General features: G+C 33.4%; 61 protein-coding genes, 3 long non-coding RNA genes, 1 other non-coding gene and 3 pseudogenes across 133 annotated transcripts; 34 read left to right on the top strand and 34 right to left on the bottom strand.

The window, feature by feature from the left end:
• Positions 1 to 14,261: 14,261 nt before the first annotated feature.
• Positions 14,262 to 15,265, top strand: LOC102622345 (uncharacterized). The gene has a single exon (XM_006473122.4). The coding sequence runs from the start codon at positions 14,407 to 14,409 to the stop codon at positions 15,061 to 15,063; it is 657 nt and encodes a 218-aa protein (XP_006473185.2). The 5' UTR covers positions 14,262 to 14,406; the 3' UTR covers positions 15,064 to 15,265.
• An 8,505-nt stretch (positions 15,266 to 23,770) lies between these two features.
• Positions 23,771 to 27,423, top strand: LOC102622044 (receptor homology region, transmembrane domain- and RING domain-containing protein 2-like). The gene is made up of 4 exons (XM_006473121.4): positions 23,771 to 24,177; positions 24,667 to 24,897; positions 25,357 to 25,761; positions 26,454 to 27,423. The coding sequence occupies exons 1-4, from the start codon at positions 24,057 to 24,059 to the stop codon at positions 27,029 to 27,031; spliced, it is 1,335 nt and encodes a 444-aa protein (XP_006473184.2). The 5' UTR covers positions 23,771 to 24,056; the 3' UTR covers positions 27,032 to 27,423.
• Positions 27,424 to 28,621: 1,198 nt separating this feature from the next.
• LOC102621553 (protein disulfide-isomerase 5-2) lies at positions 28,622 to 32,327 on the bottom strand. Of its 2 annotated transcripts, XM_006473120.4 has the most exons (6): positions 31,984 to 32,326; positions 31,710 to 31,813; positions 30,774 to 31,144; positions 29,874 to 30,181; positions 29,054 to 29,149; positions 28,801 to 28,955 (listed from the first exon to the last, which is right to left on the bottom strand). In XM_006473120.4, the coding sequence occupies exons 1-6, from the start codon at positions 32,224 to 32,226 to the stop codon at positions 28,944 to 28,946; spliced, it is 1,134 nt and encodes a 377-aa protein (XP_006473183.2). In that variant the 5' UTR covers positions 32,227 to 32,326; the 3' UTR covers positions 28,801 to 28,943. The 2 variants fall into 2 exon arrangements, with proteins under 2 accessions (XP_006473182.2, XP_006473183.2); XM_006473119.4 differs by having other exon boundaries at positions 28,622 to 29,149; positions 31,984 to 32,327.
• Positions 32,328 to 32,963: 636 nt separating this feature from the next.
• Positions 32,964 to 38,527, bottom strand: LOC102621272 (tRNA nucleotidyltransferase cca2). The gene is made up of 15 exons (XM_006473118.4): positions 38,179 to 38,527; positions 37,971 to 38,104; positions 37,713 to 37,830; positions 37,469 to 37,521; positions 37,144 to 37,193; positions 36,944 to 37,042; positions 36,163 to 36,272; positions 35,876 to 36,003; positions 35,372 to 35,438; positions 35,169 to 35,252; positions 34,881 to 34,943; positions 34,613 to 34,757; positions 34,087 to 34,254; positions 33,753 to 33,850; positions 32,964 to 33,589 (listed from the first exon to the last, which is right to left on the bottom strand). Exons 1-15 carry the CDS (start codon positions 38,494 to 38,496, stop codon positions 33,485 to 33,487), a joined length of 1,740 nt encoding a protein of 579 aa, XP_006473181.2. The 5' UTR covers positions 38,497 to 38,527; the 3' UTR covers positions 32,964 to 33,484.
• A 3,593-nt stretch (positions 38,528 to 42,120) lies between these two features.
• LOC102620994 (alpha-(1,4)-fucosyltransferase) lies at positions 42,121 to 44,874 on the bottom strand. Its single transcript, XM_006473117.4, has 3 exons — positions 44,172 to 44,874; positions 42,983 to 43,156; positions 42,121 to 42,879 (listed from the first exon to the last, which is right to left on the bottom strand). Exons 1-3 carry the CDS (start codon positions 44,694 to 44,696, stop codon positions 42,310 to 42,312), a joined length of 1,269 nt encoding a protein of 422 aa, XP_006473180.2. The 5' UTR covers positions 44,697 to 44,874; the 3' UTR covers positions 42,121 to 42,309.
• Positions 44,875 to 58,004: 13,130 nt separating this feature from the next.
• Positions 58,005 to 62,974, top strand: LOC102620339 (probable alkaline/neutral invertase D). Of its 4 annotated transcripts, none has more exons than XR_370184.4 (6): positions 58,005 to 58,172; positions 58,765 to 59,221; positions 59,576 to 60,007; positions 60,757 to 61,315; positions 62,182 to 62,537; positions 62,815 to 62,974. XR_370184.4 is itself a non-coding variant. In XM_006473115.4 (5 exons), the coding sequence occupies exons 2-5, from the start codon at positions 58,832 to 58,834 to the stop codon at positions 62,475 to 62,477; spliced, it is 1,677 nt and encodes a 558-aa protein (XP_006473178.2). In that variant the 5' UTR covers positions 58,005 to 58,172; positions 58,765 to 58,831; the 3' UTR covers positions 62,478 to 62,974. The 4 variants fall into 4 exon arrangements, 2 of the variants coding, with proteins under 2 accessions (XP_006473178.2, XP_052297445.1); XR_370183.4 differs by having other exon boundaries at positions 62,661 to 62,974; XM_006473115.4 differs by having other exon boundaries at positions 62,182 to 62,974.
• Positions 62,975 to 65,197: 2,223 nt separating this feature from the next.
• LOC102620061 (transcription factor TCP23-like) lies at positions 65,198 to 66,610 on the top strand. The gene has a single exon (XM_006473114.3). It carries the CDS (start codon positions 65,429 to 65,431, stop codon positions 66,398 to 66,400), a length of 972 nt encoding a protein of 323 aa, XP_006473177.2. The 5' UTR covers positions 65,198 to 65,428; the 3' UTR covers positions 66,401 to 66,610.
• Positions 66,611 to 68,999: 2,389 nt separating this feature from the next.
• LOC102619786 (hypothetical protein) lies at positions 69,000 to 70,878 on the bottom strand. Its single transcript, XM_006473113.4, has 2 exons — positions 70,710 to 70,878; positions 69,000 to 69,454 (listed from the first exon to the last, which is right to left on the bottom strand). The coding sequence occupies exons 1-2, from the start codon at positions 70,780 to 70,782 to the stop codon at positions 69,240 to 69,242; spliced, it is 288 nt and encodes a 95-aa protein (XP_006473176.1). The 5' UTR covers positions 70,783 to 70,878; the 3' UTR covers positions 69,000 to 69,239.
• A 1,133-nt stretch (positions 70,879 to 72,011) lies between these two features.
• Positions 72,012 to 72,888, bottom strand: LOC127902453 (sugar carrier protein C-like; annotated as a pseudogene).
• A 1,020-nt stretch (positions 72,889 to 73,908) lies between these two features.
• Positions 73,909 to 82,612, top strand: LOC102619291 (DEAD-box ATP-dependent RNA helicase FANCM). Of its 6 annotated transcripts, XM_006473111.3 has the most exons (23): positions 73,909 to 74,038; positions 74,113 to 74,380; positions 74,852 to 74,995; positions 75,226 to 75,308; positions 75,432 to 75,546; positions 75,706 to 75,797; positions 75,927 to 75,981; positions 76,062 to 76,183; positions 76,254 to 76,367; positions 76,649 to 76,842; positions 77,321 to 77,451; positions 77,881 to 77,941; positions 78,037 to 78,107; positions 78,238 to 78,287; positions 78,352 to 78,517; positions 78,729 to 78,856; positions 78,949 to 79,281; positions 79,363 to 79,429; positions 79,612 to 80,250; positions 80,340 to 80,816; positions 81,131 to 81,182; positions 81,374 to 81,523; positions 81,815 to 82,612. In XM_006473111.3, exons 1-23 carry the CDS (start codon positions 73,991 to 73,993, stop codon positions 82,401 to 82,403), a joined length of 4,149 nt encoding a protein of 1,382 aa, XP_006473174.2. In that variant the 5' UTR covers positions 73,909 to 73,990; the 3' UTR covers positions 82,404 to 82,612. The 6 variants fall into 6 exon arrangements, with proteins under 6 accessions (XP_006473174.2, XP_052297443.1, XP_052297442.1 ...); XM_052441483.1 differs by lacking the exons at positions 81,374 to 81,523; positions 81,815 to 82,612 and having other exon boundaries at positions 81,009 to 81,151; XM_015528910.3 differs by lacking the exons at positions 73,909 to 74,038; positions 74,113 to 74,380 and having other exon boundaries at positions 74,932 to 74,995; positions 75,423 to 75,546.
• A 1,181-nt stretch (positions 82,613 to 83,793) lies between these two features.
• On the top strand, positions 83,794 to 87,626 carry LOC102618031 (uncharacterized). The gene is made up of 5 exons (XM_006473106.4): positions 83,794 to 84,586; positions 85,127 to 85,585; positions 85,753 to 86,130; positions 86,215 to 86,282; positions 87,104 to 87,626. Exons 1-5 carry the CDS (start codon positions 84,083 to 84,085, stop codon positions 87,312 to 87,314), a joined length of 1,620 nt encoding a protein of 539 aa, XP_006473169.2. The 5' UTR covers positions 83,794 to 84,082; the 3' UTR covers positions 87,315 to 87,626.
• Positions 87,627 to 91,922: 4,296 nt separating this feature from the next.
• LOC102618316 (transcription repressor MYB6-like) lies at positions 91,923 to 93,775 on the bottom strand. Its single transcript, XM_006473107.4, has 3 exons — positions 93,371 to 93,775; positions 93,118 to 93,247; positions 91,923 to 92,969 (listed from the first exon to the last, which is right to left on the bottom strand). Exons 1-3 carry the CDS (start codon positions 93,501 to 93,503, stop codon positions 92,366 to 92,368), a joined length of 867 nt encoding a protein of 288 aa, XP_006473170.2. The 5' UTR covers positions 93,504 to 93,775; the 3' UTR covers positions 91,923 to 92,365.
• A 1,016-nt stretch (positions 93,776 to 94,791) lies between these two features.
• LOC102618603 (hypothetical protein) lies at positions 94,792 to 100,047 on the bottom strand. Of its 4 annotated transcripts, none has more exons than XM_015528870.3 (11): positions 99,887 to 100,047; positions 99,323 to 99,727; positions 99,111 to 99,183; positions 98,867 to 98,934; positions 97,922 to 98,010; positions 97,370 to 97,567; positions 96,631 to 96,835; positions 96,354 to 96,521; positions 95,927 to 96,094; positions 95,626 to 95,816; positions 94,792 to 95,204 (listed from the first exon to the last, which is right to left on the bottom strand). In XM_015528870.3, exons 2-11 carry the CDS (start codon positions 99,701 to 99,703, stop codon positions 95,033 to 95,035), a joined length of 1,713 nt encoding a protein of 570 aa, XP_015384356.2. In that variant the 5' UTR covers positions 99,704 to 99,727; positions 99,887 to 100,047; the 3' UTR covers positions 94,792 to 95,032. The 4 variants fall into 4 exon arrangements, with proteins under 4 accessions (XP_015384356.2, XP_052297444.1, XP_024952559.2 ...); XM_052441484.1 differs by having other exon boundaries at positions 99,832 to 100,043; XM_025096791.2 differs by having other exon boundaries at positions 99,323 to 100,042.
• A 2,563-nt stretch (positions 100,048 to 102,610) lies between these two features.
• On the top strand, positions 102,611 to 105,564 carry LOC102617749 (uncharacterized). The gene is made up of 2 exons (XM_006473105.4): positions 102,611 to 102,849; positions 104,960 to 105,564. The coding sequence occupies exons 1-2, from the start codon at positions 102,676 to 102,678 to the stop codon at positions 105,353 to 105,355; spliced, it is 570 nt and encodes a 189-aa protein (XP_006473168.2). The 5' UTR covers positions 102,611 to 102,675; the 3' UTR covers positions 105,356 to 105,564.
• Positions 105,565 to 110,920: 5,356 nt separating this feature from the next.
• On the top strand, positions 110,921 to 111,944 carry LOC102617464 (zinc-finger homeodomain protein 1-like). The gene has a single exon (XM_006473104.4). It carries the CDS (start codon positions 111,147 to 111,149, stop codon positions 111,774 to 111,776), a length of 630 nt encoding a protein of 209 aa, XP_006473167.2. The 5' UTR covers positions 110,921 to 111,146; the 3' UTR covers positions 111,777 to 111,944.
• Positions 111,945 to 115,967: 4,023 nt separating this feature from the next.
• On the bottom strand, positions 115,968 to 117,086 carry LOC127902452 (adenosylhomocysteinase 1-like; annotated as a pseudogene).
• Positions 117,087 to 117,236: 150 nt separating this feature from the next.
• LOC102617175 (hypothetical protein) lies at positions 117,237 to 118,752 on the top strand. The gene is made up of 2 exons (XM_006473103.4): positions 117,237 to 117,717; positions 118,144 to 118,752. Exons 1-2 carry the CDS (start codon positions 117,362 to 117,364, stop codon positions 118,565 to 118,567), a joined length of 780 nt encoding a protein of 259 aa, XP_006473166.2. The 5' UTR covers positions 117,237 to 117,361; the 3' UTR covers positions 118,568 to 118,752.
• Positions 118,753 to 122,824: 4,072 nt separating this feature from the next.
• Positions 122,825 to 126,762, top strand: LOC102616864 (laccase-15). Its single transcript, XM_006473102.4, has 6 exons — positions 122,825 to 122,976; positions 123,820 to 123,971; positions 124,142 to 124,389; positions 124,505 to 124,633; positions 124,835 to 125,791; positions 126,430 to 126,762. Exons 1-6 carry the CDS (start codon positions 122,881 to 122,883, stop codon positions 126,558 to 126,560), a joined length of 1,713 nt encoding a protein of 570 aa, XP_006473165.2. The 5' UTR covers positions 122,825 to 122,880; the 3' UTR covers positions 126,561 to 126,762.
• A 13,605-nt stretch (positions 126,763 to 140,367) lies between these two features.
• On the bottom strand, positions 140,368 to 142,352 carry LOC102616091 (cytochrome P450 78A7-like). Its single transcript, XM_006473816.3, has 2 exons — positions 141,298 to 142,352; positions 140,368 to 141,215 (listed from the first exon to the last, which is right to left on the bottom strand). Exons 1-2 carry the CDS (start codon positions 142,297 to 142,299, stop codon positions 140,580 to 140,582), a joined length of 1,638 nt encoding a protein of 545 aa, XP_006473879.2. The 5' UTR covers positions 142,300 to 142,352; the 3' UTR covers positions 140,368 to 140,579.
• A 5,369-nt stretch (positions 142,353 to 147,721) lies between these two features.
• On the bottom strand, positions 147,722 to 151,012 carry LOC102616567 (uncharacterized oxidoreductase At4g09670). Its single transcript, XM_006473101.3, has 2 exons — positions 150,382 to 151,012; positions 147,722 to 148,476 (listed from the first exon to the last, which is right to left on the bottom strand). The coding sequence occupies exons 1-2, from the start codon at positions 150,850 to 150,852 to the stop codon at positions 147,859 to 147,861; spliced, it is 1,089 nt and encodes a 362-aa protein (XP_006473164.2). The 5' UTR covers positions 150,853 to 151,012; the 3' UTR covers positions 147,722 to 147,858.
• A 2,778-nt stretch (positions 151,013 to 153,790) lies between these two features.
• Positions 153,791 to 154,364, top strand: LOC127902451 (class I heat shock protein-like). The gene is made up of 2 exons (XM_052441364.1): positions 153,791 to 153,920; positions 154,099 to 154,364. The coding sequence occupies exons 1-2, from the start codon at positions 153,791 to 153,793 to the stop codon at positions 154,362 to 154,364; spliced, it is 396 nt and encodes a 131-aa protein (XP_052297324.1).
• Positions 154,365 to 154,766: 402 nt separating this feature from the next.
• On the top strand, positions 154,767 to 161,647 carry LOC102615997 (uncharacterized aarF domain-containing protein kinase At1g71810, chloroplastic). The gene is made up of 21 exons (XM_006473099.4): positions 154,767 to 155,298; positions 155,393 to 155,437; positions 155,566 to 155,604; positions 156,255 to 156,425; positions 156,577 to 156,729; positions 156,883 to 156,918; positions 157,137 to 157,180; positions 157,320 to 157,410; positions 157,743 to 157,784; positions 157,897 to 158,005; positions 158,416 to 158,530; positions 158,613 to 158,662; positions 158,769 to 158,847; positions 159,611 to 159,661; positions 159,821 to 159,962; positions 160,078 to 160,122; positions 160,376 to 160,480; positions 160,570 to 160,611; positions 160,755 to 160,928; positions 161,007 to 161,126; positions 161,219 to 161,647. Exons 1-21 carry the CDS (start codon positions 154,951 to 154,953, stop codon positions 161,321 to 161,323), a joined length of 2,106 nt encoding a protein of 701 aa, XP_006473162.2. The 5' UTR covers positions 154,767 to 154,950; the 3' UTR covers positions 161,324 to 161,647.
• On the bottom strand, positions 161,486 to 164,574 carry LOC102616277 (shikimate kinase 2, chloroplastic-like). Its single transcript, XM_006473100.4, has 10 exons — positions 164,032 to 164,574; positions 163,840 to 163,898; positions 163,637 to 163,691; positions 163,478 to 163,550; positions 163,032 to 163,119; positions 162,592 to 162,674; positions 162,346 to 162,475; positions 162,188 to 162,266; positions 161,905 to 161,969; positions 161,486 to 161,770 (listed from the first exon to the last, which is right to left on the bottom strand). The coding sequence occupies exons 1-10, from the start codon at positions 164,216 to 164,218 to the stop codon at positions 161,726 to 161,728; spliced, it is 864 nt and encodes a 287-aa protein (XP_006473163.2). The 5' UTR covers positions 164,219 to 164,574; the 3' UTR covers positions 161,486 to 161,725.
• A 504-nt stretch (positions 164,575 to 165,078) lies between these two features.
• Positions 165,079 to 171,427, bottom strand: LOC102615699 (cleavage stimulating factor 64). The gene is made up of 10 exons (XM_006473098.4): positions 171,014 to 171,427; positions 170,816 to 170,894; positions 169,820 to 169,994; positions 169,496 to 169,529; positions 169,100 to 169,344; positions 168,923 to 169,000; positions 167,802 to 167,837; positions 167,210 to 167,689; positions 166,403 to 166,756; positions 165,079 to 165,549 (listed from the first exon to the last, which is right to left on the bottom strand). Exons 1-10 carry the CDS (start codon positions 171,042 to 171,044, stop codon positions 165,400 to 165,402), a joined length of 1,662 nt encoding a protein of 553 aa, XP_006473161.2. The 5' UTR covers positions 171,045 to 171,427; the 3' UTR covers positions 165,079 to 165,399.
• An 847-nt stretch (positions 171,428 to 172,274) lies between these two features.
• TRNAK-CUU (transfer RNA lysine (anticodon CUU)) lies at positions 172,275 to 172,347 on the bottom strand. The gene has a single exon. It is a non-coding gene; the product is annotated as a tRNA-Lys (tRNA).
• A 340-nt stretch (positions 172,348 to 172,687) lies between these two features.
• LOC102615208 (NAC domain-containing protein 17) lies at positions 172,688 to 176,374 on the bottom strand. Of its 2 annotated transcripts, XM_025096348.2 has the most exons (6): positions 175,884 to 176,374; positions 175,032 to 175,309; positions 174,650 to 174,946; positions 173,596 to 174,328; positions 173,377 to 173,487; positions 173,245 to 173,293 (listed from the first exon to the last, which is right to left on the bottom strand). In XM_025096348.2, the coding sequence occupies exons 1-5, from the start codon at positions 176,047 to 176,049 to the stop codon at positions 173,399 to 173,401; spliced, it is 1,563 nt and encodes a 520-aa protein (XP_024952116.2). In that variant the 5' UTR covers positions 176,050 to 176,374; the 3' UTR covers positions 173,245 to 173,293; positions 173,377 to 173,398. The 2 variants fall into 2 exon arrangements, with proteins under 2 accessions (XP_006473159.2, XP_024952116.2); XM_006473096.3 differs by lacking the exon at positions 173,377 to 173,487 and having other exon boundaries at positions 172,688 to 173,293; positions 175,884 to 176,369.
• Positions 176,375 to 179,873: 3,499 nt separating this feature from the next.
• On the top strand, positions 179,874 to 183,501 carry LOC102615791 (very-long-chain aldehyde decarbonylase GL1-9-like). Of its 3 annotated transcripts, none has more exons than XM_052442776.1 (3): positions 179,874 to 180,093; positions 180,677 to 181,009; positions 182,643 to 183,501. In XM_052442776.1, exons 2-3 carry the CDS (start codon positions 180,779 to 180,781, stop codon positions 183,183 to 183,185), a joined length of 774 nt encoding a protein of 257 aa, XP_052298736.1. In that variant the 5' UTR covers positions 179,874 to 180,093; positions 180,677 to 180,778; the 3' UTR covers positions 183,186 to 183,501. The 3 variants fall into 3 exon arrangements, with proteins under 3 accessions (XP_052298736.1, XP_006473878.2, XP_052298737.1); XM_006473815.4 differs by having other exon boundaries at positions 179,875 to 180,109; XM_052442777.1 differs by lacking the exon at positions 179,874 to 180,093 and having other exon boundaries at positions 180,677 to 180,799; positions 180,895 to 181,009.
• Positions 183,502 to 183,546: 45 nt separating this feature from the next.
• Positions 183,547 to 185,476, bottom strand: LOC102614912 (pentatricopeptide repeat-containing protein At1g34160). Its single transcript, XM_006473095.4, has one exon. It carries the CDS (start codon positions 185,392 to 185,394, stop codon positions 183,646 to 183,648), a length of 1,749 nt encoding a protein of 582 aa, XP_006473158.2. The 5' UTR covers positions 185,395 to 185,476; the 3' UTR covers positions 183,547 to 183,645.
• A 568-nt stretch (positions 185,477 to 186,044) lies between these two features.
• Positions 186,045 to 188,294, top strand: LOC102614619 (co-chaperone protein p23-1-like). The gene is made up of 6 exons (XM_006473094.3): positions 186,045 to 186,254; positions 187,184 to 187,370; positions 187,460 to 187,625; positions 187,714 to 187,751; positions 187,832 to 187,877; positions 187,985 to 188,294. The coding sequence occupies exons 1-6, from the start codon at positions 186,250 to 186,252 to the stop codon at positions 188,095 to 188,097; spliced, it is 555 nt and encodes a 184-aa protein (XP_006473157.2). The 5' UTR covers positions 186,045 to 186,249; the 3' UTR covers positions 188,098 to 188,294.
• Positions 188,295 to 188,454: 160 nt separating this feature from the next.
• Positions 188,455 to 191,768, bottom strand: LOC102614328 (probable F-actin-capping protein subunit beta). Its single transcript, XM_015528903.3, has 8 exons — positions 191,397 to 191,768; positions 191,194 to 191,264; positions 190,571 to 190,684; positions 190,240 to 190,322; positions 190,081 to 190,154; positions 189,808 to 189,927; positions 188,942 to 189,037; positions 188,455 to 188,836 (listed from the first exon to the last, which is right to left on the bottom strand). The coding sequence occupies exons 1-8, from the start codon at positions 191,523 to 191,525 to the stop codon at positions 188,747 to 188,749; spliced, it is 777 nt and encodes a 258-aa protein (XP_015384389.2). The 5' UTR covers positions 191,526 to 191,768; the 3' UTR covers positions 188,455 to 188,746.
• Positions 191,769 to 192,393: 625 nt separating this feature from the next.
• On the bottom strand, positions 192,394 to 198,060 carry LOC102614033 (uncharacterized). Its single transcript, XM_006473092.4, has 15 exons — positions 197,885 to 198,060; positions 197,699 to 197,758; positions 197,227 to 197,344; positions 196,973 to 197,033; positions 196,296 to 196,341; positions 195,345 to 195,455; positions 195,029 to 195,116; positions 194,596 to 194,692; positions 194,300 to 194,360; positions 194,064 to 194,194; positions 193,567 to 193,684; positions 193,328 to 193,451; positions 193,044 to 193,151; positions 192,879 to 192,953; positions 192,394 to 192,790 (listed from the first exon to the last, which is right to left on the bottom strand). The coding sequence occupies exons 1-15, from the start codon at positions 197,954 to 197,956 to the stop codon at positions 192,747 to 192,749; spliced, it is 1,314 nt and encodes a 437-aa protein (XP_006473155.2). The 5' UTR covers positions 197,957 to 198,060; the 3' UTR covers positions 192,394 to 192,746.
• Positions 198,061 to 199,451: 1,391 nt separating this feature from the next.
• Positions 199,452 to 202,345, top strand: LOC102613728 (MA3 DOMAIN-CONTAINING TRANSLATION REGULATORY FACTOR 2). Its single transcript, XM_015528812.3, has 3 exons — positions 199,452 to 199,762; positions 200,058 to 200,152; positions 200,343 to 202,345. Exons 1-3 carry the CDS (start codon positions 199,516 to 199,518, stop codon positions 202,179 to 202,181), a joined length of 2,181 nt encoding a protein of 726 aa, XP_015384298.2. The 5' UTR covers positions 199,452 to 199,515; the 3' UTR covers positions 202,182 to 202,345.
• A 7,179-nt stretch (positions 202,346 to 209,524) lies between these two features.
• LOC102613439 (uncharacterized) lies at positions 209,525 to 211,527 on the top strand. The gene is made up of 2 exons (XM_006473090.4): positions 209,525 to 209,927; positions 211,128 to 211,527. Exons 1-2 carry the CDS (start codon positions 209,568 to 209,570, stop codon positions 211,329 to 211,331), a joined length of 564 nt encoding a protein of 187 aa, XP_006473153.2. The 5' UTR covers positions 209,525 to 209,567; the 3' UTR covers positions 211,332 to 211,527.
• Positions 211,528 to 212,422: 895 nt separating this feature from the next.
• Positions 212,423 to 216,614, top strand: LOC102613154 (ras-related protein Rab7). Its single transcript, XM_025097103.2, has 7 exons — positions 212,423 to 212,752; positions 212,866 to 212,892; positions 213,246 to 213,345; positions 213,457 to 213,603; positions 213,718 to 213,798; positions 213,877 to 214,022; positions 216,228 to 216,614. The coding sequence occupies exons 1-7, from the start codon at positions 212,703 to 212,705 to the stop codon at positions 216,289 to 216,291; spliced, it is 615 nt and encodes a 204-aa protein (XP_024952871.1). The 5' UTR covers positions 212,423 to 212,702; the 3' UTR covers positions 216,292 to 216,614.
• A 7,331-nt stretch (positions 216,615 to 223,945) lies between these two features.
• Positions 223,946 to 229,040, top strand: LOC102612649 (uncharacterized). 3 transcript variants are annotated; one of them, XM_015528749.3, is made up of 9 exons: positions 223,946 to 224,147; positions 224,241 to 224,292; positions 225,010 to 225,083; positions 226,553 to 226,654; positions 227,135 to 227,272; positions 227,753 to 227,804; positions 227,872 to 227,945; positions 228,187 to 228,276; positions 228,712 to 229,040. In XM_015528749.3, the coding sequence occupies exons 1-9, from the start codon at positions 224,020 to 224,022 to the stop codon at positions 228,743 to 228,745; spliced, it is 744 nt and encodes a 247-aa protein (XP_015384235.2). In that variant the 5' UTR covers positions 223,946 to 224,019; the 3' UTR covers positions 228,746 to 229,040. The 3 variants fall into 3 exon arrangements, with proteins under 3 accessions (XP_015384235.2, XP_006473151.2, XP_006473150.2); XM_006473088.4 differs by having other exon boundaries at positions 223,947 to 224,147; positions 227,129 to 227,272; positions 228,717 to 229,040; XM_006473087.4 differs by having other exon boundaries at positions 223,947 to 224,147; positions 227,129 to 227,272.
• A 1,184-nt stretch (positions 229,041 to 230,224) lies between these two features.
• LOC102615487 (polyadenylate-binding protein 3) lies at positions 230,225 to 233,982 on the top strand. The gene is made up of 7 exons (XM_006473814.4): positions 230,225 to 230,910; positions 231,314 to 232,089; positions 232,170 to 232,247; positions 232,370 to 232,459; positions 232,748 to 233,044; positions 233,174 to 233,377; positions 233,512 to 233,982. The coding sequence occupies exons 1-7, from the start codon at positions 230,667 to 230,669 to the stop codon at positions 233,734 to 233,736; spliced, it is 1,914 nt and encodes a 637-aa protein (XP_006473877.2). The 5' UTR covers positions 230,225 to 230,666; the 3' UTR covers positions 233,737 to 233,982.
• Positions 233,983 to 234,073: 91 nt separating this feature from the next.
• On the bottom strand, positions 234,074 to 235,791 carry LOC102615213 (uncharacterized). Of its 2 annotated transcripts, none has more exons than XM_052442815.1 (3): positions 235,138 to 235,791; positions 234,919 to 235,026; positions 234,074 to 234,822 (listed from the first exon to the last, which is right to left on the bottom strand). In XM_052442815.1, exons 1-3 carry the CDS (start codon positions 235,382 to 235,384, stop codon positions 234,218 to 234,220), a joined length of 960 nt encoding a protein of 319 aa, XP_052298775.1. In that variant the 5' UTR covers positions 235,385 to 235,791; the 3' UTR covers positions 234,074 to 234,217. The 2 variants fall into 2 exon arrangements, with proteins under 2 accessions (XP_052298775.1, XP_052298774.1); XM_052442814.1 differs by having other exon boundaries at positions 234,919 to 235,035; positions 235,138 to 235,788.
• A 723-nt stretch (positions 235,792 to 236,514) lies between these two features.
• LOC102612345 (uncharacterized) lies at positions 236,515 to 239,299 on the top strand. Of its 2 annotated transcripts, none has more exons than XM_025096129.2 (3): positions 236,515 to 236,928; positions 238,194 to 238,382; positions 238,998 to 239,299. In XM_025096129.2, exons 1-3 carry the CDS (start codon positions 236,629 to 236,631, stop codon positions 239,094 to 239,096), a joined length of 588 nt encoding a protein of 195 aa, XP_024951897.2. In that variant the 5' UTR covers positions 236,515 to 236,628; the 3' UTR covers positions 239,097 to 239,299. The 2 variants fall into 2 exon arrangements, with proteins under 2 accessions (XP_024951897.2, XP_024951898.2); XM_025096130.2 differs by having other exon boundaries at positions 236,530 to 236,928; positions 238,218 to 238,382.
• A 148-nt stretch (positions 239,300 to 239,447) lies between these two features.
• Positions 239,448 to 242,173, top strand: LOC102611854 (DEAD-box ATP-dependent RNA helicase 39-like). 3 transcript variants are annotated; one of them, XM_025096128.2, is made up of 5 exons: positions 239,448 to 240,391; positions 240,751 to 240,894; positions 241,000 to 241,188; positions 241,385 to 241,525; positions 241,794 to 242,173. In XM_025096128.2, the coding sequence occupies exons 1-5, from the start codon at positions 239,894 to 239,896 to the stop codon at positions 241,962 to 241,964; spliced, it is 1,143 nt and encodes a 380-aa protein (XP_024951896.2). In that variant the 5' UTR covers positions 239,448 to 239,893; the 3' UTR covers positions 241,965 to 242,173. The 3 variants fall into 3 exon arrangements, with proteins under 3 accessions (XP_024951896.2, XP_024951895.2, XP_006473147.2); XM_025096127.2 differs by having other exon boundaries at positions 241,779 to 242,173; XM_006473084.4 differs by having other exon boundaries at positions 239,496 to 240,391; positions 240,805 to 240,894; positions 241,779 to 242,173.
• Positions 242,174 to 242,516: 343 nt separating this feature from the next.
• On the top strand, positions 242,517 to 246,311 carry LOC102611560 (DEAD-box ATP-dependent RNA helicase 39-like). The gene is made up of 9 exons (XM_006473083.4): positions 242,517 to 243,160; positions 243,778 to 243,873; positions 243,962 to 244,150; positions 244,279 to 244,419; positions 244,608 to 244,748; positions 244,849 to 244,991; positions 245,065 to 245,194; positions 245,311 to 245,359; positions 245,740 to 246,311. The coding sequence occupies exons 1-9, from the start codon at positions 242,621 to 242,623 to the stop codon at positions 246,222 to 246,224; spliced, it is 1,914 nt and encodes a 637-aa protein (XP_006473146.2). The 5' UTR covers positions 242,517 to 242,620; the 3' UTR covers positions 246,225 to 246,311.
• Positions 246,312 to 246,384: 73 nt separating this feature from the next.
• LOC102611278 (hypothetical protein) lies at positions 246,385 to 247,618 on the bottom strand. Its single transcript, XM_006473082.4, has one exon. The coding sequence runs from the start codon at positions 247,027 to 247,029 to the stop codon at positions 246,616 to 246,618; it is 414 nt and encodes a 137-aa protein (XP_006473145.2). The 5' UTR covers positions 247,030 to 247,618; the 3' UTR covers positions 246,385 to 246,615.
• A 116-nt stretch (positions 247,619 to 247,734) lies between these two features.
• Positions 247,735 to 248,708, top strand: LOC102610974 (embryogenesis-like protein). The gene has a single exon (XM_052440624.1). It carries the CDS (start codon positions 247,938 to 247,940, stop codon positions 248,484 to 248,486), a length of 549 nt encoding a protein of 182 aa, XP_052296584.1. The 5' UTR covers positions 247,735 to 247,937; the 3' UTR covers positions 248,487 to 248,708.
• A 4,586-nt stretch (positions 248,709 to 253,294) lies between these two features.
• Positions 253,295 to 257,677, bottom strand: LOC102614915 (LRR receptor-like serine/threonine-protein kinase RGI5). The gene is made up of 2 exons (XM_052440573.1): positions 254,095 to 257,677; positions 253,295 to 253,850 (listed from the first exon to the last, which is right to left on the bottom strand). The coding sequence occupies exons 1-2, from the start codon at positions 256,946 to 256,948 to the stop codon at positions 253,468 to 253,470; spliced, it is 3,237 nt and encodes a 1,078-aa protein (XP_052296533.1). The 5' UTR covers positions 256,949 to 257,677; the 3' UTR covers positions 253,295 to 253,467.
• Positions 257,678 to 262,142: 4,465 nt separating this feature from the next.
• Positions 262,143 to 266,515, bottom strand: LOC102610673 (protein PIGMENT DEFECTIVE 338, chloroplastic). The gene is made up of 8 exons (XM_006473080.4): positions 265,565 to 266,515; positions 265,163 to 265,237; positions 265,017 to 265,088; positions 264,210 to 264,290; positions 263,988 to 264,085; positions 263,637 to 263,762; positions 262,814 to 262,862; positions 262,143 to 262,705 (listed from the first exon to the last, which is right to left on the bottom strand). The coding sequence occupies exons 1-8, from the start codon at positions 266,438 to 266,440 to the stop codon at positions 262,538 to 262,540; spliced, it is 1,545 nt and encodes a 514-aa protein (XP_006473143.2). The 5' UTR covers positions 266,441 to 266,515; the 3' UTR covers positions 262,143 to 262,537.
• Positions 266,516 to 271,213: 4,698 nt separating this feature from the next.
• LOC102608409 (type IV inositol polyphosphate 5-phosphatase 3) lies at positions 271,214 to 284,917 on the top strand. Of its 11 annotated transcripts, none has more exons than XM_052442871.1 (14): positions 271,218 to 271,539; positions 274,993 to 275,134; positions 279,335 to 279,479; positions 279,640 to 279,677; positions 279,836 to 279,947; positions 280,207 to 280,266; positions 281,011 to 281,092; positions 281,240 to 281,344; positions 281,615 to 282,467; positions 282,553 to 282,737; positions 283,329 to 283,437; positions 283,646 to 283,788; positions 284,033 to 284,267; positions 284,569 to 284,917. In XM_052442871.1, the coding sequence occupies exons 3-14, from the start codon at positions 279,392 to 279,394 to the stop codon at positions 284,575 to 284,577; spliced, it is 2,019 nt and encodes a 672-aa protein (XP_052298831.1). In that variant the 5' UTR covers positions 271,218 to 271,539; positions 274,993 to 275,134; positions 279,335 to 279,391; the 3' UTR covers positions 284,578 to 284,917. The 11 variants fall into 11 exon arrangements, 10 of the variants coding, with proteins under 10 accessions (XP_052298831.1, XP_052298830.1, XP_052298829.1 ...); XM_052442870.1 differs by having other exon boundaries at positions 279,794 to 279,947; positions 281,020 to 281,092; XM_052442869.1 differs by having other exon boundaries at positions 279,794 to 279,947.
• A 764-nt stretch (positions 284,918 to 285,681) lies between these two features.
• Positions 285,682 to 288,788, top strand: LOC102608113 (uncharacterized). Of its 2 annotated transcripts, XM_052442876.1 has the most exons (10): positions 285,682 to 285,822; positions 285,916 to 285,977; positions 286,400 to 286,519; positions 286,805 to 286,904; positions 287,081 to 287,161; positions 287,442 to 287,491; positions 287,605 to 287,755; positions 287,838 to 287,894; positions 288,161 to 288,282; positions 288,367 to 288,788. In XM_052442876.1, exons 1-10 carry the CDS (start codon positions 285,754 to 285,756, stop codon positions 288,572 to 288,574), a joined length of 1,020 nt encoding a protein of 339 aa, XP_052298836.1. In that variant the 5' UTR covers positions 285,682 to 285,753; the 3' UTR covers positions 288,575 to 288,788. The 2 variants fall into 2 exon arrangements, with proteins under 2 accessions (XP_052298836.1, XP_052298837.1); XM_052442877.1 differs by lacking the exon at positions 285,682 to 285,822 and having other exon boundaries at positions 287,074 to 287,161.
• Positions 288,789 to 288,965: 177 nt separating this feature from the next.
• On the bottom strand, positions 288,966 to 291,989 carry LOC102607633 (probable choline kinase 3). The gene is made up of 8 exons (XM_006473066.4): positions 291,822 to 291,989; positions 291,056 to 291,461; positions 290,467 to 290,588; positions 290,194 to 290,389; positions 289,760 to 289,877; positions 289,593 to 289,640; positions 289,365 to 289,465; positions 288,966 to 289,280 (listed from the first exon to the last, which is right to left on the bottom strand). Exons 2-8 carry the CDS (start codon positions 291,404 to 291,406, stop codon positions 289,113 to 289,115), a joined length of 1,104 nt encoding a protein of 367 aa, XP_006473129.2. The 5' UTR covers positions 291,407 to 291,461; positions 291,822 to 291,989; the 3' UTR covers positions 288,966 to 289,112.
• Positions 291,990 to 295,288: 3,299 nt separating this feature from the next.
• LOC102631451 (S-adenosylmethionine carrier 1, chloroplastic/mitochondrial-like) lies at positions 295,289 to 300,653 on the bottom strand. Of its 6 annotated transcripts, none has more exons than XM_006473061.3 (13): positions 300,523 to 300,650; positions 300,318 to 300,396; positions 299,902 to 300,039; positions 299,553 to 299,635; positions 298,890 to 298,966; positions 297,967 to 298,057; positions 297,412 to 297,465; positions 297,242 to 297,337; positions 296,945 to 297,034; positions 296,681 to 296,732; positions 295,985 to 296,046; positions 295,804 to 295,884; positions 295,289 to 295,602 (listed from the first exon to the last, which is right to left on the bottom strand). In XM_006473061.3, the coding sequence occupies exons 2-13, from the start codon at positions 300,355 to 300,357 to the stop codon at positions 295,471 to 295,473; spliced, it is 996 nt and encodes a 331-aa protein (XP_006473124.2). In that variant the 5' UTR covers positions 300,358 to 300,396; positions 300,523 to 300,650; the 3' UTR covers positions 295,289 to 295,470. The 6 variants fall into 6 exon arrangements, with proteins under 6 accessions (XP_006473124.2, XP_006473125.2, XP_006473126.2 ...); XM_006473062.3 differs by having other exon boundaries at positions 299,902 to 300,036; XM_006473063.3 differs by having other exon boundaries at positions 299,902 to 300,015; positions 300,523 to 300,649.
• Positions 300,654 to 302,956: 2,303 nt separating this feature from the next.
• On the top strand, positions 302,957 to 307,193 carry LOC102631136 (tryptophan aminotransferase-related protein 4-like). Its single transcript, XM_006473060.4, has 5 exons — positions 302,957 to 303,361; positions 305,522 to 305,825; positions 305,930 to 306,219; positions 306,369 to 306,649; positions 306,755 to 307,193. The coding sequence occupies exons 1-5, from the start codon at positions 303,060 to 303,062 to the stop codon at positions 306,946 to 306,948; spliced, it is 1,371 nt and encodes a 456-aa protein (XP_006473123.2). The 5' UTR covers positions 302,957 to 303,059; the 3' UTR covers positions 306,949 to 307,193.
• A 1,414-nt stretch (positions 307,194 to 308,607) lies between these two features.
• On the top strand, positions 308,608 to 341,213 carry LOC102630836 (uncharacterized). 6 transcript variants are annotated; one of them, XM_052440721.1, is made up of 11 exons: positions 308,608 to 308,768; positions 309,141 to 309,238; positions 309,321 to 309,389; positions 309,500 to 309,832; positions 309,904 to 310,132; positions 310,234 to 310,291; positions 310,738 to 310,824; positions 310,949 to 311,083; positions 311,187 to 311,325; positions 311,467 to 311,696; positions 340,900 to 341,213. In XM_052440721.1, the coding sequence occupies exons 2-10, from the start codon at positions 309,159 to 309,161 to the stop codon at positions 311,693 to 311,695; spliced, it is 1,359 nt and encodes a 452-aa protein (XP_052296681.1). In that variant the 5' UTR covers positions 308,608 to 308,768; positions 309,141 to 309,158; the 3' UTR covers position 311,696; positions 340,900 to 341,213. The 6 variants fall into 6 exon arrangements, with proteins under 6 accessions (XP_052296681.1, XP_052296680.1, XP_015384373.2 ...); XM_052440720.1 differs by lacking the exon at positions 340,900 to 341,213 and adding an exon at positions 340,637 to 340,825; XM_015528887.3 differs by lacking the exon at positions 340,900 to 341,213 and adding an exon at positions 311,960 to 312,267.
• On the bottom strand, positions 312,936 to 348,116 carry LOC102628512 (carboxypeptidase SOL1). 12 transcript variants are annotated; one of them, XM_052440713.1, is made up of 15 exons: positions 347,870 to 348,116; positions 347,681 to 347,723; positions 330,128 to 330,223; positions 329,773 to 329,803; positions 329,620 to 329,676; positions 317,502 to 317,597; positions 317,091 to 317,213; positions 316,826 to 316,930; positions 316,091 to 316,137; positions 315,374 to 315,499; positions 315,072 to 315,174; positions 314,290 to 314,352; positions 313,899 to 313,982; positions 313,643 to 313,706; positions 312,936 to 313,325 (listed from the first exon to the last, which is right to left on the bottom strand). In XM_052440713.1, exons 1-15 carry the CDS (start codon positions 347,964 to 347,966, stop codon positions 313,021 to 313,023), a joined length of 1,440 nt encoding a protein of 479 aa, XP_052296673.1. In that variant the 5' UTR covers positions 347,967 to 348,116; the 3' UTR covers positions 312,936 to 313,020. The 12 variants fall into 12 exon arrangements, with proteins under 12 accessions (XP_052296673.1, XP_052296672.1, XP_052296671.1 ...); XM_052440712.1 differs by lacking the exon at positions 347,681 to 347,723 and adding an exon at positions 330,321 to 330,363; XM_052440711.1 differs by lacking the exons at positions 329,620 to 329,676; positions 329,773 to 329,803; positions 330,128 to 330,223; positions 347,681 to 347,723 and adding exons at positions 318,071 to 318,127; positions 318,223 to 318,253; positions 318,538 to 318,633; positions 318,731 to 318,773 and having other exon boundaries at positions 347,870 to 348,113.
• Positions 334,937 to 405,723, top strand: LOC102628217 (UDP-rhamnose/UDP-galactose transporter 6-like). 7 transcript variants are annotated; one of them, XM_052440726.1, is made up of 6 exons: positions 334,937 to 335,085; positions 403,228 to 403,248; positions 403,617 to 403,801; positions 403,885 to 404,085; positions 404,247 to 404,408; positions 405,096 to 405,723. In XM_052440726.1, the coding sequence occupies exons 3-6, from the start codon at positions 403,634 to 403,636 to the stop codon at positions 405,420 to 405,422; spliced, it is 858 nt and encodes a 285-aa protein (XP_052296686.1). In that variant the 5' UTR covers positions 334,937 to 335,085; positions 403,228 to 403,248; positions 403,617 to 403,633; the 3' UTR covers positions 405,423 to 405,723. The 7 variants fall into 7 exon arrangements, with proteins under 7 accessions (XP_052296686.1, XP_052296687.1, XP_052296682.1 ...); XM_052440727.1 differs by lacking the exon at positions 403,228 to 403,248 and adding an exon at positions 378,431 to 378,451 and having other exon boundaries at positions 334,938 to 335,085; XM_052440722.1 differs by having other exon boundaries at positions 334,958 to 335,085; positions 403,228 to 403,477.
• Positions 335,895 to 338,185, top strand: LOC127902120 (UDP-rhamnose/UDP-galactose transporter 6-like). Its single transcript, XM_052440728.1, has 6 exons — positions 335,895 to 336,136; positions 336,276 to 336,460; positions 336,544 to 336,744; positions 336,906 to 337,066; positions 337,709 to 337,749; positions 338,086 to 338,185. Exons 1-4 carry the CDS (start codon positions 336,001 to 336,003, stop codon positions 337,020 to 337,022), a joined length of 639 nt encoding a protein of 212 aa, XP_052296688.1. The 5' UTR covers positions 335,895 to 336,000; the 3' UTR covers positions 337,023 to 337,066; positions 337,709 to 337,749; positions 338,086 to 338,185.
• Positions 337,762 to 341,213, top strand: LOC127902121 (uncharacterized; annotated as a pseudogene).
• On the bottom strand, positions 366,807 to 374,662 carry LOC102629368 (carboxypeptidase SOL1-like). Its single transcript, XM_052441363.1, has 16 exons — positions 374,629 to 374,662; positions 374,077 to 374,202; positions 373,885 to 373,927; positions 373,692 to 373,787; positions 373,337 to 373,367; positions 373,184 to 373,240; positions 372,627 to 372,722; positions 372,265 to 372,387; positions 371,411 to 371,553; positions 370,733 to 370,778; positions 369,200 to 369,324; positions 368,878 to 368,990; positions 368,101 to 368,163; positions 367,709 to 367,800; positions 367,462 to 367,525; positions 366,807 to 367,195 (listed from the first exon to the last, which is right to left on the bottom strand). The coding sequence occupies exons 1-9, from the start codon at positions 374,660 to 374,662 to the stop codon at positions 371,419 to 371,421; spliced, it is 741 nt and encodes a 246-aa protein (XP_052297323.1). The 3' UTR covers positions 366,807 to 367,195; positions 367,462 to 367,525; positions 367,709 to 367,800; positions 368,101 to 368,163; positions 368,878 to 368,990; positions 369,200 to 369,324; positions 370,733 to 370,778; positions 371,411 to 371,418.
• LOC127902450 (uncharacterized) lies at positions 382,439 to 386,902 on the bottom strand. The gene is made up of 4 exons (XM_052441362.1): positions 386,101 to 386,902; positions 385,210 to 385,573; positions 382,857 to 385,056; positions 382,439 to 382,492 (listed from the first exon to the last, which is right to left on the bottom strand). Exons 1-4 carry the CDS (start codon positions 386,900 to 386,902, stop codon positions 382,439 to 382,441), a joined length of 3,420 nt encoding a protein of 1,139 aa, XP_052297322.1.
• LOC127902123 (uncharacterized) lies at positions 392,808 to 393,344 on the bottom strand. Its single transcript, XR_008054642.1, has 3 exons — positions 393,259 to 393,344; positions 393,109 to 393,177; positions 392,808 to 393,006 (listed from the first exon to the last, which is right to left on the bottom strand). It is a non-coding gene; the product is annotated as an uncharacterized LOC127902123 (long non-coding RNA).
• Positions 393,379 to 394,349, bottom strand: LOC127902122 (uncharacterized). Its single transcript, XR_008054641.1, has 3 exons — positions 394,225 to 394,349; positions 393,626 to 394,103; positions 393,379 to 393,544 (listed from the first exon to the last, which is right to left on the bottom strand). It is a non-coding gene; the product is annotated as an uncharacterized LOC127902122 (long non-coding RNA).
• Positions 405,724 to 406,133: 410 nt separating the features above from the next.
• LOC102627922 (40S ribosomal protein S18) lies at positions 406,134 to 408,072 on the bottom strand. Its single transcript, XM_006473046.4, has 4 exons — positions 407,906 to 408,072; positions 407,600 to 407,760; positions 406,912 to 407,100; positions 406,134 to 406,436 (listed from the first exon to the last, which is right to left on the bottom strand). Exons 1-4 carry the CDS (start codon positions 407,906 to 407,908, stop codon positions 406,331 to 406,333), a joined length of 459 nt encoding a protein of 152 aa, XP_006473109.1. The 5' UTR covers positions 407,909 to 408,072; the 3' UTR covers positions 406,134 to 406,330.
• A 1,922-nt stretch (positions 408,073 to 409,994) lies between these two features.
• LOC102626780 (protein GIGANTEA) lies at positions 409,995 to 420,248 on the bottom strand. Of its 3 annotated transcripts, none has more exons than XM_052442645.1 (16): positions 420,086 to 420,248; positions 419,482 to 419,622; positions 419,231 to 419,398; positions 418,278 to 418,349; positions 418,066 to 418,120; positions 417,789 to 417,931; positions 417,344 to 417,618; positions 417,049 to 417,104; positions 416,649 to 416,889; positions 416,100 to 416,250; positions 414,206 to 414,415; positions 412,452 to 413,978; positions 411,304 to 411,372; positions 410,801 to 411,019; positions 410,501 to 410,593; positions 409,995 to 410,412 (listed from the first exon to the last, which is right to left on the bottom strand). In XM_052442645.1, exons 3-16 carry the CDS (start codon positions 419,315 to 419,317, stop codon positions 410,113 to 410,115), a joined length of 3,498 nt encoding a protein of 1,165 aa, XP_052298605.1. In that variant the 5' UTR covers positions 419,318 to 419,398; positions 419,482 to 419,622; positions 420,086 to 420,248; the 3' UTR covers positions 409,995 to 410,112. The 3 variants fall into 3 exon arrangements, with proteins under 3 accessions (XP_052298605.1, XP_052298604.1, XP_052298603.1); XM_052442644.1 differs by having other exon boundaries at positions 419,482 to 419,617; XM_052442643.1 differs by lacking the exon at positions 420,086 to 420,248 and adding an exon at positions 419,747 to 420,048.
• An 8,435-nt stretch (positions 420,249 to 428,683) lies between these two features.
• LOC102626479 (uncharacterized) lies at positions 428,684 to 431,804 on the top strand. Its single transcript, XM_006473040.4, has 3 exons — positions 428,684 to 429,047; positions 430,331 to 430,411; positions 431,036 to 431,804. Exons 1-3 carry the CDS (start codon positions 428,889 to 428,891, stop codon positions 431,420 to 431,422), a joined length of 627 nt encoding a protein of 208 aa, XP_006473103.2. The 5' UTR covers positions 428,684 to 428,888; the 3' UTR covers positions 431,423 to 431,804.
• Positions 431,805 to 434,464: 2,660 nt separating this feature from the next.
• On the top strand, positions 434,465 to 442,365 carry LOC102625427 (uncharacterized). 8 transcript variants are annotated; one of them, XM_006473035.4, is made up of 3 exons: positions 434,465 to 434,632; positions 439,622 to 440,206; positions 441,958 to 442,365. In XM_006473035.4, the coding sequence occupies exons 2-3, from the start codon at positions 439,635 to 439,637 to the stop codon at positions 442,025 to 442,027; spliced, it is 642 nt and encodes a 213-aa protein (XP_006473098.2). In that variant the 5' UTR covers positions 434,465 to 434,632; positions 439,622 to 439,634; the 3' UTR covers positions 442,028 to 442,365. The 8 variants fall into 8 exon arrangements, with proteins under 8 accessions (XP_006473098.2, XP_006473099.2, XP_024952066.2 ...); XM_006473036.4 differs by having other exon boundaries at positions 439,583 to 440,206; XM_025096298.2 differs by having other exon boundaries at positions 439,583 to 440,206; positions 441,915 to 442,063.
• On the bottom strand, positions 437,911 to 439,540 carry LOC127902717 (protein FAR1-RELATED SEQUENCE 5-like). The gene is made up of 2 exons (XM_052442577.1): positions 439,482 to 439,540; positions 437,911 to 439,113 (listed from the first exon to the last, which is right to left on the bottom strand). The coding sequence occupies exon 2, from the start codon at positions 439,100 to 439,102 to the stop codon at positions 437,984 to 437,986; it is 1,119 nt and encodes a 372-aa protein (XP_052298537.1). The 5' UTR covers positions 439,103 to 439,113; positions 439,482 to 439,540; the 3' UTR covers positions 437,911 to 437,983.
• Positions 442,366 to 442,831: 466 nt separating the features above from the next.
• On the top strand, positions 442,832 to 445,572 carry LOC102625140 (light-harvesting complex-like protein OHP2, chloroplastic). Its single transcript, XM_006473034.4, has 2 exons — positions 442,832 to 443,406; positions 445,317 to 445,572. The coding sequence occupies exons 1-2, from the start codon at positions 442,973 to 442,975 to the stop codon at positions 445,429 to 445,431; spliced, it is 549 nt and encodes a 182-aa protein (XP_006473097.2). The 5' UTR covers positions 442,832 to 442,972; the 3' UTR covers positions 445,432 to 445,572.
• A 506-nt stretch (positions 445,573 to 446,078) lies between these two features.
• LOC127902718 (uncharacterized) lies at positions 446,079 to 447,867 on the bottom strand. Its single transcript, XR_008055277.1, has 2 exons — positions 447,576 to 447,867; positions 446,079 to 446,456 (listed from the first exon to the last, which is right to left on the bottom strand). It is a non-coding gene; the product is annotated as an uncharacterized LOC127902718 (long non-coding RNA).
• Positions 447,868 to 447,988: 121 nt separating this feature from the next.
• Positions 447,989 to 450,977, top strand: LOC102614621 (probable serine/threonine-protein kinase At1g54610). Its single transcript, XM_052440733.1, has 7 exons — positions 447,989 to 448,563; positions 448,807 to 449,091; positions 449,177 to 449,494; positions 449,744 to 449,965; positions 450,073 to 450,167; positions 450,281 to 450,386; positions 450,485 to 450,977. Exons 1-7 carry the CDS (start codon positions 448,168 to 448,170, stop codon positions 450,833 to 450,835), a joined length of 1,773 nt encoding a protein of 590 aa, XP_052296693.1. The 5' UTR covers positions 447,989 to 448,167; the 3' UTR covers positions 450,836 to 450,977.
• A 2,583-nt stretch (positions 450,978 to 453,560) lies between these two features.
• LOC107174785 (hypothetical protein) lies at positions 453,561 to 454,078 on the bottom strand. Its single transcript, XM_015525936.3, has one exon. It carries the CDS (start codon positions 453,982 to 453,984, stop codon positions 453,718 to 453,720), a length of 267 nt encoding a protein of 88 aa, XP_015381422.2. The 5' UTR covers positions 453,985 to 454,078; the 3' UTR covers positions 453,561 to 453,717.
• Positions 454,079 to 461,770: 7,692 nt separating this feature from the next.
• On the bottom strand, positions 461,771 to 464,997 carry LOC102624858 (peroxidase 12). Its single transcript, XM_006473033.3, has 3 exons — positions 464,692 to 464,997; positions 463,178 to 463,363; positions 461,771 to 462,511 (listed from the first exon to the last, which is right to left on the bottom strand). The coding sequence occupies exons 1-3, from the start codon at positions 464,929 to 464,931 to the stop codon at positions 461,906 to 461,908; spliced, it is 1,032 nt and encodes a 343-aa protein (XP_006473096.2). The 5' UTR covers positions 464,932 to 464,997; the 3' UTR covers positions 461,771 to 461,905.
• Positions 464,998 to 472,287: the final 7,290 nt, after the last annotated feature.

Raw genomic sequence — 472,287 nt, 5'->3', positions numbered from 1 at the left:
AGAAAGAAAAAAAAAAAAGAGAGACTCTAAATTAATTGTTAGTAGTCAAACTGGGGGAAAGAGAGAGTGACGCAGAGGAAGTGGGTGGTGAAGCAATTAATTGTACATTCATGATCAACTACATATGTTCAGTTCCTTGAATACGAGTAGTTTAAATTCGCAAAAAAATCATGTTATATACATACATAAATAAAAGAGGGTAACAGCTGTTCTATTAATTAAAAATGTTGAAACCTCAGATATTTATATTTAGTATTTAATAAAGAGCTCAGGTGCCAATATCACAACTCCAATTGTTACCATTCTGTAGTTACTGACATTAGTGGGAGGCTGTATTGATCAAGAATCACTGCGTTAAGTTAAAAGATTTTTTTCCCCACCTTAAAATTGAAGAATAGTCATCTGATTCTGAGCATATGAACGCCACAATTCACAAGAGCATTCATGAAAAGGCTAATTTAATTTTGTTCTCTGTAAATGCTTTTTTTTTATTTATATGAAAAATTGAAGAGTAAAAAATAAGTTATCTCTAAAAAAACTCTTTAAATAATAATAAATGTATATTATTTTAGTTAAATTGTTCTCTCATTACATTTAATTATCTCTATTTTTTCAATAATATAGTTATAGTACTTCTCTTTCTTGAATAATAATAATACTATTTGAAAAAAGAGAAGTCACTCTTAAATATTAAAGAAAGAGAGGGAATCTCATTTAAAGAGTTATTTTAAAACTCTTTTTGGTAATTTGCCTCTTCAAACAATATTTAACTTTTTTTTGTGATATTTCAAATAGTTTATGATCAAATAGATATGATAAAATTTTATTTAAAGATATGAATAAAGTTGATAATTGATTTTGGTAATAGCAGTTTTCAAGTAATTTTCTTGGTTGACCATTCAAGTTGGAAATTTAGATTTCATTCACCACTATTTTTTTTAAATACTAATTATACATCAAATAACCCTCACAGACGAAGAATATCTCTGTTCCACTCGCATTTCGCAAGGAAGAAAATTAATTCCATATAATTTTTACTTTAATTGAAGGAGATTGAGTCCATGGAACTCGAACCACTACCCTCATAACATTCTTAACTTTGAGAGCAGTGGTTCACCACCTGGCCTTCGGCCAAGTGACTCCACCACTACTTTTTTAAAAACATAACCAAAGTTATGTTCCCTCGACATTATATCATTCACTAAATTGATATATTTATATCAGTTCAATGTGATCTCCTTCATCTTGCATCACATCATGTCATCCTCTAATAAAGATTTTTTTGGATTAAATGGAAATATGAATCATAGGAATCGCATATTAATATGCTTCCCAGTTGTTGCAGATCGGTTCCGGCCAAAATCGGATTGAAACAGACTAAGATAGCATTTATTTTTTTGTATGAAATCTAAATGGGTCTGAATTTTTCTAAAGTCTGAATGGGTCTGATTACTAAAATATGAATAACAAGTTTGTTTTTCTTTTTTAAATATATGAATATAAGTGGCATCGTGTTTGTTTTTACAATAAAAAAACATCTTAAATTTAATTATTTGACATTTATGTCCTTGTAAATTAAACAATAAAAAAGAAGATTAGACTTTATAGTTTAGGAAATAAATTATTTTATAGAGATAATTTTAGAATATAATATTTACTTGTCATTCAAACTTTTTTCCATTCAGATAAAAGACACAAAAATTTATTTTTTCTATTCAAATGTAAATGTCTGAAAATCATACATAAGTTCCAAAAAATAAACAAGTATATTTTGAAAAAAGGTGTGAAATTAATAAAATTTCATATTTCAGACATTTAACAAACAACTTCTAAGATAGCCCTTTATGATGCCTTGCATTATCTTAACCGCATTTGATTTATACGATTTATCTTTTAACTCTATTATTTAACAAAAAAGAATTAAAAAATCTCTCTCTCTCTCCTTTTTTTTCTCCCTTCGAAGATGGGTATTAATCAGTTTCATCTCTGTTTTTTTAATTAAAATTTTGATTTATTATCTCGTCATTTATGTTCTACAATAAAATCAGAAGTTTGCCAATTCAATTCATAGCAAATAAAACATCCCATAAAGCAAACCGGGATTGTTTCTTTTCCCGGTTGTGCCTTACGGCTTGCAGAACGACACGTCGCCCACCACTTATCTAACGCAACAGCCGTACTTAATTGACTGTGACGTACCACCTTACGTGTCCTAAGTCTGTTCCGACGATTGAACGGTCCATCAACAGTGGCCCCTCACCCTTTTCTCTTTTCTGATTGGTCTGTCACGGGAAAAAGGCTGCCACACGCCGTGGGTCTAAACCTTCTCCTGGCGTGTTGGCCGGGTCCCGCAGTGAAGGTGGTGACGCGTGTCGAGCAGACGAAGCCGCTGGCACGTGATTCCCACTTAAAAGAATCTCTCTCCAGTCCTCTCCCCACTTCGTTTTGTTTTCTGAAAATGGAAAAAGTTCTTTTTAACTTTTGCCACCCGCACTTTCACTTTGCGTGCAGGCGCGTGGAGGTAAGAGGGTTTCGATAATTCGAACACCGAGGGTATGGAGGTGAAATTTTGTCCCTCTCCTGTTGGACCACAAAACCCACTTCCTATTAACTTTTATGGTGGCCCATTTCGCACGCACACTCCCTTTTTTTTTTTTTTTTTTTTTGGGTGTTAGTCCAGATATTCTCAACGCAATTTAACTCTCTTTTTTTTTTTTTCCTTTTTTTAAAGATTATTTTACGCATGTTCTGTAATATTTTTCAAGCTTAAAAGAAAATCAAGTTCCACAAAATATGAGGGATCTCGCACCCTAATCCTTCCTCGAGAACCAAATAAACAGTGGGGGGGGGAGATGAAACGGAACTGAGAAAGTTTCAAAAAATTAACAAGTCTAAATATATATATATATACAGAATTCGTAGCCTACTTTTGTAAATATACTATTATTTGTACTATTATATTGATTTATTGCTTTGCCAACCTTTTGTTGATCTCAGCTCTATAAAATATTCAATTGTGCATAATTATGTGCATGAGCAAACTTGTAGTGACGTAGAAGTTGGCAAAAAAAGTTAGGAATTATAATGGCATGTCCAATCTTTCAACTTTCCATTACGGTCACTAACAAAATGCCATTAATTTGGATAATTCAGTCTCTTTATTTTATAAGGATAAAATAGTTAAATTAATTTAAGTTAAAATGACATTAGTGATCAACAATAGTCAAGAGACTCACTAATGTCATTTTAACTTAAATTAATTTAACTATTTTATCCTTATAAAATAAAGAGACTGAATTATCCAAATTATATGTTTTTGTGCCATAAATTTAACCAATTAATGAGGATTTAATTAGTTAATTGTTAATTTTCTTCTTTATTTCAAATTGTTAAAAATTAAATGAACTTTTTATGATTATTTTTTTTAAAGTGGTGTGAGTTTTACACAATTTCATGAGTGGAAATATCGCCACTCAATTTTAAATAGTCTCTTTCTTTCTATTTTTTAATAATATATTTTGATTCTTTATTCTTTTTGTTGGTTTACGGGCCATATATATATTATGAAAGAATGTTACCTTTTCTCTTATAACTTTCTTTTCATTGGGTATAAATGTGATCTGTTCCAATTTTATTATGAATTTTTGTTGTAATTTGTCGATCAAGCAAATGTTTAATTGGGATTTGCACAATGCCAGAAATATTTCAAATATATTCTTATTTGAAATATTTCAATAGCAATAGTGTTAGGGATTTTAATATTTGAATTTCATGTTGGTCCAAATGTCATGTGCCACTTATCCATTAAATGATGAACTATATAGCTTGTAATGTTATTTAACCACTGCCACATCAGTTGAGATTGAAATTAAAACTTAAATGTTGAGATGCGTAATATTACTTTTTCAATAATTATCTTATTCTTAGAGAGTAGTTTTTCATATTTTTTACTAAGAACCATGACTTATAAGTTGAATAGAATTGTGTTAGTTTCGCCACTCATTGTTGAGTTTAAAGCCCAGCAAGGTCTTATAAATTTGGGCTTCCAGGTAGCCGAGACCCAAAATATCCGAAGCTTGTAGTTGTAGGCTTGTTGGCAAAGCATAGATATCATAGATCAAGCTCGATTGGCATACGTTGAAAATTGAAATTGGTCTATTTGTATATAAGACAAATATAAGGGTCCAGCTATGGTGCTACAGTTGTATGGTACCACAGCTGGATCTAGCCATTGGATCCAGCTTTAGTGACAACTGTGAGTTAAATCCAATGATTGGATTCAGTTGTGGTATCATACAACTGTGGTACCATAGCTTTGCCCTAAATATAAACCGATCACATGATATTTCACATTTTATTATATTATAGCAATCCACGTGAAGTTTACAAAGTATAACATTTTTTTTTTCATTTTTCCGTTAATATTGTTAGAAGATTTTATAAAATATTGACAGAATAACTATTTTACCTATGAATGTAAAAAAAAAAAAACTACTTAATCATAGCTAAATGATAAAAAATAAATTTCATTTTGTTGTGGTAGCTATCAATAATGGATAAAAAAAATAGTTATATAAACTCATCATACTTACTATTTTAAAAATATAAAATCATCAAAATAAACAATATAGCTAAATTTTTAATTTGGGGTTACTGAAATATATTACAAACTAGTATTTTAAGGAAATTGAGGGTTGTCTCGGAAAATAAGATAGGAGTCATTTTAAAAACTTTAATTTTTACTTTACTTTCTAAAAGTTTTCAAAAACCCGTGAACGCTGTTCCGTCCCTGGGTTCAATCCTCTGCATTGCTCAGAGACAGATAAATTTTTAGGGATGAGCATTTGGTCGGTTCAGACCGAACTGAACTATATTATAATGTTTCCGGTCGATTCAGTTCGGGTAGTAAAAATAAAATGGTTCATAAATCTCTGAACCAGTTAGTTTTTTTTTTGTTTGATTTTACTGACCAAAACCAAAAAATAAGCAATTTGGAGAGGACAAAATTAAAAATTAAAAATTAAAATAAATTTTATAAAATACAAGTAATTATTGATGTGATAGTATACACTCTATTTTAATTTGTTAGTTTTGGCTCACTTTATGATAATGTAGGCATTTTAGGTGTGGATGTGTGTGTTGGTAATTTAATATAAAGTTCTAATATTGTTATTTGTGATTTTGCATTGTTACGTTCTTGTTTATTTATTACTGTGGATTAGAAAATTTATAGTAGATTTCTAGACTATGTATGTTGGATTTTATTATATGAATTTATTCAACTTTAATATGTTTACATTTGTGGTTTTATAGACTTACGATTGCTGTCGTAGTAATAGTATATTATATTATTTTTAATTGAATGTACATGATAAAATTACTTGAACCAAAAGAAAAAAAAATAAACTAAACCATAAAATCGAACCGATCTTACTTGAATTAATTTGATTCAATTCGTATTTAGTTCATAGTTTGTGAATCAATTAATTTTGATTCGGTTTGGTTATGAACCAAAATCAAACCAAACCAAATAGTGCTTAATCTTACATACTTTTGTCATTACAATGAGATTTTTAAACTTCACTATCATATAGACTTGTCGAAATAAATTCTCAATTTATTTCGCCCTTTCTAAAGCAAATCATAAATTTCGGTGTGTTTAGCATCACAAAATTTAATTAGGTAAGGTCTCTCGATCATCAGTGCTTTTATTACCAGAATTTCAAATCTTGGATCACCAAAATTAATTTAGATATAGTGTTGAGGGATATCTACCTATCTATCTTTTTTTTTTTTTTTATTTCCTTGAAAAAAAGAAAAAAAAAAAAACAATTGCTTTCAAGACAGAAGGAGCGCACTCACCGACTCACATGGATGCGAGTAACAACTAACAAACAAGAAAGCGATCGCATGCACATGAATGATATTATACGGGTGTCAGCAAGTGGGGGTCGTCCAAAAAGAAGCAGCACGAGGCTCACTCTTTTGTTCCGTTCCTACCTTTGGTAATAACATAAGAGCGCTGCTATTTACCCCGAGTCAAACCCCGAGTCAAACCCCGAAAATCTCCAAAACGACGCCGATTCGCTGTAATCTGTTTCCTTTTAATTTCCAAACGAATCGTTTTGATTCAGCCGCGAGCCTCCAGCCACAATTGCCATCACGCTAGCCATCACCCGGCCACAAAGCTAACGTGAAAACGGTTGTGCACCATTACGTGCTTGCGCACTCCTGCTTATATTCCTCATCCTAAAATTTTATTTGCACGCAATTATGAATTGATTTGGGTCTGGGATCTATTTTCTGAATGATATTTTGTTACAAACGTAGATGGCTTTGTTCCTATATGATAGTAATTTTTGTTGAAGGGTTTGTATGATGCAAACTGGTTGTAGAAGAATTTAGTCACGAATCTTGATCATTTACACCTCGTTTCCCGCATCTGTAAATCTTGTTCTATAACCTTTTGATTCTAATAATATTGTATGATCTGTGGCTGGAGAACTCGAAGATGCTAACATTTGTTGAAGAAGAAAGAAGAATTCGGCAGTAGTAATTTTGGAATGAAGAAAAAGGAAGAAAGAAGAATGAAGAAGATGCTGCAGAAGTTGATCTTGACAAATGGTGGTTGGCACGCTGCAACATCCATTTTTGACAGAGGAATGCTTCATTAAAACGGTTCGTTTTGGAGCTTCATTCGGGGTGTTTTCAATTTAGCTAAGTCTTTCCAAACGAAAGGAAAAAAAGTTTCCAAACGGTGCGTTTTCAATTTTAGTAAAACGGTGAGTTTCATTGGGGCGCAAGTCGGGGCGCATTTCGGGGTAAATAGCTTTTTCCATAACATAATCCCGTGCGAAATAGAACACTTTGGAGAGCCGGAAGTTATCCAATGCAAAATTACAAATCTGTAAAGGGTAAATTGGGTAAGAAGTATTGTGATTCGACAATTTTTTGTCATTCAATTCAAGTTCGGACACAAAAATTGCTAAAGATTGTGCGCAAAATAATTATATTACCAATACAAAATGTTTCAAAATAATTTAGGGTAAATTCCTTACTTTTCTATCAATTTTTTTTTTCTTTTATTTTCCCCCCCTCTTCGGAACAAGCTCACTTTCTTTTAAATGATTATTAACGAACCCAACAACCTATCAATTACTTGTTTTATTAACAGGTCAACAATTCAACTGCAGAATTAAAAACAGCAATTTCACATGTTTATATAATTTTCAAATTTCATCAACAAATCAAAATCATTCCAATAGTATTTGAATGCTACCACTCACACCATTTGCGTCAAGAATCTTCTCCGATGGAAATTCATTTTGCTTGTATCTTACTTTTTCACATAAATGAGATTTTTTTTTTAAGCGTGAATGTTCATATACTATTCCTTTTTGCACGTTTTTTTTAAATTTTTTTTCGTCTATATAAATGGTTATGTACTTGTTAATTAAAATCTTTTATTTTCATCTAATTAAAATAGATTATATACCTCCATTTATAATATGAAAAATTAATGTTTGATAAGAAACGCATTATCATGTATCTTTTTTCATTAATCTATTTCTTAATAAGCTATGTCTAACATAATGCATATAATTGTTCTCTAGAACAATTCATTAGGACAATCTACTTATCAATAATTTCATTATCCATTTTATTGATGGAGTTTTTTCGTACAAGCAATAAGAATGAGATTTTTAGAATCAAAATGAATAAATCGTTTACTTGCAAATTAAAAACTTAGAATCGAAATGAAATTTCTATGGGGCCTACAATTTTTAGAAATCATGGCTAATGCTAAGTTACATGCATGTACCTTACACCCCTCTCACATGAATAGTGAATAATGTGGTCCACTCACTATTCATGTGAGAGGATTATAAGGTACATGCATGTAACTTAGAGGGATTCAAAAATCATTATTAGAATTCCGATTCCAAAGAGAAGGAGACTAGCCATCAGAATTCAGAACCCCATTCATTGACAAAAATACTTGATTCAAATTTTTAAATTTCCACTTTGTCCTCGTTAATTCATGAAATTATAAAATAAAAAATAAAAACAAAAACCAAGACGCCACGGAAACATGCAGCAACATAGATCTAAACCAGCACTATATATAGCACCTGCCATCGCCGATCGTACAGCTGCTGATGGCCAGCCATCAATCCGGCATTGAGTAGCAGCACTTGCCATTGTTAGCACATCAAAGCAGCAGCTCCCTAATTCGTCGAACCAGCAGCACCTGCCATTGCCAGAAACAGCAGCTACCGATGCGCTGCCAGCCGATCTCGATGGAAATAGCTACCTGCTGTCGATCTCGCATGGAGGAAGCAGCTTCACCTTGCAAATATGATGATGATGATTTTGATTATTGTTATTTTTTTCTTTTTTCATCATATATTATTATTGTTGTGTTTATCGTCATGTTTATTACTAGCAATTCTATTAATTTTACCATTACTATTATCATTTTTATTATTATTTGATATGATTATTAACAATATGTTTTTGGAATAATTACAATAAATAATATGACAAATATTGTAATAAATAATAATAGTTACAATACCAAATTATGGACTTTTAATAATTTACAATAATTCATCCTGATTCCAAATTCTTAATAAAAAATAAATATATTAATGACAATATAACTCATTTTAATTCTGATTTCTATAGCTTAAACAAACATTTCTCATTCTCATTCCAATCTAATTGTTGATTAGTGCATGCAGTATAAAGGTCTTAGTTGTCATTTGTTGTCATTTTCATGTAATTAATTTTAAAAATGTCTTAATCATGCCTAGCTACGTGTTGTAAATTATTTTTAACCTTGATTGTGTAGTCCAACATCCTAAATTAATGTTCTTTTTCACTCCCCTATTGTTTGATTTTTCAGCAATAATGTTTTATCAAATAATATTGAGTTATAATTAAAAATTAAAAATTAACCTTGAAAATCGACTAAGAAAACAAGAGCACGCAATGAGTTTTCTTGTAGTGATTTAGAAAATCAATTGAAGTGTTTGTAGCCACAAGCAAAAGTTGTCTTCGTCTTCACATTCGCAATAAATATATATTTTGGATTAAGAATATGGAAGATAAATGGGTCCCCATTGCCTTATCAAAATCTTTATTAGGTAGAATTATTGGGCTACTCTCTCTCTCTCTTTTTCCCACTTGTTTACTACTCATTGACCCAACAGATAGTCCAAAGTAGTGGATTAAATGAAATGTAACCTACTAATTTTAATTATGAAAGGAAGAATCTTGATTTTGGAATTGAAATTAACTGTTTAATGTTGACCAATTGAAGGAGGGCCCAAAAAAAAAAAAAAAAAAGAAACCAATCCTCGCAAGCTGAACTGAAAACATATTCAACTATATCCATGAATGATTTTCTTTGAATTTTGTTTATACAAATATCATTATAGAATCAAAATCTCAGTTTATGGTCAAGCATGAGTTTCATGCAAGTTTACAAATGAAGAGACACTTAAATTACTTTGTATTCTAAATTTATTGGACATTATAGGCTCTGTTTCATGGGTAATTTACAGGAAAGTTTTCATTGACATAACTTGAAATTGATAAAATTCCGATCAGTTTGTTTTGTTAATTATTATTTGAAAATAATCAGAAATCTTCTTTACAATTTTGATCAAATTAATACTGATTAGTTTAGCAACTATCCAAAAATCCTCTTTAAGGCCAAATCTGCATTTACCTTGTGTGGACGACCATCCTTATAAAAAAGTTACTTTTCATGATTGATTTTTTTGGGAAAAGCACATTAGAGAAATTTCGTACAATATTTTTGTGCCAGGTAAGTCGATTGTTTTTTTTTTTTTTCTTTCAAAAAAGAAAGAAAAGTCAATTGCTATGGTAAACAAAAGCTGCACTCAAGGGAAAGCTTTATTTAATTAGTTATGACCTCACATAGTTAATTAATTTGGATTGTCCATGAAGTAACCAAATAACAAATATTAAGGTCCCTAACTCAAATCTTAATCATAATCCCAAAGGCCTAATAAGGGTCCAAATTTTGTCCTTATCTTCCTCCGCGAGTTCTTTTTAAGTGAAATTTGCTCCACGGTCCTGCAATGAAGCCGCACATCATCTCGCTAAATTAGCTCTCGGTTATTCCATCGAGAAAGTTTAGATAGAAAAATTTCCAACTGAAATCGCAGCTTATGTATATAAAGATAAATCACTGTGATCGTCTTCTATTAATAAAATTTTAATTAAAAAAAAAAAAAGATTGACAATCATTTTACACACACACGCAAACATATGAAGTGTACGGAGCTTCTCAGATGTTGAAAAGCGAATGGCCAAGTGGCGCTTGGCTAACTAGAGAGTTCGGACACAAAAATTACTAAAAATTGTACGCAAAATAATTATAATACCAAAAAAAAAAAAAAGAGAGACTGCTTTCAAAATAATTTTGGGTAAATATCTTACTTTTCTATTAAATTTTTTTTTTTTTTTTCCCCCCCCCCCCCCCTCTTCGGAACAAGCTCACTTTCTTTTAAATGATTATTAACGAACCCAACAACCTATCAATTACTTGTTTCATTAACACGTCAACAATTCAACTGCAGAATTAAAAACAACAATTTCACATGTTTATATAATTTTCAAATTTCATCACACAAATCAAAATTATTCTAATAATATTTGAAAGCTACCACCCACACCATTTGTGTCAAGAATCTTCTCCGATGGAAATTCATTTTGCTTGTATCTTACTTTTTCACATAAATGAGATTTTTTTTAAGTGTGAATGTTCATATATTATGCTTTTTGCTCGCCTTTTTTTAACATTTTTCTTTTGTTTATATAAATGGTTATATACTTGTTAATTAAAATAGATTATAGACCTCCATTTATAATATGGAAAATTAATGTTTGATAAGAAATGTGTTATTATGTATTTTTTTCATTAATCTATTTCTTAATAAGTTATGTTTAACATTATGCATAGGATTGTTTTCTTGAATAATTCATTAGGACAATCTACTTGTCAATAATTTTATTGTCCATTTAGTTAAGGGAGTCTTTACGTACAAGTAATAAGAATGAGATTTATGAAATTGAAATGAATAAATCGTTTACTTTCAAAATAAAAACTTGGAATTGGAATCAAATTTTTGTGGAATTTCGATCCCAAATAGAAGGAGACTAAACATCAGAACCCCATTATCGGGATTGACAAAAGTACTACATTCAAAATTTTAAATTTCCAATTTGTCCTCGTTAATTCATGAAATTATAAAAGAAAAAATAAATAAATAAAAACAAAAACCAAGACGCCATGGAAGCCGGCACCGGCATAGAATTAAACAAGCACTACAGCACCTATAGCACCTACATAACCGATCACGCAACTGTTGATGACCGGCCATCAATCTGGCATTGAGTGGCAGCACTTGCCATTGTTAGCACATGGAAGCAGCGAACCTCTAATTCGTCGAACCAGCACCACCTAGAATCGCATACAGCAGCACTTGCCATTGCCGGAAACAGCAGCTACTGATGTAATCATTCTCAGCTACGTGTTGTAAATTATTATTAACCTTGATTGCGTGGTCCAACATCATAAATTAATGTTCTCTTCTTCTCTCCTATTGTTTTGATTTTTCATCAATAATATTTTATCGAATAATATAGACTTATAATTAAAAATTAATCTTGAAAATCGACTAAGAAAACAAGAGCACGCAATAAGTTTTTTTTTGTAGTGATTTAGAAAATTAATTGAGAGGTTTGCAGCCACAAGCATAAGTAAAGTTGCCTCGTCTTCGCATTCACAATAAACGCATATTTTGGATTAAAACTATGGAAGATAAATGGTCCCCGTTGCCTTTTCAAAATCTTTATTAGGTAGAATTATTGAGCTACTCTCTCTCTCACCTTTTTTTTCCCCCCCTCTTGTTTACTACTCATTGATCCAATAGACAGTCCAAAGTAGTGGATTAAAAGAAAATGTAACCTACTAATTTTAATTATGAAAGAAAGAATCTTGATTTTGGTTATGAAATTAATTATACAATCTTGACCAATTGAAGGATAGGCAAATTTTTTTTTCCCTACTAAAATTAAACTGAAAACATCGAAAAATATTCAACTATATCCATGAATGATTTTCTTTGAATTTTGTATATATAAATATCATTATCGAATCAAAATCTTAGTTTATGGTCAAGCATGGGTTTCGTGCAAGTTAACAAATAAAAAGACACTTAAATTACTTTGTATTCTAAATTTATTGGACATTATCGGCTCGGCGTCATTGATAATTTAAAGGAAAGCTTTCATTGACATGCTATTTTAAGGTCAAATCAGCATTTACCATGTGATGGACGACCATCCTTATAAAAAAGTTATATTTCATAGTGGATTTTTTTTTTTTTTTTTTTTTGAAAAGCACATTAGAGAAATTTCATACACTAGTAAGATCCAACCTCGGAGATGAACATCAGTGAAATGCTTCCTATTTGGAATCTCTATCTATATTTTTGTACCAGATAAGTCAATTGCGTGGATAAACAAAAGCTTTACTTAAGAGAAAGTTTTATTTAATTAGTTACGACCTCAAATAGTTAATTAATTTGGATTGTCCATGAAGCAACTAAATAACAAATATTAAAGTCCCAAACTCTTAATCCCGAAGGCCTAATAAGGCTCCAAATTTTGTCCTTGTCTTGCTAAAATGCCATCAATTAAATAATTCAAGGTCTAAGATTGACAATCATATCACACACACATACATACATTCATACATACATACGTACGTATATAACAAAATACGAATGCAGCTAAAAGATAAGAAAAACATATATTTCAATGTATTTTTAAAGTCAAGAATAAATTAAAATATAAAAAAATATAAATTACAATACAATATATTTTATCTCGTGATATATTAAAATATGTATCTTATTTATTTTTTAATTTATTCTAAATTTTAATATAGTCATAAATCTTTAATTGGAAGTTTGTTACATATATATATATCCTTTATTTAATATTATTCTTGTTTCTGAAAATTTTTCAAAATTTTGACACCACATTATCAATTGAAAATATCAAAGATAGTTTTATTTTTATTATTTCTGTTCAACGTACGTACAAATGTTCGTCTGACATCAAGGCAGAATCAATTATGTAACAAAGCCGTTTAATTTGTCGTTACCTCCTTACCGTGTTTTCAGATATTTTTTTTTTCATTTTATCTTCAATAAATTCCTTCGCATAGTTTCCTTTTAAAAAATAAATTAAAAAAGGAAAAAAAAAAACACACACACACACACACACGGAGTCAGTGACCCTGTTTAAATTGGAAAAGAAAAAATTCACTCATTTGAATTTTCTTTAACTTTTAAGATCCAGTGTTGACGCTTTAGAGTAATCTTTTATTGTTTTTATTTTATCGCCACTCATATTATTCATATCCATGTTTATTAGAAGAAATGACGTTCAAATGAGTAGAGAATTTCTGGTTGTTAAAGCTGCGTACACCCATAATAATGCTGCTGCCTGTTGGTTTTATTTTTGGCCTTATTCAAGTAACAAGTTCTAAAGCTCCTGGAATTTAGCTAAGAGCCCAATCATTGTAGGAGGATTTATTATTTCTTCACTAAATAAAGAGTAATGATAAATATTTTAAATGTCATATTAAATGATGTGTTATTTATTAAATAGTTGATAATTTTTTTATAAGATTTAAGTAAATTAATTATATTATTTCGTTAAGTAATTTATAAATATTACTATTTAAAATAATATTTTAATATAAAATTTTGAAATATCTAACGATGCTCCTACATAAAATATAATAATTTTCAAATAGAAAGTGTAATTATAATACAGGCTTCGCTAAGAAACATACCATAAATATAAGTGATATTATTAATCAAAAATTGAAGGGGAGTCGATGAAACTGTCCCGAAACAATATTGAATTGAACCTGATTAATTATTTCCAATATTGCATCATCAACTCCATGTGATTCTGCTGTTCCCTAACAGCTCCTTCATAGTTTATCATGTAATAAAAGGTGGCTTTTTAAGTCCAAAATAAAAATAAAAATAAAAACAAAAATAAGAGGTGGCCGTATCACCGCCACCACCACCATCACTGTATATTTCCCTCTTTCTCCCCCTGTCCTTTTCTCTAACCTATATCCTCTGTCATAAATGCAATGGGGTCCTTTTCTTAGTTAATTATATTCACATTTTCTTTTTCTTCTTTCACTTTGCATGTCCCAAAACTCAATGATTCTTCATCAACACATCACACACGCTCTCTATTATATAAATACAAGCAAAGAACAAACAAAGCAGAAAAGCTAACACAGATTGAAAATTCTGATCTGCTTCTCTGTCTAAAGTTATGGATTCTTCAACAACTCCTGGTGGCCGTGTCCAAATTGTCCCAAAACAATGTGACAACAACATTTTTCAGGGCAAACAAAATTCCCCTACGCCCCGAACGCCTTCCTTTTCATCTCTTTCTTCATCTTCGCTCTCTTCGTGCTCTTCCTCTGTCCGATCTTTATATTTTCCCGACGAATCCCCTCTCAGTCCGCCCACCCCACGCAAGTTTTCGGGGGTACCATTTTCTTGGGAAACTTTACCCGGAATTCCCAAGAAACATACTCACAGCAGGAAAGAATCGTTACTAAAACAACTTCCACTCCCGCCTACGTCCACGCCTCCATACTCGAAAAAATCTCATTTCGAGGAACTTGAAACTAGGAAGAAATTTTCTCCCGAAAATTTAAAGAAAGATCCTTTCGTTGCTGCATTAGTCGAATGCTCGAAAGACGATGACAACGGTGACGATGATCGAGATTCAAGTTCAAGAAACAACTTCTTCAGTAGAGCAAAGGTCGCGAAGAGTATTAGCGACAGGCTTGGGCTTATAAATGCTTACGCTTCTTGTAAAACAACTAGTGCAGTCTCGGAGTCATTGGTTTATCTTCCAAGGCCTACAAGAACCCCATATGATTTATTTCTTCATCATCATCGCCGCCGCCACCCTCGCTGAAATTTAATCTTATGTGATGATCAGAAATCATATTTGTATCCAGGGTTCTATACGATATGATAATGATGGCCGTATTTGTTTTTTTTTTTTTTTTAATTTTAACTTTAATTTTATGTGGGAGGACACAGCATATAATGTCCCCAAAAGAATTATTGTAAGTTATTTCTAATTTGTTAATATAAAATAGAGGTTCAGAACTGAAGCTGGCATGCTTTAATTTTAATTATAATGAATGATTTTGCAGAAATTATTTAATTATTTCACTATGTGTTTGATGTGGTTGCTGTATTTCATGTGATGTTAACGAGACTATGAGTGAAGCTTCAGGACCCCATGTGGGAGCAAAGTAATTAATGGACCACATTATAGAAAATGACAAATTAACTCAATTATAATTTAACTTTGATTCTCTTAGTTCTAACAAATTGTGTAGTAGGATTTATTTTTTCAAGAGATCTAGAGAGAGAGAGAGAGAGAGAGAGAGAGGGGGTTGAGAATTCAATTTATATTATTTTGTGTACGGGGGAAATAAGAGTTTGTTGAGCTTCCTAATTTGAGGTTTTTTTTTTTTTTTAACTAGATTTGGACTATGCACTTGCTCAGATTTAATTTTGTAATTGATTAGATCCTTGTAATATTGTTTTAGGATTCAGTTATTCTTTCAGTTACTAGTTTCTTTTTTAGCTCTCTACCATTCCTTCCCCCCAAAATATATATATATATATATATATTCTCACCTAAATTATTGATTAAATTCTCAACTTTTTTTCCTTTTATCCTTGATTATTGCAAGAATTGATGGCCGAGTGAAAGCATTGCTCAATTATAAATAAAGAATTGTTATAAACAAAAATAGTTAATTAATTTTCCTTATCTTTAATATAATTTAAGATGTTCATTTACCTAAACTTATTTAGCAATATTTTTTTTGCAACACCTTATATAGTGGGGGTGAATGACGGTGAGTGGACTCAGTGACTTCCGCCCTACCTTGGTTTGTGTTGTATCTGAGTTATTTTATTTAAAATGAATTTAATTTTTATATCCACGAACATCTGTATTTCATAAATGTGAATTTGAGTAAAATTAATGTTTAAAAAAAATGTTACTTAATTTCATATTTTATAAAGTATAAACATAGGAATTTATGACTTAATAATTCTGATATCGCTGAAAAAAGAAGAAGAAGAGAGAGAGACCATATTCATTCAAAATTAATGCTAATTAAAAACGAGTGAGAAAAATACTCCGGGGTTGTGTTGTACCTCTTAAGTGCAATTGCTTCAGAGAATTTGACACTTGAAAATGATCACTTAGGGACCCAAAAATTTAATGCCTCCGACCCAAGAGATTTATGTGGAACTAACCTAGATTCAAGCACATTTATCTTCACTGTAAATCACAACTTTTTGAAGTACATTGAAGAAGAAGAAGAAGCCTTCCTCAAAATCAATAAATTAATGGTCTAAAAATGACCAACAATAATTGACTTCGACAATCTTGATTAAGAAGCTAAGGTCAATGACCCCATTTAATTATTGCAAACCGATGTTTGAGTTATGTACGTCTCTGTGTGTGTATCGACTTAAAATTAAATTCCCAACTTTAACAAGCTTTTGTTGCATTGCTTTCATATTTATATTTTTGCATTACTTTATAAATACATTCTTATGGTCCCTCTTTAATTTTCTCTCAGCCATTCATTCGAAATTCTATTCTTTTCACAAGTTTCTTCAAAGGAACTTTGGGATCCTTGTTCAAGATGTTTGAAGTATATATATGGTAAAAATGATCTCAGAGATGTTTCTGGATTTTTGACCGTCCCCCTTTTTTCCTTTAAATTTATTAGGAATTGTCAATAATGCCTAAAAAGTAAACAAGGAATGATGAACAACAAGAGGGTCCCCCATTTGTACTCATCAAATTGCAAGTGTGAATTATTTGGCTTGCAAACTGATTTTATATAAACATAAAGATCGTACTGAACATTCCAAAAGCAAGTGCAGCGGATCATAGTACAAATCTAACGTTGTCAAACTAATGTGAGCGAATTCAATGCACTCGTGCAATGTAAATTCTTGATTTATCATTATCTATTTAACTTTAGAATTGACTGACGATTAATAATAACCGGCCAGCCTCATTATGAAGCATGCATGAACCACGAAACAAGAAAACTAACACTAATTACTAATTAACGAGCACTTTAAATATTAAGATGGATATGTATGCCGAGAGTTGCAGGTTGTCCTTTTGCTGAGAGTTGCAAGCGAATTGTAGCATATAATATTAACGAATGCTAACCAAAGTACGTATCCATCAAAATTAGAAAAAAAAAACAATGTATATGTATGACAATTCAGAAAAATATATATTAAACTTTGAAGCGTTAAATTTTTAATATAAAGCTCTTACAACTTAAACGTCAATAAACCTAAAACGTTTAACTTATTTACAACCTGAAATGTAAGATTTAATGTATACACAAAGTTTTGCTTTAATGGGAAGCATTGAGCACTTATAAATGGGGAATGAGCTGTAATTGTACCAGTAGAAAGCTCATAATTGTTGTTACTAGGGGCGTGGATGTAGTGGGAGACAGGGGACCAAAATATGCGTGTGGTAATCGATAACTATGACTTTCAACTTTTATTTTACTTTAATTATCAATTTCGTATTGTTTAATTATCTAATTAAAAGACTACTTGTTTTATACATATTGCGTTTTGTTCATAATTAATTAGATGCCTCCTCGTTCGTGCTCCTCACTTCTCTAGCTCGTGTGTGTGTGTGTGTGTGTGGTCACTCTTTGACCAACGTAATATTAAACAAACGGATATTGATTCTCTCTTTCACCCACTTTCTTTTTATATATATACATATATAATTTGAAGAAAATGAGAGAAAGCAGAAAAAAATTGTATTCCTCTAGGCTTAGTTTGTGAATAGATACAGTATATAACAAATGGAAATAAAAGAAAAATAATCAACTGCTAACAATTTTAAAATATACTTTGTATATATTTATATGCTTATAATGGTCGTGATTATCGTCAAAATATACTTTTCTAGTGAATAAAATGCAAGCTCATGATAATACCTGGTTATTAATGACTAGCGAATAAGCATAAAAAAAATTAATAACACCAATGAACAAAACGTTAAGTACGGATATTTATACTTTATAAAATATAAATCTGGACAATAAATTATCAATTTATATTGTCTGTCGCATCCATAACATTAACAGCATCCCTCATTGGATCATTAGTTTTTTTTTTTTTTTAATTTTTCATCGCGATCTTAGAAGTGAATACACTGAACATACAAGCAGTAAGTAAGCCGACCCGACCACTCACCGACAGATAATTAAAATGGATGTGGAGAATTATCGCATGAGGCCACAAATACTGCGGCCATGTCTTTCAGTGCTGCAGTTGCTTGAATAGAAAGATATAAGCACATGTACGGGGACTTAGTCCCTTTATTTTTCATCTAAAGTTTTAATTACTTTCAACCATTTTAAACAAACAAGCAAGGTTAGTTTTTGTTTATTCTAAACTCAAATAATCGAATGCTTTTACTTAATTTTAAAAAGATGATAACTAATGTGTTTGTTAGATTGGGATCTTCTCCTGCTTGTATTTTAGTGTTCCTATATGATTAGAATTTAATTATTTTAATTTTTTCACTTTATTAACCGTCAATTATTTAAGACGATCTTGATCAGTATTTGGTAAAGTTTAATTATTTTAATTTTTTATATTTTTGAATTGTTAAAGTCTGCTTCATTTGGACAAAACTTAGTTTTTCAGATCACACGCTTGAACAGGAAGCTAGAACAGGCATGCATGCATAAGCGCTGAGTTATTTAGTATCAGGATCAGATTTGATTTCTTCGGAATCAAGTTTGCCGACACCAGGAAGAAGCTCCCAAAATCTTACAGCAACGAAGTTTGAAGATTCACAGAAAACTAAAAAGTGAAAAGAGATTTGTTATTTTAGCAAAGGGTCCCTATACTTATACATGGCAGCACGTGTTCGAGATATTTTCAATATCTAAAATGTGAAATTTTGCATTGGTGTTACATCTACCGTGAGGATCAGGATAATAAAGTAGTGGATACATTAATTAATACGAGCATGCATTATAGAATAAACTGTTGTTCCTTTACACGAAAACGTCTACTTGAAGATTTTTGGAGGTTCTCTGAATACCACGTTTCATAATAGATTTGTAAATTTATTTCTTTATCCTCCTTTTTTTTTATTTTAATAAAAATTTCGCAGCGTTCATATAGAAAAATAAAGGCTTTGAGTACGAGATCTAGGTTTTAAATCATAAATACTTTTACCCGTATCAGCAAGATAGCAGTACGCCGAATCTTTAACGCTTCTGGTAAGTTTGGTACTTCCTACAAGAATAAAGAATCAGTTGTACAATTGATTGAAAGCTTTTAATAATACGAAGGCGGACCCGTGGAAGAGGAAGAGGAAGAGGAATTTGAAGAGACAAAAGCCAGTGTCATCATGTTCATGTCTGCTTGCCATAAACAGAATAGTTGGGTGAATTAATAACTACTGAAATTACTCCTACACAAGAGATTGGAAAACCTGCACCTATTAGGGGGCCTTTTTTCTTTATATTTGATAAGGTAGGATTTTGAGGGGGGGAAAAAAATCATGAAAATTCTTATAAACAATGTTACCTACTTGTAAATTTAAATATTTAATGACCATTTTATTTTTATTTTTTGAGATCAAACAGTGAATTTGAGAGAATATAATATTATTATCTGGCTATTTATTTGACATTTTATTTATCTAGATTAGTTAGCCTTAAATCTAAATTCCAGAAAGGGCAAGCATGCATGCACATGCAAAAATGACTCCTTATCCGTGTCCGTATATATTAAATGCACCCATTTTATTCTTTCTTGGCAATATAACGCTGATATTTGCATGTTCATTATTCATGCAATTAAGCGTAACATCTCTATGAAGCGCAGATACATATATTATCTGCCGACAAATGCAATAATTTTGAGCTAAGCAATCGCTTTTGCTTGAAGTTGAAGACGTGCAATGTTGGATCCACGTTATTTAATGCAAATTTTGTTGCAATACAAATTCATATACAATCTTGTCTTCCCTTGATGAAGAAACCACACCCATTTAAATCATAAAACTATTTTTTTTTTCCTTTTTGTCTTTCGGAGTTGGATTTTCATGGAATTTAAAATTTTTATGCATGGCCGTAGGTGGATTAATTGCTCTTTTAATCCTTATAATTTGAGTCAATTACTTAATTAGTCTCTATATTTTACTCAAAATGTCATTGTATTTAATTATCATTTACTTTTAACATGTTACCTATCAAATATTCTTGAATTTTAATTTATATCAAACACAAGTTTTAAAGCATTTGGTAGATGCTTGTGATGACATTTATATTTGATTATTATTATCATTACCATTCTAATTTTTTGAGATTTTAAGGCGTTTGGATTCTATGTGATTGCGTTTAAATTTTTGGGTTTATGTCAAGCCCATATGTGGCTTATTAACTATTGGGCTTCCACATCGTTACATCACTATTGGGCTCAACAAACAGAATTGGACTGGGTTAATATATAAATTTTCTTAATAACTACTTTTCAACAATTTTATTGGTAGAGTTATATATAGTTCTATTAAAACGTCATTTGTACTAATTAATGTAACATACCAGAGCATTTCTCCAGTCAATTACTTGCATTTCTGAAAGCATGATAAGAGAATTAAAGTTCGCATCCAGCTAATAGGAGTGCTGGTGAGGGTTGAAACTATATTTATATAACATCTATTCAAAGAAATTGCGATTATGTTTGTGTGATATTTAAAACAAGAGTAATTTTTTTTCATAATTTTTTTTCTGTGTGATATAAGTACATATAATAGTTGTCATTTTCTCCATGTGTTCGTATGGTATATAGTAAATCAAATAACTTTGGTCCTATTTAAAATTGAGATTGACCAACTGTAATTTAAAAATTATAACACTAAAGTGTTTGACAAATAGTAACTATTATAATTTTGAAGATAAGTTATTTAATTTTATACTTTTATGTCATCTAATTTTTATTTTATATGAACTAATGAAATTTATTGTATTACATTGTAGTAACTTCTTGTGCGTTTTACGAGCAACAAGCTAGGCCCCACCCCGGAGAATAAAAAGGCAATGGTAGTTTTTAGATCCAATATTGTGGGATAAAAATTATGACTATGAAATAAAAATTAATAATATATAGTAAATATAATTTTTAAATAATAATTTTAATAAAATTAATAAAATATAATAGATTTATCATTAATAAAATTAATGAAAGTAAGGATTATTTAAAAAAAAGAAAGAAAAGGGAGTGAACAAAGTCCAAACATATTTTTTAATCTCTTACTTTCATTAAGATTCAAACTCTAAATGTCTAACCAAATAAAATCACTTGAAAAACACTTGGCCACACCTTAAAGATAATTGAAGGATTAATTTTGATTTACGAGTCACTTAAACTTGATTACATAGATGACGTGAAGGAAGATATTATATAATCCAAATTCGAGTAACGAATTAAAAACAGGATAGAAAGGACAATTGAAACATCAACTCAAATTTCACAAGTCCCAATCTTAGATTTTGACCATTTCCAAAGTAGATACAGTGCATAATTCAAATCAAACAGAATTAAAGTTTTGTGGAATTATGAAGATGATCTTATAAGATAAAGATTGGTTTAGTCAACTTAACGAAAATTATGTTTGATAGTGAACTGAAGTGAAATGTTGGTGAAATGATAAACTTTGTGTGAAATGTTATTTATGTTGAGTTGTGTAATATATTAGCTTAGATTAGACTTCTACGTTAAATATTATGACATCTTAAATTCAGTCCCTCAAAAATTTAACATCTTATTAATTGTCACTGACAACCTTTTTTTTTTTTAATGCTAAGGTATTTTTTTCCCCTTAAAAAGTGATAAAAATACAACTTTATAAATAGACATTTAGATCAAATTAAAAAGTAATTTATCACAATATATGATTGGACAAATTAATAAAACATAGTGAAACACAAAGAAAGATTACAATATATTGAGATATATAAATGATACCTTCATACAACTTACACGATAGTACCTAAGACATAGGCTTAAATTAACTAGTATAATTTTTTCATATTTGAATTATAAAGCCTTTTTTAGTCCATAACAAACATATTTAATAATACAAAATTACACACGTCAAAACCACCACAAGATCAAAGGGGTGAGAAAAAAGCCCCCATAAATGATTAAAGTTCTCATTTTATTATTAATCAATCATTCATACACCTTACTAATTTACTCAATCATGTTATAATTGTAAATATTATGTTTGTCAATAATTTTATGCTTGTTTGTAGATATTAAAGAATTATATTCCAAATTAGTTAGTATAATACCATATTAAGCTGACTCAAAGATATTTGAGGCCTTATGTGAATTTTTGGTTGTTTGAAAATTTAAAATTGATAATTTACTAATCATATGCTACATCAATATAAAATTAATTAAATCAGTAAAAGAATATGAATGATACTGCTGAAAAATAAAATAATTAAAAATGATGGCACGGTGATGGCTAATTATTATGTCATTTATTGAGGTAAAATTTTCATAATTCTAATAAAAAATTTTATGATTCTAACTTAATTTTTCTATTAAGTATACATGTTAGTACTCGTTAAGTATACACATTATTGTTCACTTTAAGTATACACATTATTCTAACTTAATTTTCACTATCAGTATAATAATTATGGGTTTCTATAGCCTACTATAAATAAAATCTCTGAAATGTTATATTATCTATTTAGGTAGTTAGATTTTCTATAAATTAAGATCTTCCTGAAATGTGAGGTTATAGACAATATCCTAATTTATCTAGTAGTCGAACTGTGTCTGATACTCTATAAAAATATTGTGATAAGAAATCTCTAACCACATAAAATTAGGAATAAATTAATAAACAGGCTCGGGTACACTATAATTTATCCTGTAATACCATATATACACTGTAATTGAGAGGACAAAAAAAAATCTGTTGGCGGTATAATGACGTAATTTCCACTTAGATAAATCCAGATGATATGCAGGAGAGAGAAGATGGCGTTTATAGACAAACTCAAGTGGCCTACTTGTCCATATATATATATATATATATTATTTTGATTTATCTAGGTCCTACTAGTTTAGTTTAAATACGTTTAAGTTTAAAAGTTTTTATAAATTTTAACAATAATCACATAAATGATAAATTCTAACATGTTATATTTTTTGTGATCTCTTTTAGTACACCCAAAAACCACCTTGATATTTCTTATTATGATCACCGTGTTCTCAACTTCAAATAGATGAGTCTGCTTAAACCAGAGATATTATATATAGGACTTATGTGAAAAATTTTAAAATATTTGGATGTATTCATATTTAATGTGGACACACGTGTGTGATGTAATATTTTGCACAAAAGTGGAAGAGACATGAAGCCTAAGAACCGCCTTGGTGCAGCACACACAGAGGAGGGTGACCTAATATCTAAATTAATAAAAAGATGTTTGCCTAACTGGCGGTGAGGATAATAATATCAATATCAATCATACAACCAAACAATAAATAATTAAAATAAAAAGTTTATTTATCGTTCAATATTTCTCTTCAAAAATCAATTATTACAAAAATAGAAACTTCTTCACACTAACAATTTTCCCATTTGCGTTTGCATAAGAATCCCCCAAGAGAAAGTCGAATATACTTCCAATTGTTTATATCCATTTTTTTATCTCATGGAAGCCGATGTTTCAATTTATTTTGTCTCAAAACCCTAATTTCTCCCCTCCGTTAGAGAAATTACAAAACCTTAATAGAAGTTAAAAAAAATTCTAAATTAGGGTTTATGTAATTGGAACGACGGTGATGAATCTGTCGGTGGTGTATTTGTTGTGTGTTTTGTTAATTTGTCGATTGGCTTCAGCTAATGTGGTGTTGATTGGGAACAACGTTACTCTTTCTTTCGACGATATCGAAGCTAATTTCGGTTTGTGCTTTTTTCTTTTGACGTTCTGTTGGGTGCTGTGAAAGTGCGGGAAAATGCGGCAATTTTCTTTTTCCTTTAATTGATATTTTAATGGAAAGTAGTGGTTGTATTCAGCCGAGCTTTCGAATTGAAAAAGAGTTTTTTTTTTCCCTGTTTGGCAATGAAATAAGTGTTCATTTTTGTGAAAAAATGAAATAATCTCTATTTGGTTGCTGGGAAAGTGCGGAAAGTATAGTTTTCTATTGATATTATCCAGGGAAGTAGTAGCTTTGTTTACCTGAGCTTTAGAATTGGGAGAAAGTGATTATCTTTCAATGAAATAAATGATCTTTCTTGCAATGATATTGAAATAATTATGGTTAACTTTTTTTTTTTTTTTTAACTTTGTTTTGAATTTGTTGACTTTCTGTTTGGTTTCTCAGAAACTGTGGGAAAACTGAAGAAATTTGAAAAGTATCTGGTCTAATGGTTAAATATTGATTATTTCAGCTCCAGCGATCAGGGGTTCGGGAGACTGCGGGGTATTGTACGTAGCAGAGCCTCTTGATGCATGTTCAAATTTGACTAGTAAAGTTGAAAAAGTTTCGAATATGAGCTCCGCATTTGTGTTGACTATTAGAGGAGGGTGTAGCTTTGAAGATAAAGTGAGGAATGCACAGAAAGCAGGATTTGAAGCGGCTATTGTCTATGACAATGAAGATGATGGTGTCTTGGTTGCAAGTAACAACCTTTCTTCATGTCCTTTTTAACGTTGGTGTGTTTTAAGTGATTCTTAATAGGTAGTCCACTTGCCCATTAGGGTATGATGTAATTGCTATTTTTATGATGAATTTATTCAGTTTGGCCAGGGGTGTGCTAATAATTCTGCTACAGATGTTGCCATCAATCTCATTTCTTGTGACCTTTAATAACAAAACATTTTTTCTGAATCATAAGCTTCTAGTGGGACCAGCATGGGGCACTGACCTTGATGATTGACTTATGTGTCATGTATGGCTGTGCTTGTTTACGATAATCTGTTTCCATTTAAGAGAGGAAATTCTATGTGAACAGTCCCATCAAGCTTATTTATTCTATGTTCATTTGTTTTATTTACTTTTTTTTTTAATTTGTAATGGTAGTTAAATATTTTGTCACTATGAGAACCTCTAACTAATTCAAACTCTCGTCAAAATTCAGTGGCGGGAAATTCAGCTGGTATTAAAATACATGCCGTGTTCGTGTCCAAAGCTTCTGGTGAAAAACTGAAACAGTATGCTGGTTCAACCGACATGGAGATTTGGATAATCCCAAGCTTTGAAAACTCAGCATGGTCAATCATGGCAATCTCTTTTATTTCTCTTCTTGCCATGTCTGCAGTGCTGGCTACTTGCTTCTTTGTACGCAGGCATCGTATAAGACGAGAAGCTCCTCGGGCATCTCGTGGCCGGGAATTTCATGGGATGAGCAGGCGTTTGGTTAAAGCAATGCCAAGCCTGATATTTACTGCCGTTGTAGAGGATAATTGTACCTCAAGAACATGTGCTATATGCCTTGAGGACTATAGTGTTGGAGAGAAACTCAGAATTCTGCCATGTCGTCACAGTAAGTCTTTCTTCCTATATTAGAGAATGTGGTAGTTAGGAAAACACTTAAGGAAATTGAGCAAGTAAAATTATGCTGATGGGTCTCTCTGCTTGGTAATGTTGAATGCTGTTAATTCAAGATCTTGGCTGTGTTTGGCAGATCAACATGTATGCTACATGGTATTTCTGGTCGTAACACTGATGTGATAATTCATTTTTGTTGCTTTCTTTGAGAGAACTAATTTTCACTGCTGCACCTAATATTTGTAGACATATGCAGAATTTTTTTTTAACACAAATTCTCGTAACTTATATTATTGTATTGTTGGTGTGCTGACATATAGTTGATGCCTGATAACTTGCATAGATTGCCGTCAATCTTCTTGTTGAGCCTGTACTGCAATGCTCTATATTTTGAGCTTCTGTGACTGTAGTTGCATTTTCTGTCACGTAATGTGTAAACTTGTGTTTACATAAATGATGCATTTGGCCCCTTGAGCTTACTAAAGAACTGAGCATTGCTTCGAGTGACTGAGTTTGAGATTGAGATTCTTGTTGCCAAGCAGATTATATGATAGTTGGTATTTTTTCCATGTGAGTTATAAGTAATCTTATGTCTGTTCCCCACTTCCCTCGGGGATCTGGTTAGAATAATTTATTCATAATTCATTTCAATTTGCATGTCTAATGTTGTCTCTTGAATTTCAACAGAATTTCATGCTTTCTGTGTGGATTCTTGGCTTACATCATGGAGAACATTTTGCCCGGTTTGCAAGCGGGATGCTAGGACTAGCACAGGTGAACCCCCGGCATCAGAGTCTACACCATTGCTTTCATCTAGCCCAGCTTCCTCCTCTATACTTTCATCTATAAGATCTTCACTAGCATCATCTTCAGCCTTACATATACCCCCATCGATGTTACATTCACCTTCTGTCTCTCACATTCACTCTGTTGCTTCTACTCCTTATATTCCACAATCTCTTAGGTCCTACTGTCAATCTCCTCCCATAAGTGTTAGTCAAAGCTCTCTAGATCTCAGACATGCTTCTTCCCAAAGATCTCATGGTTCTTATATCATGTCATCTCACTCCATTGGGTACCCATCTATATCACCTCTTAACTCAAGATACATGTCTCCATACCTTCCAAGCCCAAGCAATGCATCACCAAGTTTAGTCGGTTCTTCCAGTCATCAGCAGCATCCACTGCATTATAGTGAATCTGCCACAAGTTTCTCTCCTTTTGCCTCTGCTCAATCCCTTCCTGAATGTGAATGCAACATTTGATATGTTATAGAGAGCAATTGAGTTGGTACGGGTATGCCACTATAGCTCAGAGTGATGCAAACTTATATACTGTTCAAGTCTTTTTGACCTCTACTTCATATCTTGCTGCATCATGTCACTTTGAGTTCTATCTGATGCGTGATTGGATTGCTTTGTCATTCCATGTTAGAAACGTATGCTGTTGCATGATTGTACATTGTAGCATAAGACTGTGATTTGTTTTAGATTTCATAAGTGAGAGTCGTGATTCTTGAAGTTGAAGTTTTACAAAAGTTTGTACACAAAAAGAGCGAGTGTATCAGTATGATGCTGTGTTGTATTTTGTCGACAATGATGTTTTGATGATCTTAATTGGGGAGTACAGTGATAACTAACCATTAACTTTTTTGAAATTTGTAGTTCGAGAGACTTGTGCCTAATGTTTTTATTACTTTCTGGTGATATCATTGATTCTGGTATTTTTCATTTCAAGGGTTGCGAATTAGTGAATATTTTTTGTTTTACTGCATGTCAAGAGGTCGTTTTTTGTTTTTAAAATTTAAAATGAGAAAAATATGTTTTATGAGGTATTTTTTAGCATCTTAAAGAAAAGATTGAAATACCAAATTGCTATATTAGGTATATTTTTCTCTTTGTTTATCAACGTCATGTCTTCAAAAGTTCGATCAAACGTATTTTTTTCCCATTTTGATATTTAGATCAACATTTTGAAAACATAAATACAACGTTTCAATCCAGAAAGACTAAATCTAAAGCATCATTCTCACTGGAGAAATAATTTCAAGACAGTAAACAAGTGAGATTGCACGAGTTTTCTTGGTTCAAAGGTTGTAAGTTTTGGCTTTGGTAGTAACCAATTTAGAACTACATATTATGACCCTATCAGTTTATTTTGATTTCTTGCTTATTTAGGATTGGTTTTTTTTTTCTTTTTTTAATTGCAATCATAATTGTGGATTTTAATTCGATTAGAATTAGAATTGTATTGAGTTCCTGGAAATAAGTGGTTCTCATTATGTTTTTTAGCAATCAATAATAAATTCAATATTAATTCTTGTTAATTTTTGTCTCTTTCCTTGAAAATTGTAAATTCTTTTATCTCTTCTTTCTCGAATTCTCTAATGGAAATTCTAAATTCTTCATCTCTTTCCTCTTGAATTCTGTAATCAAAAACTTAAAACTCTTAACACTATGAAATCGAAATTAAAAGATCGAGGTTTTGGATACAAAAGCAAATTAAACTTGACTTTGACATAATTTAAGGGGATTTTGGTTTCTCGAAACGATTTCAACACGTATAAATTGTTGAACCAACTGAATCTACGTGCTACAGCTTTCTTCAGGAAAAATAAAGGCGCGGCAGCTCCAGCACTGACGTAGTTGTATGCTTCCCTTTTTTCCCCCCAATTACAGACAGCTTTCTTCGAGTGTTGGATGTTAATCTTCTAAAATTTAGAAATATTGGTTAGTTGATTACACGCGTACCAAGTCCCGTCTCATACAAGATTTGAATCATTCATCTCTCGAGTCTCGAGTATTCAATTTCTAAGGAAACACGACAAACAAAGATTAAGAAGAAGCCAGCAGCAATGACGTAAAATCCTCATTAAGGAAATCTTTATACACCTCTACTTAAACCAATAGGTTATTTATTTTAAAGGGAAATGTAGGCGTGAAACTATTCTCTACAAAAGCAAGGAAAACCGAGATGGGAATTAAATCTGTAACACTTCTACCCATGATATAACATGGTATCAAAATGACACTTTGATTTTGCCATAGCCCAAACAGAAGCCTCATCTAATCTTCCTTTTCTCCAGATCTATACTCATCGTTTTCAGCCCTGGAGACTGTGCTCCTAGCATGCTCACTCTGGTCCGAAGTGCCAACCCTGGGAGGCTCTTCATCGTCTTTACCAAGAGTTCTGAGAAGCATCAGCATTGCAACCATAAATACAATGATATACACAGATCTAATTCCAATAAGTGAATTGATGAAGCCAAATATTGATGGACCAGCAACCTTTTTCTGTTCGGTCCGTCCTTCTCTATATCCTTCAAGGAAACGCGATATTTGAGAACCCTGATCTTCCTCATCAATGCTTTCTGAACCAATAACCTGCGGTAAAAGACAGTATATTAGTACACATTTCATTCTAATTGCAGTAAAATAAACTCCCTGCACCGATGAAGGAAAACATATCTCATTTAGCAATGATGAATAGCACAATTCAATGAACGAAAAATAGTGTGTTGTAAAGCAGGTCTAGGATGTAGAATGGCACCAATATTGCTGTAACCCATTTCTAAAAATGAGGATATATGTTATATTTCAGAGTATTTGGAAAGCAATAAACGATTAAAGTCAGCCATCCTATTCCTATTTGAGGCTCTGAAAATATATAAACTTATGAACTGTTTTTCATCATCACAAAAGGACTGGTATATAACCAATGCAAATGAGAGGAAGAGGAATTTAAGGGTTGAGGGTCGGGTTTCCTCATGCTGCGTAGCTGATAACCAAATGAGTCCCACCGAACCAATGAGGAAAAAGAATGTACTGATGACAACTATGCTTCATATGAGACTACATCAGGTGTAGGATAGACGAAATATGGTTTTAACGATTCTTTTTCAAGAAGGATTCTCTCTCAATTCTATAACATAACAGTAGATGTTTCGATAACACAAAAATCAGGAATTGGGACCACCAAAAAAAAAAAAAAAGTTCCACTTCTTCTACATCTCTATTTTAGATGAATGAATAACCCATATCATTAAGAAAATTGTAGCAAAGTTAGCATGAAGAAACAAACTCTAGTTTTCAATACATTAATACTTACAGTTAGGTAATTCTCATTGCCATCCCAAACCACCATCTTTGGCAATTTTGACTTCTTATTGGCCTCAAATGTATCCGCAAAGTCTGCAAACTGTTTAATCCCAACATAGCAAAAAACTAATTCACGATTTGCAGATGCAGCAGCCTTCAGTGTTGTGACCAATTTCTGCGACTTCTCCTCAGTCTCATCCTCCACAATGGCAAGGACAATTTTCCTTTTATCATCTTTCAAAAGATTCAGTGTGTCTTGGTTAATAGGCACAGACAGAGGAAGGAAATTTTGTTTTATAAACTCCTCCAAAAACTCCTCTGCATATTCAGAACAAATGGTAAAAATGCTTTTGCTTTATGCAGCCAACAAAAGTTTGACAAAAAGATAAATCAAAGTACTCGTAAGACTATAACTTGTAGAAGCAACAAAATCTAGAAAATAAGGCTAGATTAAAGAAATTAATTAATCAATGAAGGTGACCAGGAAGAGGTCTTTTTAATACACTTTGAATTATATATAAGTATTCATACTTACATTAATAATTATATCTTATCAAGCATTTGGACAACAAATTAGTGTAAACAAAAATTTATTGTCCACTAAGGATCATGATTTTGTCCTGATCTGATCATGTTACTGAGCAAATAATTCAATTGCTGATTAGTAGTTAATAAAAAAAAAAAAAAGTAAATTTTACCCATACACTACTAATAAAAGACACATGGCAGAAGATTTTTCAAAACTCAATATGTCTCAGATCAGGAAAGGATCCTATTCCGTCCACTAAACCAAATGTATGCAAATCAAAATCCGAAAATCAAGAATGTGGTCATATTAAACCATTAAAAAAAAACTATATTAATATGAAAAAAATTTACCAAATGACTAGATGTAACTGTGCAAACTTACCATCAAAGGGGCCATAAAAAATGTTGTGCTCATTGTAACTCGGCTGAAGAGCAACCAAAGCCGGAACTTTGTCAAAATCATACAACACCATGGTGTCCTCAGAGAAATCCTTAGCGACAGCAAACCAGGCCTTTTTCTTATACTTCAAAGCTAAGTTTGACATGACTGATTTATCCAACCCAAAACCAATAAATAGGGGAAAGAAAGTACCAGCATTTTCAACAAAGTCAGAAACTTCCGCATCTGAATTAAGAATGGAGACATCAGGGGCAACAAATTTCTTAAGATAACGAACAAGCAATTCTGCTTTTCTAGGTCCATAATATTCCGTAGGAATCCCATGCATAAATATCTTCAATGTAGGAAATGCACTGTATCAATCAGACACATAAAAACAAAACCATTCATTAACAGGAATTCCATCACAAACATACAAATAATAATATTCATCTTACTCAATGTTTTACTGAGTGCGTATTTGTAACTACTATGATTCTACTTAATTTTGAAAGCACAACAACTAAAGTGTTGGATAAGCATCTACATTTATTTACTAGGCAGTTACCGTTTACCAACCACTCACCCATTTATACTTGACTGTTAAGTGATTTCAATTATGTTTGGAATTAAGGTGCTATGAATAAATCCTTAGCTGTTGTCAAATGAAATCATTATTAGCTATCAGGTATAAATGAGCAGGTGATTGATAAGTAAAATTCACCAAAGTAAAATGTTTATCAAATATTTACTTGTTGTGCTTTCAATGTTAAGCAGAAGCACAACAGTTACCGACACACCCCCAATATTCCACCGCAGCAAGAGGAATACAAGCACAATTTTGATAAAATCAAAGGAACAACCTTTTTTTTTTTAAAAAAAAAAAGAACTTCGAAAAAATTTGAAGAAAGCACGAGGCGAATTTTAAAAAGTACGTACTCAATCTCTTGCTTACTAGCAAGACGGCTGTACTTGTCAGCGTCTACTTTTGCTATTACAATTGGCTCTTTCAATTTAGCAAGTATCGGAGCAGCTTCGTCTAACTACAAAAAAAAAAAAAAAAAAAAAAAAAAAACAAGCACAATCAGGCGACTCCAATCAGAGAAATGATTGCAAAATAAATAATTTCAAAGAATACGACGTCGTACGATCAGTAAAACAATTAAGAATTGAAGTAAAACTCAATCCAGTTGGGAGAAGATATAGAATGGACCTGAGGAGCGAGGCGCTTGCAGTGACCGCACCAAGGAGCGTAAAAATCGACTAAAATGTAATCAAAAGACGAGATTGCAGAATCGAAGTTGGATTCGTCAAGTTCTATTACTTTCCCGTCAATTTTGAATTTTGTTTCTTCTTCCGAAGACAAGCCTCTTCCTGTCAATAACATCATACCTCTTCCTGTCAATAACAACAGACACAATAAGATCCATATTCTACCTTTACTCATCCCTCGCATCTTCAATTTCGATGTGATTTGTTTTCAGTTTCGCTTTGAGCAAAATGGAATGCAATCGATTGCTCGGTGCTCTCGCTCGCTTTCTTTATATATATATATATATATATATATATATGTAACTTAGAGCACCACCACTGTAGCAATCGCCTTTATGTAAACCAAGTATATCACCAACGCCCAAAGTAAACTGTTGTTTGTTTGCATAATTATTTTTTATTTACTTAAATATAATTTCAAGAGCCAATTGTAACTTAATCTTCATATATTTTGTTATTATGGTATTGCTATTTTGCTACCCTACTACACAAACAGTTTGACAACTAAACTACATTTACATTATTGGCATACCCCTTCTTTCATGTCTCCTGCACTCCCAGTTTTACTTATTTTTCATCAACGATCCTATTTTGACAAATAATAATAATAATAATAATAATAATCAAGTTACTAAATTCTGATAAAATATATCAAAAGATTAAAATGTTTAAATAGTTGTATACAACTTAAAATAAAATAAAAGCAATTTAGTCTTTTCGTATATTTTATAAATTTTTGTAACTCTAATTTATTTATACTTTCATTCAAAAATAAAAATTATTTATATATTATTTTCACATTGATGATATATTTGTTTGTAATTGTGATCAAATATATTTAGTATATTTATTATTCGCCTTTTTAAAAAAAAAAAAAAAAAACAGGAAAGTTAAATGTTAACATTGTACACAGCCGCTAGCTGATAGAATGTAGAATCAAACGAGATCGATAATCTAAATTTAGAGTGTCGAACGATACAATAAAGTATGAACAAGAGCTTAAAATGGTGTAATCATCAAAATATTGTGCAACCATATTCGACCTCCAGGAGGAATTACAATGCTGAACCAATTTACAGGAGGAATTACAAGCAAGCAAACCTATTCCCTAATTCCCATTCCATAGCTGATTAGTAAACACATCATAAAGTCACTATAGACTACAAAAATTCTGCTTCCTAATACAAGCTATATAGACAGATTTACAAAATCGCTAATTGGAGCATTGACTAAAAAATTTCTTCTTTCTTTGACTTTCCTCCTATCAATAATTCCTAGCTAATCCGGCTGCAAATGCAGGTTTGGACTTTGGAGCATTTTCATGGAAGAATATTAGCATCCGGAACTCCAACTATGTTCCTAGCTTTAAGATAAGTAAACCGCTGGGGGTGGGTGAGGGCGGGTGGGGGGTATTGGGGAATTAGTTTAGACGAATCTGCTAGTTACTGAAGCTTTATGCGCTTCAAGTGGGTTTCCTTCATCCAGTCAATACATTCCTCTGCAGTTCCAGAAGGATGGGCAAGCTGCCATGCTAGAAGCTTTTGTTGCTGCAATTAAAAAAAAAAAAGAATTAGCAATTGAAATCTGTAATGTTAACCGTTTTTCTTTAAAGTTTAGAATTAGAATCAGCCGAGACAGAGATCACTGAAGATAGAAAGAGAGAACGTGCTGTATCGTCCTAAGATACACGAAGTAAGGCATTATTATTACCCATTCCCTAACAAGTGGCCCTCCAGATTTAAGCTGCAAAACATTCATAATATCTTTCCCATTGACCAGTGGTTTTAAATCCCACACTTCATCAAGACCTGCATGTCAACAAAATCTAATTAAACATAACACAAACTTGGCTGTAACATTTACAATTGTTTGGCAGATCAAAGTTGAATATCAGTATTTATAACTGGATTCAGATCTTAAGGACCGGCATCGAGTGCAGCCGGTTTACCTTCCCAAACCAGGCTATGCTTAAAAGGAACCAACAAGGACATGTCTAAATTAACGTTGAACTAAATCAAATACAGGAAGAAGATGCTGACCATACCTAATTTAGTAATGGCCTTCTCGGCCGCCACAAACAAATCTCGCTTACTGTCCAGTTGAAAATGCTGGTTTAACATATCTTCCGTGTGATCAACATGGGTGGGATATAACAAGGTAGAGATCAGCAAGGCAACTCTCCAAAAATTTTTGATTTCTCGGAGAAGAAATCCTGAACATGTAAAGAATAAAAGTCAGCAACCACTAATCTGTGCAACTCAAGGCAGCATGCTATCTTCCCAACTCTGCTGTCTTACCTTTTAAAACCAAATCCTAACAAAAGTTGTCCATATTCATTCATATGCTTGAGCGACTTATAATCACTTTTAGTTTTCCTTGAGCGTTCATATATGAACACCATACACTAAAAAACAGGACTCCATTGGCCCAATCAAATATGAATACAAAATGACTTGAGAATAAAAAGGATGCAAAGGGGGTTCATAAACCAATTCAAGAAATATGATGCATCAAAATGGCCACAGTCCACTTAATTTAAGAAATATTGCATCAGGCAAAAAACATTAAACCTGTCAACACGCGCAGTTTTGAAGCATCTGGGACATCAACCAATTCTTTACTCCATTGACCATCATTCACTTTAACGTCCTCAGCAGAAACAAGAGAAGGAATCAAGGATAAGAACTTCTCCAACACCCTGTGGATGTTCATTACCTACACAAAAGAGAAATATGTAATAAATAATAAGGCTGCACGTTCAATACAAATAAGTCCACTGAGGGCACTATATCCGATAAACATGCAAACTTTATAAATAAGAAGTAGGTTTGAACTTACTGTTTCAGCATCACTAGCTTTTCGCTTAAGAGAGTCTCTGAAAATGTAGTTGACAACAGGTATCTGGAGTGAAGGACTCAATTAGTTAGCAGATAAAAGAACTTTGATATTCACATTGAGATGTAAAAGCACAGAAATCGTGATTAACATTCTATGCCTATCCCCTCATCACAAATGACAACTGTAGAAGACAAAATAAGCAGCAAATGAAAGTGTCACGCACTTGAATTTGCCAGAGCTGACATGGAAGTTTATAGTTAAAAGCCATGCACAATATTACAACAATACCTTTTTCCCTTTGTTATCCTTATATGTGGTGTTTCTGAATGGCAGAAACAAAGCTGCATACTGGGAAAGCCTTCTTTGGTCATCCTAGGTTCAGATGTTACAAGAATAAATTAATTCAAAGCCTCATGCACAAAGTACTGACCAATGCATAATTGTCAACAAAAAGAAGCCAGTGAAAAAAACGAAGGGAAACTACCACTCACATTGAAGGTAGAAGATCCGATTAATTGAGTTAGATCCCAAGCAGCATCCAAGTAAGCAGTGCAAAACCTATAAAAATCGAGGAAAGATTAGAAGTATGATACACAATATTCTAGAAAATAGCCTGGCAACATGCCGTAAATTTATCATGGCCCAATAGCACTGATACGTAGGAGAATTCTATGTGAATTTTATTGGCCTGTAATGTTGATATATACCATCAGTACTTGATAATTCCAGAATACTGAAAGTAAATACCATAAACTTTTTAACTTCCCACTCAGAAAATATATAAAACAGCTAACTGAACCTAGAAAGTGCATTATCGCTGCTAAGGTGCAGACTGAACTTGAGGCAAAAGCTTAAGCAGAGGTAAAATTTGTATTTCATTCAAAAGAATTGTTGACGGTTGATAAATACAGTCTTCTTAAAGGAAGTAAATAAAAGATATATGTTGGCTTCCAGGAAGTATGAAAAACATAACAGATATTATGTACTAATCATACATTTCACATCCTTCCAATACTTCAGGCTCAACTTGCAGAGGAAGCTTAAAGACAATCCAAAATAGCGTCAAACCACAAATATGGGTCATAGCTTTAACAGGTTGATTACCAGAAACCATAAGATCAATCTGCACAAAGAATAAACAACAAAGAAATGAATAAATAATTAAGGACAGTACATCTGAAACCAAAAATACCACATGATCTCCACAAACTTGCAATCTCATAAATCAGATAATAATCCTAGCAATGCATCTGAAGATTGATTTTTAAAATAATGAACATACTTCAGTTCCGACACGCTCTCTGCTAATTTTGGCTGCAAGAGCTGCTTTAACCTCATCAGAAGCTGCAGCTTTCTTCAGCTCTTCGTCTAGTATGAAATCAAACCTCGCACCTAAAAAGATAATAGATGATCAAAAGATGTTGTAGGAAGCAACTATTGATACAAATACATAATTAATAAGCTTCAAAAAGTAAAAATCATTTAGTCAATTTTAAATAGCAGGATGGTGATAGGTATACCAATAACCCTATGCTCCTTTCCATGATCAGAAAAAAAGTTGAAAGGCTAAACAACGACAGGCATTGGAAAGCAATTATTACAATAGTCTGAATTAAGACCCACCCCTTTTCATTAGCAACAGAAAGGGAGCTAAGTTAGAATAACTAGAAATTTGAGTATTCATGAAGTCCGTATCCCTTTCTTTTCTTTAATTTTTTTCCCCTCTTTTTTTTCACTTTTAAGTGTGTATTAACGTGTGCCCAGTGTGCCTCTATGTGGAGTAAACTAAATAAAAGCTAAACAGCAAAAGTGTATACATAGACATAGTCAAGAAGAGTGAAAAGGTCTCAGAGGGATAAAAATAAATAAAAAGCCACTGAGCTCAATACTACAGAATGTCAAACAGTCATGACCTGCGCAGACAAATTTGGCAATTAAGATTTAGAATTTTCAACAGATACAAATACAATTCAACAAAAAATGAGGATCAACAGAAACTCTCTTTCCATTATATATTGGAACAATGTAAATATGAGAATAAAGGAACCCAGAAATCAAGGTACCAAAACGAATTGCTCTGAGAACGCGAAGAGGATCATCCAAAAATGTAGCTTTTGGAGGCAATGGAGTCACAATTTTGCCATGTTTTAAATCCGCAATTCCTAAATTACAGAAAAAGAAAAGAAGCAAAAACAGAGGCAAACTTATAACTTTGAGGAAAGTAGTCCCTGAGTAGAAACAGTTAAACAAAACCTATTCCAACCTCTTCCAGTAAGATCTTCAACAGAGCTAGTGTTGATATTGTAGAACAAGCTGTTAAAAGAAAAGAAATTCGCACTTTTACCATAACCTTGTTCAATCAAGGATATCCAATTATCTTTAAAGAACGTACCAAGACAATGCCAATAAACTGTATACAAATAAACACATGATTTACAATACACAAAATCTTAAGCATTGAACAAGCTACACCAAGCAAAAGAAAAAACAAGAAGATTTTATTAGATTTCAAAACCAACATAACTATGATTCCTCTAAGTTTTCATTTTGAGATTTTGTAGCCTATTCTACGTGGCAAAATAAGATACCTATTGATGGTTAAATCCCTTCGGTATGCATCTTCTTCTGCAGTACCAAATCTCTGCAGTGAAACAGAGTAACCTAATAATAAGAGAAAATGGAAAAAATTTCACAAAAAATATTTAATACACTTCATCCTCATCTAAACACTCATGGAATGGAAGTAAGAAAACTAAATTGATGAGTAATGTAGTGAAATAAAAACCATCTAGGCAAAATATTGATAAACTGCTGGAAACCAAATTCATTTACCATTGTTGGAATACGGCTATTCTCACTGTAGTCTTCACATCTTAAGTTCACAAAATCAATCCATAAATCATAAAGCTTCATTGTTGCCGTCTCTAAGTGTTTTGACTGATCAGGATTACTGAAACATAAATTAAAATCACAAACCATAAAAATTACCGAAAAACTAAACATTAGCTCTGCTATGCTATCAAAACAAAATGTAAGCGAAAATACTAAATGAATAAGAATAAGTAACCTTCATGAATTATAATCGCCTACCTTGGAATAACTCCGAAACCGGACGGCGCCGTTTCACCGGTGGCCGACAAATACTCAGCCACCTTAGTAGCAAATTCACTTCCCATCATGTTGTCCAGCGCTATATCAATGTCATAACAGTCTTTTCCAAGCAACTACAAAAATAATAAAGTAACATTAATTTCCAAATTCATCATTAATATAGTATTTAACTAATTAGTTACACGACCTTATCGCGGACCCAGCCTCCGGCGACGCGAAGTACTGTTTCGAGATTGAAGTGGCGGAGAGTGTTGAGAAGGCAACTGAAAATCTTCGTCTCGGTGTCGGTCAACTCGATCTTGTCCCTCACTTGAACCACCACCGGCCGCGGTGGTTCCTGCTCCGACATTGTTGCTTTGCAGCGCAAAAACCCTAGGTTTCTGGTAGTGTTAACGGTAAAGATATTTCGAAACGAGACCGTTTTGGTCGGAGGACGATAGAGAAATGAAGAGATGGTGAGGAGCAATGGATTTTGCTTTATAGTTGAAGCTAGTGCTACTCTCATCGTCCCCTTTCTTCTCTCAGTGAAGTAAATAAGCGATTTCTTCGTTAAATTTCCTCGTTAATTCTTTGATTAAATCCTCGTCGTTGATGATCATTACTCAACGGTTCAGATATGGCCAGCTCAGTCAGTACGGCCCTATTGTATTCCATTTTTTTTTTTTGCGCGAAAGCCCAATGATGTTCCTTGGTTCGCAAGTTTCGTTATTATCATTAGTTTTTTTCAATCAAAGTTGGTTGACGTGAGTTATTTGGCACTCTCAGTTTTTTAAGAGAGGTCAAGTATTTAAGTCATATTCTCCTATGGAGTCTCTATTTTGGTAAGTATTTTATCATTTTATCTCTTATGGACCGACCCGGTGCGAGCAAAAATTAATATGAGTTGTGGTATGGATTTAAAGGTGCCTCCCACAATTGAGGCCTACTTAAGACTACCTAGTGATTCAAACAAAAAAAAATCAGCACTCTTTTTCTGGCCATTATATAGAAATTTAATCTTCAAAAATTTCTTCTTTCACTGCCAGAGTCCAGAGACATAACACTATAGAATAACAAACAATATATAGATTTTGTTAAATTAGATAATTAACATATGAAGAGTAGAAATCTGTACAATTTTTGCACTAATACAAAGTTTATAATTAAATCATACAAATACAATGGGAATCATTTACGTTGTGCATGACAAAATATATTCTTTCGACGTTTAGCAAGTGGTTCGAGCGTTTTATGCGATTTTGATAGAATTTTTTTATAACTAAAATTAAATTGGATACATTTTGAATTTAGATATATTTGTAAATATATGTATATTAATCATGTAATATGAAATTGAAAAAAAAATTAATTGGATGAACAAACTTGAGTTAATGCATCACTATAATTCCTGTAGTGTCAATCTCTTTCCTCACCACTTTAAGTAACAATCTGCAATATTGAAATTACACTTAAACCCACGAGAGTTTCACATTTTGCAATTATAATAAAGTGAATTTCATTGAAACCTTTAGGATTTGTCAAAAAAAAAAAAAAACTGAAGAGTGAAAAAAAATAATCATAAAACTATCGTTAAGACCACTAACTTTAATAATAAACAGAAAAATATTTAAACCGTTCGCTATCTAACAATAAAATAAAGAGTCTCGAATCGATGATCTTTTCCCGCTTGTATGATATTTAAACAAATTTTAAGGATCCCAATAAAATTTTGATTATGATAATTCATTGAACATATCGACACAGGTGGGGCTTTCAAAACAAAATGAAGTTTTAAGGCTCTAAAACAATTAATTTTGGCCTTAACATAGAACCAAATATCCATTTACCATTTCTTAACCATATATCAAATAACATTAATTCTTCTTATTAATATTCGTTAAAAAAAAAGATCAATCAAACCTCTAATGTCGAGAAGAAATGTTGATGCGAATGTATCTGAAAGTTCAAAGGTATAGTGCATTTTATTATTCTTTCGAATTATTATTTTATTTATTCCATTTGTTAATCAGAATTTAGTTATAATTTATCTGAATATATCATGAAGACTTGATCAGGAGATACGTATACATCCATATTGATCTCTTTGACAACGCATTTCATACATAGACAGACATATAATTTTTTTTTCTCTGAAATTAAAATTATATCCTAATGAACGATATTATATATTCATTTTATTGTATTAGGCCTATTAATTTATTTGTGAGCAAGAGAGCTTTTGAAAATTATGAGTACATGTTTGATAGAAGGCAAATTACAAAGTAGTTTATGTAAATTAAAATGTCGTACAATTTTGGGCTTTGTTTCAAAAACTGAATTCCTATAATTTCCAAAATATTGAGAGTTTTTTTTTTTTTTTCTTTTCTGTTTCTTTTCCTTTTCTTTCTTTAATTATTTACCAGTTTATCAATCGGTAATACCATTATAAACTCACCAAAATTTCATAAATGACATATTCTGCTCATGATAATGTTTCTTGATGTAATCAGATCAGAAATATTCATGATATAATTTTTTGGATAAGTTAAAATAAAGACGCATAATTTATTTTTAACCTAATCTAGTTTTAAATTATGTTCTAGTAGTTCATGTAAGTGTAGTGTTTGGCAGTGAGCAAATGCCTAGATAACAAGTTTCTTCTGTTTGTATACATAACCTACTTATAAATGTACGTATATTATGATGTACGTTCGTTCGTTTTTATTATTATTATTATTATTACTGTCATCAGCATTTTCAGCGTCTTTAGCTAATTAGTTGATTTAATTAATTTCAATCAATTAGATTTTGTTATACCATCTGTATATTTTCGTCTTATATATTATAAGCAAATGACGGATGCTAACAAGGAAGGGAAGAAGATGAAAAATAAGATGGAGTTAAAGCCAAGGACCCTTTCACTGGAGGAGAAGAATGAACTTGCCAAAAACGAAGAAAAGGAATTGGAAAAACAAATACAAGATCTCAAAACTTGGGTAATTTTTCTCATTTAATTTATTTCTTACTTCTTCCCAGTTTTTCAAAGTTGGTGTAGCTTTATTTCTAATCCTTTTACTGGGTTTTTGTTGAGGATTGAAATTTTTTTTTTTTTTGGGGTTTATTTATTTTGTGTATATTTAACAGACAGATGAGATAGCTGCCATGAATGATGAGCAATTGGTAGAATATCTCAAGAATAGGCCTCCAGAGTTGAAGACCGTGAAGATCCAAAGCAGCCAACCCAAGGAAAAGCTAGTGTCTTTTTTTAAAAATGCTTTTTTTTTTAAGGAAAGTAAAATTTAATATCAAAGAACATATGTTTCCAAAACTGTAGCATGAAAAAAAAAATGTAATTAATTATTTTCAAGTGATTTTTTAGAATCACATCATCATTTTTTATTTTCGAAAAAGAAAATATCAGTTTGTTTTTGTTTAATCTAGATATATATGGGAGGTTTGACTTGCTACCTTTATTTGTTTTTGTTGATTTACAGGTTCCAAGGGTTCGCAAGTCAAAACCTCCAAAATATACAGGAGTATTGGCATCGGTAATGAAGTTCCACAAAGATGATGGCGAGGAGAGTTCTGCAAAACCTGATGCTTGAGAAATTGTAGTTGCAAAGCGCTGGAAACTTTAGATGCTTTTTAATTCTGAAATTTCAACTATTTTATGTGTAAGCAGTTTTTGACATAACCATGTACCTACTAACTTTACATTTGCCTTTTGTTTTAATTATATGTGACAGCCATAATCCCATTTCTGTCAACATGATTAATCTATAGCCCAAGTGGCGGTAAAAGCATTGTTAATTAATTATTGGAGAGAAAGCCCTTAAAATGCTTATAAATTAACTGCAAATAAATGCAGTGTGTTTGGTAATTAATTGTTTGCATCTCTATTATTACTAGCTATTTGTAGCTGTATTGTTATTGACCAACTTGTACAGATATGCATATACAAACAGACGTTACATAAAGAAATTGATTGTATAAAACCATTTTGGGCCTATATAATTAGAAAAATTAATTGTTATTACCTTTTAACTAATCACTTCGCACCATATCAATTTATAGACGCCTATATTGTAAAACAGTTTGTAGCTCTACACTTTAAATAAAATATGACGGCGTCTCTCTCACTGACAGAAACTATAAAAATCTGAAGTTATTTGTATTTCTTTTTTAATATAACCTGTCAGAATTTAGCTTGTATACACCTTTCATCGTCCCCATTGAATTATAACACAAAATCTAACCAATCTCTCTACTAACAGAAGCAAATCAATTAAAAATGCCTAACAAAAGGAGAGGAGAGGGAAAAAAAAAAAAAGGGAATAAATCACCTAGCTTTCGCGTTTCTTCCACCTTTTCTACTAACAGCCTCACACAACCGGCATGGCAGCGTGTCGAGGCTCACTGAACGGGTCTTTCCATAGTTACCCAACACGCCACATCTTCTCCATGCATGGTACTCTGCATAAGCAACAGGGTCATCCGCAAGGGCCTTGACAAAAGAAGCTAATTCTTCCATGGAGCCAAATTTAGTCCCATCTATTATTGAATGTGGTGGAACAAAATCCCAGACATTAGGGGCACCAAAATAGATGGGAACTGCACCAGAATCGAGTGAATAGAAGAGTTTTTCCGTCACATAACTCTCGGTCATGGTGTTTTCAATAGCAAGTACGAACTTGTAGTGAGACATGGCACAATGTAAATGATCCCACCATTTCGGTGTGACACTGGGATCATTTGCGCACTCAGGATAGAAAGCAAGGGCCATGTCTAGACCACCAACATTGTTTAAGCACTTGCCAAACGAATGGTAGGGCAACAAGTTGAGGAGACTTTTGGCCAGCTGATTTCTACGAGGAAGACAGCGTGAGGACGACCAATAAACAAGTGTATCCTTCAAATTAAGATACAAGTCAGGTCACAAATACAATAGGCAGAAAAGAAAAATCAGTAGAGAATGTTAAAATGAAGCAGATCACTATTAGCTCAACACTTACATTGTTCTTATAAGAGGACACATGATAATTTCGACCATTGTGAAACAACGCACCAGCATAAGTCGACTGAACATCATCTTCAGCATGATAACTAATAAATATATCCTCACAACCTGACCGCTTCCGACCAGCCTCAAGTTCCATGTAAACACGAAGTGGATCTCCATTGCGTCTCTAGAAAACTCAAGGAAAATTAGGATGATTTGTAAAGCAAAGATCACCATGTACAAATCATGAGCTTTTGAAATACGATTGGAGGCAATAACCGCAGATAGAATGTGAAGATGATAATGACCGGTGTATTCTAAAATAAGACGTTGTCAAGATGCCAGGTTAGTGGCTATATTCAAGCTCTGCCCAGGTGCTCTTTACGACTATGTTACCTTATCTCTAACATTTGCCAAATTTGTCGTCAATCATACATTTCAAACCACTGAAAGGAAGATGATGTAGATCATTCTAATCATTAAAACTTGTTTAGAGAGTGTCTCACGACAAGATGAAGAATACAAGGATGAGGGATTCTTTATTTGATGAGTCAAAAATATGCATCAGCAATACCTAAAGCATCTAAAACTCATTATCTTCAAGTAAACACAAATATCCCCAACACTAGACAACCACCAAAAAAAAAAAAAAGGGTTGCAAGAAGCAAGGCAATTAAAAATACAGATGCGAACAATAAAATTCATTCACTGAGCATGAACAAGCCATATCAAAAAATGGAATTATGGCCAAGGAAATGATTCAGACATCCACTTAAATGCACGTGTCTCTATACAACCACAGCCATATCCATGTCTAGACAACACACATGCAACATGCTAATGAGTGGAGAAAGAGTTCACAGCCAATTCAAATAACTTCTCTTTTCCTCAATTTTCAGGCATCCCAGCTCTCTTCATGCCCAGCACTGTTATATTACTTATATGCTAATGGTCAATAACAATTAGAAAATTTTCTGTACACATTGCTGTCCACACTATCCCCTAAATCAATTGAATTGTTTGATTCAAAATTCCTCGTCCATATTAAGCAGATCACAAATACATCATAGACTATAAATTTATAACTCAAACCCCATTTCAGCATTCAGATTTCAAAAAATTGATGCAATTAAAAATTAAGTCTGGCGGAAATTCCAAGGAACCAAAGCTTAAGAATTGGCTAAAAGCATCATTTTCGATACCTGAAGGGGAGGCGTAGAGGACTCAAACAACAAAGCATCAGGATGATCAGCAAGGACTGAAGATTTAGTCCACAAACAACTAATCCCACATCGACAAGAATACAAGTTATCCAAATTATCAGGAATCCAAGTCCACCCTTTAACCAAAACACTCACATGCTCCATTTTCAACTCCCCACAATCCCCACTAAATTCCTGCAACGAACCAGACCCATTAGTCTTTACCCCATTATTGATCAAGCCCTTGTGCTTGTCTCTGAACTGGGCACAACCCACTTCAGAATCCCACCTCTTGAACGCGGCCAACAGATTTGTGAAGGGTTCTGGCTTGGATTCGGTAATTATGGGTAGTTTTGAACTAGGGTTTATGGATTGTTGTTGTTGTTGTTGTTGTCGTTGTTGTTGCTGGGGGATTATTGAAGAGGAAATTGAGGGGAATTCGAGAAAGCCGGTGAAGAAGAGGATTATGAATGTGATAAATAACATGATTGTGGTTGTGTATGTGTTTAAGGGCTTCAATTGCATGATGGATTCTCTCTCTTTCTCTCTCTCTCTCTCTCTTTGAATCCAGAGAGATATCAGGGATTTTGACTTTGTGAGTTGATTGCAGCTTTGATTTCGTCTTACATTTTTGTTTTGATCTAAAATTTTGGTCGGGTGAAGACGAAAGAACCGATCTAGAAGTTAACTGGGGCAAATGAGTTGGTGTGTAATTAAATAACATTATAGTCCTATCAAGGGAAAATTATGGTCCATGTATGGGATAATAACATTTAGCTCCCTATTGTTTAATATAATTACAAATTTAAACTATAGTTTGTTGTATGTTTCATGTGCAGTAATCTGCATGTCTTTTGATTAATTTTCTCCAATTTATCTCCTTTTCTTTTTATCCAAACACCTGGTGGCAAATTAGCAATTTCTTTCCAATGCATTACTTTTCCAATTTCCCAATATTTTTCACCTGTCAATAGCTGAAAAGTACCTTAACAGAAGAAATTAATATTAAACTCCACAAAGCAGCCGTAATTACTGTTTACATAAATTCTTTAGCGTAAAAGATCATAGAAATGTTTGATGTTTGTAAGTCGTAAATGTTGTGCAATTATGTTTGATTATATAGCGGTTTAACCATACGCTGAAACATTTAATAAAAAGTAGCGCTCTTAGTCTGCATTTAACGTGTACTAATTATCCATCAACTTCAATGTGCCAAATCGTGATTCCATTACAAAATTAGCAACTGTGAATTAAAACTGGTAAACTTTATATATGTTCTTGTAGCACGTACGTGGAGTGATTGTCATTGAGTTTTACGATGGATTGTTGGAGTCTTGAAGACTTATCGACTCCCATGTGCAAGCAGATTTATTTTAGCTCGACAAAACTCTCCCTCTCTCTCGTCCGCCGTCAATACTCCATATAACGTCATAGTTCATCCCTTATCTTTCACGTCATGGAGGGCACGATCTCTAATTCGGTGCCATTTCTTCCAATTATTGTGTGTGTGTGTGTATTAATTTTTTGTCACAACTCTAATTTTTGAGTCCCACAAACTAAGTTAAGACTTGGTACGTGGATTTATAAGAATTTCAAGCATTCTCTCACCTTACTAGTCCATTTTTTTTTTAGGATGAATTGTATTCTATACAGTTGGATTGTAAGACGTTAACTAAATTCGACATGTTAAGTTAAATCTCGATAGAGAGTTATATAGGCACTCTGCTCATTCTCCTTACATACTTCTTACCAATTAATTTTTAATAATGAGTTCTACTCATATGTACGCTATATTATTATCCTATTAGATAACATACCCAATTAATATCCGTATAGGTGATTTAAGAGGTCAAAATTATTGATTCACATTTAAAAGATATGTATTGATTCGGATAGAAAATTTTAACTCATAAATATAAAGAGACTTGATCTTGAACGTCCATCCCTTATAGATGAAAGGAAGAAGTGTCAACCAATTCAAGTAACAAGTTGTTGCCGACGGCTTATTACTTGGATTCTTTGAAATTTGAATATTAAAGAGTATGATGTATCCACGGTCTGATTTTGGTCCCCCTTATTAACTAGTTGAATAAATGTGCTTTTGATATATGTGGTTATTTATTTTTTGTAATCTTTTGTAGTGGGGTTGTCAAGATGATGAAACTTGTTGTCTTTCGCGCCTTTAACTTCACTAGTCTGAATTTCTAGGGGCCCCAATCTAATGTCTAGAGTTGGACTCTGAACTTGTTGACTCCAAGTACTTCCAAACTGATAATTAAGTTCATCTTCTGATTCTACCTTCTTTCAACGCGCCCAAATACATCTTCATTCTCGGGGCATTTCATTGACAGAATTAATTTGTCAGTGTGACGTCCGACGGATTAAATATAATTTGCAGCAAGATGGACAGCACTGTATAGTTAATTAACTACTACGACCTCATTTGCATTTCAAAATATGCAAACATTTGCACTTTGCACTGATGTCGAATATTTAATAATCTGTTCTTTCTAATTACAAGAAAATGTGTATATACAGTACCTAAAACTTCTCGAATAATTATGGATAGAAAAATATGGAAGTGATTAAACTTTACTTAAAAGGCAAGTAATCTAGCCAGCGTACTAATATTTTCTTCAGTCGCTTGCAACTAAATTATTGCTTTATGCTTTTTCCGTAGATTTTTGGTGCTTTGTCTGATCAACTCCATCATTTCTCTTTCTGTAGCTATATAGCATGATTAAATTTTGCATAGTATAGGGTATGGGACAAGTTTTGATTCAGTCAGAGCCTCATAATATGCATGCAACCAAAATCCACAACCTTCATTACTCATTGGCTAGCTAGCAAGAGAAACGAAAAGAGTGACTGCGAAATGATACGTGCAGAGCTTTCACATGGGGAATCATTATCCAGTGCGGACGTTTACAAGATTCAAATTTAACTAGATCTTATACATCGAAGTATGTATAGGATAGATCCAAAGTTGACAATTTACAAATAAGAATTCTCATAGTTCTATAAAGGAACATTAAAAATGCTATACTTGTATGAAACTCTTTCTTCTTTACTTTTGATTTTGAAGTTGACAAATTGGATTTGCAGTTTAAGCCGCCGCTAGACTTGGAATTTCGAACATTACAATCTACAAAAGCATGTTTTAGACTTAAAAACCCAACACTTTGGACACATAAATTGTAATTTGAACCGCACACCACGAACCCCAAGAAAGAAAAGGCATTGATGCTACATACAATCAAACGACTCCTCCTCGATTGTAGATGTGTAAATATTTTATGTTGTGTTTACTTGCTGGAGTGGGAGTGAGAAGTGTGGATTCCTCCCACTCCAGCGTTTACTTACTTAAAATGGGGAGGGATTGGGAGTCCCACTCCGTGGGCCCCACTCATTTTTGGAGTGGGGAGTGGGAGTGGGACTCCCATTGGGGGAGGTGAGATTGGGAATCCACTCTCACCTCTCCCATTTTTACCCTTTTTTTTAATTTTATGTTTTATAATTAATAAAATAAAATAAATAATATTATATTTAACTAAATAATAATTTACATTGATTATAAGTTAAAATTATTTTAAAATATTATTATTATATTAATAGAGAATTAATAAATATAATATTATTATATTTATTTTAAAAATAATAGTACTATATTTATTTAATAATAATAATAAATACTTTATTCTAAGAAAATATTAATTTTGTACTAAATAATATTATATTATTATTTTATATAATAATAAATTTAATATAATTATATAAAATAAAATAACATTTCATTTTATATTAAAATTACAATTAATAATTTATTGTTCATAATTAAGAATATTAATAATTATAATAAATTTACAAATATAATAAATTAAATATTATTCATTAAATATATTTTTTATTAGTTTTGTAATTAAAAATTATAATTCTTTAAATAAGGATAAAATTGTAATTTGAAACTATTTACTCTCAATCCAAGACAAAGTAAACACATAAATTGGATTCTGATTTCCATTCCATGCTTCCATTCCAGTGTAAGTAAACAACCTACTCCCACTCCCACTCCACACTCCCAATCCTAGGATTTCCACTCTCCAAGATTCCCAATCTAATCCAAAAAGTAAACGCTACCTTAGTGTTTACATTTAAGGCTAAACAACACTGTTTTGATTATTACAATATCTAAACTCAATTATGTATGTAATAATTAACCTCAATTATGTACGTGTTTTTATTATATGCGGACATTCATACATCCTTGGAGAAGCGGTATAAGATCAACGACTAAAGAATTACCTCACATGCTCAGTCTTAATCTCTCTGCATGTGCATGTGTTTGTATGTATGCACTTAGCATGTACGCAAGGACAGTACTTACTACTTAGCTCAATCTTCTGCCAAATTTGCATGCATGCATGTTACTTTTTCTCTCTACATACCTTATCTCAAATCTCATGATAAAAAATTTAACGTCCCCAGCCACTAGGGGCACACTTTACAACCTCTATATATACTTACTCTTACACAATCTCTTTCAAACTCAAATGCCTTGTCTCTCGATCGATCACTTCAAACACTTCCCTTGTAATAACTTTTATTCTGTCTTTTCGGCGACCATGCCGAAGAATAAAATTGTTAAAGATGAAGCAATAAGATCAAGAGCTCCAAAGGGTCACTTTGTGGTCTACGGGGGCACCGAAACGAAACGGTTCCAACTTCTTATTTGAAGAATCCAATCTTTCAGCAATTGTTAGATAAAGCTGCCGAGGAGTATGGCTTTCATAATAAGCAGAATAAAATTATACTACCTTGTGATGAATCTACATTCCAAAGGCTGTCAATTATTTTGTCCAAGCAATCTTAATTTTTTTAATTAAGTTGTTATGGTACGAGTTTTGTTATCGATGTTGTATTCGGTTTCAATGCTATCGAGGGTTAACTATATGATTTCAGTATTTATATATTCTATAATTATTATATTATCCATATTGACGTATTTTCTATTTCTCTAACTAATTGACCAAGTTTAAGGTGCTAGGTGTTCGAGAATTATATAATCCTTTTTTGTTAATATGTTATAAAATTACTCCAGAGCAAAAATTTTACAACTGTGACACGTTGTTAGTTTATTTAAATTTGTGTGACTTGTCCCCCAATTTTTAATTTGGATTGAAAATTCTACGACTATCCATTATCCTGTAAATTGTACAACGATATATCGGTTATATTTCTATAAAGAGTAATGAATTAATGCCACGTCAGTTTGTACAAAATAAGTTTGTACAAGAATTTGTGGCTGAATCATTACTCTTTTATAAAATCGTACGACATGTTGGTGTCTTCACATTGCAAAATCAAATATGGTTTTAAAACATTGTAATATTTTTTAAATAATAAAATAAATATTAAATACAATTAAATTGTTGGTCCATCAATTAATTAAAATTTAATGTTATCCGCTTATTGGGCCAAATTCAGCCCATCTTCGGCTTTGGTGGGCCGAATCTAGGTGTCAAATATCTCTGGTTCCATTCGATACTGCATTAGCCTAATTGCACCTTAGATCGCTTCTAGTTGCATTTCGACAATCTAAAAAGTTCAAATTTCAAACCAATGTTTTAGAAAAAAAAAAATTATTACGAAATAAGAACCAAGAAAAACCATACCGTATGTCTAAAAGCCATTTCTCCGAGTGGTTTTTTATGTGCAAAATGTTCACTTAAAAAGTATTGAGGATAAATTTCACTAAGGTAAAATCCTCTTTCAAATATTTATAAGCAAACTCAATAAAATTTGAGGTCACCTGTCAACACAATACGGGCATATTTAGAAGCTATACCATAGCAGCATAGCCATTTAAACAAGTCGTAATAAAATTTTTTATTTTAATTATAATTTAGTTGTAACGCAATATTTGAAGAACAAAGAGAAACGAAAAATAAAACCATATTTTATATTTTGAGATAAATTATTGATTGAACTGATTATTACCCATACAAAATCTATTCCTTTTTAATTATTTTATCTAAAATGCTTGGAGCTGTTATTGATATTTTATGAAGTTCAATTGTACATACAAGCAATAGCCTACCAACTCTTACCAAAATAATAAAACGCTGATGACGATGATAATAATAATGATAACAAAAACTACTCAAACAACAAACGTATATTGACGTATATGAAAAGCTTCATAGATTCCATGCTTTTTCTTTTTTCTTTTTTCTTTCGGGTGGATTGAAATTTCATAAATTCTGAAACACGGTGCTTTTTTCCCCTTAATAGAAGGCATCTCAAGGCTTTTAATATCAATCAAAATGGATAAGATCTCCACTTCACCATTTACGTTGACCATTCAGATTTCAAAGACCAAGAAGGAGACTCATTGAAAAATGTTGGATAAAATCTTTAAACCAAAAAACTAAAGCGTGGATCATGTCTCGTGTGGTCGGTTGGTTTGTTCTTCAAGGGAATTTTACGCCTGAATTTGTGTTAGATTATAGTCTCATTCACAAGCAAGCTTCTATTACACTCAATTTCTTTTTACTACGCAAGGAAAAAAAAAAGAACAAAAAAAAAAAGAGGGATTGGTAAATCATCATTTTAAATAATTTGTACTAAACCAAATGAGTTTGATTAATATTATTTTAGTAACGTAATGAAAAAAGAGAACTTCAAAATTGACCCGACATGATGTACAAATAGACCCACGATATTTTATATAAGTGCACAAATATTTATATAAATTTAAAAGTTTGACAATAGTGTGAAAGACTTTTACAACATTGTGAAATGAATAGATTATTGTACAAAAATTTTATAACATTTAAAAAAAAATTTCATACTACTGTAAAATTGTAAATCCAACAAAAAAAATTGTATAAATATTCACACTTCATAGTTTTTACATTCACACGGCCCTCGCTCACCGTTATAATTTATGTTTTTAGATTATTTGTAACAATAAACATATCTTTGAGTGTCTTTTTTTTTTTGTTTTTCCTCTTTTCCCCCATTTTTTAGATCCACGCGATATTTAAATCAATTCCGTGAAAAAATGAATAACAGAGGAGTCGCGCGACTGATGGTCCAAAATGAAACGAAATTTATGTGTCTACTTTCGTGAAACGTTATTAGATATCTACGCGTATTACAGAATAAACTTTAAAGTTGAACCTAAAAAATTGCACAAAAATTTTTTAAATGTTACCACGTGGAAATTCTTCTTTTTTCTATGCTCGTTCCTTTTCACTAGGCGATTCATTTCATAATCAATTCGCACATTCGGCCTTTCGTACGTAAAACTCTTCGTATATAAAATAATATCACCTAGAAAGTTGCTCAAACCAAATAATTAAGCATTAATTATGATGCTAAATGGATTCCGAGGTAACTCAAATATGACTTTTTAAGATTAAAGAATGATTAAGTTCATAGACAACACTATTTGAAGGTCAAGTTCAAAATTTACAATGTGCATATGTTTATGTTAAAAAATAAATAAATAACTCTGCATGTGTGATATTTCAATAGTAACCTAAATTGCATATTAATAACGAAATTGTTTAAAGTGAATGATTGAATGTGTATATTATACGTGATAAAAATTTTGATGGATCTGGTTCATTATGAACTTGGACATTTAAATTGTGCCATAACAAATATTATGTTTATTTAAATAGAGACTCAACGTTTTTTTTTAACTGCAAAAATTAAAAAAATTTCAGTACAATAATATTAATTATATATTTAATATGCATATATCCGATAAATCATCTTTGTCCAAAATTGCTGTATCCATTGGTGCTTTGATGGGACACCGGTAAATTCCTAGGAGTCGACAAATGACAACGAAGATTTTGCTGTAATAATCTTGATCTTAGGGAAGTCTCACGAGCGCACGAACTAGACTTTGACCTGACTCCATTCAAAACTCCATGAATGAAAATATATTTTATATTGTCTTAAAGATTTTGTTGTGCAAAGCCATGTCGGCAATGTACAGTTGTATTTTCAAATGTGATTTAATGTTTTATTCTGGTTTAAAAAGTAGATAAAACAAAATTCTTGTCCAACTATAGTTCTAATAATTTATGTCATCAACATGAGTTGAAATTTACCATAAAATGTCAATAACTCAATAGTTTTGAGTAGAATATTTTTCATCTGAATCTTAATAAAAGAAATTTGTTAAGTTATATAATTATGTAACGTACATTAATTTAAAAATCACTACTAATAACATAAAGTATAAATAATAAAAATTATATGCATATTTTTAATAATAACTGTTGGGTTGACGAAAGTTATAAATTACGTAATTTAACCACTGCCTTAATAAAATTCACACATTGAGTAAAATTAATTTATAATATTTTTTTCTTACAAAATACAAATAGAGTATAAATATCAATCTCTTACGAGAATTATTTATCTGGATAAATATTTAAAAAATTTAATGTATTATTATAATCTTAATTATATGTTTAATCATAAATATTAATGTAATTACCTGCTAACAAAAAAAGCTAAGACATTGGGAGGCTCAAGATGACTCGTGACATTACGTACAATTCATGCAAACGTCAATTTTGCACAATAAAACATGCGTAGTGACTGTAGTCCATTGCAGTCAAAATTGTACAGCACGTTCTTATCAACAAAAATTTCTCACACCTTCGGTGTTTTTATTTTGGGAGAATGCTACGGTACAGAATCTGTACCTTACAGCACTCTCACCAAATGCTGTGGGCCCCACTTGTGCCCCACTTTTCATTTTACCGTGCAAGAGTGGCTGTACTGTAACTTAGCCACAGCCTTTATTTTGAGGCATTTGTCAGTCAAACATCGAAATATTGGATGGACACAACACGAACAAGAAGCTTCATCTGCTCTTGTGTTCAACGGCGGATCTAAAAAAATAATTTATTAGGGGCTAAATTAGATAATAATAAAATATAAAAAATTAAAATTTTGAATATATAAAATATTTATAATTAGTCTCTACGCATTTTTATATTTTAAAAATGTTATGCAATAGACTTATTATTAATATTATTAAATTTATTGTTTCTTATATAGACAACCAAACTATCGCTTATCTCATTTGATTCCAAAGATGATCATTCATGAGTTTTATTACTAAAAATATTCGTTCTACTATTATTATATAAATTGGAAGAATTAACCATGTTTTTTAGAATATAAAATATTTTGAATAGTAGGCTATCATTATTTTTAATTAAAATATATATTTTAATATTTTTTTAAAGTCAAAGTTTAAATTTTATGGTGACTATTTTAATAAATTTAATGGAGTTAATTAAAAAATTAAAAAAATTCTTTTATTTAAAATTTTTTTTTTTTGCCAGTGGGGGCTTGAGCCCCCACTAGTCATGTGCTGCATCCGCCTCTGCTTGTGTTGTGTTTATTTTTTAGAGTGGAAGTGTAGAGTGTAGAGTGTAGAGTGTACAGTGTGAATTCCTCTCACTTCAGTATTTACTTATTATTTTTAAGGGGAGAGTAAGATTCTCACTATGTAGGTTCCACCTAATTTTGGAATGAGAAGTGGGATTGAGAATCCACTCCCCCCTCTTCCCTTTTTACCCTCATAATTAAAATAAATAAATATTATATTTATTTAAATAATAATATTATATTATTTTATAAATTAAATTCATTAAAAATAATAATATTAAACACTAATTTTAATAAATATTAATTATTTATTTAATTAATAATAATAAATATTTTATTCTACGAAATTATTAATTTTGTACTATATTATCAATAATAATGTTTCATTTGTGTTGCTATTATTAATAATTTTTATTCACATAATTTAAATTTAAATTAATTAAAAAATTATGATTTACATAATTAAGAATATTGATAATTATTATTAATTTACAAATATAATAAAATATTTATTTTATTTTTTAAATATATATTTTTATTAATTTTTTAATTACAAATTATAATTCTTTAAATAAGGGTAAAATTATAATTTAAAACTATTTACTCCCAATCCAAGACAATGTAAACACATAAATTGGATTCTGGTTTCAATTCCATTTTCCCATTTCAATGTAAGTAAACAACCTACTCTTACTCCCACTCCCACTCCCACTCCACATTCTCAATCTTAGGATTCTCACTCCAATCCAAAATATAAACGCTACCTTAATAAATTCTCCGCGTTCATGCTATTTATTGCTACAAGACAGGAAACTTTTTTAATTATTAAAAAAAATCGATAAATTCTACGGAATTAAGCAAATATAGCTTCGCGCATGTATTTTATTAAAATCTTATGGATGTTTAAAAACTAATTTTTTTTTCTTTCTTTCACGCACAGGGTAGCTTAACTTATCGTGCATTATGCTTCATCTCTTGATTGATTAATTACTTGATCATTATTTCCACTCGTTCATAATCAAATCTTGCTCCTGGAATTCATGCCTCAAAAAAGGAAACTTATTTTTTTCATTTTTTTTAAATCTCAATTATTGACTAATTAGATCCAATTGGATTCCTCTCATCCAAAATAATAATAATGATAATAATGATAATAATTTGGTCAATGTCTCAATGATACTGAAAATGATATAATTTTTTAGTATTAATTTAGCATGAAATTGACTGATGTTAGTGGGTTCATTGGGTTCTTTATGTTTAGAATTAGAAGCAATAAGTATCTTATATTATAAGATTATAATTAATTAATGGTTTGGTACGTACATGGGGTAACATAAAAAAGCACACAATGCACCGTATCGGATTTTAGATATTCCCCTAGAATTGTCCTGGGGAGCAGCTGCGAGCTGCCCCAAACGTGTCCTTTATTTCAATTAAAATATACTCAATCATGTTTTGACGTGATAAATTGTCTAATCCAAGATTACCCAAACAGCATGCCTTAGAAGAATAAACTTTGAATGATGGCAATGGCACGTACGCTGTATAATACTTCTGGACGTTGGTGTGTTCATTCATCACAAGTATTCAATTTCAGAAATTTTTTCTGAAACTTTCATTGCACAATTCATGCTTCCAATTGTTTATTATAAATATGACTCACTGCCCAGTCATTAAAAGCTTCTAGAATAATTTCTTGTTATTTTTTTTAATAACAAGTTATTGAATGGAGTACACGATCGAGTTAGATACTTGTTGAAATTACATTGATCATAACGTAATGATTTATATGAATTAAAATTATTAAGTACATTAAGATTTTGAGAATATTTGAAGACTAAATAATCATGATTTTAAATATCAATGTGATTTTTAGAGTAATCAATTTGATTATGTTACGGTATTATATATCAGCCATAGATTACAGATAATATAACTTAGCAAACGGCTATTTCGTATTCTACTATATTATTATTCAAAATCGTTTATGACTAATAAATAGTTTAGTTTAATTTTTGTTTTATTAACAAAAATGTTATTCAGGCTATTTGTCATTGGTGTAGAAAGCAAATAGCCCACAATTTTTAGTAGAGCAATTACATGTGTAATTGAGTATAGGTATTAAATGAAAAAAAGAAAACAATAGTTATTCAATTTTTTTTTTAAATTAAGACCTGTATAAATTATGTTGCAGCAACCGGATTCTTTGTGCTTTCTGTACAAGAAAATCTTCTTCAATCGAAGCATTTGAACAACTCAAACTTTATCTGAGACAAGTGGCTTATTACCCAGCTTTGTCAGTGGTTCATGTGTGTTATTCATTAAATGCTAATTAAAAATTGTTCAATTAACTGTAACCAAAAAAAAAAAAAATGGTTGGTTCAATTGGTGGTACAAGATGCTTAGCACTTTAAAACCCCTCTCACATACCACATAATTATATATGAAATTTAGGGGTACGATATAAAAACTTAATCATTATTGTTTTTTTGATTAATAAATTAGGGAGTAAATAATTATAGATAAAAGAAAAATCAATTAATTTCTTTATAAAGTTGGAATTACACAAATATTACAAGCGGCACACGAGCTTTTATTACGCCGCTCATGTTTCTGACTTTATACTACAAAATCCTCTTTAATTTAATTTTTGTGTTGTTACTTGATCTTAGAAAAAAAAAATGCAAATGACTGCATTTTACCTATGCAATTAATCTTTTACTTATTGAATAATTAAAGACTAAAAATTTTTCCGCCCATTAATCTTTAATGCGTGACTCTATGTACGTGACATTATTAAAGTTACGTTATCTTTTTTTTTTTTTTTTTTGGGGGTCAGAAACATATAAATTGATTCTGACCATTACATACAAGTTTTGAATGAATGCCTGTATCTTTATTATCTTATTGATCACAAGCATTATTTGCTTCCATTTTTGAACTATCATATCAACATTGTTTTTTAATAGTCAATTTTAACTTTGTGCTCCTTTCCAATTAAGAATAACCTTTTGATTGTATTTAACGTATAATAATGATATATTTTCTTAATTTTTTTTTTAATTCAAATTCTCAAGAGATAGATTTTTTTTTCCCCCTTTTCACCTTGATTTGGGTTCATAACAATAAGCAATGCTTCTCTATTTCGACCAAACCCTAACCAACGGGAACGACGAAATCAAATAATGTTTTATTTTATTCTCTGGAAAATTAGAAAATGATCAAAACAGGAATTAAAACAAAAAGAAGAAAAGTCAATAAACGTGTTCCAACGCGTACGTTAAGTACACGCTCGCATGTTAGGTGGCGCATGCACCCACGCGTGAAACGAGCTGTAAGTTGAACGGTTGAACCAATGCCTTGGCTTTTGGCCTATCAACTTGCCTCTGAAAATAAGTACATGTGTAATCTTGTTCTCGATTTTGCAGAAATGAAAATACCCTAAAAATAATAGCAATAAAAACAAAAATAGAAAAGGGCGAGAACAAAAAAATATGTCTTTTTGTATCGGTACGTGGGGATCATAATGTGGATTTGAGAAAGATTCTCTGAAGAAGGGTAATCTAGTCATTTAAACATAATCTTTTTCAACTCCAGATTCTTCCTCATGTTCTGGATTTTTGTTTATGAAGAACTAATGCTTTATTTAATAAACAAACCCCCCGCGGTATATTTTTTTGCATATCCCATAATATTGGATTAGTTAGTTTCTTTGTCCTAATTGTTTGGACCAACTGAAAGACACCCAAAAAAAAAAAAAATTTTTTTTGTTGTGGGGTGGGGGAGGAATTGTGGTTCCCTTGTAACCCAAAACCAGTTAATGGTTCCTTTGTTAAAAACCCAAAACAAGTTAACTCAGTGATTGGAGTTGAAGCTAGTTAAAAATTGAATGCAACGTTATAAACTTGAGCAAAAGGGTGGGAGATTTTAGATTCACACGTACAACTATAACAAGTCAAAAGCATCTTCTTCTTTTTTTATATGTTTTTCCCGACAAACAAAAGTGGAAAATATCAAATTAATTAATTAAATTAAAATCTCCCAAAACTTCGATAGCCTAAATTAAGCTGTCCACTGAATAAAATTTCAATTGAATCCCACAAAAGAATAAAAAAAATCCCCACCTAACTCCTTACCATTATAAATCCAAAATCCAATTTTCATTTTTTCTTATAAACGGATAAAACAAGTTGCATGTTCCCCGTTCAGACAGTCAAACCCAAAGGCAAATTTCATCAAACTTTTCCCGGAAACGCTGTCATCTTGTCCACGTGGACCGTACTCAAATTTCCCTCGTGCTCGCTCTCAAAGTGTCACCGGCTATTACCGGTAACTGCCTTACAACGTTTTAGATTCGGGGGAATTATAACGTTGCTTCGTTTTTGGTCTGGCTCTCTAACTATAAATATGGGCTCTCAAAGTCATGCTCTTTTTTTCTGCCTTTCTTCTTCTATCTCTCTATTAATTTCATTTTCTCCTCTTCGCTTTCGCCGACCGTTCACCGGAAAAATCGCCGGCGATTACTTCAACCGCCGGGGAAATTTTACTCTCTTTCTCCTTCGTTTTTCGCTTTCTAAGGTTCGCTTCCTTAGTTTTTTATATTTATTTTTCTTTTGAGCTTTCAGATCTGAACCACACAGCAAAAGTTTTCATCAAGCTAAATAATTTGACCTTTGAAATTATAGATCCTGATCCATGTTCGTAATTTTTTTATTGCTTTTTTCTTTTAGACTATAATGTACACAGCATTTGCGTTTGCTGAAAAATTAACAAAAAGCTGTGGTTGTTTATTTTTTTAAATTGTTAATGTAAGTCTTATTTGTTGGTTGGTTAAAAAGTTTCTATTTTGGTGCTGACTGTTTCTTTTCTTCTTTTTTTCCCCTTAATTTTTAATTTTAATTAATTACAAACAGGACAAATGAAATAGTCACATCAGCTTGTAAATCTATAATTGTCATTTTGTCTTCAAATTGGCTCGGAGGTTTGCTCAATAAATGATTTATTATCTTTTATGTATTTTACTAAAACAGCAATATTGGTTGAATGGACAAAGAAAAAAAAATCTGTAATAGTGTTCTGTGCTTGTAAGTCTTGTTTTAGATTAAGTTGGTTCATTTTTCACTTCTGGGGTGTATGCTTATGTTTTGTTCTTGAATTGTTTGCTCTGTAGATCTTTGATTTTGATACAGAAAGACTGATTATTTGCAAAGTAAATCGAATTTGAAGGGAAAAGGGAAATGGATGGGACAAAAGAGGTGTTGGGTTTGAGAAATGTAAGCTCACATTGCTCAATCTCAGAAATGGATGACTATGATCTCTCTAAGCTTCTTGATAAGCCTAGGCTTAATATCGAGAGGCAGAGATCATTTGATGAGAGGTCGCTTAGTGAGCTCTCGATTGGTTTGACACGTGGAGGTGTTGATAACTATGAGAGCACTTATTCACCTGGCGGAAGGTCTGGGTTTGATACGCCGGTATCTTCAACTAGGAACTCGTTTGAGCCCCACCCCATGGTGGCAGAAGCGTGGGAGGCTCTGAGAAGGTCATTGGTGTATTTCAGGGGCCAGCCGGTCGGTACCATTGCTGCTTACGATCATGCCTCTGAGGAGGTTCTGAATTATGATCAGGTAAAATTTTTTGTTATGCATATAATGAACACTTGCTATGGTTTTGGAGGTGTTTGTTGGATTTGAGATTTGTATGAAATATGAGAGGAAACATTAATTTCCTTGAAGTTCAGGTGTATTTTAGCTATGCTATGGTGAGAAATGAAATGATAACTCCACAAAAACGAACGATATATTGAATTGCGTAATCAGCACCAATTGAAATTCAGAAGATAGCTTGGCTATCTAAGTTTTGATTGTTTTGTGTCCAAGTTAGTACTATAATATTTATATTGAATTCTGATCGCCCATTATTCTTTGCTTAATCATGTTACTCAAATTCTTAGTTTCAATTTAATATCTGTTTTTATTTAGGTCTTTGTCCGAGATTTTGTGCCCAGTGCTCTGGCGTTTTTGATGAATGGCGAGCCTGATATAGTGAAGAACTTCCTCTTGAAGACTCTGCAGCTTCAGGGATGGGAAAAAAGAATAGACCGATTCAAGCTTGGCGAAGGGGCAATGCCTGCTAGCTTCAAAGTTCTTCACGATCCTGTTCGGAAAACAGATACTATTATTGCAGATTTTGGTGAGAGTGCAATAGGAAGAGTTGCTCCAGTTGACTCTGGATTCTGGTGGATTATTCTGCTTCGTGCATATACAAAGTCTACTGGGGATCTATCTCTGGCAGAGACACCTGAGTGTCAGAAGGGAATGAGGCTCATATTGGCTCTCTGTCTGTCTGAAGGATTTGATACATTCCCAACCCTGCTCTGTGCTGATGGATGCTCAATGATTGATCGAAGAATGGTAATTTTACGTGATGATCTTGTTTAGCCTTGTGTCAGCTGCGCATGCACTCGCTTGTGTTGCTGTTATTGGACCATCTACTATTGTTCTTTTTGTTCTAGAGCCAAGATGAAGTGAACTGGAATCAATTTAACTTTGCAAATCATTGCTTAGAGTTTCCTGACTAGAACTATGCTAGCTGCATTGACATAGGAAATGTGTGACTAATTAGTTAATGAGTGTATTCAATCACAAACTCACTGCTTATTCACGCTTTGAATTATGATATCAGGTCTGGATGTTCACGTCTCATGCGAGAACTTGGTATGATGGTAGTTCTGTGGCATTTTTTTTTTTAATTTGAATCATGGTATGTCAAACTTAGGGTTGTTGAGTGGAGTATAAGTTATGAGTATTAATGACCATTCCCCCTCCATGTTAATTGTGAGGGCAAAAGGATGCCCTAAAAATTTGTGGCTTTCCATGTGTTCCAACCAGCGGTGTTTACGTATCTAGTTCTCCTGTTATAAACCTAAAAGTCATTGCTAATTTTGCTTGTGTGCCAACTGGCAGTTATTACATATCTAGTTCTCCTGTTATAAACATAAAAGTCATTGCTAATTTTTGGAAAGGTTTTTATCTAAACTGTTATAGTACTTTTAGTATTACTTTTGACTTTAGGTCCCTCTTGATGAGCTCCCTTGTGTCTTTTGAGGGGTCAAGAAATTTTACCTTCTCAAACGCTTTAATTTCATATATGTATTTTGCAGGGTATTTATGGTTATCCCATTGAAATTCAAGCACTTTTCTTTATGGCTCTAAGATGCGCTTTGTCATTGTTGAAACATGATGCTGAAGGAAAAGAATTTATTGAGAGAATAGTTAAACGTTTGCATGCCTTGAGTTATCATATGAGAAGTTACTTTTGGCTGGACTTCCAACAGCTAAATGACATATACAGATATAAAACAGAGGAGTACTCTCATACAGCGGTAAATAAATTTAATGTCATTCCTGATTCGATCCCTGATTGGGTTTTTGATTTTATGCCAATTCGTGGTGGCTATTTTATCGGCAATGTGAGTCCTGCAAGAATGGATTTTCGATGGTTTGCTTTAGGTAACTGTGTTGCAATTCTATCTTCTCTTGCAACTCCGGAACAATCAATGGCTATTATGGACCTTATTGAAGTACGATGGGAGGAACTAGTTGGTGAAATGCCTCTAAAAATTGCTTATCCTGCTATAGAAAGTCATGAATGGCGGATTGTAACTGGTTGTGATCCCAAGAATACAAGATGGAGTTACCATAATGGAGGTTCTTGGCCAGGTTTGTTACTTCTTAAAAAATTTAGTTGAATTGAAACTTCAATGCAAAGAGGAACAATTTTTGATGAAATGATGCAAAGAAAGCTCTTTCATTGTTTTCCATTTCAGTTCGGGTTATTTTTTTTCATAGAAATATGTGAAATTGAGGTATATTTTTATATGACAGCGAAGCTGGTGGGTAAATATCATTCAAAATACAGTGAAGTTGACTTTTCGGCTCCGTTTGGTACAACTTATTAAATAGAGCTTATAACAGTAGAGCTTATAGCAGTAGAGCTTATACCAATAGAGCTTTTGGACAAAAAGCCATTGGGTATTTGGTTGTCAATAAAAAACGCACTTTTGAACCATTAAACAGTGTGATATTTTTTATATTATATATTTTTAGAAAAGCTTTATAACCTCTACTCCCAAAAGCTCAAATTTTGGGCTTTTGCTAGTAGAGGTAAATTAGCTCAAATTTTGCTAGTAGAGCTAAAAATAACCAAACACTATAAAAAAATTTAAAAAGTGCTTATACGATTAAATAAGCCCTTATGGCTCTTAAATAAGTCATACCAAATAGGCACTTAGAGTAACTAGTTTGGCTTTTGAGGACATAATGATTGGCTTTTGTAAATAGTCAGCAGTTGCCATCGATCATTTAGATGATCCAGGAAAGATAATTTGATTATTACTCCTTGTAAATTTCTGCAATTAACCTTTTTTCTGTTTAGCTACAGACTGATGTTGCCTAAGATTCTTGAAAGTATGATAAGAATTTATTGATGCTGTAAATCAAGCTGAGGAAAACACTGTTTCTCTTAGGTGACCCTTTTGTTTTCTTCTATTTGATGGTAACTAAAGCTTTTTCCACCCTGAATGCAGTCCTTTTGTGGATGCTAACGGCTGCTTGCATTAAAACGGGACGTCCACAAATTGCAAGACGAGCAATTGACCTGGCTGAGGCCCGTATGCTAAAAGATTGCTGGCCTGAATATTACGATGGGAAACTTGGTAGATATATTGGTAAACAGGCTAGGAAATATCAGACATGGTCAATTGCTGGATATCTGGTGGCAAAGATGATGTTGGAGGATCCCTCACACTTGGGTATGATTTCCCTGGAGGAGGACAAACAGATGAAGCCAGTGATCAGAAGATCATCTTCTTGGAATTGCTGAAAAGGGCAAGCGAGCAAGCAAAATGTAGCTGAAAATGGATAGGGAGAAGGAAAAACATCGGTAAGACAACAGATCATCTTCAAAATTTTCATTATAATACCACTATTCTTTGGTGTCCATCCGCATAGGTCTGATTGAATATTTTTTCTTTTTTTCTTTTTTTTTTTTTTACTTGTACAATAGCATCTGATAAGACTGAGTCTTGCTCGTCAAAAATAAAAGATGCATTTTGCTGGTTGTTTAAAATTTTGAAATGGCATCTTGTTGATGCCATGCTTGTTAAGCTCTATGAGCTGTTGATGACGAAAACGATGCTAAGTTGTGTTCCATTTTCCAGGACTTTGATTAAAGGAGAGGGATAAACTTTATCCTTGAACTCAGTTAATTCACTTTCTTTGTAACTTTGCATTCTAGTAGTGTGACGTGGATCTTATGTTTTCATATTAAAGCTGTTTATAAAGAAATTGAGAAACTAATACCTTTTGACGACCGCTCAATTGTTTGTGCTAATAGAAAGCTTTCAATTTCCAGCATTGTAGTCATTTTCTGGGTCTTGATTGAAACAATCCTTGTTATTATGTATGTACTTTGTGAGATGGGAGTGTTACAGACCTAGAAACAATCTTATTATTTTCATCATCATTCATTAGTAGCCCCCTTTCTCCCTCTCCTTGCCGGGGGTGGAAAATGGTCTGTGCCGGGTTTGGCGAAGCCCAGGCCCAATTTGGGCCGGGCCTCATCCTTCCCGAAACCTATTTTGTAATAATGATAATAATGGTATACGCGGCCTATTTTGTAAGTTGTGGAACAACAACATTTTTCTATGAAAGTCTAAAAAGAATCATACAATGTTACGAGGATTGCGCTTTATGACTTGGTCTAAACTTTTGCACAACTTGATGATCAAGTATATTTGCAAAGACAAAATGTGATGTAAGGTTGGAGTTGACTGGCTGCTACTCCGGTATGGTTGCTACTCCATGAACATGAAGAATCTTTTTGAATAGTTTTTGTTTGAAAACTTCCCACAGAAATAAAAGCAAAACGAGAGAACAAGCAGCAACAACTGTAAACAAATGCCCATTTTTGTATTGTAATCCAATGGGAATGAGGGGGGTTATGTCGGTATGAGCTGTCTCAATCTTTTAATTTCGGAGCTCTATCAATCAGCCATACGCTTTCCAATTATCTGTCGAGCCTCTCTCTCTCTCTCTCTGTGCCAGCATGAATTAATGGTGTCCATTATTTTTGCTTCTCCTGCCAACCATGGCTTCATGTACAGCTTCTTTCTTTTTTGTTTTTAAATTCATGTTTATCACTTTCTCACCTACCCGTACATTTACCTATCATAAATTTACATTCATGAGAGATGGCTATTGTATAAGGTTTCTACAATGATGATTTGGACCTTAAATGTTTCAAGTACTAAATTTATATGTTCAGATTATTACTCTACTCATGTTTTATATACTTTAATTCAATTATAAGTTTAAAAGTATCAATTACCCTCATTGCATTGAGCTCAAGAGAAGGCAGAGAATTCTGGTCCTTTAGAATTTTTTTTTCCTTTAATATATGAAAAAAAATGAGAACATGCAATGCACTCAAATTAATTTGTGATGAAAGACAGGGTACGTGGACACTTTTTTTTTTTTTTTCCTTCTCGCTTTGAGAGAGAGAGAAATCTGAAAAGTATCATTGAAACTTATAATGATTAATGTTGAGTAGGGGACCCTGAGAGAGTTAATATTTTGTATGGACCATCAGATTATAATGGCATGCATTTAAGTAGTTGTTTCGCTGCAGCAGCAAAATTTCTTTAATTTGTCAGCAACCTGCAAATCATCCTCTTGTCCCATTTTCTCTCACACACAAACTTTACTGCAAAACTTTGCTGAAACAAACACACGCACAGTCTTGAAAGAAACCCAAAAAAAAAAAAAATTACAAATAGAAAATTTTTTTTTTAAAAAAAAGAGAGTGAGAAATGAGAGGTTGTTGTCTAGTTGAAGCACTTTGATTATATATGGCGTCAGCATGATCGTCATATGTCAACCAAATCAAAATCACCAAGCAGTAAAAGAAAATTAAAAAGCAAAAGGATATGGTGCTCGCGTGCATTATTTATATTTTAATCATATTAGTTATTGGATAGGTTAAAGCATGCAGGCCAGGCCAAAATAGAAGAAAGAGAAGAAAATGACTCAATCTGTTGTTTTATGAATTTGATCTTTATATATGCACTAAAATATCAAATTTATCCTTTCTTTTTCAGTTGATCATTCAATATTTCAACACCTTAAAGTCCAATTTAGTCACTGTCTAAGGGAAACATGTTGTATTTTATCTTGTGATGCATCCATTAATCTGAAAACTGAAACGTACTCTTGAATAAAATATTGACCTTGTTAAAATGCATGTTAATATTTGATTTAGTTTATGGTAATAATGGAGCTCCAACATGCTCAAGAAAAAAAAAATGAAAAATTGAAATGTAAAACCCATGATTAATAATTTAAGGGGAAAGTTTGAAAAGTTATAGAAAGTGCAGTGAAGTGTTAATAATTAGCCAACCACTGTGTATTATGATCAAATCCATACAAGGATGTGTGGACAAAAAAGAAAAAAAAAAGAAAAAAAAATAAAGTTTGGATATAGCAAGTCTATATCATTCAAATAATGAAATTTATGGCCAGAGGCAGAGGCCCCCACTTGTGGGTGCACACTTCTGATAAATTTGATTCTTTCTTTTTCAGCTTTTAATTTGTTGATTTTCTTTTTCCCTTTCTTTCTTTCTTGCTTGCCCTCACCTACTCTTCTTTCTCCTCTCTCACACACCAGTCAAACAAACAAACCCCAAAACCATCATTTTTTGTTTGCCAAGAAACTGATCAAAGAAAATTTATATATGATCCTTCGCATCTGGGAAAATTGAATAAGCAAAACCCCAGATGAAAATAATGGAACACAACAACAACAACAACCAAACCACAGCGTCATCAAATAATTCAAACCCTAATACAACAACAACGACAACAAGTACAGTTTCAGCAGCTACCAAAACCCTAGCCAAGAAGCCGTCAAAGGACCGGCACACCAAAGTGGACGGCCGGGGGCGACGGATACGGATGCCGGCAGTATGTGCAGCTAGGGTTTTTCAGTTAACAAGAGAATTAGGGCACAAATCAGATGGTGAAACCATTGAGTGGCTGCTGCAACAAGCTGAGCCTGCCATTATAGCTACCACGGGCACCGGCACCATTCCTGCTAATTTTTCAACTCTTAATATCTCTTTACGTAGCAGCGGCAGCTCCTCTCTTTCAGCGCCCGCTTCTAAATCATCACTCCACAGCGCCGCCGCTGCTTTGGCACTTTACAACAACACCACCAACAACAACATTAATAGTGGAGGTTTTTTTTGTGGGGCGTTTCAGCAGCAGCAGCAGCAACAATTGTTGTATAATATTCATGAAACAGCGGCAGCAACAGCAAGTGCTTGTGCTTCTTCATCTTCTTCTTCTTCTTCTTCTGCTTCAGCAGCTGCTGCCGTGGCGGCACCTGCAGCTGCTATGTGGGCAGTGGCACCGGCTGCTGCTTCTAATGGGGGCAACGGCTTCTGGATGCTACCGGAGGCACAGATGTGGACTTTTCCCGCTCATTATTCGGGTCTAGGCCGGCTGAGTTCTGTTCAAATGGGCGGTCATCAGCAGCAGCTGGGGGTAGGAGTTCTTGCAGAGAGTCTCAATAATAACATGGGCGTTTTGGGTGGTGGCGTTGGCTCTAATAATGCTTATAGAGCTCCTGGTTTGGCCATGAATATTTTTGGCCAAAATCGTCAAGAAAATAATAATGATAACGATAATAATAACAATAATAATCAGCAGACTACTCAAGCCAGTAATAGCGGAGATGAAGAGTCTTAATAAATTATATTAATCATTTATATGCTTTAATTTTCTCAGTGCTTGTAAATATTTTATTTTTTTCCCTTCTCCTTTACTTTTACTTAAGCCTAGCTGTTGTTGAGTTTTAGCAGCCATGTCTGTGCTCAAATGCGCCAAAAAAAAGGGGGATTTGAGTACAATTCAGATGGAATTGATGAAAGAATCTATCAGTTTTCTTTTTCATGTTTACTCTTGGTTGTTAAACGTACAGAGATGAGATGAGATTAAATGTTAAGTATTGACAGGTAATTCGACTTGTTCAATGCACAAGGTCTTCATTTCTTCTGGATGATCGATATTGAGCTGTTGAAATTAAGCATAAATTAAAAAAGTTAAATATTCCATCGATAGTTTAAATAATTAAATATACGTGTAGAAATTAAATGCAGTGGTATCGGCATGTTTCTCTTGTTCTGCATTTTTTTAAAATTCTGATAAGAAATTATTTTGCAACAAATTGAAGAATTAAAAAACTCATCCATTTGTATAGAACAATTCTCACATGCAGACATATGCAGCCTACGCCTTTCAAAAACTCGTTTTAGCCAATAGAATGTGAGGGAGTTGTAGCCTGTGTATATATTATATAGAGTTTAATTTCATTGTTATTGCATTGAACATAGTTTTTTTTTTTTTTTTTGGGTTCTTAAATAGTGAAGAAATAAATATTTAAAAATTGAGATGGACAAGAACAACTATATATTTTACTTTTTTTTTCCTTATTTATATTTCTCTTTCTTACAAGCAACAACATCGACAGAAGAATCTTTATTTTATTTTCATCTCATGAGCAGACAATAATCATAAAATAAAGCTTATGGAAGACAAGAATACAGCTTGATTCTCCCAGTAGCAATTATTCTCTCAAAGAAAGTAAGAGCCTTCTCTTCTTCTAAATTAATATATGAAATGAAAAAACAGAGGCAGCCACTTGTCTTGATAATTATGGATCACTTTGTGTATCCTTTTAGCTTTAGTTTGTTTTGAGAATAGGGTTCACTTCATTGGCTGTCGAATTGTGAAAAATTGAATACTACGACATGGCTGGTAAAAGTAAATCATGACGAGTCTCTCTTGTGACTCGTCATTTTCATTTGCTAATTAAACTTAGATGAGGATCGATTTATGCTTTTCATTGTATTTTTTTTTGGGTTAGAAAGTAAAAAAGTTCTGAGATTGCCGGTGACATTCTGTATACGAGTTATTCCTTAAAGCAATTTTCTACATGTGTTTATAATGTGAATTTGAAACAAGTTCGATAAAATTATTACTACATGTACTGTTTAATTTTAAAATCAACACTTTTTATAAATGTTCATACACTAAAATATTGTTACTAAAAAGTTAGAATAAAAAATTTATATGGCATGATCCGATGAATTGGTAAAAATTAATTAAACATTACGGTGCATGTCATGTCATGTCATGAAATGAAAGATCGTAAATGCCTATTTCAAAATCTGTGGTTTATATTATAATATTACAAATGACATGGATTATAGTGTATATATTCCTAACTATTTGAAGTTTTTATATTGGTTGGGTGAATTAAATTTAGTAAAAGAATGAAATTATCATTTCATACCACATATTCCAGCAGCCATTAGGACAAAATTATGTTGACATGTCCGGCCATAATTAATTCAAACCTTATATTATTGATGCAAACTTTTTTTGGTTTTTTTTTTAAACAATCTATTGATAGCAAACTTGAACAGCCCACAACTTTTGACTAAATTTGCCACCACCAAATCGTTTGTATGCAAAGCTTATCCAGAAACATAATTACAACCAACACATCTCGAATCTTCTCATTTATTAAATGATTGACCTCTTAGGTAAGTCTTCTTATAATTAAATAATTCTCCAATAGCTAATAGTTAAAACCTTTAGTTGGGTTCATTCTTGAGGCCTTTTATACGTGTAGATGTATTGAGGTTGTAAATAAAATAGTAAAAGGTTGAGCCCTTTCATATAAATTAATGTTGTATTTACTAATTGATAATAGAATGAGTTAAAATTAGAACGAGCTGAAATAAGAATGATGAATGAGAATGAGGATAAGATATTTAGTTGAATTGTAATGTTAGAATTAAAATGAGTTGTATTACCATTGAAGTGTTTATTTTATCTTGCAATTGAAATGAATTATATCAAACTATAAAGTACCCTTAATTATTATTATTGTTATTGTTATTCATCATAATATAATAATAATTATTATTATTATTTTAAAAAACTTATAACAACAAAAATTTTAACAAAAATAACAAGAAGTAAATACATCATAGAATCTTTCTTGTCTCGAGCTTATCTATCGCTTTAAATATTGTTAGTATCGCTTTAAATATTGTTAGTGATACATAAATAGGTGATCAAGATCTACACATATCTTGGTCCTATTCTCATATAGTATATGCAAAGTGAAAAATGGATGATAATTTAACATTTGTCAAAAGCTTTCTTGACGTCAGTCCCAAGATTTCATAATCTTTGGGTTTGATTATTTAACATTCACTAATCTTCAGATAAGTAATAAAAACATGGTTGGTTGTATAAGAGCATTCGAAGCAAAGCATAGTTTGAACTTTGAACTCATTATTCAATCAAACTTAGCACCAACCCAATAAATTATTACAAAATGAAAGTGCAAAAAATCCCATTAAAGATATAAGAATGATAACATCCTGCAGCAAAGACAAGACAGAAAGCCTTTTTACTATGAAATTGCCATCCATTAAAACCACCAATATAGCAACAGTTTGCTACAGACACATTTCAAAGTTGTTTGTTATTGCAACCAAGAAAATAAGTAGTCCTAGCCAGAAGCAGTCTTTCTCTGCTGGAAAATGACAGCATAAATAGGAACACCAACACCAATGCTGAAGGCAGAGAACACAGCAAGAGACATCTTCAGCCCCTGATGTTTCATCCTGTCCAAGTTGTACATGTGCTTGGCGTGAAGGTAGTATGGTTCATCATGCCCATGTCCCCCCATCCTCTTCACTCCAGTTGAGTGGAAAGCCCTGTTCACTGTTAGGAAAGAAGTTACTTAAGGAATCAATAACCCAATACAAAAGACAATCACAAGCATTGTCTCAGGCAAACAAAACCACTTGTTAATCATGCTTAACTCAGAGATGAAAACAATTTTCTGAAAAAGATTTGTGCCAAAGAGTAGCAAGCTTAACACATTTATCTCAGTGCCAAAAAAAAAAAGGGTGGAAAGAAAACTCTGCTAAGCGCAATAACTGATACACATGCTTTCATGCATATTCCATTTAGTAACAAGTGATCCGATCAGGGAAAATGGTTAATTAAATATTTCAACAGCTAGAAACAGTTTATATTCCAAAAGATACCGTACAATGAACAAAGTCCCACGATTACCATATAACTATAATGGCAACACTATTGTTAAATAAGTTTGATGTTGAACACAAACTTAGATGGCAAAGCAACATGAATATCCACAGAACATGACAAGTTATGACACAAAAATAAAGTCCCACAAGAGACTAATATTGCACAGGCAATCCTCCAATGTTGGCTGGAATGAAGCCTAAAATAGAATTGGCCCCGTCTCTGTAAAGAACACACTGAATGATAGCAAAGAAGTTCGTTTTAACCGTCAACGATTGCCATAAGTTATGTTCTCCCAATGAGTTAAGGTTCAAAACTTTAAACTGTCTTTTGACAGGAAACCAATAATATGTCCACAACACAACAAATATGCTGAAAATGAACCAATCAGTTTATAAACAGTTTGCTTCACTATCATTTGTAAATTTCAACATAGTAACTCAAGCAAAATTTCGAGACTTGTATGAGCCAAGTTAAAAAAATCAATTGCACCTCAATCACAAACATATCCCAAGTCATTTGGAACATTTACAAAAGATTAGAAAGAAATTATAGCATATCACACTTATACCCAACCAAAACAGAGGAAGAAATAAAAAAACCAAAACTTTCACTAGAAATGTCCAAAACCTATATCATAAAAGCAAGCTAACAACTAGATATGGCCCCAAAATACTCTAAAAACATCATAAAATAGGTTGAATCTAATCAAGTCTTGTGTTAGACTAAATACCCATTACTTAACGAGACCCAATTAGGAGATTCATCAATCTCGCGTAATAACCGAAAAAAAAAACTAAAGGTTTAAGGTTTACAGATAAATTAGAAAAATGAAGCATTAATCATGTGATTTAAAAAGAAATTAAAGCTCTGATCAGATCTAAATACAACGGAAATCGGAGACCCATAAAGAAAAAGAACAGACCTGAACTGGGCACAAGCGATTGGGAGGAAGCGAGGAGCTTTGAGACTGATCTGATCCCATTGTTCAACGCCATTGTTTCGTTTCCTTGCGTTATCGCTCAGTTGTAGAAAAGACGATGTGTTTTTTTCACAATAGGGTATGCGCTTGTTTCTGCAAAAGCGTGCTGAAGTTGAGTGGGCCGGTGATTAGAACCTTTGGCCCGGCCCATTTAGACTGGTTGGTAGAATAATAACATTTGGGTACCTAAATACTAGTAAAATATCAAAATAAAGATACAGATTTTGTTTATTTCCGTGATAGTCTTTTCCGTATGATTTCATTAAGAATTTGTTAATAAAATCAATTATTTACTCTTTTATCCTTCAAATGTTGTAACAAATAAGCTGATTTTAACGATGTGATTATATATAAGGATAGACCTCGGATTTTCTCCAAGAGGTAAATCTTTTAAGTTTTAATAGTATATAAGTTTTAAAAAATATGTCTCATTTTTCATTAAAAATTTCTCAGGATAATTCTTTTTTAAGAGGATTCCTATTTAAAAAATACGTAATTTTTTCTTTGGGATTTAATTTATTCAAAGAGGAATATAACTTGTGTAAGGAAAAAAATATTTCTCTTGCAAGAAATAAATATTATATATATGGAGATTGGGTTCATTTGTTTGAATAACACAATAATCAATTTTTCAACAAGTAGAAAGTTTCTAATGTGAGAAAAATAATAGAATTATTGGGAGATTGAATGTTATTAGAGTTTTAGGTGTGAGAAAGATAGTAGAGTGATTTTAATAAAATTTTCACATATGAATTTTTCTTTTTCTACCTTTAGCGACCATGATTTTTCTTTAGTAAAAGAGTTTTTTTAACGTAAATTCTTGTGTTGTATGATTATTTTTTATTCTTGCTCTATTTTGATTTATTATTTATTTAATATTTTTACTTATAAGATATTGGATGAGATTAAGCCCTAACAATAAGCAATATGAAGAGATAATACGATAGATGAAAACTTGATGGTTAATTACATAATTAAAACTGTTGCAAGTATTAATAAATAAAAAGCAAAATAAAAAAGTTAAGGCTTAAGTTTTATTAACACCTCGCTTTTTAAATTGTGGGTCTTGGCAATTTACTTTTTGTTATTGTTATTTATTAATACTTTGACTTTATATAGTGAAAATATAAAAGGGTAATTTTTAAAAACCTCCCCTGAGGTTCAAGGCTGTTGCAAGTAGATGGCTAAAATCGTTTTAGTTGTAAAAGACCCCCTACGTTTTTGTTCCGTTTGGTTGCCGTTTGGCTAGTTAGGGGCGTTATTGACATTCTTGGTAGCATTGCTTCCTTTGTGCATTTCCACGTTTCCACCGGGGACAAAATCATCTTCACCGACATAATGAGACCAGAACCAATGAGTTTTCCACACTCTACCCATTTCTTCAATTGGAATTCCCTTGGTCTCCGGTAAGAAGAAGTAGATGAAGAATGACATCACCAGCATGAAGAACGCGAAGAAAAGGAACAAGCCAAACTTGAGGTGGCACAGCATGTTCAAGAACACTTGTGCAACCAAGAATGTGAACAACATGTTGATAGAAACACTCACACTCTGTGCCGCTGATCTTATTTCGAGAGGGAAGATTCACTAGGCACCAACCATCCAAGAGGACCCCAAGACCAGGCAAATCCAGCAACGTATATGCAGATGAAAAGCACTACAACAATTGCATACCACTTCGGCAGCTCCCCAGGATTCCCATCAATTCCAAATTTAGCACCAATGCAAGCAGCAACAACAGCCTTCGCAAACAGATAATGAGTTAGCGTCACATGAACAAAAGTAACAAGAGCTAGTGGGTCAGAAACAGAATGACTATAACTTCGAAGAAAATCAAGTACCTGGCATATTAACATTTCAATCTCCAAGCAGAGGACGCATTTGATTCCTATATTCTTAGCTGCAGCAAAATCATCGGAAAAGGCAGAGACATGAAATGTGGAGCCGGCAATCTGGAGTTGAGCTCCTGTTCAGCCTTTCGTTTAGTTTCCATGTTGCGGCTAATCCCCACAGCACCAAACGCTGTCTCGTAGAACTGAACAGAGCCAGTAGCCTTCGATGCTTCCACAAGCAACTGCGGCTTCATCCCCATGAAGTTGGTCGAGGTAGCAGGAGCAACCATTTTCACTAGTGTAGTTAAGAACACCAGCCATTGAGAGAGTTTGGGGGTCTAGATAAAGGGAAAGAACTTGAACTTAGGAGAGAGAAGAAATAAAACGAGATAAAAAAGGAACTTGACCCATTCAAAATGATAAGTTACTATGCTAAATACAATAAAACGACAAGTCTCTGATAACATTACAAAATGTCAATAACGCCCCTAATTAGCCAAACGGCAACCAAACGGAACAAAAACGTAGGGGGTCTTTTACAAATAAAATGATTTTGGCCATCTACTTGCAACAGCCTCGAACCTCAGGGGAGGTTTTTAAAAATTACCCAAATATAAAATTACATTCTTATCGTATATACAAAGGTTATATGTCAAGAATATAGAGGTTAAATTAATCTTTTTATACCTAATTTTTCATATTTTATTTACGAACTCTAAAAAATTTTCAAATTCTATAAGGGCCACGAACCCCTTAGGGCTTGTGATAAACTATGCTCCCAGATTATATAATAATTAGACGGTGATATCTATCACAGATATTTTAGTATAATATTTTTTCATTTGTCAATATATTTCAAGGGTCTTATTAATTTAATGTAACTTACAGTCACCAGAAGTACGGTAAAAATAAGACATCGTCTTTACATGACGTGCTTACATGTTATTCATTTTTGTATTTTTTTTATTGTAAGTTACAATAAATAGTAGCTTAAAGATTGACAAATTATCATATTTTTAACTAATTTATTCGCATGTAATAGAGTAAATGTATATATCTATATGTTTGCAACGTGTCTATGTGTCTTGCTTTTCGTTATAATAAAATCAAATATGTGTTTGCTTATTTAAAAAAGAAAAAAATGATTGTGTATTCACGGGCGCACACATGAAAGAAAACGGAAAACTGTGTTCTATTATGTGATTCATCAAGAAGGAAGGGTCTTAATGTTATTATTCAATTTTTTCAAATTTTAATTTTACGGAATGATATAATAATGTATCAAGAGTTTATTTTTAAGTTTTGCCGCCAACGCAGTGGCCTCTTTCCCTTCCCCAAGGGTTTCGCTTTCAATTTCTCTCCAAAAGGTCAAAATCAGCTCAACTCAAATCAATGGCTGCAAACAAGATTCCCATCGAAATCAACGGCGATGATGACGACGTAAGTCGGATTCGACTTCTTTTATCTCTTTCTCTTTCTCTATTACCATTCTTCGGTCATCTCTCTCTTTACAGGAATTTGATTGGGAAGCAGCTGTTAGAGAAATCGATACGGCGTGTCAAAGCTCAAAGCCCTCTACTTCAAACTCAACTAATTTTAATTTATGTTCTAAGGCTAACAAAAAGCCTTCTACTTCTAAGCAATCTACGCTTGATAAATTTTTTGGAAATGTGGGTCCCAAGCCTCAAGGGACTGAGGAATTCAATGAGGGTAGTAGCTTTGATGAGAGTTTATGCCACGTTCAAATTGATGCTGAGGCAGCTAAAACTTGGATTTACCCAGGTTAGTTAGGTTAAATTTTTACTGTTCCCTAATCAGATGCCTGCATTTTGTATGCCCTAATTACTTTTGTTTGAAATGTGGGATCATATAATTGTTTTATAAATGCGGCTTAATGCGTTTGGGTTTTCATGAACAATTTGAAACTGTAATTTATTTTTTCGAATGGATGTTGAAAAGCAAATCACTAGTTTTCAAATATATCCTTTGTCGAGGATACGTGTTATACAAGTGATTATTTAAGATGGTAATATGACTTTATTTATTTTATTTATATTTAATTTCTCTACTGTTAAATAGGTAACAAAGCATATCAATTAGCATCTTCTTTGCTTTTCAGCAAATTATGTCCTTGATATCATTCAAAGATCTATCTTGTGGCCCATTATACAAAAGGATTGTCTCTGAGTTTGTTTTTATGACTTATCTTTCCTTTTCTTATTTTATTTTATTTTTTATTTCCTTTTTCATTAGTTAATGTTCCTGTTCGTGACTATCAATTTGCCATTACCAAGACGGCGCTTTTTTCAAATACATTAGTGGCATTGCCGACAGGACTTGGGAAAACACTTATTGCTGCCGTTGTCATTTATAACTTCTTCAGATGGTTTCCAGATGGTAACAAAAATTTTATGTTTCTTCTTATTGATGTTAAATGCTTCAACTTACCACTTCATTTTCTATATAATTAAATTAGTACAAAGCTTTAACTGTAACTGTGTCGGTATTTAGAAAGTATAAATAGAGATTAGAATTCTTATGGCTATTTATAATCAATTTAAAGCATGTTCTCTCATTTGCCAACCACGGACTGCATATAACAGCTGTGCTTGGTCTCTTCCTGGCAGGGAAAATAGTCTTTGCTGCTCCTTCTCGACCTCTCGTCATGCAACAGATAGAGGCATGCCATAACATTGTAGGAATACCACAAGTAAGATGTTGATTTTCTTCTCATCACTGAGTGATTTGGTCAATTATTGTATTTTAATTTGGAAATTTGCTTGATAAGAATTATTATCATTTTTTGAGAAGATTCCAACCAAAGTGACTGCAGGAATGGACCATTGATATGACAGGTCAGATAAGTCCTACGAAAAGAGCAAGCTTTTGGAAAACAAAAAGAGTTTTCTTTGTTACTCCACAAGTTCTGGAGAAGGATATTCAGTCTGGTGATTCGTTAATCTGTACCTTATAGATTACAGAAAGCAAATGAGTGATTGTGAATGTGTTAGCACAAAGTATTGTTTTTTGTGATTGACTCTGTACATGCATCATTTTCTGCAGTGCGTTTCATTATCATTTTTTGTTCATGAATCAAATTTTTGCAGGCACTTGTTTGATGAAATACCTGGTGTGTTTGGTCATTGATGAGGCTCATCGAGCAACGGGAAATTATGCATATTGTACAGCAATTCGTGAGGTTTGTTTTACATATCTTTCTTGTGTTTGTTAATTTCACTTGATTATTCCGTCCACAGTTGTAAGTTTTATGGATTTACTTGTGGAGATATTTGCTGTTCAAGATACTAATGATTCATATAATTCATAGTTGATGTCTGTACCAGTGCAGCTGAGAATATTGGCTTTGACTGCAACACCAGGATGTAAGTAACAAATTTCTGCTTTTGTTTTATGACACTTTTCTGCTATATCTTAAATCCTGACATTAAATGCAACTGGTCAGCAAAGCAGCAGACTATCCAGCATATTATCGATAACTTGTATATATCAACGCTTGAATATCGTAATGAAAGTGACCAGGATGTCAGCTCATATGTTCACAACAGGAAGATCGAATTGATCGAGGTATATAATGGTTTATGTCTCCTAGAATCTGTTATGTGACTCTAGTTTCTAATATGTACCATGGTAACAGGTTGAAATGGGGCAAGAAGCAGTAGAGATAAATAATCGGATATGGGAAGTAATACGCCCATACACGTCCAGGCTTTCAGCAATTGGGCTTCTACAGAATAGAGACTATCAAACTGTAAGGCTTTACAGAATTTTCTTACTTTTGACTCTAGGAGACTGCTAGATCTATCCTGCCTTCTCTTCCTCTCAGTCTGAAACCAGAAAAGGTTTCCTTGATCCTGTTGATTGAATTCAACATTTCTAGTTGTTATTCTACTCATCAAATTGTGTCCAATGAAATCTTACCTCACCTGCTGCTTGAGACCTTGAAATTTTTGTGTAGATTTTGAGTTAGTACTGCAGGAGATAATTCTTTCTCTGGTTTTCTTACTTGCATTTCATATTGTCAATGGTCAGTTGAGCCCAGTTGATTTACTAAATTCAAGGGACAAATTTCGTCAAGCACCTCCCCCAAACCTCCCCCAAATTAAATTTGGTGAAGTGGAAGCTTATTTTGGAGCTCTTATTACTCTTTACCACATCCGTAGGCTTCTTTCAAGCCATGGAATAAGGCCAGCATATGAGATGCTGGAAGAAAAGTTGAAACAAGGGTATGTTCTTTTGCAGCCTTTGGCACCATTTTTGTCTGTATAGACAGATTCCAGTATCTGTACCTCTTATTCTTGTTAGTCTATGACTATATTATCAATCTGTTTAGCACTGGAAAATTTGTTCAAACCCACAAGAATATGTTGTCTAGTCTTTGACTGAAGTACCATATTTTGTTTGAGTGGAGGTTTTATTGTTTTCTAATCTGGGTCATGGCATACTTTTCTTTTTCTTTTTTTAAAGTTTTGATTGATACCATTTAATTTGAGAGCCAAATCGTTCATGGACCAATACTACATTTTCTTGGGAGTGAGTTGATAGTAATGGATATTTGATTTGATCTGTTTAAGACTCACTTTTTGACTTGCGCTTTGATGTGGCTGTAGTTAGTGCTGTGTCCATCATATTAATGCTGATGATTTAAACATGCTGATTCCATTTTTAAAACGATCTAAAAGTGTCTGAAATTGACTATTGCAGGTCATTTGCGAGATTTATGAGTAAAAATGAAGATATTAGGAAAGTGAAGCTCTTAATGCAGCAAAGTATATCTCATGGTGCACAAAGTCCCAAATTGTCAAAAATGTTAGAAGTGCTGGTTGATCATTTCAGTATGTGACATATAATCTTACTCCTCATTCAGTGAATATTGTTTCATAGATTTTGTACTCCTATTGCTGAAGTGGAAATACTGTTGTGTATTTAAGAATTCTTGAAAATATTGCAATTAAACGTTATAATTCAAACTGGTAATTTTATTGTCTTTACTTTATTTGTTGTTCTTTCATTCCATTTTTTTGGTTTTTTTTTTTTTGGGTGGCGGCCGGGGGGGGGGGGGGGCTGTTTGTGTGTGGGTGGGTTAGATGAGGATTTAAGGAATGATTTTTGTAATTCACATTTTTTATAATGAACCTGTTTGCATATTTCTTTGCCTGTAAATCATGTTGATGCCATTACTTGATGCATAGGGCCTTTTGTCTTTTGTCTTACATCTCACAATTTAGTATGATTGAAAGTGATGGAGAATTTTCTGGTTGCAGAAACAAAGGATCCAAAACATTCAAGAGTTATTATTTTCTCAAATTTTAGAGGAAGTGTCAGGTGCAAAAGCATTACTTTATTTTACTTGTTTGTGATGGCTATTTTGCATATCTGAAATTAGTGAAAACTTCCTTGGCGATTGTACTCCCATTCAGGGACATAATGAATGCATTAGCAACTATTGGGGATTTAGTTAAAGCAACCGAATTTATTGGTCAAAGCTCAGGTTTGTAGTTCTGCACTTCCATATTTTTTCCCCTATTTGAGTTTTCTTTTCTTTTTTTTAGTATTCTTTCCTGGTACGAAACCTGAGGTGAAACTATCTGTAAACTTCATTTTATTTCGATTTGTCGTAGGAAAAGCATTGAAAGGCCAGTCACAAAAGGTTCAACAGGCTGTTCTGGAGGTAACTATGCTACTTTTGTTGATTTTCTCAGCTCCTTCTGTTGGTTTACTTCATTCTTTTACAGAAATTTCGGGCTGGTGGATACAATGTCATTGTGGCCACATCAATTGGTGAAGAAGGCCTAGACATAATGGAAGTTAATCTTGTGATATGTTTTGATGCTAATGTGTCACCTTTGAGAATGATCCAGCGAATGGGGAGAACGGGAAGGAAGCATGATGGAAGAGTTGATATCCTTTTTTATCTGATTAACACACCGAATGAGGGTTAATCAGGCACTTTTTTTTTCAGGGGAAAATATGGCTTAACATTATATATATATATATATATATAACAAAAACAAATAAACAAGAGGCAACTTTTTCAATGCCCGAAATCTCTTTTTCACCACCTCAGCAACTTTTTTGAATGCTTATTTCATGGTTCTTTGACAAGTATTACTAGTTTTAGCTTGTAAAGGGTCAGAGTTGAAGGGCTATATGCGAAAGCAAGCCACCAGCAAGGCTATCAAAAAACACATGCGAAATGGGGGGATGAATAGCTTTGATTTCCATCCTAGCCCAAGGATGGTGAGATCTTCTCAAAGAAAAAGTTCGGTCATCTCATCTACAGCTATAGTATTAACCACTTATCCTTTAAATTCTATTATGTTTGGTTCTAGATTCCTCATATCTTCAAACCAGAAGTCCAATTTGTTGAGCTGTCAATTGAACAATATGTTTCTCGTGGAAAGAAAGTGAAAGATGATCATGCTATCACGACACCTATTTTCAAAGAAAAATTAACTGCTGCTGAGACCGATTTAATTGCCAAGTATTTCCATCCCACAAGTGATAGTACTTGGAGACCATCTCTTATTGCTTTTCCTCACTTCCAAGCATTGCCCTCCAGAGTGCACAAAGTAATGCATTCTTTTAGGACAGGGATGCTGATTGACATGATGCAACATTTGCAAGGATTAACTTTTTCTAGAGATGACAGAACTTTTGTTGAGGTTTGCTCTGTCTTTTGAGTGAGACAACATTGTGCATGATTTGGTATTGTGTTTGCTTATGCTGTTCTGCAATGGATTCAGGATGAGGTCTCTTCAGATAAGCATTTGGGTCTTCAAACTGTTGAACCATGTGAAACTGATGAACGAGGTAATTTATCATTTACTTCTAAAATTGCATGTCTTACTGAATTCGTATTCAAGAAGGCTTCATTGGTTTCTTCATTTTAACTTCGTTGGATCTTATCCACACGGAACAGTTGTCTAGACACATGCAGCACAGCAATTTTATGTTATTTATAAGTCACTTCCATTCTTGAAATCTTTTTGCAGATAATTTCCATGGCACCAAAAAAGTGACAGATTCTGAACTATCAACTAGGACCTTGGGAACCCAGGAGAATCATAGCATGCCACAATCCTGTTGCAAAAGTCCTGCAGCTCACGCCTATCTTTTTGGTTCTGATTTCATTTCGGTTGATGCTCTAGGAAAGGTCCTAATTATATCTGTCCCTGCACTTCCTTTTAAAGAATTATCACATTCTAAGAAAAAAAGGGCTCCTGATACACTGCTGCTAAATCATTGGAAGCAAGATTCTTCCCCTTTGAAGACTTCTGATAAAAACTATGATGAACTTACTGTGCAATCTAAAGCTGTTGAAGAACTAACAACCTCACAGGCCGCATGCATAAAAGATGGTGCTCTCCCAATATCTAGATTTTCCAGGTCTGATGCCCTGCCGGAGAAACCACTTGATGGGTTTGAGGAAATCCTTGACAGTCCAGTTTTGAGGAGAAATCAGTTACGGGAAGAAGATACTACTGACGAGACACTTGATGTTAATGAAATCAAGGAACCATTGTCACCAGATGATGAACACCATAATGATCTTAGAGAGAGTGATCTCAGTCCCAGGCTGACTAATTTGATCAAGAGTGGTGTTGTTCCAGAGTCTCCTATTAATGAAAATGGTGCAGATCTAACCTGATGTTGTAGTTTCAGAAGTTCTCCAGTTAATGTGGGTAGACTAATCCTTTCTAAATAAACTTTCATTTTGTAGGGGCATCCAATAATAAAGGAAGAAATCCAGATCTGGCTTCACCTGTCAAACTGTGTTCCATACAGCCAAGCAAGTTTGCAAGTCTAGGGAAAACTGAAAAGTGCAGTAAATACGTCAGAGCCAGCCAAGGGAATGTCTCAATTTCTCCTGTTAATAAAAAAATTCAAACTCCTTTGCTTAAAATGAACCATACTGCCAGTGCAGGAGGATATTCCCCCACTTCTCCAATTGCTGAAGAAACCAAAACTCCATTAGCAAACCTTGCGAACAGTAGCTGTAGCAGAGATTGGCGTTTGAGTTCTGGAGACAAGTCAGAAAATGTTGAACCAGCACGGAAATTTAAAAGGTTGCGCAAAGTTCGAGATTGCGAACAAAATAAGAATTCAGAAAATATGAAAGAAAATGCTGTAGCTCCAGTAGTGAACCTTGCAAGACGTTTTCTGGGTATGAGTCCTATCCAAAATAAGCACGGCAGAGGTAATTGGATTTTATCTCTTGTTATGTTTTCTGTTTATTCCTTAGTATCTTTGTTTCTCAGTCTATTTATTAGGATTCTGAGTTTATTTTTGATATATCCAGTTGTTTATCCTTTCTAAAATCATAACTTTTAATTTTTTGTCTGTCTATTCTGAGACTGACTTGTTTTACCATTGTTTTTGCTTTATGAAGATAAGGGCTTGTGTATACTAGTGTTGTATCACTTACCCCATTTGTTGAAGAACCAGAATTTTGAAAGTGAACTATGGTTTGGTATTACTCATGTATTGTGACTGGATTGTGACTGGATTCAGGTAGAAAGAAGCCAATGGACAACATGAGAGAATATATTGAAGAGGAAGCCGAGTAAGATTATTCTCAGAGTTTCCAATTGAATGTTGCAAAGTTCTTATAATTACACTGTTTTTTATTTAAAAGCATAATTTGCTGGAATGATGATATCAAAATACGTAAAGAAACGAAGTGATGTTAAATTCAACCCCTAGAGGTTAAAAAATGGTAACAGCATGGAATCTCTCGGTTTGCTTGCTTCTCAGGGTGTCCTCAGAAGCTGAAGTATCTGATGATGAGGAAGATGACGAGGACAACAATTCATATGATGATAGTTTCATAGATGACCGCATGAATCCTACAGCAACAAGTACACAGGCTGAATCTAGTGGAGTTGACATGATGGCTATTTACAGGTTTTTACTCTCTCTCTCTCTCTCTCTCTTTCTCACACGCACACACGCACACATGCACACACGTGTTGGTGAAGAGTGTATCTGTGTGTTTCTGCTTTTCATTTTACTTTTCTGTTTGAGTAGTCCCCCGCAAAAGAGTAGTCTATATCCTTGCTTTTTCTATTTTTCACTTTTTTATTGGGTTCATGGCAAAAAATCTGTAAAGTTACCCTCTACTATTTCTTCTCTATGAAGTTCATTATTTGGTGTTCTATTGTAAAGCTGCTAGTACTAATTCCAATCCTACCATAGGCGTTCTTTGCTCAGCCAATCACCCGTTGTGAGGCAGCCGAATTTTTCTCTCACGTATAGTCCTGACTCTGCCACTCCCATGACCAGAATAACTGGGAGTGGAAGTTCCTCAGGAAAGACATTGATTTCTATGCAGACGCCCCATAGTAAGTCTGCAAATCGGTCTACCTGCAGAAATTCAGAATCCATTCAAACGATCCAACAGCAAACCACCTCAGCAACCTTCACAAGTACCGATCTAATACGAGAGAGAGAGAGAAATCTGGAAAATAGGAAACGAAAATTAAGTTATTATCATTCCGGGTCTACACCTGCTATCAACTTGGAGCCAGAATTCTCATTCCACTCAGAGGATACAGGGAAAAATTTATGTCAGCAGGGTCAAGGTGACAACATCAAAGCAAATGGAGAAACAATTGATGATGATCAATTTTATGAGAATCTTGATCTTGATGCTGTAGAGGAACATGCTGCCTTGCTTCTAAAGCAAAAGTCAGAATTTTCTGTACACGAACAAGAGGTAATTCCTCAATCACAATTACAAAAACTCGATATTCATTGTTCTCCATCATTCGATCTTGGGATATAGTAATTTCAAGGGCAAACTAGTTTCTGTCAAAATTTAGGTTGTAATTTATCGGTGAGAGAAGGTGCATTTATGTTCTTTCGTTAGTTTTTTTGTTCCCGCGAAGGGATGAAAACACAAATGTGAAATATATGTAATCGACCATATAGTGAAGTGAATTGTGTAAAGTTCAAATGTACAGAGGAAATGACAATATTTATGTTGAATTGTTTTTTAGTCATTGTTTTGTATTTTATCAGTCACCAGTGCATCAAGAATAGTACGTACATTTATAAATCATCCAGAATAAACCTTGCAAGCGTAAGGGGGTAACCCTGACCTCCAAGGGATGTTATTTTGGTAACTTCACCTGCATTTTAGGACAATCACGTAACAATGATAGGTCAGAGTATATTTTAATGTATGTCCATCTTTTTGTATCCTGTTGGGTGAAAAATATAAGATCCCTCAAAAGGTCAAAAAAAATAGTACACACGTGCAACGCAGGTGTGGAATTCAAATTAAATATGGTTCGGACATACCTTTGATAAAGGAGTGAGCAAATCCGACGGTCAAGATCATAAGAAAACATGTGATGAAATGATAAACATAAATTTTAAGAAGACGACGTGTCATAGGGAACAATCTCTCCTTTTGAGAAGCAGGCATTAATTGTTTTGTCCGTATTTACCCACAAAAATCTGTGACAGGCTCCAGGCTCCAGGCTCTACGCGGCAGTAGTCCACCAGTTCACCACCCGTAGAAAAGGGCAAAGTAAACCTCCTTTGGAATTTTTATCACACAAGTCCTTTATTTATATATTTTTTAAAATAAAAGACATAATTTATCACGTTTCATCGTGTAAATACGCCGGGACCCTGCCAATGTAGCTCTAGCCTCTGTGATGGCAGCTTGAAGCTCTTCTTATATGCTCTTCAAAATTTCTTTTACTTTTTTTTTTATTGTGCTTTTGTATAAATATTAAATACAGCACATGCTCATTTTTAGGCTTAGGCCTGTCTTTATAGAGATAATAATCTCAACTCTCAAGATGTATTTTATAATCTTATTTTTTATTAATTATTTTAATGACATTAACACATAACACTTATTCTTACTAATTCAAAGTCTGTACAAAAATTATCTTTCATAGTAAAAATGAAAGCTTTTAATGATTTTTTTTTTTTAACAATCTTGTAACAGAAAAAAATAAAAGAAAAAAATGATTGCTTTTCTAATTTTAGTTAAAATTTGCAAACAATTAGAAGGTGCCCAACACAGTCACTACTCCTATGTAATAAAACATGACAAGCTACGTTATTGTTTACCGACATGAAAGAACAGGGAGCTAGATGATAATTTCCCATCCATATAAATCTAATAATTTTTTTTTTAAAAGAAAAGAAAAAAAAACAAAATTAAGAAAAGAGTGGAACCCTAAATCATTATTATCCCTCTCTTAGCAGCGACGGTGAATCAGAATCATCATTATAAAAGAACGAGTAAGTATTTATTTATCACAAAAACCCTCTCTCGCCAGTCTCCACTTTCAAAACCCTAAAAAAGAAAGAGAGGAAGCAAAAGTAGCCAACTCTGTTCAGCTTCCCGCCAACAGAGTCTATCTCTCTTACATTAGCAGCTGTTTGTTTTTTACCCGGTATTTAGTCGAAGAAAAGACAAAAAGAGTGAAATGCAATTGAGAAATGCAGAAGCTCATGCGACTAAACCCAAAAGGGCCCCTTCTCTGCTCTTGTAACCCTTCCTTTTCTTCTTTCACTTTTAACCCCAGAAGGCTTATAATGCATTCCACCGCCGCCTGTACGCCTTCTTTCTCCACCGACGCTTTTGCCACCTTGGCTCGCAAATCCACTCTTTCTGCTGGGTTTTACGCCCGGTGTTCCCTCAAAATGCCGCCGCCTCCTCGGTCGTGGGTGGTGATGAGGGAGGGCAGGGCGTGGTTCCATACGGCCGCCGGTGAGGGAGTGAAGGCTGCTGGGTCTGAGTCTCAGAAGGAAAAGAGTGAAGATAAGACTAGCAGCAGTGTCAAAGTCAGTAGAAGGCGCGGCGGTGGTGCCGGTACCGCTCCTGGGTTGGTGGGCAATCCGGACTTGTTGACTATTCCGGGAGTGGGGCCGAGGAATTTGAGGAAGCTTGTGGATAATGGGATTGGAGATGTTGCTGAACTCAAGCAACTGTACAAGGACAAGGTGTCGTTTTGCCCCCCTCTTTTCTTTTTCTAGTGTTAATTAATTAGAGTTGTTGCTTAGTAGAAAATATTAGTCGCCAAAGTAAATGTGGGTGTTTACTGGGAATGTTTAATCTTTGACGATTATGATGCTTGGGACCGTGATTTTTTTTTTTAATTTGTTTTGCATCTACTATTCTGCTTTGGGTTAAGAGGTTTATTCTTTGTATAGTTTATTGATTTTTTAAAAAATTTATTTGTGTTTGCAACTCCTATTTTGCTTGGCTTTAGAGGTTTTTTCTTTGCAAAGTTTATTTTGTTTATGTACTTGAATTGAGAATGAGCCATGTATGTAGGGATGCACAATAGGGCGGAGTGTTCATTGCCAGTTCCTTATTGTTAAAACCTTGAATTTGACTAAGAAGCTAGTTTTGTTTAGTTCATAGGCAGTCCATAACCTTTTGGTAGCTTGAGAAACAGAGGGAACTCTCATATGGTAGTTGGTTTCTCGGTTTCATCGGTTCTGTGCTGACAAAGTGTTCTGGTACATCTTTCTTTGCAGTTTTGGGAGGCTAGTCAGAAGATGATTGAGTATTTACAGAGTTCCGTGGGGATTATTCATAAAAATCATGCTGAGAGTATTACAACTTTCATCAAAGACAGTGTGGATGAGGAACTAAAGGATTCAAACTCAGATGATAAGCCTGCTCCAAAGAAAAGAATCACTTTCTGTGTTGAGGGGAATATTAGTGTCGGGAAGACAACTTTCCTTCAGAGAATTGCAAATGAAACACTTGAGCTGCGTGACCTTGTTGAGATAGTACCAGAACCCATTGATAAGTGGCAGGATGTTGGCCCTGATCACTTCAACATATTGGGTGCTTACTATGACGCGCCTGAAAGGTATGCCTATACGTTCCAGAATTATGTTTTTGTTACAAGGGTTATGCAGGAGAGGGAGTCATCTGGTGGAATTAAGCCACTTAGATTGATGGAGAGGAGCGTTTTCAGTGACAGAATGGTAAGAATTTGCAACTTTTGATTGATTAGTGATCACTAAAATTAATGACTCTGGAGCTTTGCAGTTCTTTCCTTTCTCATTTTGTTTTTGATCCTGTTTAACAGGAATAGAAACCTGCTTTAAGAGTTTCCAGATGATTTATTTTCTCTCATTGTTACTTCGTATAGGTATTTGTCCGAGCTGTCCATGAAGCAAAATATATGAATGAAATGGAGATCAGCATCTATGACTCCTGGTTCGATCCTGTTGTATCTGTCTTGCCTGGGCTTATTCCAGATGGTTTCATCTATCTTAGGGCAAGTCCTGATACTTGTCATAAGAGAATGATGCTACGGAAGAGAGCCGAAGAGGGTGGGGTCAGTCTGGACTACCTCCGCTCCTTACATGAAAAGCATGAGAACTGGCTTTTCCCATTTGAAAGTGGTAATCACGGTGTATTAGCTGTTAGTAAGCTTCCGCTGCACATCGACAACGGTTTACACCCTGACATAAGAGATCGAGTGTTCTACTTGGACGGTCCACATATGCATTCCAGCATTCAGAAGGTATCATCTATAATCTGTTTGCTTGTATTCGTGTAGTTTTCCTGAATGAATTTTTTATCTTAAATTTCTTACGGGTCTGTGCAGGTTCCTGCTTTGGTTCTTGACTGTGAACCCAACATCGATTTCAGCAGAGATATTGATTTAAAGAGACAGTAAGAAAATATTCCCTATTAAGTTTCTAATCTTAATTGTACTAGAATACCCTTATCTTTTTTGGTGATATCTCTGACTGCACTCCCCTGCAATGCAACATTACTCTTTGGGGTTGTTTTTAGTGTGAATAGTGCTGAAAGTTGCTTTCTAGGATGATTTGCAAGAACCTAGAACATTGTTCCCTGCATCACTAATTGTCATGAAATTTTCTTGTACATATTTACTTCCACACTATCTCTTTACTGCCTCTGGCATTGTCTGCATCATGTGAGCTCCCCTCCAATTCTTTGATATGTCCCCACACCCTGCTTGCCCAGTAAGTTAAGCATGCATAAACTTTAGCTAGTTGTATGAGATACTCTGATTTTGACCACTGTGATTTTTCTTGTTTCCTGCCCAACCTGCGTACTCCGAGAATAATTTTTTTTTATTTGGCTGGACCTTTTGTCCTTAAGATTTACTGCATTGGTGTTGGTCTTCAGTATTATCCTGAGAAAGAGAAGAGTTTGCATATACAACATAAATGGTTCCTTCCCAGCTGGCTGTTGGAAAGGAGGAGCAAAGTTTGCAGAATTATGTAATCATGTAAAGACCTTTTCTTTTTGTGGGGAAACGTGTTCTAGCAGAACTGGTTTCTAATTGTAATAGGTGCCAAATTGGGTTATCCATTGCCCACCAAGATTGATGCTGTTCCTTTTTTATAACCCCCCCAAGTTCATCATGCTATGTTTAGTAGTCTTTTGCTTCAAGTCAGTAATCTTGTGTACCCTAGTTTCCATATGCTTGTGCGCTAACATACCATAATTTGGTTTTCGTGAAGGTATGCGCGCCAAGTAGCTGAGTTTTTCGAATTTGTGAAGAAAAAGAAAGAAGATCAATCTGCTGAAGAATGTGCTGCAACGAGTAACCAAGCCAAGGTCTTGCTACCTCATAAAGGTGGATTCTGGTTACCAGATGGAAAACATTTCCCAGAATCAGCCCTCAAATCTCTAGATCTCAGACGAGCTATGTCGGTCATGTCCGGGCAGTAATTCAACTATAGTAGTGGCCATTGTTTTCCCCTAATCCCAGATTCATGTCGAGAGGTATCTTGTTTTGTTCTGATGTGTTTCTGGCAATTGTGTATAGTTCCCCAGTGCTTGTGAAAAAAGGTTCTTTAACCCTTAACCTTCAGAAGCTGTAGAGAGAGAGTTCTATAACTGATGGATGCTCTGCCAGTATGCTGACTTAATGTCCAAAAGTTTTATTTTCTTTTTGATCTACCCTTCTTTCCCCTACTAATTTGCTGTAATTGTTTGAGCTTGACAGGAGTTGAATGTTGTATTAAAATTGGGCTTTCTTAATTCTGCTGTCCCCCATGTTTCTTCTAAACTAACAGCCTCATGCGGTAACCGTAAATGGGTGTTAATGAGGATGCATTGGTGCTGTGTGTAGAGAATAATATCTCTTACGCTATTTGAGGATTGGGCCTCCAAAAAGCCTCTCAATTAAAAACATCAATCAAGTAGAATATGCCGTTGAGATGTTTCCAAAATTAACAACGGGCGTTGAGAAAAATATTATGTAAAGGGTAAAATGAAAATAAAACAACAGGAATTTCTCAAAACCGTTTTGAGAGGATTTGATCTAACAAAACGTTTTTCATCACCTGTGTATTTCTGCCTTGTTACAAATAAAAACAGTGGTCAACAGCACTAAAAAAGTAAAACGCCAAACGCCAATATAAATGTTTGCGGCAGCCTTTGATTTTTGTTTTACTTTTTGTCATATCGATTATAACTTCACGAAGTTAATCCTCCACTTTGAACCATCAATCATGATTCACGGATGCCAATTTTTGGGGAGAGGGGGGAAAAAAAAACAAAGAGAGAGAGAGAGAGAGAGAAATAGACTTTATTTCCATTGCGATAAGTGGGCCACAAAGACCAAAAGAGTTAGGTAAGGGCAGCGTGGATCTTGTTCTTGCCCAGACTTCTAGAAGTATTTCTCATGTCATACTATTTTGGTGTATATTTAATCATGTGCATAATCTATTTATACAAAATTGATCTATTTCCTTTAGATGTTAAGTGAATAAAAAAAAAAAAATTACTTCTTGTGTCAACTCAAAAGAGTTAACCAATTGAATCAGCCATATATTTTTATAGTCTGATCATATGCGTGACGAATAATAAAATATCCTATTCTTTTTCTTAATATAATATGTCGTTATTTAAATTAAAGTTTTTAAATACATGATAAGAACAAATGTTTACTTAATCTCAAGTATTTAAGTGGAGAGGATCAACCCTTCACTTTGAAGCTGAAGGAAAGGAGATGAAAATGGAAAATCACTCAACAAATAAAGAATGATGGGAATATCGTATTTTTGAAATAATAAAATAAAAATTGAGAGAGAGAGAGAGAAGAGCTGCTGCACAGACTGCACATGCACAGGAGGAATTGATGGGAAGAGACAGAGGGTGGTTGCAAAATCTACCAACCTTTACCAAACTCAATTTGTCTGTGTCCTGATTGCCATCTGTCTGCTCCAAGTTTATCCATTTTGGCCTTTCTTGTATTTATTATTCTCACATTGCTTTGTCCCCACTGCCCACTCAACCCAACCCAACGCCCAATTCTTTCCTAATCATGCCTTCGCCTTTGATGATAATATTTCTATCTTAAGAGCTGTCAAAATAGGTCATTGTCATCTTAAAATACATAGTAAAGCTGCTATATCAGCTTTACTATGTATTTTCTAATATTTAATTGTTAAGATTTAAAAATATTTTTCTTCTCCGAAAATTGTGCCGGAGTTGGCACTCAGCTGCCATTAAAAATAATAACAATAATGATTGATGATAATGCACGTGAAAAAAGTACTATACGAAATGTCGAATGCGCAGGTTTGTATTTTAGGAATTATGCCGTTTGTGATAATTTGACTCTATAACAAAGATTAAATTTGTGGGTTAGTGTGTAGTGTAAAGTTTGGGCTCCTTCCCAACCTTCTAGATGAAGATTAAATTTTGTTTTGTATTATTTTGATTGGATTGAATTTCCGTTTATCTTCTTCTTTCTGTCCAAATCAAATCTAATTTATATATATTTACCCAAATCAGGAAAAAATGACAATAATAATTCAAAAGTAGAAGCCGTCATTATAATTGAATGAATATAAAAAGACAAAGAAGAGGTAGTTGGTTGCAGTCTCCTAACGTCACAGTTTATCATTATAATCCACCGTTTTTCTTCTTTATCCGATTTTTGAGATTATCTATTTGGGTCAAATAATTTTGAGACACGACGAGATCAAGAGGCAAATTTTTGTTTGCAGAAAACGTTATTAAAAAATTCGGTTTGTGTCAACTCTCCAGGTGCAATTTGTCGGCCGTAGAATAATAGTAGTTTGTTTAATATCAGCCTGAATTTGCGTAATAATACGTAAGAAGTATAATACTTGACATATACTTTATGATTATTTATAGTACCCAATAATTTGAAGTACCCTTATTTTACAAAAAAAAAAAAAAAAGGAAAACAAAGTTGAACTTCACGTAATTAATATTAATTAATTAAATAGACACTGGCTCATGTCGTCATGTCGTGTGTGTTAGGCTAGGCATTCGTTGGTCGTTATAGTGGTTGAGGATCATCCCTGTTGCAAGTCGCAACCAATCGAGAATTAATTTCCTGCAAAATCAAACACCCCACTGCACTTGCACATGACCAACTGTAATTGTTTTTCAAAATTATTTTCATCAGAGATTCGGTTACCCACCTCCCAAACATCTCACATGTTCCTTCTCTTCTCTTCTCTTATCGGATCTTCTCTCGCTCTCTCTTTATATTATTATTATTTAATATTTACTAAGGCTTATTAAAAAAAAGATTCCTAAATAACATTTCACTCACTCGTTAACTAGGTAAATTGTTGACGACCAATGAGTTGACTTAATAATAATAATATATAGTTAATATGTTAATGCAAAAGCTTCTAACTTGAATGCTTCCTCGAAGTTGTGTAGCAACTTACTACTCGTAATTCAATTCCACGTGTGCAAAACTTGAAGAAGAGACGTCCGAAAAGCAAAGCTTTATGACCAATTTATCTCGTATTTTAAGTTAATTATTGAATGTTGAAAATACTAGATAAGTCAATAATAGCATATAAATAAAAACAATAAAATACGTGTAATTTATTATATTTCATTCATAATTAACGATTTAAATAAAAATGAATCTTTTGCCACCTACACCTAAAATATCAATAAATTAAACTCACGGAAAAACACACATTAATATTGTGATCAAGCAAGACACCTAGCAGTACTTGTGAAAACGGATTGATTCAAAAAGACAAAAACTAATGTTGCTTTTTCACATTAGATTGAGGAGAGATTTTGCTTAAATTACATAACAAAAAATCATAAGAAAGAAAGAGGTGTGATTAAGTTAGGGAAATACAAATATATCGAAATTACTAGACTATTTAGAGGTAATATTAAAGAGGTTATATGGTGTGGTACCCTTAGAAGAAGCTGAATCAATTTATTAGAAGAGAATTGTCAAAATACTAATTAGTAGAGTTGGGTGCTTTTAGGTAGAAGGGGATCCGTCATTCCTGGGAGAACCTATCATCATCATGCGATACCAAACATGTGACCTTCAAATTTTTAATTAATTGAAACCTAATAACAATTTCTTCTTTACTAAGTTTTTTTTTTTAAAAAAAATTATTGGCCCATAGATAGAATAGAACGTGAGTATCAAATGATAGCGTGATGATACAACATTACATGTGATCGTACTCAATATACTAATAGCATTTGGAATGTTAGGTTGATTGTCATATTTAGCAAGAAATTAGGTATAGGTTTTGGTTAGAGAATCCATCCATGTTCTTGCTGTTTTATATATTAATCATTTACTTTGTTTGGTAATTGGCATCCTAATTTTGTATATCTAGCTAGCATAATGTATTACTCATTTAAAATATTTCCATATTCATTTGGTATATACTTATGTCAAAAAATTATAGACTCAGCCAATATTATATGTGGGAATGACAGCAGATATAGATAGTCCCTGGTGTCATATCTTATGTTTACTAATTTTATTTTTAGTGTTATTGTTACTGCTTACTAACTCTTCAAACATTATTATGGGAAACCACTATTTGGTTTCTGAATAATGATTAATGAATGCATAATCATGTTCTCGAGAAAAAAAAAAAGTTGTCAGTATACTACTTACTCTCTTTCCTCATAAAATTAGTGGCGTAAGTGAAGGAAATTAAGCGGCTTTAAAAGTGTCACAACTTTTAACTTATAGTTATTATGAAGAAGAAGGAAAATTGGGATAAAACTGTGGTGCAACTGTAATACCGTATCACAGTTATACTCAATTATTGAATTCTCACTTATTTAAGTAGATTCCACTCATTTGAGTGGATTCAATAACTGGTGTAATTATAATACGATACCATAATTACACTGTAATATGACCCGAAAAATTAACATAATTTTTAACTTTTAAATTATAAATATACTATAAAAAAAATCGACATAATTTTAATATCAAAATAATTAATATTTATTAAATACTTTAATATTACGTCTTTTAAAGTACAACTACCTCACATCAAAATCATATCATAACTTAATGGCGGGTCTCTGTTCTCTGTTATTAAGAAGGAACCACTGACTAAAACACTGTCGTTTAAAGAAAAACAAAAGAAGATAACTGTTCCTTTCAAAAAAGAAAAGAGAAAAAAGAAGATAAGTGTTGTTCCCAATGCACTCGCCAGATAGTACAAAGCAAAAGACAAGGTGGAAGGTCCAACCAAATCTATAATTACCTACCTACCCACTCGATAGTTTTCAAGGAGTAATAATTATGCAAATTTTCTAAAATGTCAGCTCAGGCTCAGCAACGGCATACACGTAACACGTTGTCTTGTGAAATTACCTGGATTTTGCATTGGCTGGTAATCAAATGTTGGAGCTAGCCCATCAATTAATTGAGATACATTTTAAGTTATTTAAAACCCATCCACCCTAGAGAGAAAAAAAGGGGAAAAAAAAAACATGAATCTAATCTAAAGGCCTGTAATATATCTGCGAAACCCATTAGAATTTTGAGTACAATTCTTACACAGTTCACTTCTCCCAAACCCCAGCTGCCAACACAAACAAACCGCTTGCTTCACTTCAAAAGACTTGTCGTAGTCAACAACCTGCTTCTGCTGCTGCGGCTGTTTTCGTTGCTGCAGTGGTCTTGAGTGGGCAGAATTAGAAGGCGCAAGTCCAATGGATAGCTCCAAGTTGAGATTTTCTTGATAATGGGTGCTGCTATGCACTTGCTTTTGCTCTTGTTGATGTAGCTGTACATTTTGTGGCGGCTCTTCATCAGCGGTCATGCCACTGGTGCTGCAGTTGTTGTTGTTGGTGGTGGAGGTGTTGTTATCATCGTCGAAAGATGATTCTGACTTGGGCTTGATCAAATTCTTGGGTTGAATTATTCCTTCATTATTATTAATAGTGTATTTGTTGAAATTATTATGGTTATGAATTTGGTTGAGGGGGCGGTGAGTTTGAGGGTCAAGGCCCCGGTTAAGTAGCTTCCGCTTGATGTGTGTATTCCAATAATTCTTTATTTCATTATCTGTTCTGCCCGGTAACCTTCCAGCTATCAACGACCACCTGCACATTACACAAATTCAAAACACCCCCCACTCAGGAAAAAGGAAAAAAGAAAGAGTTTTTCTTAGATCTAATAATTAAAATTAACCTACCCCTAAACAAATAAAAATTATAATAACAAAAAGATAGAAAAAGTTTAATTAATTACTTGTTTCCAAGCAAACTATGTAGTTTGATAATAAGTTCATCTTCTTCATCGGTAAAATTCCCACGCTTAAGATCAGGGCGTAGATAATTTATCCATCTCAATCTACAGCTCTTCCCGCATCTTAGCAATCCTGAGTAATTTATTAAAACACACACATATATCAACAATATTCCAAATCTCTTTTTTTATATTCTTTTTTCCAAACTAAGAAGAAGAAAATGAAAGGAAAAAAATATATTAAAAAAAAATGTACCGGCAGCTTTGGGGAGAGAGCGCCAGCAGCCTTCGCCATGAGCACGAATGTAATCGATAAGCCTTTGGTCTTCCTCTTTGGTCCAAGCTCCTTTGTTTGTATGAGCCTTTTCACAGCAAGGCGAACGTCCCATGTTCTTGTTTATGATGACGATGAAGAGTTGATTTTTGTTTTAAATTTTTCTCAACATGAAATGAAGAAAAAGAGAGATGGGTTCGGTTCGTTTTGTAAAAGAGTTTTTTTAACACGAGAGATGGGGACTTGTCATTTATATGAAGAGAGAGAGAGAGAGAGAGAGAGAAGGCAAGAGACTCGATCGTTATGAGATTTTGACCAAGTTGGTAGACATTAAATTATACATGTATACACGCATACATACATTTCACAGGTGGTTTGATTTGAGATTAAGAGAGAGAAGAGAGAAGAGAGAGAGATAGATTGAATCATTGAATATTGATTTGGGTAGGTTGGTAGCTTCTTCCATCAATCTACTGCTGCATAAATTCTAGAATACATCTCTTGTATTCTTGATTTTACGTCACATTTTTGGACTTTATTTTGTCTTTTTTTTCCCCGACTCTCTCTTTTGTCCTTTTGTCCTTTTGTGTTTTCCACTCTCTTCTCCCATGTGTTGAATAGAGATAATGTTTGAAATTGGATAATAATCTTCTTGATTTTTCTTGTGCTATAACAATTTATCACATATTTTTGTGGTAGAAGTTACTCTCCATGTTATTTTTTATTCATTAATGCTTGATCACACATCAACTTGTACACGAAATTTGAGCTACTAATATTTGGCCTTGAATGATTTTTGGAAAATCAAGTATAACAACTCAAAAAATTGACGAAATTGTGTACACGTTTCTTCTTTTTCCCAAACATGCCGTCCCATAGAGAACCAATCTTTCTTGATTTCAGTTTCCATGTTATAATTTTTTGTGAACATGTTTAACAGTTTTCTATTCTGATAAACATGTTTTACGAAATATTACATACAATATTATTTAGGTGGATTTTCATTTCCAAAAGTAGAGAGCATTCTTCAGAATCGCAAACGTCTTCTACCCTTGCAATTTGCAAATAACCCACTCTTATGGTCGCTGATCTTTCATTAGTTTTATCAATTAAGGAAATTCCTGGGGGCATAGTTTTCCCCATCCGTCCTCACCAAAGGCATGAGCCACTTAAAACTGGTGCTCTATTTCAACGGCATCATTGTCAATGTGTACTCACTGGACAAAATTACACCCATGATTTTATATTCTTTCAAAACACAAATGGCAAATGGAACTTCGGATAAGGAACACCGCACAACGAAAAAAAAAGTCCAATCTACTGAATTATCTCCACGCCCCATAGTTTTCGACTTTCCATCGATGTTGCCGTTGATGGTCATAAGCCACTAAGAACAAGATGTATCATAGAATACACAGTCCAAATAAATTTTACTCACATCAATTGAATCATATACAATGAATTTCGAGTGGGAAACTACAAATTGTAGCTTAGTCAATCAATTTCAAAGAATTATAACCTAATTTCACTCCCATCACTACAACAAAAGAATTTAATTAGAGTTTAGTTGAATCATGCTTCATAAGTTACAGATAAATAAAAATTTCTAAACTCTAGTGACAATTTCTTTAATCAATATCCGTATTATGAAGTTAGTTTCTTAGTGTTACCGTGTTCATTTGAAGCTTCTGGTTGTTTACACATGCAATCTGGCATGGGAAATGTGTAAAGCGATGCACTCGGTTTCCTTAACTCACTTCCCTTCACATCACTGTGAGAAAGCATATCTTTCATTTGTCGCTTGAAATCATCCCATCTGGCCAGATGTAGATAAAAAATATCATTAAACTACAAAATTGCTGTCACGAAAAGCTACTAGATCCACATACATAAGGTTTGGATCAAGGAGACATAATATTTTACACTGGCTGAGATTAAATCTCAAGTGTACGTAAAATAAGGTGCATTACTATGCATTAATTAGATGCGTCAGATTTAATCTCAACCATTTGCACATTGATCCAATGGGTTAACAATTGGTCCTACCCCATGTTACAAATATGGAATGAGAAAGATCAGCTGTAAGATTGGCATTGGCAAGCACCAAAATGAAATTTTGATTAGTTTTTTAGCACAACCTTTTTGCAAACAAGATTTCTCCCTTGCTCAAATCAAGCAGTGTCGCGAATGACTCAGAAGTGAAAATTTAAAATTGCAGGAGTTGAATAGCAATGTACCTGATATTTGGCCTATCAAATAACAGAGCTAATTTTCTCTTATCAGGCTTAATTGTCTTCGCATGTCCTCCATATAAGTAGCGCCTATGACCCATTAAGAAGTGGGGAAAATTTCCACCTTGTGTTGTGACAAATACTTCACTGTGAAGGCAAACTGTATAGTCAAGAGCAGCCAATCTAGACGAGTGGCCCTACATATAAGAACCTTCGAGTATTACAAACGAGAAGTTCCTAGCATTGTTATTTTTATTCTTTAAATCAATGTAAAGATCACAGACCACCAATATGGCAAATATGATACCTTAAATGCAGCAAGTTCTTCTGGAGTAGCTAGAGTGTCCTTTGTTTCTAAGCGTGGAAACATCTGCCTAAGTGGTGCCACGTACTTTTCAGCTTTATAAATCTTACCTGCTGCAACATATACTGAGGTGGTGTTATCAAAACCCATGCCCCTAAGCATCATTCCTACCTGGAGAACCAAATACAGTGAAGACGGAGCATCCAAAAGAATCCAAGCATTTTGATTTTATTAAACATTTAATTTATCCGGTTATTATAACAAGGAACTGCAATGTGTTTGCACAACATTTGAGGAATTTGTTCTTTAATAAGACGAAACATAGTTTCAGAAGTAGATATTCATATTTTACAAGAAACCAAATCAAAATAAATTTGTTAAAAAGTAGATTGATAGATGGAAGGGCAGAGAGTTCAATGCAGTTTAGCACCTCCAATGGCGTTAAAGGACATTTTCCATCCACACGATTTGCACCCGGTCTTATTACTCGTCCTCTTTTCCTGAATTTCCCCCTCCAACTTCTTTCTCGAGCAATATCCATTTCATGTTTCTCTTCCTCCCCACCATCATATTCACAGCAAGAAAATGCAACCATATCCTTGAGAGAAAAGGAAACCGACACTCAGAAATGATAAAGGATACAGCAATAGGAGGAAATAAAATAACCCACAATCTTTCCATGGTAGCAAATCGAAAAGGTATGGTACCGTTTCAAATCGAAGATGAACTGAAACATATTTTCCACCACTCTGAGAGCTATTCTTAACCATTCGATCAACCATTTTCTCAGCAAGCATTCTTATAGGTTCAGAAAACCTAAGTGCTTCAAAATTGGCTAAGCATCTAAGTCCCTGAATATTTGAAGGAACACCCTGAGCCAGTCTGTTGGAGAAAGGTGCAATTCGCACAGCCCTGCATCATGAAATGAGGCTATAAGCTTTGGATTTGTATGTTTGTTGAAAAGAAATGAGATAAACTTCCATTAACAAAACTATTTAGAAATAAGGTTCAACCCCAAATTATTGCAAGTGGATTGAAGATTGAATTTTACGCACACAATTCCAACCGTCAACAAATTTTTGATCCATGGTTAACAACTTTGTGTTGTAACCACTGTAAACAATAAAGGGCCATATATATGACTAACAATTCCAAAAACTCTATAGCATGGCAGAGCTTACCATAATGATCTACTTGAAATCAGCAATCAGACGATTCATGGTGCTAAAAATGACCCTAAACATTTTTCTTTTTCCAATAAATGTTAAATGATAATAACAATCCAATATTTGGCTTCTCAAATAAAAACATGCAATTTAAATTGATTTGGTAGGGAAATGATATTGTCATTGCAATAAGGGATGTTCAAAGAAAAATCCCCAATAATTTAGCTTCTTCTTGGAGAGTATTGATCAATTTAAAACATTTGGAGTTAAGAATGCATACCCCAGCTGCTGCAGCTTTGGCAGTACCTTTTGCAGATAATGGGTTGGGCTGGACCATCCTTTTACTCTCAAATTCACGATGCTGCTTATATTGTGGTCAAACTGTTGAAGTATATCCTCTGGGAGTTCCTTGACAACATTCACATTACTTCTAAGTGCATGCATGAAAAAATCTTCATCAAATATATCCCCAAAATTGCTGCAAAAATTTCAAATTGTTCAGAAAAAGGAAAAATGTAAGGAATAAAGTCAAACTAAAAAATCTTGCAATTCAAAGGAAAAAAATTAAATATATATGTGTTTAAGAAATATGGCTTAAACGAGTAAATTATGAGATAAAATAGGTGATATTTTTTACATTAAGAGGACAAGCACTGCTCCATAACTGCTCCATCTTTTCAAAAGACTAAAGCATCATTTTGGCCCTCATCTTTTTGTAGTTTGAAAAAACAACGTTTGAGAAGAAACTAAGAATTATATTTTTCTGAGGAAAGAATGAGATACAAAAGAGGTTAAGGACTTAAGGTCTTAGAATAACAGTATCAATAATCACCTGGAATCTCGCCATACACTATTTAAATGAAAAATTGGAATGACAAGAGTTGCATTCAGCAGTCCTGCCACTGCTACCGCATCACATATCTGTAAATAAACAAATAAATAAAACAGAGAAAAGTTACACATCAAAGATGTAATTTGAAGGTTGACACCCCTATTATCAAGGCATAGAATGTTGAGTTTGTATCATTGGCAGGCCGTATCTGGCCCTATTATTGCAACAACATTCCCATAACTAGCAATATATTTTTAAAATGTAACAATATACACCAAGCCTATAGTTCGCAATGTATATTTAAAATGTAACAATATGCACCAAGTGTAAATTTAATATTTAGATCAATTAATCAATATTTTCATATGGAAAGTTAGTAATAAACAACCACGCTCATGCAACACAAAATGAAGTGTCTTATAGCTATAACTTATTCAACATCAAAACCCAAATAATTTTACCAAGAGAAAGAGGAAAGCAATAGGGACGAGTGCAGTAAGAAAATCTTAGCAAAAATAGTTTAGCAGTCATTTCAAGACGCATCCAAAATCCAATCATTCCCATTCTTCATGCAACAATTAATTGGTAAATGCTAGTTTCGAAGGATATGCCTACTGTAATAAATGAATCTAGATGACAGATGCCTTAATCTGACAATCCATAAGGAACAACCACCAAAAGATGAAGTCAAATCTCAAAGTTCCAAAAATAAGCCCCAAAATGTCCATCTAGGACAATATTAAGTATATTATTATCTAATACACCATCCCATGCATCTTGATCATATTCTAGTGAATGGCGAGAACCACATTGTAACAAATCAAACCATATGCAACTACATTCTCTAATACATAATTTTGGTAGCATGCATATAAGAACATGCTGCAATTTCCTTACAACTGATAGAATCAAGAGAACAAATTTTATGCTAGAGCCAAAACATACCGACAAGCGTTGCTGGTTCAACCCACCATTAGCTTCAATTATAAGGAAACCATTTGATTTTGGCAATTCTGAGAATCTCAAAACATAAAACAGCAGTTAGCTTCTTGCAGCCTCTCAAGCATAAGGTAAATACAATTACTAGTACTCCGATACTATTGTTTCCACGATTTTGGGGGGGGGGGGGCGCGGCGGGGGCGGGCGGGCGGTGAAGAAACGACATTGAAAAACAGATAAAATTTTGAACCTGCATTCGAATTACTCCTGTCGGCGCAAGGCTTCCAGGGTTGGTGCACTTTCGAATTCCACGCTGTCATCAACTGCATGATTTTGATTTGAGCATTTTTAATTTCAGTCAAATCTACTTCAGCTGTACATTAACATGCAAGAAATGAACTTAAGGAAAATAAATAACAATGAAAAAAAGGAAAAAAAATTGCATGAAGCTTATAACTGTACCGTATTGTTAGTAATAGCTTCCGCTTGCATAAACGGCCAAAGCTTTTGAAAAACCTGAGGACTTCTGTACACGGAGCCAGGCGGCGCACGCTTACGCACAACAACAACACTCTTCAAATCCACAACATCGAAGCCGAACGAGCTCATGTACAGTAACATTACTGATATGTACAACAACGGCGCCACTAACAGCACGCCCTTGCGTTTAAACACGGCCGATATCAAAACGACTACCAGTTTCTCAACTAAATTCTGCTTTCCTCCTCCGCTGCCGACACGACTTCCGGCTATGTTCTTGTTACGGCCGTGGCGGAAGCGGGGGGAGGACGGCGGAGATGACGTGGTGGAGCGGGCGGAGCCGAGGCGGCTTAGTCCGTGCATGATGCAAGTAAGCAAGTGAAAGAACTGAAATGAATTACAGATAATTAAAAGTTACAAATTACGAAACCCTAGGGAATGGTGAGGATCTGAAGAAGAATTGAATGAAATTTTATTTGTGTTTGAAGTACATTCAATGGAAATATTGATTTTTAATTTTCTGATTTTGAGGTTGAAGGAATTAACTGCAGCACGTGACTTCTGATCCGAGGCGCGTGACTGTTTCTGTTGCCAGCTTGAAGTAAGTGAGTCTGACTGAGTAGGAGTGAATATGGAATGTGCAACTGAAGAGGAAGAGAAAAGGATTTCGATTGTTGGAGAATTAAAGCGCCAGCTTTGTTAGTGGGACGGACACACACTCGTTTACCAACCACACGGATGTTGAAAACTTTTGGAAAAACCAAATTTCATTGAGGTATATTCTATTTCTCTTAATTATATACGAGCTTCAAACATTACATACGTTTTTAAAAGTGTCACTTAAATTCCTTTTTGGTTATAAGTAAATACGATTATAATCCATATCTTGATACTATGCGACACTTTTTTGAATAGATATGAGATTTTTCTTTGAAAAGAAAAGATTATAATAATTTTTCTTATTTTTTCACATGCATAAAATGTTGATTTTTATAAAAATATACTTCATGACATTTTCATTTTTCAACCCTAGAAATTAACAATCGAAAGAAACTTAGCAAGCAATAAGTTTTCAAATATTTTTAAAAAAAATATCGTAGGATTTATTCGATTAGCTTATTACATATAAGATGGGTTGATGAAATTTGAATCATTTAAGGCTCCATTGTATTTAAACGAAATATGGGAGACTTGTGTGAAATTTACGTAGTTTAGAAAGAAAAAGGAAATTCTAAGTGGAAGACCACGAGACAAACGGGCTTAAAGCGACCATTTTTTGATAAAAGTGGGAGTCTATTTGGTTTCCTTTTCCTTTTCAATAGCTTAACTGGTCTCTCGTGATTGTGATGTTGAAATTGAATTGCGATGACACAAAAGGAGAGGGCCTATCTGGGCCTTTTAAAAAAGTAATGGTCATTGTTCGAGGCCCATAAATCGTAATGAGGTGAGGACCGATGCGAAATGTGTTTACTCTTTTATTGTAAATAATAATGATAATAATAACCCAAAAAAAGGAAAGAAAAAAACATCAACGACAACAACATTATTAAAAAAAAAAACTAATACCAAAATAATAAATAAGAGATATTTATTATAAGCATTCATAAATAATTTTTAAAAAATGGGTCCGCCTATGTTGCAACAGTTGTAGCATACCCCTGTTTTTGTTTTTTATGATTTAATTAGTGTCAAATTTACTTGAGCACCTTACACTATTTTCATTTATAATTTGTTCATGAGTTTTAAAAAGATAAAATTATCCTTCTTGACGAAGGTGGAAGAAAATGGAGTTAACCAGTACAGCCAGCAACAAAAGCACGCTATTGTTAAGTCTCATCTCCATCAACCTTCGTGACCCACCACCATGTTTGAAATCGCTTAAAAACCGCAAGCAACACAAACAATATCTCCCCCACAAAACCACTTATCGGCTATGGGAGCGTCTTACATGCGCTGAGCCACCACCTCCAACGCCGTTATTGTCACAAGTGAATAATCAGAGTTCTAATGTTGAGTGTCATGTCCAGCGAATAACGATTTTGTTGTCTCTATTAGTAAATGATTAAGATCCAAAAACTTTTGCTAGAGACCAATTATTTGTCCACTAAACAACAACAAGAAGAACAGCCCCACCATAATGAAAAAGAGAGCAGCAACAACCAAAACTTGCAAATGATTTGGATTTGTCAATATTAATGGAAACGAACGGCCACCCATCATCACTCATACAGATTGTTGGACTTTGAAATTGAGATTGGAAGAGAATCTTGAATTATCGCTAGTTAAAATTGGAGTTGTTGAGCTCATGACAAAAGTTTTAGCTTGAAGGCTAAATAAGTTTGGGATCAGGATTTGGAATACTGGATCTGAAACTAAGGGATTTGATGACATAGTAACGAAGAAGATCCCCATCAAAACAATTTACAATTCCTTTTGACAGAAGCAGTCGATTTGAGTTTAGAATTGAAGTGATTGCCATGAAATTTTTAGAACATTTAGGGGAATTAATGTCATTTCATTAATATTCCTTAAGTTTAAAATATGTGAGGATGAAGATGGAGATGGAGATAAAGATCATGATGATGGAAGAAGATGAATGTGAGAAGTGATGATGATGGAGATGAAGGCGAGAGGAAAGAGATAAAAAATCTTAAATTTTATTTTTAATTTATAAATTTAAGGGTATTATTGTCTTTTTGTTGATATTAGTGTCTTACGTGGATTAATATGTCTTGGATGTAATCCAAATAAATATTTTAATATTTATAAAAATAATAAATATGAAGAGTGTGAGGTGTTAATTAGAATTTTAATGATGTATGTAAGTAGAAAGTATCATATTATTTCTTAGTATTTTATGAATAAAAATGAATATAAAGAGCTCAATGAAATTTAGTATTTGTTAAATTACAAAAGACAAAAACTGGAGTATGTTACAACCGTTGCAACATAGGCGGATCCTTAAAAAATAATCAATTTATATTTCAAGAGATGATTGAATTTATTACATATGTTTATGTACGTAAAAATAAATATAAAGATAAACTGATTTATAAATTAGAATCGGCTTGAGTGATAAAAAAGATAATGTCTTTGGCAAATGTATAAAAAAGATTTTTTTTTTCACAACCAACATTGTACGCTAAAATCAATTCTTAATTAAATAAATATAAATAACTATTTTTTTAATCTTTTAGGTAATTAGAAAGAACAATTTTAATTTTTTTAATGATTTTTTTTTTAAAATTAAAACGTGAAAAACAAAACAAAACGCTCATCCAAACGTACAAGCCTGAAGAGGTGGAGACGCTTGCCGCTAGAGAAGCCCAAAACTAATGGCGGCCTGCATCATATCATCTTCTTCTTCGCACATCTCCCCTGAGTCAACACGCTTGATTCGCTCAACTCGTTCGGATAAACTCACTTCTCTATCATGGGCCTCTTCATTTCCCGCTATCAGCATCTCCATCAGCTCAATCACTCGCCCCCCAACTCCCACTAACAGAAAGGTCCGCACTTTTTCTTACCCCTTTAATATCTTCTGTTTTGGATTCCAGGAAAAATAAAAGAAAGATAACATTTTGATAGAAACTTATGCTACTTTGATTAGCTAGAAATGGGAATGTCAACTTAATCCGTCCTTATTTGTTGCTTTGAAAAATGCATAATTGAGTATAATTTCGTGGTTAATATTATTGACTGAATTGAAAAATCAAGTTGTTATTAAAATTTGTACTATTTAAGCATTTAAATATGATGGGGGAATTAATTAATTTTTTTCAATATCAATATTTAAGATTTCTTTATTGTCTTTAGTTGCGAAGTTAAATATCTTCATAGTCAGTAGTTTACGTGAAATTAGCTAATATGGGTTGAATAGGTCAATAACTAAAGAGGCTTGCAAGTCATTTTTAAACCAAAAGCTTGAGCCATTACATTGTGAAGTTTCAAGAAAATGGAAATTGCTAAACTTCCCATATACTTATAACCTACTCCTAACTAATGTTTCATGGCTTGGGTGGTATGCGGCAAGTGGCCATGGACAAGAAAATAGGTGCTGCACAAGCTTGGCTCGTGAGGGTAATTTCATTAGCAGAATGGAGATATCAAGTTTCTTCACTTTTTTTTTTTTACTTTTTTTTTTAATATTTTATTGATGGCGTGGCTAACAATAGCATAATCAATTATATGTTGAACAAGCAAAGTAACATTTAGAGATCCTTGCATTTCGTGATTGAGGTTTAGAATTATAAAGTTGCAAGGCATCAACATGCCTTGGATTGATGGGAGAGTGGGGAACTGACAATGGTAGCGTCTCTAGGCATGTCTGTGAAAGCTCATGTTGAGGTTCTATATTCTTGCTATTGTGCCTACATTGGAGTTATATATGGATTTTGGTATGGTAGGAGGGTGAGCTATTTGGCAGGTCTGACCGCTTTGTCTATTCTGCTTCCCACTTTGCTTGTTTTGCTCTGAATAAAGTAGTTGTTTCTGGGATCCCTGAGTTCATCAAAACCTGATGTTTTGCTTTTATAACCCAGACATTGAGAGTCGGCCTCTGCTAGCTTTGACATGTATGGGAAACCATCTAACTCATTCAAGAAGCTTCAATTGCTGAAGGCTTCAAAAAAAAAGAAAATTACTCAGGCTTACTATTTTGAAACATAGCTTGATCTTGTCTTGTTTTAAAATGTCATAAATGGTTACTCTTTTCTATTTCCATTATGCTGAGAAACCACCTCCTCCTGGACTGTTAAGAATTTGCAAACACCCTTTCTTCATTTTTCATTTTTCATTTTATTTTTACTTATTTATTTATTTATTTATTGTAATTCTGTCATTAAGCATCAGCTGTTTTGTTGTGGGATTGAAACATAGAAATAGAGCATAGGCACTTGAATTGGATCTTTAGAGAGTCTGATGTGGTCCTTTGAATTCCTTGCACACAGCATTCATAATTTGCCTGCAGTAAGGGAACTTGGAACTTTCTATATCCATGCATAAGGCTTAACAGTCTAGTCATTCTCTCTTGGAAGATTTAATTATGCACTCTGACATAAATAATTATCACCCTTGAAGTTTCATTTGGTCATCCCTTTAAGTTTAGCTTGATGTGAGGACTTCTTTTCTTGTGATTTATTGTTATTTGTTAATAGAGAACTTATCTGTGATTGCAATTTGCATTACTGCTCAAACTTTTGCCAACTACAAATTTCAGTTGTCCTGATTTCAGATAGATCTGTTCAAGATATAATTTGCTTGGAAATTCTCCAGAAACAATTAAAATGTATTATGGAGTTTGTAGACATGGAAAACCCCCATGGCTTGGGATTCTCCAATCATAGACCTTCCAATCCTTGGTGATGGCAATATTTGATTTCAGGTCTTTGGTACTGATGCCAATAGATTTTACCCTGGCTGTTTTTTATTCCCTTGTGGACCTCTGCTTTACTGTTGTTTCTCTTTTATAGCGTTAATAGAAAAGAAATAGCAAGATGCCAAGAGATTGGACTAGCTAGATAGTTGGCATTTATTAACAGTGATAAGTTATAAATCAATGCTAGCATCTCTTGATTAAAAAAGAAAGGTAACTGATCCTTTATTTCTGAATGTTTTTAGGATTCTTTTATTCAAGCTGCTTGGACGCGGAGGTCTCGGGGTGAACTTGATAAGAGACCTAACAGGAAATCATGGAAGCAGAGGACAGATATGTACATGAGGCCATTTTTACTTAATGTATTCTTTTCTAAGAAATTCATTCATGCTAAAGTGATGCACCGCTCAACAAGTAAAGTTATATCAGTTGCTACCACAAATGCCAAGGATCTCAGAAACACTTTACCATCTCTCACTGATCACAATGCATGCCGAATTATAGGGGAGCTAATTGCGGAGCGATCAAAGGATGCTGATGTATATGCAATGTCTTATGAACCCAGAAAAGGTGAGCAGATTGGAGGTAAGCTTGGGATTGTTCTTGATACCATTAAGGAGAATGGTATTATATTTGTTTGAGCCAAGTGAAATGGAAATCATATTGAAAGGTGCTCTCCCTAATATATTTTTGCACGAACTTGCTTGTAGAATTTTCTCTGCTATGATCTGTCCATCCTTGGCCCATCTACCTCTGTTATTTATGTAACTTGTGTATGGGGGTTTTAGCTCTGTAATTAAAGTATTTGTATTCTGAGATTTTTCGTTTTTTATTTAATGGTTTTGCTCGATGTAGGGTATCTTTTTCCCCGTTGAGGTTCTATTATTTCGAAAAACTTTATATCTATATGTTTAGAAAAGTATATTCTACAAGTTATATTGAAGGGGCTAGGAACCATCTAATAATCAAATGTTTGAAGGGTTTGAAGTCTGTATGTATTATTAGTTCATGGAGGATAAACAAGGTGGTCATGTTATTGGTTAATTCAGCCATTCGCTCGAATTCAGTATGTATTTTTCGCATCATTGAAAAGATTATTTGTAAGTAACTTTGAGAAAATCCTACTGTTGCATTTAATTAGCGGGGAACGGAAAGAGGTGGAATCGAACTCAGAATAAATTGTTTACTTGAGCTATAAAAATCAAAATTGAAATGAACTCTATTTTTATTAATGTGTTTATGTTGTTTTGGAATTTGAATCGAAATGAGTTAGGTTGTTATAAATTACTACAAAATTCTTAATTAATTATTGTATAATTACTATTTTTATTTTAATTATTGTGCTTATTATTATTCAATTATTATTATTATTAGCAGTAGTAGTAGTAGGATGATGATGATGCTTTTTATCATTAATATAATACTACTACTAATAATAATAATCCATTTCAAAAAGTGATAATAATAGTAATAATCAAAATTGGGATCATCATTATTATCATTAGATTGGAACCATGGCCGTCGGAGACGAAATGGAGACAAATCAAATTGAGACAAAACCGGCAACCAACTGTTATTTCACAACCGACGGATCAACAACGATGATGACTGCGCTTGATTTTGGCAACAACGGCAAGGTTTGGTTGTGATGGCGTTCGGCTAAGATGGTGGTTCGGTTGCGATTTTTTTTTATTTAATTTTTTATTTAAAGGAGAGTATTTTGGAATATCAAAATGCTGATATGGGTAAAATTGTATTTATAGGAAAGTGAGGCTGATTCCCACGTCTTTGAAGATCAATTTCTTATTCTTCATTTTTAAATTAAGATGAGTGTCACCATTTCAATTCTAATTTCCATTCTCAACTTACGAAGCAAACGTTGTTAATAATTTTAATTTCTTAATATAAAAAGTAAATACACCGAACTATTCCACCCCTCCCCCCCCCGCCCCCCGGTCTCTCTATGATAAGAACACAGCATACTTGTATCATAAGAGCAATACTTAAAATATACTGTAAAAACTCGTTAGTCACATTCAAAGTTACAGTATCTTGCCTCGTTAAAAAAAAAAAAAAAAAGTTTTCAGTATCTTGGTGGTTGCTATGACAGACTTGAGCGTGTGATGCGCCGCTGCATTGAGTTAAAATGTTATGTTCTGCAGCCGATTAGACAACTATTGAATAAAAAATTAATGGGTTAAAGCCCATTACGTGTGTCAGAAGATGTGTCAGTAATCCTAATGGACGGTTGTGATCGGCCTGAATCTGATGGAGCTTTTTAAAAAAATTTAATCGTACTGCGGGACCCACATAGCATGGCTTTAGAAGCGTGACGTGTTAAAAAAAAAGAAAAAAAGGAGGAAGCCCGAAGCCCAATCAATCAATCAAATCCAGATCCAGCCTATCAGCAGCAGCTGATGCAGATATTTGCCCATACTCCTGAAGATCAGGTAGTCAGGATTTCTAAGCCGTCCGATCCTCTGATCGTTGTCTCTGAATCCACGTGGGTGGGTCCCCCGTCCCTGGGAATGAGATATCGACCTCTCACAAGTCACAAGATGGGGTTAGAGTACAGTGATTAGTATTCCAGCGGCTTATCGACACATTCTCTCTTGTGGGTCCTACGGACTGGTTCTTTTTTGGAATTTGCAACTCATGGGCTGATTGCTGAGGGTCGGAAACTTGAAAGAGCCGCTGGTTGTTGCATTGTCCCTAACGGAAATTGAATATATATATATATATATATATATATATATATAGATAGAAGATTTCTCTAAGTTACATGTATGTACCTTATAACTCTCTCATGTGACTAATGAGTGGACTTATATCATTCACTATTTATGTGAGAGAGTTGTAAGGTACATGCATGTAACTTAGCATTAGCCATAAATATATATATATATATATATATTTTGGCATACGAAAGATTGGGTGAAATAATTTCAATTTTCACATCTACGAAAAAATTTTAACAAGTTGTTTGGATTTCATTTATAGAGCATTGATATTGCGTGGTATTCAAATTTTTATTTTTTTAATGATTGGTAATATAATACATACGTTTTTTGATTTGAACCCAAACAAACATCATTTATTTTTAAAAATATTATCAGAACCATTGTTCGAGATGTTATTCAATCGATGTATCCGAATTGTGTTAATTACGTGATATATGATTTATTAACTAACTACATTTGTTTAAGAAAATAAAAACATGTTATAAACACAATACCTATCATGACAAATTGATAATCAAATTACTAAGAAATCAGAAAACCTTTTGAATGATAGTGGTAAATGCAACATTACTCACAATACACGCATACACTAAGTTTTTAGAGTTTCATTGTCCATTAAATTTGAGTAGAAATATTTGGATTTTGATATCCCCATCAACTATCTGAAATCGCCACTGGTTCAATCATGAGACTATATCAATTTATTTATACCCTTAGCTGACAATTTGAATTTGAATGCCTACTAGAAAAGAAAGACTCTACATTCAATAATTAATAAATTGAATTAAAGTTATGACTAATTATACAACATCAAACAATTTTCATATTATTGATGTATTAAGATAAAGTTTGAAAATATTCGTCCTTCAATTGCACGTATTAAGTATCAATGTTTGAGTTATATTTCTCACTTGAGTAAGCTATGCTCAGACTTTGTAGGTCTTCCTAATTCTTTTCCTATTTATAACCTACTTAGCTCGAGCAATCCTCTCCGCACTTCTCTAAAGATCTCTACAATTTTATGGCATCCTCTCATATTTTCTTGGGTCAAAGTTAATACTGACGATCTATCTAAATGAAATACAGGTCCAGCTTCTTGTAGCGCTATTTATTGAGGTCCTCATGGAACTTTTCTGGGCTACTTCACTATGTCAATTGGGAATCAAACTTCATTTTATGCTATTATTTGTGCCATCGAATTTGCTTACCATAAGGGCTAGCATTAATTGTGGTTGGAACGCGATTCGATGACTGCTTATTCTTAACTAAAAAGTGACATCTTATCTTCTCCTTGACAGCTCGCACTACATGGCTCAATTGCCTAATTATGATAAAGTCTGTACGATTTTATTGTCCCCATATCTACAGAGAATGATGCCACTGACACTTTAACCAACATCAGTTTCCGTTTCTTCGATTTCAAATAATGAGATTTTCCCTCATTAGAAATTAAAAAGCCTATACTTGATGATTCTTAGAGGATACTTAAGCACCGATTTTCTTAATCCCATTATGGTTTAGTATTGTCTTTATTAGAATTTTTTTTTGTCTTTGTCTCATTTAAATGAACTTTGTATCTTTTTTTCATTTAATAAATTATACCTCTCTTGAGTTTTATTATAAAAAAATATTTTTTTTTAAAGAATAAAAAAAATATACTATTGATGTAACATAAGTCACCTATTAAAATATGCAGTGTCCCTTACAACTGGACATGTTCCACTTGCAATAAAGAATATAAGGTTGGACTTATACTCATTTGTATTGCGAGTCACTTATCAAGCTTGCAGCTTCACACCTTAAATTAACTTATAACTGAACATCTAGATTTGAAACATTGGAAAATTACAATTGAAATGAGTAACTTATAACTACAAGAACAACTCAACTTTTGGAGTATGCATCAGTACGTAACTCCTTTTTTTTTTTAAAAGAAAGAATAAAGAATAATAGAAATATAATTTATTACTATTAAAAACCTTTTAGGAACAGTTTTCCTAAGCACAACCGCGAGATAAGTAATGATTGTTGAAGTGGCGATGAGGGCATGCAAAACTTGGTTCTCATAAGAGGAATAATATGCTCCAAATAAATTACAAAGAAATCAAACTCTACATCAAACTAGTGGAACTTAAATACATTCCCAGAAATTTGAAGAAGAGATTAGAGAGATGATAACCACTAGTCCAAACTTTTTCCCATCTTCAACTCATTGTATATAGGGATGGCAAAAATCCTCACGGGGACGGGTACCCTCGGGGATTTTCCCCATTCGGGGAGGGTACGGGGATAATTTTATACCCAATTTTTTTTTCGGGGAGGGGACGGGGAAAATTTTTTACCCAACTTTTTATTCGGGGAGGGGACGGGGATGAGGTGGAATCCCCGTCCCCTACCCATTTCCCCATTTTAATTTTTAATTTTATTTTTATTTTTAAAATTACTAATAAATAAATAACAAAATTATAAATATTGTTAAAAATAATAAATATCAAAATAGTTGTATGTTGGGAAAGTGGTCACCCCTTACCGGGAATTAGTTGAAGAGTATTAATTGAAGTTTTCACCAACTGTTTATTGCTTTGATTATATTGATAGTAGTTCTTCTACTAGATCTACAGGGGATTCTTATAAGAAAGCAACCAAATGGATGACAGGTTTTGATGATTATGTAAACAATGGAGATTGTGCATTTGTTGCAGATGAATTAGATTCATATTTGGATGAGAAAGTTATACCTCGAATGGAAGATTTTAATATTTTGAGTTGATGGAAGACAAATGCTAATAGGTATCCTACATTAGCTCGAATTGCTAGAGATATTTTGGCAATTCCAATTACAACAGTTGCTTCTGAATCAGTTTTTAACACTAGTGGTAGAGTTGTGAGCCCATACCATAACAAACTTCATCCAAGCACATTGGAGGCCTTAATGTGCTGTCAAAGTTGGTTACGAGCTTACAATAGCGGTATGAGTTTATTTTAATATGATTAATTTAAAATCGAAAATAAAAAAATGTATTAGACTATTAGTTATTCGGGGACCGGGGATCCCCTGTTATTATTCGGGGAGGGGATGAGGATTCTCTCAAGCAATTCTGACGGGGATGGGGAGGGGACGGGGACATATGCAAAATATCAGGGATGGGTATGGGGAGATTGGTCCCCTCCCCTCCCCTCCCCATTGCCATCCCTAATTGTATACTAAGATTTGGATAATAATTTTTTATTTTGGAAAACAAATTTCATGAAACAATTTATCACGTTCATATTTACTAAAGTGAAAGTTAGGAGAAGTATACATTGTTAATTTATTTAATTTTTTTAGCTTATATATATATATATATATCGTCTAACTATGACAAATTTTGTTGTTCTGACTGGTATAACTTGGGGTGTGTTCTAAATACGTGAATTCATAATCTAATCAAATTGGGTGGGAGGGTGGGGGGGGGGAATAGCACTGCTCTCTCTCGTGTCCTTTCTTAAATACACGTCACGCTCCTCCCACAATAAGGATTAATATTTTACTATACAACAAAACAAACATTAATTCTTGCTCTTTCTCTCACTTTTGCTTGTTTCATCTCCATCTCTCCTCTATCCTTCCACTTCACATAAATACAGTTACTATACCTTGTAATCCCCCTTCATTAAACAAATCAAACAAGGTGATCAATTACTTTGAATAATGGATCTCAGTTTGGTTCCTTACAAACACCAACGTCCACATCCACAACAAGAACCAAACATAATCAACTACAAAGAATGCATGAAGAACCACGCAGCCTCCATCGGCGGCCACGCCAACGACGGCTGCTGCGAGTTCATGCCACGTGCTGATGACTCCCTCACGTGCGCTGCATGCGGCTGTCACCGTAACTTCCACAGAAGAGAAGTCCGCGGCCAGCTGCTCCCGCAGCCAAAGCGCTTGTTGCTTTTCAAGGACCCTACCAAGCTAGTGGGAGCCGTTGATCGTTATGACGAATATGATAGACGGTCGGAGACCCCCGAGAGGGAGGAGGTAAATCTGAATGTGTGTCCTCCGGGAAATGTGGGTCCGGCGACGGGGAAGAGCAAGAGGCAGAGGACTAAGTTCACGCAAGAGCAAAAGGATAAGATGCTTGAGTTTGCCGAGAGAATAGGGTGGCGAATGCAAAGGCAGGATGACGTGGCACTCAACCAGTTTTGTAATGAAGTGGGTGTTAAAAGACACGTGCTTAAAGTTTGGATGCATAATAACAAGAATGCATCTCACCGTCGTAAGGATGAATCTGCTTCTCAGTCTCCGACGGAGGCGGCTCCTCCGGCTGCGGCGTAACAGACTGTTAAATCTTGTAATGTAACGATGCTATGAATTGCTGTTCTTTTTTTTTTTTTTTTTCAATTTCTTTTGTAATGGGGTAAAACTGAAGCTAGGGCAACTAAAAAATTACCCACTTTGTCATATTGTTCATAATGAGTTTATATTTTCTCTTTGTTGCGTTTAGATTGTAATCTTAGTTTTTCTTTTTTCGAACATAAATTGTAATCTTAGTTTAGCAGAGTGGTTGAATCGGATGCGTGGCACTGATGTTATGATGTTCATATATAATTCTAGTTTACTAGTTAACAACTTATTTTGCAAATCTTTTTGTTTAGATTTCGAACCATAATCAAATTATAAGTTGACAGATATTTTTAATTAAGCACATAGTTTTAGTTTGAAGTCTAATAAATTGGATTCATTACGAGTTTATTACCTTATGTTTTGAAATCATTGAAATGTCGTTGCTTTTTAGTTCCAAGTCTCTTAGATTTTGAATCCAAATTCAAATTACAATTTGAATTAAGTCATCGAAAATCTTGAGTTGTGTCTCTCTACCTTAATTTCGTTCAACTTGTTCTTGGGAAAAGAATAAAAATTTAAAAATAGATGAAATCACTGTCATTAGATGGAGACAGGCCATAATTTTGGAGCGTGCATGGTCTAAAATTTGAGAATATGGGGCCAAAAGATAGAAGGCAGAGACGAATGAAGCTAATTTGAAGTCATTGGTATTGTCATCATGTTTGGGTCCATGGCAGTGGATTGCCTTCAATATGTGCTGCCATCATGCCTTTGCTCTCAATTTAGCCGGACAAGAGTCCTATCTTCTCAGCAAGTATTCTGATTTCTGAAACTGAACACATAAATTTATTGAAATGGCCTAAAATTTAGAGTTAATTTGCAAATGGTCTCATTCAATTCCATCAGACATACTCAGGTTGTAGACTAACGTCTTTTCGTAAGTATAACATATGTACCGTTCCATTCGACTCCATTAAACAAATTTGGTTGTTCCAATTTATTAATACTCTCCCGTGCCGTGTGAATCATGCAATCAAGCACCGTAAGCATGGTACATGATAAAGTCTTAAAATACTTTCCATTCAAGGGAAGAGATATCTTTGTCGAAATATATGATCCAGACCATTGTTAGACGGGTCCGCTACGGTCAGCCTGTGAAATTTCATCTAACCCCTTATATTCTGTGTTATTTATATTTTATTCATGAATATTATAAATTTTTTGAAATATAAAATTTCGTTTAACCCCTTATACTCAATTTTATTTTATTAAAATCCTGGAGTATGAATTCACCCCTATATTAAATTCTCAAAATAACCTCCATTTAATTAAAAAATATAATTATTGTTAAAAGAATTATAATTATAATTATTATTTTATTATAATCATAAATATTTTTTTAATAGATTATTGTTATTATTAATAACAAGAATAAAAAGTATTATAATTAATTAATCTATTAACAAGAATTAATAATATTTTTTATTAAATTGTTAATAATAATAATAATAATTAATTATTATCCAGATTTTTTTTAATATTTGGTATAAAACTTATTTTTATAATAAAAATTGTTATTACTCACACACAAGTCACTATCTAAACGCAAGGTATTTTTCCAGTCTTCGTTCTCCTGGCAGCCTAAAAGTCCACACACGCATGAGACCCCCTTGCCCAAACAACTAAAAAAATGTTATTATAATCATAAATACGTTATAATCATAAATATGTTAATCGGAACTAGTTTATTCAAAATAAAAGTCTCCGCTCTTCTTTCATATTTTATTATAATCATAAATATGTTAATTATCATTGATTATTATTATTATTAACAATTTAATAAAAAATATTATTAATTATTGTTAATAGATTAATTAATTATAATGTTTTTATTCTTGTTATTAATAATAACAATAATCTATTTTAAAAAATATTTATGATTATAATAAAATAATAATAATTATTATAATTCATCTAACAATAATTATATTTTTTAATTAAATGGAGGTTATTTTGAGAATTTAATATTATAGGGGCGAATTCATACTTTAGGGTTTTAATAAAATAAAATTGAGTATAAGGGGTTAAACGAAATTTTACATTTCAAAAAATTTATAATATTCATGAATAAAATATAAATAACATATAGTATAAGGGGTTAGATGAAATTCCATAGGCTGACTGTACGTTACATTAAATGTAATTAAATGTAACGTAGGCGGACCCTTGTTAGACATGCGTGTATATAAACATAGCAAAAATTATTGTTGTTATCATATTTATATACGTGAAAAAAAAATCATAGCAATTTAGAAGATGTCAGATAACTTTTGTTTTATGTATTTCTTATTTGTTAGGAAATTGGTGGGTGAAGCAAGACCGCAGCTAAAATGAAATTAGAAATAAAATAAAGAATAAGCACAATAGAGGACACCAGAAATTACATGGTTCGGCTTTTAGCCTACGTCCACGAGCGAAGACAAAAGGAAAATAATTTACTAGTGAAATAAGGATTACAAGTATTGTAAGATTTTAGCTCACTACCCAAAACTCCAATACACTCAATCTCTCACTCACTAGAATAAGAGCTTATAAATGCAAGCTCTTAAACTCTCTCTCAACTCCCTAAATTGCTCTCTCAATATTGGATAATTAAGCTCTTCATTTGCACTTGTATTTATAGCAAACTAGTGGCCAAGAAAATCAAAGCCGTGTTCACCAAATTCTTCATCAAAACCGTGTGCATCAAATTCAATCTTCAAACTTGTTGCAAGCTGACCATTCTTGTCAAAACTTCTAGATGCAGCCATGCCAAACACTTCTAGATGCAGCCAACTTTGACATTATTTAATTCCCCTTTTCAGTTGTTTGAGAAATGAAAAGAGTGAAAAATTTCGTCCATTTTATGTTTTTCATTCTTGGCAATTGGCAAACCATTTGATGTAAGACGTTATTTTAGGATTTTAGGATTTTATTTTTTATTTTAATTAGAATCAATTATAGTATGTGATTTAATATTTTATTTCCATTATAATTGTGATTTATTTCTATTATAAATAGTGAGGCCTTATTATTGTAACTTCAGATTCAATTATTTAATAAAATATCTCTTTTTATAATTCCTTTTATGATTATTTATCAAAATCTCTCTTATAAAGTCATTTGGATTATAGCATCATCTAATCTTGTTTTATGTGTTATTAAAAATATCATGAATTTATTTGATTAGAACGATATCTAATCATGTTTTGATTAAAGCGTAATCTAATCGCGTTGAATTTATCCAATACTAAAATAATATTTAATGTTTTTTATCCCAACCCTCCCTTCATTACCATCATTACCAGTTAAAGGATAGAACTAGAAAGATTCAAAAACCTTATTTTAATAAAATGTAGTTACACAGTTCATTTGTGGCTGCAACAAAGTAAAAGATAATATTTTATAATTATTACGGCAGGGAAGGATGGAGCACTCATCAAAATAGACAGGCTGATAGTGGACCTGTTTTTAGATTTCTTCCAATTTCTCAATGTAATTTTGAATTTAGATTATTTTCGATATTTCATTGGAAAAAAAAAAAAAGAGGAAGGATGAAAACGTATAGGTCCCTACTTTATTTGCAAGGGTAATTTTTAGGGACCTCCCCTGAAGTTTGGCGTATTAGCACATAGAAAGAATATATCTAAGTAATTACGAACACCTCCCATGTCGATAGTATTCAATTAGTTTGACTGTTAGTAGATTGTTGAAATTACAAAAATACCCTTTCCGTCAAAATAATAAATTATAAAACAAGACTTTAAGAACCGATTGAACTGTAAATTGCAATGATAAAAGGATAGTAAAATATCCCAAGCAGAGAGCTTAAAGCCTGATATTGTAAAATGATCATAAATTGTCGAATTGGCCTTCGTTTTTCAAATGATTTTTGATGTAGATATGAAACTGGGAAAAATATTTTTTTTTTTAATCATTCATCAGTAAACAATAGGATAACAAGATGCAACAAAGCAAGCAAAACTTTAAAACTGCATCAAATACAAAATAATCCACACAACCCCATCCAAAACCTTAATTCAAATCCCAAATGGTATTCAATCAATTGAAACCAATCTGTTTCTTTCCTCCAACTTTTCCACCACCCAAACACACACTCCTACGAAATTTAAACCTAACATCCTAATACAGATCAATCTCGGTTACAATTACATGAGCACCGGCTTGCTTCAAAGTAGCAGCACAACCATTGGCAACATCACCATAACCGCAAACAACAGCAACATTTTCGGCAATCATAACATCAGTAGCTCTCATCAAACCATCTAGGAGCGAGTGGCAGAATCCATACAAGTTATCAAACTATTTCCCCCATTACATAATAAAACATTCGTATTTTATTTCTTCCAATATTTCAAAAATTTAATGAATTGATGGTATAAAATAAAAAATAAATAAATTTGAGATCTGAAGCAAATCAAAGTAAATTACCTTGCTATTGGTGACAGAGTCATTGACATTGATGGCAGGGAATAAAAGGGTCCCATTTTCTTGCATCTGGTACAATCTCTTGACACCAATCGTTGTTTCTTCGGAAACACCGACTAATATTTCCTTCATCTTGTGTACTTCTTGGGATCGGCCTTCAACCCATCTCTAGCTTCCCGGTCTTCTCGTAGATCTCCTCAGCTTTGACTCCCTCGTGGATCAACAACGTAGCGTCACCATCGTCGTCAATGATCAGATCTGGGCCGCCGCCGGGACCCTAGTCCAGAGCTTTCTCCGTGCACCACCATTACTCTTAGAGGGTCTCCCCCTTCCAAGCGAAGACAGAGGTGGAGTTACGTGTGATGGCGGTAGCCGCGTGGCCTTGGGTTGAGAAGATATTGCAAGACCGTGTGGTCTTGATGTTGGCTCCTTTAAAGGGCTGTAAAGGGCCGAATCAACAAAATCATTTTGTGAAAATTTAGTTTGCTTTTGTCCAGTGATTATTACAGAGCATTGGTTAATGAAGTAATCTCTTACATTTTTCTCAGACATAAGAAACACGAAGCTTCAATTTTGATTTTTTTTTAAATTTTAAATATATGTTTACACATTTACCCTTACGTACTGACACCATACGTATTTAGATACTAACAGTAGGGGAGGAGCTTGTAATTATGTGGATACAATCTCTCTATGTGTTAATACGCTAAACCTCAGGGGAGGTCCCTAAGAATTACCCTTATTTGCAACTATGAGTACGGTCCCATCTAGCTTTCTGTTTATTTCACTCAAGTCCCCACCGGCCACCGTCATTATTAATCAATTATCAAGGGGGTTTTCAGAGAGTTTATGGATTTTACATTTTAAATTATATATTACACAATCTGAGGAAAATTGCTAAAACCTCCAAAATTATTAATTTTGTGAATGTGGCATGAGGTCGCAGTTAAAATTTAAAAACAAAAGATTTGTGAGAGAAAAGTCCTCGGAATTTCTGGGCCACACAGAAACATGAGGCCCTGAAAACACAAATTTTCTTCTCATCTTGAAAATGGAAGCCGGCACCAATTCTCTTTTCCCTCTCATTCATGTTCATGGCTTCCACAGTATCTCCGCAATCTCCATATTCTCTGTTTCTCAAAACCCAACACGGCAGCTTGCAGCAGCTGACAAAGGAGCCCAGAGCGGCAACAGCAAGGACAAGAAGCAAAATTCTGCGTGTGTTTGCATCGCAAAAGGCTGGCAGTAACAAGAGCCAACGAAGAGCGCAGCCGGGAGTTGATACAAGGATTCATTGGGAAAACGAAGATGAAGGGTGGATTGGTGGAAGCTCATCATCGTCACACCAAACAAACCAGAATTTTAATGCTGAAGAAGAGCAGAAGAATCTCTTGGGTGAGAAGTTCGCTGATCTTTTAGACAACTCCTCTGATTCTCATTACCAGTAAGTTTGTTTTATTATTATTACTTTTTATTCCATTTTCTTGTTTCACTTTTTCAATATATATTACTCATCCAATAGTTGGTGATTTATTCACAAATTCTACTAATTTATAATTGTACATTTATATATTTGAAATAAACTTTGTACATGTGCTATTTACTCTATTTGGGGTAGGGAAACTTCTCAACTTAATAGCTTAAAATTATTAAGGATTCGATATTAGTTATAACTAGTAAGTATATGATGATTTACACAATTTCACAATAGATTTCTTACAAAACCGGCCGAATAATACAAAAAACAAAACCTGTAAGATGTAGTTAATTCGAAACGTAATAAGTTCTCTTTGAAAATTATTGTTAGCCTCAATGTTCAAAACTCAAGTAGCTGGCTAGTATCGATTAATAGTCAATATATAAAATTCAGGTTCTTAGGAATATCACCAAGCGCGGATTTGGAAGAGATAAAATCAGCTTACAGAAGATTATCAAAAGAGTACCACCCAGACACAACATCACTTCCTCTAAAGGCTGCTTCTGAGAAGTTCCTAAAGCTAAGGGAAGTTTACGATGTATTAAGCAATGAAGAAAGCAGAAGGTTTTATGACTGGACACTTGCTCAAGAAGCTGCAAGCCGAAAAGCTGAGAAGCTAAAAATGAAATTTGAAGATCCTTATGATCAAGCATTGAAGAACTACGAATCAATTCCGGACATGGTGGATCGATTAGGAGGAAGAAATATAGAGCTGAGTGACCAAGCCATGACAGCTCTCACCTTTGATGTTGTTGTTATTATTTTTACTTTTTGTTGCATTATTTATGCGCTGTATTTCAAGGAACCATATTATTAATGGGGATGGTTCCCACAGATATAATTTGTTGCTTAGTTAGTATTTAACAATCTAGACTCTAGAGGAATCGTATACATATTAATATGCATGGAATGTACCTGAAGGTAGGTGTATATAACAACATTTATAAGAAGTCCCTGAGAGCTGAGGTTATTGCAATGGTGAAACAAAACTATTCATTATAATATTCGGTGGAGAACATGACATCTCGCCCATTTGTTTTTATTTTTCTTCTGTATTCTGTTACATTTCTCCCACATTTTATTTCATGTATTAGCCTATTGGGTTGAAATAGAACTGAGAAATGTAACGCAACGAAGAATTTAACTGTATAAATATGTATAATTAAGAAATTAGGTAGATAGTAACGTAGGAGTCGAAATATATTAATTAAATGTGGCCTAAGACCTAAGAAAAAATGTTGGACGATAACACTTGCTATCTGTATGTAAATTATATTTTCTTTGTTTTCTTTTTTGGATTACTAATAGTTTTTTTTTCCCCTAACCTATAAGTTTGTTTGTACAGAGATTCCGAAAAGTTCTCCTAGATTTATTTTACCAAGAAAAAGGAAAACGTATTTAAAAAAATTGCTTTTAAGTCCCACGTATTACTCTTAAATATGTTCAAGTTACAGACTATATAACTTTTGATACGTAGGTCCCACGATTGAAAATCCTGAACTAAATGAGATATTTATTTTTCAGGTTAATATTGGATTAACCTTACGTGAATTAACAATATTTAAATTGCTTTCCTTACTCTTGAAAATATACCCTCAAAAATTGTTACCGCTATTATTTTTAACTATCAAAGGGGTAAAATAAATTTATAAATTTTCCTAACAGTCAATTAAGAGGAAAAAGACCAAGCTGCTATGTAGGCAAATTTTTATAGCCTAAATCTTTCTAACATTTTAAAACACACACAATTTTTTTAAATATTTATAGTAAGCCCCAAACGCTTTAACAAATTTTCATTTTACCCCAATGGATACCAAACCCTTGGTCATGCGCCGCCATGGAAACCAAACCCATGGCCACGTGCAACCAAGGCAGTCAAATCCCTGGTGGCCTGCGACCATGGAAACCAAGCCATGGCTGCACGCGGTCAAGGCAACCAAATCCTTTGCCACATGTAGCCATGCCAACCAATATTATGGTTGTTAAAAAAGATATTTTCATATTTAATAAGTTAATGACAGTCAATTGTTAAAATTAACTATTTTTAGGGGATAATTTGATATTTTAAAAAATAAGGGGACAATTTAAAAATTATCAATAATTCACGAGGGAGTAACTCAAAATTTACATTTTTTTTTTTCAAGTTGGCTCGAGTTTGTCAATTGAAACCAATTGGTTTTTTTACTGCTCGGTTCCAATCCAACAGTTTTCCAAATTTAAAAAAGTAAAATAATAATAATAATAATAATAAAAAGAATAAAAGAAAATGAATAGAAACACAACTAAAGGAAACTCTCGTCTCCTCCCAAAACGGCAGCCAAACTGACTCGTTTTGGTGTCATTTGACGCGTTTTAAGTTTTGAAGTGTATGAAGACTTTTTTTTTTTTTTGTCTTAACCACGAGGTATCCTAAGAAGTGCCCCAACTATGGGAGGCACTTTTAAGTTCGTACCACAACTCAGATTAGAAGTCCCTGCTCAAATCGGGAGGCACAAGCTAGCTATTACATTTATTCTGCTCTTGCTTAGTTATATATCTTTAGCCAAGCTTACGATTGTTTAATAATCCTCGCAGCTGAAGACGGAAAACTTATAGCTTTGCTCATTCGATCATTGAATGTCCCAAAGTGTTTAAATCTCGCATGATGTTAGAGTGTCAATCCTTGCATAAGAGGTTGTAGATTAAACATACTTTCTGTTCGTAGGATCGGATATGCATAACTGTTACATTCATCTCAGCGGTGTAAAACTGTTGTTTTGAACTTATTTGTGTACAAATGTATAACAGCTAGCCTATGCATTTGGGGCTTACTCAGCCAAAAGTCTTCGTATTAACTGCGTGCTATTTTGAGATCTAAAACATTTCCAAATCTTTATTTATAGTGGAAACTGAGAATTTGATTGCGTGCGTATGAGAATAAAATTACAAACTTCTCTACTTAGGTTTTCAATAATGATCTTCTTCCATATTATTTAACTTCAATAGAGACGTACATGGGTGCCAGATGTGCTTGCAAGTGGAAATGCTGACAGCGGTGTCAATTTTGTTGGACACGTTACATTCTTTTTGGTCACTATTGGATAATTTGCTTTTGTAAGCTACGTAAACCATAAAGTCTAATAAATTGGAGGGTTGAAATTCAACCAACTTCATTCAATATTTCTACAATGTCGTTATTCAGAAACGGGTTCGATTCTTTTATCTTCAACTACGTTGGCTATATTTGTTCATCGGAAAAGAATTTATACCGTCCATTAAAAAGCAAATGAATAAAACAAAACAACGATCGATCGACAACTTTTGCTCAAAGTTAGTGATTGATAACTAATCATACGCTATTGTTTCCCATATCTGAATTCACTAAGATCCAATTGTCAATGTAATAAATGCTGTAGTTGCAGCGATGCCAGAAAGTCCTATGCAACAGACGAAAATCATTTCTTAATCTCTTAAGCCAACTAGAAAAGAAATAACTTAGTTACATATACTTACTAGTTAAACCTTTGTTAAATCAACTTAATTTCACTTTTATGGGTGTTTTAAAAAAAGTAAAATTATTTTGGAATATTCCAAGAAAGGGATAGATAAACCTATCATAAGATTTGAGTATTGTTCTTCTTTGTTAATACCTGCTACCGTTTTTTAATTAGCTGTAAAGCTCACCTGGCACCTGTAACACTAGGGGTGTTGAAAAATAGCAGGACCTCTCTTCAGCAAAAAATGTGTAATTGCAGCCAAAGTCAAACTTAATTTGACTAAAATATTTAAAACTAAAAAATATTCTGATAAAAATGCCTCTAAGAAAAATATAGATTTTCTTTGTTTCGAAATGATTCCTAAAAGCACAAAATTATTACACAAACGATTTAGGAGGGGACAAAGATTATTTTAATTCTTATTAAATGTAATTAAAAAAAAAAACTTGTATGAATGCAATGATGTATTTTCTCACCATTTTAAATTTATTTTGAACAAGTAATTATGTATATCCTAGATTTAATGGGCCATAATTGATTTGTTCTGTGTGTACCGCTTGCTATATCGATCTATCAATTAGTTTTTGAGCATCACATTCGAACTACACACGCACTGGTTATCAAAAATGGACTTTAGAATAAATTAATTTACTACTTAAATTATAGGTAAATTGTCAGTTTATCCTCTACTAAGATCAATATATCGCTTATTCCCCTACTATTTTTATAATATCCAAAAACTACTCTAACACAAATATTTTAAAGAAGAAGGGGGATCAATGGGCATTTTTATAATATCTTATTATTAATTTTTTTTCACATCCAAATATATGTTTTTATTTTTAATACTTCCAATTTTTATTTTAATTTCTATTTATTTAATTTATAATAAATAAAAACAAAAATGTATTTCAAAATAAGAATATTATTAGAAATGGCCCATTTCCCCTTTTTCTTTAAATTTTTTGTGTTAGGGGGTAAAAGGATAAGTGATATATATTAATTTTAATATGGAAAAAATGATAATCTCCCTATATTATATTTAGATATTATTTTTTTTACTTCACAGCAAGATAATGGCTCGACATTTACTAAAGAATTCGTCATGGAAATTTTGGCATAATTAAAACTTTCGTTCCAAAATTTTGTTCTTAAAATTACAGGTTATTCTCTCTATCTATAAATATAACCACCCTATTGAATGTTTTTGACATAATTTTAAACTAATATGACCAAGCCAGTTCAGAAATAACTAGTATGCATATCACTATTTTTTTTTCTTTAAGACAGAAAAAAATGATACAACAATAATAAAACATGGTAAAAACATTAGAGTGGGTGCTAATAACCAAAAATGAAAGAAATGCTAAAGCTTAATTAGTGGTCATTTTTGTTTTAAGTTATCAATTGGCTAACGAAAATATCATGCAATTATGAAAAATATTATTGTAGAAATTGAGTCCCAATCAGCATTTTTGGGGCAATATACATATTTGGAATGTCTTAGTTCTTTCGGCTGTCCTTAAGCAATCAGTATCATAATAACGTGAGCAAATGATTCTCTTGCTCATCACTAACTTGTATAAGAACCCAAAAAAAAATTTCATTTGATCAATTGAAGAAGCAAAGTATTCTTATTATCAAAATTCGGAAGATGCTGCGTCTTCGCAATGGAACCTTCTGCTTAAAAATATTCTGCTTTCAGCTCTTGTTTAGCCTCCGCTCAGCTTCAAATGATTATCTTTTCGTGGTGAGTAGTACTGTACTTTCTCTTTCGATCGATCACAGAGAGGCAATTCATGATTTACAAAATTACACATGCTGTGAGATGCCTATGGATTTCCTAGTTGCACATTTTAAAGATATTTCCTTTGTTTATAATTATTTTTGCTTTCAAGAGCTTCTTTACTATATTTTTAGCTTTATGCATCCAGGATGGAGCCCGGCTATGTCCTAAGCAGCCACGGCCCCTTTTCCAAAAAAAAAAAAAAAACTCAAAATCAATTGAGAGATAGAAATAACTATTCACATTTTTGCCTCGAGATAGGTTTTTATTCTCTGGCTCATGCTAATTAAGGTTTATTTTCCTTTTTTTTATTATTATTATGGTCCCGAGTTTTATATGTAGTTCTTAGACTTGGCCTCTATAGGCTTTGTTTCTTTCCATCCTGGGGTCCAAATGTCACACACTCTCATGGGTAATTAAAGGTCTATAGGCAGGCATTAGGCCGAATACTGAAAATTTAAAAAGTATGTATTTCTGGGGCAAGACGTAAAACTCTTAAAGTTCGCTGGGCTAGAGAATAAAAAAAATCTATAATTTGGATTGAAATTATAAATTATCCGAATTAAAAATAAACATTTTTGTGAGGTGCTGCTCTAGCGATCAGTCTCTAGCTAGCTTCATGCATACCTGAGGGACGGGGAATCTATGCAATATCGTATTCGATTGGCTATTGACCATTTCTTCCCATTTTAATAACGATAAAAAAAAATTGAATCGCATAAACTAAGAAATGTGAATATCGATAAATATTTTTCTTCTTTTTCTTCGCATAAGGATATACTACTGCATAATTAATTTTTTGTGTAGGTAAAGGAGGCTTCATATACAAGGCTATGCAGCACAAAGGATATCTTGACCGTAAATGGACAATTCCCTGGACCAACTATTAGGGTTTTTACAGGCGATACAATCTTCGTCGAGGTTTCTAATGAAGGCAAAGAAAATATCACCATTCACTGGTAAATATGTACAGCTAGCTCTTTTATTTCACTTAATTGTACTATAAAAAGGAAAAAAAAAAAAAAGAGGATGTTTCTGTATCACCAATGAAATACTGAGCTTTTACCTTTGAGCTTAAGTTTTTAGCTCGATTGTAAACTTAACAGACTAGGGTTGATTTCACGTCCAGGCACGGAGTGAGACAGCCTAGGTATCCGTGGTCCGATGGTCCTGCATACATAACACAGTGCCCAATCAAACCTGGAGCAAGCTTCAGGCAGAAGATAATTTTTTCGGAAGAGGAAGGAACTCTTTGGTGGCATGCTCACAGTGACTGGTCACGTGCCACAGTACATGGAGCTATCATTATACAGCCGAGGCCTGGAACTGCTGGCTATCCTTTTCCTGAACCCAATGCGGAAGTTCCAATCATTTTGGGTAGTTTATTTTACGAAATTTATTTCACATAAATACTATCAAAAATCTTAATGAACGTAAATTAATGATCTAGTTAGTGTTAAAAACATTATGGCAAAAAAAAAAAAAAATGTAGGAGAGTGGTGGAAGCAAGATGTGACGGAAGTTCGAAATGAACTACTTAGAACTGGGGGACTGCCAGCAGCATCGGACGCTTTTACTATAAATGGTCAACCTGGTGATTTATACCCATGCTCGAGTTCAGGTATAGATGCAATTAACACGTAATCGGGTTTAATTATTTTTTTTTAAAAGTAAAATAATGTTGGATACGCCCGAGTCATTTCGGATTTTCAGTACATGAATTAGAGGAATAAAAAAGAATAAAATTTACCAAAAATGTATCCTAATTAATAATGCTTTTATAATTCTTCTAACAACTAATTAATAATATTCTATATTGCAGAGACATTCACGCTAACAGTGGATGAAGGCAAAACTTATCTTCTCCGCATAATTAATGCTGCAATGGACGAAATGCTTTTCTTCTCCATTGCAAATCACGATCTCACAGTCGTGGGAACCGACGGTGCTTACACTAATCCATTAACAACCAGTTACATTACAATATCACCAGGACAAACCCTAGATGTGTTGTTTCAAGCCAACCAGAACCCTAATCTCTACTACATGGCTTCAAGTGTTTATTCCACTGCAGTCAATCTTGATTTCATCAACAACACGACAGCCACGGCTGTATTACAATACAATGGAAATTACACTCCAATTTCATCTCCTCCTTTACCTTATCTTCCTTCTAGGAATGACACAAATTCGGCCTTCCAATTTATCGGTAGCCTTCGGAGCTTGGCAAATGAAGATCATCCCATAGATGTCCCGTTAGACATTACCAGTTCGATATTTTCAACTGTTTCGTTAAATACATTGCCTTGTGAAAATGATAACAATTCGTGTGAAGGGCCGAATGGAACTCGACTTGCTGCTAGCTTGAACAACCAAAGTTTTGTTGAGCCATCACCAATTGCTATACTTGAGGCTTACTACGAACGCATCAATGGGGTTTATGGAGAGAATTTTCCAGACTTTCCGCCATATTTATTTAACTTCACAGCAGATGATTTGCCCACGATCTTACAGATTCCAGAACAAGGGACAGAAGTGAAAGTATTGGATTATGATTCAGCTGTGGAGATAAATTTCCAAGGGACAAACTTGGTTGCTGGGACAAGTCATCCAATACATTTGCATGGATACAGTTTTTTTGTTGTTGGATTTGGGTTCGGAAATTTTGACGAAGAAAAAGACCCATTAAATTATAATCTTATTGATCCTCCTCTCCGGACCATAGTGGATGTGCCTATTAGTGGCTGGGCTACAGTCAGATTCAGGGCAAGCAATCCTGGTAAGCAGCACTATTCTTCAACATCATTATATGTATGTATGTCGTCACTCATCACCATCATCTTTGATTCTTCCTTGTCTTCGATCTTATCAAGACTTGTCTCTATCATTTGGATCCTTGCTGATAACTTAAGCTTTTAGGTCAAGTAAATTTTCTAACAAAATATTAGAATGAAGGTCTCGTGTTTGTATCCCGGTGGCGAAATCATAATATTTAATTTGTGGGTCATTGTGTCATAAATAATAACTGATACAGGCTAAAGTATAGGAAAGGACGCGTTGAATGAAAATTTTCAGAAATGCATAGGATCATTTTGCAGTAAATGATAAATAATAGTGGCCAACATATAAAAAAAAAAATCCAAATTTGAAGTCGAATTAAATTTATTACAAGAAAATATCTTTTCATACTATAGCATTAAAAAATTTCTATGGCAGGGCCATGGCCCCCTCAATAGCTTATCTAAATTTTTTGATTGACACATTTTACATGAGAAACTTACTAAGAATTTTTACCTATTAGTTTATATTTTTGGTCAAGCAATTTCTCTTCAGTCTTAACAGTTCCCATAATCATCATCATCATTAACATTTATCATTATAATGGTTATAATAATAATTATTATCATGATGGTACAGGAGTCTGGTTTATGCACTGTCATAGAGAGGAGCACCTTACATGGGGAATGAAGACGGTATTCATTGTAAAGAACGGAGAATCACCCCAAGAAAGATTGCTACCACCACCACCAGACGTGCCTCCTTGTTAAATTTATTAGTTTTGAAGCAATTTATGTAAATTAAATCCTGAAGCTTGCAAATTGATCTTACGAATCTGCTGTCTTCGCAGTTGAAAAAAAAAGGAATTACTTTCACCCTTAAGAACTCTCTATTAGTTAGGCTTAACAATTTAGATTTCAAAAGTTGTGGTAATGCATCACATGAACTTTTATAAGAAATATCAAAGAGAAAACAACATAATTTCTTTAAATAAATAAATACATGCCTCACAATTAATTATATTGAGCATTTATATTAATTTTTTTTCCTATAAAATGATATGATATTTATATTTCGAGCGGTGGGATGATGGAAATTTCCAATTTCAGCTTTACACATTGAGAAATATTTTATTACAACAAATCATTTAAGAAAGGAATAATTTCGGAGAACCTTGGAAACATGAGACTTTTGAAGTTTCATCCATAAGGAAACTTTAACGTCACAGCTGACAAAATTAAATTTGAAGAAAAGTACAGGAAAAAAATAAAATTTGAAGTACAAAAATATTCAAAGAAACCCCAAATAGAGACATAACCCCTTGTTAACATGAGAAAATCCATTCATTTAGTTGGGTCAAGTTGTTAAGCATTTTCCAATTGAAAATGTCGTGGGGAAAGACAATTTGCATTCTTTTTTTTTTTAACACATCAACAATAATAATATTTTAATTGACACAGAGACTTTAGATGGTCCGTTATTTATCGTTTTGTTTTCTACCGACATGTCATTCATGAGACAAGAAATCGGAATAGACTTGTTGAAATGTGCGTTGTATAATTGATATAAGGGAAAATATCCACCGTCTACCTATTTTTAACACCTTTTTCAAAAATACACAATTCCTTCATTTTTTAGCTAGAATCCACCTAAAGTTGCATTTTTTTTCATTTTTCCACTTCCGTTTGGAATCTGTTAAGAAAACTAACGGAAACTTAATAAAATGACCATTTTACCCCCAAAACGAAAATTACAATTTCACCTTAAAAAATACCAAAAATAATAAGATTTAATGATGAATATCATTATTGGTACTTTAATGAAGTACAAAAAAATCTTAACTACTAGAGATTATAACTCAATTAATAATAAAACTCTACTTATCTTAAATTCAATTGATGATTTGTGAGATTGGGCTATTTTTAATACTACTGTTATAATTTAGCATTCTAATTACAGATATATTTAAAAAAAACATGCATTTGATGGTTATGGAATTAATTTATTTATTGACCGATGGGGAAAATAATTAGATTTAATCTAATTATTTTTTATAATTTTTAAGGTGAAATTGTAATTTTCGTTTTGGGGGTAAAATGGTCATTTTTTAAAGTTTTCGTTAGTTTTCTTAACGGATTCCAAACGGAAGTGGAAAAGTGAAAAAAAATGTAACTTTGGGTGGATTCCAGCCAAAAAATGAAAGAATTGTGTATTTTTAAAAAAGGTGTAAAAAATAGGTGGACGGTGGATATTTTCCCTTGATATAATCTAAAGCTTGAAATATATATAGACACGTGACTTTTATATGTGTCAATAGACTAGCCCATTGATCGAATAGTTGATTAGTGGAAAGTACTATTAGCTAGATTTGGATACATATGGACCCAAAGTGCTCCCCAACAATTTCTCGGACTTGACTAGCTTACAGAATCTGTAAACTACAGACTGCAGCATCAGCCGTTGGATGTGGAGTGAGAAACTAAACAATAGACAATCGGATGGTGGGATGACGGGAGATGTTTGTTACAGAATCTGTACCATAGACAGGTCCGAATTTCTCAGTGTTTGTTGTTTGCGTGTAATATAAAGAACCCAAAATTACACGCAAAAATAATATCTATTCGGTCCTCTTGCCGATTAGTTGGTCCACTTGGCCCAATTTTGTTAAGACGGTTAAAGTTGGAGAAGTCGTAATATTCCAATTTTGTTACTACAATGAAAACTTTCATTTTATTAATGAAAGTATTTACTAGCTTTTAGTCACCTTACATTATAATGTAAGGTACATAATTATTCCACAGTCGTTTGATGAAAATTTAACGATTGTGGAAAAAATATGATTTTATTATGTAAGATTTTCATTAAACAGTTATAAAAAAATTATGTAACTTACATAATAATGTAAAATAACAAACTACTGTTTACTATAACAGTCCGCTCTTACATTATATCATATTTTCCGCTTCGTTCAGATCCACCACAAAAGTCTCATAATGCTTGAGATTCTTACATCCCTCACACTGGAGTGTTACGATTGCCATCTTATTATGATTCTTCTTTTTCTGCTTTATTTTTACAAAAACGCAAATAGGAGCAATCAATTCTACAATAAAGCAGTAGTGTAATCCACGTCTTTTAGTTTTTAATCATTATTATCTCTCATTGAATCACATAAAATAACAATAAACGTCATCATATTATTCCAATTCAGTAATAAAACTTTGTATCAATCTTTTCTTCATTCCTTGGCCTTTGCTTTTAAAGAAAATGAAGCTTCCGTCGGGCAAGCGCAGAATTTCGGCAGTTCAAAATATCTGTCTTTGGGTTTGAAGTTGGTTATATATTTTGGTGCTTACTTTTATGTTTGATGGACGGAACTATCTTGCTTACGTTATACCAAACACCCAATTTTAACATTTTCTTTAACAGTCCTCATTGTTTTTGGTAAATAATAAAAACTTATAAATTTTGAAAATTTTACACAATAAGCCCTAATTAAAATATAATAATTTTAGAATTCTAAAAACTTTATTTGGCATTTTCTTCAGCAATCTCTACTATTTTTTTGTAATATTAAAAACTATAAATTTCAATTATTTTACAAAATAAACCCCAATTAAAATATGAAAATTTTAAATTCTAAAAAATTATTCTCTCTCGGTTTTCTTCTCAATTATTTTTTTCTGCTTTGATCTTAATTTATTCATTTATCCAACATATAATTCTTCTAAAATATCAAAAAATAGAGAGTCTTCTAACCACATAATTAGATTAATTTCTTGAACACAAAATCTAATAAAAATAATGCTTGCATTCTCTTAAAAGAAATCTATTGTGTTTATTTTTATTTATTTTTACTACTATAATAAGAAAAGAACTGTATCTTGCTCTCTATAACAAAATCTAAACAATTAGGGTCTATTGAATGGGGTTAAAGATGGTGACATATGTTTATTTTACTAAAATTTAATTCCAATATAGTGTTTGGCATTGATAAGTAAATTAAGAATAATAGAGTTGGTGCCAACCAAATTATCATATGATAATTAATTTTTTGCCCTAAGGGGACCCTTTGAATAATTTTTTTAGACTAAATTTATATCTTATGCTAACAATTATAAGGTTATATGATATTGAGCAAATTTATAGAAATAAAAGTTAAGCTTCATTTATTTAATTAAAATAATTATTTATCCCTATAAGTAACAATATCTTAAATGGTAAAACATTAAATGGGTATTTTATTTTAAAATATATATATATACTAAAAATTGGGATTTTTTGTAATTGATATTTTAAATAAATGGATGTGGGGAGTATTTTAACAAGTTAAAATAATCCATCCATTATTTTGTATATCTAAATATATTCATTTATTAAATTACCTGGACCCATATAAAGATCATAAAATATTTTGATGAACTTATGTGTCAAAATCTTGAAATTTAACATTTTTTTTTATAAAACAAAAGGGGCTGCAGTGTTAATAACCAAGTAATTGCATCATTGCCATTGGAATAGCTTTTGCAACTCTTGGGTTGAATCTAATGGTTGGATCACAAAAAGACAAAAAATGAGGTACCAAATCACGGTTGCAAGGTAGCTGGACCCATGTTTGATATTGACAAATGAAGAAAAATTTTACCCAACTTTTATTGTTTTATAAAAGCTTCATCTATAAATATGATAACAGCTAGTCTCATTTAAGCATTCATAGCGTCAAATTTGAACAAAAAGAGTTATTTATTTGCTGAAAAATGTTGCCAATCATGAAAATTTCAGGTTTCCATATATTGGGATTTTTGTTATTGACGAGTTACTTCCTTCATTGCCCATCTGTAGTTTGTCAAAAATTTGAAGTAAGTAATTATTTGTTGTCCAATAACGATCATAATCCTGCAAAAATATCAATACAAAGCTCAGTTCGAATACAAAACGCAGAAATACATAATGTGCGTGTGTGTGTCTATATATATATATAACCCATTCCTTTCAGGTTGAGGATGTTCCATACACAAGGCTTTGCCGCACAAAGAAAATAATGACCCTAAATGGACAGTTCCCTGAGCCAACTTTGTACGCCCACAAGGGTGGTACAACTATAGTTGATGTGTACGATAAAGCCAATTAACACATAATATTACATTGGTGTTACAAGGAGGTGGCTACGGTACAGATTCTGTAACATACAGACCAGGTTAGCCGGCCCCCCAAGGGTGCCATTTGCTTGCTTTGTTTCCACATGCAGGGACACGTGGAGTGCATGGAGTGGGGGATGTATGTTACAGAATCTGTAACATAGACTTCTCCTGGTGTACAAATACCTCTCTCTACTCTCCTCTTGTGTATATATTGATTTATCTGGCCAGTGCAAACGTCTACCATGCATTTCTTTTGGGATCTTTTAGTTGTACTTGGTATGCTTTATCTCTTATTTTTGTCCAAATGTTCAAAAAATGAAAATATATCTGCACTAGATAAATACTTTATATATTGCTACAATCTCGAACAGTATGAAATAAATTCATTTACAAGATTTAGTTTGTAGGCACGGAGTGAAACAGCCAAGGAACCCATGGGGGGATGGTCCTGAATATATAACACAATGTCCAATAAAACCTGGAGAAAAAATTTAGCCAAAAAGTCAAATTTTCTTCAGAAGAAGGAACCATTTGGTGGCATGCTCATAGTGATTGGTTAAGAACAACGGTTCATGGAGACATTGTTGTTTATCCTAAGAAGGGAACTTATTATCATTTTCCCAAGCCTCATGATGAAATGCCCATCATCTTGGGTATTATTTTCATTAATTTCAACCAATAATCTTTAAAAATAATGCACAGCTGAGTGATGAAAGAAAGGCGTGATCGAGATTTATGATCAATTCATCAAATCAGGAACAAATCCTAATGTTTCAGATGCTTATCTCATTAACGGCTAACCCGTTGATCTTTTTCTTAGTTCAAAATTAGGTAAGGATTTTTCAATCCCTCTTAATGTCTTTGTCAAGAAAATGATCAAAACTCCCCTTGTTGTTTTTGTAAATTAGTTAATTTTCCTCATGTTCGAAACTTATTTAAGAAACTCCCACCCGATTAAAAAATTGTCAACTTTTCAACACATAAAAGTTGGAAATTAGCATTATTTTAATGGTATTAAGGGTTTGATGGATTCTTTTTTTTTTTAGTCTTAACCACGAGGTATCCTGGGGAGGGCCCCAACTGTGGGAGACACCTTTAAGCCCGTACCACAACTCAGATTAAAAGTCCCCGCTCGAACCGGGAGGCACAAGTTCTCAGCCCGTACCACAACCCAGACTAGAAGTCCCCGCTCGAACCGGGAGGCACAAGTTCTCCCAACAAAGGCGACTTTCCTGCAACTCAAACTGGGGAACAAACCCAATCAAGCCACTTAAGGGGACTCAATTGCCAGTGGAGCCAACACTTTATTGGTAGGGTTTGATGGATTCTGAAACAGGAGAAAATTAGAAAGTAATTAATTTACTGCAATAACAAGGATTTTTTTAATCATTTTTTTCCTCTATCTTTTGCTTCAAATTGCATTGTTTTTCCTCTTTATTCATAAACTTTGATTGATTACAAAGTTTCAACATTAGGCGATTCTCTATTACCGATGTTGGTATGTTTTAAAATGTAATTAGAAAATGTTAGGCCTTCACACATCAGAATTTTTTTTTTCTCCCCAATTACAACTTTGTTTTACTTGATTATATATACTTTTCACCATTACTTTCAACTTTCTTAAAGACACATTCAAGTTACTGATGGAATTGGGCAATACTTATCTCCTCCGCATGATCAACGCCGGCCTGGAGGACCCCGTCTCCTTCGCTGTCGCAAAACATGAGCTCACAATTGTGGGAGTCGACGGCAGCTACACCAAGCCATTAAGTAGAATACCTGACAATTTCACCAGGACAAATCATTGACGTCTTGATAAAAGCTAACCAAATTCCAAACAAATATTACATGTCAGCCAAGGCTCATTCCAGCGCCACCGACGTCTATGACGACAACACCACCACCACTGCCATTGTCCAATACGAGGGACTTTACCCATCTTCCAAAACTCCTTTGCCAAATCTTCCTTCTTATGATGACACAAAAGCTTCCGTTAATTTCTTACAAAACCTCACTACCTCAGACACCTAGACAGTGACCATCACAAATATAACGTGCCCAAAAAGTTAAACAAGAAATTATTTTTCACAATTTCTGTCAACTCATTGCCCTGTGACAAAGACACGTGCTTGCTTCTAGTATTAGTAACAGAAGCTTTGCCGCCCCATACACTGACATTTTAAAAGCTTAATATAAACGTGTTAGCGGCATATACAGTGATAATTTCCCTGCAAAGCCTCCTCTATTCTTCGATTTCACGGCGGATAATCTGCCGCTGAATTTAAGAGTGCCGAGAAAGGCCACGGATTGAGGTGAAAGTGCTTGAGTATAATACGGCGGTGGAGATTGTTTTTCAGGGGACAGATTTGCTGGCAGGGACTGATCATCCAATGCATTTGCATGGTTACAGTTTTTATGTGGTGGGTGGGGGATTTGGTAATTTTGATAGAGCTAAGGATGCTAAGAGATTTAATTTTGTTGAACCTTCTCTTCAGAATACAATTATGGTGCCTAAGAATGTTGGGCTGCCATTAGATTCACAGCAAACAATCCGGGTATGCGGCATTATTTTTCATTGTGCATGGTTAATATTGTTATTCCTATTCCTACTTAAAAATCATGGACTTATTTGATCAATATGGAAAGCTTGTTAAGTAGAGAAATATTCTTCCATTCTTCCAAATATTATGGAGTTATAATAATGTTAAAAAAGATCGTCACCAATGGATCTCTCCACCCCACACACCGTGTAAGCCATCCCACTTCAAATAAATAACTATTACATATCATATTATTTTTTAATAATATCAAATAAAGTAGAATTTTGAACAATTAAATAATTAAATCCCCGTTAATAGTTTTAACTTAAGGTAGAAAAGCGCATATTTTAGACAATTTAATCATTTTATATTATAAGGATAAAATATTCAAATTAAAATTATATTACACAACCTTAGTGATAAAAAATGGTCAAGAGACTTATGTATAAAAACAGATTTAATTGATTAATTATTTAAGCTTTTTCTTTATTATAATTTCTAAAAAATAAAGTGAAATTTTTATAAATAATTTTTAAAAATAGAGTGCGTTTACATAAATTTTTAGGCTGAAAATATCCCCACCACCCTGGCAATATATTTTTTTTTTTGGGAACTCTTCAAGTCAAGGAAATTTTCAATAAAATTGTCATTAACTAATCATAATTGTTAGACCAAATTATGAAAGGCCCAAAACCCACAAAAAATATAGGCCCAATAAAAATATTTTATATAAAATAACACAGATTTATTATCTATAAGAACAACTAAGGACTTACAATTCTAATTAAAATATCTGAATTCAAGATATGACAAAACGCCAAAAGCGTGATTTATCAAAGAAAAACCTAAGTCTATTCTTTACAAAGCATGACGTAAGTCCATTCTTATAAATAATGATGTAGGTTATAAAGAATGACCTAGGTTCATTTCTTATAAAAAATGACTTAGGAACTTAGAAAATATTTTTAAGTAAAATGCCTAAAGTGTGAGTTTTCGACAAACTGCCAAATGTATGATTCAATAAAGAATGACCTAGGTCCATTATTTACAAATAAGAGCGCACGAGCTACTAAGTATTCTACTGAATGCACCTATTGACAAATATACATTCTATAGAATAGACCTATGATAAATACACATTTTATGGAATGGGCCTACAAATAAATACACATTTTACAGAATACACCTACGAACAATACACATTCTACGAAATGCAGTTACGGATAAATATACATTCTACGAAATGCACCCACGGGCAATTATATGCATCTTATAGAATGTGCGAACGGGCTAATAAACATTCTACGGAATGAGCATACTACCTAACAAATATTCTGAGGAATGCGCTTGCGGGCAAAATGTTGCAAAATCAATCCTCTTTGTAAGGAGTCAATATAAGTGCTGAATTTAAGCTAAAATACATTAAAGGTTAATGGCCCAAAAACATTCAAATGTCCAAAGATTACTTGTCATGAGCAAGCATTGATACATATGAATATGTGTCTCCATGCATGGGTTTTGACTGACACTTGTCACAAGAAAAGTGACACATAACCTCTCCAATTGACTTTAAGTTGCATATATAAAGGCTAAGACCCCCCCCTCCCCCGATTTGAAGGTAAGAGAAAAAATGGTACTAAATGAGTTAGAAAAACTCAGTCCATCTCACTCTTGATTTTCTCTATCTAAAAATTGAGTAAAAAGAACTAAATTGAGCGTCAGAGGGTTATCGACGGCACGCGGAAACCCTTTGATGATTGTTTATTTTTGCAGAACAATTAATCACAAGAAATCATGTGATTTGAGACACTTACTTTAAGAAAAAAATAAATTACAGAACTCAATTTAAAAGAAAGTTCGAAATACAAATTAATCATTTTACATTAAGTAAAAATTTACGTCATCAATAATATTATTGGTATTTATTAACAGGAGCATGGTTCGTCCACTGCCATTTAGACCATCATCAGAGCTGGGCCATGCAAATGGCATTCATTGTGAAAAATGACAGATGTGCAAAAGCAAAAATGCTGCCTCCACGTAACATATGCCACCACGTTGAAGGAGTAGCCCACAAATTTATTGTGTTCACTGTAGTATTTCGTTTCTTTTTTTTTGTTGAAGTGTGTGAACTGTACAAGTTGTGTCACAAAGGGTAATTTTTAAAAACCTCCCCTGAGGTTTAGGCTTGTTGCAAGTAGATGGCGAGAATCTGTTTATTTGTAAAAAATTTTCTACCGTCAGTTAATTTTAACATTGACCGTTAATTGACTATGCAAAGATAATATTGCCCTTAACAATAGTTTGTAAACTGACATAACTAAAAAAAAAACTAAATTGTTGGCACGAAAAGCACAAACCCTATTTTTTGACAATTTTATCCTTGTCAATTCCAAAGATTTACAATATCATAGGTAAAGATTATGACCATTTCATTTTCAAGTTTTTAATTTTATCTTTCTTGTAGGAACTTTAAGGAAATATCAATAATTTAAAAAAGATTTTTTAAATTTTTAATTTTATCTTTTTTGTAGGAACTTTAAGAAAATATCAATAATTTAAAGAGGGTAAAATAGCCAACAATTTTAGTTTTTTTTTTAGTTATTTCCATCTACAAACTATTGTTAAGGGTAATATTGTCTTTGCACAGTCAACTAACGGTCAATGTTAAAATTAATTGACGGTAGGAGGTTTTTTACAAATAAATAAATTCTCGCCATCTACTTACAACAAGCCCAAACCTCAGAGGAGGTTTTTAAAAATTACCTTGTCACAAAAATCAACTTTTAATTTGAATTTCTTGGGGATCAAATGGAGTGTAATACCCCACACCCTTACAAATAGAGAGAGAGAGAGAGAGAGAAAAGAGGGAAGAAAAGCTCGCGGGGGAAAAGAGAACCGGGTCAACCCGAACCGCGAACGTAACCCGACCGGATCTCGCCGTTCCCGCCACCTCACCAGCCAAGGTTGGTATCGATCGGAAGCTTGTGCGATGTCGGTCATCTCAATGCCATCTTTATCGCCGGAAAATGTCCGGAAAGCCACCGTGAAAAGCCACAGGATCGCCGCATCAATTCGCTGGGATTTTTCTGGTTTCCGGTGACGTTACCACTTGAGTTTTGTTCCCCACCATGCCCTCTGCCATTTCCAGCCATCCACTGCCATTGGGGACGTCGTTTTGCCTCCGATCGGCCATTTAAGCATTCGCGGTTTCCGAGCTAGATTTCGGTGCCGTCGCTGCGCGTGGGAAGTCACCGTTGCCACCGTTGGACTCAGTGTGGCCATAATTTTCAGACCTGAGCTTCCCGTCGCCATCAATTGAATTTCGATCACCGTCGGTCGGCAAGGGCATTTCAGTAATTTCACACTCTGAGGGCAATTTTGTAATTCCAGACTTTGTGGGTATTTTAGTAATTGCTGAAATTGAGGATAAGTTGTTAATTTATGGTTTTGAGGTTAAATTGGTAAATTATGATTTTAGGGGTATTTTGATAATTTTGAATTCAAGGGTATTTTAGTATTTTAATATTCAAATTGACATTATTTGAGGTTAAGTATGGAATGTGATTATATTGAGAAGTTTGAGAATATTAGAGTTTATGATTATAATTTAATTTTATCTTGTGAGAGTATTTTTATTTATTTTTAGGCCAATGATATCGATACGTATTTATTTATTGAGGATGTTAGGAGGTAAGTAAATTAAATTTTTAAATGAATCACAATAAATAATATTATATATTTGACATATTTGAAAAACCTATTTTGATATATACGGATATGGATTTATATGATCTGTCGATGTGTTTATGTGATGCGTTGATATGATGTGTTATTATATGTTATGTGTGTTTATGGACACGAGCATACATATGTGTGAAATTTCATTGGCATGAGCACGAAAATGTATTATGTTTTCTATAAAATAAAAAAAAGTGGATTTTAGCAAACAAAATTTGAAGAAAGAAAGATTGTTTTACAGTTTTGGCTTGGATGCTTGAATTCGATACTGGCTTAGTGGAGGATATTTTGGATGTTATATTGTGTTTATGAGATAAGTGGGCGAGAGACGTGTTGACGTGAAGTCGAAAGTGTATGAAAGTTATGAAAGTTAAAGGAGTGTCCTACTAAGCAATAATTGAATGAAGGTAGCTCAAGTTGAAATAAGTGATTTGACAGAGAATGCGAAAGTTTGAAAATTACATAATGAGATTTCGATAATTTATTTTACAATGCTTTTCGAATACCATGGCACATCATCCATTTGCATATGTATGTATGTATATACTTTGGTAGATGAAAAATTGGTTTACTTATTGAGTTTCTTACTCATTATAATTTATTGTGATTCAGTTTTCATTAATCAGAATTGATTCATGATGGGTTACAAGAAGAATATAAATTGAGGACGGTAGATGATTTGGCATAAATTTTAAATTATTTCGTTGCAGATTGTGTAATACATTTATATTTTGAGGCTCGAATTTTTATGGATTGTAAAAGGATTAGAATTATTTTTTTTAAGAATATATATTAGAACCGCAGTTAGATTCGCCCTGTGAAGCTTGGGCGAGTCGTTACATAAAGAAAGAAATACCCAAATTAAGTTGACGGAACGCAAAGATAATAGTCAAAGATGATAGACACCTTTGGAGAATTTGATTATTGTGGGTTCAATTGATTGTATTGTCCCTACAACTTTATGTAGTGATCTTATTGGCAAACGTTAGTATATCTCAAAATTTTAATCAATTTAGTTGGAAGCGTGTTCAAGAGACACAATCTTAGATAAAGATTGTGAGTCTTTAGATTAAAACAAATTGAAAGATTGAGATGTAATGAATTTTATGATATAGTATATTAATGCTATAATATTTATTTTCTTTATTCTCCTTCCTCCTCGTCAGTGTTCTTTTTTTCTTTTCTCTTTTGTTAACTTTTTTTCCTCCATTGTTTTCTCTCTCTAATTTTATGAAAGAATCCGAACTCCCTTTCTTATCTATTTCTTCCCCTCTCTCCTTCTCCTCAAACGCTTTCAGTTTTCCTTACTATAAATATTCTATCAATTAATTCTTTTGAAGCAAATCTGGCCTGTTCATCCATTCAAAAAAAAAAAAAAATTTCTGGCCTGTTCAATTTAAGTATGGACATTTTACTTATAAAACCATAACAAAATTCGCTAGCCCAAGTTCTAATAAATTTTCAGTTATAATTACAAAAAAAAAAAAATAAGGATTACGGACTAATTATTTTTATTAAATATAATACATAGACAAATTTTTTCTATCGTTTCCTTAAAGCTCTTATGACGTTCATTAATTTATTTCTACCGGTAAAGAACAAGCTGGATACTTAAATCGAATCTCCATCAAGATTTGCCAATAATAATTTAAAATTAATGTTAACTTTGAAAACAAAAATTCAGAATATACTTTTCAAAACATATAACATATTTTATTTTGTTTGGGTAAATAGTTAGATTCCCAAGTTCTTTTTTAATTAAAAAAATGGCATAGTTAACCAACAAATTAAGTTCACGCAATCAGAACAATCCCATACTCCAATAAATTAACCTAAAATATCTACTAGGATCTTGGTTTTTACTTTGTAAGTGGCTTAAACAATAATATGAGATTAATTATATAATATGTCGGTGCCAATTATGAAGTTAGAAACAAAGACGAGCTCCAACAAGTTATTAACATCATGAGCTCAGAACTTCGTGTTCTTTCTTTCATAGGATGTTTTGTTAATAAATTACTCTCGAGTCTTACTTAATTCACTGAATCAATGTAAGTGTTAATTAAGAAACTTGATTAAATCACAAGTATCGTGGGTTTCGGCACCGACACTTTTAACCCCATTTGCTTTTACTTATTTGTTTATTTAACACCATCTTATTTTATTTATTTTTATATTTGTGAAACCCTACAGGCTCGAAGATGAAGCCTAACGTCCAGTTTCCTAAAATATTTTAATTATATTTTAAGGGGGTTAGTTTAACCAAATCCTATTCATAAGATTGATGTTCTACTCGTTCGTTCGTTGTTCTTTTAATTAATTAGTTTGTTCAATATGCACCCTTTAAGGAAACAGTCTTAAGGGACCCACCAAACTACTACAAGCATAAGTGTAACCATCTTTTCTCAATATATTTTTTTTCAATTCATTTAATAGATTCACATGTGCTTCGGTTGGTGAAACTTGGTGAGAATTATTGTCACAGATGAAGTTTTTATTTATTTTTTAATCTTTTATAATCTCTAGTATTATTAACTTATAAGCTCATATCTTAGTCAATGGTTACGTGCATTTACTAATTTTATTAGGTCACCAAATTAAGAGAAGTTGATATCGATCTTCCCATCGGCTAAAAGATTCAGTTACTGTATTGAGAGTAATGGTATTGAGGATTTCTCCTTTTAGCAATTATCTAACCGATCTTCCGATTTTCCAAGGCTTTACTATTAACATACATTAGTAGTCAGGCCTTTGCCATGGATCAAAATTCTCATCATCTTAATAATTGCGTATTAAGGAAATCAGTTGAAGGGTTTTCAAAAAATTGTTGTTCATCACATTCCAAGACAATATAATGCTTATGCCCACTCCCTAACTAATTTAGCTTTGGGAAGAAATTCTTCTTCTATGTGGTTAGGAACTATTCCAGCCGAGATTCAAGTTGTATTTGAGGTGTTAGTAATTTATGAAAGGTTTACTTTCTTTTAAAAAAATAATAATAATAATTACGTATACATTTAATTAGTAGCAAATAAAACGAAAGTAACAACAAAAAAATATATCTTAACAATACTTGGATAAAAATTATACATGTAATGTATCATATATAATCATACAAATTTTATTGTTCTTTTTATATATTCCAAAAAAAAATGTAAAGTTCAACTTATTCAAATAGGTTCAAAATGATAGAAAAAATTTTAAAAAAAAAACACAAACATAAAACTATTATACCATATATTAAACAGGACTAATGACCCTTACATGCATGTATTAATTTAGTCCGTAATGAACTAATTTATTTATTTTTCCATCCAATTTTCGAAATTCCAAGGATATTGAGGAAAATTAAAGCCCCAGTTAGACCCTAGCCCTGAAAAGCATTAACACGATTTCTAGGAATGGCAACAGCATGAAGAGGATTCTTCATTTCACAAGACAGCTTGAGCAGCTCAGTTAGGTCAACATGGTGAGCCTCGGCTTGAACCCATTCAAATTGCTGCACTAGCTTCGCCACCCAAAGGCTCACAGTCACAAGCCCTAGGTTCTTCCCAGGACAAACCCTGCGTCCGGCCCCGAACGGCGCAAGCCTGAGATCATTGCCCCGTACGTCCACGTCAGTGCCACCATGGCTCTTCGAGAATCTCTCTGGCTTGAATACCCAGGGCTCATCCCAAACATTTGGGTCATGAGTTATGGCCCACATGTTGACCATCGCCGTTGTGTTGGCTGGGATCACCATATCATTGCTGAGGTGGACATCCGATGTTGAGAGGCGAGCCCACGAGAGAAGGGGACCTGGCGGATGGAGACGTAAGGTTTCCTTGATCACAGCTTGCAGGTAAGGTAACTTTGCAACTTCAGCATCAGTGAGGGTCTTGTTACCGACGACCAGGTCAAGCTCACGCTGAAGCTTGGTTTGCACGTTAGGGTTTAAAATCATCTCCGCCATCACCCACTCTGTTAATATTGCAGTTGTGTCAGTGCCACGAAAGATCATTTCCTGAAAATGAAAAAATACAAATAAAATTAATCAATGTAACAATAATTAAAAAAATGAAAAATAAATAAATTTACATACGAACCCATAAAACAGCGACCATATCATCTTCATTGAGCTTTTCATCTCCATCCAAAGAGAGCAAAACATCAACAAAATCAGAATTATCAGAAAGGCTACTCTTGTCTTTATTAAGTTGACGTTCTTTGATGATTTGCTTCACAATATCCTTGACGCGAGGAACAAGTACTGAGCAACGTTCTTTGATACGAAAAGGGTCGTAAAAAAAATTAAGCCAAGGCAAATAATCAGACCAATTAAAAGCACCCAATATTTCAAATCCTTCTCTGACAATTTCATGCAACCCTTTGGCCTCGTCGCTTAGTTGCATCGCTGCATCGAATCTTTTGCCAAACACGGTTCCCATTATGTTGTTAAGAGAAGCAACTTGTAAATGATTGCGTAAAACCACAAATCCACTGATAGATTGTTCTTTGGCTATGGCGTTTAACATAGCAAAGCAATCAAGCTGGCGCCCAGATTCATGAGCCGCAATGCGCTTGGGGGAAAATAAGTGAGTTGATGCAACTCTTCTCAGGAGCCGCCAGTAAGAGCCGTTTGGTGCGAACCCTATGGCTCGGCTAAACATGAGGCTCTTTGCCGATTGCTTGATCGGACGGTTGGCAAAGTGGGGTGAGGTTAAGATTTCACGGGCGATGACTGGATCAGAGGTGACAACCAGTGGAGCAGAGCCCAAGCTTAAAGCCATGAGCTTTTTGGTAGCTTGGTTGTAAGCCATGCAAGCAAGGGTACGGTGAGCCAACCCGAGGCTCAAGCCGAACAAGCTGCCTACCAAAGGTAGGCCGCGGTGGCCGGGGATGGGAACTCGACCCATTTGGGTTCTTCCATTTTTCCAGGCCAGGCCGCCGGAGGAGAAAGCCCAAGTTAATAGGCCGAAGGATGAAAATGCAACGAAAATTGTGACCAACACATAAATGTTGCACGAGTTTTGGTTTTGCAAGATTGCAGGGAGTGTGAAAACCAGCAAGCTTTTGTTCTCCAAAGAAATCGAAGTTATTGAATCCATAATAGGAAAGTGACAAAGCACAAAAGGCACACAAGTGAAAAGAGAAATAGAGAGGATCAAGTTTGTAATGGTGAAAGAGCAAAGGGGAGATCGGTATAAATAGGAGTATGCATGGGTGTAGTGGGAGGGAGGGATTTGACTGTGGGAAATTGAAATCTTATTTTTAAAAAAGTTCAGGACTAGCGTGTTAATGTCGTGTATACGTCTACGTCTGCATGATGTTGATATATTATATCATTGAGGAGATCTTGAGAGAAATTTAGTCCGGGTCAAATGAAATCAGCTAGCCAGTGATGAAGCTAAGAGTGGTCTTAGCTACTTTTTATTGATTCTTTCAAAAATGAAAAGCTACTCTTTATGAATTACTTGTTCGTACGAATGTATTTTTTTAAGGGAGTCCTATGTTATAATTAATGTAACATACACACTCAATAACAATCACATAAATAATGAGCCTATATAATTTGTGTGGTTGTTGTTGAGTGTGTATGTTACATTAATTGTAACATAGCATTTGCCTTTTTTTAATTGATCAGTTAAGAGTAACAACGTTACAAAATATAAAAAATATAATGAATATTTTACATTTTATTGAAATTACACTAAAATTATTTTTTTTAGCTTTAAGTTTACAAAGCATATCACTTTTTCATTAGCGCCGTTAGATGATTTTAAAAAAAATTAGACGAAATGACTATTTTTTCCTTGAATGTTAAAAAAAAATATTGATTGTTATTTTGGATACTTTTAGAATCTGTTGTAAAATATTGGTTGTTATTTTGGATACTTTTAGAATCTGCTGTTCTTTTGGATTAATAGAAACAAGCTGTAATGTTTAAAGTTTCTGGTAACTAGTTTTATGATTTTTTAATATGTTTTAAATAACTATGATTATTTTTGTTGGTGATTGATTGTTCTTAAATATTTATTATTGCCATCTAAGATATGTTATTTAGGATATATTATATGAGCTTATGAACAACGATTCTTAATTTATGCCGTAAATGAGCTACAAATTAGTTAAAGCAATTATTTTGGTGATTTTATATCTTTAATTAATAGATTTGACGAGTTTATATAGCTAAATTTGCAGCCATCATTTGTCCTAATAACTACAAAATGAAATCTTTTTTTTTTGTCATTTAGTTAACCAACAAAGTGTTGGCTTCACTGGCAATGGAGTCTCTCATGTGGCTTGACTGGGTTTGCTCATCGGTTTGAGTTGCAGGGAAATCGCATTTGTTAGGAGAACTTGTGTCTCCCGATTCGGCAGGGACTTATAATCTAGGTTGTGGTACGGGTTTAAAGGTGTTTCCCACAGTTGGGACCCTTCCTATGATACCTCGTGGTTAAGACTAAAAAAAAGATAAAATAATCATTTTATTAATATTCTATTAAATCAACTAATAGTGTTAGGGGAAAATTAAAAAAATGATACACTTTATAAACTTCACTAGGATAATTACAAAAGAAAAAGAAAAACAATTGATGTTTTTCAAAAAAAAAAAAATTACGAAAGGTCAAGCGCTCATAACATTTGCTAATGAATCGTATGCAATTCAATCAATAATTGATACGAAAATTATGTAACTGCACACACAAATTCTGGGTTGGGATCTCAAGATCCAGGCCTCCGGCAATTGTGCCCATGAATGTCGGATCATAGGCCCACAGAACAAAATTACAAAGGCATACGTTAAATGAAATTTTCTTACCGCCACGGAGCGTGGGTAAAAGCCTGTGTTAGGGCCGGAAACTAGGAGGTGGCGTGTTGTGTTGGATATATTTGCTAAGTTTAAGAATCATCATCAGGTCGGCCATTTTTCACTCAATCACTTCGAGATTTTTCGCATTTACCATCACGAGGTGTCTTTACCTCACGTGCACACCATGTCTTCTTGCGTGATTCACAAGTCAGTAAAAAAAAAAAAGAGAAGCCTTGATATTTTGTGGTTCTTTCTTTTTCGCTTTTCTCTCCTTAGGGGCCTATTGAAAATATTGATGGCTACCGACGGAATGATTTCGTGGAGAGTAAAAAGATTTTCTGATTTGATTGTTTTATTTTTTGTATGCTCTGTCACTTTTCGCCACAAATCTTTTGTTCTATTTGTTGTGTGTCATATGTGTTTGTTTTATTAGATGGCATGGGTAAAGATCAATCGTATGGATAACAATGTCGTTCACATATACGAGTGATCAGATATTTATTTAGAAGTACAATATATTCAATTATTTGTATTATCTAACCACTCTATAGTAAGTGGGTTTAGTATTCACTAAGACTAACTTAACTTTTCAAATTCGAGATCTCATCTCAAACGATATAAAATTTGGTATAAATTTTTTATTTTTATTTACTATTCAAATAAGAATATAGGATATTGAAAATCTTAATTGAGATCTTGAATGTCTTGATTTTGACGTAAAATAAAATTTAAATTTGTATTTTAAAAAACATACAACAACTCCGTTTGATAAAGTACAAAGATCTGACATGTCGGTCATTTCTGTACGACAATAAGTCGATTTGATTGAAAAGAGACAGAGAAAGATAATTTGTCGATTATATGAATATGACATATTATTTACGATAAAATCTACAGTATATAATAATAAACTCATGTTGTTCGGGACATGTAGAATTTTAATTGAGATTTTAAATTTTAATTAGTATGGGATCATAACACATTTTTTTTATTTCAATTTACTATTCAAGATGAGATTCATGATCAATTTTTTTTCTCACAATTCATGATTGGGATGGGATCCAAATTGGCCAATCCTGGTCTGGACGTCCGATTTCCAAGCCTGTTATCTTCACCTTCAGCTAGCAATAAATTTATTATGTGATTGTTCGTTATCCCATGAGAAAAAGCCAATGTTCCATAACGAGCTGTGTTGCTATTGCATAAATTTAGACCTTCAATATAGTAATATTTTATTGGAGGGATTCTGATTCTAGAAAACTTATTACTAAGTTTACAACCAATTAATTTAGATTTTAGAAAGCCAATGTCATTGGAAAAGCGACCCACCAAGCCTTCCTAGTAATCTGCAGTCTAAATTATTAACGTGCATTTAGGTTTCACTCGAAGTCAATTAGAACCAAAGGGAAATGTGCTCGCTCCTAGAAGAATGTTGGGTCTAGGCTAGCACTCATAATACTCTCCTCCACGTACGGCCGATGGAAGGAAATATTATGGGGTCATTATAAGGTATTTTTATTTAGCTAAATTGTTGAGTGATTAATGATTATTATGCCGATTATCAATCTTCGATGCTATCTATGTAAACGTTGTCCTTTGGGAGATTGACACTTTCTGTCCTACAACTTCTAGTTTTTATCCTTTAGCTCCTTGTAATTTTTATAATATCCTATTGTATTTCTAATGTCAAAATAAGAAAAAAGCGACAATTTTGTGATTAAGATGAGTTTTGTTGTGAAATTTTTTACATGATAAGGTAACGAGATGTTATGAAAATTATAAGAAAGTAATAGGTTAAAGTTGAAAATTGTATTGTTAATTTAAGATAAATATTCATTCGTTTTTATAATTTGAGCTAATTATCCAGTTAATACATGTATTTTCAATAATTATACAAAATAACTCTAACATTTCTTTCACAGCTGTTGTATCTAGCTTTTCATGGGTAATATAATAGTTTTGTATGATATAACCTAAAATTCAAAAAAAAAAAAAAAAAACTTACATGCAACTGGTGAAATAAACGATAATTAATTAGATTTTAATGGAAACATATATGAGACAAGGATCCTTTGGATGATTTTTAAAAATATAAAAATTAATTAAGTAAATAATTCAAATTATGGATCAAATAAGCATTTATTGGGAGGGATATAATACCCATTCTACACATCAAAAAGTACGTACCACGATAATCGTGAGTTAAAAATTATCAGCATATGTTTAAATATTAGAACGATTGTGTAGTCATTCTATCAATAAATTATTAGCGATAGATCTTGTTAAAAGTTCACACTAAATTTCAAGGACCTACTTGGTAATTATTGTAATAGTTATAGAAGGTCCAGTCAGAGCTTACCCGAATAATTATAGCTTCTAGCTTACTGCATTCTTTGAACCTTTTTGAGATGAACATAAATAAAATCAAAACTCAAGTTTCGATTAAGTTTATTTAATTTTAATTTGTAAAGTGCCACACAATTCAAGAATTTGCTAAAAGTTTACTACAACTTGTGATTGTGTTTTGGCTTTTCACGTGCTATTGACACGGATTCTTAGAAATCTGTTTCGTTTTACCGTGAGGTTTTCTTTGAAGGCAAATTTTTGAAGAACACGTTGATTAATATGTTTTGCCTTTTTTATTGTCTTCACGTCAGAATAAACAAATGGCCGTTTGCGGGGTCTTGGGCTTCGTTTTTTTTTTTAAAAAAAAAAAAATTTGTTATGCAATAAAAAATATTCTAATAGGATACAAATTAAAGCTTCGGATGACTTCAAAGTTCAAACTTTATAATTTCTCTAAACTATGTAAGATAAGAGTTCTTCATGAATAGTGTAACACTTTTCTTTTTGGGTCAATTCTCTGTATCCCACACACAATAATTGATCCATAAATATCTTGTTATTCCATCTGGATTAAAAGCAAAATGGGCAGAGATCTTTTGCTCTTGATTTCGGGTTATTTAAAATGTCCATAGACACTCACGTTGTGCCACATGGGTGTTGATCTATAAAGCTTCAATAATTTGACTTCTTAAAATAAAATGTTAAGGGAAAAAAATGCTAAGTTTAAGGAATCATCCAATAATGTCCTAGCTCCTATAGCTCCTGAGTGGTAATTTATTCGTCTTCAAATTTCCCTTAGTTCTTTTCTATTTTTCTGAAAGTCAATTTAATCCTTTATTTGCCCCCAGAGACCGGCACCAAACTAAGCAATTTTCATCTTTCAAACAACTTTATTTTAACTGACCATCTAAATTTAAATCTAAGAAGTAGGCGTAAAATTAATTTGAGATTTGTCCACACACCAATGCCTTTGGAAAAGGAAAAAAAGTGATAATATTAAAAAAAAAATTAACACATTATAGTATCAAATACATTCTGACTTTAGTGGGGGTTAAAAAAAAAAACAAGCGGGCTTAACTTGCTCGATGCATCGGATTGGCCAACAGAAAACGGGTGGTCAAACCCTGAAACCCATCGTAGGCCCAGACCACTAAACCACAGCTCCAAGTGTTAGCCCAAATGGGTCGGGGCGATTCAAGCTGTAAGCCCACACCACAGCACATTTTTTTTTTTGACTACTGGCTTATTGGAGTAAAGGACTACATTAGTTTACCACCACCCTATTGATATTTATTTAATGGGGGTTCCCGACTTATGGGGTCTGAAGCGATGAAAACTGGGGGCTACTACTTACACGTCAAAACAGACAGTAGAAACAACGCATCACAAGCTGCAAACCTTACATATGCTGAACATGGCCGAAGAATCTGGAAATCTTATTACAAATGCGTAAACAACACTCAAATTTTTAAGGAAAACACCCAATACAGCATAGTAGAAGCCTTATTTACCACTTAATCTCAATAGGCTCGAAACCTCTTTCAATAGATGTCTTGACAGCATCAATAATTAGCTGTGTCTTCCTACTTATGATTGGCCACTTCTGCTCTGGCTTCGAACCATTTTTAATATTTGCAACCAAGCGGGAAAACTCTCTCACCATGCAAGCTTCCTGAGGAATATCTGTGGTTACGACGTGCTCACTTGGCAATGGTTCCCATCCTGTCACAAGATCATTGAAAAAGCATCTAGTATTTGTGAAATAAGAGGCCTCCTCCTCTCGGAAAGGAATGATGAAGTCATGAAGCTGCAGGGATCCGTTAGTTCCAGTAGCAGTTATGTCCATCGTCATATTTGCTAAAAAGGAGCAACTGAAAGTTGCTACTCTGCCATCATCCCAATGTAGAGAAGCTCCGCAAGATAAAATCACCCCTGCTTCATTGAGAACAGGGCCATGCATGGCTATAACCGTTTTTGGCAACTCATAATCATTTGCCCACAGGATTGACCGGATGCCATACCAACCAGCATCACCAAGAGCACCAAGACCATCAAGATCTGGCTTAACACGAATGTCATTTTTGAGGAATTCAGCATCACCAGCAAATGAGAAGCAGCTGTGCATCTGCAGAGCAGAAAGAGATCATTTTAAAAGTGATAACACATGGTCAATTTGAAAGAGAACTTGGTGGCACTCTAGCAGTGGGTAGACCACATACAATCCCTGTCCTAACTTTACCATATCTTTTGATTCATTTCTTCTGGAAAAATCCTAAACACTTTTTAGATTATGGATCTACTACCAAAAATTCAATGCACAATCTTACCATTCAATGTATATTCCTAAATAATCTCATTCTTCAATTATTATTCAATCATTTCATTTTACCAAGTTCAATGTTAGCATAGAGAATTGGCCGAACAAGATGTAGATGACAGAACAAGATGTAGATGACAGGCTATGGTCAGCACATCTCCTCGAACCAGGATTTACTTTTATATGCCTCTGAGTCCGGCTAAAGCACAACAATATTAAAAATTTGATTTCGCAGGATTTTTACTGCATGTAATGAATATGGCAAACTAGCCAGGATTTCAAAATGAGAATCATATAAGAGTGTGTCAACAGTATGGACATAATCACTTTGTACTACGGCTCCGTTTGGTACAGCTTATTAAATAGAGCTTATAACAGTAGAGCTTATAGCAGTAGAGCTTATACCAATAGAGCTTTCGGACAAAAAGTCATTGGGTGTTTGGTTGTCAATAAAAAACGCACTTTTGAACCATTAAACTATGTGATATTTTTTATATTATATATTTTTAGAAAAGCTTTATAACCTCTACTCCCAAAAGCTCAAATTTTGGGCTTTTGCTAGTAGAGGTAAATTAGCTTATTTAAGCTAAAAAAACTCTACTAAAAAAATAACCAAACACTATAAAAAAATTTAAAAAGTGCTTATACGATTAAATAAGCACTTATGGCTCTTAAATAAGCCATACCAAACAGGCACTACATCTCAGCTAATACATCTTTTACTCTTATGGTTCCTGGGGAACCCAAATTTTTAAAAAAAAAGGAAATTATCTATGAACCACCTTTGTTTTGTCATATGTATATCAAACCACCACAAAATTTTGGCATGTTCTTTGCACTACTTTTGTTTTTAAACTTGCATCAATCAACCACTTTGACACTAACAAATGACCCTTTTACCCCAAAATGAATTAAAAGATATCTTACTCTACAAAATTTTGAAAAATAAAAATGTTATAATTACAAGAGTACCTATGAATTTAATAAAACAAATAAATCTCAAAATCTAAGATGTTTAATTATTTATAATTATAAGTTCATTTAAAAATTATCATGCTAATTTTTTTAATTATAATTTCCCTAAAAACAAAGTTGGTGCATGGATAATTTTCCAAAAATGAATGAAAAAATGCCACCGTGCTTGAAACTGATCAAAGCCTTCAGCTCAACTAAAAACTTCCTAAAGTTCAAGATCAATGCAGATTTAATGAAACCATTCAATGAAAGTTTTGATATTGGATTTTGTCTGTTATGCAAACAAACGCGCCAATGACAGCCTTTGCAGCAAGCCAAGCAACAATCCAGAAAGAAACAAATTTCCCTTAGTAAGCAATTTTATAACCCTACAACCCACCACAATACAACATTTGCACGCGCACATACTACACAAATATGCATCTACAAAAACAATCAAGAGAGTGATGACTGAGAAAAAGAATGAAGAATGTAAAATGTTGGGCTTCTGCTAGGCATTTTATATAACCAGCCTACACATGTATTTTTATTTAATATAAAACTACTCATTTCGTGCGGACACAAGGTTTAAAATTATCTTTCATTCCAGGGCATTAGATGTATTACTCTTAATTTAAAATAATGAAAAAAAATTAGTTAATAATCAAGCAGAATTACTTCAAAGAGATGATTTAAAATTTTTAATCAATAAAATTAAAGAGAAAACAGAACAAAATCAACTAGTTAGACAATGATTACCGTTCTGAGCTGGCCAAAACGCTGCGGATCAGAAACAAACTCTTTCATTTGAGCCGTCCTGGGATTATGCACCCACATGGTACCATCCATTAACTGCACCCCATTTTCCTCGCAAGCTTTCAAGATCACATCAAACTCCGCTACGTTCAAAGCCACAGGCTTCTCCATCAACAGATGCTTCTTTTTTTGGGCGACAAAGATGGCCCATTTGACATGCATCGACGTCGGTAACGGCAAGTAGACGGCGTCGATATCCTTGTCATCGAGCAAGGCCTCGTAGGAGCCGTAGACTTTGGCATCAGGTGGGAAGTTGTTGGCTTTGGCGAAGTTAGTGGCTTTCTCGAGAGAGCGGCTCGCGACGGCTGATAGGACGGCGTTTGGAGCCAGAGTTATGGCGCGTGAGAGCTTGCGTGCTATGTCCGCGGCGCCGATTATGCCGAAGCGGATTGCTGCTTGGGATTCTGTCGCCATTTGTCTAAGCGCAATCGTAATCGTGGGGGCCGGCTGCGCACCTGCTTTACTGGTCTGAATGAAAGGAGAGCCGAGCGGCTATTAAATTACCAGAGTTGGTATAATAATATAAAGATCCCTACAATTTTGGAAAACTCGCTTATTACTTATTAGAGATGTGTAGTTCCCTCCCTCCTGTTAAATTGTTATATACATATATACATACTTTGTATTTTAATATACAAAACTCTCCATATAAGCGGTCGCACAGACGGACCTGTCTATGGTACAGATTCTGTATCAAACATCTCCCGTCATCCCACCATCCGATTTTCTATTGTTTAGTTTCTCACTCCACGTCCAACCACATCCAACGGCTGATGCTGCAGTCTGTAGCTTACAGAATCTGTAAGCTAGTCAAGTCCCGCACAGACTCTATGTACAAGCTATTATGTTTGATGAGGTCACACAAATTAAAAAAATGATGAAAGATAAGAGTCGGTGTTTACTGATAAGTGAATAGGGTTTATATATTTTAAAAAAGAAAATTAATCTAAATTTATAATTAGGTATTTTCTATTTTTTTATACAATAATTTCATAATTTTTTTAGATAATGTCTCTCTGATGTATAACATAAAAATCACCCAACACAAAATAAAATTCATATTTTTCAGCTTAATTATTGATGCTTAAGTGGCGAAACATAACATGAAAGTCTCAAATGAGATTTATTTTGAATGAATTTTTGTCGATTAGACACAATAAAAGGTCATGTTTAACAACAACAACAAATAAAAAAAAAGGGATATATTCATGACTTTAAAATAATAATAATTATTAGTTATGTTGTAGAAATGATTAGTTTTGATGAGATTATGTTAGATGTTTGGTAGAATATATTTTTAAAAGTGCTGTAATTTTTAAAAGTAGTTATATGTATGCGGTAAATCTTATTATTAAACTACTGAAAGAATTTAAATGACAAATTAAATATAATATTGAAAAAAATTTATTTACATTTTTATAGGATGTATGTAAAATATTTTTATTATGTACATATAATAATTAATAATTAAAATAAATGTTTTATAGTATCAAAAAAATTTTGTTATATCAATGGTAATAATAATAATCGCTTAAAATTAATGATTTTATTTCTTAATTAATGAACATAAATTTAAATTTTTATAATATAATGAAGATATATATAGAATTGTATTAATTATAAAATTAATTTTTAAAATTAAATTTTAAAAACAACTCATTCCCTACTTTAAAATCTATAGTAGAATGAAGTAATTTTATCGAATATAATTTTTTTTTAAAAAAATTTAAATATTAAAATTAATTTTTAAAATTTTAAAATTATTTTTAGACTTTTTTAAACCAAACCAAAACGTAAACGGCCACTTACTCATACATAAATTCGTAATCGACCCATGTTAAATTAATATGTTAAAAGACTTGCCCCTGTCATTTATTCGATTGATGAAAAAACTATTAAGCTTAAAAAGCTTTGAAGAAGAATCTGGATATCTTTTCGCTGCACAAGTCGTTAAGTCATTATATATATATATATATATATATAAATTGATCACATATATAATGTCGCAAATGCAAGATGTTGGACCACGATTGAATTAATTTTTCGAACAGAAATGTGAACACGTGGAGCAATTCAAATTCCATCTTCCATGACAAAAAGAATACGACACGTAGAGAATGTTGTTTATACGGTAATAAAGCTTTATACGAGCGATAATATTTATATAACATCTGCGAGATTGAGACTCGTGATTAGTATCTGATTTATTCTTCAGTAAAAGATAACAGCAATACATATAGACTTTATGAAAAGGGCCATTTAGAAAGCGACGCATTATTTAAAATTACAATTCATAACGGTACTAGTTGTAACTTATATTTGCATCCGCTCATATCACGTTATAAATTTGGAGATGAGTGTTACGTATACGAAATTGGATATAAAAATTTATATTTTAGATAATTGAATATAATAAACTCGTGTATATAATACAATCAAGTGTCATAAAAATAAAGAGCCAGTCTATTTGTGTGACAACTGAAGATTATGTGGCAGGTTTGTGACAACACACGAGTCGCACACCATCTACGTGGCAATCAAACAAAACGAATCAACAAAATGCACGAACAAACAAACATGTGAAAGCTCCCATTATCTCAATTCTTCTCTGGTTTTCATACATGTGTACTTATACATGTCTGATGTGCTAATAAAGAAGAGCTATACGTCACCAGATGAGTGTCTTGGGCAGTGATTTCGTGAGTTACTTATATAATAACTCTTGTTCGAAAATTGTTAAGTAGTTCTTAAATTTTTCAACTACCTGAGTTAAAATATTTGCGGAAAAATTAGAGAAAAAAGTGTAATATACCCAAGAGAAAATATTTTATTCACAAAGAATATTTATAAAAGAGTTTATAAGTTGTTTGAATTACTGACAATTCGTGTTTTATATCTTATATGTTGAAAATATAAATGTCATGTCTTATTTATAAAGAATGGTTACCTAATTATAGATAATTTGAAGTGTAGAAAGTTTTTAAAGGTTAGTGAGAGTTCTCATACCTAGCAAATGCCTAGAGTATTCTAAAAATAAAAATAAAAATAAAAAATTCATGTACAAGCCACATGCTACACTACTCTAGCAAATTCTAAAGAATTTTGAGACTGGAGATGAGAGTGTTATGGAGTGTCTAGCTCGAAATCAAGCAAAACTAATACACCTTAGCTCAGTTTAACCCTCTTTGACTAGAAAATTTGAGTGGACAACGACATATAGATAGGATTTAGCAATGCTACATTATGTATGTATTGACTTCAGTGGGACTGCGGTTTGGAGGAGGGCACAGAGGTGATCCAGTGAGGTTTGGGTCACCGCCACTCTTCTGATGTGTGGGACACCCCCCTAGCAATGAAGCAATCTGGCTTCGAGATTGAGAGCTTGAACACGAGAATGACGAAATCACCAATGCCTTTGCTCATGCTCGCGTTGATTTGGCAAGAAACTGAGGACGCACATGTCTTTCATGCTGACCTCCCAGGTTAATAGATTTACCTCTAAATTCAATGCTCGACTCTCTTTTCTCAGAAACTGAGGACGCACATGTCTTTAGTAACGCCTGCTCTCTCTACTACGTCCGTACTCCACGCATGAAACAAAGTGAAACTGCTTCGTAGGCTTATGTGCCCTCATTTCACCGTTTTGTGATTTTGCAAAAGCCCTAGTGTCTAATCTCCAAGCCTTGTGCAATAACGGCCGCAGGGGTGAGGAAAGAGGACGTGAAGGTGAAAGTAGAAGAGGAGAACAAAAGAGCATGTGGCACCGTGCTGAAACCCGACGTGGCAGCTTCGTGAGGCGGTTCCGGCTGCCGGAGAATGCTAAATTGGAGAAGATCGACTCTGGGCTGGACCATGGGGTGCTCACCCTGACTAAGACGAACGTCCAGGAGACGCCAAGAAATGTTAGGCATATAGATGTTGCTTAGGTTAATTAGGTATAGTATGTGATGGTTACTATAATTTAATTTACAATAAATCTAAAAATAATTACTCATGACTTGTTTGAATTATTTTTACATATTACCAGTGACTATCTTTAACCAGCGAAGAGTTACATATAATGTAACTTGACAGCAGTCTCTTCATTAATAATATTACTATCAAAATATGCATATATGTATATACATATATACATATACATACACATACACAAGTAAACTAAGTTTCGATGGGATGAATTAAAAACGAAAAGAAAGAAAATGATGTTTTTTTATATGTGGATGGATGGATGAGAAACAATGAGGAATAACGAATTCGGGATTATCGGTAGAAAATGACAATAGAGAGCCAAAGAGGGAGAGAAATGTGGATAAAGTATAAAAAGAACCACGAAAAAATTGCCGCCCCGTTGCCTTACACGTATCTGTCGATTTTTACACTCCCACCAAAACACCTCAGAGCTTTACTCTTGTCTCGTCCCCTTCTTTCTCGCTGCATTCATATTTCATTTTAATATTGTTAAATTCGTCACTCCCATTACATTTCATCACCCGCCGCGCGTGATTAATATCAATGACACTCCTCCTCTTCGCGTCACCGCCAATCCCCGCCCTTCCCGCCAATCAACAACTTAAAATCTATGGAAAGCCAATAAACCACCGGCACCTCAAGTCCTCGCGAGTGTCTGCCACTCGCGACGACGTCGATGCGTTCACCGAGAAGTCGAGCTACTTGTTCAAGCTCAGCTCGACCGACGCCGACTCCATCGTAGAATACGATTTGAGAAAAATCGCTTCTGTTTATAGAAGAAAGCCGTTGATTTTGCTGCGGCGAGTATTTCAAGTTGGCACGACTTTCGGATGGTGGTTCGGGTCGCGGTTTGTTGATGAACTAATGGAGCGATCCGACCAGATGTTTCCGGTGAGGAGTTTATAGCAATTTCTTTCAATTTTATTCGTCAAATAGCAAACTTATTTGTCGTGCATCATTGACCCTGCTTGCTTTCGCTTTTCAGGTTAGAGCTGCCGAGTTGCGGAAGATATTGGTGGAGCTCGGTCCAGTATGTTAATTATTTACTTTGGTATTTTATAAGTCCAAATTTAGTTAGAATTGCCTATGTTTTTCTCTTCGCTTCAATTTTATTTTTCCTGATGAATAATGAGTTTTTCCCCCCTTATGTTTTTTTAGGCGTACGTCAAAATTGCTCAGGCTGTTTCTTCTCGACCTGTAAGTTGTCATGTCTATTGCAACAAGTTAGACTTATATTGTACATTGCCTGTTCAACTTCAGCTACCATACACACTTCTTCATATTCTTCTTTCAACGGAAATAAATGCTACTCCTTGAATGGAGACCTCCAACTGTTAAAAATGCTGCTTGTTGGTAACCATTATTTGAGGACCTTGTTGGAAAATCAATTTATCAGGGAACCAGTAAACCACTATTGGTCAGAGGGAATGTTTGACTTTGAGTCAACTCCTTAGGCTTGCAACTTTGCCTTCGGTTCTGGTTGGATAGGTCAGGCCTTAAATGAACCAGCCCATTTTCTTGACCTTGACGGTGTAATCTAGGTTGGTCTAAGCCATTTCAATCCTGAAACTAGCAAAACTGGCCAAAATTTGGCTTAGGCCCAGGTTTGACTAGGAGACAGCAATGTCCAAAGCTGTATCTGTGATCAGTCATTTACTTGTTTTAAACTTTTTTGAGATCCTTCCCTGCTCCTTTCGAAATGAATACAGAAATAGGACTAGGTCACTTGGCTCTCTTCTAATGAGGTTGCTTACTGCATGTAAATTCTACATTGTATTTCGTTACTGTTGCATATTTTCTTTCTTATTGTAGTCTGATAATCATAATTCACTTTTTCTTTGCTGTAGGATTTGATACCGCCATCATATTTGGATGAGCTCTCTCTGTTGCAAGATCAGATAACCCCGTTTTCCTCTGAAGTTGCTTTCAATACAATAGAACAGGAACTTGGATTACCGATAGATGAGCTTTTCTCTGAAATATCGCCAGAACCTGTAGCAGCAGCGTCTCTTGGGCAGGTCCTTATTTGTTTATACCCTTATGCATTGCTCGTGATCTTGAACTTAATATATGATTATATGATTTCTATTCCACTGTTCTTTCTCTCTCTTTCGTTTAAGTTTTTAACTAGACAATTGGAACACGTTGTCTTCTGTTTGTCTCAAACAGGTTTATCAAGCTAGACTTCGTCAGAGTGGAAGAGTTGTTGCTGTCAAAGTGCAAAGACCTGGTGTTCAGGCTGCAATTTCATTAGACATTTTCATACTGCATTTTATAGCAGGGTTGATCCGGAAAGCTAGAAAATTCAACACTGATCTTCAGGTAGTATTGCAACTTGTAACTTGGGTGGGTAATGCACCATCTTCATATTAGGCTAAATGATATTCTTGAATTCAGTCCATGTAGTTAGAATGGGTTTTTTCTTTCTTATGGATTAACTAGTAGTTAATGAAAAAGAAATTATTCAATTTGCAGGCTGTAGTTGATGAATGGGCATCAAGTCTTTTTCGGGTATATGCCAACATCCTTATGCTTTATCTAGATAAATGCATTATCATTTTTGTCTTAAAATAACTTATTACTGTGTCATTTAAAAGTTTCGTAATCATACACATTTCGTTAGTCATAGAACGTGTCATGCTTTTTCTTAAATTGTTTTATTGAATGAACTTGTTTGAGGAATATTCTTAGAGCTTCATATTGAATACAGGTGATCCCATTGAATGCAGGAGCTGGACTATAAAATAGAAGCAAAAAATGGGCTTAAATTTAGGTAAGATACATGATTTGATGATGCTCTAAATGTATTCCATATTACTTTTTATGATCATGATGGCTATGTATTTTATGAAACGTTAAGTACTTTATGGGCTGATGATGCTCTAAATTTTGTCTCCCACATCCTTGAATAGACAACTATATGGGGGAATACAAGATGTTTTGATTCCAGAAATGTATGTGGAGCAAACAACTCGAAAGGTCCTTATTATGGAATGGGTCGAGGTATTTTCTATTTCCTGATATTTTCTATATGTTAGTATAGGATTTTGATCCAAATACTTGGAAGAAGGGCTAGAAATGGTTGCTTGGCCATACGGGTTGGTTGACATCTGCTTTATAATCAAGGATAAGCAACTTCAAACTAATTGAGTGTGTTTCTTAGAATTTCAAAATTCCAATATATGATACTGTTTGGTGCATTATTCAGGTAGCTCTTTTATACAACATAGGAGGCAGTAGGAAATCCTTTTTTTCGCCTCTTGAAGATGCATCATTGCATCTTGATATACTCAAGATTGTTTGCTTATGTTTTTCCCTTTTTTTTGCTAATGTAGGGGCAAAAGTTGTCTGAAGTAAAGGATCTTTACTTAATTGAGGTTGGAACTAATTGCCTTTTTATAAGGTTCTTGAACATTTATTTCTGTGGAACTTTTCTGTTTTTCTCAAAGTTGAATTAATATCTTTTTTCTATTTCCTGTGGCTGAATAGGTAGGAGTATACTGTTCGTTCAATCAACTTTTGGAGAAGGGGTTTTATCATGCTGATCCACATCCGGGAAATCTTTTTCGTTCATATGATGGGAAGCTAGCTTATATAGGTATTCTTCTGAACAAATAATTCACCATGTAAACTGAGGCAAGTTTGGAAATTTGTTTTGCCAAAAGTTAACAAATGAAAACATGTGTTCCTGTTGTATAAAGTTTTCACTGACTTTCTTTTTATCACCTTCAAACAAAGTCTCTTTTCTATTAACGCAAGTTTTATCAGTTCTTCAGTCCTTGATTTTGCAATAGACGCACAATTCTTCCATTTATGATCTGATTTCAAATTTGAGCTTGGTTGTCTTTCTGCACTAATGATTCCTTTCTCTTGTTTTCTTATTTTTCAAGTCTTCTATTATTGAATACAATATTTTTGTGCGCACATTATGTCAATTGAATAACCTGTCAATGAGTGATAGAAAGTATATATGGTGCAGAATTAACTTTTAGTATCTTTCGCCACCAGATTTTGGTATGATGGGTGAATTTAAAGAAGAACTCCGTGAAGGATTTATTGAAGCTTGTCTCCATCTTGTGAATCGGGATTTTGATGCACTGGCTAAGGATTTTGTTACTCTTGGGTATTAGAATCATCTATCTTTTCCTCTTGCTGCAAAGAAATTTTTCTTCCTAATATGTCATAAAGCTTGTTGAATTCTGCAGGCTTCTTCCACCAACTGCAGAGAAGGAGGCTGTTACAAAAGCTTTAACAGGTTTCCTCCATCTGTCCACGAACCAAGGGTTTCTGTGCTGAGCCTTGGTTTCTATCCCTGAGGGGTTTTTTACTAATTTTGCTGCTCCCGATTTGTTTGTTTGCAGGGGTCTTTCAAAATGCTGTTGCCAAAGGAGTCAGAAATATAAGCTTTGGGGACCTTCTAGGAAACTTGGGAGCTACCATGTAAGGTGTTCCTGTAATCCTGTTTTATGTTTTGTGGAAGATAAACACTTAAATGTAATATTTATAGAATTATGGTAAATCTCAATTGCATTTAATCCTGGATTTAGTAATGGAGTCAGACAGTGGTATAATTTTTTTCTTTTTCAATTAATTTCTTTTTTCGGCTTCTTTAGAAATCTTCTTTGTTAATATATCCAAGCATTTCTCACATGCTTTGAACATTTATTCTTCAACTCAAAAAATCTGTAAAAAGATCAAGGTTGCTTTGAAGTTCATATACTCCTATGTGATCTCTTAGTTCTGTAGCTGGAATATATGGTCTTTATTGTCATTTGCAGCATTTCACTTTTGTATCTAACAGTTCTAGAGTTGTCTATGCACGTTTGGGAATACGAGCTATTCAAATTCATACTGCTGGGTCTTCTGCAGTGTCTGCTATAATCTTGAGCCAGTAATGTATTATCTAGAAATCATATATGAGTAATAAAATAAAATGGCATATCCTATCAAAAATAAATTAAAATAGCATACACTTGAAACTTATGGTGGATGCAGTGGCTAATCTAGTTTGTGGGGTAAAACAGAAATGATAAAGACAAGGAAAAGAAAGGGAAAATGGTATTAATGTCTGATTTGGTCTTGCTTTCATGATATGTGTGTGTCTGGATTAATTCCGATTTTCTCCTTGGTGACATTGTTGTTGTTGTTCAAAATGCAAACGTTTAATTTTAACAAGGTAACTAATGTTTCCATATCAGTGCAGGTATAAGTTCAAATTTCGAATACCTTCGTATTTTTCACTTGTCATTAGAAGGTAATTATGCATTTACTTACCGAGTTGCATTACATTTAATAATGTTAAATCAGCAATTCTGTACATTTATTGTATTTTTAGTTGCTGCATTTTATACTCAATTTACTTTTACTCATATACTTTATTCCTTTTTTCTTTCATTCCTTTTTCCTTTCTCAGCCTGGCTGTCTTGGAGGGAATTGCGATCAGTTCCAACCCAAATTACAAAGTCCTGGGTAGCACATATCCGTATATTGCTAGAAAAGTTCTAACTGATAGCTCACCACAGTTGAAGTCTTCGTTGGTAGCTCTTCTTTACAAGGTAAAAAAGCCAACATCTGTCTGTAGGTGTGTTTTTCTTCCCATCTAATAATTTTAATAGTTGTATATTTTATTGTACCTGCTATTGTTATTCCTATTTTCCCTTCTATTGTTAGGAAGGTGTTTTCAGAATTGATCGGCTGGAGTCTCTACTAACTGAGGTAAAATTTTCTATTTCTTCACTCCCCTGTAGTAATTTCGATCAATTGGCTACTGCCAAAAATTCAGAACAATAAAGTTTATTTGGCTAACGAGCAACAAAGATTTACCATTCTGCTTTCCAAGACTGTTATTTGGTATTTCTAAACAAGAACCTGATTTGCATATACCGCCACTTTTAGAACCCCTGGGTGTGCTGTTATTGTCTCTTTGGCTTATCTTTTATTCTTCACATCTTTGTCAACTGTGTGGCAGTCCCTTCGAGCCCGGACAGAGAAGGCCTTGGTTAAAAAGCAAACAGAAGATACAGATTCCCGGTTGATTACCAAGGAAATCCTTTCTTTCACATTAACTGAGAAGGTAGCATTGATATACAGTATACCCATATGATGTTTTACTGTGTCATTAGTGTGGTTCTTTTTAATTATTAACTCAGAAAGTATTGGCAGGGTGCCTTTGTGAGGGAAATACTTCTTCAAGAATTTGCTAAGGTATGCTTCTATGCACTATTTTACATCTCCATCTCTAGCACATTACCCATTGAAACATAATATGCTGTTCAATAACAATCAAAGCTAAAAATATTCGATCTGTGTCAATTTGTACTCTGAATTTTTCCTGCAACTGTACACAGGGATTGGATGCACTTGGAATAGCAACCCTAGATTATTTTACTTCAGCAGTGATACCCTTCGCAGCTCCCTTTTCATTCTCTTCACTGACCGAAGAAGACAGAATCAACTTGACAAATTTGCGTCGTCTTTTGTTATTACTGTCAAGAGTCCAGAGTAGCAAAAGTGCCAGTGTGGTGAGAGTCTTGCTTGTTCAAGACCATGACGTAGTACACTGTGATGTTTTTAAACAGCTTGTTATAATTATCTTGCAGGAAGTTAAAGAGGGTAGCATATACAAAAATCAAACAACGTACTCGGAAGAAGCGTCACTTGTTTTCTATCAACTTGCTTCAGCACAAGAGGTTTTACCCATTCTTTCTGTTATTCCTGAGGTAAAACTTACGCAAATGTATCTCTGTATTTCCTTGTCTATAGACCCTTTGATTAAATTTAAATTGTTATACCTCATTAAAATACGTGGCAGCTCCCACCAGAACTGCAACAGGAGTTTCTTCACTTGCCTGCTGATCTGGCCGGAAGGTTGATTTCCCGTGCTGCGGCTCGGACCATTAGGAGGATGTTCTTATGAGCAGGCTATTCATCTTCCTGTCTGTCTCCATCAACTATGTTCACAGGATAACTTTGAAGTAGGACTTGTGACAAGCAGGATAAATCTGCGGTGTGTTCAGTATGAATCTACTTGCAGGTTTACTATTTTTCCATGGTTTAATTACAATTCTTTAGGTCGCCGTTAGATACTTAAAGCTTACCATAATCATGGTATAAGAAAGACATTTGATTGAATTTATTTATTTCATGTGTACAACAATTCAAAAAGAAAGGCCTGTAAATTTTTACTCACGGCATGTATAACATTGGCAGCCTTGATGAAAATGAAAACAAATTCACTGGATGATCGCATTACTGAAAAGAGAGGTAAATATAGGCAATGAATTTGCTTTGTTAAGAAAGCATTTGAATGGACCCGCCATTATCGCCGTTTAGAATTTAGATATTTCTGAGCTTGTACAAGCACCTGCATAAATTCAAGACCAATGTTAGCAAGACAGACAATCGTAGATAATATTAGCTTCTTTTAAATTTTTTCCAATTTGGTTTCATATTCTTAGATGAGCAGGTGATAGATTAAAGATTAAGCAGGAGCAAGACCTCCATTGCTATGGTGGTGGGCGTAATATCTAGTACATCTTTGAGACCAATGCATGCTGCAAGATCTGGAAAACAAGAAATCCATTAATGTGTATCACAGCAAAATCGGAAACTGCAGAAAAATGAGAGCGGGAGTGAATTTTTGAAACCACTTGGAAGGTCTTGTCCAACGTGTGCGATAACAAGAACCATGCATATAAACATAGAGCAAAATACAACAGTAGAACGCAAGAGAAATCAGGATCATAAACATGCAAATGCAATACAGAGAGAGAGGACGTACTGAGAAGAGAAACGGTAGCATCAGCATTTGCATATGCCTCGGATCTCTCCTTTGAAAGAGCAGACAGTGCCGTAAATGCCTGTACAGAGTTGAAGGGGGAGTGTCAAAATCTGTAAACTTGTATGGTATTGGACATAAAAAAGACAGACGGATGCCACCTTTGTATAAGAATCGGCTGAATCATAATCCAAGAGAGGGAAGGAATCTGTTCCAACAGCGGCAATTCTCCTTGCCAAGGCATCCAGGGGTACATTGAGAAAGACAGTGATGCCCTGCCTCATAAATCTCCTGAAATTTTTAAAGGTGGTCATGCACCTCACCCAATTAACAATTAATAACAACATAAAACAGAGTTTATGTGAATTACACATTGAAAAGCTTTTACATTCATGAAGCTACAATACCAGTTGAGTGGGCGAACCACTGCACCACCACCTGTGGCTACAACTTGTTGTGGTACCAAGGACAATTTCTGCAGTGCCTTGCTCTGCAATGTAGAGAAGAAACTATTACTCTCTGGCTCCTCTGTACAGTGAAAAAGCTAATGAACTCGGCCATGAAGTTAACAGTTTTGAATAAATTCAAATTTTGACGCCAAAACCCAATCATGATTCACGAAGGCTCCACTTCAATAGAACAGGCAGTGGCCACCTTTGCGAGAAAGAAAACACCAAGGGAAAGGAAAGGGTGTACTGTAAATTATTCAGAGAAAGTTTGTAGGCAAACTGGAAACAGATTTTATGAAGACCGGAATCTGGAAAAATGGTAAAACAAAATGAAAGGAGATGAGATGAGATGGAAAAATGCAGAAGCTAATACATGAATGCGTTGTTTACTGTCAAACCTCATATTCTCTGAAGTAAGCTTCCCCAGACTCCTTAAAAATTTGAGCCACAGAAGTTCCACCCATAAGCTTCTCCACATACTTGTCACTGAAATAACATAGACATAGAAATTTGTGCACGTGCAACAAACAGCTATTGTTAGATGTCAAACACAAAGTTGCCGTCGCTGTGAACATGTACAATTACTGAAAACGCTTTCCATGTCTAGAAACATAGTAATTTGCTAATTCCAACTCTATGCTGGCACCAAATATTGGCACTCAGCCTGCTAATTGTGAATCAAATGTTATAGATTGATATATTCAGCCTATCAACAAGTACTCATATGCCTATAATAAGCTGTTTCATAATTCCGCAATGGCTCAGGAACCACGTCCTGATACCATTTTTGTAGAAGGCTCAACTCAAATAGAAACATACTGAAGCTATTAGTCTAGACACTAACCTGTCAGCAAAAGTATAATCAAGCGCATCTGACAAAATCTCACCAACTGTTGTTTTTCCAGAACCCATCATTCCTGACAATTGAAACCCATTGGAGTAAAATTACAATCACAAGCACCGATATAATCTAAAAAGACAAAGTTCGGACTAGAAAACCAACCAACAAGAAATAAACACTGCCCATCTAAGCATGATGCAACCTCTCTTCCCTTCGCCTGCAATTAGAAACAAAATGTCTTGACTCATCCGAAATCTGTAGATGCTTAAACCCTCAACCCATTTCACTTTTAACTTCTTTTTTTTTTTTTGGGAAAAAAAAAACAATCATCAAATGATTAAAAAAAAAAAAAAAAAACTCGATACCTTCAACAACCATTTCCCATCTAAAGAATCACAAAACGTTCCTGATTCCACATCATGAGCTACAAAACATTTGAATATAAAAAATTAAAGAAACGAATCATTAAAGTTTAAATAGATATCCACTCAGTGGCTATGCAGTAAAGAGAGCAAACACTTTGATTTGCAAGAATCATATAACTCAAAGTCACTCACCATTGGAATCTTTAGAGACGTGTGCAGGAACTAAATTCAAAGTTCTGTGCCTTTTCAGTTTCAAAGGATTCAAATTTATGAAGTGTTGTTGAGTCTGTTGTCTCTTGCAATTCTGATTGAAAGAGCCGATCTCCCCACCAACACTTGTACTAAATTGCAGAGTTGAGCCATACGTTAAAGCTTTCATTTTTTACTCTTTCTTTTTACCCCCCCCAAAAACGAACTGCCAAAGAAGAAGGCTGAAAACGGAGAAGTGAGAGAGAGGAGAAGGCGAGGTTGGTGTCTTAGCGCCAAATTCGGTTTTTTTTTTTTTTTTTTATAACTAAAAATGAATTTTCTCGTGGACCTGGAATTACTTAATTAGCTTAGTTTCACGACTTTTATTGTTTCGTTATTATCAGTTGAATTCTGAGTATCTCGCCTGGAACTTTGCCCGAGCTGTTTTGTTGACCTCGTGTTTTTGAATTGACTTTTCCAGGAAGCTTTCAAAGAAGAGGGTAGGGCGTTTGGTAAGACTTTCTCATTCAATTCAAAAAAAAAAATTACTAATTTGATTATCAAACAGATTCAAACAAAAAATAAAAATTAAAAAAATACGTGTTCTAACTGTTTGTTCATTTTAGTCATACGTGTTAGGTATTATATCAATTATAGTTTGGGTGATCCGTTTTAGATAATCCGGATTCGAATACATCTGGGTGATTTGGACAGTCTCAACTCTCAAGTTTTTCCCAGCTTCACGTCACTTCTAGACACTCGAGAGAAGTACCAAAACAGCTCTCAATAATTAGACAACGAGCCCATGCAAGATTTTATCCAGCTAGCAGTAGCATCGTTGGCACGATATAGCAATGTTGCTTTCCCAATCCACTCTTCCATTAACGCTTTCATAATCTAAAATTTAGCAAACACCTCAGTGCTTCATCTTCGGTAATCAAGGCAAGGCACATTGACTGAAAATCTATAGCTCAAACGAAAAGTCCTAGTCTCGCATTATTTGCTTAAATCCAACAAACAAGAATGTCAGAAACAAATGGAGACCAGGGACAAGCAAATAAGAAATCCTTAATCGTGAGAACCGAAAAACAAAAGAAAAATAAAAAACCAAATCTCTGGCAGTAGGAACATAATACAAAATTTTCTTTTTTCTAACTGATTTTTTCCCGTAATCTACAATCTCATTAATGTTACATGAATGGTATGATGCTTCTGTATCCTGATGAGAAATCAAGTCTATTGTGATTGATAATTTTACAAGGCATTCGTATTTCATTGAATAAATAGGAGGCCTCTCTCCTCCTTGACGGCAAAGTGAAAAAAGAAGTGGCCTGCAGCAACATGAATGTTCATCCACCTGACAGTTTACTGTTAGGATGGTTGCATTTGATCTCGCAATAATGCCTGTTGGAGCTGAATGACTTGTTGACGCTGCTCAGGTGGCAATGAATTCAGCTGCTCCGGCGTTAAACTCAACACTTGCTGAAGTAAGGCGGACTCTACATCAGGTGAGATCTGCGGCTGAGATAGAGAAACAGTAGAAACGTCATCTATCAATCACAGGCATTTTTCAGAATATGAAATCAGCAGATAATTGCGTGCTCTACATCATGAGAGAAGCAGGGAAACAGGCACCCGATAACGAGAATGTTCAACACTTCTAAAGAAAGAAACAACTAGGGGCATTCACAGTGCAGGGAACACTTGATGTGATTATAGAGAGAGGGGAGGTGTGGGGTGGGGGCCGTGGTGGAAGGAGAGGGTAGAAGGTTGGGTTGGGGGCAAACACAAGAAATTTGAAGACCTGGGCACTAAGTTTAGTTCCTTAAAAAAAATTATTGTCCAAGATAACTTGCTCCCATTAATTTCAAATATTAAACTGCTTTGTTGAGTTCTACAACCTGAAAGTATAATTCTTTCAACATTCTAACAGCATCCTAGTTCACAGTTAGATATCAGAAACAAATGTTAACATATTTAATGCCAATCTTTATTCCATGAGAACTTAAAATATCCAAAAGAGATGCATCTACCCTACATATCTATTTACACAACAAGTGTCCCTTCAATTCCAACAGAATATACATGCCTCCATCTTAAGATTTCATGTGGCACTGAAATTAAAAATTTCGTCAACTGATAGAAGCCACCACACAATGGCAAAATATATATGTTTATTATCAGAGAACAGAAGGCATCATTTGAGCAAATTAAAGAGACATGATCAAAACCCCAACACTTATCAAGATGATAACTTAAAGAGTAAAAAATGAGATATAATTTGGAGTCTAAAACAGCCGATGCATGAATCAAAACTGAGATGTAAAAAACAGATGGTTGTGATTTATTGAGATCACTGGCGAGAACATATTACCTGAGGTATTTGTTTCTCAGAATATTGCACCTCTTCTACTTTAGGAACTTGATTTACAGGTACTAAACCAGCCCCAAATGCTTGGGATGGTGCAGAGCCAATGGGTTTAGATACATTCAAAGCCCCCACAGAGAAAGAAGTGCCACTTCCATCCTCTGTTTTCACTATTTTCGAAGGGTGACTTATTGAATCTAAAGGATCATTAACCGTGCTTCTTTTTGAGGCTAAACCCATAGACATGTTTGTATATGCATTATTTCTATGCGCCCTGGTTCCATCTTCAGGAACTCTAGCAGATCTTTCAGCGTCCCTGCTAACTGTCTGTCCAATGCCTGCTGATGTTGAGGGTCCAGGCTGTTATTAAAAAGGAAGTTAGATTTTATACACAAATGAAATACAATAATAACCAGATAAGTACCAAACAAAACATAGATTAGCAGCTATGTAATTTGTTTCTCTCAAGTACTAGAAGAATGAATGTGTGTTTAACTGAGAGAATAAACAGATTGTCAATCATTGCAACTCATGTAAACTAATGGCACGCAGTTTAATATATGCTGTAGTAGTAAAGCATAATTTCACTCAGACAGTATGATATGGAGATTGAGTGCTTTAACATTAAAGCAAAAACAAAGGGTATTAGACTTCCTCTTAAGTTGAGCACAACCAGTAAATTTCATTCAGAAATCATAGCAGAGCTAAAAGAATATTCAATTCCGTGTTGCAAGCCTGAAGGCAACTTCAATTTAAGACGTACATATTGGTTCCAACTATGTTAACTAAGAATCACTACAAGACTTGGGTTACCTGGAAACCAGCATCTGATGATGGAGGGTGAGGCAAAAAGGAAGATCGCATGGCTGAATTTGGAAGTTTTGTCCACGTGTTCTGCCCTAAACTGGAAGCTGAAACCTGTACTTGGTTTTCTAGTGAAGGAGGATGTACTTGCTGGTTCAAGGAAGAGGAATTTGCCAACTGAATTTGAGGTCTAACAGAGGGGTGCATTGAAGGAAGCATTGGAATTCCAGACTGCCCAGGTAGGGAGGCTTGCTGTAGAGCTTGGTTCTTGGCATTTTGTGGCAGCTGAATTTGAGGATGCACAGTGGGCTGTGTAGCTGCAGAAAATTGGTTATGAAGCTGAATTTGAGCTTCTTGAACTTTGGGCATCAATTGCATCTTCTGTGCAAGTGGGGGGAGACCAGGGAGTTGAGCTACTTGCTGCTGGCCATCTTGAAATAAAGGCTGTGCAGGGTGACCTGGACCCTGTCGGAGAATTGGCATTTGCGACTGCACAATCCAAAACAAGAAATTTTTTTAAAAAAATCTGTTTTCATGTGACATAATCACTAAATCTTGAACAACAGATAATAATTCAATTCTTTGTGAGGATGAAACAAACCACTTGGGGAGTCGCCATTCCTAGCATTATTTGGGCCTACAAGCAAAATTAGAAAAACAAATCTAAGATCAAGTTGTGAGTGCCACAATAAGATGGCAAAAAAAAGAAATGACATTTCAGAACATATTAAAAATGAAACTGATTAATGATATACATCAGGATTTGGATTTGAGAAAATGAAAGTCTTTTAAAGATTTTTTAGATCTCCCATGGTGCATCTGCCCAAATTCTATTTATCTAAATCAATTATATAAAACGTGTATGTACCTGTAAATAATAAAATGAAGAAGCAATATTCTAATTAAAAAATCATCAATGCCAGACTTGCAAATACAAGTCTTTCCTGTATATATACAGCATTGAATGGCTGGGCACATCTCCTTTGAAAGCCTGCAAGGTATACACTGCTATTTGGAATGATTTGGATGAGACCTTAGAGGTTCAACGGAGAACAAAGCCTGATAAGTAAGGTTTTGGAGAGCAAGTAGGAAACAGCAGTCGTGATTGAGATAAAGCTATAGGGTAACATCATATACAGCCATTTCTTTTTTTTTTACATGCTTCAATTTTGGTATAAACAGCAGTCTTTACATACAATTGAAAAGTAGGAAAGTAGATGAGGTTGTGTTTTGCGGCTCAACTGGTTAGGTGGTACAAGAGGTATAGAGTTCAACAAACCCACTGAATCTGTGACTTATTCTAATGATGTTTTTATATTAAAATTTACTCCTAGAAACAAGGTGTTATTGACAATGCGCTGAGCTGCAGGCATTTGATAATCTAGGGGGATGCAAATGCGCACAACTGGAATTCTTCCCCAGAGATAAAATTCAAGAGAATAACTATAGAGCCAATTTCTTGGCTTTTTCAAAGCAAAAATAAATTTAGAAGTATCGATTACAAATTAGTAATATGAAAAGCTCATTTTTTAGAGTACTAGAGAGTAAAAATATTGCTATTGCCTCTTGAAACAGCTAAGAAATAAAGGCTCATCAGGAGAAAATATACAGCACTCTGTAATAGAAACCACATACATATATGGGCACATGTGCATAGTGGAGTACCGACAAAAAATGCCAAGAAAAAACCACTATCCCTAAAGGCAAACAATAGACAAACACCTGAAAAAGAGCTTTTAGCAGTTGAGGTTTTGCAACTAACAGCTGGCGAGCTTGCTCCTTATTTTGAGTAGCCATCAACTGCCATCATATAAGACATTAAATATACCAGTAATCTAAGAATTCCTAAGTAATCAAGCTAATCCAGAAAAGAAACGTAAAATTTTCTAAAATACATACCTTCATCTCAGACATAATTTCATTTAGCTGATTCCTGGACATTTTAGCCAGATGAAGAGTTAAGGGATCATTGGGCGATGCCAACTGACTCTGAATACCATTTTGATTTGATTGAACCCCAACCTGAGCAGCACCAAGAGCTCCAGTCATAACAGCTGCAGCTGTAATAGCTATATGGAGACCAATGGGCTGATGGTGGACAGATTCTCCGTGGATTGCTGGGCCCCCTAATTGTTTTTGAGGGTCTGCGATGTATACATCAGAACAAAAATAACAAATAAAGTCAGCAGCAGAAACTTAGCATCACAAAACATATCGTTGGCCAGTAGGTACTAAAAAGAAGTTTTTTAGTCTTATTCATGTTAAAAAACACAATAAAATAAAAAAGAAACTAACCAACAATTGCAGCCATTCCAGGTCCACCACGACCCTGCAACAGACAGAAAACAATCATTATAATTGAAGCTTCAAACGGAAACTGACACTTAACACACTACAAATTAGTGCCAAAAGGAATTTAAGAAGGTAATGCCGTTGTGAAAATTAACAAAGCAACTGATTATGCACATTAATGCAACTTAATCCTTGTCCATTAATTAAAAAAACTATGGCAGCAAGACCGGCTACAGCAATACCAACTAAAAGACTTTGTTTGAATCAAAAAGGGGGGAAAAGAGAGGAAGAGGAAATTAACAGCATGGCTAAACATTTGACTATCACCTGCTCTCTGTTTCTATCAGCTCCTTTGTCATTTTCAGCAAAATCAACACGTAATTGCCGGCCATTGATCTCATAACCTTGTAGATTACGGCGAGCACTTAGAGCTGTCTCTTCATCCTTGTACTCACAGAACCCATAACCTTTTGGTTTTCCAGTTTCTCTATCAATAACTAATCTGAAAGCAAAGGAAACAGAAATAGTTTAAACCAACAGGTTACCATTTTGATAAAGAAAAATGAAATTAAAAATAAAGGCAAACCCAGAGTATAATCAGCGCTTATTCTATGTTGCCAAGAAGGTTCAAGTTTATATCAAATTTATAGGTTGACAACGAGCATAGTTCATAAAAAGCTTTAACTATTGCTCGAATTAAATATAAGTATATAGCTTATGAAACAGGGATCCTGACACATGGGACGTCATAGTTTACATGCAATTGACTTGAAAAGTGGGACATCCTTTTCAAATGCTTTCAATGAATTAATTATAGTTTTCTTACCAACAATCACAAACTCATTCCACCAACAGTTTAAGCAAATTAATTGGGGTAAAACTGAAATAAAACAGTAACGCAAGAAAGAACAGAGGAAATCAAAAGAGTTGGGCATGAATCTTAGCAACATCAAGTAAAAGCCAGAAAATATCAAAATGAACAACACTAAAAGATTACAGTTAATAAAAAAAAGGTTCTAAAGGACATAATATCAAGAGCATGGACTATTTCTATCATATTATCATAAGCATATAATGACAAAATCACAAAACCTACTTGTAATGCTTTGACTCAAGGTGGTTTCTTCTTTTGGGTTTCAATTTATGCACTTGATGCATTATCTCACCTAACTTAAATCGCTCGCCAAATAATCTTAAACTCATAGTACAAGTTTCATGGCAGTTTAAGCATATCAGGAAACTATAATGACAAGAGCTGACTAAAAAAAAATAAAAATAACCCCCCACCCGCCCCAAAAAAAAAAAAAAAATTGGAAAACTGACCTGAATGACACAACAGGACCAACCTCCCTGCAGATTTCTATAAGCTGTTCCTCAGTTGCATCATACGGAATGTTCCCAACTGAAGCCCCAAACAAATTAAAAAAAAATTAATTCATAATAATAATAATAATGTTCAATTGCCGTAAGTAAAAATGAATTTAAAAAGAAATAGAGAGAGAGAGAGAGAGAGAGAGAGACCGAAAACGCAACGATGCTGAGAAGATGCCATTGAAGTTAACAAGAAAAGAAGAAGGTGAAGCGCTGCTTCATCTTCTTCATTCTGCCCATCACTTTAATTAATTTAGTGTTTTGTTTCCGCTTCTGTTTCTGAAGTCGCCGCTAATACGGCATCGTAGTTAGAACAAAAATAATAGTATTATATTCAATTGAATACGCATAATAAGCTCTCCTCTGTGTTTGAATTGAATTGATTTGAATTGTCTTGCGAGTGTCAATGAAGAAGCCGAAGGGGTAAACAAAGAAGCCGAGGGGGTGTGCCCTCTTTCTCTATGTATTCCAGACGCACGGAGAGAATGTTGAGAATGGTGCGTCGTCGTTTCGGTTTGCTCTCGAGTCTCGACTCTCGTCCAAGCCCCAACTCTCTGGATCGAAATTTACTGTTTATATTAATAATAAGATTTAATGATTATTATAATTTGATAGTAACACATCATTATTTACCATTATTATTTATGAGTAAACTCAATCCTTTCTGGATTCATATGAATGAAAATCAACCTCAGATTTATTTTTCAACACAAAAATGTTTTATTATTTTAAATAGCTGGCATCCAAAATAATATATATTTAATTATGAATCCATTCAATATACCTTGTAGCAGTAGTCTTAGAACCCTTTTTTTACTATAATTTTTATAATTACATCTCAATCAATCACATCATTCCATTAAAAGGCGTATACTTATCTTAATAAACGAGTTTTTAAATATTATTTAATAATGTGTTTATTTTAGATAATTTACTATTAAAAGAAAAAAATCTATTTCAAATTAAATATTAAAAAGAAAACACTATCTCAAGCTCTTTTAACCCATGGCAAGGAAATAAATTGATGTTTTGATTGTAAATCACATAATTATTTAAACGGTGTACTATTAAAAAATCTATTTCAAATTTAATATTAAAAGGCATGCAGTTATTTAAATAAAAAAATTTAAGGGTTCTTTTACTGTATAATTATAGTAGTAAACAAGTTTTAAAAGGTTCTATTAGTATCAAATAAAGTAAAAGCGTTAAAATTAATTAAATGAGATCATTTAAAAATAATTTAACATTTTTATAGAACTCATTGTTACCCATTAAGAAGAGTTGACTATTTACACTGCAAAATTGATGTTCGTTCGCAATTTATAAAACTTATAAACAAATTAAGGAGCAATGGTGACACAGACACAAGCACAAAAACAAAAAAAAATAATAATAAGAAAAGCAAATTACACGCCCACCGTGGGGCTCGAACCCACGACCACAAGGTTAAGAGCCTTGCGCTCTACCGACTGAGCTAGACGGGCTTGCGGTATTTGTAGGTTTGTATTTTAAGTCATTACCAATAGTAGTTGATTGTGAACGGTCCCAAATACAAAATGTAGTTTTATTCTTGTAGAGTTTCACAATTTATAAAATAAGATCATAATATTTTGAATTACTGGTTAAAATAAGACCAACATAAAAATTAAGAATGTTAGAATAATCATATTATTTTGGATTACGGGTTAAAATAAGACTTAGATAAAAATTATGAATGTTAGAATAAGACATAATTTCCATATGAAGACACCTTGCCACACCGACAATCGAAAATATAAAGCTGCATTGTCAAGCCAATAGCTGACAAAATTCAAGAGTAAAATCTTCATAAAATTAGTTAGTAAGATCTTCATAAAATATAAAATTATCAGTATATTTTGTCTCGAGGAGCCTGCTGCATACTTTTCCAAAAAAGACAAAACTTCATCCTTTACATTCTAAATTCACATAAAATCAGAACATTGTTTGGTTTCACAATGTGTAAAGCTTTCTAAAGAAACCAACAATTTGTCCTAAATATATTAGCGACAATAAGCTTCACATTTACATAAAATCAAGAGGAGATGCAACTGCCCAAGACTCTCATAGTTCCCATTAACATCCATAAAATGGCACACAATGCTCCCAAAATAGATAAAAGTAAAAATCCCCTGTTACTACTCGCCTGTCTTCTTGTTAAAGCTGCAGCATCACCTCCAGCTACATTGGGGTTTCTTGCAGTTATTCTCATCCTACTAAAGCTAGACATTCGCTCGAACGCCCGATTCACTAATGGGCTCTCCGAAGCAGACGCAGGAGTAGTTGGTATAGACTCAACAAAGGCCCACAAAGAAGATGCAAACCGACTTGTTGCACCACCAACTTCTTGGCCACTTTGATCCTGATTTGGGTTTGCTTCAGTAGGGTGATTGGCAGATTGTTGTATGGAACCTAAACAATTAGAAAATTGCAGTATTAGCAAAACCCTATAACACAATCACTAAATTTTTTAACATATGAAGTAATAATTGTACTGGAAGAGCTCTTGAATCTGGTTCAATTCTCTTTACATAGGCTTTTTGCCATGTGGACTGTTGTCATGTCAACCAGACCATCCATTTCATCAAGAGCTCTGTATGGACAGGCTACGGAGACAGCAAATTTGTCCAACACAAGAACACAACTCAGTGAAATAGAACTCTCAGTTGTAGAAGAACAAAGGTATCATCACCAATGTACATTGAATAATTTACCTGAGATTGGGGGACACAAAATCCCTTGAGTCGATTCTGTCGGAGTGAAGAAATTAGTTAGCTGATCATGCATCCAAGGCTGACTGCTAATATCTTCTGCACAGAGATCATGCATCCATTGCTGACTGCTAATATCTTCTGCACCAAGAGAATGGGGCTGCAGCTCGTAATCCACCTGGCTTACCGCCAAATTTGGTTGCAACTGGTGACTTGTCTGGTTTCCCATTGAATTTGGTTCCAACTGGTGATTCATTTGGTTGACAATCAAATTTGGTTGCAACTGGTTATCCACCTGGTTTACCACTGACTGAGGCTGGAACTGGTGATCTACCTGGTTCACCAAGTTATTTGCCAGAGCATTTGTATTCTCTTCCTGATCGACAGGCTCCAAATTCTGAAGAAACAAGGCTGCATCATGGAACAGGTCAAGCTCACTCAGTCCATCGAACTCATTAAACTGCAAGTTCTCCACCTCAGGGGTGGAAACTGTAGGTTGAGGACCAATCAGATCATCCATTTCCAAGAAATCCTCCTCAAATATCTGCAGCACCTGCTCACAATTGTTGGGAGCAGATGTGACCTCAGATGTATCATACAGTTGCAAATTTGAGGAAGCAGATTGGGTGAAGTCAAAGCTGGCCTGCTCATTACACACACTGATAGGCTCAGAAAACATAACTTCCCTAGAGGATGCATTCATCAAGGTACTTTGTGCCTCTTCTTCGCCAACAACCTGCATGATATTAAGATCATAACATATGTCAATGGACATTGGTTATAAAAGTTCAATTGCATATGCGTACAACATCACTCATTAGCCATTGTTTTGATTTCTACTTAGATCCACTATTTTCATTTTGGCAAAGCAAGTTTCACCAAAATGTATATGACAAAGGAGTTGATGTAATCAAAGGCAGACCAGTTGCATTCCATATTGCACTCAGGTCACCACATTCAAGTATCAAGAAATTAATATCATTAATGAAACAGACATTCGTTCTATTGTTTTCAACACATCCACAAATGCAACTACAGAATGGAAAAAATAACCAACCTGGGGTGCTTCATAGGTGTAATTGATTTGAGTCTCAGTCGGTAAGGGCTCATCAGCAAGTTGCTTTATAAACTCCTCAAAATCATCCAACACCAATGGTACTTGACCATTAGGTTTCACATCATGAGCAGTTGCAACCTCTTTCAGTTCCTTTGAAGCAATCTCCTCAACAGTTTTTGTATCAACTAGATCTTCATCATCAACCCAGTCTTCTTCTTTAAATGGAGCCCCATACTGCTCCCCATTTTTAGGACCAGGTCCACTTTTTTTGAAAACCTTATAAAGTGCATAATAATCCTGAAATTCAAAGGGAGACCAGATTAGTAACTGACAAACACATTGGAAAAAAATTAACTCACAAAGAAACTAATAAGAACCATACAGAGATATTCTGGCATCTCTGAAGTTCCTCTTCATCCAAGGTATACTCGTGCATCACCCAGTCTGTACGTTCACCAGTTGGTGCACGTCCCCTATAGAAAACCAGGGTTTTCTTCACTCCAACATTCCTAGAATGACATGTTACATTCCGATCCTTTCCTGTGGCTTTCCAATACCCATGTCGGGTTGCCCTGTTTGACCTTGCTCCATTAGGATACTTCCGGTCCCTCGGACTGAAGAAAAACCATTGCCTATCTCCAGACTTCAACAAAGATTGCCCTAAAAGAAATTGGCACATTTGTTAGAACACCAATTGTTTAATCAATCAACAGACGAACATATCCAGAAAAAGTAAATTTCACCAATCATAATATACTGCTGAACATTCAATTAAATACTATAAAAAAAAAAGTGGCCACACAGTAACAATATCCCAAACACGAATGATAGAAGCTCATAGTTACAATTACAAACCATGACCTATTTATAGTCATACGGAATCGTTGCATGTCTGATATCTCCGAAGTTCAACACAGATTCCCTACATCATCAACGTCAATCAATATACCAAAGAACAATATATATTCAACCCACGCAGATTCTAATATTGACTAAATCACAGGTCAAACAAGCAGAATAATCATCAAAAGCGATTCTTAACAATCAATCAATCAACAGAACGCAAAACCCAGATGAATAAAGTTTTCAACTTCGCCACAAACCAAGTCAACGGCCAATAACCCAATTGAACACACCCTCAAATCAACCTAATTCTCAAGTCAACGAATCAAAAACATAATAACATAACAAAAACGAAAAGGAAAAGGAAAAAAAAACAGTGTCAAAATAATACCAGGCAATTCTTCAGGATCCCACTTGTAAACGTCAGTCTCAGAGATGATATCAAATTTGATCTTCTTCTTACAGATCTTTCTCTTCAAATAAAACAGAACAAGTTCTTCATCTGTTGGGTGAAACCTGAATCCAGGCGGCCACACGTTTTCTGAAGTCACCTTCATATCTCTTCGATTCAAATCAAACAAAATCAAATCCTAAACCAATCACAAATTGAACAAAAATCCCACTTATAAAACGAATAAACAACTACAGAGTGTCAAAATGGGGGAAAATTTTACTACATGATATTGGAAAAAGTGATGGGCAGTTGATTTGGGGTTTGCTCGCGTGAACAAACAACCCCTAGACGATAAGATTAAAATTTTGACTCCAGAGGAGTGTATGAAAGCTTTTTGGTCAAAGCTCGAAAGTAGTTCCGTGAGGAAATATTGTGGCGGTGGGTTGGGACTGCTTTTAGGCGAGCGCGGATGGGAAGTTTCTGTGAAATTTGCCTCAATTTTTTTAATTAAGTTTTGATAAAATTATAAATAAGGATTTAGTTCGCGATTTCTCACACGAGTCTCTGCTTCATGGGACGTTTGGTTTGGGAAATTAGAATTAAGAGACCAATAAAAATTTTATCTTTTAGAGCTTATAATATTAATGGGGTCCAACTATAGTGCAACTAGCCATTGATTTAGCTATGGTATATGTGTGCAGCTAGATTCAATGGTTAAGTGCAGCTGTGGTATGGTACAATATTTGCACCATTGTTTTATCCTATTAATAGATTTAAAGGTTTATTTGTTTGTCTCTTAAATTTTATGTAAATTTTACCACTCATGTATTAGTTTCACACTATCTATTATAGAATAACACTTCTCATATTATTTAAGTTACAAGTTATGTATCTTAAATGTATAAGGATGGTAATATATTTTAAATTATTAATCTTTAAACCTATTATTGTTTTGGTAGTTTTATGTTACGAATAACTAAATTTATCGGTTTAATTTGTAAAATCTTTTAAAATGATCAAAAGGTCAAATATTAAAATTTTCTTTATATTAGTAAAAAAACAATTTAATTCCCAATTTTATGATGCTTAAAAATCACCAGTGTAAGAATATATAAAAATTAACCTATTGTGATACACTTGTCCTACTTTTTGTTTTAATTTCAATTTTTTTAAATTACAATTTCCAAGTTATATTTTGTTTGACCAAAAATTGAAATTTATAATACATTATTGTAGGGTGTTTTATGAAGAATCGTAGGGACTATAACATAATTTGAATGAACTGTATCACGGTTAAGGTACAATTATAAAAGGCAGACTATGTATTTGATTACATCAATTAACAAATTAAGTACATATTTGATATGCCTTATTTAATGACTATAAGTGTTTATTTAATCTCATAAATTCTTATCATAAATTTTGTTGTTGTTTGGTTGTTTTTCTAATAGAGCTTTTGTAACTTAAATAAGTTATTTTGTCTCCATTAGTAGAAACTCAAATTTTTGACTTTTGGAATAGAGGTTGAAAAGTTTTTTTTTAATAATATTTAAAATATTATCTACTTATTTAACAATCTTATTTTACTCTTTTTATAACATAACTTTGAAAAATCTGCCTATTAAAATAATTTTATAAATTTTTAATAAAAATTCTTATTGACAACCAAACAATTAAAATTTTTTTGGTAAAAGAGTTATTTATAAAAGCTCTATTTGAAAAATTGTACTAAATGGAGCCTAAATGAGATTTTATCTATCATAGGGATCTCTCTATAAAAAAAAAAAATTTGATTTTTACTCTTAGTGCAAGTGAGATAAAAACTGAGGATTGGTGTGTGTGGGTTTAGAGTTCACGGAATTGTGCTTCTGCATGATAAACGGTTGTGATTAAGAATGAGTTTTACGGTTAAAGCATTTTTGGCGACTTAAAGAATTATGGTTTATTATGGAATAAATACAGAGAAGTATTTATAACAAAAATTTATTTAGAATATTTTGGACTTTCTAATTTTTTAGTTTAATGTATGTTCTGAAAATTGGTCGTAAACCTTTTAGTAGATTTAATTTGACGGAATCTAATGAGATTACTAACTTTTGACAAAATAGCTTCATGAATTTTAGAAATTTAATTGCGAGTTATGATGAACCATAAATTTGGTACTTCTCTAATGAAAATCTATAACCCATATATTTTTCATACAATCGATCATTCATCGTTAAAAAATTAACTAACTAGACATATTCCCTATAAAAAAAATGATTAGACTAAGCAACCACAAAAAAAAAAATCATTATTATTTTATATTTTTGGCGACCTCAGTTTTTGGTGACATCATGCATGAAAGTTTTATCACTTATTTATGCTGTCTTCTTGTCTTGAGCAAGAAGTTTGCTGCCATAATGAGCGACATTTGTAATATTGAAGAAGATGTCAAACGTTTTTCAGTCGTTAGCATTAGGGGTGGGCAAAATCGAGTTCGGGTCAACCCGATCGGGTTTCGGGTTGTTCAAGTTAGACAAGGAACAATGGGTATAATTGAGTTCGGGTCGGTTCGGATCAATTAATTTGGGTTATGTTCGGGTTGGTTCGGGTTGAATTTAAAATGGGTAGAATTGAGTTCGGGTCAATTTGGGTTAGTTCGGGTCAATTCGGGTCAGTTTGGGTCAGTTCGGGTCAATTCAGGTCGGTTGAAATAGGGTCAGTTCGGGTCAATTCGGGTCGGTTGAAATCAGGTCAATTCGGGTCAGTACGTTTTTTTTTTTTTAAGAACCCGATCGGATATTCGGATCGGGTCGAGTTTGATCCGAACCGATCACAACTCGATCGGATTTGTAAATTTCAAACCGATCGGGTTTCCCGACCCGATCTGACCCTAACCCGAAATTTATCGGGTCGGGTCGGGTCGGATCGGGTAAAATGCCCACCCCTAGTTAGCATAATTATAAAAATGCAAGGTTTGCTTCAAATATAAGCTATCACGAACCAAGAAATATTGCAATGGACCCTTTTACTAACGCGGTATTGAATTCGGATCCATAAATTGATTCCGACAAACTATAGACCGGCCTAAATTGAGGCCCATTTTCTTTATACCGGACCTAGTGGAGCCCCATAAATTCTAGGACCAAGGCCGAGAGGGAGCACGACCCGCATGCTTTTTATGATATTTTAATTTTTTACGAAAGTTTTATAATAATTGTGATAAAAAATATATAATAAATCTTTTTAAAAGTAATAGACAATTTTTATTTGTTGTAAAATGTTTATTCAAAAACTGTTTTGAAATTTCTCAATTAGCGCATTTTCTAAAGAATTTTCGTTTGTATTCCTTATTTCTAAAACTTTCAGATTTCAAATTTAAATTTGGGTCATTTTCTCTCTCTCTCTCTCTCTCTCTCTCACTTTGAATATTACATTTACAAATCCATCCATATCTAAAATTAAAAATATTATATAACTTATTTCTAAAACTTTCAGATTTCAAATTTAAATTTGGGTCATTTTCTCTCTCTCTCTCTCTCTCTCACTTTGAATATTACATTTACAAATCCATCCATATCTAAAATTAAAAATCTTTATAGACCTCCGACATTATTATGTTATGACTCTATTTAAGTATATAACTTTTTATTATGTCAGATATGCGGAAAATTTCTTTTAGTGAATCACATAAAAAATTAAACTCATGCTCATATATATGAGCAATGAGATGGTTTGCTATCTAGTTAATGCATGGCTCTCCGTCTCTTTCAAATAACTAAACAAAATTTAAGAATTATTTGGTCTTTCATACTTTTAGTCGAATAATTAAAATCAAAGACCTACTTGACATAAATGGAAAAAAATATGTCATGAGTTGATTAAATAAAAAATAAGTTAGGGAGGTAGATATTATTATGCAAGAAAGAGGGAAAAAAAAGCAGCGTCAGTCAATCATTATTCTGTCTGCCGTACAAACAGACATAGAAACGAAAGCCCAGGTTGGGCCTCACACGGCAAAGCCCTTCAAAATAAAAACAGAAAAAAAAAAAATCTTCTCATCCACTTATATTGCACCGCAAAATCTTTTTTGAAAAAAAAAAGAAAAGAAAATTCACAACTGTCACAAACGTTTCTTCTTGTTCCCCGATTGGTTGATTCAAAAATCAAGCGGCTCAAAAGCTAGATAGATCTGAATGTCACTCTCATTCTCTGCCATTTCAAGGTCATTTTGCGTATCTGTAAGTTAGCCAACGTTTTTTTTATAGTATTTCATTTTCAGATTTTTGAATATTAGGTTTTAATTTGATTATTTTTAAGTAACAAACTACAATGTTTTTTTTCCCTTTTTTATCTTCAGTGCTTGATTTCTTAATTTTAGCTCACACATTGGGTTTTAATTTTTGAATTAATTTAAACTAAGTGACGTTTAGGATTTTAAATATCTTCTGTTGTTGATTTTTTTTTTTTTTAGTCAATGCGTCGCTTTTTTTTTTCCGCTTGAGTTTGTTTTTATTTTGAAATTTGATGTATGATTTGGAGTTTTATAATTAAAATATTAGGTTTCACGTTTAATTATTTTAAACTACATTAGGTTTTAAATTTTAGGTTTTAGTTTTAATTAGTTTAAACTAAGTAACGCAGTATGACATTTGAAATTTCAAATCTATTTCATTGATTTTTTTTTGTTAGTCAATGCTTCGCGATTTTAATTCTTTCTTTTGAATTTAATTTATATTGCATGACTTCTTACTATTAGGTGTTAATTTGAATTAGTTTAAATCAATCTTTTTGGTTTTTATCATCAGGCTGAGGTGAACGCAAAGCATTCAGCGTTAGCTCTTAGACAATAGATGAAGGTTGAAATTTGAGCTGGATTGATTATTTTTTGCGTGTAAATTGGATCAACGATGGTGTTCTGGGAAGGATATGTGAGTGATGAAGCAATGGGGACATTTGCTCCAATAGTAGTGTATTGGTTATATGCAGGGTTTTATCAAATGTTACCTCCTTTGGATAATTACAGGTTACATACTAAAAAGGAGGAAGATGAGAAGAACTCAGTGCCACTTTCTGCTGTGGTCAAGGGTGTTTTGCTTCAACAGCTCGTTCAGGCAACAGTCGCACAGTTACTTTTCATGGTTAGTTGTTAACGTTATTTTTAGAATGACTTTTATGTTAGCCATGCTTTCCGGTTTTTGTTGTTTCCGATGATGTTGTGGTTCTTTTACATGGATGCTAGCCAACATGAGATTATTGAGATTCTTTCTGTAATAAGGATGAGGATAAGAATTTAGTGCGGAGCTAAGTTTGGCGGAGCTGTTAGGCAAGAGAAATAAAAAAAAATTAAAGTAATTCTGATCATTGATTCAATGCTCAGCAAAAACTTAGCTTAGCATTGAATCTTACCTTGTAATAAATGTAAAAATGTTTGACATGGGTATTGCTGTACATGATGAAATAAGGTTTGAATGAATGATTATCTTGCTCAGGGTGAGAGGCTTAAAGTTTTTCATGTGAATACTTTGCAAGTCAAATAGCATTGAACTTGAGTGGAAATTTGAGTAACTTGAATGTGCTCAGCTTGTTGCATCTTTTTTGATATAACTGGATAAGCTGAAGCCTGATACAAGTTCAATAAACGTTTCAAATTTATTGATTTTTAATTTTTTTCTAGAGCTAATCTACAGGCTAATCATAGCAATAGTGGAAAAATTTTCATTTTAAATTGTTGCTAGATAATATGAGAAAGTTATCTCCTCTTTGAACTTGATAAACTTTTCTAAGTGAGCATTTAACAAAGTGAAGCATGAGTTGGAACTCAAGTATGTCAATTGTTTTCCTTCTTCACCAGGATTCTATATGAATTTGGGATTGTGTCATTTAGAGTCTATTATCCTATCCAACAACGCTGATGGCAAAAGACAAATATAATAGTGACTTTGATAGATTTGATAAATGTTTTAACCTGTCCCTTTTTATGTAATTGTCAACTGCAGCAATTTTGATTTTAGTGGATCATAATTACTAATGTAGACGATACACAGAGGTCATTTTGCTTTATTGGTTGAAACATGATAGTTCTTTAAGAAATTTTCTCCCTTTTTCCTCTTTTGGTTTGAGATATAGACTTTGAGTAACTGAGTATTTACATGACAAGTGTCATGTGGCAAGTTGCATTTGAAGGTCAGCCTACCCCTCTTCATTGTCAGTTAAGTTCTTTTAGTGGTTGTCTTGTTAGCTTGAGTATATTCTTTCAGATTGCTTCTTTTTGTTTGGTTATGGTCCTTGGGCCCAGAAGGACCATCCGTTTTCAGGAAATGTGCTTCCTTTGCTAAGCACTATGAGTTGATATACTCTTCATGTGTAAGAAGTTTGCATTTGTCTGAGACTTTATCTAAATCTAGGCTTAATTAACTTCGAATAATACTAGATTTAGATTTGTGATGTGGGAGTGGCAACACACTTCCCTGTGGAAAATCTAATTGATGGTAAATTATTATAATATTTTAGTAAAGTCAGAAAAATGCGCAGGAGTAATTTCATGACAAATGATATGCAATTTAAGTCGGTGCATTTGTTTATTGGAATTATTTTGCATATCTTATCTGTTAATTCCAGCTAATATTTGAAGGTTTACCGGCGAATAATGTTGTGCATTGGTAATGGTCTATGCGACTCATATTAGGACATTAGAGACCTGTAAATTGTGTGCATTCATAGATACTTTCTCCAACAAGTAGTCACTAATCTATCTTGCAACTGTTTCAACAGTTGACCTCAAAGGCAGATGCATCCGGCATCACAACCCAGGCATCGATTCCTGTGCAGATTCTGCAGATTATCATCGCGATGTTTGTCATGGATACATGGCAGTACTTTGTGCACCGATATATGCATCAGAACAAATTCTTGTATCGTCATATCCACTCTCAGCACCATAGGCTGGTTGTTCCTTATGCAATCGGCGCCCTTTACAATCACCCTCTTGAGGGACTTTTGCTCGACACTTTGGGTGGAGCCCTCTCTTTTCTTGTCTCGGGAATGACTGCACGAACAGCCGTGATATTTTTCTGCTTTGCTGTGATTAAAACTGTTGATGATCACTCTGGGCTTTGGTTGCCTGGCAATATCTTCCACTTGTTCTTCCAGAACAACACCGCTTATCACGATGTCCACCATCAACTTCAGGGCTTGAAGTACAACTATTCTCAGCCATTCTTCTCAATATGGGATAGACTTCTTGGAACTCACATGCCTTACCATCTAGTAAAGCTACCTGAAGGAGGTTTTGAGGCTCGGCTAAAGAAAGACTAGATGCTATTAAGACAATTTGACTGTCTCATTTTAGGCTCACTTTGTACGAGAAGATTTTTTGGTCAAGGTTGTGCCATTCTTGGGAAGTTGAACTAGAGTTGTTTGTTTGGGGCTTTAAACTCTAGGGTTCTAGCAGGAGGTTATCTTGTTGCTTGGCATTGTTCTTTAAGTGGTTGCGGTAATTTTGCAGACCAACCATATTACTTATAATTGTTCTGTTTTGGTTATCTATCTGCTGTGTAAAATATCTCCTTATTTCATGTAACATTCGGATCTTCAGGCTTGTTGATATTGATGTACTGGATGACTTTTTAGACTTGTGTTGCTCAACAAGGCTGGAATTTATTTGCAGAATGAGGAAAATTAAAATGCTTTAATTTCCGCTATTCAGGTTGCAATTTCTGGATTGCCTTAGTAGCTTTCGAAACCATCATCTCTTATGCATGAAAGAAACCAATTGTCACCAATAATCTTTGCAAGAACAAGCACCATCTTTGAATCTATGAAACCGAACTCGATCCCTAACGATAATTTCCCGATTATAGACCTTTGATATAAGCTTAATCACATCATGACAATCTCTGCATATCCTAAGGTTCTTAAACACTTGAATTGAGGTTGCCTCACTTGTACTGATCAAACCAAAAGCCACAGCTAACTTCTCGCTGTGATAACATAATGCATTCTCCTTCTCCTCTTCCCCTATATCGTGCAATACACAACTAGTCCCTGCCGCATATCCATACTCTTTAATCTTGAACATAATCTCATCCAATTTCTCATAAATTTCCCTCCATTTTACATGGCTCTTGTCGCTGGTGAAAAACTTGTGGATAACACCACCAACTTCAATGTAGCTGAAGCCAGGCACCTTTTTCACGTCCCTATTCTTCATGGCTTTCCTCACCCTCCCCACATCATCCCATCTCTCATATGCTGCATAAAGATTTGATAACAGCACAAAATCACCACAATTGTTAGAACCCATCTCTACTAGCTTTCTTGAAGCGATTTCTGCCATTTCCACATCGCCGTAAAGTTGGCAAGCGCCAAGCAATGTCTGCCAAAGTACCATATCAGTCCCCATTGATACGGATTTTACGATGTCACAAGCCTCTTGCAGCCTCCCAGCTCGGCCCAACAAATCAACCACACTCCCATAGTGCTTCATATTAGGTTTCACTCCACAATTCGCCATTGAATTAAACAACCTCACACCATCATCAACTAAACCTGCATGGTTACATGCACATAATGCGGCCAAGTACGAGACATCATCCGGCTTCACCCCAGCACGACCCATTTGCTCAAAAAGCTCAAGGGCTCTAGGCCCATTTCCATGCACTGCAAACGCCATTACCATAGTATTCCACGTAACAAGACTCTTCCTACACTTGATATTATCAAACACTTCAAACGCCTTATCCAGAAGCCCGCACTTAGCATACATATCAATTACTGCATTGCACACTACCACATTCATATCAAGCCTCTCTTCTCTTATATATTCATGAATCTTGTCTCCTTCTTTCCAAGCACCCAAATGACCACACGCCGCCAAAGCTCCCAGAACCGTAACCTCATTAGGCTTAAAAACACCCTCCATTTTCATCCTCTTAAACAAATCAACTGCTTCACTCGCCAAATTCCCCTGAGCCAACCCAGCAATCAACGCATTCCACGACGCAATGTCTCTCACACCCATTTCATCAAACACCTTCTTAGCACTTACAATCTCGCCAACTTTCGCATAGACATCCAACAAAGTAGTACCCAACAACGCATCAGCCAAGAACCCATGACGCAAAACGTGCGAATGAATCTGTAAAGTCTCAAACAAAGCCAGGACACGCGCGCATGCTTTGAGAGCAAACGAGCACGTGAGCGCGTCGGACCTGTGGGACCCGCGTAACATTTGGCGGTACCATAGGACGGCGTTCGTGGGTTTCGAAGAGTGGGCGAGGCCTCGGAGGATAGCGTTAAAGTCGTTGGTGGAAGGCGCGTTGATTTGGCGGAACAAAGCGTGTGCGTAAGCGAGCTCGTTGAGAGGAGAAAGCGCGTAAAATTCGATGATTTTGGATCGAACGGGGCACAATTTGGATTGGAATTGGCCGGTGGTAGTAAGGTGAGCTTGTAGTTGCTTTATGTGAATGTGAGAGACTGGGACATTACTACTGCATTTTTGTAACAGTGCGTTGAGATTGGCCATTCCATTGCCGACTGAAGCTGGCCTACCAACTACTCTTTTAACTGTATTTAACCGTTAAAGGTGAGATTTATGTCATTGCTTTTGAAAAAAAAATAAAAAATTCTTTTGACCAAAATTTGAGTTCAAAAAATCAAAATAGGTTACTTTTCACTTGGGCCCCTCACTCACTAAATAATAATAAAGTTTCTTTGATTCTCTTGTCAATCATCAATTCACCCATAAGTGGGGGTTGAAGGGTAAACTAGTTATCTTTACACGAAAATACTAATAATAATAATAGTAATAGTATTAAAGAAAAGGAAAATGTAAACTAGTTAATGTCAAATTTATTAAGGGTAAATTAGCCAATACGTAAATGCATCACAACAATTCCGATAAAAGAAAAAAATGCCTATCATATTTAATATCAAATTATAAATAAGTTAAATCAAATAAATTTTTGGTTTAATTATAGATAATTCAATGAAATTACAGAATAAGTAATGACTTTACATATTGATCCACATGATTAAGAGAAAAAGTGATTGTCATTATCTCAATTAATACAAGCAAATAAATAGAATAAATACTTAGCAGTATTTATGTTTCAATTAAACTGTAATTATTTTATAAAATAGAAAGCATATCGATATCTCATCGCATCGGCACCTAGAAGAAAAAGGAAGGATCTAGACTGACAAAAATCATCATTTATTAATTTCTTTTTTAACTATATTTTATCCCTTTACAGATTGCCTATAAATATCAGACTTCAGAAATCGTAGTTAACCAGCATTAACCTCACGTACTTTCTTTGCTTCGCCTCTTTTTCAACTCTTCGTAGGTTAAAAGCGCATAATTGTTTTTATCGACAAGATGAGGTATTGTTTTAAGTTTATTCTTCGGTTTCGTATTGAAATCTGTTTGGTTTCTGAGAAAATGAAGGGAAAAAAAAAAGCTAGTATTTTTCGATCGAACTCCGCTGTAGCAGTTTTTTCTTTTTTTCTTCCAATTTGTTTGAATGCTTCTGTTTGGTTGAGTAAAGGAAAAGTTTGGAATTTCGGATCTTTTTTTTTTCCCTTGTTTTGTTTCTCAGGGCGTTAGTTTGATTTGTGGATTCTAGGACTTGTTGTTTGATAATTTTAAATGATGGCATCTTTCTGTTTTGCTTTAATAGGCTTATATTGTAATTTTTTGTAATTTTAAGTTGTGTTTAGCTACATTAGCTTTGGGCATTTATATCAATGGTTAGTTCATTTGATGCTGTATGAATGAATGGTTTGCTTACTTTGATCAGTCCCTGGTGCTTTGGTATTTGATATCTTGCATCACATCAAATGAAGTATTTTTGTTTCCTAAGTAGAGTAGTATCAATATTCTGGTTGATTGTTCAAATTTCAAGTATGATTGTAGAATTTTCTGTGCCTTGGGTTGGAGTGTGACAATTTTCGAGAGCAAACCTGGGGCATGGGGATTTAGATGAATTTCCAATGCAGTATATTTCATGGATTTGAAGTTCTTTTCTATGGCATAGTAAAATCGGTTTCTGCGTTGATGCATGAATTTTGACATTTATTAAGGAAATTTCAAATACCTTTGTAGTACATGCTTTTTGTTTCTGCTGTATCTAACGTTATTGGCCATATGAAAACTGAAAACTATGTTGGCAGACTTAGCTCATTTGGTCAAATTATAACTGAACCAGTGCTACACTGCTCTGTAGGTTTAGGGAGAATATTGCTAAGTCTTGTCCGATCCATCATTGTTCCTTTTTAGTCTCTAATTTTCCTTTTGAATATTCAACTTTCAGCCGGCATCCTACTGTGAAATGGGCCCAGAGGACTGACAGGGTCTACATAACCATTGACCTGCCTGATGCTCAAGATGTGAAGCTTAAATTGGAGCCTGAAGGAAAATTTTTCTTCTCTGCTACCAGTGGACCAGATAAGATACCCTATGAAGTTGACATTGATTTGTACGACAAGGTTGATGTCAATGTAGGTGCCCAACTATAATTGCATGTATATTGGCTGGTACTTGATATTTGATTTATCAAATCTTGAGTACATGATTATGGTGCTTGCAGGAGAGCAAAGCTAGTGTTGGCTTGAGAAATATCCATTACCTTGTGAAAAAGGCAGAAAACAAATGGTGGAGCAGGCTGCTAAAGCAGGCGGGAAAACCTCCTGTATTTCTGAAAGTTGATTGGGATAAGTGGATTGATGAGGATGAGGAAGGGAAGGATGATAAACGTGAGTTTAATAATCTACCTAAACAGTCATCTAGTTCCATTAGGACCTTTTTGTTCTATGACTAATTTATTCGGTCTTTTGGTTGCAGCTCCAGCTGATATGGACTTCGGGGATCTTGACTTCTCTGTAAGTGCTAATGTTACCTCATAATTATTATCAAGTTATAAGTTTCTGATTGCTCATTATGTTTGTTTGCATGGGTCTAGAAAATGAACATGGGAGGTCTTGATGCTGAAGCTGCCGGCGGTGATGGTGAGTTTAGTTGTTAATGCAGTTAGATGATTCCGGCACGCATTTATTGTCTATCGGACCATATTTGGACTTTTAAGAACTAAACTTCCTGTTCAATGTTCTTGCAGAAAATGATGAGAGTGACACAGAAGAGGAGAATGAGGTGGGAACAACACCAGCAGGGAACAGGGAAGCACCACCACCATCTACTTCCAGTGAGCCTGATACCAAGACAGCTTGAAGCTTTCACTTGGATATGTTTTGAACTCTTAAGGTAGCAACACTTAAGTGTTGGACAACAAACAACAATGTTATAATGCTTGCCTGTGGTTATACTTTTTATTTGGGAAGCCCTTGGTTTTACTGCTCCGTTCTTGTTTGTATTGGATTTGAATACTATCACACTAGATAGATAAAATCATACGATGTTTTCCGTCATCTGCATGTTTATGTATCTTTGACACTTTCACTGGTGCTGAAACTTTTGATGTGATGCACAGTGAAAAGAAACCCTGAGATTTTGTGTAGTTAACATTTACGAGTGGATTCAAAATCAGCAAATTATCTAACATTTCAACAGTTATTTATAAGGCATGTCTTGGAAGAAGTAACTTCGTGATTAAATTGGTGACCGTGCCTGCCAATTTATGAGAAAAACAACTTGTAAGGAAAAATGAGGTTATACATCAAATGTGTCATTGAAATTGAACCCGGTGGAAAAAAAGGACAAAAAGGGGAAAAAGAAAAAATTGTCTGGGGAACAAGCAAAGAAAAATCCTAGAGAAGGTTCAATCTATATGACCGCGCGACCTTAGAACATATCAATGTCTGAATGTGAGTACAGGACAGATGACTTTCATATCTCACTAACGAATGGAAGCATCTCCTTTTCACAAGCCTGTACTGTCTGGCAGTCTCATTATCACTTCAGATGGTGGTCGTAGGGTGCAAACCATTTCTTTGGTCTTCCCAAAATAAACCTGCAACATGTGTTGGTCGATGATGATTATGGAAAATCCGAAGCGCCTACCTAATGGCTATGACTCACTACTTATCACACCACCAAAAACCAAGATTTCAGATACCTGATCTAGTGAGTTCCTCAGTTTGCCCTCCATTTCTTCTATCATCTTTCCCATGTTACAAAGATGGCCCTCTGAAACTGAGAGGTCCATATTCATCTATGACAAGAAGAAAATGGGCAAAAAAAAAAAAAATCAGTTTAAGTCCATATCAAAAGAATAAAAGGATAGCCAAACAACTATTAATGCTTCCCATGACCAACTTGCTGTTAACCAGTCCTACCATCAGACAATGTGAAGCATGATTTAGCTGTTATTTAGCTAAGGTTCTAACGAGATCTTCAGAAATTTTAGGTAAACTAAACATTTTTAGAGATATGTGCCAAGCATCAAATGCAGACACAAGTATATGAGGAAAGTGCAATTATAGTTAGCTGTATAGATGCATTTCAGTCTATAGTACAGCAATTCCACAAGCAGCTTTCAACCAAGAAAAAGATACTCCACAGTGAAAGCAGTTCAATATATATTTATTAAAAATTGAATCACCAATAACAAACCAAGAGTAATTTCCTTGTCCACTGAGAGCCCGTTGTTAGAAACAATTTGTCAAAAAAGCAATGGAATGATGGAAAGGTCTAAAGAGTTTCATGGCAATCTTTTTACGGTTGATATAATACTGTTTCTAAGTGATCAAACTCCTACTCCACATAAGCATAAACTTTATCTTAAATAACTAGGCCTGTTTAGGTGTTTCCTTGATTGATGATTTTGCATTGGTAGTTTGATAGTAGATTAGTCATCTATTAAACTAGATACTACTGTACACATGAATTATTAATTCTGAGACTAAATAGTCTACAAGAAAATTCCATTCTCCATGATGTTTCAAAAAACATTACTCCATAGCAATTCAAATGACAAATCACCTGCCGTCTAATTGATCCAGACAAACTGAATGTGCCTGATGACTCATGATCCGTAGTCAAAGACAACATGACAGTACTAGTTAAACAATAACGAGCTATTCCTTCTTCCTCTGGCGCCACCTAAATAAAAAAGATAATTAGAGTTGTAACATGTTTGAGGGAATGAATGATGGGCATACTTGAATAGGAAAAAATGATAGAGAGTGGGAGGAGGAAGGTGTCTTTAAGCTCATTCCCACACATCTAAATCCAGCTTGGGCTTATGAAGCTTACTTCTATAACATGTATAGCATCCCAGGCTCCCTCCTCCAAATGTCCCCTTCTTCCCTGTGCTGTCTTTGAACCATCTTCATCCAACAAAAAAGGAATAACATTATCAAGGGGAAAAAACTCTCTTGGCACCTAGTTTGGTTAAAAAGTAAAAAACTTTACCTTTCTTTATCAAAAAGCAAGCTACAAATCCTTCATTATCATCTTCCCACATGTAAACTGATGAAATACCACCTTCATAATACCTACCAATTTAATGGTTAATCAAGCAGCCACTACGAATATAAAATATGTAAAGAACAAGCTAAATGAGGGGTATATTGTACAAGGAAGTTATAGAAGATTCAAGCACACTAATCTTTCAAAAAATTAACAATTTGAGATCCAAAATGGAGTTTTTTTTTTTTTTTTTAAATGTTCATCAGAGTGTGACCTCTTTATATAAAGAGCAGTGGAAACTAACTTAAAAGACGAGGTAAGTAAAGAACCTCACTGGTCACGATAAATTGCAAACACTTCATTCGCTTCAATTTCAAGCTTCCTTAACTCTGCAGGAGGGTACAGTGCATCCTCCAATGGCGGATGGTACTTATTTGACCAAGGAGACCTGCAAAATGAGTATAATTCCATAGAAGAAAATATATACAACATTGTTAATTAGGACAACTAAAAAAATCAATGGTTTAACTGAACAAGTGATTACGCATCAGAATGGGAGAAGTTTAGGTTATACATGTACAACCAAATACTAGAAGAATGATTTTGTTGAATAATTGATATCTGAAAACAAAGAGATGATTAGCAATTACTAACACAAAACTAATTGCTTAGAACTCCCTCATTCAATCTGGGCAAAGATGTTTTACCCAAGAACCTATGTCAGATACAAGTAGCCAGTACTAAGGTATGTTTGTAATGGTGTACTAATGCTTAATTTTGAAAGCATATCAACTAAAGTCTTCAGTAAACCCTCACTTCAGTTGGCAGTCAATTTTCACTTATGCTCAATAGCTAGTGCCTCGTGATCCCATTGGGCGGCTTCCCACTTAGTGACTACAACAAAGTAACAATGCAAAAGCACAAATATGGTGGAGGATTATCATTATTAATTAATACCTATAAGAATCAGCATCTCTGTTGTATTCACACAAAATGAACTCTTTCCCGCTCTCCTCATCTAATAAAACCTGTTTTTTTCCCCCAAAAAAAAATTAATCATTATTTTGCAATAATAACAAAAACCCATTTAGAATATTTACTAAAACTAACAAAAATAAGTCAATTTGGGAATTTGGAAACCCTAATGAAAGGAGAAAGACCTGGAGAGGCTGATCGACTTGAGAGAGGAGATCGGAGGAGTGATCAGGCAAGAGGCTGAGAAGTGCAGACAGTGCTGTTTCCGAGTGCTTCGGCGGCATTCTTCTCATCAATCCCATTGCTGCCTCCATTTTCTTATCTCTCTCTCTGTATATTCGACACAAAGCAAGCGCAGGAAAGCAACAAAACAAAATGAGAAGAAGAGGCGCTCACCCTTCTCGTTTTGATCCGATTTTTCCTCGCGGGAACCACTCCCTTTTCTTATTATTTATAGGACTTAAATGACGAGTTCTGAAAATTATTGGTTTATATTATTTTTCATTAAACAATGAGGGCTCCATTGTAAATTAGCCAAACTAACAGATTTTGTTTTTCATTTGTTTTTGTAGTCAAATGACTCAAATCCAAAATACTAATTAAAGGTATTATTATTTCAATGCAATTTAATTAAATTAACAAAAAGAATTTTAAAGACTGTATCAAGGAATTTATTATAAAAAAATCCCCAACCTCTAGCAATTTTTTATATTATATTATATATATATATCTGCAGTCGTCAAACATTAAGCATCTTTATAACTTGATTTCAAAAAGAACTATGTATGGAACATCCACTACCAATGATGGGGTCACGAAGCACAAATTTGAAACAACTTGTAAGACAAAAAATTGAAACAAATTGTAAGAGACTGTTGTGTGGCAAAACTTTTTAAGTGATGTTATCTCTAAGAAAAGAAGTTGGAAAATGAGTTGTCTTGGGACCTTTATGCTTCCACTTTCCCCACAGCTATAATGGGTAATGAGCAAGAAGTTGATTTTAAGACACTTCAAGATGCCAAAGCCCAAAAAATTGGGAGTTAAGAGGGGAAAAAAGTGCTTTTGCTTTCGTCAACTACCCATGCATAAGCAACAAAAACAAGTTAATTAAATGATTGAATCACGAAAACAGCTAGATTCTTATAGCTAAATCATGATTAAGTTCTAGGCTTCTAGCTGTAATTGGAATAAAGATGATTGCATTTTCTATTTCTAGGTGAAAAATTGAGAACAAATCTCATCCAGAAGGCGGGCATCATTGGTGAAAAATTTAAGCTCACAAGCAAGTTTGAGCTTCAATTTCAAGTTTGTAATCTAGTGAATTCTTACTCTGCTGTGCCTGTAATGGAAAGGCTTAGCGGGTCATCCCAAACTTCTTCCCCGCCCACAATAATCAAAATAAATAGATTAACAAGAAAAAAGAAAGCTACAAACCAGTGCTAAGCAATCAATCACGTAGGTTTCTATTGGTACATTGTACAGGAAACAAGAGTTTACTGTTGACTTCCAAGTGATCGGTCAAAAAGTCTTCAATTTCATTTTCTTGAGTCCAATTTTGCACGTCTCTCCTCATATGTTGCTGGAATCAGTTCAAGCAATAAGAAGTTAGGCAAAAACCTTTAAAATGGGCATAATAACATGAGTGCTTAAGGTGTGGAGGAATTTACGCTCAGTTGGCCGTGAAAAGAGGGGGATATGGGAAGCCTTCTTCTTGACCATTCCATTTCTCAATGAGTTCTGGTCTGAAAAATTAAAGGTGGTCTCAGCCAGAAAGGACGGGAAGGTTGTACGTAACTAATGTAAATGGATTAAAGAAGAACTGATTTCTAGACCATTAGCTAAAGGCAAACAGTTGAGAAGAGCCTCATGAAAGATTGCAGCTTGGAGTTGATACACTTGACATTCATTCCGCAAGTGCAGGCGCAAATCGCGCCCAGCATCTATTCATGGAACAGAGAGAGAAATAAATGATAGTGCCATGGCAAGTTAAAATGAGCAATCACATTAAAGATTGCAAGCAAACCAAAGGAATGTGTAAACATTGAAGTTCAACCTATATGATCCTTAATAGTAGAAACTTCCAACAAAGAACAATTCCTTGAAATTGGTTAAATACCTAATGAACAAGTAAACTTGAGACCGTCAAAGTCACAGGATTGAAGAACTAATGGTATCTCTGGAGCCATATTGTATTGAGGTTTTCTTGGTATCCCATTCGTGTCCAGTAATGATTCTATTACCTGCAAAGTTGAGCACTTCATGTCAGTTTCTTTTACAATGTAAAACAAAGTTTCATAAATGGAAACGAGTTTCCAAAAGGTAAAATTCTGAGTTTCAAGGATGTCTGCTACATACATCAATGGATTCAAGACCTTGGCCAATCATAAACAGTACAGCAACCATGCACCTGACCTGGTGCCACAAGAAAGCGCTACCTCTAATCTTAATAGCACAAAGTTGATTGCCTTCAAAACTGCAAGTGAAATTGAGTACTCTCAGATTTTCGAATATATTCTAACTAGCAAAGCTCAAAAGAAAATAACAAGATTGTACAACAATAATATTTCATTATAAAAGGCGGGTCAAAATAAAAGAGGTAAAAATTTAAGGAGAAACCCATATAAAATTTATAGTGAAAGATTAATCAGAATTAATGCATGATTAAAAGTACCAGGGTCAAGAGTTCGTATAATCTCATGTGAGGATGGAGGTTAGAAATGGCTATGGTATTAGTGGGCCAAGGTATGCCCCTTAATTTTGAGAAATACATAGAGGAAGATGAAACCAATATTTAAGCTCTAACAAATATGAAAACAAAAATTGGGTCAAGAGATATTTTTACCAGTGCCAACCTGATATAACAAGGAGAAATTTCAAATGAGGTGACATGCCGCTTATAGTTGTGTACATTTGCTGCATCCATTTTACAGAAGTTTCGGAAGTCATGCTCCCCTACAAATTTCTTTCCTGCACTCTCCATAGCCTGGTGAGATTCGAAACATAGAAGAAAGTGTTATTGAAACTGTTGCTCTCTCTATGAGCAGCAAAGAAGTAGGTCCACAAATTGTCAGGAAAAGGAATCACCTACCGACAGATTTAGATTTTCTCTCCAAAAAAAGTATTTATATTTCCTACTTATACAGCTAAACCTGCAATTATTGTAAAAGCAACAGATCATGCCAGAGCATAAGAGAACACTATCATGAGCAAAATAGTGAAATTCTTATGAAAAATCACTGAGTCACCGGGTTGACATTTCAATTATAAAGGAACAAGTTAAACTTTAAATACCCTCTCGAAACAAGAACTGTCATACAACCATCATTGAGAATCAAAAAATTGGAAAAAAAAAAAGGTAATATTTTTTTGAATCTGTAGATAAACCTTGCACTGAAATCAGTTGGAGCAGGAGACCACCCCATAACTCGAATATCTTTTGGGAGGACTCGATTCAGTACTCTCACATAATCAATTTCATCTTCTGAGAATAATACACATTGTGTAAGTTAAAATGGCAAATACAGACTCATAAACTTTTACATTTGAACTTTTGCAATATGAATATGATTTTATACAAAAATCCAGTAGACAACCAATATTGAGCGAACTACATTTAAAGAGTCAAATAATGCTTTGCTATTGTTAGTATTGTGCTATTTTGCCAGCCCCTTACAAAATCCTTCATGAGCTTTTCTTTTCGAATGGAAAGATTGCAGTTTACAAAAGAATGCAGTTTCACCAAAAGACTTAACTTTATGTGTATATTAAGCTCAATAATTTATACTAAAGTTTTCCAACAAAAAGATAAATGACAAACCTATTTGTTCTTCTTGAACAGTTTCACCCATACTTGCGTTGTTTGTATTACATTCCTTGATGTTTGACCGTAAATATATAGCAATTACCTGCACCAAACATTTACTGCTTTCTTAACTTCAAGAGTCTGGTAAAAGGATGACTACTGATTGATATTAGTTATAGGTGAAACTGATTAAGCAGAAGAGGGATACTAATACAAAACATCAACAATTGGAAATTATGATTATAATTCATTCAGTAACATAATGGTCACACCCAACTCAGGAAAATGCTTTTGCTGATTATTATACTAAGTTTTACAAACTCTAACTTACTTGCCCAACAGAGGAAACCCCCTTATCTGTTCTGCCACATCTCGAGTAATGTGATTCCTTCTTGTCAGCAACTAAAAGTCTTGTCTTCTCAAGAGCTTTGAAAATTTCAGACTGCAAGAAAGCTGGAATTAGAAACAGAACTTCATGTCTTATACAGATGATAGCTATTCGATAAAACTAGATCGTACGCTTTCAAAGCATTCAAAGGTATGAAGAAAATGTCATTTGTAGGATAATTAAAAATGAAAATGAAAATGAAATTCTTTCTAGGAAGCTTGGTTTATGACAGTTACCAATATCCAAAACTTAATCTTTAATACACTATGGTTCTCGTGAACTACAATCTTCGATATAGAGTTTGAGAAGTATCATAAAATAAATCAGCAAGAGAAACAATATGAAAATTAACTGTAATTTTAGATCAATGACACATGCATGGTTTCCTAGCACCTTAATCATGCAGAAATACAGGAATAGGAATGGATGATATCTGTTGTATAATACAACTCTAAATGCAGCCTATTTCATTCCTAGCAACAAATCTGTCTATATTAACTGTCTAATTATCCAGCCTATTTTAGTAATATAGTTGCTGTGGGTAGTGAAATGGTGAAAACCTTGATTCAAGCTTTCCTCGTTACTGATGTTGACAGGATGCTTAGCATCATACCCTAGAAGGGTTGAGAACATAGATGATAATACTCCTATCATTCTTTGTAGACATCGTCACACTATTACCATTTGAACTACTAGAAGCAGCTTATCTAATATTTTCCAGCAGCAGATGCTTTGCATCTTCCAAGAAGAGATTATGATTGGAATATAAAATATTTGCTTCCTGGACATAGAGAACTAATTTCGCACACCAGGTTAAATCTCTTTTGCACAACAAGTTTGTATTTCTTTTTTTTTTAATTAATTTTGAAAGAAGAAACAATTGAAATAATGCACCTCCACAGTTGGTTCCATATTCCCATCCGAAGCAAAACCGTAAAACCTGAAATATAGCAGACAAAGGAGAAAGGTGTTCATTTTAAATTGTGAGTGGATATTAGACCAGGTGCTAAAAATAAAGAGAAGATAAATCATTGGCGTTAACAGTCCATAGATGTTATAACACAAACGGGAATCTTACTCCTGAAGGCTAGAGCCTACCCAAGCCAGAGGATTTGGCCAAAGCTTAACTCAGGCTTTAACAGCACAACTACATGAGAATTGCAACATGTTGTGATCAGGAAGATACTCGACTAACATTTCTTATCTAGTTCTTCCATAAGTTTATTACGGATGGTGCACATTTTTTTCGGAAGGAAATTTCCATACTAATTTACTAAGGGGGTCCTGGCTTAGTATGTTTTTAGTGTTTTGAAGTACCATTAACATATTTGATCAGTCTACCACCCTCAGGACCCAACCAAGCATATTCTTTTAGCTAGAAAGGAATTGCTGATCCAATCCAGCCTGGATCAGGCCTCAATTGAGTCAGCTTGGATTCTTGTAATGTCGGATTCCCTAAAAAGCTCAGCAGATTTTCCTATTTTCATTTCATTTTAGGAAGAAAGGAGAGGGGAAGAGAACTACTGATATCTTAAAGAAATGAGCTTCAAGTTTATGACGAAATTATATACCTCTGACCAAAATACATGACTTTTAGAGCAACATATCTCTTGAAATGATGATTTAGAGTTCCTGTAAGAACAAAAAGTGCCAGTCAGATTCAGAAACACGATAAACCTAGAAGTAGAATAGGTGATAGTTGGCTAATAAAGACCCATTACCAATTTTACATACAGGCTATTTGAATTCTAATAGTAATCTGATTTAAAAAGCAGGCGATATCAGCCTCTGACAAAGAATAGATAAGTAGAGTTTAAAACAAGACCTGACATTTTCTCCTTTACTTTCTTTTTCCCAGTCTTACAACCTCCACTTTCCGTCTTCCTATTTTCCTCAACCAAAGTCGTGCCATCTTCAACACCATCATGAACCTTATCCTCTATCTGCATCATAATTTTATATCAGGTTCCATTTTGTCATGCTTCGACCAAATACCACAGAGAACAAAAAGAAATATTATGCATGTTTCTAACTCTTTTGGTTTTGCTTGATTTTGAAAATCACAACAACTGAAGTGTTTGTTAAGCAACCACATTTCATTGGAACCTAATGTTTACCAACCACATTCACATTTAAACTTGAGCACCAGAATGATAACATGCCAAAGGGAGGCGGACTAAAAGCTATAACATCTCAATCTGAGATATACCTATTATCTATTTTCATTTTCTTCATTGAGAGAAAACTGTGATTGAACAAGAAACAAAAAGATAAACAATTAAAATTCGTCAACAGACCTTTTCACAGCGACAGAGAGAGAGTTTTGACAATAGCTTTGCATTATCAGCCTCTAATTCCTGTTATACACGCATTGCAAATTGGTAAATGGTACCACATCAAGTTAAAAAGTTGCAAATAACTTAAATAAAAAAGACACAATAAAGAATATTCAATAAGAATGAAAAAAATAGAAATAGCGATACCTTAACTCTGTTTTGAAGAGCCTCTAATTGCGACTGCAAGCTGGAGATGAGTTCTTGTTTGGCTTCGGACATGTTCGATTGCTTGAACTGTACTTGCTGTGCTAGTGCCGCACACCCAGAACCAGAAGAAGAGTCGAGTCAGTTCTGTGTAGCCTCCGCTCGAGGAAGATTTGTTAATGCGCAAGAAATTATTTTGACTCGCATGACTATCCTAAACTGCATGGGAATTTACCAAAACATCCTTCTTTTGTATACATCTTTTTATCTTTTTATTTTTTGACCTAGGTATTTAATTCTATAAGTTCTTTTCAAAATTTTTAGTATTATTTAGTTATATGTTGAGTTGAGGCTTAAGAAATTAAATAAGCTATTCTATCTATACTAATAAAAACTTAAATTTTAGTTTTTTGAAAACAGATGTTGTATAGGTTTTCTAAATAATTTTTTTTAATAGTTAGATTACATAAACTATTCTTAATTTATGTCACACTCCTGTTTCATTTATTTCATAATATAACTTTAAAATTTTTTTTATTAAATTATTTTTTATAACTTTTAATAAAATTCTCATTAACAATCAAATATCTCGAATATATTTGGTGAAAGCTCTACTTATAAGATCTTTACTTAAATAAACTTTATTTGAAAAGATATATCAAATGGAGCCTTAAGCAATATTTAAAAAAATAATAATATATGACCTATTTATTGTGTACTTTTGGTCTGCCATAAATCTAAGATAGCCTTTTTTTTTTGGGAAATCTAAATAAGTCTAAATTTAACTTAAATCCGAATGGGTTCTAAATACAAATATATCAATGACATGATTATTTTTATTTTTTTTATATCTTGGTATATATAAGTGGATCTTGTTTATTTATAAAAAAAAAAATTAAACATGGTTATTTAATCGATTTCAATTAATTTTTTTTTTAGAGCGCCACTAAAATTTAAAAAAAAACTTTGATCAAATATGTTAAAAGAAAAAAATCGAACTTTAGGGGTTTCAATGAAATTCACCGAAAGAAATTTGGTTACGAATTTCCCGGGCAAAAATGTATTACCGTCCCGTTTCAAGAGGCAGAAAACAGGAGAGTCTCATCTCAGCCTTGGAATTATACTATCCCCCTTAAGATTTGGGCGCTAATTCCATAACTGACTGAAACGTCTTTTTTTGCAACTACCTTTTAACACTTCTTCTCTTTCTCTTTCTCCTTCAACTAAAATTAATTGCATTCACTAAATTAACTTCAAACCCAAAAACCAATTACCCATAAAAACAAAAAAAATAAAAATTAAAAGATAACCTACTTCCTCCCCTCTAAGTTTTAGCATAGTTTTGCCGCCGGTGTGCTTCGTCGCTCCGGCGAGATCTCGTTTCAATAATCAAGTAATAAGAGGTTCTTAATTCTTTCTCAAGTTTGATAGAAGGTTAAAAAAATAATTTGCAATTGGGCACACAGTGAAGAGCATGCCAAATATCGTAAATGCAAAACGAATATTCCCTTATTTAATGTAGATATAGATACCCCTTTAATTAATTTACCATCCTTGTTTGCAGGTAATTGTATTATACTCACTATTATCTTCTTTAGAAGCTAGCAGTCAGTGGAGTTGAGAATTTGAACCTCATGGAGTACAAGGATGGTTTTGTATCAAAAGTTCAACGAAAGCTTGTTCGATCACTTTCAGAGAGTGCAGATCCATTAACTGTATCTGCCCTGCAAATCTCCACATCTCCAAAGTCCCCAAGGTCACCCAAGTCTTATAGCAAACATGGCTCAAGTAGAGCGAGTCCCAGTAAGGGGAGTCCCAGAGGGAGCCCAAGAAAGTATGATCGGCGTCAGCATTCTCCTAGAGATGGTCGGCCTAAAAAGGGTACGTAAACCTTATAAAATCGTTTGAGATTGAGGTGTTGTAGCTTTTAATCACAGTTGGTAGCCGTAAAATCGAAATCATTAGTATAAGTATAATTACAGAATTTAGTTGAAGCAAAATAGTTCTGAACAAATCATTTTATGTTGCGGTGTAAATGACTGGAAAGGAATAAGCTAGAGAAGTCTCATATGCGTAGATGGATGTCTTGAATGGTCGGTTTCCATGAATCAGAAACATACAATAAGCAAATTTTTGTGATGAAGAAACTGTTTATGGAATTCTATAATATATGCAGGTGGCTGTGGGGGAAAAGGTACCTGGGGAGGATTACTTGATACAGAAGACAATTACTTTATTGACCCTAACGATCCCAATTATGATAGCACCGAGGTACTCAGTTAACGCTACATTTTTCCATGTTCTATCAATTTTGCATCTATTCAGGAATTTAGCCTTGCGGCATATATATGTTGATACCAATGGAGATGCAAATCCCATTTGGTTTGCATTGTTTTGTCCATAAAATACTGTGTACTTTTGTTGTAGGTCTAATTTTGAAAAGAACTTGTTTATGTTGCAGGAATATGAACGTCCGAGTGCAAAAAAGTCAGCAGGGGATTTGGATGAGTTCAAAAAGAAGGCAACAATAATTGTGGAGGAATATTTTGCCACTGATGATGTTTTATCAGCTGCAAATGAACTGAGGGAACTTCGAAAGCCTAACTATAACTATTATTTTGTCAAGAAGCTTATCTCTATAGCCATGGATAGGCATGACAAAGAGAAAGAAATGGCTGCGGTACTGCTATCCGCGCTTTATGCTGATGCCATTGATCCCCCACAAGTTTACAGAGGTTTTATTAAGTTGGTGGAATCAGCAGATGACTTGATTGTTGATATACCAGACACAGTTGATGTGCTAGCTTTGTTCATTGCGAGAGCTGTGGTTGATGACATATTGCCTCCTGCATTTTTGAAGAAACAAATGGCTGCCTTGCCTAAGGAGTCAAAAGGGATTGAAGTATTGAAGAGAGCTGAGAAGGGTTACTTAGAAGCTCCTCTCCATGCTGAAATCATTGAGCGGAGATGGGGAGGTAGCAAGAATAAAACGGTTGAAGATGTGAAGGTTAGGATTAATGATTTGTTGATTGAGTATGTAGTGAGTGGTGACAAGAAAGAGGCTTTCAGATGTACCAATGACTTGAAAGTTCCATTTTTCCACCATGAAATTGTAAAACGAGCTGTTACAATGGCAATGGAGAGGCGCCAAGCTGAAGGAAGGTTACTAGGTTTGCTAAAGGAAGCTTCTGAAGAAGGTTTGATCAATGCTAGTCAAATTACAAAAGGGTTTGGTAGGATAATTGACACGGTTGATGATTTATCACTTGACATTCCGAATGCACGAGGAATTTTGCATTCTTTGATCTCTAAAGCAGCATCTGAAGGCTGGTTGTGTGCTTCATCTTTGAAATCACTCTCATCAGAGCCAGAGAAGAGATTGTTAGAAGATACTGATACAAAATTGTTCAAGATGAAGGCTCAATCAATTATTCAAGAGTATTTCTTGTCAGGTGACATTTTAGAAGTAAGTGGTTGTCTAGAATCAGAGAAAAAATCTTCTTTAAATGAGGTGAATGCTATCTTTGTCAAGAGACTAATAACTCTTGCAATGGACAGGAAAAACAGAGAAAAGGAAATGGCTTCTGTTCTGTTATCATCTCTGTTTCTCCCCGCTGATGATGTCGTTAACGGATTTGTTATGTTGATAGAATCTGCTGATGACACTGCTCTAGACAACCCTGTTGTTGTTGAGGACCTTGCCATGTTTTTGGCTAGAGCAGTGGTGGATGAAGTATTGGCACCACAGCACTTGGAAGAAATTGGAAGCCAGTTTTTGGGGGCAGAATCAATAGGGAGTAAAGTGCTGCAAATGGCAAAGTCATTGCTTAACGCTCGTCTTTCTGGAGAAAGGATTTTAAGGTGTTGGGGTGGAGGAGGGGGAAGCAGCAGGCCTGGATGGGCAGTTGAAGATGTCAAAGACAAAATTGGGAGACTACTAGAGGAGTATGAATCCGGGGGAGACGTTAGGGAGGCTCGCCGATGCATAAAAGAATTAGGCATGCCATTTTTTCACCATGAGATTGTTAAGAAGGCATTGGTGAGTGTCATCGAGAAGAAGAATGAAAGGCTGTGGGGACTGCTCAAGGAGTGTTCTGACTCAGGACACATAACTATGAACCAAATGATGAAGGGCTTTGGCAGAGTTGAAGAATCGCTCGATGACTTGGCGCTGGACGTGCCTGATGCTAAGAAACAATTCATACATTATGTTGAAAAGGCCAAGGCTGAAGGTTGGTTAGATTCATCATTTTGGTTTAGCAAACTTGATAATGCAAGGGAGAATGGAAGTTGTCAATGAGTAATGGTAAGTCAAATGCTTCTCTCTTGCACATTTGCCCTTAAGAAATAGCTATTGACTAGGAACTAGTTTCAGTTTGCTTGTTATTTTCTTGTAGTTAACAGTTTGCTTGTTATTTTCTTGTAGTTTATGTATGAAAGCATATACATACTATATATAGTTCTATGAAACCTAATACATTTTGTAGACTATGCTGATTCATGATCATTGCACATGTAGATATACACAAACAATAAAAAATAACTAGAATCATAAAATTTACATCTAACTTTCTTTTTTTAAACATAAACTAGCTGTATCTCAACCAAATTTTGAGTGAGTGCAATTTGATTCCTAAGCTTTCAGTACCACTTAAGAGATTTTTTTTCTAATTAGAATAAACTAATACCAACATAAATCATGCATTGAATACTACATTAGAGAGAGTAGCAGAAAAATGGTTGAAGCTTGCACTCACTTTTTCTTGGGAACTCAATTGTTATTATTACTATTACTTTTGGGGTTCCTCTATGATGCTGTAAATTTTTTATAGTATCAATAACGTATTAATTGTGAACCATTAGATTTAATCAATGGTATACAATATTTGTACTAAAAAAATAATTTAAAAATAATGATAAATAGTTTGTTAACCGTTCAAGTGGGTGGAGAATTTTTGTAAAATAATTGTGACCACCCTTAGAGTTTGAAATAATTTCATTTAAATAGTATATTTTATTTAAAATTACTTTTCAGCCCTCCTTTAAATTTGTAATATGATAATATTTTTTAAATAAATCTTCCAAAATCAATTACCATTAAGTATAAAATATAATATGAAGTAGATTATTTAACATAATATCTTATAATAATTTGTATTGTATGAATTTAATTACAAACCATTAATACCTAAACAATAATGATAATAGAAGGCATTGCAATAAACTATTTTATATGTGTTTTATTAATAATACTATATGAGTCACAACAAATGAGAAATATTTTATTCACCAATTATTATTGAAAAATACATATGTCTATATAACTATAAAGTGAGAAATAATTTGATTTAAATTTTTAACAAAAAATTAAACTATTTATTTCATGCAATTCAATGGTGGAGGATATAACATTATGAAATGTTGCTTTGACTTTTAATATCAACCATTAGATTATGAGATATTTAATGGCTCAAATATTGTGTCAAAATTTTAAGTTAAAGTATCCCAAACCATATCTTTATAATGGAAACATAAAAACATACAATGATTTTTTTTCCTCATTTTTTCCATTAAATATTATTTGATGTAATATTTTATTTATTGACACTATTAATTATCATAATAAAAGTAACGACTCTTCGTAACATAAAAATTTTATAATTACTATAAAAAAATAACAATAAAATAATCTTTCATGATTCATAAACTAAAGTTAATTAGGAATATGTGTTAGATTTAACTTTTATGAAATTAACAAAGTGACATTTGAAAATAAAATGAAAACAAGCTTGTGAAAGTTAAATTTTATAAGGATCAGATAATTTCCTACCATGTCAATAAAAATTTAAAAAAATAAATGATTTTCTTTCACTTTTTTCCCACGTAAATATTATTGGAGGTAATATTTTATTTATTGTCATTATTAACTATCATAACAAAAGTAATGACTCTTAATAACATAAAATTTTATAATTACAATCAAAGGATATCACTAAAATAATCTTTCACGATTCATAAACTAAAGTTTATTAGGAATATATATTAGATTTAACTTTTATGAACTTAACAAAGTGATATTTAAAAATAAAATGAAAATATATAGGCTTATAAAACTTAAAATTCCTACCATGTAAGGATATTAATTGTAAGATAAATATAAAGTTCAGAGAATAAGTACGTTAAATGGGTGTTAAAAATAATACATACTTCGTGATCAATTATAAAATGACCCTTAATATTATATAAAATAATGAGTATTTTAATATACGATATTAAATTTTATTAAAACATGTGTGATCAAGTAATTTTTATATTACAAGCAATCTTAACAATGAGTTTATTGATGTGACTATGACATTTACTTAAGTATATGTATTTAGTTGTGTTATTTATTAGTGTTATATCATATATAAATTTTACAATTGTAACTTATTTATTTGATTTGTGTTAAATAACCTTTCATTATATTTTATACTTAATGGTAATAGATTTTGAAAGATTTATTTAAAAAAGATTATCACATTTCAAATAAAAATATGCTATTTAAGTGAAATTGTTTCAAACTCTAAGGGTGGTCATAGTTATTTTACAAAATTCTCCACCCCTTACACGTTTGTTAACCGTTTACCATTATTTTTATTTTTTTTATTTTTTACTACAAATATTGTGTACCATTAATTAAATTCAATGATGCACAATTAAAAATATTATTGATTCTCTAAAAAAATTACAGCATTATAGAGGAACTCTTACTTTTGTTTTTTGATTCTTTCAATTCATAGTCTATTTATGAAAACAATTTATTCCCGGGTAATTTTTAGGGATCTCCCTTGAGGTTTACCGTATTGACACATAGATAAAATGCATCTACGTAATTACAACCACCTCCTCTCCCGTTAGTATCTGGTTACGTATGCCATCAGTATATGAGGGTAAATATGTAAAATTACCCTTTAAAATTCAAAAGAATTCAAAAGTGCAGTTTTGTGAGGATTGACGTTTGCAAAAATTGTAAGAGTTTACTCCATTAACCAGTACTCTGCACTAACCAGTGGACAAAAGCAAATAAAAATTTTCACGAAATGAATATTAGACTTAGCCTTCTCTTTCACTTAAACAACATCCAACAACATCTTCATCTTTATGTAGCTGTGAAGGAGAGCTTCATTTGCCTGAAGGATTTGGTGCAAAAAAGAGGTAACGAGATGAGTTCTTGTAGTGGCCCAAGTGTGCAACGAAGTGAGTACCGGCGACGAACGCCTTCAATCGCGACTGGAATTGGTGCGAAAAAGAGGTAATCTTCATTTATTACAATTTAAAGACCAGCTGAAGATAACTCAAGCTGTTTCAAACCAAATGGAAGTTGAATTGAGAGTTAATAAATTGGAAGACAATTTAAGAACAGACAACATATCTAGAGAGGCCAAAGGATCAAAAGAGATGGCGCCTACAAGAACACAATGCAAGAGCTTGTGTTTGTAACTCAGTGAAGCTCTCGCTCTGACTCGAGGGGAAAAAAGAAACTCTTTTATGAGTTTAGGTAATTAACCAGGGTTAGTTTTCAACCGTGGTTAAGAGTATTAATCGGGTTACAGATCTGACGGTCAGCGTTGCTTTGATGAAAAGATTGAGAGAATCTTGACCGTTCAGCAGGAGGGCATCATGCATGTTTCCTTATCTCTCGTTTCAAAGTCTCTCTCATTCTCTCTCACTCTCCATTTCCCTCTCTCTCTCTGATAAAGGTCTTACCAAAGAGATTGGTAATGGACTCTCTGAAAAAAGACACTCGTTTTATTGAAAATTACGATGATGCCACGGTGTAGATAAGATTCTTTTGTTCGTACCTGCGCGTGTGGATTCAACTCGCGGCCCCTGATGAAGACAGCTCATGTGGGGATGTTTGACGCGAAAGATGTAAAAGCATACAAATTGTAAAAAGCGAGTGTGAGATTTAAATACTCGCGGGTGTGGCTTTTGCGTTTCTTCTACAGCCTTCATAGCCTTCATACTGCAGGTTCGCAAACTGAAATTACTTCCATGAAAAATGACAAAAGAATTTAAAGAAAAGGGTATATTTGTACTAGGAGGCCTCAGATTTGACTTTTGGTCAAAATTAGTAGACCCACAAACAAGGTCTGTGACTATTTATTAACTAGTGAGGATCTGCTGCTTTAAGAGGGAAAATAATAGTGGGGATGGGAATATGGGATTGTGTTTGATCTAAGACTCATTCCCCGTCTGTCAGTGATAGTAAGCGTGAGGGAATGTTGATAACAAAAGTAATGATTTGAGAAATCACATAGATGGGTAATTTGGTCTTTTTTTAGCTTTTGTGATTCTAGCATTAAGTTTATTAACTATCGGTTCTCAAAGTCTTGTTTTATAACTTATAATTTTAGCGGGAAGGGTAATTTAGTTATTTCAACAGTCAACTAACAGTCAAATTAACCGGATACTAACAGGAGGGGGGTGGTTGTAATTACGTGAATACATTCTCTCTATGTGTCAATATGGTAAACCTCAGGGGAGGTCCCTAAAAATTATCCATATTTGTTGAGATATTACTGTAGTCGCCTATTTTAATCTTCTTGCGAGTTGGAAAAATATTTCCGACTGGATTTGGGCCACTAGGTACTTCATGAGTAGATTCGAAATAATTTATTTTTTATGTCACTAATCCTTACAAATCACTTTTATAATAAAATTTATTTTATCTTTATATGAAATCACTTAAAAGGGTAAATAGCACTTAAGTGCATCTATATAATAATTTCAAATCTTAATTTCTTTTAACTTTTTAAGTTATTATCTCTTTTAAAATATTGTATACTCCACTTTTATAATTATTGAAAAAATAATTTATAATACTCAATAGATGATGATGAAGAAATATCAATTTTTCTTTTATAATTATGACAACGATGGATAAAATCTTTTAAAGGAAACAAAGAGGGATTATAGTGATTTCGAAAGTTTTTTTTAATAGATTTTATAAGTTTTAGATGATGACGCTTGAAAAAAAGATACAACTAAACAAATGAATCAAATCTGTATTTGTTTAAAAAACTTAACAAATAAATTAACAAATCGAATTGAATTAGGATACAATTAGTTTATCATAATTAACAACAAATAAATCAAACTTGGAGTCATTTACAAAAATAATAACTAATAAACAAAAACTAAGTAAAATAAAATAGAAAGAACAAAAAAATTAACATCCTGTAAAATACAAACGAATCCTAAATGAATAATTGAATTAATGATCTCAATCTTGAAATCAATTCTTTTATATACTAAAAACTTAAATTCAATTTTTTTATTTAACAAATCAAAATTATCCATTTATTAAACAGACCAATTTTTCCAAACCAAAACCCGTTTAATTTGAATTGCATTAAATAAATAAATTGTCACTCAAATTCTCACCTCTAAATCCAACTGATAACTTCAAGTGAAGCATTATTAGGCTCGATATTATTTGTAATTATTATTGCAATTACACTTGTAATTGATATAAAGGTGTATAACATAATTATGGGATTTGTTATGCAAGTGCTGCTGCCAAAAGTTGTTTAATCTGAAAAATGAAAAGTACACGATTTTTTTTTTTAAATTTTTTGTAAAGTACATTTTTTAATTTAAAAGAAAAAGAACATTTTGGGACAATGAGTCACTTTCGTTTTTTTATAATTTTAGTTCTGTAATTGTATTTCTTTCTATCCACGTGCAACATAAAATATGCACACGTCGTTGAACTAAATTTAGAATGAGACCAATGAGAATTTTAGAGATCGTTTTCTTAGATTAAGCTCACAGAAAGGATTTCATCGTCAAAGAGCCCATTTGTAATTACTATTGGGAGATTCAAAAGTAATTTTTAAAATCTTAGAGTTAATTTTAGCGTTTAGTAAACTTTTAATCACTTTTGATAAAATCACCCATTTCTATAATAGATTTTGAAAAGGGAAAAAGAAATAGTTTTTTAAAATTTAATTTTGATGATAATTTTATACTTAATGCAATTATATATATATATCCTCACTTATTTTGTAAAAAATAAAATTACCCTTATTTCATTTTGAAATAAAATCATTAATTTTAAAAATATTATTATTATTACCAATCATATTAAGATAACAAAATAAAAAATAAAATTAATAAAATAAAAATATTTATTTTAGTTGTCAACTATTATATATACAAAATAAAGAAATTATTATTTATACATGTTTATAAAAGTATAAATAAATTTTATTCAACATTATGTCTTTTTCAATTATTTGCAGTCTTATAATAAATTAACAACAATATTTATTAAACATATATGACTGTTTTTAAAATTACAATATTTTTAAAAATAACTATTATTAAATGTTTAACTAATTCTTTTCAGTTTTTATTATTTTTAATAGCACAGCGGTGATTATTTTAAAAATTATAACATTATCAAACTGATCTTAGTTTAAATAGTTCCACTCCACCATTTAGTTTTTAGAAAGATGCCGAAAAGCGTCGGTGAAAGTAAAGGAAGGAGCACCATTGACATTTGACAAAGCTGTCTATGCGGAGAACAGACAGGCCCATTGCTTCCAATTCAACATACTTTTATATTCCGAGTGCCGGTTAAAATTTAAAATTTTAAATGTGCTGTTGTTGAAAAATAAATAATTTATCATTACCAAAATAAATCTTTTTTCTAAAACATGTTGACGAATAAATTCTAATCAAATTGGAAGTTGGGATTAGATTAAGGTGAATATTATTGTACTCATCCGAATTGATCCGCATTCCTATCGATTTTTTCTTTTTCAAAGTCTTGAGAACCTCCACTGCTTTTGATTATTATTACTGTAATAAACATCATAATTAAATCATCTCTATGTACAGCGCTTAAAGGATCACTATGTATGCTGCTGAAGTGCTAAGACATCGAAATATTAAACTGAGTCATTTCCCTTAAATTTTGTCTAATTATATGAAAATATTTTTATTTTTGTACAGATCCTCTTTTACAAACTGTGTTTAGGAGTGAGGTGTTGTAGTTTTTAAGTTGGTTGTGGAGTAAAAAATATAGCTGTAGAGTATAAGTTGGGAAAAAAAATTTACTAAGCTACCAAAGCTCACTTACAAGTATTACCAAATACCTTAGTAATTAGGTTTTGACAGTCCAGCTACCTCACCACACTTCCAAACGGGCTAAAAACTTAGCAGTTGTAAGTTTTTGAATATTCGTGAAAAAGAATTAATACATAAAATATATATGGTGCAAAAAAAGAAGAAGTAAAGATAGAGTACAAAACATTTTGTGTACAAAACTTACGTATCAATACACTATTAATTGGATAAAATATAGAATTGAAGATTAATAAAATAAGATCCAAATAAATAAATCTCGACACTTCAACTTAATAATTACCATCTATCAATAAATTTAGAAAAGTCATACAAATTTTGATAGGAGGATCTGAATTCATTTCGATTAAGGCAGCATTACCACTTACTGTACTGCCAGTTACTAGATACGGACACTCGGACAGAGACCTTTTTTGATACAAATGGAAAAGTAAAACTCTTGGGAAAAAATAAAAAACATTAGGGGTGTGTTTGAAATATCTCAATTAAAAAATATACGGGTTAAATTTGGAAAAGAACCAAAAAAAAAAAGGTTCAGCTTAGAAACAACATGGAAATGGAGAGAGAAAAACTAATAAACGAAGAAATCGAAGAAGAAAGGAAACCGATTACAAACGGGTCACCCACGAACCAGACTCCGGAAACCGTTAAGACGAAAGTCCCCGAAGTCGAGATCCATTTGTACCGTCGCGGCGAGGGTCCGATCGCCGTGTTCAAGTCGAGCTTGGTCGGGTGGGATCAGGACCAGCTCGATGTCCGAGAAATTCTAGACAAGTACGGGTTCAAATCGGTCTACGCATTCTCGACCGGTGTGGGTCGGGGCGTTCCGATCCGGTTTAATCGGCGGAACGGACGGTCTATGCTTGGGTACAAGGATGGCTCTGTTGTTTACATGGACGGCGAACCGCAGGTGATTCTTTTCAAAGACATTTTTTTTTTATTGAATCTTTGAATTTTTTTTAATTTTAATTTAGTGTGAGTTGAATTGAGCTGCTCGATTGATAGGAAAATGTTAGAAAATTTTTAATTATCTGTGGGATAGTCCAATTAGTTTGGCAGTGGAAGCAAGAGGTCGATTCCCTCTCACACAACCTTGGAGAAGGGAAAATATCTCTAATTTGTGTTTGCGCTTGTGGTTGTGCATGGGGTGGGATAAGTTTTGGGGGTATGAAATGAAAAAACTAAATTCTCTAGGACCAAAAGTATGTTTGTAGTTGTTGTGCTAAAAACTAAAAGTGTTTTACTTGACAACTAGTGATTCTGTTTCATTTTAGTATTGGATTAAATTTCATAGTGATGATTGTTGATTTATTCCTTTGGTTTCTTAAGGATACTCATTTGTCCAACTTCTTCCTAGTTTGCTCTTTTTGGTCAGATGGAGTTTTGTAGAGTCTAAAATAGAAACTTTTGCTGCTTCGCAGCATTGAAGATTCCCTTAGATATCCTCAAGTTGAGTGAACATAAGCTATGACCTAGCAACATGCTTTGAGAGCAACTTTGTCTAAACTCTTTTTGGAATTTGACGTCAAAGATAATGCTGAGTTTCATGATTGATTATTTATTTGAACTTTTTCTTTCTACTGATTGAGCTTTGTTTATTGAACCTTCAAAATCTTGTCCTCTCTTTTACCACTTTGACCTTGCTGCATCACATCTGTCATGCTTGGATCGTTTGGGTAGCAAACCAGTAGGGGTCAGTTACAAGATGACTATGTTTGACATCTTTTTCAGTAGCATGAAAACAAAACAGTGAAGTCATCATCCTCATGGTCAGAATGCACCTATGTGTCATAGTTTTATTTTATGTTCATGAGACGAGATGCATGCTTTCGCCTTAAAAGTCGGGAGTAGGGGCCTGAGAAAGAGCTTTCTTTTGAGATTTTCTTCTAGATAATAATGCCTTATAAATTGTTGGCGTTCAGAAGACTGGACAACACAACATATGTATTATTCCTTGTGGCTGGACATAAGTTAACATGCATAAATATTTTTTGTACCTTTTTCTCCTTATGCCTGATGCCTGACATTTTTCACTGAAAGAAAAGATATTTTTAGCATTAAGGCGGTGTTACTTGCTTGGTTATTTACTCGTTGACACTCTCTAATGCAGGATTCCATGATTAAACCAGTGACCAAGATCTTATTCGGATTAACAGTTATAACGCTTCTGATAACACTCTTATTCAAGGATCGTCCTGAATGGATTAACAAATTAAACGTTCCAGGTTGGAACTTCCCTCCATGGGTCATTGCTTGCGTAGTTATAGTTTTTACTCGTATAAGGAAGAGAACTAGGAACTTTTTTATGAAATAGGGTTGGTGAATAGACGCCACCGCGACTTTTTCTCTTTTTCTTTTTGAAGTTTTGAGTGGATGAGAAGCTTTCAGATACTTGCATAAGGCTTGTCTACAACTTTCTGATCATTGAACATTACTTTCATATTATGTGTGCAATTAGCTTTTTGATGATCATAGAATTTCAATGGCAATGCTTTATAAGTTAAAAATTCTGTCTTGATTATTCTTTTTGAGCTGTTCAATACTTATTTAGTTACCATAAAATGTTGCCATAGGATTTGGCAGGAACACTAGTGTGCATAAATTGGTATTATGATTTTAGATATTGGGTTTCTTATGTTATGGTTAATATTGACTTCCAATTTGCTAAAAGAAATTGTTTTATTCCATGTTTAATGGAATCATTTTATAATATAAAACAAGATAAACAAGACGATAGGAAGAAAATACAATATTAATTTACTCAAGGATTTGACCCCACAGTGCCGACATTTATGTTGTATAACCATGAAGTGTTTCTGTTAGAACGCACGTCAAATTATGTGATCTAAAAAGTTTTTGATTACTTGAATCCAAAGTCCAAACGCATAAAAAGGTCTTTTCCCTAATCTAGTAACTGCTTTTCCCTTCGATTGTCCAAAGCACTTGAAAAGTACATTTTAAACGCGAGATTTTAGATCGGTTTCTTGGACAATATATTATTTATAATTAGAAGATGATTAACTGTACACCGCATTATTAATAAATAAGTAAATATTTTTTTCTCAAAGAAAAATAACACTCGAAAATTATTGTTCCTATTTTTGTTATTTAGAGATGTACACTTAAAATGTGATTTGAAATATTGTTGAAATAATAGAACGATTGAGATTTCGAATTAAGGGAAAAAAAAGGAGATTTTATAGAGTTGAAATTAACGATGCTAATAAACATTATTTACATATAATTGATAAATTTGTGACAATGAGTTAAAATTTCGTTAATTGAAGATCTTAAAAACGACAGTAACTATAAGACATAAAACGACGAGAAAGTAGGCGAGAAAGCCTAACAAAACGACCCCACTTACATATTTATGTAGCATGTGTCGCGCTGGGTTGGGTCAATTAATTATTTTTTGCCGGCATAAAAAATTAATTTTTTGTTTCAGAAAAAGCAGATCGAAATTGGCGCTCCTTTTTTATTTTGCTTTCTCCTTCTTCTTCTCCTCCTTTCTTCGGAAAACAAATTACAACAGAAAAAAACTGTCTTCGAATCCTAAAAGCACACAGATTCCATTTAATATTTCTTAACATATGCGTATGAATTGTTAAGAGAAAAAAAAAAAAGAGAAAAAATCAATTAAGATTTTGAAGATTGAAGTTTTGATTATTATTGAATTAGCGCCATGTCACGTAGACGAACTTTGCTCAAGGTCATCGTTCTTGGCGACAGTGGGTAAATTTTCTTTTTTCTTTTTCTTAGGGTGATTTTATTTTGATTATTTAATTTTTTTCATGGTTTTGTGTGAAATCATTACAATTTATTTACTTTCAATTTGTTAATGTCAGAGTCGGCAAGACGTCGCTGATGAACCAGTATCCTTTGGACCAATTATGTTATTTAAGATCTCTAAAATCTGTATTTTAAAAATTTATGTTTTTGTTGGGTGTTTTGCTGGTAGATTAAATATTATATTTCATATTTATTTTGCAATTTTTTTTCCCTAATGAAGTTGGTGTTTCGAAAACTGAAAAGAAATATTGTTTATTGTTGTTGGTCTTTATGAAGGATTTCACTGTACATTGTGATTGAATTAGGTTGCTTTTATTTTACTTTTTGATATCTGGAAAGTTCTGAGTTTGACTGGGATTTGGCTTACTTTGGGAGTAATTTGCGGACCTTCTTTTGGATTGGTGGTATTTTTGTGGCCTTTGACTGCTTTTATTAGATACGTGCATAAGAAATTTAGTCAGCAGTATAAAGCTACAATTGGAGCTGATTTTGTCACTAAAGAACTCCAAATTGATGATAGGCTTGTCACGCTACAAGTGGGTGTCGATTTTTCTATTTTCTTTTTTTATCAAATGGAATTTGAATGTTGATTTTGAAGAGTTTGATGTGGAGTTTTGTGATGTTGAATGGTTGTGTTGTGTTCATAGATTTGGGACACAGCTGGACAAGAGAGATTTCAGAGTCTTGGGGTTGCTTTCTACAGAGGGGCAGATTGCTGTGTTCTAGTTTATGATGTCAATGTTATGAAGTCTTTTGATACTCTTGACAATTGGCACGAGGAGTTTCTTAAACAGGTATCTGGTGGTTCATGGCTTCTTGCTTTATTTGTTGCCTTCATTCATGTTCTAGCTGATACATTCTTGAATTGTTTCATTGTTAACATTGTTACCATTCTTATTATGTCCCAGGCTAACCCAGCTGATCCAAGGACGTTTCCCTTTATATTGCTTGGAAACAAGATTGATATCGATGGTGGGAACAGTCGAGTGGTAAGTCTGGAAAAGTTTCTACCGTGGACATGTTTCTATGTTCTTTTCTTTTGTTTGATCTAATTGATGCCTGTACAGGTGTCTGAGAAGAAAGCCAAGGACTGGTGTGCTTCCAAAGGCAACATACCTTACTTTGAGACCTCAGCAAAGGAGGATGTCAATGTTGATGCTGCATTCTTGTCTATTGCAAGAGCTGCTCTAGCCAATGAGCGTGAACAAGACATGTAAGTTATTGCCCTTTATTTGAACATGATGAGCATGATTACTTATTGGGGCTTGGGGTTTTAGTTTGTGTACAAATCCAATCTAACTCGAAAACACTTATTGGGGCTTGGGTTTTAGTTTGTGTACTTTGGACAGAAATTTCTAAAGCTATTTCAGTCAGACCCTTCTAACTCATATTCCCTCTAAAGCGCTCCACAAACTTTCAGTATAAATAACCTATCAAAATACTAACATTATTTTTGTCTTGTTGTATGGTCAAGATTATCTTTTACAATAAATTTGCTTTGTTGAATAAAGATCCAACTATGCCATTTGTTTGAAAAGACATATATGTGTATAGACTCCTATAGAAAAAAAAAAAAAAGGAATCACAGAATTGCTCCATTTTCATTGTAATATTTGTGAATGTAAAGGAATGTGGGGGGTGTGGTTGCATTCTCTGCTATGGTCAGAGGTGGCAACTCCCTCGTACCTTCTGACCTGCCCATACCCACCCATAACCAGATGGGTATCAGTAACTTATGTAGTTTTACAGTGTCTTAATTGGGCTGCACAAAACTGTCCAACTAGAAATGGATATATATGTATGGGTAAATGTACAGTCAATACGATCATAATCCAAAATTCAGTATGATTACTGGAGCTAGTTTAGCCTCTCTTCACCTATGTCTTGCCTGTAATCCAACCTTCCATTTATATCCTCTAGTTTCTATTATTTCTCTTGGGGAGGGAAACAGACACTTGTAAAGAATGAACAAAAAATATTTTAAAGAATCAAACAGCAAGGACATTTATTTCACACTTTATGGGCTTCAATCTTTGATCTACTTTAGAAGTATGTTTTTAAGATTGGGAAGTTAAAAAAACTTGTCATGACCCAACCCAGACCTGGCAAGATATTGTCCGCTTTGGGCCTTAACAAGGCCCGCACGGATTTGTTCTTGGGGGGCCCATACACCCCAAAACGCGTCTTGCCAATTAAGGTGTGGATCACCCCTTATAAACCCAGCATCTCTCCCGTGCTTTGCCGATGTGGGATTCGCCTAGGGTGTTACATACACCCCCCCTTGGGGACTCAGCGTCCTCGCTGAGGTTTGCCCCACCATCGCTCAAGAGGACACGCGGAGCCGCTCTGATACCACAATGTCATGACCCAACCCAGATCTGGCAAGATATTGTCCGCTTTGGGCCTTAACAAGGCCCGCACGGATTTGTTCTTGGGGCGCCCATACACCCCAAAACGCGTCTTGCCAATTAAGGTGTGGATCACCCCTTATAAACCCAGCATCTCTCCCGTGCTTTGCCGATGTGGGATTCGCCTAGGGTGTTACAAAACTGGTTCTAGATATCCATTAGACAAATTTAATTGGGCTTATTGGTGGTTGCTTGATGGGTGAATGGTGGGTGTTGAAGAGAACTTTTTCTTTAGGAAAGGCAAGCAGAGATAAGATGGATGATTGGAAGTAGTTAAGCGCATATTTTTAACTATAAAGGTGCAATCTATAAGTTTGTTTGGCCTGACATTTGTTCAAGGATGTTCTCTCTCATTCTTATTAGCATATTTGTATCTGTGACACCTAGTTATTAGGAGATTCGGTAGTTGCCACCTGAGATTTAGTGCTTTTGTCAAAGTTTGATGATGCATCTTATATTAATAGCTATTGGAATCATTCTTAGAATATTTTCTGAACAAAGGTTACATTTGATGGGTGCCAAAAGAGCTTGACGAATTACTGTTTTTTTCCTTCAATTCACGTATGTTTCTTTTATTCTTCAATGTGAAGTTGTGGAATGCAAATTGTGGGTATTTTCATGCTTGTCCTTCTATGTGTGAGATGCTTAGCATTGTGTTTTTGGCTGAACTATGATTGTGGGCTACAGTGGTGCAGGTGGTGTGGTTTCCTAAAATATAAGTATGTTTGAAAGTGGTGTGTGAGAAATTTACTATTTATATTTTCTTGGGATCTCCTTTTCTTTCTAGTTTATTAACAATTAAATATTTCCTTGTGATTTTAACATTAATCCTCCATCGTTTCTGATGGTAAGAAAAATCTACCATGTTTGTCTCTTTTAATCTCTGTTGTAGTAGCCAGCAGTGTGCGAACATAATGTATATTAATGCCTAGGAGCCATGGTCTTCATTTCCTTGTTTCCAGTAAACTACTTCAATTGATGATCTGTATTCTTTTTACATGTGATTGCAGATATTTCCAGGGTATCCCTGAGGCACCTTCAGAGAATGAGCAAAGAGGTGGTTGTGCATGCTAAGCTGGAGGCAATACTAGTTAGTGGAGTAGTTGCTGTTGATTTTGTTGCTTAATTCTTCATTTTTTATTTTGGCAATCATGATTCATAGCCATTTTTTTTTGTAGAAATTGTACCCCTTAAGCTCAGAACTTGAGGCAAGCTTGATCATAATTTAAAACTGTAGTTGTAGAGTACCTCGATGAGATTTAACTCGGGGGTTGTGTTGTACTGCTTTTGGTTTTGAATCGAATGCTTGTATTTGTTTTAATCATCTTTGAGCCATTGGTGGCTATATTATCATCTCCGACCGACTTCGAAGGAGGTATAGATTATTGCTTGGATCATTTATACTTTCAACAGTTGAGATTAACTCGTGCGTGGTAATTAATGTCCATCTAAATAATTTATCCAACTTTGAGCCAAATATGCTATTTTGTGCCATAAAGCTATTCTACTTTATTGACACCAAGTGTCTAGAAATACATTAACACTAATCAGACACAGCAAAATTTTTCTTTAAGCCCTCCAAAATTTAAGGATTTGCCTTTGCAGACAAAATCTGTGATATTTTCTCCTTCGTATCCATTGGGTGTTCGAAGAACAATTGTGATATGGATTAAGGTTCAGTATTGAGCTTATTTTTCGCTAAGCTAAGAATTAAGAGTCAAGATTTATTTTGTAGTTTTATTTTTTTTCTCTTATTTAATAACTATTGATTCACTGTTCAGTAAAAACTTAACTTATTTTCATTGAATCATTATCCTTGTGATAGAATGTCTTTTATTGTATTTCGTTGGTCTAATAACAATTTATGAGCTTAAACTATTTATCGCAAGAAATAAGTTAATTAATACAATCAATGTACATCCATGATTGACATTCTTTTAAATTTAAACATCTATTGACCTCCGTAAGAAAACTGCTTGAGAGAACGAGAGTTATATAATAGAACCATTAATTTTCTCAATTACCTGCTTGAACGGTGACAGCCTTCAAATATATTGATCGAGTGAGAGGTTAGAAGGTCATTCTCGAGTTATCCGATAATTTTAAAATGCCAGGTATAAATTTCGGCCGGCATCTCTAATTACATAGTTCGTATTCCGTTAGTTTCTAACATCTAAATCTAAGTCTTGTTAATTACCAGAATCTTTGTCACCAGAATTTGAATAAAATGATAATAAGCAAAACAAGGGCCTAGTGACAATGGTCTGGGTGGAGTCAAATAAACTATGGCGCATTGCAGGTCCTGCAATTTTGAGCCTTGTAGCTGCTTATTCTACCAACATTGCCATCCAGGCTTTTGGTGGTCGCCTTGGCGATGTTCAACTTGCAGCCATTTCTGTAGCAAATAATGTCATCTTTGGCTTCAGTTTCGGCCTCCTGGTAATAATCTATACCTCTATCTCTACGTTCGCAAGTCAATAATCTTATAGAAGGGGTGCAATGCAGCGGCAAAAATAAAGCCCACCGTGGTACCAGATGGGGTGGGTGCTCATGCTCGTTCCTATGCGGCTCCCTCGCTACTTTAGTACATCAAGAGTATCCAAGAATTTTTTTTTTCTTTATTATCCACTTTGACATTTTTTTTTTCGGTTTTTATTCTTTTGAGACTAGCTAGTTGGGAATGGCAAGCGCTTTGGATACACTTTGCAGACAAGCTTTCGGGGCCAAAAGAAAAAAAAAAAAAAACACACACACACACACATGTTGGGTATTTACATGCAAAGATCATGGATTGTACTAATCTTGTGTTGCTTCTTGCTGCTACCAACCTACATCCTTACAACACCAATTTTGAAATATTTAGGACAGCCTGAGGATGTAGCTAAGCTTTCAGGATTTGTGGCTTTGTGGATGTTACCAGTGCATTTCAGCTATGCCTTTTTGTTCCCATTACAAACAATCTTGCAGAGTCGGATCAAGAATAAAGTGATATCATGCACTTATGCAGTAGGGCTAGTGCTCAATATTTTCACAAGTTGGTATTTGTTCATGTTCTAGATTTTGGAGCTGCTGTTTCATTTGATATGTCTTGGTGGGTTTGGGTAATTGGGTTGTATGGATACACTGTGTTTGGTGGATGCCCTTCCTTTAACTTGGACTGGCTTCTCTGTGCAAGCCTTTTCCGGGCTCTTGGATTTTGTTAAATTATCTGCAGCTTCTGGTTGTCATGCTTTGGTGAGATATTACAGCGCAGTCATCAGTAGAAAATTAAACTATCTTATATGCCAGCTTTGGTTACAAAGTTTTGAAAACTTTTTGGCAGCTTGGAAAGTTTGGTACTATAGAATGTTGATACTAATAACAGGGTACGTAAAGAATGCGACTTCAGATGTGGATGCCTCGGCAGTCTGGTATTTTGATTACCCGTCGGATTCCTTTGCTTAATCTCTTTCGGAGGCATCAATTTTCCAGCAAAAACTTCATCACTGACCATAATTAAATAAATTTACAATAATTTTTGCGGCATGAGTATCACTGGGTGGCAGATGATGATTCATATTGCGTTCTTTAGTTGCAACAGGATACCTATTTTCAACTGCACATATCTCATTCTTCTATAATTATTTTAATAACCATGACTTTGCAAATTGCAATTTAATAGATTTTACTAGATTAGAGGTATATAGTTTAATTTTCTTTTCTCTTTTTCAAAGCTTATCCCTTCAGTTAAGTTGAAAATAAAAAAATTAAAACCTCACTAACCGTGCTTTCTTTGTTGGATGCCAGGGTCTTTTGATAGCATTTGATAGATTTATTTCTTCTTCGTAAAATTACATTACAGAATTAGGGTTGCCGATGAACTTGGACCTGAGAATGAGGAGTGCTGCTAGGTAGCGGGAGGGACGAGAGAAACGGCATTCTCTCCTGCCGTTTCCTCCTCTCGTTTCCTCTCACTTATTACACATAAAAAAAAAAAAGAAATGATCAAATGAATAAACAATTGAAGAAGTCAAGGAGAGAGGAAAGCTCTCTCTCACTTTTTCACTTCCCCCCACGTTTCACTTTCCTCTCTCCTTGAATTTTTCACTTTCCCCCACGTGAAACTTTCCTCTCTCTTTCACTTTCATTTTCCTCCATTTTCGTTAGTTCTCACGCAGCTACACTTTCAGGCTTCTTCTCACGCAGCTTCACTTTCAGGCTTCTTCTCACGACCTCCTCCCTCTTCCCCTCTCCCACAGCTTCTCTCTCCCTCACGCTTCCAGAAGCTCCGTCACGGATTCCGGCGTGCCTCACGCTTCCAGATCCCTCACGGCTTCCGGCGTGCGTCACGCTTCCAGATCCCTCACGGCTTCCGGCGTGCCTCACGCTTCCAGATCCCTCACGGCTAAAGTTCTCGGCTAAAGTTCTTGATTACCTTTGCAGTAGTAATTATTTTTTTCTCGGCTAAAGTTCTTTAACGAAGGGGCTGCTGGCTAGATGTTCGTCCTCCCCCGAGGTATCTCATTTGTTGTTTGATATTAATCGCAGAAATAAAAATTAAAAAACGTCTTTGGTTAGCCTGTTTTTGAGAAGTCGTGTCTGTAATATTATTCATCTGTTTTTTTTTTAATATTGTTCATTTTGAAAGTTTAAGCGTTACTGCGTTACACTTAAAATCCAGCCAATTGGCTCATGTCTCACTGGCGCCATGCACTTAAGTTTCCTTGAGTGTGCTGGGACTCAATTCTCCTTTCAATAAAATTGGGTAGGAGTACATTGATTAAACAATTCATTCTTTATTATGGGAAATAACTTGACATCCACGCAGAGAACTTAATATTGTTTTTGTGTGGAAAAATTAGGCTATATGTCCTGAGTATGGTGCTTAGCAGGTGAAGGAAATTGTGTGGCTATAAATTGTGCTCCGAGCTTATAAATAGGCTAATTGATAGCAATGGAAATTAATCCCCAAAAATTAGCAATCTGAGAGAGTGAATAAAGAAAAGAATTTGAGGGCATGATGGTTTATTGAACATTTGTTTGAAATTTCTGGTTCCTGTCAATTGGGATATAATGGTTTGTTTGTTCTTGTCATATGAAGTGGAAAAATGTAATTGTTTGGTAAAATAATATGTGGAATCAGATATCTTTGGATATGATTTTTGCTTTGCTCTGTTTTTAACTTCCAGGATTGTATGCCTGGTGTTTTTTATTTTTTGGCAGTTTAAGTAGTTTATGAATTGCATGGTTGCTGTAATTTTTGCTTTGCTCTGTTTTTAACTTTCAGGATTGTATGTCTGGTGGTTTTTATTTTTTGGCAGTTTAAGTAGTTTATGAATTGCATGGTTGCTGTAATTTTTGCTTTGCTCTGTTTTTAACTTCCAGGATTGTATGCCTGTTGTTTTTTATTTTTTGGTAGTTTAAGTAGTTTATGAATGACGATGTCATCTAGTACAAATGAAACTCGGAATTCATTACAAATATGTAACGAATGCGGTGAACAAATGGAGTTGTTCACGTCACGTACTACAAAGAATCTAAATCGCAAATTTTGGAAATATAGAGGATGTAAAAAATTTGAATGGGCAGAAGACCGTAAAAGCATTCATACTTTCACTTCGCTGCGTTGTTGACATTCCCGCCCAAAAACTGTCTTTTAAATAGCATGGAACCCAGCGATATCTCTCATCATATAAACCATTTAACCAAGCATTATCCCATAAATCATATGTTGTAATCATGTCATTCCAATCTTCCTCAAATGCAGCAGGGCTCAACGAATCATAAACAACAGAAAGTAACGAAGAAATAATACCTTCACGTTCTTTAAAAGCCCCTAACTTCTCAGACACCTTCTGCATTATATGCTACAAACACCATCGATGCCTAGTTGTAGGAAAAACATGCTCAATTGCCTTTTACATTGCTTTATCTTGGTCAGTAATAATACCAATGGGAGGAGAATCGGACATGCATGATAGCCATGCCTCAAATAGCCACGTAAAAGTCTCCGTATCCTCGTGAGAAATCAATTCGCATCCTAACAAAATAGAATGTCCATGATGATTAACTCCAATAAAAGGGGCAAACGGCATATCATACTTGTTCGTAAGATACGTTGTGTCAAATGTTACAACGTCTCCAAAATATTTATAAGCTGCCCTACTCCTCCGATCTGCCCAAAATACATTCTTCAATCGATCTTGCTCATCCAAATCAATGCTAAAAAAAAAACTATCGCATTCAGCTTGTTTTGTCTCGAAGTACTTTAAAATTGTCATAGCATCTCCTTCTCCAAGTTGTAATCGTCTTGCTTTATCAACAAAATTTCTACAATCTTTTTCTAAAAATGACACATTTTCATGCCCACCAGCTTCGACAACAATAGAATTAAAATTTTGGGCAATATTAATTCCCGCAGAATAATTCATTTCAATTCGTTTTTTTACACTTGCACTAATTCTACGGTTACAAGGGAAATATCTTGCTTTGTCTGGACTCAATCCATGATTATGCTGAAGGTTTAAAGTTCAAAGAATCCATTTTCCCTCTTCATTTACACAACCTCCGATTTTAGCTTCACAACCAGTTTTCACAACAGGCTTCAACTTCAGCATATTACTTGATCTACTATCTGCTTTGCCGCTACGGCCACATGCAAATGTCCCCTATTTTACAGTCCCGTCACTCCCTTTCTTACTTGTTAACTTCTTCACGGGAAACCCTTTTTGTCTACCGTATGCTTTGTAAAACTCAAACATTTCCTCATAACCATCGAATAACATGCCAAGAGTTGGCTCAAATTTTTCCAATGACACATCTTCAACTACACGCTCAGTTTCAAAATTTTCCATTCCTATAAAATAATTAACATTTATATTCAGTTTCATAAAAATTAAATTTACAAAATTTCTAAAACAAATAATATTGAAATAAAATAAAATTCATAATATAACCCACAACATATGACGGCAATTCACAACATAAACACCAAATAAAATAAAATTCGTAACATAACCCGCAACAAAATCGGAGGTTCCAACGAGACCCACCAAAATTTCTAAAACAAATAATATTGAAATAAATTCTGCATACCATAACATAACCCGCAACAAAATTCACAACATAAACACCAAAGTTGAAATAAAACAAAATTCATAACATAACCCGCAACAAAATTTACATTGTTTAAATTTCAGAAGCTTAAATTACAACGAGATCCCGCAACAGCACAAAAAAAAACAAACTTAACTTTCATAATACACTTAAATTCCACGCCAGATCTTTCTCATACCAAAAAATTAAAACAAAAAGAACTTAACTTTCATAACACACTTAAATTCCACGCCAAATCTTTCACGTAACAAAAAATTAAAACAAAAAGAATAAACTGAAAAAAGCCACTGCTCACTTAATCTTTGCCGAGAAAGATGTGGGAGAGGGAAAGAGGGAGGAGGTCGTGAGAAGAAGCCTGAAAGTGAAGCTGCGTGAGAAGAAGCCTGAAAGTGTAGCTGCGTGAGAACTGACGAAAATGGAGGAAAATGAAAGTGAAAGAGAGAGGAAAGTTTCACGTGGGGGAAAGTGAAAAATTCAAGGAGAGAGAAAAGTGAAACGTGGGGGGAAGTGAAAAAGTGAAAGAGAGCTTTCCTCTCTCCTTGACTTTTTCATTTGTTTATTCATTTGATCATTTCTTTCTTTTTTTTTATGTGTAATAAGTGAGAGGAAACGAGAGGAGGAAACGGCAGGAGAGAATGCCGTTTCTCTCGTCCTTCTCTGGTCCCTCCCGCTACTTAGCATTTCTCGGGAATTAGAAAGCAGTAAAATTTGCAACAATGGTGTCTGTAGCACAGTCATCAATGATTGGTGTTCTCTTTTGCAGTAATATTTTTTTAAAGTTATTTGGGACAATTATTTATAAAATTATCACCAAATTATTGTATAGTATTTATATATTGATTGGTGTTCGACTTGGGTGTTGTGATAATTTGAAAAGCCACATTGATCCCTCCGTTTTCACATAATAACTATGATCTTGTTTTCTTGAAGAAAATGCAAAAATTAATGTTATGTGCATTTTTTTTTTCTATATGTTCATCTATCAGGGCCTATGGGCAGGGTTGATTTTTGGTGGGATCGGTGTTCAGACGATAATACTAGCATTTATAACAATTAAGTTTGATTGGCAGGAGGAGGTTTGTAAGATGATTAATTGTAGTCTAATTAGAATCTTGCAGACTTGAAAGGGGAACATTAAAACCGCAATAGGGTTCCAAATTAATTGTTAAATCTACAGGGTTTGGAAGCTGGCCAACGTGTGGCGAAATGGTCAAGTCCCAGCACAAATGATCAATTAGAGGATTAAGATAAAGCTCTGGAAAGTAAACAACAGTATTCTCCGGGATTTTCTTATTCCTAATGTACATTGAATTAAATTCACTACCATGCAAACCATGTTTTAAGTTTTGTTCTATACATTTCAAGTGCGTTGAGACCTGTAACCCTACAAATTTGTATGTCAGTCAATCGTTTGATAATTCATTTCCGTTTTACATGGCTTTTGAAAACATAGAGGACATAAATGACTAAATTGATTTAGTTTCATTCTGAAATGACAATTCGGAAAAAAAATTGGGACAAAATTAAAAAGTACCCCGAACTACGCTTGGGAGATCGAAGGTGACGTGGAACTGTCGTTTGTCGCGTGGGGACGTGGACGTCCCCTCCCCCACATTTTTTTTTCCATAACGATTCGTTGTACTTTCAGAACAGAGCCGTGGCCACTCTGTTTCTCTGAGAAGCTGGAAGCAAAATTAAGCAAGTCGAATGGCGATCATTACTTTAGCAAATGGCCTTAAAACTCTGTTCTGTGTATTGGGTTGCGTGATGACAGCTACTCTCACGTACACAATCTCCATTGATGGCCTTCCTTTTCGCAAAGAACTCCTCACTCCGTACTCTACTTTCACTCTGAATTTAATTTGCCATTAAATATTTGAAAAATTGTCAGTGTTTTAATTAATCTGATTTTGTTTTTCTTCTTTCAGGTGGATGGCGGCGACTTTAGTTGATTTCTTCATCAACGTTGTACCTTTGGCGGTATGTCAATTTTAATTTTTTTTGTTACTTTTTTAACAAGACTCATAGTAGTGTTAAATTTTTGTTAGGCTTATTCATTGTTTCGTTTATGGTGACTAACAACCTCTGTACAATTCTCGTTTGAATTAATGGCGTTCGTTTTTGGCGTGGGATTTTTGTCCAAAAAGTGATTTTGTGTTTAGGAGTTTCATTTTTCAACATGACAAGTAGTTGCATATTCAATTGAGAAATCTTGGGGAACATTTGTTAGAGTAAAAATTCTTAGCTGCAGACGTTGGCATTTTATCAAAATTTGGATCTCAAATTTTTGTGAAAAACAAAATTTGTCAACTCCAATGTATTGATACATTATTCATGAAAGGGGGGAAAAGAAAAAAGAAAAACTATTGATAGCCAGTGTCGAGTAATGTAATTTTGTGATGTGAATCGTTTCTGGTGTTATATGTGTGAAACATATGCTGGTGCAGATTCATGGTCTCATCTATTTTTATCTTGTAATATTCGTATATAAATCCTTTTCTATTCGCTTAAATGTTCGGTTGATCCTTATTAATTGCATAATCTTTTATTGATTTTTGGTGCTCATTCATGACTTTATTTGGTATTTATGTAGCAATGGGCAGTGCACGGCTGCACGCGATCCTTATAAGAATTCTGTGATAGGGTTAGCTCGTTGGACAGTATTATGTTTACTTATATACTTCGTTATTGCAACAGACTTGGGTTACCTACAAGGAATCAAATTGGATTGGTGCAATGCTATGGGTAATACTGCTTGTTTGTTTTGGCAGGTATGCTTTGTTATCTCCTTCTAACTTGCATAATTTCTTCACATAGAACCTAAATAGCATAGTTTCTTCTGTGTTTCCATGTGATGTACAGAATTTCACATTCTCGCATAATTCATTCTTATGCTCTCTGCTAATTCTACAGTTGCTTTTAATTGTGAGGAGCTTTTCTGTTGGGAAATCATTGAGCACAAGATTTCCCTATAATCAGATTTGCAAGAAAGTAAAATAAAACTGTAATAATAACACACACAAATTGATAATAGAGTTCGGCCAATTATGCCTACGTCTCCGGAGCTGCTGCAGATCTTTTACTAAGGGAAAAATAGTTTACAATGTTTACAAAAAGCACTCACACCTCGCAAGAATTTCACTCAGGAGTTTTGATTAAAAAAACTCTCAAAATTCTTTTCTTCATTCACTCTCTCGGATTGCTAATTTTTGGGGATAATTTCCATTCCCGTCCCATTCCATCCCTTTGTCAACCTTGTTGGTTTGATTTATTATTATTTTATTGAATCATTGGATATTTTAAAATGAATGAAGTTGGTTTCTATCCAAATCTATAGTTTTTGAATCGTAAGTCTTAATATTAATGCATGTGCAATGGAAGCAAATAGGCAATTTAAAAATATTAGCATAAGATTATATTCGAACATGCATGTAGTCAAAATAAAACTATTATTTGATTATTCTACTTTGTATTTATTTAAGAATTTTGCTATATTAAATTATGATAATCCTTAAAAGAAAAAAGTCAGAATTTATTTATTTACATTTGGGATTGTTCAGGATAATGAGATGGGACAAGATATTTAACGAGACGGGATTAGGACAAATTTTTGTCCCATAAAAAATAAAAGGACGGGAATGAGACATTTTTTTATTCTATTTGCATATACGGGATGAGATTGGGATTTGCAAATTTCGTCCCAAGTCATTTCCCACAATAGAGAGAATGAATTGTTTAATCGACATTTTCATCATTGTTCTAAATGTAATGCTACAAATACAAACTCTATTTGTTCAAGCTGACATGAGAGTGTTATATCATTGCCACACGTCTCATATTTTCTTGGGACTAAAAGTAAATAAATAATATGCAAATTGTGGCCTTGATAAAGCAATGTCAGTTTGTAGCTCTAGTATTTCTCTTGTTTAAATTTGATTTTGCCTTGATTGCTATATTTCAAACTTTAGTCAAATCTTGGAGTGATGATTGCTGGTTTACTATTATCTACATTCGACAGATGGACGTTGCATTTGATTTCTCTCCATTCCAACAATTTTTTTAAGTTGTCATCTTAATTATTGCTATTGACTACAACTGACATTTGTTATTAGCTTTTGGTAATTATTTAAATCTGTTGAATTTCCACATATGCAACCAAAAGATGCTATGTAATATATACATAGATATTTGCATTTAACAAGTTACTAAAAGTTTTCATTCCTCTTTCCATTTCCCCCAGCATCACTACATGTGCCTACATTTTTGTCCAATTTCTCAAATTGTCATCTCAAGAATCTTTACAAGATCCAATATACCATGCTCTATTGCGGCATTCAAGCAGGTATGTACAAAGACCTTCAGGCATACTATATGCTCTTGCATTTGGTGAAGTTGATGAATAGAAAGTTACTCAGCAGAAATGATTTCATGAAAGCTTATCTTGACTGGTGAAGGCTTGAGGCATTTTACAGCTGCCTCTGTGGCAGAGTCAGTTCCTTATAATCATAAGTTAGTCATGGGACTAATGAAGAGTATTAGAATTGGAAGATTAATATACAGGACATATGAAGTAATTTCTAATTTCTGTTTTTCCTTCATCTTACAGTTCACTTCTATTTGTATTCTGTCACATCTATTTTGTACTATTTCAGCCTCCATCATTTTGCTATTTAAACTAACTGGATATATGATAATTCTGTTGATATAGCGCTAGAACTCTGGTTGCTTTCTACCAAACAGAACACAATTTTTCTGAGTGTATTATTTATCATAGTTGAATTGAATTTCTCTTAAATTACAAAATGTTCTTGGCTAGGGATAGCTTGGAACATGAAGGGAAAAGCTCCTCTGTTGTGATTGCCAGAATAGTTTTCAGTGTTTTGGGTTTTTTGATGTTGGGCACTCTGATTTACACTCTCTTAACTGATGGTTCTCCTTTTCGCAAAGAGCTCTTGACTCCGTAAGTTTCTCTTTGCAACTTTATTTGTTTTCTTTCCATAGTATGTCAGATCACATGTCAAAGAATGTTAGCATATTTGAATGTTCTCCAGGGTGAAAAGAGGAATTACTGTTTTCCGACGCTAAGAACAAGTGTCTTCAACTGTGTTTGTTTTAATTATGCTCTAAATTCAGCCGCCTCTCATAATAATTGATGCTGAAGGACGATAGAATCAATAATTGGGTAATAAGAGCATGCAGCATAGTATAATTAATATCTTATAGTTGTATCTGCCTCATTTGATTTCTCAAGTATCAAGCGATACATGTGCTGGAACATTTCTTTTTGTGGCTGACAATGCTTGTACTTGCGTAGATAGCATAAAATTTATGGTAGCAGGTGTCCGCGTCAGTGCATTAGTGCACATAATATCTGGTTTCTACACCATTTTCGGGCCTGTCAGTTTCCCTTGAATCTAATGAGTTGCTAAATTGCCTGCAGGTGGATGATAGCAACCCTAATTGACTTCTATATCAATGTTGCGGCTCTGTCGGTACGTTCCACTTTCGTGCAAAACAAGTTTAGTCAATTTTCTAATATCCTATTGTAAATTATTACAGGTGTGGGTTGCCTACAAAGAATCAAGTTGGGTTGGTGCATTCTTTTGGATAATCCTATTCATATGTCTTGGCAGGTATTTTTGTTCTGCATAATTTTATATTATATCCTTTGTTTGGAGTATGCTTTTATCTAATGTTATAATCTTATGAATTTTGGAGTCAATGCAAAGTATCCCCTACATTGCGGCAGTACTTAGCAGAAAAATAGAAAATTGTATCTGACAGTTATGAGTATATTTTAAGTGGTTTAATTTGTTGGTTCAAGATCAAGTATTTTGAAACTGGTTCTGATATGTAATTCTTTCCATGTTTCAGCATCACTACATGCGCATACATTGTCCTACAGCTGTTCCGCCTTAGTTCACAAGATCCAATCTACCTTGTCTTATTTAATAGTGGTAACAGGCAAGTCTCAGAAACATGCTTTCATGTTTAACTTGTAGACAAACTGTGAGTTTTTCTCTTCGATATTGGAACACAGAATTTACGTCTCTTCTGTTAATAGTGGAATGGTGAATGAACTCACTGTAGTTGTGGGAGGTTGTTAGGATTCTAATAATTGTTTTCAGGAAGAAACACACAAGGCAGGAATTAAATACAAAAACAACGATACTTTGATGAATGTTCTCAAATTTGTTATGTAATCAAAGCTAAAATTTACTTGACAGTTAAAGTTTACCGATTAGCCAACCACTTTTACTTAATAGCTAGTGATTTCGTGCCACAATAGCTTTACATTAAAGCCACAGAAACTCAATCTAAACATTAGTAAAGTTTGTAATAGGTTTCAAATGAACATTATTCAATGTGCTTAAAGCTTTTAATCGTTGACATTGCTAGGGCAGAAAACGGTTATGAGAAAGCTTATGGGTAAATGCAGTAAAACTGGATAGACGAGCAGAAAGGTCACCAGCAGATTGCTATGCACTGGAGCTTATTTACTTCGATCAGCAGAAACTGAGTATTGCTTAATACTCACTGGTTATTTTGTATGGCTATCTACATGTTGCCATGACATGTATAAGACAAAGTCTCCTTGGGAGTCGTACATTTTGTGTTGTATATTTTGCATGCGCCCTACATTATTTGAATGTTGGGAGTTAAATCTCCTAATTTTATTAAAGTAGGGGATCTCACATTATAAATTCATCAATTCATCATGTTATAAATTTTGTGGATTCAATAATGTTATCGTAACCAAAGTTGTGGGTTCAATAACCAAAGTTGGATGGTGTGAGTGGTTCGGCACTCTCACTCCTTAAGAGAGGTTAGGGGTTCAAGTCCCGCTCTCGCATGGAATCACCACTTTAACCAGTACTTTAGCTCTTACGGGTCGACTGGGTGCGAGCGGGAATTAGTCTGAATTGTGGTACGGGTTTAAAGTTACCTCTCACAGTTGGAGCTCACTCAAGACCACCTCGTGGTTCAGACAAAATAATAATAATAATAATGTTATCGTAACAGATGAAAAGGGTGTGTATAATTTCATGTGGACCTGTGTCATACCGTGGATTTCTTAATTAATTTCATTATTTTAAAGCTTTCATAAGGCGTGAGATAAGTCAACTATAAAAATTGATAAGAATCTTCATATTCCTTTTGGGAAAAGTATAATTTAATTAATTAATTGCTTGTCGCTACTTTAAATTTAATTATCTCGATATCTTTAATCAATCAAAACCATTAAGTGTATATTCATACGTTTGTTCTTGTTCTTGTTCTTGTCTTAGGATGTTAAAAATATATAATAATGTCAATGTCAAAGTCAACTTTAATTAAAAACTCCGCGCAATTGAAATCCAACCTACAAATTTGCAGCCAAATAAATTATTTTATATATAATTATTTCATTGACTATCTATGTTAAAAAAATACTGAGACTCCCATAAAGTTGATATATTGTGAATTGTTTATGTATTTATTTAAAATTATTGTGTGAATAATAGAAGATCTTTAAAAGTTTGTCCAATTTAAATTATATTTATTGTGAAATAAAATTACTAGCTGTAACCATACCTTAAGCATTAATTAATGTGATTGACCAAAGTTACTAAATTTATATGATGCATTAATATTTTGGTTTTTGAAAGAAATTTTCTTGAAATTTAAATATTAATCCAAGCATAGAAACATAGAATCAATTGATTTCACATTAAAAAAAAATTAAAAGAAAAAGAATCATTTAAGATACCCCACCATCAGCCTGTGAAAAAAAAACACAGAAGAAAAAAATTCCCCTAAAAGTCCCCAAGAGAAAGCACTCCATCTGAAAGCACCCAAGTAGCGCCATGTGTCAAATTATCATTGAAGAATCGCTTCGTTTATCGAACCAACAAGCAAGCGAAAAGGCCAAAAAGCGCAAAAAGAAAAACTGAAAAGGCCGACGACACCGGGCCCCACAAACGACACTGTCGAATCCTACGTCACCACCCGCACGTGCACTGTTCCTCAATCGCCACGAAACGCAGCGATTCGCCATCACTGTCACTTTCTTCCCGCACACAAACACGTATATAAACCTCTGCCTTCCCGTCTTTATTTTTTTCCCTCTTCATCTTCTTTCTCTCTTCAGAAGAAACTAAAAATTTTAAAAAAATAAAAAAATAAAAAAATTAATTACCAAAAATAACAAAATATCCAAAACCCGCATTCCATTTATATCCAGATTCTAAAATCAAACCCAAATTTGCTTACCTCTTACATTACATTACACTCTGTTTCTGATTCTTTTATTTTCATTTTATTTTTCCCGTTAAAAATTACGGTTTTTTATTGAGGGAGAGAGAGAGAGAGAGATGGAAGCGACCGGAGCGGCGACAGCCACGGCGGCGGTTACCAGTGCAACAACGGCGGCGGTCCCATCGGGTTACGGGAATGTGTCTCTGTACGTAGGGGATCTGGAGCAGAACGTGAACGAGAGTCAATTGTATGATCTGTTTAGCCAGGTCGCTCAGGTTGTTTCCGTTAGGGTTTGTCGTGATCAGAGCAAGCGATCATCTCTCGGTTACGCTTACGTTAATTACAGCAATCCTCAGGACGGTACTAGTTTTTTTTTTTCCTCTAATTTTATTGATCAAATCAACAATCGAATAATTTAATCAATTAATCTCATTATATAAGCGAGATTATTATCATTTTTAATTTGATACCTAAATAGACTTGAAGACCGAAGATGACGTTCAATCTATTTTTAGATTTTTGTTATTGGATATAACATGTAATGTATTCTTGCACTTGTGTTTTGGTGATTGATTCCTTTGAGATGTGAGATTACTTGTGTAGTAAGAATCTACAGAAGTGGGAGATTAATGTTGTGTATGTATGCCTGTTTGTAACCGGATGTTTAAAAAATATTAAAAGTATGAAGTGTTCATAAGTTTACACATGTTTTGCTTATTCGATGTTTGGTTAAGCCTTAAATGGTTAATGTTTTCTAATGCAGCTGCTAATGCAAAGGAGGCTTTAAACTTTATGCCTATTAATGGGAAACCAATCAGGATCATGTATTCCCATCGAGATCCCAGTATCCGGAAGAGTGGATATGGGAATGTTTTTATCAAAAACTTGGACACATCAATTGATAACAAGGCATTGTGTGATACATTTGCTGCCTTTGGGACTGTGCTTTCTTGCAAAGTGGCTATTGATAGTAATGGTCAATCGAAAGGATACGGGTTCGTACAGTTTGAAAATGAGGAAGCTGCACAAAATGCTATCAAAATGTTGAATGGCATGCTAATAAATGATAAACAAGTTTATGTTGGTCTTTTTGTTCGACGCCAAGAAAGGGCTCAACAGAATGTCTCCCCAAAGTTCACTAATGTTTATGTCAACAATTTGGCAGAAACTGTGACTGATGAGGACCTTAAGAAAATTTTTGGCCATTTTGGTACCATCACCAGTGCAATTGTAATGAAGGACTCTGATGGAAAGTCTAGGTGTTTTGGTTTTGTTAACTTTCAGAGCCCAGATGCTGCTGCTGCGGCAGTGGAAAAGTTGAATGGGACTACCAACAATGACAAGGTTTGGTATGTGGGGAGAGCCCAGAAGAGAGCTGAAAGGGAGGCAGACTTGAGGGCTAAGTTTGAACAGGAAAGAATCAGTAGATATGAAAAACTCAAAGGAGCCAATTTGTATTTGAAAAATCTGGATGACAGCATAAATGATGAAAAACTGAAGGAGTTATTTTCTGAGTTTGGAACTATAACATCATGCAAGGTAATTGTAACTTTTTTGTGCTGATGCTAAAATGCAATTTTCGCTTTTTATTATTTTTTTCACCAATACAATTCTTTCAGGTCATGGTTGATCAACATGGATTTAGCAAGGGATCAGGTTTTGTTGCCTTTTCTATGCTTGAGGAAGCTACAAGGGCTGTAAGTTTCTACTGTTCAGTCTCAGAAAATTCTTTAGAACGAACCCCCCCCCCCCCCCCGGCACCTGTCAATTATTTGTTTTGTCTCATCAATGCATAAATTATTGCTGATATTTTCTTCAGTTGAATGAAATGAATGGGAAGATGATTGGCCGGAAACCTCTTTATGTTGCTGTGGCCCAACGTAAAGAAGAGAGGAAGGCTCGGCTGCAGGTGATCTTTGTGATTTCATCTTTTGTTCTAATATTGGAAACTTTATATTAGTTCATTTATCTAAACTGTTGTGTTGTTGTATCTGCGATTTGCACAACATGTGTGTTTTAATTGTTAATAGAAAGCCTTCTTTTCATCTTTTAATAAATAAATATTTTAAAATGTAGGAACGCATGAAATGCTGGTATGATTGATTTAGATGGTTGGAAGTTAGCACTGGTCACTCATATCTTGTTACACTTTTTGAGCCCAGTGATACCAATCTACATTGTCTTTTTCCTTCTTCAGGCACAGTTTGCTCAAATTCGAGCACCTGGTGGAATGTCACCACTGGCATCTGGAATTCCTGGCTATCATCATGGGGCGCCTAGGCTTGGTCCTCAGCAGCTTTATTACGGTCAAGGTACCCCAGGTTTAATGCCCCCTCAAGCTGCAGGATATGGTTTTCAGCAGCAAGTGTTTCCTGGACTGCGTCCTGGTGGACCAAACTATATAATGCCATATCATCTTCAAAGGCAAGTGCATCCTGGCCAGCGAACGGGTGTGAGAAGAAGCGGAAACACCCATCAGATGCAGCAGCCTCAGGTGCATTAAGTACTTTATTTTTTCAATTCTTCCCTTAAGCTGTTGGTCTAAAATAATTTCCTTTCATTATATATGGTACCATTATTTGCTCACCTGTGCTTTTAATTCTGGCCCACGTGTTCAATTCAGTTTATGCGTAACTCCAATCAGGGGATTAGATACCTGGACAATGCAAGAAACGGTACAGACCAATCTGTTGTTTCAATGGTGCCAGTGCCTTTCGAGGTTTCAGGGATGCCTGCAACTCCTGTAGAAACCCCACGGCCTGTGCCAGTGCCAATTTCAACTCTTACTTCTGCTTTGGCGTCTGCCAGCCCTGATGATCGTACCAGGGTATGTAATATCTTCCTTCCCCTTTAGTTGTAATCAGTCAAGTGTCTGAGATAGTATTTTGCTTTTATAGTTCCACTGGTTACTTAGTCATTCAGATGTGAAGCATAATTGTTGTTTTCTTGTTGCGCATACAGATGCTAGGAGAACAGCTTTATCCCCTTGTGGAGAATATTGAACCTGTTCATGCATCGAAGGTAACTGGGATGCTACTGGAGATGGACCAAACAGAGGTGCTACATCTCATTGAGTCTCCTGAAGCTCTGAAGACAAAGGTGGCTGAGGCAATGGCTGTACTCCAAGAAGCTGCAGCACGATCTGATGTAAACGAGAAGCTTGGCTCACTGGCAGTGAATGAATGAAGCGCCACAGATCCCTATGGTAAATACAATTCAGCCAGAGCCAGGAGCCAGTTTTTATCAGGCTTGAAGTTGATGAGCGCTTTTTTTTTTTTTTATGGAGTATTTACCCTAAACTATTTTTTTATGGAGTATTTACCTTAGACTAATTTTCTAGGATAATCAAAGGTTTTAGGATTATTTCTTAGACATCGAAGGTTTTAGATAGGATTGATAATTGGATTTTGGAGCTCTGCAATCATTTTTTCATTTACTTTTTACATAAATATTTCCCTGCTGAAACAGCAAATTTTCTCAAAGCACAAATTCAAGCAATGATTGTTCTTGAAATTGATCATAAATCATCTTGTTCTTGAAATTGATCATAAATCATCTTATTGTATTAAACATTCATCTTCGATTACAAAATCAAATGAAATCACAGTGAATGTCCTCTTCTCTCTTGATCATGTATTATGGTTTTCTCGAAATCACCAATGCTTCTCTATTTGCCCAAATGATCTGTTCGAAATTGCTTCCAGCTCACAAGTTGCAATTCATCTTCTTCTTCCTGTGTTAAGTAACTATTCCATTTCGAAGCACTCTTCCCCACTTTTGTTGGACATCGAGTCCCCTGCTCTCCAGCTTCTGTCATGTAATCATTCCATTGTAAAGCAGCCTTGGCCACTTTTTTCTGGCAAGTTTTCCTAGGCTCGATGTCATCTGGAGTCAAGTAATTCTTCTCTTTTGAAGGACCCATTGCCATTGTTGGCCATTGACTCCTCTGCTGCCCATCACCATCCTCTGTCAAGTAGTTGTCCCATTTTAAAGCAGCCTTGGCAACTTTTTCTTGGTGACTCCTAGGAGTGACGTCATCTTGAGTGTAATTACTCTGTTTTAACATACCCATTGCCATTGTTGGTGGACGAGCCCTCTTCTGCTCCTCATCTTCGTCATCTTCAGTTATGAACGTATGCCCTTTTGAACCAGAATTAACCTTTGCCGTTTGGCAAGTCTCAGGCTCCATGTCATCTTCGCTCAGGTATTTGCTCCACTTAGATACAACAGCTTTGGTCATTGATGGCCAACAAATGGTCGAGTCCCTTTCACCTTGAGTAGTAGTAGAACATTTTGCTTGCAGTTAAATAAACATGGTGAAGACAAAAGGGAGCATTATCCCACATGCTAATAAACAAACGCACATACCGGATCCGTACTCTTCTCCTTCTCCATCTCCGGTATGCGCACCATTAATGCTCAATTTGGGCTTCTTGTTCGGCATCTCAGTTCCAATTCTCGATTCAAGTCCATCTCCTACACATACTAAAAATACAAAAGTCACTGCTTAATCAATCAAAAATCGGCATTGGAACATGAGTGAGTAAATAAATAAATAAATATTTTTACTTGTATCTTTTGTTTTACCTTGTTGTTGTTGTTCTTCTTCTAGTTGATGAGATAGGGTTTGAGGTTTCTGAGACTGAGACATATTAAAGGACTGAACGAATTGACGGAGATCCTTGGCCATGTAGCCCTTAGCAAACACCTTCCGTACGGACTGCTTCTGGTTACAAACGACGCACGTCCACTTGTTGCCGCTCTTCTTCTGCTGCTTCACCTGCATCATCCAACACTCGCAGCATTGAACCGCAATGAACATCCTGCTCCCCATTGTCTTCTGCTTTTCGCCGCACCACAGCCCACAGGATTGCGATCAGTTTTTGACTTTTGGCTTTTTGTGTTTTTTTTTTTTCGTTTTATCCGAAATTTTTTGAATTTTGGCGCCACTTTTCAGGATTTAATATTTTGGGCTTAAGAGCCCAAATTTTGCAAGGCCACTGGGCTTCCGGTTCAATCACCATTCATTTCATGGTAACCCAAAAATGCTGGCATCCCATGTCCCCATTTATCGTCTTCTTTAGTGCTGTGTTTACTTGCTAGAGTAGAAATAAAGAGTGTGGATTTCTCCCACTCTAATATTTACTTCCTCAAAATGAGAAGGAATTAAGAATCTCACTTTGTGAGTCTCACTCATTTTTGGAGTGGGGAGTGGGAGTGGGAGTGGGACTCCCATTGGGGGAGGTGGGAGTGGGAATCCACTCCCACCTCTCCCTTTTTTACCCTTTTATTTTTAATTTAATTTAATATTTTATAATTAATAAAATAAAATAAATAATATTATTATATTTATTTGAATAATAATATTATATTTAACTAAATAATAATTTGTATTGATTATAAGTTAAAATTATTTTAAAATAATATTATTATATTAATAGAGAATTAATAAATATAATATTATTGTATTTATTTTAAAAATAATAGTACTATATTTATTTAATATTAATAATAATAAATAGTTTATTCTAAGAAAATATTAATTTTGTACTAAACAATATTATATGATTATTTTATATAATAATAAATTTAATATAATTAAATTAAATAAAATAAGGTTTCATTTTATATTAAAATTAATAATTTATTGTTCATAATTAAGAATATTAATAATTATAATAAATTTACAAATATAATAAAATAAATATTATGCATTAAATATATTTTTTATTAGTTTTATAATTAAAAATTATAATTTTTTAAATAAGGATAAAATTATAATTTAAAATTATTTACTCTCAATCCAAAACAAAATAAACACATAAATTAAATTCTGACCTCTATTTCATACTTCCATTCTAATGTAAGCAAATAACTTACTCCCACTCTCACTCCACACTTCCGATCCTAAAATTCACACTCTTCAAAATTCTCAATCCAATCCGATAAGTAATCGCTGCCTACAGCCACTACAAGTTAGTGCTCCTTTTGACGATCATTCGTCATTCATCACAACCATTATTTGCCAAAAACTTCAAAAGGCCCCAAGACTTTTAGTAACAGTCTCCCCACTTTATCATGTCAATGGACTCTCACATAGAGAAGGTGCTTTGGACACAGGACCAAATTTCTCGCCGAGTAACGGAGCTTGCCGCCCAAATCACCCACGATTTCAACTCCGTTTCCCCGCCGCCTGTCGTCGTGGGTGTCGCCACCGGAGCGTTTATCTTCTTGGCTGACCTGGTCAGAAATATTCACCTCCCTATCTCCGTTGATTTCATTCGTGCTGAATCCTACGGCTCCGGTACGCTCTCCAGTGGAGCCCCTGTTCTTTCCCTCGATTCGAAACTCGATGTTAAGGACAAGCACGTAATCTTGGTATTTCCCGTCAAATCTACTTATAAAATTTTTAATTCATATTTTATTATTTTAATTTTGAGTTGAGTGTTTAATTCAGTTATATCATTTCACGTCAGTCAGACTGTATACAGAATACAGTAGCATTTATTAGCATTTTATTTCTAAAGAGTAAACGTACTCTTGATAAATGGTGGTCAACTGACGCGGTGGCTAAGTTGGATTAGGCCATGTGTTTTAGTGAATCCATTAGAATTCAGTGTTTTAGTGCTGAGTTTTTGCCAAGTACTAAATCCATAGATTTTAGGTAAGAAAAATAGAAAAAAGTGAAAATTTAAAATAATTCTGACCATAATTCAATGCTCAGTAAAACTCATCTCATCACAGAAAACCTTCATCAGTGATACTGTATGTGGAAGATTTAACCCATTTACTTTTTTTGTCTTGTTTTTATATTAATGGGAAATTATCATTTGTATATCCTTAGTTTACTCCATTATCAAAAATACTACAACACTTTGAGAGTGTATCAATCGTCCACCCTAAGTTGACAAAATGTATCAGCTGACCACCAAACTGTTAGTTGCCGTTTAAGTATGATGACGTCAGAAGGGTAATTTGGTCTTTTCATATGATACAAGTGATAATTTAAGAGTATACAAGTGATAAAAAGAGAATTTAAGGGTATACACGTGATAATTTTCAAGGGTAAAATCGTCAATTCACTGTAACTCCGTTAACTTTCAAACGACAATTAACGGTTTGGTGGTCGGCTGATACATTTTGTCAACTAAAGGTGGACGATTGATACACCCTCAAAGTATTGCAGTATTTTTTATAACAGAGCAAATATAAGGTATATGAATGATAATTTCCCTATATTAACTACCAAACATCACTTGAATTTTTACACGGTACAAATCTTGATTCGACCAAATTGACATAAAGTTGAAAACCCGGCAAGTTTTACCCTTTTGTCCAAAATATAGTATCATATTATTTAGGACTCGATTTGTCAAGACTGGAAATATAGTTGCGACTTGTGAGTTATGATGTACATTCTTTAGAGACTTTTTGATATTAAATTGCTGAGTTTTTAGTTTCTCATGTTATGTGCAAAGCAAGGTACAATATGGGTATTTAAATTACTTTCTTGAAAAAGGGTTCCTCAGATTATTTTTTCTCCAGTGTAATAACAGATGCATACATTCCTTTGCTTGTACTTCTTTCCTCATTTTTTTTATCAAGGGCTTTTTATCACATCCAGGTTTTTTGTATGATAACAGATGCATACATTCCTTTGTTCTCAGGTCGAGGACATTGTAGATACAGGAACCACATTATCATCTCTTATTGCAAACTTGGTATCCAAAGGAGCATCTTCTGTCTCAGTCTGCACTTTCCTTGATAAACCAGCAAGAAGAAAGATTCAGGTGGAGCTAGTGGGTGAAGGAAAGTTCTATCGGGGATTTGAGGTAAGATGTGTGTGCAATTGTCTACATGAGCATGTTTTCTGTTTTCATGAGATGCATGCGCTTGCGCATATGTTGAGACAAATATGTCATTTGGTAACCTCCACCAACACTTATGTGGCATTCTTTTAATAGATAATTTGAACATGTTACATATGCAAGTCAATAATGTGCTAATGCTTGTCCAAAACATCATGGAATTAGATGTTTTTCCTCCCAACTTGACTGCAAATAGATCTTTATTCAGTGCTCACAATGATAAAAAATACATGAGGTTATTAAGTTCCTGCCGCCAGCATTTTGCCGCACTGCTAGCATTTAAGATGAGTATCCTAAATGCTTCTCCCGATGAAAATTCTCCATATGGATTATGGTGCTATTCAACTCCTAAACTAGTTATCATACTTGAGATTTTGGTCCTCAAAACCTATTAGACCTAGCTAATACAGTTTTAGGATTCCTTCCTTTATCATGCCTGTTTTGGCTGCAGAGCTATGTTACTTTAGCTTCATAACAATTATTATCATCATATCTCATTTATTCGTAATTTGTGGTCATGACTGATGACTGACATTATTTGGGATTTAAATATGATTGAGTTGTTTGCTTGTTTGGCAGTGTCCAGATTATTTCGTTGTGGGCTATGGAATGGACTTTGCTGAATTATATAGGAACCTGCCTTATGTTGGAGTGTTGAAGCCTGAATGCTACAAATAATTTTATCCGTCACTGGCTCTTTGACAGGGCGGTCAATAAACTTATTCTACAAATATAGACTCTTTGCAACTTCTACAGATTCTTGGCATTTGGTAATTGATGATAAATGCAGCTCTAATAGGCTCTCCTGATAAGATGAATGGTTTTTTCATTTGCTTGGTAAATTGTTATTGGTGTTATATACTTATAATGTTTCAAGCTCATTTTCGAAAGACGAGCCATTCTGACTGGTTATCGCCAGCAATTTTACCTGCAGTAACATGTAGCTGTGTGCCTATAGCTATCTGGTACACACGCAAAGCCAAGCTTCTACTAAATTGCAAAAGATTTAAAAAAAAACAAAAAAAAGAGAGAGAATAGTTAATTTCACCGTTCAGAATTGAACTTCAAGAGCATTTTGTTAATGAGTTTTAAATAAGAGAGAATAGCTAACAAATCCATGAAACAATGAGAGTTTTGTTGCCCATTTTTACAACGTTGAGGTCTGGCTGTTGCTGGGAACAAAACCCACCAATGTTTGTGTATTTTTTTTTTAATTTTTCTCTTTTGACCCAAAAAAAAAAAATTGAAGATGAAATCTGAGGAAATAAATAGGATTGCCTATTTTAATAAAATTATCAAAAATTTATGTCGGTAATTAATTCTATAATTTTGATCCAACAACGGCCATGAAAGCTGCATATGATATCTCATGCTTCTGTCTCCCTCCACCGAAGAACAATTCATCAAATACTTGGAAGGCGCCAAAGAACAAACAGAGCAAACAGAAGCACAAAAATTGAGAAAGAGAAAAAAAAATGAAGAGGACAGGCAAATCACTTGTCAATCTGGCAAAAGTCCTTTACTCGGTAAAACAAATAAAGTCTTCTCCAGTAATCAGGCCTCTCTCCACCAAAACCACCACCCCAACCGAAGAAACTCAACAGCGAGTTCCATCAAAACCCGAAAAAGACTCTTTCATTCTTGAAAACTTCAAGCTCAGAAAGCTTAAAGGCTCTGCTAAAACCAACAACCCAGAAAACAAACCTTCACCACCTCAACCAGAACAGCAACAACTATCAAACATTGCTTCTGAGAGGGAGAAAAGTAGTGGGTCTAATGCAGAAGTCGTGTCAAGTTTTCAAGAGCTGGGGTTGAAGGCGGAGATGATAAAGGCTGTTGAGAAAATGGGTCTTTTTGTTCCAAGCGAGATTCAGTGTGTTGGGATTCCGGCTGTTTTGAATGGCAAGTCTGTTGTTTTGAGCTCTGGGTCTGGCTCTGGTAGGACTTTGGCTTACTTGCTGCCTCTTGTTCAGGTATTTTCATATTTTTTGTTGGTTCTTAATTTTCAAAATAAGTCTCATAGGGTATGCTTGAGGTGCTGCGACTTTTTGTATTAACTAACTTTTGATTTTAGTTGATATAATTATGGGTGTTAAGTTATGAGATCCTGCCAAAACTGTAATGTTCTGCGGCTGCCTGCTGGCTACCCACATCTTTATTTTCTGTAATTCTTAATGATTGATTTCTCTTCAAATTTCATCGTAAATCAATACATTAATTTTTCTTTAAATATTTTCTTCTGTTTATTGAAGCTATAAAATGATTTTCATTTGTCATTGGTCCTGATCTTGATTGGAATATAGGATTGGTTATTTTGACGACTTGTTAATAGGTGTATTCTCAATTAGATGAAGAACATCATTTACAGTTGGTTGGTATTACGCAGATGCTGAGAAGAGATGAGGCATTGCTTCCTATGAAGCCTATGCATCCTCGAGCCATTGTGTTGTGTACCACAGAGGAATCCGCTGATCAGGTGCCTTGCACTCTTCTCTATTCTTTTACTTTCTAGAGAATCTATATTTTATATAGACCAGGGTGTGCTCACTTCTGAAAATCACCTTTCGATGGACTTTGCAAGGGTTTCCACATGGCAAAGTTTATCAGTCATTGTGCACGATTGGACTCTTCAATGGAGAATGGCGGTGTCAGCTCAAAAGCCCTGGAAGACGTGTCAAATGCCCCTATTGGCATGCTGATTGCGACCCCAAGTGAAGTTCTTCAACACATCGAGGACAGAAATGTTTCTTGTGATGACATCCGATATGTGGTGAGTAAGCTGTCATGCTAATTTGTTTCTCCAATGATACAGAAAGTCCTTTTCTGTTCTTTCCATGCTCTGTCATTTTTTCACGGATGCCTTGCATCAATGTATAGTTTTTCTTGAATTTTGAGAATTGCAAATGCTTGTATGTTCTTATGGAAAACTCCCTTTATCTTTATTGTTGACAATTATCTATTGATAGGTTTTGGATGAGGCAGACACCTTGTTTGATCGTGGGTTTGGTCCTGAAATTAGCAAAATTTTGAACCCATTAAAAGATAGTGCATTGAAGTCTAATGGCCAAGGATTTCAAACCATTTTGGTTACAGCCGCAATTGCCGAGGTAAAAACATGCATTAACTCTCTGGAGAGTTTTGATATGTTGACTCATGCCACAAAAAACAAGTCAAAAGTAAGACATTAGCCCCACATGGCCCACATGCATGTTACTCATTCTTGCATTATTTTTGTTGGATGTAAGTTACAAGGAATGTAACTTAAGAGATTGCCTTGTAATTTTTCTATTCCTCACAAAATTCTGAACTAATATTATCTAGTCAAACTGCATGTTTATTGTTACTATTTGACAATTCCAGATGCTGGGTGAACAGCTATCTTCCCTTATGGAGTGTCTTGAGCGTGATAATGCTGGAAAAGTGACTGCAATGTTGCTCGAGATGGACCAAGCAGAGGTATTCGATCTCACTGAATCTCAAGATGCCCTGAAGAAAAAAGTAGTCGAGGCTATGGATTCCCTTCATTTATCAGCACCAGGATCTTGAGATTGCAGTTCAGCTTGGTTCATTCCTCTATTTGTTAGATAGGTTTAGATGTTTCATCTGGCCGGGGAGTAACTAGCAGCTTGATCACGACAACAGTTTTGGGTTTCTGACTTGGGTGTGGAGGGATGAAGGGTTGCTAAAACAAATGCGATGATGTACATAAAACTTTTAATATGAAATCTTAAACTTGTGGCAAGTTTCGCATAGTCTGTCTGTGTTTGACTACTTCCAAAAACTAAAAAATAAAAAAGTGTTGACCGCTTGACATGTATCGATTACAGGGACTCGGCTGATGAAACCAAACCAACCCACCGTTGAATGAAATTTTAGAAAATGAACAATTTACATTGACATCCTTGTTGTTTTGGTAAAATGAGAATAAACTATAAGTTTCATTGATTGATCAATTAAATCTCCTCGTGATGGATTATCGAGAGAGAGTTACTGCCATAAATGCTATTCTAGATTTCCAGCCCAACTCAGTCTCGGTCCGTCAAGCAAACAACATGCCCAAATAAATTTATAAATAAATAAAACAGATAAACCAACACAGATAATTCAATAATTCATGAACTAAAAAAAACCAAAAACCTCAACAGGACTAAAACCCCGGATCACACAACTCAAAAAATAAGGCCACGCTGCTGTCTGCAGAAATGCAAAATGCCATGGCGTTAGCAACAACAAAAACAATCCTCTCACTCTCTTTGCTATCATCAGCCAAACGCTACCGCCCATTTCTCAAATTCCCTAAAAATCCCAGTTTTAGGGTTTTTCCGGGGTTTAGATCCTTGTGCAGTACTTCAGCACCCACCGCAACCATTGAGCCACCAGAAAGTCCAGAACAAGTGAGGCACTCGATTCTTCTTGATAGGCTGAGGGCTAGGCATCTTAAGGGCCCGAGCAAAACAACCCCGCAATCCAAAACACAAGAATCACTGACTTCTATTGCAAGGGAAGGTAAAGGTGAGGACTTTGATGAGAAGAAGAAGAAGAAGAAGGTTGTGAGTGTGGGAAGTTTTGAAGAGTTGGGATTGAGTGAGGAGATTATGGGGGCTGTGAGAGAAATGGGTATTGAAGTTCCTACTGAGATTCAGTGTATTGGGATTCCTGCTGTTTTGGATGGCAAAAGTGTTGTTTTGGGTTCTCATACTGGCTCTGGCAAGACCTTAGCTTATATGTTGCCTCTTGTTCAGGTAAATTTTTGTTTCTGTCTTATGATTTGTTTGTTTGGCTTTGTGAATTTTGGCTCAAGTTTTGACTTTTGGTCTGCTACAAAACATTCATTTTTATTCATTTGCGTGTTATTTGAGCAACTTTGGTTTTTTATCACATTTTACTGTCATTTGAGCAATTTTGGGTTTTGATTACATTTTGCTTTGTGGGTCGTCTAAAAGGGATTCCATTTGGTTCATTTGTGTGTTATTTGGGACAAATTTGATTTTGCCATTTTTTCTTTTCAGGTTAGATTGAGGTATGAGTCCAAGATGATGTTTTATTGAGTTTTGAGTCTCTTGTTAGCTTTCTAAACATATACACTGTATTGTAAATTTTATTTGTTTTTTCATTTTTCTTTTTCTTTTTTTGCTTGATTCATATAACTTTTGACTTTTTTTTTTTAGTGTCTGTAACATGCTGTAGCTTTCTGTGTGTCTTTTCAGAAACCCCATCCTTTTGATTGGGGATATGTAAATTCATCAAAATGTATCTTATTTGTTGAGTTGGATTTTCAAGATTGCTGATATCTGGAATATGATTACATACTGCCTGTGCCAGAATCAGAGTTTCACAGTAGAAATTTTTGAATTTGCAGTTGCTGAGACATGATGAAGCAATGCTAGGTGTACTAATGAAGCCCAGGCGTCCACGTGCTGTTGTGTTATGCCCCACTAGGGAGTTGTCTGAGCAGGTTTTTATATAGTTATTTAAAATTGGAGCTAACTCAATTACAGGTAGTGAAATTGATGCAATTAAAAATGTTAAAATGGTTTTTGCAGGTTTTTCGTGTAGCAAAATCCATTAGCCATCATGCAAGATTCAGATCTACCATGGTCAGTGGTGGTGGCCGGTTGAGACCCCAGGAAGATTCATTAAATAACCCTATTGACATGGTAGTTGGGACCCCTGGTAGAATTCTTCAACATATTGAGGATGGAAACATGGTTTATGGTGACATCAAATACTTGGTGAGTTCTTCTGGTGTCCTGCCTTGAGAGTTAAGTCTTTTTCAAGGACCATTTGAGTTATTGTGCTATTATAAGTACTATTGCCTTGCTTTGGCTGCAGTTCATCGTTTTAATAATTTTTTTAGTAGGTGTTGGATGAAGCAGACACCATGTTTGATCGTGGATTTGGTCCTGACATACGTAAATTCCTTGTTCCATTAAAGAATCGGGCATCAAAACCCAATGGCCAGGGATTCCAGACTGTATTGGTTAGCGCAACAATGACAAAGGTATCTGTCTCTTGCCCTTGTATCTTACTGAACTGCTGCATGTGTTTTATGGGGTTATGCACAAAACTTGCCAAAACATGGTAGTTTCCAGAAATCTCAATGTCAATGGTCATGAATGAACTTTTTTGTTTGTTGATAAAGGTTTAGTTTAAACTACTTGTATAACTGGCATTCTTGAGTTTCTTCAGGCAGTGCAGAAGCTGGTGGATGAGGAATTTCAAGGAATAGCACATTTACGAACATCGACACTGCATAAAAAGATTGCTTCTGCTCGACATGATTTCATCAAACTTTCAGGGTCTGAAAACAAGCTGGAAGCATTGCTACAGGTCTGCCTTTGTGGTTTGTTTGTATTTTAATTTTAGTCATGGCTATTTGTTTGAACTAGAGAATATTGGTAGTTGTAACATCAGAATTTTGTGAGAGCAGGTTCTTGAGCCAAGCTTGTCTAAGGGAAACAAGGTGATGGTTTTTTGTAACACATTAAATTCTAGTCGTGCTGTTGATCACTTCCTGAATGAGAATCAGATTTCTACTGTTAATTACCACGGTGAGGTGCCAGCACAAGAGAGGTGAGATGATACAATATATAATCTCCTTTTATAGTGTCTGTACGAGAGCCAACTGTTTTTCTTTTAAATCCAGGGTTGAAAATCTCAACAAATTTAAGAATGAAGATGGAGATTGTCCCACATTGGTCTGCACAGACTTGGCTGCGAGAGGACTGGACTTGGATGTAGATCATGTTATCATGTTTGATTTCCCCTTGAACTCTGTAAGTATATCTGTTGTCAATTTGTTGATTGTCCAATATTTTTGCCCCTTCCCCACTGCTATTTCTGCTTCTTTTAATCTTTGGAGTTTAAATCCTACTTTTTTTTGCCCTTTTAGATTGATTACTTGCATCGCACAGGGAGAACTGCTCGCATGGGTGCAAAAGGTACACCAATTCTTGTCAATTTAGATTCTTTTCTTATGACAACTGAAAGTTTCAGTATTTGGAATGAGACATGAAGGATAGTGCTCGGCTCTGGCTGGCCAAATTCCTTCTAACAATGTATTGCATGTAAATCCATCTGAATGTGTCTGTCCCTCCTTTGTGAATCAGTGGTGTCCCAATGGAACTATTTGGGTTTACATTGTCTATCCTGCTCAGTATTTGCATGATAAGCCCATTATTTGCCTGTGATTAGCTGCACGGTGACTTTTCTCTAGTCTAGTAATTTTGAAATTCTGTGCATTTCTTCTGACATCTGGAACTGCGGAGCTAAATTCCTCAGTTATATTACATTATCCTGTTATCTTCTGTTATCTTCTCAGGGAAAGTGACTAGTCTGGTGGCTAAAAAGGACGTGTTGTTAGCTGATCGTATTGAGGAGGCAATAAGGAAGAATGAGAGCTTGGATGCTCTCACTAAAGATAATGTCCGAAGAGATGTTGCCAGGACTAGAATAACTGAGCAGAAGGGGAAGACTGCTGCTAAATTGATGAAAGTGTCGCGCCAGAAAAACAAGACTAAAGCTGCATTGGAGAAATCATCCCAGACCTCAGGAAGAAAATCTTCGGTAACAAAATCTGGAAAAGCATCGACTCCAGCAAAATCTTCCAAGGCAGCAGTTAAGATATCAAAGCCAGTGAAGACCTTCACTGGAAGCAGAAAATCCTCACCTGCAAGCAGCTCCAGAAAAGCATCTTCGGGTGGGAAGATGGGTGCTGGGAAGTCTGGAGCTTCAAAACTGAGTGTTGTTGGGTTTAGGGGAAGGGCTTCATATTCTGACAAGAAAGCATCATTGAGGCCCAGTTGATTGTAACATTTCGAATCAAGTATACATTGTCCATTTTTCCTCCATTTAATTTTAAAATTTTGCATATGAAAATCTTTTTGTTGTTTCGTTTACTGTATTTTACCATCATCATGGAAATAGTAGTCTCGAGTTTCTGTTGACAAATTATGCAATCTGTGTGTAGCCAAATGCATAAAATTTGAATATATGGAGAGAGGATCATTCTCGATTTACAAGCATCGATTTTACATTCATTTCAACAAAGAAAGTAAAAGTCCAACGGAACTAAGACTCGTGTGGTTCAGTACTTGCCGTGAGAACTTTAACTCTGCTTGGTCAAGTGTTTCCGGTTAAGGAACTTTGAACACCAGAGCAGAATCTGTAATTTTAGTTGATTATTTATTCTCTCTTCTTACTTCCAAGTGAGTAAAGGGAGCTGAGGCTTGGCAGGAGTAACCACGTTTCCCTCTGAGTCGTATATTATGACACCAGAAAAATCTGGCAACTGACACTTTCCGCCCATGATTATGTTCTTCTGCCAAATCGGAACTCCCTGTTGTTCACCACTAAACCCGCTTTGATCATCATCCTTGAGTTGATATTCCTGGAATTCAGTAGGACTTTGCAGCATAACTTCATTGTTAAGCTCTATAACAGGTTCATCCTCTAGCTCCAGGAACTCATAGCAAGCTCTCCAACGACGTGACTTCCGCGAATGAGAAGCACATGCGAATAATGCAAAGACGCACAGGAGAAGCGACACGGCAGCTAGGGCTGTCTGAGACGTGCCGGGTGGTGGCTGCGAGAAGTGAAGCGGGCGAGCCATGGAGAACTCTGATCTCGGTGATGCTCGGTTGGTTTGTGTGAGAATGAGACATTGGGAGGTGGACTACGGAGTTCATATAACGCTTGACAAATGGGTTTGTTGAGTTTGATAGATTTGTTAGTGCAAATACAAATTTAGTTCGAAAATTTTTTACTTGGCCCATTTCTCTTTGATGATTCGGTTCAACTCTGGTTCTGGGACAGTTGGACCTATTCCAAAACTAGTTTCGTTCCCTAGGAAGCAAACAAAAGAACAGTTGAAAGAAATTTTAACTTTGTTTTTTTTTTTTTTTTGGTTTATAATAATTTTAACTTTGATTATTATGAATAAATAGCCAAATTTTGTTGCCCCCTTGCAGATTGGTCTGATTTTAGTCGAATCCTATCCTGATGTGAAAAAGTAAAATATAAAATTGCAACATTTTCCATCATGCTTTTAACTTGGATCATATACCCACAAGTTTTCCATACAGATTTTACTTTTAAACAATAGGCAGGTTAAAGCAAAGATAAACGTTGAAGCTGATGGAAGCTCTCAGTCACTTTGGAGATCTCTTGATCTAATTATTTTATTCTGCATTTATAAAGAGTTGAGAACCGATTTAAAGCAGTTCAATATAGCAAATCGTAGCATAACATTTAAAAGAAAACTGGTGTTAGTGACATTTTAACATTCATTCAGCATTTACAAGGTCACGGGCAGTCGTATCGCTTTCCCTCTAGGTGAGCCTACAGAAAAGTGTTTGTTGAAAGACATGTCGTACGTTAATCATTTGTTAAACGAGGCTGTCGTAGACAAGTCATACATTTCAATTTTCAACTTCATGCCAAGGCAAGGCTAATGTTCCTTTCCTCTTTTGTCATCTCTGTTTATTATCCCTCCTCTGTTAAAAACCCTAACACCCAAAAATGAATAAAAGCTCCCAAATTTCACTCTTAAAATCACTCTTGAAGAACCCTTTTCAATCTTCACCAAAACCCACATCTCCATGTTCCCTCAATGTAATCACTCAACAACTTGCTTTCAACTCGGTCCTTCTCCCTAACTCTAACTCAACTCAACTCGGCCCCGACTCTGTCCCATTCTCAACGCTGCATTCATTTCCACACTCGAAGCCGTTACCCCACCTCGTAAAGTCTCATCAAAACCCAAGAAGTTGCTACTCCAGTGAGTCGGGAGCTCAGTCAGGGAAGGGGTTTGACTACAACGGGGAAGTGGATATGATAAACCTCAAATTTGCAGAGGCGAGGGAGGAGATAGAGATGGCAATGGAATCAAAGGAGACTGTGTACTTTGATGAAGAAGCTGAGTGTGCTAGAGCTGCAGTGAAGGAAGTTTTGGACTTGTTTAATGGGCTGTTGTGTAAGCTGAGGGAGAGTGAAAAGGAAGCTTTACAGAGGTCTATGGGACTCAAGATTGAGCAGTTAAAGGCTGAGCTTCAGCAGTTGGATGACTGAGTGACGGTAAAAAATCGGAGCTTCAGCAGTTGGATAAAGCATTATTGGTACAATTTATTGTAGTGAATTGCAGATTATCTTGAATAATGAGCTATGAGAATTTGGATCTTCTCGATGTCTTAGGACCTTGATATTAGTATATAACTTGGGCTGCTATTTTTAACTGCCTTGCTTTGAATAAATTTTTTAAAGTGAAAATATGGAACCCAAAGTGTTTTGGTACTTTGTTTACTACCCAATTATACTCAACATATATGGTGATTTGATTCCCACAACATTTGTTGTTTTATTTTATTTTTTTATAGTGATTTCATTCCACCACATTTGTTGTTTACGACCCAATTATACTCAACACATATGGTGATTTCATTAGTTTTCTCATTCATTATAAAGCATTATTGGTACAATTTATTGTAGTGCATTGCAGATGATCTTGAATAATGAGCTATGAGAATTCGGAGCTTCTTGATGTCTTAGGACCTTGATATTAGTATATTACTCGGGCAGTTATTTGTAACTGCCTTGCTTTGAATAAATTTTTGAAAGTGAAAATATGGTACCCAAAGGGTTTGGTACTTTGTTTACTACCCAATTATACTCAACATAGATGGTGATTTCATTCCACAACATTTTATTTTATTTGATAGTCATTTGTTAATTAAAAGTAAAGACAAACATTCCCCCAACTATATTTTTTCTTCTTGGTTTTTATGTGTGATTAGATGAGAATAAACTAAATATAGATGAGCTCAATTGTTGATGATTTTATGCTAAGCTAAGCGTCTACCTGCTTTCTCATATATATTGCAAGTGCATGGTTTGATGGGTTAAGGCATTCACATCATGCATCTATTGATTGGATTCCGAGTGTTTAATATCAATTTAAATTTTGTGCCTTGTCAACAATTAGGTAGAATAATTTCTCTTTGCTGCAAAACAATTCTATCAATTCTATCATGCAATCCTTGGAATGAGTTCTTATTTGCACTTTAAACACAACTCAAAAATTTTAGCCGTGTGTCCAACTCAGACAGAAGTTCTCACAATCATGCCAGCTGAACCGTAACATTGTATGCAAATCAGAATACTGTGTAAGCAGACATGTGTAACATGTTGCCTCAGTTTTTCAGAAGTCTAAGGAACTTGGTCCTGTCCTCAAAGTAGTAAAATCGCCATGAAGTAATGTCATTTTATATTTTTCAGTGTTGTGGTTGGCAGAGCAGGTAAGTATGTTAGTAGCTTTGTTATATGTTAGAACCGGTCATATCTCATATAATGACTCGGATTTGTGTAAAGGCCATTGTTCAAAACATAATTTGGTGAAACTTTTCTACAAATTTAACCTATTCTTGTCTTTCATACTACTGTGAGTTAATAATGATTCTATTCCATATTTGTGAAAGGGATTGGAAAAAAATTGCATGCAATATGCTTTTTCTGTGCTTTGTACTCTTAAAGTAGTGGAGTTAATCTAGCCCTGTATTTTAAATGATGCTAAAATTGATCCTAGACACATATCTGCAACTGCAACTCAGTATATGTTGTCTGAACTGATTATCTAGGAAGATTTGGATGAACTCTGATTTATTAAAGACACAATTATATAAATGGTAACATCATGCTGCATATTCGTAACTATCTGTTTGGCCAGAGAAGCAACCTGGAAAGGGGAACCAGAACTGCATTTCAAAATCTGAAAACCTGTCATATGAATTATTGAAACCGAGTTTAAGATCTACAGACCCACACCTCTTAGTTTTGATTACTAGGGAAAACTTTGAACTTCAATATTTTATATGCACATTTCATATGAGTTGGAGCAAATTAGCTCTCCAATTTGCAGCTTCTTTTTAAAGATTTAGGATTTTTGTCTCGTCTACTCTTTCAATCATATACACATTCCTAGGTTATCTGACTAGCAATATGAGATTGTGTAGAAACTCACTAGAATCTTGGTAACACCAAGCCATGCATATTCTGCAATTAGCTTGCCAACTACTGGTGTGAATTAGGAACTTTTCTTTTCTTTTCTTTTCTTTTTTCTTTTAAATTTAAAATTGAATATTTCTCCAGCATGCTATGTTTTCATGCCGAGAAAATGACGGACAGGTGGGTGAAAAATATGAAGGATGTTGTACAAAATAACCATATCTAGTGGGTGTTTTGAAAATATGGCAAATTTTTAAATCCATTAAAAGTTGTGAGTCAAAAAGATGCATGAACATGAAAAGAAATCAGCATTTAGATTTTTGGACCGTATCATCATCATTCAATATCAAGAAGAATATGGACAAAGAAACCAGTGGCAGTGCAAAATGGTGTTTCAGTAACATGGTAGTTCAACAAGAACCACAATTTGCATCATGATTGTGGAAGGAAAATTGAGAATTGCTGAACATGGGAAGAGAAGCTTGTATTGTTCCTGAAAGAGATAAGATTTCAAATAAGGTTGGGCCATGAGAGGAACATTAAGAAAATGGTTTGATATGGCTTTAAGGGACAAGAAATAAAATAAAGATGCTCGGCCATTGAACCATATCAAATATTGGGAGGGCTTGAGTTTTCATTTTCATTCATTCGCCTCCTCTTCTTTTGCTTTCCCATTTAAGCTTTTGCACCCCCCCACCCCCATCCCCCTCTTTGGTTCATTTTTGGCATCATTGAAGTTCTGTTTCTACTTTTGATCATTTAGTTAATAGTCATCAAGCTCTGAGAATGTATGCAATTTCTGCAACTTTAACAAAATGGTACTTTTCAAAAAAAATAAAATAAATAACAAAGTTGCATTAGGTATTGTTGCATTCTTTTCCTTTTATATTGCCAAAATGGGAATAAGAGGGTGAATTTTTTTTTGTTGACAAAGGCAAGCAATGGTAGTTCGTGTGGTGCTCACTGATCATGCCATGTCTCACTTTATTCCTTATTTCCTTTGGAACTATTCTGTAGGAAAATCCTATTTGAGGAGGCAACAAAACAACTGAACAAACTTAAATGTCTTCAACAAGGCTTTCGTGATCTCTTTTGCTTTGTCCTTGCATGTTTCTCTGACTATCAAAACTACAAAAGGAGAATCCTAATCACAGTTCTTGACTTCTTTGATTTTCTTTCTACGGTGTCGGGCACTGTCAGTTTGAGACACTGCACCTGCACACTGGATTGGACTCTTCTCCCTTTTTCTTTTATAATTGACAAAAATAAAGAAATAGAAATGGAAGAGGGTATTGGTGCGGGTTAGTTCAACTGGTAAGATATACTTTGGAGTGCGGGGGTTTATGGTTCAAATTTCGTTGATATCAGGATTATAGAGGATTTTGACTTATACTGAATGGTAAAAAAATGTTTAGTATTCAAATGTCCGGAACGAATTTGATTTATAATGATATGCTACTTAAAAAAGAAGAGGATGTAGTATGTGGAGGTAATGAATTGTTGATCATTATCTTAATAGGTCTTCTTTCTGAACATAACTTTTGCAGGAGAACTTTAAAGGGGTTGCGGACCAATTGGACCAAAGTTACGAAGAATTTTGAGAAGTGGGGGAGACAAATCTATTATCTATTTAGGCATGTGGGAGAGCGGGGGGCGGAATGGCCTGTTTCTTGCCTGTCTGCTTTTACCATGCAGCTTTGGCCCTAGGGGTGGGCATATTTTAACCGAACCGATCCAAACCGATCCAAACCGACCATTTGGATCGGTTTGGATCGGTTTCATTAGTAAAAAAACTGGTTTCAGTTTATTGGATTGCAAACCGACATCACTCGGTTTGGATTTTGGTTTGGAAGGATTTCAAACCGATTCAAACCGATCCAATCCAAAAATATTATATAATTACATTATATTCTAAGTTAAACAATCTAACTAATTATATTTATCATTTTATGCAGATTTTCACAAATCAAAACTAATTAGACCATAAGTTTTGACGAACAAGATGCACAATATTTTAATTGTCAAATGTTATTCAACTTTATTTTAATTTTGTGAGTTTGTTTTGAATGAATAGGTTAAGAACTTCTTTATTAGGATGTATTATGTTGTAAACTTGTATGGATGTGTCTTTGAATTGTTATGTAGATGTTAAAGTAGATATGAATAATATAAAAGAGGTATCAATTTGGATTACGGACACAAAAAAAAAACAAATAATTTAGGTAAAATAATAAAAAGAAGTGGGTTTTTAGCTAATAAACTCAAACCGAGAATCCAAACCGATCCAGTCGGTTTGGATCGGTTCGGTTTGAAAAATTTTTAAGTTGATATCAATTTGAAATATTTTCAAACCGATCCAAACCGACTTTGCCCACCCCTATTTGGCCCCACTTGAATATATGTTCTTTTCGTGGGATTTTGTTGCTTCTTCATCTTTTACTTTTACAATATTAGCTGAACTCCAGGCCAAAAGTAACCCCTTGCTTGGCCAAACTTTTGAGTATCTTGCTTGTATGCATGCATTTGCTTAAAGAGTGAAATAGATGTGGATCTGATGCAACCAAGCGGGAACTAAGGGATTGAAAATGGGATCCTGACTCTGATGCCGTGTTAGTGAAACTACGTTACCCAGAAGGTTGAAGTTATTCAACAATCACTCAAATCGTATTCAACTCAAAAAGTCGGGCATAAATTGTGGGAAATTTTGGAAGTGTTGTTACAAGAAAAGAAATTAAAGTTCAGTGGCATAATTCTGAATTTATAATCTACAAAACGCCGTAAGGCAAATATCGAGCAAATGAGAAAGACCACCAAGAAATGCTGGCGAAGTTGCACAAGGGAAAATGTAAATAAGCAAAACAAGGCAAAAACACAAAATAAAACATGAAGCAAGTCGAGTACATTGATGATTCTAATTAAAACTGTACAAGAAAACCCAAGACACCACCTTGAATTTCCCACAGTAACAACACTTCCTTTTCTTATCTTGGGATGAGAAAGAAACTCGATAACCAATGTCCTTGAAAGAACTACAAAATGAAAAATAAAAAAATCAACTTTTATTTGCGGACTGTTTTATTAGAGGTTGTGAAGTCTTGCCCAATTCATCAGGTGCACTCTTCACTTCCATTAACAATGCAACAACTTCTTTCATTGTTGGTCTTTCTGCCGGCGAAGAGTTCACACAAAACATTGCAATGCCTAGTGTTTGAAGCATTTCTTGCACCATTTGATCTGGTAAGCCTTGGAGCTTAGTGTCCAGTATCGATACAGCTGGTTCGAAGCTTCCCATTTTCTTTTTCACCCACTCAACTATATGTAGCCCATCGCCTATCTGGGGCTGAACGGCACTACGCCCACTTAGTATCTCAAGCAAAACCACACCATAACTATATACATCACTCTTCTCAGTTATGTTCATGGTGTATCCATACTCTGCATTGAGCACAGAATTATATTAGATGTCGATATTACAATTTATCAAAAAGATTAATAGAAATAAGTAACCATTATTTCTAAGAGATGACTCCTTGAAGCCACAATCATCAAAATGAACATTATGAATTCTTGAAACATCACAGGTATTTGTAGGGATGCAACTATAATTTCATTAAAACAACTAACTGAAAAGCTATCCAAATTTGAAGAGAAAGAACAATGATTTGCAATTTATACTTGCCTGGGGCTATATAACCATAAGAACCGGCTACTCTAGACATTGCATGGTGGTAATTTGTAGAGTTCATCAACTTTGCCAATCCGAAATCTGCCAAATAAGCCTCATACTTGGAATCGAGAAGTATGTTATTGCACTTAACATCTCTGTGAAGTATAGCTGGAACACAATCATGGTGGAGATAAGCCAGTCCCTGCGCTGATCCAACTGCAATCTTGTACCTAGTTTCCCAGTCCAAGTTCCTATTCCCTTGCAACAGCTGTTGTAGATTGCCATTCGAGATGTAGTTGTAAAGTAGAAGCTTAACACTTTTATTGGAACAATAACCTAGGAGCTTGACGATGTTTCTATGCCGAATATGTCCGAGAATTTGAATTTCGGCTGCAAATGAGTCCACTGGTTCTTCATCTCTTTTTGTTTTCCAAAGCTTTTTCACAGCAATCAACTCACCATTAGGCATCTCAGCCTTGTAGACGACTCCCGAACAGCCTTTGCCAATCACATTTTCATCTTTTAGGCATTCCAGGATGTTGTCAATGGTGAAGTTGAGCTTTTGAAAGGGAATGAAAGTCCATGGATAAGAGAAATCTTCAGCTCCCGGTGGTAGAGTTGACATTCCTGAAGCTTTCTCCACCTTGTACCTATGATTTCGTGTAACTAAAATCCATGAAGCAAGAAGGGCTATGGTCACTGAAGCCAAAATAACAGCAATCAAAGCTATTGTTTTGGCAGATTTCAAACCCTTTTTCCGAATGAGACTTGAGGAACAAGTAGACCCATCAGTGGATTGACAAAGATGAGGGTTTTGTAGATATGAATTAGATGATAGAGTTCTAAAGAATGTTGTTACAGGAATAGGACCTGAAAAATTATTGAAGGAGATATTCAGGGATGTGAGACTTGTAAGGGAACCGAGGACTTTGATTCTTCCATATAGCATATTATGCGAAATATCAAGTGACTGCAACTGTTTCAAGCTAGACATTGTCTCTGGAAGCTCTCCTGTAAATGCATTTGAGCTCAAGTCCAAACTGATTGTCAAGCTTGTTACTTCACCAATCTCTGGTGGAATTCCACCAGATAGGCTATTGTAGCTCAAATCAAGCAGAGTCAGTTTCTGCAAATTTTTAATGGATTTTGGAATTGACCCTGTCAATAGATTGTTGTTGAGAATAAGCTTGTTCAAGTAACTGAAGTTTCCAAAACTCCTAGGAATTACACCTGTCAAGCTGTTTCTGCTGAGATCAAGCTGCTCTAAATTCACAAGCTCCCCTAACTGAGACGGAATTTCCCCAGTAATGTAGTTATTGTGAACATCCAGTAGCTCAATAACTGTAATATTGGCAAACTCCGAAGGAAGACCACCAGAGAAATGGTTCATGTACAAGTCAAGAAAGATCAAGTTCTGCAATTGGCCTATCTCCTTCGGAATCTGCCCTGAAAGCTGGTTTTCTCCAAGCCTCAATCTCACTAATGACTGACAATTCGCAACACTTCGTGGCAAAACTCCTGATAATGAGTTTCCTAAAAGTAGAAGCTTGCTCAGCTTCTTCAAACTGAAAATCTCCTCTGGAATGGACCCTGCAAGCTTGTTCCTCGAAAGATCAAGTGCGTACAGTTCTGTGCAATTGCTAAAAGAGGCTGGTATTGTTCCAGACACTAAATTGCCCCACAAGAAAAAACTCTGCAAGTATTTCAAGTTACCAATCTGCCATGGAATCGAACCCGAAAATTGATTCTTGTCAAGCTGAAGAGCAGTTAAGCTTGAACAATTACTCAGCTGCCATGGAATCAAACCGGTAAGCATATTATCAGACAAATGAAGCTGCTCAAGAAGCACAAGCTTCCCCAAGTCACCAGGTAATTCACCAGAAAGATCATTGGCAGAGGCATCAAGCACAACAAGTGCTGAACAATTGGAAAGCTCAGCTGGAATTGGTCCAGACAACGTATTGCCCCATAAAAGCAAACTAGTAAGCTTTTGCAACTTACCCAATTCAGATGGTATTGAACCAGTAAGCTTGTTCATATGCAGATACAAATTCCTCAACTCTGAACACAATCCAATTTCAGGTGGAATTGATCCGAAAACCTCAGTATCATAAAGAGCTAATGTCTGCAGATTGATTAAGTTACCAAATGTGGGTGGTATAACACCAGAAAGGCCGGTGGCTGCAGCTCCAAATGTGGTCAGATTTGTAAGCATTCCAAGTTGTGTAGGAATCTCACCTGTTAAGTAAGGATTCCCGCCAATTCTAAATTGTTGTAAAGATACTAAAGAACCCAGTTGAGATGGGATTGAGCCATTAAGCAGATTGTCTTGCAAACAAAGGACTTGAAGTGAAGTAAGATTGGCAAGCTGAGGAGGAATGCTACCTGAAAGTCTATTGGTATTTAAAAAAAGGAACTGAAGCAAAGAGAGCTGGCCAAGCTCTTCAGGAATTGGTCCCGAGAGAGAGTTAGAGGAAAGGTCCAAGAGGCGCAAATGAGTTAGTTGGCCAAAAGAAGGAGGGATTATGCCTGAGATATTTGTTGAGGAGAGATTGAGGAGTTGCAAAGAAGACAAAGACGAAAGCTGAGGAGGCAAAGCAGAAAGGTTGAGGAACGTGTTTGGGAGAGACAGGGAAATAACTCTGTTTTGAGGAGAACAAGTAATGCCCTGCCATGAACATGGAGTCAAGTTTGAAGGGTTCCATGAAGAAAGTATTGATGATGATGCTTTAGCAGAAGGGCCAGAGGCTGAGATTAGAGAAAGAAGTGCTTCTCCATCAGGAGAGAGTGAAGAAACAAAAGTGTTTGACATTGTTAACAAGAATAAGAATGAGAAAAACAAGAGTGTTTTTTTCATTTGAGCCATGGGGTAAAGGTTATGGTTTCAAATGGTGAAATTTAAGATAAAAATGAAGGTTATTTGTGATGAAAATGCTGGTCTTGGTAATGGTGATGATGATGAAAGTGAAAGTCCACTCTTGGAGACAACATGCATGTGAGAAGAGATTAAATTTTCGGCTGGTGGTGGTGATTTTAAAGAATGCTTAAACTTCACACTACAGAGTTGAACAACTTGAACCCCGTTTGCATGTGCAGAAAAAAAAAAAACTAAGGAAAAAACGTTCTCAAGGATGTCATAGATCATCCATTAATGAAGGATTTTATTTATCAAAAAAGTTAAGTAGAAAGATCAAAACAAACCAGAAAATTTTACCTCTAGATAGCTAGTGCTGAACAACAGATAATGATGAAACTGGACAGCCTTTGTGGCCTAAATATGGCAGCTTATCGCACTTCATAAATGTTGTGCATGGTATGGAAGTGGTGATGGTGGTGGCGGTGGCGGTGGCGGCGGCCGGAGGTGGCTGTGTGTTTGAGTTTTGAGAGCTAGTTCAGCTTTGTTTGTTTGTTTGTTTGTTTGTTACTAAGAAGACTTGGAGGGTGGTGAGAGAGTGTAGTTGCCCATTGCTTTGTGTTTAAATACTTCGAATATTTTTAAAGATTTTTGGTTGAGTGACTAGTGCGCCATCTTGTTTCTTTTATTTATTTATTTTTTAAATGGCCCATGTTGCCCTTATTAGTTATCATCCACTGAAGAAGCAATGAAGCTGCTTGACTCCTATCCGCAAGGGCAGTATTGACTGTTTCAATGTGCTGCTTGCTGTTTATATCACCAATTCACCATCATTCATCAGCTTCCTGACAAGTGTCATGATCAGAATGGACTGTAACCAAAGAGTGGGTCTCCACTCTGAATGGGCCCTCAATGATCCCTAATCCAACGGCCACGGTCCCACTGAACCAGGCAATGTTCTCCAGCATGGTTGACGCGTGTACTTCAATTTTATTTTATCTTTTCACATTGACGTACTAGGGCATTACACAATGCAGAACTTAAAAGATGCGAACAATTGTGATTTTGAGACTGAGGTTGAACAGATGTAACTTAAAAGTTATAATTGTATTAAAATGTTTAATAAATATTCATTATTGTAGTTTGTAAGTTATATTAATATGATTTTTTACTTGTATAATGAAAAATTTATTATATTTTTAATAATTTTATAAAAATTATTATTTAAAATTTATATTTACTTCATATTATTAATTTTTATTTGATAGTTACAATTTTTTTTTTTTCACAGCAACAACATCTCAATCCCAAATGGGACACAAATGGAACCTTAAAAGAGGGTGGATGATTTAAGACAGAATATATTCAATATAGTTAGACCCTAAAAAATATTAGTGTATAATAAAATAATTTATAACGAATAATGAAAATTCATAGTATTTTTATTTAATGTTGTTTGTAATCTTTAAAATTTTATGATTCGATAAAAATATCACGTATTAAAAAAAATAGATCTTATCAAAATTAATTTTGAACAAACGTTGTTTATAGTTTAGTTTGAGAATTTAGTTGAAACTCGTCTAAAACAAAAGTTCATTCATTGTTCAATTCAATAATTTATTATATGATTGCTAGTAAATGTATATTTTCTGATAAAATAGGTGATGTTCTCATCAGAAAATTAAAGATCGTTTAAATTCGTTATTAAGACAGAAATTAATATTTGATAAAAGAGATGGGAATCAAGAGTTTGAGAGTTAATGTCTACAACTAGGAGTTGAGGCACATTGAGTGTGTAATAATATATATGTGTGGATACATACATACACTTATTATCATATAAATAAAATGCATAGGGAATACAAGACTCATGATAATTTATAGAAGTGAGGCTGAGGCAAGGCAGCTTAGGAGATTGTGAAAGTTAAAAAGCAAGGTGTTCAGAGTAAGTAATTAGCAACCAATTTCAATGTCTTTTTTCACTCATTATATTAATCCACATTGTCTTTCATTTAAATACATAAAACTATTATAAAATAGTCATTAGGGTTTAAGGCTGGCGTGAGAATAGAGGAATTTCTTGGTAAGAAGAAATAACTTTGTTAATCCTTTTTTTTTATTTTTTGTATTCTTTTTTTATTTTTTGTATTCTTTTTACTGTGAGGTTAATTTCCTGTTAGTGAAGGAAATTAAAATATTTGGTTACCGAGGAAGAGGAGGTGGGTTTGTTTTGGGAGTGGAGCAAAGGATAATGTAGAGACAGTCACACGAAAGAGAGAGAGGGACAGAGACAGAGAGAGGGAGGTGAATTTTACTTATTAGGGCGGCACATTTCACGATTAGGGTTTTTATTAGGATTTTAGGTTTTGACTAGTTCCTCACAATTTAGCCGCACGAGACATTTCTATCATTAATGTCACAAAAATTTTGAAATTGGATCAAGTTCTTTCGGTGAAAAAAGGAATAGTTGGGTAGAAAATTATCATTGATGTATGTGTAATGAAATTGGATTTTTGTTTAATTTCTTGCAATTTTATATTTGTATGGTAAAAATTTTATTGTATGTACTCCATTTAATGTTAGGAAAACTTAGAATCTCTTATTTGAAAAAGACGAATCTCACTACTTATTAAAAAATTAATACTCACATAATTTTAATTTAATCAGATGTATTAAGTAGTAAATTTAAGATATTTTAAGTTAAATTAAAGTTAAATTTGTTTAGATTTACCTTTCTTAAGGTTCAAGGATCACCAACTCAAACATTTATGTCCAAGATTACTTGCTTAGCTTAGTGAAAGAATATATATGATATGCATGATGTGATATTGAGTTAACAATTGTCCACAATTTTAAGAAATTAAGCATTAAAGCATAGATTAAAATATTGTCGCAATTATTATAGTAATTTGGGGAGGTCCAAGGAGTTCCCTGTCAAAGCTACAAGACTCACATAAAAGGGTCTGAATTTTTATTATGCTAATGCGCCGCTGCATTTTTGTTTAGAGACATAATATTTGATTATTTTTTGTTTAACCCCTAACTATAATCATATAGTATCTACTATGAGTATCGGTAGCTTCGATAGCCCTCACCTGGCCTTCGGGACTCAATTTTTTTCTTTTTCAATAGTTACATGCAAGACCTCACACTCACTCAATTTAAAATTAATTTTAACTTTGGGTGTCAATAATGGATCAACATAAAATCTCTGAAAAATATAAAGAAAGAAAGAAAAAAAATTATAGATTTGAGAATAAAAAAATCATTTAATATTAGGCATGTCTTCGTTTCCCGTCCATTAAGATACGAAAGAGCTGGACATAGGTCCGTGGGCCAAAGTGGATTGGATCAGGAAGGATCATGCAACTTTTTTTTTTTTAATGATTTTATAATATCTTCATTTATTGTAATTTATAAAAATTAAGTTCATTTAAGTATTTGCTTATTTTGCAAACAATGTTCCCTTAATCTAGGTATTGCAAATTTGCAACCTTCAATACTTTGCAGTCGACAATTTTCTTTTTCTTTTTTCTTTGTTTTCCATATATTACTAGATTGCATTTATTGATGTCTTTCAATCCAACTATCACTATAATAAAAAGGGTTTTAGCGAATAATTTCATTGCTAAAACATACAATTTTTTTTGCTAAAGGCTATAACGACGAAAATTTTTTAATCATTATTTCATCCTAATAGGAGCATCGCATTACGTCTTTAGAGTCGAATTTTCAAATTTTGTTACTAAATTTTTTTTAGGGACGAATAATAATTTTCATCTTTTAGCAATAAATAATATTTCGTCACTAAATGTATACTTTTAGTAACTAACGTCATCACTAAATGTACTTTTAGTGATGAATAATTTATTGTCACTAAATATACTTTTAAGTTTTAGCTACAAATAATAATTTTCATCGTTAAAAAGTATTGTTTTTCTACCACTTAATTATTATTACTATTGTTAAAATATTGTGTGTTTTAATACTAAATTACAATGATAATTAACACCATTATGATAAAAATTTAATCAATTTAAAAGAATTATTATTATTGATAAAAATATAAATAATTACAAAATTTTAATATCTTTTTAATTGTTGCAAATGAATTTAAATTTCTTAATTTTCTTCAATTGATCTTCAATATTCCCTACAGATAAATATGCAATAATTATTTAACACAATAAACACAAACAAAATAATAATATAAGTTCAGTTTACATTAACATATCTCCCACTATTCACACAAAGCACTTTAGTCTCCTGTCGCATGCATGAAAAGAAAGTGGTTTACTACTCATTAACCCCAAAGTGGGTAACCAAACTGCCATATGCATGCTAATAGTCATATAATCACCCTTTAGGGGTTCTTAACACAATCAACTTTTAGGCAAAGCACTTTGATAAAAAATGAAAAATTACAAATGTTACGCAACCAAACAAACCAGGTCCATGATCAACCCTTGTGGACAAATACCATAACAAAGGCCGACTTTATGGCATCTTTCTTAATTGTTTTTTGGCATTAACTCATGGAGCCCCAAACCCTATTCTTATAGCTAGGTTGTCATTTTCATTTGGATTTTATTTTATTATTGTAACTTAATTTATTTCGCATAATCTAACGAAAGAAAGAAAGAATGAACGAAAAAATTACATGAGAGAAGAAGAAAACATGTAGAAGATAAAAAAAGGAGTAATGATACAGCCACAAACTCTTGTACAAACTTATTTTGTACAAATTGATGTGGCATGATAAGATTGGTTGAATTAAATATCACTTGGCCCACATGATTTGTTTTTATTAATTTATATTTTCATTCAACCAATGAATTAATGCCACGTCAGTTTGTACAAAATAAGTTTGTACAAGAGTTTGTGGCTGTATCATTACTCTAAAAAAAGAGACACCCACTTAAAATGAATCTCTGCCTCATTTCACTTACATATATCAAGATTTTACAAAAAGCTGAAATTGCGACACATCTAAGCAAGCTGAAAATGAAATCAATTAAAAAAAAAAGGCTCTGTCTTACTTTTCTACATCTTCACGACTAAGGAAAACAAATTAGAGCTATGTTTAGAGAATAATGACCTTAACATAATTAATCTATTCGGGAAATGGTTAGATATTTACGGGGTGATACCTGTAATAACATAAAACCATTAGAATTGCAACATCGAATGAGATGAACCGTGCAAAAATATGAAATGAGCGAGATAATCATCTCATTATTTCCCTCAAATGGGAGCAGAAGTATCATTTTAGGCAATTTGGAACAAGCATTACAAAAAAAGAATGTGAGAATCGTAATATACATATACAACAGTGAGTAAATGTTCATTGTTCAGGCTGATCGTCAAATGCTATATAATTTGTTTCTATTTGTTGCCCGATGCATTGTGATCTGAAACATAGAATACTTTCTCAAACAAACTGATTTATGTTTCTCAAAGGGATCAATGGCCTAATATTAGATTCTTCGCCTTTGATGCCGTGATGGACATGGGCTTCAGAGAGGGAGAAACAAGGACAGTTTTTAGATTTTGCAATTTGACAGCGTGACGTGACTATGAAAGCTTAAGAGTTAGCCTGATTTACGAATCCTGCTCAAATCTGAACCACTTCCAATTTGCACACATACTTGCTTCACTATCAAAAGGTAGAGTATCAGTTGGAAGGGACTCTGACTTGGGACTTACTGAAACAGCGGGCAGCTTCTGCCGGTACTTTTTGGCCATCTCTTCAGCTTCGGAAAATACTCTCTTTCAAGGAAGTAAGAATTGATATCAGACAAGTTATCGTAAATGAACTAAGAACCACACATTATATTGCTTATTAAAAAGTAGGATAAACAAGAAAATTATATGCACCTCTTTGTCAGAAACAAATAGGCCAGGCTCACTTTCAAGGTCAGCAATACTGCAATGTAAGCAAAATTGCCATTGTCAGATATTATCCGCAACAATTTGTTATCTGCAAAGATTTTCTAATATAGACAATTTATATTCCAATCTTGCTCAAGCATTAGGAATATATCCAACAAGTCATGCTCATGCTAAAATATTTAATAGATATAATTTGGAAAATGTCCAAAAGGTTTCAAATTAAGTCATCTATTTTTTCGAATTCATTTTCATCTTAGCAAAATCCTACATAGTCCATACTGGAAAGGCATTTTGTTTTGCATCTGCTAAAGTGATTTCAATCCAAGGAAGCAAAAGTTAGCAGTAACTAAACCGTCGACAAAATATCATGAGAATAAAAAATTGGTTTATTTAGTTTTATTTTTTTTAAAAAAAGTTGAATAGAGAGCTTTCCAGGCCAGGGCAGGATTCTCTTCCAAAAGTCAAATGGTTATTCCACATACCTCAGGTCCAGGAATTTTTTTTTCTTTTGGGTATAGAAAATAGAGAAACTTTATAAAATATTAGAAGGGAATAAGTGTTACAAAAGTGAATCAGAGGTCCACAAACTAAACTCTTCCCTACATCGTAAAGCTTTTGGTGTTCAGGTCCAGGAATATTAAGTATGATGTTTATATCAAGAGAAAAATTCAGGTAGCAAGTGAACAGTAATATTTCTAAAAGAGAAAAATTTTAAAGATATTTGATGCATCAAACATGCATGGAATAAACTCTTTTTTCTTTTTGAAGCAAATAAACTAAAAAATCTACCAAGACTGTCTTTAATTACCTGAGAGAGATTTTGTCAGGAAACATTGACTTCACAACAAGAACTTTAACCCTCTCACCCTCGTTAAGTAAATCACTGACAGAAGTAACTCGGGTGCGGCTCATATTGGAAATATGCAGCAGGCCACTAATACACATATAGTTGCAAAAAGTCTCAGATCAAAGTGATGCAATAGATAAGCATATATAAAAAACAGTTAAGACTTGAGCAACAGAGAGAAATGATGATAAACCTATGCTTTACGCAATTTTACTGTCCCCATAAGCAGCAAGGGCATTAACATGAAACTTCAGGTCAGCAAAGAAAATGTAAAGACAATAAAATTTAAAACTTCTCAAGAAAAGAACACACCTTCTGTTACTGTCACCTATTCTTATTTGAGCTCCATAGGGATAGATTTTCTTAACAGTTCCTTCTAAAAGTGTTCCCTCCCTGAGGTTTAATGTTGCCTGCCATATCATACATCAAAGTAATCAGGCTGTCTTTTCTTCCCTGGAGAAGTAGGACAAAGAGGACGAAATCCAAAGTACGTCAAAGAACAATAAGGTGCCAAAATGCCACATTAAAACTGACCCAAGCTTCTCTCTCACTCAGTATTAAGTCATTAGTATCTTCATTTATTCGAGTAATTTGCACATACATGCGGCGCCCCACCTACAACATCAAGAAACCAACAATGCATTAGAAGCATACCATCAATGCCAAAAAAAGAAGCAAGAGAGCAAAAAACATAACAAAGGAAACATCTGAGCGAACCCTAGTACATCGATGGTATATAAGAACAAGAGTAACCAGAAAAAAAGAACTTAAGTAAAGACGCTCAAGAGAAACAAGATTGCCAAGACATGCTTGAAGGGACATGACAGCAGTGAAAAAACATATATAGAGTTAAAACAAAATTTTTCCTTCCTTTTTGATTGCTGAGTTTAAGATAGAAGTCCTTTTTTTTTTTTTTTGGCAGAAACAGGTAAAACTCTTCTTACCATCACCTCTAATAAAGCAATCAGGCGTCCAGAAGTCACAATATCATCTCCATTTGAAAAATCTAGCTACCTAGGTGTCTTACTAACAAAATCTTGCAATTAGCTTAACAAATTCATTAATGTCAGAAGTGAATATAACTGATTCTGAACTAGATATCTTACAAGTGCTTCCTCTCCACATACCTATAGGATACAAGTCTATGCTAGATTTAGCCTTCTACAATTGGTGATATACCAAGCCGTCAGCAGCAGATTGTTAATTTAACATCTATATGTAATGTTTGAAATTGAGATGATAGTAACCGTTATCCATGGTTAAAGGCCAGAAATATTGTGACATAACCAGTTAAAGAGCTTAGAGTATCATTAATCAAAAGTCTAAATAATCTCAACTAACTTTCTCTTTCAACTCAGTGAAGTTGTTCACTCTACTCAGCAACTCAGCTTTAGGAAGGAACGCTCGTAGACCCTGCAAGATCATTTGAAAATGATCAAAATCTGAAACACATGTGCATGAACAAACAAACCAATAAGACAACCAACCTCAATTCTTGTAAGCAGGCCACCAGTATTCCACTCTGTAAATTTAACCTCGATAGGTTCATTGAGTTGTTTTATCTGTCCAAGATGTGGCCAAACTCATCAAAACTACTCAAATTTCATCATAAGCAAAAATTGTTGATCATAGGCCATTTCATTGACTGGAAATTGAATGCTTGCATTAAAACAGTTGCTAAGACAAAATTAAATAGATGATTCTGTAAAAGCACACACTCTTAGGTATTCTCAATTTTGGCAGCAGATCAAAAGTATCTGACTCTTGTTCATGCTTCGAAATGACTCGTACAATTCAGAACATCATATAACAAGTAATACAACAGGATTATAAATTTTCGACTGAATTTATATATCTGACAAACTATAAGAAGAAAGCAAGAAAAGAACCTGCCTCACTCGGTGCCAAGCCATTTTCCGGAACAGCCTCCTAGTAGAGAGCAACGGCCTACCACTAAGAGTCCTCCCAAGCACCTCAGCAAACAAAACAGTTCCAGTCTCCACAACAGGTCTCCCTGGGCCCGAGCCCCCGCTCATAGCAATAGCATCATCATCCTTAACAATCCCCATCTTCCCTCGAACCATAAACTCCTCAGCATCCTTCTTTAAATCACACAACAAAAAATCCATCTCTTTGTCATACAAAGGCAACACTTCCTTAGTCAACATTGTCCCCAACAAGTCTGCCCCAACATTCACATCAAGTTTATTCTCATTGCCAGAAACCACAACACCAATGACAAAATCACCCGGTTTTGGCTCATAATACTCCACACTAACCTTATCTTCCCCAACTTTATCATCAACATCAATGCTCTCCCTTGAAACCCCCACTTCACTTCCCTCTTCTTCTACCTCTTCCGCTGAATCTCTAGGCTTAAAGAACTTTAAAAAGGGCGCTAAGGCCTCTTCCTCATCAGGCTTTTCAGATTTTTTATCAACTTCTGAAGCAACCCCATTACTTATGGGCACTAAATTAGGCTTGTTCAAAAGCTCAAGTTCTTCATTCCCTTCAAGACCTTCATTTTCAACATTTTCAGGAAATTGGGCACTTGATAAATCATCAAAGACATCCTTTTGGGAACAGAACACAATGTGGGTACTCCTCAAGAACCGAAAACTAGCAGCAAACGAGTGAAAATTCCTACTTTGTTGAAGTGGGTACTTTGTGTTGCCGTTTTGTACAAAACTACAAGTGCTAAGTGGTGGTGCTGAGTTGAGAAGAGTGAAAGTGAAAGACTTACAAGGCTGAACAAGAGTTTGCATCTTCTCTTATCCTGCAACTCCCCACTTCATGAGCTACAAACAACTACTGTCTCCGTTTCGTGTTGGATTTTTTTTTTCCTTAAATTTTCTTTCCACGGTTTGATTTATCTGTTTGCTGCATTGGGCTTACTGTTTGGTCCTCTTAGAGGCCCACAGTTGAAAAGCCCATTTTGTGGACCAGTAGATTATTAAGGTTAAAATTTAAAGAAATATAGATATATTTGCACTTGGGAATAATCATTTTTAAAATTAGTTAAGGACCCACGGCGATAGAGATGGTAAAAACATGGGTCGATTTCGAGGATGCCAACGCCTGGATTTAGCCTGAATGTATTTTTTGAACATTTAGTCGACCTAAAAACCCCGGCAATAGGCTTCATCCGAGTCTAAAAAATTCAGATTTTGTGTTTTATAAATTATATATGTACATACGTACATACATATATACATATAATTTTTAAATTTTATTTTAATAAAATTGGGCTTGAAAATATGCACTTTCAAAAATTTTAAATTTCAAATATATATAATAAGTGGGCCAAATAAATGTAATTATTAAAAATATATTATTTTTAATATTTTTCTTCGTCAAATTTAGATTCCGATCCGGACCAAACTTATCAAGTGAAATCCGAATTCGGTTTTTGCCTCATTTCACGATCGTCCCAATCTGGGCCATCGATATTTTTACATCTCTAGATTATCAAGATGTAAAAGAGTTAGCAAACATGAAGAGAGCAGCAAAACATAATAATTTTCTTGGGGTGGCATCAGAAATCTAAAAACAAAGCAAGGCTTTTCCACGCGTCATGCTTTCATTACAATCCAAAGATCATTTAATGCTCTTGCACATTCCTTAGCCGAGTTAGCTGGATCATGGAGAAATAAAAAATTGTCGTATGGCTGGATCTACTACTGGCTGAAAATCAAGGATATATATTCACAAAGTTGAATCAATAAAAATTCACTTTGCTTTTCAAATAATAATAAAAAAAAAAGGTCCCGGATTTTCACTAAAATTCTTCTCATTTGAATATTATTTATCATTTATTATATATTCTGTCAATCCTTAATTATAAATGTCTCAAATGAAAGTCCTAGATTCTCTCCCCAAAGCAAATTCCAACCAACCAATCAAACACAAACCCAACATGCAAAAACAATAATTCCACAAAGCTTACATTATTTTGAATAAAAAGATTTAAAAAAAAAATTGTCACGAATCGATCATTGAATTCAACAAAACAGCCTACAAGCATGAAACATTCCACGACCAAGACTGAATTATAAAACCCTACAATGGACAAAATACATTTCATCATTAATTATCATCATCACATGCCAACATGGCTAATAAAATAAAAATGTTGCTTGATTTTGTATGATTGTCAAATAAATAGTGAATATTTTAGACCTGTTAATATTAAAAAAATATTTTTAACTGCTACTCTCAAACGCTCAAAATATAAACTTATACTAGTAGAGACAAAATAATTTATTTAATTTTCAAAAACTATACTAAAAAAATAACTAAACAATAATAAAAATTTTGATAAGAGTTTTTCAGATTAAATAAAATATTTTTGATTATTAGACAAGCCATACGAAAAAGACACTTACCCTTTCAAGTCATTTCATATAAGAATAAAATAAGTATTAGAATAAAAGTAATTAATGGGAATTAGTAAAATATAATGAGAGGACCAAATATCACAATTCACTGGATTATTGTATTATAAATTTAATACGGGCTTTAGATTCTCAAGCCCAATTACTCAATTCTCGTCTTGAAATGTGCATCAAAGGTCTACGAAGAAGAAGCCCATGAATAACTGAAATTAGAGTGGAACCATTAGCACTCTTCTAAACTTCTCGTAAATTCCAAGAATACCCCTTTAAAAATATTGGTAAATTACACTACTTTTAATAACATCCATTTTAATTCCAAAATTAACATTTGTATTCTTATTTCTCCAGTCTTAACACACCCCCATTTGAGCAAAAAATATTTTGATTCAAAATTTTTTAACTAGTTAATATGAAGCTTTAATACGATTAATAAGAATCGTTTTAAATTTTGATTTCCTTCAACTTCTTTTGCTTCTTTAACTCGCCACTTGCTTCTCAAATTTTAAAACCCTTCTCAACTTGCAACATGAAAACTTGACCATAAATATTCTAAATAATATCTTTTTGTAGCTCTGCATACATGCCCATAATTCGTAAAATTATAAAAAGAGAATTTATCTTAATTGATAAGGAAGATGATCGTGATGCGATGTTTTATTTTATTTATTTGTTTGAATGACATAATGCATTCCAGGTTTGAATGAGGGTGAAATTATAAATTTATTACAGAAAAGTTTTAATAAAGATTTTGGACGGGTGCCAATAGTCTAACTATCGAAAGTATTGAAATATGTTTCAATCTTTTAGAGTTGAAGTAAAGAATATTGATTTTTTTAATATCGAGAAGACACCATCAAAATAGTAGTGAGGTTACTATTGTTTTGAAGTGAGGTTACCATTCATAATACAATACCATTGTTGTATACAAAATGATGTTATTGTTCATTTAATGCTCACTATATGGTGGTGGAGATATATTGTTAAGATGCATAAGAATTAGTAAACAACAAGAGACTAGTAGCAAACATGCATAAACTTTTTGGGGGTGACATAAGAATAATGTTCCTTAACTGATCGAATAATGTTCATGCATGTTCCTTAACTGATCAGTTTAGCATTAAGGAGAAGTAAAATTGTTGTATGATTGGATGAATTGCTAGTTGAAATCAAAGATGTAATCACAAAGTTAAATCAATAAAAATTCACTTTGCTTTTCAAAAAAAAAAAAGTCCTGAATTTTCACTAGAATTCTTCTCGTTTGAATATTATTTATCATTTATTATATATTATATCAATCCTTAATTATGAATGTCTCGAATGAAAGACCTAGATTCTCTCCCCAAAGCAAAAAATGAAATAAAATAAATTAAAATCCAACCAACCAAACAAACAAAAGCCAACGTGCGAAATCAATAATTCCATTAAGTTTACATTATTTTTGAAGAAAAAGATTAAAAAATGTGAAGAATCGATCATTGAATTCAACACAACAGCCTACAAGCACGAAACATTCCACGACCAAGACCCAATAAAAACCCTAAAATGGACACCTCGAAATACATTTCATCATCGCATGCCATGTCTAACAAAAATGATGCTGGATTTTGTAATACATGTCACAAATTTGATGCACTTCATTTAAATGATTGATTATTATAGGCTAATAATAATAAATTAATCCATATATATATAATGAAGGATGTATGAACTAAGACAAGCTAGAGCTTTTCATTGATATTGTTGTTGTTGTCTGATCAATTAGATAATATTATCATATAAGTCTTATTTTAATCTTTAAATACTAATTAATATTTAATCTTGGTTCAGAACAGCTTACTAGAGACAAAATGCATGCGATTATTTTAATAACTGTTGACATGTGAAGTTGGTACTTTTAAGATGAGAGGAGAAGATACCACCAAAAAAAATTAATTACGGGCATCACTGGGCATTTAATTTAATTTTATTTAGCCCACAATCCAATTTATAATAAAACAAAAAAACATCAATTAATTTGGAGACAACACGTAACTGGTTTCCCTGAAATTCTTAATTTCTTCAGCCCTAACGTACGATAAATAAAATTTTTGTTTTCTCGTTCACTTTCCATTTTGCCATTGTTTTCATTTAATTTCTGGTGGCGATGATGACAGGTGTCACTTGATTTGTTGGGATCCTGGTTTTAAATGCAAATGTCGACAACAGGGAACATGAAGGCTACAATTTTTTTGGAAATTTCCACCTACGAGCTTATTTTGCTTCCAATCAGATTTATTTGAAATACACTTTGATTTTTGTAGCTAGATTCTTCCAAATGTTACGACAGAGATAGATTTAAAATATCATAAATAAATAATAATAATAAAAAAAAACTGTTTGAAATAATGAAGTTCCAAAAAAGAAAGTAAATAATAATGAAAAAAGAATTAACTTTACAGCACTTATAAAATAAGATAACACGGAAAATGGGGCCTCTCTGTCTCTGGCTCTCTTTCTACAATTATCTCAAATTTGGAAACCCCCTGAGTGGGGCGCTGAAAAGTGAAAACTTCTTCTCTCATCAGGAAGGTTTCTGGTTTCCAAAAAGAAGACGAACGAAATGCATATCCACCGACGAGATTCATTCAATAATTAGAAGATAAAATTATTCTTATCTTCACCAAAGTATATTCACTTTTAACAAATTTCAGCTTGAACACATAGATAGAGTTGTATCATAATTAGACTTAATTTATATAGTTTTCCACAAGTTTTTTTTTTATTTTTTTTTTTTATGAACTAGTCGGAAAATATCCCAGACTACTATATGTTACGAGTGAGATTAATCTAAATGAGTCTCGGCAAACATATGATTAAGTAATTATTGTGTTATTGTGTTGGCAATTAAAAAGAACCGAAAAAAGACAAAAGAAAAAAGAAAGAAACTTGGAGCCAAACCAATTGTGGTCCCGCGGTCCTGACGATATAATATAAAATAAATAAAATACAATGTGTTGCACATTAAAAAAAAAACAAGCAAGGACACGTGGAGCAACAATGTCGATGAAAATGGAAGTACAGAAAGCAACAGTTTCTAATAAACTTTCTTCAACCATCTGTTATGCAATATGTATGCTTCTATGTGTATATATATATATATATATAGAGAGAGAGAGAGAGAGAGAGAGAGAGAGAGACCAAAAGCAGTCGCGGACAAGAGGCCGGGCCAGAGAAATTTTACGATTACATTCCCGGAAAATTCCAAAAATTTTCTGTTCACTTTCCCTGCTGCCAAAACAGAAAGAAAACTAAAATTTGCTACAAAGTTCCTGCTGATCTGATCTCCCGTCTCTCTCATTTCAGAAATAAAAAAAAAGTGCAGCAGCAGCAGCCCCTTCTTTTAGGAAAGAGAGGGAATAGAAACTCAGCTGATATTCAAGAATCAAGATTCTGCTTTTTACACACACGCACACATATATAAATTATAAAAGGTATGATCTTCTCATATTTATGTTAATTTGTTCCTTCTTTTTTTTCTTTTTAAATTTGTTTTGATTATTTACCCTTTTCTTTTCACTGCTTCAGTTTAGAATTTAGATCCTTATCTTGATGCATGATTAGAAAGTTTTCTTAATCTGTTATGCCTAAATAATTTTACGCTCTTAGTTTGATATCACTGTTATTATTGGGTATTAAGAAACTGGAATTTTTTTTTTTGAAAAACAAAAGCTACACTAAAAAAGAAAATTAAAAACTCTCTCTCTCTCTCTCTTTGGCATTTACATATTACAAGTTCACTAAAATGGAGCCTCTGTTTGTGATGATCAGTATGCAAGTTTAATCGGTATCACTCTTTTTTTTTTTTTAATATATATACAAATATTTTTTTGTTTTCACACACATATCTATATATATATATATTGTAATTGTTATTAGTGAAGTCGTATGTTTGTTTGCTTCAATTGTTGATGATACTGATTGAGCCTCACTTTAAAAAAAAAGAAAAAGAAAAAAAAAAGAAAAAGAAAAATTGATGTTAGTCATAAAATTAACTTGTTTTTGGAAGGAAAAGTTGAAAAAGAACAGGGAGGATGGACCCATAGTGGGTGACATTATATGATTATTTCTTTCGCAAAAGTATATTCTGTGAGATTATAAAGATTATACTTTTAGGCCAAGATTGTCGTTAGCTTAGTTATCCTCACAATAGCGAAAGATTACACTATATGAATTATCGAACTCTTATCCATTTTGAAATCTTTTATATCATTTATTTAAAAAGAAAATTTGAACTAATTAATATTTATAATAATGTTAAATTAACAGCAAAACTACCCTTAACACTAGAAAAAATCTAGATCGTGAATATCTTCAGACATGAGAGAGAAATCCATGTGGATTGTGACTGTAACCGAAAGTTAGCACAGAAATATGTGAAACATTAGAAGTCATTGCGATTGATGACATCCCAACGGTTGATCAATTCGGCGCCCAATGTCTGTCTAGTGGGTCCCTATTTTATGAACAATTTCCATTTTATTTACTATTTCTTTTTCTTTTTTTAATCACGTAACCGGAAGCTCTTACATTACATTGCCTTTTTTTTCCCCCCCCCCCCCCCTTTTTTTTTTCACGTTGCTGCCGACAAGTTTTGTGTTTTTCATTAAAGATTGATAAGAAAATTCGAGTGCCCGTTTGATTTTGATTTTGGATACAAATACAATTATATGCTTTTGAGTTTTGGAAAAAAAAAAGAAATTCAATAAAGTTTCGTCTTTTTCTCTTGTTTTTCATTCTTATTGTGAAATCCATCCAATTACTTTCATCAAAATTAAAAATGATGTTATTTGAATTTCCTTATTTTTCATTTATTCCTTTATTTGAGCCATTTGCAAACAATTGTTTTTTTTTTTTTGGGGCTATTAGAAGGTGATCTCGATGATGTAGATTTCAGCTAGCATTATTAATCATGTTTTTTAAGTGAGCAAATGGGAAATTAAAAAAATTGGCAGTATCTATCTTTAACGTGTAGGTCCATTTACCAGTATAGATGAAATGACTCACTAGCTAACATAGCTGACCAAATTAATTACATCCAATATAATTATTAGGCACACTAAGTTCAATATTGTAATTATTGCATATAAATTTAATTGATTTATGGATGCAAATACTATAAAAAAAAGATTCAAAATAATTATTTGATTACATTAGTAACTCAAAATATTTACTAAGTGATCAAATATTATGTTAATGATTCTGATGATAATTAATTATTGCATATAAATTAATTACATCCAATATAATTAGTAGGCACACTAAGTTCAATATTGTAATTATTGCAAAATTTTGGTAGTAAAATACACTTTTCGGTAAATCTTAGTACTGACATGATATGTCAGTAAAATTTTAGTAGTAAAATGATAATATCCCAATAAATAAATACAATGTGTTGCACATTAAAAAAAAAAAAACAGGGAAGGACACGTGGAGCAACACTGTCAATGAAAATGGAAGTAAAGAAGCAACCATTTCTAATGAATTTTCTTCGACCATCTGTTATGTAATACGTATGCCTATATATAATTTACCGGGGGCTAAATTAAATAATAGTAAAATATAAAAAATTAAAATTTTAAATATATAAAATATTTATAATTAGTCTTTACGTATTTTTATAGTTTAAAAATGTTATGCAATAGACTCATTATCAATATTATTAAATTTATTGTTTCCTATATAAACAATCAAACTATCATTTATCCCATCCGATTCCAAAGATGATTCTTCATGAGTTTTATTATTGAAAATGTTCGTTCTATTATCTATATCTATATATAAAGTTGAGACTTAAGGAGGTGATGTGTCATCACAATTTATCATCTTTATATATTCTCTATTATCTAATAAATAGAGAATTTTTTTTTAGATTTAGTTTTTCATCTTCTCATAATTAATTTAATTGTTATTACACAATAACAATTATATAAAGATTTTAACGAGACATATTATTTGCAATGGACATCCAAGGGGGAGTGTTATGAATTTATTAAAATAAATATAAATGTTCATAACATATATCTTTTAGTCTTCTCACTATCTCCCATTAACAACCTTTAGCTTCCCTATAACTCCCACTATCTCACAAGAAATTATGATCCATAATTTTTTATTAATTTAATGGAGTGATTATGTAACTATAAAATGAGAGCTCATCTTTTTTCTTTGTACACACACAATTAGAATGAATAAAATCACTTTATAATATATTCTCTCATTTTATTCTTTATCTTGCGTTGCTTCTTTATTTGTATTATTGGCTAATAGTTTTTTTTTAATTTTTTATTAGGCTGTCTCATCTTTAAAAAAATCAATTCATATTTTTTATCAGTTTCATCAAGTGTAAAATAAGAAAAAATGATAATACTAATTTTTTTTTTCAAAGCCGCGTGAAGCGCGGTTCTATTTTCTAGTTATTATATAAACTGGAAGAATTAACCATATTTTTTAGAATAGAAAATATTTTGAATAGTGGGCTATCATTATTTTTAATTAAAATATATGTTTTTATATTTCTTAAAAGTTAAAGTTTAAATTTTATGGGATTTATATTTTATAGTGACTATTGTAATAAATTTAATGGGACTAATTAAAAAATTAAAATATTTTTTCTTTTATTTAAAAATTTTTTTTTTACCGGTGGGGCTTGAGCCCTCACTGGTCATGTGCTGCATCCGCCTCTGATATAGAGAGAGAGAGAGAGAGAGAGACCAAAAGCAGTCGCAGCTTTACAACAAGCCACAAAGCAGCAGAAGCAACCAGTATTAGACCAACACGAGAAATTTTACAATTACATTTCCGGAAAATTCCAAAAAATTTCTGTTCACTTTCCCAATTTGCTACAAAGTTCCTGCTGATCTGATCTCCCGTCTCTCTCATTCCAGAAATAGAAAAAAGTGCAGCAGTAGCAGCACCAGCAGCAGCAGCCCCTTCTTTTAGGAAAGAGAGGGAATAGAAACTCAGCTGATATTCAAGAATCAAGATTCTACTTTTTGCATACACGCACACATATATAAATTATAAAAGGTTTGATCTTCTCATATTTATGTTAATTTTTTCTTTTTTTTCTTTTTTTAATTTGTTTTGATTGTTTATCCTTTTTCTTTTTACTGCTTCAGTTTAGAATTTAGATCCTTATCTCGATGCATGATTAGAAAGTTTTCTTAATCTGTTATGCCTAAATAATTTTACGCTCTTATTTTGATATCATTATTATTATTGGGTTTAAGAAACTGGATTTTTTTCTTTTTTAAACAAAAGCTATACTAAACAAGAAAACTAAAAACTCTCTCTCTCTCTCTTTGGCATTTACATATTTTACATGTTCACTAAAATGGTGTCTCTGACTCTCTGTTTGTGATGATCACTATGCAAGTTTAATCGGTGTCACTCTTTACACACACACACACACACACACACACACACACACACACACACACACACACACAAACAAATATATTTTTTTCACACACACACAGAGATAAGTCTTATGTTTGTTTGCTTCAATTGTTGATGATATTGATTGAGCCTCACTTAAAAAAAAAAAAGAAAAAAAAAAGAAAAATTGATGTTAGTCATAAAATTAACTTGTTTTTGGAAGGAAAAGTTGAAAAAGAACAAGGAGGATGGACCCATAGTGGGTGACATTATATGATTATTTATCCCCTTATGATTATTTCTTTCGCAAAAATTTATTTTGTGAGATTATAAAGATTATACTTTTAGACCAAGATTGTCATTAGCTTAGTTATCCTCACGATAGAGTAAGATTACACTATGAATTATCGAACTCTTATCCATTTCGAAATCTTTTATATCATTTATTTAAAGAGAAAATTTGAATTAATTAATATTTATAATAATGTAAAATTAACATTAGAAGTCATTGCGATTGATGACATCCCAACCGTTGATCGATTAGGCGCCCAATGTCTGTCTAGTGGGTCCCTATGTTATGAACAATTTCCATTTTATTTACTATTTTTTTTTTGTTTATCACGTAACCGGAAGCTCTTACATTTTGCATGTTATTTTTCCCTTGTTTTTCATTTTCTTTTTCTTTTTTTCCGCGTTGCTGCCGACAAGTTTGGGAATTTTATAGTAATAACCATTAAAGTTTTGATTTTTTTCATCTTAACCCCTCAAAAATATTTCTATCAACATTAGCCATAAAACAACTTTTGAGACCAAAATACCCCTCCTTCATCTCTCCCCCAAAAAACTTGTTCTGTGGCCAAAAAGCTTGATTTTTTTTTTTTAAAAAAAATCTAATCTTTTACGGCTTGTTGCATGACTTTAAGATGGAAAATTTGTCAAGTTGTATTCTATCAGCATTATTATTATTAATGCTTTCACCTGCAAATCCATTGATATTCATTCACCCTTCCATAATCTTCGTGCCCAAATTGCTTCTAACTTTTCTCGACTTCGACGCGGGTGAGAGATTGCTTTTCCTTTCACCTTTTTGTTTTCTTCCGTTTAGCTTCATTATTTAAAAAAAAAAAACCGAAACAGAACAGAAACAAAAGCTTCAGCCCGCGGCCACCGTCCAAGGCTGCCAGCTCTCGTTTTCCGTCACCGATCCGGACGCAACCACCACTAAACGGATCATAAATCGCCGGCCATCAAACCCCAAGCATCGGACACCGTTGATTAGCCACAGATCGCCGGAAAAACAACCAAAACAGCCGCGACAACCGTGCCGTCATTCACCGGTTTTCGCCGCGATTTAGCCAGCACCACCGTAATCAATCCACTCCTCTCCACGAGCTCAACCTCTTTCGTTATTCCCCACCTCCGATCGACCAACCCATCGCCGGAATCTAAGCATCACCAAACAGTTACAACTTATCTCAAATTTCCGACCAAAACGCCACCGTTTCCGACGAATCACAAACATCATCATGAACAACTTCAAAACTTAGTGCGACAGGGTGCCTGTCGCACCAAGCCTGTCGCACCAAGGCTTGGTGCGACAGGCACCCTGTCACCAGATTCATCCCCTGTCTTGGTGCGACAGGGTGTCTGTCGCACCAAAACTTGGTGCGACAGGGTGTCTGTCGCACCAAAACTTGGTGCGACAGGGTGTCTGTCGCACCAAAACTTGGTGCGACAGGCACCCTGTCACCAGATTCATCCCCCGACTCAGATCAATAAGTTTGAAAATAACTCATGCCACGATGCCGATTAGTTTTGGTCTGTAAAGAAGGGTAATTTGGGGAGAAAGGCTTGTGTTTGGCTAATGTTGATAAAAAAAAATTTAGAGGATTAGTTACAAAAATAACAAAATATTTATGGTTATTTTCGTAAATTTCCCGACAAGTTTTGTGTTTTTCATTAAAGATTGATAAGAAAATTCGAGTGCCCGTTTGATTTTGAATTTGGACACAAATACAGTTTATATGCTTTTGGGTTTTGAAAAAAAGAAATTCAATAACGTTTCGTCTTTTTCTCTTGTTCTTCATTCTTATTGTGAAATCCATCCAATTACTTTTATCAAAATTAAAAATGATGTTATTTGAATTTCCTTATTTTTCATTTATTCCTTTATTTGAGCCATTTGCACACAATTTGTTTTTTTTTTTTTTTTTTGTTTTGGTTATTAGAAGAGGATATCGATGATGTAGATTTCAGCTAGCATTATTAATCATGTTTTTTAAGTGAGCAAATGGGAAATTCAAAAAATTGGCAGTATCTTTAACGTGTAGGTTCATTTACCAGTATAGATGAAATGACTCACTAGCCAACATAGCTGACCAAATTAATTACATCCAAAATTATTAGTAGCCAAGTCAAGGTCAATATTATAATTATTGGATATAAATTTAATTGATTTAATAATCTCTCAGTGGATGGATAATCAATATCATATCTGACTATGAAACCGACGTCTTTATGTGATTTAAAAGGTAAAAAAATGTTCATCAAGCGTTTATAAATCGATTGAATTAAATATTAAATTATACAATTGAAATTAATTTACATATCAAAATTAGATCGTCAGGAGATTACAAAGATCGTGTGTTTAAGTATAAAATAAGTATAATAAATCATGTTTAGATATTATGTGATGTAGTTGATTATTTTCTCATAAATCAAATTAATCATTCCCTTAACCGTTTAAATTCACAAGAGAAACTTTTTTTTTTCATTTTTTTAAATGGAGGAGAGTATTTTTCCGAGGCTGAAAGGAATAGAAGAAAGATAGAAACCCTAATATTTATATTTATTTATTTATTTAAAAACAAAATTCTACGACAATGAAATACAAAAGTTTTTATTTCTATTTTATTAATGTACATTACAGATTCTAGATAACTATTTCAAATCCAATATTGATCTAAAAATGATTCGTGCCACCTCAACTCTCACCTCAAATTGTGCAAATAAAATTTATACAACAATTTGTAAATATATATATGTATCTTAATATATTTTTTTCCTTTTTCAATATTCAATTTTCAACCTTTATTTTTTTTTTAAATCATTATGACCGGGATATCCACAAGAACAACACATCACTATTGGTAACACAATTGCATTAATTAATACAAAGGATCCAGCCAAAAGAGGTGGGGATGAGACAGCTGTGGGACTACATAATTTTATTTTATTTTTTAAAATTCACTAATCAATTGCCTAGCTTTTTTTTTTTTTTTTTCAAATCTAAATTACAATGATAAGGAAGCAACTAATGGAGATTATGACCCATTAACGAATCTAAAATGCCAACCCAAATTAATGACCAATTGGCTAGGTTTTCTCACTTTCTCTCTTCATTTAAAAATTCTCTCCACTCAATTCTAACCACAAGAATTTCTCTTAGCTCATGGCCCATGTGACCAGCTTCCAAGCAAGTTCCCACTTCGTGCCGCCTTAATAACCCAATCCCTTTTCCAATTTTTTGACCCATTCCATTTGAAAATGCCATCATTTTTTTTTAAAAAAAAAATTGAGATCATTAGTTTGTAAGACAGGCAACTCAATTCCAAATGGTAAAATGAGAGGGATTAAGACTTAATTAGGTAAACTTCAATACAAAAGCATAATTGGCTAAAAACCAATGAACTCATTATCCACTATGGAATTCTAGAACACCGGGATAATGACATATGGAGCCTTAAACTTTTATACTTTATCAAATAAGGTCATATTTTCCGAACTTATATCAAATAAGTCCTAACTTGTTCGAAATGACCAAAATACCAATTATCGTCAACACTGCAGGCCAACGCGGAAAATTATATCCTAAATTGAGAAAACATAAAGAAGTCAGGGATCCAAATGTTATTTACGCCTGACTGGTCGGTGGTCACAACAAAATTATTAGAAGTCTACCGCGCACAAAACGGTGGCTTAGAGCCAACAAGCAGTTCGTTATTGTATTATTTTTATTATTCATCAAAATTTCATTCTTATTTCTTCAACTGCTTATTTTCAAAATCTCTCTATTAAATTTCTCCACAAAAGTTCACGTCATTGTTATTTCTTCTTCTTCTTCTCTGCTCTCCCATTTTTCTTCATGTCACCAGCTATGAAAACACAGCGCTCAAAGCACCACCAGCCAGAGGTAATTAATTAGTTCCACTTCGTACTTATTTTATGCTTTTCCTTTTTTTTTTTTTCGTTGGCGTTTTGGGTTTTTATTTGGTTGTTGATTTGGGAATACTGAGAGAGAATTTGCAGAGAACTTGGGCTGAAATCTGTTCTTGTTTGGGCTGCCTACAGCTCTTTTGGCCTCGAGTTGTCATGCGCAAGTGGCTCAACATCAGCACCAAAGACTCTGATTTCAGTGCTGACACTGATGAAGATGACATCGATGGTGATTCTGACACTGAAGGTCAGTTCAATGGTCACAATTTTAAACCCCCATTTTTTGTATTTTCTGTAATTTCTTGATTTTTTTGTTATAGTTTATGTGTATATTTCTGATTGAGTTGTTGTCACTTTTATTCCAAATAGAATCATTAGTAGTCAAATATAAGTGGTAAATAGTATCTTTCAAACAAAAGTAGCGGGGTTCATCGGACACGCACCATTTGGGGACTGTGGATTTTGTTTTGAACTTTGTTTTGAGCTTTGAGATGGCTGTTTCGCAGAATTTGCTCAATCACAGTTCAGAGTTCCGAAAGAGGAGGAAGCTCAGTATGATCCTAATGGTAATTCTTTGAATACAATGTTGAAATTTCTTTATTTTTGGGAATGATGGGATTTATTCTTGACGTCTATAGTTGGTTTGTGCATAATTTATTCTGAGAGATTCTCAATTTTTTTGTTGGGGGGGGGGGGGGGGGGGGTTCATTTTTTTCATTTTCATCTTCTTTTGGCTTGAAATTTTCCTTGTGCTTTGAGGAGTTCTGGTTTTTTTTTTTTTAAAAGAATATCATCTGAACTAATAAAACCAGATTTTGCTCCCGTAGTAATCTCAGCTTCCGCTCTTTAAGTCATTGGATCCGGTAATGCTGACTATATTCATTAGGTCAATGATTTTTAGGTACCAAAGCATTACCTTTATCATATTAATTACTTTTATTTAGTGGAGGAATTGGTCAAGGTCAGCAAGGGGCCTTTCCTCTCTTTTTATCTTTTGAATTGGATTTTGTAATGTTCCTGTTTTACATTGGAAGATGCTTAGAGCCATCCCATTGATGGGAACAGCCCGCTGCATCCAGTTTGATAATCTGTTTAATTTTATTTTCCACCGTTGACTTTGTCTACCACATATGTCTTGTTCTTAATATGCTATTCTCAATATTCATTTTGTTGATGATGTTTTTAGAGTATCACCATTCCCTTTTGTTAATTTTTAGTTATTCTTGACCGTTCTTAATAGAAGAGGCTGAGAATATAAATTTAAGAGTTGCTTCTTCATTCCCTTTGCTAATGCTTAGTCCAACTGGTAGGGACTTCAGAAACATTTCCAAGAATAAGACGGCGGAAATCAGAAACTTTTAGGGCACAGTATATAAATACAAAGGAAGTCAGGTATGATGCTCCTTCCATGTAACTTCTTATTTCAAATCAGAAAAATAGTTGCAATAATTTTGAGCTTTTTAGAAACTACAGTTCTAATGAGTGCCATTAGTCATGAATTTATTAAGTTTCTGATCCCAACTACTCTTTGTGTTGTAGAATATGCGTTGGTACATGGAATGTTGGAGGGAAACTTCCACCTGATGACCTAGATATTGATGATTGGATAGATATGAATGAGCCTGCTGACATCTATGTGCTTGGGTAAGTACTTTCCTAATATATGTTCTGAACTTCATGAATGTGCTTGCTTTTGCATTATAATTCTATGAGCTTGATGACATGAAAATTTCCCCCCTGTATCAGCTTGACATTCTCCAATAATTTAGTAGTCTCTTGCTGGATGAAGACGTTTTTCATCTTACTTCTTTATTTCAAAATATCATTTATGAAACTGGTTATCGGTGTTTTCATCTATTTTACCTGTCCTAATGAGCACATTTTAGGATTATGATAACCATTTTGTGTTTATAGTCTTCAGGAGATTGTACCATTAACCGCTGGGAATATCTTTGGTGCTGAAGATAGCCGTCCTGTTTCAAAGTGGGAAAATATTATTCGTGGCACCCTAAACAGAATTCGGCATACCACCGGCAGGGTTAAATCTCTTAGTGATCCCCCATCTCCATCCAAGTTTAAGCCATCCGAGGATATTCCAGATATAGAAGAGGAGATAACCCATGAAAGTGATAGTGATGTAGGTGAGGAAGTTTATCCGCTGGATGATGAAAATAACGGTTTCGATGAAGTCAATGATAAACCAGTCAATATGTTCATGAATTATGAAGTTTCAGCCTGTGCTGATAGTGCCAAACCAGACATGCCAGCAGAAAATAATTTACAAAGGCATTTTTCTTCTCCAAAGAGGTTTGATAGGTTATATTGCCTCCGAATGGAAGAGAGTAAGGGAAATGTTGAAGCACCAGCTGTGCAATACAATGGCCGATTAACTAAAATGCTTAGTGGGTCAGAAAGGATTGGTTTGAGCTGGCCAGAGCCTCCATTAAACTTGATGACTCAGAAAGTTTTGGAGAGACCAAATTCCTTGAAGACAGTTAAATCTTTCAAAACATCCAATTCTTTTAGGAGATATAGTTCTTTCAAGCCAGCTGTCGATGATATGTCATCAGAGCTTGCATTGCTTGCAGAAATTGACATTGAAACTCTCATGAAACGCAAAAGAAGGTCATCATATGTAAGGATGGTAAGTAAGCAAATGGTTGGTATTTTCCTTACAATATGGGTTCGGAGAAGCTTACGCAGGCATATTCAGAATGTGAGGGTGTCTACTGTTGGTGTTGGTGTGATGGGCTTCATTGGTAACAAGGTATCATTCTTATCCTTTTTCTATTTCACATTTTTCTGTGATTAATTAGCTTAACATTAAGTGTGGCAATATTTCAATTCTGCAGGGATCTGTTTCAGTTAGCATGTCAATTCATCAGACACTATTTTGTTTTGTTTGTACTCATCTAACATCGGGTGAAAAAGATGGAGATGAACTCAAAAGAAATGCCGATGTGCATGAAATACATCGAAGAACTCACTTTCGTTCGCACTCAGAAATCGGATTTCCCAAAAGCATCTGTGATCATGAGTAAGTACTTGACATCTAATCATGATAATACTCGGTGTACATTTCAGATTTTCTTCTTGCTTTGAAGCAGGACGGGACAATGCTATGTCTCAGGCCTTTCCTTTTGGTCCTTCATTTCCTTAAAGCTTCAATGCTTCTTATATCATAAATGAGTGTGCATGTCCACTTCTGTGTAAGGTTTTAATTTAAAACATCCTGGCTAGCATTATAAATATGGTCTTCTGTTAAAATTTTTTCCTTATTAGAAAGTTAATCACATATGAACTTCATCTATAATATATTTGTATTTTTTGGAATGTTACACTATTACGTCCTTATTTTGCTAGGTAGGATCAAAAAATTTATCAACAATGATACTTTTTATCTTGAACTTTTAAGAACAAAATTTAAACTCATGAAACTGCCCATAAGAATCCTTTCAAAATAATCAAAGACTTTGTAGTTCTTCAAATACTTTTAAACTGATAAATGTAATATGAAATACTTGCTTGTAAGTTACTTGCCAATTTTAATTTGCTTGTTGATTCAAGATCAAATCTTTCCTTTTGAAGAAGATAACAGTCAATTAGATAAAACTGATTTCTTCTGCAGACGAATAATTTGGCTGGGTGATCTGAATTACCGGATCAACTTGCCGTACGAGAAAACAAGGGAACTTATCTCCAAAAAGCAATGGTCTAAGTTGGCTGAAAGTGACCAGGTATCTTAACAATATTTCATTTGGGATGGACATTAATCATTTTGCTTCAGCATTAATACTTTAAATTCAGTACATATTTTCTTGATAATCTGTGAATATGGATAGGCATTTTGGTGGGTCTGACCCTCTGAGGCCTCTGTAGTTTTCTTATCTCAAGTTGGCGGGATGTTTTATTGCTTTTAAATAAGTTGATATTTTGTAATGACAGCTTCTACGAGAACTGAGGAAAGGTCGTGCATTTGATGGATGGTCTGAGGGTACTTTGATTTTTGCACCAACATATAAATATGAATTAAATTCAGAAAAGTACTACGGAGAGGATCCAAAGGTTGGGAGGCGCAACCCTTCTTGGTAAGTCTGCAAGAATTTTTTTGTGGCAGGGGTTGCTTTCCTTTGGGATCATTTTTGTTTTGATGTGGTTTTTCACTCATCTTCTAAAAGGGCAGCATTTCTCTTAGAATCTCATATAAGAATATGAAGGATATGAAGAAATTTGGGATTGCTTGCCAAAACTGAAATGTATGGTTAATAAGATACTGATTAGTCCAATCCCAGTTTAGTTACAAGTTTTTCTTGCAAAACTTAAAATTTTCAGGTGTGACCGCATTCTTTCATATGGTAAAGGAATGAGGCTACTGAACTACAGAAGGAATGAAATTAAAATGTCTGACCATCGACCTGTGACTGCCACATATATGGCGGAGGTTGAGGTATTTTCTCCTAGGAAATTACAGCGAGCTCTCACATTGACGGATGCAGAAATTGAAAATGAGGATGTTGTAGCAGAGATGGGTATTAATGCTGGAATTGGCTGCTTTAGATTGGAGCAGGTGAATCCTTTATCCTGTTTGTGAAGTTTAATAGATTCTCCAGGCCTAAAGCTCAAGGTTAGAGGTAAAAGGCCAAAAATAGCTTTCAAGATTACACGACTGTAATCTTAACAATGTAGTATAAGACAACTTGGTCAAACACGAACATGACTTATTTCTGTTTAATCATATAATCGGAGAATTCTAATGTGACTGTTAGGTAACTACTAAGTCTAAAAGCTTTTTGCTTCTGTCGTTAACTAGTATGGTTTCTTTAGCCAATTCGATCTCTGTGTCAACATAAGTCTGCTTTCTTATGCAGGATATCTAGGAGCATTAAGGAAGTTTAACCAATGGAAAAACTTGGAAGATATTTGATGTTGTGAGCTCCAACAATCATGATATTATTGTCACACATTAGATTAATTCATTTGATTTTTTATTTTTATTTTGTCACGATATTGTATATAGCAGTTCTTGTGCATATCTGTAGCTCTAGAGATTCTTCTCACTTCTAGTTTCTGGGAAAGTAAGTTAGATTGATCATGTTGGGTTTATGCAGAGTTCTTAAGAGAGAATTTTCGGCAGTCTCTTAACTGCATGGACAAGTACATTGTAGAAGCAACATTGTATATGCATGGTTTTGTGAGAAATCTAGCCATTTAATTTCAGTCTTCTGTTTGATTTATTTCCTTGTTCATGTGATCAATATTTAATAATCTATATACTGAAAGTCTGAAACCATTAATGATGAAGAACATCAAATTGATAAGATGCATGTAGTGAAATTTTACACAAGAATAGATTCTTTTATTCCCCCCTTTTTAACAGAAGCAGGAATAGACTTGGAAGTATTGAATTTTAAATATTTCAGGTTCATTATATTTTACATTTAGCTTATAGCCTAGTGGTATTCATACCCTCAATATATAATAGTTCAAGTCCTATGGGGCTCGTTCCCTATTACTCAAAGTAGATATTTGCCCATTAGTGGGAGATAAAAAGAAGGTAAAGGGCTGTGAGGAGTTCCTTCAAAATAGCAGTCCCTCATTTCCTTTAAAGTGCGGGCAAAACCAAGTCAAATTGATTGTCTGAAGAAAAATGTGCATAAAAGAAAAAAAAATGTAAATCTACAACGCTAACGGTTCAGGAAACCATCTGAAAAAAGAATGGCAAACTCAAGAACCCAAATGCAAAAAATATAAAAAAATGGGAAAACTCTTTAAGGTGAAAATTACTAACTTGACCTGTGCGCAGATTACAAATTATGTATCTGATTGTGATGTCACTAGAAATTAGGGTTCCTTAATTTTATTATCCGAATTAAAAGATGCCAATGTTTGGGCTAAATGTACAGTCATTGATGGGCCCAAGTGCCAAACTCAACCTTTCCCAAAAAGGCCCAAATAGTAAGTGGTAGATATGTTGCCACGTAGCAAAACCGCAAACGAAATTTCGTCCTCCAAAATACGATTTAAAATTTTAATTTTAATTAAAAAATTTTATCATGCAAAGTCCGACGCTTAACTTTCGAGTACAGATTTCACCCACACAACTCTCAATGTTCCTCCTCAAAGTACATCAAATTCACACCTTGAACATTGTATAATATTTGCTATATCACCAACGATTAATTTCGTTTAACAGAATTTGATTTTTGTTTCAACAGAAATGGAGAGTTGCAGCTTTTGGTGTGTATGGCTACATGAATTTCACCAAAAACGGCTTCAAGTAAGCTAAATTCATCTGTGTATTTCCCAAATTTGAAAAGAAATTGATGTAAACGAATCAAATGATGTATAAGGATGCTGCATTTGTTTGTTTATTTTGTGTCAGTTTTAGAAGCTTATGATCTCGTACTCATCTTAACAAATTTATCGAATGCAGACACACGGATTATTTAACTCAAATCTCCTTGATGTTTCGTAGCCTTTGCTATCGCATTGATTAGTATATATAGGACCACTCTTTTTTTATCATCATTTTCTTTCTGAAGTTATGAGCATTATAGTCAAATTACTTGTCCTAATGATCCACAATATCATCATTTCTGGGTAATGATTCTGTGAAAGAACAAGTTAGTGGGAATCGTTTCTTTGGTCAGTAGACACTAGAAATGAGTAGTTTTTGTTTGTTAACTTTTTGGTTTATAGAGAACACTCAAAAAATTTCAAACCTGAAGATATGCAAGCTCGCATAGAAGGGAAAAATTGCGTAGTTACAGGAGCAAATGCTGGCATTGGTTATGCTACCGCTGAGGGTCTTGCTTCACGGTATTGATCTTCTGTATGTTCTGCTGATTATTTGATTTATCAAGTTGAATATTGCTAAATTTTTTGCCCCCAAGGGCGTGGCTGAGTAATTTTCAAGCAGCTTTATTTGGCTAGCAACCTAGCTTCGAATCTTGGCGGAGGTAAGGGGCCAAAAAATGGATTGTGGCTTTGCCCACCCCATTACCTTAAAAAAAAAAAAAAAAAAAACAAATCAAGTTAAATATTGCTGGTTGTTCTTAGACAAAATATTTTGCAGCTGACATCTGTTGTTGAATGTCTCTTCAGTGGGGCCACTGTCTATATGGTTTGTCGCAGTAAAGAGAAAGGAGAAACTGCTCTTTCTGCAATTCGGTCTAAGACAGGCAATGAAAATGTTCATCTGGAGGTATTCTTCTTCCTTTACTTCTTAATTTACTCTTTGATATATCTCTTTAATACTGCTTCTGTGAATCAGAGCTTCATTAAATTCTCAAATTTTTGTAATTGCCAATTCGATATTTGGCTGCAAACTTTTCCCCTTGTGTTTTGCTCTTAAAATTGCTAATTAATTTTAGCTTGCAGCTGTGCGATCTTTCATCTATCACCGAGATCAAGTCTTTTGCGAACAGGTTTTCACTAAAGAATAAGCCAGTTCATGTTTTGGTAAAGCTCCCTTACCTTTTGCTACAAAGTACATTTGAAATGCATCATTTTACATGATTAAACAACCAAGTTATACTTTTTTGGTTACGTACATATATTTTGTCCAGACATTGAAATATTCCTTTTCTTTTTTTTTTTAAATGCATGAATCAATATTTTTTATACTTAATCATAGCCCTTGGGCTTGGAGCTATGCATGTAAGCTGCAGTTGATAGCTATCACTGGGTTTTATTCTGAAACTGATGAAAAATGTGATTTCCCTGTCCTTTACTGCGTTAGGTTAACAATGCTGGCTTGCTTGAAAATAACCGATTAATCACATCTGAAGGGTACATAATCACTTCTTGGTATTATGTGTTCAAGGACAAATTAAATATGTCGCCTCTATTTTGATCTCCCTGAAAATTCATGCTCTTCCATTTTATTTTCTCTGTAACTCCAGATTTGAGTTAAACTTTGCTGTAAATGTATTGGGCACATACACCATAACAGAATCAATGGTTCCTTTGCTGGAGAAAGCTGCACCTGATGCTCGAGTGATCACAGTTTCCTCTGGAGGAATGTATACAGCTCACTTAACTGATGATCTAGAGGTAACTATTTCTTTGAACTGCATGGCTGCCAAAATTCGATCATTGAGACTCACTGATCTTCCAAATAATGGTCTTAATGCAGTTTAACAGTGGAAGCTTTGATGGGATGGAACAATATGCTCGAAACAAGCGAGTCCAGGTCAGAAACTTTTGTTAACCTGTAGTTACCATAACCTTCCTATGATATTTTATGATGTTAACCATAGATTACAGAGAATAAATAAAATGGTTGTGGTAAATTTCACCAAGTGGATACGTGAAGAGCTTTATGCAGAATACTTGTCGATGTTGCATGTCTTGGGCAGAGTTAATAAAGACTTTCACTATCTACTTTGTGAGAAACAAGTGAGATGCTACATTCTCTCATAAGTAATACTCTCATGTAAAGTTCTCCTTGTATATCAGGTGGCACTAACTGAAAAGTGGTCTGAAATGTACAAGGAGAAGGGGATTGGGTTCTACTCAATGCACCCAGGGTGGGCTGAGACACCTGGCGTGGCCAAGAGTATGCCTAGTTTTAATGAAAGGTGAGGCACTTTATAGGGATCACTCTCTGAAACTCCATTTCTCTTATCCACAACTCCTTGATGAGCTTACAAAATGTGTTTCAGGCTTGCCGGGAATCTTCGAACGAGTGAGGAAGGTGCAGATACAGTCCTTTGGTTGGCTTTACAGCCAAAAGAGAAATTAGTATCAGGTTCATTTTATTTTGATAGGGCTGAAGCACCTAAACACCTTAAGTTTGCGGCTACTGCTGCCTCTCATGCAAGAATTGACCCCATTGTGGATGTTCTTCGTTCCATGGCCAACCTTCGTTAATGAATTAAAGCTATCAATATTGTCTACTTTTTGATGTCTTCATAGAAATTTGAATTGTAAATTTGATTTACCAAGTTAAAGTTGAAGAATGTAGGTTTGGCAGTAGTGTTTGCTGAGAATATCCTTCATCCAATGTGGTTGTAATTGCTTAAAACAAATTATTTATTGTTAAAAATATGTGTTTTCTGAAATAATTGATTATTGATTAAGTTCACTTTTCTGTCTGTAGCAATTTCTGCTTTCTCGTATAGCTCAAATATCAATCTTTTGTTGGTTGATTGTAATGGATTTCCAAATTTTTTTCATGCTTACATAGGAAAATGTAAACGTTTATGAATTAAAAAAATATAAAAAAAAAATTGCATAACTATATAAAATGATAAGAGATCACTGAGCAGAAAAGAGTGGACATTCTGTAACCCGAATCAATAGTTACAACCGGATCAAACAAAAATATCTGAGTCAGTTATGTTTATAATTCTAAAGTAGGCGTACTAAAGCTTTGATAAATACATTTTCCCTTTCATTTTACACAAATTCAGCAAGAATCTGACAATATCTTTTGGCTTATGCTGACGTGTCCATTTACATTTATTTTCTGGCGAATGGTTGAGGAGCTCAAGAGTTCTTGCTTTTTCATCCAGTACTGCTGAAATCTTTGCCTTGCATATTCCTTGTAATTGAAATCGATTTTGTTCACATAAGCCTGCAGATCAGCAGAAGTTAATGATTTGAACATGCTTATATAGATGAAGGGAGAAATGAACAAATGAGAAGCTGAAATGCTTACCGAAATTAGTCCCCATAAGCCCCAGAAGATATGGTTTGCAAGAGTATATTTCTCTGCATCATCAACCAGCTGATTTACTTCAGTTTCACTGGGTTGCTTCTCTGTAAACGTTGAAGAAATGTCCCATAAATTTCAGAATTCCATGACAATGAAAATTTAAAGTTATCAATCACAATCTAGCTTCTTGTTTTTCAAATGAACAAAGGGAGTAGAAACATATGGACTAACCTGCAGAACTAAGGTATGTCTTGATAAATCTTTGGCGATCCTCCAGGCCTGATGCCAAATGCAGTTAACAAAAGCAAACTAATTAGTCCAATGCAGGCAGTAGAGCGAACATAGGTAGATTTGAAGATAACAAAACACTGGAGAAGCTGGTGTCTGCAGCTACTGACCTGGGTATAAGCTATAGTCCAGAATGTGAGGGGTATCAGAGTGGTAATTTGCTGCCATTTCACAGAAGTGGTTCGCAAGGTCATATGCAACAGGATTGTAACTAGCATACTCATAATCCTGAGACGACAAAAAATATCAAAGAATAGAAACATATTCATCATAGTAAATTTTAAGAAAGACGTTTGATAATTTCATTTGTTTATCACATTGTTAAAAGGTGACAGAAAAGGCATGCACCAAATGGTTTGAAGCATATATGCTTGAGACTGCTTTTATGCTTGCTTTTAGACTTAGATTTCTAAAGCTGTAAACAAAGTATTCTCAACCACCACGTGCATACCATTGGCGAATTGTCAGAAAAGGCAAGAAATAACAAGATCTTTGTGCATGCTCTCTTAAAATTCAGCATGTTCTGTAAGAAAGTAAAACTTACAATTATAGTAATTGAGCTGGTCTCTTCGTCAATCATAATGTTTCCATACTGAAGATCATTGTGACAAAAGCCAATCTCTTGATGGTCATTTGGCAACTCTTTCTCCAGCATACTGATTTCATCCTTCAGAGTATACAAGCAGAATTCCTTTGCATCTTTAGCAGAACAGAAACTTTTGGCCACACTAACCCATCTCCTGTGCAAGAAAAGCATTAGATATCTACTGTCCTGAAAGGAAGAAGCTCTAATAACTTTCTCCAAACATATCAGTACCTCAGTCTGTCCCATAGTAGTGCTTTCCTTGGACCAGGCATTTTGAGATCATGAAATTCTCTCATCTTTGCCGCTACCAACTCAGAGATTTTGGGGTCACGGATGTCAGCAGCCGACAGTGTCTGGAAATTCAACAAAATGGAAAATGTTTATAAGTACTGTCGGTAAAGCAAGGTATATATGTGTAGGGAAAGAGCACTAAGTCTTGTCAAATTCAAATAATGCAGACCAAACTCGACTGTAAAGTCATGCAACTCGAATCAAATATTCAGGCGAAACTGATGCATTTTTTTTTCTTCCTTTTACTATTTCTGACGGAGAATGAGAATTAGGATGGCAGGATCTGTAGTTTATGCAATTATATTTCACCAGGATACATATTGAGTTTAACAGAGAAGTTAAACAACTTTTCCGAATAATATGCAGAGATTACTGAAGCTTCAAGCTCAGACGACAGATCAATAAAAACAGTAAGCAGAAGAATTGGAACGAACTCTGTTTCATAAATCAAGATTTCTCAGGCCTCACTCTTTATCACTATCTTTAACCAATCAATCTAAATTTAAAGGAAATGTCAATATATTCATACCCTGGCATGAATGAACTCCTCAACTCTTCCATCACCGAACCGCCCGAGAAGCCTGGGCCCCTGGCCTTGGCTTGACATGCACTCAAAGGTTCTAATTTCATCATCCCTATTGAAGAAAACCTCGACGCCTTCTCCATAAATCCGGACCAAAACGTTTCTAACAAGACCATTATTTTTTGCAGGCCACGCTATTTGGTAAACCTCATTAGTCATTGCACCTTTTAATGGAATCACCTGCAATGCATCCGAATCATCGATAACATCTCCCCAGTCGGAAGCAACTGATTGAAGAACTTTCTTTAATTCTTCTGGAGAAGAACTTGGTAACAATTCAGTTGTCTTTATAGCCATTCTTGTAGTCAGCTCAGCACAAAGTGGTGATTGCAACAAAAATTGAAAACTTCACCTGAAATAATAAAGGTAAATAAAGTAAGAACATAAAATCAAGGACATGATGAATTTTCAAGATTGAATCTCAATCGTGCTAAAATTAAAGTGAAAGATTCAGGCAACACACAAAGCAAAATTTCTTCTGAACAAGTGGTCAAGAATCAAGAAGCAAAATGAAAATTTACAAAAAAAAAAAAAAAAAGAATCATATCAAACTCTGTTTGTGTGTGTGTGTGTCTATGAAGAAGCAACATCCAAGAAGATGAGCGAAAAATAAAAAGAACCCAGTTGAGATATAGGCTCAGAGAATTGAAAGGATCTAGAAAATATAAAAGAAAGAATCTAAATAATTAATGAGAAAGAATAAAGATCTCACCTAAGAGGAAGAGAAAAACTGAGTTGTCAGGAACGATGAAAGCAAGGCAAAATAATGCCAAGGCTCTCGCCAGCTTTATAAAGTCAGAAAAAAGAAATAAAAATTGAAAATTAAAAAAAGAAAAGACAGATATTAAAAATGGTTTTAATTTTTTAATTTTTTTTATTTGAAAGTTTGACTGTTGAAAAAGTGGAAGCTTAATTGCCTCGCCTTTCTTCGCTAGAGACATGAACAGCGCTCCATTCACATTGGATTGGAGTTGGAATTTATAGATACGGTGACTTGTAAGGGTTCGAGAGAAAATGGGAACCGACCAATCATGAGCTGACAGCGTGGACGCGGAGGTTGAATCTTGCTGGAGATTCTGCGAAAGTAAGGACAAGAACAAACACTGATCAACTTACTTGATACGAGATTCAGGTAAAGAAAGTAAAAAGAATAATAACATATAGATCCCTGATACTTTTTACAATTTCTCAAGTGAGGCATAGTTTGTCCATTTATATGAAATAGGTCCTCCTAATCTCATAGTGAAATAACTAAAATATTCTTTATTGATAGTTTACGAACTACACTATCATTATGATAGTCATAGTTTCATATTTATAGGGATAATTTAGTCATTTTATGATTTATTATGTTTTGTCAAACACAAGTTCTTTCACAAGAAGACGTTTTAATTTACATACTCTAATATTGCAGTTATTATTAAAATTCAACATTTTAAGCATACTTTGTTAATTTTAATACCGGCCGGGGACCTATTCAGACAAATGAGCAAACTATGTCTTCAAATGAGCAAATTTAAAATAATAAGGAGTTCAATGTTATTTGCCAAAAGGCCATTAGCATAAAATGAATGTCAACCGCCGGAAGTTGACAGGCATTATTATTATTATTATTATTATTATTATTATTATTATTATTATTATTATTTAAGGCTTAGAAAGTTGGAACGAATAAACACTTTTTGAGTTTTTTTCTAAAATATCACAGTGACAGACTGAGTCGGGCGAGCAAAACAAAGCTTGAGCCTTTGACCTTGAGTGCGTTTGTTTTGTGTACACGTTACAGTCTCTTCTTTTTTTAACCCCCCCCCCCCCCCCCCAAAATATAAAGATTTTGTATATTTTTATTTAATCAAAGATTTATTCTGTTATATTTCTATTTATAACGATAGGGTCTTTGCTTTGCTGATGGGCTTTTAGATTATTGACACGAATTCGACTCTCAACCTTTCAAATTAAAAAAAGAAAAAAAAAAGGGGCAAGTCACTGATTTATATTTATTTAAAAGTAAATGATTAGATTAAGAGAACAAATAAAGTTTATCGTCTGTCTGTTCAGATAGATAGGGAAGAGGCCAGGAGGCCAGGAGGCCACTGTTTATTATGTCAACGACTTTTTAGCTTTTACACCGCCGCGCAATTTATATTATTATTAAATATATATCATACGTGTGATAATGCCGCCGCGTAATCTGATTTTTTTTTTCTTTTTCTTTTAACCTGCGGATCGGTAAACATACAACCACCACGTAATTTATTTTTCTAATAATAAATTAAACACGAGTTCTAGGGGAAACCGTTTTACCTAGACACCGTGTGGATAACGCGTGAGCTTTGTCGGCAGAAGAAGATAGTCCTTTTTTTATTTTTATTATTAATTTTTTTTTTGAATTGGTCGGCAAGTATTCTTTAAAAAATCACATTCGTTTTTTTTTTTTTTTTAGCGTTGATTTAGTGCCTGTTTGGTATTAGTTATTTAAGAGCCATAAGAGCTTATTTAATCGTTTAAACATTTTTTAAAAATTTTTATAGTGTTTGGTTATAACACAAGTAAAGACTTTTTATTATAACATTAGCATCCGGATTCGAGACATAAATATAGGTTGCCGATCTTCTAACATATATAGTTTAATACTAAGGAACCACCTACATATTGCAATAATTTAATACAACATCAGAAGAGATTTGAAAGGATTCTCGTAATAAGCCATGGAGGCACTAACCTAGTTGACAAAACTTCACAGATTGGAGTTTTTATTATTGGAAGACTTATAACATATATTTTTCTTCTTTCTTTTTTTTTTTTTATAATTATTAGTTGGATAAATATCTCCTGAAATAATTATGAAAGTACATTTTCGAACTAATTTTAATCCATCCTCAAATTATATTTTTAATAAATATATTTAAATTTTAAATAAACGTCATATCATCATAAGATACTTTCGTTATATAATCCTGTTAAAAGAAAATTCTCGGTTTTTTTTTTACTTTTTTTTTTTTGTGGGACCAAAACTGATTCTCAGTTCCATTATCAGATTCTCAATTGCTTTAAGGATTGATGGTCCCTTCAAACTTTGACTGTACGACAATTTAGATAAGCACCCATGGTCATATGGTCGTGCTTTGAAGGAAAGGGTTGTTGTTTGTAACCATGGACTTTGGATGCTCCATTTACTTTTAAAGAGAAAAAGTCTGTAATCATATACGCTCGTCGTGACTTTTGGACCCTCCAAAAGCCAATTTAGGCGCTTATACTTATAATAAATTATAGGAACTTTTTATATTTTATTTCAAATTTCTTCTCAAATTTATATATGATGTATCATTGTTGATATAATTTTTTAAAATATTTAAATGAATTAATTATCTTACTTCAGCAAATAATTAACGAATACTGCATCATTTGAGATGAATTTTTTTAAGATGTATAGCATTAAGTTGCTACTAAGAAAAAAAATGTTGACTAGTTTGGTTAATTTCTTTAACCCTTCAATTAATCAATTCGGTATCTTTCAAAACGTCAGGCTGCTTTCTTAAGCAGGGAGTTTAAGCCACCGTAATGAAGAGAGATCGATGATGCAAGCGAGCTACAACAATCAGGATAACATTATATACTGTCACAATTTAGAGTAAATTCATTTGATTTTTTTTTTTTTTTTTGGTTTTTTGGGAAATGTTGTCACGATATTGTATATTTTACAATTCTTATGCACGCATATCTGTAGCTCTAGATATTTCTTCTCACCGCTATGTTAATTTCTGGGAAAATATGCATGTAAGAATGATCACGTAGAGTTGAAAGTAAATGAATATGTTGTATGCTTAAAAATTTCCGGTTCATCATATTTATTTTTGCTGGCGGTGCTGACATATTGCAATAATTTAATACGCCATTAGAAGAGGTCTTCAAAAAAAAAAAAAGAAGAAGAAGTCGTATGATCAAAAGTGATTCTCAATTCTACATTGAAAAGACTCGGGGAATATAATCGCATATCATGCTATTTTATTCTTCAATTGTTTCAATTTTCTGATAATTGATGGTACCTTCAAACAGACTTCATGATAATTTAGATAAGCACGTATAATTACATTTAAAGGAAGGGATGGTATTTGTAACCATAGAATTTGGATGCTTCATTTACTTTTTTAATTATTGATGGCATTTAATTTTTAATCGTAGAAAACGTGATGATCGATCGTTACTTATAAATATCAAATGCTGCTAACAGTTGAATTTAATTAACCGTCTGACTTGAACTTTAGACGCAAAGTCTCAGTTATTCAATCTGAAATAAAAAGCTAGATGAAGATGAGTCCCCGCTATTAGATCTTAAAAACTGCTCGTTAAAAAGCTGAAAGTCAATCCAGTTTGAACGAGCTTGAATCCTGAGAATTGAAGTGTCTCTGGGCAAGCACCTCTTTCGTTTTCTCAAGAACACCAAAGAAAATCGAGCCTCCGATGCCGATCCACAGTACTCTAGGCCCCATTCCCTGCAGCAGATAGCCAAAAGAATTACCAACTATAAAAAATTATTTTTATCAAGTTTAGCAAGTTTTCAGCCAACTGAATCTGTTTCTTGTAGCCACATCAAGACGAATGGAAGGAAGAAATAAAGAAATACATTATTACACTCGCGACATCACAAGATTCACAACTCTGAAATAATATAGGTTTCAGTGTATCCACCGAACCTTAAAAAGAGTAGAAATTCCTTCTTCTCTTGCGATAGTACTAACACAATCACATATCCCTTTGTACTGGTTTGCTGAACCCTGCAAGCAATGGAAAACAGAAATGAAAACGGAAAGAAATGATAGATAGCATGTCTATTCATGACATATGATTTACGAAATAAGAAAAAAAATGTCTTACCTGAACCATTAACCGCGTCTTTATCACATCAAGAGGCGCGGTTACGGCTCCAGTTATTGCTCCTGCAGCCAAAAGGAACTCAATTCCAGGATATTCACAAAATGTATTGCTAAGAACGTGCTGGGATCCTATGCCAAGTATAGTCTATTTGGGAAATAATCTACAGGGATTCATGTCTATATAGATTGGGGGTGTTTATTTTGTAAAAGTCTTATTATTAAGTGGGACTAGAAGTGGCATGCAAGAAATTATTTAGGAAGCATTGGAGTGTAAGCAGAATCAATAAGGAGAGACAATTAGTGCACTCATTATATTGGTGCACATATACTTTACAATTATCTTGGAATTCATTCACTTAATTAAAAAAAAAGAGAGAGTTAAAAACATTAGGAATTTGTATGGCTAATATAAAAAAACAAGCTCTTCTTTTATATATTTGAAAAGAAAGGATGTACAAGTTGAGTGTCTTCATGCTACAATTTAATACAGCAATTAGATAGGGAAACGATATACGGAAATAGAGCCTTTGGAGGTTTACGTTGTTTGCTTTCCTAAAATATTATTAATCAACGCAGTTTGGGATAATAACAGAAAATATTACCACAGTGAAAGGAAGCAAAAGTAGGTGCTCAGCACAAGAGCAGCATATAAACAACTCCAGGCACACTTAAAAGTCATATGGGATTGTCAAATTACCTGCAAAAGCACCGACAATTGCGTTCTCAGCGTTGCTCAAACTTCGTCGTGCCTGCAGAAAATTAGTCATGAACATAAGCTAACTCACTCCAAAGAGATTGCTTTATCAAGGGCATTGGTATTCTTTGAGTTAGACAACTGGGCTTCAAGGATTCGTACTTAACAAATATGTGAAAACCCAAAGTTCCACTGCGCTAAAAAGGCAATCTATTACCAAGTGAACATTTGCAATGATATGTCAGTTACTATAGTAGTTACACTTACTGCTAGCTTATAACCTAGCAAGAGCTGCTCGTAGATGCAAAATTGAATAGCGTCAAAAGGCAAGTCTCGCAACAAAAAGGATCCATATCCCTACAATTTTAGAAACAACAATCATGACATGTACAACAACTATTAGTACTGAAATGCATGACAAGAATTCAAGTACATGTAGAACAAATGCAAGCTTCTACTTTAATTTTACAAATACTGACATCATGATAAGAAAACTTTGCAATCCTCAGACAACATTTCAGTTCTCAGACAACTTGAAAACTCAGACAGCTAATATTTACATACCGCAAAAAGCCCTTTAAGGCCCTCCCTACGAACAATAAGGCGGACAGCATCTGGAGCTGAAGTGAATTGCCCAGTCTGGATTCTCTGCTTGATCACCTGGGAAGTCTCAGCATGATAATGGGTCCTGGTACAAGATTAAATATTGCAAATTAAGATACAAACTTAAATACCTCTGTTGGTACACGAACAAGAGAAGAAGCAGCCCCTCCAACTGCACCTGCAGTCTGAATGATGTCTTAAGATTTTTACATGACAGAAAAATGCATGATCCTGCAGCTAGAAGTAAAAGTTCCCTATGTTACAATTAAAGGAGATTCATAAGAAGAAAGACAGATTTGAGACCAATCTTCCGTTGATAAAATTCAAACAACTGCATAATGTCCAGGAAGTATATAATAGACAAATTCATAAACAGCTAATAAAGATTCATAAATGGTTTCAATCTATAGTCATCAACGTAAATCCAGGCTAAAAATCCCTAGACAATACAAAGGAAACTTACACGCATGAACATGCATCTTTTTGTTCTTATAAACTGGTCTCATGCTTTACAAGTAGAAGTATATAGAGAGAAGTATGCACTATATCATCCCTTAGATCCAAGGTTATATATGCCATGTTAACATAGAGATTATGGAAGGAGGGGGGAAAAAAATCAAAGCTTGGTTGGAGCTCTGGCCATTTTGTTCTTGCAGCTTGATATTTTGCTAAGCCAGTAGACTCACCAGATGAGCAAAAGCACTTAGGTTTTCAGGGAAGGTCTCTAACAACTTCTGCTTCACAGGTTCATATATGCCAAGAAATATGGCAGAAGCCCTGCAAAGAATAAAAAATTTCATCAACCAGATGCATCACACAAAACTGTGGGGGAAAAATAGGGAGAGAGAAAACAGAAAAAGCATTATAACATAAGTTCCACTCAAAATGATCAACAAATTAAGACCTAAACTGGTGCATTGAACCATCAAGAAGCCAAAAAACAGTTAAACAATCCGAATTGCACCCATCACAGAAAAATGCCTAACTACGAAGGAGATTTGACATTTTCAGATATTCTATGAATGCTTCAGCAAAGAAGAATAAAAAATTTATGGTTAATTTTTTTTTCCTATTCTATTGGATGTTATATCCACATCAATTTTTCTTTTCTGTCCAATGGGAGAAAACAAATCTGAGTGAAGAAAAAGACGCAGCAAGATATAAGAGACAATAGATCTGAGCGAGCAAGCCAATCAGTTTCACTCATCCAATGTCTTCAACTACTTTGATGGCAAAACAACTCAGTTCAGCAACAACATCTCCAAAGCTGATCATATTCAAACCCAATCCACATGCCACTATCCTCAGCCCAATCCATAATTAAGCATATTTGATTCCTTCAACCAAAAGCTACATTGATATAATAATTCGAGTATGTGTTGCCTTCATGTACTACCAAATAAGATCATTTTAGATTGACAAACAGTAAAATCAACATGGATAAATACTGCCAGTCATAGCATAGTTGCCACCACAAATTCACAACGCATGCATAATATATTTGTCCTCACTGCATCCTTGCTGCTTAAAGTATGCAATTCCATTGAAAAGGTAATAAACCACAGAATGATCCCTGTGCAACAGAAAATTTGCAAATAAAAACACTTACGGGAAGACACCAGCAAGATTTCCAACCAAACCAGAATATAGACCCTTCAAATTAATTTTCCCTCCACCATGAGCTGCCTAACAATGAACCAATACACAGTCAAAATTTATTTAATAACATGAAATTATCAAGAATTTCAGCCAATGCTACACATTGTCATAATCCATTATCACATCAAAAGGCTATATAGGATCATAGTGGACTGAGCATCTGGGCTTGATGGAAAGAAATAAAATGGCATGACACTAGTAATATTTTCCATTCTTGGGACAGAGTGACTCACTGTTAACTCATTTACTGAGTGTGGCATATACCTTTCTGGAAAATTCTTAATTAACCTCTTTTTACTTACGGATAACATGATTAAGAAAAGAACCTGTAAGTCTAACTATTCCAATAGTAATGCAGAACATAAAACCAAAAATGGTCAAGCAGGTTCAATGTTTCGTAACAGCAACTAACCAATGTAATACAGAACAAAGTAACAGCAACTGCCTGCCATTATTACAAGCAGTCAAAAGAAAATTTGATATAATTAATTGTAAAATATTTAGCTCCTTTTATCTTTAAATTCAAGATCAGTAAAACGAACCTGGAGTAACTCTAAAATTGACAATAAAAGGAACAGACAAGAAAGAAGAATGTTGTTGACGGTCAGCCTACCTGAAGTCTAGTTTTAATAGTATCAATTGGGTACAAAGCTGCTTCAACAAAAACACCAGCAGTGCCTCCAGCTATAGCACAATCTGCAAAAGCCATGTGCAGTACATGGGCAAGCTAGCTTTGTGATATGGTGGCAACATGAGATTCACATCTGAAGAAATATAAGCATCAATATGCTGACAACTCAAGGAAGTCCACAACTGAATGAATTGTTTGTTTCCTAGATGTTTGTTCCAATTTTGTACAAATTGAAATAACTTCAAATAAAATCAGCTGTTAATCTGCTATAAAACTTGATTAATAGGCATTAAAAATTTTAAAACATATTTGTAATATCCATACAACATACCGAATAAAACATGTAAGAAGTTAAACGGCTTATCTTCTTCCGCACTAACAGATGCGAAAGCCACTCTTGGTTCATCCCTACCATTCCACAACTTGCTCTTCAACACCAACTCATCTGTAAAACCATAACTGATTACTGCTGCGACATTAAAGTAGTGGACAAGTGAAGATAAAAAGACAAAATAAGCTAATAAAATTGGTTAAACGAGGTAATATGCTTGATAACACGTTAGATTGCGGGGAAAAGGTTGAATGTGTAGCATATACTGCCACGTGTACCACATCATTCTTACATTCTCTTAATTTTTATTTTTTTTTTTGGGGGGGGGGGGAAATTATAGTTTCATTTGACCAGCAAACAATTTGACGGCAACCAAAAACCAAAACAGAATCAATCAGAGGATTAATCAACAATACCAGATGATTTTGTCGGAGAGCTGCTAGCATTCATGGCCATTGATCGGTTTCAACTTTGAAAGGTCAGCTTAGCTACAAACTGGAATGAAATTAATCGGAAAATTAAAAAGAGAGTTAAATTGTAGAGATCAGAAAACTAAGCAGCAGAGAATAAATATTAATTGGGTATTTGTTAATTTGTAAAGACTTAGTATTAATTACTTACATTATTTGAAAGCCTTTTCGTCCTTCTTCGGAGCAAGATCAGGTCGGTCATAAGCTGGCTTTTTATAAAGTGATTTTATATTTGTAAATGGGCAATAAATATCAACATATGGTGGGTCTTTCAGTTTTATATTTTTTTAACTCTGGGGGACAATTTTTTTTTTATTTGGTTACGATTTAACACGCAAGATTAAATTAATTAAAATTAAGTTAGATTAAATTATATAAAATGATTATATATATATTTAGTACAGTATTATATTATATTATATTTAAATGGAGTTAAATAGTATTTAAGTTAAAATTAATTTTAAATTTAAATATAAACTTAAATATTATTGAATTTCATTTAAATCTAATCAAATATTGTACCAGATATAAATCAACTCTACGTATAATCCAACTTAAATATAATTTAATTATGTTAAACGTAATCTAATATTTTATCTCAAAAATTAGTTTAATCCCACACTTAATTCCAGCTCCCACTTATAGCCTTAATTAAGTCATGTATAAAGTCCCTAATTGTGATCCCTATTAAAATGACTAAATTAGCCTTATAATTTATCGTTATCTCTATTAAGACGGATTTGTGTTAATATAACATATACAAACTCATACTAAGAAAAAAAAAATATTGTTATTGCGAGAATGACACATTCCCAAAAATAATTTTCCAATATTACGAAAGTAGAGATTTGTCTAAACATAAGATATTCTCTCTCACACAACTAAAAAAATAAGTTTTAATAAAATTTATTGTTGTAGAGAAAGTTGTATCGTACGTTAAACGTAAGGCAGTAGTTCCCGAAAGTGATTGTTGTTTGTATTGATGATAATAAAGCTTAAAGATTCAAAGATCCTAACTCCAAAAGATTCTATTATTTTCTTTTGTTTTCTTCAATCCTGCCCAAGTTGTTGCTGTAAGCATTATCCTCTGGTATCTAGCGTGACACTTTTCTATTAGTCGATGAAGAACTTTTGACTTGGATTTTCTTTGTGATAAACAAATAAAAAAAATGAGAAAGGAACGCAAGCATACTAAAAGTCATGACAAGATATTTGTGGGATTAATAAAATTTTATTTAATGATTTTATTTTATTTTATTTTTTGAATTTTCTAGAAGATAAAAAAAAAATTATCATAATTTTGTCCACTCAAAGAAATTTTTATTATACATATATCGGTAGTAAAGTTGCAAAATAAAGAGAAAATTTGGAAAGGAAAATATATCTAAATGTTGCAGTGGGAAAAAAAATACAATAAATTGTATAATTTGAAGAAATAAATTAATAGAAATTTTATCAAAGGGAGCTGTGGCAACAGCCGCAGATAGCGACGATGGGGATAATAAGTTGGCCCATGTGCCATGTGTAGGGTCACCTTCGCTTTTTGGGGCGTTTTGGAATTCAGTGCCCGTAGGTTGTTGCTTCTAAATGACCAAAATGCCCCTAACATGCATCCCATTGACCTTTTCTAATCGTGCAAGTTAATCGAGCAATTATTTTAATTTATATCAGATCAGGTGATCCGCAATTGCAAAGTTTATTCCGTAAAAAGATTACTTTCACATCTGGAGTGTGCTTTTGTATTCCCAAAATGCCCTTGATTATTGACCCTTTTAGGTGGAATCATCAATCAAATCTAATAGTTAATTTAAACGCCATGCTAATAATGTGGTGAAGTAATTAATTATATTATTTAGTGTTTAAACCGGCCGCGATGCTCGTGGAGCCACGTGAGCAAAACGGGACAGCCGGGATGTCAAACACCACGGCTTGGAAAGCCTTGCAATCAAAGTATCTTCTCAATAATTTGATTTTGGTATAAGTAAAATGGATTTGTTTTTGTTGTGATACGGATGAAATTTTGTTTTCCATATGAATTTAATTTTTTACTTCATGTTATTTTATGTTTTTAGTTTTGCGTTTTATGTTAATAATAAACTTATAGACAGTTGTCAATTGTCATTTTTATAAAAATTATAAATACACAATCTATATGAAAAAAATTATATTATCACCGGCACCGTTATTGTGTTTCATTAAAATTAATGTAAGTAATTTCGTATGAAAAGAGCTAAATTAAAGTGAAGTAAAGAGCTAATAATAATAATAAAAAAGTGGAAATTCGTTCAAATATTTGAACTCTTATAACGTTATAAGGTCTCTTTTTTTAGCCCATGACATTGATGGAGAAAGGAGAATCTAATAGGGAAATGGTGCACGTAAACTTGAAAACGAGAAACAACTTCCAAAAAATTACATCATAAAAAAAAGGACATTTTTTTTTTCATGGAAAATTAGCTAGATTATATTGCCAGCCTCTTCTTTACTCACTTCCTTTTTACATTGATTGAAATTATTCACCGACATATAAATTATGGAAAGATGAAAAGTCCATTTCGCAGTCCTAAGCCACGAGTCAAAACCAGTGATCAATTGTTTATTCTCTATCTTATAAGTAGCCCACTTAAGGCAAATAATCTTAATTTTCTACCAATCAAATCAAAAGAGGAATTAAGAATATTCTTATACATGGCAGCTGCTGCAAAGATTCAAAGCTTCAAGTGCATAATCTTTCTTCTCTCGGCTTCTATAATTCTCAATCTCTACTTCATCGTAAATCTTTATGAGGGCAGTGAATGGAATCTGAGTTGGAGTAGCAAAGCAGCCACAGAAGCTGAAGCTGCGGCTGCCATTTCTTGCTCAGGCCATGGAAGAGCTTACTTAGATGGCCAAGTTTTTGATGGAAACCAGCCTGTTTGTGAATGTAACTCTTGCTTTTCTGGCCCCGACTGCTCACTTTTTTTGCCTGGTTGTGCTGCTGATGCTGAGAGGTACTTCTCTAACTCTTTTTCTCTTAAACAATCACCAAACTTTTCCTTGCAGAAAAGAAGAAAATGGAATTCTGAACATGTAAGTAATTTTTTTCCGAGGTAACTAAAAAATAATTAACCTTATTTAGTGCATTTTTCCACGTTGTAGTTCCAAGAAGCGCCAAACATGTCACTAATTTATTTATTGATTGATTTCATTATTACTTGCCAATATATGAGGTCTGTAATTAGGAAGAGGATATGCAGATTAGATTTTCTATTGGTGGTGAACATGAGTATGGACATTAATTCTTCAAGAAAATTTGAGATGATGGAAAACATCTGTAATTGAAAAAAAAAAAAAGGAAAAACTTTAGGGGTATCTTTGTCAAAATGGTATTTTTATAAGTTAATAAAAGTAATGTTTTTATGGAATGATAAAGTGTTAAAATAATAATAATAATAGCAGTAAATAGAGGCTTGAAACACGTATTAAATACGCTTTTCTTAAAACGTTAATTGCACTCACTCAGTAGAAATTGTTTATGGGTTTACCAGCAAGTCGCTTTCAAGATATGATAAGTCTTTAATATGAATTTGCACCAAACAAAAATGAAGAATTTACTAAGAAAATATAATCACTTTATATTTAATAAATTTTTCTGGTGTTATAAGAAATTGACAAGAATAAGAATTATAAAGAATTACATTATAATTGAAAGTCACCTCCCTTATCTTTATATAGACTTTTTAACATCAACACCTCCACCAACAGTGATTTTTCAATTCCCCACTACCAAATATTGTGACTTTTCATAATTAGATTTAACCAAAAGGCTTCATCAAACATTATGACTTTTTATAATTAGATTTTTATTCTTATTTGACCAGAACACACAGTGGCGGACCCACACATGGGCTTGACCGGGCCGGTCTAGTCCAGAAAAAATCATCTATACCCCATACTTTTTAATTAATTTAGTAAAACAATATAATTTTTATTTACTTTTCATATATGTCCCTAACTCAATACCCTTATATTTCCATCAATTTAGTATAACAATATAGTTTATATTTTATATTCAAATATGTCCCCAACTCAATTACCCTTATATTTTCATCAATTTTATATAACAATAGAGTTTTTATTTTATTTATAAATATGTCCCTAATTCAATTACATTATTTTCAATTGAAATTAGTGACTTATTTTATAAAATGATTAAATTATATATTTATTGAATAGATTGAAAACACTAGGGAGCTAAAATTTTATTGTTGCTTTAATTTATTTTAAAAAAAACTTCTAATTGAAAAAAAAATATGTCAATGTAATATAACATCGTCACTAATATTAAAAGTACTTACAGAAACAACATATAGTAACAATTATCAATATTTTCATAAAATTTTTATGTTAATTTTTAAATTTTATTTATTAGTTATATTAATTAAGAAGATAAGTTAGAAATTTTTTTTGAATATTTTAAGGAAATTTTGGTAGAAGAATCATCAACATCTAGTTTTTTAAAGAGAGCTAGAGTGCCTGACAAAAAAACTACACCAAAATACATTTTTGCTGAATTGAGTTTAATTTATTATTGAAACTTTTGACTAATAATAATTTTACAATTTGAAATGAAGAATAAATTTTAATTGTTTAATTTATTAAGTTTGGTAATTTAGTACTTCACTTCAAGTATAAAAAGTTCTATTTGCAATATTTAATTGATTGTAATTGCATGTATTAAGCTATTTTAATTTGAAGTTATTAATTAATTTTTCAATCCTGATATAATTACATGTTATCATAGGTTGCAATGTCAGATTTTATAATTGAAAAATAATATTTTCGTATTTGAGCTGCCTTTTATTTTCTACTATTTTTTATAGTTATTTTTGTCTATAGTACATATTTAGAGGGATAAGGTTATTGGTGTTCCTTCTTATTTAATGTACTTCTTTCTACTTATAAATTTTTATATTCACTTTAAAATATAAATTTTAAAAATTAACCGGGGTAATATTACGTTCTGGGTCCGCCCCTGAGAACACAACATAAAAAATAAAGAGAATAAAAATTAGAAGAAAATTATTGTTCTGAGGAAAAGATAAAGGTCTATTTTTAAAACATATGTACTACTTTGAAAGATGGTCGTTATTAATCAATTAAGATCACAGTGGGGATCCATTGTTCTTGGAGCCATTTTGGATGAAGCATGCAGCAAGTAGTGCAATTCTGATTGCAGGGTGGCACAGAATGAGCTATCGTTTCACGCGTGCTTCTTCTTTCATCTCCCAAGAGCTTGAAAAGAAAATCCGCAAACTTCATTCCATTACTGGCAATGCAGTAACCGAAAATCGCTTCATCATTTTTGGCGCCGGATCGACACAACTCCTCAATGCTGCAGTTCATGCTCTTTCCTCTGATTACAACTCCTCATCATCAACTGCTAGAGTTGTTGCTTCTATGCCCTTTTACCCGGTCCGTGCTTTATTAGTTTTTGCTAATTAGTTTTTACTAACTTAATTAATTACCTCTTCTCTACGACATCTCAGAATTAATTAATTATTTGTTTTCTTTTTCAGCTTTATCAAGAGCAAACAGACTATTTCGAATCAGTGGATTATAAGTTTGAAGGAGAAGCGAATTTATGGGGGAATGCTAGCTCAGATACGCATCTGGTTGAGTTTGTGACTGCACCAAACAATCCCGACGGACAAATGAACAAAGCAGTTCTTAAAGGCCCGTATGCAAAGTCAATCTATGATCATGCTTATTTTTGGCCTCATTTCGCTCCAATTCCAGCCCCTGCTGATGAAGAACTCATGATTTTTACAATTTCTAAGCTCACTGGTCATGCTGGCTCTAGATTTGGGTAATCTTCAAGAAACTATACTGATTTTATTTCATAGCCTATTCAAGTTTATGATTCTCAGACTATGTCCTGCATTGAATTAATTTGAACCAAAACCTATGGTTCGGTCACTGCGCAATGATAATGTGATGCATTGTATGTAAATGCAGATGGGCGGTGATAAAGGATGAAGCCGTGTACCAAAGAATGTCGGCGTATATAAGTTTAAACACAATGGGGGTTTCTCGGGAATGTCAGCTGAGAGCTTTCAAGCTTCTGAAAGTAGTGCTTGAGGATGGAGGAAACAATATATTTGAATTCGGATACAACACCATGAAGAAGCGTTGGGAAAATCTGAGCAAAATCATCTCATTATCAAACAGATTTTCTCTCCAGGAAATTGCACCCCAGTACTGCACTTACTTTAAGAAAATCAGACCACCTTCTCCAGGTAATTATTAATCAATTGCAGGATCTTATTAAGTCAAATTAAGATGCTAATTAATTAAAGTTTCCAAATATATTAACAATAACTACTACGCCTCATATCATGCAGCTTATGCATGGGTGAAATGTGAGAGGGAAGAAGACAAAGATTGCTATGGAATTCTGAAAGCTGCTAAAATCATTGGCCGAGAAGGCAAGAAGTTTCGAGCAGAAGCCCGTTTTGTTCGTCTCAGCCTCCTCAAAAGCCAAGATGATTTCGACCTGTTGCTTCATCGACTGGATGAATTGATCTCCAAGGAATAAGCTGAAACTATTCGAAGAATATGATCAACCATCCGTTGATCATACAAATTAAAAACAAAAAAAAAAGGAAAAATCTTTCATGCATGCATCAAAAGTATCTAAAACTTTTTTCTTTTTCGTAATTATAAGCTTGATGTTTCAAAATAATAATTCGGAAGGAGAAAGGAGTCATGGCTATTGACCCTCTGTATTGGTGTACAAGATACAAGAGTAGAAAACTATTATCGTTAATTTTCTATGAAGAATTTGCTGAATTTTTAGTAAATATGAAATTAAGCAAACCATTTCTGTAAAACTTTTTAGTTCCTATTGATTTTGGACGGGTGCACAAGTTTAAGAATGACGCTTGGCGATAAAAATTGAAATCTCTTAGGTAGCGTTTACTTTTTAGATTGGAGTGAGAATATTGAGGAGTGAAAATCTTAAGATTGGGAGCGTGGAGTGGGAGTATATTGTTTACTTACATTGAAATGACAGCATGGAATGGGGATCAGAATTCAATTTATGTGTTTACTTTTTCTTGGATTGGGAGTAAATAATTTTAAATTACAATTTTATCTTTATTTAAAGAATTATAGTTTTTTATTACAAAGTTAATAAAAAATATATTTAATGAATAAACATTTATTTTATTATATTTGTAAATTTATAATAATTATGAATATTTTTAATTATGAGCATCACAATTTTTTATTAATTTTAATTTTAATTATATAAATTAAAAATTATTGATAAGGGCAATATAAATGAAATATTTTTACTATTAACATAGTATGAAATTAATATTTTCTTAGAATAAACTATTTATTAGTATTAATTATTAATATTAAATAAATATAATACTAATATTTTTAAATAAATATAATAATATTATATTTTCAAATAAAGATGGTATATAGTAATATTATTAATTCTCTATTAATATAATATTATTATTTTAAAGTAATTTAGACTTAGAATAAACCCAAATTATTATTTAGTTAAATATAATAATATTATTTAAATAAATATAATATTATTTAAATATTTATTAAATATAATTATAGTAAATTTAATTAAAAAATGGTAAAAAAGAAGGGTGAATATAAAATGAAACATTATTTTATTTTATTTTATATAATTATATTAAATTTATTATTATATAAAATAATAATATAATATTATTTAGTACAAAATTAATATTTTCTTAGAATAAACTATTTATTATTATTAATAATTATTAATATTAAATAAATATAGTACTATAATTTTTAAAATAAATATAATAATATTATTCAAATAAATATAATATTATTTATTTATTTTATTAAATATTAAATTAAGTTAAATTAAATTAAATTAAAAATGGTAGAAAAGAGAAAGGTGGGAATGCACTCCCACCTCTCTTCATAGGAATCTCATTCCCATTCCCCACTCTAAAAATAGTTGGAATCCACGGAGTGAGATTCTCAATTTAAAATCAATTTATTAAAGTAAACACTGAAGTTAGAAAAATACACACTCCTCACTCCCACTCCAAAAAATAAACAGACTTAAAATATTATTTGAAAATGGTGATATTTACTCAACGACATTAAAGGCTTAGAGCTACAAACACACCCTCGAAGTCGACCTCAAATTTGGGGCTCAAAAGGGTGTGTCTACCTATTCATTGAAAATAAGAGATATTTATGTAATAAAGTAAAATCTTAGGGAGTTTAAAGAACTAACCATTGTTAGAAAACCACAGATATAAACTAAAATTTAACCACCTTTTCTTCTTTCCGTCGCCTGCCGCAGCCACTGGTAACTGGAACAGCGGGGCTAACTCCACTGCAACAGTTAGTATTTTCTCTTCTCTTATTTCATTTGTCTCGCTTCTGAGTTTGTTGCGCTTCTCTTTAGTATCATCTGTAAAGTCTCTCAATTCATTCAAGATTTTTTAATACGCGTGAATGAATTGATTGCATTAAGCAACTGTTATTTATTTATTTATGAATTGATTGCATTAAGCAACTGCTATTTATTTATTTGTTAATTTTCTCCCAATTGATGACGTTTCAAAGTTCCGTGTTAGAGTTTTTTAGTTAAAAGTTTCAATTTTGCGTTAAAGGAGATTTGTTTTAGAATTTTAATTTTAGTATATTAGCCAATTCCCAAGTTTTTAATATGATTCAATGTATTCTCTTTGTGTTCTAACTCAATTGGGTAAGGTTGCTGCCGAAAACATAATGGAGGAGACTCGCTGCAAATTCTGGCTTTCCAAGAAGAACAGATTCTGTTCAAATGCTCGTCTCAACGATTCTTCTTTGTAAGCTATCTCTTTCTATTTCTCCCTCTTCTAGTTCTGTAGCATATATTAATTCTCATATATTTTTCAATTTGATTGTAAGAAGGTTCTGTGGCAATCATAATCGGAGGACCGATGGTCAGTGGATTCCATGCCCAATTGACCCTTCCCAGTAATTTTCTTCGACACTGACTAATCTTAGCATTTGTGTATGTTACTGTTGGTTCTTATGTGATGTCTACATATTTTGATTTTGTTCTTTTGTTTTCTACAACTGGGTAGTTCTGTTCTTAAAGAAAACCTCGATGGACATGTCAAGAGATGCCCTCTATTGAAACAAGTTCAGTCTTTAAGTCAGCAACCATTTTATCATAAGGGCATTAATGCTGGCAAAGAAGATGATGAAGAAGAATTGGGTGCAGTGACATCCACAGCAGTTGAAGATAATGTGACCTCTGAAATGAAGAGGAATGCTGTTCACAGCATGACTGTGCCCGAATTCTGTAATTTGATTAAGAAGATTGAATCGGTTCATGCTCTAATATGTAATGGTATTTGTGACTCGTTTAAGATTCCAGAAGCTTGTGGTATGTGGATTAAGAGAGAAATAGACAGGTAGTTAACTTGAATTACGCATTTGTTCTGTTTTTGGGTTGTTTGAAGTGAGATGAGTTGATTATTGGCAGGAAATTACCATTTCAGGAGAAACATGTTACGCAACAGGCATCAATCCTTGGGAACTTGGAAGAATTTGGGGTGTTGAAGAACTCTGTTGGAGTGAATCAGGATGATGAGAAGGCTACACCAGCTGTGGTTGAGTTTGGTGCTGGGAGAGGATACTTGACGCAAATGCTTGCAGATTGTTATGGCACAAAAAGGGTCTTTCTGGTTGAAAGAAAGTCATACAAGTTGAAGGCTAGTCAAGTTGAACTTAATTCAGCTTATTCATCTATGCTATATTGATTTAGTTTCTGTTGTTAAACAATGTTATGGTGGTATGGTGGTGGTGCTTTTAGGCTGATCGGTCCTTGAGACAGAAAGAGAGCTTGACAATAGAGCGGTTGAGAATTGACAGTAAGTTTTTTTTTTTTTTTTTTTTCAGAATTCTGCTTCCAGGAATGTTGTTTATGATTCATTTGTTAGTTTGCCTTCCAGATTTACATTAACTTTTGTGAAGATGAATTCATTTAGAATGCTGTTTAATATTCTCCTCTTTATTTGGCTCACTTAAGGGGAAATGGTGTAAGGTTATAAGGTTGATGAACTTTTGAACACTTTTGATCCCCTTCTAGGAGCTTATGTAATTAGAAGATCACGCATAACCTAATCCTGCACTTCTTTTCTACTGGATATATAATGATTATATTTGCAACTGATAGTTAATCAGTATACATTTTTTTTTAAAAGAAAATGTTTCTTATTTTTTGCATACATTCTGGAATGCAGTCCATTAGATGAAAGTTGGTTTGCATATTCCTTACTTTTCTGCACTTGATACATTATAAATCCTACTTCTGCAGTTGAGGATTTGGACCTGAGTGCTGTGGAGTCATTAAGGAATGTTCCTTATCTGGCAATTGGTAAACATCTCTGTGGTCCTGCCACAGGTAATTTGCACGTTTTTAACTATGAAGCTTGTAGTAGAATGTTAAATGTAAATAACTATCAGTTGCACGAGATTGCTTCATTGACTGCATTCTGTTTTTCTAATTGAAAAACTTTTTTCTGCAGATTTGGCTCTAAGATGCTGTTTGATGGAACAATATACACAAGATAATGTTGAACACTGCAGCAGTAACAATTACATCAGAGGTCTTTCTATAGCAACATGTTGCCATCATCATTGCCAGTGGAAACACTATACAAGTAAAAATATTGCCTGCCTCACATAATTAATATACAACCAGTTACCAAAATTGCACAGATCGTTCAGTTCTAGGCTGACCGTGCTACTTTGGCCTTCCTACAGATAAAAAATATATGTTGAATCTAGGGATCACAAAGGAAGAATTTCATGCAATTTCTTGGTTTACCAGCTGGGCGGTAGATGCTGATCATGGTTTAGATCATCTCGATTTTACTGATAGCAGAATGCATTTAGAATCGATGTAACCTCTTTGAACTTATGTTTATTCAAATGGTGCTATCTTTGTTTGTTAATAATCTCAATGTTTTCCTATATAGAATAGAACTTTTTCTCACTCTCTTTACAGTTTATCATCTATTACACGGTTTTTACATGTCTGCAGTGAGAAAGAATTAGGTAGCGGGCTTCCAGTGGGAGTTGAAGACATCGTGAGGAATATGAAGGCAGTTGAAAGGGCAGTGTTGGGATTTATGTGCAAGCAGATCATTGATGCGGGTAGATTGATGTGGATGAAGGAACAAGGGTTAGAAGCCAAGCTCGTTAAGTATGTCCCTTCAAGCATCTCTCCTGAAAACCATTTGCTGATTGCCAAACTTGCCAGTCTTTGCTAAGGTGTCATGATTTCTCTTTATCTATTTTGTGTTTGAAGTTGTAAGATTTATTAAAATGCTAAATTGCGGCTGTAGTAACAGTTTTGCTGAATTATATTGTCATTGAAACTAATTGTGAACACTTACATTTACAAAAGAGCTGATGATTGAAAAATAAGAACTAGTTGTCCATTTTAGTGGAACTATTTAACATTGTGTTTTGTCAGTATATGCAATTTGCTTTTTGCAGATTACTCTTGGAATAAATAATTTTGGTATTTGCAGCAAGCTTCCCATTATTCGATGATGAAGGACAAGGCGCAATAGCCGGATATAAAAATTAACCCGGTGTCTTTGCCAGGTGTTTGTTGCTAAGCTTTGCATGTGATTACCAAACTTGGCCACTTGGCAGCGGTTATGAAGCAAAGCATAATGAAATGTTGATAAGTTACCTCTTATAAGAAGTTTATGCTTAGTATCCGGGTTTTATTTATTTTATCTAATGGGATCCTCCATGTACCCCTAAGAAGTTCAAAGTTTATGCGATATTATATATGCTCCATAATTTGATATTTTTAAATGTTTATTATCCATTATGAGCTTGGTGGGTTTTGTTTGTCTTGTTTCATCCCCAGTTTTGTGCCGCAACTGGTGCAGTCATATCCACAACAACAGTAGTCGAAGATAATGTTGCCTGTGAAAACTAAAATGAAGAGGAATGCGTGATATTGATTTTAGTTAGTTTCTGTTGTTACCCTGTAATTATGTCACAGAGCTCTTGTAGACTAGACGAGTCAAATAATTTTATCAATTTATGCAAAGATCCTCCCAAGCAACTTCCGGTTTTCTCCATGATTGGAAAATGATGATGAATTGTTCCATTAAAATGCTTTGCTCCGACTCATATTTCCTAACTGAGAGTCTCTGTTGTGGATCTCAATTCCCAACATAATGGGTTTTTTACTCTATAATCATAATCTAGGGCTCTTGTTCACCGGACGAGTAAAATAATTTTAACCATTTTTTTAAATAGTGAATGCTATGGTGGTGCTGCTTTAAAGCTGATCGGTCATTAAGATAGAAAGGGAACTTGACTATATATTGAATGAAAAATATGATACGATTGCAGCAGTAAGAATCATGATGCACAAGAAATAGAAATAGAATAGTTTCCTAATAAGGACATGTTCATTTTAATAAAGTGAAGAAATCATAAAAAAATAAAAAAAATACATATTTTAATATATAAAAAAACACAATCTTCAATGTGTGTGTATATTTTATTTTATCTTTTTAATACAACATAATATACAATTAGGTTTCACATGATGTACACACAAAGACTTCTATACCACAACTGACCTTTTTGGTGACTGTTTGTGTTTTCCAAGTGTGAATTTCTGTCTCCTCTTTAATAAAAAGCAAAGTAATGCTCCAATAACAATCAAAACAAAACAAACTTCCACGTGGAACCCCAAAAGAAACTCCAGCAGGACAAGTTTCGCCTTACTGTCACAGCTGCAGTCACAAATGCTTCGTGGTGTGTTATCCTCGAGTGCGCTATCTGGGTCAAGAATAAAATCTGCCGTAGCTGTTTCTTCCAACCAGATAGACGTGGACTTCGGTTTGTACCCGGGCATACTGGCCATAACTACAGCAGATTGTTTAAGCCCATATCAGGAATATTGGAATTGGAGAAAATATTTATTTGCTCTAATTCTACTAGCTGTCGGGAAAGTCATTATCGAAATGTTATCATTTGTGTTGTGATATGTATGAGCATTTCATACTTTTGCCATCAGTAAAAGATTTCTGTTTCAGGAGAAGAACTTCTAATCAGGACTTCTCAAATAACCTCCATCAGCCACTCTATTTTAGTCATTTGTACTTGAAAATTCCCATATGCGTAAAGACATTTAAAAAAAAAAAGAAAAAGAAAATCAATTCCTGAAAGGAAACTTTAGATACCTTCATATCTCTTGCCAGGTGTGAGCAGTCTGTAGTAATCAGCAAATGCTCTACCAGCATTAACCTGTTCAACAATTCCAAAAGTAACACCATTAATGCACATGTTAAGTGAAGAAAAGCTGAGACAACAGTTTTATATGTCGAACTAACTCGCCCAAGAGAATTTCAGAATCAATCATGTTAAAATCAAAGAGACAAGCACATGCACACAAGGAAATATAAACAATACGCATGCATGTAAGAATTATGAAGATACCGTATAATTTATTCCCTTGATAGTGATTGAGCCAGGCAATGGCCTTCCGCTGTCTGATGAAAAGATCCTCCCACGAACGCCAGTCTACAGATGTATAAAATCCAAATAGATATATGTCACATTCATTAAAATGTCAAAACACTTGATATGGCTTCTTTAAAAAATGAGATTATTGTCTTCCATGTATCCCATGGAATAAAGACCAGAACCATACTTTTAAGACAAGAATAAATGGTTAATTACAAGCAAGATTCTGTTGATGAAACAAATGTGATTATACATGGTAATTAATAATTGGAGGACCTACACTATAATTGCAAGAACAAAAATAAAAAACGGTATCACGGTACTCTACAGGAGAAGGAAAAAGAATAGGCAACTCAAATCCTACCTTCACAAGGCTTGCAACAAGATTAAGCATGCTCATTTTGTTGTATTCCCAGATTGTAGGAAGCTGCATGCAGATAAAGCAGGTTATATGACTAGATGACCCTTCTTATTTCGGTGTAAGCAACTAGATGAGTAAGAAAAACAGTGCAAAAGGAAAGTTACTCTGCTCATCCCAAATATCTATCCAAACCTATAAAACATAACCCACAAACAGTTAAGAAAAATCATATGGTGAAAGCAAAACAATCAAGCAATGATAGAATACTAACAGGTAAACAATATAAAACACCAACATATAACTGATGTCGAATAGAAATAATGACGAACCATGACAAACAATCATAAGTTTTGTGTGTTAAAATAAGGAAGTAAAAGTATCTTTGTGTATTTAATCAAAAAAAGTAAAATGCAGAAGAGGCATGTATCTCCTAAGATCTTAGTATGTCAAGGGGCATCATTTACGACAGCAGGAAGGTCACCAATATGTTGTCATTCTACTTGTTACAATCAAATACTATTAATGTTAATAGAACTGAAAGGGCCCCTAATGAAAAGACAAATCAAGCATTTTTCAATTCTAAATTCTGACCTTATCACACACATATGACAAGGAAAAGCGGACAATAGACTGTTTCATTATCTACTACATCTCTTCCCAAAGATATTACTGAAAGAAAAGGTTTTCCGGAATCAGAGAGTGTCTTTTGACTCTCCAGTGTAATTCTTCATCCAAGCTTAAATTTACCAGAAATTAGGAGAAGATGGTAAACACAGATATCCAACCTCTTCAGCACTAGGCCATTTGTCATCACTAATCTCCAATGTCAACTCAAAGCAGCCACCATATATATAATTCCAATCCTGCATGCCACCATATATTGGATACCTGCAGCAGGTTATGATTGAATGACTTCGAACAAACGAAAATGAATCCAAAAGCTAGAGAGAGAAAGAGAGAACTCGTAAATCTGACAAGTTTATTAGTTGAATGACTGGAAGAATGAATATTAAGTCTTTTACAAGTTTCACATCAATTTACTTCTCTAATATTATCTGGATAACTAAATTATTCTACACCATCATACCAAGAAGCTCCATTGATAATCCCTCCTTGAAATTCCGTGCTCAAAGACATGTTATAGTGTGAGCGACTATAAACACTAGCCAGGAACTGGAATGCTTCATCATCAGGACAACCATAATAATATCTCCTGAAATTGGTCCAAATTAAACCATCTTCAGCACAACTAGTTAAGAATAAGAGGTAAAACAAACTTCACCAAAAAGCATGAATAGAACTTCTTCTGAGTTAATTTAATACTATAGGTTATCCACCTCAAAAATTATTTTAAAAATTTATTAATAAAGAGATGCCAATAGGGATTTTGTATTCAATATACCAAAATGTAGATGCCGTCAATTGTTTGACAACACAGAGAGCATTGAAAGAGACAAATTCCTCGCTATTGTTAAAATGCGAGAATACTTAAATAGGTTAGAAACTGACAGAAGATCACATCATGGTGGCATCACTAATTACAAATTAGAAATGTATACTAATTAAGGATTAGAAGATGAAGTCTACTAGACATATCACTAAAATTGTAATTTGAAATTATTGCATCAGTTTGACTAAGCAATGGTAACCTAACCTACCGAAGATAAATAAACTCATGACTTTACAATAGACAGACAGTAAGAAAGACCTGCATGAAGTAAAGAGGCAACAAGGAAAATAAGGTAGGGGACAGAGCCATAAAGTTATTATTTGAAGAAGTGAGCCTTATAGGTAGAATAATCACCTTTTATCTTGAGTGCCATCCCATGGATAATTAGCAACGAGTGCACCCTGTAAACAACAAAAGCCATAATCAGGGACCATTCTCTCCAAATTTTATGCATAGTCTTCTTCAACCAAGAATACTTCTATAACTGAATATCTATTGACTCTCTTATTAGATAAATCAACATTCACGAGCCGTAAGGTGGACCTGTCAGACAGACAATCTCAACGTCCTTACCCATTTAATAGCTCCATTTGTATTGAATTCTGAACAACACTTGGCCAATGATATTCACAAAGAATCACTATCTTGCAAACTTGTGCTCCCATCATATGGAGTAATCAACTTGTGCACCCACCATCTTAGCAACACAGTTTCCTTTATGAGTTTAATGTTTCATAACTCTCCTATGGTTTCTAAGTCATTCTGTAATCTGCCTCTCCACATCACCTTCTACTTTTTTTTTTGCCCCCCCCCCCCCCCCCCAATGCAAGTAATTAAGAAGAAGAGACAAAGAACAAACGAAACTCAGAAGGTTTTCCTCATGCTTAAACTGGTTCTCTCACAAGTTACCAAAACAAATATCTGAATGCAGGTATTCTGCTCCAGAAATTTTCTTGGTGAACAAGTTTTGATTCTTAGCAGGTATTAGGGAATTAATACTGCTCAAAGGAATACGAAATAAGCATGGAGAGGAAACACAACACCATGTGTACCCTTAACCAAGTTTAGAGACTGAATAAGAGAAATTACCCCATGCAAACTGGCTGATGCTGTGAAATGTATTTGTCGCACCCAACTCATAATTGCTCTTGTTTCAGGTTGACATGCCTCCTCATCATTATTCATAGGAAAGAACTGTAACATGGTATTATTCAAATTTTTAAAGAGTAAACCATACAAATCCAGAAATCCCTTTTCACTATCAGACAAAAAAGAGAAAACCAAATAAATCTAGCAATAAAAATAGCTATGAAATGTCCAAATACTGTGGAAAACCAAATTTCCAAGAAATCACCTGGTCTGGAAAATCACGATTTAGATCAATATTGTTTGCATTACCACGTCTCTTGAGTGCATACCCATCAGGATTCATTGACGGAAGTATATGAAGGTGCATGTTTTCCACGATCAACCTAGCCTGTACAGACCAAAGAATATTCCAGGATAAGATAAGCATTTGGACACAAAATCTAGGAGTCTATGAAATAATCATTTGTGACTGTGGAACTACAAAGAAGTGGCTAGCAAGTAAATAACAGTTTAGAACAAGAAAGCAGTCAAATGTGGCACCCAAGCTGCAGATAAAGCACATGATAATTAAGATCCCGTGCAAAATAACAGCAGATAAAGCACATTATAATTTTCCATGTCAGTCAAGAAAAAGAAGAAGTAAAATCAAGTTAAGTTAAAAAGAATAAAGGCACACCAAAGAATCCTTCACATGGTTATCACATATCCAGTTTGCGAGAAGTATCAGAAGCTCACGACCAACAGGTTCATCCCCATGTACATTTCCAATGAACTGCAATATCAGCATATTAGTATCAAGTATCCAAAAATTAGATTACAAGAATTTCTCAAAACCAGCTGTCAGAAAAAAATAAATTATGATTATGAATGCTACAAAGTAGATAATATTGCGCAAAAAAGAACTTAAAACAACAGTATTCTCAAAATACATATTAAAAGACATTGTCCTCCTCATTGGATAATTTGTACGAGGCTTATTATGTAGTTTTCCTCATAAGACATCTTTACATCATAGTATTTTAACTTTAAGAACTTTAAAAAAAAAAGGGGGGGGGGGCAAGCAACAGTGAATAACTAAAGCATTGATAAAGTAAGAAAACAGAAAGAATTCACTAGCACTCCAAGCAGAAAATAAAACAGCAAGAATAATAAAACTAACAACCAAGAGAATTCAAAACCAAACTGTTCTTCCACCCAAACCAAGTTTATCACAAGCCTTTCATGTAAATGACATATTTCATTCACCTTGAATGCAGGTTCTGGCTCTTCCACCCCAGGCTTGTCCGAAATCTCAATCACCCACTACAGCAAATACATGAAGGGAAAAAATTACCAACTTAGACACAATTTTTGGCATTAAATATACAACTCTAAACAGCAGAAGGGTTTGTTATTACCAACGGAAATCCACTGACACTCTTTCCAATGCTAAACATCCAATCCAAAAACCCCTCAAAGAGAGAAATGAAGAACAAATTAATACCAATAATCACATGAAACATTCATTATCTCACAATCATACTCTTGAACTTTGAAGGCACAACAGCTATACTGTTTAATAAACACACGATTATACTTGGCAGCTAATTTACTAACCACGAAACCCACTTACACTCGAGAGTCAGTGATTGTGCTCCACATCCACCGTGAATTAAAACAACTCAATCACAAACATATATCCAAAATACATTAAAAAAATTAAAAAATAATACCTGTAAATCCTCGAAATGTTACTGCATCTTCGCCCGAACTCCTTCACAGCTTTCTCTAATTCAGCATTAGTCATATAGCTTTTAGCCTTATCAAAGCTGAGTCACCAACAACTTAATTAACAAAAAATAAAAATAAAAATTGATACACAAGCTGAAACTAATAGATAATTATAATTATTACAATTATTAATACCTAGTTTCTGAGGGATTGCCTTCAAATAAATGTCTCGTAGAACCTGAAAAATCAGAATTAATCAAAGATCAGTAGTTGTAAAATGGAAGTCAAATGAAGAGTAAAGAGAGAGGTCAACGACAGGTGAAAAAAAAAATATGAAACGTGATTAGCTCCCGCGTAATTCATTAGATCAAATGAAGAAGACGACCTGAAAACGAAGTGGAGAATAAACTACGCTCGGCTCCTCTCGTGAGAACAGAAGAGAAATTGAGATAAAGAACGAGAAGTGAGAAAATAAGCTTCATTTATATTTGTTTTATTGGATAATTTAAAAAAAATTATGAAAAAAATGAAAGCTTTTTATGAGTTTCAGGTGAGCTTTTCCGTTAAGTCCTTGTGTCTGTGATTTTCATCTTAGTTGATTTAGCGGACATGCCGATCTTGAGAGGGAAAATTTGTTGGGTGCTCCTGGAGCATTTAATATGTGTATGCTTCAATCATTGTTGAATATAATCATGGTTAGTGAGGAAGAGACGAAGACGCGATCGCACGTGGGAAGCACGTGATTCGATTAAGGGAACCCCCTTTTTAGCCCAATTTCTATATCTGGCGATGCTAAAATCACCGTACCAACATTCCGAATACATCCCTTGTTCTTTTTAATTTTTGATCACCTACAATTGTACATCGTTTCATAGGTGTTTCTAAGACCGCGCACTGGTATTCTATATACATCCCTCTTTTGTCTTTCTGAATAAGGGACGTCATTTGTCTTTTCGATTCAATCATTCTACCCAACGAGAAGCCATCAATCAACGTGCTTTATTGTCCTTCAATTAATTTATATGTATAACAACAGATGCTGAGTCTTTCACTTTTATTTTTTATTTTACTCTGAAGGACAAAACTTTTGTATTTGATCACGTTTGGCATCCTGAATTAGATTTGATTGGGTATTGAGATTAGATTAGATTAGGTTAGATTATATGTAGTGATGTCATATATTTGGTGCAATTTTAGATTAGATTAGATTATATTATATTTAAATGAAGTTAAATAGTATTTAAGTTAAAACTAATTTTAGATTCAAATTTTAACTTAAATATTATTGAACTTTATTTAAATCTAATCAAATATTGTTCAAAATATAAGTCAGCACCAAATATAATCCAACTTAATATAATTCAATTTTGTCAAACGTAATGATATTTTGTCTCAAAAATTAGTTTAATCCTACACTTAATCGTAAGTCTGAAATATAGCCTGAGGAGTGAGAGTTTTGAGATTGGGAGCGTGGAGTGGGATATAGAATATGTTGTTTACTTACATTAGAACGGGAGTATGTAATTGAAATCAAAATCTAATTTATGTGTTTACATTGTTTTAGATTGGGAGTAAATGGTTTCCAATTATAATTTTACTCTTATTTAAAGAATTGTAGTTGTTAATTACAAAATTAATAAAAAATATATTTGAAAAATAAATTATTTACTTTATTATATCTATAAATTAATAATAATCATTAATATTCTTAATTATGTAAATCACAATTTTTTATTAATTTATTTTAATTATGTGAATAAAAAATTATTGATAAGAGCAACACAAATGAAACATTATTATTGATAATATAGTGCAAAATTAAGTTTAATATTATTATTTTTAATAAATGTAATTTATACAATAATATAATATTATTATTTAAATAAATATGATGTTAGTATTGTTATTATATTTTATTAAATATAATTATGTTATATTAAATAAAATAAGAATAAAAAAAGAAGGGGAGAGTAGGAAAAAAAAGAATGGGCCCTACAGAATGAGATTCCTCCTCTTCTCTTACAAATTGTAAGTAAACATTAAAATGAGATAAATCTACATTTCTCACCCACACTCTAATAAATAAACATAATATGGAGAAACCGTTATGCAAATATTGATTTGGGAAAAGTGTTGGTGGAGTTGCAAACTTTAATATTTATAAACTCTTTTAACCAATTTATGCGCTTGTCAAGTCAACTAGTGCTTCTTTTTTTCTTTTTTTTTCCCGTTAAGACAACCGCAAAATAATCATTTGAATTACTGGACCACGTACAGACGGAAAATGGTTAATTCCTTTTGACGACAAAACATGCCAAGACAATTAAGGTAACCAATCCTAAGTATGTGTTTCAACTTTTTCTTGACAAGGATACATACGTTCACTGATATTTTAAATAAGGATATGTTAACTAAAATTGGAATCATTATTTATCAAGTACAACGAGGAATCTAACAACAATTTAATGAAAGATTAATTCACGCGAGGCTGAGCATCAAAAATTTTGAAAAAACAGACCTGATAATATATATGGGATTTATTCAGGATATAATTTGTGGTAAGTTAAAAGATGAAAAAAAAAAAAAGTATGTTTTCATACACTATATTAGTGTGTATCTTTTTCAGTAATAATATGATATAGGCCATTTAAGAAAGTGAGGAGTTTCCTAATTGTAAAAATACTATATTCAAATAGGTGCAACTAAAAATAATGTACATTATATTTTAAAATTATTTTCAGGATGACTGTTTATAAATTGGGATTTAATAAGAGTATTTTAGAGGGAATCGAGTGGCTGTAATAATATGATGTAGGCCATTTAAGAACACGCCTGTATCTCACATTTGCTCAATACCAATGTCCAAACACACCTTAATCTCACTTATTTTATCCTTTTTTTAACGACAACTGCAACAAGCAATCAACAACGATTCTAACTGGCCGTCATTGAGAAGAGTCCTGATCCTCACTTTGAAAAAAATTATATTTTGTAAAAGGTGTATGTTATTAATAATAAATAAATCAACCATGTTTCTAAATGGATTTTCTAACCTTTTTCAGTTCCCAAACTTCAAAAACAGAAATAAAACATCCAATGTGTATACGGTATACTACATTAGTTGTAATATAAAAGTTTTAATTCTGTCTTTATAGATGTAATAACACACATTAAATCAATAGGGGTTGTAAATTTTTTATTTAACTAAAAAAATCAATCATGAATTTAAATTTTTAAAACCTACAATTAACTGAATTTGGAAATAAGACTAAAAGATATTTTCAAAATTTTCAGTGGTTGAAATAGTTTAATTCAATCGGTTACTTACTGTAACGGATATCTTAGTTCCGCCTATAACAATCTGAATTTGTACTATGTATTTGGGTGATTTACAAAGAAGAATTTTTTTGTGATCTATAAATTAGTACTTTTTTCTATAAAAAAGAAATGATAGTAAAAATAGTGGGTTACTAGTGTGATTCCTACCGATTAGCGTATTTTTGTTATGCTTTTCTATTATTTATTAATAAAAAATAATAAAATCAATTATTTTATTTTATTTTTAAGTATTTAGGAGCAATGATATTTAGATAGAAAAATATGACTAAGCAAACTGATGCAATAATTTCAAATTACAATTATAATATCATTATTGCATCAGTTTGACTAAGCAAGGCCTAAGCAATGGTAACCTAACCTACCGAAGATAAATAAACTCATGACTTTACGATAGACAGACAGTAAGAAAGACCTGCATGAAGTAAAGAGGCAACAAGGAAAATAAGGTAGGGGACAGAACCATAAAGTTATTATTTGAAGAAGTGAGCCTTATAGGTAGAATAATCACCTTTTATCTTGAGTGCCATCCCATGGATAATTAGCAACGAGTGCACCCTGTAAACAACAAAAGCCATAATCAGGGACCATTCTCTCCAAATTTTATGCATAGTCTTCTTCAACCAAGAATACTTCTATGTCTAGTAGACTTCATCTTCTAATCCTTAATGAGTATACATTTCTAATTTGTAATTAGTGATGCCACCATGATGTGATCTTCTGTCAGTTTCTAACCTATTTAAGTATTCTCGCATTTTTACAATAGTGAGGAATTTGTCTCTTTCAATGCTCTCTGTGTTGTCAAAGTAAACAAATATTCAAAGTAAACAAATATCCCCCTTTTATTTTGAACGTTTCGTTTACTTTCTCAATTTTGGAAAAACATGATTGAGAAAGTAAACGAAAAGTTCAAAATTGCGTTTAATTCCAAAATTGCTTTTAATTGATCAACTAGATTTCTCTTTTACTTTCTCAATCATGTTTTTCCAAAGAGAAAGTAAAAGAGAAATCCCATTTAATTCCAAAATTGCTTTTTGGCACTTTATCCGCCATAGGTCAGCAGCCATACAAACTAGTTGATCATACTCCCTCATTTGAGTCTCTATAAATACGTGAATCGTGATAAGCCATGCACTCCGCTTGCAGAGAACTCTCTCTAGTCTCTAATATCTACACAGTTAAGTGTGAATTAATATCTAGTTCAAGAAAGATGCAGGTGTACCCAAAGACGATCACTGCTAGTGATGCCGGTGACAGACTTAATGTTTCGAGCAAACGTCTTGATGACGGTTTTTTTGAATTTCCAGATGGTGAGCGCTCTCTAGAAGTCGTGGCATTTGATGCCAAGGGTGAACTTGGGCCACGGACATTTCGTTTGAGAATCCGTGCGAAAGGACCTTACAGAAAACCTGTGATCTCCGGTGATTGGCTGAATTTTGTTCGGGAGAAGAATGTGCAAGTCGGTGATACGGTTGTGTTTTTTAAGGAATATTATTATGATCAAGCTACTGGGACAGAAATGATGAGGTACAAGATTGGAGTGAAGATAGAAGAAATTGAACTTTTCGGTAAATTGCATGCAGTAGTGCGTTGAAAAATTTACATGCATGCTGATATGCCCGTACGTGGGCCTGGTTTGTTTACATAATTTTATTTCTTTTTGTGAGTGCTTTTATTTTTCGTTGGTTAGTTGAATATTACCAGGAATAATCCGTTTGAACTTTCATTCTAATGATATTCTGATGATATCAATAAATGCTACATCTTTGGTTTGTTTTATGATTGATTTATTTTCGCTCCCGTACTTTTTTTATTTTTTGGAAAAAAAGAAAAAGAGTGTATTGCTTTGGAGCATGTATTTTTTATTTGCTTGATGTTAATTTAGCCTATAATCTCCAGTACTTCCATATAGTTTTAACATTAATTCTGTCGCCATTTAAAAAAAAAAATCATGTTGGATAAATATCAGTACTCTCATTAATAAAATGAACAGCTCATGCTATAAATTTTATGTTCTAATATTAAAATATAAAGGACTTCTCGTGGTGCGGTTGACATTTTTCCCTTATTATATATCAACCTCATACAACCTTATATATCAACCTTTTTTCCTTTTTATATATCAAACTTATACAAGGCACGTGCGGTTAAAAAGATCGTTGGAAATTTTACAACCGTTGTAATTATTTGGAAAAAAAAAACAATAATAGAAAAAGAAGCCTCCAAACATTGAATTATTAGATATTTTTAGTGTTGCTAAAATAGTATATATGAACTTGTCGTACGTGCAATTAAATGGGAAGTATCAAATCATGAGATTAAAGAATGGAAATAATTGAAATCAAAGGAGACTAATAATAAGGAATAAGAAAATATAGGACAAGCTTGGGGGGAGCTTTGCTTTTGTATCCAATTCTTATCACTGAATGTTGTGATTATTATTTACAAATGGGATGCTATATACAGCAGGCTGTATTTGAGCAGCTTTAAGCGGTGGAAGGATTTGCTATTAGCATTACACTTTCTAATTTTTGTTGTGTGAAATACACTACTCATCAAGAAAAGTATTTTTAAAAAATTTTAATTTTTAATTTTTTTACTATTTGATGTGTGTGTGTGTGGGCATGTGCTACAACTCAATCTTAAGAGGTGAACAGACATGATGGCATAATAAAAAGAAGTTTATAATGGTCCCCCCTTCATTTAATTAAAATTTTGAGAAAAAAGAAAAAGCAATCATCAGAAGTCAGCATTGCTATAACATCTGTGCTGATTTAGTCAAAGCTTCTAGGACTAAAACCATGTCATTTACGGTATCTTAAACCATGTAATTTATAATTTTCATTTTCTTTTACCTTGCATTCGCCGTCCCCACCATCTCAAATTAAAAGCATGCGTATTATATATATATATATATATATCCCCTTAACCTCTTGCTTCCATTCCATTGCAATAGCAAGCGGCCGAAATCACTTATTCCATGTTTAATCAGCATTGCAAATTGCAACAACATTCTTCATGTATTTAATCAAAAACAAAAAATGCAGAATAGGTAAGTATGTCCTTAGATCTTATTATGTCCAAGAGAATTTATGACAGCAGGAAGGGCACTAATATATTGTCATTCTAATTCTTACAATCAAATAGAATGTTAAGATAATCGCAAGGGCCCCTAATGAAAAGACAAATCAAGTAAATTCTGATCTTATCACACAAATACGACAATGACAAGCTGATTGTTTCATTATCTACTACGTCTCTGCCCAAAGATATTACTGAAAGAAAAAGGTTTTCTGGGAATCAGACAGAGTCTTTTGACACTCCAGTGCAATTCTTCATCCAAGCTTAAATTTACTGGATATTAGGAGAAGATGGTAAAAACAGATTTCTCACCTCATCAGTGCTAGGCCATTTGTCCTCACTAATCTCCAAGGTCAACTCAAAACAGCCACCATATATATAATTCCAATCTTGCAAGCCATCATATATCAGATACCTGCAGCAGGTTATGCTTGAGTCAACCACCAGACTTTCAAACAAATGAAATTGAATCCAAGAGAGAGAGAGAGAAAGAGAGAACTCGTAAATCTGACTAGTTTGTCAGTTAAATGACTAGAAGAATGAATATTAAGTCTTTAACAAGTTTCACATCAATTCCCTTCTCTAATATTATATGGATAACTAAATTATTCTACACTGTCATACCAAGAGCTCCATTGATAATGCCTCCTTGAAATTCCGTGCTCAAAGACATGTTATAGTGAGAGCAACTGTATACACTAGCCAGGAACCCGAATGCTTCATCATCAGGACAACCATAATAATATCTCCTGAAATTGGTCCAAATTAAACTTTCTTCAGCAAAAATAGTTAAGAATAAGAGGTAATACAAACTTCACTGAAATGCTCAAATAGAACTTCTTCTGAGTTGATTTAATACTATAGGTTATCCACCTCAAAAATTGATTTAACAGTTCATTAATAAAGAGATGCAAATAGGGATTGTATTCAATATACCAAAACGTTGAGAAGCTAGAACCAATGATTAGGTGCCATTAATTGTTTGACGATACAGAGAGGATCTAAAGAACCAAATTTCCTCATTATTGAAAAAATAAGAAAATACTTAATTGTTTGAATTAGGGGTGGGCAGAACTGAACCAGATCAAAAAAATTACCAGTTTAGTTTTCGGTTCTAAATTTTAAATCCAAAAACTGAACCTAAAAAACAAATAAATTATTTTTTAAATTTATTGACAGGTGAAAAAACATTATTATTATTATTACATGTGCACACACCATAACATATACATACATAGATACACATACATACATACGTACATACATATCTATATATATATATAAAACCATAATTCCCCATCACCGAACACCATTACCCCAAATCTCCCCAGTCGGGTCTGCAACTATGCTTCCCGTTCGCCGCTTCTTCATGAATGCATCATCCACCTTTCAACTTTTGCAAATTTTATTTTTTACTTGTTTTTCTTTGCTTTTTTTTTTTTAGTTTGTATTGTTGTACTGGTGAGAAAAAAAAATTATTATGTGCTTTCTTTTTTTAAATTTTATTATGTTTAGATTTTATTTTGAATTAATAATTTAATAATATTCTTTGGTATCTAATTTTTATTGTTTTTGATCTACTATAACAAAGATCACGGACAAAATATGATGAAATATGCAAAGAATAAAATTTTTGCAGCAATTTTTTTAATTTTTAATAAGGTCTAGAACCAAAAAACCAAACCGGAACTGAATCCGACATTTCTGGTCTGGTAACGGTTCGGTGTTTTCATTTTTTCCCGGTAGAATCAATATCGATCCGAACCAAAAATTTCGGTTTGTAACGAATACCAATCTGAACTGACCCAATGCCCAACCCTAAAGATCATATTATGAGCAAAAGTTAGGTTAACTGTAGACCTACAGTATCAACCACATGGACAAGCAAACAATCATAAGAATAGAATGGAATGACCGGAAACCACATCATGGTGCACCATCAGTAATTACAAATTAGAAATGTATACTAAATAAGGAATAGAAGATCAGGTTAAATAGCCATATCACTAAAATTAGCACAGTATTTTGAAATAATTGCATGAGTTTGACTAAGCAATGGTAACCTAACCTACCGTAGATAAATAAACTCATGACTTTGTGATAGACAAACAGTAACGAAGTACTGCATGAAGTAAACAAGAAAAAAGGAAAATAAGGTAGAACACAGAACGATTCAAGTTATAAGTCAAAAGACTGAGCCTTAAATGTAAATAATCACCTTTTATCTTGAGTGCCATGCCATGGATAATTTGCAACAAGTGCACATTGTAAACAACAAAAGCCACAATCAGGGACCGTTGTCTCCAAATTTTATGCATAGTCTTCTGAACCAACACTTCTATAACCAAATAGACAAATCAACATTCATGAGAGGTAATGTGAGCCTGTCAGATAGACAATGTCAAAGTCCATACCCATTTAATAGCTTCACTCATAATGAAACAACAATTTGCCAATGATATTCACTAAGAATTACTAACTTCCAGACTTGTGGTGCATCTCAGTCATCCATCATATGGAACAATCAACTTGTGCACCCACCATCTTAGCAACACAGTTTCCTTTATGAGTTTGTTGTTTCTTAACTCTCCTATGGTTTCTAAGTCATTCTATACTCTATTCCTCCTAGGCACTACCCCCCTCTCTTATATTTAAGTAATTAAGAAAAAGAAGAAGAGCCAAAGAACAAAGGAAACTGAGCAAGTATTCCTCATGCTTCAACTGGTTCTCTTGCAAGTTACAAAACAAATATCAGAATGCAGGTACTTCACTCCGGAAATTGTTTTCTGTGAACAGGCTTTTGATTATAGCAGGTATTAGGGAATTAACACTGCTCAAAGGAACAAGAATAAGCATCAAGCATGGATAGAATAGAACCAGTAACACCATGTCTACCTTTTTACTCAGTTTAGAGACTGAATAGGAAAAATTATCCCATTCGAACTGGCTGATGCTGTGAAAGGTATCTGTCGCACTCAACTCATAATTGCTCTTGTTTCAGGTTGACACGCCACCTCACCATTATTCATAGGAAAGAACTGTAGCATAATATTAGTCAAATTTCTTTGTATCATTAAATTAAAAGAGTAAACCATACAAACCCAGAGACCCCTTTTCAATATCAGACAAAAAAGAGAAAACCAAATAAATCTAGCAATATAGTTAGTTGTGAAATCTGAAATGTCCCCCTACTAGGTGAAATGAACTCTATCATCTGAGCAGAGTCTTGATTGAAATGTCCCCCTACTACAATTTTTCTTTTTCATTTATTTTTATTTTTTAAGAAGCAAGAAAAAAAATTTTACTAAAATTATATTAAAGAGCCATCATATAACATTTTAGTTTCCGGAATCAGATGAACACTTGAAGTGCAAGATATTTCAACTTTGGGTATATAGTACTTGAAATTTTTTTAAAGTACACCTTGTAATCCTGAACAGCAGAAGAATTCTTCAAGGTTTGATAAAATCATTTAAGAATGAAAGAAAAAAACTTTAAGTGGACTTGTTCCTATTTTCTCTCAATTTAGGATATGACTCAATTTGGAAAGAGCCCACTTTCTCGTATTTCTGTGAGTTGGTTCATAGTTGTCATTTGTTAATGAAGTTATAAGAAACTAAAGGGACCCTACTATTTAATGTGTGAATTCTTGCTCAGAAGAGTCTAATCACTTATGAAGTACAATTTTAAGGTTCAATTTGGTTTTCATGAAAAAAGATGTAAGAAAACCAAAGTTGCAAGAAATCACCTGGTATGGAAAATCACGATTTAGAACAGTATTGTTTTCATTACCACGCCTCTTGAGTGCATACCCATCAGGATTCATTGACGGAAATATATGAAGGTGCATGTTTTCCGCGATCAACCTCACCTAGAGAGACCAAAGAATAATCCAGACTAAGATAAGCATTTGGACAACACAAAATCTAGAGTCTATGAAATATTCATTTATACTTGTGCAAGTAAACAACAGTTTCAAAACAAGAAAGCAGTCAAATATGGCAACACGTTTGCAGCCAAGCTCCAGATAAAGCATATTATAATTTTCAAATCAGTCAAGGAAAAGAAGAAATTAAATCAAAGTTGAACAAAAAAGGAGTAGAGGAATACCAAGGGATCCTTCATATGGTTATTACAAATCCAGTTTGCAAGAAGTATCAGAAGCTCACGACCAACAGGTTCATCCCCATGTACATTTCCAATGAACTGCAATATCATCATATTAGTATCAAGTATCCCAAAATTAGAATACAAGAATTTCTCGAAAACAGCTGTCAGAAAAAATATATTATGATCATAAACGCTGTAAAGAAGATAACATTGCGGCAAAAATAAACTAAAACAACAGTCCGCACAGAATGCATATAATAAAAGACATTGTCCTCATAATTGGATAATTTGTACCATGGTTATTATGTAGTTTTCCGCTTAGGACATCTTTAGATCATATTATTTTAAGGAAAAAGGGGGGAAAACAACAACAGTGAATAACTAACGTGGGAATACCTTCTTTGAAGAAAACAGAAAGAATTCACGGGCACTCCAAACAGGAAGTAAAACAGCAAGAATGATAAAACTAACAACCAAGAGAATTCAAAACCAAACTGTAGCTTCCAGTCAAACCAAGTTTCACACAAGCCTTTCATGCAAATGACATATTCATTCACCTTGAATGGAGGTTCTGGCTCTTCCACCCCGGGCTTGTCTAAAATCTCAATCACCCACTACAGCAAATACACGAGGGGAAAAAAATTACCAACTTAGACAGAATTTTTGGCATTAAATTTACAACTCTAAACAAAAGGAGACTTTGCTATTACCAAAGGAAATCCACTGACACTCTTTCCAATGCTAAACATCCAATCCAAAACCCCCTCAAAGAGAGAAATGAAGAGCAAATTAACACCAATAACCACATGAAACATTCATTATATCACAATCATACTTTTTACTTAATAAAGGCTATGTTCCAGATTCCTGCACGTCTGCTTAATTTTAAAAGCACAAGAGCTATATTGTTTAATAAACACACAATTATACTTGGCCGCTAATTTACTAACTACAAAACCCACTTGCACTCGAGAGTCGGTGATTTTGCTCCACATCCACCGTGAATTAAAATTAACAACAACTCGATCACAAACACATATCTAAAATACATTAAAAAAATAATACCAGCAAATCCTAGAAATGTTACTGCATCTTTGCCGGAACTCCTTCACAGCTTTCTCTAATTCAGCATTAGTCACGTGGCCTTTAGCCTTATCAAAGCTGTGTCACCAACAACTTAATTAATAAAAAATAAAAATAAAATTTGATAAATAAGCTGAAATTAATAGATAATTATAATTATTACAATTATTAATACCTAGTTTCCGAGGGATTGCCTTCAAATAAATGTCCCGTAGAACCTAGAAATCAGAATTAACCAAAGATCAGTAGTTGTAAAGTAGAAGTCAAATGAAGAGTAAAGAAAGGTCAACGATAGGTGAAAAAAGCCAAAAAAAAATGAAACGTGATTAGCTCCTGCGTAATTTATTAGATCCAATGAAGAAGATGACCTGAAAACGAAGTGGAGAGCAAACTTCGCTCGGGTCCTCTCGCGAGAACAGAAGAGAAATTGAGATTAAAAAAAAAAAAGAGAAGTGAGAAAATAAGCTTCATTTATATTTGTTTTATTGGATAATTTTTAAAAATTCTTTTATTAAAAAAAATGAAAGCTTTTTATGTGTTTCGAGTGAGCTTTTCCGTTAAGTCCTTGTGTCTGTGATTTTCATCTTAGTTGATTTTAGAAGACTTGTCCGAGCATGAGAGGGAAAATTTGTTGGGTGCTCCTGGAGCATTCAATATATATGTGTATGCTTCAATCATTGTTGACTATAATTCTATTAGGCAGTGTTTATTTTTTAGAGTGCGAGTGTGGAGTGTGAATTCCTCCCATTTTAATATTTAGTTACCTTAAAAAATGAAGAGTGGGATTCTTATTTTGTGGGTCTCATTTAATTAGAGTGAGGAGTGGGATTCCCCCTCACATGGAGGAGGTGGGAGCGGGAATCCACTCCCTCTCTTCCTTTTTTATCCTCATAATTAAAATAAATAATATCATATTTATTAAAAATAATAATTATAACATATTTATTTTATTAAATTTAATAAAATAAAAATAAATAAATATTAATTATTTATTTAATTAATAATAATAAATATTTTATTCTAAAAAAATATTAATTTTATACTATATTATCAATAATAATGTTTCATTTGTGTTGCTATTATTAATAATTTTTATTCACATAATTTAAATTAAAATTAATAAAAAATTATGATTTACATAATTAAGAATATTATTAATTATTATTAATTTATAAATATAATAAAATATTTATTTTATTTTCCAAATACATTTTTTATTAATTTTTTAATTATAAATTATAATTCTTTACATAAGGATAAAATTATAATTTAAAACAATTTACTCTCAATCCAAGATAAAATAAATAAATAATTGGGATTCTGATTGATAATCCATACTTTTATTTAGTCTAAGTAACTCCCACTCCCACTCTCACTCCCACTCTCACTCCACACTCCTAATATTCTCATTCCTCAGAATTCTCGCTTCAATCAAAAACGTAAACGCAATATTAATTCATGATTAGCGAGAAAGAGACGAAGAAGCGATCTCGCACTGGATAGCACGTGATTCAATGTTGGCCCTCCTTCTAGCCCAATTTCTATATCTGGCGATGCTAAAATCACCGTGTAATGTTCCAAATACATCCCTCCTTCTTTTTATTTATTTATTTTTTTTGAAAGGATCCTTCTTTTTATTTTTTTATCAGCCACAACTGTGCATAATTTCATGGGTGTTTCTAAGACTACTCGCTGGTTTTCTACATGAGTAATGATACAGTCACAAACTCTTGTACAAATTTATTTTGTACAAACTGATGTGGCATGATAAGATTGGTTGAATGAAAATATAAATTAATAAAACAAATCATGTGGTTCAAGTGATATTTAATTCAACCAATTTTATCATGTCACATCAATTAATATAAAATAAATTTATACAAAAATTTATGACTGTATCATTACGCTTTCTACATCCACCCCTCTTCTATCTTTCTGGATAAGGGACGTCATTTGTCTTTTCGATTCAATCATTCTACCAAACGAGAAGCCATCAATCAACGTGCTTTATTCTACGTTAATTAATTTATTCATTATAGCCTCATGAAAGGCGATGCTTTAATCAAATCCCAATTCCTATCTCATCCTTCACCTCCACCTTTCACCTAATGATGGACAAGCCATAACTTAATTTGGTAAGATTCGGATCAGATATATGTTTTCTTTCTTAAAAATCGGAATCAAGAGGAAATGACACTGATGCTTTAGTTTTAAACACAAAAAAATTGACCTATTAACAATCCTAACCCTACTAATCAAGATCAAACTCCCATGTATTCATGAATGAGTTCGAATGATAAATTAGTTATTATGATCCAATCCAATTCAATTTTTAACATCTTTAGTACATTTATATTAGTAGAGTGATAGTATCAAACATGAAACAATAAATCTTTTACCAATCTCATATCTCATATCATTAACTCCATCCAATATTAAAATAGTGGATTTGTCACTAAAATTTGTCTTAGTGGCGAGCAGCAACTCTTCACCTGATGACTGAAGTTGAGATTTTTTAAGTAGCTTTTATTTATGTCATGCAAGTAATTTTTTTCTTTTCCTTGAGAGGTCTTGACAGAAATTTCTGATGCAATTACTAAGTTTATACCATACTAATCTAGTATTAAAAGAAAAAAAATTGTATGTATTGTTATTTTTACATATAACTTTCATCTCAATACAAATATACAATGGTATTTTTTATGTATATATCGAAAAAAAAAGTAATGAGCGGGACTATATGAACCTAAAAAAATTATTTTGGCACCCACTTTCTTAACAAAACTCATTCGTAAAATTTAAAAACAAAAGTTTTACTCTTCAAATTTGTCTAAATACCAAAAGTAACCCCATCTTCGCCTTCGTTTTAACTAATTCAATTATATTTTATTTGTTAGATTTAAACACTCGTTAAAAACTGCAAATTCACAACATCAATATTCATCTCCCAACATCTATAAACGGCTAAGGCAACATGATTCATGTCCAAGTTGAGGCCATGAGAAAAAACAATCTCTTAAAAAATCGCAATCAATTCATTGGAATCATCTACATTTGGATGCCCCCAATTCAAGAAACTCTAGTTTTTATGATAATTTCCATCAGATTTTAATCTCTTTATCCCCCCGCCCCTTCTCTCTCGCGTTTAAATTTGATGAGTTCATCGTATTACATTAAATTAAAATATTATGGAAGAAATCAACTTTTGTTGAAACTTAAAATAATTTAGTTATTAATTAGAATACTTGTTATATATTTTATTATTAGAACAAAAACTGATAGAGAATACGATGATGAAGAAATAAATAATCAGTTCGAATGTTGAATACTAGTCATGCTAGTTCCACACAAACATTCAATTTTGGTTTTGAAAAGAAAGAGGAATATAGATTAGGGTTCATTTTTTTTAATTTAATGTAATTTGTATAATATGAATTTCAAACATTCATGACTTGAATGTAAATGTTTTTACTAATAATTCACTTTATGAGTATTTTTACAATATAAAAAATTTATAAAAAAAAATATTGGAAAATTTTCTTATGTAGCCACTTTGAAAAACCTATTATAAAAAATAGCCATAGAACAAAATGTTTTAAAATAATAACCACACACATTTGTAATGGACAAAATTACCCCTCCCCAAAGACCGTTGTTGAAATCGCCTAAATCACCTATATTGACATCGCCCGTCATCTCATAAATTTCTTTTTACAACCCCATCATCACAATCTCACCATCACAGACCTAATTATCACAGCCTACATCAGCAAAAGGTTATGCACTGACAATGGCATGAGAATTCGACCTAAAGGACGACTTTCTTACACTTTACAGTATTTTTTAATTGATTGGTGGATTATTATTGATAAAGAAGCACACTATTATATGTATTGACATGAATACTTCAAAAAAAAATTAAGATTAATATTTGCAAAATATAAGCACATTAAGTATTCGTTAAAATGTCTATAAGAAATTTTTTTCAATTATCTCAATAAATCATCTGGATATTCCTCTACAATTATAGAAACACATAATTTATTAGACTTTTCCTAATTTTTAAATTCACACAAACAAATATCTACCCATATTGTAATAAAAATTAATAAAGATATATGTTTCTACAAATATCTACAAAACTCATATATCAAACTTAATTAATCTTACAATCTAAATTTTAAAAAACATTAACCTTAATTCCTTCTTGAGTTTTTTTTTCTTTTTTGTGTTAATTGATTTTATCTTCAATGCTAATTAAATAATTGTTGTTTGATGCATATGAAATCGGAGTAATTTTGTGTTTAGTTGTTGGAGAGAGTTTGAGAAGTCAAATGGGAGGAGTTTTTTGGAATTTGTATTTAATTGTTGAGGTGAAATAGTTTGTATTTAGTTGTTGGTATGAAATGCGAGAGGAGCTTTGGGGAAGGGTAATTTAGTTCATAAAAAGTGTGTGTGGTTATTATTTTAAGAATTTTTATTCTATGGCTAGTTTCTATAATGAGTTTTTGAAAGTGGTTATATGAAAAAAATTTCTCGAAATATATTTTATGAAATCAAATACCTCCACCAAAAAATAATAATTTATATAACAATGTTACTACCGTTTTGGCGTATAACATTATCGCGAAGCACTCACTATCCAATTAATTTACAGTTTCAACGGCAAGACTTGTGACAAAATAAAATGCGGAGCATAAGGATTCTATTTCTATGCATGTATAAAAACGAGAATGTACAAGCACCCAAAGTAAACGTTCGCGTGATGATATGCTTAGAGCTGGCAGCCGGCGTTCTAAACAAATTTCCACGAAACTGAAATAGAAACAAACAGCAAAAACGCGAAACGAAACGACGCTCGCACTCCATCAGAGCTGATTCCAACTGATTGGCACACACCGTAAGTGTAACCGGCACTCGCATTTTTGCTGCCTTTTCAGGTAAAACTCAACATTTTCGTTTTTTGATTTCACTGTACGTAACTGTCATCGTTACTTTGGATCTGTTGACGAATTGACCTGAATTGTGATTATATTAATGATAGATCTGATTCTGTAAATTTCTTGATCTTGATTTTGTGCAAATAGTTCTAGTGCTTGATCTGATATTGTAAGGATCTGATGCTTAATGGATGGATAGTTTTGAATTTATCTAAGATTTTTTTTAAGCCTGTAGTTACTCAAATCTAGTTCTTTGAAGTGAACTTTGACTTTGATTGTTGTTTAAGGTATTATTATTATTATTTTTTTTGGGATAATTAAGTGGCTACAGTAGAGTGAGCTGCATCCAGAATCGTGTATTTTAAATGGAACGTAACGGAGTGTCGATTACAATGGTTTACAGGTCCCAAGCTGTGTGGTTCTTTTTTCCTTTTTTTCTGGGAAAAATTAATACAAGGTTTCATATTCTCAAGTTTGTTATGCCAAATGATGTGACATCTAATACCAAATCAAGAATATCCGAACGATATAAATGGGAAATTTAGTTGCTCTCACCATTGGTTTTGGTTTAATAAATTTACATTATAACGCAAAAAAAAAAAAAAAAAGGAAAGAAAAAAGATGTCTGACCTTGTTCATTTACATTTTTCTTGCTTTTCAATCAATCTGTGGATTATTCTGTAGTTTTATTATTTTTCATTTAAATATATTAAATCATAAATTACAATACAAGTTGACTATTGGTTTATCACAACTTGACAAGTTCTCTAACTTGTTCCAACTTTGTCTTTGTAGGAGGTTTTGTTGCCAAATAGGGTTAAGTCCTTTGCACTTCATTTGCATGTGGATGGGTTTTTTCGTGAAGACTGGGGAATAAACTAGTTGAGGCTTGTAAATTGTAAAAAAAAAAAAAAAATGAAAATGTCTCTTGCTAGCAAGGCTGACAGGAAGGCAGCTGCAGATGCAGCTGCTTGGATGTTCAATGTTGTCACTTCTGTTGGGATTATTTTAGTCAATAAAGCGTTAATGGCTACATATGGCTTCAGTTTTGGTAAGCTTCAGTTTAGAATCTGTAGTCAATTGTATAAAGAAATTTGTTTCCATTAGTTAAGCTGCATTCATGGTATAACCATTTGGATCACCTTTCTTTTCAGTTTTTCTGTATCTATAACTAATTTCAATTTTTACAGCCACAACATTAACCAGTATGCATTTTGCCACCACAACCTTGATGACGGGTGTTCTAAGGTGGCTGGGATACATCCAACCCTCCCATTTACCGTTCCGGGAACTTCTAAAATTCGTTATTTTTGCAAACTTCTCTATAGTTGGAATGAATGTCAGTCTAATGTGGAACTCAGTGGGATTCTATCAGGTGGATACTTACACCTTAAAAACTGGGATTTAGCCATTGATGTTACATATTCTCTACCACTCAACTCTTAACTTTCTTATCAGATTGCAAAACTGAGTATGATCCCTGTATCCTGCCTTTTGGAAGTTGTGTTGGACAAGATTCGATACTCCAGAGACACAAAGTTAAGCATCGCAGTTGTTGTATTGGGTGTTGGCGTTTGCACAGTTACTGATGTGAGTGTCAATGCCAGAGGCTTCATAGCTGCCTCAATTGCAGTTTGGAGCACTTCTATTCAACAGTATGTAAGTTGTCCATCCTCAGCACAGCACTCTTAAGAGTTTTCAACCTTCTAGATCTCTACCGTTGGCTAATTAATTTGTGCATATATTTCAAAATTCTGTCAATTTTTTATGTATGATTCAAAATGGATTGATTAATAGTGCTAGCATTTTTTCAAGTGCAGTATGTACATCACCTTCAGCGGAAATATTCACTTACTTCTTTCAGTCTATTGGGACATACCGCTCCTGCCCAAGCTGCAACGCTGTTGGTAATAGGCCCATTCTTGATAATTGATTGACAGACAAAAGAATTTATGCCTATGACTACAACATAGCCTCAGTGGTAAGTACATCAGGATCTGTTGCTCTATGTTGGAAGTTAAATTGTTCATTTAAGTATTTATACATAAACTTGTTCATCAGGATCTGTTGCTCTATGACCATGCATGCATCAAAAGTATCTAAAACTTTTTTCTTTTTCGTAATTATAAGCTTGATGTTTCAAAATAATAATTCGGAAGGAGAAAGGAGTCATGGCTATTGACCCTCTGTATTGGTGTACAACATACAAGAATAAAAAAACTATTATCGTTAATTTTCTATGAAGAATTTGCTGAATTTTTAGTAAATATGAAATTAAGCAAACCATTTCTGTAAAACTTTTTAGTTCTTAGTGATTTTGGATGGGTGCACAAGTTTAAGAATGACACTTGGCGATGAAAGTTGAAATCTCTTAAAATATTATTTGAAAAGGGTGATATTTACTCAACGACATTAAAGGCTTGGAGCTAGTGAGCTACAAACACACCCTCGACCTCAAATTTGGGGCTCAAAAGGGTGTGTCTACCTATTCTTTGAGAATAAGAGATATTTATGTAATAAAGTAAAATCTTAGGGAGTTTAAAGAACTAACCATTGTTAGAAAACTACAGATATAAACTAAAATTTAACTACCTTTTCTTCTTCTTTCCGTTGCCTGCCACAGCCACTGGTAACTGGAACAGCGGGGCTAACTCCACTGCAACAGTTAGTATTTTCTCTTCTCTTTTTTCATTTGTCTCGCTTCTGAGTTTGTTTCGCTTCTCTTTAGTATCATCTGTAAAGTCTCTCAATTCATTCAAGATTTTTCAATACGCGTGAATGAATTGATTGCATTAAGCAACTGTTATTTATTTATTTATTTATTTGTTAATTTTGTCCCAATTGATGACGTTTCAAACTTCCGTGTTAGAGTTTTTTAGTTAAAAGTTTCAATTTTGTGTTAAAGGAGATTTGATTTAGAATTTTAATTTTAGTATATTAGCCAATTCCCAAGTTTTTAATATGATTCAATGTATTCTCTTTGTGTTCTAACTCAAGTAGTTAAGGTTGCTGCCGAAAACATAATGGAGGAGACTCGCTGCAAATTCTGGCTTCCCAAGAACAGATTCTGTTCAAATGCTCGTCTCAACGATTCTTCTTTGTAAGCTATCTCTTTCTATTTCTCCCTCTTCTAGTTCTGTAGCATATATTAATTCTCATATATTTTTCAATTTGATTGTAAGAAGGTTCTGTGGCAATCATAATCGGAGGACCGATGGTCAGTGGATTCCATGCCCAATTGACCCTTTCCAGTAATTTTCTTCGACGCTGACTAATCTTAGCATTTGTGTATGTTACTGTTGGTTCTTATGTGATGTCTGCATATTTTGATTTTGTTCTTTTGTTTTCTACAACTGGGTAGTTCTGTTCTTAAAGAAACCTCGATGGACATGTCAAGAGATGCCCTCTATTGAAACAAGTCCGGTCTTTAAGTCACCAACCATTTTATCATAAGGGCATTAATGCTGGCAAAGAAGATGATGAAGAAGAATTGGGTGCAGTCACATCCACAGCAGTTGAAGATAATGTGACCTCTGAAATGAAGAGGAATGCTGTTCACAGCATGACTGTGCCCAAATTCTGTAATTTGATTAAGAAGATTGAATTGGTTCATGCTCTAATATGTAATGGTATTTGTGACTCGTTTAAGATTCCAGAAGCTTGTGGTATGTGGATTGAGAGAGAAATAGACAGGTAGTTAACTTGAATTACGCATTTGTTCTGTTTTTGGGTTGTTTGAAGTGAGATGAGTTGATTATTGGGAGGAAATTACCATTTCAGGAGAAACATGTTACGCAACAGGCATCAATCCTTGGGAACTTGGAAGAATTTGGGGTGTTGAAGAACTCTGTTGGAGTGAATCAGGATGATGAGAAGGCTACACCAGCTGTGGTTGAGTTTGGTGCTGGGAGAGGATACTTGACGCAAATGCTTGCAGATGGTTATGGCACAAAAAGGGTCTTTCTGGTTGAAAGAAAGTCATACAAGTTGAAGGCTAGTCAAGTTGAACTTAATTCAGCTTATTCATCTATGCTATATTGATTTAGTTTCTGTTGTTAAACTATTTTATGGTGGTATGGTGGTGGTGCTTTTAGGCTGATCGGTCCTTGAGACAGAAAGAGAGCTTGACAATAGAGCGGTTGAGAATTGACAGTAAGTTTTTTTTTTTTTTTTTCAGAATTCTGCTTCCAGGAATGTTGTTTATGATTCATTTGTTAGTTTGCCTTCCAGATTTACATTGACTTTTGTGAAGATGAATTTACTTAGAATGCTGTTTAATATTCTCCTCTTTATTTGGCTCACTTAAGGGGAAATGGTGTAAGGTTATAAGGTTGATGAACTTTTGAACACTTTTGATCCCCTTCTAGGAGCTTATGTAATTAGAAGATCACGCATAACCTAATCCTGCACTTCTTTTCTACTGGATATATAATGATTATATTTGCAACTGATAGTTAATCAGTATACATTTTTTTTAAAAAGAAAATGTTTCTTATTTTTTGCATACATTCTGGAATGCAGTCCATTAGATGAAAGTTGGTTTGCATATTCCTTTTCTGCACTTGATACATTATAAATCCTACTTCTGCAGTTGAGGATTTGGACCTGAGTGCTGTGGAGTCATTAAGGAATGTTCCTTATCTGGCAATTGGTAAACATCTCTGTGGTCCTGCCACAGGTAATTTGCACCTTTTTAACTATGAAGCTTGTGGTAGAATGTTAAATGTAAATAACTATCAGTTGCACGAGATTGCTTCATTGACTGCATTCTGTTTTTCTAATTGAAAAACTTTTTTTTTGCAGATTTGGCTCTAAGATGCTGTTTGATGGAACAATATACACAAGATAATGTTGAACACTGCAGCAGTAACAATTACGTCAGAGGTCTTTCTTAGCAACATGTTGCCATCATCATTGCCAGTGGAAACACTATACAAGTAAAAATATTGCCTGCCTCACATAATTAATATACAACCAGTTACCAAAATTGCACAGATCGTTCAGTTCTAGGCTGACCGTGCTACTTTGGCCTTCCTACAGATAAAAAATATATGTTGAATCTAGGGATCACAAAGGAAGAATTTCATGCAATTTCTTGGTTTACCAGCTGGGCGGTAGATGCTGATCATGGTTTAGATCATCTCGATTTTACTGATAGCAGAATGCATTTAGAATCGATGTAACCTCTTTGAACTTATGTTTATTCAAATGGTGCTATCTTTGTTTGTTAATAATCTCAATGTTTTCCTATATAGAATAGAACTTTTTCTCACTCTCTTTACAGTTTATAATCTATTACATGGTTTTATACATGTCTGCAGTGAGAAAGAATTAGGTAGCGGGCTTCCAGTGGGAGTTGAAGACATCGTGAGGAATATGAAGGCAGATGAAAGGGCAGTGTTGGGATTTATGTGCAAGCAGATCATTGATGCGGGTAGATTGATGTGGATGAAGGAACAAGGGTTAGAAGCCAAGGTCGTTAAGTATGTCCCTTCAAGCATCTCTCCTGAAAACCATTTGCTGATTGCCAAACTTGCCAGTCTTTCCTAAGGTGTCATGATTTCTCTTTATCTATTTTGTATTTGAAGTTGTAAGATTTATTAAAATGCTAAATTGCGGCTGTAGTAACAGTTTTGCTGAATTATATTGTCATTGAAACTACTTGTGAACACTTACATTTACAAAAGAGCTGATGATTGAAAAATAAGAACTAGTTGTCCATTTTAGTGGAACTATTTAACATTGTGTTTTGTCAGTACATGCAATTTGCGTTTTGCAGATTACTCTTGGAATAACTAATTTTGGTATTTGCAGCAAGCTTCCCATTATTCGATGATGAAGGACAAGGCGCAATAGCCGGGGATAAAAATTAACCCGGTGTCTTTGCCAGGTGTTTGTTGCTAAGCTTTGCATGTGATTACCAAACTTGGCCACTTGGCAGCGGTTATGAAGCAAAGCATAATGAAATGTTGACAAGTTACCTCTTATAAGAAGTTTATGCTTAGTATCCGGGTTTTATTTATTTTATCTAATGGGATCCTCCATGTACCCTTAAGAAGTTCAAAGTTTATGCGATATTATATATGCTCCATAATTTGATATTTTTAAATGTTTATTATCCATTATGAGCTTGGTGGGTTTTGTTTGTCTTGTTTCATCCCCAGTTTTGTGCCGCAACGGGTGCAGTCATATCCACAACAACAGTAGTCGAAGATATTGTTGCATGTGAAACCTAAAATGAAGAGGAATGCGTGATGTTGATTTTAGTTAGTTTCTGTTGTTACCCTGTAATTATGTCACAGAGCTCTTGTAGACTAGACGAGTCAAATAATTTTATCAATTTATGCAAAGATCCTCCCAAGCAACTTCCGGTTTTCTCCATGATTGGAAAATGATGATGAATTGTTCCATTAAAATGCTTTGCTCCGACTCATATTTCCTAACCGAGAGTCTCTGTTGTGGATCTCAATTCCCAACATAATGGGTTTTTGACTCTATAATCATAATCTAGGGCTCTTGTTCACCGGACGAGTAAAATAATTTTAACCATTTTTTTTAATAGTGAATGCTATGGTGGTGCTGCTTTAAAGCTGATCGGTCATTAAGATAGAAAGGGAACTTGACTATATATTGAATGAAAAATATGATTCGATAGCAGCAGTAAGAATCATGATGCACAAGAAATAGAAATAGAATAGTTTCCTAATAAGGACATGTTCATTTTAATAAAGTGAAGAAATCATAAAAAAATAAAAAAAATACATATTTTAATATATAAAAAAACACAATCTTCAATGTGTGTGTATATTTTATTTTATCTTTTTAATACAACATAATATACAATTAGGTTTCACATGATGTACACACAAAGACTTCTATACCACAACTGACCTTTTTGGTGACTCTTTGTGTTTTCCAAGTGTGTATTTCTGTCTCCTCTTTAATAAAAAGCAAAGTAATGCTCCAATAACAATCAACACAAAACAAACTTCCATGTGGAACCCCAAAAGAAACTCCAGCAGGACAAGTTTTGCCTTACTGTCACAGCTGCAGTCACAAATGCTTCGTGGTGTGTTATCCTCGAGTGCGCTATCTGGGTCAAGAATAAAATCTGCCGTTGCTGTTTCTTCCAACCAGATAGACGTGGACTTCGGTTTGTACCCGGGCATACTGGCCATAACTACAGCAGATTGGTTAAGCCCATATCAGGAATATTGGAATTGGAGAAAATATTTATTTGCTCTAATTCTACTAGCTGTCGGGAAAGTCATTATCAAAATGTTATCATTTGTGTTGTGATATGTATGAGCATTTCATACTTTTGCCATCAGTAAAAGATTTCTGTTTCAGGAGAAGAACTTCTGATCAGGACTTCTCAAGTAACCTCCATCAGCCACTCTATTTTAGTCATTTGTACTTGAAAATTCCCAAATGCGTAAAGACATTTAAAAAAAAAAAAAAATCAATTCCTGAAAAGAAACTTTAGATACCTTCATATCTCTTGCCAGGTGTGAGCAGTCTGTAGTAATCAGCAAATGCTCTACCAGCATTAACCTGTTCAACAATTCCGAAAGTATCACCATTAATGCACATGTTAAGTGGAGAAAAGCTGAGACAACAGTTTTATATGTCGAACTAACTCGCCCAAGAGAATTTCAGAATCAATCATGTTAAAATCAAAGAGACAAGCACATGCACACAAGGAAAAATAAACAATACGCATGCATGTAAGAATTATGAAGATACCGTATAATTTATTCCCTTGATTGTGATTGAGCCAGGCAATGGCCTTCCGCTGTCTGATGAAAAGATCGTCCCATGAACACCAGTCTACAGATGTATAAAATCCAAACAGATATATGTCACATTCATTAAAATGTCAAAACACTTGATATGGCTTCTTTAAAAAATGAGATTATTGTCTTCCATGTATCCCATGGAATAAAGACCAAAACCATACTTTTAAGACAAGAATAAATGGTTAATTACAAGCAAGATTCTGTTGATGAAACAAATGTGATTATACATGGTAATTACTAATTGGAGGACCTACACTGTAATTGCAAGGACAAAAATAAAAAACGGTATCACAGTGCTCTACAGGAGAAGGAAAAAGAATAGGCAACTCAAATCCTACCTTCACAAGGCTTGCAACAAGATTAAGCATGCTCATTTTGTTGTATTCCCAGATTGTAGGAAGCTGCATGCAGATAAAGCAGGTTATATGACTAGATGACCCTTCTTCTTATTTCAGTGTAAGCAACTAGATGAGTAAGAAAAACAGTGCAAAAGGAAAGTTACTCTGCTCATCCCAAATATCTATCCAAACCTATAAAACATAACCCACAAACAGTTAAGAAAAATCATATGGTGAAAGCAAAACAATCAAGCAATGATAGAATACTAACAGGTAAACAATATAAAACACCTACATATAACTGATGTAGAATAGAAATAATGACGAACCATGACAAACAATCATAAGTTTTGTGTGTTAAAATAAGGAAGTAAAAGTATCTTTGTGTATTTAATCAAAAAAAGTAAAATGCAGAAGAGGCACGTATCTCCTAAGATCTTAGTATGTCAAGGGGCATCATTTACGACAGCAGGAAGGTCACCAATATGTTGTCATTCTACTTGTTACAATCAAATACTATTAATGTTAATAGAACTGAAAGGGCCCCTAATGAAAAGACAAATCAAGCATTTTTCAATTCTAAATTCTGACCTTATCACACACATATGACAAGGAAAAGCGGACAATAGACTGTTTCATTATCTACTACATCTCTTCCCAAAGATATTACTGAAAGAAAAGGTTTTCCGGAATCAGAGAGTGTCTTTTGACTCTCCAGTGTAATTCTTCATCCAAGCTTAAATTTACCAGAAATTAGGAGAAGATGGTAAACACAGATATCCAACCTCTTCAGCACTAGGCCATTTGTCATCACTAATCTCCAATGTCAACTCAAAGCAGCCACCATATATATAATTCCAATCCTGCATGCCACCATATATTGGATACCTGCAGCAGGTTATGATTGAATGACTTCGAACAAACGAAAATGAATCCAAAAGCTAGAGAGAGAAAGAGAGAACTCGTAAATCTGACAAGTTTATTAGTTGAATGACTGGAAGAATGAATATTAAGTCTTTTACAAGTTTCGCATCAATTTACTTCTCTAATATTATCTGGATAACTAAATTATTCTACACCATCATACCAAGAAGCTCCATTGATAATCCCTCCTTGAAATTCCGTGCTCAAAGACATGTTATAGTGTGAGCGACTATAAACACTAGCCAGGAACTGGAATGCTTCATCATCAGGACAACCATAATAATATCTCCTGAAATTGGCCCAAATTAAACCATCTTCAGCACAACTAGTTAAGAATAAGAGGTAAAACAAACTTCACCAAAAAGCATGAATAGAACTTCTTCTGAGTTGATTTAATACTATAGGTTATCCACCTCAAAAATTATTTTAAAAATTTATTAATAAAGAGATGCCAATAGGGATTTTGTATTCAATATACCAAAATGTAGATGCCGTCAATTGTTTGACAACACAGAGAGCATTGAAAGAGACAAATTCCTCACTATTGTAAAAATGCGAGAATACTTAAATAGGTTAGAAACTGACAGAAGATCACATCATGGTGGCATCACTAATTACAAATTAGAAATGTATACTAATTAAGGATTAGAAGATGAAGTCTACTAGACATATCACTAAAATTGTAATTTGAAATAATTGCATCAGTTTGACTAAGCAAGGCCTAAGCAATGGTAACCTAACCTACCGTAGATAAATAAACTCATGACTTTACGATAGACAGACAGTAAGAAAGACCTGCATGAAGTAAAGAGGCAACAAGGAAAATAAGGTAGGGGACAGAACCATCAAGTTATTATTTGAAGAAGTGAGCCTTATAGGTAGAATAATCACCGTTTATCTTGAGTGCCATCCCATGGATAATTAGCAACGAGTGCACCATGTAAACAACAAAAGCCATAATCAGGGACCATTCTCTCCACATTTTATGCATAGTCTTCTTCAACCAAGAATACTTCTATAACTGAATATCTATTGACTCTCTTATTAGATAAATCAACATTCACGAGCCATAAGGTGGACCTGTCTGACAGACAATCTCAATGTCCTTACCCATTTAATAGCTCCATTTGTATTGAATTCTGAACAACACTTGGCCAATGATATTCACAAAGAATCACTATCTTGCAAACTTGTGCTTCCATCACATGGAGTAATCAACTTGTGCACCCACCATCTTAGCAACGCAGTTTCCTTTATGAGTTTAATGTTTAATAACTCTCCTATGGTTTCTAAGTCATTCTGTAATCTGTATCTCCCAATCACCTTCTACTGTTCCCCCCCCCCCCCCGCACGGCGAATGCAAGTAATTAAGAAGAAGAGACAAAGAACAAACGAAACTCAGAAGGTTTTCCTCATGCTTAAACTGGTTCTCTCTCACAAGTTACCAAAACAAATATCTGAATGCAGGTATTCTGCTCCAGAAATTTTCTTGGTGAACAAGTTTTGATTCTCAGCAGGTGTTAGGGAATTAATACTGCTCAAAGGAACACGAAATAAGCATGGAGAGGAAACACAACACCATGCATACCCTTAACCAAGTTTAGAGACTGAATAAGAGAAATTACCCCATGCAAACTGGCTGATGCTGTGAAATGTATTTGTCGCACCCAACTCATAATTGCTCTTGTTTCAGGTTGACATGCCTCCTCATCATTATTCATAGGAAAGAACTGTAACATGGTATTATTCAAATTTTTAAAGAGTAAACCATACAAATCCAGAAATCCCTTTTCACTATCAGACAAAAAAGAGAAAACCAAATAAATCTAGCAATAAAAATAGCTATGAAATGTCCAAATACTGTGGAAAACCAAATTTCCAAGAAATCACCTGGTCTGGAAAATCACGATTTAGATCAATATTGTTTGCATTACCACGCCTCTTGAGTGCATACCCATCAGGATTCATTGACGGAAGTATATGAAGGTGCATGTTTTCCACAATCAACCTAGCCTGTACAGACCAAAGAATATTCCAGGATAAGATAAGCATTTGGACACAAAATCTAGGAGTCTATGAAATAATCATTTGTGACTGTGGAACTACAAAGAAGTGGCTAGCAAGTAAATAACAGTTTAGAACAAGAAAGCAGTCAAATGTGGCAGCCAAGCTGCAGATAAAGCACATGATAATTAAGATCCCATGCAAAATAACAGCGGATAAAGCACATTATAATTTTCCATGTCAGTCAAGAAAAAGAAGAAGTAAAATCAAGTTAAGTTAAAAAGAATAAAGGCATACCAAAGAATCCTTCACATGGTTATCACATATCCAGTTTGCGAGAAGTATCAGAAGCTCACGACCAACAGGTTCATCCCCATGTACATTTCCAATGAACTGCAATATCAGCATATTAGTATCAAGTATCCAAAAATTAGATTACAAGAATTTCTCAAAACCAGCTGTCAGAAAAAAATAAATTATGATTATGAATGCTACAAAGTAGATAATATTGTGCAAAAAAGAACTTAAAACAACAGTATTCTCAAAATACATATTAAAAAACATTGTCCTCCTCATTGGATAATTTGTACGAGGCTTATTATGTAGTTTTCCTCATAAGACATCTTTACATCATAGTATTTTAACTTTAAGAACTTTAAAAAAAAAAAGGGGGGGCAAGCAACAGTGAATAACTAAAGCATTGATAAAGTAAGAAAACAGAAAGAATTCACTAGCACTCCGAGCAGAAAATAAAACAGCAAGAATAATAAAACTAACAACCAAGAGAATTCAAAACCAAACTGTTCTTCCACCCAAACCAAGTTTATCACAAGCCTTTCATGTAAATGACATATTTCATTCACCTTGAATGCAGGTTCTGGCTCTTCCACCCCAGGCTTGTCCGAAATCTCAATCACCCACTACAGCAAATACATGAAGGGAAAAAATTACCAACTTAGATGCAATTTTTGGCATTAAATATACAACTCTAAACAGCAGAAGGGTTTGTTATTACCAACGGAAATCCACCGACACTCTTTCCAATGCTAAACATCCAATCCAAAAACCCCTCAAAGAGAGAAATGAAGAACAAATTAATACCAATAATCACATGAAACATTCATTATCTCACAATCATACTCTTGAACTTTGAAGGCACAACAGCTATACTGTTTAATAAACACACGATTATACTTGGCAGCTAATTTACTAACCACGAAACCCACTTACAATCGAGAGTCAGTGATTGTGCTCCACATCAACCGTGAATTAAAATTAACAACAACTCAATCACAAACATATATCCAAAATACATTAAAAAAATTTAAAAATAATACCTGTAAATCCTAGAAATGTTACTGCATCTTCGCCCGAACTCCTTCACAGCTTTCTCTAATTCAGCATTAGTCATATAGCCTTTAGCCTTATCAAAGCTGAGTCACCAACAACTTAATTAACAAAAAATAAAAATAAAAATTGATACACAAGCTGAAACTAATAGATAATTATAATTATTACAACTATTAATACCTAGTTTCCGAGGGATTGCCTTCAAATAAATGTCTCGTAGAACCTAAAAAAACTGAATTAATCAAAGATCAGTAGTTGTAAAATGGAAGTCAAATGAAGAGTAAAGAGAAAGGTCAACGACAGGTGAAAAAAAAAAATGAAACGTGATTAGCTCCTGCGTAATGCATTAGATCAAATGAAGAAGACGACCTGAAAACGAAGTGGAGAATAAACTACGATCGGCTCCTCTCGTGAGAACAGAAGAGAAATTGAGATAAAGAACGAGAAGTGAGAAAATAAGCTTCATTTATATTTGTTTTATTGGATAATTTAAAAAAAAATTATGAAAAAAATGAAAGCTTTTTTATGAGTTTCAGGTGAGCTTTTCCGTTAAGTCCTTGTCTCTGAGATTTTCATCTTAGTTGATTTAGCGGACTTGCCGAGCTTGAGAGGGAAAATTTGTTGGGTGCTCCTGGAGCATTTAATATGTGTATGCTTCAATCATTGTTGAATATAATCATGGTTAGTGAGGAAGAGACGAAGACGCGATCGCACGTGGGAAGCACGTGATTCGATGAAGGGAATCCCCTTTTTAGCCCAATTTCTATATCTGGTGATGCTAAAATCACCGTGCCAACATTCCGAATACATCCCTTGTTCTTTTTAATTTTTGATCACCTACAATTGTACATCGTTTCATATGTGTTTCTAAGCTGGTATTAGTAGGAGTCGATATACGAGTATCCCTCTTTTGTCTTTCTGAATAAGGAACGTCATTTGTCTTTTCGATTCAATCATTCCACCCAACGAGAAGCCATCAATCAACGTGCTTTATTCTCCTTCAATTAATTTATATGTATGTATACCAACAGATGCCGGGTCTTTCACTTTTATTTTTTATTTTACTCTGAAGGACAAAACTTTTGTATTTGATCACGTTTGGCATCGTGATTTAGATTTGATTGGGTATTGAGATTAGATTAGGTTAGGTTAGATTATATGTAGTGATGTCATATATTTGGTGCAATTTTAGATTAGATTAGATTAGATTATATTTAAATGAAGTTAAATAGTATTTAAGTTAAAGCTACTTTTAGGTTCAAATATTGACTTAAATATTATTGAACTTTATTTAAATCTAATCAAATACTGTACCAAATATAAGTCAGCACCAAATATAATCCAACTTAATATAATTTAATTTTGTCAAACGTAATGATATTTTGTCTCAAAAATTAGTTTAATTCTACACTTAATCGTAAATCTAAAATATAGCTTGACGAGTGAGAATTTTGAGATTGGGAGCGTGAAGTGGGAGATAGAATATGTTGTTTACTTACATGGGAACCGCAGTATGCAATTGAAATTAAAATTTAATTTATGTATTTACATTATTTTGGATTTGGAGTAAATGATTTCAAATTATAATTTTACTCTTATTTAAAGAATTGTAGTTGTTAATTACAAAATTAATAAAAAAATATATTTAAAAAATAAATTATTTACTTTATTATATCTATAAATTAATAATAATAATTAATATTCTTAATTATGTAAATCACAAATTTTTATTAATTTATTTTAATTATGTGAATAAAAATTATTGATAAGAGCAACACAAATGAAACATTATTATTGATAATATAGTACAAAATTAATATTTTCTTATAATAAAATATTTATTATTAGTAATTACTAATATTAAATAAAAATAATACTACTATTTTAAAAAAATATATTATAATATTATATTTTCAAATAAAGGTAGTATATTGTAATATTATTAATTCTCCATGAATATAATATTATTATTTTAAAGTAATTTTAACTTAAAATCAATGTAAATTATTATTTTCAACTAAATGTGATAATATTATATTTAAACAAGTTTAATATTATTATTTTTAATAAATGTAATTTATAAAATAATATAATAATATTACTTAAATAAATATAATATTATTTATTTTATTTTACTAAATATAATTATGTTATATTAAATAAAATAAAAGTAAGAAAAAAAATGGGAAAGTGGATTCCCACTCCCTAGTCCCCAGTCCAAAAAGGGATGGGCCTTTATGAATGAGATTCTCGCTTCTCTTTTAAAATTTAAAAACAAACACTAGAGTAGAATGAATCTATACTATTCACTTTCACTCAAATAAGTAAACATAATATAAAGAGACCGCTATCCAAATAAAGATTTCGTAAGGGTGTTGGTGGAGTTGCAAACTTTAATATTCATATCCTCTTTTAACCAATTTATGCTCTTGTCAAATTGTGCGTGCTTTGTTTTTTCGTTAAGACAATCGCAAAACAGTCATTTGAATTACTGGGCCAAAAATGGCCAATTCCTTTTGACGACCAAACATGACAAGACAATTAAGCTAACCAATTCTATATGTGTGTTTCAACTTCTTCTTGACAAGGATATATACGTTCACTGATATTTTAAATAAGGATTTGTATACTGAAATTGGAATCATTATTTATCAAGTACAACGAGGAATCTAACAACAATTTAATAAAAGATTAATTTACATGAGGTTGGGCATCAAAAATTTTGAAAAAAGAGACCTGGTAATATATATGGGATTTTTCTAAGATATAATTTGTGAATAAGTTAGAAGATGAATAAAAAATATATATATATATATGTTTTCATACGCTATATTAGTGTGTATCTTTTTCATATTTCAGATTGTCTCAAATTTTATGAAAGTGAGGAGTTTCATGATTGTAAAAAAACAATATTCAAATAGGTGTAACTAGAAACACTAGAGTACATTATATTTAATTTTTTTTCAGGGTGACTGTTTATAAATTGGGATTTAAGAGTATTTTAGAGGGAATCGTGTGGCTGTAATAATATGATATACGCCTTTTGAGACCACACCTGTATATGGCTGACAAAACTAGTTAGATTCCGTTTCAATGGGCGTGAGAATGCTGGTACCCGAGATTTGCGGTTAACTTTTTCAACTACGTGTTTTTGAAAATTCAGGATATGATTCATCTTCGTATCGTAGCCTAGATTATAGATGATCGGATCATGGAAACACGTGACAATAGATTATTATGATGTGATTCGGAATAAACTCTTAACCTATAAAGTGCTCTTATCATTATTTATTTTATTTTATTTATTATTATTATTATTTTATTATTATTATTATTATTATTATTATTATTATTATTATTATTATTATTATTATTATTATTATTATTATTATAATAATATATGTACGGGGACCGCATCCGCATTACATACAAACAAACATTCATTACAACAAAATTGTGTTTTTGTGACCAACTATTTTATGACTATTAAATATTTAGTCACGTAATAGATTATTCCATGACTAACGTAAATATTTAGTCGCACCATTTGCTGCCGAATGCTCTGAATTTTTTTGCCACTATCATCCATATTCTATGACTCTTTACTTAGTCCTTAAAGACCACATTATGTGACAAATAGTCAATTAGTCTCAGTAAGAAGCTTATCGATTGATACTTCAAGCGACATCACATTTCCATACTGAATAAATGCCATCAACGACTGACATAGTAGTCACTGAAACATATGTTTTTACCACTAAATAATACAGTCACCGTATATGGCCGAAACGTTTTTCAAACGAATGATTATTTTTTTTATCATCATTAATTTTGGATGACTATAAAGTAATAGTATAGTCATTCAATACGCTTTTCCGTGCCAAATTTATATTTAGTCACAGACGGTATACATTTATTATGGGAATTGGGTTCAAAAACCAACATATTTAGTTGCAATCGGAGTGCTTAAGCAACTAAAACAAACAATCGCTGAATATAATCAAATCAGGTGTAGAAACTGTGGTGACTAATATTGTTAGTCACATACTAGAGTATAATGGGAGACTATATTAGGAATTAGTCATCTCAAGATGATATTTATTTATCTGCTTTCCTTGTCTAAATGACATTGTTACAATAAAGATTATGGAACGACTATAGCTTACAGTTACCAAATAAAATTTAAATATGTTAAAAAAAAGTATTTCTGTATTGTTCGGTGACTAGTTTTATTCGTTACTATATCACGTATTTCAATTAGGTCGAGAAAATATAGTGCGACTATTATTCTTAATCACAATATGAAATAAATTTGGCGACTAACGTTAAATTAGAAGCATATTTTGGCGCCTCCTCTCCGCGCTCTAATTATATTCTGCGCCCATCTACACCAATGGAGGATGAAAATTTTGAATGAATACAATGACTGAAGACTTTAGTCCCAAAAGTGTGTATAAAATTATTGAATTATTTGGTAGCTGTTTTTTTTAAGTCAGTTAGCCCATCAATCTTTATTTGTCGTAAAGCTTATAAAATATTTAAATAGCATAAAAGATATAAATAATAAAATCATCATTCATCAGTATAACCATGAAATAGAATATTGCTGACAAGAAATCATCTATAAATTATGAGAAATATCAATAAATAGTTAAGGAGATAAAATGTCTCATACGAATTCAATTAATTGAATTAATTATTTTCATTAAATGTCAGTTAACGTCTTTTTATAAACAGTACATTGTTCTGGATAAAAATTGATTCTAAAGTATTGAGACAATCAATCCAATACATGTATGCGTAATTTATATAGACCAAAATGTTACAAATATAAGTTTCCTAGCAAAAAGAAAGCCTAATAACTATTTTCGTGAAAAGGATATTGATTCAAACAAGAAGAAATTATTCATCCTAGCACTAACCATTTATGTTTTGATATTTAGAATCAATAATAGGCATAGGCATATTCAATTTATGTAGACATGTACTTAAATTTTTTTTTTTTTTATTTGTGTGAAATTGAAACTCTTTCATTGTATGAAAATGTAAACTATAAATTTTGTAATAACTAGCTTATATGTCTAACTTTGTGACAAAAGTGTATTATCAACTAAATAAGAATTATATATGATTTTATATATGATTCCTATCAAAATTATCTTATAACTGAACATCTGAATATTATAAACTGCTATAACATCAGTTGTAATTTATTAAATGTTTAAATTAATCTTTCTCATTTTACTAATTTGGATCTAAAATATTATGAAGTGATTATTCATAAACATAAAGCACATTAATGTATTAATTAATATCTTTGTTAGATAGACTTGTTGGTTTGTATTTTTTTTTAGTTTTATTCATATGCACTTAAATTATATCAATAATATTTATTTAATTTTTAAAACATTATTAGGATTGACTTAAAAAGAATCTCACACACACACGTTTTACCGCCTTCACAAAGAAAACCCAAATTGCCTATGACTTTTCAAGCAAACCAACAAACCCTAAATCCCTGTGAATGGTGAAGTCCACAACACAATGAGATTCCTGCGAGCTTAAAGTCCCTCTTGTTTTAGTGAAAAATGTACCAAACGCGTTCACTGTTGATTGCATTTTGTATGTATAAATCTTATGTTTCTCTGTAATTTTCTTATTAACTCTTTTACTATAAATTGGGGTTTTCGTATGCTATAGAGAAAATTCCGCTCAATATGATTGGGTTCTGAATTGATGCTTGGATTGGGGGTTAATTTGGATGATTCGTAATTATTATTAGAAAAATTAGTCTATTAACTTTATATGGATTCAGTTCGTTGTTAATATGTTGGAAAAAAAAAATTGTTTACAAGTGAAGTTTGAGTCCAATATCAATATTGGGAACTGCTACCTTACGTTGCATGTAAGGTACAGCCTCTCACAAGGCTGGTGGGTCTAAATGGGATCTACATCTGAGTTTGTAAGAGACTGTACCTTACATGCAACGATAAGGTAGCAAAAGCCAATATTAAATAGTTTGTGTTGTGTAATGTGTGCTTGTCTTCAGCCTCTATGTTATTGTTATTGTGGTCCGGCGGGATTCTTGGGATTTGCTTAAAGCAATTTAGGAAGCACGTGATTGTATTGATGAATTGGTGAAGGGACCCATGTGTTTTTCTAAAAGTTATTTTATTTTATTTTGCTAACGGGTTACTTATTTATGGTCCTGGAAAGGGATGTGGCAGCATGTGTATCAAGTTTTATTTGCTCTATATCAGTGAAAATCATGTTTTATCTGTTTAAGAGTTTACTTCAGCCTCATGGTTTTACAGTTTATAGTTTAGGTTTAGAACAGTCAGTATTGATTTACTCATTATATCTTGATGAATTAGTACGAAAAAAATTATAAATTTTGGTCTTGTACCAATTCCAGATAGTTGTGACTTTTATTGATTAAATCTTGAATATCTTTAAGAATATAAGTATAAATTTGGTTCTATAAAGAAACTAGACACAAGGAGGGCTTGGTGTATCCTGATAAGTGATGAGCACCCCTTTTTTATCTTTTTTTTGTTCTTGCAATTGCAGGAAAGTTATTGTATTGTATGACAATAGATGGTGATTGTGATGTTTGGGCGATACTGTCATAATAATGTTCCAAGTCAACACATAACGTAAAAGGTATTTTGAATACGTTTTATTTAAGTTTTATTAGAAAAGTAGACGGCTAGAAAAACAGACACAAGCTTTTGGTGAGTCAATGCCAACTCAGAACGCGGATACATAGCGGTGATGTTAAAAAGATGTTAAATTATTAATCAGATTAAATATGACAAATGAGAATGTTTATCAATTAAACTAATTAATTAGATTATAGTATTGGACAAATAACAAAGATAAGAACATTGTGGAGCAAAAATGGTTCCACGCACAGTGGCGGATCTCAAGAGAAAATTTAAGGGGGTCAAATTTAAATTTATAAATTTAAGGGGGGTCAAACTTAATTATACAGGGATCAGTGTATACATTATTCATATTTTATTCAAAAATCTCAAAATATTTTAAAACCCAGGGGGCCATGGCACCCCTTTAGTTTTACATGGCGTCCGCCCCTGTCCAAGCAGACGGGGCAACAAGTTAGTAGATAATGAGTTACAGATAAGAGATCGAAATCAAACGCGTCCACTTTCACCCACTGGCCACGGATAAGCTCAAGCTTTTTGAGTCAGTGGAGGTTGTAAATTTTTTTATTTAATAAAAAAACCAATCATGAATTCAAATTTTTAAAACTTACAATTAACTGAATTTAGAAATAAGACTAAAAGATATTTTCAATTTTTTCAGCGTTTGAAATAGTTTAATTTAATCGGTTATTTACTGCAACGGATATCTTAGTTTGGCCTATAACAATCTGAATTTGTACCATCTATTTGGGTGATCTACAAAAAAAGAATTTTTTTTTTTATCTATCGAAAAGATTTTTTTTTTCTATAAAAAGAAATGATAGAAAAAATAATGCATTACTAGTGTGATTCCTATTGGTCAGCATATTTTTGTTATGCTTTTCTTCACCTACTAGTCTACTTCGGTGTCTAGAGTTTGGGAGTGATCATAAATTTTCATGGTGCATTTACTTCTCAAGTTGAGAAATTAGAATCATTGATAAAATTTATTTTGTAAAATTAGAATTAGAATTGTGAGTCCTACTCAAATTTGGGAATTGGCAAAGGGATATAACACTGAAATTTACTCAGTTCTAACCATCTTCAAATATTTATTATAATTATAACCATCTTCGTAACACTGAGGAATGAGTCAGATTAAAATTATATTTATCAATACTTTTAATCAAATAAAATTTCAAGATTTGGTGTTTTTTCATTCAACTTCTGTTAATAAATGATACCAAATTTTCTGGCACAATTAGCGGTGCCTTCATTCTCGTGAATCCATTAGCAAAATGGTCCAAGAAAATGACTAATTACCCAACTAAGCTCATATGTTCCTACATAATACATTAATGATAAGGGATTAAGGTGAATAAATGCAAACTAAATGATCAAAAATATATAATTATCTCATGATCAGTTGAAATTTTCAAGGTCATAATCTCTTGTCTTTAACTTGGAATTAAATTTGCCTTGACTCAAGTTGTGAGGTGCCAAATAATTTAAAACCAAATTTTTAAATGTTAGTAACAAACAATAATAGTTACACATTAGTGTGAACTCAAGTTGTGAGGTGCCAAATAATTTAAGAGATAAAATATCTTGGATTGAAGCAAGAGATAAGGGATTGAATCTCGCTCGCATAAGTAAGAAAGAGATTAGCTACTTGTTATCCGATGCTTAATGAAAAGAAACTAGAAAAAAAAAAAAAAAGAGTAATATGAGCATATCATTTCTTGTCCCAGCCCAACATATCTTTACGTTATGTGTTGACTTAGAACATTATTATGGCAGAATCGCCCACACATCACAATCACCATTTATTGTCATATAATGCAATAATTATGTATTATGGAATATCTTTAAGAATATAAGTCGAAATTTGATTCTATAAAATTCTTTAGAATAAAAATTAAGAGCAATAACTTATATTCTCTCACACGAAACCATTGCATGCAAAAAAACAAAACGCAAACAAACAAATAATTAGCAACAGAATAGAAGTAACTCATTCTAGGGCTGACGCAGCATGGCGTGTTTCATTTTTCTGGGTTTCTGAATGATATAGGCTATCTTTTGAGCCGTTTCTTTCTGCTTTTGACAACACTATGGCCAACAACAACAGCAATCTTGAAATACAAACCACTAATATTTCAACCATATAAATGAAACACCACTCAAGAAGTAAATAAGTTTGTTTGGACAACATCAAACGCAAGATTGCTGAAATATTAGTGGTTTCTAAGGAGGGCCCATCATCCCAAACTCTTTTAACTTCATTTTCGTGTCTCTTTCACGAAACCACTTACAGAGAAGAAAAACCCTTCTTAGAAAGAAATTACTATGATCGGCGGTTTTGAAAGAAAGCATAACTGGCGGTTTTGGACAACAGTTTGTTTGGACAAAATTGAACCGGCTAGTAATCTGTCCAAATAAACAAAACTGTTTATTCCAAACTTGACTCCTCTGTCCAAATCATGTAATGAAGAGTAGCGCGACCATGCTACAAGATTTTCCAGTCATTTGAGTTTGGATTAGGGCCCTCCTTAGAAAGAAAGCACAGCTGGATTTTCGTTGTCCTGAGACGAAAAAATAAAAAAGGAAAAAGACAACCAAAACGAACTCCACTTTACCAGCTTCTTCTTAATTTCATTCACATGATAAAATTGCATTTGGTACATGGTGTCAAATAAATTGTTTATCCTTTATCCTCTTGATTAATTTTTTTTAATATATAATTTTAGTTCTATTGATATATTAATGGCATGAAAAATATTCATTTTATTATTAAGATGTTTTCAGTTCATAGAATATATATATATATATATATATATAGAATACTGTTCTAATGTTCGGGAGGGAGGCTGGTCACCTCTGCCCCGCATGTGCAGCCAAACCAAAATAATTAATAGAGTGCTTTTCCAATCCGGGACTCCCGGATTGGAACAGCCTCCTATATATATATATATATTTGAAGCAAATCTAGATTAATTTCTTTGGAGGTTTTTTTTTTTACTTTTTATTTTTATTTTTTCATATCTCGCTGGATTTACTGATTTTTTCACTATACTATGTATACTGGATTATTATTGTTCTTTTCCAAACATAATGAATTCGCTTAATATTTTGCAGGGTTCTGGAGCCAGAAGAACAATTGTTCAATTATTTCCATTATTTACTTACATGATTTGATACTTCCCCATTTAATTGGACGACAAGTTCATACAATTTTAGCAATACTAAAAATATATACTAATTTAATGTTTAGACTTTAGAGGCTTCTTTTTCTAATAATAGCATCCTCTTCAAATAATTACAATGGTTGGTCGTTCCTTAACTAAAAGGTCGTAAAGTTGCAATGATATTTTTCTCTTCACGTGCCTAATTGTATAAGTTTGATAAAAAGGGAAAGAGGGCGAGGACCCGAGGTCGACCGCCTTTTTTATTTTAAGAGTGATGATACAGTCATAAACTCTTGTATAAATTTATTTTGTACAAATTGATGTAGTATTAATTCATTAGTTGAATGAAAATATAAAATAAATTTATACAAGAGTTTGTGATTATATCATTACTCATATTTTAATATTAGAACATAAAATTTATAGCCTGAATGATGTGATATACTCATGAGCTGTTAATTTTATATATTAATGAGAGTACTGATATCTATCCATTAAATGGAGACAGAATTAATGTTAAAAGTGTATGGAAGTACCGTTAATTCCAAATAAAAAAAAAGAAAGTAAATTTGTATGAAAATACCGTCATTTGAAAATAATAATGAAAAAAAAATACTTTAAAACGTGTGATTTTACTAATATTTCTTTTGCAGCTCTCTAACCCTCTACGTGTGAAAATCATTTTTCTTAATAATATAAAAAAAGATCAGTTATAGTCTCAAGAAGTACTTATAAATTAAAAATGATATGCCATCTTACACATAACGTTAGTAACCTCTAATGCCATGGGAAGTAACAAGCGGTCAAGCTTTATTGGAGGAGCTGTCCTACGGGGCCCTAGAAGTACTTAAGAAGTACTTATAAAAGAATTGATAAGTACCAGCTTCTTCTTCTTAATTTCATTCACATGATAAAATTGCATTTGGTACATGGTGTCAAATAAATTGTTTATCCTTTATCCTCTTGATTAATTTTTTTAATATATAATTTTAGTTCTATTGATATATTAATGGCATGAAAAATATTCATTTTATTATTAAGATGTTTTCAGTTCATAGAATATATATATATATATATATATATATATATATATAATATTGTTCCAATGTTCGGGAGGGAGGCTGGTCCCCTCTGCCCCCCATGTGCAGCCAAACCAAAATAATTAATAGAGTGCTGTTCCAATCCGGGACTCCCGGATTGGAACAGCCTCCTATATATATATATATATATTTGAAGCAAATCTAGATTAATTTCTTTGGAGGTTTTTTTTTTTACTTTTTATTTTTATTTTTTCATATCTCGCTGGATTTACTGATTTTTTCACTATACTATGTATACTGGATTATTATTGTTCTTTTCCAAACATAATGAATTCGCTTAATATTTTGCAGGGTTCTGGAGCCAGAAGAACAATTGTTCAATTATTTCCATTATTTACTTACATGATTTGATACTTCCCCATTTAATTGGACGACAAGTTCATACAATTTTAGCAATACTAAAAATATATACTAATTTAATGTTTAGACTTTAGAGGCTTCTTTTTCTAATAATAGCATCCTCTTCAAATAATTACAATGGTTGGTCGTTCCTTAACTAAAAGGTCGTAAAGTTGCAATGATATTTTTCTCTTCACGTGCCTAATTGTATAAGTTTGATAAAAAGGGAAAGAGGGCGAGGACCCGAGGTCGACCGCCTTTTTTATTTTAAGAGTGATGATACAGTCATAAACTCTTGTATAAATTTATTTTGTACAAATTGATGTGGTATTAATTCATTAGTTGAATGAAAATATAAAATAAATTTATACAAGAGTTTGTGATTATATCATTACTCATATTTTAATATTAGAACATAAAATTTATAGCCTGAATGATGTGATATACTCATGAGCTGTTAATTTTATATATTAATGAGAGTACTGATATCTATCCATTAAATGGAGACAGAATTAATGTTAAAAGTGTATGGAAGTACCGTTAATTCCAAATAAAAAAAAAGAAAGTAAATTTGTATGAAAATACCGTCATTTGAAAATAATAATGAAAAAAAAATACTTTAAAACGTGTGATTTTACTAATATTTCTTTTGCAGCTCTCTAACCCTCTACGTGTGAAAATCATTTTTCTTAATAATATAAAAAAAGATCAGTTATAGTCTCAAGAAGTACTTATAAATTAAAAATGATATGCCATCTTACACATAACGTTAGTAACCTCTAATGCCATGGGAAGTAACAAGCGGTCAAGCTTTATTGGAGGAGCTGTCCTACGGGGCCCTAGAAGTACTTAAGAAGTACTTATAAAAGAATTGATAAGTACCAGCTTCTTCTTCTTAATTTCATTCACATGATAAAATTGCATTTGGTACATGGTGTCAAATAAATTGTTTATCCTTTATCCTCTTGATTAATTTTTTTAATATATAATTTTAGTTCTATTGATATATTAATGGCATGAAAAATATTCATTTTATTATTAAGATGTTTTCAGTTCATAGAATATATATATATATATATATATATATATATATATATATATATATATATATATATATAGAATACTGTTCCAATGTTCGGGAGGGAGGCTGGTCACCTCTGCCCCCCATGTGCAGCCAAACCAAAATAATTAATAGAGTGCTGTTCCAATCCGGGACTCCCGGATTGGAACAGCCTCCTATATATATATATATATATTTGAAGCAAATCTAGATTAATTTCTTTGGAGGTTTTTTTTTTTTACTTTTTATTTTTATTTTTTCATATCTCGCTGGATTTACTGATTTTTTTCACTATACTATGTATACTGGATTATTATTGTTCTTTTCCAAACATAATGAATTCGCTTAATATTTTGCAGGGTTCTGGAGCCAGAAGAACAATTGTTCAATTATTTCCATTATTTACTTACATGATTTGATACTTCCCCATTTAATTGGACGACAAGTTCATACAATTTTAGCAATACTAAAAATATATACTAATTTAATGTTTAGACTTTAGAGGCTTCTTTTTCTAATAATAGCATCCTCTTCAAATAATTACAATGGTTGGTCGTTCCTTAACTAAAAGGTCGTAAAGTTGCAATGATATTTTTCTCTTCACGTGCCTAATTGTATAAGTTTGATAAAAAGGGAAAGAGGGCGAGGACCCGAGGTCGACCGCCTTTTTTATTTTAAGAGTGATGATACAGTCATAAACTCTTGTATAAATTTATTTTGTACAAATTGATGTAGTATTAATTCATTAGTTGAATGAAAATATAAAATAAATTTATACAAGAGTTTGTGATTATATCATTACTCATATTTTAATATTAGAACATAAAATTTATAGCCTGAATGATGTGATATACTCATGAGCTGTTAATTTTATATATTAATGAGAGTACTGATATCTATCCATTAAATGGAGACAGAATTAATGTTAAAAGTGTATGGAAGTACCGTTAATTCCAAATAAAAAAAAAGAAAGTAAATTTGTATGAAAATACCGTCATTTGAAAATAATAATGAAAAAAAAATACTTTAAAACGTGTGATTTTACTAATATTTCTTTTGCAGCTCTCTAACCCTCTACGTGTGAAAATCATTTTTCTTAATAATATAAAAAAAGATCAGTTATAGTCTCAAGAAGTACTTATAAATTAAAAATGATATGCCATCTTACACATAACGTTAGTAACCTCTAATGCCATGGGAAGTAACAAGCGGTCAAGCTTTATTGGAGGAGCTGTCCTACGGGGCCCTAGAAGTACTTAAGAAGTACTTATAAAAGAATTGATAAGTACCAGCTTCTTCTTCTTAATTTCATTCACATGATAAAATTGCATTTGGTACATGGTGTCAAATAAATTGTTTATCCTTTATCCTCTTGATTAATTTTTTTTAATATATAATTTTAGTTCTATTGATATATTAATGGCATGAAAAATATTCATTTTATTATTAAGATGTTTTCAGTTCATAGAATATATATATATATATATATATATATAGAATACTGTTCCAATGTTCGGGAGGGAGGCTGGTCACCTCTGCCCCCCATGTGCAGCCAAACCAAAATAATTAATAGAGTGCTGTTCCAATCCGGGACTCCCGGATTGGAACAGCCTCCTATATATATATATATATATTTGAAGCAAATCTAGATTAATTTCTTTGGAGGTTTTTTTTTTTACTTTTTATTTTTATTTTTTCATATCTCGCTGGATTTACTGATTTTTTCACTATACTATGTATACTGGATTATTATTGTTCTTTTCCAAACATAATGAATTCGCTTAATATTTTGCAGGGTTCTGGAGCCAGAAGAACAATTGTTCAATTATTTCCATTATTTACTTACATGATTTGATACTTCCCCATTTAATTGGACGACAAGTTCATACAATTTTAGCAATACTAAAAATATATACTAATTTAATGTTTAGACTTTAGAGGCTTCTTTTTCTAATAATAGCATCCTCTTCAAATAATTACAATGGTTGGTCGTTCCTTAACTAAAAGGTCGTAAAGTTGCAATGATATTTTTCTCTTCACGTGCCTAATTGTATAAGTTTGATAAAAAGGGAAAGAGGGCGAGGACCCGAGGTCGACCGCCTTTTTTATTTTAAGAGTGATGATACAGTCATAAACTCTTGTATAAATTTATTTTGTACAAATTGATGTGGTATTAATTCATTAGTTGAATGAAAATATAAAATAAATTTATACAAGAGTTTGTGATTATATCATTACTCATATTTTAATATTAGAACATAAAATTTATAGCCTGAATGATGTGATATACTCATGAGCTGTTAATTTTATATATTAATGAGAGTACTGATATCTATCCATTAAATGGAGACAGAATTAATGTTAAAAGTGTATGGAAGTACCGTTAATTCCAAATAAAAAAAAAGAAAGTAAATTTGTATGAAAATACCGTCATTTGAAAATAATAATGAAAAAAAAATACTTTAAAACGTGTGATTTTACTAATATTTCTTTTGTAGCTCTCTAACCCTCTACGTGTGAAAATCATTTTTCTTAATAATATAAAAAAAGATCAGTTATAGTCTGAAGAAGTACTTATAAATTAAAAATGATATGCCATCTTACACATAACGTTAGTAACCTCTAATGCCATGGGAAGTAACAAGCGGTCAAGCTTTATTGGAGGAGCTGTCCTACGGGGCCCATAGCCCCAATAAGAACTTGACAGGACCTGATTGAGATTAACGGCATTTGAGATTTTCTACATGTTGATTAAAATTCGTTATTATCGGTTGCTGGCCGGCTGTGAATAACCATTTCAAATGTTAAATTGATCATTTGCTCCTTAGAAAATAAAAACCGATCATCGTTACTTAAAAAAAAAAAAAAGAGATGGGGAGAGAGAGAGAGAGAGAGAGAGAGAGAGATGATTTCAACAATGAGATTGGACAGATGAGCCCGGCCCGGCGGCTCCCGCTGATGTTACTGCAAAATGACGGGTAGGTGACAGTGGCTCCTGGCCAATCAAGTTCACAATTTTAGCAATACTAAGAATATCTAATAGTTTAATGTTTGGAAGCTTCATTTTCTGTTATTGTTGATCTTAACTAAAAAGTCGTAAAGTTTCGATTATCTTTTTGTCTTATTTGCTCTTACTGAATAAGCGCTTATTCAATAACAAAATTATGGGTGTGAGTGACAATGACTCTTGGCCAATATAAGTCAATATATACCCTATGCTGACTTGAATCGTGGGCACATACTCTACCTGTAAGCAAATCATATTTTATGAATATGAATTGAATCCAATTGCGGGATCCATTACTTTTTTTAATATCAAATTATGATAGGGTTTAAGATGAGAGGCGCACTGATAGTCAAAATAAAACTTATTATTCTATCAAATCAAAAAATATAAGCAACTCCACAGTTAAAATGAAGTACCGACATGATTTTTTTTTTTATTTAAACCGCGACAAAATTTATGTTAAAACTATATGGAAGTACTGGAGATTATAGGCTAAATTAACATCAAGCAAATAAAAAATACATGCTCCAAAGCAATACACTCTTTTTCTTTTTCCAAAAAATAAAAGAGTACGGGAGAAACGGGAGTGAAAATAAATCAGTCATAAAACAAACCAAAGATGTAGCATTCATTGATATCATCAGAATGAAAGTTCAAACCACTCTTATTCAACAAATTAAACAACGAAGATTAAAAAAAAAAAAAAAAAAAAAGAGGTACAAACGAAAAATAAAACCACTCACCGAAAGAAATAAAATTACGTAAACAAACCAGCCAGACGTACATATCAGCAATTCAGCATGCATGTAAATTTTTCAACGCACTACTGCATGAAATTGACCGAAAAGTTCAATTTCTTCTATCTTCACTCCAATCTTGTACCTCATCCTTTCTCTCCCAGTAGCTGGATCATAATAATATTCCTTAAAAAACACAACCGTATCACCGGCTTGCACATTCTTCTCCCGAACAAACTTCAGCCAATCACCGGAGATAACAGGTTTTCTGTGAGGTCCTTTCGCACGGATTCTCAAATGCAATGTCCATGGCCCAAGTTCACCCTTGGCATCAAATGCCACGAATTCTCGAGGGCGCTCACCATCTGGCAATTCAAAAAAACCGTCGTCAAGACGTCTGTTCGAAACATTAAGTCTGCCACCGGTCTCACAGGCAGTGATCTTCTTTGGGTAGACCTGCATCTTTCTTGAACTAGATATTAATTCACACTTAACTGTGTAGATATCAGAGAGTAGAGAGTAGAGAGCAGAGAGAGTGTTTTGCAAGGAGAGTGTTAGAGGTCTATTTATAAGCATATGGAGGAGAGTGTTCAGTACATTCCAAACAAACAGACAGATCACAGATGGCATAATCCGCGGTTCATAATGGTACAGAAATTGATGAATTTAATGCTTGGGAACCAGCACATTAAATTGCTAAGATTAGAGCAACAACTCAATAATTGATAAGAGTGAAATCCATCACTCAATAATTGATAAGTCAATGTGAAATCCATCACTCTATAGCACATTGACTTATCAATTCTTTTATAAGTACTTCTTAAGACTTATCAATTCTTTTATAAGTACTTCTTAAGTACTTCTAGGGCCCCGTAGGACAGCTCCTCCAATAAAGCTTGACCGCTTGTTACTTCCCATGGCATTAGAGGTTACTAACGTTATGTGTAAGATGGCATATCATTTTTAATTTATAAGTACTTCTTGAGACTATAACTGATCTTTTTTTATATTATTAAGAAAAATGATTTTCACACGTAGAGGGTTAGAGAGCTGCAAAAGAAATATTAGTAAAATCACACGTTTTAAAGTATTTTTTTTTCATTATTATTTTCAAATGACGGTATTTTCATACAAATTTACTTTCTTTTTTTTTATTTGGAATTAACGGTACTTCCATACACTTTTAACATTAATTCTGTCTCCATTTAATGGATAGATATCAGTACTCTCATTAATATATAAAATTAACAGCTCATGAGTATATCACATCATTCAGGCTATAAATTTTATGTTCTAATATTAAAATATGAGTAATGATATAATCACAAACTCTTGTATAAATTTATTTTATATTTTCATTCAACTAATGAATTAATACCACATCAATTTGTACAAAATAAATTTATACAAGAGTTTATGACTGTATCATCACTCTTAAAATAAAAAAGGCGGTCGACCTCGGGTCCTCGCCCTCTTTCCCTTTTTATCAAACTTATACAATTAGGCACGTGAAGAGAAAAATATCATTGCAACTTTACGACCTTTTAGTTAAGGAACGACCAACCATTGTAATTATTTGAAGAGGATGCTATTATTAGAAAAAGAAGCCTCTAAAGTCTAAACATTAAATTAGTATATATTTTTAGTATTGCTAAAATTGTATGAACTTGTCGTCCAATTAAATGGGGAAGTATCAAATCATGTAAGTAAATAATGGAAATAATTGAACAATTGTTCTTCTGGCTCCAGAACCCTGCAAAATATTAAGCGAATTCATTATGTTTGGAAAAGAACAATAATAATCCAGTATACATAGTATAGTGAAAAAATCAGTAAATCCAGCGAGATATGAAAAAATAAAAATAAAAAGTAAAAAAAAAAACCTCCAAAGAAATTAATCTAGATTTGCTTCAAATATATATATATATATATAGGAGGCTGTTCCAATCCGGGAGTCCCGGATTGGAACAGCACTCTATTAATTATTTTGGTTTGGCTGCACATGGGGGGCAGAGGTGACCAGCCTCCCTCCCGAACATTGGAACAGTATTCTAGATATATATATATATATATATATATTCTATGAACTGAAAACATCTTAATAATAAAATGAATATTTTTCATGCCATTAATATATCAATAGAACTAAAATTATATATTAAAAAAAATTAATCAAAAGGATAAAGGATAAACAATTTATTTGACACCATGTACCAAATGCAATTTTATCATGTGAATGAAATTAAGAAGAAGAAGCTGGTACTTATCAATTCTTTTATAAGTACTTCTTAAGTACTTCTAGGGCCCCGTAGGACAGCTCCTCCAATAAAGCTTGACCGCTTGTTACTTCCCATGGCATTAGAGGTTACTAACGTTATGTGTAAGATGGCATATCATTTTTAATTTATAAGTACTTCTTAAGACTATAACTGATCTTTTTTTATATTATTAAGAAAAATAATTTTCACACGTAGAGGGTTAGAGAGCTACAAAAGAAATATTAGTAAAATCACACGTTTTAAAGTATTTTTTTTTCATTATTATTTTCAAATGACGGTATTTTCATACAAATTTACTTTCTTTTTTTTTATTTGGAATTAACGGTACTTCCATACACTTTTAACATTAATTCTGTCTCCATTTAATGGATAGATATCAGTACTCTCATTAATATATAAAATTAACAGCTCATGAGTATATCACATCATTCAGGCTATAAATTTTATGTTCTAATATTAAAATAGTTTTCTTTTTTTACCTGAAAAAAAAAAGAAGAAAACTTCACCTCAAAGAATTGTAACTAAAAGCTATGAGTAGGAAGTAAAGTAGCTAATCTAATACTAAGAGTCTAGCATAGTATATTGGTAAAAAAAAAAAGGGTCTTTTCGGTTGAAATCACATTAACTCATCAAAATAATCACTCATTTGACAGTTTTGTTAAAATACATTTATCCTCCACACTTATTTTGAACACTTGCATTGTTTGCGAAGTAACTGATAATTGTGACATGAGAACATATTTAAGATAATGATTCTAATCTCATATTGGCATCAATGTTATCATAACAACAGACCAACAACATGTAACAACATACAATGACTTAATTGCGTTGAATGGAAGATGTAGTAGGTTTCAACATTTCAACATTTCAGTCGTAGAGCAATATCATATAAGGAGCCCATGGCAAACTCAAAAAGAAACCAGTACAAGCAATCATTAGGCACAAAAAATTAAGATGAAAACTATAACTATGCTTTTTAATAGCACATAATGACATAATATACAATTAGGTTTCACATAACTTTCACCGAAGACCTTCTTATACCACAACTGACCCTTTTGTTGACTGTTTTTGTTTTCCAGGAGTGAATTTCAGTCTCATCTTTAATAAAAAGCAAACAAATGCCGCAATAACAATCAAAACAAAACAAACTTCAATGTGAAACCCCTAAAGAAACTCCAGCAGGACAATCTTTGTCTTACCATCACAGCTTCAGTCACAAATGCTTCCTAGTGTATTACCCTCGAGTGTGATATCTGGGAATAAAATCTGCTGTAGCTGTTTCTTCCAACCAGATGATCGTGGACTTCGGTTTGTACCCAGGCATACTGGCCATAACTGCAGCAAATTGTTCAAGACCATATCAGGATTGGGTCAGAAAATTATTTATTAGCACTAATTCTACAAGTAGTGGGGAGAGTCAATATAAAATGTTATTACTCATATTTTGAAATGTATCAGCATTTCAGGAGAAGTTCTAATCAGCACTTCTAAATTAACCTCCATCAACCATTCTATTTTGGTCATTTTCACAATATCTTGAAAATTTCCATAGGCATCAAGAATTTTTTATAAATCGATTCCTGAAAGATAACTTTATATACCTTCATATCTCTTGCCTGGTGTGAGCAGTCGATAGTGATCGGCAACTGCTCTTCCAGCATTAACCTGTAGAACATAGTTCACAGAGTATTATGTACAGGTTATGGGGGGGAAACAGCTGAGACAAGCCAGTTTTAAATGACCCGCCCAAAATAATTTCAAAATCAATCAAGTTAAATCAAAGAGACAATTACATGCATACCAAGAAATATAAACAACATGCATGCAAGTATAAAATTATGAAAATACCGTGTAATTTTTTCCCTTGATTGTGATTGAGCCAGGCAATGGCCTTCCACAGTTCCACTGTCTGATGAAAAGATCCTCCCACGAACTCCAGTCTATGGAAGTACAATCCAAATAGACAGAGGTCACATTTCATTATAATGTCAAAACACTTGATATGGCTACTTTATAAATTTGAGATTATAGTCTTCCATCTATCCCTTGGAATAAAGACCAAAACCATACTCTTAGGACAATAATCAATGGTTAATTACAAGCAAGATTCTGCTGATGAAAAAAATGAGATTATACATGGTAATTATTAGAGAACCTACAATGTAATTGCAAGAACAAAAAGAATAAACAATATCACAGAACTCTATATGAGAAGAAAAAGTAGGCAAGCCAAAGCCTACCTTCACGAGGCTCGCAACAAGATTAAGCATGCTCATTTTGTTGTATTCCCAGATAGTAGGAAGCTGCATACAAAGAAGAAAACAGCTCATATGACTGGATGACGCTTTTTTTTTTTTCTCTTGTGGTGCAAGCAACTAGATGGCTTAAAAGTAAGAAAAACAGTGCAAAAGAAAAATTACCCGTGCCAAACATCTACAAATACAAACTTATACATCATAAACCACAAACTGGTAAGAAAAGTCGGATGGTGAAAGCAAAACATGCAAGCAATGATTGAATACAAACTGACAAACAATTTAAAATGCTAACATATTGCTGATGGTGAATAGCAATAATGATGAACTATGACAAACAAGCATAATTTTTGTACGTTAAAATAAGGAAGTAAAAGTATCTTCATGTATTTAATCAAAAACAAAAAATGCAGAATAGCTAAGTATGTCCTTAGATCTTATTATCTCCAAGAGAATCATTTATGACAGCAGGAAGGGCACTAATATATTGTCATTCTAATTCTTACAATCAAATAGAATGTTAAGATAATCGCAAGGGCCCCTAATGAAAAGATAAATCAAGTAAATTCTGATCTTATCACGCAAATACGACAATGACAAGCTGATTGTTTCATTATCTACTACGTCTCTGCCCAAAGATATTACTGAAAGAAAAAGGTTTTATGGGAATCAGACAGAGTCTTTTGACACTCCAGTGCAATTCTTCATCCAAGCTTAAATTTACTGGATATTAGGAGAAGATGGTAAAAACAGATTTCTCACCTCATCAGAGCTAGGCCATTTGTCCCCACTAATCTCCACTAATCTCCAAGGTCAACTCAAAATAGCCACCAGATATATAATTCCAATCTTGCAAGCCATCATATATCAGATACCTGCAGCAGGTTATGCTTGAGTCAACCACCAGACTTTCAAACAAATGAAATTGAATCCAAGAGCCAGAGAGAGAAAGAGAGAACTCGTAAATCTGACTAGTTTGTCAGTTAAATGACTAGAAGAATGAATATTAAGTCTTTAACAAGTTTCACATCAATTCCCTTCTCTAATATTATATGGATAACTAAATTATTCTACACTGTCATACCAAGAGCTCCATTCATAATGCCTCCTTGAAATTCCGTGCTCAAAGACATGTAATAGTGAGAGCAACTGTATACACTAGCCAGGAACCCGAATGCTTCATCATCAAGACAACCATAATAATATCTCCTGAAATTGGTCCAAATTAAACTTTCTTCAGAAAAAATAGTTAAGAATAAGAGGTAATACAAACTTCACTGAAATGCTCAAATAGAACTTCTTCTGAGTTGATTTAATACTATAGGTTATCCACCTCAAAAATTGATTTAACAGGTCATTAATAAAGAGATGCAAATAGGGATTGTATTCAATATACCAAAACGTTGAAAAGCTAGAACCAATGATTAGGTGCCATTAATTGTTGACGATACAGAGAGGATCTAAAGAACCAAATTTCCTCATTATTGCAAAAATAAGAAAATACTTAATCGTTTGAATTAGGGGCGGGCAGAACTGAACCAGAACAAAAAAATTACCAGTTTAGTTTTCGGTTCTAAATTTTAAATCCAAAGACTGAACCTAAAAAACAAATAAATTATTTTTTAAATTTATTGACAGGTGAAAAAACATTATTATTATTATTATTATTATTATTACATGTGCACACACCATAACATATACATACATACATACATATCTATACATATATATATATATATATATATAACCATAATTCCCCATCACTGAACACCATTACCCCAAATCTCCCCAGTCGGGTTTGCAACTATGCTTCCCGTTCGCTGCTGCTTAATGAATTCATCATCCACCTTTCAACTTTTGCAAATTTTTTTTTTACTTGTTTTTCTTTGCTTTTTTTTTTTAGTTTGTATTGTTGTACTGGTGGGAAAAAAATTATTATGTGCTTTCTTTTTTTAAATTTTATTATGTTTAGATTTTATTTTGAATTAATAATTTAATAATATTCTTTGGTATCTAATTTTTATTGTTTTTGATCTACTATAACAAAGATCATGGAAAAAATATGATAAAATATGCAAAGAATAAAATTTTTGCAGCAATTTTTTTTAATTTTTAATAAGGTCTAGAACCAAAAAACCAAACCGGAACTGAATCCAACATTTCTGGTCTGGTAACGGTTCGGTGTTTTCATTTTTTCCCGGTAGAATCAATATCGATCCGAACCAAAAATTTCAGTTTGTAACTAATACCAATCTGAACCGACCCAATGCCCAACCCTAAAGATCATATTATGAGCAAAAGTTAGGTTAACTGTAGACCTACAGTATCAACCACATGGACAAGCAAACAATCATAACAATAGAATGGAATGACCGGAAACCAGATCAGGTTAAATAGCCATATCACTAAAATTAGCACAGTATTTTGAAATAATTGCATGAGTTTGACTAAGCAATGGTAACCTAACCTACCGTAGATAAATAAACTCATGACTTTGTGATAGACAAACAGTAACAAAGTACTGCATGAAGTAAACAAGAAAAAAGGAAAATAAGGTAGAACACAGAACGATTCAAGTTATAAGTCAAAATACTGAGCCTTAAATGTAAAAAATCACCTTTTATCTTGAGTGCCATCCCATGGATAATTTGCAACAAGTGCACCTTGTAAACAACAAAAGCCACAATCAGGGACCATTGTCTCCAAATTTCATGCATAGTCTTCTGAACCAACACTTCTATAACCAAATAGACAAATCAACATTCATGAGAGGTAATGTGAGCCTGTCAGATAGACAATGTCAAAGTCCATACCCATTTAATAGCTTCACTCATAATGAAACAACAATTTGCCAATGATATTCACTAAGAATTACTAACTTCCAGACTTGTGGTGCATCTCAGTCATCCATCATGTGGAACAATCAACTTGTGCACTCACCATCTTAGCAACACAGTTTCCTTTATGAGTTTGTTGTTTCTTAACTCTCCTATGGTTTCTAAGTCATTCTATACTCTATACCTCCTAGGCACTACCCCCCTCTCTTATATTTAAGTAATTAAGAAAAAGAAGAAGAGCCAAAGAACAAAGGAAACTGAGCAAGTATTCCTCATGCTTCAACTGGTTCTCTCGCAAGTTACAAAACAAATATCAGAATGCAGGTACTTCACTCCGGAAATTGTTTTCTGGTGAACAGACTTTTGATTATAGCAGGTATTAGGGAATTAACACAGCTCAAAGGAACAAGAATAAGCATCAAGCATGGATAGAATAGAACCAGCAACACCATGTCTACCTTTTTACTCAGTTTAGAGACTGAATAGGAAAAATTATCCCATTCGAACTGGCTGATGCTGTAAAAGGTATCTGTCGCACCCAACTCATAATTGCTCTTGTTTCAGGTTGACACGCCACCTCATCATTATTCATAGGAAAGAACTGTAGCATAATACTGGTCAAATTTCGTTGTACCATTAAATTAAAAGAGTAAACCATACAAACCCAGAGACCCCTTTTCAATATCAGACAAAAAAGAGAAAACCAAATAAATCTAGCAATATAGTTAGTTGTGAAATCTGAAATGTCCCCCTACTAGGTGATATGAACTCTATCATTTGAGCAGAGTCTTGATTGAGATGTCCCCCTACTAAAAGTTTTCTTTTTCATTTATTTTTATTTTTTAAGAAGCAAGAAAAAAACATTTTACTAAAATTATATTAAAGAGCCATCATATAACATTTTAGTTTCCTGAATCAGATGAACACTTGAAGTGCAAGATATTTCAACTTTGGGTATATAGTACTTGAAATTTTTTTAAAGTACACCTTATAATCCTGAACAGCAGAAGAATTCTTCAAGGTTTGATAAAATCATTTAAGAATGAAAGAAAAAAACTTTAAGTGGACTTGTTCCTATTTTCTCTCAATTTAGGATATGACTCAATTTGGAAAGAGCCCACTTTCTCGTATTTCTGTTAGTTGGTTCATAGCTGTCATTCGTTAATCAAGTTATAAGAAACTAAAGGGACCCTACTATTTAATGTGTGAATTCTTGCTCAGAAGAGTCTAATCACTTATGAAGTACAATTTTAAGGTTCAATTTGGTTTTCATGAAAAAAGATGTAAGAAAACCAAAGTTGCAAGAAGTCACCTGGTATGGAAAATCACGATTTAGAACAGTATTGTTTTCATTACCAAGCCTCTTGAGGGCATACCCATCAGGATTCATTGACGGAAATATATGAAGGTGCATGTTTTCCGCGATCAACCTCACCTAGAGAGACCAAAGAATAATCCAGACTAAGATAAGCATTTGGACAACACAAAATCTAGAGTCTATGAAATATTCATTTATACTTGTGCAAGTAAACAACAGTTTCAAAACAAGAAAGCAGTCAAATATGGCAACACGCTTGCAGCCAAGCTGCAGATAAAGCATATTATAATTTTCAAATCAGTCAAGGAAAAGAAGAAATTAAATCAAAGTTGAACAAAAAAGGAGTAGAGGAATACCAAGGGATCCTTCATATGGTTATTACAAATCCAGTTTGCAAGAAGTATCAGAAGCTCACGACCAACAGGTTCATCCGCATGTACATTTCCAATGAACTGCAATGTCATCATACTAATATCAAGTATCCCAAAATTAGAATACAAGAATTTCTCAAAAACAGCTGTCAGAAAAAATATATTATGATCATAAACGCTATAAAGAAGATAACATTGCGGCAAAAATAAACTAAAACAACAGTCCGCACAGAATGCATATAATAAAAGACATTGTCCTCGTAATTGGATAATTTGTACCATGGTTATTATGTAGTTTTCCTCATAGGACATCTTTAGATCATATTATTTTAAGGAAAAAGGGGGGAAAACAACAACAGTGAATAACTAACGTGGGAATACCTTCTTTGAAGAAAACAGAAAGAATTCACGGGCACTCCAAACAGGAAGTAAAACAGCAAGAATGATAAAACTAACAACCAAGAGAATTCAAAACCAAACTGTAGCTTCCAGTCAAACCAAGTTTCACACAAGCCTTTCATGCAAATGACATATTCATTCACCTTGAATGGAGGTTCTGGCTCTTCCACCCCGGGCTTGTCTAAAATCTCAATCACCCACTACAGCAAATACACGAGGGGAAAAAAATTACCAACTTAGACAGAATTTTTGGCATTAAATTTACAACTCTAAACAAAAGGAGACTTTGCTATTACCAAAGGAAATCCACTGACACTCTTTCCAATGCTAAACATCCAATCCAAAACCCCCTCAAAGAGAGAAATGAAGAGCAAATTAACACCAATAACCACATGAAACATTCATTATATCACAATCATACTTTTTACTTAATAAAGGCTATGTTCCAGATTCCTGCACGTCTGCTTAATTTTAAAAGCACAAGAGCTATATTGTTTAATAAACACACAATTATACTTGGCCGCTAATTTACTAACTACAAAACCCACTTGCACTCGAGAGTCGGTGATTTTGCTCCACATCCACCGTGAATTAAAATTAACAACAACTCGATCACAAACACATATCTAAAATACATTAAAAAAATAATACCAGCAAATCCTAGAAATGTTACTGCATCTTTGCCGGAACTCCTTCACAGCTTTCTCTAATTCAGCATTAGTCACGTGGCCTTTAGCCTTATCAAAGCTGTGTCACCAACAACTTAATTAATAAAAAATAAAAATAAAAATTGATAAATAAGCTGAAATTAATAGATAATTATAATTATTACAATTATTAATACCTAGTTTCCGAGGGATTGCCTTCAAATAAATGTCCCGTAGAACCTAGAAATCAGAATTAACCAAAGATCAGTAGTTGTAAAGTAGAAGTCAAATGAAGAGTAAAGAAAGGTCAACGATAGGTGAAAAAAGCCAAAAAAAATGAAACGTGATTAGCTCCTGCGTAATTTATTAGATCCAATGAAGAAGATGACCTGAAAACGAAGTGGAGAGCAAACTTCGCTCGGGTCCTCTCGCGAGAACAGAAGAGAAATTGAGATTAAAAAAAAAAAAAGAGAAGATGAGAAAATAAGCTTCATTTATATTTGTTTTATTGGATAATTTTTAAAAATTCTTTTATTAAAAAAAAAAAAAGAAAGCTTTTTATGAGTTTCGAGTGAGCTTTTCCGTTAAGTCCTTGTGTCTGTAATTTTCATCTTAGTTGATTTAGAAGACTTGTCCGAGCATGAGAGGGAAAATTTGTTAGGTGCTCCTGGAGCATTCCATATATATGTGTATGCTTCAATGCCTCAATCATGGTTGACTATAATTCATGATTAGCGAGAAAGAGACGAAGAAGCGATCGCACGTGGACAGCACGTGATTCAATGTTGGGCCTCCTTTTGGCCCAATTTCTATATCTGGCGATGCTAAAATCACCGTATAATGATCCAAATACATCCCTCCTTCTTTTCAGTTTTTGATCAGCCACAACTGTGCATCGTTTTATGGGTGTTTCTAAGACCACTCACCGGTATTCTACATACACCCCTCTTTATCCTTCTGAATAAGGAACGTCATTTGTCTTTTCGATTCAATCATTCTACCAAACGAGAAGCCATCAATCAACGTGCTTTATTCTCCTTTAATTAATTTATTCATTATAGCCTCATTAAAGGCGATGCTTTAATCAAATCCCGATTCCTATCTCATCCTTCACCTCCACCTTTCACCTAATGATGGACAAGCCATAACTTAATTTGGTAAGATTCGGATCATATATATGTTTTCTTTCTTAAAAATCGGAATCAAGAGGAAATGATATTGATGCTTCAGTTTTAAACACAAAAAATTGACCTATTAACAATCCTAGCCCTACTAATCAAGATCAAACTCCCACGTATTTATGAATGAGTTCGAATGATAAATTATTAGTCATTATGATCAAATCCAATTCGATTTTTAACATCTTTAGTACATTTATATTAATAGAATGATAGTATCAAACATGAAACAATAAATCTTTTACTCATCTTATATTTCATATAATTTACTCGTCATCCAATATTTAAATAGTGGATTTGTCACTAAAATTTGTCTTTGTAGCGAGCAGCAACTCTTCACCCCATGATTGAAGTTGAGATTTTTTTAAGTAGCTTTATTTATGTCATGCAAGTAATTTTTTCTTTTCCTTGAGAGGTCTTGACAGAAGTTTTTAATGCAATTATTAAGTTTATACCATACTAATTTAGTATTAAAAGAAAATATTATATATATATTGTTATTTTTACATATAACTTTCATCTCAATGCGAATATATAAAGGTATTTTTTTATGTATATATAGAACTTAAAAAATTTATTTTGGCACCCACTTTCTTAACAAAACTCATTCGTAAAATTGAAAAACAAAAGTTTTACTTTTCAAATTTATCTAAATACCAAAAGTAACCCCATCTTCGCCTTCGTTTTAACTAATTCAATTATATTTTATTTGTTAGATTTAAACACTCGTTAAAAACTGCAAATTCACAACATCAATATTCATCTCCCAACATCTATAAACGGCTAAGGCAACATGATTCATGTCCAAGTTGAGGCCATGAGAAAAAACAATCTCTTAAAAAATCGCAATCAATTCATTGGAATCATCTACATTTGGATGCCCCCAATTCAAGAAACTCTAGTTTTTATGATAATTTCCATCAGATTTTAATCTCTTTATCCCCCCGCCCCTTCTCTCTCGCGTTTAAATTTGATGAGTTCATCGTATTACATTAAATTAAAATATTATGGAAGAAATCAACTTTTGTTGAAACTTAAAATAATTTAGTTATTAATTAGAATACTTGTTATATATTTTATTATTAGAACAAAAACTGATAGAGAATATGATGATGAAGAAATAAATAATCAGTTCGAATGTTGAATACTAGTCATGCTAGTTCCACACAAACATTCAATTTTGGTTTTGAAAAGAAAGAGGAATATAGATTAGGGTTCATCTTTTTTTTTTTTAATTTAACGTAATTTGTATAATATGAATTTCAAACATTCATGACTTGAATGTAAATGTTTTTACTAATAATTCACTTTATGAGTATTTTTACAATATAAAAAATTTATTAAAAAAATATTGGAAAATTTTCTTATATAGCCGCTTTGAAAAACCTATTATCAAAAATAGCCATAGAACAAAATGTTTTAAAATAATAACCACACACATTTATTATGGACAGAATTACCCCTCTCCAAAGACCGTTGTTGAAATCGCCTAAATCACCTATATCGACATCGCCCGTCATCTCATAAATTTCTTTTTACAACCCCATCATCACAATCACACCATCACAGACCTAATTATCACAGCGTACACCAGCAAAAGGTTATGCACTGTCAATGGCATGAGGATTCGACCTAAAGGACGACTCTCTTACACTTTTATAGTATTTTTTAATTGATTGGTGGATTATTATTGATAGAGAAGAAGCACATTAGGATATGTATTGAAGTGAATACTTCAAAATAAAATTAAGATTAATATTTACAAAATATAAGCACATTAAGTATTTGTTAAAATGTCTATACGAAATTTTTTCAATTATCTCAATAAATCATCTGGATATTCCTCTACAATTATAGAAACACATAATTTACTAGACTTTTCCAAATTTTTAAATTCACACAAACAAATATCTACCCATATTGTAATAAAAATTAATAAACATATATGTTTCTACAAATATCTACAAAACTCATATATCAAACTTAATTAATCTTACAATCTAAATTTCAAAAAACACTAACCTTAATTCCTTCTGGAGGTTTTTTTTTTCTTTTTTGTGTTAATTGATTTTATCTTCAGTGCAAGTTAAATAATTGTTGTTTGATGCATATGAAATTAGAGTAATTTTGTGTTTAGTTGTTGGAGAGAGTTTGAGAAGTCAAATGGGAGGAGTTTTATGGAGTTTGTGTTTAATTGTTGGGATGAAATGGTTTGTATTTAGTTGTTGGCATAAAATGAGAGAGGAGTTTTGGGGAGGGGTAATTGAGTCCATACAAAATGTGTGTGGTTATTATTTTAAGAACTTTTATTCTATGGCTAATTTCTATAATGAGTTTTTGAAAGTGGTTATATGAAAAAAATTTCCCAAATATATTTCATGAAATCAAATAGCTACACCAAAAAATAATAATTTATTTAACAATGTTACTGCCGTTTTGGCGTATAACATTATCGCGAAGCACTCGCTATCCAATTAATTTACAGTTTCAACGGCAAGACTTGCGACAAAATAAAATGCGGAGCATAAGGATTCTATTTATATGCATTGTATAAAAATGAGAATGTACAAGCACCCAAAGTAAACGTTCGCGTGATGATATGCTTAGAGGTGGCAGCCGGCGTTCTAAACAATTTCCACGAAACTGAAATAGAAACAAACAGCAAAAACGCGAAACGAAACCAAACGAAACGACGCTCGCACTCCATCAGAGCCGATTCCAACTGAATGGCACACACCGTAAGTGTAACCGGCACTCGTATTTTTGCTGCCTTTTCAGGTAAAACTCAACATTTTCGTTTTTTGATTTCACTGTACGTAACTGTCATCGTTACTTTGGATCTGTTGACGAATTGACCTGAATTGTGATTATATTAATGATAGATCTGATTCTGTAAATTTCTTGATCTTGATTTTGTGCAAATAGTTCTAGTGCTTGATCTGATATTGTAAGGATCTGATGCTTAATGGATGGATAGTTTTGAATTTATCTAAGATTTTTTTTAAGCCTGTAGTTACTCAAATCTAGTTCTTTGAAGTGAACTTTGACTTTGATTGTTGTTTAAGGTATTATTATTATTATTTTTTTTGGGATAATTAAGTGGCTACAGTAGAGTGAGCTGCATCCAGAATCGTGTATTTTAAATGGAACGTAACGGAGTGTCGATTACAATGGTTTACAGGTCCCAAGTTGTGTGGTTCTTTTTTCCTTTTTTTCTGGGAAAAATTAATACAAGGTTTCATATTCTCAAGTTTGTTATGCCAAATGATGTGAAATCTAATACCAAATCAAGAATATCGGAACGATATAAATGGGAAATTTAGTTGCTCTCACCATCGGTTTTGGTTTAATAATTTCACATTATAACGCAAAAAAAAAGGAAAGAAAAAAGATGTCTGACCTTGTTCATTTACATTTTTCTTGCTTTTCAATCAATCTGTGGATTATTCTGTAGTTTTATTATTTTTCATTTAAATATATTAAATCATAAATTACAATACAATTTGACTATTGGTTTATCACAACTTGACAAGTTCTCTAACTTGTTCCAACTTTGTCTTTGCAGGAGGTTTTGTTGCCAAATAGGGTAAGTCCTTTGCACTTCATTTGCATGTGGATGGGTTTTTTCGTGATGACTGGGGAATAAACTAGTTGAGGCTTGTAAACTGTATAAAAAAAAATGAAAATGTCTCTTGCTAGCAAGGCTGATAGGAAGGCAGCTGCAGATGCAGCTGCTTGGATTAGCATAATAATTTATCGTTATCTCTATTAAGACGGATTTGTGTTAATATAACATATACAAACTCATACTAAGAAAAAAAATATATTGTTATTGCGAGAATGACACATTCCCAAAAATAGTTTTCCAATATTACGAAAGTGGATGTTGTTTGTACCGATGAATGATGATACAGTTTAAAGATTCAAAGATCCTAACTCCAAAAGATTCTATTATTTTCTTTTGTTTTCTTCAATCCTGCCCAAGTTGTTGCTGTAAGCATTATCCTCTGGTATCTAGCGTGGCATTTTTCTATTAGTCGATGAAGAGCTTTTGACTTGGATTTTCTTTTTAATAAACAAATAAAAAAATGAGAAAGGAACGCAAGCATAATAAAAGTCATGACAAGATATTTGTGGGATTAATAAAATTTTCTTTAATGATTTTATTTTATTTTATTTTATTTTTTGACTTTATTAAAAGATAAAAATTTATCATAATTTTGTTCACTCAAAGAAATTTATTATACATATATCGGTAATAAAGTTGCAAAAGAAAGAGAAAATTTGGAAAAGAAAATGTATCTAAATATTGCTGTGGGGGAAAAAAATAAAATAAATTGTATAATTTGTAAGAAATAAATTAATAGAAATTTTATCAAAGGGAGCTTTGGCAACAGATAGCGACGATTAGGCTTGGCAAAATCTGGGTCCGGTTCGGGTTTTGGTGTTGCCCGGGACCGGACCGGATGAGAGAAATGCAAGCCCAGACCCGGGTTAAAACCCAGTTTTTTCGGGTGCGGTCTGGGCTTGAGCCCGGCACCTTCCGGGTCCGGGTTTTGATCCGGGCTTTTTAAACCCGCATGTGATAACTTCAATTTTTTTTTCAATTTTTTTTTTCATTTCTCTAACAACGCAAATTTTAAAAAAAAAATAATCAAATAAACTCATTCAATCTCAAACTTAAAAAAAAAAAGTCAAATACAAATATATAACACATTAACAATGCAAATTTTGCACAAATAATAAATAAAAATTATTTCAATCTACTTTCTAATACCTACATTCATCCAATTTCTAACTTAAACTCATTCAATCTAATATATAAAATAAATAAATTAAATTCAACAACACAATAATCATACAATAAATTTAAATAACATCCAATATATCATAAATTCATAATTATATATTTATATATAATATATTTATTTTTTTAAATTTATTAAAAAACCGGGTCCAGGATTTCGGGTTTTTTGTGTTGATTACTTTCACATCTGGAGTGTGCTTTTGTATTCCCAAAATGCCCTTGATTATTGACCCTTTTAGGTGGAATCATCAATCAAATCTAATAGTTAATTTAAACGCCATGCTAATAATGTGGTGAAGTAATTAATTATATTATTCAGTGTTTAAACCGGCCGTGATGCTCGTGGAGCCACGTGATATAGTCGAAATGTTCAAACGAATGATTTTTTTTTTTTTTATCATCATCAATTTTGGATGACTATATGGTATAGTCATCCAATACGCTTTTCCTTGCCAAATTTATATTTGTCACAGATGGTATACATTTATTATGGGAATTGGATTCAAAGACCAACATATTTAGTTGCAATCGGGGTGCTTAGGCAACTAAAACAAACAATCACTGAATATAATCAAATTAGGTGTAGAAACTGTGGTGACTAATATTGTTTAGTCACATACTGGAATATAATGGGAGACCATATTAGGAATTAGTCACCTTACGATGATATTTATTTATCTCATTTCCTTATCTAAATGACATTACTGCAATAAAGATTATGAAGCGACTATAGTTTACAGTCACCAAATAAAATTTAAATATGTTAAAAAAAATGTTTTTGTATTGTTCGGTGACTAATTTCATTCGTTACGTATACTATATTAAAGTATTTTCAATTAAGTCGATAAAATATAAAACTATTGAATTATTTGGTAGCTGTTTTTTTAATTCGGTAACCCCATCAATCTTTATTTGTCGTAAAGCTTATAAAATATTTAAATAGCATAAAAGATATAAATAATAAAATCATCATTCATCAGTATAACTATGAAATAGAATATTGCTGACAAGAAATCAGCTATAAATTATGAGAAATATCAATAAATAATTAAGGAGATAAAATGTCTCATACGAATTCAATTAATTGAATTAATTATTTTCATTAAATTTCAGTTAACGTCTTTTTATAAACAGCACCTTGTTCTGGATAAAAATTGATTATAAAGTATTGAGACAATCAATCGAATACATGTATGTGTAATTTATATAGACCAAATGTTACAAATATAAGTTTCCTAGCAAAAAGAAAGCCTAATAACTATTTTCGTGAAAAGTCAATGAATACAATGAATACTATCCGATATGACATATAAATTTTTCGTTGTCCAGCATAACTGGCGGTTTTGGACAACAATTTGTTTGGACAAAATTGAATCGGATAGTAATCTGTCCAAATAAAAGTCAATGACAACATGCATAAATTGAACTTGTTTATCCTTTATCCTCTTGATTAATTTTTTTAATATATAATTTTAGTTCTATTGATATGGCACGAAAAATATTCATTTTATTACGATGTTTTCAGTTCATAGAAGATATATATATATATATTTTAGAATGCCAAATAAAAGTCAATGACAACATGCATACAAAGTTAGCTCACTTCAAACTCTATTTAATTACTTGGAATATTTTAAGCACTTCAACTCCTGTGTAATCTTGAATGCTTAATACCATGAGCATGCTCCACTATTTTCATTTGGTGATCATGACTTGCACAACTGCTTGATTTGATTCTTTAGCTTGCCTTGGAGCAATGTGAAATGGTTGTTTGGAGCATGATTTGATTCTTTAGCATGTTTGGAGCAATGTGAAATGGTGATCATAATTTGTTTATATATAAACGATGATAATTTATTAACTAATTAAAATTTTGTTTAATATAAACTAATTTAAAGTTATTTAAATATGTAAATACGTCATAAACTAAAAAATTAACTACAAATTATTAAAAAAATAACTTTAGGTATTTCGTTATTTTTCTTTTCATATACTGTTTAAAAACAAATGACCAAATAAGTTTTCAAATAATAAAACATCCCATAAAAAATAATTTTCAATCTATGAACAAGTTTAAAAAATACTAGTTGAGAAACAATAACAAACTCACCCCTATAATCTCACTTATTTTGCACTTTTTTAACCACCACAACTTTTTTTTTCGCATTAAAGAAAAAGAATTCATTTGCATTAAACAAGTGGTTTACAGCTTATTCTCAAAGGTTCAAGTTGTTTTATAGATCATTGCGTGCACTGATGACTTTACTCTCGTTGGTTAATTTGAGGGACCGCTATACTGAACATGGATTTTACGCTAATTCCTCAAGTTTCATTATTCATGACATTTTTCTTAAAAAATTTTGGTAACGATTTTTTAATTATATACAAACTAGGAAATAAAACCGCACTTCGCGCGGCTTTAGAAAATAAATTTAGTATTATCAATTTTTTTTCTTTACACTCGATAAAACTGATAAAAAATATAAATTAATTTTTTTTAAATGAGCCAGCGTTATAAAACTAATGTTATTTATGAAAGTTAACTATTTTTTTGTTAACTTTAAAAATATATATTAACGTGTATAGTCTAAGTGTACAGACTTTATACCTTTTGTAGTTGATAAGTTCCAAATTAAATTTTGTAATTGAGTATCCTTAGCGTTGAATTATAAAAGAAATAAGTAAAATACATGTAAAGACTTTTGTAATTTATTTCGCATCGTTTGTAGCTGCGTAGGTGAGCAGTTGTTTATATCAAGCTTGCAGCTATGGCAAGTTCCAATGGGGATCAGCAACACCTAGTGCCAAAATGTTCTTTATCTGTATATAAACCATGTGTCCATGGATTAGAGAGAATGAAAGGAGAAATAGTTGATGTAAAAAAGAATGCTTCTTCACGTACTATGTTCTTTGGCGATTAAATCCTCCATAACAGCTTGGAAAACTCAGCCAAACTACCATTTTGTTGTCTCGATAGTTCCTATGATTTATCCATTTGTCTACTGAATAATTAAAACACATAATAAAAATCATTATTATAGGGTGAAGTAAGAGCTTGCAATGTATAAATTAAATTTTAAAATATAATCTAAAAATGTGATACCTTGATTTTGTGAGCTGATGTGTGAATATTTTGAAATACTTCTTTGTAGACAATGTTTTTTATGAAGGTTCGGTCTTCTACCTCTTGATCGGCATTTAGTATGGTCAATCCTTCTCTTGTGGTAACTCGAGACACGGCGACATATAATTGACCATGTGTGAATACTTGCTTAGAGAGATACAAGCCAACATGTTTAAGAGATTGTCCTTGGCTTTTGTTGATCATCATGGCAAAACATGGTGCTAAAGGAAGTTGTCGTCTGTTAAGCTTGAATGGCCATCTTGATTCATTAGGAGACATAATAATTCTTTGAATTGTGACATTTTGTCCAATATTTGTTCCAGAAATGATGTCACCTCTAATGGACCATTTACCAAGACGAGTGACAATTAATCTTGTGCCGTTGCATAGGCCTTCTATTTGATTTAGATTTCTAAGAAGCATTACGGGAGCACCTTCCTTAGGTCGTATGTCATGATTAGGGATGCCATTGAATTTCAAACTATTCAAAAATTCAGTTGGATATAGAACATCTTCATCATTTGTGTTTGCGCTTGCTTTGCATATACTGTCTGAGCTAAAATAGGTTCTCCCTTGACCAGGTATTATATTCATAATCATCTCGTTCAATTCATGCACCATTTCATTTTTTGGGGTTAATATTGCTCTTTCTTTCAAATATGCTGGATCACTGTAGTTATGCTGAATTGATGGGTAGATATTGTCGACTATTGATTTCATCAAATTTTCTGATGGTTTCTTACAGATATCAGAAGGTAGTTTAACTAAGTCTCTATCAATGTCATCATATAATAAACCATCTCCAATCTGCAACAACCATTTGTCAAAAGAAGCTATTTTAGCAGCCTCACAGCCACTCATGCTTCCATTATAGAGCCTCATATTTTGTTTGAGCTCATAAATTTTGAAAAATGGCCACAAGTAGGATGAGTTAAGTGAAGCATCAACAATGTCTGCTCTTGTCCCATTTGGCACAACTGGCAATATTTGTCGGAAATCGCCACCACATACTATTGTAAGTCCTCTAAAAGGTTTGATAGAACTATTTTCATACCTTGTTCTTAGAATATCTCTCAAGGTCTTATCCAAAGCTTCAAAGCAGAACTTATGTGCCATAGGCGCTTCATCCCAAATGATCAAAGAAGTTTTCATAAGAAGTCCAGCTAATAAGGTGCCTTGTCGGATTTCACAAGTGGACTCTACTGTCACATCCAAAGGAATATGAAATCGCGAATGAGCTGTCCTACCATTAGGCAATAACAAAGCTGCTATACCTGAAGTTGCAACAGGCAAGACTATTTTAGAATGTGATCTGAGCTTTGCAATAATTGTATTCCACAAAAATATTTTACCAGTACCACCGTGTCCATTGATAAAAAATAAACGCCCTTCTTCATTGTCAACAGAATGCATTATTGCTTCATAGGCTGATTTTTGGCAAGCATTTAGAGCAGCAAACGATTTCTCATGCAACTTCTTTAATTGATCACGATCATAATCAAGCTCTTCATTGACCAATCGGTTACCTGAATCTCTTATCAAAGAAGAATTAGGAAGTGGCATTCCATCTATGTCTCTCAAACTTTTTCCCATTTTCAGCATGATAGTTTCAATCTCCAACAATGTGTATGCTTCAACTTGTTGCTCGGTTAACTGAAGATCTTTCAATCTGAATTTTTTCCTTTGCAATGAAGTTATGTCTTCTGATAAAGTAGTATAATTAGATTTCCAAAGTTGGGGTGCATCAGAAACCTGACAATGAATGAGTATCGTGACAAAAAGATGTCTTAATTCATTTCCAGTCGCCCATATTGCAGCTTCAGTCAAGCAGTCGATCCATTCTTTATCATCGTCTAATAATCCCAAAGCATAGCACGCAGCTTTAAAAGTTGGATATGTCACTCCATTTACTGTTCTAATACTTTCAAATGAAGTGCTTCCTTTTACAAAATTGAGCAACATTCTCATATAAAATCGTTCTCCACTTGAAGGATGTGCAAAGTAAATTCTTCCGATTGCTAAGCCATTTTTTCTCCTAGTCCAAGTTTTGTCTTTTGAATTCCATACCCAACATGTAGGGAAATCAGAATAAGTTAACTCTCGTGCATCATCATAATTCTTGTTTGCCTCCAACCATTCTGTGAACTTTGTTTTTTCTATTCCAGGTATGGTAAGCACATTTTCTAAGCACTTAGATTCTTCGAATATTACTATATGCTCTCCCGGTAAATGGAACGGCAATCTTTCAACTGCTGGCTTTCTGTAATGTATGTCAAATTGGAAGATTCGCTAGCAAGCTTCGGTTGTTGATATATATCTGCAGTCCAAATATGTTTTGATCTCGTCCATTTCTTGGGTAGTGTCAATAGATTCCATTGTTGCAGTTGTTCTATCAGACCCTTTATGGACATACTTGAAAAGATATTTAACTGATCTCGAGTAATTACAAATCTCAACATTAATATGTGCATCAAATTTGACAATTAAATTCCTGTGATAAGGGACCACATATCGATTATCCAAGAAGACACCTTTCTTTTCGACATGAATACCTGTATTTCTCCTTTTATAGACTGGAAAACCATTTGTATCCACTGTTGTCTGATCATTAAACTTTTTTGGAAAATGTTTTGTGCACTTGTCTTGCATCATGCATGGAGAGTGAGAATTGTGTTTTCCACACGGTCCATGAATCATAAATTTGTTAACTGCATTATAACCATCAGGATCAACATTTAAGTCAGGGATTTCTGCACTTATTATTTTATCAATATGGTCTGCAGAAGAATTTTTCATTGTTGGATGCAAAAAAAGCAGTATGTGTGCATGGGGCAAGCCTCTTTTTTGAAACTCAATTGTATATAGACCTGCCACAAAATGGAGTAAAATTTAAAAGTTAGAAATATTGATTTCAATTGTGAAATTATTGTTTTTCCCTGCACTTTTCAATAACAAATGAGTTGAATTTGTTATGGATACGAATTTGAAGTGAACTTACATGCAATTATTTTTCCAAACGGTTGATCTTTTTTCAAATCTTGCATTAGTTGGAATAATTTTATCTCGAAAACTCTGCATATGATATCGACTCGATTGTCATCATTATTTTGTCCAACTAATCGGAGCATGTTATTTATTTCTTGCCACTTTGGGTTGCAAGTGAAAGTAAGAAATAAATCAGGATATCCTACCCATTTACAAATTGCCATAGCATCTTGATAATTTTGTATTCTATATCGTGGTCCCCCCGTGTGTGATGAAGGTAGAATAATCGATTTTCCAACTTTCGAACAATCAGAATCACCTCGATGAACAGCATCCATTAAACCAGAGAAAAGGTCTGATCGAAGTTTTTGTTGATTATTCCGGATCCAACGAAATCTTTCTTCTTCAATTGCCATGTAACAATCAACTATATATTGTTGGAATAGTCTACCAGCTTGAAGTAGAGTGTGTCCCTCATTCAATCTTTGTTGCAACCTAAAGCAATAATATTGCCTCATTGTCAGCTTTTGCCTCTTAAAAGGGTTATCAGTTATGTCTCTTAAAGATATGTCAGGTCTATATCCATCTTCGCCATAAGGATATATTAACGGGTATGTCATGGGCATGAAGCTTGGATGCAAATCTGTGATTCTCCGAAGTCCCTTTGTGCGATGCTCTATAATAACATCGCGTTGAAAGTTTGCTTCACTGAAATCACCAACTATTAAGCCTGCAACTTCTGAAACTGTTGGTATATTGTATCGACGACCATCTCTTGTTCTACTATTAAGGAGTCGTAAACAAAATGTAGATTCTGGTTGTGTTTTGTATCTATCCCTCGTCATTCTAAAAGATTTGACCAAATTATTATGTTGGTCCAACATTTTAGATAGTTCATGAAGAATTTCGTGATCAATTTCTGTCTTCATTCCATGTTTTAATAGAGTGTTGATTCTGTTGTCTATCTCATTTTCAGTATCATAGATATAGAGCTGAGCAAACTGTGGTTTTTTCCCAACTTCTAGTAACAAAGAACCAATGTGATGATAATTCTGACCGCTCATCCTGAAAACATAAGGACCTTTTGATCGATTGATTGATGCATCAACTCGACCTCCCATAGATATGAAAGCAAACATGGAGTTATAAGCCCTGATATTTTTTCAAAATTTAGAACCCTTTTGTCCAGAATCTGCCCCGGGAAGATATTTGAGTAAAGGAGGTGTTTCTTTCATGAATGGAATCTGCACACGACCTTTCATACAACAAAATGTGAATTTGGGATGTGAGACCTTTTTGGTTTTCTTGTTCCGTTCCTCGTACCATAAAATGGCACCACAATATTGACATGTGTATGTAAGGGGTCCAAAATTCCAAGGCGTTGTGTAATGAACTGTCAAATTCAACAAATAATAATATTGTAACAAAGTATCTTATTTCGTCTAAGTGAATATGGTAAGAAAAAATATTACTAAATATATTAATATTTTCATTGTACATGTAGTTTCATGCAAATATATACCATTATTTGATGTTACACCATCCAATGGAAAGCTTGTGGACTGATCTATATTCTCATCAAAAGAGAGACACGCTATTTTTAGTTGTCCATGTTCAACTGTATATTTTTAAAGTTCCAAAAGCAATGAATAAGTTATTAGTTTCAAGTATTACAAGCATGATGAATAACTAATAAAGCTCGATAAATTTAAATATATATACGTACCTGTGTGACGAAGGCGCTTTCCTCTGTTTGTTTGACTCTTTGGATTTATATGTAATGATGTTTTATTATTATCATATCCAGCTTTACCAGGAGATTGAAGGAAATTCCCAACTGAAATATGTTAGAAATATATATATTTGTTAATATATATTAACAATTACTTTCTTCTTCAATTACTTTAACGGTTTTTCTTCAACAAATATTGGATGTATTTAGTGAAAAAGAAAATTAAAAATTAGGAAAGAATTAATAAAATTAGTGAAGTCAATTTGTCGATCAATTCTTATGATAAAACAATAATTAAAAAATATATAGTCATAGTTTTCTTGATTATATTCGACTTATTAATCTGTTAAAACTTTTTATATCTTTTTTTTCCAACTTCCCCATTTGGTGAACTGTAAAAATGATATGTTTTTTCCACTCTTTGTCTCTATCTTTGTTCACTCACAAAGAGTTAATAGTTATTAATCAATTAATTTTTTTTGTTTGCATAAGAATTAATAATGTTGCACACATGTATTGTGAAATAATTGTTTGTTCATAATTATTTTTTGCATTTTTTTAGAAGTCAATAGTCAAATTAATGATATTGAATTAAGACATTTCGAAGTTTGCTATTTTGTACTTCTAATAGAAATGCTTGCAAATGGAAGGCATTAATTTTTCTGTTTACTTTATCGAATTTCATAAAATTCAATTCAAACCAAAAATTGAAGGTTAGAAAAGCAGTTGGATAGTTTCATAAAATTATTATTTTATCATTTAAAAGATATGTACCACATCGATTAGGACTAAATATTAGAATCATTAGCATTGTTCCAATCACACAGGCAAAATCTATCACTCAATAGTCAAGTACATTGTACAATGCAGTCGAGAACAACTTAAGCGTTTAGTTAAACCTTTTCTATCTGTTTATTTCCACAAAACATCAAATATCCAGATTGATACTGGATCCTCCGAGTCAAGTATAACTAGTTCACATTCAGAAAAGATCCGCCTCTTTTAATTGTACCTCCTGCATGCGAATTATATAACAATTAAATAAAACTACACCAGAGATTAATTAGTCAATAAATATAAACACGAGCTAAAACATGTGTTTACTAATAATTCTTAAACAGGTCTAAGCTTTCAAAGTTTGCATTGAAAAATTAAAGTGAAAATTTTCAATACCTCCACGTGTAAATCGCATAAATTAGACAACCAAAGATTATTCAAAGATTTTTCTTTCTTACCTTATGGTTTTTCGCAAACAAGTAGATAGCAACAATTGTAAAGACAAGTGAGCAGTAATCTGTTAAAACAAAGTAATCCGGTGTTAATGAAAATAAGAACAACATATTATGTTTAAAACTAAGTTTTCATAATAATGAAATCGAGTAAACTTATTTGATAAGGATAAACAAATAGAACGCATTGACAAATTGACATCAAATTAAATTGATCCAAAGAAATTGAGATGATCAAATTTGATTACGTACACATTAATTTTCAAATAATTAATCCACACATTGTTTTATTCTTTAAACATCTTTAAACACAGGAGCCAACACTTTCACTCTTATAAATTACTGCCATAGTAACTTGAACTTGGTGATCAGCTTTTTAATTGATTTGCAGTAGCTCACAATTAATTAAGCTTGATCATCAGTAGCTATTATTGATCATAAAAATATTTGTTTAATTTACAATCTAAAATTACGCTCCATACTCTATATATGTGAATTATATATTTGCATCATCAACACTAATATTATAAAATAATCTGTGAAATAGGATGCTCTTGGAGTATTTTATTTTCATCACAAAATATATTAAAATTATATTAGACAGAGAATATATCTAACACTTTCTAAACACTAATATATAATAGTTTCTACAAAATTATGAAATATTTGTACTAAAATACCAAAATATAAATATATATAACCTAATTGGAATCAATAATCAAACTTCAAACATGTCATACTCTAAAGAAATTAAAGCATGATAGTCTGTGTGTTTGACATATTCAACTAAATGTTTGATGAGAATCTGTGATTGTTAACAGCCAATAATGGTTTCTTTAGCAACTCAACTCAACTCAGCAAAACCACAACCAATTACATTTACCAACTCAACTCTTCGCTTCCCCAATTTCCAACATTCTCTTCACATTTACAAATGGTAGGTGGTCCTATAAATCCCATTCAAGAATGAACAATTTTTTTCAGTTCCTAGTAGGTGAAGTTTCTTCCACATTTATAGAAATTTCGACAGTATCTCCCCATAGTTCTCCAAGTACACGACCTAGATTTATGCATTCATCTAGTATGTACCCAGAGAACATGAGGAGCAGCTATCGAAATTTCCTTTTATGTGAAACAAAACTTCACCTACTTGGAACTAAAAAAAATTATGCATTCCCAAACTGTCCAAGTTGGGACAATTCAAGAATTATTAATAGACATATGATCCTCTTGTCATCCTAAGATGACACTGATAAAACATGTGTCTACTAATAATTCTTAAACGGGTCTAAGCTTTCAAAGCATGCATTGAAAAAAAAAAACGTAAATCAATATATATAGTTGAGTTTATTAACATTACCTGGTTTTGGCGGAGAAAATATGAAGAAGAAGAAGTAGTTTGGGCAAAAATCAAAGGGTTTTGATTTTCATTATTGATCAATTGAAATAGTAGAGTAGTGGACCTTCTCAGCTAGTTCCATGGATATTAATAAATCTAAAATTTGTTAGCACTTAACATTTGCTAAAGAAACCGTCTTAAGTTTCAATTCTTTAAATTAATGTTAATTAGATTTGACATTGAAGATTAATTATTCACTAAGGCTTATCATATTTTAAAAAAACGAATATAAAAGGTTGCATATTAAATATGAGATTATGCAATTAAAATTAAACCCTAGTAATGGCATTGGTGAGGGAAGATGAAAGAATTCCTTCCTATATTAATTAGTTGATATATTTTAAGCCACTAAAGTTTAATTGTTGGCTTAATAAAATAAATGAATGTTTCAAGACTTATAATTAATTATTATTAATGGTTATATATTGGTGAATTTAAATAGAAATAGGAAAAGACATGTAATCTTTTGTAATCTAATAATCATTTTCTATTTATTTTCTATTTTTAATATTTTGTAATGTAATTATTTTTTAATTTAAGCTAATATATTAGATATTAGAAAATATAAAGAGATGAGAAATAATGATGCCACAAATCTTAAATACTTAATATTTATAGAATTTGAAGAAGCCAAAAAGCACTAAACAAAAGGTTGAATAATTAAATATGAAATTATGACATTAAAATTAGGCCCTAGTGGCATTGTTGAGGGAAGATGAAGGAACATTCCTTTCTATATTAATTAATTGATGCTTTTTAAAGCCATTAAAGTTTAATTGTTGGCATAATAAAATAAATGAATGTTTCAAGACTTGTTGAATTTAAATAGGAAGAGGAAAAGACATGTAATCTTTTGTAACCTAATAATTATATTATATTTTTAATATTTTATAATGTAATTATGTTTTAATCTCAACTAATATATTAGATAATAAATAATATAAGAAGATGTAAAATAGTGATGCCACATCACCTCTTGTAGTCAAGGCTTATAATTAATTAAGAGACATGGATGAAACTAATGTTATTTAAGTTACACATAGTTGATTTATAAGCTTAATGTGTCAAAATTGTTTAAACCTTTCCAAGATTAACTATTGTTTTCTTATTATTTCTTTTATCTATGTTTAAATTTTAGGAGAAATTTGTCAATTTTCAATTATTGGGTGAAATTGGTACGCAAATGATGTGTTTTATAGCAATTTGCGTCTTTCTCATCTTCAAGACTATCATTAGTCGATAATGTTGCTATTACCTCAGGCTCTCGTGAGTCTAAACATTTTCTAATTAATTGAAAATGATATAATGATTAATTAATTGTTGATAATAAAACCAATTTAATACGGCGTCTCCCCATTTCTTTCTTTATTTCTTTTAAACCTCAATCATTGTCAAAACCGTTAATGGGTTGCAATTAAACACTTAACAAATCTTAAACTTGTTGTTAGCAATTAACATTTGCTAAAGGAATCGTCTTAAGTTTCAATTCTTTAAATTAATGTTAATTAGATTTAAGACGAAAATTAATTATTCACTAAGACTTATCTATAAATAAAAAGTAGATACAAATGTTGTATAATTAAATATGAGATTATGACACTAAAATTAGGCCTTGGTAGTGGCATTGTTGAGGGAAGATAAAAGAACATTCATTCCTATATTAATTAAATTATATGTTATGACGTGAAAAAATAAACAATCCATTTTTGTATTTTGTAGTTTGTGAAGATTTGAAACAATGTGCTTTCTTTTCAGGGTGATAATAATTGGATCCATTGCTTTTTCCTTTTAATGTTTTATAAACATATATTGTCTATTTGCATCAAATAAGTCTCAATCTCTTTTACAATCACTAATAAAACACCTTTCAATTATTAAACTATAAATATGTGTCATTCAAAATTGTGATGGAAGATAGAGAATTTAGGGAGGGTTTCTTCTCTTAAGAGTTAAAAAAAAATTGAAATTTAAAAATTTTCAATAAATACAAATATAAGATGAATAGTTTCATTTGTTCAATAGACTAATCATATTAAAATAATGTTAGTAAGGAAAATAATTTAAAAAATATTCGTAATTAAAATAATTTAAAAAATGTAAATTACCTCTCTCACCTCATTTTTTAAGAAAAAATAAAAACAACTTGAAGTTTTAAAAAATAATGAAGTAATTTAAAAATAATCAATTTGGAATAATTCAAAATTTACCCAAGAGATTATTCACAATATCAATCAATGAATTAGAAACATTAAGTGGTATAACATATAACTATTATTTTTAACTTATTGATCTCAATCTTGAGCGTTCGAATTAGATCTTTGGGGTTTCATTTTTCAGATTTTAGTGATTGAAAGTATGAAACTCAAAGTAACAAAAATTAAATTTATATTTTATCGCAAGTGAAGTGTAGGGATTAATCCAATTATTTGCGTCTAGCGTTTCTTTTTGTTGCTATCACTCTTGTTGATGATGATAAGCCTTTTTTTTGCATTGTCACTACCAATTTATTATCTACATTCATCTATAGAACGGAGCAAGATGCCAAGAAAGAAATATAACACAAGAAAAATAAGTTATCCCAATCGTTCAAAACAAATACATACATAGCCAGAAAAATAAGACATATCATATCACACTTAAATATTACCACTCTAAAAAGAAAAAAAAGGTCAAAAGACTAACACACATGTAAAAAGACGACCAACAACAACACTAAACATGTTTTGTGTATTGATTACTTCCACCATCACTAACTTCATCATCATCAATAATTTGGTTTTTTCTCTTTCTATTCTTACCGGCATTAGTAACATGAAAATCTCCCACAGAATCTTCCAAATTATTTGATAAGATATCATGAGGATCCTGTAATTTTTTAATCAAGGAAATTAAAATTATGAGTAAACTGAACATGCTAATTTTAATCATAAAGGAAAACAACTGGGAAATAAGAGTAAATAAAATTACCATTTCTTGGGAATGTCCTTCCTTTCTTTCATATATTTCCACATTTTCATGATCTGTATTGTTTTTTTCCTACAAAATACAACAATTAAATAATTTTTTTAACATTACATATATTGCCTACAAATTGAACCTAGCATAGGTAGATAATACCTTCTTCAATTCTTGTTCGAGCTCCAATTTCTCATCAGGGGTGAAAAGTTTTGACACAGTAAAATTCTCAAGTCCCTCTTTCAAATTGTAGTCATTCAATTTCAGTTTGTAAACAAAATCTTTTCCACAAAGGCTTTGAATTTCTGTAGGGACATCCTTACTATATAAAGGTAGTCTATTAAACAACTTGTGGGCTGATGTATCAAGTAACTTCTCAGCTACATGATTGAATAAGACAAAAGTTGTCTCTGCTGTTTTATCCATGACTTTTATATGTATTTTGTACCTACATTAGAATAATGAATTAAAATGAAAAACTAACAACATAATAAGCAATTTTTTTAAAAAATAATATTATTTTTCTTACATCACAAGAGGATAGTCACATTCCTTTTTGCAAGTGCCACACATATAAATACCATTTGTAGGTATGACCTTTTTTATGCATGTTTTGCATGAAACATAGTACCATCCAAAGGAGTTGTCTATTTCACTAATCTTGCCCCGCACAGTAACAATATATTCCTACAATTAAACAATAAACATTTACAAAAATAATAAGGACATTCCAATATTTAGGAACAAATAACACAAATGGATGAGAAGGAAAAAAAATAGAAAAATCACCTTCACTTGAGAACTCCAATCAGCCTCCAATAGTTCTTCAATGCTCATTCTGTTAAGGAACATCTCTTCCTCAAAAGTAATCTTATTCACATTCGAACTTTCAATAACTTGCACAACGTTGGAGACGGTGGAAAATCTTTCAATTAATGATGCTACATAATCTATTTGAAGATTTATATAGATTTTGCTTGCACTTGTGGTAGAGAAATTAACCTCACCTGTTTAGAGCAAATGTAACGTAAAACGAAACTTGAACAAAATCTAAATTTTTGTATAATATTAAAATAGCCACATTGCTTTTGAAAATGTTAATTAGTGGGATCTAAATAAAATAATCACCTTGGAATTTTTTAATGGTTGTAGAAGTTACTATCACAATACAAGGACCCTCGTCTTTCTTGTACAAATTTGGATCAAACATCTCCCCTAACTTTCCCCATAAAGTAATCTTCATTGTTACCGAACTATCCATAAAAATTAACAAAAATTAATAATGTAAAGAGAACCAATAACTAAAAAATAACATAAATAACTAAAAAATATAAAGTCATAGTTTTCTTGATTATATTCAACTTACTAATCCGTTAGAATTTTTATATCTCTTTTTTTCCAACCAGCTCCAACGATCTCAATATCACCCACATCACATAAACTTCCAATAACATCTGTAATATTATGGAAAAATAACATAAACATGTTAAAACATAAGGATTAATAATTTCTAATATACACTTAAAGATTAACAAACATTAATAATTAAAAAAATACCTGAGAGGATTGTGTTATCATTCACACATAAATTAATCAAATTCGGAGATACGAATTGAAATCCATTAATCGGAATCTTGACAGTTCCTTCTTCTAACCTCTTAAGAGAAGTTATAACCAAGAAAATAATCTTATACTGATTTGAAAGTGGTCTGTACTCGCCTGTAGTTGAAACAACTTTCAAATTCTTGACATTGTACAAAGAACCCTCACTCAACATGTGCTTAAACCTTGTCACTAAGGTTTTCCTGATTGTTGCATGCATGAGATTTTCCTACGAAAAAAAAAACACATACTACATTCAGTGTGAAACAATTGGGAAAAAAAATTAGAGAAAACAATGAGAGAATAAATTTTTTATACAACCTTTTCATCAATAAAAATCATATCAACACTAATCAATTCTCCATTTTTTTTAGTATTAGTAGACTCCCACATCCTACAAAGCCTAACCCTTATCATCCAACTATCTTTATTATTGTTCAACTCATGAAGAAAAGAGTACTCCATGAAGCACACAATATAAAAAATTCAAATAAACCAAACAATAAAAATATAAGTATTTTTCTAAAGAGGGCGTTGACTAAATAAATAAAAAAACCCTAAACATAACAAATCTTAAATATTTAGTGTTTACAGAGCTTGAAGAAGCCAAAAGGCACTAAACAAAAGGTTGCATAATTAAATATGAGATAATGTCATTAAAATTAGGCTCTAGTGGCATTGTTGAGGGAAGATGAAAGAACCTCTCTTCCTATGTTAATTTATTGATGTATTTTAAGAGACTAAAGTTTAATTGCTAGCATAATAAAATTTGAAGGAGCCAAAAGACACTCAACAAAAGGTTCCATAATTAAATATATGATTATGACATTGAAATTAGGCCCTAATGGCATTATTGAGGGAAGATGAAAAAATCTCTTTTCCTATATTAATAAATTCATGTATTTTAAGCCACTAAAGTTTAATTGCTAGCATAATAAAATAAATGAATGCTTCAAAATACTTATAATTAATTATTATTAATGGTTACATATTGTTGGATTTAAATAGAAAGAGGAAGAAACATGTACAAAGAATATCCACTAATATTTTAGATATTTTAAATAATAGAAAATATAAAACGATGAGGTTGAGGGAAGGTGAAAGAACCTATCTTCCTATGTTAATTAGTTGATGTATTTTAAGGCACTAAAGTTTAATTGCTAGCATAATAAAATTTAAAGAAGCCAAAAGGCACTCAACAAAAGGTTGCATAATTAAATATGAGATTATGGCATTAAAATTAGGCCTTAGTGGCATTGTTGAGGGAAGATGAAAGAACCTCTCTTCCTATGTTAATTAATTCATGTATTTTAAGCCACTAAAGTTTAATTGCTAGCATAATAAAACAAATGAATGTTTCAAAAGACTTATAATTAATTATTATTAATGGTTACATATTGTTGGATTTAAATAGAAAGAGGAAGAAATATGTACAAAGAATATTCATCAATATTTAAGATATTTTAGATAATAGAGAATATAAAAAGATGAGGTTGAGGGAAGATGAAAGAACCTCTCTTCCTATGTTAAATAGGTTATGTATTTTAAGGCACTTAAGTTTAATTGATAGCATAATAAATTTTGAAGAAGTCAAAAGACACTCAACAAAATATTGTATAATTAAATATGAGATTATTACATTAAAATTAGGCCTTAGTGGCATTGTTGAGGGAAAATGAAAGAACCTCTCTTCCTATGTTAATTAATTCATGTATTTTAATCCACTAAAGTTTAATTGCTAGCATAATAAAATAAATAAATGTTTCAAAAGACTTATAATTAATTATTATTAATGATTACATATTGTTGAATTTAAATAGAAAGAGAAAAAAAAGTACAAAGAATATCCACCAATATTTTAGATATTTTAGATAATAGAAAATATAAAAAGATGATGAATGATATATATTAATAAAGTTACTATTTATTAAATGTGTTAAATACAATCAAATTAATTATAAGAAGATGAAAAGCTAAATTTTTTTTAAAAAATCTCTATTTATTAGATAATAGAGAATATACAAAGAAGCAAAATGGTGATGTCACATCACCTCCTCAAGTCCTAACTTTATATATATATATAGATCTTTTTTATTTATATATTAACTTGAGAAGTGTTACACAACTTTCAAAATAAAAAATAAAAAAATTATGTATCAAACAAATTTATTTCGCTGGCTACCCAAATTTGATTCTTAACAACAATCAAGACTCTTCTTGAGCGAGGGCCGTGAATCTGGCAAAATCTTCAGACTCCACCTAGCTAGCATTCGAAAAGAAGTAACCATTCGAAAAGAATACAATTTTTGTTCCAATGTACCAAATGCAATTTTGTCATGTGAATGAAATTAAGAATAAATTTGAGAAGCATGAAATCAATTAAAAAAATTAATCTTTTGAAACTTCACTTCAAAGAATTGTAACTAAAAGCTATGAGTAGGAAGTAAAGTAGCTAATCTAATACTAAGAGTCTAGCATAGTATATTGGTAAAAAAAATCAAATGGTCTTTTCGGTTGAAATCACATTAACTCATCAAAATAATCACTCATTTGACAGTTTTGTTAAAATACACTTATCCTCCACGCTTATTTTGAACACTTGCATTGTTTGCGAAGTAACTGATAATCGTGACATGAGAACATATTTAAGATAGTGATTGTAATCTCATATTGGCATCAATGTTGTCATAATGACTTAATTACGTTGAATGGGAGATGTAGTAGGTTTGAACATTTCAACATTTCAGTCGTAGAGCAATATCATATAAGGAGTCCATGGCAAACTCAAAAAGAAACCAGTACAAGCAATCATTAGGCACAAAAAATTAAGATGAAAACTATAACTATGCTTTTTAATAGCACATAATAACATAATATACAATTAGGTTTCACATAATTATATTCTGATTTATGGTCCATTGTGTGATACCCAAGTTTAATCTTTTAAATTAAACAACTATTTACATGTTTGTATAATAATAGATTATTATGCAATTATTTAATTAATCATCTTAATGAACAAAAATACTCATCGTCAAATGTACTAATCTTAATGATTGCGTCACGTTTTAGGTGGTGATTGTGATGGCGTTAACAGTCGAGATTAAAATCTCTCTCTCAAAAAGCTTGCGCTTTTTCATTCATCCTTTTTATCCACAGCTGCCTAAAATCAAGGGTGTTTGTTCCTCTGGCATTTGCTTTATGTACTCTCAAATAATACAGTCAGCAGTTGCAGCGCTGAATTGAATTGAGGGACAAACTGAATTGAAGCATACCCATCACTCCATGAGTACAGCTGTTAACCTTGCTTGCAAATTTTCTCTCCTTTCATTTGTCATCTTTTGCAGCACCTGGATTGGATTGCAGGCTCACCGTGTGTCTCATTGCAGCAGATCTTCTCATTGTTCATTTTGGACATTTTTTCACTATGCTAGATTTTCACCTCGGGCTCTATTGCCGGCCACATTAATGATCTGCTTCTTCTCGAGATTTTTTCTCTCCTTCTTCTCGAGATTCTCTCTTGCTCTTATAACTATGCTTTTTAATAGCACATAATAACATAATATACAATTAGGTTTCACCTAACTTACACCGAAGACCTTTTTATACCACAACTGACTCTTTGGCAGCTAATTTACTAACCACGAAACCCACTTACACGCGAGAGTCAGTGATTGTGCTCCACATCAACCGTGAATTAAAATTAACAACAACTCAATCACAAACATATATCCAAAATACACTAAAAAAAATGAAAAAAATAATAGCTGTAAATCCTAGAAACGTTAGTAATTGTGCTCCACATCAAGCATCTTCGCCCGAACTCCTTCACAGCTTTCTCTAATTCAGCATTAGTCATGTAGCCTTTAGCCTTATCAAAGCTGTGTCACCAACAACTTAATTAATAAAAAATAAAAATAAAAATTGATACATAAGTTGAAATTAATAGATAATTATAATTATTACAATTATCAATACCTAGTTTCCGAGGGATTGCCTTCAAATAAATGTCCCGTAGAACCTAGAAATCAGAATTAACCAAAGATCAGTAGTTGTAAAGTAGAAGTCAAATGAAGAGTAAAGAAAGGTCAACGATAGGTGAAAAAAGAAAAAAAAAAATGAAACGTGATTAGCTCCTGCGTAATTTATCAGATCCAATGAAGAAGATGACCTGAAAACGAAGTGGAGAGTAAACTTCGCTCGGGTCCTCTCGCGAGAACAGAAGAGAAATTGAGATATAAAATAAAATAAAAAAAAGAGAAGTGAGAAAAATAAGCTTCATTTATATTTGTTTTATTGGATTATTTGTTAAAAAAAAAATGAAAGCTTTTTATGAGTTTCGAGTGAGCTTTTCCGTTAAGTCCTTGTGTCTGTGATTTTCATCTTAGTTGATTTAGAAGACTTGTCCGAGCATGAGAGGGAAAATTTGTTAGGTGCTTCTGGAGCATTCAATATATATGTGTATGCTTCAATCATTGTTGACTACAATTCATGATTAGCGAGAAAGAGACGAAGAAGCGATCGCACGTGGACAGCACGTGATTCAATGTTGGGCCTCCTATTAGCCCAATTTCTATATCTGGCGATGCTATAATCACTGTACAATGTTCCAAATACATCCTTCCTTCTTTCTATTTTTTGATCAGCCACAACTGTGCATCGTTTCATGGGTGTTTCTAAGACCACTCACTGGTATTCTACATACACCCCTCTTCTCTCCTTCTGAATAAGGAACGTCATTTGTCTTTTCGATTCAATCGTTCTACCAAACGAGAAGCCATCAATCAACGTGCTTTATTCTCCTTTAATTAATTTATTCATTATAGCCTCATTAAAGGCCATGCTTTAATCAAATCCCGATTCCTATCTCATCCTTCACCTCCACCTTTCACCTAATGATGGACAAGCCATAACTTAATTTGGTAAGATTCGGATAAGATATATGTTTTCTTTCTTAAAAATCGGAATCAAGAGGAAATGACACTGATGCTTCAGTTTTAAACACAAAAAAATTGACCTATTAACAATCCTAACCCTACTAATCAAGATCAAACTCCCACGTATTCATGAATGAGTTCGAATGATAAATTAGTTATTATGATCAAATCCAATTCGATTTTTAACATCTCTAGTACATTTATATTAGTAGAGTGATAGTATCAAACATGAAACAATAAATCTTTTACTAATCTTATATTTCATATAATTCACTCATCATCCAATATTTAAATAGTGGATTTGTCACTAAAATTTATCTTAGCGGTGTGCAGCAACCCTTCGCCTCATGATTGAAGTTGAGATTTTTTAAGTAGCTTTATTTATGTCTTGCAAGTAATTTTTTCTTTTCCTTGAGAGGTCTTGACAGTAGTTTCTAATGCAATTATTAAGTTTATACCATACTAATTTGTATTAAAAGAAAATATTATATATATATTGTTATTTTTACATATAACTTTCATCTCAATGCGAATATATAAAGGTATTTTTTTATGTATATATCGAAAAAAAAGTAATGAGCGGGACTGTACGAACCTAAAAAAATTATTTTGGCACCCACTTTCTTAACAAAACTCATTCGTAAAATTTAAAAACAAAAGTTTTACTCTTCAAATTTGTCTAAACACCAAAAGTAACCCCATCTTCGCCTTCGTTTTAACTAATTCAATTATATTTTATTTGTTAGGTTTAAACACTCGTTAAAAACTGCAAATTCACAACATCAATATTCATCTCCCAACATCTATAAACGGCTAAGGCAACATGATTCATGTCCAAATTGAGGCTATGAGAAAAAACAATCTCTTAAAAAATCACAATCAATTCATTGGAATCATCTACATTTGGTTGCCCACAATTCAAGAAACTCTAGTTTTTATGATAATTTCCATCAGATTTTAATCTCTCTATCTCTCTCCCCCTCCCCCCCCCCCTTCTCTTGGCGTTTAAATTTGATGAGTTCATCATATTACATTAAAATAAAGTATTATGGAAGAAATCAACTTTTGTTGAAACTTAAAATAATTTAGGTATTAATTAGAATACTTGTTATATATTTTATTATTAGAACAAAAACTGATAGAGAATATGGTGATGAAGAAATAAATAATCAATTCGAATGTTGAATACTAGTCATTCTAGTTCCACATAAACATTCAATTTTGGTTTTGAAAAGAAAGAGGAATATAGATTAGGGTTCATCTTCTTTTTTTTAATCTAATGTAATTCATATAATATGAATTTCAAACATTCATGACCTGAATGTAAATATTTTTACTAATAATTCACTTTATGAGAATTTTTACAATATAAAAATTTATAAAAAAATATTGGAAAATTTTCTTATATAGCCACTTTCAAAAACTTATTATCAAAAATAGCCATAGAACAAAATGTTTTAAAATAATAACCACACACATTTATTATGGACAGAATTACCCCTCCCCAAAGACCATTGTTGAAATCGCCTAAATCACCTATATCGTCATCGCCCGTCATCTCATAAATTTCTTTTTACAACCCCATCGTCACAATCTCACCGTCACATACCTAATTATCACAGCCTCCATCAGCAAAAGGTTATGCACTATCAATGGCATGAGGATTCGGCCTCAAGGACGACTCTCTTACACTTTTACAGTAATTTTTAATTGATTGGTGGATTATTATTGATAAAGAAGCATACTATGATATGTATTGACATGAATACTTCAAAAAAAATTAAGATTAATATTTGCAAAATATAAGCACATTAAGTATTCGTTAAAATGCCTATAAGAATTTTTTTTCAATTATCTCAATAAATCATCTGGATATTCCTCAACAATTATAGAAACACATAATTTACCAGACTTTTCCTAATTTTTATATTCACACAAACAAATATCTACCCATAGTGTAATAAAAATTAATAAAGATATATGTTTATACAAATATCTACAAAACTCATATATCAAACTTAATTAATCTTACAATCTAAATTTCAAAAAACACTAACCTTAATTCCTTCTTGAGGTTTTTTTTTTGTGTTAATTGATTTTATCTTCAGTGCTAGTTAAATAATTGTTGTTTGATGCATATGAAATCTGAGTAATTTTGTGTTTAGTTGTTGGAGAGAGTTTGAGAAGTCAAATGGGAGGAGTTTTATGGAGTTTGTGTTTAATTGTTGAGGTGAAATAGTTTGTATTTAGTTGTTGGCATAAAATGAGAGAGGAGCTTTGGGGAGGGGTAATTTAGTCCATACAAAATGTGTGTGGTTATTATTTTAAAAACTTTTATTCTATGACTAGTTTTCATAATGAATTTTTGAAAGTGGTTATATGAAAAATTTTCCCCAAATATATTTCATGGAATCAAATAGCTCCACCAAAAAATAATAATTTATATAACAATGTTACTACCGTTTTGGCGTATAACATTATCGCGAAGCACTCACTATCCAATTAATTTACAGTTTCAACGGCAAGACTTGTGACAAAATAAAATGCGGAGCATAAGGATTCTATTTCTATGCATGTATAAAAACGAGAATGTACAAGCACCCAAAGTAAACGTTCGCGTGATGATATGCTTAGAGCTGGCAGCCGGCGTTCTAAACAAATTTCCACGAAACTGAAATAGAAACAAACAGCAAAAACGCGAAACGAAACGACGCTCGCACTCCATCAGAGCTGATTCCAACTGATTGGCACACACCGTAAGTGTAACCGGCACTCGCATTTTTGCTGCCTTTTCAGGTAAAACTCAACATTTTCGTTTTTTTTGATTTCACTGTACGTAACTGTCATCGTTACTTTGGATCTGTTGACGAATTGACCTGAATTGTGATTGTATTAATGGTAGATCTGATTCTGTGAATTGCTTGATCTTGATTCGGCGCAAATAGTTTTAGTGCTTGATCTGAAATTGTAAGGATCTGATATTTAATGGATGGTTAGTTTTGAATGTATCTAAAAAAATTTTAAGCCTGTAGTTACTCAAATCTAGTTCTTTGAAGTAAACTTTGACTATGATTGTTGTTCAAGTTATTATTATTATTATTATTATTATTTTTGGGATAATTAAGTGGCTACAGTAGAGTCAGCTGCATCCAGAATCGTGTATTTTAAATGGAACGTAACGGAGTGTCGATTACAATGGTTTACAGGTCCCAAGTTGTGTGGTTCTTTTTTCCTTTTTTTCTGGGAAGAATTAATACAAGGTTTCATATTCTCAAGTTTGTTATGCCAAATGATGTCACATCTAATACCAAATCAAGAATATCGGAACGATATAAATGGGAAATTTAGTTGCTCTCACCATCGGTTTTGGTTTAATAATTTTACATTATAACCCAAAAAAAAAAAAGGAAAGAAAAAAGATGTCTGACCTTGTTCATTTACATTTTTCTTGCTTTTCAATCAATCTGTGGATTATTCTGTAATTTTATTATTTTCATTTAAATATATTAAATCATAAATTACAATACAAGTTGACTATTGGTTTATCACAACTTGACAAGTTCTCTAACTTGTTCCAACTTTGTCTTTGTAGGAGGTTTTGTTGCCAAATAGGGTAAGTCCTTTGCACTTCATTTGCATGTGGATGGGTTTTTTCCTGAAGACTGGGGAATAAACTAGTTGAGGCTTGTAAATTGTAAAAAAAAAAATGAAAATGTCTCTTGCTAGCAAGGCTGACAGGAAGGCAGCTGCAGATGCAGCTGCTTGGATGTTCAATGTTGTCACTTCTGTTGGGATTATTTTAGTCAATAAAGCATTAATGGCTACATATGGCTTCAGTTTTGGTAAGCTTCAGTTTAGAATCTGTAGTCAATTGTATAAAGAAATTTGTTTCCATTAATTAAGCTGCATTCATGGTATAACCATTTGGATCACCTTTCTTTTCAGTTTTTCTGTATCTATAACTAATTTCAATTTTTACAGCCACAACATTAACCGGTATGCATTTTGCCACCACAACCTTGATGACGGGTGTTCTAAGGTGGCTGGGATACATCCAACCCTCCCATTTACCGTTCTGGGAACTTCTAAAATTCGTTATTTTTGCAAACTTCTCTATAGTTGGAATGAATGTCAGTCTAATGTGGAACTCAGTGGGATTCTATCAGGTGGATGCTTACACCTTAAAAACTGGGATTTAGCCATTGATGTTACATATTTTCTACCACTCAACTCTTAACTTTCTTATCAGATTGCAAAACTGAGTATGATCCCTGTATCCTGCCTTTTGGAAGTTGTGTTGGACAAGATTCGATACTCCAGAGACACAAAGTTAAGCATTGCAGTTGTTCTATTGGGTGTTGGGGTTTGCACAGTTACTGATGTGAGTGTCAATGCCAGAGGCTTCATAGCTGCCTTAATTGCAGTTTGGAGCACTTCTATTCAACAGTATGTAAGTTGTCCATCCTCAGCACAGCACTCTTAAGAGTTTTCAACCTTCTAGATCTCTACCGTTGGCTAATTAATTTGTGCATATATTTCAAAATTCTGTCAATTTTTTATGTATGATTCAAAATGGATTGATTAATAGTGCTAGCATTTTTTCAAGTGCAGTATGTACATCACCTTCAGCGGAAATATTCACTTACTTCTTTCAATCTATTGGGACATACCGCTCCTGCGCAAGCTGCAACACTGTTGGTAATAGGCCCATTTCTTGATAATTGGTTGACAGACAAAAGAATTTATGCCTATGACTACAACATAGCCTCAGTGGTAAGTACATCAGGATCTGTTGCTCTATGTTGGAAGTTAAATTGTTCATTTAAGTATTTATACATAAACTTGTTTTTATTAGTTTGGTGATGTTATGCTGCCCCCTGAGTGATACATGTTATTTGGTCCTTATAGGATTTGTTAATTTAGGCCCTGTTTAGTACTGAGATTGGGCAGCTGTAGTTTAAAAGTTACTGCACTAAAGTATTTGGTAAACACTAGTTGCTGTAGCTTGGAAGCAGAGTTGATTTGATCCACTACTTGTATGATGAAAAACCAATAATATCTATTATTTTTAGCAAAATTATTTTTTAAAGCCATAGTTACTACAGAGTATTTACTTTTATTTCATAGTTATAATTTTTTTTGCCACTGCAAAAAGTTACAATACCTTTTTACCAAGCAGAGCCTTAGATTGGTATGTGTCCATAAAAGGACTTAACATGCTCTAGTGGTAGCTTCTGCTAGTGAAAACTGTCATGATATCGGTTTTGGAATTTCAATCTGCTTTTTTAATTGAAGTTTTATAATTACTTAATGGTTTATAGAAGCTTCATGAACCTGTGGTAGCCTGGAAGCCCCTCATATGATGCTTACTGGTTCTGTTAGTCTTAGAAAAATTTCTAAGTTTGTCTCATAAAATTGAATGAATCTCCTCTGGTAGCTAATCTGTGCTTTGACCTGCAGATTTTCCTAATCCTGTCATGCACGATAGCTGTAGGGACCAACCTCAGCCAGTTCATTTGCATCGGCAGATTCACAGCTGTGTCCTTTCAAGTACTCGGTCATATGAAGACAATACTCGTATTGATCATGGGATTCTTATTTTTTGGAAAAGAGGGTCTCAACTTGCATGTGGTTCTGGGTATGATCATTGCTGTATTTGGAATGATTTGGTACAGCAATGCCTCGACGAAGCCCGGTGGTAAGGAACGACGGAGTTCACTTCCTACAACCAGACCACAAAAACATGGTAATTTGGGAGAATCCAATGAACATGATGGGAAAGTCTGAGTAGGATGACACTGAGCATACAAACATAGCTGATTTCAGGAAATTCATTGATCATTTGAAATTAGATTTTCGACCATTTGATTCAAATTATTTTTGCCTGTCATTCTGTCAACTTTAGTTCTGTATCTGTATTGAATCCAATTTAGAGAAAAAAAAACAATACCTCTTTCGATAGGGATACCTTTTTGTATTAGAAATATAATTTTTTGGTGATTATTCTTTTCCCGTTGTAATCTCCGTTTGTTCACACTTCATGTTCTTTCTTTATCTAATGGATCGGAGACGTGGATCCTTCAATTCACGTTGTGACCATCCATTCCAACATAAATTTAACAAAACAAAAGAGTTTGTGCCAACTACCTTCGCAAGTAATTTTGATCAGAACACAACAAAACTTTTTAAATCATAATAGCCTCCAATTTTATCAGAATTTTACCGGGGACCCTTATTCATTTCATACCAAATAGCTACGATGGACAACTTAGCATAGCCAAATGGGCAACCAGTCTAAATTTGATTAGAAGTAAATCACACCTCTTTCATTTTGACATCGGAAGTTTGAATTTTTGCTTTTTTCAATATTGGGCATTTGGGCTAATTAAATCCACAACTAAAGCTCTCGTATCAAGACACCTACACCTTAATTCTTCAGGAATACATACAAAACAAAAGAGCTCAAAATTCAATGAGATAAAAGAGGGAGATGAAATATATGTTGCAAAACATCTGAATAAAAATATTACCATAGAGAAAATAATAGATAAAAGACAGACAGTTCAAATGCTTAAAACCCATCCAAAGAAAAGAAAATAAATCTAATATTGTCTGATGCAAATGTTCAGCAATAGCAAGTCCAAACTCTTCCTGAACATGTGTATAGATTGTTCAAAACATTGATAACGGACAGCTCAACGCTTCTTGGAGACACCAACAGTCTTTCCACGACGACCGGTGGTCTTGGTGTGTTGTCCACGGACACGAAGACCCCAGTAGTGCCTGAGACCACGGTGGTTCCTGCATGAAAGATGTGACATTGGTAGGTATTTTTCATTGGCCAAAAGTTTCTGAACACAGCTCGTACGGAATAAAAGAATATTTGCAAGGCAAGAGGAGAGTTCCTAAGATGTTTTTGAAAGATAACTACTATACAGCCTTAACCCAGTACAGTTAGTCTTTTGTTCACTTAAGAGACCATCTGTAATGGAGAAGTGCTAATATTTTATGTTTTAATTGCTTCATGTCATACCCCAATATTCAGTTAGTCTAGTCGGGCGCAGGAGCATAGTATCTCAGCATTGAATCGCAACAATTCTATTTCAGAAGGATGCTCAGTTATGTTTTAAAAGCATCGCGCAGTAACCTTCTCAAGACACAAGTACAAACAAAATTGATTCCTTCCTTTGAACTTATAAACATCTTTAAACAATTTTGTGGGAGCAGCTGACCATAAATCCAATCATCAAACTAAGACATGGCGAGAAAAAGTTACCTGATCTTCTTCAGACGCTCCAAATCATCTCTCAACTTCATGTCCAGTGCATTGGATACAACCTGAGAATACTTTCCATCTTTGTAATCCTTCTGTCTGTTCAAGAACCAATCAGGGATTTTAAACTGTCGGGGATTTGCAACAACGACCATGAGATTGTCAAGTTCAGCAGCAGATAGTTCACCGGCCCTGAAAGCCAATATGGTACATCATGTTAAGTTTTATAACACGGCAAATCAAACACTTCATTCAAATGAACCTGTCAAGTACACCAGAAGACATCCTTGTATGGACATGGCCGTGAAACAACACAAAGAAACAACATAAAATCAACACTACACAGATGTCATAAAAAGTAGATCTCTTCAAATATTCTTCAAACATATTTCAAACTTTCCTCTAAAATAAGAATGGGTTTACAAACGCCCGTTGATGTGCTTCTAAATCGTAAAGATACTTTTTCTTAGCAACTAATGTTTTCCAATGCCAACCCAATTATACTTGACAACTAACGATTTCATCCGACAACTTAACTAAAATCTGCATACTTTCCCAAACAACCACATGAGCATCTGAAGGCAATACACAAGTACCATATTCACTATAGCAAAACCTTAGACACACATGAGTTAATTTTTTTTCCCTTTTTACAGCAGCAAAACATATACAAAAAGAAGAAAAGGCAGACCTCTTGTTCATGTCAACATCAGCTTTCTTGCAAACGATGTTAGCCAGTCGCCTTCCAATACCCTTAATTGAAGTAAGAGCAAACATAATCTTCTGCTTCCCGTCGACGTTAGTGTTCAGCACACGCAAAATGTGCTGAAAATCTTCGTTCGCCACCAGAGACTTCATTCAAAAATCAAAACCCACATAAAATTAATTGATATTCAAACAAAAGAACTAAATCCCAGATACCAAAAAAATATAAAAACTATAGAAAAAGATGAAATCTTTTCAGAAGATTAAGGCGATAAATTGAGAACCCACTTACCATTTTCGATTGTGAGGATTGATGATGAAGAGAAGAGAGGCTCTTCGGCTACAAATGAAGCTGCAGCAAGTATCCAAGCCAACTGAGAAGTCAGATTAGGGTTTTTTAAGTTCTTTATATATGATGCAATTGCTTCACTCTTTTTAGGGTTTTGTTGCTTTATGACGATTGTGCCCTCCTTCAGGCTTCATAAATCCAGGCATGTACTGTATATAAATTGGGACCATATTTTTATTATGATATTGATCATTATATTTGTATTTTTTTTTATCCTTCAACTTATTCTAACCTTACCTATACATTTTAAAAATAATTATTTTGATTTTTATCAATAATTTTTCTTAAAGTTGCTCCAATTGAACTAACCATTTATTTATTTTAAATAGCTTTCAAGCATTAGTATTTAGTTGGATAAATGATAGTTTAGTTCTTATATTTTGACTAAAATGTTCGTTTTATTCATATATTTTTTGAAAAAAATCACAAAACATCTTTACTATTAAAGTTAGAATACTATTCTCTTTATCTTTTACAATAATACCCTTACAACAATATTCTTACCTCTGCAAGAATATTAATGAAAAGAAAAAAATATTAATTTATCAAATAACCTTAAAAGTAACATAAAAATTTGTGAATTTTTATGTTAATATTTTAATTTTAAGATTAATTTGGTAAATTAATTTTTTGTAAAATAACTACAATTAGTAAAATTATTGTAAGGATATTAAGTATTGCTTTAATTTGGCTGGCATTAATTAATTTATAAATAAAATTATCAGCAAGATTATTGTACAGGTACAAAAAATTAATAATTCTTTTATATTGATATTTATTAGTTAATTTACTAATAATTTTTTTATAAATAAATTAATCAATGTTAAGAATATCACTGTAAGGATATTGTTATAAAAGGAAAGAAAAATAAAGTAAGAATGTAACTTATTTACCTACAATGATATTTTAAGGTATTTTTTTAAATATAAGAACTAAATGAACAGTTAAATCAAAATATAGTAACTAAAATAATATTTATTCATATTTAGTTCATATTTCATTGATTAATAAAATTTCTAAGTACATAAATTTATTTTCATTCTAGGGTACCATTGATTGATATTTCAATGTACATTGTTATCTGACAAAGATTTGATTGAATCAAAATATACTTGGTTAGCATTTTATTCGCCATGAAGTATGAACGGACTTCTCGATAGTTAATGTGAAAAAGCAAATAATTATAATTATAATAATCTTTTATATTCATTATTTTTGTAATCTTACTTGTCTAAAGTTGAATTTGCGGACGGTCGAATTTTAGACAACGCGTTGACTGTTACAAGGATCGCAAGTTATCTGCTATCATTCCAAATTGTTCGTTGCGCATCTCAAGGCTTGCATTACAAACTAAATTGAAGGTATAAAAAGATCGCAAAAGCTCGTAACAACGATTATAGAGAAGTTTCTCCCCGCTCGTTATGGCCAAAATGTCATGAAAGGATGCAGTTTGAGCTTCTCATTGTGCTTAATTACGATTTACAAGAACTGATTTATGCAATAATTTAATTTACCATCGTGAAATAATAGTGGCAAACAAGAAATCACTACAAAAATATAATTTTCAAGTCAACCAATAAGTTAAGGGTACGTTTGAAATTAAAATTGGACAATTATAACTTAAAAATTACAGTATTAAAATATTTAATAAATACTAACTATTATAACTTAAAAAATACATTAATATGATTTTTCACTTATATAATAAAAAATTTATTATATCTTTAATAATTTTATTAAAATTATTATTTAAAATTTATATTTACTATTTATTACTAACTTTTGTTTCATAATTATAATTTTTTTTCTATAACATCTGTAGCTTAAAAACTAGAGCACCTCAATACCAAATGCACCCTAATTTTGCCTCTTCATCAAATTCCGGTCTGCAAAAAATCTAAATTACATCTAGTAATCTATCCAGCAAAGTTAGAGCTTCAGCCTATATATAACAATACATATGACCATGATCACAACCCCATCTATTTTGCTTTAGTACCATACACAAACACGCCTGAAGAGCAAACACAGATTAAAAACCAAATGATATCTTTCAAAGCAATTGATCTGGTTATTACCATCCATAAATCTCACTTGGAAAAATAAATTATAATCACAAACCTCAAATGACTGCTGTAGGTTATTTTATTTCATATAGATATTGTACAACCTAATTCCTTGGCAGCGATATCAAGAAACTGAATCGGCATTCCTGTTGCAAGTCGGCTATGAGCTTCCCAAGTTAAGCATTTTTCGATGTCAGCTTGCCAGTTAATTGCATCAATATTGAAGTAGTGTAAGGAAGACCCATGGATGCCATTTCTCTCTACTTGCTCAATATTTGATTTGAATGAACTGGTATGTAAAAAGTCACGAAGAACTGAAGTGCTCAGTGCGCGGACATGGGCACTTGGATGAGAAAGGCATCGGATCGTTGCAGGTAGACGACACTGCAAACATTGTTGGAAAGTATAAGTGAACAATGCTACTCCAGACCAAAATAACTGTAGTAATAGTTTTACTTTTATTGGTTTTTACCTTTAAAAGGTTTGAAAGACCATCTGCAATTGCTAATCCAGACTTTCCCCACCGCAGGATGGGCTGAATTGCTCTAGCTGTTGCTTCCAGTAACTACCAATTCAATGTATGTGGGAACACCAATAAGACAACCAAGCATTGGGAATGCTTTCGGAAGCAAATATAGCACTAGGTCTATTATCTAAGCTTCGGTAAATTTTCAACTAAGCAGCAGATTTCTGATGCTTAACAACAAGATAGACTAGGTCTACAATATGGGTGAAACAGGAGACTTCAAAATAGATTCTTAGGAGATGTTACCTCAAGTTGTGGCAGTGTGCAAGCTTCACCATCAACAAGCATCCCGTCTGTGGCACGTAGAAGCAGATCTGATGCGCTTGCCAATATTACCAGTGACTCTGGACTATCATAAATTCTCATCAGCTCCACAATAAGTTTTACAATCCGCTGGTTGATTCTCCACATCTTCTGACCCTGATCATCATCTTTGGCTATCCAAGGTTGCAATTCCCTTTCCGCCTGACAAGCACACGAGGCATGAACGTGACTAAACAAATGAAGCAATTGAAATGCAATATTATTCAGGAAAAGGTTACTAATTTGGACATCTATTAAGTAACACCTCCATCCATATAAGGCATGAATGAAACACTACAAACACAATTGGGATTGGTACTTTTAATGCCTTAGACAGAAGATGGAGTAACCACTAGCAAAATCAGGCAATGTTCAAATCAGTGGCCAGAAAGAAAGTGAGCAATTTTATTTCAACCAATAATTTACAAGTAGAACAAAATGTGGACCTGAAGAACAACAGCTGTAGCCGCTTTTGTGGGTGATGCCGAGACAACATTGCACAGTGCGTCAACCACCTGCACAAACAAACATAGAAGGTCAAGACGTATATTGATAGTGATATACAACAACTGCATAGGTCTCATGTATATTGGTTACATAAATCGAGGTTATTTCACTAGCAATGAATCAACATAATGCATGAATATATAATTATAAGATCATAAAGGTAATGGAGATAGGAAGAGAATAGCATTAACCCCCCAACTAATTTGTGAAGGAAAAGCTCGACCAAGATTTAAACAATTGTCCCAACAAGGTTAGACTATTGCAGGAAATGTATTTCGCTGTTGATTGTGAGACATCACATTTGCGCACCATAATGAACGACAACATATGGTCTGACATACTTCCCAAGTATTTTCTCTTTGAGTAAGCACAGGTCCTTTTGTTGATCTCACCAATTCAATTGCTATGCAAGATAAAGACCAATTTTAGTAAATCTGAGTGTCTTACGTTAGGAGACTTCTATGGTGAAGGCTGGTGATAACTAGGCTGAATTTGGCAACTTGTATTACACGGTTATGCTAAAATGGGATTTTGAAAAGATGAAGCACTCCTTGAGAAAACACTTCGGTGGGATGGATACATCATTCATTGCCCATCCAATAATATTTAACATATACACATTCATTTTGAAATTGACCAATCATGCTATTAAATGAGAGAGAAAATTTTAGAACATATGGCATGATTATGTTGGACTGTCCACCGGGATCTTCCCATGCAAGTTTTCTGGCAAGCCTGTGAGAGCTAGTTACTAATAAATGGGTTTATTGATGCTCAGCAAAGTGTAGCAACTATCCTATTTCTTTTCACCGCAGTTCTTATTTTCACTATCTTTTGTACCACATAAGCCTGGTTGGTGAAAGAATAAAAGTGTGTCAAATTGAAGAACCAAATTAATTTATAAGAAAAGGCTTCTTGTACGTTTTTCCAGGTTCTTATCATTTAATTTATTTTCATAAAATATAGTTGAAAATTAATCTCAAATGCATGTGACTATATACGTTGTTTGATTTGTATCGTGTGCAAATAACCTGGATTAAATGAAATTAAAAAATAGACATCAGAGGTGTGAAACATTTTAGATTACCTGTCGCCACCCTTGTTGGGCAGAAGTGCTTTCAGCACTCGGTTGGGTTTCTGGGGCTGCAATCAACTTGTTCCATAGTAGTGAAACAACAGAGAAGCACAATTCTTGTTTCTCTGCAAGTACTGATCTTAAAAGAAATTGTGCACTACAATTGAATCCTATATGCCTGTCCATAGTGAGGAAATTGGCTAAATCTGAAGCATCCACTAGGAAACTTGCAATGCCTTTACCCAAACCATTTCCTGAGCTTTCATCCGAGCATGAAGCTCCTTCACTTTTAAGATGAATTTCTGGTTGGTCTGAAGCTTCACAATGTGATGAAGATGCATTCTCTGGATTGAAGTAGCCACCCTTCGCACATTTATGTAGTTTTTGGCCATCAGAACATGCAATGGAGTCCCTCCAAATAGGTGCATGCATTAAGTGTGCTTTCAATGGCTCAGCCTTGTTAACAATCGATGCAACAGCTTTCCTGTGAATATCAATGAGATTATACAGAGATGTTGCCCTACTATAAATTTCATTATCCCACTTGCATCGCATCAAGACAGAGAGAGCATGCATGCAAGCCTTGGACCGTCTAAACAGTTCTGATACATGTGCAGCAACCATAGCAGCAGCCACTATCTCATTTGAACTGTAACCCCATGATGTGCCTATAGAGGATGGCTTCAGTGAGAACAGCGCCTCTAATATTGTTAAGATTCTGTGAGTATGATGAATCGCTGATTCAATACTACTTTTGCACTCATTAGAATTTCCATTTATTTTGGCAGGCTTGGCTAGAATTTGTGCATCTTTGGACTTTGAATGATTACCAGACCTTGAGACCAAAGGAACCAACTGAAGCTCACAAGCAAGAGCACAGACAGCAGCCAAAACATATGAATCAAATGCTGCTACAGGCCCTTGTCTTTTCACCTTTCTAGTTCTCAGATCTTTCTGTAAGTCCTCGGTGCTTTCATCAGGAAAATAATTTTCTTCACCTCTTGGTTTCTTGCTCCCGTTGGACTGAGCTTCATGGCTAACACACACAGTTAAGACAATAAATAGTAGGCGTGATGCAAGCTCCACAGAGGCACATGATTCTAAAAAAAGTGAATGGACCATTGTTCGAAGCTCTGCCACAGCAAGATTTTTAGAGGCAGATCCTATGCCCGAGAGATGCCTTGCCCTTCGAGTGTTTTCTGGAGAGGACTCAGGTGGGAAAGTTCTTTTAATAATTGCTTCGACAGTGGCAACAAATATCTTCATGAGACATGCCTCTGAAGGACTCCCACGAGGAAGATATTCCAGGACTTTAAGGAGAGGAATGTATAGGTTCCATGATAATATGGGAGGTTGCAATGGAGTAGCAACTATAATTTCAGGAAGATCAACTGCTGAGGAACTTAAAGGAATCAGGCCATAAGCTGCTTCCCATATTGTACAGATTCTCCATTCCACCTCAGGGCCATGAGCACAAAGCACCGATGCAATTCCTTGAGCAGTGGCTTCAATAGTTGCTTCAGCTGCAGGCACCTCTATCTGTTCAGAGATATTTTTTAGGATGATAATCAGTAACAGCAAAAATATATGCAGCACAAACACAACATATATATGTATGTATGTATGTATGTCTTTTTATATATGTATGAATGTATGTACATGTATATTATACACAAATAGAGCAGAGTAGGAACTTTATAGCAAGCACAAGCATAAAACATGAGCAATGAAAGAGTAAGCTGAAAATTGCCACTGATAATTAGTACCTGCTTCCTATAGCATGAAATGTAACCACCCAAAGGTTCATGTTGAACTTCAACTCCATCAACTTGCCTTAATGGGGGAAATAGCAATGCAGGCTGTGATAGTATGCGAAAAAGTAAAGCTGCAGCAGCATCAGCAGCTATACCCGCTCGCATGGACATTGCAACCCCGATTGCACGCAAAAAATGCAAATGCATCCAGTTCCGAGGAAGCTACAACACCAAAAAAGGCAATACGGTAAGCCAAACAAATGACAAATTAAAAAAAAAATTGAATTTGATATTAAATAAAAAAAATTAAAAGACACGATTCTAAAAACTAAGGCATTAAGCATTACGGATATTTCACCAGAGAACAATTTACCTATACGTCGAACAAAAAGGAGCTTTAACGTGGTGTACCTTTTCTAACTAAAAAAGCCCATAGATGATTAATATGAAAGCAACAAAAGCGCTATCAAAGGAGCAACTGAAGGATTCAAATGGAAACACCAGGAAGAGTGCAAGGCCTTCCTCCGGCAGCAACACAATGTTTTAACACTTCAGTTGGTGATGTGAAGTGTTACATAAACTTCAGATAGTTAATACTACTGCTTTAACCTCTAATTAATAAAGTAATTGTTAAAATATTCTCACTAATTGTGGTGGCACTGTTTCAGGAGGTAATTGTGGAGGGTCCACAACTGTAAGATGCTATTTGTGGCGCCTAATAAGCTATAGGCTAGCTTCACTATAAAAGCTTTCTTTCCCCGTGGGAGAAGCCGATTCGAAAGCTCTGACTTCCCCTCCGTGGTACCCTTGCTGCGCTACTGCCCCACTTCGCTCATTATCTCTCAAGGTGTTGTGTTAAATAGAATTACTTCTATCTAAGCAGTTCTCATTTCTGATTTCTTTTATAACTACTAGTTGGTTGGGAGGGGAGGTGGAATACTGAGAGTATACCACTGTTCCATAGTTACAACTCTAAAGGCAACAGATCCTTATGATGCTTAAAGCAGATTACAGCTAATCCAAGCCCTTTTCTAGCCATGTGCCCTAACTGCGTAACTTCAAGAACTTCTGCAGGCTGTCCTTCTACAACCTGTGTCTAACAATGTCAGCAACTTAATGTATGACCTTTTCTTTAGCTAAATCCCAAGGCTTAAAACCTTTGTCCCATTAAAAGATCATCATCCCCACCATTTGCACATATTTCAGAAACCAAAAACAAATCACAGTTGCAAACTTAGATCTCCAAGCTGAATCCATTTCTACGGGTAACGGTCTTTGTGAGCAGCTCCACTAAGATGAGAACAAGATGCCAATACTCTAGTCAGTGAATAAGTAGTATTCAGTTTCATGGAATATTTTAAGCAAGTTACAGTTGGGTTAATAATGGGCCCGGCAAGTTCAGCCATGGGCCAGCACTTAAGATATCGCATGCATTGTCCCATCCTTACCCTTAGAAAAATAATTGTGGATAACAAAGTAATTTAAAATGTGTTATCTACATAAGAGTATATTTTTGAGATATCTTCACGGAAATAATTACTTTTTCTTAATAACAATAGTTTCTTTCAAGCTGGACGGGGCTAGTTTTGACCATTGTTCACTTCCTATGGTTTTGGTCAAATACAGTATTTCTAGGGCAAAAATACATGGCCAGACAAGCCCCAGAAAGCCAGGAAAGTGGTGAGATGTAAAAAGCATAAGATGATATTTGCATATAGTTACTTCCCAAAATATATGAATCAGAATCTACGACAAAATATATTCTCTCAGACTAATGATTACTGAAACTCTTACAGAGTAAAAGCATACCAAAAGTTTGAATGTCATGGATAAATATTGAGAAAACGCAAGCATGATACCGCAACTAAAGTGTGCAATCAAAGCATGATACCGCAACTCCACTTACTTTTATACCAGTTGCATACTCCTCAGCAGCCCGAAGAAGTTCTACAAGCTGCACCGCAGCATCGAGTGCATCTGGAGCCCATGATGGTGGCGCTTCTAGAAGTCCAAGAAGTAGTCTCTGGGTGGCACTTGGAGTTGCGAACGCATAATATCTAATTCAGAAAATTTTTATAAAACAATTAAATAGATATTATAACATGTAGGGCATCATAGTTGATGATGGGCATATTCAAGAACTGTAAAAATGACAACCCATTAGTTCATGTTCAGGGCCTGATTGGACACTTGTACAAGTTTACACATTTAGATACTTGATCAGCACGCTGAACATGTGGCAAATCATTTCTGAGTTAACCTGTATCATTTTCATTATGGATTTAATCACTAGTTCTTTTGTGCTCCAATGAGTGACTTCAGAAAAATATATGCTAAAAGATTATTTGCACCTGACAGCAATGAGACACTCACACTCATGTTTGTGCCCATAGATTTATTGAACAAAATATTGAAGAAAAGCCGGTTAAATGCCCTTTAAGGTTCAGAGCTTTACCTATGAAATAAGCGTGCATATGGCTCAAGTGCTGGAAGCCCGGCAACTAGATGCTCATCCAATGCTGTTGTTGCAGGAGGAAGCAGGAGTGCCGGGACAGCAGCAGCTGTTAAAGTAGCAGTCTCATAGCGAGCAAGTTCGTCGTCACAGACACTTAATATAACACCAGCACCATTTGCAACAGCCCACCTTGGAGTTGATAGCATGAGCTGAGGATGCTTTCCAGATCCACGAGAAGATGCTAAGAAGAAACATCAGTCAATTAACCGGACTCATGATCAACATCCTTCTTTAAACTGCAGTTGCTAGTTAATGACACGCACACAGAAATACAAATACAAACACACACATACGTGAAAGAAGAAGAGTCACATCTTTGATAACACAAAATTCAACTAACCTATTGTAGGTGGCTTGAGCTCACCAGCTGCATATTTTCCCATAACACCACTACACCTGTAACACAAAGAAAGGTGGAAGGGTTGATCAATCCAAGGGCATGTGAGCCACAAGGCATTAAATCCAATAATAAACCAAAAGAAAGAACCTAATGAAATGGAGAATGCTAATTTTTGCCAGGTAAAAGAGCAAAAATTCAGTTTGATGACAAGTTTTGTTGCCAATTGGTAATGATTATCATCTTATACCAAATTTTGGTTAACTACTAATATGCCACAACTGAAGAATTTACTTACCACCGGAAGTAGTCACTTCTGATCCCAAGGGGGGCAGCAAGCAATATATCTGTAATCCAGGGGGACAAAGGCCTTAAAGGTTTCCTCTCTTGTTGCACCAAAGGCATATTGCTCAGTTCTCCATCCCTAGAGTCGCTTGTTGTAGCATGGCTACTACTACTACTTCTCTCAAATTCACTATTCTGCTGTTCCGTCTTATAGATTGGGCGATTGTAATGAGTTAATATTCGTAAAATCTCCGTACAAGCCAAAGCCCACTGTTCAGAGTACTCATTCTGTGAAAAGAAATATGTCATTGTATGAATCAGCACCAATAAGGGTTTCCTCAGGTTGAAAAGCATATTAAATTCTCTATTCAACAAATTTGAACATCAACTAAAAAGTACACTACAAATTACAGCCTATCAAGAATGAATAATGCTTAGAATCAGTTCTGTTCTCATACCTCACTGTTTGGACAAACTAAGGAAACGAAAGAAGCAAATGGGGGGCTACTCTTATCATACACCAACGTTCCATCAATGATACATGATATAATTGGAAGAGCAACAGCATGCCCGTGCTCCGGATGATGAAGGACAAACATCGCTGTTTGTTAAATACAATAAAGAAGTCTTTGTGTGAGAAAAGGTCTTGTTGTTTACGAGAAACAAGAGGCAAAGAAATTCTTGAACGTAGCAATCAATTATTCGTTAAAACAAACATGGATAAAGAATCAGTACCCAGAACATCATCAAAAAGGCGCCTCTCCTTATGTGGATAATGGCTACGAATCAACTGCACAAGAATATAACGAGTAAGCAACATCACTTGAAAATCCTTGAATCTTGAGATTCCTGATGATATTTGCGTCAAACTACGCTGAATATATCAGATCTGCATATTTCCCATTGACATTGCACATGAAAATTTTGCACAAAGATAGAGCATATACCTCTGCAATTTCCTCAGGGAATTGCTCCGATGTAAATTGGCCAAAGTACTCCACGTAGGCCGTAGTTTGAATCTATAGAGGGGCCAAGAGAAAACATGCAATTAATAATTGTAGAAATTTGGAACTAGAAAGACAGTTTAGTCAACAAAATGAAAAAAAAAAGCCTGCCAACAGGAAACTGCACACACCAACTCATAAGTTATTTCAAAAGGAAGTATAAAATCCACTAAACCACCTATTTTTCCCCTACAGAACTATTTTAGCACCAGGTTGGAGCATTTGAAAGCCTGATTAATGGTAAATATATTACTGGCATGCTTAATCTCTCAAAATAGTAAGGCCAAGCCTAAATAAAAGAAGGTTAATAACTCAGTTGACATACTTTTAGTAGGTTAAACAAATTTATGGCAAGTTTAGTCGGTATAAGGTATTTTATAGAACATATCCCACTACTAGAACAAGAACAGTGTTAGGTAACAAAACCAACAAACATCACACAGAAGGTTACTCTATACTTAAGAGATAGAATGAATGGCCATAACAACTTGAACTCAGATGGACGCTCTTGCAGCTGAACCTCACATAGATAACTACAGATTAAATCTGTGTGAAATCGCCAATAATAATCACATAATTGTGAAAATTCAAAGAGCCGACAACGTGGAATAAGGAAACTACGCTTCTGTTCAAATAGAAACGTCACATTTTGATTACTGGTTTCCAATATGACAGCAACCATACATACAAAGGCATCTGTTCTAAAATTTAATACATAAAGAGCTAATAGAACAAAGTATTAAATTTAACACTCTCCCATACACATTTCTATTTTGCAGGCAATTCTTCCCACAAATTAACAGATAGCAGCAAAATTACATCTCTTACTTTTTGAACTTTCATCAAAACAAAATCCAAACAAGACAGAATCATTGAGAGAGGAAAAAGAATCAAACCTTGCGTTGCTCAGCATCTTGTGGCGGAGGCCAGAACAATGATGAGAATTGAAGTCCATCTATCCACCTCTCAGATGAACTGGCCATCTACCAAAAACTATCGTACAACTCTGTTCTTTCTTTTTCAGCCAGTCACTTACAGGAAAACAAAATTTTCCTTTGAAACCGCTAAAGAATCAAAATATCGTAATTCAACATTCCAAACAACAGCCCAAGATTCAGTAATGAAAAGAAAATGAAGTCGGCTTTACTATAATTTGCAAAACGAATCGTTGACTGCTGCTGCTACCGCAACTCTTTAAAATGAATGAATTCACTACAGTGTGTTAGCCTCTGCCTCTAAATAGTCTCAAACGTCCAAAATTTTCATAATTTTCGTACTCAAAACTATTCTGCAAAAAAAGAAATGAAAAATATAATAAATAATTTAGTACTACTGATAATCAGATTTATCTATGTAAATAAAATAATCTCAAGACTTGATGAAATTGATAACAAAAGGTATATAAAACTTACTTAAGGTAAAAGATCATTCACATGAATTAAAAAAAAAAAAGCATATATCACTATATCAGCAACAACTTTCTTCTTTTTTTCTTTTTTTTTTCCTTCCCTTCTTCTTATTTTCGCTTCAAAATCACCAAAACCTCAGCCTTATGTTCATTTCAGCTGATACTTATAAACAACAGAAGAATCTTCAACAAATAACAGCAGCAACTTCACAAGTATTTAAAAAATAATAATAATACTAAAAAAATGCGCAGCTAACTTTCAAGATCAAAAGAAAAAAATAGAGGAAAAATTATTGCAATAAAATTAAAATTAAAAAAAGGAAAATGAAACTGGAGAAAGTGCCTGAAATCTAACTCTGCGTCGCTTTAAGAATTCGTGAGCTCCTGCAAGTTTTATTATGGAAATTTGATTGGTTGCAAACAATCGTCACTGTAAAAAATAATATTATTATTCTGCAAATAAATAAATAAATTACTTGAGGAATTTATTAAGAGGTTGTAGTTCTGGCAGAGAGAGATCTTTAGATGTGCTCTTAGCACAGATTTGATGCATACGTGGCAAGGATATTTTCCTCTCACCTTAGAGGCCAGAGTGCCACGTCATGCGAAATGCATGCATGTATAGAACCAGCATGCATGCATGGGCATGACCAGAAAAGCGAACAAGAGTCATGTTGCCAAATGACGAAGTTGCCCTCCTGCAAGTGGCTATCCCCACAAATAAATAAATTATTGGAACGAGGATGTTGGGCTGTTCGAAATATTTTATTAATATTTGAACTGATTTGTGAGAAGATATTTCCGCAGGAGTTTTGTTGTCTTTCAAGCTAAGGTGTACGTCTTCCTCATATCTGGATCGTACACGTGTAACATATTGTAGTAAGCAAGCACCGCGCGGCTTCAAATGTGACAGCAGCGAAGTAACATGGCCGTTGCTTTTAAAAGGCGACAGCAACTTCAAAGTATTACGCGCCTGATATTTTTCCTTTATTCGTTCTGGGCTTCGTCGATTAGTATCCTTTTTTGCGTTATTGCAGCCATTTTGATTTTCGCTTGTTTGCTCTTGCCTAGCCAACGTGAGCTGAGTAACAACACGCATGGTTCAATGGATGCAAATCTCACGCCTTTTTTTTTTTACCCCAGCGTGATCGATTCTTCAATAATTTTTCTATCCACGAAAAATACTAATATAAAAAGATAATAAAAATTATTTTTTACACATAATAAAATGTTATCATGTAATGAAATTTATTTTTAATACCAACATTGAGTCTTTTACTAAGTCTCTTGAGCTATTAGAGTTAAAATGGTTCGACTAATTCTATGGTATAAGAGACAGGTTTATATATAGAAGTGTTCGCTTTGTATCAATTAAATGACATATTTTTATGTTGTCATGTGCTGTATTATTATTACTTACAAAATTTTATCAAAATAAATAATTTATTAAATAAATCATATAAATAATATGATGGGTAATACAATGTTAATCTTCACACTCCTTAAGATTTTCAAAAGAAGATAAATAAATTGTCAAAAACGTACTGTTGATACTACTGAAGGAATGGAGTTTTCAATCATAGTATGAATATTAAACAATTTAACATAGAATGTCAAGTTTAAAACTTGTTGTGCATGTAAACATCTTAACTTTACAAAGACAAAACGACTCATAATTAAGATTAAGAATCTAACAATTAAGGTCACAATTTCTTCATTTTAAACCTGAAAGTTACAAAATTAATGTACTCAAATACTATATACACTACCTTCTTTTTAATCCCCTCCCATAAAAAAAAAAAAAGTAGCTAAATTAACTATTGTAACAAATCCCTTTCATGTGACATATGAACATGTAACTTTGGGCACAGTATTTCAAAAAAACGAGAGATTCATCTGACGTGTAGTGCATTATGCTTTATATTTATGTATATAAACATATGGATGTCCATTTCTGAGTTTACTAAAGTTTTAACTTTGCATTATATAAACATTTTCCTTATAATTTGACTTCATGCATATCATATTAGTTGATGCAAATAGGCTGTGACTAATCATAGAAGATGTGGTAGTTATTTATTATAAATTTCTCATAGTGGTTTTGAAAGAGAAGAGAAAGAGATAGGCACATAAGATGTCATTGGTCAATATCCATTGACTTTCGAAAGGTAAAACAACACTAAACTTATTGCCAATCAGGAACAAAAACAAAGCAATTTATTTATTTATTTATTATTAATTTGGAAAGGTCAATAAAAAAAAAGTTTAATACTTGTAAATTTGTCCCAATTTGTAAATGGGGGGGGGGGGGGGGGGGGGTGATTAAAACCAACGTAACATTCCACTCTGAAGTGGGGGGAACACGCTGCACGAAATTTCAAATTTGTAATAAGATTTTAACTATTTTTTTGTTTTGACACATACTTACAAATGTTCAAAGAATTTCTAATGATAAACACTAAATGGCGGACGAGGGCTCGTGTGCCAATCCTAAAAGATACGATGAAGAAAAAATAATAATGATGAACATTGAATGTTTTCGGATACAACCTGTAGAATTTTATTAGAGACAAAATAATCAAACACAAAAATTGAATGTTTTAAAATTTTTAATAATTTGATTGGATTTTTTTTTTTTTTTTTTTTTTTTCCCCCAAAGATTTTACTTCTTCCTTTCAGGTTCAAAGTTCAAACTTTCGAGTTTCGACATCTCACATTCTCACTCGGGCCGAGTCTCTGTTGATAAGACAGGACGAGGACCGAGTTAAACCGGGAAAAAAGAAATAGTACATTCGATTCGTCGCGTGTGCCCCATTTCTGAGTCCCAAAAAGGGCAACAGTCACTGGTTGCCCGCAAAGAATCTAACCACCGTAGAGTCGACACGCTAACAAATTCAATGGCTGCGAATTAACGGGCAGCCACTAGAAATATCTGGTTGTCGACGCACCCTCTGCAGATATTTTGCTTTTGAAAACCAAAAATAGTTGGTGACGTGTAGCCAATCGCTGGAGAGCTATAGATATATACGACTTAGATCTCGCCTCACACACACGTGGCGCAATGCTGTGATAGGAATATATCTTCTCTGATCTTCTTCGACTCACGCCCACTTGCTTCCGCTTGATTTCTGGTGGGGCCACGGCCTAAGATGTCACGGATGGTTTGTGCTGCCGCATGTGTACAGATGGTGATGGATGACCATGCATTCTCACATCCCGTTAAGAGATAAGTTCATGCTCTACGCGTGCGGAGTTTTGATTTGTGGACTTATTGTATTAATATCTCCGTTGACTCTTAAACCGTGTCCGAGTTCACTTGTGCTTTCGGTAATTGGATCTTTTTCCTCATAAATAATATTTTACTAAAATGATTTATCTTGTTTTGTCTTGGATAAGGTTGTTTCCATTCTATTTAAAAAATAGATTTCGTTATAACAAAAATATGTAAAAATTAAAAAAGGGGAGGGGGAGAGAGAGAAGAATATGCAATTGCATTAAATTGAACAATGGCTAACTCTAAATTTGAGGAGAGATTAATCAATTATGTTGTAGGATAGTTTAAAAATTAATGCTTAACTAGATAATATGCATTCTTATATGAGAAGAAATATCAACGATGAGAACTCAAAAGTCATATATTATAAGAGTAAACTAAATAAACATTCACAAAAATCTAACATTTTTACTTAGTAAATCATTGGTTCGATTGGTTGGCAATCTATTCTTCTTAACTCTAATATAAAAAATATGAGTATTTTTAATAGTTGTGGCGTTTATTATTATATTAAATTTTAATTGTATTACACTTTGATATATCAAATTGATTGTATATTTTTCTAGATTTTGGTTGCATTGAATTTTTGTTTGTATTGTATATAATATTACAAAGAAGAACCCTATTCATTATAATTATAATTTTTTTTATAATTTTTATGTAATAGCTCATCCAAAGCAAATGTGCAATACAACTTTTAATAGATTTAATCGGGACTTTTTAAAGAGATTTTTAACAAGGAAGTATTTGAAACGTATATAGAAAACCAACAATAATGAGATGTCAATGAAAATTTACCTTTTAATTTCATGTACAAATTAAAGTCGTAAATAGATTAATATCAAGTCAAATCCGTTAAGGGAAAAGGAAAATTGATTAAATTTTTATTTTTTCTCTCGACACGATATATTTTTACAACCATTAACATAGCGCCTCTTAGCAAATTCCAATTTGATTAAAAGGAAAAAAATTATTAAATAAGTAATCATGATTCTCTCAATAGAACAATCTGGAATGATAACAAACAAAAACATTGGCACAGCAGGCAAAACAAAGGAGATAAAATGTCGGTTACGCACTCGCATTTAAAAACTCTTAAAAAAATTAAAAGTGGCGGCTTTGTCGGTTCAATCACAAATTATTAAAGGATTTACAGGTGTCAGCAAACGCATCATCGTAACTTCTCCTTGTCAAATTGTCAAATCACATTAACCGAAACGCCAGCGAGGCCTACGAAGGTTTTTACACGTGTCCAACATTTTCTTGGTGGGTCCCGCTTTCGCGATGGCGCTCTTTGATGGGCAACCGTGAAAGAACTTCTGACGAAAGATTGGACGGCTGGTGATGATAAATACCGTCGCGTCTTATAGAACTTTCATCATCAATGATTGATTTAGCTTAGAGAAAGCTCTAGAAGGTTGATTCATTCACTGCATAATGCGATTCACTTGTTTGCGTGCATATAAAATAAAACAAAAGACTTCTACGAGACTCGAATTGAAAAAATGAATAAACAAATAAAATACAATGAGAACTTGTGTGAGACTATTCAAATCATCACTATTTGTACAAATAATAACTTCGCATAGCATTTTGAGTTAGTGTGACTAGAAGCTCCATAGATAAACGTAGAGCTTAATGCGTATATCAGCCTTGCATGTAGGGATGCTTTTGGGTCAATTGGTTGCTTAGCATCACAGACACGATGGGATCGAATTACCAATAAGCATAATAATAATAATAAAAAGAATCTTATTACATATTTTGTGTTGTTGACTAAATAAGAGCTCGACTAATAAAGATACAATTAAAAATAAAAATAAATAAAACAAAGATTATAATTGCTATTGTGGTACCGTAACTCTTAAGTTACAATTACTATGAATAAAATTATAAATATAAAATAAAAGTTTGAGAAATGTTCTAGTCCGAAATTTTAAAGTGCGGTTTTAAGGTTTTTCCGAATTTTTTCATACTTTAAAATCTCTAACTATATAACTACTAATAAAAGTTAATAATATATCGTAAATGTAATTTTTGAATAATAATTTTTAAAAAATTAGTAAAGATATGATAAAATTTTCATCGCATAAGTATAAAATCAAGTCAATTTAACTTCTAAGTTACAACAACTAGTGTTTACTAAATAATGTAATGTTGTAACTTTGCCCGACCTTACCCCCAAACATGACCTAAATTATATAGTTGACATGTCCCATTCTTTTCTTTTTTTTTTGGGGAAAAATAAGGCATAATGGAGAAATAAAGAATTCACTTCAATGTATCTTAAAAAAGATTGTATATTATTAAAAAATAATAATTACAATGTCGTTTCACATGAATTATTATTTAAAAATTGAACTTCTTTTTCAAAAGACAATGAAATTTAAAAGATGCTTAGAGACGGTATGTGGTAAATAAATAGAATTCAAAAATCATTGTAACATTCTTATTCTACTTATCCACAATATAAGTATGAGTTTTTTTTGTTTTGAATTTTTGATTCCAAAGAAAAGTGATAGCTGACGTGCCCTCCTAAACTTATTTTTCTCATTATTTGCATACAAATAAAACAGTAATTTTATTGAAAGTGTATTACGATTTTTTGCTATTTATTTACACTTATCAATACCTATATATCAATTGGGTTACTGTCTTATTATGGCCTGTAAATTCTCAAGGCCTGGTACTCAAATTCTCTATTACTACTTATCTATCAGTTGGGCTACTGTCTTGTTGTGGCCTCTAGATTCTTAAGCCCAGCTACTCAAATTCTCAAATTTGTAATGTGCAAGACGACCCCATAAATAATGGAGTTTTTTTTTTTTTGCCCCTTTAAAGCATATTTTGAGCTTCGCAGAGATATGCCACTTTGACTTTATGTATATATATACATATCTAAACATTTTTGTTAATTATGCATTTCTTGTGCTAATCATTAACAAAGCACGACCCTCTAATTTGCGGTTGTGCGTTAGGAAACTTTTTCATGTCATGTCTTCTTTAATGGTGGTCTCCCTAATTGTGCTGTGATAAAGTTTTAAGTGGAGTCTGAAGCAAGTGAGAAGAACCTCTCTTGGTAAATGACATGTATTTCTTGACAACAGACATTATATAAGTATACAAGAGATATTATATGTAATTAATGCATGTATTTATTTAAAAAAATTACTATATAATTGGTAGTATATGATATATAGACGTTAATTAGATATAGTGTGTCTAAAATTTATTGTCAATAGACATTTAAAACAATTTTAACACCTTATAATTCTGATTTTTATGTTTGGTGCCAACTATTGTACAGCCATCGACAATGGTATGAAACAATGTATGAACTTGCGACACATCATGTCAACTAGAATTCTCATATTAACATTGTGCGTGAATACCTCATTTGACAATAAATCATAGTTCGTATGATCCATATTGGTGAGACCAAATTCGAAAGAATGCTGTGGCGTTCGGCATCCATCAATTCCATGTCAAACTGAATAGAATTTCCAACAAAGATCGGTTTCTCAAATTGAAGCAACTCTTTATTTTCTGTAACCCACCATTTCACACTTCACGTATGTGCTGCACACAGGCACAAGCACACTCACTGACACGCACACGCGCACACACAGATAGAAGAAGGCCTATGCACGTTGGCTAATTGAAAAAAGAGAAAAAAAAAGTTATAAATCTCATATAGGACAAATGACGTAGATCCACAACGCATGGTAGGTTTTAGATTGTTTTTTTAAGATTTTATTAGGTCTTGGCTAAAAAATTAGAATGAAAATATGGATTATGAACTATCCTAAATAAGTTTTTTGAGTACATTTGTACAAGACTTTTAATTCATGAGATAAATCAAGTCGTTCTATCACTCAATGTTTTCTAACATATCATCTTATCACAAAAAAATCTTGGACAATTGTATTTTTCCACTCAATGTTTTAGTTTTCCGACAAAAGTTCACAAATGAGCACAAAAAATTAAATAAAAGCACAACATGCTAATGATATAATCATAATTATAGTAATATTTCATAAGTTTTTTCCTACTTTTCCTACCAAATCACAAATTATTTTCATAGAAGGATATAAACAAGTGAAAATCACAAATAATTAAAAAAAAAGATATAATAAGAATTATAGTAATATTTCTTTTCCATGCAGTAAATTACAATTAACACGTGGACTTAGGCTTGACAAAAAAGTAGGTTTGAGCTTGAAGCCCGGTCTGTATCATGAAGTTATGGATATGTGTCCAAAATTTGAAGCCCACTCTGAATAGGTCTAGTTAAGGGCTTTTCCAATTTATAAATTAAAAAAATAAAATCAAAGAAAGAAAAGAAAACCTAAGCCAATGACCTGAAGTCATAACAAACCATTAATTAAACAAGCAAAGCAACTAAGTAAGAGTGTAGCCGCGACACCACCCAAGAATTGCATCCATCACCTCGAACAAATGTTATTTCTACACTGAATTGGTCTATACATATAAAGTTTGGCAACTAAGACAATTTTAAGTGTTAAAGAATAAAGAACAGATGAAAGAAAAAAAAAAAGTAAAAAATGGATACAAAATGATAGCCTCATATCCTGCACCCATCAGAATAACACCCAAATGGCCAGGTCTTGAATAGATGTTCTCGGAAGAGTATCTAAAAATTTCTACTTTCGAATGCCTCAGCAAAATGTAAAAACCTCCATCTGCAGACACTATAAAATTGTGATAACAGAAAGCTTCTCCAAATCATTTCTAGTTGAATATAGGATTTTAGTAGAAATAACTAGACCTTACAACCTTAACTAAAATCATTGAAACCCAAGCCTAGCCCTGACCGGTCTAGGTCCAACCTAAGCCTAACCGATTCAAGTTTGGAAGGGCTTTCAATGAGCCTGTCACTAATTACATGGGCTTGTCCTCGGACTTGAGACTTGAAAAAGTGTGGACTAACCCTACAATTTCCCAACCCTGGTAGGACACGAGTGGCCATAACTGACGAACTAAGGCCACGCTTGGGAGTAGGACAAAGTGAGGATACTAATTTTTTTTTTAATAAAATATTTATCTAATGTTTGGCAAGTTCATTTGGATTTTTTTTAAATACTAATATATATTACAATAAAAACTCTATTAATATTTACAATAAGATAACAATTGAGATTATCCTTCTCGAACAACACCCTAACTTAATATTGGAGAAAAATTTATTTTACCCCTAAAGCGGAGAGTTAAATAAATCTCTATAAAAAAAAGAGTCGAGTCTCATTCATTCATAATTTCATAAAAATTAAGTAATTTATTTTTTTATTTTACCTATGACATCTTTTTTTATTTTATTTATTTGTATTAATATTTAGTGGTAAAATAATTAATTAATAGTATATTAAATGTATTAACAAAATTAATACTAAGAAACATCCCATTTGTCATTAGATTATTATGTAAAATATTAATATTTGATAAATAAATAATTTTATATTTAATTATTTTGTTAATATTTTATTTAATACGCAATAATGTACACCACATACAAAAACATATAATTTAAATAAATTTAATTATTCTTGTTAATTCCCTAATATTTAATTTAAAATAATCTAATATAATATCTTGCCAAATATTAGATAATAATGCATAATGTAATACCATTTAACCAAATCCAATTAAATTTTAATAATCAAGCCAATCCATTTCAGCCTGCCATGCGAAACGTAACCTAAGAGGGTATCATCACCTAATTCGGTCTCCACATGGAACCGTAGATAAAAAGGCTTTTGTATTATTCCCATAAAACTCTTCGATCGATCGTTTCAATCACCATTAAAAATCTCCTTTTGCTCGAAGAAACCTAAAATTTGAACCATTTATCAACATGGGTAAGAAGAGAAAATCGATTGCGACGAGTCTCGACGAGGTGGATCGGAGCATGTATGCGTCGTTTTGCAGCGCCGCGAATTCGCTCTCACAGCTTTATACCCAAGCCATGAACCAGCAAAAGCTCTCCTTTCAAGCCGGTGAACGCCACGGACTTGTACGGTTCCCTTTGGTTTATTTAACTCTTATCAGAATATATTTGTGTTACTGTTATAATTTATCTGCTATTGGATTCAATTTTGTGTGTGATTGATTGATTAAGTGCAATTGTGAATTGGGTATTATTGTTTGACTGAGATGATTGAGTTGGCTGTTTGTGTAAGGTGGTTTAAGAAATAGGTCGAAGAAACTACTTTTTTTTTTTTTTCTTTAATCAATTCAATGAGAAGCAAAGGGAATTTTATATAGGGAAAATGGATATTTTGTGTTGGCTAGTTGGACAAGCGTAATGCATGAAGGGTATGTTTGTAACTTTTGTGTTTCTGCTTAACTTTGAAAGCATAATAGCTAAAGTGTAGGCGGATACTCATCTTTACTCTGCAGCTAATATTTTCATCAGACCGCCCTTTTATACTTGCTAGCTGGTGATTCCAATCTAGAGAGACATAATGCTGAACATAGCATTGGTTTCATTAGTTTGCTCAAGTAGATGTTTCTTTATTTATTTGTTGAAATTTTGTGACTGTGACAACTGGCTTGTATGGATTTGTAAAAGTCATTATTGTTACTCGCGGTGCAAGAATGCAACTAGCATAAAGTTGGTGGTGATGAAGTGTTTCTGTCCCAAACGGTTTAGAGAGCACGACTAGACCTGTACGCTAAATCCCACGCATTCTTGTGAGTGGAATAGTTTACTTAAAGGAATTGTTTCTTAATGTATTAACCAGTAGCATGGGTTGCTGATCTCGGTCACATGACTTGACTGAGTTCATCTGAACCAAATTGATCAACTTAGTATTCTCTTTCTTCTCGTGATGGAAACTAAAGGTAGGTTGACTTTTGACTGCTAATGGTTAATAGGTAGAGAATGAGAAGGGAGAAGATTTGGTGGTAGAAAGATTGAAATTTTGCAACTATTCACTTTTCTTTTCTTGTTCTTCCTCTTTCTATCTGTATGAGAGAACTTCAGGACAGATCACATGTAAGCTTGGTATGACAAGTGTGGCTGTTATGCCTTTTCTAATTGTTTATGGTTAGAACCTTGCTTTAAAAAAAGAAAAGAAAAAGAAAAAATTGGCTTTTTAAACGTTTTGGCATAATTTGGAGATTATGTTCTGTCCTTGTTGGCAATGACGAATGAAGTTTTCCTCTGTTAAAATAGATGTTTTTTGGTTGTGCATTTGGCCCTTATGTGTTTATTCTCTATCCTTTGTTAACTTTTTAAATAGCTTGGAATGCATCGAGAAAATTTTTTATTTACCCGTTCATCTAATTTTTCAGGAAAAACTATATCAGTGGATTTGGAGACAAGAAGAGGGTGGATCAAGAGTGACAACAGTTGATGTACTTAATTACATTCAGGTTTGTTCCTAATTCATTCATGACACGACATTCTTTCTCTGAGTAGTGGATGTTTAGTTTCCTATTTGAAGCTGTTATTGTGACAACCACCTTTTATTTTTTATCAACTTATCAACACCTGTGCTATAAAGGATTTTGAGCATAAAATATTGCGAAGGCTCAACCATTTTAATCTCTAAAGAGGAAATGAAAGAGAAATGTTTTTACTGGCAGGGAACTGTCATTGGACCTTCCAGAATAGTCTTATTGGGATGTATGACTAAAATGTTGAACGGAAGATATTAAATGTAGATAAAATAGTCAATTTGGTGTGGGTTCGTATGCTTGGTGAAATTTTCCATGTTTTATTAGGGTGAGCTGTTTCCCTTCTGCCCTATGACTCCAGCGACAAAGAGGTAATTGATGGTCAAAGGGATCAATACTCTTTCTTTCAATCGGCAAGACTTATTCTGGTATTGTTGCTCGGGTCTCTAAATGTACCGTTACTACTTCTCTGTGAATGATGAGTGATTGCAGTGACATTGTTACTTGTATAGATATTATGGAATTTGCTATGTTGCATGGTGATTCTTTGATAATTTATTGTATCTGAAAATTCTGAATCGAACATTCTGATCCTTGCAGAATGAGCTAGATTCCAGTGTAGAGGAGCCAACAATGTCTCCTAGGGCACAAGTCCGACATCAGCATTCACAACCCACAATGCAGTTCACAAGTCCTGGCTTCCCTGTCCCTTCTGGTTCTTCTGGCCAAACTGCTGGTCAGGGAACTCGGTCTGAGCACTGCGATCAGCAACCCAAAAATTCGGTTTTCTCAAATGCTTTATCAAGCCCTATTCGTCGGAGTCTTCAGCACTGTCAAATCGCACCGGGAGGAGGCTACTATCCAAATGGTGGTATGCCTCCTACAGCTGGAGGCCGGAACAATGATCCCAACTTTTTTCATCAGCAAAACAGGGATGCTAATCCTCCCAACCCCAATGATTCTTCAATGGACATGCATGCCGATTAAAGTCGCTGAGATGACTTCTTTTAAGAAGCTTCATGTCATTAAAAAGCTTGGACGTGCTGTTGCAGTTAGTATGCTGTTTCGTTCATGGTTGTTGGCACATGAAATTGGTTAGGGTTCCAACTTGATGGAAGAATAAACAGATGATGCTGGTGACTCGTTGAAGCGTGTGAAGAAGAATGGTTTTTTTTTGTGTGTGTTCTCATGAGGTAAGAAGCAATATGATGAACACCTTCACTCATCACTTGATCAATTCTTCTCTTTAAGTCTGTTAGCTTTGATTCTTATAGCCTTTTGTAAAGCAAGCATTTTGTTGAATTAGTTCTGCAACTTTTGAGTTAATGCCTGCTTGTTATATAAAATTGTGTGCCTTTGGAGTTGCTTATGTTATGGTCTTTTATCTCTGTAAATTTGCAGTTCTGTATATCTCCTTTATAATGGGAAAGTTAAAATGCCACCCCCATAGTGTCAGTGGTTCCCTCACCCATTCTTTGGTTTGTCTCGACCCTTTTCCAAACAGACTGCTCGGGAGTGTTTATTAATGTCGTTGAAAAATGTTTTTAGCTAAAAGGAAAAAAAAATTCTTTGGCATCATGTTTTTAGAATTTTTTTTTGTCAAATTTTGATTATAATGTATTAATAATGTTCACGGAAATTTAACAGACCGCGTTCTTTTTTCAATAAGATATAAAGATGCATCCTTGCAGGCGTGATTGACGATCGTTGTTTGGATTAGACAATTGTCGTGGGGTCAAAATTTCCAAGCCCATTCTAAGGACACACGCTTGACAAGAAATGAATATGCAGCTTACCTTCCATCATCATGTTTCATGCTCTCTCGATCAATTTTGTTTCATCAATTTAGATTAGTAGTGAGTCCCAACTCAACTTGTTTATTGCCCTAACCCTTAATTTGGACCCACACAAAATGACCTTTCGATATTCTTTTCCTCTCCTATGCAGGTAGTTAAGTTCATGTTAAAAATTACTACTTACCATGTAAGGGGTAGAAATGCTTCTAAACATTCACAAAAAATATGGTTTTTAAAGTCTAAAAAACCTAATTTATAGGTTGATATTTTGAATAAGATATAAATATGATGTGAAAACACATATAACGCCTCAGTTATCAACACAAACACACAAAAGAGCTGAAAAAAAAAAATATGTCGTTTCACCATGACATACATACATAGCTACATATATATATATATATATATAAATTATTATTCAATAAAGGATCTTTTAAGTTAAAGTGAAGGATAAACTAAAATACAACTAAAATATATGTTTCAATTTAAATTACTTTATCTTGTAATATATTGAAGTGAAGTGTGTGTGCATATATATATATATATATATATATATATATATTATTTTCTAACTTATTTTTTACTCTAATTACTGAAGGAATTCTTCATTGCTTTAGGGAATGATATGTCCGCTCACATAACATTATGAATCTTGAAAAATAATTTGATTTACATTTACATGATATTCAAAACAAAACTAAAACAAATGTTCAAATGCAAATCCGAGAAAGAAATGAGAGCATTGTGGGTTATTACTTTACCAGAGACCCCACAAGACCATCTTCGGCCGACCATCTTTTTGCCGAAACCCATATGCATGTCACTGGAGAAAATTCAAAACTTTTGTTAGAATAATTGTGTAAAGATAAATAAAGTCCGTAACGCACTCACTCTTTTGACCATTCCTCAATCATTGATCCAACAGGGAGAAACTTTCATAATCTTCTTGAAACACCTAGTTTATGCATTTCCCAAGGTGCACTAATAACGTAACGCAAAAGATTTACCCATAATTGATTCTCAAGTTTGTAATTAGCATCATTATTAATTTCTTGCTTGACTTCACCCACTACTCGTCCGAAGTTCCCCTCAGCTAATTCTCTGGTGAATAGTAGTACGCGTTCAAGCAAAGACTTGTAAGCAGTTGGCTTTCTTCACCAAATAATTGACCAAAGTTTGGGAATAGGGATTGGGACAGTATCTCACTGTGCATGCTCTGAGCTTGTTAAATCAAATTAATATGCATGGCATGGGGGTTCAATTTTTACCAACTTTTTTTCTATGACATTTTCCTTTTCAAAATAATTAATTATCATCATTTTTATTCACAAGAAACCTCCTACTACCTAAAGTTTCTAGTGGTCCTTTTCTCCTAGCTATACACAGTAATAATAAGGGCCGTCAGTGTTCTTGCATTAGAGGCTAGACCTACAAGACCATTTTGGACTACATCATCTTCCTTGCTCCTCTTTGGTCTTTGTATTGTATGCAAAATTAGAGCCCCCCCCTTTTTTTTTTATTAATTTGAAGTTTAAGATTAAAATTTTTGAAGAAAAAAAAAAAAACCTCTTATTGTGCGGTCAGTGTTGACTTATCATGCACCACAGCCACTGTGCCACATGAATATTGAATCATAAGCTAAAAGGTAGGTCAATCTGGGCATTCAATGTCCGCATTAATTCTTCGGAATTCCTTGCTTCCTCTTTTGCGAATTCCATTTATTACTCCAGGCGATTGACTCTTTTTTCTATTATTCAATTTTTTTTTTATTTTGCTTTAAATAATAAGAAAACGGACTTTGTTTCTCTTTTTTAATTCTGGTAGCTATCCCTCTCACTACTTTCGCCTGTTTCAGAGTTGGTCAATGTTGCCATTTTCTTTTCTTTTTTTTTTTAATTTTAATTACTGGTATCTAAACTTGACATGCATTAAGTAAAGCAGTAGTTACTTACATATAACACACGCTATTATAGCTATTGTACTTCTAATTAATCAGAAAAAAAACTTCAGCGGTTCCAAAGCACAAAAGCATGCAAACAAAAGCAAACTTTTAACTTTTTACATAATTCACTGCAAATTCAAATAAATACTATGATAACATTTTTTATTTTTTTTTAACCCCAAAAGTTAAGGGCGCGAAATTAAATATGATAAAAATAAAATAAATAAATAAAATAGGGCCCATTTATATTTGTAGTATCCTGTACTGAAAGAGAGAGTCACCATCGCTATCCTTCTTTAAATAATTCCAACCAGAAGTTAACTTATTTTTTTTTTCTTTTTTTTAAATCTCTATTTCCAATTCCTCGCCGATTAATTCGATCCAACATGCCGGCGCCGCCGATTTAACTCCACTCCAACTACGCTCACTCTCTCTCAGATCCGTCAACTCTTCTGTCAGGTGGTCAGTTCTGCCCTCGTCCTTTCCACTTTCATCTATTTTGTTCCGTTGTTTCCCGAGAAAATCAACTAAAATTTTATTTTATTTTATTTTTATTTGATCTCGCATTTCTTTAATTTTTCTTTGCTCTGCTTGCCTCAGTGAATAATTACTGTTAAATTCTTTTAGTTTTAGCATATTCGGAAATCCCCGATTAAAAAAAAAAGTTTAGATTTTTGTTTTCAATTGTTTAAAGTTAAAATTTGTTCATGTCATGTAATTGATGGGAATCTCTGCTTATGAATCTTTGTGAGCATGTAACGAGAAATCTAAGAAGATTTTTTTGAGTGGAAAATGAGATTCTTCCCACGTTAAGCACCACAATAAGCACCAAACGGTGCGTTTTGGACATACTATAAAATGAGCCAACTCACGTGTAATACACATAGCAATCCCAACACACGTGCAATCCATCTCACGCGACGCACAACTTTTCTCCATTTGCTCTCACAGAAATCTCACTGTTCTCAAACCTTCTGAGGGTGCTCGGCGTTGGTCTCTGGCCGTGGGTCTGCTGTCTCTCTTCCCTGTCGTCTCTATTCTCAAACTTTCTCGGCGGTGGTGCTTGGCATTTGTCTCTGGCCGTGGATCTCTCGTCGTTGGTCTCTCACCGTGGGTCTGCTTTCTCTCTTCTCTATCGTCTCTGCTGCTCTCAAATTGTGTAGGTAATGGCAAATTTCGTGAGTATTGCTTGTCATTGACTATTGTGAATTATTTATTTGTGTGTTACCGGACAAGGATGATTTTCTTTTGGAAGGGGTGAAATTGCAACTGTTCATAGTGATAGAGAGAGATTTAAGTTTGAAATTTGTTCTTTTATGTTTGAAGATGAGTAGAGAGTGATAGCATTATCCAAAAGCTAGTTTATTTCGATTATTCATCACATCAGTTAGTAAAGATTGTAAATGTGATTGCCTAGTTCCTCTCATGTTTGCTGGGTCATAATTGCAGGAAAAATAGCTTTAGTTTAGTTGGAAGGCCCTTTTGTTTTACATGACGGATGTGTGAAATTTTGCAGTGCCCTTGATTTAGATTTCCGTATTGACATGATTTCTAACAAATACAACAAGTTATAGGACTAAAAGATGAAAATATTGTATTGATATACTGGTAAGTAATAATTGCTAGATTATTAAGTATGCATACTCAAAGCTTTGAACTAAAGAAAAATTTCTTTCAGCCCTTTAAAACCCCTAGGTAATTCACTTACAGTAAGCACAGACAAAAACACTTCCAATCTCTAATTTTACCATATTAGAAATTTTTTCTCCACGTGTTGAAGTTAGTCATGCAAGTTGAAACCAATCTGTTTAAGCTTGGGGTTTTATGTCCTGAATCAAGGTTAAAAGTATTATAGCTTTAGCTATTCCTGAAGTGAATTTCTGTTAAAAAGCTATGCACGCATTAAGTTAGTGCGAGAGTCTGCTGAAGCATATGTCAGCTGTGTGTTTGGAGCTGAGTATTCTTCATTCCACATTTTGGGTTTTGGTTGACCTCCAGCATGACTCAACCCACTTGAGTTAAAAGCCGTAGAGTAACATTCTACCCATGATATTTGAGTTTATCAAGTCACCATATTTTAATACTTCTCTGGAAAACAAATATATATGTTAAATCAGGTAGGAAAAATAAAAAGTTAATTATGGAGTTGTAATAGTGCAACTAAGGTTTTGAAACATTAAGATCTTTAGCCATTATGTTACTATCCCGTAGTTATTTTTAAGTTACAAGAGATAATAAAAAATAACATCATATTTTAATTACTTACACTAATCCTGCAAGTGCTGATGGTCTAAAGTTACTTACACTAACCCCCAACTAGTCAACTCCATCAATTCACTTTCATTTCTAAGAACAGAGCCATGCCCCTTCTTCTCATTTGACCATATTTTTCTTCTTTTTGTTTTCTTTGTAGTTGAAATTAAATAATTTTATTTGAGCTGAATGAATGCAGTAAGATGTATTTCTTTTTTTGGGGGGGAGAAAAAAAATCAATAAGCTGGTTTTTAATATATTGGCTACCATTTTTTCTTTCTGGAAGGAATCTGGGTTGAAGTGTATATTGAACAGAATTTGTTCAATCATTATGTCTTCAAGCACAAACGAAATTCAAACACAACTGAAAGCTTGTGATAAATGCTGCAACAACAATAAGGTCTTGCGAACTTCACGAACAAAAGAAAATCCGAATCGTAGGTTTTGGAAGTGCAAAGGATGTGGGGCTTTTGAATGGGATGATGATTGGAAGAGCAGTGAATGTAATGATTTTAGAGGGATGGAAGATCGTATTATAAATCAGAATAAAATTGACATGTTGTTAGCAGAAGTCCGCAAGTTGGGCCATCAAATCGAATGCATATCTCTTAAATTTCAGTTGCTTGAGCAAGAATTTCAGCGAAGACAACAACCAAGTGTTCTTGTAACATACGTCCCGCAAATAATGATAACTCTTTTAATATGTATTATATTTAAGTTGTGTAATTAATTAATGTATTGTTAGTGCAATGACTTGTTGAACCAGTTTTTAAGATAACTTTGGTATTGATGGGGAAATGATATTCCTTTTTTTGCAAAAAATTTGTTGGTAGTCCATAACTCCTGTGTCATTTGCTTCTTTGAATCAATTAATTTTTCCTCTGTTGCAAAGCCAAATATAATCATTTATAATTATAATATTTTGACCAAATAAAAAGCAATAACATAATTCCTGCACTTCTGCACTTTAAAGAATTCCAAAATTCCAGTAGCATAACAATTTCTGCACTTTCCAGAATTCCAGTACAATAACAGAATTTCTGCACTTCTGCACTTTAAACAATTTCTGCACTTTCCAGTAGCATAATAATTTCTGCACTTCTGCACTTTAAATAATTCCAGAAGTCCAGTAACATAACAATTTCTGCACTTTCCAGAATTCCAGTACAATAACAGAATTTCTGCACTTCTGCACTTTAAACAATTTTTGCACTTTTCAGTAGCATAACAATTTATGCACTTCTGCACTTTAAATAATTCCAGAAGTCCAGTAACATAACAATTTCTGTACTTTCCAGAATTCCAGTACAATAACAGAATTTCTGCACTTCTGCACTTTAAACAATTTTTGCACTTTCCAGTAGCATAACAATTTATGCACTTCTGCACTTTAAATAATTCCAGAATTCCAGTAGCATAACAATTTTTGCACTTTAAAGAATAACAGAATTCCAGTAGCATAGAATACATCCAGAATTCCAGAATAACATAAAACAATTTCTGCACTTTAAAGAATATCAGAATTCCAGTAGCATAGAATTAAAAAATAACAGAATATCATTTATCCATCCACCATTCCAGTAGCACACAATTAAGGAATAACAGATTTGCAGCATCTCCCTCAATTCCAATCCAATAGCACATGACCAAATAACCCCCTAGCTTCTCTGGAACTTTCTTCATTATATGCCATAAACACCACCGATGTCGAGTATTGGGAAAGACATTCTGAATTGCAACTTTCATTGCCCTGTCTTGATCTGTAATGATTCCATTAGGAGCTGAATTAGACATGCAAGATAGCCATGTTCGAAATAACCACGTGAATGTCTCAATATCTTCGTGTGAAATCAATCCACACCCAAACAGAATAGAATGCCCATGATGATTAACTCCTACAAATGGAGCGAACGACATATCATACTTATTTGTAAGATACGTGGTGTCAAATGTAACAACGTCTCCAAACTCCTTGTACGCTTCCCTATTCCTTGGCTCGGCCCAAAAAACATTTTTTAATCGTCCCTCATCATACACTTGCATACTAAAGTAAAACCTATTATCTTCTACTTGCATTTTCATAAAATAGTTTTGAAGAGCAGCAGCATCCCCATCTCCAAGCCGCAATCTTCTTTCTTTTTGAACATGATTTCTACAATCTCTTTCTATGAATGTCACATTTTCATGACCACCAGCCTCAATAACAAGTGATTGATAATTCTTACATAATCTGATTCCTGCTCGATCATTTACATCAAGCCTTTTTTTTGCATATGTATTGAGGCTACGATTGCACCGAAAATACTTGGATTTGGTTGGAGTTAACAGCACATGGTTGTGTTCAAGATTTAAGCTTCGAATTGTCCACTTTCCATCATCCCCTAAACCAGCTCCCAATCTAGCATTGCAGCCTGTTTTTGCATTAGGTTGGGGTTTTAAAATATTCACAGATTTGCTTCTTGTTTCACCACTTCTCCCACAAGCAAAAGTCACATTTCTAAGAATCCCACCACTATCCTTTCTACTAGTTCTCCTCAAAATCGGAAACCCTTTTCTTTTACCGTACTCTTTGAAGTAAATAAACAAATCAACATCACTATCAAATGACATCCCAATTATTGGCTCATCGTTCTCCTCAAATTTCTCCAACTCTTCAACTTCGATGTCTTTTTCCATATTATTTATTTCTACAAAATTGAAATAATTCACATTGACAAAATGAAAGTAACAAAATACAAATAATTCAGCACAACCTCACACAACTAAACTAACTAGTGATGCAAATTGTGAACACAAATTTAATATATACCAGCAGAATTTGCAGCATACGAGATGCCTTTGATTGGAATTTAGTGATTTTTTATTTAATATATAACCCAATGTGCTTATTAATTTTCCAATGGATGCTGATTTAATATATAAAGATTATTGCGCAATTGATACCCTTAAGATTATTGCGCAATTGATTTAATATATAAAAATTTGACTTCACAATTGAATCTTCACACATTTGGAATTATTACAACCAAAATTGGGCATTAATTAAACCAATTACCTCCACTAATTGATTACGACGGCTACAACTATCTACAGGGCAGACAGAGAAATGTGAGTTTCTATAAGTTGACTGACTGTGAGTTAATGCGTTTGATGAAGGGCCGGTGATTAAGAAATTAGATTGTATTGTGTGTCCAGATGAGAAGAACTGATGTTATTGGCAGTGGAAGGAGGAGGGTTTTTCTCTTCTTCGGCATCTGGGTATAGTAAGGGCCTAACCCTTCTATTCTTGGGTCAGAAGAACGACGACGACAAACCCATGAGAGTTTCGCCGTGGAATCAATACCAGTTGGTGGACCAAGAACCTGACCCCGACCCTGACCTCCAGCTGGCTTCCGCGGCTAAGAACAGGCTCTCCCGCGGCTGCGCTTCCTTTGTTTGCTTCGGTCGCGCTTCCGCAGGACCCGACTCGCCGTCACATCTCAAAGTAGGACCTGCCCAAAATCAGGATGTCTCGCCTTCGTCTCTTGGTTTAGACAAGCGACTTGATCGTTCGATTGATGTTGAGGATGATGATGGTAATGTGGTAAAGCTTTCTCTCAAGAGTAGCTTGAAGAAGCCTTCTAATAGCGATTCAGTTCCTGTTCAGAACGTTATAGAGCACGAGCACGATTTATTGAGTGAAAAAGGTAACGATATAGCTGGTCATACAGAAAGGAGGAAAGTGCAGTGGACCGATACTTGTGGAAGTGAACTTGCTGAGATTAGGGAATTTGAGCCCAGGTAAGAGAATATCTCATTTCAAAATGGAATATCTCCACTGTGTGGTCTGACTTTTTCTATATTGACTTTTACTATGCGTTTGTCTCTGCTAATGCCGCTGTATGTTGACCTTAGGTGCACATTATGTTTGCTGATCAATAGTAGTTTACTTATGCATAACATTCTCATGCCCTTGGCAATTTCCATTTAGCTAGTTACAACCCTTGCTTCTCATAAACTATCTTTATAGAGGCGATGCAACCACGATCATGACTATGGTTTGGAGGTTGAGGAAATTTTGCTTTTAAACCAGCTTGGAGAGGTCCTGTTAATCCAATTCTTTTGAAGAAATAAGTTTTTATCTGCTTTATATTTTTTATTGTTTTATTGTGTTTTTCTTGAACTTGAATGTTTCTCTGAGGATCAATGAGTGTTTACAAACTGTAAGTATTGTATTTCATATATGTTGTGAAGAGTAGGCAGAACACAGTTTGCCAGTCGAAGTATGTATAACTTTCAGCAAGTTTCTCAAACTGCGCAATAGGATATCAATAACAATATTCTTATTATGGTGAACTACACTATACTAAACATATTCACATAGAGAAGTTTATATGCCCATATGAATTGTTGAAGAATTAGGAACAAGAAGGTTCAAGTTTATCTTTCTCACTTGGTACTTTACTAGTTTAGTCAAAGTTTGATCAACCCTCATTGGATACAAGTGGTTCTGTTCTCCTGCCAATTTCAGTCTTTAGCCTTTTAAAAATATTTTCCTGTATGAAAGGATACTTTTTTCTTTTATTAAATTTGAAATTTTCCCCTAGGGGCAGACTTCTAAAACATGCTTTGAAAGAGGGGTCAAATCTTACTTTCTTATTATTTTGATTTGCTGTAAGTGTGTAGTTTTTCAAGTTTCCTACTGAATTAATAATTTAATATGGTGTGCTACTGTTTTGTGTAAATATACTGGGGTGGACAACCGGAGTGAATTTGTGAACAAAACAAAGGAATTTGGTGCTATTATCTCATAAGCCTTTTCCCCCTTTGTATGTCAGAAATTTCATGTTAAGTTAGAATATTTGATCATTAGACCTGGTACAACCAAACTTCATCACATATTTAGACCTCTATTTTGTATGCTTCATCTATGAGACTCTGGCACAGTTCAGGGCTTTGATGATACTCACAGGTGCATATTAACTGATGGTGCTTGTTTGCTAGCTAGAGTTAGAATCTCCAGAAACTTACTGCGAGCAGAATTATGTTTTCTCAAAGATCAAGTCTCGGCTGCATTCAATATACTTATACCATTTCTTCTCCATATCCTGGTCCAGTCAATGTTAATATCAATGCTGTGGATTTGGATTCTAGGTCTTTGTCCTGTATTCCTTTCTACATATCTGAAGATCGTGCTTGCTTATGTATAGATGTCTCATGTCCTTTTCCCCTCATCTTGTACTTGTATTGGGTTGGCACTGTGCATGTCTGTGTGTACACGTGTCGTTTGTTGCATTGAGAAACTGACATCCTGCTTATTTATTACTTTCAAGTTCTGGGGTCGTAATATAACCGTAGCAGCATAAATTGTTTCCATGGCACTTTCAATAGTTTCATCATCAGATGTGGTTGATTTCAAAATTGCAATAGATGAGAGTTATATCCATATGTGAAATATTGTTGTTTAGAATGTTTTTCTTCAGCTCATGCTAAGCAGGTGTGTATGCAGAAAGTAAAGGTGACTTGTTCTCTTTCGTTTCTTCTAATGGCAGTGAACTGGGCGGATCAGATGATGAATTTGATAATGGAATCGAAAGAAGTTGTTCGTGCACGATCATGTAGTTCTCTTTTCTTTTTGGCCAAGGCAATATGTGGACTCAACCTTTCTGAAATTGCTACGGGGCTCCAGATAAAATACTAATGCAGTCTGGTTGCTGGGTGCTTCAGCTGATTTCCAATTCAAAGAAGGAAAGTGAGCTTTTGATCTCTGCTGAAGAACGAAGCTCCAGGAGCTTCATATTTCTGGGCACCTTGGTTAGATTGATCATTTGTGTCTATATTTCAATGTTGAGGATTTCAATTTTGTCACTTGGAGCTTCATGTTTTCCTATAGCATTCTTGTTATGCCTTACTGTACTTTCGATTGTTTTCTTCGTAATTAATGTGTTATATTTTTTCTTCCTTGGATGTTAATCTCACATATTCTCCGGCTCTCCCTGAGTACTCTCTCCGATTTAAATTCTCTTCTAATTTTAATTTGCCTGTATCTTTTGGCACCCTAATAAGGAAGAGGCAGAGTTTTTTTCTTTTTCTTTTTTTAAAATTTTAACCTTGAAATTCCATTTCACCTTCAATTTTCAGTAATGGAGGGGATGGACGGATGGTAAAGAGAAGGGATTAAAAAAAAAATAACCGCATAAAAGTTCTCGTTCTTTTTATTTAAAACAGTGTAAAACTTCCTTCTTATGGAAATCTCTGATGATGGATGTGAAATATTACTGAGAGTTGGATTCCCACTCTCACGGAAGGCGCGTCAGTTCCAAAGCACTCAGGGTTTTTGCGCGTGCCACCCACGTTGTCTAGAAGCAGTGTGAGGCTTGGCGCCAAATTAACCAACCATTCCATTTCCTCCGACTGGACAAAACTTGCTTTATCAACCATCTAATTTTTCAAAACTTGGCTTCACCTTATCCACACACAGCGCTCTGGTTCATCTTTTGATTCTGGCAACACGAAAAACAAAAACAAAATCAGGAAACTGGGAAACAAAATTAGAAAAGAAAGAAAATGTCTGTGGCATCATCAGTCCCCTGTCTCAGAGTCCCAACTTCGTCTTCTTGTTGCTCTTCTTCTTCATCATCAAATCCATCGAATTTTAGAATTTCAAGAACAAAGCTTAGTCCATTTACTGTAACTTGTTCTCAAGCTGATGGGCCAATCAGAAGACCCGTCGCGCCTCCTCTAAGAGAACCATCTCCACCGTCAACGGTGAAACCAGTGCCTCCACCTCCACAGCCGTCGCCGCCATCTCCGCCGTCTTCTTCAGTGGCTCAGCCGCCAAAGCCGGCTGCTGCGGTGGAGGACAAGAATGTGGTGACTTTGGAGTTTCAAAGACAAAAGGCTAAGGAGTTGCAGGAGTATTTTAAGCAGAAGAAGCTTGAGGAAGCTAATGTCGGCCCTTTCTTTGGGTTCATTGGAAAGAACGAGATTGCCAATGGCAGGTAATGCTTTTGCTTTCTTGCAAGGTTTTAAATTCAGTTTTAATTATATAGATTTATGATTATGTTTGGGTTTGAAATGCATAAATGGAAAATCAATGAGTTATCAAGTGTGAGCGGGTTTAGAAACATTAGTTGCCTTCGCTGCTGTGCATTCAAAATTAAGAACAAACACAACAGTTATAAACATACCCTATGTGGGTTATATTCATAAATATTAATTGATACGGGAGTTTGTGAGGGGTTTTACAATTGCTGGTTAGTGTTTCCTTCCAGTTTTGGGAAATGGACAACTTGGTTGAGACATTTGATGCATGTTTGATGGAGAAGATTCTTGGTAAGATTTTGATAGAATTATTATGGCTTTAGACAAAGGAAAGGATAATACAAGCTGATGGATGGACTGCTTTGGACTGGAGGTTTTAGTAACAGCGGTTTAGATCCTTAGCTTCTAACTTGATACAGAATTTCTCATGATACTCAACCAGTGAAAATAGAAGAAGGTAGAGTAATTTAATTAAGCTTCTTGCATACTAGTGTATATTCCCAAGAATTTTGAAGATTTCCATCAGGTAATGGGCGACAAGGTGTCCGAGAGAAAATATTAAGGATAAAAAGTTCTATTGGAGGCTCTTTGGGCCATGAGCTGCACAACTATCCTGTCCCTCTATCCGCCTCTCCATGTGTTTGATCAAGATTTGATTCTTTGTTTCCCCTATGACGGCAAGACTTCACGTGCAAAGCCAGTGAACAAGAAAGTCTTGGGTGCTCTTGGAGCACCACATCACAAAACTGGTCTGGTGCTCCCATCCAATCATGAAATGACATCCTAGGCCATATCTTCAGTTAAAATTTAATTCCTTTTACTCTCTTAATATGTTTTACTGCCATTAAGTACTTTCATTCTTTTTGGAAATCCAAGTAATTCTTCTTTCCTCCTTCCCTTTTCTCTTTCTAGCAACAGTTCCTTTCGATGCTGTAATGTCGCTATATGGCATAGAGCTTTCACTTAATTTCTTCTAAGGTCTATTTACCTTGTTAATAATTTGATCCTAAAAGAAATTATGCATTCTGCATATAGTTTATCTGTCATTGAGTTTTAAGAGTTAAGTGTTCTGAGTTCGATCTGGATTAATGCAGATTAGTATGTGAAATTAATAAGCTTTTTGTAGTCTCCTTAAAATAGATTCAGTAATGAGCAGCGAATTTTTTATATTTGGACTGGATGAATGTGCTCATGAAAGATATGCTTTTAGGCTTGTTTTGGAGGGATTGCAATTTAGTCTACATTAAGTAGTGAAAAACTCATATGTTGCCCTTGTCATAGCAAGTGGCGGAGCCACTAACGGACTTGCGGGGGCAGCTGCCCCCTGCATGTCCCAAAAATTCCAGAAGACATGTTTTGTCCTGTTCAATTGAAATTACAAATTTGCCCTTGTTGAATTGATTATTTCATTAATTTATGTTCAAATTCTTTTAAAAATATCTCATCCATTTATAATTTTTAGCCCAATTGTAGAATTTAAATTAAGTACACATGCCCAATTAAATGGAATCCATTAAACTCATTATTAAGAATACAAAACAAAATAAATATCTGAAATCATATTTTAGCTTTTCACGATTTGGGCATTTTGCTGCCTTTCGCTTAAAGGCTAAAGCCTTGATTTCTAGTTAAACCTCAGATATGGCATACAAGCATCATTATTTCTTTGTATTTTATATTGGTAAAATATTTTGCCCCCAGTAGATTTGATTTTTTGGCTCTGCCACTGGTCATAGCTGTTATCGCATTGGATGGATTCCTATTATGTGAACTCTTTCTACAATTTACTTTATATAAATTTTTTTGGCTCGATGGATTCATGATTTTTTTTTTTTTTTTAATTCTCTACTTGTGTTATTGCTGGTAGATGGGCTATGTTTGGTTTTGCTGTTGGGATGCTAACAGAGTACGCTACAGGCTCAGACTTTGTCGATCAAGTAAAGATCCTTCTCTCCAATTTCGGGATACTAGATCTCGAATGAGTTGTCTGCTTGATCATTGATACTGTCCATACTTTTTGTTTTCTGTAATTGTTGTAACACATTCAATGTTTCATCCACAACTTCTTCAAATACTTGTTTAGTATTCAATTAATTCAATATGGAAAAGCCTTATTTTCACAATTCAGCTTCTATGCAAGAGTAGAAGTTTTTCTTTTAGTTATTTTCTTGGTCACAGTGTTGGTGTCTCTGTTTATACTGATTCTGCATTTGGATCCTGTGACCCGCTATTGGTTAAGCTGCTGCTTTTCTTCCGAACAAGTTGCAGCCAACTGTTGAAGGTTGCTACATAACACAACATTTGAAAGCTATAGTTTAAATGCTCACTGATGCTTTAGCACAAGGGAAAAAATGAAGTGGGAAGTAAAAAAAAAAAGAAAGCGCAAATTTCTAGCGCAGTAACTATTGATTATCACTCTATAAAGACAGACAAAGCATGGTTGTGATCATCATTAGTGTAGAGAGACAACTTAAAAAGATATATAACGCAATTAAAAGACTATATTTCAGCATTCATTGAACCTTTCCTCTTCACTAATTGCCTAAAGTTTATTCCTTTTAATCTATGTTTCCAATTTAGCCAAACTCGACAGCAGTTCAAGAGCATCATAGAATGAACGTAGATAATGAAAAGCAAAAGGTGCCTAGTTTATACCACCATAAAAAAATAAAGCAGCACGGGTACAACAGTTTATCATCTCAACATTTATTTGTGTATAGCATAGGGAAGGGTAACCATAAACAATGCAGATACAACACGCAATGCCTTTCGAAGAAACAACATTCTCTCCTGGATTCTTCCAAACCGAGCCTCAACCCTTGCTATATGCTCCTCTAATTCATCCAACCTACTTTCCCACTCATCAATAGGGAATGGGAGTATGAAAGTGCGGCGGTTGTTGCCGTTGCCATTGCCATTTTCAGTTCTTGGTTCTTGATCTTCATTCAGAGATGCCGAATCATCTTCCCACTGCTAATAGTGGCACATTTTCAATTGCTGAAGCTCCCTGCAACAGGAAACAATTTAATATAAGTTACAATCTTTTCAGTGCATGTCCATGATTTAGCTGAACCCAATCTTTAAAGTAGTTGCAGTTTCATTTTAGTCTCCATATGCCAAAGAAAAAAAGTCTCCACTGTTCAAATTCTGCCACACCGAATAATGATTAGAAGGAAATAAACACAAGCAATTCGACATAGACATTTATTTTCACTAGTAATGCCATAATGAACTTCCTAGCACACGTGCACTCAAGCGTGAGTGCGTACGTATCTATGTGTATGCACGTGCGTGTGGGCATATGGACTTGTGTGCCTATGGAATATGGATGTGTTTTCTTGAATCTGAATCGTATTCGTATCCGACAAAATTTAAGAAATATAACGAATCCATAACGTTCTTTCCGTCTTTATACGGATTAAGATGGAAAAGAAGAAGAAACGTCGTTCAGGGATTGAGCTTTTCAAGTACATTTTTTTATTTTCCTTCATGAACCCATTTTCTTCCCATTGTTCACTTAACCAAGCAGACTGAGACAGTCAAATTTTCACCTATATAATAGAGCACAGTGCTCTAGCTAGCCAAACACTACTTAATTTGAACAAGATCACAGTAGCAAGTGGTGAAAACATTCAGCTGATTATTCAAGTCGATTCTCTTTTCTCTTTTGAAAATCTCTAGTACTAAAGGAAAAGAACGATCATGTTATCTTATGCCTTAGTTGAAGCCATTATGAAATTTAATACCACTTGCAATTTCAACGAGAACAAGCGTGATCCACGAAACATTAAAACAAATATCATTAGATTTGTTCATTCAATCTGTCACAAAAAAGAAAAAGGGTTTCATCCGTGATATCGCTCAGGGAACAAGAAACTGTTCAAGTGTTCATCGTGGTAAAATTTGTAAAGAAAAAAAAAAGGAAAAAAGGAACTGGACCCAGTTAAATGTAACAAATATTAGGAGCTAAAACATAAATCGAAGAACATTTCGAGGACCAAATGACTGCTACTAAAGATGATCAAATTAGCACAAAAACTCAATTTCTTTTTAAATGCTGAATTGTAAAAATTACTTCAAATTTTGAACAGAGAGGAGAAAAGAAGAAAGAAAATATCAAGCATACCTCAAAGCAGGCTACAATACAGAGATGAAACATCAGTGTACAAATTATCTTAGCTTTTAATGAGTTTTTGCACAAGTAACGGCCATTGCAACCTCGTGACTCGACAAGAGTCGAGCGAGCTGTAAATTGGCTGAAGTTACTCGAGGACAGAGCAAACCCCATCAGATGGCTCCACATTTATTCGATGACGTGGCAATGGAAATTTGTATACTGAACTGATACTTTTCACTGTCAGAAGCTATGCATTTGTCTGACTTGTTCAAACCCCATTCGTCCATTTGTCTAATGCTTATTTCCCTCCCGCCAAAAACAGTTCAGTCAAAAAACTAAATTAAACAAATAAACAATCAAATCAAATTGGGTAAAATAAATTGCAAATAGCGGATAAAGCAAAGAGCAAGAGAATAAAAAGATTTAAGGAAAAATATACCTTTTTCTGCACAGCAAAAATCCAATAATGCCGGCCAAAGACGGCATTTCTCGTCATCAAAATTCTTATTTTTCTTTCTCTTTTCTTCTTTGCACTCACTTTTTCTTCTTTTATGCAATCAAGAATCAATAAATATTGAAACTTGATTAGACCCAGAAAGCCATGGGATGTGTACAAGCCAAGAGTTCAATGAACTCACCACATGGGGGCGGGGGCTTATACAAGTTGAAAATGGAAAATGGTTACGTGGGAAATAAGGCATTGATGGGTCACAGAAGGTCAACGGGTCAGAGATATAATGGGAAGGAAACGGGTCGGTTTCAAAAGCTCGAATTGCCGGTGAATTATGATGATTTTGAAAATGGGGGTGAAGAGAAGGTGAGTGGGGAACAAAGAGTAAGAGACAACGGCACCGGCACCGGCACCGGCAAAAGTGGCGGTGGGGTCGATGGTAAGTTAGTAAATGGGTGGCCTAAGTGGCTGACTGATAATATTCCTAGAGAGGTGTTGGCTGGATTGGTTCCTAAGAGTGCTGAGTCTTATGACAAAATTGATAAGGTAATTAAATTTCTTTTCTTTTTTTCCCCCAAAATTTTGATCTTGATTGTATCAGTTTTGTTTATGTTTTAATTGATTGTAAATGTTGATCAAATAAATTTAATTATTGAATTTTATGATTTATGAAACAGATTGAATATCATGCTTTTTGTTCAATTAGCTACTTATCGGGCTATCGGCTGATTTGCCATTAGGAGAAAGTAACCGCTGGCTATCTAAACTGGGTTAGATTTTTGGTTTTAGGTTGGCCAAGGTACCTACAGCAATGTGTATAAAGCTCTAGATAGGGATACCGGAAAAATTGTTGCTTTGAAGAAGGTCAAATTTGACACATCAGAACCTCATAGTGTGAAATTTATGGCAAGGGAGATTATGATACTACAGAAGTTGGATCATCCCAACATTGTAAAGCTTGAAGGACTGGCAACATCGCGTATGCAATATAGTCTTTATCTCGTTTTTGAATTCATGCAGACAGATTTGGCTAGAATTATCTCCAATCCTGAAGGGAAACTCACTGAACCTCAGGTGCAAAATTATCTTTTAATTCATTGAGAAATTTCAGATTTCGAGGTTTTGGTTTATTTTGTAGCTAACTTGAGTTTTGATGCAGGTTAAGTGTTATATGCAGCAGCTGCTTTCAGGCTTGCAGCATTGTCATGATAGGGGGATTTTACATAGAGACGTCAAGGGATCAAACTTGTTGATTGACAAAAATGGGGTGCTAAAGATTGCGGATTTTGGGCTTGCAAATTATTTTTCTCCTAACAAAAAACGTCCTCTCACAAGCCGAGTAGTGACACTTTGGTACCGAGCCCCTGAGCTACTCTTAGGTGCCACAGATTATGGAGTAGGTATTGATTTATGGAGTGCCGGATGCCTCTTGGCAGAGATGTTCTTGGGCAGGCCAATCATGCCTGGTAGAACAGAGGTAACAACGTCCAATTGATCATAGCAAAATTTGTTCATGTTTGATCAAAGTTATTTTGAGTATATTTTGAATCAAGGTGTTCTGACTTCTATCCTACAACTGCTGAAGAATGAAATCGGTAGCTGTTAAATTAAGCAGAAGCAAACATACCCTTGGTTTCTAGATTCCTTGATTTTGTTATGACTTGGCATATGATGAGCCTTTCTATTACTTGTTGGTTTCTCATATTATCAAGTTTTGATGCTTTAGGTTGAGCAACTGCATAGGATTTTCAAGCTATGTGGCTCACCATCAGAGGATTATTGGAAAAAACTCAGGCTATCTACAACTTTTAGACCGCCACAATCATACAAGCCTCGGCTATTTGAAGCTTTCAGTGAGTTTCCCGAATCTTCTTTGGGTCTCTTGAGCACCCTTCTTGCTCTAGATCCTGCATATCGCGGCTCTGCAGCTTCAGCTCTCAAAAATGAAGTAAGCACAACTGGAAGACGATACAACAAATGTTTATGATGTTTCATGATTTTGTTAATTCTATCACTGGATTGGCTTTAATGTTAGTATGTCCCTCTTGCCTGCAGTTCTTTTTCACAAGTCCATTGGCTTGCGACCTTTCAGGTCTGCCTGTTATCTATGACAAGGAAGATGAATTGATTGAAGCCAACCAACAGAGAAAGCAAGTCAATTGATCATCATTTTAATATTCGTGAACTTAAAGATTGAGCTTACACTTCTTATTTCATATTTGCTATTATTTCATCTCATTTTGTTACTTCTCTCATCTTTTAGGATCAGGAGAGCTAGAATGAAGCACCGGTCTAAAACGCTACGCGAGCGTAGAATTGGAGATCAAGCCTCTCAGCTAACAAAAGAAGAAACTCTATCTAATAAAGAGGTAAAAAAAAAATCATTACATTTGAGAATTTACTGAAAAATATGCAGCTGTATGCTGCAGATTATATTAATGCATACATTTACTCTATGTTGTTTCAGGATTCAGAGAAGCATGTGGAGCTAAATTTTCAAGGCCAAGAGCCTTATAGCAGTGCAAGTAGTGCCTCATCAGGTACAAAGGCTAATCAGCAGTCACATAGCCCGCCTTTTGTGCTCTTCCCAGTTGCAGCTTCTCATCATCAAAAGATGTCACCCAGAAATAAAGGCCATCCAAACGGTACCAAGAACATCAAGAACCGGCCTCCATTACCGAATTCCAAAACACGTCCCACAACTCACAATGAAGATAGTGGTAATATGTACAGATTAAACCGCGTCAGCAGGTCTGCATCAACGAGAGAATTCAGAAAATTGTACCAAAACAAGCAATTAGAATCTATATATGCTTGAGTACAGATCACGTGCGATGCTGAGATTTTTCATTTCTTTAATTTCTTTGGTGATTTTCATTTATATTTTTCTCTTTTTTCATAGTTGGTTTTGCACATTTTTTTCCTTCTCTGGACTATATACAAGTAAATAAACACATATTGCTTTGATATATCACGAATTTGTCGACATTTTATCCTCTCTGGATAATTGTCATTTGAAGTTTTCTTTTTATTGCTCTGGGTACACGGTTGATGCTGGCTCTGAAGCTTTTTGTCCACTTCAAGAAATATACACATGTACATATAAAAGGCTAAAAGCTATATAATGTGCATAATGAAAGAACTTCAGGGCCTAATTTATAATTTGAATGTAGAAGATAGATGCATCATGCATTTATACTCTTGAGAATTTTTACCCCAAACTTCTAATCTCTTTTGGACTTTGGCCTCTGTAATTTTAACAGTATCATTTTGACCTGATCAACTTTAAAATTATGACCTTTTGCCCTAGATTTATGGACTTCCTGTAGAATTTTGATTTCTCTACTTCAGTGACCCCTAAGTTTTCCAATTTTATTTATCTCAAACTGTTTTACTTTATGCTTAATATTAAAAACACAACCGTTAAAAATATTTGTGTTTTGATCTGATTTTAGTTCAGCTTAAAAACATTATAAGAGCTTCACTTTGAGTGGTGATTTTGTGAATGATGTGGGCTATCTCTCTTCAGGACAATTTTTTAGGGACGAACCAACTTTGACGGTCAAGTTAGGTAAGTGTCGGAGAATATGATGGGTTTCAGAGAAACCCTTGAACAGGAGAAAAATCGAGTGTTGTGGGAGTGAAAAAACATTCATTTCTTGTGGGACTAGTTTGACCTTATAAAAAAAAAATGTCTTTGAGAACATCTTTATGTCTTTTTGGACACGTGCTAAGTTATCGATTGTGTTCTCATCCTTAGGGAGGAACTGCAAAGTAATTTTAACTGTTCATTTTGATTCTTTTGGGTGCTTTAGGGTGCACACATGTCCTTTGTGAGATTATCTCTGTTAATAGTATGTCTCTATCTCATATTGACTTATTTTAAATGAGTCAATTAGGTTGAGAGAACTGCTTACTTCACATATGATAGTTCAAGCTACTATTAAGTTGGTTTTCTCTCTTATGTGACTGTTCGGGAGATATTTTAGAATGGTTCTAATGAAGATTGTACTGTGCTGATTTGTAGCAATTTTGGGAAGGATGTGTCGCTATCACAATGGTCTTCTAGTAACATATGACAATTTTAAAACATTTTATGAGATATTTTCTACACTTTTCAAATTGTTAGGGCAGCTCACGTTCGTTTCTTACAATCTTTTCATTTCATACTTGCCCCTTCAATTTCTTCTTTCTTCACACCTTCTAAGGATACATTTGAGTGTAGAAATTGTTATACACGTCACATTCCCATCAATTGACCCAAATTTTACCACCAACTGTTTGAAATGTATTAACTTTTTCTTCGCAGCTAATTTTATCAAGTACCGGCAACCAGTCCATTAACACACCATTTATATTCGAAATTGAAAAGGTGTCGAGTATAAGTGGATGTTTATCGACTAATTTAACTGCCGCACGCGGTTGCTTATATGCCATTCAATATCAATGTGCATGTTTTTAGTCAAAATTGCTTTTGCATGGACAATGGCCAAAAGTGCTTTTACACACATCAAGGAAAAACAAAATAAAATTATGCAGAGGGGCCAATGCGTGACCCAGTAAAATACGCATCCCTTAGCCGAAAGCAAGTAGCAATTTTTTTTTTCCTTTTTGACGCGAAAATAACAGTAGAATGGAGAAAGCATTTTTTACTTTTATATTTGTATGGGATAAGATGACAAAGGTACCTTCAGAGGGGCAAAAAGAGAAAAATTGTTTAAAACATGTCCCCTCTTCTTTTATTTATTACAAAAGAAAAAAAAAAGACTGAAGAAAATATTAAGAAAATAAAAATAAAATAAAGTTACCTGCTCAAGCCCTGACTGTCTATGTTTAGAGCAAATTTGCAATGGATTAAAGTCACAGTCGGGTTTAGCTAATACGGTAGTTGCCGCAGTCCAAACTGTTGATTAATAGAAATCTAAAAATATAAAATACAAATAAAACACTATTCTTTTTTTTTTTTCAATTTCTGTTTGTGATTCTTTGTTTATAACCGTTTGATTCAATAATGCAAATGCAACTCATCATCTACGTGGTTCAGAACGTAAATTTTATTTTTTTCAGTTTTAGTATACACACACACACATATCTGAAAAAGGTAAAGGATGGTGGATTTAAAGTTCCAAGTGGTGGAAAGAACAAGAACTAAGGAGTAGGAAAGAAAAAGTAATTACTTCAAGTTCTTAAAAGATGGAGAGATATACAGATTGGTTAATTGGATGATCTTGGGTTTTTTTTTTCTGATTTGCCTATGGAACAAACTTTCAATTAAGGATTGAAAATACAAAATTTTTTTTTTTAAAAAAAAAAGACAAATAATTAGCCTGAAAAAATAAACGAAAAATGTTTCACATCATAAGGTCTTAAATTTTTTTTCTTTTATACTCTTGTCTTTTTTTTCTTTGTAATTTTTGGAGTTAATTAATTTGCTTAAAACACGCTGAAAATCAAAATTAGCTTAAAGTTCTAATATCAATTCTATTAAAGAGTTGAAGAAAAAGATAGATATTTTAACCAAAAGCTAATACACCCCCAATAAGTTTCGATGAAGCAGAAAATTTAATTTCTGATTTTCCACATGAGAGAAAATTCTTCCTCTCTGATTTTTGTATACAAAGAAAGGCAATCAAGCCTGAAGAGAGAGAAAGAGAGAGAGAGAGAGAGAGCCAAAAACTCTTATAAGCTTTGATTATTAATTTACATATTGCCATAACGAACATCACTGAACTTGCCTTTGATCCATTTGAAGCTGTTTCTGACACTTGATTTGAGCTTATTTTCCACGGTAAAAACATTATAAGATGCAATTCTCTTCTTCCTTTTAATCTCCGGATCACTTGACGTTGCAAATCCATTTCCTTTGCTGCTTGGTCCATTGAAAATGTACGAATTTGATTGGTTGTCAAAATCGAACTCGCCCGAAAATGACGATGAGTACTCAGGGAATGACTTGCTCTTCTCCATTATGATCAGAGTAAAATTGATTTTGAGAATAATAAGTTGCTTAGCCTTAGCTATTCAGGTTCAATATATACTATACTTCTTTTGGGTTCTTTCCCTTTCATGGGATTTATTTTATAGCTAGCAAAACTTTTGAGGTTTTGGTACACATTCACAGCAATTAAATTTTATTGGATAAGATATGGACGGTAGTGATTATTTACTTGGATCAAAGGATTTGATTAAGAACTCTGGTAAGTTTTTAAAGATTTTTAACTTTTTTTTTATCATTTTGAATTTGATGCCATCTAATCACTCGAGTGAATTTAAAATCCATTCCTAATCCCAAATTAGTAACTACTTTCATTTTTTAATTTACTCACTATGAAGATGAAATCTTTTTGATCCCTTAAATTTGTACCATCTTAATCATTTGATTGAATTTAAAATGCATCGCTAATTCTAAGTCAGTGATTACTTTTAACTTTTTTTTATTTATTATCCACCAAATCGCTTGAGTGAATTTTAGTTGGAGAAGATCAAATTATGATAAAATCTTGATCGAAAAGAGATTAGGGATATATTTTAAATTTAGAATTTTTTTTTTCTTTTAAGTTAATCTCTGTTGCAGATGTATGCACTGAAAAAAAGTATGCGCTTAAACTAAGAACTGAGTACAATGGTACAGAACAATACAAAGTTGCTTCCATAAAGTCGGCATTTTGTGAAAATAAAGAAGATCGAACAAATTTTGTCTTTGTTTTTGCTATCTTGATTAACTTTTTACTTGAGAATGTAAAAATCATGCAACGTATCATAGCATAGCTAATAGAAAGTGGTCTATCTAAAGTACATAGTCTTTTTATTGTTTAAAATTATCACTAAATCTATCAATTTTTTTTTTACTAAAATTTTCCATTTATAATCCACAATTCTAAATTTAACCGAAATAATTATAAAATGTAATATAAAAATTTGATGCCTATTATACAATAGCTGTATCGTGGCTCACTTTTCTTCCTTTTTCTTTTTTTTTTGTTCCCTTAATGATAGTCACGAGATCTTTCATAATGCAAATAATTTAGAGGTACAAGAGTATCTCAATATTTAGATGTGTTGGTGGTGATCCAGTGTGGTGGCAGACCATGTGTGATGTTGGTGGCATGCTTTGCTAATAGTTGCGATATAGTGAGGGGAAAATCATGAGAGCCAGTGGGGTGATGGGGCCTAGTTGTTGTAGGACTAAAGCATCATTTAGCGATGGCAAAAATGAGTTCACATGGCGATAGGATTAGGGATCCCACTAAAACTCACCAAAAGGTGTGGGGGTCCAATTCTAGTTGAGTATTCATTCACAGGCTTCAAGATATGTAATTGAAACTAGCTAATAAATTAGTGAAAAAAATATATATAGATTTTCAAAATTCCACCGAAACCCAGTTAAAAATGCAGACACATTGCATTGGGCAACGAATTTCACAACTTCAAACATGTCCAATGTCTAGTCAATTAATTTTTAATAGTCAAACCACTTGGGCTTAGCTCAAGTGGCTAGAGCTACTCCCTTATAAATGTGAGGGAAATGGTTCGAGCCTCCGCAGACGTATTGTAAGGGTTTAATTTAAATGTCCTTCTTGGGAGTCCCAGAACTTAAGTGAATACAGTCTTTCTCCCAGGCTAGGAGTTTGACGTCCCTTAAATATTTAAGAGGGTTAAAAATCTGAGCGATGTCATATTAATATTAATGTCATCAGGTCTCAGTATATATATATATATATATGATTGTACATATCAGTTATACTCTCATGTAATATGAGTTGTAATTTGAACAATAATCTCATGTCATAAAAAAAAATTAATTTTTAATAGTCAGCCGATGTAAAATTTGCCTTTATGAAAAGCAATTAAAGGAGTCATCTTCCACTTTATTCTTACTTTGTGTTGGTGGCTTAATGCTTTGTGGGTCTTCGTTGTTTTTTTTCTGGAGCATGCATTAACTATCTCGAGGCTTCCACTTTATAAATAATCCTTGCAAATTGCATATCTTTAAGTTGGCTTCTTGATTATTTTCTAATGTGATGTGATATCACACATCACGTTTGGAATGATCACAACCGTTGATTTTTCCTTGGTGGGACCCAACATTAACTCAATAATCTTCGTAGATCAATTTCGTTATTAAGGAATAAAACATTTTATTGGGTAGGACTAGGCAAAGGATTTTGCTGCCTGTAATTTATTTAAGAAAATAGGGCCTTTTTTTCTAAATATAAAATCAGAAGTCGCGGCAGGAGAGACTCCAATTAGTTTATAAAGTTTGCCTCTTAATGCTTTTAGGCAAAGGATTTAGAAATATTCAGTGAGTATATTCTAAAAAATATTAGTTTTTATTGGATTGAATATAAGAATTTATACTAAAACTTCAAGTTCAAATATTGCTACCCACTATTACATTATATAATAAAATAGGAAAAAAAGAAACTTATAATTTGATGATTAATCAACTATCGTGAATAGAAACAAGGCCTAACAAACAATACCTAGAAGATCTTTTTGATTCTCCCCAACCTTTACACTTCTAATCTTGATGAGATACACACCATATGGAATATATCTTATCTATTTATACAATTATTGCACATTGCACTAATATTAATGGGAAGAAAATAACATCACTGATTAAGATTTGTTATCACTAGGTTGTCCCATCAATTATTGATTGCCCACCTAAGCTCAAGCCTATCTATTAAATATTTTATTGGTTTCATAAAGTATACCATGCTATACAAAATTACAATAGTTTGAGTTATGAATATCCTTATATTGGAAAAAATTTTAAACCTCTGTGTACAAATACAGATTGAATTTAAGCGGTTAATAGATCCGATCGAATCTAATTATTTTATACTAATTGAACATGCATTCTCTTAAAGTTTATTCTTGTAATGTTTTATTAGCGCATGCAACTGCAGGCAGGAAGATAGCAGATTAAAGACAAAACATATTCTTGTAATTAAAACTTTCGAAGATAATCATTGATCGAGAGAATATATATATATATATATACAAAGCCACATTTGTAAAAGCATTACAAAATATATGTGGGAAAAGAAAAGCAGACATTGTATTGAATTTGCATGCAGAAAGGCAAATGAAATGGAATCATGTTTGGTCCATTATCACGGATAAAAAAGTTGATACGCATGCTTCCACTAACAGAAAGTGAAAATAGGTAGTTAACTTCAATTGGAATTTTGAATGAGAATTTTGGTTTCTAAGTTGCATTCAATTGATATTATTTTTTTTATTTTTAATGTAAAATTGCCGGCCAAGGCCGGTTCTTGAACAAGTTGGATAGAGATCGGTAGAAAGTAAGGTATATCGTGACAACATGATCCCATGCTTTTTTTTTAAAGGGTAATGATAAAGATTTTTAGCATTTCAGTCTCAAGTACTAATGTGGCAGTTTATCTATAATTTTTATATAATGTATTATAAAATTATAGCAGATTAATTATTAATAATTGATATAATATGATAATTATATGTAGTTGATACATCATGAGTATGATTCGAGTAATTTTGATTTCTTGGATTATAGTTTTTTCAATCTCGTTAAAACAATAAGATTTGCTATAATGAAAAGGATAGTACGTCTTTAAAGAATAACATATATATTGGGCTTTCTCCTCTTTTAATAATTAAAAAGTTAGGACCAAAAAGATAGTACGTCTTTAAAAAAAAAACATATAATGAAAAGGATAGTACGTCTTTAAAGAAGAATATATATATATATATATATATATATATATATATATATATATTGAGCTTTTTCTTCTCTTAATAATTAAAAAGTTGGAACTAAAATCTTTAAAAGATACCTTTAATTAAATTTTAGTATGAACGGTTATAATATACTTAGTAATGATTTACATTGATTAATAGTTTTTTTGTGTATTAAATCATCTGGTATCTAAAAACTATACTTGGCCCTACTAATCTAAATTCGAGTCGGGTAGGACTATTGGGGCGGTAAAACTGTCCCAACAAATATTTAACGAAACTGCATTCTCAAGACTCGAATCGAGAACCTTAATTAAGGTAAAACAGTCATGTGTCAGATGATTTACGCGCTTGTTAGTATTGATTAATAGTTAATAGTGTTAATTCATGGTGAAGAGTTTTGTATATTATAAAAGGTGGATTTGATACTATGTACTGCATTGTGTACATAGTCTAAATTAATCCACAGTTTGCAGTTTCGTACATGTCCACACTAAAGAAAAATTATACATAGAGAGAGAGAGTACGTAGCAATCCCCATTGTATTGTATTAGAATCCCACATTTTATTAAAACATTTCAAATTGTTTCATGATATTGCACAAATAGAAAAAACTTAATGAGACAAAACCTGCAAAATGGAAACGGGGGGGCCAAAAACAAAAAAAAATTAAAAGACACTTCTCTAGTTTATTTTCAAAACACCCATCGAGTAATTTTCGTCTTCTCTGCCATCTTCCAAACACACAACATCTTGCTCCAACACCAGGCCATCTTGATTTACTGTAGCTCCATCACCATCCCGTCGTGTGATAACACAGACCCACCACCATACACCATAGCCTCACTTGAAGATCAGGGTTTCGTTTATTGAATATTTGGTACAATTGGTGTTGTAATCATTTAATTGGTTGTTGGGTGAGGTTTTCTTATAATTTTTTTTTTTGGAATAGGCGTCAAATTTCTTGCAATTTTATTATCAGACTTCAACGTTGCAGAGACTGTGTTCTTTTTCTTTTTTGTTGCATTAATTGTTCATTAAAATTGATATTTGGTTTTATTAAGCTTATTTTAAACTTTTTTACAATATGAGTAACTGATAAATGACTTATTTAATAAAATGGAAAAAAAAAGTCTGCTAGCATTTGGAAAAAGAAGTTTAATGTCGAAAATTATAGAATTATTGGATTAAGAGTCGGACTATTAGCACCCCTCTAAAATTCTATTAAAACTTTTTTTTAATTATATTCTATTTAATGCCAAAAATACCCTTTTAATTTAACACTCTTTTCATTTATGAATTTTTTTAGCTTCCTCTCTTCAAATTTTCTTTATTATTTAATTTCTAAAGCAAAAAAATCTAAAAGAAAAACTAAAAGAAAATAATGAATATTTTATGAGTTTAATACAATTATCTTACCTATAAATTTTGGGTTCATTGGGTTCAAAAATTAGTTTCAGAATTCTTAAGAAATTAGTTAAATTGGGGTAAATTTTTATTTAATTTATTTTTTCACTATGTTGTATCTTAATTAAGTTTTTTTTTTTGTTACAAGAACTCTATTTTCGCTTAGAGGATTACTTCTTAAATTCAAATTATTTTAATGATAATAAAAAAATTTATATTGTGCAAGCAAAAAAAAAATGAGGAGAGAAAAAAAAACACAAATGGTTTTAATTGTATTTATATTTATCCTTAAATATAACTGTAATGTAGCAGGGGTTTTACGAGATTAATAAAGGGGTGCAAATAATCCAACTCTTGAATTAATTAGTGATTAATTTGAATAAATCACCACAGTGCAACGAAACTTTAAAAAAATAAAAATAAATTAATACATCTCAATATAGTATTAAACACCATACAACATTTATATAATGTAATGTTAATATAATACAACTTAATACAATACATTCTATATTAAATAATGCATGTACAATGTCACAAATTCACCCATAATGTGAAAGCTAAAGTTAGACTAATGTATAATTAAAGATCACTGACATGATTTCTTATCACAATCTCAAAGAAAGAGTACGCAAATCGCAATAAAAATTTATGAATCATTGGTAGCAATAACCACTCTGTTGATAATATCGATGGAGGTGAAAACAACAAGCGTGGTAAGTGAATAATAATGGCAATCGAAATTCGAAAATCGTGAACAAGAAGATGCTTTTCCTATTGTTAATAGAAGAGGGGACTAATGGTAAGGGCAAATTTTAAGTCTTAACAGGTTTAAGTACAGAAGTTATGATGTTGAAATTTAGCTTTATATTTAGATGGTTGTAACTTTAGAATTCTCCTTCATTTGTAAGTATTTACTATTTACGAGCTCTCTACACACATATAGAATGTAAATACTTTAGTCACAAGTACATAGAATTCTCTAGTTAAGGTGTTGAAGTTTAAGAATATTAATTGTGGTGGTTTGAGATTGTTTTCGAGAGATTTAAAGTGATTTTGAAAAAGTAAAAATTAATTTTAGTAATTAGGGTCATTTTGATAATTTATAATTTTTTAAATAATTATTGTTAATTGTGCTGTAAAAATGTGAAGAGAATCACTTAAACATATGATAAAATTTATTTTTAAAAGTGATGTAAGTGATTGAATTGGACATAATATTGAATAAAATTTATTTACATATTTATAAATATGTATATAAAATATTTTTAATTATTTATATATAATGATTTTTGGCTAAAATATACATTTTATATTATTATTTTTATTTTATTTTCTTAATATAATTTATAATAATTATAATTTCTTTAACGTTAATAATTTTATTTTTTAATTAATAAAGGTAATTTTAAATTTTTATAATATACATATGAATAATTATATTAAATATAAAAATAGTTCTCAAAATTAAAATTTCAAAAATTATTCTTTTCTTTCTTTTCAAAAATTTATTGCTGTGTTGCTTCGCATTGCTTTTGATTAGTAGAGATCCTCTATCTATAACACTCTGCTGCGAACATAATTTCAAGTAAAATTCCATCATCTCATCTCTTTGGATTCGGATGAGACTACAATTTTTTTATCTTTATCCTATCCCCGTTGCTTCAGATTAAATTCAAACTGCTCTCTCTAGAATTTCCTGCTCATAAGGACCCAGGCCCTCTTTGTGAAATGGGCTTGGCATTGACTGCGGACATTCTTCAGCAAACCTAAAATAATGGGCTTGGCTTATTTGGAATATATATTTATACGGAGGCGCGAGATCAGCGTTGATGGAGGAACCATCTTTCACTTTTATTATTTTTACTGCTTATTTTTTCTGTTATAACAAGACTGCGATTGAATATGAGCTAGCTAGTTGGTTAAGTGACACAAGAAATATATTTCGGATTTGAATCACCCTTACATGAAGGGCGTTAATTGACTTTAAGAGGAGTTTAGGTCACATTCATGTAACGAGTACGTTAAGCCATTGCTGCTTTTCAGTCCCCATTTCTCCTGACAAGGTTCTTGTAATCTAGCTATCATCAATCATATTATAATCATTCAATCTCAACCGATCTTCTTCGTTTTTCTCCATTTTCCCCACATTAGTTTTATTTTTTCGGCATAATTGTGGCAGTGCTGTTTACTTGTATACAACTACTTGATTCTTCAAATAATAATAAAAGTTTTTGGTCTTTAGTTTCTCTAATTCACAACATCTTTTTTTTTTCTTTTCTAGTTAACAATAACGATAATAATAATAATTGACATTTGTCCCCCATGATCGTCGAGTCTGGCTGAACCCTTTCTGCATCATGAGTCTTTTTCAATCACATTGCAAACTGAAAAGTGTTTGGTACGTATCTGAATGAATTTACTAATTGACTAGGAAGTGATCTTAATTCAGTCACCTAAGAGCCGTGTTCTAGTGAATTTACTTATCAACTCCCCAATTGCAGCTGTGCAATTCCGAAGGTGAAATCTCAGATGGTAGAGAATTCTGATGCCAAAACTTTATGAAATATGAACAACATACTGTTATTTAGAATTGCTAATTTGATTACTAGTGAACATATATACTAACTGGCAAGTAGCTTTATTGACAGAATTCAAACTAGACAAGCGCAAGCAAGACAACGAAACAAAACAGACTAACACAAAGAAACAAGCAACGTTAACCGGAACCTGAGGCTAGGTGGGTAGCTAGATTTTAGATAATCCCAGACCAAGCCTCTTCAACTACATCCTCAACAACAGAAGCCAAATTATTGGAATTCTTGACGGAGCACTTGGCTCTAATCTCTCCTTGCTTCCCCGTGAGCACACTCAACTGCGACATCTTTATCATCGAATTGGCAAACTCTTGAAAGAAGAGTGACTGGTCCACAGCAAAGCTCGTGACAATGCTCCTCGTTCTCTTGTCCGTGTAAAGATCCTGGTCCGACGTCAGCAACCCCTGTCGGTTCATCAAGTCAACGTAGTACTTGTTGTCGAACACGTTCGGGGACCGGATGTCGAAGACGGTGGTGTTGTTGGAATCCGAAGTGGGGCATGTCTTTTTGAGATTGTTGGCGAATGTTTTGTCCAGTGTGGGGTCTTGTTTGGGATAGAGGCGATTGGTGAATGCAGGGCAGTGAGCTAGCCCAACGGTGTGCCCGCCGGAGAGGGCCACGGTTTCCCTGGCGTTGAAGGTTTTTTCTCGGAAATCGTTGAGGATCACGGTGGTGTTGCTGAACGGTGATGGCAGATTTACCACTGTTGCGAATGTTTTGCTGTCTCGCCTTCCCAATGGTAGGTCGTAATTCGGCCCTCCAGACTGCCATCAACACCAATGAATTGATCGTATGTTATGTCTATGAGCGCTAATATTTGGAGCACAAATTTGGAAAAAAAAAAAAAAAGGGACAAAATGATAAGATAAATTATTATTATAATATTATATGATAGCAGAGAAAAAACAGAAAATAATTAAGTATTTAATCAATTTTTTTGGTCCCTCTTTTAGTCTTTTTAACATTTTTCTACATGTATCGTGAACATAATTTTTATTTTTAAAATGATATTTAAAATAGAAAATTTGTTGTAATAATTTTACTGCTAAGCGGAGCTAAACCTTGGCTTCGATGTTAAAATTATTATTTGTTGTAATAATTTATATATATATATATATATATATATATATATATATATTAATTGTTATTAAATATGGATCTATATAATCGGATAAGTGCAGATGACCATTTAATCATAAATAGGTATTAATTAATTGGCCGACCACCCGACTCCTTTTTCCTGGCTTGGGTAGATCTAACAACTTTGACATTTTTATTAGATATTATGGGATGTATAAATGAATGACTAAATTTTTCTTCTTTTAAAAAAGGGGTCACATCAAACAATAACGTTGTTTTGCTCGTTAGTTAAAGTCCTGATTTGAGACTAGAAAAGCAAAAAGAGTGAAAGAAGAAATGAAGATAAATACCAAGGCAACAGAATCGCGAGCAGCAAGGGCAAGAATATCAGCACAAGAAACAACTCTGCCACACTCCTTGTGAACACGAGCACGAAGATCGTCTACAAATTTTAAAGCCTCTTTCCTTAAGCTTAGGTTTGGACGTGCATTTTGCTCACTAGTTGATCCCTCTAGCAACACTGATCCATCACATCCCTGCAAAATTTCACTAAATTTGTCAAAAAACAAAAACAAAACAAAAGACTTTTTAAAAGGCAACCATCCTATAAAAACCCAAAGAAAGTTGTAAAATTATGGCCCCTTTAGTCTCTAGGTTTGAGCAATCTACCCAATTAATTTTTTTGTTTAAAAAAAATATCCATAATATTCATGTTATAATATATGTAGTAACGAAAAAGGCGTTGAACTCATTGTCATTTAATTAAACTAATCAAAATCTTCCTGATGTTTTAAAAATACATCCAATAATCCCCTTGAGTGTCAAATTTTACTGATCTTACCACTGTACCTTCAGCTTAATAGTTATTTGATATTGAGAATATGAATATCTTTAATAATTTAATTAATTGAACAATTTATTAGTCATAATTAATTTCAAGATTAAATTTAAAATTATGGGGAAACAGTAGGGGAGTTGTTATAATTTTTTAGTTAATTTTGAAAAAAAATTCCGAATTTATTGAATAATTTAATGCAATATATACACACACAACCCTCTTATTATTATTCTCCAAAAAATAGTATATATATGTTTATGTTGCATTTAATTCTGGAAAATTCAGAATTAATTGAAAAACTAGGACAATTCTCTTGGTTTTTCTAATAATTTTGTATTTAATTTTTTAATTAATTATGATTAAAAAATTAATTAATTAATTAAATTATTAAAGGTACTGATATTCCCAACACCAAATAACCTCCAATGTCAAAATGATAAGATAAGTGAAAAAAAAAAAAAAGTTAAGAGAGTTTAGATCTGTTTTAAAATATTAGGGAAATTTGAATCAATTTAGTCAAACGACATGGTTTTCTTTTTTTTTTTTCCTATTTATTAATTATTTTCTACTTTTTCATGTGTTGCGCATCCTCAAATTTGTTTTGGTTTTACTTTATATCAGACACAAATATTTTTTACCCTTAAAAACTTAGATTCAAGTATTCAACTGCTACAAAATTAAGAATATAGACCTTTTAGGTCATATTTTACAATACGTATGGGGACAAGCTAGATAATTGTCCAAAGGGGAAATATGACCTTTAGCTTGAAAATTCTTGTGTTCTTTTTTAGACAATTTCGTTAGAGGAGACATTGTATTATTATTTTTTATTTCTCAAAAAAAAAAAAAAGACGCATGAGTTAGAAACGTGCTTAGGCTTTTTTTTTTTTTTTTTTTCAAATCAAGAAATGATCAACTAATGATGATCACCATTTTAAATAAAAGGGCATTTATTAAAAACGCATTAACACCATGAAATAAGTGATGCACCAGCTTAATTGAGGTATCATTTTCTTTTTCTTTTACCTGAACGAAGCAATCGTGGAAATGGATGCGAATCAAGCCAGCAGCTAGGCCGATATCTTTTTTCAGGGCATTTTGGATCTGTTTTCTGACAATGGATTCAAGCTTGGGACAGCTCTGGTCATAAAAAGTCCATGAGAGACCTTTCGCTACTGGGGGCTTTTGTGCCTCAGTGAAAGAAGCAAGCAAAAGAGAAGATATCAAAAGAAGAGAAATGAAAGAAGAAGCTGAAGCAGTTGCCATTGTTGATTACCTCGCTTTGTGGTTGTGGCTTCAATCAAAGCTAAGCGGGGGGTACTTATAGGCAGACAAAAGACTTTATTGAGGCAGCTTCCTTGAACTATCTTTGCCCTGGTGCCCTAGGTATAGACACCAGTAAACTAGAATAATAAGAACAAATTGACAGATCAAAATTAATAATAACAAATTGACGAAGGGTTTCAAGACTTTTGCCGGGTTGAAAGTGGAAATGAAGAGGCACGTGGTGACCACATCTCGATGTTCACACCATTGGCATATGCTTTTTATATTCAACCTTTGGGATGTTATCATTATGAATTTATGATATATATATATATATATATCTGCAAGAGGACTTGCATACTTTTTTTTTTTTTTCCCTCCTTTAAGAACGTGGTTGAATTTAAAATAATAATTTGTGCTTTATAATAATTTAACGTTTAATAATTACTGTTTGCCCAAAAAAGCAAACAAATTCTAATTAAGATTAAATGTTATGAAAAAACATATTTTTAGGGTTTTCCTTATACATGTGCTTATTTGGTAAGGTTTTGTATTTCATTAAAAAATATAGAACCCTCGTTAAAAAAACTTTTATTCCTTATATATCCTAAAATCTTTTTGTTACATTTATTTATTTCTTATGACGCATAAATTAAAAAAAAATTATCTGAAAATTTTAACGCGTGTAACAAAAATTGTGAGAATTGTGTCACATGGCCGTTGCGTCACAGACCCATCCACTCCTGATAATTTTATGAAAATTGTGCATCAGCAATTGCCCTTATATATAAAAGTTAAAAAAGATCGATCTTATCAAATAGAGCGAATCATTTTCAAACCGTTTACCAAATTTGTCTCCTGGGCCACAAAGAAAATCCTTTGATACTATTTTTATAAGTGGGTTTAGATGGGATTAGGATAAGAGAAAAAAAATTATTCATATTTCTTTCATAAATAACACTATTTTTTACTTGTAACCTAAAATTTAATTAATTAAATTTAAATTTTATTTAATTAATTAATTATTTTATTCATGATTTATTTGAATTTATTTTTTATTTTGTTTTTATAGTCTAATTAAATTGGTACTTTTACTCCAATAAAATTAACTATTTAATAATTCGTTATGATAATTGATTGTATTAAATTTAATAATCACCAATGTAATATTAAAAACGATCATGAAAATTAATAATACAAGTAAATAATTGATTTTATTTATACATTATTTGCTAACTTTTTTATAAAATAAAATATATCTAAAATATCTAATAAAAATTAATTAAATAATTAAATAGTTTTATTAATTTATATTTGTTCATTATAATTATGACTACCCAATAACTAATTTACTACATATTTAATGCTCTTGTTAATTACTTTTAAATTAAATTTAATTATTACTCTTAAATATTCATAAATATTTTTTTGTATTTAAATATAATTTAACATTGTCCAATCCGATATTGTACCAAATATAATACAGCACATAATATAATCCAGCTTAATCTAATCCAACTTAATCTAGTCCAATTAAATTCAGCATGTCAAACGTAACCTTAGAGTGCACCAACAGTGGGGTATAGTACTGGCTGATTTTTTTTTTTTTTTTAGAACATCGGACATTATAATTGGGACTTGGAGTATGGTGGAGTGTTTATGAGTGTCTCAATTTAATTACAAATGAAGAACTGAAATTAACTTTATAATATTTTATAGAGGCTAGAAGCCTTATTTTTATAAATTGTGAATGTAAGAGCTCTCACCCTAGATTAAAGGTCCATTGGTTAGTACTAGCCAAAGTTAAATGGTCAATTTCAGGGGCAAGTAAAATATTTTACCTAATTGGGGCCTAATTATAAAATCTTTAATATATTAGACTTGAAATTATAAATCTATCTTATATAAAATAGATTTTTCTTTTGGGTGTCTTGAATGGCTCGCTCATCCGTATGCATCAATTTACCTTTTTACGATTAGCTACTGAGATTTACAAAAAGAAAGAAGTAACATAAATGGAAAAAACGGTGGTGCAACTGTGGTACCGTGCTATAGTTGCACCTACCCATTAGATCTCAATAGATTTCACCGATTTAAGTGGATTCAACGGCTGGATGCAACTGTGGCACAATATCATGATTTCACCGTAGCCAGACCCAGCATAAATATGTTCATTATCTTCAAGAAAAATAGAAATCTCCCCTCGCCGATCTCTTTGTTCCCTTTTCTTTATCCTTTTTCGAGTTTGCCACTTACCAAAGACCAGGGGAAAAAAGAAGAAGCAAAATATCAAATGAAAAATTTAAGAGTATATTTACACAGTATGCATTCTATTAAACTAAATAAATAAATCATGCTAGCTGGGTTTCTGTTGTATGTGAAACTATTATAATTTCTATGCAGAGAATCTTGGTCCTGATCTTCCGATGTCTAAAAATAACTTCATCCAGTTTCAAAAAAAAAAAAAAAAACTTCATCCAATAACTTAAAAGATATATTAAGCATAGAACTAGCTTTAAATTACAAAATGCACTAAAAGTAATCATTTCAAAGCATTAAGCACTACCATACTTTTAAAAAAGTTAAAAAAAAAAAAAAAGAGCGCCACCACCAATATCAGAATATAAATAAACATACGACAATTCAACTTTCCATCTGGACAAGAGTTGTTGAGAAACGCTGAGTTATAATATTCCCAGTCATACAAATACTTCCAAATCATCATGAAAAATTCTTTGTTTGCCATAATTTTTTATATGACGTGTGTCATGCAACTGCCCACTTTTTAATCTTATATGCCCAATGTTGCTAAGATACATAATATCCAATTCAAGCCGCCCACGTTCGCTACTTTCTTACCCTTTCTAGAATGTAGAGGATGAAATATATACATATGTATATATATTTAATCCGAGTTTTTTTTTTCTTACCCATTAGATCATTTAATGAAGATTTGCCGTGATGATTTTTGATTTTTCTATCTTATTGTCATTTTATTTTTATATTGGTCAAATTTTTTTTATTTGGTTTTGACTACGAGGTATTCTGGGGAGGCCTCAACTGTGGAAGGCACCTTTAAACTCGTACCACAACCCATACTAGAAGTCCCCGCTCGAATTGAAAAGAACAAGTTCTTCCAACAAATGCGACTTTCCTGTGACTCGAACTGGGGAACAAACCTAGTCAAACCACTTAAGGGGACTCCATTGTCAGTAGAGCCAACACTTTGTTGGTTATATTGACCAAATTAAAAAAGTATATTCACGACAAAATTTTATAAAATGGGTACGTAAATGATGCAGCATACCATTCCGATTAAAAAGTTGAATCTTTTTCTTCAACTTTTGAACTCTCTCAATGCGTACACGCTTTCTGTTGGATTATTGTTATATGTTGTGGTTAAACTATAATTTTAGTTCAAAGGGAGATATAATGAAAAAATTACAAATTGTGTTAATTGTTATGAGTTTCATTGTATGGATGTTGGTATTTCTATAACAACAACATCAATTTATATATTTATATGTTGGCATTTTCATTGGACACATCATTGAGTCTTCATTAATATTGCATTACCTGTGTAGCTTAGATTATATCAGGTTTTATAACATTGCCTTGTAACGACAGCAGATATATGCAGTTTAGGTTTTATGTATTATATCTATATATATGGAGTCCACATAAGTGTATAGAAAGATATTTTAGCACCAGGGAAACGCACAAGGCAAGAAGATATGATCGATGAAGTTGGTGTGAATCGTAGTGGTGATACAAGACTTGGGCGTTATTTCAATGCGGACCACAAGATCAAAGAATTGAAGATCAATCGATCTCTACATGGAAATTATCATTCAAGATCAAGCGAACAATATTCTAAGGATATACATCATATTAATGTTTGCACTGTTCTTGAAAGATCAAGTTGCAGATTATTTGATTTATCAAGCTTATAAAGATATATTAAAGACGTAATATTTTTATATTATAATAAAGAGTTCCTTATATATCTGAAGGCTTAAAGGATGAAAATCTGACAAGATTATACTCTTCATTACACGTGATTCACCTAACTTTATATACAGGAGAGTCACTTACATATTTTGGTGGAAGCTAGTATGCAAAAGAGAGAGTATTTGAGAGCTAGCATCTTTAATTATTAACCCTTTAGGAGTGATATCATTGCCTTCTTGTCTTCTCTTTAGAGTCAGTCCATCCATCATATTTTGATGTGAGACGAGGTTGTATTTGTGTTCAGAATTTATGTTTCTTTAGTGATTTTGATTATTTGGTGATTTGTTGATTTTGGTCTTTGTGGAAATGAAGGTCGTTGGAGCAGTAGAGGAATTCCAAATCAAAAGCTACAACCTTGGGATCATTTTTTGATTTGGGAGACTTTGTCTCTAGACTTTTCAGGATAAGGGATCATGTGTTCACAATTTTACAGTGAGGCTACCTATTGTTGGCTAAGAGGTTTGGCTCATGAGAGGAAATAAAAGTTATGTAGTTTACGTGAAGTGTTCACTTGGAGATGTTATAAAAAGGTTGCAACAATCACTAAGAGAAAGTCTCAAATTGTTGAAGATTTCAATATATAGTTTGTAATCTCTTGAGCCTATTTAATTACTTGATATCTAAGCGTGGTTGGTAGATGTAGGCGTTTACACACCAAGTCACGTAAAAATCCTCTTATGTGCTTTACTTTTAAGTACTTTATTTTTAATCATTAATTTATTTAGTTAATTTAAGATAAACTTGGTAAGGTTACAAATTATCTATCATTAATGAAGCTAAAAAAATCTAAAAATTATTACAGAGGTCAAAACATATAATTTTCATAACACTGGGTAAATTAAAGTTAAAATCATAATCTTCTCTCTCTCTCTATGTCTCTCTTTTCACTTGAAAGCCGCCACAATATAAGTCTGCCTATAGTAATATGTGACCTTGAACGATAATAAAGATATAAATATTGAATATAATGAAATGAAAGTGAGTAATACAATGAGTTTAATGATGAAAATGAAAGATTATAATTCTCTCATAATCTAATCTCCTCCTGAGCAAAAACACATGTGAGTGATTGACATTTAATAAATAAAGAAAGTGAAGAAATTAAATCCTACCGATGCACTATTAAAACACATGACACAAAATTTTTAAAAACTTATGGGAGTAGATGATCTTTATCCATGAATATATTCAATCCTTATTTATTCCTTCGGTTTTTGCAAGTGATAATGTATGTCGATTTTTATTCCTTTAATTATGTCTCCAGTATGTCACTTTAATAATTATGTAATCAGAAAGTGTTTATTTTCTTTTTGAGATGACGTTGAGATACCTGTGGGCCTGCGGCGGAAGTCTTAGACTTTGATGTTCAACTTGTTAGTGAAATTGATTTTTCTTATTTGAGTACCGAGTCGGATTCATTGCATGTTACTCAATTTTTAAACAAGACAACATAGCATTCGTACTGAGTTGTTCTGAATAATTATAGAATTATAGAGTTTACTGTTAGTAAATTAGGCTTTCAGGATTGCTTATGCATTTAAAGCTTGTAATAAAGTAGCTGATGTTTTGACTAAGTTTGCACCTCGATATTGTCAGCGTCCCATATCCATATGGGTAGAAGATTTTCCACAACGTTTAGCTTGTTTCCTTTTGAACTTTATCCTAAAATAATGAGATCTTTTTCGTACTTAATCGCCACTGATGTAATGTTTAAAATTAAATCACCAATAATTAATTCCTTGATTTATTAAATAACCAATTAGTTCATTTTTACTTTTGTAACATCATGGACCTCGCCGACTCCCTTGTCTTTAGTCAATATTAACAACGAGATAAACATACTGGTAATTATATTCAAATATTTCGAAGAAATAAGAAATTCAAAAACAAATCAAGTTTTCCTGGGCCTGGGGTGCTGTTTTAGTATATAATCAATACATGCAATTTATAATTTGAGAACTGAGAAGTAATGCCGAACTTGAAGATGAAATATTATTTCCACGAAAAGAAGATAATTAATTCGTTTTCTATTTATAATGCGAGTAATAGTTCAATTTTAAAAGGTTAAATATGATTTTAAAATATTATACCACGTTTTTTTATTATATATAGTAATTTTCGCATGCAGTTAATTTTTATTTATTAACAATCAATCACCAATTAAAAACTATTTGGTATGATAAAAATTTAAATAATGAAAAGAATATTTTTTTTATTATATAAAAGTAGTACTACTATATACAACGAAAAAGATTAACGAAAATAAATAATGTTGAATTTAATGGTTACATGTTGTATGAGTTAATTAAAGATTAACGAAGATAAATAGTTTTGAATTTTATGATTACATATTGTGTGAGTTAGGTAATCATAAAGGTAGTGCTCTTAATTCATCAATTGTTTCAAATTAAAGAGATAATTAAGAAAACAGACAAACATACGTATGAATGATGTGCAGTGCACACTGTTAATTATTTTCATAATAATTAATTTCAAAACACAAACATGTCGGATTCCCCTAAGTTACATGTATGTAACTTACAATCCTCTCACATAAATAATAAATAAACCTACATCACTCATTATTTATATAAAAAAAAATTATAAATTACATCTAACTTAGCATTACCCTTCTAATAATTTTACAATGGATTAGGTTAGCGCCCCCTCCAACTTTTCGAAAAGGTAATCGCCCGCTGTCTCCAAGAAAGCGATCGATGGCCACTTTATTTCTTTTTTCGTTGTAAAGATATTTTATACTTTTATCTTTAACCACATAATTTTTTTCTTTAAAAATTGATTATAACTTTAAAAAAAAAAAAAGAAAAAGAAAAGGCATCTTTTATCTTTAACCAGATAATTTTTGTACTTTTTTTTCCTTATAAAGATCTCACGTTGCCGATGCGGTGGTATATTCGCGTATGTTGAAGTGTATTGGCGGGGTCAGTCATCATTATTGCTGTGTGTTCAAGATCATTAATCATGGCAGAAAGTCAAAGATCAGTGCATCCTATACATTCGATATGAACATCTTGCTTTTAAAAATGAGCTGCAAGCAAGGCCCATGAGTTTTCTAAATATCCTTTGGTTCAATCAAGTGGACCCAAAAAAAGGACCTCTTCTTAAAAGCATATTCGTATTCGATTAAGAGAGTACAAGAATTTTTGCTAATATCATCAAAATTAGATATTTTTAAATACATTAAAGTTATTATATTTAATTAATATATGTATATAATGTGTATATTTATTTTAAAAATTATTAAATAATTAATAGTTATATTTAATTATACTACATGTATCATATATTTATTAATTGAGTGTAGTTTTTTTAATGTATTTTTAA

This window comes from Citrus sinensis, chromosome 5 (genome assembly GCF_022201045.2).
Source record: "Citrus sinensis cultivar Valencia sweet orange chromosome 5, DVS_A1.0, whole genome shotgun sequence".
NCBI lineage: Eukaryota > Viridiplantae > Streptophyta > Magnoliopsida > Sapindales > Rutaceae > Citrus > Citrus sinensis.
The sequence above is the reverse complement of the archived record's forward strand: the minus strand, read 5'-3'. Positions and strand labels throughout refer to the sequence as shown.

What these genes read in the sequence shown, in the direction of transcription:
- LOC102622345 (XM_006473122.4), top strand. Translation starts at nt 14,407, where the DNA reads ATGGATTCTTCAACAACTCCTGGTGGCCGTGTCCAAATTGTCCCAAAA.
- LOC102622044 (XM_006473121.4), top strand. Translation starts at nt 24,057, where the DNA reads ATGAATCTGTCGGTGGTGTATTTGTTGTGTGTTTTGTTAATTTGTCGA. An exon ending in CGATATCGAAGCTAATTTCG is followed by an intron (nt 24,178 to 24,666) that starts GTTTGTGCTTTT and finishes TGATTATTTCAG; the next exon opens with CTCCAGCGATCAGGGGTTCG. An exon ending in TGATGGTGTCTTGGTTGCAA is followed by an intron (nt 24,898 to 25,356) that starts GTAACAACCTTT and finishes GTCAAAATTCAG; the next exon opens with TGGCGGGAAATTCAGCTGGT.
- LOC102621553 (XM_006473119.4), bottom strand. Translation starts at nt 32,226, where the DNA reads ATGCGAGGGATGAGTAAAGGTAGAATATGGATCTTATTGTGTCTGTTG. An exon ending in GCTAGTAAGCAAGAGATTGA is followed by an intron (nt 31,145 to 31,709) that starts GTACGTACTTTT and finishes TGATTGATACAG; the next exon opens with TGCATTTCCTACATTGAAGA. An exon ending in TTTTTATGGCCCCTTTGATG is followed by an intron (nt 30,182 to 30,773) that starts GTAAGTTTGCAC and finishes CTGAATATGCAG; the next exon opens with AGGAGTTTTTGGAGGAGTTT.
- LOC102621272 (XM_006473118.4), bottom strand. Translation starts at nt 38,496, where the DNA reads ATGAGAGTAGCACTAGCTTCAACTATAAAGCAAAATCCATTGCTCCTC. An exon ending in AGGGATTTAACCATCAATAG is followed by an intron (nt 37,194 to 37,468) that starts GTATCTTATTTT and finishes TTCTTTTAACAG; the next exon opens with CTTGTTCTACAATATCAACA. An exon ending in GTATTGGAAGGATGTGAAAT is followed by an intron (nt 35,439 to 35,875) that starts GTATGATTAGTA and finishes CGATTTTTATAG; the next exon opens with GTTTTGCACTGCTTACTTGG.
- LOC102620994 (XM_006473117.4), bottom strand. Translation starts at nt 44,696, where the DNA reads ATGCAATTGAAGCCCTTAAACACATACACAACCACAATCATGTTATTT. An exon ending in CCTCTACGCCTCCCCTTCAG is followed by an intron (nt 43,157 to 44,171) that starts GTATCGAAAATG and finishes TGAGTTTTCTAG; the next exon opens with AGACGCAATGGAGATCCACT. An exon ending in TGTCCTCTTATAAGAACAAT is followed by an intron (nt 42,880 to 42,982) that starts GTAAGTGTTGAG and finishes CTTAATTTGAAG; the next exon opens with GATACACTTGTTTATTGGTC.
- LOC102620339 (XM_006473115.4), top strand. Translation starts at nt 58,832, where the DNA reads ATGGATGGGACAAAAGAGGTGTTGGGTTTGAGAAATGTAAGCTCACAT. An exon ending in AGGTTCTGAATTATGATCAG is followed by an intron (nt 59,222 to 59,575) that starts GTAAAATTTTTT and finishes GTTTTTATTTAG; the next exon opens with GTCTTTGTCCGAGATTTTGT. An exon ending in TAATGGAGGTTCTTGGCCAG is followed by an intron (nt 61,316 to 62,181) that starts GTTTGTTACTTC and finishes CCCTGAATGCAG; the next exon opens with TCCTTTTGTGGATGCTAACG.
- LOC102620061 (XM_006473114.3), top strand. Translation starts at nt 65,429, where the DNA reads ATGAAAATAATGGAACACAACAACAACAACAACCAAACCACAGCGTCA.
- LOC102619786 (XM_006473113.4), bottom strand. Translation starts at nt 70,782, where the DNA reads ATGGCGTTGAACAATGGGATCAGATCAGTCTCAAAGCTCCTCGCTTCC. An exon ending in ATCGCTTGTGCCCAGTTCAG is followed by an intron (nt 69,455 to 70,709) that starts GTCTGTTCTTTT and finishes CTTTCCTAACAG; the next exon opens with TGAACAGGGCTTTCCACTCA.
- LOC102619291 (XM_006473111.3), top strand. Translation starts at nt 73,991, where the DNA reads ATGGCTGCAAACAAGATTCCCATCGAAATCAACGGCGATGATGACGAC. An exon ending in TTTGACTGCAACACCAGGAT is followed by an intron (nt 75,982 to 76,061) that starts GTAAGTAACAAA and finishes GCAACTGGTCAG; the next exon opens with CAAAGCAGCAGACTATCCAG. An exon ending in GTCTCCTATTAATGAAAATG is followed by an intron (nt 80,251 to 80,339) that starts GTGCAGATCTAA and finishes TTCATTTTGTAG; the next exon opens with GGGCATCCAATAATAAAGGA.
- LOC102618031 (XM_006473106.4), top strand. Translation starts at nt 84,083, where the DNA reads ATGCAGAAGCTCATGCGACTAAACCCAAAAGGGCCCCTTCTCTGCTCT. An exon ending in GCGTTTTCAGTGACAGAATG is followed by an intron (nt 85,586 to 85,752) that starts GTAAGAATTTGC and finishes TACTTCGTATAG; the next exon opens with GTATTTGTCCGAGCTGTCCA. An exon ending in TGCATTCCAGCATTCAGAAG is followed by an intron (nt 86,131 to 86,214) that starts GTATCATCTATA and finishes GGGTCTGTGCAG; the next exon opens with GTTCCTGCTTTGGTTCTTGA.
- LOC102618316 (XM_006473107.4), bottom strand. Translation starts at nt 93,503, where the DNA reads ATGGGACGTTCGCCTTGCTGTGAAAAGGCTCATACAAACAAAGGAGCT. An exon ending in CTCTCTCCCCAAAGCTGCCG is followed by an intron (nt 93,248 to 93,370) that starts GTACATTTTTTT and finishes TAAATTACTCAG; the next exon opens with GATTGCTAAGATGCGGGAAG. An exon ending in CATAGTTTGCTTGGAAACAA is followed by an intron (nt 92,970 to 93,117) that starts GTAATTAATTAA and finishes TGTAATGTGCAG; the next exon opens with GTGGTCGTTGATAGCTGGAA.
- LOC102618603 (XM_015528870.3), bottom strand. Translation starts at nt 99,703, where the DNA reads ATGCACGGACTAAGCCGCCTCGGCTCCGCCCGCTCCACCACGTCATCT. An exon ending in TGAACCAGCAACGCTTGTCG is followed by an intron (nt 98,011 to 98,866) that starts GTATGTTTTGGC and finishes GTTTATTTACAG; the next exon opens with ATATGTGATGCGGTAGCAGT. An exon ending in TTTGATAGGCCAAATATCAG is followed by an intron (nt 95,205 to 95,625) that starts GTACATTGCTAT and finishes ACATCTGGCCAG; the next exon opens with ATGGGATGATTTCAAGCGAC.
- LOC102617749 (XM_006473105.4), top strand. Translation starts at nt 102,676, where the DNA reads ATGGCGGCCTGCATCATATCATCTTCTTCTTCGCACATCTCCCCTGAG. An exon ending in CAACTCCCACTAACAGAAAG is followed by an intron (nt 102,850 to 104,959) that starts GTCCGCACTTTT and finishes GAATGTTTTTAG; the next exon opens with GATTCTTTTATTCAAGCTGC.
- LOC102617464 (XM_006473104.4), top strand. Translation starts at nt 111,147, where the DNA reads ATGGATCTCAGTTTGGTTCCTTACAAACACCAACGTCCACATCCACAA.
- LOC102617175 (XM_006473103.4), top strand. Translation starts at nt 117,362, where the DNA reads ATGTTCATGGCTTCCACAGTATCTCCGCAATCTCCATATTCTCTGTTT. An exon ending in TCCTCTGATTCTCATTACCA is followed by an intron (nt 117,718 to 118,143) that starts GTAAGTTTGTTT and finishes TATAAAATTCAG; the next exon opens with GTTCTTAGGAATATCACCAA.
- LOC102616864 (XM_006473102.4), top strand. Translation starts at nt 122,881, where the DNA reads ATGCTGCGTCTTCGCAATGGAACCTTCTGCTTAAAAATATTCTGCTTT. An exon ending in GAAAATATCACCATTCACTG is followed by an intron (nt 123,972 to 124,141) that starts GTAAATATGTAC and finishes TTTCACGTCCAG; the next exon opens with GCACGGAGTGAGACAGCCTA. An exon ending in ATACCCATGCTCGAGTTCAG is followed by an intron (nt 124,634 to 124,834) that starts GTATAGATGCAA and finishes TCTATATTGCAG; the next exon opens with AGACATTCACGCTAACAGTG.
- LOC102616091 (XM_006473816.3), bottom strand. Translation starts at nt 142,299, where the DNA reads ATGGATTCAATAACTTCGATTTCTTTGGAGAACAAAAGCTTGCTGGTT. An exon ending in ATATGGTCGCTGTTTTATGG is followed by an intron (nt 141,216 to 141,297) that starts GTTCGTATGTAA and finishes TTTCATTTTCAG; the next exon opens with GAAATGATCTTTCGTGGCAC.
- LOC102616567 (XM_006473101.3), bottom strand. Translation starts at nt 150,852, where the DNA reads ATGGCGACAGAATCCCAAGCAGCAATCCGCTTCGGCATAATCGGCGCC. An exon ending in GTTTTGGCCAGCTCAGAACG is followed by an intron (nt 148,477 to 150,381) that starts GTAATCATTGTC and finishes TCTGCTCTGCAG; the next exon opens with ATGCACAGCTGCTTCTCATT.
- LOC127902451 (XM_052441364.1), top strand. Translation starts at nt 153,791, where the DNA reads ATGAAGCAATCTGGCTTCGAGATTGAGAGCTTGAACACGAGAATGACG. An exon ending in CTTTCATGCTGACCTCCCAG is followed by an intron (nt 153,921 to 154,098) that starts GTTAATAGATTT and finishes ATTTTGCAAAAG; the next exon opens with CCCTAGTGTCTAATCTCCAA.
- LOC102615997 (XM_006473099.4), top strand. Translation starts at nt 154,951, where the DNA reads ATGACACTCCTCCTCTTCGCGTCACCGCCAATCCCCGCCCTTCCCGCC. An exon ending in TTTTCACTTGTCATTAGAAG is followed by an intron (nt 159,662 to 159,820) that starts GTAATTATGCAT and finishes TTCCTTTCTCAG; the next exon opens with CCTGGCTGTCTTGGAGGGAA. An exon ending in TGGAGTCTCTACTAACTGAG is followed by an intron (nt 160,123 to 160,375) that starts GTAAAATTTTCT and finishes ACTGTGTGGCAG; the next exon opens with TCCCTTCGAGCCCGGACAGA.
- LOC102616277 (XM_006473100.4), bottom strand. Translation starts at nt 164,218, where the DNA reads ATGAAAGCTTTAACGTATGGCTCAACTCTGCAATTTAGTACAAGTGTT. An exon ending in GATTATACTTTTGCTGACAG is followed by an intron (nt 163,120 to 163,477) that starts GTTAGTGTCTAG and finishes ATGTTATTTCAG; the next exon opens with TGACAAGTATGTGGAGAAGC. An exon ending in CAGCCGATTCTTATACAAAG is followed by an intron (nt 162,267 to 162,345) that starts GTGGCATCCGTC and finishes AACTCTGTACAG; the next exon opens with GCATTTACGGCACTGTCTGC.
- LOC102615699 (XM_006473098.4), bottom strand. Translation starts at nt 171,044, where the DNA reads ATGGCATCTTCTCAGCATCGTTGCGTTTTCG. An exon ending in AAATTATGTCTGAGATGAAG is followed by an intron (nt 169,001 to 169,099) that starts GTATGTATTTTA and finishes ATATGATGGCAG; the next exon opens with TTGATGGCTACTCAAAATAA. An exon ending in TGCTAAAAGCTCTTTTTCAG is followed by an intron (nt 167,838 to 168,922) that starts GTGTTTGTCTAT and finishes TTTTGCTTGTAG; the next exon opens with GCCCAAATAATGCTAGGAAT.
- LOC102615208 (XM_006473096.3), bottom strand. Translation starts at nt 176,049, where the DNA reads ATGAAGGTGACTTCAGAAAACGTGTGGCCGCCTGGATTCAGGTTTCAC. An exon ending in AGAGATGCCAGAATATCTCT is followed by an intron (nt 174,947 to 175,031) that starts GTATGGTTCTTA and finishes TTTGAATTTCAG; the next exon opens with GATTATTATGCACTTTATAA. An exon ending in TTTGTGTCCCCCAATCTCAG is followed by an intron (nt 173,294 to 173,595) that starts GTAAATTATTCA and finishes CTAATTGTTTAG; the next exon opens with GTTCCATACAACAATCTGCC.
- LOC102615791 (XM_052442776.1), top strand. Translation starts at nt 180,779, where the DNA reads ATGGTGTTCTGGGAAGGATATGTGAGTGATGAAGCAATGGGGACATTT. An exon ending in TCGCACAGTTACTTTTCATG is followed by an intron (nt 181,010 to 182,642) that starts GTTAGTTGTTAA and finishes CTGTTTCAACAG; the next exon opens with TTGACCTCAAAGGCAGATGC.
- LOC102614912 (XM_006473095.4), bottom strand. Translation starts at nt 185,394, where the DNA reads ATGGCCAATCTCAACGCACTGTTACAAAAATGCAGTAGTAATGTCCCA.
- LOC102614619 (XM_006473094.3), top strand. An exon ending in ACGACAAGGTTGATGTCAAT is followed by an intron (nt 187,371 to 187,459) that starts GTAGGTGCCCAA and finishes TGGTGCTTGCAG; the next exon opens with GAGAGCAAAGCTAGTGTTGG. An exon ending in GGAAGGGAAGGATGATAAAC is followed by an intron (nt 187,626 to 187,713) that starts GTGAGTTTAATA and finishes TTTTGGTTGCAG; the next exon opens with CTCCAGCTGATATGGACTTC.
- LOC102614328 (XM_015528903.3), bottom strand. Translation starts at nt 191,525, where the DNA reads ATGGAGGCAGCAATGGGATTGATGAGAAGAATGCCGCCGAAGCACTCG. An exon ending in ATGCTATACATGTTATAGAA is followed by an intron (nt 189,928 to 190,080) that starts GTAAGCTTCATA and finishes TTTTTTATTTAG; the next exon opens with GTGGCGCCAGAGGAAGAAGG. An exon ending in CTGGATCAATTAGACGGCAG is followed by an intron (nt 189,038 to 189,807) that starts GTGATTTGTCAT and finishes TTCTTGTCATAG; the next exon opens with ATGAATATGGACCTCTCAGT.
- LOC102614033 (XM_006473092.4), bottom strand. Translation starts at nt 197,956, where the DNA reads ATGTCCGAAGCCAAACAAGAACTCATCTCCAGCTTGCAGTCGCAATTA. An exon ending in GGGTTTCCTCTGTTGGGCAA is followed by an intron (nt 195,117 to 195,344) that starts GTAAGTTAGAGT and finishes TGTTTGGTGCAG; the next exon opens with GTAATTGCTATATATTTACG. An exon ending in GAGAAAATCTAAATCTGTCG is followed by an intron (nt 194,195 to 194,299) that starts GTAGGTGATTCC and finishes GAATCTCACCAG; the next exon opens with GCTATGGAGAGTGCAGGAAA.
- LOC102613728 (XM_015528812.3), top strand. Translation starts at nt 199,516, where the DNA reads ATGGAGTACAAGGATGGTTTTGTATCAAAAGTTCAACGAAAGCTTGTT. An exon ending in AGATGGTCGGCCTAAAAAGG is followed by an intron (nt 199,763 to 200,057) that starts GTACGTAAACCT and finishes TAATATATGCAG; the next exon opens with GTGGCTGTGGGGGAAAAGGT. An exon ending in CCAATTATGATAGCACCGAG is followed by an intron (nt 200,153 to 200,342) that starts GTACTCAGTTAA and finishes TTTATGTTGCAG; the next exon opens with GAATATGAACGTCCGAGTGC.
- LOC102613439 (XM_006473090.4), top strand. Translation starts at nt 209,568, where the DNA reads ATGGAAATGGAGAGAGAAAAACTAATAAACGAAGAAATCGAAGAAGAA. An exon ending in ACATGGACGGCGAACCGCAG is followed by an intron (nt 209,928 to 211,127) that starts GTGATTCTTTTC and finishes TCTCTAATGCAG; the next exon opens with GATTCCATGATTAAACCAGT.
- LOC102613154 (XM_025097103.2), top strand. Translation starts at nt 212,703, where the DNA reads ATGTCACGTAGACGAACTTTGCTCAAGGTCATCGTTCTTGGCGACAGT. An exon ending in ATAGGCTTGTCACGCTACAA is followed by an intron (nt 213,346 to 213,456) that starts GTGGGTGTCGAT and finishes TTGTGTTCATAG; the next exon opens with ATTTGGGACACAGCTGGACA. An exon ending in ATGGTGGGAACAGTCGAGTG is followed by an intron (nt 213,799 to 213,876) that starts GTAAGTCTGGAA and finishes ATGCCTGTACAG; the next exon opens with GTGTCTGAGAAGAAAGCCAA.
- LOC102612649 (XM_006473087.4), top strand. Translation starts at nt 224,020, where the DNA reads ATGGCGATCATTACTTTAGCAAATGGCCTTAAAACTCTGTTCTGTGTA. An exon ending in CTGCTTGTTTGTTTTGGCAG is followed by an intron (nt 225,084 to 226,552) that starts GTATGCTTTGTT and finishes CATTTCCCCCAG; the next exon opens with CATCACTACATGTGCCTACA. An exon ending in CTATTGCGGCATTCAAGCAG is followed by an intron (nt 226,655 to 227,128) that starts GTATGTACAAAG and finishes GTTCTTGGCTAG; the next exon opens with GGATAGCTTGGAACATGAAG.
- LOC102615487 (XM_006473814.4), top strand. Translation starts at nt 230,667, where the DNA reads ATGGAAGCGACCGGAGCGGCGACAGCCACGGCGGCGGTTACCAGTGCA. An exon ending in TTACAGCAATCCTCAGGACG is followed by an intron (nt 230,911 to 231,313) that starts GTACTAGTTTTT and finishes TTTCTAATGCAG; the next exon opens with CTGCTAATGCAAAGGAGGCT. An exon ending in TTGAGGAAGCTACAAGGGCT is followed by an intron (nt 232,248 to 232,369) that starts GTAAGTTTCTAC and finishes TATTTTCTTCAG; the next exon opens with TTGAATGAAATGAATGGGAA.
- LOC102615213 (XM_052442814.1), bottom strand. Translation starts at nt 235,384, where the DNA reads ATGGGGAGCAGGATGTTCATTGCGGTTCAATGCTGCGAGTGTTGGATG. An exon ending in AGAAGAACAACAACAACAAG is followed by an intron (nt 235,036 to 235,137) that starts GTAAAACAAAAG and finishes TTGTATTTTTAG; the next exon opens with TATGTGTAGGAGATGGACTT. An exon ending in AGGAGAAGAGTACGGATCCG is followed by an intron (nt 234,823 to 234,918) that starts GTATGTGCGTTT and finishes CTACTACTCAAG; the next exon opens with GTGAAAGGGACTCGACCATT.
- LOC102612345 (XM_025096129.2), top strand. Translation starts at nt 236,629, where the DNA reads ATGTCAATGGACTCTCACATAGAGAAGGTGCTTTGGACACAGGACCAA. An exon ending in AGGACAAGCACGTAATCTTG is followed by an intron (nt 236,929 to 238,193) that starts GTATTTCCCGTC and finishes GTATGATAACAG; the next exon opens with ATGCATACATTCCTTTGTTC. An exon ending in AGTTCTATCGGGGATTTGAG is followed by an intron (nt 238,383 to 238,997) that starts GTAAGATGTGTG and finishes CTTGTTTGGCAG; the next exon opens with TGTCCAGATTATTTCGTTGT.
- LOC102611854 (XM_025096127.2), top strand. Translation starts at nt 239,894, where the DNA reads ATGAAGAGGACAGGCAAATCACTTGTCAATCTGGCAAAAGTCCTTTAC. An exon ending in ACTTGCTGCCTCTTGTTCAG is followed by an intron (nt 240,392 to 240,750) that starts GTATTTTCATAT and finishes ACTTGTTAATAG; the next exon opens with GTGTATTCTCAATTAGATGA. An exon ending in GTGATGACATCCGATATGTG is followed by an intron (nt 241,189 to 241,384) that starts GTGAGTAAGCTG and finishes ATCTATTGATAG; the next exon opens with GTTTTGGATGAGGCAGACAC.
- LOC102611560 (XM_006473083.4), top strand. Translation starts at nt 242,621, where the DNA reads ATGCAAAATGCCATGGCGTTAGCAACAACAAAAACAATCCTCTCACTC. An exon ending in ATATGTTGCCTCTTGTTCAG is followed by an intron (nt 243,161 to 243,777) that starts GTAAATTTTTGT and finishes TTGAATTTGCAG; the next exon opens with TTGCTGAGACATGATGAAGC. An exon ending in AGCTGGAAGCATTGCTACAG is followed by an intron (nt 244,749 to 244,848) that starts GTCTGCCTTTGT and finishes TTGTGAGAGCAG; the next exon opens with GTTCTTGAGCCAAGCTTGTC.
- LOC102611278 (XM_006473082.4), bottom strand. Translation starts at nt 247,029, where the DNA reads ATGGCTCGCCCGCTTCACTTCTCGCAGCCACCACCCGGCACGTCTCAG.
- LOC102610974 (XM_052440624.1), top strand. Translation starts at nt 247,938, where the DNA reads ATGAATAAAAGCTCCCAAATTTCACTCTTAAAATCACTCTTGAAGAAC.
- LOC102614915 (XM_052440573.1), bottom strand. Translation starts at nt 256,948, where the DNA reads ATGGCTCAAATGAAAAAAACACTCTTGTTTTTCTCATTCTTATTCTTG. An exon ending in TTATGGTTATATAGCCCCAG is followed by an intron (nt 253,851 to 254,094) that starts GCAAGTATAAAT and finishes TGCTCAATGCAG; the next exon opens with AGTATGGATACACCATGAAC.
- LOC102610673 (XM_006473080.4), bottom strand. Translation starts at nt 266,440, where the DNA reads ATGCAAACTCTTGTTCAGCCTTGTAAGTCTTTCACTTTCACTCTTCTC. An exon ending in TCACTGAGTTGAAAGAGAAA is followed by an intron (nt 264,291 to 265,016) that starts GTTAGTTGAGAT and finishes TTGATGTTGTAG; the next exon opens with GTGGGGCGCCGCATGTATGT. An exon ending in TATTTGTTTCTGACAAAGAG is followed by an intron (nt 262,706 to 262,813) that starts GTGCATATAATT and finishes CTTCCTTGAAAG; the next exon opens with AGAGTATTTTCCGAAGCTGA.
- LOC102608409 (XM_052442869.1), top strand. Translation starts at nt 279,392, where the DNA reads ATGTTATTTACGCCTGACTGGTCGGTGGTCACAACAAAATTATTAGAA. An exon ending in TGGTGATTCTGACACTGAAG is followed by an intron (nt 279,948 to 280,206) that starts GTCAGTTCAATG and finishes GCTGTTTCGCAG; the next exon opens with AATTTGCTCAATCACAGTTC. An exon ending in TGGGCTTCATTGGTAACAAG is followed by an intron (nt 282,468 to 282,552) that starts GTATCATTCTTA and finishes TCAATTCTGCAG; the next exon opens with GGATCTGTTTCAGTTAGCAT.
- LOC102608113 (XM_052442876.1), top strand. Translation starts at nt 285,754, where the DNA reads ATGCAAAGTCCGACGCTTAACTTTCGAGTACAGATTTCACCCACACAA. An exon ending in ATGAAAATGTTCATCTGGAG is followed by an intron (nt 286,905 to 287,080) that starts GTATTCTTCTTC and finishes TTTAGCTTGCAG; the next exon opens with CTGTGCGATCTTTCATCTAT. An exon ending in ATAAGCCAGTTCATGTTTTG is followed by an intron (nt 287,162 to 287,441) that starts GTAAAGCTCCCT and finishes TTACTGCGTTAG; the next exon opens with GTTAACAATGCTGGCTTGCT.
- LOC102607633 (XM_006473066.4), bottom strand. Translation starts at nt 291,406, where the DNA reads ATGGCTATAAAGACAACTGAATTGTTACCAAGTTCTTCTCCAGAAGAA. An exon ending in AGGAGTTCATTCATGCCAGG is followed by an intron (nt 290,589 to 291,055) that starts GTATGAATATAT and finishes TTGAATTTCCAG; the next exon opens with ACACTGTCGGCTGCTGACAT. An exon ending in CCAGCTCAATTACTATAATT is followed by an intron (nt 289,878 to 290,193) that starts GTAAGTTTTACT and finishes TTGTCGTCTCAG; the next exon opens with GATTATGAGTATGCTAGTTA.
- LOC102631451 (XM_006473061.3), bottom strand. Translation starts at nt 300,357, where the DNA reads ATGGCCATGAATGCTAGCAGCTCTCCGACAAAATCATCTG. An exon ending in AATCTTGCTGGTGTCTTCCC is followed by an intron (nt 298,058 to 298,889) that starts GTAAGTGTTTTT and finishes TATTCTTTGCAG; the next exon opens with GGCTTCTGCCATATTTCTTG. An exon ending in TAAGTGCTTTTGCTCATCTG is followed by an intron (nt 297,466 to 297,966) that starts GTGAGTCTACTG and finishes GACATCATTCAG; the next exon opens with ACTGCAGGTGCAGTTGGAGG.
- LOC102631136 (XM_006473060.4), top strand. Translation starts at nt 303,060, where the DNA reads ATGGCAGCTGCTGCAAAGATTCAAAGCTTCAAGTGCATAATCTTTCTT. An exon ending in CATGCTGGCTCTAGATTTGG is followed by an intron (nt 306,220 to 306,368) that starts GTAATCTTCAAG and finishes ATGTAAATGCAG; the next exon opens with ATGGGCGGTGATAAAGGATG. An exon ending in AATCAGACCACCTTCTCCAG is followed by an intron (nt 306,650 to 306,754) that starts GTAATTATTAAT and finishes CATATCATGCAG; the next exon opens with CTTATGCATGGGTGAAATGT.
- LOC102630836 (XM_052440721.1), top strand. Translation starts at nt 309,159, where the DNA reads ATGGAGGAGACTCGCTGCAAATTCTGGCTTTCCAAGAAGAACAGATTC. An exon ending in ATTAAGAGAGAAATAGACAG is followed by an intron (nt 309,833 to 309,903) that starts GTAGTTAACTTG and finishes GATTATTGGCAG; the next exon opens with GAAATTACCATTTCAGGAGA. An exon ending in CCAGTGGAAACACTATACAA is followed by an intron (nt 311,084 to 311,186) that starts GTAAAAATATTG and finishes GCCTTCCTACAG; the next exon opens with ATAAAAAATATATGTTGAAT.
- LOC102628512 (XM_052440707.1), bottom strand. Translation starts at nt 319,017, where the DNA reads ATGAAGCTTATTTTCTCACTTCTCGTTCTTTATCTCAATTTCTCTTCT. An exon ending in GGCAATCCCTCAGAAACTAG is followed by an intron (nt 318,634 to 318,730) that starts GTATTAATAATT and finishes TTGGTGACTCAG; the next exon opens with CTTTGATAAGGCTAAAAGCT. An exon ending in TCAAGGGAATAAATTATACG is followed by an intron (nt 313,707 to 313,898) that starts GTATCTTCATAA and finishes ATTGTTGAACAG; the next exon opens with GTTAATGCTGGTAGAGCATT.
- LOC127902120 (XM_052440728.1), top strand. Translation starts at nt 336,001, where the DNA reads ATGAAAATGTCTCTTGCTAGCAAGGCTGACAGGAAGGCAGCTGCAGAT. An exon ending in TACATATGGCTTCAGTTTTG is followed by an intron (nt 336,137 to 336,275) that starts GTAAGCTTCAGT and finishes CAATTTTTACAG; the next exon opens with CCACAACATTAACCAGTATG. An exon ending in GCACTTCTATTCAACAGTAT is followed by an intron (nt 336,745 to 336,905) that starts GTAAGTTGTCCA and finishes TTTCAAGTGCAG; the next exon opens with TATGTACATCACCTTCAGCG.
- LOC102629368 (XM_052441363.1), bottom strand. Translation starts at nt 374,662, where the DNA reads ATGACGTTCCTTATTCAGAAGGATAAAGAGGGGT. An exon ending in AGCCAGAACCTCCATTCAAG is followed by an intron (nt 372,723 to 373,183) that starts GTGAATGAATAT and finishes ATGACATTGCAG; the next exon opens with TTCATTGGAAATGTACATGC. An exon ending in ATCGTGATTTTCCATACCAG is followed by an intron (nt 371,554 to 372,264) that starts GTGACTTCTTGC and finishes ATTATGCTACAG; the next exon opens with TTCTTTCCTATGAATAATGA.
- LOC127902450 (XM_052441362.1), bottom strand. Translation starts at nt 386,902, where the DNA reads ATGGGAGGTCGAGTTGATGCATCAATCAATCGATCAAAAGGTCCTTAT. An exon ending in TCAGTTAAATATCTTTTCAA is followed by an intron (nt 385,057 to 385,209) that starts GTATGTCCATAA and finishes CATACATTACAG; the next exon opens with AAAGCCAGCAGTTGAAAGAT. An exon ending in TACTAAATGCCGATCAAGAG is followed by an intron (nt 382,493 to 382,856) that starts GTAGAAGACCGA and finishes GTTTATATACAG; the next exon opens with ATAAAGAACATTTTGGCACT.
- LOC102628217 (XM_052440722.1), top strand. Translation starts at nt 403,342, where the DNA reads ATGAAAATGTCTCTTGCTAGCAAGGCTGACAGGAAGGCAGCTGCAGAT. An exon ending in GCACTTCTATTCAACAGTAT is followed by an intron (nt 404,086 to 404,246) that starts GTAAGTTGTCCA and finishes TTTCAAGTGCAG; the next exon opens with TATGTACATCACCTTCAGCG. An exon ending in ACTACAACATAGCCTCAGTG is followed by an intron (nt 404,409 to 405,095) that starts GTAAGTACATCA and finishes TTTGACCTGCAG; the next exon opens with ATTTTCCTAATCCTGTCATG.
- LOC102627922 (XM_006473046.4), bottom strand. An exon ending in GATGTTGACATGAACAAGAG is followed by an intron (nt 407,101 to 407,599) that starts GTCTGCCTTTTC and finishes ATTGGCTTTCAG; the next exon opens with GGCCGGTGAACTATCTGCTG. An exon ending in GAGCGTCTGAAGAAGATCAG is followed by an intron (nt 406,437 to 406,911) that starts GTAACTTTTTCT and finishes TCTTTCATGCAG; the next exon opens with GAACCACCGTGGTCTCAGGC.
- LOC102626780 (XM_052442645.1), bottom strand. Translation starts at nt 419,317, where the DNA reads ATGGCCAGTTCATCTGAGAGGTGGATAGATGGACTTCAATTCTCATCA. An exon ending in CCTTTTTGATGATGTTCTGG is followed by an intron (nt 417,932 to 418,065) that starts GTACTGATTCTT and finishes TTTAACAAACAG; the next exon opens with CGATGTTTGTCCTTCATCAT. An exon ending in TATGCACGCTTATTTCATAG is followed by an intron (nt 416,251 to 416,648) that starts GTAAAGCTCTGA and finishes TTTCTGAATTAG; the next exon opens with ATATTATGCGTTCGCAACTC.
- LOC102626479 (XM_006473040.4), top strand. Translation starts at nt 428,889, where the DNA reads ATGGGTAAGAAGAGAAAATCGATTGCGACGAGTCTCGACGAGGTGGAT. An exon ending in CCGGTGAACGCCACGGACTT is followed by an intron (nt 429,048 to 430,330) that starts GTACGGTTCCCT and finishes CTAATTTTTCAG; the next exon opens with GAAAAACTATATCAGTGGAT. An exon ending in ATGTACTTAATTACATTCAG is followed by an intron (nt 430,412 to 431,035) that starts GTTTGTTCCTAA and finishes TGATCCTTGCAG; the next exon opens with AATGAGCTAGATTCCAGTGT.
- LOC127902717 (XM_052442577.1), bottom strand. Translation starts at nt 439,102, where the DNA reads ATGGAAAAAGACATCGAAGTTGAAGAGTTGGAGAAATTTGAGGAGAAC.
- LOC102625427 (XM_006473035.4), top strand. Translation starts at nt 439,635, where the DNA reads ATGTTATTGGCAGTGGAAGGAGGAGGGTTTTTCTCTTCTTCGGCATCT. An exon ending in ATTAGGGAATTTGAGCCCAG is followed by an intron (nt 440,207 to 441,957) that starts GTAAGAGAATAT and finishes TTCTAATGGCAG; the next exon opens with TGAACTGGGCGGATCAGATG.
- LOC102625140 (XM_006473034.4), top strand. Translation starts at nt 442,973, where the DNA reads ATGTCTGTGGCATCATCAGTCCCCTGTCTCAGAGTCCCAACTTCGTCT. An exon ending in AACGAGATTGCCAATGGCAG is followed by an intron (nt 443,407 to 445,316) that starts GTAATGCTTTTG and finishes TATTGCTGGTAG; the next exon opens with ATGGGCTATGTTTGGTTTTG.
- LOC102614621 (XM_052440733.1), top strand. Translation starts at nt 448,168, where the DNA reads ATGGGATGTGTACAAGCCAAGAGTTCAATGAACTCACCACATGGGGGC. An exon ending in GGAAACTCACTGAACCTCAG is followed by an intron (nt 449,092 to 449,176) that starts GTGCAAAATTAT and finishes GTTTTGATGCAG; the next exon opens with GTTAAGTGTTATATGCAGCA. An exon ending in AAACTCTATCTAATAAAGAG is followed by an intron (nt 450,387 to 450,484) that starts GTAAAAAAAAAA and finishes ATGTTGTTTCAG; the next exon opens with GATTCAGAGAAGCATGTGGA.
- LOC107174785 (XM_015525936.3), bottom strand. Translation starts at nt 453,984, where the DNA reads ATGGAGAAGAGCAAGTCATTCCCTGAGTACTCATCGTCATTTTCGGGC.
- LOC102624858 (XM_006473033.3), bottom strand. Translation starts at nt 464,931, where the DNA reads ATGGCAACTGCTTCAGCTTCTTCTTTCATTTCTCTTCTTTTGATATCT. An exon ending in TCCACGATTGCTTCGTTCAG is followed by an intron (nt 463,364 to 464,691) that starts GTAAAAGAAAAA and finishes GAAATTTTGCAG; the next exon opens with GGATGTGATGGATCAGTGTT. An exon ending in CTCGCGATTCTGTTGCCTTG is followed by an intron (nt 462,512 to 463,177) that starts GTATTTATCTTC and finishes TGTTGATGGCAG; the next exon opens with TCTGGAGGGCCGAATTACGA.